Consider the following 441,587-nt stretch of genomic DNA (forward strand, 5'->3'; position numbering starts at 1 on the left):
GATAAAGTTTGCAGGAGAAGTGATACCAGGTGGTGAGAGTCTTTGACGTGGGAAGGGGGTACAAAGCACTAGAAAATAGACAGGAAGTGTGTGGAGGACATGAAAGGCAGACCATGCTTTGTAATTTCGCCAATAGCCTGGTGGGTGACGGGCACAGCGGAAGGTGGCCTTCCCACTACAGGGTGCTGTGGAGTTTGGGGCATTGACGAACCAGCAATCCATGAAGCTAAGAGCCCGGCTGTGTACCTCCTCGCTGATCTTATGCCAACCAGGCCCCTTGCTGCTTCTCACACAAACATCCAACTTTGTTTTCCCCAAACCCACCACTGTGTGAGTCCTGTCCAGGAAGGTCTGGGGCTCCAGAAGGCACAGACAGGAAAACCCTGCTGAAAGGAAGCTGACAGCACGTCATGGACCACTGTGAAGGCCAGGCTGAGGGATGCATATTCAGGGCGATGGTCATGGGGAGCCTCTTAAAGCAGGAGGACATAATCCAAGTGGGCTTGAAAGATACCATTTGAGATCGTGTGGCTGAGTAGACAGTTATTAGAATAATCCAGTCAAATGTACTGAAGACTTCAAATAGGGTGTTACTGTTTTTGTTTTTTTAATTGGAAGTGCAGTAAACAAAATGTAACTTTATTCTAATGGACACTCATTTATTCCAAGGGACACACAGCAGCATCCAATAACATTGTATTGAATGAATGTAGAGTGACTTAGGACATGATTACACAGACCAATCTACATAGTAATGCAGTTAAGCTTTAAATGTTAAGATCTTTTCACCCAGATTCAATGGGCCAAAATACCGTCCCTTGAATATTTGTGCCCGGACTTGTTGGTTGGTTTTACACATGACTGGGTTTCCTTCCTCTTCGTGGTCGGCCTGAGGCCTCTCTGGCAGCAGGCAAGGCACGCACAGCCCACCTTTGAGTGGTGCCGGCTTCCCTCTGCTGTGGGATGGAGCTGGAGTGGGGAAAGGCGAGTTCCGGTCTTTTGCCCAAGGTCAAACCACTGGACGATTCTGGGCTCGTTTCTTCAGCTGTAAACTGCCCAACACAAAATAGGAAGAGCTTTAGGGGTTGCCTGGCTTGAGCCTGCTGGGGATAAACAGGCCTCCTGGGCACTGGGGTGGCCCGTCATCCTGAGAGGTGCCCTGACAGGCACAGGGGTTCAGCCTTGTCACTCAAAATGGGGGACATCTGCTTGCTGAGGCCAGGTTCTTGTTGGCCTCTTGTGCTCAGGTGAAGCTGTCAGGTGACCAGATTCTAGGTACCTTGTCCCTGCTTGTCACCAACATACTTCATTGTAAAAGAACACCTGCTTTTCTTTGCATGAGTTATAATTTCAGGTATCAGCTTCAATTAGGTTTTACGTTTCTATGCTTCTCTCAGCATATCTCAGACTTAACTCCTAGATCACAGTGGATTTTTAAAACACACTGCGCAGACCCCTTTTCAGGACTCTGATTAGACTTGCATACTCCATCTGGTGTTCCCAAAGCTGTTTCAAGCCTGGATTCCTTCCCTGAGGTTATTTGCCAACAACCTATCCATAAATTAATAGTTATGGTATGTTTATTAGTTTCCGGGACTTCTAATAGCATATTGATTCTGGGCAGAAGCTTAGCATCTGGTTTGGCTAAAGAATTTAATTTTCTACCAACCACACAATCTAATCATATCATCTGGGACTGAAACAAACACTAATTCAGTGGCCTTTAAATGCTGATGTGTGCACCAGAGCTGAGCCACTGAGTTTTCACCCGCCTGCAATGAGGTGTTAAAAAAAAAAAAAAAGTCAATATATTAAAAGAACTGTCGTTTTTTTCTGAGTTTACACTTTCTTATCATGTGCGTTACAATATTAACATGTTTTTAATAAACGTATTTGAAAAATACAATGGACAACTCTATGGCAGTGCCTCAAATCATGGGGAAGATTTTACTGATCCCCTGGAAGCCAAAGGAATAGGCTACCCTGGACTAATGCAGCATCCAGTGATATTTTAAAATATGGGACACATCCAGGCTGAAAACCCTCTCCACATCCTCCTGAGACACCTGCCATGGTTTCCATCGGGGATGAAAAGACGGGCTTTTAAATAGAAGCCTTTAAATCCAACATTGGCTTATGCAGCAGGAAGAGGAGAGGAGACATCTGACTCTCTCCCTATTTCCAGGTCTTCTTACTTCTAAGATTTCTGCCTTTTGCTCACTGGGCATCACTTCAGCTTTGAAGGTAGAAACAAGAGGGCGCCCTTTCATCCCCAGGCCATACCAGCCTCAGCCAGTCAGGGTGCGGCTTCTACTTAGTGTACTGGTTGCAGGCTTCCTGGCCTGGGACCACCTGTGCCTTTCAGGGCTACCCCCAGGGACCTGTTTTCTCCCCCCTCCTTCTCCCCTTCCTCACCCCTCCCCCAGTGAAAGACCAGTACGGAAGCGAACAGTGTTCAAAGGGAAGGATCGGCAGTCTGAGAGCCTCTCTGTTGAGGACAGGCACTTAGTATATTCCACCCAAAGCCCTGTCATGTTCATTTTTGGTAAAGGCCGAAACGGTGACCCCAGCTGGGAGTGTATGTTCTGCTTTGCTCCCACCTCCTATTCCCACCTACCTGGGATGAACCCCTCCCCCTCTCAGGGGTGTCTGCCCTCCTCACCTCCCTGTCTTGCTTCCACGTGGCTGATTTCTTACATCCGAGTTCTTCCCTCTTTGTCCTAAAAGTCCCCGAAGGCTTCATGCAAACCAAACCTTCGTGGCCTTCCCAGAGAGCCCACCGTCCTAGACTGACAGGGAGCAGCCCCCACTGCCAACGTACCCACGACCTTCAACACTGCCAGGCTGATCTGAGGCGAAGCCAGAAGCTGGAAAGCCAACCAAAGTACGTGAACACTGTCTGTAGCTTTTTTCAATGAGCAATAAACACGTGTCCATGTCGGTGCATGTAAAGCTGCAGCAGAGATGTCTGTCTATGTCCGTAGATGGGTGAACAACATTCTTTCATATGGTTACACCACAATTTAACCTCTCCCTTATTAATGGACATTCAAGTTATTTCCAATTTTTCTCTATTGCAAATACTGTGAAATCCTTTCACATACAGGTTTTCCACTTGTATTTCTGCTCATAGAAGCAGTATTGCTGGACCAAAGAATACAACATAGAAATGCAGGTACTGGAAAGCGGCCTATTTGGGGGCTGCAATTTTCCTGTCACTAGCAGGGCACGGGCATTCTTCCTGCTGTCCTTGCCAATCACTCTTTCAGGTTCGATTTCCCTAATTAATGGGGATACAGAACATGTTTAAAAGCTTTGGACTTCTTTACCTGTACGTGTTCTTTTAATACTCTTTGCCCATATTCCATTTGGGGCTACTTTACAAGTCTAAAAGGAAAGAAAAGCTCGTTATAAATAAGAGTATCAGCCCTTTCCCTATACTAACGCTTACAGTCATCACAGAGTGTTATAAAGCATCTACGTTCCAGGCACTGTGTGACGTGTGCCTTATCGAAATGACTCCTCGGAACAACCTTGTAGGGAACGCCTCATTTTTCCTATTTTGCTCATGAGACGGGTCCAGCAAGGCTGGTGGAAACACTGAAACGGCTCCACGTGTGTTGTTGAGCCATCACACCATTCAAAGCCTCTAAATAAAAATGCCTCAATGTAATTTTCAGGGGGGTTTTCTGGTAGTAGTAGTAGAATGACATGCGAGCTAGAAGAATGAAGAAACACGGGGCGAGGGAGTGGGCTCTCCTTTCTCTGTGGTCAAACTTCACACGTCTTGTTGTGTATCCTCGGCAGTCGTGTTGTGGAGCCGGAGGCGTTCAACCCTGAGCCCTGGGCCCCGCCCGGAAACTGCTCTGGGGCTGGGACGCAATGGCTCTGGGCCGGAGGGCCTGGGCATCATTTTCTTGCATCTTCCCTGTCATTCTTACGTGCGGCCATGGCTGGGCTCCACCGTCTCGGGCCACCTCCACTCACCTTTCTAGCGTTCCTGCCCCCATTTTCTAGCTGAGGGAAGCGAGGCCCAGAAAGGGAATAGGACTCACCTAAGATCATGCTGCTGATGAGCAGCAAGCTCAGACTGCGGTGCAGACTTGGTGGCCTCCGGTCGTTTCTGCCACACTGCGAATGTACAGGGTCCCCATCATCCCTCCTTCTCAAAGGTAACTCCACAGAGGGTGTTATTCATGGGTGCAGACATGGCTGATAAAACTGTCCTCACGTTAGTGGCTGTTTCAGTATTTGCTGTTCCACTTTCCCTACTCCCAGGCTGCAGCGCGAGAACAGGGGCACGGTCCACGGCAGTATGCCAGCGTTCCTCCACGTGTCCAACTCAAGCCACAGTTCCTTGTGGCCATCATCTTTATGCCTTCGTGATCACAGGCCCTCAGTGCACTGGGGTCTCCTTCCTGGTCGTTGCCACACAGGGGGTCGTCACCACATAATGAACGTGGGTCTTCCCCCCAAGACCATGGGCTCCGTGAGTAGTGGTCTCTGGGCCTTGATCACTGTCACTGCGCCCAGCATGAAGCAGGAAGGTGGGCCTTCGGTCGGGCACTCTCCCCTTAGAGTTCGGGGCAGGACCTTTTTCAAACTCCCCTTCCCTACCTCCAGGGTCTACAGATCAGAAAACCAAGTCCCAGAGAGGACACGTGACCTTCCCAAATTTCCCACACCGTGAATTTACGGCAGAGCTTATGAGCCCGTTCAACAGTGACGTGGTTTTGAAGAAGCCACGTTCACTGCTGACTCACACTGAGCTTACAAGGAGGCGAACCTCTCCATCTTCGGCAGGCGCCCACCCCTGCATCACGTCTCCTATTACGACACAGCGCAACATACACATGAGCTCTACCAAGTCACCGATCTTCATGGGCAGTGCTCGAGCTTTCTCGATACAGCCTGCCTCATATCGAGTATGCTGATTTTCCTCCAAATTCAAGTGACAACTCCGAGTTACAGGAAGTTTAAGGGCTGGGATTTTAATACGCATGAACACACTACGTAGCAAGCTGGAATAAAACCAAGGGCCGCCTTGGAGAAGTACTGGAGTGAGTCTGAATGGTCAGAACTGATTTCTAATTAGCTTATTTTTTCCCTGTAAAGACATTTCCCCCCGCCCCCCAGCCCCTACCTTTCCCACCAGTCCCTCTGGCTCCGATTCAGCAACCACCCTTCCCTTATGTGAGCTCCGCCGAGAGCCGCATCGCCTCTCATTCCCGCTCCAGGAGTGACAGCAGGGGGACAGCAAGGAACTCCTCGGTGTCAGATCCAAGTTCTCTTCATTCCCGATCACGGGGCTGTCCTGCCGATGGTTTCCTTCTGGGAACCCCGCTCCCAGCTGTGGCCGTTCCTCACACCTCCCTTTGTGCGTTCCCCCTTCTATGTCACCTGTAACCTCTGAGCTCCTCACCGAACTCTCAGCTCCGGGACCTCAAAGCCCACGCTCTCCTGTCACTAAACCTTGCACAGTGGTGGCACGTGAGTCCAGGGGACATTTGAAATTATTACTGTGTGACGAGGCCGTGCTGATCGATCACTTTACACAAAGCAACCCATTCAACTCACAGCTCCATGAAATAAATACCAGTCTTCATTTACAGAGGAGGGACTGGATCGGAACAGCGGCTCCACGACATCAAGGACTTGGTTGCTTCATTACGTCAGAATTTCTGATGCAAAGTCCAAACTCGAGCCAGTCCGGCTCCAAAGCTCCACAGCCAGTCCCTGGGCATTCAGCTCCCGCAGAACCAGACCACGGCTGCTCGGAGTCCTTCGCGCACTCCTGTCTTGCTGGCAACCCTTAAATGTCAGCGACCCCCCGGGTCTCCCCATCCTTCGCTTGCTCATCTTCTCCCTAGACAAGTACTCTCTCACAGCTTTACCTCCTACGTGCTGGCAAGCAAGCCCCAAGTCTCTCTGGAACGGTCAGCTGTCTGTCAGACAACACCATCTGTCAACCCCCTATTCCTCCAATTCTACATGTCAAAACATGTCATTTTCTCACTCAGCCTAAGCCTGCTCCAGCTTCTGAATTCTATCAGATGGCGGCCCCACTAGCCACCCTACCACCCATTTCTGCACTGCAGAATCAACCTTCTCACTTGCTCTCCCCTCAACAGTACAGAATGAGGTGAAAACACACAGGGTCTGAAGAAAACCCATTCACAAGGGCAAGAAAAATAAAACATGTAGGAAAAATTTTAACAAAAATAGTGCAAAATGTCACCAAAGAGAAATTAAAGAAGATCAAAATAAATGTAGAGACGATCTAGGTTTATGGACTGGTGACTCAACATTGTTAAGAGGGCATTTCTTCCCAAACTGATCCGTAGATTCAAAATAACACCTATCAAAAATCCTAGGTCTTGTTTTGTTTTTTTTTTCTTCTGCAGACACTGACAAGCTGATCTTAAAATATATATAGAAATGCAAAGGACCCAGGATAGCCAAAACCATTTGAAAAAGAACAAAGTTGAAGGATGTACACTTTCTGATTTCAAAACTTACACACACACACACACACACACACACACACACACACACACACACACAGTCAGTTGAGTTCTAACAGAGGTGCCAAGGTCCCCAATTCAGCTGGAGAAAGCAGTCTTTTTAACACGTGGTGCTAAGACCACTGGATAGCCACGTGAATTTAGCTCCTTACCTCACACCATACTCAAAACTTAATTCAAAATGGCTCATACACTCATATGCAAAAGCTGAAACTATAAAACTTCTAGAATAAAACAAAGGAGAAAATCCTTTGTGACCTTGGGTTAGGCAGACAGATAAAATTCTAAAAGCATGATTCATAAAGAAAAAAAACAGAAAAAATGGAACTTCATTCAAATTAAAAGCATTTGTAACACAAAAGACACCATAAGACAGACTGGGAAAAAATACTGTAAATCATGTCTTATAAAGGACTTGTATCCAGAATATATTAAGAATTCCTACTATTCAATAATATGAAAATAACCCAATCAAAAAGTGAGCAAAAGATCTGGACAGACATTCCACCCAGGAAGATATTATGAATGGCCAGAAGCACAAGAAAAGATGTTCACCATCATTGGCTATTATAGAAATGCAAATCAAAGCCACAATGAGATATCACTAGAATGGCTACAATAAAAAAAAAAAAAATACAAAACAACAAGTGTTGGTGAGGATGTGGAGAAATTTGAACCCTCACACAATGCTGATGCCAATCTAAAATGGTGTAAACACTTTGGAAAAGAGTCTGGCACTTTCTTAAAAAGTTAAACATAAATTTGCCACAAAGGTCAGCAATAGCACTCCCAAGGGAATGGAAAGTTATTCGCACAAAGATTTGCACACAAATGCTCATAGCAGCGTATGAAAACAATGCAAACGTCTACACCTGGTGAGTAAACAAAATGTGATAGAGTCACACAATGGGCTACTGTTCAGCAATAAAAAGGAATCGCTAATACATGCTATGACGTGGGTGAAACTCCACATCATTATGCAAAAAGCCACATATTGTCTGATCCCATTTATATGACAAACCAGAAAGTGGGTTAGTGGTTGCCTGAGGCGGGGCGGGGGGGGGGGGGGGCAGGAATGGAGACTGACTGCAAATGGGTACAAGAGATCTTTTTGAGGTAATGGAAATGTTCTAAAATTGTGTAAATTCACTAAAAAAAACCCCTTTGATGTGTACATATATGGGTGAATTCTATGGCAGGTAAATTACACCTTCTTGGGGTACCTGGGTGGCTCGGTCAGTTGAGTGGCCAACTCTTGATTTCTGCTCACGTCATGATGCCAACAGTTCTTGAGTTTGAACCCCACATTTGGGGTTCTTTCTCTCTGCTCCTCCCCCATTCATGTGTGCACAGGCTCGCGCTCTCTCTCAAAATAAATACACTTAAAAAAAAAAGTTACACCTTCTTAAAACTGTTCAGTTGGGGTACGCACAGGCTCTAGATTCAGTCTGCGTGGATTCATGTCCTGGCTCTGTGACTTGAACTGGCTGTCACTTGGAGTTATGTCAACTCCCTGTGCCTTCATTTTCCCATCTGTAAACAGGGACTTAGAGGGAACACACTTCAGAGTTATTTTGAGAAGTATATAGGTTAATACAGGTTAAATGCGTAAGCACAGGGCCAGACACAAGCAAGCGTTCAGGAAAGTGCGCTAGTTTTCTTACAATTATTATTACATTCAGACAATTATTAAGTCTGGCCAACTTTACTTGGTAATTAGCTCTCAATCACCTTTTCTTTGAAAGTGCTTCTTCCCTGGTCTTACACTGTACTACTTTTAGACTGACCATTTGGGGCAGTCTTCCTAACCTTCTCCAGGCTCACTTGCTCACTGCCACGTAGCCTCTAGAGACCACACAGGAAATATGAATATGCCCAAGGCAAAACTGGCTTCCAGGATCCAGTTCAATGGCATAGAAGGCCCCCATCATCTGGTCTCTCTGTGGAACACTCCACCCCACCCCCCACATCATCAAGGTGTCAGACGCCCCCCATGTAACCCTCATGCCATATCCCCTCTGCAAAGTCTACTCTACTAATCCTCAGGTTCAGCAATGGAGGCAACCCCGCCCCATTGGCCTCCCCTGACCCTCCTGAGCCATGCGTAGCCTTTCTACGTCTGTATTAATCACCTGTGCCCATCTCCCACACTGAATGGAGGCACACAGATTAAAAACCATGTCTCCTACCTTGCAGCGTGAGCCTAGCATGGTCCCGAGGACAATAGTACACTGTAGGCGCTCAATAAAATATTGACTGGCCAAGTGAATGACCAGACTGTGCACATTTTCTCAGCTCCTCACATAGGGAAAATGCACTTAGGTTTGCAAATGCAGCTTAGGCCTATTTTTAGCATGTCCACTTAAGGAAAATGACAGAGGTTGTCCAGGAAAATGGAAACCTTACTATGACTCTACCTATTTTGAAGAACTACTGTAAAGTATAATGAGAGAAGGTCCAGGGTCATGCCGCCTTCCATTTGAAGCCATTTATACTTTCCACAACTGCCAGTAGTTCATCAAAATTTACAGAGATGGCTGGAAAGTTAATCCTTCCAGTAGAATTCTTCCTAACTTACCTGAAATCAGAGTTTCTAAGCCCTAAAACCGATCTGTTAAGAACTTTTGAGACAGTTCATGGTGAGAATATAAGACAAATTTAGAGAGATTTTTATTTATTTTTATTAGCATTTATTTATTTATTTATTTATTTATTTATTTATTTATTTATTTATTTATTTATTTATTTATTTATTTATTTATTTATTTATTTATTTATTTATTTATTTATTTATTTATTTATTTATTTATTTATTTATTTATTTATTTATTTATTTATTTATTTATTTAGAGCTTAGCTGAGGAGTGCCTGGGTTGCTCAGTCGGCTCAGGTCACGATCTCAAGGTTCATGGGTTAGAGCCCCACATTGGGCTCTGTGCTTACAGCTCAGAGCCTGGAGCCTGTTTCAGATTCTGTGTCTCCCTCTCTCTCTGCCCCTCCCCAACTCGCGCTCTGTTTCCCTCTGTCTCACAAATAAACATTAAAAAAAAAAAAAAAAGAGCTTAGCTGACTGAACGGGTGAAAAATACCAATACCTGATGCCTGGGTTTCACCCCAGGTTCTGACTGAAGTGGCCTAGGGTAGAAACCAAGAAGAACACTTTTTTGTTAAGTTCCCCCAGATAATTCTAAAGAGTAGCAAGGGTCAAGATACACTCCTATGAAATCTAAAATTTGTTCCTTTATGCCTCAGTGCTCTTATGGATAAAATGGTGGCAATTAGGCTTAGATTTTCAGATAAATGAAAATCCTTCTGAAAGAACAATTCATAACTAAATGTTAAGTGGAATCCTTTCTTTTTAGTCTCACTACCTTGGGTCACTGAAAAAATAAAGTTTGGCTTATTAAAACCGCCTGATCAATAAGCATTAATATCCATATTACAGAGGGACATATAAAATCCATTAAAGGACAATCAAAGATCCCCAAACTGCAATTATAATTAATCCACAATCAAATGCATACTAAAAGGTGTGAGTCAAAAGACAACTGAGAATGATAACATTCCCAGAAGACGGAGCTGTAGGTCCTCTGTGAATAAATCCCTATTTGTGGGCAGAGCATGTGTTTCTCCAGAAAGCAATCCCAGCAAAGTACTGAAAAGGCACTGTTTCTGTGCTCGCACCTCAATGGGCCCTGAGGGAGAGACCCGAAATGACACAACGGAAACCTCGCTGTTAAGATTACACTGAGTATGACATAAACTTTAGTATTAGAATCTCCTTAAAGTGAAAAAGGCGAAAGCAATCACACCACCATCTATTTTTCTTCTCCAGAAACGTCCTGTTCTATCTCTTTTCTTTCTTTCAAGAGACACTCTATCATTGCCACCGAGGGGGATCAGGACACGTCACCCCAAAAGACACCACTCTCGCAAAAGAACGACTCTGAGCCAGAGGCATCTCAGTTCCTGCAGTCGCTTATCTGCCCGAGAGTCTCCCCGAAAGTCTCAACTGTCACAACTCCCATCTCCAGGCCACTCTGCTCTCTCCAGCACCACACCCCAACACCACCTCGCACTTCCCATCGCCCATCACTTCTCTCAGGGCCACTTGTCTTCCCGGGAGTATCTTTCTTCCCTCCCTCTCCCTGCTAAGTTAGCTGCACACACCCCAAGTCCAGCCCTCCGGTGAGTTACTCAGGACTGGGCACCGTGTGAATGCAGGATGCACCTGTGAGAACGCTTCTGTTTTTCTCTTGTTGATCTGCTTCTGTCAGACCAAGGTACAGGCTGTGGCTGGAGAACCCGGCAGGGTGGAAGGAAAAATAATTTTTCTTCCCCTTTAGTACTTTGAAATCTGACTTGACATTTACGTATACACATCTCTCTCAGCTTTAAAAAGCTGTCTATTTTTTAAAAATCCAATAAAAAGTGTAAGTAACTGAAAGAGTCAAAGTTTTAAAACCCTTTGAGACTCCGGGTCCAGTCTCTTTAACTTTTCAAACTAGATATTGAAACAATATACCAAAGTGCTTACTGTGTGAGGCAAGACTGCTATAAGGAAAAGAGTGGATAATGGCAAGTTATTTACAGCGTGTGCAGCTGTAAGGATCAGCCTCTGCTCTGTGAGGACCCTCACCAAATACAGTTCACGATTATATTTAACCCGCTTTACTAATATTACTTCATCTTTTATCATTATTCCATTATTTATCTTTTATTACAAGATAAATATGAAAGACTAAAATGCTACGGTAGCAAAATAACTTCAAATTAAAGTTTCCTACTTGAAAAACTAATGGACAGAGAGCTACATTTTATAGTGGGGAAGACTGGAAATACCTTATTGCTATTAATAATGGCAGATAAAATAAAGCAAAGGTGATGTAGTTCTAAATACAAGCACTCCTGGAAATTAATAAAGTATTTAACATAAGACTGTGATATATATATATATATATATAGTCATGTAGGCAAACACTGAGTAGTATATCTCCTCAATGAGAAGAAAATTAGCTTCAGAAGCATCAGAGACGCAGCACTTTTACCATATGAAAAAAGCACGTGAAAGACACAAAACAAAATATACTTATTACTTTTAGCATGTTAAAAACAATCACATCAAAAAAAGTATACAGATAAAAATGTCATAGATGACATAAGAAAATAGTGTATATATATATTCTGCATATATATATATGTATATATATATATATAAATCTACAGTATTTACCACTGTTGACATATATATTTTGGAACAGCTCAGATGCTGCCATCATACCCTAAATTGTACAGCTTGGTTTATTACAAGTCACAGAATCATGGTTTAAAAATTCGAACTAATATCCTTAGCTGCATTTCGTTATATACACATCTTTCTAAGCCTCCACATGATCCGAATCAAGAGCCCAGGGACAGCGGGGTTTTGTCTGTGCTCCAGCGTCGTGCTTAGCTGCTAACGCACTGCATTTGTTTTGCCATTTAATAACATCATTACTGAGTTGATTAAAATTACATTAGACTCATTATATACATAAAAAATATTGTCACATTCACTAGCTAAACAAATGTTACTCTCATTTGAAAAGATATACTTCGGTACCTTGAAAGTTTAAAGCTCCAACTTGTGACAAGAAGAGCCATGGGCGTTAGGTTCATCCTACTCTCTTCATTATTCAAACACCAGGCAAGTATGCTGAAAACGAGCTCTCCCGTTAAACACAAAGTCATACTTTCTGGGAGTGCCCAAAACTTTGCCAGCGTTTTGGTAATTGTAGTGTAATAGAGTATTTTAAAAGACATTGCTCATTTTTAAACCATGAACCTGAATTTTTTTCACTGAGAAAGAAAAAAAGGAGATTTTTGAAAGTATGAAAGTCACACTCGTTTTTAAAAAAGACTAAAATCTTAAGACTCCTATTAATAATTAGGATCATTGTTTACAATTTTACACAGTGATAATTTAGTGGCCCAAGGGCAGTGGTACCCACTAGGGCCTTTAAAGAAAGAGTGCCAGGAAAAGATCGTGTAAATGAACGCCCTGGGCCTGCAGGAATCGAAAGGGCAGAAGTGAGAAGTCACCATACTGCTGATCCAGCTTTCGAATGAACTTCACAGGAGCTGCTCTGCTGCCCCGCGTGAGCGCGCACTCATCAGTAACTCCTCCTGCTGGCATCCACTGGAGAGCAGGACCTCGGCGCTTCCTTTGCATCTGGCAAGGAGCATTCTGCTCTGAGCTCTGCAAGAGTCAGACCAGAACAAAGGGCGCCGAACGCACTAAAGCTGCTCTGACACTGATCTCAGGGTGCGTGGATGCAACGGGCAGCGCGGCCGCGCCTTTGGCCATAAACTTACTTTGAGTGCCCCGATGTTTAAGCACCATTAAGTGGTGAGCCTTGCTCTCCAGTGTCTTTAATTTTCAGATGGAAAGAAAATGGCTGCAATGGCAGAGAAGCTGAATCAAGTCGGGGCAGACCCTTACATCACTTTAGGACCTGGGTGAAAAACAGATTGGGGGGGGAGGGGGGAGGAACTTGAGTGAAAGATAAGTTAAGGAAAGGAAGAACAGTAAATTATCCCATGGATATATATTAAAATTAGTTTTTTTAACGTTTCTTTAGTTTTGTGTTCAAATGTGTGTGCACGGAGGCCTTTTGGTATCTATTAAAAGATACGTACACTACATCTAGCCTTAAAAATGTCTATTCTATGCAGTTTTTCAGTGCTTTATAACGTTTCTCAAAATAGCATAGGCTAATGGAGTAAAAATGCTCAGGTTTTGGAGAAAGATATAAATGAAACTGAGTGATGAATTATCATCATGTGTGCATCCCTCAACACCACTGCTATGTTTCCATGTTAAATTCTTTTGAGCAGATTCAGTGATGATGGAATTTAAAAACTGCTCATCTTAAGCAGCATCGACGTGGGGATGAAACGCTTCTACATATTCTTATTACTAGCATACACTGGAATTGTGCGAGATGTTTACAGTAGTAGGAAATACTGCTTTGGCAATTATAAACATAGCAATGTAGGTTTCAAATGGTTTCTATTCTCTTGTCTTTACCAAGTATAGATAAATTCTCACAGCAATACTGATTCTTGAATAGAAAGTCCATCCCGATTTCTGTAGTGATATCCTGGAGGCGAGGGCCCTGAATATTGATACCCAGAGGAACCGGCATCTTCTAAACCTGGTGAAGTTCTGTATCGCACTGGACTATCTACTGAGACTGCTGGGAGGCTATGGTCCTGAAAGGGAACATGCTGAAAGGCGGAATATTTTGGTAACTTGCTCAAGTGGCTACGGTTAGCATCTTGAGTCCACAGCTGTCCGTGAGTCTCAGGTCTGTATGTGTAACTGACTTCTGACCATTTTCTGTTATCCGGCAGATAATCCACTGGAGGAATGATGAATTTCCCGTTCTTTGGTGACTCCGAATTGCCTGAATACCCCCCGGCACCGGTCTCCACAGGAAGAACTTCTATTCGGCTGGATGGCAGGACAAGAGGAAGAGGGCGGCTGTAAGATTTCTCTGGAGAAATATCGACTGAAAGAGTAGAGCCATAAGGTCTCCTGGAAGGATTCCCTGGAGTCCCATGGGTAAACTGTGGAGATGCAAAGCTGCTGTCGGCAGCAGGGATGTGTTTGGGAGAATTTCCGTGGTACACAGGGGGGTTACTGTAGGAGGGTGGGTGCACTGTCCTGCGATCCTCCCCGTCTAACGGAGACGGGTATTTTGTGTAACCTGCAGGCTGCACTTTAAAAGTAAACTTGTTTGAGGCTCTTGATGGACTAGACCCTGGCTCCACGTGCTTCCTGGGACTGTGACAGTAAGCTCTTTCTAGCGCCTCTTCAATAGACGCGCTGTTATCATTCTCGGGCACGTTATCGTACTGGGATGCATTGGAGCCCCGTTTCCCTTCATCGACATCCCAAACCTTCATCTTTTGCCTCACATTCGACATCCGAGTATCAGCAGAACTCGGGACGGTGGCTGTGAGCGAGGGGTGTGCTGACCTACTTTTGCCTTCGAGGGCATATTTGGCAGTTTTTTCAATAGCTGAAGTATCTGACGGTTTATTCCACTTGGGCACAAATTCCTTCCTGACAGTTGAAGTGGCATTGCTGTTCTGGTTAGCAGCTGCGTGATTATATTGCCTCGAACTGTCTTGTGGGCCCGATGGAAGTTTTCTTTGCAAATCTGCTTCGTCTTTAAGCTTTTTACTGTCTTCGTCCACGGATTTCCTTCTCAGCGCCCTTACTCTTTCTGGTGTGCCAACTCGACCTTGATGGTGAGGGGAATGCTCATGCTTTTTGTGGGGTGAAGAGTTGCTCTCTCTTCTGCTGTTCAGAGGGGGACTTGACCTGCCCATGCTTCTTTGTCCGTTGCTCAGGTGACTGATGCCAGCAGATTCGGGTGGAAGCTGTCCCAAAGGTTTCCGTGGGTATTCATCCTCTTTACCTAAAGGGAAAGACAGATCCATAAATAACATAAATACAGCAGTAAATAATATCAAATATAAAACCACATGATGAACAACGGTATACTTTTCATCTGAGCACTCATACACATAAACCACAGAATCTGGGGGGTTTAGGAGAAGCAGTTTTTAGGGAGACTGATACTAAAACATACCACAAGTCAAAATCTTATTAGACAATGTGCAGGTGGGAATATTTTATGAACTTATGAGGAAGGTTGATACAATTATGTAACATGTGATTCTTATGTTTTCTTAATGTTATGTTTTCTTATGTGTCTTCAAGGACACACAGCTGACACTCTCATTCTCATTATTACAACCCTTATGCAGGTCAGCAGTTCAAGGTCCTACTGTTACTTTCGCTTTAGTTGGCCTCAACTAAAATGGTTTCAAAATCTCAGTCAAACTTCTATCAACTTTCAGCAGGTCTACCAAATTGAAAAGGCAGGTGATGACCAAGCGTGGTCTCAAAGTTGTTCCCAAACAGCTTATTATTATTATTATCTTAAGTACTTGCCACAGTATAACTTCATAATAGAAAGAAATAGTATTCTATCTCAAAGTTAACACCTCTAAAAGGATCCTACTTCAAATGCAAAAGAGAAAAAAAAATTTAAAAAGAAAGAAAATTATATTGGATACTTTCAGTTTTTTATTTTACATAATTAACACCAAAAAATTAATCAAGAATTAAAGGAAGGTGCAATAAATTGGGCATTTAGTAAACAGTTTAGTACATCCACTCTCACCACCGTTATTCACCAGTTATTCAACATAGTGCTGGAAGTCCCAGCCACAGCAGCCAGACAACAAAAGGAAATAAAAGGCGGAAGAAGTAAAACCTTCACTATTTGCAGATGACATGATACTATAAAGAGAAAATCAGAAAGACCCCACCCATAAGCTACTAGGACTGATACATGAGTTAAGTCACAGGATATAAAACCAATGTACAGAAATCTGTTGCATTCCCATATACTACTGATGAAGCAGCAGAAAGAGAAATTATAAAAACAATCTCATTTACAATTGTACTCAAAATAATAAAATACTTACAAGTAAACTTAACCAAGGGAGTGAAACACCTGTAACTCTGAAAACTCTAAAACACTAATGAAAGAAATTGACAATGACAGAAAGAATTGGAGAGACATTCCATGCTCATGGAAGAACAAATATTGTTAAAATGTCTATACTGCCCAATCTACACATTTCATGCAATCCCTATTAAGATACCAACAGCATTTTTCACAAAACTAGAATAATCCTAAAATTTGTATGGAACCACAAAAGATGCCGAGTAGCCAAAGCAATCTAGAAAAAGAAAAACAAAACTGGAGGCACCACAATTCCAGACTTCAAGCTACACCACAAAGGTGCAGTGATCAAAACAGTCTTGGTACTGGCACAAAAATGGACACAGAGCCCAGAAATAAACCCATGATTAATTAGTCTCTGACAAAGCAGGAAAGTACATGCAATGGGAAAAAGACAGCCTCTTCAACCAACGGTGCTGGGGAAAACTGGACAGCAACATGCAAAAGAATGAAACTGGGCCATGTTCTCACACTACACACGAAAATAATCTCAAAATGGATACAAGACCTAAATGTGAGATCTGAAACCATAAAAATCCTAGATGAGAGCATAGGAAGTTACATCTCTGATACTGGCTGTAGCAACATTTTTCTAGATGTCTGTTCAGGCATGGGAAACAAAAGCAAAAATAACTGTTGGGACTACATCAAAACAAAAAGCTTCTGCACAGTGAAGGAAAAAAATCAACAAAACTAAAAGGCAATGTACTGAATGACAAAAAATATTTGCAAATAACATATCAGATAAAGGGTTAGTACCCAAAAATATATAAAGAACTTCTACAACTCAACACTCAAAAAAAACAAATAATCTCATTAAAAATGGACAGAAGACATGAACAGACATTTCTCCAAAGAAGATATACAGATGGCCAACAGACACATGAAAAAATGCTCAACATCACTCATCGTCAGGGAAATGCAAATCACAACACAATGAGATATCACCTCACGCCTGTCAGAATGGTGAAAATGAAACACAACAAGCAATAAGTGTTGGCTAGAATTTGGGGAAAAAAGGAACCCTCATAGACCATTGGTGGGAATACAAACTGGTGAAGCCACTGTGGAAAACAGTATGGAGGTTCCTCAAAAAGTTAAAGTGGAACTACCCTAAGATCCAGTAACTACACTACTGGGTATTTACCCAAACAATATAAAAACACTAATTCAAAGGGATACATGGACTCATATGTTTATAGCAGCATTATTTAAAATAGCCAAACTATGGAAGCAGCCCAAGTGTCCACTGATATACAGAGAGGATGTGCTATACTTATACAATGGGATATCATTCAGCCATAAAAGAGGATGATATCTTGCCATTTGCTACAACATGGATGGGGCCAAACAGTACAATGGTAAGTGAAATAAGTCAGAGAAAGACAAATACTACATGATTTCACTCCTATGTGGAATTTAAGAAAACAAATGAGCACAGGAAAGAAAAAAGGAGAGACAAACCAAAACAAACTGTTGGTAACCAGAGGGGATGTGGGTAGGGGGCTGCGTCCTGATGAGCACAGAGTAATGTATATACTCGACACCTGAAACCAATCTAACACTACGTTAACTCTACTGGAATTAAAATACAAAACTTAAATATAAAACATTAAAAAAAAATGAAAAACCGAAAATGATTATAATGTAGATATCCAATAAATATCATCTTGAAAAAAAGACAACAGACTTCTCTTGTACAAATTCCATGGCTTAAAATGTGACTTTCATGAGGCGCCTGTTTGGCTCAGTCGGTGGAACATGGGGTTCCTGATCTGGGGGTTGTAACTTTGAGCCCCTATGTTGGGTGTAGAGATTACTTAAAAAAAAACTTTAAAATAAAATTTTCACAGATTGAAAAATAATACTCTCACTTACAAATATGTGGTTGCTCTTCAGGTATCTTCCTGCCCATCCATCTACGAGAGTTACTGAGTGAGCTCTGCTCTGGGCTAAGCAATGTGTCACCAGAGGTGAGCGCACAGACCCCGTTTTCACGTAGCTCACACTCCGGGTGATGATAACTTTGTTCTTCACCCACATATGGGACTTTTGAGATATTAAAAAAATATATTCAGTGAGCTTTTCTTTGGGGGGGGAGGTAGCAGAGAGTGATAGAGAAACAAGATCCTTTAAAGAGTTAAGCTATGCCGCAATCGGAATTAAGCCAAAAATAACCTTTGTGATCTTGGAATCCAGGAGTTTTTAAACTTTTTAAGACCAGGCTCTTTTTCTTCAAACCAAATTTCATATGAGGCCCCAATATATAAGGAAAATATAAACACAGCTGCTCTGATAAAAGTGGAAAGTCACCCCTTTTTCTCTTCCCTCAACTGGGCAGCTGCTCAGAGCCCGAGGGTTCAAGGTCTAGTTCTGCCTGCACTGGAAAGATGGGAACAGAGCTTCAGAGAAGCCATGTGATCAATCTCTCATGGCAGACACGGAATGGGATCCAGGACCCCGTGTTTTCACGCCCAGCTCACTGCTTTCTGCCACTGTGGCACATTCATTAAACTCCAGAGACACTGCGGATGGTTTTAGCAGACTCTACTGTGACAATCCTTGTGCAAGCTCTTCATTTTGCACATTTGAAAGCACACAAATCACTAGAATTGGCAATCAGGGTTTGTTCCCTTCATTTATCCATTCAACAAATACATATGTATCAAGCAAATACTATGGCCCAGGCACTACCCAGGGAGCTGGCAATCCAGGAAGGACACCAAGGAAGAAGTTCCCACCCTCACGGAGCACACACGCTAGTTGTGCAGAGCCAGGAAGACAGCACCAGAGAAGGCAGTGGAAGCGAGTGGGGTTGGGGCAGGACCGCGCAGGGCAGAGCTCTGGCGAGGGCAGAGGCACTCACTCTGTGCCTGGAGCAGGAGACAAGCAGAGACCAGCTGGGGACGAGGCCTGAGGAACAGCAGTCACATCACGCAGGGCCTTGAAGATTACAGTAATGGCTCTGAACCTCTTTCTGAGTTAACTGCCAACTCCTGGGGCCTTTTCAGTAGGAGGATAACATCATCTGATACTATCTTACCAAGTTCACGTTGGTGGGTTAGACTTACAGTATGTAGTACTTAATGATGGTAATAGTAATAGCTAATATTCATTAAGCACTTAACGTGCACCAGATACTACTCAAAAAATACATACGGCCTTTAGGAACAGGCGTATAACTAAGGTCACTACTCTGACCTCTTACTGTAGAGGAGGAAATCCAGGCAGAAATGACACTGTTCTCATATCTTTTTACCATAATAATGACATTTTACGGTACATGGACACAGTATTTTAAGTGATAACCCAAACGGTGAAATGCTTGTCGATGACAAAAGTTGTCCTTGTCTTTGAATGCTGTATGTAAAAGCATCTGAGGCAATTCCAGTGCAGCATCTGACTGGTCTCACAGGAACTAGCTGGAATCAAGGTAAGAGAGGGGACTCACATGCAGCCCGAGTCAAGAATATTCACAAGTAGTTATTTAGCCTATTGAGTTAAAAACTAACCATACAAATAAAACTAAAATCAATCCGAGTCGCCCAAAAGCTTTCACCCACTCTACAAATAGTTATCCATTTAGTCCCAGATAAATGTAGGAATTCCTTCTTCCCTATAGACAGATAACACCAACAAGGAAATTATTAAGAAGATATATAGACCTATGTAATTGAAAAACTGAACTTAAGACTCTTCTTTGACAATTTTCTGAGGGCACAGCATAGGAACCTGAATGGCTAATTCGGTGGCTGGCTGATATGCCATCAGAAAAAAATATCGGCCAATCATCACAACACCCTTTGCAGGTTGGTGAGTAGGAACCTGATGAAAAACATAACCACTAAAAGCAACAGGAAAACGCACACCCAGAGAATGGTGAATTCATGCCTGCAAAATGTGCTGTCACAGGGACAAAAGCAGATTAGTTGTAGAGACTCTTACACTGAGCCCTTTAAGCTGCCCCCTTCTCCACCACTTGAGTGGCTTCCGGCAGCCTGCAGAGAGAGAGCCACCAACATTTCAGTTCATATGAAATCATTTAAAATGTTTAAAACATTCTCCATGGCAGTGTTAACCACCACCACCACCACATTTCAAAATGAACCGTGGCTGCAACGTGCACGTAGGTGGATGCCCTAGAACATCAATCTAGGGGTGAAAGCTTCAAACGCTTCTCTTTGCCTGGACTGGGAATGCTCACATCCTGCTTTCTGTGTTTTAATCTGTATCAATTCACAACCTAGGAAAACTTAATTCCCTAGTAATTAGGTCTTTCCAAGGTTGGCTAACTGCTATGGACTGAATGCTTGTGTCCCCCCAGAATTCATATGCTGGAACCCCCTAGTGTAACGGTACTTGGAGATGGGGTTTGGGAGGAAATTAGGTCATGAGGGTGACCTGATGGGATTAGTGCCCCCACTGTCTTCAGAGCAGAGCAGTGGACGGGGCCACAAAGGGAGGTGTGATCTGCCCTGTTTTTAGCCCCACCTCCCTCTGTAAAGGCTTCTAAAAGGAAAGGAACCACATCGCACCACAAAGAGTGCAGCTCATGGGTTCCTCCCAGTTGTGGTCAACAGTGAAGAGTGGCCCCTGGCAAAGCGGGGAGGTACACCCTATTAGAGGAGCAGTGGTCAGGCGGGGAGCTCTGGACCAGGTAGGGGACAGCACTTCTCCCTCTGTCATCACACCCTCCCAACACAACCAGACTGGTGCCCCTTAGAGGGAGGGAAAGGCCGACCCTGATTCCCGTGTGAAGCGCTGGGCAGTGCCTGGCACGCGGCAGCCCCGGTGAGGAGTTGCACACTCCACGTCCCCTGAGGTGGACCGGGTACTCGAGCCAGGTTTCACTGACCACAGGACAGGCCTGTGCTTGTTCTTGCCTTCAGCAAAGTCTGTGCCTAGAAGCTACCTCACTGCTATGGGCTGAATTGTGTCCCCTCAAGATTCATGTGTTGAACTAACCCCTAAATCCCTCAGAATGTGACATTTGGATAGAAGGACTTTATAGAGGTAATTAAGGTTAAATGAGGTCACTGGAGTGGGCCTCTCAAACAATATGACTGACCTCCTTATAAGAAGAGACGTACTGACACAGACAGGGAGACTGTGTAGGGAAGACCATGCAGGAAAACGCCCGGCAAAAGCCAAGGAGAGAAGAAACCAACCTTGCCAATGCTTTAACCTTGGACTTCCCAGGCTCCAGAATTATGAGAAAATATTTCTCTGTTGTTAAAGCCACTTTGTCTGTGGTATTTCTATTATAGCAGCCCGAGCTAAGATACTACCCTTAAGTCTACATCCTCAATCTCCAAACTGACTTGCTGTACTAAACACTAATTGTATGGATTGCCTTTTTCTGCTAGTTAAAAATCACATATTTCATGATAATGAAATTATAATTTATAATTATGCTTTTATGGTCCTAGCATATTTTCAATGTCGACAAAATGTAATGAAACCAATGATAGTAATTAAAATGTATTTTACATAACCACGTCAAAAAGACAACTGAACAAATGTGGAAGGCAGACACCGGCAATAACAGACCCATTAAGGGTAGTGAGAGTTCCATTACTTTGCAGACTCTCATATGCCATTCTCTATGTCTTGTGGTCACCAATGTATTGACCAGGGATGGTCAATGTAGGGTTGGCTTCCATAGCATTTTCCATAGACGTTTAGCTGTATTGACTTATGGACAATCACGGACACGAAAGGGCATCTTTGTAAATGTGCTAACCAGAATTTAAGCAAGATTCCAGCCTTGGACTAACTGAACAGGAGTGGAAAGGCATCAATAAGGGACCAGTTCAGTGGAAAGATATAAAAACAAACAAAAAACCAAAACAAGACAAAACAAAACAAAACAAACAAACAAACAAACAAAACTTGGGGAGGTGGAAGGAAGAAAGTGGGGAGAAAAGACTATGAGAGAAAATGGAACACCTGTGGGGAAATAAGGCTGTGTCACACAGCGGACCGCTATTCTACTATCTACAGACTTTCATTCTGAAATCCTTTAGATACATAAAAGGCACATATTGGTAAAGACTAACAGGACACACAGTAAAAATGTAGGATCGTGGATATAAGCATGTTTTTCTCAGGAGAAGGAATAAGAAGATTGAGACAAAAGTAAGGGGGAGACCAAGGTGGTAATTCCTGCATGAAACAAAATGGAAAGGTATGTGTCTTACATACATACGTTGGAGATTTAATTTTTCAATATAAAGGGTAAGAAAAGTATTCACCTTACATTTAACACTACTTTATATTCAAGTCAGTACAGAAAGTTTTCTAAGGAAGGGACATTAATATTCTGCATATCTACACATCATAGTAGAAGTAAAAGAAAACTTTAACATGTTCCATTTCCTGAATGGGCAAGAGACCCAGTGGAGAAAAAATTCTGCAACTGTTCTAAAATGTCAAAAAACTAGCATCTCTAAGTTCTTTCATGGTAGCCCATGACACATTTCCCTTTCCCCTAGTAGACAATAACCTAATTAAAGTAACTTCTCCTTTTGTATTCATACCTCTAGTATCTAAGATAGTAAGGGAATCACAAGTAAGGTGCTGACAAAATGTCCATTCATTCATATGTAATAAATATGAATTAGAGTAATGACATACTGTTCATATAAACAGTACAGACACATAATGGTTAATTCATTCATACATTCATTCATTCATTCATGGCTTAAAACATCAGAACCTTATTCTCTCACAGTTCTGGAGGCCAGAAGAGCTTAGCCAGTATCACTGGGCCAAAATCCAAGTGTTGACAGAGCCACATTCCCTTCAGAGGCTCTAGAGTAGAACCAGTTCTTCGATTCTCCCAACTTCTGGTGGTTAGTGGCATTCATTGCCTTGTGACCACATCAATCTTCAAGGCCAGCATCTTCCCCCAGCTCTTTGCCATCTCTTCACATCACCTTCTCCTCTATGTGTGTCAGACCTTCTAATGCCTCCTCACAAGGATACATGTAATTGCATTTAAGGTACACTTGGATAATTCAGCATAATGTCCCCATCCCAAGGTCAAAATTTAACCTCTTATAGACATTGACTTCCAGGCTTTGGTTTACCCACTTGTACTTTCAAGTTAAGGCTTCTTTAGAGACACTTTTTTTTTTGTCTTCCAATAAAACTTTATTTAAAAGACAGGTGATGGGGGGTGGGAGGGAGGAGAAAGTGGGTGATGGGCATTGAGGAGGGTACCTGTAGGATGAACACTGGGTGTTGTATGGAAACCAATATGACAATAAATTTCATGTAAAAAAAAAAAAAAAAAAACAGGGTATGGACCAACTATGTCAATAAAAAGTAAAAATTAAATAAATAAATAAATAAATAAATAAATAAATAAATAAATAAATAAGACAGGTGGCCGGCCAGATTTGTCCTTTGGGCTAGAGTTATTCAACCTCCAATCTAAAGAGTAGGACTCATTCTAAATTTATCAGTTGAGCTTGGTAAGTTCTTTGTAGACTTTGGGTGCTCTGTATCAGCTATGTCATTTGCAAATATCTTCTCCGAGTCCATCAGTTGCCTTTTAGTTTTGCTGATTGTTTCCTTTGCCATGCAGAAGCCTTTTTATCTTGACGAGGTCCCAATACTTCATTTTTGCTTTTGTTTCCCTTGCCTCTGGAGACGTGTTGAATAAGAAGTTGCTACGGCCGAGGTCAAAGAAGTCTTTGCCTGCTTTCTCCTCTAGGATTTTGATGGTTTCGTGTCTTACGTTTAGGTCTTTCATCCACTTTGAGTTTATTTTTGTGTATGGTGTAAGAAAGTGGTCCATGTTCATTTTTCTGCATGTCATTGTCCAGTTTTCCCAGCACCACTTGCTGAAGAGACTCTTTATTCCATTGGATATTCTTTCCTGCTTTGTTCAAGATTAGTTGGCCGTATGTTTGTGGGTCCATTTCTGGGCTTTCTATTCTGTTCCATTGATCTGAGTGTCTGTTTTTGTGCCGGTACCATACTGTCTTGATGATTACAGCTTTGTAATACATCTTGAAGTCCGGGATTGTGATACCTCCAGCTTTGGTTTTCTTTTTCAGGATTGCTTTGGCTATTCGGGGTCTCTTCTGGTTCCATACAAATGTTAGGATTGTTTGTTCTAGCTCTGTGAAGAGTGGTAGTGTTATTTTGATAGGGATTGCACTGAATATGTAGATTGCTTTGGGTAGTATCGACATTTTAACAATATTTGTTCTTCCTATCCAGGAGCATGGAGTATTCTTCCATTTTTTTGTGTCTTCTTCAATTTCTTTCATGAGCTTTCTATAGTTTTCAGTGTATAGATTTTTCACCTCTTTGGTTATGTTTATTCCTAGGTATTTTACGGGTTTTGGTGCACATAATGGTTATGAATACCCAAGATCTACCAGCTAAGAAATTAGATGTAGCAGGGTTTAGAGAGAAAAAAAAATCTGGTGCAGACAAAATGACACTGTATCTAATTAATTCCTAAGTGGTAATTTCTCAATAGGTACTAGGGCCTTGTAGCAGGTAGAGGGTGAATGCTTCAAATGTACAAAGACATTTAGAGGACAGAGCCTCTTTGCCCCCTGCAGAGATTTCCAGTAAGCATGGAAGAAGGTACAACAATGGGAAAGAGGCAGTAGACGATATAAGAAGGAGCCTTCCAAAGTGTAGGCACTTGAAAAACCCAATTCCTTCCAATTTTAAAGACAATAACACATGCAAGACTAGGGAAGATAAGGATATTCACAGGTGCCGGGCTCAACAGCAGGCTAGGATATGTTTAATTTAAAACAGTGTCCGGTCATACCTCCTTTCTGTAGTGATCTGTGACCTGGGCAGGAAAGACTAACAGATGGAGGTAATACATGGCTCCTGATCCTGGCATCAACATCTACCTTCCATAATAAATACCTGCTGACTGACGACACTGTGGGACTGGGCCACGTTCAAGTTATTCCCATAACTGACCAAACACTCTGACCAGTGTATAATTCTCAGTAACCCAATGATGCTCAAATGTACACACGCTGTCCGCATTTCAGTGCAGGTCCTTGGCCCTCAGGGCAACACTGGCTGTGGAGGAGGGTTGTGTCTCAAGAGAGGAGAGGGAATGAGAAGGGGCAGGAAGAAGTGACTGAAAAGAAAACAGGGAAAGAAAGCAGGAGAGAGGGGGGAGGTGGGGTGCCGTGAGGCAGAATAACGGAGAGGGCCACAAAGAGAAGGAAGTGGAACAGAGGGGCAGAAGGTGGAGATGGTTCCACAGGGAACCGAGGCGCCGAGCAGCAGCTCCCTTCCTGGGGCTGCTCAAGTCTGGGCGGGGATTTGCTCGTGTGTCACAAAAAGTGGGCAGGGCAGGGGCCTCTCCATTCCAACGGCAATGCCAAAACTCAAGGACTTTGTGCCAGGGCGACCCGACCTCGGTAATTATGGAGTCTGGAAGAAAACTCTACTGAACACTGCTGTAAAGGCAATTCTTTTCTGAAGATGAACTGTTCCACTTTCACTGAGCTGAAGATATCTCTGTAGACCCGTCAAGAAGGACAAATGCCATCACCCAGAATATTTTCATACCCTAATAAATACGCTTTGCCCTTTTCCCACAAAAGTCGATTCAAATAAGCATTAAACATTCTTGGACAATCTCTCCTTAGATCCATCTGAACCGACTTGAACCCTGCCACACACATACACACTAACACTGCTGTACTTGGCTTTGCTTGGTTTACCTGTCTCCTTTCAGCCCTACCCAATGGAGTGTAACTACAAGATTCAAGCATAACTGATGTCAACGCAGATGGCTTATACACAGGCAATATGTATTAATATTTATTATCCATACTTTCGTTCTGAACTTCTTTTCAGTAGCCAAAATATTGTGTGCTCATCCCACTATAGCTGCCTGCCTAGAATTTAAATTCTTCTCTTCTTAAAAACATAGGTGTTTAAAAGAATTACTGCCCTATTCTTAAAGGGTAGGAAAGCACCACAGTTCCTATCATATATAACAGTGAGACAGCTTTATGAAAATACCACATTAATAACATTTTTCACCAGCATTTCATCAAAAATGGTATTTTCATGCCAGTACCAACTTGATATATTTCAGAGTAAAAGCAAAAAAGTTTATTAGTTGCTTTTTTTAAAATTTTTCTTTAAAAAAAAAAAAGTAAGTAAAAAGAATACTCTAGCCATCCCTAAAAAAAAAAAAAAAATACAGAAGAGTCCCTCAAATACCCTCAGGTTTGTTCACTGTTGATTTTACTCAGGTCTGTGCCGCCACCCAGTGGACACCACACTCAACTACAAGCCTTACAGATTGATTGTCTAAGAGGCATTACAGGCTCCTATGCACCCAAGTGCTCTCTCTCTTGTAAACAATATCCTACTTACAAATTTCAACAACAGAATATATGTACTCTGATTGTTCTAACAGTTTTCAGTAAGAAATGGTAGGGGTTGTTGTCAGGAAAATTATTCTGGGGAAGAGTCATCTTACTCCTCTCCAGATCAAATATTAAGTCCAACCGAGTTTGAAAATATGGCCACAAAATCAGTGATTTCAAAATATACCGGAAAATTCAAATGGCTTTATATCTGTTTCATGTACCCTTAGCAAGAAAAATATGCAATTCAAGCGTTATTTATTACAGCCTTCAACCCTTCTATACCCCCTTCTATAAGTGACCAAAGAAATACAGGAAAACCTTGGATTGAGAGTAATTTGTTCTGGGGCGCCTGGGTGGCGCAGTCGGTTAAGCGTCCGACTTCAGCCAGGTCACGATCTCGCGGTCTGTGAGTTCGAGCCCCGCGTCAGGCTCTGGGCTGATGGCTCAGAGCCTGGAGCCTGTTTCCGATTCTGTGTCTCCCTCTCTCTCTGCCCCTCCCCCGTTCATGCTCTGTCTCTCTCTGTCCCAAAAATAAATAAATGTTGAGAGTAATTTGTTCTGTGAGTGTTTTGCAAGACAAGCAAACATTTCTAATAAATTTTAACTTGATAAGTAAGCTATGTCTTACAATACAAGTAGTACATGACCCTGAATGTCACATGATCACAGCTGAGCCAATAGTTCTCTTTCTCTCTCTCTCTCTCTCTCTCTCTCTCTGGGATTGTAGGTGATTGTCTCCTATGCTTGGATGATTGGCCTCAGGCTGCAGCATTTGGCAGAAATCAGTGATTTTTCAGAATGTTGGAAAGTGCCCACAATTGGCACTAGCATATTTTTTGTCACTTCCAAGTACCTATGGACAGTCTTTTGCTTTTCCAGACAAGAGTGAGCTCAGGAAAGCTTTGCTCCATTCCAGGTTAGGCTGCCTGCCTCTGCTGCTTTATTGCCGGTTCCACTCATTACAGTGTATGACAATTTGTTACTACTGCGCAGTGGGGAGCATCTGTGCAGGTGCACACAATGGCTCCCGTGCAGAAAAAGGTTCCACTGAGGCAACGAGAGCAGGGACTCCATTGGTGACAGTGGAAGTCATCCCCCTCCTCTCTTGCCCCCCTCACACTGGCCACGAAGGTTTTCCAAGTGCAGGTTCATTTATTTTTCTTTAGAGTTTGTATTTTCTATATTATTTTGTATTATATGACAGTATTGTAATCATTTTCATATGAGTATTTTGGGGTGGTGGAACGAATCCTCTGAGTTTCCATTATTTCTTATGGGGAAATTTGCTTTGATACCCAAGTGCTTTGGATTACAAACATGTTTCCCAAATTATGCTTGCAAACCAAGTTTTACTGTATTTTGCTTTCTAATTTATAGCTGAGAATTTTTTTAAAAATATTTTTTTAATTATAGTAATTAGGTTCATAGGCTTGACTTTTTTTCTCATCAGACAAAATTTGAAAGAGAGGTGAGGCAGAGAATTACTTAAACACATTTGTCATTATAAATGTATTTAATGCCACACACATTCAATAGATCTTTGTGAAATAATTTTTGTTTCCTAGTGTTTCAATTCATATATACACAGTAAAAAATGGCGTAATATCAGTTTCTATCATATAAACAAAAGTGAAAACCCATCTAAACACTCAAAAAGCGGGAGTTTCTTACTTTTTTAATTGACAAACGATACAGTTGGGCCTGTTTGTGTATGTCTATGTAATGAGAATACGAAATAGTTCCAGGACCTCAAAAAACTGCCTCATGCTAGCCTTTTGTAGATGACAGGCTTTTATTATCTAAAAAATAGATGGAAGCTTCATTTGTTCATTAAAAATTATTGGCCAAATGCCTATTATATATATGCCGGGCACTGAAATGTGTGCTGGTGACACAAAGACATGGTCACTGTCCTCTAGAACTCACTGTCCAACACACATCAGAGGAACAGGAGAAGCACAGCTCTGCAAGCATACGCAGGGGAGTGGAGTGCGGGGTGGGGAGGTGCTCCTGGCACAAAATCCCGCTGATCCGGCTGTGCGGTTTGGGAGGCTGGGGGTGGCTGGGAAGGCCTCTGGAGGAGACGATGCTTAAGCCAAGTCGTGAAAACCGAACGGAATGGATGTGGGCACAGGGACCTGGGGAAGCGTGCCGGGCGTTCTTGGGGAGTAGCACGTCCTAAGGCACAGAACTGTGGGCGCACAACACAGCGGCGTGACTATCAGCCACAGCGTCTGCTGTGATGTCTGGTGCTGGCTTTGGAGTCAGGCTGGTCACCAGCTATATGACCCTGGGCAATACTTCGCCCCGTAGCCCGTTTCCTCATCTCTAGGTTACTACTACTGACACTGATGGCAGAATGACCATGAAAGCTTTTCAAAATTAAAACAAGTGCCACTTAATGTAAGAATTATGGCCCTTCCAGATAAAAACCAAAAGAACACAGGGGGGGTTCTATCACGTTCAGAGACCCTTTAAAGGTACAAGATGAAAGTAAAAGACCAAAAAAACGCAAAGTCCAATCCTCCTGGGTGGAAAGGCAGACTTCCCCAGGGAGAAGAAAGAACGAGGTTGTGCGCAAGGGGCACCCACGGTGTCTGGACTACGTGGCCAAGGACCTGATGGGTGTGGACCCAGCAATAAGAAAAAGTGGTTCGGCCTGTGAGTTCGGTCACTGACCAGAATTCAGTTGGAGTCCTGGCTTACATTCCAACTAACAAAGTACCTTCCAAATTTATCTGACATACATTTTTTAATTCCCAAAGATCTAAAACTAACTATAGAAAAACTGAAGAGAATTAAACACAGGATTAATTCTGTATTTTTGCATTAAGGAATCTGTTCATATTTAGTATTGCCTTTTCATGCCAATTGAAAGTCACTGATTCGAACTTATGATTTGAAATGTATAAACAGGAGTGTAACAAATTTTTAAGGGACTCAAGGTTCAGCAAATTCTTAAATTTATCAGATGTAGAAGTTGTTTAAGAACTAGGGAAGATTTTGTTTTTAATTCAAAAGTTGACATGTTTAAGGGATTGTATATATTAAATTTATAAATGCAATTTAAAACATTTGTAGAAGTTTATTTGTACCAAACATTAACATTAACCAAACATTAACATTCCCTTTAAAAGAGAATGGTAATTTGGGGTGCCTGGGTGGCTCAGTCAGTTAAGCGTCCGACATCAGCTCAGGTCACGATCTCACAGTTCGTGGGTTCAAGCTCCGTGTCGGGCTCTGTGCTGACAGGCCTGGAGCCTGCTTCAGATTCTGTATCCCCCTCTCTCTCTTCCCCTCCCCTGCTCACACTGTCTCTCTCTCTCTCAAAAATAAACATAAAACAATTAAAAAAAAAAAAAAAGAGAGCATGGTAATTTTTCCCACGTGTACTAACTTTTGTAAGCTGAATTAACAAACTAAAGAAGAACTAGGTTTCTGGATTTGTAACTGTAAGAAATTAAATACTAATTTTAGGAACCTAAATAATTCTGTGCACCAACAGTTATCCTGAAGGATACTAATAAATTTGCATCAGTAAGTACCTTATCGCAACAGACTGTTGAAAAAAAATTGACATGTGTATGTAAAAAAAGCATACCGCAAGGCGTCTATCATGTGGGACTCCAAAGTCCGCTCTTGTTGTTACTATGTCAGAAGTGTCTGGGGGTATGAGGGGGGAAGGATAGAAGTAGGAAAAACAAGCAGACTGGGAGAGTATCTTGGGTCAAACTAAGGAGTCTGGATCTTCTTCCTTCAGCACGGAAGTGTCCCCTGAACAGCTGGCCACTTCACAAAGTCACTCTGGCAAGACAAGGAGGTGAGCAACACGGGAGTCAGGGCTTCCAGGGCGGGCGACACAGCCCTGCTAGTGAGGCTGGAGAGGAGGGGGATGCTAGAGAGAGACGAGGAATCAAAAGAAACACAGAACTTGGGTGTCTGAACGGACAGTGAATGGACTGCTAGTAAGCTGGGGTAATGCGGAGAAGATTTTGGAAGAGGGGTAAAGGGCACCCAGGTGGCTCAGTCAGTTAAGCGTCAGACTTCGGCTCAGGCCATGATCTCACAGCTCGTGGGTTCAAGTCTCATGCTGGGCTCTGTGCTGACAGCTCACAGCCTGGAGCCTGCTTCAGATTCAGTGTCTCCCTCTCTCTCTGCCCTTCCCCCGCTCGCTCGCGCGCGCGCTCTCTCTCTCTCTCTCTCTCTCTCTCTCTCTCTCTCAAAAATAAATAAACATTAAAATAAATAAGTTAAAAAAAAAAAAAAAAAGATGGGGTAAAGTTGAATGTTTTACCATGGTCAGAAATACACAGGAGAAATGGGAAAAATAAACATCTCCTTCCTACAGCCCCAAATTTTGATTACCATTACAAAATAACATACAAAAGAGAAATGGCAATTCTGGAACTGGCAAAGTTTTGCTATAAACAAAATAAAGAATCCGAATTGCCCTAGGACAGAAAAGGACACGTACCACAGCTAAAGGCAACAAAATGCTTTCCTTTCTTAAAAAGGTTCCTTAAGTTTCACGTTTTCTGATACCTAAAATAGAAGTGGTTCTCTCAATTATTCTAAGAAAAACGTGCTCTTGATTCTTCTAGGTCGAATGGTCATAAGCTATAGCCGGGCCACATGGGCAGTCACAGTGGATCAACACAGGCTTTCCACCCAGAGCAACCTCCCTAAGTGAGAGAATCCTAGCCAATGCGAACAGAAGACAGGTAGCTGAGGAGATCCAAGGGATAACTCCACCTCAAGATGGCAAGCCAATGGGGTATGCCAGAAGCGATGCATGTCATTTCAGTACTGTGTCAACTAAATGTACTTTTATTTAAATTGGGTCTTCAGAGTTGATTCACATGAAGAGATGGAGAGCTGAAACTTTCCAACTACTTTATACACGTTTACTACTAGCAGTGGTCAACAAGAAAGGCATGATAGAATTAACAACGTAAGATAGGACACAAATGGCCGGAAAGCAGATGAGCGACGTAAAAAGCCTGAAATACTCATAACAAATGAAGACTAACAGCACCAACAAGGACACACGATAAACGGTGTCCGCAAATTAGGAAGAGAAAGAAATGTCTGAGGATAAAAGACAGCTACAAAAAAGCTGTGCACGTTTATGTAAATATATGCGCTTTAAACACAAGTTTTATATGTAAAAGCAAAGGAAAAGGACTTGAATATTCCCCAAACTGAAGTAATGGAAAGTTTTCATACTTCACTCAATATACCGCAAAGATTACCTAGAGTTCTTATGAGGATACATTTGTAAATCGGGTAATAAAACTGAGGAATAAGGGATTTTTTAGGCTAAGATAGAAATATCTTGTTGCACATAAAAGCAAGGAAGTATTCAAAGACTAATAGTGTTGAGTCAGAAGAACACAGGATCAGTTTAAGGGAGATCCCACTGGCCAAACTGAGAACAATGTGAACGTTAAAACAATAATAATTATATCTCATTGAAACACTAAGAATATATCAAATTCCATGGATTCACAATGAGAAAGCCAAAACAAAAGCTCATTTTCTGCCACTGGAGATATAATCAAGAACATCAACTCCTAACTCTGAAAACTGGTAAAAGAAAACAGCTAAGCATTTATTCTGTTTTTTTCAGTAGAAAATATATCTTAAGGTAACTAAAGAGCCCCAGCTGATAAAGGAGAAAAAATGCTTTGTTACAGAAGAAAATCTGCTGATAAATATAAAAGAAAGAATGAAATTTGAAAATTCCTACTTTACGACATGTAATAAAATATTTGTTTTTGGCAAGGATTATTAATGGAAGCTGAAACCATCGGGGAAAAATCAAAAGGAAAGTGGATATCTGTATAATTGCAAAACATTATGCCACAGATCACTTGCTAATTAAAAAGTTTTTGCAATTAAAAAAAATTTTTTTAAGTTTATTTATTTATTTTGAGAGAGAGCAGCATGAGCAGAGGAGATAGAGAAAGAGAGGGAGAGAGAATCCCAAAGAGACTCCGTGTTCTCAGCACAAGGACACTTAACTGACTGAGCCACCCATGTACCCTACAACTAAAAACTTTTTTTTTTTTAATGTTTTTATTTATTTTTGAGAGAGAGAAAGAGAGAGACAGAGAGAGCAGGGGAGGAGCAGAGAGAGAGGGAGACACAGAATCCAAAGCAGGCTCCAGGCTCTGAGCTGACAGCACAGAGCTCAACGTGGGACTCAAACTCATGAACCATGAGATCATGACCTGAGCCAAAGTCTGACACTTAACTGACTAAGCCCCCAACTGGAAACTTTTAATATGGAATTGATATTAGATGATATTTGAGAATTATATTGTTAATTTAATTAGATTTGATAATGGCACTATGCTTAGACAGGAGAAAGTCCTTGTTTCTGAGACACAGAGACTAAACTATTTAGGGTGAAATACCATGAGGTCTTTATTTTCACTAAAAAATTATTCAGAGGTGACTGAGTGGCTCAGTCGGTTTAAGCGTCCCAACTCTTGACTTTAGCTCAGGTCATGATCTCATGGTTCGGGAGTTTGAGACCCGTGTCAGCCTCTGCACTGACAATGTGGAGCCTGTTCGGGATTCTCTCTCTGCCCTTCTCCTGCTCATGCTCTCTCTCAAAATAAATAATAAACTTTAAAATAAAATTATTCAATAAGCTTGTGTGATAGATACATGGGGGTGGGAAGGGTCTTCAGCTCTTTTTCTTTTGTACATGTTTTAAAAAAAATTTTTTTTTCAACGTTTATTTATTTTTGGGACAGAGAAAGACAGAGCACGAACGGGGGAGGGGCAGAGAGAGAGGGAGACACAGAATCGGAAACAGGCTCCAGGCTCTGAGCCATCAGCCCAGAGCCTGACGCGGGGCTCGAACTCACGGACCGCGAGATCGTGACCTGGCTGAAGTCGGACGCTTAACCGACTGCGCCACCCAGGCGCCCCATCTTTTGTACATGTTTGAAAAGCTTTTGTGAAACTTTACACAAATACATTTAGCAATTGAAGTGAACGATTTTCTAAGAAAATATAAATGATGCGCACTGGCCTGAGAAGACAAAATGAGTAACAAAACAATAACCAATAACCAGGCACACATAAAGTTATCAAAGAGTGATTGCCACAAAACAAGCATATCAGACTAAAATGGTTCCATAAGTATATTTTGAGCTCTTAAGGAACAATTTTAATACTACATAAAATTTTCCAAAACACAGAGGAAGAAGGAAACTTTCCATACTATGATACTAGCATAACCTGGTAACGCAACGAAGTTTCAGTTCATTGTTATGCAATCCCACATAGGAATAACAACAAAAAAGTTAAGTAAAATATTAGCAAGTATAAAACATCAGAGCTTTAACAGGTAATTTATTACAACCAAGTGAAATTTATCCAAGGAGTGTAATGATGGTTCACAATTAGAAAATACATTAATAAAATTCACCATATAAGAAGGTCTTAAAAAGAGAAAAACACAGAGATTTGTTCATTTGTGCCTAAAAAGCATTAAGAAAAAAAAAAACCCTCAACATCTACTTTTTTTCTAATTTGGAAAAACAGTAATAGTTTGATACCCTCTGGGGTGAAAAATAAATAAAAAGTATTTAAGAGGAAGAAAAATACTATTATTGGATGAAAACTGTGTATCTAGAATCTTGGAAAACGTGAGGGAATCAATTTTGCTCTACAACATTAGAAATACAGAGACAGGGAAAAGCTGCTGGGAGGGTGACAGAATAAGCACCAGGAATCTGTCCCCCCACCTGGACAACAACCGCACCAGCAGAACGTGTCGGACAGAACTGTCTTGGAACTCTGGTGCCCACTGTAGGCCTGCAACTGCCAGGAGAAGGCTGGGAAGGTAACGGCAGTGAATGTTGTTCACTTTCAGTTCTGGGCACTGCAGAAATACCCCATACTCTACCCCGCCCCAGCCACAGGGCAGGCAGCTTTACCTTGTTCCTAGAGCAGTTTGCACCAGGCTCAGGGAGCCAGGGTGGGCAAGAAAACGTGTCCTCCAGATACTGGAGGTCTGGCTCTGACTGCTGATAGCTGCCTCCATCAGAGAGGTGCAGAAAAGAGGCAGAGGCCACTTTCCTTGCACCTCCCCCTCGCCCCACTATTGCAAGCACCCTGAGGTGATTTTCAGGGGCTTTAAAGGGCCAGTCCTTTTTTTCTCCCCTTATTTATATATTTTTTCCTTTCTATGAGGCCAGACATTGAAGACTAGGATATTCAAAAACTGCAACATATCAAGGGCAAAATTAGAAAGTCCAGAGAAAGGCTCAGAAAAGACCTGAAAAGACCTGAAGTTTACTCTTCTGGCTGACCCTCAGCAGAGAGATAGTTTACACAATAAAACAAACAACCAACCAAAACAACAACAACAGCAAACCCTGGGGGAAGGGAAGAAAGCTCCAAAGTTACCACATTATTAGATCCAAATGCCCAGTTTTCAACAAAAAAATCACAAGAGACACAAAGAAACAGGAAAATATGGCTCATTCAAAGGAAACAACTAAACCAACAGAAAATGTCCCTGAAAAAGATCAACGGCAAATAAACTGGACAAAGACTTTGTCTTAAAGAAACTCGAAGAACTAAAGGAAGATGTGAAGAAAGTCAAGAAAATCATGTATGAACAAAATGGAAATATAAATAAAGAGAACACATAAAAAGAAATCAGAAAGAAACTCTGAAGCTGAAAAGTACAATAAATGAAATGATCACCAGAGATATTCAAAGGCAGATTTAAGCAGGTAGAAGAAAGAATCAGCAAACTTGAAGACAGGATGATGATGATGATGATGATGATGATGACAATGATAATAATAATAATAATATAAAAAGGGGAGCCTGGGTGGCTCAGTCGGTTGAGCATCTGACTTTGGTTCAGGTCATGATCCCGCGGTACGTGGGTTCGAGCCCCATGTCGGGCTCTGTGCTGACAGCTCAGAGCCTGGAGCCTGTTTCGGATTCTGTGTCTCCCTCTCTCTCTGCCCCTCCCCCACTTGCACTCTGTCTCTCTCTTGCTCTCTCTCAACAATAAATAAGTATTAAAAAAAAACAAACTTGAAGACAGGGCAATGGAAATTATGAAGTCTAAGGAACAGAAGTCCAAGCGACAGTGGAGACCATCAAGCAAACATGCACTGTGGGAGAAAGAGAGGGAGACAAGGGCAGAATAAATATTTGACAAAATAATGGCTGAAAACTTCCCAAATCTGAGTAAAGACATGAAAATAAACAAGCAAGAAGCTTAAAGGACTCCAAATAAAATGAACTCTAAGAAACCCACACCGAGACACGTTACAATCAAACTTTCAAAAGACAAAGAGAGAATCTTGAAGCAGTAACAGAGAAGCAACTTGTCACATACAAGTTATCCCCATAAGGTTATAAGCAGGTGTTTTAGCAGAAACTTTGGAGGCCAGAAGGCAGGAGGCCGATATATTCAAAGCATTAAAGGAAAACAAAAAACAAACAAAAAACTATCAACCAGGAGTCCTGTATCTGGCAAAACTGTCCTTCAAAAATGAGGGGAAAATTAAGACATTCCCAGATAAGCAAAAGTGGAGGGAACGCTTTCTGGGACTTGCCCAGAAAGAAATGCTCAAGGGCACGTGGTGAAACAAAAGGGCACTACAAAGAAATTCCAAGCCATGAAAGAAAATCAAGATCTCAATACAGACAAATACAGGGGCAAGTGTAAAAACTACTATCATTGTAAAAATCATTTGTAACTCCACATTCTGTTTTTCTACATAATTTAAGAGAGCATAATACTTAAAAAAACACATTTGTTTGTCTAAAAGCTAGTATTGTTTAACTTCGGTTTATAACTCCACATTTTCTTTTCTCCATGACTGAAGAGACTAATGCACTTAAAAGAATTACTACTTTACCTTTTGTGGCACAGAGCGTACACAGATGCAATGTGGAAAAGGTCAACTGGAAGGGCTGGGGGTGGACCAAATGGGCTGGGGATGGATCAGAGGGCTGGGGGTGGGGCTGCAAAGGAGCAGAGCTTTTGTAGGTTATTAAAGTTGCCCAAGTCCAAATTAAGGCATTATAACTTCAGGATGGTAAATGTAATCCCTTTGTCACGCCCCCCCAACACACACGCACGCACACACGAGCTATAGAACATACACAAAAGAAAGTAAGTAATTTAAACATTTCACAATTTAAAAAATCCATCAAATGGGAAGACAGTAATCCAAGAAATGAGGGACAAAATTCTATAAAGTATACAGAAAACAAATGGCAAAATGGCAGAAGTCCTTCCTTATCAGTAATTAAATGGTTTAAACTCCTAAATCAAAAGACAGAGACTTCAGAATGGATAAAGACCCACGATCCAGGTATATGTTACCCTCAGGAGACTTCACTTTAGATCAAAAGACACCAACAGATTGAACGTGAAAGGATGCAAAAAGATACTCCATGCAAACAGTAACAAAAGGGAGTAGGGGTAGATATACTCAATCGGACAAAATAGACTATAAATCTAAAAAAGGTTACAACAGACAAAAAAGGACACTGCATGTGAATAACAGGTTCAATGCAGCAAGCAGATCCAATAATTGCAAATACGTATGCACCTAATAATGGACCATCAAAATATATGATACACAAACGGACAGAACAGAAGGGAGGAAGAGTTGCACAGTAACAGCTGGAGATTTCAATACGTGGCCCACAATAAGAGACAGAACAACCAGAGAGAAGGTAAGCACACAGGGGACGAAAACAACACAGTAAACCAACTAGATCTAACAGATATTTACGGAACACTCCACCCAACAACTACAGCATCCACATTCTTCTCAAGTGTATGAGTCCTTCTCTAGGACACAGGGTATGCCACATCACAAATTAAGTCTCAACGGATTTTAAAAGACAGATGCTGTACAGAGTATCTTATCTGACCACAACAGCATGAAGAAAGAATTCAATTAACAGAAGCAAAATTGGAAAATTCATAAATCTGTGGAAATTAAAAACACACCTTAAAACTCTTCCCTTAAACCACAAGTAATTCTAGATGGGCTAAAGATTTAATCATAAAAAAAATAAAGACATAAAAGTCATAGGAGAAAATACAGGAAACAAAAACCTTTTCATTCAGCATGTGGAACACAGAAGTGGGACGCCATAAAGAAAAGGGCTGATGGGGCACCTGGTGGCTCAGCTGGTGAAGCATCCGGGCTTCATCCATGACCTGGGCCCAGGTTGTGACCTCGCGGTTTGTGGGTTTGAGCCCCACATCAGGCTCTGTGCTGACAGCTCAGAGCCTGGAACCCACTTCGGATTCTGCCTCTCTCTCTCTCTCTCTCTCTCAGCCCCTTCCCTGCTCGCTCGCTCGCTCTCTCTCTCTCTCAAAAATAAATAAACATTAAAAAAATTGTTAAAAGAAAAAGACCGATTAAATTTTTAAAAATTGTATATGAAAAGTATCCACAATAACAATAAACTGGCCCATTTCCTTGACTTACGAAGAATTTGCACAAACACACCAATAGAAAAGGGAGCAGAAGATGAGCAGGGAAGTTTACACAAAAAGAAATTAAAATGTCCAATAAAAATAAAAGACACTCAATCAAAATTAAAGAAATGCAAGTCAAAACAATGGAAAACTCTATTCAGCTAGAAAGATAAACTAACAATTTAAAATGCTGCATGTTGTGTGGGTCTGGGAAAACAACTTACAAATGGAGGCAGCACAAAAGGAGCCACAAAGAAATAACACGCTCATGTGTCCTTTTAAGATGACAGAGAGGAGATTAAAATTTCCTGCCAGAGTGATCACTGAACCATCTTCATGCTCCATATAGAGCTTGAAGTAATTTCAAGAGGATAACACTGGGCAGGCTGCAGGGCACAAATTCCAGGAAGTCGATGCTGCAGCAGTAGAAATACAGGTGAAAACCAGATTCTTGATGGAGAAAGTGGGGAGCCACCTCACCACGTTCTGCTTCAAGTACCAGTAGGATCAGAGCAAACGTTAGCTAGTGTTTCTGGGATTATTTCTCTCTCCCTTTCCCTTTCTCTGCATCTCCCCCTCCATCCACATTCTACCATTTCCAGTAAAAAGATCTTACAAACTACAGCTACTAATTTTATTCACGTGCACAATGCAGACGAGTACTTTTTCAGAGTTATTTTTAGGGATTAAATGACATAATGCGTGTAGTATGTGGCACATACTAAACACTCAGTAAATGATACCCGCTAGTTAGATGCTTAGTCATCCTCTTCTATAATATTTTACTCTCATGGTTAAATAGTTCTACTATGTATTTTTTCTTTCTGTATGTCTTTTACTAAAACTTGTCTTAACTCTTTTTAAAAGAATGCAAGATATTTTATTGTAAAAAATTTTTTTATGTTTATTTTTGAGAGAGAGAGAGAGAGAGAGCATGAGCAGGGGCGGGGCAGAGATAGAGAAGGAGACATAGAATCTGAAGCAGGCTCCAGGCTCCAAGCTGTCAGCTCAGGGCCCAACAAGGGCTCGTACCCATGAACCGCAAGATGATGACCTGGGCCCAAGTTGGATGCTTAACCGACTGAACCACCCAGGCACCCCTAATGCAAGATATTTTAAAATAAATGTTAGGGGCTCCTGGGTGGCTCAGTCGGTTAAGCGTCTGACTCTTGGACCTGGTTCAGGTCATGATCTCACAATTAACGAGTTGTGAGCTGATCTCTGTGCTGATAGTGCAGAGCCTGCTTGGGATTCTCTCTCTTCCTCTCTCTCTCTCTCTCTCTCTCTCTCTCTGCCCCTCTCCTGCTCACTCTCTCACTCCCAAAATAAATAAACATTAAAAAACTAACAAAATAAAATAAATGTTAAAGAGGCAAGAATACAGTTAGTCATTGCCATTCCAGGTAAAGAATTAGTGGGGATTGGACATTATTGCACTGAACACAAGGTAACCTCACTTAGCAAAGGAGATCGTTTCACAAGGCTGCTGACCACAATCAATCATTGCTGTGACGTTTTGTTTTCTAGAGAATCTGGATGACCCAGAACGAACCTTGGAGAAATGCTGATAGGACCCCTCAAAATTAAGTAACTAAAAGCAGAGCATCTTGGTTTTCACCAAATGGAGAAAGATGCGCCTTCCATGAATGTATGTCTGCCTGATCCGCACAGACATATCCAGAAGACACCAAAATATGTGCCCCAGAGACTGGGAAATGTTCCATCGGACTCTACCTGAGGGCATAACCCCTGACCCCAATTAACTCCTCAACCTCTCACGCAGGCTCTTCAGCTTCCCTCCTCCCTTACCACACCCTCCAGTGCAACAAAGGCAAGAAAGGAAATGGGCGAAAAATGCCTTTTTCTCAGGAAATCATTCGCTGTAAGTAATACTCTGAGTTACTCTTGCTGCCATCCTATTTCCACATTTTCTTTTCTCTTGCCTCCCATCCTATCCTTCCTTTGATCCTTCCCCAATTATCCTATTTATTTACACTTCATTTGTTATCAGTTATATAAATTCTGTCTCTCCTGTGTGCACCTTGACACAAGGACCACGTCTTTCTCTTCAGTTGTTGGGTCTCTGCCACAGCACCCTGCAGATAATCTAATAGGAGGTGCTGAAAGCTGTACTGAAATAAGCAAATAAGGGGAGCCTGGGTGGCTCGGTCGGTTGTGCATCTGACTTTGGCTCAGGTCATAATCTCATGGCATGGGTTTGAGCCCTGCATTGGGCTCTGTGCTGATAGCTTGGAGCCTGGAGCCTGCTTCAGATTCTGTGTCTACCTCTCCCTCCCCCTCTGCCCCTCCCCCACTTGTGCTCAGTCTCTCTCACTCTCAAAAATAAATAAAGGGGCATTTCAGTCGGTGAAGCGTCTGACTCTTGATTTTGGCTCAGGTCATGATCTCACTGTTCCTGAGTCTGAGCCCCGCATGGGACTCTGCACTGACAGGGCCGAGTCTGCTTGGGATTCTGCCTCCCCCTCTCTCTGTCCCTCCCCTGCTTGCTGTCTCTCTCTCTCTCTCTCAAAATAAATAAAAATAAACTTTTAAAAAAATTAAAAAAGAAAGAAGCAAATAAAATATATTATCCACACAGCAATGTACTGCAAGGAATCCTGGATCAGCAGTCAGAAAACTTGGACTCCAGAGTCGATAATGCCATCTGCTGGTTCTGTAGCTCTGCACATAAGCATTTCAGTATCAATTTCCTCTTCTACAAAATGGATCTTTTACTTTCTCTGCTATTACTTATGGTTTTACAACATGACGTGATGAAAGTAAAGGTCATTGTTTATGTTCAGTTAAAGCACCACGATTACTACTCTTGATCAGTATTATTTGCCACCCAAACCTTCTAAATTTAACTAGGGACAGTACAGTTATTTTATTAGGAGGGACGGATTTCATTAATGCGTTTATTTGCTTTTTCTTAAAATAAGCATAATGCCATAAGCAGCTTGCCATCCACAAGTACGCATAATGCTTATGTTCGGAAACAGAAACGGCTTGTGTTCATTGCGCCGTGTTTCCCAACTTTAATTATGATTTAGATATAAAGTGTTTTGAGTATTTCTTACCAGGTTCTGGGAGGTCTAATTTTGCGCGCTTCAGTTCTACCATAGAAATCTGAAGTTGCTCTATTACAAAGTCATCTTCAAAGAAAAAATCCTTTGCCAGGGTCTCCTGAAGAAATTCTACAAGTTCTTCCATGGACAGTTTCATTAGGTGTTCTAAGAAAGAATGAGAGAAACACGAATGCTGCATCAACAGCTGTTTCAGGTTGAGAAGATAATGCATTCTATTCTGGGGTTGTAGTTTTCAAAAAGGGCACAGCATACAGCTTATACATAGCGTTGTAAGAATCACTGAAACTCTGTAAGATAAAAATATTTTCTGGGGCACCTGGGTGGCTCAGTAAGTTAAGCATTTGGCTCCTGATTTTGGCTCAGGTAATGATCTCATGGTTCATGAGATCAAGCCCTGCATCTGGCTCTGTGCTGACAGTGCAGTACCTGTTTGGGATTCTCTCCCTCCCTCCCTCTGTCCCTCCCCTTACTCACAGGCTCCCACACATGCTCTCTTTCTCTATAAACAAACAAACAAACAAACAAACAAACATTTTTCTTTTTCTGACATTAAAGCAGTCACAGAGAAAAGCAGGTACTCTGGGGGGACAGCAGAAGGTAAATTCTGCTCAATACCTTTTCATTGGTTTATTTAAAACTACCCATACCTTAGACGTTAATATTAACCCAGAGCAAGTACTTGTTAGAGACACAGACCAACTAGGATGCCATGAGGGCTTTCTGTTTTATTGTTATGGAGCTCTACCTACCATACACAAACCCATTTCAAGTCTCTATTTTTACTATATCAGAATTTCCAAAAAATCTAGATGATTAATCTTATTTGTATTTCTACGTAAGAAACCAGTTTTGTTAAAAAAAAAATTCAAATTTCAGATACAAAGTAGAAAGCAAAAATCAGCTAGGATCCCAAGAGCCACTGCCCTGCAAGCAGATGTGTATACACATGCATCAATTTAAAAAACTGATTATACTTTTGAGTCCATTGGATATAAGTACTATATAATTAGTGTTCTAACACTGGACAGTTAGGTTATTACATTTTTTTTTACTATTTAAAACCACTGTGTGATAAACCTCCCATAATCCCATAACAATGTCTCTAAATATTATTAAGGAAATCAAGAAAAAAACAAGAACAAAATCTCAGGGGAGCTGTCACTGAATTCAGGTGCCCAGACACAGTTTTTGAAGTTTTCTGGTGAAGCAACTTCACAGGAATCCTGGAGCTTCTGTCTTCCTAACTAATAAAAAACTATAAAGCAGCAGACACGTTTTTTCCAATAGCTATTTAGCCCAATGGTAGGATAGGATATAAAGTAATTATTATGCTTCCAGTTTACTTGCCAAGGGTGAAGAAACTTCTCACTTGCCAAAATGAAGCAAGAGTCAAATAAATAAGAGGCGCCTGGGTGGCTCAGTCGGTTAAGCGTCTGACATCGGCTCAGGTCATGATTTCACAGTTCGTGAATTCAAGCCCCGCGTCGGGCTCTACGCTGACAGCGTGGAGCCTGGAGCCTGCTTCGGATTCTCTATCTCCTTTTCTCTTTCTACCCCTCGCCTGCTTGTGCTCTCTCTCTCCCTCTCAAAAACACACACACATTTTTTTAAAAAAAAGTCATACAAATAAAACATAATTTAAGGTGGTGAACAGAGCTATGGAGAAATATAACATCATGTTTCTATTTTCTTGCTGTTTAATGAACATTAAACTAATACATATAAATTTTAATAAAAAGTATACTTTTGTTCCACATCTTAGTTCATGATCCAGAGAGAGAGAAAGGACACAGAGAGGAGAGGAGGGGAGGGAATGAGATGGGGAGGGGGTGGATGGGGTCGGAGAGACTGATTTCCTGTGGCTTTCTGACAGACCCTGAGTCTCGGGACACAGTTATCTCAGTGCAGCAGTGTGTGAGCTGGAGGAGTGAGGACTGGGTTTAAGGGAAAGGAACCACAGCACTTCTGAATCCCTATCTTTCAGAGTAAACAATACAAACTTGATTTCATTGGGACTTCTCATTTGTATCTAAACTTTGGATAACCCGAAGTCATGTTTTTCAAGTAAGCAATCAAACAATTTTATATTAAAATACTAACATGTACTTAGAACAATGCCAAGCACAACAGGGGGGAAAAAACTTACAAAACATGACCCCAAGTACTCAATTAGCTTATAGTTTAGGTGGGAGGCTGAACAGATGAATCTTTCAAAAATAACCTAAGAGGGTAGAAGGACCAAAACAGGTGAAACCATGTATGTTTAAGACCTAGGCTTGAGGCACTCTAGGAAGTTCTAAAGCTTCCAGTGACTCTCTTCTCTGCAGTTACAAGAGAAGTTACTACAAGGAGTTATAACTATAAAGGTTGAACAGAGGCTTAAAGATGAATAAGGTTCTTTATATCCATGAAGAAAACTCTCATTTCTCGATTTCTAAAGTAAGGCATAGCATGCCAAATTTATACAGCCCTTGAAATACTGCAACTGAAGACTTTTTAAAGCCTTGTTGCATGTGTGCACCTAGAGACAGTGACTGTACTTGCCCCAGAGACAATGCGGTCAAGTAGAGAGATAAGCAGAAGGTTCCCCATCTTTGGTCTACAGCTTAGAGTTGGAAGCTTTTTTCCTGGATGAAAGAAACAATGATGGAAAATGTCCTCTCTCTAGACCTTTGAACTAAGGGCCTGGTTTCTTTGGTCTCTCTCGTCTCTGATTACAAACCTGAGATTCAGACTGATGAAAGGAATAAGGAAACAAAACTTGGTTGGAATAATATTAATAGTGAAATCGGGACACTGTGTTCCACTGCTTCAGTGTGAAAATGAAACTGAAACAGAAAAACAAATCAAAGACCTTTGTAATGTAATCAGCTTCTAGTCATGTGACAGAACCAAGGAAAGCCAATTACCAACCAAACATGACTTCTTCATGAACTTTCAAGAAATGTTTTAATCCACCACAAAAAGAAAAGGAATTTGAAACTGGGTGGGGAATGAGAAATCAGAGTTAAATCAAGCCTTGATTTTCGTGAAATCCTTATACTTAAACATTTTCTTACTTTTGTGTAATTTTAAGATTGTATAAGACATAGCGGTAAGAACTCGTTCTCCTTCAAAGATGTAGATATCCCATATTCTGAGGTTTAGTGTAAAGGGAGTCTATAATTAAAAACAAAACAGAGATAAGATTAACAGCTCACCCCTCATCTGGTATTTATAATTTTACGATTGGGTTTTGTAAACAAATACTCACACGATCAAGGAAACATTGAAAAAACCATTTCATTGTGTAAAAACTTGTGTAGATTTCTTGAGAATCCTGAAAAAAACAAAGACTTCAAATTTCTGGATTGCAGCAAATGAAATATGACAATCTAATGCTAAAAGTCAGGAAGGTTGTTGGGAGGTAGCTGTCAAAACTAAACATAAAACCGTTTCATTCCAAATCTTTTTCATGCTAGAGTATTCCTAATTTTTTTCTCTTCGTGCTTCCTCTCTTTCTCCCTCAATTTCACTTTTGGAAATCACCTTAAGAATAAATCCTTCGCATACAGGATTGTAATACATTTTGATTCTCTAGAACACATTTTACCGTGAACTATCTCTGCTTCACTAACTCATCGTGTTTTATAGTAGAGTATATATATGGTTCACTAAGGATGTCTGTATGAGCCTTAAAGTACTTTTGGTGCCATAAAAAAGCCTCCAAAGTTACAGAGAAATCATATATCTTTAAAAACTGTATTATTTGTATATATCATCTGCAAAGAAGTGGTTTGATTCTATGAGTTAGGGCTGTGATGGTTCATCAGTACTCGGTTTCACAAATATTGGGCGTTTGGGTGGCTCAAGTCAGTTGAGTGTCTGACTTTGGCTCAGGTCATGATCTCGCGGCTCGTGAGTTCAAGGCCCATGTCGGGCTCTGTGCTGACAGCTCAGAGCCTGGAGCCTGTTTCAGATTCTCTGTCTCCCTCTCTTTCTGCCCCTCCCCCACTCACACTCTGTCTCTCTCTCCTTCAAAAATAAACATAAACAACAATTAAATTTCACAAATCTCATGCTCTTCAAACACCTGGCAATGACAAGTGCATAGGAAAGGAACTGGACAACACTGCAAGTCAATCAAGTAATTGGGACCAAAGGCTGCACTCAATTCCTCTAGCTACATTCCTGGTATAAGTGGGTGTAAGTCAAAGTCATATCTACCTACCAAGTGTTGCTTAAGCTTGGATAGAAATTTATTCAGTATTTTTTCATGATGTTCTTGAAATCTCAAGAGTTTAGGAAAACCTTGAACAAAAAAGCCTAGAATACAAACATAAAAACAGTTTTTCATAAACAGTGACAACAAAAACCCCTCTTTTAAAATACAACACATTGTTTTCATTTTTAACTGTCAGCAACAACAAAAATCCAGGAGTTAGTGAGATATTTGTCCTCCCCACCAAGGAAATAATCATGTATGAGCTCTGGGTAATGAAACTTGTGGTCTAGTAGTTGTTTGCCAGAGATCTCTTATAACCTTGTAAAAATATAAAAGAGGACAATATTTCTGAATTAAAAGGGAAACTTAGAAATTAAGAAAAGATGAAAAATGAACTGAAGCCATTTATCAGGATTATCTGTTCTCTTGAAGTATCTTAAAGCATATCTTAAATGTGCAAATTTTTTTAAATTTTTTTTTTTAATTTTACGTAAAATCAAGTTAGTTAACATATGGTGTAACAACGGTTTCAGGAGTAGAATTTAGTGATTCATCACTTACATACAACACCCAGTGCTCATCCCAACAAGTGCCCTCATTACAGCCCCTCACCCACATAGCCCATCAACCACCCGATACCCCTAGAAGAACCCTTAGTTTGCTCTCTGGATTTAAGAGTCCCTTGTGGTTTAAATGTACAAATTTTTTATAGGTTATTCTAGTCTTAAGGACTTATCATTTTATTTTACTGTCAATATCCTACATAACAAACATTACTTTTTTCAGTCTTACTCTAACAACTTCATTAATATTGTGCTTCCAAAATTTTTATCACTTTTAATCCTTTCTGTAAGTGATATTTGACATCATCTAAGACATTCTGGCACTATATGATCAACATTCTATCTAACGTTGTAGTTTATCCTATCTGATTACACAATGTAATCTGTAAGATTTCTAGGAAGTAACAAATCGTAAATGGTGAATTAGTACTGATTTTGTGTATTTATCTCATGGAACCCTACATGTATGTTTATTTACAAGTTTCCTTTCAGATATTCTACACAATGCATTAGAAAGGAAGTATCCTCAACAGATGCATCATTTCTCCCATTAGTTATTTCCAGTCTGGGCTTTCTGTAACTTTGAAGGATGTTAATAGCTGTGCTCTGTTTTTAAAAAAGAATCCAGAGGAAGGACCTTGTGTTATAGGAACCCTTGTTGCATATTCATGATACATAAGAGCTTCCTAATGCTACTAACATGTTTTATAAACTAAAGAAACTTTGTTTATCTCTCTCTGCCAGACTTAGTTGATCTTAGAGTCCACCTTTTTTTCCCCCACAGAACATCTGTTTCCAAAAATTAAAACTGTGTTTCTCCAAGAACGCAAGAGACATGCTTTTGGGAAACACTGCTTTATAATCTTTGGGGAAGGCCTATTTGTTAACTAATTTTCAGTTTTCTAAGGTTGTAAAAATTTCCAGAGATAGAGATTCTATGCCTCCCATAGTAACATTTTCCAGGGAAATCAGGTCATAAAAAAAAAAAAAAAAAAAAAAAAAAAAAAAAAAAAAAAATCTATATCTGTGCCACTTTCCTGGTCAATTTGATAAGAATGGGAATTGGAAGAATTTCAAGAAAAGGTCTCATTTTGAAAAAGGCAATGCTCCTCAGTAATAAACACTAGCTCAAGGATGCTAAGATAGCTAACATTTCTTCACTTGTTAGTGGTATCCCGGACTTGGTGTTTTAAAATCTCATTTTCTTCAGCCCTCACTTTATTCTATACATTTCTAAGTGGCATCACTATCATACAGGATTTGCAAAGAACCGAGGCAACCTTTAGTTATAAAATTCCATCTGCAGACCTAGAAGCAAATATCTCTAAGTATAAACTTACCCACGATAATGACCTAAGCTGCACAATAAATGCAAACGTTAGGATAGTAAGAATGTTACTTTACAGATTAGACTGGTGACAACTGCTGAAAGTAAGCTATCGGGTATGTTTGAAAGAAAGGACTTCCCTGAACTTGGGCAGTCTTCCACGTGATTACATACTCCTGAGTATGCCCCTGCACATGCCTCTGCACTTCAGCACAGAGGAGCAACACCAGTCAAAATAAAGATGGATAAGGGACAGTTGTTTTTCTTCAAGATGCCTTTTCAAATGACTGTGTGTTGGATGGCAGTTCAAAATGCTGTATCTTACCTCTTACTTTTGGAGTCTACTGATGGGATACAAAGTGTCCAGAAACAGTTATCAGCGGTAGAAGTAGTAATAGTAGTAGTCATTAAAAAAAAAAAAAAAAAAAAAAAGATTCCCTAGGAAAACTGAGGGAGATGACCACATGCACATGCGCACACGCGCGCACACACACACACACACACACACACACACACACACACACACACACACCACAAAATACCTCCATAGAAACCACATGGTAAGAACGTGAGATTTAATAAGCTATAGTCATAATTCTGAAAATGTTAAAATATCACTTTCAACATGTGGCAGGTTCCTCACCACATCAAGCTTACTCACAAATGGAACTTAGATGATCCATTTCTTAGAAGGATTCATGTCAAAAATATTTTTAATTTGGTATTATCATGGATGGCACTGGGAACATAATTTTGCATTATATGGGCAAATGGCACTTTTACTTCCAAGAGAAGTTGCAATACAAACTCTCCAAAATCTCTTGTATATGCTTGGCAGATTTAGGAAAAAGGTTATTAAAAACAATCTTCTAACCTGAGAACCAAAAACTCATGCAAGTTTTGAGATATTAAATAACAAAGTACCCACAGCATGTCATCAGCAGCCTTTTACTGTAAAATGGAATCAATTTTATGGCTACAAGAAGCAAAGCACACATCTCACTGAAATGAGAACTGCATGGCACTCTGAAAGTTCTGGTCAAAAGGCATCTTTTATTTCTCCCGGTAACACAGCTCTTCCTAAATTCCTCCAAACCTAAAATAGCTTCTTCTGACTGGGGGCAAGTGAGGAGAGAATTTCAGAATGCCAACAGTATACCTTGAGGCAAACACGACAGAGATAAACGTGAACAGAAATGTTTAGCAAAGTTCAATAAAGAAGGAGGAAATAAGAAATGACTCACAAACATTAATTAACTGAACAAACTCCCAGACATTAATTTTTTGTCCTTAACCCTAACAAGCATCTCCCAAAGTTTGACTTTGTTTTAATTTACCTTTTTCTCCCTTCCCTGTTTATTGTTTTGTGTAAACTCTGGGGTTTTCTTACCATGCATGGCATGTTTGGGGCCTGAGAATAGTTTGACCAGGGCCCAGAAGGCATCTTCTTCATTCATATACATAAGGAGCAAAGCTGTGATCTGGCTCATCCCCTGACAGTATCCAACTTCCTGAAGACAAATGAGAACAAAGAAACTGGGGGTTTTAAGATCAAATCACATGGATATACACATATAAAAACCTGCCCTACAAAATAATCAGAAAATGCTTAAACACATTAAAGAATGGGCAATTCTACAGATAAAGACTACAATTTTTACAACACTGAACTATATGCTATAAAAGAATAAATTTGTATTCAAGAATGAATGTAGAAGTGTGGACAAAGTCTAAAGCTGCATGTATTTTTATTATCTCCTATTCAATACCATTATACCTTCTGTAAAGAGTGCTAGGTTTATTTTTCCTTTGTATGTATGATTCTCAGTTCAATACTCCCCCTCTTTGTTCAAATGCTGGCAAATTTCTCTCCTCTTACAGTTTCCAGGTTGCTGTCTCTTTTCCTCTGGATTTCCAGGCCTTTATAGAGACACATTTTGGGATACCCAACCAGTCTCTGTCCCTTCTCTGAGAATTGCCTACTCTCCCCATACTCCCTGCTTACGATGGGGCCTTAGGGCTTCATGTTTGTGCCACATGAACCAAAGCTGCTGGAGTAGATGAGGTCACCTGACCCCAGGGGAACAGTTAATCGGCTGCACTGACTAATCCCATACTCTCTCCAGGAGATCTGTAATCAGATGGTGGAATGCAATTTGAAAGAATGGTCATGTCGACCATTCTGTGGGTGCTATTTTAGCCATGGGAAAAGTGAAAAGTAGGCAAAGAAAGGAATCTGGACAGAGATAGTGGGACAAACAGTTTACAGAGATAATCAGAGTTACCACATGGCCTCAGAGTGGAAAAGACAGAGTATAGCTCTCTTTCTCAGTGAAGTCTTCTCACTTTCACTGTCTAGCTCCAAATTCCATGAGGCCCAACCATTGCTTCATTTCTATGAAATGGCCTTTAATAAACTCTTTAACTCGTCCTAGCTTGAACTTTCTTATAACTGAAATGCTTTACTATAATAGAAATTACACACCCAAGGTTCAAGGTTGTCCTCCTTAGAACCCAGTCAACAAGCATTTATTTAACATCCACATTAGGTTCAACACTAATTTATCTTTCCCCAAATTATTATGTTCCCCTGAGTTATAAATACGTTAAGAACAACATGTTCCATTACCAAAAAGTTTACTTTTAGCCTGCTCCTGGGCTTGGCAAGTAGGTCCATACCCTGAAAGGCAACCTCGGTCCCAGTGGTGGTGAGGAATGCTCAAGGGTCAAGCAAAAATTAATCTGCCCACAGACTCCCTAAACTTCTAGCCCTGCTCATTCTCAGCGCTACTGTGTAAAATAAAAACAAGACAAACAACATCACAAAACAACAAAACAATCCAGAGAAAGAGGGGAAAACGAGAGATTCACTGGCATGCGGTGGTTTTTCCCACTTCAAAGTGGCTCTGTTCTAAGACTCCAGGGTCACCAGAGGAGCCTTGAAAAGACCCACAGAGGCAGGGAGAGCCCCAAGAGTTCCTCCAGTTCCTCAGAATACAACCCAAAGAGCTGTGGGTGGGTGTGCTCCAACTTACCGTGTTATAAATAGAATATGCAGCAAGAACATGGAATAGGGATTGTTGCCTAGAGAAAAGAGAATTTATATTAAACACAATTTACTTATTTCACCTATTTTTAAAAACACAAACTTAAACAAATAAACAGTTTGCCTCAAAACAGATAATCCAGACAAAATCACTGTTGTAATAAAGAAATGACCCCCAGCTCAAATGTGAACGATAATCTATACAGTCTAAATTCAAGGTTAGATGACATTCATTCTGATAAAATTTACACCAAAAAACACAAAGGGCTTCACAACCTCTCAAACTTGTTGCCATCCTTCACTGAACTATTCTCACTACAAAATCAACCACATGGGAGCAGCCAGCTTCACAGAACTATGGAGGCCTTGCAAAGCCTATTACAGTGCCAGCTCAGTACAATACCGTGCAGGGCTGGGGCCACATCACGTGGGAAGCTGTATGTGCTCTCAATAAGCCCCCACTACATGGTGCTATCTGTCCCACAGCCAGGAACTGGGTTCCAAGATTCAAGCGGCAGAAATGGGGATGGCTCAACCCACTATGATCCCTAGTAGTCCACTAGCAAAACGTTTGCTTCCCATTCCATCAGCCTTAAGCGCTGCTGGTCTAGGAGTGATCCCACTGAACTGGTAGTTGAGATTGCCACCCAGCCACTTTGGGCTCCTCAAGCCTCTGAATCACCAGGCGAAGGAGGCTGACTGTACTGGTTGGAGGGGTTGATCCTGGTTACTAAGGAGAAACTGAGTTGCTACTACATAATGGATGTAAGGAAGACTATGTCCAGAACACAGGAGAATACTTAGGGAGTCTCTTAGTATAACCAAACCTTGCGACTGAAGTCAATGGAAAAATACAGCAATCTAATTCAGGCAGGACTGCTAATGGTCCCGAATTAAAATTTAGGTCATCCCACCAGGTAGAGAACCACTACCAGCTGAGGTACTTGCAGAGGACAAAGGGAATATGAAATGTGTAGTGGAACCCAGCCACCACCACATGCCCAGCCACAGAAATGACCGTTATCACTGTTCTGAGCATTTCTTATTTTGGCATGAGTGTGTGTGTGTGTGTGTGTGTGTGTGTGTGTGTGTGTATACATAAATATATATATTTTAAAAATATTTTTGTTTTCCTCCTTCCTTTTCCCTTTTCATCTAATGTATTAGCTATATTAGATATATTAATAATAATTAACTTTATATCGCAGTATTTAGGTTTCAGAATATCAAAGCAAAAGAGTAACCATCACCGAAGACTTTGCATCCTCTTGTGGGGTAAGGACTAGCATAGTTTCAGTCCTAGGCAAAATCGCGTTAGGCAAAAGTATGGCCTTGTATTTATCTGTATTCGGAAACTGAGTCGACAAGGATACACGGTCACAGTCAGGTTTATGTGTCACCTTGGTTAGGCTACAACTCCCAGTTATTCAAAAGCTAACCTAGGTGTTACTGAAAGAAGGTATATTTGGTAGATGCGATTACAATCTATAATCAGCTGACTTTAAGTAGGGGCAATTGTCCTAGTCTGGCTGGGCCTGATTCAATCGGTTGAAAGGTTTTAAGAGAGATGTGAGGCTTCCCTGGAGCAGCTCTTTCTGTGGAAAGCAGCCCGGCTTGTGCTCACGAGTGTCAGCCTGTCCTTTCTGATGGCCTGCCTCCCCATCAGGGGACATGCCTCGCCAGCCCCCACTACTGTATAAACCAACTCCTCTCAATAAATCTCTGAATACACACCTCTCACCGGGTTTCTGTTTCTTTTGTTGAACTCTACCTGATCCTGAGGTCATCAAAACTATCCCTCTCATTCGTAAACGGTAGTACTCATTCATTCATCCATTCCTCTTTTTTTGTTTCAGCTATGCTTTGGGGTCAAATTTATAGGGATCTATTTGTCACTGACATGGTTCTCAAAAAATAACACAATCTCAAATTTCTTTACTAAGATTGTAATAAAAGTAGCTACTGTATTTTTAACCATTCTTGGATCATAAAATGATTCCTTACCAACTGTATGGCATCTACTATGTCAAAGGTTAAAAAATTTCAGTTAACCTAGATCCTAAGTTTCATACAACACAGACCAAATGAGCTTAAACTTTTAGGACATACATCAAAATTATAGTTCATATAAGACATTCTACTTACTCATGTTTTAAGTTAATGAAGACTTTAATAAACACTATTTATAAATGCCATTTATATTTCAAACTTTACTTACTTAACACCATATCGGTCTCTAAACATAATATGGTCCCTAAATGTGCGGTTGACGTCAAGGTCTATTTGTCTGATGTCAGGTGAACAGCCCCGTGCTCTGTGCTTTAATTTCTGAAGAGAAAAAAGAGGGGAAGAAAGCATGTTTTTATGGAAATCAGTTGTTGAAAATAATTCTCATTAAAATAATAAATCAAAACATAATTCTCATTTAAAAGCTGTTTTCATTTAGGAAGACCACGCCCATGGCTCACCAATGAATATGAAAAGGCACACAATGAAGAGCGTCCCTCCTACCCATCCCCCCCCACCCTCTCCCTCACACCCATCCTCTCCTTTTCCCACCACCTTCTCTCATTCATCTTAACCATACGGATTTTAATTTTGAAGGAAGAACTACTCCGAGTTTGCACTGCTCAGACTACGTAAAAGCACTTCACAGCTGGGCCACGCAGTCCATTATGAGTTCTTGTTGCTTTCCGGCACAGTGTTTTTGTTTTCCTTCAAGCTAATCATTGCCTTCTTTCTTGATTTGCTTCATTTTCTGTTTGCTTGCTGCTAATCCAATCCCAAACTCACTTGAAGCCGCACTGATCTCCTCTGGTGCTGTTGCAGGGGAAAAGGTACTCTCCCATTTCCACTTCTTGCGGGTGTTCTGCCACAGCCTCCTGTCCAGCTCCAGCCTTGGGCTCCCGGACCTCAGGATGTGCTGCACAGCTGGGGTGTGGGGGTGTCCCTTTCACCCTCAGCTGGGCCATCCTTCGCTTGGGTCCCCTGTTTCCTGGGTCTCACATCTTCTTCTTTCTTGGTTTATTCCCTTGTCCCGGAGGGGGACATCCTCTAGTAGCTCCTGTGGAGGGTGTACGGAAGGTAAATTTTTTGAAACTCTGAATGTCTGATAATTCTACCTCCTTACTTAACTGTCTGGCTGTTTTAGAATTCTAAGCTGGAAACTACTTCTGCTCAAAAGGCACTGCCTTTACTGTCTTCTAGAGCTTCCAGTGTTGCAACTCTAATTCTGGTTTCTTTGTATGAAATCTTTTTCTCTCTAGAAGCTTGTAAGCAGTTTTCTCTCCACATTCTGAAACTTTACATTTCTGTGCTTGATTTGTATCTATTTTTATCCCCGGGGTTGGGCACTTGACAGATCTTTTCAATCTTAACAACTCGGACTTCCATCTCTCAGTTCTGAGTAATTTCTTCAGTAACTCCTGTGTCGATTTCCTCAAACCTTCCTGCCGCATTCCCATTTTCTCTTTCTGGAACTCTTGCTATCACAGTGTGGGATCTCCTGGGCTGTCATTTAATTTTCTTATATTTTCTCTATTACTTTCCATCTCTTTGACTTTATCATCTTTCTGGAAAACTCCTTCAATTGTTATTCTCAAACTTCTCTAAAATCTTTCAGTTCTATTTTGATTTTTTGTAATTAATAACTCTGTTGTTCTCAAAGGTTCCTTTTAATAGCATCCTGTACTTGCTTTATGGATGTAACATCTATTTCAATCCCTCTGAAGATATCTGTGATGGGTTTTTTTTTTTTTTTAAGTTTTCTTCTTGCTGTATAGTCTGTTTCTTACAAGTTTTTTTTTTTTTCCATTTGTTCTCGTTTGTCTTTCATGTTAGCTCCTTTCCTCAAATGAACAGAGGTATTTCGTTGTCTGCTTCTATTTAAAAGTACAACACTAGGGGGCGCCTGGGTGGCGCAGTCGGTTAAGCGTCCGACTTCAGCCAGGTCACGATCTCGCGGTCCGTGAGTTCAAGCCCCGCGTCGGGCTCTGGGCTGATGGCTCAGAGCCTGGAGCCTGTTTCCGATTCTGTGTCTCCCTCTCTCTCTGCCCCTCCCCCGTTCATGCTCTGTCTCTCTCTGTCCCAAAAAATAAATAAACGTTGAAAAAAAAAATTTAAAAAAAAAAAAAAAATAAATAAAAGTACAACACTAGAAGCTGATGGAAAGCTCTGTGTGCGGAAGTGGGGCTTCACCACCGTGTCCTCACTGTAGAGTGACGTGGCTGGGCAGCTCCACTGGGGGGTCCCCCTGAAGCCAGTACGTCTGGGTGTATTTTCTGGGGCTGGGCAGGTCCCCCAGAGAAGTGTCTTCTGGGCTCCTGTCGGGAAGCCAAGCACGTGGCTGCCAACGTTCAGCGAGTACAGGGGGAGAGGCTGGGACGCTCCCAGTGCAGGACATGTACTCTTCCGTGCCCTCGTCACAGTGGCCCCACCCTCCGCAACGTGTGTGTCCTCTCCAGTCCAGAGGCCTCTGGTTCACTCTCTCCAAACAGTAGACCTCAGCCTCGAGCCAGGGCTGCAGAGGGACCTCGGGGGTCTCACTGCTTCTGCCACCAGACTCTGAACCGCTTCCACTGTTTTCAGCTTCCCTTCCACTCCCAGAGGTACCTGGAGTTGGCAACTACCAAGCCTTCTGGAGACTCAGATATAAATCAGGTTGCGTCTCCCAACTCCCACAGCCAGCCTAGGATTTCATTTTCCCGGGTCTGCTAAGTTTATTAAATGTTTGTCTGAATTCTGGTTTCCAAAAATTGGCAGCATTCTCTCTTCCATTTTCATATTCCTTGCGGGCTTGCTTTTTCAAAAACTGCTGTCAATTTAGTGGCATTTCAGGGAGGAAGGGAGCTAAGTGAATATATTTAATCTCCCAAGTTTAACTAGATAAGAGATTAAAATTTATACTAATCTATACTTAACCATGCTTAAGTATAATTAAGCATCTCCATACGCTATTATAACTGACTCATTTACCATGTACTGGTGTATATATCTATATCTATCTATATCTGTCTTAACTCCAACGAACACATATAAAAACACAACTGCTAATTCTCGACTTCAGCTAAAAGTAGAAAGAAGTAGGCTATCCGGAATATGAGTCTATGTGTTAAGTGTTTCATGACTATATGTACTCTTGGGTTCTGAGGCAGGAGCTCGGAGAATGGCAGTCTCTGTAGCTTTTAAAATCATGATGAGTAACCATGGTCTACTTCAAAGTCCTAAATACAGAGGAAGATATTTACAGTACTGTATTAGAATCACATGACCACTAAAATGTTATTGTATACTATCAGTGATAAAAGTTGATACCAAAATTTAGTTCAAAAATGATAATCTGTTCATATTTGTTCTTTAATTTTTTTTAAGGTAATGGGCAAGTAAAGAGGTTTCAATTATCATTCTACAGGCCTCCTGGCAAAAACTGAGAAGTCTAAAGACAGAAAGAAATGTCTGATAGGACATGATACAATAGTTCAAAGGCAGAAAAACACGCAAATATGTCTATAGTATTACTTTCTCTATAAGACAAGGAAATCCAACATAAAAAGGCCTCAAGACAGAAGCAAATCCCAGTTACGTAGTAAAAAAAAGTAACGGGTCAGAAAGATGATGTCATTGCCTGTTTACACACAGGAGTACAGAATACAGGAAATCAAGCATATTTCTTACCTCAGTGCAAGGAGGGAAAGCAGCTTCTTGGTTATCTCTGGAACTGGGTGGCTGAGACCCAGGAGTGTCAACAATAATACAAAACACACATTTCATTTCAAAGAAATCGGATCTAATGACCCTATAAACCTGAAGGTGGAAGAACGGCGGAAAGCATTTACGTGCAAACTCGGGATATCCCTGTGTGTTGGGCCAACAAGATTATGACGCCTGTAGGTGAGGCTGAGAAGGCCGTAGGTGAGGCAGTTAACCGCGACGGACTGAACCGCCGGCCGCGAGACCGATCAGGGACACAAGAGAGGCGGATGACACTGAGGTGCAACTAAAAGAATAGGAGGAAGTGGTAGACAAGAGCGCCAGCTCAGGAGCCAGGGACCATCTCACCCACCTGAGAACAATCTCAGCAGTTCGACTCCTAGTGAAGTTCCAACCTGAAGAGGGCAGTTCATACCATCTTTGGAGAAGGGAGAGTAGGAAGGAATGGGAAAGGAAGAAGATCAAATAATGATGCCGGGAAAACTCAGAGAGTCAAAAGAGGAACTGATGGCAGTGTTCGAAAGGGATGAAGTACTGACGGGCCAGTCATTTCCTTTGTGGTTGCTATCGTACAACTGGCACTTACTGAGTGGCTCTCTCGTGTGAACCAGTGCCCGGATCATTTTATGCCACAGAGAAAAGGTCTAAAAGGAACTGAAAGCACAGTGCTGCTACCAGTACCTGTGCTGGGTCGAACAGGGCCCCCTCCCCAAATTCACATCTATCCAGAACCTGGAAATGTGACCTGATTTGGGGATTAGGGTCTTTGCAAATGTCATCAAGATGAGACCATCCTGGATTGGGATGGACCCCAATTCCAGTACCTGGCGTCCTTATCAGGTGGGACACACAGATGCGCACAGGGAGAAGGCCACGTGAAGACGAGGCGGAGACGAGGGATGTGGCTGTGGGCCCAGGCGTGCCTGGGGGGCACCGGCAATCCCCGCAGCGAGGAGGGGGCAGGAAGGACTGTCCCCGAGCCTGAAGAGAAACCCTGGGCCCACCAACACCCTGACGTCAGACTTCTCTCCTCCAGAAGTGAGACAGAAGACACTGCCGCTGTGCTGAGCCACTCAGTTTGTGGCACTCTGTGGCAGCCCAAGGAAACGGATGGAGCAGGCGAAGGAAGAGGAACTGTGTTCTCTCATTAACTCAACCAAAATTTAATGAGCACTACTACGTAGCCAGGCACACTGTTCTAGGGGCTGGGGTTACATTCTGTATGTTTTCTCAGACATCACTTTCAATACTGGCTCTAAAACTATGGTACTAAAAGCAAATTATCTAATCAACAGGCTAAAATCATTTGAAACTCTAAAATCCTAAGACATAAACCCAGAGTCCGGGTAGGGCCCAAATAGCGAATTTAAAAAATGTTTCAGACACACAAAATAAGTAACTCTTTAAAATCAGCCATTTTTTTAATCTTTCATCTTGGTAAAATTTTACACACACACACACACACACACATACACACACACACACACACACACACACACACACACACACACACTCTATGAAAAAGAAAAGAAAGTATCAAGAGTATTCCAAAGCTCCCTTTATGATTGGTACTGGGTTTAAATTAAAAATAATTTTTTTGTTAGCCATTGTATTCTACTTTAATTTATTCCATTTATTTACATTTTCTGAGGAATATATTTCAGAATGATTTTTAGATATGTTTCCTATTCCTTTCAAACACTGATATAAAAGGTAGGTTTAGAAAGGGTAGTGAAGGAATGACTAGACAAATTAAACACATTAGCTAGTTTAAGGAAAGTGTTACTCATCACGGAGTCAAACGTTGGACTTTTTATTAATAAATAACAAAACTGGGAAATACCTACTAATCTTGGAGGCAAACTTTTTTCTCATGCCCAGAAGCAAACAGTCAAGCACACACAGGCAGCTGTTGAATAACGGTAGTTCTGCAGCCGTCTTCCCACAATGTCCATGAGGGGGAACCGTAGGTCTCTTTAGTGACACCACACTGCCAAAGGGCAGCTACGATGAGGGGTTAGTCCATTTTCCTCACGAATATGCCCAACACTGATCATTTCAAGTACACGAAAAGCACTTGATACTGACCGACTGATATAGAAAATAACATTTTCTTAGAAAACTCAATGTACTGTAATTTTAATATAACTTCAAATGACATGAATATCTTACATCACCTTGAAAGCGAAAGGAAATGGGTTTTACTTTTCAATTTCAAAACAAGTTAGCTGTACATACTCACACTATAAAGGTCTCTTGTTTCTTCTTTCATTTTAGGGATCTCCAGAAGTAGAGCCCAGACTTCACCTCTGAGCTGGAGTGGGATTCCTTTGTAAATTCTCCTATGAAACTTATTAAAAGAAACATAAATTGAAGGTTACAAATGACCAAATCTTAGACTGATCCCTCAAATCAAACTAATTAATATCTGTCAATCCTTTGTTTTCAAAGTATCCATGACAAATGATACATTTTGACATGGCACACTTGGATCCTATCATCTCTCCTCTTTTGATAGTGATGGAGACATACACAGAAAGAAGTCACAAGTAAGAAGGTGGTAATATGACTAGTACACTTCAGTATTTTCATACCATTACAAAGGCACCCCTCATACAAAATGAAAGCATAATCAGTGCTCTTTTTTAAGGTGTGAACATGATTTACACATTCCCTGTTGATATAATTAACTAGTTATGTACTTTCTTCCTTTTCCCCCGTTCGTCTAAAAGGCTCCAAATAACAAAAAGGTCGCCTTGTCCCAGAAGTGTTTTCATGGCGTGTAAATACTGGAACCCCTAATGTCTTTTCCTGCAGCAACCCCTCTCTGGAGCTCTCCAGAATGTGTCAACACAACATATCCTGTTATCCTCGGCTAACTCCACCCTCAATCTTCAGTTCTCTCCCTGACTCCTGGCCTCCCTGTCTCTCCCCTCCAACCCACCACCCCCCCTCCCTGTCTCTCCCTTTTCCCTCTCCTCTTTTCAATTTTGGTAGTTCTTCAGGAATACCTTGCCATCACCTTTGAATGAAATGAAGAATAAATCATCAGCTTCATCAACTCTTTGGGTCCTTGTACGCCTCTATCACTCTACGAATCTTAAGACTGTATACACTTCTCCATCTTCTTGAGATTGTCTCTTTTTTTTCCTCAAGGCTAATTATTCAAAATAACATACAAATCTATTGTGGTCATTACAAAGTTGTGCATAATAAAACTTGAAACTTTAAAGTAAATGCCCAAACAAGGAAATGATTAAACAAATTGTGGCAGAAATCTTAAGGAGTAAGGTAAGAATAGGCACATAATTACCTTTACGACCAAAATAATCTATGTTAATAGTATGGCTAAGAAAATAAGATGTAAGTTGTAAATGAAATGCTGACAAGTTATGAACTAATAAGCAGAGTTTCAACTCCTACTACATACTACCTAGTTTTGGGAAACTAATGCTTTAGTAACAAAGTCATGATGTAGCTTTATGAAACTGATTGTATGGTTTAAAATGAGTAACACTGTAGAACTTTTATTGTGAAACAGAGAATGTTATGAAGTTGATTCATTAGGCAAATTCCGTATGTAATTTCAGCTTTGTTCTCCTGGTATGAACACACTACGCCTCAAATGTGAAATTTCAGCAGATAGTGACTAGAATCATCCATGTGTTAACTCACACAGTCACTCTAACTGCAAGAATATATATAGGGAAAGATTTTGTGAAAACTAGACTCTGCTACTTGGAGCTTTCCCAGGTGCTGAACACTAACCACCATTAATTGTAAACTGGGTGTGGTTTAAAAAAACAGTGAATTTAAGATTTACTTTCCTAAAGAAAGTGTGCCATCTACATTCATTCCAAAGCTGTAATACGTATTATTACACTTTTTAAAGGAGTACCACCCACTAAAAGTATTTTCAAATTATCTGCTACATTTGTAAAGATGCTGTACTGTAAGCAACAGGTATGAATATCAGAAGGTGTGGAAATTACTGCAAATGTGAAAAGGAAAATTTCAATAGTCAAGTGGAAGATGATGGCAGGTAAACAGTAACTTCGGTGGACTCGAATCTCCATTAGGCTGATGTTTTCAATGAATAAAAAAATAAGAGTTCCGACATGTATTTCTCAAACTATATGACCTGAAAAGACTTTAGACATTATTTTACTGTTTTCATTCAATTCTGTATTCAACAACTATATATAAATGTCCATTTTTCATCTTACAGTAAATCTAAAATTAAAACAAAAAAGACAGCTTTATTTCTTCCTTTCAAGACAGATGGCTTTTCTCTCTTACTGTACTGATCAGATTCTCCAGTATAATGCTAAACAGCAAGGGATGAGAGTAAATATCATGTCTTGTTACTGATCTTGGGGAAAAAAAATTTACTCTTTCACCATGACAGTCTGATGCCAGTGACAGTTTTGTAGACACCCTTGATCGTGTCAGAGAAGTTTCCTTGCATTCTGACTTAACTGAGAGTTTTTATCAGGAAAGGATGTTTGATTTGTTAAATGCCTTTTCTACACCTATTCAGATGAAGTGTTTTTTCTTTTTTTTTAGTTTTTTAATATATGTTGAATTACTTGAACTGATGTTCAGATGCTAAACTAACTTTGCATTCCTCAGATAAACCCCATTTGGTCATGATTTGATGTGCTAAAAAAAAAAAAAAATCAAGGGATGATTATATGAAGAAGAAATAAGAGAGAAACTTCAGGTTAGGAAGAAAAAATTAATCATCCCAATGCTACTCCAGAATTAAAATGAAAAATGAGGCATAACTTTTACTGAGCATTTACTATGTCCACGAAACTATTTTAAGTTATTTATAGATGTGTCTCCCATTTAATCACATCAACAACTGTTATTATCCCAATTTTCTAGGTGGTGATAGTGAATCACAAAGAAGATAAATAATATGCCTAAGACACACACAAGATATCACCATCTTTTAGCAAAAGATAATGATTTTACATTTTATAAAAACCAAAGACCATCCTTCCAAGACCACAATGCATGTAGCTAGTAGCCACCGTTCCGCTCAAGTGAATTTACTAAGATACATGGATCAGAAAATATTAAAGAAATCCAAGAGCAGAAAGCATTAAAATGATGATAGTGAAACTGTACTTAAAAGGTAAGCATAACATACAGAGTTCTCACCTCACCATGTCATACACCTGAAACTAACGTAACATTGTAGGTCAACTACACTTCAATTAAAAAGCTCAAAAGAAATACAAAAAGGGATGCATCTGGAATTCAAGCTTTAGGAGGTAATGAAGTAAAGCATGTAAACAAAGTCACATATATCAGGAAAAATTACATTATGAGACCCTAAAATAAATAAACTGTGCTTATTGTTTTTCAAATACTTGCAGTGTTACATCACAGACTGACATTATGGCAACATATTTTTTTCATCACAAATTTTCAACTATCATAGAAATTTTGGAAATTTTGTAAAACAAAGTAGGAGTTATATCAAGTACAACAGTTACTAATAAAATTTGCTTCTTCTCCAGAACGGTAGCCCAGTTTACATTTGTTGAGAACCTTTTAACTGGCAAAGTAGTATCTCGTACTGGCTCTAACAGTCTGTAAGGGAGGCAAAGCAAGTGCATCTCCCCTTTAAATGCTGGGAGACCAGGGCCCAGAGAAATGGGTGCTGAGGTCAAAGAACTTCATCTTCTTACTCCTACTTCAGGCCACTTCCGCCAAATCACACTGCCTCGTAAGAGATCACAGCTTTCAATTAAGTAGTAGACTTCAGCACAAGGTGATAGCTGTGTGTTCCAATTCATAAATGAGTATCATTCATTCTAAAAAGAAACTTTGTAGTGACTGCCTGCTTTGTGGCCAACACTCACTAGGTACTATGGCTATGAACATGAAAAAGTTCCTCGGAACTCAGTGTGTAGCAGTGAAAATAATTATGTAAACAGATAATTATAGCATCAGCTGGCACTCCTTTATTATCAAGTAAAGTCACATCTAGTACTTGCTACAGAGCTGTCACACCCTGATGGGAGATGCTGTGACAGACACAGACTCAGAGGGGGCCAGGGTGGGAAAAGGAGAATGGTAGGCATGCAGGGGTGGTTAGTCCTCATGTCAAAGGGAAAACCAGAAAAAGTTTAGGAATAAAGGTGTTGAGGTGAGGGCAGTGAATCTGCTGTGGTGGTCACTTCTTATCGGTCTCGCAACAGTGGCTCTCATCTTGAGACTGTATCAGAGATACCGTAACGGAGGAAGGGAGACATGAACTGTACATGACAGAGTTAGGGAAGATCAATACTGAAGGACACACAGAGATGTGCCAGGAAGGGGAAATGTGGGTGGAGATGACGGGGAGGAATATAATCAATCAAATAACAATAACAACTTTAATAATAAAAGTTACGCTACCATTTTCAGATTATTTATTAGGAGGCAGCATATGTGTTTCTATATCAATTTATTTCTTGCAATATTATCACGTTCTTAAAGAGGGAGATACTATTATCATCCCCATTTCATGGATCAGAAAATTAAGGTGCAGAAAAGTAAAGTAACTAACTCTAAGTCCTAAAACTAATAAACTAATCAACTAAAGAACTGAAATTCAGTTAGTCCAACTTCAGAAACCACAGTTTTAACAACCACGATTTAGAGTGTCTATATGTTGGATTTAAACAACATTTTAATATTCCGATTTGAAAAGTACTACCTTTAAAATTCTGTTAGAAATTTATTTAATGGATATGATACATCAAACCTTAAAGAAAAAATAAAGTAAGGTTCCCTGAAATCTACTTTTGCTTCCAGTATCTTTGTTTCCTTGCCAACACAATCAAGTAGGCTATTTCAGTCACACAAATCCTTTTAAAAATCCATCAACTGAAAAACAACCCATCAACTGACTTAACATGTTCAATACTTCTTTCTAACCTTAGTGGTTTGAAAATAGTGATGAATGTGCCCATCCACATCATCATGGCGGCCAGGGAGTCAACTTTTCAGCCCACCAAATATGGCCCAGTTTGGGGGACGTGCAAAACCGCAAGTGTATACCATGAAACCGAAGCTCACTCTGCTTGTCTCTTTACTGCCTCTCCATTTTCTTTCAGCTTCCCTGCTCCATTAGCTCCTTCATCTCTGCCTCCAGAGAGGCAGGAGTCCCTCAAGTCCGGATCTAAAAAAGTTATTTGTTTTTCTTTTAAGTTTATTCATTGATTTTGAGAGGGACAGAGGGAGGGGTAGATAGAGGGAGAGAGAGAATCCGAAGCAGGCTCTATGCTGTCAGTGCAGCGCGATCCGTGGTATCACGACCTGAGCTGAAATCAAGAGTCAAGCGCTTACACGACTGAGTCACCCAGGAGCCCCTGGATCTAAAACAGCTTTAAACCATACACAAGGCCCTACTGCATCTTATAACTGTGTTCTACTTCCTCTGACCTTTTGCTGACAAACACCAATAGGGAAAGCCAACATAGAAGATGATACAACGAATGAACTGTTGAGTCTGGACGTGGGATCTCCTGCTTGCGACTAACAAGCTGTGTGACCTTGAGGAACTGATTTATAAACTTTGTGCCTCCATTTTCCCATTGTAAAATAAAATGCTAATGTAAGGTCCATTCAGTTATTTGACTTTAAAAAAATAACAAGTGTATCTTTCGTAGGTACTCAGCTGTGACACAACTTAGACACAATTACATCACAACTGATTACATCGTAATGTCTCCACTTAACAGAGATAACTTTGGGGCACCTGGGTAGCTCAGTCAGCGTCCGACTCTTGATACGGGCTCACATCTGATCTTGCGGTTGTGGGATTGAGCCCCACATCAGACTCCCTGCTCAGCTTGGGATTCTCTCTCTCTCTCTCTCTCTCTCTCTCTCTCTCTCTCACTCACTCACTCACTCTGTCCCTCCCCGGCTCATGCTCACTTGCTCTCTCTCAAAATAAATAAACTCAAAAAAAAAACAAAAACAAAAACAGAGATAACTGCATTTAGTAGACTATATTTTTAAAACCCAACACTACTTAACACTGGCGCAGTGAAAACGGAGAGACAGTGTTCACGGCGAGAACACACAAGCAACACAAACAACCTGAATGGAAAGTCTTCCATTAAAGCTTGGATTCTTAACAACTCCATCCAATATTCTCTATCACAGCTGTATTTTTACTTCAAGATATTTTTAGAAATTTCTTCGTGTTACCATTACATAAGTAAGGAATCTGTGGAGAGAAAACGTATACCTCCTCTTGGAAGAGAAGAAAAATACGTGGTTTTTTTTTTGTTTTTTGTTTTTTTTTGCCTCAGTACAATTTAAAACTAGGTATGAACTGAAAGCAGCGATTCTTTTAGAAGGTACATTTTGTTTCACATCAAATTGGACCATATATATCATCAAATAATTCCAGCATTATAGCTGTGGGAAAGGGCTTTAAAATTACACATCAAAGAAAACAGTTCTGTTAAAATCTCTCTTCCTGGGAACTACATTAGCCAGAGTTGCTGTCAGAATAATAGCCTAGTAGAATTGCTTATTTTTGCACAGGCTTACATACTTTCATAGATATATGTATACTAAAGAAGAACATTAAGCCGTATAATTCTACAAATACTTTGCTGGACTGAATGGGAGATGAAAGGTAGGTGCCGTGCGTCAACATTTACCCTGTCATCACCACTTGAGCAATCTTTCCACAAGGACATGAGGTAAAGTAGGTGCCAACTTTGGGCCAGTATGGGCGACAGCATGATAAGGAACAAGGGCACAGATGTTATACCTCACATTCTACTCTAAACTGATTCCTCTCAGAAAACATCTTTGAGTTCCAACCTAATACTAAAGCAACAGTTAATAAAATCGACAATCCCAAAATGAACTTACACCTGATGAAAATAAAATAATAAAAGAGTCTAAGAGACTTTAAATAAGGGTATTTAGGATGCTCAAAAAGAAAAGGGACATTAGTCCTGTGAGATGCCCTATGACAAAAAGATTTCCACTATCTAATAAGTTTCACTCAATTTAAGGTCCCTCAAGGTGTGGTCCCCCTACCACAAGTTATAATAAAGACTCTGAGGAGTCCTGTAATAAAGGACTTAACTTTGCTTAACTTTGGCTCGTTCTGATATTCCCAACTTTATTTAACCAGAGAGCCCTTTTCTCATTAAAAAACCAGAAAGCCCTTTTCTCTACCACCATGAATTTCACAGCTTCCCAATGTATAAAGACTTTTGTGAGGAGACTGGGGGTGATACTAAATAGATGTGTGTGTTTTTTTTTTTTTTTAATTTTTTTTTTCAACGTTTATTTATTTTTTGGGGGACAGAGAGAGACAGAGCATGAACGGGGGAGGGTCAGAGAGAGGGAGACACAGAATCGGAAACAGGCTCCAGGCTCTGAGCCATCAGCCCAGAGCCTGACGTGGGGCTCGAACTCACGGACCGCGAGATCGTGACCTGGCTGAAGTCGGACGCTTAACCAACTGCGCCACCCAGGCGCCCCAATGTGTGTGTTGTTTTAATTGGTTTAAAACTTAGCACCAACCGTACAGGGCAGAAAGATTTAAGGGGAGATTTGCTAGAAGCTTTTAGAAAAGGAGATTGCTCCTGCTTCAGGGAAAGCTTTGAGAGGCCAGCCCTCTTCCTGACCAGTGTGACATGTGGATATGAAGCCTGGAACTACTGCAATGATTTTGATGACACAGGGGAGCCAACCTCAAGATAAAGATGACAGTGCAGAAGTCAGAGAAGAGAGAGGGAAAGAAACTAAGTCATAGGCAACACAATGGAGAGTCTGAAGCAAATCACTCCTGAAACCATCCTACCTCTACACTGTCCAGTACATTCTCTTAACTAGACATTCTGTTACAACATAAATACTCCTAATTTACTAAATTAAGTTATAGTGAAATTTTTAACAAGAATATGAATACTCCTATCATTTAAGAAAAGCTTTTATTAGGAAAATCCACATTCAATTTGTACAGTATCAGATAGAAATAACATTATTTTAATTACCTTTTCAGTGTTCTTATATTTTTCCCATCCTTTTAGCATTTTCAACCACTTAGTTGTTCTTTCAATTTCCAGTTGTTTTTGCTAAAATGAAATTGAAATTCAATGTTACTGTTTAAGGCTTCTGTACTTACAAATTACCAAAAACATTACAAAATAAAAAAAAAATGCTGCTTAACAACGACAAAAACTACTAAAAAAGTTAAACTCTTAGATAGCAAATATACTTTCTAATTCTAAGAAGTTAGATAATTGATTATAGTTGTAGCAATAGTATTCCATAGCTAAAGACAGGTAAAGAGAAAGGAATCGTTTAAATTTTCCAATGCTTTTAAATTAATTGCTGAAAATACTATGTATTCTACAAAACTAAACCAAAAGGACATTTTTAGTTACTTTGCAATATGTTTTATGCAGCCACAACAACAACTACAACAAAAAGACCTTCAAAATTCAATTCTCCTCTGTTACATTTTACTGAATTCTAACTAATGTTTTCAGTGACCAAGATGATTCTTTAAAGGAGAACCGGGTATTTATGTGTGGAGAGATTAACATATAACTAGCAATATGCTAGTGAAAAATTTGTCCAAAAGTAAGTAAAGTTGTTCCCCTGAAGATCAGTGTCTGCTCGGGGCAACTGTCATGGACATGGGAGAGTGTTGTGACTTGTGTGACAACATAAGGTCAGAAAAGGTGACAGCAAGGTCACAATGGAAGGGGCAGTCAAATCCACCTAGGGATGTTAAAGAAGATAAGCCCTAAATGAAGAACTGAAACATTATTAGGATTTTTATCAAGCACAACGTGGGAATGAATATTCTAAGAAACATGGATAGATGTAGCTCTGAGGTAATTCAGCCCGTGGTGCCTGACAGTAGTTCTAAAGAGCTAAAGAAAAAAGCATCAGGGGATGAGGCCGAAAACGTAGGCAGGGGTCTTAGATGTCACACCAAATTGGGATTTGGAGCAAAGCTGGGGGATGGGGAGGGTGGTACAGAAAATGCTTCTTCCTTCCTTCTTTGGTCTCCAGGAGAAGGGACGTTTCTTCCTAATTATTTGGGCCTGTTGTCCAACCTCTTATCAGCTCCTAAGGTGGTAAAGTGACTTACCTGATTAGTAAATTTAGACAAAGAACTAGGCATGTACAGCTCATCCGTCCCTCTTCTTCAGAAGCCCGACACAATTGTGGAAGGCGCTTTTGTATCCCATCCTTTCAGACAGAGGAAAATACCCTCCTCAGCCAAAAAGTCTGTGGGGACCTCTTTGTGTAACCGGGTCAGACCGTCTCCTGCCGGGCTTCAGAGTCAGGGAGCCCACTGCTGCTGCGCACCTAACGCACATTCTCCCCTAACGACTCCGCACCCCGTGAAGGCAGACGTGTTTGCGGTCTCCCCAGTCCCCAGAACAGTGCCGGACACAGAGTAGGTCCCAAACTATTTCATTCTCACGAAAGGAATCCAAAGTAATCCTTTCTGGTGAGTGAGCTGAGATTCCGCCATTTTGTCAATTCTCCTCAATCCCCACATTTTCTTTTCTGGAGGCCTCTGTCAGTGTCATAGGTGGATGAAGCAAAAGCAAAGGAAAGGAAAGCCCATACGGGAAAGAAAACGGTTCCGAAGACATACTTCATGCTCCAAACGGTAAGCTTATGACAACCCTGTGAGGTAAGTATAATCGTCCCTGTTTTACAAATAAGGAAACAGAGGTACAGGGGGTTAAAGGACTTTCAAATTCCCCCATCTGGTAAAGTCAAGTTTGAAGAGAGGTCCAAAGCCGGGCAGCTTGGCTTCAGGACCTACACGCTTAGCCACCACATCTATGTCTCTTGCTTCCCACGTGTCCTCGGTTCAGGTAATTATAGTTTAGATGAAAGCAATGGCTCTTACTGACGGTCTTCAGTGCAGTCTCACAGGCAGACGGCATATGCCCACCATCAATATTTTTAGATTTAAAAGAAGCATAAAATCCCAAAGAAAATCCTGATTTGGGGAAATGATTCTCAATTTCTAAAAACGCAAATATTTTTAGAGAATTTTATTTTTAGGCATATTTTTAAAACCCTTTAATTACTTAACTCTTACTAGAAATTGTGATGGGTTGTTCATAATAAAAGATGATCACTCGTGAGCAAAACGTACTGTTATAATTCCCATTTTTCAAAAGACTGAGCATATTCTTCATTATATTATTAGTGATAAAATGTTACAGATGGTTCCAGAAATATGTTTAATTTTAAAGCTCAGTGGGGCACTGAAATCTAATTAATGTTTCTGCTAAATGTGACTTTAGAGAAGGCCAAGCTGTGAAAAATTAAGATTGATCAAAGTTTAGTAGTTTTTTGTTCTTCGGCACTTCCTCCCCTGACTTCTTCAAACACAACCCCTTTCTCCACCAACAGGAAAACACCAAATAATTCAAGCCAACCCTAGAGTATAATAACATACACTCTGCCAGGAACAACCCTGCTGAGACCTAGCAGGTCTCTTGCTATGTTTCATTTTTATGACTATGAATTATCAATGAATCACTTTAAGAAGTAGTTATTCTTTTTGTAAGGCATACCTTATATTCTCATATTTATCATATATGTAATTTTAAATGCTACACACTAACACGGAAGGACAAAACACACAAACACAATTTTAAAAACCATTAAGTATGCTTTTCTTTCCCCTACAGGGGGGAAAAAAAGACACACCTTGGGAAAAGCTCCCATGCTGCAGGATTTAAAAATTATGTATTAGTAGTTCCATCTCGTTTAAATGTTAACTCCGTGATGCCATCAATTCAGCTACGCCTGAGCTGAACGCAGTGAATGTCTTCCCCCCACTCATGAATCTACAACTCGTGGATAAAATATACTCTATCGCCAAACATGCTACAACTAACTATTCCAGAACTTATTCTGAAATAAGAAGTAACTGAAACCACAGGTGACAGATGTGAACCTGAATGCTCCAGAAAAACAGGCTAACGAACACCATCTTGTCGTGGACTCAGTAACACCAAGACAAACTAGACAGAATATAACATCGAGTGAGAATCTCGACCTATAAGCTCAGCAGATACTCAATCTCAACATATCCCAAACTACTCCCTGACCATGCTATTCCCCTTCTCTTCTCCAACATGAATCCACAGCATCACTACCTACTAAGCCTATCAAACTAAAACCGTTCCCTTCCTTCCCACTCCCCAGTCCACATTCTGCTGGTCCATCCATGTCTCTTGCTTCCATCATGTCTCCTGTCCTGGTTCAGCAATCCTAACTCCTAGATGAAGGCACTAACTCCTCACTGGTAGCTGGGGTGGTCTTCAACTCCACCTCCACTGCTACCACATCTTTTTAAATGCATCACAGTTCAAAACCCCTCAATGGCTACCCACTATCTACAAATAAAGTTCAAACTTCTACATGGATGGCTCTTCACCACATGGCCCTGTTCACCTTCCAGTTTCACTCCCTGCTACTTGTATGATCTGGCCACTCTGAACTATTCGTCATTCCCAGCACATAAGAGATTTTCATGACTCTTTAAGCAAAGTTTGCTATTTGTCTGCCTATGATGCTCTTCCCCAACATCATCTGGTAAAATATATCCGTTCAGTTAAATGTCAAAGGTCTGGAACCTTTCTCAAATGCCTTCATGGTCCAAGCAAAATTAACTGTTTCCTCAGCATTTTATGGCATGGACTGAGGACCCAGCTGGCCTGGGTTTAAATTTGAATTTTGCCCCTTCCTACCTGTTTCATTTGGGGCAAGTTTCTTAATCTCTCTGTATCTTAGTTGTCTTGTCTACAAAGTAAGAATTATTAGGATTATTATAATACCAAACAGCTGTGTTTTAGTTGCCCTAAATGGCCAAATCATATCATTATTATTATTATTACCATAGAAACTCCTTGACAATAGGAACCGTATCATATATTCCTGTTCTAATTTTAACACCTAAAAGAGGGGTTGTTATATTTAAAGAGTTAAATATTTTTAAGTTAAACACAATTTATATACAGAAAAATAAGTGAACAGCACTGTGAAACAATTAATAGCATTCTACCAGAGGTAGAGGGGTATGAAAGAGAAAAAATATGAATGGATGAACCAAGATCATAAATACTTTTGGAAGTAATTCAATCATTGTAATACAGAAATAACCAGAAATAAATTATAATAGTATCTCTTACACAATGGTAAAAATGGTTATCATTCCATCATGTTGGCAACACCTTTCAAAGTATCGCCAAAAGGCAGAACTACTGATATTAGAAGTCTACACAAAATTGCTACCAGAAGCTCTGTTGACTTCATACACAGACATCTGACTTCTCCCAACTCTTGTTCTGAAATATTTTGAGCACGCAAAAAGTTAGAACACTGCACCATGTATTTATACAGCTCACCCTTAAATGATATATGGGTTTGAACTGTGCGAGTCCACTTATATGTGGATTTTTTTCTGATACAGCATAGTACTCTAAATGTATTTTCTCTTTCTTACAATTTTCTTAACATCATTTTCTTTTTTCCAGCTTACTTCATTGTAAGAATACAGTATCTAATACATACAGCACTCAAAATATGTTAATTGACTGTTCACGTTATCTGTAAGGCTTTTAGTCAATAGCAGGCTATTAGTAATTAAGATTAGGGGAACTCAAAAGTTCTATGCGGATTTTCAACTGCACGAGGGGTCAGCACCCCTGCCCCCACTGTATGGTCAATGGTCAACTATAGTCTGTGTGGTAGGCTTTGAGGGAGTGTGGACATCCTGTTCCTTCACAATTCTATCCAGTGATCTTATTACCCTCAAATAATCCCTGTCTGAACAGATTCTGATTCTGGTGGTTCTACAATGATGTGGTGGGTTTTTTTCTAGGACTCCTTCTATATTATTGACACTTTTCTATTTAAAAATCTTTCTCTTCTAGCCCCTCTTCCCTTTGAAATAACACTATGGTATAAAGAACTATTTTTTTTTCAAATGTTTATATATTTGAGAGAGAGAACAAGAGTGTGGGGGAGGCACAGAGAGACAGAGAGAGAGAGAGAGAGAGAGAGAGAGAGAGAGAGAGAGAGAGAGAGAGAGAGAGAATCCCAAGCAGGCTCTACACTGTCAGGGTAGAACCTGATATGGGGCTCAAACTCATGAACTGTGAGGTCATGACCTGAGCCGAATATGGAGTTGGAGGTTTAACTAAGACACTCAGGCACCCCAAAGAAATATTTTATTCTATGTGTTATAATCCACTCTCATCATTATTCTTTTGAAGCTCAAACTGTCCCAAATTTGGCAGGACTGCCTCTTAAGTGGTTGGAGATCTGCCCCTTCAAATGGATCCTTGAGACATGCCCTATCTGGCACAAGATAATCAGGTTCACTTTACTGTATACTTTTTCTACCCCGAACCTAGATCAGCCACTTTTTTAAGAAACAGTGGTTCTTTTTAATGGGGAATGGTTTTCAAAAGCTAAAAATCGGGTACTAGGTGAGCTCAACGTTGTAACTGCTAAAATCATATAGGAGACCCTAGTATAAGAAAATTATATTCCCCTGAGAACTTCAAAACAACATCTATCCAAAGGAAAATAACGCCGAGATCTTTAAGTCTACTACTAGCTCTCTATTACCTCACTGACTATGAAAACCAACCACGTTGTGCACTTTTCTTCCCATGAGCTGTTTTCAGAAAAGGACTAAACCTTTCATTTGAAGTTTGCAATCTGATGCCCAGTTGTCTTAAGGTGATTAACATGATTAATAATCCTGACAGTAATGGCCCTACATATACATAATGCATGGACAGATATTAAATGGACTTCTCTTCTAGAATAAGAAATCTTGGAACTCTACTGAAGTTCAAATCTTCAGATGCTTTTCTGTCTCTCCTATTTGAGTATTGGAATGGGTGACTGAGGATAGTGGACTGGAGTCCCACACGCCTAGACCTCACCAGCAGAGGTCAGGAGAGGACAAGAAGTACAGGGAGGAAAGAGCCCTGTTTAGACAGAATAATGACACTGAAAAGTCTATTGGTCATGTATTTTGAGTAAGATTTCACACCACATAAAATTAAGATACAGTTTTTAAAGATACGAATAGATTCCAATATTCCATAAGCTATTCAAAATGTTGCATTACATAAAGAAACAGCTGAATTCGTGAAAATTCATAGCTTTACATATCCTTTCCTCCTTATTAAAAACATCAATAAGCTCGAAGAAACAATATAATCCATTATTAAGATTGTTCTCTGCCAAATAAATATAATAAGTGTGATTGTTTATTTGTTTAAATGCCTATTCAGGGGAATCCAAAGCACTCTGCAAATATCAACACTAATTCTCCTAAGAGAGACTGCCTACTACTACCCCTGTTTTAAGCAGAGAACTGCTTTCTGTACAATAACACGTGGGCAAAGCTGGAACTAAAACCATGATTACACGACTATGCATTAGTGTACGAGTCTCCCAAAGGGCAGGAAGTGCACACTTCGAGTGTGTGCTTTGTAAAGATTAACACACACGTGCAGAATTCAGCATGGTACTGTTTCCACTGAGGTTGTTCGATGAAGCCATATGTGCACTATTGTTTACTAGTTTTCTGGAAACTGCAGGGCTTGGCCATTAGGACTAGGCAGTCACTAAGAATACCTGAACTGAACTGAACCCAGAAAAACTGCGGGAAATTCTGATAAACTAAAAAGGTTACAGTCCCCGACTGCTCGTCTGCATGTGTCTGAAGTTCTCATTCCACGATAAAGAAACCAAAAGTATAAAGGGCAGGTCATACAATACACTTGCCGTTTTATAGAAAACTCATACAAAAGGCAGAAGTGGAATCTCAATGAGCAGCCTCAGTATCCTGCATCTCGCTTCATAAAAGATTGGCAGATGAATATAAAATTATGTCTTATGTTAAATTATTAAGGTATGCATAGATTTTTTGAGTGACTTCCTATTAAACACTTTAAAGTAAATAACCAATTAATTATAAGTATAATTGCACTGGGTAGGTCTTTTATTGCATAGGCAAGACTCTGAAAAAATAAAAATGTAAAAACAACCTCCCTCAAGCATGCATCTTCCACTAGTTTCTGTCTTGTATTTCTTCTTTCGTTCGCTGCCACCTTTCTTGAATCATCTATATCACCAGTTCCCAGACTTGTGGACTTTCTGGACCAGAAAATTATAACAAAGAAAAAGAGAGGTGGGGGCACTGAAGGCAGAAGTCTATACCGAGTTACCAGATTTTATTATGCCAATTATGGGTATCTTTTGTTAAACGATACCTTCCAATTCTTCTCTCCCTAATTTCTTAAATAAAGGCCACTGTAACATTCAAGTGTTTAAGTCACCGTATTTAGTGTTATAAAGCAGCCATTACATTCATTTGATTATCCATTCAGCCACCACTTGCTCAGCCTAGACTATGTGCAATGCTCTGTGTTCTGGGGATACAGGACAAAGTACATCCCCCCCGCCAAATTACATCCTGGAGAGCAAACACACACACACACACACACACACACACACACACACACACACACACAAGAAGTGAGTAACATATTTATAGAATGTGAAATAGTGTTAAGTGTTAAGGAGAAAAATAAAGGAAGGAGGGGGATAATTAGGATGTGGTGGGGGGAGGGAGTTTGCAATTTTAGGTATCATGCCAGGGAAGGTCTTATTCTGAAGGTGAAGGTGACATTTGAGTAAATAGGAAAGGAAATGGAATGGGTCCTATAGCTATGGGGACGAAGGGGGGAAAGCACCCTAGGAGAGGAAGCAGCCAAAGAAGGAATATGGCAGGCGTGCTCTGGAACCACGAAGGAGCACAGTGAGTAAAGAAGAGAAGGCACTGAAAATGAAACAAGAGACTTAACGGAAACAAGGTCATAAAGGGCAATGAAGGTCACTCTGAGGACTTATCCTTTTACTGTGGATACAACTGAAAGCCAAAACGATGTTCCAATCAGAGTGTCACAATCTTATGTGACAGGCTCAATCTCTCTCTTTCGGTGAACAGAGAAAGACTGTGGGGAGAGAGGGGTACAACAGCAGAAGCAGGAAGACAGAAAGCTCCAGAAGAGACATTAACAGTGGACAGGGGGGCAAAAGTGGTGATGATAAGTCATCAGATTCTGAATCCATTTTGAAGGCAGAGCTCATAGGATTGCTGACAGACGAAATGTGGGGTATGAACGAAAGTCAAAGATAACTTACAAGTTTAGACTGAACAGCTAGAAGAGTAGAGTTCCCATTTACTGACAAGGGGAAGTCTGTTGACAGAATGGATTTAAAGAGAATAACAGAAGCTCCAGTTTGGACATTCATTAGACACCTAAGTGTAGACATTTAAATGAATGTACCAGGGTACACAAGCCTGGGATTTGGGGAGCCAAGTCATCAACACACAGTTGGCATTTAGAGCCAGAGACAAGATGAGATGACCAAGGAAAAAATACAGATAGGAAAGAGAAGTTCAAGGCCTCGCTCTGGGGCACATCAAAGTACAGAGATCAAGGAGATGAGAAGGTACAAGCAGAGAAACTGAGAAACAGCAGCCAGTGAGGAAAGAACACGCGGAACGCATGAGGGTTTGAGGGCCAGGAAGAGAGAACGTGTAGGAAGGAGACCGCAGCCTACCGCTTCAAACACACACTGCAGGCAGACCAAGAGTCAGACTGGGAACTGACGGCTGCATCACAGCATAAAGGGAATTAGGGAACTTAATACAGGCCAGAAGGAGGTGGGGATAAGGGGGAAAGCGAAAAATCTGATTGGAATGGATGCAAGCAGGAAATGCAGGAAAGAAATGGAGAAGAAAGAGTAGAGACACCTCTTTCAAGAAGCGTTGCTCTAAGAGCAAAAGAGAATCAGGGCAGTTCTGGAGGTTTTGAGGAGGAAATGGGGCAAAAGAAGATTGGCGGTCTTCAAATGTATGGCCAACTAATCTTTGACAAAGCAGGAAAGAATATCCGGTGGAAAAAAGTCAGTCTCTTTAACAAATGGTGCTGAGAGAACAGGACAGCAACATGCAGAAGGATGAAACTAGACCACTTTCTTACTCCCAGTCACAAAGATAAACTCAAAATGGATGAAGGACCTGAATGTGAGACAGGAAACCATCAAAACCCTAGAGAGAAAGCAGGAAAAACCTCTCTGACCTCAGCCACAGCAATTTCTTACTTGACACATCTCCAAAGGCAAGGGAATTAAAAGCAAAAATGAACTATTGAACCCTCATCAAGATAAAAAGCTTCTGCACTGCAAAGGAAACAATCAACAAAACTAAAAGGTAACCGATGGAATGGGAAAAGATATTTGCAAATGACATATCAGATAAAAGGCTAGTATCCAAAATCTATAAAGAGCTCACCAAACTCCACACCCAAAAAACAAATAACCCAGTGAAGAAATGGGCAGAAAACATGAATAGACACTTCTCTAAAGAAGACATCCAGATGGCCAACACGCACATGAAAAGATGCTCAACGTCGCTCCTCATCAGGGAAACACAAATCAAAACCACACTCAGATACCACCTCACGTCAGTCAGAGTGGCCATAATGAACAAATCAGGAGATTATAGATGCTGGTGAGGATGTGGAGAAACAGGAATCCTCTTGCACTGTTGGTGGGAATGCAAACTGGTGCGGCCGCTCTGGAAAACAGTGTGGAGGTTGCTCAAAAAATTAAAAATAGACCTATGCTATAACCCAGCAATAGCACTGCTAGGAATTTACCCAAGGGATACAGGAGTGCTGATGCATAGGAGCACTTGTACCCCAATGTTGATAGCAGCACTTTCAACAATAGCCAAATTATGGAAAGAGCCTAAATGTCCATCAACTGATGAATGGATAAAGAAATTGTGGTTTGTATACACAATGGAGTACTACTTGGCAATGAGAAAGAATGAAATCTGGCCATTTGTAGCAACGTGGATGGAAATGGAGAGTATTATGCTAAGTGAAATAAGTCAGGCAGAGAAAGACAGATACCATGTTTTCACTCATATATGGATCCTGAGAAACTCAAACAGAAGACCATGGGGGAGGGGGAGGGGAAGGGGGGGGAGTTACAGAGAGGGAAGGAGGCAAACCATAAGAGACTCTTAAATACTGAGAATAAACTGAGGGTTGCTGAGGGTTGGGGGGAGGGGAAAGTGGGTGATGGGTACTGAGGAGGGCACCTGTTGGGATGAGCACTGGGTGTTGTATGGAAACCAATTTGACAATAAATTTCATATAAAAAAAAAAGAAAGAAAAAGAAGATTGGTAGTCTTGTTGTTGTTTTCTGAGAGAGATAATACATTTTACATTGATGGGAAACATCAAGCAGAAAGAGAATGAATTCAGGTGGGAGAGGGAAGAAGAGACTGAGTGATGTCCCTGAACAAGCAACAGTGATCAGAGCCCATAAGCATAGATGAAAACAGGTATGGTTATGGGCGTTTGTGGAAGTTCTCCTCTGATTGCTTCTATTTCCTTGTAAGAAGTAAGAACATGAACTGAGAGCATGGACGAGGTACTGGAGATCTAAGCAGGAAAGAATGTTCCAGTGGCTGAAATGGAGCAAAAATTCACTAGGAACAGCATGATCTCTAGGCAGCATTAACGTTCGACTGAAGTTTGTGATCATGACTTTAAAGTGAAACCAGTCAGCATGGTTGTGAGTCTTTTCCCAGTTACACTGAGCCAGACAGAAGCAGGCACTGCAGAGGCAGAAAGCTGGCCTCAACGTGGCCTGGAGTTTAGTCCAGAGGAAGAAAGAGAGGCAAGGAGGAGAAAGGTATGTGCGAGTGACTGTAGTGACCTAGAGTAGGATTTCAGCTAGGAAGAGAGGGGAATGAAGACAAGAGTATGGTGAGAGATAATGTCACAGTGGTTCTAGCAGTGGAGTCCAAGGATCAGTGAAGTCAGGACACTAGACAAGAGAGTGGGAACAAGCCCTCAGGTTCCCTTTTCAAGGTGGACTGATAGAAGTCATCAATAATCTCCTATCTATTGTCTCACTTGACCTTCCTCTAGTCATTGGATGGACAGTGAGTGTCTCAAAGCAGAAACTATGTCTTATCTGACCCTAGTATTCTAGGCAGTACCTACCCCAGGGCTTGATACACAGTTGCTACTCAATAACGTATCTACTAAGAAACTCATTTGCTAAAACATCAAGGTTATGGTACTGGGAGAGAATGAGGCAGTCACATGACAATTCAACTGCAGGAAGTACCTCTAATGATCTTCATATATATCAATGGCAATTTTGTCTACATCTTAAAGGTATGCTTCATTTTTTTTCAGAAATTTTTGATTTTAGAGAGATTTTCTAAAGTATTTTTCAAATTCTCATTACAATATTTTTACCTCTATTATCTGAAACCCAGCCTCCTTCCCACATCAAACATACACAAACTGAAGATAATCCCAATAAATAGCCTGCCTTTCATTCTGCAATTCACTTTTTGGTACAGAAAAAAACAGAGATGGGGAGGGAACATCTGATGAACCTTAAAACACTGAATCTTGGGGCACCTGGGTGGCTCAGTCGGTTAAGTGTCGACTTCAGCTCAGGTCATGATCTCACAGTTTGTGGGGTCAAGCCCCATGTCGGGCTCTGTGCTGACAGTTCAGAGCCTGAAGCCTGCTTTGGATTCTGTGCCTCCCCCCCCCCCCCCCGCTCGCACTCTTTCTCTCTCTCTCTCTCTCTCAAAAATAAATAGATAGTAAAAAAATTAAAAAGAAAAAAACCACTCAATCTCTAGTTCTCATGCACATGCACCTATGGAACCAACTCCCTAGCCAACCAAGTATAATGAAGAAAGGTGGAAACACTAAGCTTAAAAACAGTGACAGGTTTACTATACGTAAGATTTCTCTAAGTCCTTAAAAGCTAAAAGACTTACTTGAATAAGGCAAAGTTTTGTTGTTTTTGTTTGTAGGAAATTTGATACAGCCTCATGGAACAGTTCTGAAACAAAAAACTATGGGTCTAGAATGGTGCTTTATTAGCCAAAGAGTGCCTGAGAATCGCTTCAGAAGCTTTCTGCAGATGTCCTGAGTTCCTGCCCAGAGAGTCTGACCTAAGAGACGGAAGAAGGTCCCAGCAACCGTGCTCTGAAAGGGCTCTGCATTCAAAGCATGAATGAGAAGTGGACTGGGTCCTAGACTGAGAGCTAACTGTCTAGCATACAAGTCTCTGATGACTGCTACCTTTCTTTTTTTCTCAACTATCTATCAGAAGTTCCAAAAACCTCCTAAAATTATTTCACCATTAATTACTTCCTTACTGTGGTATACTCTGGGTCAAACTCGAACAATGCCTGTACCATTTACATATAAGCCGGCACTCAAAATCACAGAGGTGGTGGATTTTATCCCTCTGATAAACATAACTCACTAGAAACAAAAAATAAATGTGGAGCTGGACTCACCCGTTCCACAGCCGCATTATGATATGGGAGCTCCTCCTCGCTGCAAAGGAAGAACAGTATATGTGAAATAGTGGAGATCACAGTAGCTTTTTATTTTTATTTATTTATTTTTTAAGCTTATTTGAGAGAGAGCGAGCGAGCAAGAGAGAGAGTGCTTGCACGGATGAGCAGGGACAGGGCAGAGAGAGAGGCAAAGAGAGAATTCCAAGCAGTTTCCATGCTGTTGGTGCACAGCCTGATGTGGGGCTTGAACCCATGAACTGTGAGATCGTGACCTAAGGTGAAATCAAATCGGACACTTACCCAACTGAGCCACCCAGGACCCTCCACAGTGAACTTTTTAAAAATTATATACCTACAGGTACCTATGATATACGACCATTTATCTGTCATCACAAGAATGGATCAAACTACATAAGCTTCCACTCTACCAAATTCAATATAAAACAACTGGCTATTTTGTAACCACAATGGCCCCTCTCTTTAAATCTCTAGACATATGCTGTCCAAGACAGTCATTTCTAGCCACATGTAGCTATTTAATCTTAAATGTTAAATTCAGCCACAGTACAAGTGCAAGATAGTCATGTTCACAGAGGCTACTGTTTTCAATAGTGTGTATATAGGAAGAATGGTCTTAAAATTGCCAAAAAGTCCTACTGGACAACACTGCTGTAGACAGGAGGGCAGGAACCTTCTTCTGTGAAGGTAACCATTTAAACAGTAAATATATTAGGCTTTGCAGACCATACAGTCTTTTTCATGACTATTAAACTCTGATGCTGTAACGTGCGAGCAGACATAGACAATATGAAGATGGCATGCAGTTTTAGTCCCGCAAAATGTTTACAGAAACAGGTAGTGAACTGAAGGTGACCCCCTACTCTATACCATCTCCTCAACTCTCTGGTTCAAACCATGGCCTATAACAAATGATTGGCTAAAAAAAAATGGTATAAGGAAACAAAATTACTTCCAATAGATTGATGAATTAAAAAGAAAAATCTAGGGGCACCTGGGCGGCTCAGTCGGTGAAGCGTCCGACTTCAGCTCAGGTCATGATCTCACAGTTTGAGGGTTCCAGCCCTGCGTTGGGCTCTGTGCTGATAGCTCAGAGCCTGGAGCCTGCTTCGGATTCTGTGTCTCCCTTTCTCTGACTCACACTTTGTCTGACTCCCCCACTCGCACTTTGTCTCCCTCTACCAAAATAAAGAAGCATTAAAAAAAAAAATTAAATGAAAAGAAAAATCTAACTCTATAAATCAGGAAACCTTCATTTGCCAAAACTTCAATGGGGATGAGATTTTTAAATGTACAACAAAAGATCAAATTCATTTTTCTAATACTGTAATTCTGTGATACCACCCCTAACCTAAAACATGCTAAGACTCTTATATTAACTGCCCAAAGTATAAAGACAATGCACTGTCTATAACAAAGTTATGTGCTTTCAATTGCTACCTCAGCAGTATTGATGTCTTGGCAATGATACATAGATTCTTGTCTTCATTTCTCTTGAACCACAAAATCCCATTTTTAAGAGTGCAACACATTAGTATTCAAGAGTCTAGTATTTCCAAAGGCATGCTTGCTACTCTGAAGAGTCCTTAGGTGAACCACAAACCAATATATAGCAATGGAACTGACAAAAAGTGTAATAGCTGAAACAGGTGGTAGAGAGAGAATCCAAACCCCTCATTTTGAGATAAGAAAACCAGCATTTTCACTAAGTCACAGTCACTCAGTCTAATACAGAGATGCTCAAAACTATCGAACCCTGTGGTTCAAACGAAGATGGACAAGACCTTCAGATTATGCAGGAGAAGATGAGGAAGAGGCTGAGAAACCAACTCTCGAGAAAAGAAAAAACACCTCTGAGGATTTAATAGAAAAGTCTTTTTTTAAAAAAATGTCAAGTGTCCACACCTTGGGTTTTTTATGTCTTCCACTGTGCTCACAGTCTACATGTCCCTGATCCCTGCAGCCATTGAGGTATGAATGGCACAGCACGTAACTTCTGATTTAAAAGCGCATCCATGGGGCGCCTGGGTGGCTCAGTCGGTTGAGCGTCTGACTTCAGCTCAGGTCACGATCTCACGGTTCGTGAGTTCGAGCCCCGTGTCAGGCTCTGGGCTAATGGCTCAGAGCCTGGAGCCTGCTTCCGATTCTGTGTCTCCCTCTCTCTCTGCCCCTCCCCCATTCATGCTCTGTCTCTCTCTGTCTCAAAAATAAACATTAAAAAAAATTTTTTTTTAAATAAAAAAATAAAAGCGCATCCATCCATTCCTCAACTGTTGGCAGAAAAGGGCTTATCAACACCGCTGGAATCTATTTCTTAGGTGAAGGGGTCAGCAGAGATGTCCCGAAAGCACAGGAACGTCTGGCACCCTTTGTGCACACCACGACAGGTGTTTCTGGAGTGAGCGGGCTGCCCTGGGCAACAGCAGTTTCTCGTGCAGCTGATGTGAGCAGATCCTGGTAACTGCCTATTTGAACCTTCCTGACTGCAAATGAAGTGCCAACTCCGGCTGCCTACCAAAGGACGAGTTCTCTGAAGGTGCCGGGTACATTTCTGTGGCGTTCTTCTATTTACTAAACAAGACCCACACATTTTGCTGTGCCTATTCTAAACACTGAATCAGAACCAAGTTTTGTATTTGTCTGTAGAATGGTGTGGACCATGTATCGGCTCAGGCTACGTGGCCTATGTTGGGCAGGTCCTACAGAATGCACTGGTGAAATTCAAGATGAGACAGGACTGCCCTCAGCATCCCACTCCATCTTAACATCAAACCATACTACTGAAACCCCTGGGACAGAGACATGCAGGAAGGTGTGTGTGTGTGTGTGTGTGTGTGTGTGTGTGTGTGTGTGTATGTATATATACACATGTATATACACACACGTATATATAATCCAAATATACACACACACACACACACACACACATATATGCAGATATATACACATATATATATATTTGGGTTATATATATATATATGCGGATATAAATACATGTATATATATATATATGTGGATATATATATATGTATATATATACATTTGGATATATATATATATATATATATATATATATATATATATATACATTTGGATATATATACATATATCCAAAGTAAGTCTTAGGCAAACTCCAAAAGTAGACACACTTGGTCTAGGATCTCCCTCCACCTCAATGTTTTACATTGTTTCCTTTTGCCCTGTCACAACCCCACCAGGATCTGATTGTCTATGCAGCACCTCCATCATATCCCCAAATAGTTATTGAACTCCTACTAACCAAGCCTTTATTTATATGCATTTTTAAAATTTATTCCTTAAATTTTTTGTTTGAGATATAACTGACCATAACATTACACTAGTTTTAGGTGTACAACATAGTGATTTTTTTTTAATTTTCTTTTTTTAATGTTTATTTTTGAGAACGAGAGAGACAGACACAAGTAGGAAAAGGGCAGAAGAGAGCGGGAGACACAGAATCTGAAGCCAGCTCCAGGGTCTGAGTTGTAAGCACAGAGCCCGATGCGGGGCTCAAACTCATGCACAACAATTTGCCATATGTATATATTACAAAATGATTACTATATTAAGTTAACATCCATCACCACACACGGTTACAAGTTTTTGGCTTTTTTCCTTGTGATGAAAACTTTTAAGATCTTCTCCCTTAGCAACTCTAAAATATACAAATATTAACTATCATCACCATGCTGTGCACTACATTCCCAGGACTTACCTACCTTATAACTGGAAATTTGTACCTTTTGATCACATTCACTCATTTGCCTACCTCCCACAGCCACCATCCCCCATCTGGCCTCTGGCAACCACCAACCTGTTCTCTGTATTTGTAAGTTCGTTTGTTTGTTGCTTGTTTGTTTCAAATTCCACATATAAATGATAACATACAGTATTTGTCTTTCTCTATCTGATTTATTTCACTTAATGTCCTCAAGGTCCATCCATGTCATCATAAATGGTAAAATTCCATTCTTTTTTGTGGCTGAATAATATGCCTCTGTGTGTGTGTGTGTGTGTGTGTGTGTGTGTGTGTGTGTACACACATTTTCTTTATCCATTCATCTATCAATGAACACTAAGGCTGTTTCCATGTTTTGGCTATTGCAAATAATGTTGCAGTGAACACAGGAAACAAAAATCCTTCTGAGACTGTGATTTCCCTTTAGATAAATACCCAGAAGTAGAATTGGTGGATCACACTGTAGTTCTATTTTTAATTTTTTGAGGAACCTCCCTACTGTTTTCTACGGTAGCCGCACCAATTTACGTTCCTACCAGCAGTACACAAGGGTCCCTTTTCTTCCACATCCTTGCCAACACTTGTTACTTCTTGTCTTTTTGATAATAGCTATTCTAACTGGTGTGAGGTGATATCTCATTATCTCATTGTGATTTTAATTTGCATTTCCTTGATGACTGGTGATGTTAACCATCTTTTCATGCACCTGTTAGCCATCTGTATGTCTTCTTTGGGAAGATGTCTATTCAGGGTCTTTGACCATTATTTAATTTGACTGTGTTTTGCTACTTAGTTGTAGGAGTTCTTTATATATTTTGGGTATTAACCCCTTATCAGATACCTAATTTGAAAATACTTTCTCCCATTTGGTGCACTGCCTTTTTTTTTAATTTTTTTTTAATGTTTATTTATTTTTGACAGAGAGAGAGAGACAGACCATGAGCGGTGGAGGGGCAGACAGAGAGGGAGACACAGAATCCGAAGCAGGCGCCAGGCTCCGAGCTGTCAGCACAGAGCCCTACGCGGGGCTTGAACTCACCAACCGCGAGATCATGACCTGAGCCAAAGTCGGACGCTCAACCGACTGAGCTTCCCAGGCGTCCCAGGTGCGCTGCCTTTTTATATGCTGTACAAAAGCTTTTTGGTGTGATGTAGTCCCATTTGTTTATTTTTGCTTGTGTTGCCTCTGCTATTTGTATCAGATCCACAAAATCACAGCCAAAACCAATGTCAAGGAGCTTTGTGCCTATGTTTTCTTCTAGAAGTTTTATGGTTTCAGGTCTTACATTCAAGCCTTTAATCCACTCACTCTGCTGCCTGTGCCTGCCCAGTGTCCCCACTGCCACTGATTAAAGAAATTGTCCTTTCCCTACTGTAGTAAATTAAATGACCATACATGCGTAGGTTTCTTTCTTGACTCTCATGTCTGTTCCAATGCTCTATGTCTCTATTTTTGTGGCTATACCATAATGTTTTGACTACTAGAGCTTTGTAATATACTTTGAAATCATGAAGTGTGATGCCTCCAGCTTTGCTCTTCTTTCTCAAGACTGCTTTAGCTATTTCGGTCTTTTGTGGCTCCATACACGTTTTAGGATTGTCCATGTACTATTTCTGTGAAACATGCCACTGGAATTTTGATAGACAGCATACTGAATCTGTAGATAGCTTTGGTTAGTGTGGATATTTCAACAAAATTAATTCTTCCAATCCATGAGTACGGAATTTCTTTCCATTTATTTGTGTCATCTTCCATTTCTTTCATCAACATCTTAGAGTTTTCAGAGTGTAATTCTTTTTCTCCTTGGCTAAACTGATTCCTAGATCTTCTATCTTATTTTTTTTATGCAGTTATAAACAGAATTATTTTCTTCTCTTTTTGATAGTTTTCACTAGTATATAAAAACTAGTTGCATTTGCATTCATCTGGCACTCATATATAAAAATGCAACTAGGGGCGCCTGGGTAGCTCAGTCGGTTAAGCGGCCGACTTCGACTTCAGGTCATGATCTCGCAGTCCATGAGTTCGAGCCCCGCGTCGGGCTCTGTGCTGACAGCTCAGAGCCTGGAGCCTGTTTCAGATTCTGTGTCTCCCTCTCTCTGACCCTCCCCTGTTCATGCTCTGTCTCTCCCTGTCTCAAAAATAAGTAAAACGTTAAAAAATTTTTTTTAAATAAAAAAAAAATGCAACTAATTTATATATTGATTTTGTATCCTGCAACTTTACTGAATTCACTTATCAGTTTCAACAATTCTTTGGTGGAGTCTCAGGTTTTCTATATATAAGATCCTATCATCTGCAAAAAGAGATAGCTTTACTTCTTCTGTTCCAGTTTGGATGCCTTTTATTTCTCTTTCCTGTCTAACTGTGCTGACTAGAACTTCCAGTACTATGTGAATAAAAGTGGCAAAAGTGGGCATCTCTGTCTTGTTTCTGCAGGAAAAGCCTCAGCTTCTAACCACCGGGTATGATGTTAGCTGTGGGTTTGTCATATGTGGCTTTATTTATGATGAGGTCCATTCCCCCCATACCTGCTGTATGCTGAATTGTGAAAACAGTCTTGAAACTCCTTAGATGGACGAAAGAGCAAGAATGTGGTCAAGTTTTCCTACAATGGATTTTCTTGCACTATTACTCCGTACCTGACACTTTTTATACGAAATCTGCTGTGTGCACAGCACTGATCTCCACAGAACTTTTCCTCTTCAAATCTCTGTGACGGCAAGCATTAATTTTCACAGCCTTCCAAGGAAAAAGCAAGGAGGGGACTGCTGCCGAACCGAAAGCTACACGCAATGTCTAGGATACAGATGTGAGTCACAGCACCAGCCTCAGGCACAGCAGCTGGCAGGTGTGAGGAAGGAGTACACTACACGTTGCCGAGTCAGTGTACGAAAAAACGGTGACCCCATGCTGCATGCATCTGTGCATCTTTATCTGGCACCTAAATATCCATCAAGTAGAAGAAAGACCAAAATCTGCATGAGTGCAGAGTATTCCTTCAGTTAGCAAACTACAGCCCCAGGATCAAATCTGGTCCACGGCCTGCTCTTGTGAGTAAAGAAAGGTTCAACGGAACACCGCCACGCTCATTCATGTATTGTCTGTGGTTGTTTTCATGCCACGACAGTAGAGTTGAATAGTTATGACAAAGATCATGCGGTCCACAAAGCCAAAAATATTTACTATCTGGCTCCTCACAGAAAATGTTTGCCTACCTCTACTTTAAAAAACAAAGGTTTGGGGGCACCTAGTTGGCTCAGTCAGTTGAGCGTCTGACTCTTGATATCAGCTCAGGTCATGATCTCACAGCTGTGGGACTGAACTCCGCATCTCGGTGGGCGCAGAGGGTGTAACCTGCTTGGAATTCTCTCTCCCTTTCCGTCTGCCCCTCCCCTGCTCACCTGTGCTCTCTCTCCCCCTCTCTCAAAATAAGTAGACAAACTTAAAAACAAAGCAAAACAAAGGTTTGTCCTCTATGAATGAGACACACAGAAGTTGCTTAAAGAAAACACCAAGCTGACAGCAAGAAGCAATGCCTCATAGAAACACAGCAAATAAAAACACCACAGTCATCCCTGGAAAGAGAGGGGCCTTAACTGCATCTATTTTCATCTGTTTTAAACTTAAAAGAATTATTAACTAGAGTGTTTGTGACTGTAATTTTTGGCATATTTCTGTGAGATAAACTTTCATTTGGCAACTTAACACTTGTTAAAATCTGTAAGTTAAATATATTGACTAAATTTTGTTTTGAAGTAAATTTCGTCTAAATTTAGATTTAACTCTAATCAAAAGGATCGGTCGGGTAGAAAAGTTCTCAAGCTCTTGTCATCAAAACAGATGTCCTATGAAAACAAAAACACCTTTATTTTGGTTTCCAAATATTTATGTAGTCATAGTAAACTACAGACAATCTGCTAAACTTTATATACACATTTTGATTAGTTAAAAATCTAAAGCTTCACATTAATTTTATCTTTATTTTTGATACGATTTCCTTCTAATTCTATTAATAACTTATGACCTAAAAGCTCGATCTATCATGTCCAAATTCCAAGCATTCTTCACTAAACAGACGAGTGGTGACTACTTTTGATACACATGTTGCAAGTTCTCTAACTCTTCACTAAGCTTGATTTCTCCATTCTCCGGATGTAACCCTGTCGCAGGGACGCGGACCGGGGCTAACCCCCATCTCTGAATACTAAACAAAGACCTTCCTGTTGCAGCATCGAGCCAGGCTGGTTTGGCAACAGTTTTTATATTTATTGTGAAATCTATTATAAAACCACGTTAGTCCTATACTGTATTTGTGAATACAAATACATGCCTTCTTCACATATCATAGCAAGTAATTTAAGTCACTAAAACTGTAATTAGATATGAAGTCAGCAGCCTTCAAAGAAGATTACAAAGTGACTTCTGGCTATTGTACTGTATTGACACTGACACTTACAACCTGAATTCACCGCAGAACCAATCAAAATTGCAAAGAACTAAAACAGCAGAAAGAAATGCTCTTTGATCAAGGTGTGACAGAACGCAGTGTCTAAATGCCTAGACCAAGGGACTTTATTCAATAGTGCAAAAACACTTCTTCAGCTACAGTGATAAGCAATGAAAGGCACCAGCAGCAACCTCTAGAGAAAGCATCTTACTTAAATTAGGCGTTGTAACAAAAAATCTATGACTTTGGTGAAATTTAATAAAGCCTAACATTACACTAAAATCCATTTCTATGCTTCATTATTTTCATTTGCGCTGGATGCTTCAAAACTGCATCACAGTATAAATTTAAAAAGTGAGCGTGATCATATGAGAACCGGTACCAGTTGGCTTCATTTTCCGAGGAGTGGTGAACTGAGCTATCCAACTATACCTTCACACAAGCGGTCGCTTTCAACGGTGTCCTGTTTAGGCCCTCCTTTTCCCCTTTCGATTTTCTTTCTAGGCATCTCAAGGCACTTCTGTGTTTCTCTTACTGAACACACAGGAGGGTGGTGATGCACAATCCGGAAGACAGGCCCTGCTGCAAAACTACATCCCTCATCGGACACCTACTGTCAACACAACGTGGGCCAGTTGGCCGACTTCTTTCTGCTTCAGTTTCATCTAAAAAAAGGATAAATAAGAGCGCCTATCCCAAGGAGTTTTTGAGAGGAATCAAAGAGTTATCCACGTAAAAGGCTTAGAACAGTGCCTGGCACACAGTAAGTGCTCGATGAATACTGGCTAATATTATTAAGATAAATTATTGATTGACTAAACATGTTGTTTCAAGCAATGAGAAATGAGGTTTTAGGTAATTATTAGATCCTTTTGGAATGCAGTTTCTTTCATATGTAGTATTACATTAGACCATTTTATGATACAAACATCTCTTCTAGTGGTTCACTTCCAATATATTGTATATACAATATACCAAATACACAAAGGAGGTCAAAATCAGCTGAGTTATATTTCACCTTCTGAATCAAAATCTGGGATAGAGCCCAGAAATTTATTTATTTTTAATTCCCAGCTGATTCTAACGTGCAGGCAATTTTGGGACCTACTGATCCTGACAGGGCTAAATGTGCAAATTATCCTTCAGTCACATACCTCGGTTCTGCACACTAACCCACACAAACATGCAATCATTTCCTGACACATTTGTGGCTAAGTTTGATTTATTAAAAAAAAAAAAGTGGAAGTGGGGGTTTAATTTGAGAACAGTATTTCATCATAGTTAAACATTGCTCTGTCGGTCTGTTGAAGTTCAGAGTCTTCTAATTATAACTACTCAGGAGAACACTCTGGTTATGCTAATGTCATTAGGTATAATAATAACACCTTAAATTTGTCCACACCTTTATATAGTACTCTATCATTTCACTTCTTCAAAGCTTCAACTATACTCTAGGTACGCAGAGTAGTTACTGATTCTGCTTTATAGATGAGGCACTAAAGTGTTATCTGAGAGCAGCAAAGCCACAAGAAAGGGCACATTCTCCAACTCCCAGAACTGTTTCTGTTAATGTGTTTGCTTGTTCAACCCAAAGAAAAATATGATACAAAAAAATACTTCCTAAATGCAAGAAAACTCAACAGAAGGAGAAAACAAAGTCTGAGTACTACAAGTTGCTGCTATGAACTATCAAGAAATTACATTTTTTCTCCAAAATGTAATCATGTATCATAAATTGAAAAACCCTGGCTTCTTCCTCTTTATAATAAATCAGAGTGGGAAAAAAATAAATTTGAACGAGAAATTAATCACTCAATTGGATGGAACCAAACAAACTGTAGAGATGAGGAGGAGTCTCCAGCCTGTAGGAATCTGCCTAAACAATGCCAGAACCAGAACAGGCAGATTCTCATCATGAGCGAGATGTTTCCAAGAGTCAAAACCACTTCAGCCACTTTACTTTATAGTAGTCTAGACCTCCCTCAACTCTTTACATAACATACTCAGGATAAATGGAATTAATTTTGAGAAGCAATAACACGGAGACATTTATAACTATAGGAAAGATCAACAGCATTTCTTTTCATTGCTCATATTTAGGCTGCATAACACTAAAGTTCTAATTGCTAATTATTTTTAAAACGCATTTACATAAAATGAAATGTTTTGTAATTATTTCTGAAATACAAAGTGTTATTCATTTCCATTTAATTCTGCTAAATTATTGATGCAACTCATTTATTGCACTTTATGTCCCTACTAAAATACAACAAATATTAAAAATTGTATTCTTAACTGTAGTTCAGTTTTAATCATAGAGGTTAAAAATGCTAGGAATTTGATAACAAAAAGCACACTGCAGGACCAGTCCGGGCATCTCCTTCATAGCAGGGCTATTAAAAATAAAGAAAATCAATATAATGGGTCACCATAGAAACATCATAATAAAAAGTTAACTTTCAATCGATACAACTTACTGTAAAAAGCCAAATCTGTCTGTGACTTTGTAAACAAGGTAATCAGCATCCTCCCAAGGTTCAATCTCTGCACCTTCTCGTCCCTGTAATAGGGAACAAAGAAGGGTATTACTGGGAATTTATAAAACTGAATAATTATTCAGAATAAAAAGGCCACAAGAGTTATTTTTTATAAAGAGCTAGAAATGAGGCATTATCACCCTAAATTAACTTTAAAAAAAAACGACTTTTGGTAATAGAATCACCATTTCCTAGGTACAGGCTTCAGAAGGTCCCATATGTCAGCAGAACTGACATGCAGCTAAGCCCTGACTTATCAGACCTGGGTTCCTGTGAGAAGCCAACTGGGGACGTGGGAGCAACGAAGGGCAAGAAAGCCACTCGGGAAGGAACTGCCAAACTTCAATGTTTGTGAATCAACCTATCTTGGAAAAAAACTCTTTCGTGCCTTCTCATCCAAACTTCTCAGAACAGTAAGCTATCCACCTTGTCTCTCTACGTCTTTACTTCATAGCTACATCAGCCTGGGCATGATTCTTGCCAAGGTCAAAAATGATCTTCCATTGTCCAATCCAGTGGACACTGCTCGGTTCTTATCTAGAGGATTCTGCTCGGTGTGCCCGTCAGTGTTGCACATTCCCCATGCCTCAAGCTCCATGACACCAGCCTCTCTTGGCTCTCCCCATACCATCCAACTCTTCTTTTGATGGGTCTTCACAGATCCCTCTCAGTGTGCCCAGAGCCCTGCCCTCAGCCCACTGCTCTTCTCACTGTACTTCTGAGGCCATGAACTAGCACTGATTAGTAGGAACCCCAAATGTCTACACCAACCCATCACATTTCAGACTCATACCCAACTGTCTTGTGGACCCCTCCGTCTGCATAGATTTTATCAATGACTGTACAACGGCTAGCCCAGTCACTAAGTGTTAACTGCATGGAAAAAAAATTCATACAAACATGAATGAATGACAGTTCTACTGATTTTAACTTAGTTAAGCAGTTAAATAAATTAATTAGGTTTTTCATAGATCACACTAAAATCTATTCACAAAATGGGAATTTATGTCAGGTTGTTCCAAACAACCAATTTAAAAACAAACTCTGGGAACATAGCTATTAAGTTGAGCACCGCCTGTATGCCTCCCTGGGGGCAGGGCACAGTCCAGATGACTTTCTATAATTTGATGCTCCTGTTATTCTCACAAATAATCAAAAGCAACAGATATGAAATTACATGCAAGTGATATAAATATAAAACATGACATTTATAAATCACTGCCTACAACCCATTACAGACCTCAAGAGGTAAAGTAATAATGAGAAGACATGTGAACTGTCAACAACTGTGATTTTCTAAAGCATCAAAAACCAGATTTCATAACTAACAAAGAGATAAAATGCTAATGGAGATTATATATAATGTATAAGTTCAAATTTTCAGATCCGTGTTAAAATTTTAATACCACATATAAATTATAAATAAAATGGGTATTTAATTTTATATACTAACATATTCAAATATTTATTGAATACCTAGCATGAGTCAGAAACTATTCTAGATATTTAGAATATAAGAGTAAATCAAACAAAAGGTATTCTTACCCTCCATTTACATTCTAGGAGTGAGAGTAGACGAAAAACAAAGTAAGCGTCATATAAAGTATGCTGACGTAAGTGCTGTGGTGAAAGAGAAAGGAGAGAACAGGGACCCAGGTAGCTGGGGAAGGAGGGGGTATTTGCTATTACACAGTGTGGTCAGAGAAGATCTCACTAAGAAGGTAGCATCTGGGTGAAGACCGGAGAAAGGTGAGACAATGAGGTCTGAGACTATCTAGGATACAACGTTCTGGGCAGAAAAAACGGCCAGCGCAAAGCTCAGTGTGTAGGGAGAACAGCAAGAGACCAGGGTGGTTGGAGCAGAGGGAAGAAGAGAGAAGAAAGATGACTTCAAAGGTCACATGAAATAAATAAACTGCTTCTGTAATTCAAGCTCTCCAAAAAACAAATCCATTTCTATTTATATGTTTTTTTCTGATAAAACAGACTCAAAGAGTAAATCTGAATACTTACTCTGTCATATTTAGCAACTATTTCGGCTCGCTCCTGGGCAAGTTTGAGGGCTACATCCTGGTCCGAATCTGCGGAGAGAACGAGTTTAGATGAACTGTTATTTAAAAAACCATAAAGTTAATTAATTACAAACCTAAGGTAAAACAAAAAATAAACAATAAATCAATATTGCCTAAAAGGACAAACTAGCAAAATCAAATAAACTTAAAAGGCTGAGTTAATTATCTATAACTACGGCTTTGAAATATCAACATATCTACCATTTCAGTAGTATATATGATATTCAAAAGAAAGTAAATTTATTAACATGGCATTAACTTAGAGGAGATGATAAGTCTTATCCCTCAAGAATCAATTTTGGATCTAATTTCGGAGAAACAAGTGTTGAAGTTGAAACAAACCGAAAGCTCAAAGTTTTCAGATGAAACCCATCTGGGTATATGATGAGAAGAACATTCAAGAATGCTTTTACAAATTGAGGTAATCTGTCCACAAAATAAACAGTGTTAAGATACACTTCAGGAGTTAGAAAAATTATTTCTCCTACATGATGAAAATAATCACTCCGTCATTTGGCCCCTGAGGTCCTCCCTCACCAAATGCCCCAATTACTATGCTAATCTCCAATTCTGCTGCACACATACCCTTCTTTCTTACCACCACCAGGTATCCCTGAAAAATACAAATCTGGTAAGAGTGGTAGAGATCACGACATGAAATAGCATGCCTATGATGACACATCCCAAGTACCATAAAGAAAAACAAAAGACTAGGGACAGGCTATATCAAAGGTACCTCTTATCACGAAGAAAAAGACAAGCACTCCACTGGAAATGTGGGCAATGGGCATGAGCAAGAAATTCCCAAGAGTAACAATAACAGCCACAACCACATCTGTGTTCTCACTAACTCCCTGGCAGACAGGACGATATTGCCTGGCAGCAGGTACTGTGAAAAGCTCTTTACATCCCTCATCCCGTTTATGTCTCACCGTGACACCCTACCATAGGTAGCATATGAGGCCTGGAGATTTAGCCCACTGTCTAAGGTCACAAAACTACTAAAGAGCAAAACTGGGACTCAAATCCAGACAGTCATGACTCCCTAGCCCGTAATTTTAAGGATAATTTTATAAAAATGACCGCTAAAGACACAAGAAAGAAAAATAATGATAAAGACACAGGAAAGGACTTGCAGTGAAAGATGGCAGACACAACACACTTTCATATTCATTCCTCTGGAAACACTAAAGTGACTCTACAGGGATTCTTCAAACCCCCTCCCTCAAAGGCCCAGCAAATGGTGGCTCCTGAGGAGAGGGAAGGGTGGGGTTAGACCCAAGAAAGGTGATGAAAGGAGTCAACTCCCCGAGACCGAGACCGAAGGGGATGTGCATGCGTACGGAAGAGGTTAGGTGTGGGGAAGAAAAGCACATCTTCGCCCTCCACAGCAGGAAACCAACACATACTGCCTGCGACTGTGGAAGCGGGAAGTGGCAAACCAGGCTTGCTCTCTAGCACTATGGAAGAAAACAGAAAACGAATCAGCCTGGGAGAGAAAGGTGGTTACTTCTGTGAGGTGGGCTGTGGGGAGGGAGGAGTATGGAAGTCAGCTATTTTTCAAAATAAATCATACAGACTGCTGAATCTTTAAACCAAGTATAGCTCTGATAAAAATAAAATCTAAATTTAAAAGCCAAGGGATGGAAAAAAAATCAAACTTATTAGAAACTCAAGAAATACAAGTTTTAAAATATCTTTGTACTTAGACTGACAAAAAATGCACTGATGTTACTCAATGTTGACAAAGAGTGTGGGGAAATCTGCAGTAGCTTACTGTGGGGGAGACTTATCTTTCTGGAAAGCAATTTGATAATATGTCCCCAGAATCTTAAAAACAGGCATGTCCTTTACCTAACAATTTCACCTCTGGGGATTTAGGCCAATGAGATCATCAATATAATAGGAAAAATTGGAAAAAAATGGGAATTTGTCAATTTTTAAAAGTTTATTTGGGAAAAAATGTTTATGTCACTGCTTTTCTCAGACTGTCAATACGCTCTCCTCTGGGGGAAATGTGAATAAATAATAGAATGGTTCAATAAAATAACAAAAATGCAGACTACATCTTCACAGTGAACTAATGCAGTCAAAAGTCTGCAATAATCAACTCAATTATATATTCATTACCCTAGTCTAGACTTAGGGACCTCTGTCAATTCCTTTTCCCTCTTCTGTTGCCCAGTTTTACAACATTACACTCACATTTCTCCAAAAGGGTAGGGAAAGCAAATTTAAAAAAATTAAACTCAAACTAGGAAAGTTGACCACTTATTAAATTCCACTTCCATTATCAGAACAACGAAGCATGAATATCTACGGTGATCAGGCCAAATTCAATGGATGAGTGCTTTCTTTGAATGTATTCTATATCAGACCTTCATTGCTGCTACAGTCATAGGAGCCTCAACCGTCTTTCCTACTTAACAGTGAAAGGGTTAAAAGTATAAAGGCAAGAAGTGAAAACAGTACAGAGTTGAGAAGATGCAAAGTATCCCAAGAAAGCATCATTGTGGCAAATTATAAAATATAAAGCTTTCCAGGGATCATATCCAGTCTAGAGATTTCCAAAAAGGAAAAAACCTAACCACGTAATAGAGGTCATATTGAAATTGGATGAAACTGTATCCTAATTTCAGGAGAGAAAAATCATGTACTTTAAACATGGTTAGAGTAGTTGGCTTGGCTCTAAATCAAATAAAGTAAGTTCTAAATCTTTAAATTCCTTTAGAACTTTCTTGTCCTTGTATTTCCTTGTGGAGAGAAAATTCTGTAATGCTGACAAATGTGTTCTAAAAAAAGCATGAATTTAAAGGCATACTAATTTTATAAAATATAGCCAAACCTGCTTCCTAGAAGAGACTAAATGTAAATGCCAATTGTTCCCAACATGGAGTGCAAAGACATTATTTAATAATCCACATTGTGAGGTAACCATCTTTAGAGTAGGAAGTTAATATCCCTCTGCAGAATTCACTGTAGCTAAATTATGTATCATAGTGTCTGATCTATAGTTGAGAAGTTTATGAAGAATTGCACTAGAATCCTCCCTTTGATTTCATTCTGAAAGCTTATTTAGAAATTCCATTGCAAGAACAAAGAATTTGCCCTAAAACATTGAAGACAAAGGGTTATCAACAGCTGCCTTGTGTCTGTGTGCAAGTGTACACAAAGTTCCAGGCACCTACCAAACAATGACAGTTGTGTTATTCGGCACCTACATCACATGTCATTACTTAATTTAAAAAACCTCTATTACATTATTCAAGCCAGATGAAATAAAATTATTTTTATTGACTTCACATCTAAGGCAACAATGTTTCAAAGAAAAAAGGCATGTTTTAAGCAGTAAAGACAGAGAGCAACTGGATTAAACACGCAAGTATACAGTAAAACCTATCTGGGCACAAATTTATGGAAGATAGTGACAGCTATCGCATCTTATGAAGCATTTCAAAAAGTGACAACTCTAACATTTCCAGAAGCCTTCTAATTCCCTTTAAACACAAGAACTTTTTAAGAATCAAGCATCCTCCTGAAAGACATTTTTTAAAAGCAGGCAATGTAGCTGAGTATCTCTCACTCAATTAACCCCACGTCATTCACAGTCATTAAATTTCAAATTCAGTTTGTCCAATAGAACGAACCTCAAAGCGGACATTCTTCCTAGTGTACATTCTGACAGGACTACTATATACAAATCACCTATTCCAACTTAAGAAGTACTTTACCATTTGTTAGACAGTTAGTCCGGCCCTGGGAATTAACGGCGGCTTCAGTCCTCATAGATTAAACTTATCTACTCCAAGATTTCATTATTATTTTACAGTTCTCAAGCACACCAGGCGAGTTAGGTGGTGCCTCATACATTCTTGCAACAAACTGAAACAGAAAAGTGGAAGGCAGCTCTACTTTCAACTATTTGTGAAACAAGCACAAGAAAGAAAACGTTTCTAAGGGAGAAGAAAAGACCTTTCTGTGGCTACACGGACTCCAGATATTCTAACAAAGATGATGTTTGTTGAGGGTAAAAACATGTCTTTCAGGCCAGATCCCAAGTATGAGCCACAGCAGCCTACACCCGGCATTTCCATCTGACAACAAACAGGGGCTTGAGACAAGCCGCTTTAGAACACGCCTTCACCTCCTGCTGCAAAGTTAACCACATGCTTACTACTTGCCCTAAATTTTGTCATAAAGCAACAAAGAAAATTGTTATTGAAAACATTAAACTAAAACTAGGTAGGAATGTTCCCCTCAAACACATTTCATTCTTAACATAATTTTTAATGTGAGAACGTCAGCCTCTATTTCAGACACTAAATGAATACAAGCTAAATTTTGGAAGGTTTTGGAAAGTTTTAACACACCACACATATACAAGTGAAACACGTTTTGGGGAACAATGTGTACAACTACTGTAGGACGGCTCTGTGAAATTTTCTGTTCTATTCTATTTATTCCTTTTCACTCCTCTTCAGGGACCTACAATTTGGAAACCACTTTGCAAACGTTAACAGTCATGTTGGAGGCATGCTTGCGGACATTAATCACACTTAACTGGACACTTCACACATTAAGTTTACATTCACTTTAAGCCATTTGTAGTATTTAATATAAGCGAAAGATCTCAGAAGCTTAGAGAGAGGGAAAATTTCAAGTCATACACTGAGGAATAAGAATCAGACTGGTATCAAACTTCTTTCCAGCTAAAAGATAATGAAACTCTATTTCCAAAGTTCTGAGAAAAAAAAATGATCATGAACTTAGAATTCTATACCAAGCCCGACTATCAATGAAGCATGGAGAAAAAATAAAAACATTTTTAGCTATTATCAGGTCTGCTAAAGCTCAAGAAATGACCCTCACCCCTAAAAGATGTCCACATCCTCATCTCTGGAGCCTGTGAGTGTACCTTATATGGCAAACGTATCTGCAGATGTAGTAAGTTAGGATCCTGAGATGGGAAGATTATCCTGCATCGTGCAGATGGGCCCAACGGAATCATAAAGCACCTTATAAAATTGTTTAATGTTTATTTATTTTTGAGACAGATGGAGTGGGAGTTAGAAAGGGGCAGAGAGAGAGAGAGACAGACAGACAGACAGACAGACAGAATCTGAAGCAGTCCCTAAGCTCTGAGCTGTCAGCACAGAGCCCAATGTGGGGATAGAACTCACGAATCGTGAGATCATGACCTGAGCCGAAGTCAGACGCTTAACCGACTGAGCCACCCAGGCGCCCCATAAGAGACCTTATAGAAGGAAACAAGAAAGTATGACGATGGAAGAGGTTGGAGCGCTTGTTGAGGAAGGAAGGGGTTGGCAGGCAAAGAACAAAGGTGGTCTCCAGAAGTCAGAACTGGCTAAGAAACGGCTCCAGAAGGAACCAACTAAGCTGACACGTTGACTATGGCCCAGTGAAACTGAGCTCAGACTCTGGCCTCCAGAAATATAAAAGAATAAATCTATGTTGTTTTAAGCCACTAGGTTTGTGGAATTCGTTACAGCAGGGACAGAAAACCAATACATGATTCAAAGTTCACTGCCTACCCAATGTTTCTTTTAAAAAGAATATGAGAATACACTACAGAAAAACGAAACAACAATAAAAAGAACTGACAAAGACTCTCTCCTTTTCCAAACTTCAGTCAGGCTCCTCCTAGCCTTGTCCTATCTTCGGCCTGCCTAGCCTGGCCTGGCCCAGCCGCAGCAAGAATCCTGCTAAGTCAGTTTAGCAAGAGTGCCCCCACACCCTGATAGCTAGTCACCCTGGCGTGCCTTTATCCAGAATCCTGTTCAGTCAGCGTAGCAAGGACCACCCCCTCCCCGCCATGCACTGAAACCTTCAGTCCGCCTGGTGGCTATGAACTCCACCTGTCCTTCCTGTGTTTGGAGTGGAGCCTGATCTCTCTCCCCTACTGCCGACAGTCTTGACCCCAACTGCAATTCTCGTGTACAACGTCTTTGCTGTTTTAACAAGAGCCAGAATAATTTTTCTGTAACAGAATAAAAAAGAAGGCAGACACGGGATCCATGAAATCTCAGAAGGCTAAAATTAGACATTTCCAGATGCCAAATGTGTAGTTGCCTAGAGAGCAGCCAGCCTACATTAGAATAGGGAATACAAGGTGTCTTCAGGAAGAAAATAGATTTTATCAGTGACACAGTAAAAGCTTACACATAAAAGACTCCAAAAAGAGGGCGAGAGGACTGTTTGAAATCTCAGGACTAGCAAAGCAGAAAGTGATAAAGCCACAGGCAAACGTGAAGAAATGTACAAAGGCCATTTGTACACATATGGCATGTAGGAGAAATGAACCCATGTGATCTTGACACTTTCAACATTAGGATTATTATACTTATTTTTACATACCTCTTAATATTCGAGACTTAGATAAATGACACTGACACTATTTTGATTATACGATACTGACATTATTCTGATTATATAAGAATTTTATTGGCTTTTGGTGTTCATAATCAACTACAAAGTGTCCAAAACTGAACTCTGATCTGCACACACACACACCACACTCCAAACCTAAATGCCCTTCCTAAAAGCAGCCACCAATACCTGCAAAAAACATTCTCCACACTATACAAGAATCTACATGCATGCATGCACACACAGATTTCAGTCTCCCTTTTCTAGTGAGAAACTAGAATTGTTCTGTAAATAGCTCTACACCTCACTCTTTTTCATTTAACAGTGCATCTTGGAGCTTGTGCATATCCACATCTGCAGACCTACCCAGTGGTGTGCCAATAAAGGCTTAGCGACCCATTCTTATAGGGAGGAAGCAGGGGCTCCAAGCCCCGGTTGTGGCACCTCCGAACCTCCATGCCACTTCTCCTCCCACCACGGCGGCTAATTGCCAAACTACAACATGCCGCCATGGAACAGACAGTTCAGTCTGGCTCCAATACATCAACAGATCTACCTTAACCTTTTCCGTAGCTGGAAAGCTTCCTACCTAATACATTAATATAATTTATTCAACCAGTCTTCCCTAAGGAATATGAACTAGGATAAAAACGAGAGTCCATTTTTAATGGGAGTTAAAGAGAAAACATCCTAAGGTAAAGAGCTTACTAGGCAGTGGTGACCAAAGGCAACAGAACAACAGAGGAAGCAGAAACGACCAGTAAGCTGAGAAAAAGCAGCTGTTGCAAAGAGGAACGCAGGACCTGAGAGAGCAGAGTGAGTCACCATCGTAGAGACCTTTCAGCCTAAAAGAACACAGACAGAAACTGCTTCATGCTTCAGCTCCTGGTGGCTTACACTTCCTGCTCAATAAAAATAATGCTCTTTTTTTTTTCCTTGAAATAATTTGAATAAGTTATTCTGGTCTATAATCAGAGTTCCTTCATTCAACCTCATCTTTCAACCAAAAGAGGCCCCAAGTACCAGTGGTGCCTAAGCAATGGTTTCAGCTACTTGTGATCACTTTCTTAGTGCACTATGGGCTAAGATATATCAAAAATAAGAGTTCTTTTAATGGTAAAATCTTGATTAGGCACCACTGCTGAAAACTTCAGCATTTATTTTCTCATATTCTAGATTCAAGGCTGGAAGAAATGCTCAGAGGAGAAATACACAGAGTTAAGCAGATCAACATTAAAACACAACTAAAAACAAACGAATAAAATAAAGGCAGGTGCACTAGTCACAAAAGAGCCTGAAATACCACGGATTTTAACTGGGTGTTTCGTATGAGATGATGTTAAATGCAGGCACCTACAAGGTACATATCCCTGCCTGCCTCCCCCTACTGGCCCCTATAATGCTGATTCTGAAACAGCATGCCAGGATCCCGGGGGGGGGGGGGGGGGGGGGGGGGGGGGGGGGGGAGTCTAGACCAAAAGCACCACCTGGTGGTCCTGGGAGAAGACTAACCCAGGGTGTCTTCCCTCCACAGGGAGGTCATCTATCATCCAATATTCCCTCGCGCCCCAGCCCCGTCCTATTTCCCCCTCTCCTAACTCACTCAATTCCATGTTAAACAATGTCCTCAAAAACTGCACAACCCCCAACACCTACTAATCTCCTTCTTCCTCCCCCAACTGAGTAATAATCTTAGAAAAATCATTGGTTTCCTTCTCTCTTTCCCATGTTCACTGGGAAAACTATGACAAATAATGGTGATCAAGGAAGCCAAAGGCTAAAAGCAAACTACATGAAAGAACCCAAAAGTCCCCAGAAACGCCCAGATTTCCTCTCAAAACAGTCACACAAGTATCCACATAATAGCTTCATATTTCTCTGGCTTAATCCACATGGTCTGATACCATAAAAACATTCAAAATAAGTAAGCTTAAATGCTCTTCAGGATTTACAAACAGGATTTGTATCTTTTCATTCAAAATATTTATATTCTATCACGATCAGCATGACATTGATATTTCCTATTATATATCATACTTTAAATGAATAGTTTTTAAATTTGCCATTCAATGTGCAGAACACATTTCTTCCCACAAATCCTTATATAGAAGCCCAACTGCCAAGCCAGGCAGGCAGGTCCGGTAGAGGAGAGAGGGAGCAAAGTTCCCCTGGCCTGCTCTCCCTCTTTCCTCCAAGTGACCCACATGACCCACACAGACCTGCAAGGCTATCCCGGCCAAGTAAGCAAGAACAGGGCACATCTCTAATATTTTAAACACGGAGCACCCAGTATCAGCTAGGTATTTAATGTTTCCATAACTAAGAAAACGCTTAAAATTATAGTCATAGCAATAATTCCTGGGCAGCCTTCTATTACTTGCTTCCTATTTTCTAGAAAGAGGAGAAACAAAATAATATTTAAAGTCCTAAAGCCAATTACTGGCAAAGACTTATTGTAATTGAGAAGGTAAGTTTTTCTCAAATGCAATCAGGAATGACAGTCTGCTTCCAGTTGAACCACCCATACCTGCTGGCATAAAGGGAGAACCAGCCACTGCTTCTTTTGTTTCAGTTCTCTTCGAAACAGGAACCTGTAACATTTTATTGACATATGATTTACTGACGTGTTATTTAATTGTAAGCTCCATGAACAAAACACAGTTCTCTCATTCACCCTGCGGTCACTGTATCTAATCATAGGGTCTAGCACACGGTCGCTGCTCACCAAGTATTTCTTAACAGGATGAAACTAATTCCTCAGAATTATTACTATTGTGAACTATTCAACCAGCTCAACACTTAACATATCAATTTATTTTTAACAATTAGATTTTAAGCTATTTTTCAGAAATACTTTCCCTGCAAAAAGTACACCTTTACAAAAGATTCTAAGGTTTTTTTAATTCTATTTCAAGGTAGCATTTAAAATTTTATTAAGATTCTAAAATTCAGAAATGAGAAGTCGCCATCTATTTCTGATTAGCACTTCTGCATATTTACAAGTACTTCATATCCAGGAAGGAAGGGAGGGAGGGAGGGAGGAAAGGAGGGAAGGAGAGGAGGGAAGGAATTAAAAAAAAAAAAGGCAGGAGCCTCCTGAAAGACGAAGAAAACCAGAGACATGTCTGTGATGTCTGTGCCCAGCCCACTCCTCTCCCCACGTCTTCCTGATTTAGCTACCTGTCTACTCCCAGAAACTACTCCCAAAATCGTGGTCTCACATTCTTGACAGGAAGGTCCTGCCCACTTGGCTGAATGTACTACCATCATGCTTTTAAATCCATGTATGAACACTCTCCCCATACTCTTCCCCTCTTACAGGGGCAGAAGGACTTTTGAGGTTGGCTGGCTCAGCTCCTTGCGCGCGCGCGCTCTCTCTCTCTCTCTCTCTCTCTCTCTCTCTCTCTCTCTCTCTCAGCCACCCTGGGGGGCAAGCCATCTGGTCTGCTCTCCATGCATGAAGGCACCTGTCCTGAGGGGAGGTCTGTGGTTGCTCAGCTATGCTAGTCACCCAGTGGGGAAGTCTAAGTCAAGATGGGCTAATAAGGCCCATTGGACCTAATGGATCTAATGTCACATCCTTAGATCAACCAATACAGAAGCCATTTTGATCTCCATCTGTCAGTCTCTTGTGTCTTACTTCTCAAGGAGAAGAAACAGTATCACTATTGGTTCCCTAGAACTCCCCAAATCACACTAGTAACTCCTACGTTTATGTGTAAGGTGATTCATAGAGAAAAAGGATATGGAGTGATGTAACAGTATTTAAATACCATTACTACTGATGAGAAGCATAATTACTAGTTGTTGAGTATGAGTGTAACTCCCACATTTGGGGGCAGGGTTGAGTGACAAAATTGCCAACAACACATACTTAGAACCAAGACAAGCCTATGTATGAGTCACTTCACTCATTTAAATCCGCCTACAGTGGCTGGCAAATTCAGGATTATACCTTAGCTGCTTTACCAGCAATATGATTGTTTGAATAGATGACACAGACTCATTGGTAATGACTCCCTGTTTGTGGATACTTTATAACCTGTCTAGTGAGCGTTTACTATGTGCCAGACCTGTGTTGAGCATTTACTATGTGTAATCTCATATAATCCTCACGACAACCTACTCTGATAGTTGTGTGTCTATTCTCAGTTTACATAAGGAGAGCCTGATGTGTGGAGAGGTTAAGTCATTCTGGTCCTATGGGAAGTAAGTGGCAGAGCAGGACTTCAAAGTCAGGGCTGTCTGACTTCAAAGCCTTGTTTCTAATACCAAGCTATTTTGTTAAAGCACAATGGATCATCTTTATATTTCTTCTCATTTCTGCTAGTCCTTATATTTATTTTCTTAGAAACAAATCTATTTGTGATTCCTGTGGATTCTTAACAGTTGCTTTCTGCTTTCTAGTAGCCTTCTAAACTTACGAAACTGACTTTGTCTACTATTTGTGCAAAATGGAGTCCAATGACATAGAGAATCCAAGAACCACTTATACGAACAGTCTTTGTGACCCCTCTAAGCAACTGTACCCCTCTATTATATTTTAAGCTGTATGTTTTAGGATAATAGGAAACGATCAAGAAACATGCAGTGTTCGCTTTGGCAGCATGTAGACTAAAAGTTGGAACAATACAGAGAAGATTTAGCATGGCCCCTGCACAAGGATGCATGAAACTCATGAAGCGTTCCAAAAGAGAAAAGAAAAAACCTGCAAAAAATATTTGACAGACAAATCACCAAATGGATACTAAAGTTAACGCTGCTAAAATACTTCAGGTGTTTCGTAGATACTAACTCAAAGGCCCTCACAATTAATTTCCATGTTTATGGGAAGAATTCTGTTGAATCTAATGCATTTACTTGACCTTCACAACTCTTCCGGCTCATTCAGAACTGTAAGCATGCAGTTATGTTCACTACAAGTTCATGATGAATTCAGCCCAATGGGAGCTAACAAGAAATGATGCAATTATAGCAGATTCTCGTAGATCACATAACCAACAAAGGGGACAGAAGAGGGTTCAGAGAATGCCCACCCTAATAGTACATAACTAATTCCACAGATAATTTGGCAAACCCTCTTCTCGACCCAATGGTAACTTTTCTACTATTTAAATCAAAAATGACGTGCAAAAAACAAACTGAACCCAGCATGGCATACAAAAACAAGAACTCAGTATCACCTAGAACAACAGAGTAACACACAGAAAGAATTACCTTAATACATGTTTTAAAAGTATTAACAATGCAAGTATTATTTGGTCCCTGAATGGCCCTTAGGTCCAAATCAGAATATAAGGCCACTGAAAGCCAGCAACTTGGAAAATAATAAATATAAGTGTTCATATCATGCTGAAGCTGTCATTCATTCAATTATTTAACAACAACAACAACAACAACAACAAAAAAAAGAGTGCCATCATCTCCAAGCCCAGCACCATGGAATTCTCATCATATAGCTGCACTCACCACATCTCACCTGACAACTCCTGAGAACATCACGTAAGAGTATCTCACATGTGCACGTATGTTTAATGAAGCACACGTTCTTCACGTGGTTACCATTATTGTGCCAATAATTTTGTGTTGGGGAGCCTCGTGTAAGACTTATTTTACATAACGAATATCAAAAGTGCTATCTATACACATATGAAAGTCACTGATGATGAGGAGACTAAATAACCTAAGTACCAACGGAGAGCCTGGCTCATAATAACATCTAGCATTTATTCTGTACAATCTAAACACCTCCTGTATGTTATTTTGTCGAATGACCTCACATCAAAACTATAAGGTAGGTATCATTATTGTTCGTTTAGCAGAAAGAAAATTGTTAGGTTAACTAACTTGAAAAGATCACACAGCACTGAAGTTACAGAAGTGGCATTCAGACCAAGGCAAGAAGGCCCCAGGGCACTCTTAATCATTCCACATAATCTTTGGATATGTCAAATGGCAAGCGAATGAACAAAGGTTTGTCAAGTGACTCTGTTAACAGGGATCCTCAAAGTAGCATTAAATCAGGGCAAGAAACCAAGGAAGTGCCCTTCAGTCAACAGGAAGCCACGGAGGTGTTTTTGAAGAGAAAACTGGCCAGAAGCTGTGGAGAAAACCAAGGCTGCTGGGGAAGGAAGAAGAATTTGCTTATTAAGACCTCACACTGTTGAGCTCTCACTACCCTTCGGGCACTGTGCTAGGCACACACAATATCTCACTGAATGTTCAAAGAGCCCTATTACCGTTCAGTTTATAGGTGAGAAGAATGAAACTTGTCCAAGGCTACGTTAAGTGTCAAAGCCACATCTGGAAGGCTCCAAAGCCTGTCCTCTTGCCCATTATGTTACAAAAGAGAAGAGAGAGAGAGAATATATCTGTGTATCTGTAAATTAATAAGGTATAAGCTACCAAGAAACTAACGCACCATAACCAGGAAGTGGGTTACTGGAGTCAGTGTGATCAGCCCTCCATGTGTTGGCTGTGTTTCCACAAGTGAATCTCCTCCTCCAATAAAGACAAAACTCTTCCAAGATCCGAAAATGATGACTTCCCAAAATTACTTATTTCCGTGCACTTTCACATACCCAAGTTTCCAAAGTTTCAATCCACTGATACTACAAAGCTGCCAAAATGTAATTACCTAGGAACTGATTTATCCTTATAAGCAAGCAAATAAAAATTTCCAAATGTTACATTGGAGCAGCTAAAATACTGATAAAATTAAACCTATTTTTTTAATGCTTTACTAGGTAACAATCACCAGACCCGAGCAGGGAACAGGGAAACATGGGCTCCCCACCAATGTTTGTTAGTTGCCTTTGATCCATACCCTCTATTCAATATAACCCGGTCCTGCATTTATTATTTTTCAAACCCTTTTGACCATATCTTTTTTTCTCCTACATATAACTCATAAGTTCTTCAGAGTGAAGATTCATTAATTCTAAAGTAATCAAACTTTAAAAAACAGTATTTTCAACACATCTACTACGGGCAACTTGTAGTATATAATGTTGTACAAACACTCCAGCTCTCACCCTTGGCATCTGAAAACTTTTAATGTTTCATCAGTTTCAACATGCCCAAGGGCCATCACATGTAACAATTGGCAGTTTTCCTCAGGCATGAATCTGAGTCATGGACTATGTGCACGAAAGTGAGTTACCTGGTCAATGAGGGCACCTAGATGCCTCCCTAGTGCCTTTCAAAGTAGCTTTGTTTTTCTCTAGTCATTTCACAAACACCAAATCCCTATGTGGGAGTGAAATAAAACCAAAGCAGAACACAAAATTTAATGGCCTCAAAAAGAAAGCGAGTAATATTTTGGAAGCATTTCTGATTTGCTAAGGTAACACAATATCAACCCCTTAGATGTGATCTACAGAGGTCTTAAATGATACATTTCACCAGAAGTGTGCCACGTGAAGACTAAAGTTACTTCAATGCCGAACAAGAAAACAATAAATCATCAACTGCCGTGAAAAACTAAACAAACAAAAAAATCCATGAACAGAAAAAAGACAACAATGAGGGGCACCTGGCTGGCTCGGTTGATGGAGCATGCAATTACTGACCTTGGGGTTGTGTCTACACTGGGTGTGGAGATCAGCTGAAACTAAAATCTTAAAAAAAAAAAAAAAAAAAAGATAAGAACGAAATGCACCAAATGTTAACAAATGTTTTAATTGCTGAGAGTCTGACAGGAGGAACTGCATATAATTATATTTTCTTCTTACACTTTTACATTTTTTTCTGAATGGTCATTAACTAAAGCTTAAGTTACTTTTATTACAAAATATATATGTATTTTTTAAATGTTCATTTTTTCTGAGAGAGTGCATGCATGTGTATGTGCATGAGAGTGGGAGAGGGGCAGAAAGAGAGGGAGAGAGAGCAGGCTCCATGCTCAGCACAGAGCCCAATGCAGGGCTCGATCCCACAACCATGAGACCATGATTGTGAGAACATGACCCAAGCTGAAATCAAGAGTCAGACGCTCAAACAACTGAGCCACCCAAGCAACCCTAAAATATTTTTTTAACATAAGAACTCTTTTTTAATGTAAAGAGGACATTAATAAGTTAGAAAGTTAAAAAAAACATTTTTCCCAAACACATCTTAAGCTTTTTAATAAAATAGTACAATGCCTGGAAAACAAACTTGCTCCCCAGTTCTCTTATGAGGTTTTAGATGGAAAGCTATAAAACAATTTTTGAAGAAAGTTACCTAGCCATCAAAATAATCCTCCCCTATCTCTATGAACACCTGAAACTTCTACTTGGAATACCAAATAATAAGTCATGTAAGTGAGTAAAGGTCAGAGTAAGAATATAAAGACCAGCTTTCCCTCAGAAAAAAATGAGATGGATTAAGTTTTCTTAGATTCATTAATTCAAAAATTACTGAACGCCATTTACTCCCACTGTGAATATAAATAGGGACAAAATGTAATTCTTCATACAGATCACAGTCCCCTAAGGGGATCAGACACATAAAGAATCCACTGTAAATATGTAATAAACTCCCCTTAATAGATGTCTTTTTAAAATCCACAGAGACGTTAATAGGAAAAAAGCAAAGTCAGAAAAAGACTTCACCTACAAAGCAACATCTTAGCCAGGCCTCAAAAGAACGGTAGAAACTTAGCATTTGGACAAGGACAGAAAGCCATGGAATGTTAATAAAAAGCCATAGTCCACAGCACCAGGTACACCTATTTCAAGAGCACATACCTCAACAGTCACATTCACTGTTGGGGTAAAAAAGACATGTCTTCCAACTTGTATCATTTCTCCTTCTCCTTCTTCTTTTTCATAATATCCCACCCACACAACTGGAGCAGAAGGCAATCTCCGTGGGCAAAAGTTAGGTGTGTGCAGGAAAATAACAAAAGGAGACATTAGTTTGAGGCCATAAGAAAGCAAAATAAACATAGTACAAATTAGTATCTTCCGTTCTGATACTACTAACATAACATCATTACTTGGGTATTCATTCATCAAGACCTGAGTCATTCAGAATTAAGTGACTAAGATAATGGCAACTGTAAACCTTTTTTTAATGATGCAAATTCTGCTCAAAAAGCCAATTTTAAAAACAAATCTAAGCACATCCGAATACACATCCCTTCAATATGTATATATTCCACCATCTACATTATTTTCCCAGAACAGAATATATTTAAGAAAAATAGCCGTGGAATGTAGATCTCCAAAGAAAACAGCACCATTATAGTCAGAATTTAAAAAAAAAAAAAAAAGCCAATAACTTAGATGCAACTGACCCAAGAAAGAAAGGGATGGGCTGCCACTGAGCTGCAGATAATACCTTGTCTGGATATCTTGAAAATTCCTACCCAGGTTTTTACTGTAACCTAAACATCCCACCCCCATCCCAACGTCACTCGATTGCCTGGCCCAAAACTTATAGACAGGTTCAATCAGACTCTATATGAATTTTTTATATACAGCAGTTAAAGAGTAAAACTCAAAGACATGAGTAAGGGGGCGGGGGGAGCCTCTTCAAGAATACTGTACTTGATGAGTTATACCAATCTCCACATGAAATATCACCATTCTCCAAGGAGACTGATTATAAAGGACCTGCCACCCTTCTCATTGAGGAAAACATTTCTTAGAGAGCACTGTCTCCTTCATACTCATTGAGTATACCATCTGAAGTTACAGAATACATTTATAACAGCAACCCAAATTCCTCTTTTACAAGTAAATAAGCATGACCAACTTCATAATCTACCGAAAAAGACTGGAAACAATATAAATGTCCATCAATTTGGCTATTAAAAATCACATGGCAAAATTACACACTGATTTGGATTCATTTCCAAGATACATTGTAAGTAGGGGAAAAAAAGCAAGGTTCAGAATAGTGAATATAACACCCTGTTGGGGGTTAGGGATACACAGAAATACACAAAATTAACAGTGGCTGCCCTGGGGAACTTAAAACTAGGTAGGTGAATGGAAAGGACACTTATTTTTCAATGCATAACCTTTAGTGCATCTTGAATTGTTTACTATGTACATGTACCACCTTATCAAAACATAAAAGTAAAAATCTGGGGGGTACCTGGGTGGCTCAGTCAATTAAGTGCCCAACTCTTGATTTCAGCGAGGGTCTTGATCTCAGGGTCGTGAGTTCAAGCCCCATATTGGACTCCATACCCAACTTTAAATACATACATGCATACAGACAGAGAGACAGGCATAAAATTCTTAACAACTGTAAAGATAATTAATGTTAGGAGAAAAACCCCTCCTCAGGAGATTGAAGATTAAATTCTACTCCAGCACAGCTCCCTTGACAGCAAAAGTTCCCTTCTCTACCACACCCTCATTCTAGCCTGCAGGGACCTGAAACATGAAGAGAGTCAAGTACAAGGTCACCTCAGCTTTTACGATGAAATGAATGCCTTCATCTCTTCCAGTTTTCTTTACTGCTCTAAAGGAAGGAAAGGAAGAATGTAAATTCAAAGAGATGAAAACTGTGCCAAGTGCATAACTATTTCTTTCCCATAATCACAAGAAAACCAATTAGCACTTTCTCCTCTAGCAGGCCATCCAGGCAGAGGGGCTGTGATGGTACAGAAAGGGGAAATTAAGAATATATATCCCACCTTCTCAATATATGAATAGAAAACCAGGTCCAGAGAAACATGTCTTTAACCATCACAATGATTTGGAAAGGAGTCAGTATTTTATTGAGAAATGTAAAAATTAAAGGATAATATAAATGCTAAAGGCATTAAATTTTAGGCTGTTATAGACTAGTTCAAACACTTTAAAATAAATACAAGAGGGGGTGGGCTGCCCAAGTTGGTCGAGTGTGCAACTCTTGATTTCAGGATCGTGAGTTCAAGCCCCATGTTGGGCAGAAAGCTTACTTAAAAAAAACAAAAAAACAAAAACAGGAAGAAAGAAAGAAAAGCATACAAGCCAAATAAAATTTACAGGAAAATCTGCCTCAGCAGATCACACTACAACTTTTCTAATCAATTGACTTACTTACTCAATGTGATTTTTACTGCTGACAAATCTAGGTTGTTTTTGAAATAGATGTCTCATAGAACTCTCATTTACAGTGTTCTTGAAATGCCTTTAAAGCCTTTTAGAGAGTATTTTTTTCCTTTAAACTCTTATTTTCCATATGACACTGATTTGTCAAATGCAGTTTTGCCTACAGCAGTTCTTTTCAAGAACGTAACTTTAATAAACTTGCTGACAAATGGCTTATATTACTTTAACCGACTATTTGTAATACAGCCAATCTAATGAGTTCTTAGGTTTCCAATAAAACCATCAATGCTTTGACAATTTCACAAACTCACTATAGACAAAGGCTCTTCGCAAGTACTGAGAAACATAGATTATTAAGACACAATATCTGCCCTCAAGATGTTTACAACCTTGTAAATGAATAAAAGAATCATTACCATAAGAGATGTGTTCCCCACAGGACCTTGCCAGCCAAGAAGAGAAAGGCAAAAGTGATAATCTTTCTTAAAGCACATCATACAATCTGCAGAGGACAACTATGTTACTATACCATGTAAACTGTCTCTCACATGACTAGAAAACTACAGAGCATTTAATAAATTAATTATTATAAGAGGTGATTAAAGGTAGAACAGAGTTTTAGTGAGATCATTTTTGTTTATTTCAACCCTATAAATAAGAGCCAATTTGGATTTTTCTTCTAGGAGATGCCTTCAGTTTGACTTATATCCCTCTAGAAATCTTAACAGCACATCTAGAAATAAGAAGCTCAAATTGCTTAGCAAGTATACTGGAATGCCAACACAAACCAAAGTTAACTATTTCCTTTTAAATGCTATCAAGCACCATAAATCTTTTGGAAAGTGTAGTTTTCTTTATTTACAATATGCTTTAGAAAGCATTTTCTTACTGAATCATGTCTGGAATGTGTGTATATATGTAAACACATGCAAACCAGAGCTTTCCCCAAAATCTATAGTAATAGATTCACAACAGCCTGATGATTCATTTAACAAATTAAAATGAAATCAATACTGTTATACAAATTAGTACAAAATTAGTCCATATATCGGTAATTTCACTCCATTTCTGATTTTGTTTTTGTTCAGTTCAACAGAATTATTTCCTTTAAATGTTTATTTATTTTTGAGAGAAAGGGAAAGAGTGCAAGTGGAGGAGGGGCAGAGAGAGAGAGGGAGACACAGAATCCAGAGCAGGTTCCAGGCTCCGAGCTATCAGCACAGAGCCTGATGTGGGGCTCAAACCCACAAACCGTATAAGATCATGACCTGGGCCGAAGTCAGACGCTTCAGTCGGTTAAGCACCTAGGTGCCCCCCAACAGAATTCTTAATAATTCTACCACTTATTATTGACGTAAACTTGGGCAAGTTACAACCTGCGTGAGCGTCAGTTTCCTCACCTGTAAAATAGAAAAAATGACAAGAGGACTAGCTAACATTTACTAAATGTCTCCTGCATGTCAGATACTGTTCCAAGCATATGATAATGTTCTAAGCATATATTCTCAAGCATATGATCATACGATCATAAACTCAAACAACCCTATGGTGTAGGCACCATATATATAGAATAATGTATCACCAAACCCCAGATGAGGAAAGAGGGGCACATGTTTCCAAAGGTCTTACAGCAGGTGGCAGAGCCCAGATGCTCGGGGATCCAGAAGCCACACACTCAATCACTAAGATATAGCTGCTTAAAAACTGTAAGACCTCTCCTGCCCAACTCGTAGAATTCTTGTGAACCTCACATTTAACTGGGTTCATAAAAGCATTACTTTAAGGGCCATGTAAAATAGGGTATTTATTATTAATAAAGTTTTAAAGACAAGATTGATAAAAACTGACTGTGGAGGTATCAAAGCAAAATTTTATGTAAAAAAAAAACAACACACACATTAAAGGAATTGTAAAGGATCTTCAAGGGTATCTAGCTCAGCTTCCCACAAATGTTAACATCCCCTTGATAACGTTCTTAATAAGTTGTCACAGAATTTCTCCTTTAATGCCTCCAGAGACGAAAATCTCCCAAGCTCACAAGTCAGCCCATTCCATCTTGAAATGTTCTAATTATTATTAGAAATGTCTTCCTTTCAGCTCTAAAAAAAATTAGACTTTTCCACATGATAAGCCTATAAATACAAACCACTGAGATATTCACACTGTTCAACACATGACATTTTATTAAAGTCCCCCTTGAAATGTGACACCCAAATATCCAAGACAGGTCTGATGTGAGGAAAATAACAGCTCTGTTACCCTTCTTGATCTGCAACTAAATCATTCACTTTTCTTTCCTGGCTGGGAGTCCATTTAATGGACTCGTATTTAGCACACACTTCATTGAAATCCCTCAGTCCTCTCTTAGGGGCTATCTTTTTTTTTTTTTCAACGTTTATTTATTTTTGGGACAGAGAGAGACAGAGCATGAACAGGGGAGGGGCAGAGAGAGAGGGAGACACAGAATCGGAAAGAGGCTCCAGGCTCTGAGCCATCATCAGCCCAGAGCCCAACGCGGGGCTCGAACTCACGGACCGCGAGATCGTGACCTGGCTGAAGTCGGACGCTTAACCGACTGCGCCACCCAGGCGCCCCATCTTAGGGGCTATCTTGATCACAGTGTAGAACATGACATTTTATCATTTTTAATCTAGTCTTCACTTTCGTCTATCATTCTAGCCTCAAAAGATCTTGACAAAACTTAATTTCATAACCTTACTTTTGCTATCTCTATCAACATTGTACCCTCTTTCTTCCTTCACAAACCCAATGATTACAATGAAATTTCACCCTGGCCACTGAAAAACTGCTGAATAAGTTAAGATCCTAGGACATATTAGCAAAGACCTTGACTCTGACATAAATGAATTAATTAAATATGATCCATCAATCAAATATAAATCCTTACAAAACCTATTTTTTTCTTGTAGTCTGTGGGGACATCAAATAAGACTTTATCAAATACATTTCTAACACCCAAATAAAAGCTATCTTCTGGTAGGCTGGCTCAAGACAGCAGCATATTAAGATCCTGAACTCCCTCCCTTCCATGGATACAGCAAATATATAACTACTTATGGAATAATTTCCTCTGAGAAAGACCAGAAAAATAGACGAAAAGAGCCTTCACAACAAAGAACAAAAATGACAGCATCAAGAACTGGAAAGGCAGGAGAGGAGAAGGGGGGGGGGGGGGGGGGGGGGAGGGGAGGGGGCAAAGCAAAGAAAAACCACACTCAGAAGGGATTTCAAGAATACAGAACTTTTCCCTGACAAGTGAGGGATTTGTACTCCACATCAGGCACTCAACCCTTAGATCCTGAATGAAAGAAGATACACTAATCACTGGGCTTTGAAAACCAACAGGGATTATATCCAGAAAAGCAATAAAACTATAGGGAATGGAGAACCCACTCTTAAGGAGCTCTTATATAGACTCATTCACCGCAGGACCCAGTGCAAACACACCAGTTTGAAAAGTGCCTAAATCATATGTGGAGACCCACTTGTCAATTTTAAAGCACCTGCCAGACAGGCAGGAAACCACTGCGATTTTCTCCAGGGACGGAGACACTAGTGGGTGCCATATTTGCAACCCCATCCTACCTTGCTAATGTCAGCACCAGCAGGCTCCATCTTGGAGCTATCTCTCTAACCTGTTAGAGCCGGTGAGGCACCCAATTGAAAACCCATCCACCCGTACAGCACATCCAGCAAATCACAGCTGGGCCAGGTGCCAGCCCTGCCCACCCCTATGCCACATGAGATGAGTGCATGCAGCCCACACAGGGAACACCCCTTGGGTGTCCAGCTCGGCTGGTGAGACAGGGTTGCGCTTCTGGGTTCCACCATCAAATCTCCTACACAAGGTCATTCCTTCAAGACTGGGAAAAGCAGTTGATTTGTCTAATACATAAAAACAAGCACAAAGAAGCAAAATGAAAAGACAGAGGAATATATCCCAAAGAAAGAACAAGAAAAAAACATCAGGCAAAGACATTAATGAAATGGAGATAAGCAATCTACCCAAAAGGAGTTCAAAGTAATGGTCACAAAGATGCTTACCGTACTCAGGAGAAGAATGGATGAACACAGTGAGATCCTCAACAAAGAGATAAAAAATATAATAAAGTTCCAAACAGAAGTTACAGAGCTGAAGAATACAATAACTGAACTGAAAAAAACTAGAGGAATTCAAGAGCAGACTGGATGGAGCAAAGATCAAGTCAGTGAGCCAGAAAACAAAGCAACAGAACTCATCCAGAAAGAACAGCAAGAAGAAAAAGAATTTCTATAAAACAAAGATAACTTATGGGACTTTTGTGACAACATCAAGTAGACTAACAATCACATTATAGAGATCCCAGAAGGAGAGAAGCAAGAAAAAGGGCCAGAAAACGTATTTCAAGAAATAGCTGAAAACTTTCCTAATCTGAAGAATGAAACAGACATACAGACATACAGGTCCAGGAAGCCCAGAGAGTTCCAAAAAAGATGAACACAAAGTGATCTACATTAAGACACATTATAATTAAAATGGTAAAAGTTAGGGACGCCTGGGTGGCTCAGTAGGTTAAGTGTCCAACTTCAGCTCAGGTCATGATCTCACAGTTTGTGGGTTTCAAGCCGGTGTTGGGCTCTTTGCTGACAGCATTGGATTCTGTATCTCCCTCTCTCTCTACTCCTCCCCTGTTCACACTCTGTCTCTCTCTCTCAAAAAAAAAAAAAATAATAATAATAATAATAATAATTAAAAAAATAATAAAGGGGCGCCTTGGTGGCTCAGTCAGTTGAGCATCCGACTTTGGCTCAGGTCATGATCTCATGGTCTGTGGGTTCGAGCCCCATGTCGGGCTCTGTGCTGACAGCTCAGAGCCTGGAGCCTGCTTGGGATTCTGTGTCTCCCTCTCTCTCTGCCCCTCCCCCACTCGTACTCTGTCTCTCTGTCAAAAATAAACATTAAAAAATTTTTTTAAATAAAAAATAAATAAAATGGTAAAAGTTAAAAGATAAAGAGAGAATCTTAATTACACACAAAGGAAATCCCATGAGGCTAAAGGAGATTTTTCAGCAGAAATTCAGAAGGCCAGAAGAGAGTGGCATGACATATTCAAAGGCTAAAATGAAAAAACTTCCAACTTCCAAGAATTCTCTACCTGGCAAGACTTATCCTTCAGAATTAAAGGAGAGATCACGCATTTTCCACATAAACAAAAACTAAAGGAGATTTACCACTAAACTGGTCTTACAAGAAATGTTAAAGAGAGTTCCCTAAACCAAAAAGAAATGGCACTGATTAATAACAAGAAAGCATCCAAAAGTAAAAACCTTACTAGAATAGAATAGGTAAATATACAGTAAAGGTAGTAGACCAGTAACTTATAGAGCAAATATGGAGGTTAAAAGACAAAAATAGCAGAAGTAACTAAAACTACAGTAATTAGTTAAGAGATACATAAAAAGATGTAAAATAGAACAAAAAAAAAGAAGATGTGCAGGGCATGGAGAAAACCATGTAAAGTTTTGGAATGTACTCAAATTTAACTAAAATCAGATCATATATACAGAAGAAGATATATGTGAACCTCACAGTAACCACAAAGCAAAAACTTACAGTAAATACACAAAAGAAAGTAACAAAAGAATCTAAACAACACTAAAGAAAGCCATCAAACCACAGGTCAAGAGAGAAAGAGAAAAAGAAAGGAACAGACAAGAGGTATGAAAACAGCCAAAACACAGTGAACAAAATGGCAAGAAGTATATCTCTATCAATAATTACTTTAAATTATCAATAATTACTTTGAATATAAATAGATTAAATTCTCCAATAAAAAGACATGGAATGGCTGAGTGAATTAAAAAAATCTCTATATGCTATCTACAAGAGACTCACATCAGAAGAACACACACAGACTGAAAAAGAAGGATATTCCATGCAAATAGAAATGAAAAGAAAGCTGGAGTAGCTATATTTATAGCAGAAAAAATAGACTTTAAAACAAAGACTGTAATAGTAAAGAAGGCCATTACAAAATGATAAAGGAATCAACCCAACAAGAAGGTATACCATATATAAGTATGTAGGCATGCAACACATACACATGCAACCAAGATATATAAAGCAAATTTAACAGACCTAAAAGGAGAAATTGACATCAATCTGATAAAGTAGCAAACTTTAACACCTCACTCACATTAATAGATAAATCAAAACAAAAAATTAAAAGAGAAACATCAGTCTTAAGTGACACATTAGACCAGATGGACTTTATAGACATATACAGAACATTCTTTCCCAAAGCAACAGAATACACATTCTTCTCAAGTGCCATGGGACATTCTCCAAAACAGATCAATATGTAGGGCTACAAAACAAGTCTCCAAAAATTCAAGGAGACTCAAATCATATCAAGCATCTTCTTCAACCACAGTGGTATAAAATTAGAAATCAATTGCAAAAATAAAACTGGAAAAAACACAAAAATGTAGAAATTAAACATGTTATGAACAACCAATGGGTCATCAAAGAAATAAAAAATACACCTAGAGACAAATTAAAACAGAAATATGACACACTAAAATATATGGAATGCAACAAAAGTTATTCTAAGAAGGAAGATTGTAGTGATACAGACCTACCTCAAGAAACAAGAAAAATCTCAAATAAACAACCTAACTTAACACGTAAAGGAGCTAGTAGGGGGGAAAAGCCCAAAGTCAGTAAAAGGAATAAAATGATAAGGATTAAAGCAGAAATAAGTACAAGAGAAACTTAAAAAAAAAATCAATGAATCAATGAAACTAATTAATTAATTAGAGCCCTTTCTAACAAATGTTTGTTTGAAAGAGAACTTACAAGTGACGCCACAAAAACTCAAAGGATCAATAAGAGACTATTGGAACAATTATACAGACAAACTGGGCACTATAGAAGAAATGGACAAATTGCTAGAAACATAATCTTTCAAGACTGAATCCTGAAGAAAGAGAAAACCTAAACAGACCAATTACTAGTAAGGAGATTGTATCAGTAACCAAAAACCTCCCACCAAACAAAAGCCCAAGACCAGATGGCCTCACTGGTAAATTCTACCAAATATTCAAAGAAGATGTAATACTTATCCTTCTCAAACTCTTCCAAAAAAAAAACCGAAGACAGGGGAATACTTTCTCATTTTATGAGGCAACCATTACCCTGATACCCAAACTAGATAAGGACACAACAAAACAAAATTACAGGCCAAGAGCATTGATGAACATTGATGCAAAAATCCACAACAAAAAGAGCAAATCAAATTCAACAATACATTAAAAGGATCATACACCATGATCAAGCAGAATTTATTCCAAGGATGCAAGGATGGTTTAACATCTACAAATCAATCAGCATAATACACCACCTTAACAAAATCAAGTATAACAACCATATAATCACTTCAGTGATTTCACAGGGGCGCCTGGGTGGTTCAGTCACTTGAACATCTGATTCATGATTTTTTTTTAAATTTTTTTTCAGCGTTTTTTTATTTATTTTTGGGACAGAGAGAGACAGAGCATGAACGGGGGAGGGGCAGAGAGAGAGGGAGACACAGAATCGGAAACAGGCTCCAGGCTCCGAGCCATCAGCCCCAGAGCCTGACGCGGGACTCGAACTCACGGACCGCGAGATCGTGACCTGGCTGAAGTCGGACGCTTAAACGACTGCGCCACCCAGGCGTCCCCTGATTCTTGATTTTGCCTCAGGTCATGAGTCAGGGTTGTGGGATACAGCTCTGCTTCAGGCTCCACACGGTGGAGCCTGCTTGGGATTCTCTCCCTCTCCCTCTGCCTCTGCCCCTCCCCTGCTCATGCACTCTCTCCTACAAAACAAATGAATAAAGCTAAACAAAAACAAAAACAAAAACATCTCTCAACAAAATGGATATAGAGGGAATGGACCTCAATAAAATAAAGGATATATGACAAACCCACAGCTAACATCATACTCAATGGTGAAAAGCTAAAAGCTTTTCCCCTACAACCAAAAACAAGACAAGGAGGTCCACTCTCACCACTTTTACTCAAAAGAGTACTGGAAGTCCTACCCACAACAATCAGGCAAGAAAAAGAAATAAAAGGCATCCAAGTAGGACCAGAAGAAGCACAACTATCACTATGTTCAGATGACCTAAGACTATATATAGAAAACCCTAAAGATGACATCAAAAAACTCACGGAATTAATAAATAAATTCAGTAAAGTAACAGGATACAAAATAAACATACAGAAATCTATGGCATTCCTATACACTAATAATAAATTATCAGAAAGTGATATTAAGAAAACAATCCCATTTATAACTGCATCAAAAAGAATAAAATACCTAGGAATAAATTTAACCAAGGTGGTGAAAATTTTTTTAATGTTTATTTACTTTACACACACACACACACACACACACACACACACACACACACACACACAGTCAAGCAGGGGAGGGGCAGAGAGATGGAGACACAGAATCCGAAGCAGGCTCCTGGCAGGCTCGAGGCTCTGAGCTGTCAGCACAGAGCTCGACGCGGGGCTCAAACCAACAAACTGTGAGATCATGACCTGAAGTCAGGTGCTTAACTGACTGAGGTAAAATCAGTCCCAGGAGGTAAAATCTAGCCTGTACATTGAAAACAATGAGCACTGATGAAAGTAACTGAAGAAGACACAGATAATTGAAAAGATATTCTTGCTCATGGATTAGAAGAGTTAATATTGTTTAAATATCCACACTACCCAATGCAATCTACAGGTTCAATGCAACACCTCTCAAAATTCCAATGTCATCTTTCATGGAATTAGATCAAATAATTCTAAAATTTGTGTGCAGCCACCTGAAGCCAAACAATCTTGACGTAGAAGAACAAAGCTAGAGTATGCTCCCTGATTTCAAACTACACTACAAAGTTACAGTTATCAAAACAGTATGGTATTTGTATAAAAGCAGATACACAGATCAATGGAACATAATCGAGAGCCCAAAATTAAACCTGCACATACATGTACAATTAATTTACGACAAAGGACCCAAGAACATACAGTGAATAAAGGACAGTCTCTTCGAGAAATGGTGTTGAGAATGCTGGACAACCACATGCAAAAGAATGATAAACTAGACCACTATCTTATACTACACACAAAAATTCTGTCAAAATGAATTAAAGACTTGAATGCAAGACCTGTAACCATAAAATTCCGAGAAGAAAACTAACAGTAAGCTCCTTGGCACTGGTCTTAGCAATATTTTTGTGGAGGTGACTCCAAAGGCAAGGGAAACAAAAGCAATAATAAACAAATGGAATTACCTCAAACTAAAAAGCTTCTGCACAGTAAAAGAAAACAATCATTAAAATGAAAAGGAACCTACTGAATGGGAGAAAATTTTTGCAAATCAGATATCCAATAAGGGATTAATATCCAAAATATATTAAGAAGTCATATAACTGAATAGCTTAAACACAAATAATCCAATTTAAAAATGGGAAGAAGGTCTGAACAGACATTTTTCCAAAGAAGACATACAAATGGCCAATACATTCATGCGATGATGATCAACATCACTAATTATTAGGAAAATACAAACCAAAACCTCAATGAGATATTAGATCACACTGGATAGAATGCTATTATCAAAAAGACAAGAAATAACAAGTGACAGAGAAGATGTGTAGAAAAGGGAACCCTTATCCACTGTTGATGGCAATGTAAACTGGTGCAGCCACTATGGAAAACAGTAGGGAGTTTGCTCAAAAAATTAAGAAAAGAACTACCATACGATCCAGCTATTCATCCAGCTATTCCACTTCTGGGAGATTATCTGAAGAATACAAAAACACTGATTCAGAAAGATATATGTACCACTGATTTCAATGCATTATTTACAATAGCTGAGAAATGAGAACAGGCTAAGCATCCTTCAATGGACAAACAGATAAAGAAGATGTGGCATACAGACACAATGGACTACTACTCAGCCCTTAAAAAGAATAAAATCCTGCCATTTGCAACAACATAGGGATGACTCTTGAAGGTATTATGCTAAGTGAAATAAGTCAGATAAAGAAAAATACATATATTTGCACTCATATGTGGAATCTATTAACAAACAAAACAAAACACAAACTCATAGTGAACAGATTGACAGACTGATAGCCACCAGAGAAGAAGGAGGGTGGAGGGGTGGTGAGTGAAATGGGGGAGAGGGGTCATATGTATGGTGAGAGATGGTAACTAGAGTTTTAGTGTTGATCACTGTGTGGGGCATAAAGATGTCAAATTACAATGTTGTACACCTGAAATTTACATAACGTTACATATCAGTTTTCCCCCAAAATAATTTTTAAAAAGAAGAAATGTAAAACCAAAAACAAAAACCTATTTGCAACATTTCCTTGGGATGTCTATTCAGTGACAGCAAGGAATTTACATTAATTTGTTCTTCTTACACACAGAAAAGCTCCTAGAGATCATTTCCTTTTAAATCTATTCATGAGCCATTATTAATAAAACCATGCTAGCATTCTGATTACAATTATCATGAAATTCAATAGTTTCTAGTTACCAGAATCTACCATTGCTCCTTTGAGTCCAGTCTTCAGATATCTTCTCTGTATTTTACTACTCTTACTATTCACAATTATTCCAAAAAAGTCTGAGTCTGTAACTCATTTAATCCTAAAGACCTGAATTTAAAGGGTGTTATCCCCTAACCTACCCTGGGCTTCCAATACCTCTCATTTCTGACTAATTCCCTTTTCTGTTTGAAGATAATTCTGATTTGACAAAAACAAAACCAAAAACCAAAAAACCAACCAAGCAAAAAGCAGATAGAAGTGAAAGTCTGGAACGCAGTCTTTCTCTTTCATGTTTGCATTACATGATCTGCTCTGAATGGCAGGCCTATGGTCATTACTGATTTCCAGGAATCAAGCTATGCCTTTTAAAGTGTTTTTATTATACTGTTCACAGATGTCAATTCATTTACACTTGATTCTTCCTGACACTATTTTTAAAAGTACTTACTACTCTTTTTCATTCATTATAGGTTACAAGTCTTTTCTTCCACCTCTCATTCAAACCCTCAAACTCAAAAGACATCTTAAACAGCTATTATGTGAATATGTATATGTACATGTGTATACATATAAATGTTCATTTATTTATTTTGAGAGAGTGACAGAGGTCCCAAGCAGGGGAGGGGCAGATGGAGAAGGAGAGAATCTGTGCTCTGTCAGCACAGAGCCCAATGTAGGACTGGAACCCATGAACGAGATCACAACCTGAGCCAAAAAGAAGACTGAGCCACCCAGGCGCTAATTTTATATATTTTTTTATTTATTTAATTTAAATTCCGTTTATCTTTTCTTTCTTCTTAGAATCAGTGGCCACTGTAGAATTCTTTTTCTCCCCCTTGTTTTTTTAATTGATCCAGGTCTCCTGTAAATGTCTCCAAATGTAAGGAAGTCCCCCTTTAATATTCTTCTAATTCACTTTCTTAAAGAAATCTCATAATCATGTATCACTAACTAGGCACAGAATTTCATCCCTTAGAATTTTACAAATTCTCAGAAGTTACCAGCACTTGAAACTTACCAACAAGAACTTTCTTATTAGCTTGAATTAGCCCTAAAAAGCAGTTCCTTTCATCATTCCCACAGCCTCCTAAAATATATACTTACATATACAAGATGGATTTCTTTTTTTTTTTTTATTTTTTTTTAACGTTTATTTATTTTTGAGACAGAGAGAGACAGAGCATGAACGGGGGAGGGGCAGAGAGAGAGGGAGACACAGAATCGGAAGCAGGCTCCAGGCTCCGAGCCATCAGCCCAGAGCCCGACGTGGGGCTCGAACTCACGGACCGCGAGATCGTGACCTGAGCTGAAGTCGGACGCTCAACCGACTGCGCCACCCAGGCACCCCAAGATGGATTTCTTTATATTTGAATAAGCTCTATTGTCAGGCTTAAGTTCTTACTGAAAGAAAATGGTTACAAATGACAGCAAGATCTCAGAGTTTCAAGGTTTCAAAATAATTCATGGAGAAAACGTCTTTTCAATAAATGATGCTGGAATAACTAGATAGCTAGCTACACGGGGGGGACTTTGACCCTTACCTAACACAGTACACAAAACTTAGCTTGAGGGGCTCCTGGATGGCTTAGTCAGTTAAGTGTCTGACTCTTGATTTCAGCCCAGGTCTGATCTCACAGCAGTGAGATGGGGCCCTCCATCAAGCTGTGCGCTGACAGCACAGAGTCTGCTTGGGATTCTCTGTCTCTCCCTGCCCCTTCCCAGCTCATGCTCACTTGCATGGGCTCCCTCTCCCTCCCTCCCTCCCTCTCTCTCTCTCTCTCTCTTAAAGTAAATAAATAAACTTAAAAAAATTAATTTGAAATAAGTCATAGTGTTGGCAGGTGAACTGGGCGAGACCCTGGGCCCTAGGGTCTTGACTGGGTTCATCCTGAAGGCGTCACTAAAGGCACTTGGTCTTGTCATGAGAAAGAATTCAAGGATAGACAAGCAACGCAAAAGACAAGGGACACAAGCAGGAAGGTTTATTAAAGTGAAAAGTATACCCTTGTGATGTGAGAATGGGCAAGGGATGGGGGAGGATGGATGGGAGGAGAAAGAGAAAGAGAGCTGCACACCCTGGGGGCTGGGTTTCTATCTTTTATTGACAGTTGTTAACTAGAGAGTAGAATTATTCATTACACGGGAGGGGGGGCAGGATGGGTTTCCAATCATTTTCTTCCTTATTTGGCCAGGGGTTTCTGGTCATGGCACCCGCCATCTTGGGCCTGTCTGGTGCAAGCAGGCTTCTTTTGGAGTGCTACCAGGACAGGCCTCTGACTTTCCCTATAGCTGGCCAAGACTTCCTCTATGTGGCCTCCAGGTAGCCTGTTAGAAACTAAGTGCCTACTCTAACAAAAGATTTGTATGTATGAGCAAAAACTATAGAACTTCTAAAAGAAAATACAGGAGAAAATCTTTATTACATTGGGTGCCCAAAATGAAAACATGTTCATAAAGATTTTTATGTGAATGTTAATGTAAGTATTGTTCATAATAGATAAGACAAAACCTAAATGGCCATAAACTGGCAAATAAACAAGTATTTAATCTCTACATTGAGTGCCATTCAATAACACAAACAAATTTACTAATACATGAAGCAACATAAATAAAACACAAAAAGCCTCACAATGCCTAACTCCATTTATATCAAATTGTAGAAAACACAAAATTATAGTGACAGAAAAAAAACAGGTTAGGGGCTGCCTGAGGCCAGTGACCAGGGTAAAGAGATACAAGAAAACAAGAATTTTTAGGATTCTTGACGGAACTTTTCTACATCAAGATGTGGTAGTGATGATGTGACTTTATAAAACTATCAAAATTCATCAAGCTCAGTGCTTCAAATGTATGAATTTCACTGTGTGCAAATTATACCTCAATAAATGTTTTTGGTTTTTTTGGATTTTTTTTTTTTTTTTTTTTGAGAAAGAGAGAGGGAGGGAGGAAGAGGCAGACAGAGAGGGAGAGCATCCCAAGCAGGCTTCATGCTGTCAGTGTAGATAGAGTCCAATGCGGTGCTTGAAATCACAAACTGTGAGATCATGACCTGAGCCAACTCCAAGAGTTGGACGCTTAGCCAAGTGAACCACACAGGCACCCCTTCAATAAATCTTTTTTAAAAAATATTTCATAATCTCGTGTTTTTAACAATCACTAACCACTTTAAGTTTTATTTTTATTATTGAAATGTTTCGCTGTTTTTGGAGAATCTCAATTTGCCACTTCTAGGCTGTTATAAAAATCAAATAACCACATTTACGTGAACAATATGAAAAATAATCACCAATGGGCTCTGAGTGCGGGCCTAATGGTCTCTCTAAACAGCAAACACAAGTTTCAATGCACTGACTTTGTTGCATCTACTTTGGAAACGATTTGCTTCAAGTTTTTAAATGACCTCTAAATAAAGAAAGAAATCATTCAGCGTAAGAATGGTCACAACTAACATCAAGTACCAGGTCTAGGCACCACACAGATCACAAATAACTATTCATTCTACTCTTCACCATTTGCAAATAATACTTGAACCACACAAGCCTTATTTATAGTTCTTAACAGCACTGCATCCCGTTTTCCTTTTCTTTCAGGCCATCCCACATTCTATTCCTTCTGTCTGGAATTCTCTCCACTCTTTATATGGCTGACTCCCACCACTCTTCTCATCTCGACCTGAGAGCTACCTCTTCAGGGAGGTCTTCTCTAGTTGTTCTCTTCAGGGTACCTTGATATCTTCTTCACAGAAAATACCACAATTTGTAATATTTTCTTTGTTTACTTGTTTGCTTTCTGCCTTCTCTACCGGACCCACAAATCGGTCTGGATCATATTGCTTACCACTCTACACCAGGGTCTGGCACAGTGCCTGACCCGTAACAGTGGTTCAGTAAACTTACTGTATGGTTACATGAACGGATAAGAATTTTCTAATTTAATCCCAATCACAACTCTAGTGACACAAGTACCTTTGTAGAGATGAGAAAACTAAGACTTGGAGAGGTTAATATCAGAGGACAATTGTATAGCCATTAAGCAGTCGTACCACAACAGGCATCCATGTCTCCAAATCTCATGCATGTAACCAAGTGGTAATGTGTATATGCAGCGTAGCAGAATTCACTGAATTTCTACAGTGGACTATTTAGGTCTGTCCACCTAGCATCAAGTTATTGGTTGGATCCTATCATAAACTCTAAGGACTATTCAAATTATCTGCCTGGAATTTTGTTTGATCACATCTTCTTTGAAACAATTGGGCCAGCTCAATTATGAAACAGAAATATTTACTGAGCTTGATGATACTTTCTGGACTAGGCTTTAATTGGGTACAACTAAATTTATAAACATTCCTAAACGAGAGATGCATACTTTCAGTAAATTATGTAGTATTTATACATTTGTTCTATTAACGAGTGAGCTTGCTGTCTCCCTATTCTTACACACTACTAGCTCTCATTATTTACACTTCCTGCCAAGACCCAACAGCAAAATGCCAGCTGTCATAAGTAAAAGCTTTGAATATGCCTAGAGGCGCGGCACATACGCACCAATTAAGAAAAAACAAAGGTTATATTCAGCAATGTGAGACTTACTACAATAATTCTATTCACTGGGGGAGAAAGAAAAGCCAGAAAAAGAAAAGCAGAATGAAAGAGCTTTTGAATGACAGTGAACTTCAACAAGTGAGTCAGGGTAGTGAGTCATTCTTAAGTGTATACCTCAAAAATGCAAACAGATACCACTATAAGTCCTAAGATGCTAATTATAATCTCTGTCATAAGAGGGAAATAATGCTGCTCTATGCTGAATTCCTGTTTTCAAGGGAGTCATAGTTCTTCCCCTTACATTAGTTAGACCGTAAATGGTTGGAAGACTAGTTCCTGAAATACTGTCTGTGGATAGAAGCAGCTTTGGAATATATGAGGGTAAAGCTGCAACTTGAGGTTTAGGTAAAGTCCTGCAATGTCCTTTAGGGTGGGAATAAGATAAAGAAAATTCTTTTATGTTGGTGTAATACAATCCACATCATGCAAAGAATTCACATATACCAAGAGGAAGAACTGTTTCTTAAATTAAACATATTCTTAACTTTAAGTAATGAAACATTTATTTCCTTCCAAGGAACCCTCCCCTAATTTGCTTATTTCTACCAATGGCATTACTATGCCAGACTTTAAGTTCAAAAGCTTAGCATCATTTTTAACATATTTTTCTTTGACCCTCTACATGTAATTTCTTGCTAATTTCTGAATATTTTTTCAATCACCCCTTGCTTCATTTCCCCCACTGTCACACTAGTCTACAACCATATTGTAGAAAACACTGTTTTATGACAGTATACTGTACTGTAATCCCTGTGTGTGGTCTACTGGGATAATGTGGTAGGTATGTCATAAGTAACCTGCCAATAACAATAACTAACAAAACTTGAATTTGTCAAGTCTTTATAGTAACATTCCTCGCACGAACTTGAATTTTCATGTTTCCAGCTATGGGAATTAAAGTGACAGACAGCATTTGGGCAAGTATGCCAGACATATTGAAGAATGTGTCCGTAAGAGTATTCACTCAGGTACATGTCACTTGTTATATATGTCACAACTAAATAAAAGGCTGAAAATTGGTGACCCTTAGTACGTTATGTGAATATATACTTACAGTGATTCAAGAAACCCTCGCTCTGTTAATTGGTATTAGATTTGCCTGGATATAACACAAAACTTAAAATCACAAGGCTAAGACAAGAGATGTTGATTTCTCTCCTGATGTCTAGGAACTTTAGAACTAAGTCATTAGGTCTGATACGAAGATGCTACATAGAGTCAACAGGAATTCAGGCTCCTCAATCTTTCTTCTCCATATCCTCTTTAAGGCTTATATCCTCAAAGTCACCTCATAATGCAAAGATGGTTGCCAGATCTCCAGACATCATATTTGTCTTACAGAGAGCAAGAATGAAGGAAGACAGGGGACTGGGTGTGTAGCGGGAGGAAGGTGCACCAGAGAAAGGGAGTAAAAATACTGCCTGCCCCAAATAAAAACTAATAATAGACAGAAAATCACCATTTTTCAGTCTCACACTGGAGTTCAGGGTACCTAGGACAGTCAGGGCCTGAGGGCCAAGATCCTACAAAAAAAACATAGGGAAGTCAACCTAAAATTTCAGCTGCTTAATTCCTCAATGCATTTGTCCATTCATAAGCAGCACAGACTGTGAGAAGCCAAGCAGAGAGTAGCAAGCAGTTAAAAAGCTAAACAGCTGTTGTCAGTCTCAAAATCTTAAGAAGACAAAGACTGGAGTTCAGGACTCATTGATGACGCAGGAACCTGGTAGAATATGACGTTACATATCAGTTTTTCCCCCAAACTGGTAGACTTCCAAACGAAGTCACTGAATGACCATACCCTAGGATTCATGAAGAACTAGAAACAGACAAGGCCTCCTAACTCCTAAAATTCAGACTTATAACACCTCAAATATGATGGACTAAGTTGCTCTGCCTCTTCTCTAATTGCCTGTCAGGAGCTACAAGTTAATCCAAAATCTCTACAGATTTTTCATATATAATAGCTACCACTTAATAAAAACTTTGCAGGCATCTGAATGGTAGCCCCTCTAAAAAGGGGGGGGAGGCTAAAAGATAAGACAGATACTGCAGTATCAGACATATTTTTTTTTAATTCTATAACTAAATACGTTCAGTAAGACTGGTAACAAGATGGAGAATTTCCCCAAAGATTTGGAATCTTTTCCTTTTTTTAAGAATCATGAGAATTCTAGGCCTGAAAAATACAATCACTGAAATTAAAAACTCAACAGACAGGCTTGACAGTAGATTAGACATAGCTAAAGAGAGGATTAATCATCTAGAAGACAAATCAGTAGAAAATATATCATCTGAAACAAAAAGAGAAAAAAAAATAGAAAATACATGAAAGAGCAGGGGAAACACTGGAGACGTAAGGAAATGTTCTAACATACATGTAATCGGAGTCCCAAAGGGAAGATACAGATAATGGAGCAGAAACAGTTTTAAAGAGCTAATAAGCAAGAATGGTAACCCACATATTCAAAAGGCAACATGAACTCCAAGCAAAATGCATACAAAGGAAAAAACACCTGGACATATCAGAGTAAAACCTGTGAAATCTAAAGACAAAATGAAATCTTCAAAGAAGCAAGAGACAAAAAGAAACAGATAACCTTCAAAGAAAGGAGCAGCAAAAATTTAAAATTTAGCAAATTTCTAAATTGAAACTCTGAAAGAAAATAACCAGCAACTTAGAATTTCAAGCAGTTTTTAAAACATCCTTCAAAACTGAATCCAAAAATAAAGACATTTACAAACAAACAACAGACATACTTAATGATCAGCATACATATACTAAAATAATAAAGGGAGTTTTTCAAGTGGAAGAATATGAGTCCTGGTGGAAGAACAGACATCAAGGAAGAAATAAAGAGCAACAGGAAAGGTAAATACATGGATATTAAGAATACAGGGCTTAAATATATAGAGAGAATTAAAATATACATGAATAATGCCTAAAGGCAGATGAGATATAAATGAAGCTAAAGTATTCTAAAGTTGTTAGATTTTTCTGGGAATTGGGGAACAGCTGTAACTTATTATATATTCTAGTAAGTCAAGGATGAATAATGCAATCTAGAATAACACCAAAGAGCAGCAAAAGAATTTATAACTAACAAATTAATAGGTGTCAGACTCGATAATAAAATTTATTTGAATAATGTAAAATATGGTAAGAAATGACAGAAAAATAATTTAAAATAGGTGGAAAAATAGAAAGTCAGATTTGGACCCAAACATGACAGTAATATATGTAAACAGACTGAACCATTCCAATTAACAGATTTAAATAATCAGATATTTTTTTAAAAAACATATACTACTTAGGAGAAACACATCTTAAATGTAGAGGCAGGAAGTTTGAAAGTAAAAAGAGGGGTGCCTGGGTGGCGCAGTCGGTTAAGCGTCCGACTTCAGCCAGGTCACGATCTCGCAGTCCGTGAGTTCGAGCCCCGCGTCAGGCTCTGGCGGATGGCTTGGAGCCTGGAGCCTGTTTCCGATTCTGTGTCTCCCTCTCTCTCTGCCCCTCCCCCGTTCATGCTCTGTCTCTCTCTGTCCCAAAAATAAAAAAAATAAAAAAAAAGTAAAAAGAATGGGGAGAGAAATATCATGCAAACACAAATCAAAAGAAAGTATCACTGTATGCATACTTGACGAAGCAGACTTAGGAAGAATCATTACTACAGATAAAAAGGAACATTTCACAGCAACAAAAGAACCGATCTATGAGGAAGACATAAGGATGAACCTAATAACATAAGTTCAAAATATATACAGCAAAAATTGGCAGAATTAATAAGAAAAACAGACCAATTCACAGAGTGGGGAATTTTACTGTCCAGAAAGGTCAGGAAGAGTCTTAGACCTCTCTAGATCTCTCCTTAACAACAAATCAACTACACTCAATATTTTCAGTCAATTACTCTTGCTCTCAACTTCAGGGGTACCACCAACTGATAACCTGGATATTTTATATTCCTTTTGTGAAAGAAAAAAAGCCCATTGACTACTTCCTTTCAAGTCATAACCAGAGGATTTTAGAAGAATTCTAAAACAACTCCATATCCTCAAAAGAGTTTTAACAGATGACTAAAAGCCAAACATGCAACTCATTATCAGTTATGGATATCATTAATTATACATCAGACTAACTTTGCTGAATATTTTGCTTTCTGTACTAAACCTCCTTCATGTTAATTATTTTCATGCTCACTCAGCTCAGTTATTCATTTACAACTTCATTCAACATTATTAAAGAGAAACCTGAAACCATCTGCTTGGTCAAAGCTAGACAACTTCTCAGTAGTAGGAAGATTTAAAGAATAGTCACAAGAAGAGACATATGGAGTCCAATATCACAAAAGCCAACAGTATGATCCCAATACAATACAACAGCAATGAAAATTAGTTTCCACTTTCCCTCTTTATGATACAACCATAGCAACTATACATGGATGGTAAAGTCTACACATTTCCCTAAATTTATTCTCCTTAACACAGGAATTTAAACTGGTGTGAATACTCTAGTTCAAAGAAGACTTGTGATTTTAAAAGCAAATTTTAAATTGGATTATCACCAAGGTGAAAATGGAGTCATGGGGCTGAAAGTCTGGCTAAAGTGGATTAAAAGAAAATGGAAGTTGGGGCGCTTGGGTGGCTTAGTCGGTTGAACATCCAACTTAAGCTCAGGTCATGATCTCACGGTTCATGGGTTCGAGCCCCGCCTCAGGCTCTGTGCTCACAGCTTAGAGCCTGGAGCCTGCTTCGGATTCTGTCTCTCTCTCTCTCTCTCTCTCTCTCTCTCTCTCTCTCTGTCCCTCCCATGCTCATTCTCTGTCTCTGTCTCTCAAAAATAAATAAACATTTAAAAATAAATAAATAAATAAAAAGAAAATGGAAGAGGAGAAACTGAGTACAAACAACTCCTTGGAGGAGCTTTACTGCAAAGGGAAACAAAGAAATGGAATAGCTGCTGGCAAGGGAGCGAAGTCAAATGAAGTCATTTTTCACTGGACAAGAGAAATAACAACACATGGCACAACGATGGCAAGGACCCGTCAGAGGAGGGACACTGATGACACAGAGAAAGAACAGACAACTGAGTGAGCTTCGTTTCCGGGCGGATGACAGGGCAGAGAATTCAGCGCACTAGGAGAGGGGCCCCATTACAAAGGAGCTAGAGTTCACCTAGAGTAGGAACAGGCACAGTACAGGGGTCCAGCGGATGGGATGTGGGTAACTCTGACCATGTTAGTTAGTCCTCTGAAACAAGAAGCTTCAACTTTCTCAGTAAAGAAGAACAATAACCAGCTGAGAACTGGGTACGGGGAAGAGATGTTGAAGGTCTGAGAAAAGGGAAAAGCCCACCTGAAGTTCATGATAATGAATTGAAATTACAACTAGTCAGAATGTTGTGATGTGTTCTCCAGCCACAACCAGCTGCACAGGTACAAAGTGGAGGCAAAGTTGACCAGAGCCTATTGTAAAGCACCCAGTCCGTTTCACTACCAAAAAGACTCTGAGGCCTTGCCCTCTTCTTCCCCACGTCCCCCTGCCCCCTGACTCAATCCCCTTGACTCAATCCTTCTACAAGAATACGCACTAAGGTCCCTGCACAGGAGAACATCGTCATGTCCAGGATCTGTCTCCTCAGGTTCTCTCACCTTGTTTCTTCCCCATGAGTGAGTCCCAAGATGATGAATCCTGTATCTGTGTCCCTCCACCCTATACCACCTGAATGCTAGACGCATCCTGCTGCTTACAGGATGTCTACACCTGGATATCTATAGGATAAATCCCAGGGTGTCAAAAATAACCCCTGACAGTCTGCTCCCAGTTTGTGGTTGTGGAATTCCCAACACACATCACACACCCCCATCCACGGAACCCACCATCAAGACACACTACACCTCCCCAAACACACCCGTCCTTTTACAACCTCACAGCTCTACAGATTATTATATCTAACTCACTTCATTAACTTTATATAAACTATACCCACTTAATCCTAGTCATATTGAAAGTCACGTCAAACTGAAGTTCCTAAAGAACTCAAACAGATCCAGCCCTCCTCTGCTACACACATAAAACAAATAAATACAGCATTTTTTTCTGGAGTTTTCGTGACAGTATCTAAGTTCAAAGTATAATTTCTACAACTAACCATAGCTTATTTTGTTTAATATTAGTTCATGTTTTGTAATTGCCTAGATGAACACATTCCAATCAACAACATTATTTAAAAACAAAACAAAAGGGGCGCCTGGGTGGCGCAGTCGGTTAAGCGTCCGACTTCAGCCAGGTCACGATCTCGCGGTCTGTGAGTTTGAGCCCCGCGTCGGGCTCTGGGCTGGTGGCTCAGAGCCTGGAGCCTGTTTCCGATTCTGTGTCTCCCTCTTGCTCTGCCCCTCCCCCGTTCATGCTCTGTCTCTCTCTGTCCCAAAAATAAATAAACGTTGAAAAAAAAAAATTTAAAAACAAAACAAAACACCTACTTCTGAATTTAAAAAATCATAAAAAACCAATGCAAGCCATCAAGTCAAGCTTGGTCACATACTTCTATAATAATGACAGTACAATCTTCAAACTACTGGAAATAAGAGACTGCCAAATTCTCTAAGCTAAAGGTCCAAGCGCAGCAATGAAGGGAAGTCCCCAGTGAAGGAAGCAGATTTGTGTGTGTATGAGTGTGTGCACCTCAAGCACCATGCAGGCAGTACATACAACATAGTATACTAACTAGCGGGGTTTCTGAATATTATAAATGTGTGCAAATGCTTTAGGCTGTTTAAATTAAAGGCAATATTTACTAGTCCAAATAATAATTTCTACTTCTTACCTTGAAGACACATGAACAGGAAAATCAGAAATTCAAAACAACATAAAAATAAGAATATAGCTTAGTCATTTTTTGAGTACAATAAAACATCAATTTTAAAATCATTTTTGAGGGGCACCTGGGTGGCTCAGTTGGTTAAGTGTCCGACTCTTGATTTCAGCTCAGGTCATGATCTCATGGTTCATGAGATTGAGCCCCGAATTGGGTTCCAATGTGACAGCATGGAGGATTCTTTCTCTTTCTCCCTCTCTCTCTCTCTCTTTCTCTCTCTCTCTGCTCCTCCTCCACACTCACATGCTCTCTCACAAAATAAACTTTAAAAAAATAAATCAGAAAAAGATCATTTTCCAAACCATTCCGTAATTCAACATCTAAAAGTGTATACATAGTGCAGCCCAAGCACATAGTATAAGACTTTCTACAGCCTAGAGAGTTATAATCACTTTGCGGTAGTACAAAGTCTCATTTTTATCTCCATTACTACAACTTAACATTTATGGAGCTCCAAATATGCATATCCTCTAAGCAACATTACAATAATATATGGAAAAATAATGCATTAAGCTCAAAGCTACTTCGATTTCTTGAGCAATCATAAAGTACATCCTAAACATCTTATAAACACAAACCTATGTAAACTGATTACAGAGAGAGATGATGGCTTTCAGTTAGGTGGGGAGGAGAGCGCCGCGTCGCTCCCGTGACGAATTCTTCTTGATTGTGAACAGCAGCTCTACCACTTATCAGCAATTTGATCTTAACCTCCCTCAGCTTCATTTCCCTTATTTGTAAAACTGAGATACCACCATACCATACAAGGTTGTTTTAAGGATTTCGGATCTAGTCTATAAAGCCAGTAGCAGTTGCACATGGGAAAAGACCGGAATGGTAGACAATAAATTTTAACAGAGATCTTTCCTAAGGAAATTAGAGGATGTCCAAAAAAATCTTTCCGAGTGTTCTGTGTTGTCCAAGTTTTCTTGGACACGAAGGATAATAATTCTATAAAAATGAAATGAAAAAAATAAAAAGTCTTGTTTTGTTCCCCTAAAGCACAATGTATTATGCAAATCTCAAATTTCCTATTATCCCACAGAAGAACAGTCACTATTTGAGTTCTCACTGTGTGCCAGATACATCCCATAAACTATCTCCACTTGATGTTCACAGCTACCTATGAGTATGTCATCTAGGCAACTGTAAAATATGTACTAATATTAAGCAAAATAGGCTTTTAAATGTAAGAAAACTGAGGATCAGAAAAGTCACTCAGCTAGTACACGACAGTGCCGGGATTCAAACCCCAGTCCCACTTATCCGCTCTAGACACATTACAATGGTTAATCATGAATTTGGCAACAAAGGCAAGAACTATCTTATCATCAAAGAACAAAAAGCAAAATTTTTTTTTTCTTCTTATACAACCCTGCCCTAAAACATCCTGTGTCCTTTCTTTACTACTGTAATAAATTTCTCTAAAAGAAAGAGGACACTATCGGCTTATCTAGATCCCTAGAGATTTAGCAAACTTCACACATCAAGCCCCAGCAAATAACTGAAATACAGCTAACCAAAGAAGAAGAAAAGACTTCTAAAAAAATCAGTGTGCCAACAATAATAAAGTTCATGTACATTCTTAAAACATCTCTTACAACTTTCATTCAGAACTAATTTATTCCATCTTTATTCAGAACTACTTTTAGATGTAGTTTAAAAAGCAGGTTGATAGTTGCTTCACTCCCAAGTCAAAGAATATTAAAGCAAAAAATGAGACTAGGAAAGACTATTAGAGGCAGATGCACTGATAACGTACAAGTAACTGCCCGCCCAAAGAATCAGAAAGTTAAAAAATTTATAAGGAAGATTTAAATAGCATTTAATCTAAATCTACCTGGAGTATATTCAGCAGCGCTAAGTATCTCCCTAGGCCCTGAGTTACTCAGAAAAAAGTATCTAGTATAGTCTACAGCATAAAATGACAAAATAAAATTCTAAGTAGTTTCATCCAGAAAGTTGATATATCAAAGTCTGTGCTTCAAGCATCCAAAAAAATTACACTATAGAATACTTCATTTCCTAACTGAACAGTTATCACACACTTGTAAACTATTCAAACAATACAGATGTGTATAAAGGAAGTGAAATCTCTTTCCCCCATACTGCCTTCCCAAACCCATTTCCCAGTGTTAACTGTGCTTCGGGGTGTTTCCATCCAGTCTTTTTCATCTGCATATTCCAAAACAGATAAAATCACACCAAATACACACACACACGCACTCATGCAGAAGAACACATATATCCACACGTACATACGTACGTACGAGAGGGCAGCAAAGAGAACCATACTATGCATACTGTTCTGCAATTTTCTCCTCACATATATTTCATGGCTGTTTTCCAGATCTGTTCGTATCAATCAAGCTTATTATCTTTAATGGCCGGCTGTACTGTGCTCCACTGAATGGACAGATCACTGTGTACTAATCTTTCTCCTACTGAGTTATCCAAGTAATTTCAGGTGGTTTCATATTATGTGAATAACGCTGCACACAGACCTTTATGCACATAAGCAGGAACAGTGTGTTCTACAAAACAGAATCACAGCTTTGAAATGATGGGCCAGATAAAACATGACTTTTAATTCTGATAAAGAATACGAAACTGCCCACCAAAAAACATACCAAACAACGTGTTAGTACCTCTTTCATCACACTGAATATTATCCATATTTTTGAATTTTAGCTAGTCTTAGGCACACATGATATTTCATTACCGTTTATATCTGCATTCTCCAACAAACACTGCTAGTTGTGTATCCCATATTCCTACATCTCCCTTACTGCTAGAAGCCCAGTTTTTCAGCAAGAATGTTTCATGTTAAAAAATACTTGCTTCTCAGGCCACCTTGCAGCCATGTGATACAGTTCTGGCTAGTGGTTTAAGGAAGTGTTTATGCTTTCTTTATCCAGGTGACACCCATTCTGGAGTTCCCCTTCTCCTTTTCCTCCTGGCTCTTGGACCTAAAGATGGAGACAAAGCAGCTCTCTTGCAAACGTCAGGACAAAGACTGAATGTGACTGAGGAGGAGAATGCAAAGCACTGGCTTACTTAAGGCCCTTACTCCACCACTGTAACTGCCCTACAGAGTGTGCTCACCCTGGACTTCCAGGCACTCTGCCTGATTTTAAGCACAGTGGTTACACAAATCTATGCATGTGCTAACTGCATAAACTACACACACACACACACACACACACACAGCATATAAAACTGGTGAAATCTGAATAAAGTCTGTAAGTTGCCATAATGTCAATATCCTGGTTTTCATATTTAACTACAGTTCTGTAACACGTTGCCATAGGGGGAACTGGTGAAGGGTACATGGGACCTCCCAGTACTATGTTTTGCAACCTGCTGTGACTGAAATTGTTTCAAAATTTTAAAAATACTTGGTCCTATTTGAAAACCCATAATCAATATACTCTTTCTCACTCTTCAAATTTCTTCCAGCAGAATCTGAATGAACTTTTCCTTTCCTTTCAACTCTACTCCAAACCCCACATTTCCAATCAAGGTTTCAGAGGATAATCAATGCATAAGAAAGTCACTGCTTCCCCCCACCCAATTCTGCACAGACAATTAATTCCTAGACACCAAGAAATCAGCCCACAGGATGCCAAGATTATCAAGTATAACCATTCCAAAGGTTTTCATTCACATGTGTGATTGTTTACAGCAAGATAAGGGCTTTCCCACAATTACTTAAAATTTAAAGGAATATTAAAATGTTCTTAAATTGCAATTTAGATGAGCCCAAGTCAGATTTCCAAAGTACCGCATCTATATTGTGTTGGATGTTTTTGGTAACCATAGTGATGTAACTAGCAGGTGTTCAGGTAACAGTCATTAAAAGCTCACATGACTAGGTAGCAAAATGACCTTTATTAACTACTGCATCTGTGTCTGCCAAATAGAAGAGAAACAATACTCAAGTAGCCTGTTTTTTAAAGGGCAGCAAGTTCTGTGACCACAGACACTGCAGTACTTTTAAATTGCACTCCGATTATATCAAGATAGTGGGTACAAATAAACATTTAATTCCAAGTGGCATTCTAAGTAAAACAACTCACTGCAAACCTAATTGTTCTCTAGAGAATGTTTATAAAATCTACTGGGCAGTCTGTTTCAGTAATAAAATAATATAGAGTGAGAATCAAATCCTCTCAGTCATTAGGTAACTGATTAAATATACCAATTATCTATTATCCAGGTGCATTCATCTCTTTGCTGATAAAGAGATTTGTCTGGAGAAACAAATACCGGGCAAGCTCATGAACCACTGCATTCTTCAGAATTAACTTTTCTTCAAAATAAAAAATAAAAAAAAAGAATTAACTTTTCTTCAAAATAATGAATGAGCGAATGAGGTCCTTGCCCTCAAGAAGGTCACAGCTTAATAAAGGCACAACCCTTTTAAAAAGTAAGCATAAGGACATGTGTTATAGGAGAACAAGCAGAGATCGATGCAAAGCGTTACTCTAAATCACTGTCAGGTAGAACTCAGTACACCTCTGTCCTACCAGTTCCCAACTATCCCCCCACGCCATCTCTAAGAAAACTAAGAAAGCAAGAAAGGATGTTGATCAATGTCTTAGAGAGGCTGTCTGAGGATCCCTACTTACACTGCAAGCCCATGTATAAATCTGACTCACATTACCGGTTTTATAATACCCACTCTTTTCTCCATCATATAATATATAATACAAGGTAACTGGCACCACATATATTTGTGACAGGATACATAACCCAAAATGCAGCTGTCCACAGATAATTATGGATCTGCCACTGCTATTCTTTTCCATTAAGCAAAATGTAGTAACAGAGATTCCGTGAGATCTTATACCACAGGCACCCACCATCTACAGAAGTCTACACTCAAGTTTTTACACGTTTTTCCTCATATTGAGAAAGTAACTTGTTTAAAGTGAAAAATAACCTAAATTATACCCAGATGTCATTACTATAAAAAAATAAAAACTACATTTTGCTTGTTTTTTTAAATGTTTATTCATTTTTGAGAGAGAGACAGAATGCGAGTGGGGGAGGGGCAGAGAGAGAGGGAGACACAGAATCTGAAGTAGGCTCCAGGCTCTGAGCTGTCACCACAGAGCTCAATGTGGGGCTCGAGCCCATGAACCACAAGATCATGACCCGAGCAGAAGTTGAACGCTTAACCAACTAAGCCACCCAGGTGCCCTACTTGTTCTGTTAGGTGGTACTTTTTTTCCTTTTGATTTGACTTTTTTTCCCCTTTGTTATATCCATGTGATAAATCCTTGAGTATAATCAGGAAAAACACAGAAAAGAAGCAACAAACGACAGACCAAAGAGTGTGCAAGACAATTTAAAGAAGTGAGGAAACCAAGATAAAATCAGCATCCTTTAAGAATGTATCATCCAGGAGCCCCTGAGTGACTCAGTCAGTTAAGTGTCTGACTCTTGATTTTGGCTCAGGTCATGATCTCAGGGTCGTGAGATAGAGTCTCACTCTCAGGGTCAGGAAATGGAGCCTGCTTGGGATTCCCTCTCTCTTCTCTCTCTCTTTCCTCCTCCCCCACCACACACTCACTCAGTCTCAATCTCCTCACTCTCTCACGCTGTCTCTCAGGAAGGAAGGAAGGAAGGAAGGAAGGAAGGAAGGAAGGAAGGAAGGAAGGAAGGAAGGAAGGAAGGAAGGAAGGAAGGAAAGAAAGAGGAGGGGAGGGGAGGGGAGGGGAGGGGAGGGGAGGGGAGGGGAGGGGAGGGGAGGGGAGGGGAGGGGAGGGGAGGGGAGGGGAGGGAAAGGAAAGGAAAGGAAAGGAAAGGAAAGGAAAGGAAAGGAAAGGAAAGGAAAGGAAAGGAAAGGAAAGGAAAGGAAAAGAGAAGAATGCACCATTCAGAAAATCAACAAATGTGTCACCAAAGGGTGCTCCACGTGCCACCATGTTGTAGGGTTGTGACCTCCAGTGACAAGAACTATTACCCAGATCTTCCCCACTGAGACAAATATAGACAAGTAGAGTCTTGAGACATGGGGCACATTTCTGATACTGACATCACAGATGGCAGAATGGGTTTTGAATTCCCTTTACTTCAGAAATTACTTGAACAAATGTGTTTTGATATTAATAGAAATACTGATTGCATTTCAAAATCTAAAGATTTTTTTATTCATCAAGCATACTCTGAGCATTTACTAAATGCACACATCCTAACACTACACATTCTGGGAGAGCTCCTACACCATTTCAAGAGGGAAACCATCAGCATTAAATATCTTTAACAACTAAGGCAGTGATTTAAAAAAAAATGGAACAAAGGGCTAGAAGTGACGGTAGTGGAAAGTGAGTTGGGATGGGTAGGACGGAACTCCCAAAAGGCCCATCAAAGGAGACCATGCTTCACCCTGAGAGCAGTGAGGACTCACAATGAATTTTTTAAGCTCAAATGTATGACCGAAACATTGTTCTAAATGGTGATCCAATATAAAAATGAAAAATGCATCCAAACAGGTTGGTATACATAAATTTTTTTCTCAAATGGGCAATGAAAAATACATTAAAGGCAAAAATATCATCATTACACATTACTAACTATAAAGTGTAATAAATCTGAACACACAACACACATTTGTTTACTTAACAAACACACAGATACTATGTGCCAGGTGCTGTTCTAAGCACTTTACAAATGTTGATTCATTTAATCCCCATTAACAACCTTATGAGAATGTGTGCTGTTATTAATCCAAATGTACATAGGAGGAGACTGAGGCACAGAGAAATTAAATAACTTGCCCAAGTTCACATGACTAGATGGTTGTGGATTCAAGATATGAATCCAGGCAGTCTGGCTAGACAGTCTGCCCAGTAGGGTCCAACAGAACTTTCTGCAACGTGGCTACTGGGCACTTACCATGTGGCTAGTGTGACTAAGAAGCTGAATTTTTTATTTTTTATTTTTTATTTTTTTAATGGTTATTTATTTAAAAAAAAAATTTTTTTTAATGTTTATTTATTTTTGGGACAGAGAGAGACAGAGCATGAACGGGGGAGGGGCAGAGAGAGAGGGAGACACAGAATCGGAAACAGGCTCCAGGCTCCGAGCCATCAGCCCAGAGCCCGACGCGGGGCTCGAACTCACAGACCGCGAGATCGTGACCTGGTTGAAGTCGGACGCTTAACTGACTGCGCCACCCAGGCGCCCCGATGGTTATTTATTTTTAAGAGAGAGAGAGAGAGAGAGAGAGAGAGAGAGAGAGCACGAGCGGGGCAGAGAGAAAGGGAGACACAATCTGGAGCAGGCTCCAGGCTCTGAGCTGTCAGCACAGAGCCCGATGCGGGGCTCGAACCCACAAACCATGAGATGGTGACCTGAGCCAAAGTCAGACGCTTAACCAACTGAGCCATCCAGGCGCTCTGGAACTGAATTGTTTCATTTTCCTTAATATTAATTATTTAAGTTATTAAGTTACTTAAGTTTATTTTCTTTAAGTTGTTTAAGTTTAAATAACCATGCATTAGTGGCTAGTGTACCATGAGGGACAGAGTTCAGACGATGCTCTTAATTACCATGGAGTACGACCTTACTGACAAGCAAGAAAGGAAGGTTACTCAGGATGTCCACTGCATTCAATTTTAGTTTATACAATCCAAAGAAAACTTTTCAAAGAATTTAGACTTCCAAGCAATAACTGATTGCAAAATTTACTGCCTTACTTCCATAATTCTTTATCATAGTTGAGACAATGACACACTGGACCAATGAGCTAAATAACATGGACCCATTTTTCTTTAAAATAATGTATTTTAAAACAGCTTGCTAATTAAAATCTATACACAGAAATATACTTCCCTAACACAATGTTCTGATAAAACTGTTATCAATTATCTGTGCCCATAAGACATACACAATTTCAAATATCACATTTCTCAATTTAAAGAATAAATGCACTGCTTAAAGTTTTCCAAGTGTAAGTGAAATGAAACTGTTCAAAAGACTACCCATCACTATACTGAGTCTGACCACTGTGCACAGAGAGCACTGTCTTCTCTCCTGGACACAAACGCTTATCAGCAAGTTTAGTAGCCATCGAACATATCAGGAGTGCAATATCAGTGGCAATAACAACAAAAATAACAGAACCAAGGAAAACATTAACAGCAGCTAACGCTGAGCTCTTACTACATGCCAGCCACCGTGCAGGCCCTTTATATGCCTGATCTCAATCCTCACGACACTCTTGCAAAGTACGTCCCATGATCATCCCTACTCCAGGAAAAGAATCTGATGCACAGGGACGTAAGTAACTCGCCAAAGGTCACACAGCTAATAAGTGAGAAACAGATACAGGGTTGAGACCCAAGTCTGCCTGAATATAGTCCATGATCTCAATTAGCCTCGTCTGTGCTGCCTTTCTCTTGATTAAGTCACATTACTGTATATCGACATAGCAGTAAACTGTAAAAACTCTCTGAAAGTTTTTATATTTAAGCTTATACTTTCTAAGACTTCTGCAACCCAATTTACTATGTGTGTGTGTAGAAAACAGTGAAGACAGCCAGGTGAGCATTATGAATCTGATATTTTAATCTAAGAGGTCATCACAAAAAAACAAAAATGGCTTTAAGAAAAATAACAGAATATGAATGTCAGTGCTGAGATCTTAGAGAACACCTCATCATAGAACAAATGGAAAACACCATGACACGCAGAGATTTACTGACTTGCCACATGATGGTAGAACTAGATCATAGGTCTTCTGATTCCCTAACCATCAATGTCCCTCCCATCCTATGGTAACAGCCACATCTGTGTTTTAACTCAGGATAAAGACTATTCCTCATTAAGACTACCCAACCCCAACAATAACAAAATATACTGTAATAGGGCTTGAGTTGCATGCTAAGAGATTCTGCTATTTAAAAGATATACTTTTGGATACACACTAGTGAGGATTGCTTTGACTATAAGTAATAAACCAAAAAGTGTAGAGGGAAGTGAGGTGGTGCAAATGCTCACTGGTCCCAGTGCTTTCACCAAAGACCAGACTTCTACATTTCTCTTCCACCATATCGCTTCTGTCCTCACGGTCACATCATGGCTGCTACAACTTCAGGAATTACATTCACGTTCCAGATAAGAAAAAAAGATGTAACAAGGAAGCAGAGATGACCAACTATCTCAGAAAGCAAAACTTTCCCAGAAATCTCTAGCTGACTTTTACTTCCATCGCAGAAAAATACCGTTTAACTGGTTTGTTTTTTAACAAACAGTATCACTCCAAACAAAATCAAAATCCTGTTATTAGTAAAGATTTGAAGGAGATAGGATACCGGGTGGGCAATGAACAGTATATGCCACAAGTAGTCATTTCTCAACTTCTCATTAGTTCTTTTTTGGTCAAAAGCTTGAAACTTTTTGGGGCGCCTGGGTGGCTCAGTCGGCTGAGCGTCCGACTTCAGCTCAGGTCATGATCTCACACTCCATGAGTACGAGCCCCGCGTCAGGCTCTGTGCTGACAGCTCAGAGTCTGGAGCCTGCTTCAGATTCTGCGTCTCCCCCTCTCTCTCTCTCTCTCTCTGCCCCTCCCCTGCTCATGCTCTGTCTCTCTCTGTCTCAAAAATAAACAGAACCATTAAAAAAAAAAAAAAGCTTGAAACTTTTTGTAAATCATAAAAAAAAACTTCAAACAAACAACTAAATCAAGAATACTACCTGCTGTAACTTCAGTTTCTCAAACTTAGTCAATGTGTGCAGCAAAATACATCCACTTTAAATATAAGCTGAAAACCATGATCTTTCAGCTGCAAACCATGATCTATCAGACACTACAAAATATCTCAAAAGGAATCCCACCTTTCTCTGTCCACTGTTACGTTATTAGCTACAATATTTCATTTAACTAAAGATCAGTTTCTGACAATCTTAACTCTTTTCCAAAGCACAGCTAAAAGACAGAATGGAAGCAAAATTGTTCAGAGCCAAAACATTTACCGTTGACCCTTGAACGACATGGGTTTGAGTTGTACAGGTCCTACACAGATATTTTTCAGTAAACACAGTGGAAAACTTTTTGGAGATTTGAGACAATCTGGAAAAACTCACAGACAAATCGCATAGCCTAGAAATATCAAAAAAATTAAGTAAAAGGTCTGTCATGAATGTGTAAAATATATGTAGACATTAGTCTATTTTATCACCTGTTACCATAAAATATATACAAATCTATTACAAAAAGTTAAAATGTATCAAAACTTATGCACACACTTACAGACCATGCATGCCACCACTCACAGTCAAATGTAAACAAATGTGGAGATTAAATCACAACTGTATAAAATTAACCAGAAGGGGAAAGGCAATCTGTGAAGCCATCGCCACAGCCATGCCAGCAGATGTGAAAACCCTACACTTTTCATGAAATACCTTTTATCTCATGTTGAAAATGCTGTACTTATGTGGGTACAGGATTGCTGTAAGAAAGGAATACCTACAGAATCTAGTATGATTGGAGAAAAAGCGAAGTCATGATGTGACAACTTAAAGCAAAAAGAGGATGAAGGATCTAAAGCCAGAGAATTTAATGTCAGCACAGGATGGTTTGATAATTCTAGAAAGAGGTTTGGCTTAAAAAACATCAAGATAACAGGAGAAGCAGCCTCTGCCAGCCAAGAGGCAGCAGACGAGTTCCCAGATGCCATTAAGAAAATCACTAAGACAAGGTATCTGCCTGACCAGGTTTTTAATGCAGATGAAGTGCCCTATTCTGGAGGAGGGGAAAAAAAAAAAAAAAGAATGCCACAAAGGACATTAGTAAGGAAGAGAAATAAGCATGAGGATTTAAGGCAAGAAGGGACAGGCTAACTTTACCGTTTTGTGCAAATGCAGTCAGGTTTATGACCAGACTGTCCTTATCTAGAAAGCCTGGGCTTTGAAGGGAAAAGATAAACACCAGCTGTCAGCCTTTTGGTTGTACAAGAAGAAGGCCTGGACAACCAGGACCCTTTTCTTGGATCAGCTCCATCAATGTTTCGTCCCTGAAGTCAAGAAGTATCTTGCTAGTATGAGACTACTTTTCAAAGTTGTTTTGATATTGGACAGTGTCCCTGGCCACCCAGAGCCCCATGAGTTCAACATTGAAGGCGTCAAAGTGGCCCACATGCCCCAAAATACGTCTCTAATTCAGCCTTCAGATTGGGGACATAAGGACCTTTAAGGCTCATTACTTGGCACTCTACAGAAAGGATTGTTAACGTTATGGAAGAGAACTCTGACAGTGAGAACATTATGAGAGTCTGAAAATATTACACTACTAAAGATGCCATGTTGTTACGGAAAAAGTCATGAAAGCCATCAAGGCCAAAACAATAAACTCCTGCTGGGGAAAAGTGTGTCCAGATGTTATGCCTGACTTCATAGGATTTACAACACAGCCAACCAAGGAAACCAGGAAAGAGATTGTGGACATGGCAAAGAAAAGATCGGGGTTGGGGGGGGGGGGGGGGGTTGAAGGGTTTCAAGATATGGATCTTAGAGAAATTCAAGAGATAACAGATACCACACGAGAGGAGTTAACAGATGACCTTATGGAAATGAATGCTTCCGAACCAGTGCCGGACGATGAGGAAGACACAGAAGCAGCAGAGCCCGAAAACAAATTGAAATCAGATAATCTGGCGGAAGGGGTCCCTTCATTCAAAACTGCTTTTGACTTCTTTAACAACACGGACCCTTCTACGGTACAGGCACTGAAACTGAAGCAAATGGTGGAAGAAGGATTGGTAAAGTATGGGAATATTTTTGGAAAAATGAAAAAGCAAAAGAGTCAGACAGAAATCATGATGTATTTCCATAGAGTTTCACCTACTGTGCCCTCCTCACCTGCCTCTCCTTCCTCCTCCACGTCCGCTACCCCTGAGAAGGCACCAACCACCCCCACTTCCTCCTCCTCTGTAGCCTAGGCAACGTGAAGACAACAAGGATGAGGATCCAATTTCCACTTAATAAACAGTAAACAATCATCATGCCACACAGTTCATACATGTTGGTTGCGTACATGTGTGTCTTTGTACAAACATCTAATAACTGTAGGCATGAACTGTAGGAGATGCTTTTGCTTCATCAGTGTCACTTAAGTATTTGTCATGGAGAAGGTCCTGTGCAAGACCTACATAAGCAGATAGCCTATCCTCAGATAAGCATAAGGTGAGTGGCATTTAATATAAAATCAATAATGTGTTAGTTTTCTTACTGTTTATAACTTCGCTTTCAAAGAATTACACCACCGTACATTATGCTTGGAGGAGATTTGTATCAGCCTATCATCAAAAGTAAGTGTCTTTTCTAAAACAAAACAAACAAAAAAAAGTGCAACAGTGTTACCTATACGCTATCATGAATATGACTGTGACACTGTATAGCATAAAAATTTTATATGATTTATTCATTAGTATACAGGCTAGGCTCCCGTGAAGCAATCGAATTGATTACACTAGGCCACCGTAAGGCAATCTTACTGCTGCTTTCTCATTATCAATGCCTGAATCATGAGACCTGGTATGAATTTCTTTTTCACATTATCTTTTCATTTTTGATGTCTAGTGTTAGTAAGAAATTTGACAGCTACAATGTTTTGTATCATGTAAGACAATACTGATAATGGTACTGACAGACTATTCATCTTGTAAACTGATGACATACACTTACAGTGTCGATACAGTGCTATCCTGTAAATGTATTTTCTCTCCCTTATGATTTTAACATTTTCTTTTCTCTAGCTTTAGTGTAAGAACACAGCGTATAATACACACGACACACAAAATATGTCTCTATCGACAGTTTATATTATCAGTAAGGCTTCCACTCAACAGTAGGTTGTTAGTAAAGTTTGGGGGAGTCAAGTTATACATGGATTTTAAACTGTGTGGGGATTGGCACCCTTAACCCCCACATTATTCAAGAGCCAACTATTTCAGTTAACATTTATTGACCAATTTAACAAATATAACCATAATATACAGAATATTAAAGGCATAGTAACAGGCAAAAGTAAACTGCTAAGGACATACAAAGGAATGCCTAATTCTGCCCTCAAAGGCTGAGGGGAGAAAGTTAGGGAATGCTCCCTGGAGGGCTGGCACTGCTCCCTGGAGACTGACCTGATGAGAGGAAGGACCTGCCATCCTGATGGGGCAGCACGTCTGAGATACAGCAAGCACTCTGCTGAGCCTCCACAGACAGCACACAGAGAGATCTAGTAATGCCACTAGAAACACAGGTTAAATCCCAATCCAGGTTGCATGACAGACTGTTTCACAGAGTGATCTCAGAGAGCAACGGAAGGATGGAATACAGTTAAATGACAGAATGTCACATGACTAGTCTTCTCACCTTCTCCCACTATCATCTAAAGGTTTCTAAACTTCTTCTCATGGTATGTAGGTCTCTTCATGTTTGGCTACCTGGCTCCTGTCCACTGTTTATTTGGCTTAGGATGCTTTTACACACTCTTCCCCCACACCCCCAGCCAGCTAGGTTTTTATACATCCTCTGACACCTAGCTCAAATGAAAGCATCTGTCACTTCGCCAACGAGTCTAATTCCTTTGCTCTCCTAATTACCACACTGGGGCCAGTTCCCCATGGGGTTCCCATGACACCTTGTCTACTACAACACCTATCATACTATTGTAATTATTAGCTTTTGTCTCTTACCACCTGCATATGTGTTCCCTGAGAAACTCTGCATCCAAGAAGTCACAAATGTTCAGTGAGTGTTTATCAAATAAAATAAATGAGGAAGCTACTTTAATGATCTAGGGGAGAGGTGTTAAGGCTTAAAAGTGGGAATAAAAAGGTTAGGACAGATACCAAAGCTCATAGGCTTTATTAACAGGAGGGATTTTCAAGGTCTCACTCTAAATCTACTCTTACTTTAAGAATAAAGTAAACATGGTCATCAGGTTTTGCAACCTACAAAAAATATTTTGAATAAAGAACCTGAATCATATTTATATTTATCAGACTTCTGTTTAACAAGATAGGGAAACATGTACTATTTTTTAAATATTGTTATCCAAATAAACATGAAGCTTTTAAAGAAGAAAACCAGGCTGCTCAGTGACACACAGCCACAGTGATTACACGTGTGCCTTCTGTACATGTGAACAGATTGTACAGTTTTACTTCCAGTCTGTTCGGCAGTGTGGAGCCTCCCCAACCTCCTCCATCGATTTGGCCCTAGAGACAGAGGCTTACCAGGATATTCGAGAGGAAAACTGTGACAGTTTGTGTTTCCATTTAGCATAAATCACTCATTCCATCCCTTTCCTTGGCCTACAAGATCACATTGCTCTAACTCTTAGACTAGTTTATCTTGACAAATGTATATTTTCTTTCTTTTCTTTCTTTCTTTCTTTCTTTCTTTCTTTCTTTCTTTCTTTCTTTCTTTCATTCATTCATTCATTCATTCATTCAACAAATAGCTGATTGCCTACTATATCCCAGACACTGGCAAGGATCTTATCTTTGTACCCTCAGTGACTAACACAGTGACTGGCATATAGTGGGCACTTGACAAGGGCTTTATGTATAAATAAATGGGAGAATGATGAATGGACAAATGAACATATACATGTGTATCTGACCCTCTTTCCCAGAAGACAAGGATACTTTTCCAAAGACCAATTATCCTTTGCTTAATCTTCCTTTATTTTTGCCCAAGGGTGTATTACAAAACATCTATGCCTATTCATTTTGACCATCTTACAAATGTCAATCATTTCTATCAGCTCCCCACTGCATTATTAAAATATAAAATACAGATCCACTAAAATCATACTTCAAATAACACTAGTTCTCTCCCTTTCTTACAATGCTAACCGCTGCAAAATTCTAAGTTCCGCGAAAAGCATTAACATGAACTCTTAGTAATTTCACCAAGTGCTAGGTAGGTTGGGATACTTGATTAATACTTCAACTAAATGACAAAGCAGTGATTTGGCAGATATTTTGAAAATTTTAAAGAAAATATTTATGAATATTGCACAATTTCCCTCCTTCCTCAAAATAATCCTTCACCATACCCTTGAGTCCTACCTATAACAAGATATATTAAGTTTGCTTACTGCTTCATACCGAGGAAAACTAAGTTATGACAATTTCTCAAACCACTTATCATAATGGTTTCATCTCCAACTCTGATACTTCCCTTCACAAATCAATTATTCCATACAATTTACTAAAATTAATGTGAATACAATACTTTGGAATGTGGCTCTCTCTACATTCATCCAAATTCATGTTATATTTTAAAGAACTGAGTTTTAAAATTCTTTTTATAGGTCATTGTTTTATATTTATCTATAAAACTTTTTCTCAGTTTATCAATATTATAAATTGGTAAAATGTAATAATATTTTAAGAAAGGATAAAACTAATAATAAACATATTAGCTACATGATTAAAAACACTATTAGATCAGGTATGAAAAAAAGAAGTGTCTATGAAAAACAATGTGCCTACAAGATGCCTCTGTTTTTCCTGGTCATAGAAAATTCTGCCTGAAAATCATAAGAATCGAAGACGAAAAGCTGTTCTACTACTTTAGTATACAGAATCTCTTAGTACTATATTTTCTATATTCATATGGCATTTCCTGTCAAATATGATTAGGCTGTGGACATGTATGCATTTTTAAAAACAAGAAAAATATTACTACTTTTTCCCTGGGTATATTCCAAGTAATTATGATTGTGACTGAAAACATATAAAGTAGCAGAAACATTCCAATAAAAAAATTCCATCTGTAAAGGTTAAACTGTATGAATCTGACATTTTCAAACAGATTGAGATTAAATTAACTAATTTATATTCTCCTGAAATAGTAAAAGCAGTAAGCTTTTTATTTTTTTCTTAGCGCCTAATTGTTAGAATCCTGTTATTCAGAGATAGGAATTCAGTCCTTCTTATTACAGAAGAAAAAGAAGAGGAAATAAAGTAGCAAAAAGGAGGTAAGTAAAGTGTCCTAAATACTATCACATATTCAAAGGTAAGTGACAATAGTTTCTCTGCTTTTTGACATGCATTTTTGCCCATTTAAATACCATGTTATTCCATAAAATGAGAACAGACAAGATAATCTAAGGTTTCTTTCAGCTGTACTATTTTATATGTGGCTGAATATACTATGTGTCACAATACTATTTCTTATCACCACTCTAGATAATTTTGCACAGGACTTAAGGAATCTTATAAGCTTTACTTAAATAGAGATCAGAACAAGTTTTTTAAAAATTCCTAATAATCTATATTTTATATCATCTGAAATATATTTATGCTATTCAAATCATACAAAAATGAATGCTGTATGATATCTTACATGTGAAAAGCTGATATACAAATTTTATCAACTGACTGATTTTAAACCACAGATTAAATTAATGACATTGCCAGCATTACAAACTAAGTTTATAAACTTACATGTTTTTAACCAATTCCTTAATGTCATTTTGGAGATTTGTGATTTCAAATGTTTAAAAAAGCAAAAAACACGAATATTTCTTCAAAGGTGTATCTGCATTAGTTCATTTTAAGATCTGCAAGTCAGGCATGCAATTTAGAAAAATTCTGAAAATGTATTTCAACATATTTGAAATTGACACAGACTATAAAGGACTATTTTAAATATAAACAGCATTAATTAAGCATATAATCACAAATAGAAACAAGTAATTAATCACTGAAAAAGGACAGAAAACTACCATTCAGTTGCTGAATTCACATTTGTAACTATTATTGGTCAGCTGGCCATACAAATAGGAACCATCTAGTTATTCTGCCCTGGTACAGGCAGAATCCTAGCTTGTTCCTTTCTGATTTCTGCCATGAACATTTGTATTTTAAAACTAAAAGAGGATTATATAAATTATTCTGCTATCTCCAAAATACATGATACAAGAGGATCTTTCCAGTGTGAAAAAAACTGTTGCAATAGCTATGTCATAACCTCTCCTTACTCTTCATACCTTTTCGTAAGATGATATGCTTCTAATTTGTCATTTAAAAACAGTAACAATAAGATGTGTTAACAATTATGCCATTACCTGATCCTTCTCAGTTACCATAATCTATCAGAAGAGCAAAAGCATACGTGATAACTCAAAACTCCTTTTTTATAGCTGTTCTTTTAGGTCGATATTTGTAAAAACCTCTACGTGCTCCGGTTGTTCATTCTGACGATGTTCCTACCTTCCTTGACTTTGGCTGCTTTTTGCCTCGATGGTGTCACCAGATCCTTTACAATCTGCAAGACCTGAATCATTGCTAGTTAACAAGCCAGAGACTACGCTGCTTCCTCCAGAAATCCAACAGGTTTCATCACCGAGCTCACTGCTGTTTCTGCTTTCGGGAAGCTCGGCAACACCGTTCAACTACAGAGAGACACATGCTTTGCTTAGCTATCCAGGAAGGCTCTGAAGCAGTTAATAAGAAACAACGAAAGGATAGGCTGTATCTTCTTGATACAAAGTGACTTCAGCACTTGTGAAAACCACCATCCTCAAAGTCCAAATGTATCACTTTACAAAGCATTAACCAGATATAAACAAAACAAAACAAAACAAAACAAAATAAAACGCAGTGTGGGCAATCTTCTGCAAATCACTAAGCACAGTGAAAACATTTTCTCACAAAAGTCATGACAGGAAAAATAAAGTGCTGTGCTATAAATTCTCATATAGCGGATCACAGATGCTATGTGCAAGTTTTAAAAACACTCAGAAGCAGTCAACCAAAATACCCTGCACTGCAAAGCCTTAATACTTTTTTTCCCAATTTCTCAAAAATCTCATATTTGAAACACAGAAAATAAAATGAAGCTAAAAATAATACTCTTGCAAACTCCAAGCTCCCAGGTCTGTATAACAGATAGGAACCTTCAAAAATGAGCCTATAAATTCCTTGCCCTCCTCCTCATGCAGACACCTCTGACATCCTAGTACATGAAAAGAAGTCTAAATTCACACTTCCCGCTAGAAATCCCTGAAGGGTTGAAATTCATTGGCCTCACCACTAAGAGGCATGAGCCAGACAGAGACTGTGCAAATCAGGTATAACCACCATTTTTGCCTCACAGTTTTCAACACCTAAGCTGCAACAACGCCCAATTAATATTGAATACCTCTGTTACATATTCTATTTACCATACACATCCCCTTTTCAAAGGGCTACAGAGTTAATGAAAAGAGAAAACTGACATTTGGTGCTAATGTGGTTAAATATTGTATTTACTGAATGATTCTCCACCGGCAATGTGTTCTCCTTACTGTACCTCCCAACTGTCCCCTCAGTTTTTCTTCTTTCCCATTTGTTACTTTTGATATCCTTAATGTATCATTAAATAATGGATCTCGGGGCGCCTGGGTGGCGCAGTCGGTTAAGCTCCCGACTTCAGCCAGGTCACGATCTCGCGGTCCGTGAGTTCGAGCCCCGCGTCGGGCTCTGGGCTGATGGCTCAGAGCCTGGAGCCTGTTTCCGATTCTGTGTCTCCCTCTCTCTCTGCCCCTCCCCCGTTCATGCTCTGTCTCTCTCTGTCCCAAAAATAAATAAACGTTGAAAAAAAAAATTAAAAAAAAAAAATAATGGATCTCAGGGCAAATCAAAGGCAGTTCCCTTGTCCTCACACTTAAAGGCTTATTTGTCATTTTCCCATTTTTCAATTGGACAACTAAGGTGCACGATCAACCAGGGTTGCAAGTAAAACACGGGATCCAAAACTCAAAGGCTTCTGGTTTCTCTGACATCACGCCTTTTCTGTAAAAATGTATAGTTTTAAAATTCAGGGTGAAGTTTTCAGCTCTTCAGAGAAGAGGTGCTATAACATGTGCATATATATCCACCCATAATTTATTCTCCATATGGGTGGTAATTTAAGACATTAGTGTTACAAATCCATGACAGCGAGAAACTACTTGCAAATGGAGGACAAAACATGACAATTATCCTAACTACCTGTTCTCTTTAAAGAGAATATCTATACTTGCAAACTAAATCAAAAAGTTCAGATGAGTCAAAGACCAAGTTTTCAACCTCCCATCAAAACCGTGCCCTTTAACAATTCCCTCTGAAGACTTGATAGAGACACATCAATATCTAAATCAAACTCCTCAAATCAAGTTCCCCCACCCAGTTCTTTCAATCCCTGGCCCCATTTCCTAGGGCAGTTCGGGGCACAAAGTAAGTATTAGGTATATACTGAGTTTATTTCCAATTCTTTGCATTTCCAGCTCCTGAGAAACCATTTCCACTCTTCTGGAAAAAAAAATTATGTTTTTGAAAGGTACTTGCTGTTAGCTTTGCTCTCTCCCAGTATTTTTCTCTTTCCATACAAGGAAGGGGATCAACAGGGCATTATCTTCAGTCAGCTCTATCTTTCATATCTGATCAGTGAAGAGAAGACTTTCTATACTCATGTTTCCATAAAATTCAATCTTCATCGTCCCCCATCTCACTGATAACAGTACTGGTTTTGAAAATGAAAATCGGAGCAATCAGTTTGACTTACTACCGTCAGTCCTTAACTTCTGCAAAGCAACCAACAGCTTTTTCTTGTTTCTCTCATTCTCTTCTCATTTTTATCACATATTGCGTCAGTAAACCTATCAGACCACATACTCCAATACAGTATATATAAGGGAGCTGTACCGTAAAATGTGAAGACCATGAAAGACAGAGGAACTATTATATTACAGATCAGAGGAGAGTCCAGAGTCAGGTTAACTAGAATGTAACGCATGATGTCAGGTTACATACTGGGCCAGAAAGAGATGAGGGGAAATACATGATATTTGGGAGCAACACCATCTATAGGTTATTAGTGTTAATTTCCTAACTATGACCACTATACTGCAGTTACATAATAGAACATCCTGGATTTTAGTAATATACCCTGAAGTATTTAGGGGTTAATACTTCACTGTACCCTTTACTGGTCCAGGGGAAAAAAAATATGAATACAGAATGAGAAACTAAATGTGGTACAACGTTAGCATTTGGGAAATCCAGGTAGAAGAATATGAGAATTGTCTGCGTTATTCTTGCAACATTTTCCTAAGTCCGAAATTATTTCAAAATAAACTTAAATTCTGACTACACAGGGATGCCCACATGGTTCAGTTGGTTAAGCGTCTGACTCTTGATTCGGGCTCAGGACATCATCTCACAGTTCCTGAGATCAAGCCCCCCACTCCCCACCGCCGTTGGGCTCCACACTCAGCATGGAGCCTGCCTGGAATTCTCTCTTTCCCTCTGGCTCTGCCTCTCCCCTGCTCGCTCGCTCTCTCTCTCTCTCTCAAAATAAATAAACTTAAAAAAAATTCTAACTACATAGCCCAATACATGCGTATTTATTTGTTTATAAAGGATATATACGTATTGGTACTTATGTATGTTTAAATCACATAAAGCAAAGGATTTTAAAGGACCAGACTAACAACGTAAAAAAGAATTCCACATTTGTGAATATGCTGTGTGCCAGTTGTCTGTGTATGTGTACACATACATACACACATTTATATGCATTCTCACATTTGCTTCCTCTCCCCAAAGATCATTCTGAATCCTGGAACGCAAATCGTGAAAGTACACATACCTGTGGGGTTACTCTGGCACGGGCAGTCTTAAAAGAATTAATTTCCAGACGCTTAACTTCCATATGTACTTGTCACTAAAGCTGACCTGCTTGAGAAGATGCCTGCAGCAGGGGTTCTCCATTTCCACGTCCCTTTACTCAATCACCTCTACCCCACTTTACGAAACAGAAAACAAAAAATAAAAACAAGGTCCACCCTGATCCACCTTACTACAGCACAGTGCTCAAGGGGTAAAAACACGAGAGATGGCAGAGAAATACAACCCAACAACTCCTTTAATCAGGGCAAAGTAACATCAGCCCATTCCACTTATTAAGATAGGAATTTCTAATAAAACACTCACTTAAAGTGAATAATTATGCATCAAAATTTATCATATATCTGTTATTTTGACAAATGGCACAGGATAAGCCTCTGTGAGGAAAGCAGAGTGGATGTATGATTTCAGAAAAACAAGTAGATACAATCTCTGGCTACTCAGGAATAGCCTGTTCATTTTTTAAATAGATGACTTTGGGTATCAAACCACTGTGTTATTCAAACCTCAGTAGATACACTTATAAGAGGGATATAATCGTTTTCTTTAATACTTGTCCTCATTGGGCCCTGGCACAAAGAACTGCTTTAATCACAGACCTCAGTTCTTATCATTGGTCCATGCCATGGCCCACTTTTATTTATTCACTCAATATTTCTTTTTAATAATAAACACCACAAAGCACCACTCAAACAAAAACTAGGGCCTTAACAATAATCTGCATTTAACTATAGTCCCCCCCAACCACCAACCCATCCCCCTGCTTCATCCCAAACTAACAAACATCCTGAATCCAGTAGTTAACCATTCCCTTGATTTCCTTTATATCTCTCTATCCATCTATCATTACCTCCCTCCCCCTCTTTCTCTTTCTCTCTCTTTCTTTCTCTCTCTCTCTCTCTCTCTCTCTCTCTCTCTCTCTCTCTCTCTCACACACACACACACACACACACACACACACGCCACACATCTTTGTGTTGCTGTTTGGGGTATCACATATTTTGTGTTATCTTTGAGGAATTATATTTTTTCTTACATATTGACACCAGTGGTTCTCAATCTTCACTATACATTGAAATTAAAAGTTTTAAAGGGGTGCCTGGGTGGCTCAGTCAGTTGAGTGTCCGACTTCGGCTTAGGTCATGATCTTGCATTCATGGGTTCGAGCCCTGCCTCAGGCTCTGTGCGGACAGCTCAGAGCCGTGAGCCTACTTTGGATCCTGTGCCTCCCTCTCTCTCTCTGCCTCTCCCCTGCTCGCACTCTGCCTCTTAAATCAATCAATCAATCAATCAAACGTTAAAAAGATTTAAAAAAAATAAATAAAAGTTTTAAAAAGTTTTAAAAATCTGGTTTCTGAGTCCATCTGCAGGGATTTGGACTTCACTGCACAAGGGTGTAGCATAAGCATCACAAATTTTAAAGGTTCCCTCAAGCAATCCTAACATCCAAGGACCACTGTTATAGAAGAATGACATAGGAAAAGTTAATATGTACAAGTACACATGAAACGTACAAAAATTATGATTCCACCATTTCAGTGTGTTTATCACATGCATACACACACACACGGAGAAAGATGGATGCACAAAGAAAAAAACATCAAAATGTTACCAGCAATTTTTCCTCTGAAAAGTGACGCTACATATCAATTTTTATTATCTTCTTTTTGCTATACTTTTCTGAGAATACATTTAACTATTTAAAGAAAGGAATTGGGGCGCCTGGGTGGCTCAGTAGGTTGAGCATCTGACTCCTGATTTGGATTAGGTCACGATCCCAGGGTCATGGGATTGAGCCCCGCGTCAGGCTCCGTACTGAGCATGGAGGCTTCTTAGGATTCTCTGCCTCCCTCCCTCTGCCCCTTTCCAATGTGCATGTGTGTGCACATGCATGTGCACTCTCACTCATATATAAAAAAAAGAAAAGAATTATATTTTGGTTTTTAAATATTCCATATCACCTCACCAAAAAGGATACACAGATGGCACATTGGCACGTAAAAAGAGGTTCAACATCATATGTCGCCAGGAAATTTCAAGTTAAGATAACAAGACACCCCTACACACCTATTAGAATGGCTAAAAGGCAGAACGCTGACAACACCAAATGCTGGCAAGGATATGTGGATGGAGGAACAGGAACTCTCGTTAACTGCCAGTGGGAACACAAGGTGGGAATGCAAAATGGTACAGCCATCTTGGAAAACAATCTGGTGGTTTGTTACAAAACTAAACAAGCCCTTACCATTTTATGCTGCAATTGTATTATTCCTTGTTATTTACCCAAATGAGTTAAAAACTTACAAAAACCTATACATGAACGCTTACAGTTTTATTTGCAATTGCCAAAGCCTGGAAGCAATCCTTTGTTTTTCAGTGCATGAATGGATAGACAAATTGCTCCGATCCAGGTTACAGAATATTGTTCAGCAATAAAAGGAAATGAGCTATCAAGCCACACACAAAAAAAAAAAAAAAAAAAAAAAAGGAGGCACCTTAAATGTTAAGTAAAGGAAGCCAATCTGAAAAGGCTACATAGTATAAGATTCTAATCATATATCATTCTGGAAAAGGCAAACCTATGGAGACAGCAGAGTGATCCTTTGCTGTCTCAAATCCTTTGATTTGAGAAGAGAGGGGGAAGGATGAATAGGCAGTCGCACAGGGAACTTCTAAGGCAGTGAAACTACTCTATACGCTACTGTAACAGTAGATACATGTCATTATACATTTGTCAAAACCCATAATATGTACAACACAAAGAGTGATCCTTAATGTAAACTTTAGTTAACAATAATGCATTGATATTGGCTCAACTGCAGTATGTGAACCACAAAAATGCAAGATGTTAATAACAGGAAACCAGGAAGGTGGGAGTATTCTAAGGGGGCTTAAGGGAACTCCCAGGACTTTCCACTCAACTTTTCTGTAAATCTAAAAGTGTTCTAAAAGAGTCTTTTAGGAAAGCCTGGGTGGTTCAGCTGGTTGAGCATCTGACTGTTGATTTTGGCTCAGGTCATGATCCTGGGGTCATGGAATTGAGGCCCCTGAGTGTGGAACCTGTTTAAGAGTCTATCTCCCCATCTGCCCCTCTCACCCACTCGTGCTCTCCCGCTCTCTCTAAAAAAATAAATAGAAGACAGGCTTTTAAAATAAAGAAAATCTATATTTAATATATACTTCATCTATATCCTACTCTTTAGACATCATCTGAAATAATACAAAAATAGGGGCGCCTGGGTGGCTCAGTCGGTTGAGCGTCCGACTTCGGCTCAGGTCATGATCTCACAGTCTGTGAGTTCGAGCCCCATATCGGGCTCTGTGCTGATGGCTCAGAGTCTGGAGCCTGCTTCCGATTCTGTGTCTCCCTCTCTCTCTGCCCCTTCCCTGCTCATGCTCTGTCTCTGTCTCAAAAATAAATAAAAACATTAAGAAAAAAAATTAAAAAAAAAGAAATAATACAAAAATAAACCCAAAAAGTACAGAGTTTAACTGGAGAGAGTGCCTAAAACAAAAACAGTAATTGTCTATACGTGGGAGATCCAATGTGGTATCGTAGACCACAAATGGAACAGGTGCCCTTACAATGGACTGCCTGCATGAGGATGTGGAGAAAGAGGATCTCTTTTGCACTGCTGGAAGGAATGCAAACTGGTGCAGCCACTCTGGAAAACAGTATGGAGGTTCCTCAAAAAATTAAAAATAGAACTACCCTACGACCCAGCAACTGCACTACTAGGTATTTATCCAAGGGATACAGGTATGCTGTTTCAAAGGGGCACATGCACCCCAATGTTTATAGCAGTACTATCAATAATAGCTAAAATATGGAAAGAGCCCAAATGTCCAGATGGATGAATGGATAAAGAAGATGTGGTATGTATGTATACACACACACACACACACACACACACACACACACACACACACACACACAATGGAGTATTACTTGGCAATCAAAAAGAATGAAATCTTGCCATTTGCAACTACGTGGATGGAACTGGAGGGTATTATGCTAAGTGAAATTAGTCATTTAGAGAAAGACAAAAATCATATGACTTCACTCATAGGAGGACTTTAAGAGACAAAACAGATGAACGTAAGGGAAGGGAAACAAAAATAATATAAAAATAGGGAGGGGGACAAAGCATAAAAGATTCTTAAATACAGAGAACAAACAGGGTTGCGGGAGGAGGCATGGGCTAAATGGGGTAGGGGCATTAAGGAATCTACTCCTGAAATCACTGCTGCACTATAGGCTAACTAACTTGGATGATTGATAGATAGATAGATAGATAGATAGATAGATAGATAGATAGATAGATAGATAGATAGATAGACAGACAAACTTGGATGATAGATAGATAGATAGATAGATAGATAGATAGATAGATAGACAGATAGACAGACTAACTTGGATGATAGATAGATAGATAGATAGATAGATAGATAGATAGACAGACTAACTTGGATGATAGATAGATAGATAGAGAAATACTTTAAAAAATAAACACTTAAAAAAAAAAAAAAACAAGGGACTGCCTGCATACAGCCGTGTGCTAGTTCTTTTCAAGAGAAAAATTCTTACTTTATTCTTTTCTTTGTATTTTTGTTATCGATGGCCAAACTCACTAATCTCACTCTTCTTCCCCATTACTTCCCAATCAAGCATTCCCAGAGTACGGCACAGGGAGGAAGCCTGGGAGAAAACAGAGCAAGATAACACCAAAGTAGCGCGATAGGCTGTCGCACTCCACCGCACACCTACTGGGACACTCCAGTTTACGCCATTTTCCTTTCTCCACATGAAAATACAAAGTGAGGGGCGCCTGGGTGGCTCAGTCGGTTAAGCATTCAACTCTTGATTTAAACTCAGGTCATGATCTCACAGTTCATGAGTGTGAACCCCACATCAGGCTCTGCGATGACAGCATGGAGCCTGCTTGGGATTCTTGCTCTCTGTCCCTCCCCTGAGCTCACGTCTGTGCACACGCTCTCTCTCTCAAAAATAAATTAACATTTAAAAAATAAAGAAAAATAAAAAAACTTTAAGTCTCTATTTTCTTCCCCTTATCAATATACATCTTTAATAGTTTTCTTATTACAAAAATAATGCATGGTCACTGTAGAAAATAAGTATATGAAAATAAGCCGAGAGAAAATAAAATCTTAGGTCTACCACACAGAGATAAGCATTGCTAACAACCTTTTAGACCTACCCATGCACTTTTTTGATTTTACAAAAATGAGGTAACATACATACATTTTTGGAATGGAGATGTTTACACACTTTAAAATACTTCATCATCTTTTTTATAAAATAAATACAGACAAGGATATTTGTACTGTGCTTTGTCCAAAAATTTTTTTGATCATATGAATAACAGCCCAGCATCTTTTCATTCTTGGCAATGATCTAGATTTTTTTTCTATGCACTTTTCAGAAAACTGTTTTGGCTTTCCTGGAAATATATTTTAGAATAAAGCTACTGTCAGTTTTTTCAGAACATGTAGATAAATGAGGAAAAAAAACATGTGAGAGGCCACGCTTGTTGTGACAAAAACAATCTGTAAATATTCAAGATGTCAACTGGCCACAAACAGAAAACAGCTTTTGAATATTAAACTATAAACCCATTTCTGACTGGTCTCCTCTTGGGTTAATCAACTTAAGACACTTCACTTCTCTGTTATTCTATTTAGATTTTATGGGCAGGGGAGGTGGATATAAACACTGTGTTTTACAATTTTGAAAACAAGCTCAACAAACTCATCAATATGGAATAAAATGTATGTCGATTATAAAAATAAAAGTTGTTGGCTTTTGTCCACATACCTTTTCCTGTACCAAATATTGATAATATTTTCTGTCCAAATAGTGCTCAGGTGTTTATAGTAATTCCTAATAATTCATACGGGGTATTTAAAAATGAACAATGTCGAGCTCATCACCGATCTTTGCAGATTTCTTTCACAGAAAAAAGTTAGACAAAATAAAAAAGACAGAAAGGTAAAGTGTCCTGAATTTGCAGAATGTGGAAAGAGCCAACAGAATATGTGTCCTTCTTCCACATAACGCAAAGCACAGTAGATGGTAGTAATTGTTTACAAACAGAAGTACCTGTGATGTAATTAAGTTAGCAGTTCTTTTAAACCCAGTTTTAAAGCTATTTTATCAAAAGGCAATTCACTTTGCTTGTAACAGGCAGCCAAGAAACTTCTGTAGCGTGCTGGAAGCTTCTGTACTTTCTGTGGCTCAGCAGAAACTGCCATAAATATGTGCAAAGTACAATTCACAAACATGGGGAATGAAAATACATTACCCCAGCTTATCTTCACAACACTAGAAATTCTTAACGTACTGACTTATATCATAAGTTCACTTTAAAGGCAGTAAAATTTTGCTCATCCATACAGAAAGTATTAAACACCTCGTGCATTCTACTAGGTACAATGCCAGGTGCTGGTATTATAAGAGTGATCATCTCCTTCAGTTCTACCAAAAGAAATTAACATTAAACACATAATTACACAATTAATTACTGAATTACAACTGAAATAACCCCTGCAAGTAGTTACAGGATGACAGGAGAGTGTCCTTAAGTGGAAAAATGGTAGGAATTAAAGGCTATACACAACACATTATAACTGAACATTGTATTCCAATTTCTGAATTACATTTTGAATTTTTTTTAATGTTTTACTTTTTTTTTTTTTTTTTTTTGACAGAAAGAGAGAGAGTATGAGCAGAGGAGGGGCAGAGAGAGGCGGGGGACAGAAGATCCAAAGCTGGCTCTGAGCCAACAGCAGGAAGCCGGAGACAGGGCTTGAACCCACGAACCGTGAGATCATGACCTGAGCCAAAGTCAGATACTCAACAGAGCCACCCAGTGCCCCAACATTGTGATTTTTAAAGAAAGCTTCCCTTTATGTAGAAATGACTCTTCTGGCTTTCCAAAGCCACATGCAGATGGACACACAAAAAGAGAAAGCAAAGAGACTTTCTAGTCATAATGAGGAAACTTAAATATGACTCTATTTCTAAAATCAAGGACTCAAAGAAAACACAGCATCCAAGCAATCTGACCCACTCCAGATTCTAACAAAGCTGTCAAATAACATTAGTTTTTAAAATTTCATTACCATAAAAAATACATTAAAAAGCAGTTAAATCTTGGAGTAAGTCAATTCAATTTGGATGAATCACAATTCAATAGATATTCACATTTAAGATAAAATGTCCATATGCACACATACGTATATATACAAAATATAAAGACATAGACATTTCCATGAAATTCACAAAAGTGCTTATGTATATAAACATAGAAGTCCCTCTAACATTCAAAAAGATCTTTCTGGAGTTTCCATAATACAAAACCTGTAATTCACCATAACACATTAATTTTAACAGAAAGTAAGACCAACAGAGTCCCTGACAGACTAATATTTGAGGCAAAATTGATCTTTGATACCTTTTATTCTCCATTCTTCCTCTTTCTGAAACTTTTTTCTCCTTCTGCCTTTTTTTTTAAATTTTTTTTAATGTTTATTTATTTTTGAGACAGAGACAGAGTGCAAGTGGGGGAGGGGCAGAGAGAGAGGGAGAAAGAGAATCTGAAACAGGCTCCAGGCTCTGAGCTGTCAGCACAGAGCCCAACGTGGGGCTCGAACCCACAAACCGTGAGATCATGACCTGAGCCGAAGTCGGACGCTCAACCGACTGAGCCACCCAGGCGCCCTCTCCCTCTGCCTTTTATGTATACTATGTATTATCTCTCTGCTACCCATAACAAAATGACCCATGTCCCAAAAGAAACATATAAAATTTCTGTATATACATTAAAGAACTACATCCCTTCATAATACATTTTTGGAGATGCAAAAGCATCATCCAAAGTTAAAATCTGTGGTTTTCCAATAAGCATTTTGGAAGAAAGGACTATTTTAAAAGGATATGATACAAGAAAAAATGTAAACAGTGAAAAAAGTTACCCTAATAACGAGATAGCACCTCAACACCCATTAGAATGGCTTGGCTGCTATCAAAACAAAAAACAAAAAAAAACAAAACAAAACACCAAAACAGAAAATAACAAGTGTGGACCAGGACGTGGGGAGGCACTGGAGCCCTTGAGCAATGTAAAATGGTGCAGCCGCTGTGGAAAACCACAGGCAGTTCCTCAGAAGATTAAGCACAGAACAGAATAACCCTACGATCCAGCAATTCCACTTCTGGGCATCTACTCAAGAGAACCGAAAGGTGAGTCTCAGACAGATACTCCAACACCTGTGTTCGCAGCAGCACTGCTCACCATGGCCAAAAGGTGGCAGCAACCCAAGCTGGCCAGTACCGTCCAAACAACGAAACAGTACTCAGTCTTTTAAAGGAAATTCTGGGACACCTGGGTGGCTCAGTTGGTTGAACATCCAATTTTGGCTCAGATCATGATCTCACAGTTCGTGAGTTTGAGCCCCAGTCAGGCCCATTGCTGTCAGCGCAGAGCCCACTTCAGATCCTCTGTCCCCCTCTCTCTAGCTCTCCCCTGCTCACATTCGTTCTCTCTCTTGCTGTCCCCTTTTCTCTCCCTCTCTCAAACCTAAACAAATGTTAAAAATATATAAATTACATATTGTTATATATTATCATATATAACATCATATATATTATATATTATCATGTATATTATATTTTATACATATTTAGATATATATATATATATATTTTTTTTTTTAAAGGAAGGAAATTCTGGCACTTGCTAGAGCATGGGTGAACTGTGACGACATTATGCTGAGTGAAATGGACCAGTCACAAATACACAAACACTGCATGAACCCAATTACATGAGGCACCTAGAGAAGTTAAATTCATAGAAGCAGAAAACAGAGTGGTGGGTGCCCAGGGCTAGAGGAAGAGAAATGGGAAGTTGCTTAACAAGTACAGAGTGTGAATTTTTCAACATAAAGGTTCTGGAGACTGGTTGCATGACAATGAACATATACTTAAAGCTATTGAACTGGACACTCAAAAATGGTTAGGATGGTAAATCTTATGTTATCTGTATTTTACCACAATCTGGGGGAAAAAGCTATCCTGTCTAAAAATTAAATATATGCAACTAAAAGCAACCTTTTTTTAATGTTTATTTTTGAGAGAGACAGAGAGAGAGAGCGAGCATGAGTTGAGGAGGGGCAGAGAGAGAGGGTGACACAGAATCCGAAGCAGGCTCCAGGCTCTGTGCTGACAGCTCAGTGGGGGCTTGAACCCACAAACTGTGAGATCGTAACCTGAGCCAAAGTCGGATGCTTAACCAACTGAGCCACCCAGACACCCCTAAAAGCAACTTATAATGCTATTTTGAGCCTACTAAACTGGTCAGAATGAAATATATTCTTGTATACCAACTACCAGAGTAACTGTAAGTTAGTTAAGTACAGTCTTTTAAGAAAGACAGGCAGACAATGTGGATAGAACTGGAGAGTGTTACGCTAAGTGAAATAAGCCCTACAGAGAAAGACAGATACCGTATGTTTTCACTCTTATGTGGATCCCAAGAAACTTAACAGAAGACCATGCGGGGGGAGAAGGGGGAAAAAAAAAGGTTACAGAGAGGGAAGAAGGCAAACCATAAGAGACTCTTAAAAACTGAGAATAAACTGAAGGCTGATGGGCATTGAGGAGGGCACCTGTTGGGATGAGCACTGGGTGTTGTATGGAAACCAATTTGACGATAAATTTCATGGAAAAAAAAAAAAAAAAGATAGGCAGACATAGGCAAAAAGATTTCAGTCTATGAATCTAGCCTAAGGAATTCATTCTACTTCCCTTTATTAAAGAAAAGGGTCAAATTCACCAGTGATATTCATTCTGCAAATGTTTTTAAAAAACTGAACCATCCTAAAAATAGGAAAATGGTTAAATAAGTTACTATGCATCATTACCTTTAAGGAATATGATAATTATAAATTTGAATTATGAAAAACAATTACAGAAATAGGATAACTGCCTAAACACAACTCAATGTTAGAAATCCAAATATAAAACTGCATATACATTATGAATCAAGTTATATAAAAACATACATTTTTAGAAGTTTATTTATTTATTTTTAAAGTAATCTCTACACCCAACATGCGGCTTAAACCCACAACCCTGAGATCAGAGTCACACACTTCTGACTAAGCCAGCCAGGTGCCCCAAAAATGTATATTATCTGGACAAGAGTACAGGGTCATATGCAAAAAACGCAAATGGCTGCTTTAACGTAATGGGGTTACCACAACTTTTTCTCCCCATTTCCAAAATGTATGCATTTTAACGTTATGATTATACTTTATTTTTATTTTTTTTTTCAACGTTTATTTTTGGGACAGAAAGAGACAGAGCATGAACGGGGGAGGGGCAGAGAGAGAGGGAGACACAGAATCGGAAACAGGCTCCAGGCTCTGAGCCATCAGCCCAGAGCCCGACGCGGGGCTCGAACTCACGGACCGCGAGATCGTGACCTGGCTGAAGTCGGACGCTTAACCGACTGCGCCACCCAGGCGCCCCTATACTTTAAAAATAAGGAAAAAGGGACTGGAAAGATTAAAAAGACCAGTTTTGATGAAATTAGGTAAAATAAAAAATAAAACGGAGGCAACACTGGGGTGTTTAAGCTAAAACTACAAATTTAACCTCCTCCCCCCACTTATTTATACCAATACTGAATTTTCCTTCATTTCTCAATCTTAATCTCCGCCTCTCAACTCCAGGCCTTCATCCATTTTGTTCCTTCTGTTTAGAAACCCCTCCTTCCCCCTCTTCACTTAGCCAGACCTCAGCTGGAACGTGATTTCCTAACAGCAGTCTTCCAGCCCTCCCGCCCTCGCAGCAGCTCGGTCCCCTTGCTCCTGCAGACTCCCACATTTCCCTTTTTGTATTAAGAACACTGCTACATCTGTCTTCCCCACTAGTTCTGTGCTCCGAGAGGCCAAGGGTCATGCTTGTCTTGTTCTGATCTATGTGCCCAAAGACCAACCTAGCAGCAGTATACTTGGAGGTACTCATCAGTATCTGTTAATACTAAAGACATAATGATTATTCAAAATAATACATTCCCTTCCTTAAAATTTGTTTTACTATCAGATTCAAACACCCTAACTTTTAAAATACTTGAAGAAATCAACTTATAGCATCATGTGTCTCAAAGTTGCCTAAAAAGTGAGATTTGAGTCTCTTATACTTTGCAATATTCCAAATTAATTTTCTAGCTTTCACTACACCTTGCAATTATTAAACTTTTAAGAGACATTACTATAGATGGTAAGTATCCTGACATTTCACATTAAAATCTAATAAAACCCATAAATCTCTAAAACCTAACGAGAATCCGTCTTGATATGTTCATTTATTCTATTTTTGGCTAAAAAAAGTTTATTAGGACAAAGACAAAGAGGCACCAGCTTTTAAGAAAAGCTAATCCTTAGTGAAGCAATCTCAACTGATACATAAAGAGCTACAGCTGGTTGACTGCTAGGAAACAAATCCAATAGTGCTATACCTTATCCCTTAAAAACATTTGTTCAACAGCACCTTGAGATTTTGTCAACATAATTTAAAATGGGAATTGGGCAGAAAGAAATCTCTCCTGATAAAAGCTGAATGTTGTCTCCTTTCAAGGTCACCTCATTCTAGAAAATATCTCATGCCATTTTTTCCTCAAGCCTACGTAATAAAAGCCAAACAGAAACCAGTAAACCAGAGCAATAAATCCTGTTCTTATGCAAGAGATATGAATCCTATTTCAATTAAGGAAGAAACGGGAAATTTTCCTGTTGAAAAGCTAAATAGGAAAAAGTAAAGAGATCACCATGCAGTCTTCCTTTCTCTTCCAGACAAGCTTCCTGGAGGAATGTCCCCAAACCACCACACCCGTTAGGAGGGACTCCACTACTGGAACCCACGGACAACCCGAATCTGAGGGCTACTCTACAAAACAGTGGGGCTGCAGTTTTTCAAGACACCAATCTCATGAAAGATAAAGAACACCTGAGGCCTCCGGTTCAAGGAGACCTCGGAGACCTGACAACTGAACGCAGCTGGTGGGAAACACCTAGATGGACCCTGCAACTGGGGGCAAATCTGCACTCCGGGGCATTACTGGGAAACAGAACTGTGGAACAAGAACTTTAGACTAGATAAACATAATTTACCTACTTGGTAATTTCATTGTGGTTATGAAAGAAAATATTCTTATTCTTCGCAACTGCACACTGAAGACAAATGTGTGGAGGAGTGTGAGATACATGCAACTACTCTCAAATGGTTCCAAAACAAATAAGCAATATGTATTTTATAAAACATATTTTCAGAAATAAAAAAAAAATAAAGGATTGAACTTAATGAAAAAATAAAGTTGGGCTAGTCGGGAAGGAGAGGTAGAATGTTCACCTGTTGAGAAGATATACACACTAATCAAAGGAAGAAATCAGAAGGAAAAAGAAAACTTTGCCGATCTCAACACTGTTATTTTCCACCAGAATCCAGCTCAGCACTGAGTCAGAAAAGCACACCTCTTCAGTGAGACCAAAACTTCTGATGGCTAACAATTCTGACAACACATTTGTCAGGGGAAAAGAATAAAGACCACTTTTGTAATACAAATCAAACATTTTAAAGTAATTTAAGTACAGAGTTACTTCTAAGGAATCCTTTGAGATCTAAGTTCCTCTCAACAAAGTCAGTTTGGGTACTGAGAAAGTTGGAGTAGGGTCTTTCTCCTGTCCCGGACAGAATTCCCCACACACATCAGTAAACACACCTACAGGTACATGTAAGTACAAAGTTCCCATAAACCGTTTAAGGCTGATTTGGGCAAAAACAAACAAACAAACAAACAAAAACAAAATCACAGTGGCCCTACTGACTCCATGTGGGGCAACCTGGACCAAGACCACGGCAATGGAAAAGCAGGTTTTCTTAGGAGAGTCTAAGTGACGAGATTTCCCCTTAGTTAGCAGTAAAGAAACCCTCTTTTAAATAGCTTCTAGGCTATTCTGATGGTAGCATCGAAAACAACATTTTTGATAATAAAGCATGCCAATGAAATGCATCTTAGTGATCATGATTTAACAGCCTGTATCAATCATTTAGCATATAAAGCCGTGTTGATGCAGTCAAAGCAACAAACTGAAGGTTTGAAAATCAAATTCAAAATCTGTGGTACCATAACTGTCACAAGTAAACAAGTCTGCAATGTTCTTCCAATGCTGTAAGACCTAGCCCCTCCTTTCCTAATCTAGAACACTTCACACTTCATCTACAGAAAGAAAATAACAGGGGCACCTGGGTGGCTGGCTCAGTCGGTTAAGCATCCGACTTCGGGCTCAGGTCACATCTCCCAGTTTGCAAGTTCGAGCCCCGCATCGGGCTCTCTGCTGACATCTCAGAGCCTGGAGCCTGCTTTGGATTCTGTGTCTCCCTCTCTGTGCTCCTCCCCCGCTCATGCCCGCTCGCTCGCTCGCTCTCTCTCTCTCTCTCTCTCTCTCTCTCTCAGAAATAAAGAAACTTAAAAAAAAAACAAAAATAACAAAAAGTTATTACCTAAAGAAAATAAACAAGACCAATTACTGTGAATTTATATAAAAACAATGTGTACCTGTTTGTTTTCTCAAATTTCTTTTAAGTTACAATCAATCAAACCTATTCCACGTCACTCCGCATGAGAACATAACAAGGTTGACCAGGGAAAACATCAAATACAGTGCTTTACTGGAGAGTGCTGAAATCTTTACTGACACAACCTTGTAACTTCCATTACTATTCCATTCTTCTAGAATCTGAGACAGGCAACTATTTTTTAAAAGACACTCTGACTGCCAATATTCCACAATTTAATACAAACGTGTAGGAGTGTAGATTAGTGTCTTACTGAAATCTTTTCACGTTCCATTGTTTAAAGCTTAATTAACACCTGAATATTCCAAATGTGTGAGTGGGAAAGAAAACCGGTCTGACTCCAGGGTACCTAGGTGATGCCAGCAGAAGTCAGCTTCTGAATTCAGGGCAAAGAATAGCACTCTACAATCAAGTGCCTGCACATGACCACTACCTCTGAACATGAATTTATCTTTTTTTTTTTTAATTTTTTTTAACGTTTATTTATTTTTGAGACAGAGACAGAGCATGAACAGGGGAGGGGCAGAGAGAGAGGGAGACACAGAATCTGAAACAGGCTCCAGGCTCTGAGCTGTCAGCACAGAGCCCGACGCAGGGCTCAAACTCATGGAGTGTGAGATCATGACCTGAGCCGAAGTCGGACGCTTAACCAACCAAGCCACCCAGGCGCCCCTGAACATGAATTTAATAACTAACCTATGACTCAGTGTGCTTGAAGTAGGAGAGGAGAGACTGGGGAAAGGGGAAGAACTGGGAAGATATTCTCACTCTGATCCTGACCATTTCTAACCAACAGCTTTAAAGAGAGGCTAGAAAGAATTACTTTCATAGTCACCTTGTCCATCTCGAAAAGAGAAAAAGGCATTGTAATATTAAGACACTATTTTAGATCAATTTTGAGGGAGAAAGATAGAGGCCTGGAAATTTTTAATAACAATTTCACACTTGTGGAAAATGAGGAGACAACTGTATAATGACATCCATCATACAAACTGACAGGCTCAAATTCCCTTAATAGAAAATGTCTATTTGTGTTTGAGCCAAAATGTGATAATACATAGCTGTCCAGACACTATCAAAAAAAAAAACAAAAAAACCAAAAAACTGAATGTTAATATATGCAGATTTATTAGTCAGACTACATAACAAGTATCACTTGCTTGTGTTAATTACAGTCAAAGTAAGACACTTTGCCATCTTTCCTCCATATAGAATTCACCTGTATCTCCAAATTTTAAAATTCAGACTTCAGCCTTTACACTCAGGGGAGTTTTGCACCAGCATGAGCTCTTGTATTCTATACAGATCTAATTTATACAGCAAGTCAAGAAGAATAAATGATCCAACATAGCCTTTCTTTTCCTTTTTCCTTTCCTTTGAAGTGAGCTGAGTTCTCAGTAAAGGTTTACAACATAGCCATTTCCTAGCTGTAAAGTTATGCCTTCAGAAGTGCATTGTTGTAAGGTGTTGTTTTCCTAGACCTTCCCTGAGGCAGTTCTACCTTTGTTGAATTTGTATAAACAACTTTACAAAAAAAAAAAAAAAATGAAAATCACTAAGATGTGCTTTCCACTGTGTGTCTTTTAACAAATGAGAAATACTAAAGTCATACGTACAATATTTTCAGGTAGAAATTCATTTTTAGAGAGGTTAATGTAAAAAAGATATGGAACCAGTACATCACTTCGAATAACATGGATTCAAGGATAAACTGTATAAATCAATCTATTTTCTGAAATTAATGAGAGGTAACAAGACGAATATTTAAGGCTATTAATTTTAAATACACATTCCCCTCTGTCTCTGCTTGCCTAGAGAAGCAGCAGAATGAACAGAGAACACGTGCCTACACTTGGAACAAAAGAACCGCTGAAATAACCAGGACACAAACGCCAACATGAAGCAACACGAGGAACCCCAAACCCTGAAAACTGCATGTTTCCGTTGTCTTAATTTAGCTTCATAGACATAAATCGCATTTTATCCAATAGTTATGTTCCTACAGGCAAAAGTGGAAATGCACATTTTCTCACTAATAGAATCATACATTCCAGAGCTAGAAGGCTTCCAGACAACGCAGCGCAGTCCCCACGCTGACAAACAAGGAAAGGGCAGGGGCACAGGGGAGGCAGGGGTAGGGAGGATGGAGGCGCCGTGAGCGGCCAAGCCAACGGCTACGCATAGACGCGTAACACGGCGGCGGGTCAACAGCAAAGCCAACCCAGGTCTCTGCGACTCTTGCAAGAAGACTGCCGCCGGAAAACTTACTCTCTCAGAATGGGATTTCAAAGAGTTTCTCTTCAGAATAGAGTACCTTAAAACTATTATAAAGAGGTGGTTTGGAGCATCCTGCTTTGTGCTATACTGAAGAATTTTCATTCAAGTTGACCTATATACCAAGGTTATCTATATTATGCAGTATATTGTAGATCTAAAAGAAAAACATTAATGACATTCTTCACTAACCTAATGACACAGGTTACAAAACCCATGTAAATAATGTAGTGTTTAAACAATGAGAGTGTGACAGCGGTTGGTAAATGGTTTGCAATTTTAAGATTTAATTAGCAAAAGTAATTTAGAAGCTTTACTGAGATTATATTGTAACATTATAATGAGTGACATTTATGCTAAGAATTTAAATGACTTTTAATAAAAGGAAACGATTTTCACAGAAAATGTTTTAACTACAAATCAATTTCTTCTATATATGTATGTATAGATGTATGTATAGATGTGTGTGTGTGTGTGTGTGTGTGTGTGTGTGTGTGTGTGTGTGTGTGTGAGACAGAGAGAGGGAGTGCAAGAAAGAGAATCAAATGGACAAAATGTAAACAACCAGTACATCAGATAAAGGTATATGAAGAATTTGGGTTCTATGTTTACAACGTTTCTTGTTACAAGTTTGAAAAAATATCAAAACAAGATACAAAATAATGTAAATCACCTCCTAACAAAAACCTAATACCATATTGTACTTCTACTACACTTCTTTTTCTTTTTGAGAGTGAGCAAGAGAGCGTGTGTACACATAAACGGGGGGAGAGGGGCAGAGGGAGAGAGAGAAAGAGAATCCCAAGCAGCCTCCACACTCAGCACAGAGCCTAGCGCGTGGCTCAATCCACGACCCCGGCATCATGACCTGAGCCAAAATCAAGATGCTCCAGTGACAGAGCCATTCAGGCGTCCCCTTCTACTGTATTTGAATACTGTAACTGAATATACTCTGTAAGAAATACTACACTAAACTCATGTTCAATGTCCCATAGTACCAAACTAAGAATTACTCACTTTTCTGTAGCAGTCAAAAAGATGACAAATTGCTAAAAGTAAAGTATATTCCATTTTTGATGGTTCGTCTTAACACAATGAAGCGCCTTAAACCAAGAAACTGAACTAACGAATTTCCTGAGAAGCAATTTTTGTTGGCATCCTCCATCACCTCACCTACACTGTACGGCTGCCACACGTCAGACAGGTGACACACGGTATCTCTCAACAGGGTCTACTCTACTCCGTACATGGCCCCTGCCCACTCAACACCAGTAGGTCTCCCCAGTAACTAGAACTACCAAAAGTCTCTATACACTCCCAAATTCAGCCCCCTCCCCCGAATTAAAAATCAATGATTATACATTATACTCCCCCTGGAACAAGGGGGGAGTTAGAGACACCAAACCCCCACACAATTGAAAATCCGCCTGTAACTTCTGACTCCCCCAAAACTTAACTACTAATAATGTACTCTTGAATAGAAGCCTTACAGATAAAGACTTGATTAACACATATTTCATGTCATGTGCGACATGCGTATGCTGTGTTCCTACGATAAAGTAACCAGAGAAACGAAGTATTAAAAAATCATAAGGAAACTACATTTAGAGGACTGCACTGTATTCTTTTTAAGTATAGTTGACACACAATGTTACGTTAGTTTCAAGTGTACAATACAGGGATCCGACAACCCTATAGCTCTATACACTGTGCTGTACTCACAAGTGTACCTACCATTTGTCACCACACATTACTGTACTGTATTTACCAAAAAAATCCATGTTATTCAAGTGGGCTCGCAACATGCAAACCCATATTATTCGAGGATCAACTTGTATTCATTTTAAGAATGGTTAACATTTAAAACTTTACTTCCAAAGTCCAAACTTATCAAACATAAATGAGTCTTAGTATAACAAATAGACACTCGTTATACTTTACAAAAGGATTTCTTTCACGATTCCATTAAATGCAGATAACCCACTATTCAAAATACAATTCAACTTAAATTTTCTTTTCTTTAACCTCTACCCAGCTTCTCAGGCACATAGCTATTCCATAAAACAGGATATATATGTATCTAGATAATTATCCTAGACAGAAACTTTAGCCAATACTTAGGAAAAGCCTTCTATTATCTGTTGCATGATTTTTCTATTCAATAAGACTTGGAAGAATCCTCATGCCAAGACTGAGGGACTCAGTAATCTACTCACTTATTTATAACATTACCTGTTCCAACAAATGTTAAAACAAATTGTTTTCACTTCAGCATGAACTCTTACGTCTACTGCTCCAGAGGAATAAAGATACATGCTCTATTACAAAGCCATAAATATACACTACATCTCAAATTACTCACTGACATTACTTTTTCCTCAGTTAAATGAGAAATGTTTCAGATCCAGAAGTGATCTCAAAACCCCCACTCCTTTATTTAGGTCAAAGGGCAGGATCAAACACTCCAACATAACAGAATCACTCCTGGATTGCCAAGGCAGAAGAGAATTAACACAGAAATCCTCTCTTAAAAAACAAACAAACAAAACATATAATTAGTTATAGAGCAAAAGTTTTCTGAAGAAAGTTAAATAAAATATGTAAGACTAAAATTTTAAAAACAGAGTAGATAAGCTTTATTTTTTCAAGTTAAAACATGGGCAAATAAAATTAAGTAGTACCCTAAATAATCACTTCTGAGATTTGATGTTTTTTGGCTTATTTTTTTTAACACATTCCTCCAAAATCATCATCTTTAGAAATTTTCAGCAATGCTTTTTACAAGAACTACTCCTATTGTTACAATCTCCTTTAAAGTTCTAAGAGGTTTATTTCAAACTACAGCTACAGTTTAAATATAATGACTTTCATATAAATATTTCATCTTTGGCACCATCTGATAAGACAGAATTTTGGGGAAAAAATCTTGATAAATGTTTAACATTGCAAAATATGCAAATACAGAAAAACAAAAACAATTTCAGCACTGAAAATCAAAAGGCTTTTTGTGGATTGTGATAAAGTTAACAATCCACAATGAAATGCACATCGCAGAAGCATCACATTTTCCACAAGGTACGTATCTAACCTCAGAATTCGACAGAATATATAAAGATCTAGACTAAAAGCTGAAAAACACCTCAAACATGTAACAAATTCTCTAGGCTCTGGAGCTGGGACCCCCCCCCCAACGAGTGTGCCAGGCTGTGCAGCGAAAGCGGTCCGTCAGCAGCTGGGCACGAAGAACAGCCTGGTGAGAGCCAGTCACCTCCAAGCCCCCAACAGTTCACCCCACATGCTGTACAACTCCTACCACATCCCGCGTGGTCCATGACATGGCAAGGGTTAGCAAATGCTTCACAGATAAATCCTCCCAGATGTAACAAGTACCAACCTTCCTCTTAATCGCTAGAGCCATACTGAAAAAAACTTTAGTCACCCATCATTCTCACCCAAACCCAGGTTTGGAAATTCTGTCTAGACTTTAATGACACATCTTCCTATTTTGTAACCTATACCATGATTCTCCACTATTTTTTCAAAAACAGGAACTCTGATATACTCAGTTCCCACCTTTTTGAAAACTTACAACCCCCGGCAACCGCATCATAACACTGACATTGTAACACTCCCTAACCTATGGTTACAGTGGTCTGCTCAAGAACGGCATCTATCAGGAGAGAAGATCACCAAACTGGCAAGCATAAGAAATGTAATTCACAGTCTATTTCAAAGGAAGCCTAGTATGAGCTTAAAACTAAGAAAAAAGCCAGAAAAAGGCAAATACTGCCTGTAACCGATTCTTTTCAATTACATCTAACAAAAATGTCTATTTGTCAGAGTAATTTTTCCAGAATGAAATCTTCAGTTGCTCTCCTAACTGAACTTTTTTTTTTTTAATGTTTACTTGTTTATATTTGAGAGAGAGCGTGCGTGGGGCAGAGAGGCAGGCAGAGAGGGAGACAGAGGATCCCAAGCAGACTCTGCACTGAGACCAAAGAGCCGACGTGGCAGTTCGAACTCACGAACTGCAGGATCATGCCCTGAGCCGAAGTCAGACAAGACACCCGGGCGCCCCTCCCCTAACTGCACTTCTTTAACAGCTCCTCAAGCCCTACAAGGTGAAGTCCAAACTTCCCGAAGCGTCTGGGACCCAGACCCCGTTAGCGTCTCCGCCAGCTTTCCCTCTCTCTCGGTCTCCATTCCCCATCTCCATGCTCCCAAATGCTCAACTACGTGGCAACACCTATGTATAGTCACACCTCCATGCCTTTCTCACACTGCTCCACTGCCTTGGAATGCTCTATCCTATGCCACACTCCCCCTACCCACACGTACACACTACCCCCCACCCCACCCTCAATCTTTCTTCATGTAGGATCAGCTTAAATTTCACCTAAAAGTAGTAACTCACGGAACAGCTACTCCATACTAAAACAAGTTACTTAGGAACACCCCATCCACACACTGTTTATCAAACACCTATTAGGAGCCAGGAAAAGTGCTCAGCACGTAGTAAAAACCTGTGCCCTCAAGGATCTTACAGAGTACACGGTGTAAGAGTGAAGAGCTGAGTGGCAGGAACTGGAATGAGGCAAGCAGACCACTACAGGGAAGCAGCATATTGGGGCCACCTAGCAAGCAAAGCAAAGAGAGGAACACTAGGAACCAGGGAACTAAGCAGAAACCGGTTTTCTTTTCTTCAATGTGAAACAGTCAGTTTGGACTTTATGGTAATACCAGTGGCACGTTCATTCTTTGTGGCTGCTTGTCTTCACAACAAACAGAGAAATTACAGATAAAATATAAAAACAAATCACTAAAATGACATACCTATGCCCCAAAACATATTAAACATCTCCAGATTAAAAATCTAACAGGGGGGCACCGGGGTGGCTCAGTTGGTTAAGCCGGCGACTCCTGCCTTCCACTCAGGTCATGATCTCACGGTTTGCGAGATCCAGCCCCACACTGGGCTTTGCGCCGAGAGCACATGGCCTGCTTGGGACTCTCTCTCTCCCTCTCTCTCTCTCTCTCTCTCTCTCTCTCTCTCTCTCTGTCTGAAAATAAACAAACATTAAAAATAAAACAAAATCTAACAGGAACACAAAGTATGAGCCAAACTAAAACCAGGAGGTCTGCTGGGCTGCCCCAAAGCAGGACAAGGCAGCAGGAAGTAAATCCCAGGGAAGAACTGTATATAAGAGTTCATGTGAAGCAGGGTCAGTAGCCAGGCTCCTCGCTTAAAACCAGGGACGGGGGAGGGGGGACACTCCTCCTTGATGATAAAATGGGACTGAAAAAGGCCTTTGCTAACTTGCTGAAGCTACAGCTTAGGAAGCTGCTGACCTAATGCCAGCTGACTCCGTGACAGAATCTGTGATATCACCAACATCACCATGCGGCTGGTGCTCTGATCCACTAACACAAGACCTGATTCTGATCTGGGAACTCCAAAGGCACGCAGAGACAACTGCAAATGTGCTACACCAGCAGGAAAATCACAAAAGGAGACAGCCATAGGAGAAAGAGAAAGAATTTTCATCAGAGTGTGTGTGCCTGCAAAACTACAGAATATGATGAAACACCAACAACAGCAACAACTACAATATAAATTCACTGGAGACAAAATTAAAAAATAATCAAGTGATCTGAGAAACACTTCAAAATAAGCACATGAAAGATCCACAAAGAAATAAAAGAATAATAAATCAAATCTTTAAAATAAAAACAAGCAGAAATAAGAAAAGAATTAAAGGGCATAAAAAACAACCAATTTGGGGCACGTGGGTGGCTCAGTCGATTAAGTGTCCAACCTGGGCTCAGGTCATGATCTCGCAGTTCATAGTTTGAGCCCCATGTCGGGCTCTGTGTTCACAGCTCGGAGCCTGGAGCCTGCTTCGGATTCTGTGTCTCCCTCTCTCTTTGCCCCTGCCCCGCCTCAAAAATAAATAAATATTTTTAATAAATAAATATTTTTATAAAGTGTAATTTATAATTAAAAAAAGAACCAATTAAAAACCTTAGAAATGAAATATAGCCATTGTAATTCACAAATAAAAAGTTGTATGTCATTCAGATAATTTATTATTAGTTGCCTAACAAGGTACCCCCACCCTCTCTGCCTTTGTCCCCACAGGGCTCTGAATTTTTAGAGGCAGCAGGTATACAAGACCCTGTTAGACACTGCGATTCAAAAATGAAAGACCCTAAAAAAGAGGTTAGAGAGGGAGGGAGCCAAAACATAAGAGACTCTTAAAAACTGAGAACAAACTGAGGGTGGATGGGGGGTGGGAGGGAGAGGAAAGTGGGTGATGGGCATTGAGGAGGGCACCTGTTGGGATGAGCACTGGGTGTTGTATGGAAACCAATTTGACAATAAATTTCATATTTAAAAAAAGAAAAAAAAAAAAATGAAAGACCCTGGGTACCTGTCCTCAAAGAACTCTGTAACAGGGACGCTAACAGAACACTAAGATTACAAAGTAGAACAGAATGTAAATTGCCCAAAATGTAAGCATTTTTAAGTTAAAATGCTGGACACTTCTTAGTTTTCATAAACTCATATGGTCATCTTTACTAGAGTTGGCACTTTACATTAGATAAATGTTCTCACAAAATTTCATCTGAATGCAGCCGAAATAATAAAAGCTGCTTCTTCTTAAATCTGTATTTGAATTCGTGTAGCAACTATCCTGGTTTACTCAAAGGACACCACTGAAAAAGTACCCCACTGAAAACTCTCGAAAATCAAAGCGTACTTCTTGCGATATTATTCTTAAGAGAAAGCACTCAAAGATTTCACAGCAACAACAGCCTTGTTTTCATTTAACAACTGCTTAATTATTTCAATCAATGGTAAGAAAAACTATCCAGGGTGACTGGGTGGCTCAGTCAATTAAGCATCTGACTTGATTGTGGCTCAAGTCATGATCTCAAGGTTCATGGATTCGAGCCCTGCGGAGGCTGCTTAAGATTGTCTCTCTCTCTCTCTCTCTCTCTCTCTCTCTCTCTCTCTCTCTCTCTCTCTCTCTGCTCCTCCCCTGCTCACACACACACACGCATGCTCTCTCTCTCTCAAAATAAATAAACTTAAAAAAAAAATCTTTTAAAAAAGTAAATTAAATTAAAAAACACTCTATCCATATTAAGATAATCAATATGAATTACATGTGAAAATGTTTAAACTCTCTAACATTATACTCCAGCAGGAAATGCTCACTCTATTCAAAGTTCCCATAATCAAAAAATCTGTACTTTTTAAAAAATACATCAAAATTGTTATATGATCACAGTCAAGGCAAAACTCGTAATTCTTTCCTCACTCCCTAAAATAAACAGTTAATACAAAGTCGTAAAACCCAGCTCTCCTAGTCACAGCCGGAAGCAGACTGGAATGGCAGAAAATACTATGTACAGAACCACTACGGGAGAAAATAAAACCTGTATCAAATTTGGAAAGTCTACAGGATAGATGTGGTTTTCATTCCATCAAAGACATTAATAGATTTTTTTTTTTTGCTTATATACTCACCCATGTTACCCAATGATCAAACCTCATACAATTAAACTTCTGCTAATTACAATCAATTTGAATTTTCCCTCTTAATATTTCTTTCTTTTTCCCCCACCCACTTCTCCTCTGGCAACCACTAGACTATCCTCTATATTTGAGTATTTCCCTCTTCATATTTTTCACAAGTCACTTCCCAATGAGTAATCAACAGAAAATTTTAGATAACAGAATTAAATCAGCCAAGAAACTAATGACACAGATTTCCTCACCATATCTAACTTTTCAGAATAAACCAAGCATCAAAAAGTATCTCCTTGTTTAAATACAGATAGGTACACAGTACTGGGCTGACCAGAGTATCCAGTCTCTGATGAAGTAACATAATTCCAGTTTGTCCAATAATAAACTTTTTCTATTTTTTCAGTACACTGCAAATGCTGCCCAGGCCTCTGAAATGAAACACAGGACACTTACTCATGACTGGAAATATCTCTGTAGGCTGTCCCAATCAGATAGTAAACCAAAATCTGCTGTCCAAGGTTTCTCAGAAGAATACATGTCCTAGTAAGAAAACAGAGAGAAAGAAATCATCTTTTTAAAGGTCAGCATTTAAAATAAAATTTTTTTTTAATTTTTTTTAACGTTTATTTATTTTTGAGAGACAGAGACAGAGTGCGAGTGGGGGAGGGGCAGAGAGAGAGGGAGACACAGAATCTGAATCAGGCTCCAGGCTCTGAGCTGTCAGCACAGGGCCCGATGCAGGGCTCAAACTCACAAACCGTGAGATCATGACCTGAGCCAAAGTCGGACACTTAACCGACTGAGCCACCCAGGCGCCCCTAAAATAAAATTTTCTAAAAAGAAATGAAAATAATTTGGTTTCAACAATTTTCTATTTCCAAAAGAACCTTCTGAATATAAAACCTTCATCTAAAAATATAAAAAATTGCCAATCTTTAAAACATCATGATTCCACTTGTATTTTCCTTTGTCTATAAGAAGTTACCCCCAAAGCAAATAGTACATACAAAGTAATTATCACACAGAAACTTATTATCACACAGAAACAGGTGTCCTTGGTTTTCACTTACTAAAAACTTATTCCCTCCCCCTTTCCCAAATAAATAAGTCCTAGAAAGAAAGTACTCCATCTAGGATAAAGACAGCATATCGCATCTGCTAAACTGATTTTTGATTACACATAAATAATTTATACACTATCAAATGAAGACCACTAAAGGTATTGCTATAGACTTTCTCTAATAATGGGCATTTTTCTCATTATAAAATATGGTTTCATTGTTTAAAAAAATTGGAAACAACAGCAAAATAGAAAAATTCTCTTACCACAAAATGCCACTACATCTACCCAATTATGTGGGGCACGTTCCTTTCAAGGGATTTTTTTGGTAAGTATTTCTTCAAAATACACTTTATAGGGGTGCCTGGGCGGCTCAGTCAGTTAAGCATCCAACTTCGGCTCCGGTCATGATCTCGTGTTTCACGGGTTCGACCCCCATGTCTGTGTTGACAGCTCAAAGCCTGGAACCTGCTTTGAATTCTGTGTCTCCTTCTCTCTGCCCCTCTCCCGCTCACATCTGTCTCTCAGTCTCACAAAAATAAATACACATTTAAAAAAATTAAAATATACTTTATAAATACTGCATACAAAATTTTGTATTTGGTTCTTTTCACTTCAGTATAACATAAAGCATCACCCTGCATTAGTATAAATACAAACTAAATCTGCCTTACTTGATTAATATATTAAAGAAAATGAGGCATAAAGTAATACTAATACTATATTTCAACATAATTACGGATGCACAGTGCCTCCCCAAATCTAACACATAAAATCCCATAGGTAGATTAAGGTCTGACATAACATTTACACTGTGCTTCCTCATTTACAGCTTTGTTCATAAACTGATAAACTACTTTTTGCAATCACAGAAAGTGACGGTTACTTTATTTTCTAAATCAATTAAGAACATAGCATAGTACTAAGGACCACTGACTCTGCAACAGATTAAAGTTAGGGTAACATTTTTTGAAGAAATAATGTTGGTCTCATTTATACACTTTACTCATGTCATGTAAAATACGTGAGAAATACAAATTTACAAAATGAAAATCTGTATGCACAGCATGATTTGTAGACTGTAATTAGCAAGGGCATATAATCATAGTACTGCCACGTAATCACCTGACCCCCATCCCACAGGCTTTCTTCTTTATCTATACAGTAAATGCTATGATTTTCATTTCCAGATAACCCAATTATCCCAAAGGAAATGAGAAGTTGTATGAAAAATCTAAAATAACACATAATCTACATGTTAGTTTCAGAATATGTGACAAGAAGTTTCTCGCTATAAATACAGTTTTTTGATGGTGTTTCACTCAGGCTATTGGATCTGTTTTCCCTCCCAGGGAACTAGGAGGTCAAACATGCTGAGCCCTGGACCATGGTGAATGACGACACAGGAAGGCAATCCCATGTTACAGATACACAGGGTAGATTAAACATTCACAGATGATCCAGGAGTTTACTTATAGTTCACTTACACTGGTAGAGTCTAGTCTCTTTGGTCAGGGACTTTTCTCTTTGTTGCTGTTTATAACAAAGTTTTTGATCTTAAATTTAAAATTCCTAAATGGTGGGGCACCTGGGTGGCTCAGTCGGTTGAGCATCTGAACTTCTGCCTAGGTCATGATCTCGCAATTCGTGAGTTCAAGCCCCGCTTCAGGCTCTGTGCTGATAGCTCGGAGCCTGGAGCGTGCTACGGATTCTGGGTCTCCCTCTCTCTGCCCCTCCCCTGCTCATGCTGTCTCTCAAAAATAAATAAATGTTCTAAAAAAATTTTTTAATTCCTAAATGGCAACATGAAAGCATTTTATACTAAGTAGCACCTCCTACCCATAATTGTAAAATGCTGAACAAATACTTATTCAAGAACTGAACTTCCTAACATATCAAGTTTTCTTATCGCTAAAAATAGTAACCTCAAAAATACCAGGATAATAAAACTTACCAACAGTGGATTTATGACCTTACCATCTAAGGTGATAAATACACTTGACAAATATGAAACAATGCATGAATTGGAATTACTGTAAAATGTCATGGAGTAGTTCTTAGAAAAACATACTTGGAAATTACTCATAACTGAACTCACTGGTTCAAACTCTTTAGCATAATCGCAACTTTGAAATGTAGACCCTCCTGTCTACTTTCAAAGTAGGTCGCATGCAAATTCTTTTAAGCACCAACGCAGTTCAGAAGCATGTAAGATAAAATGGGCACAGGGGAGCCCAGGTGGCTCAGCTGGTTAAGTGTCTGACTCTTGATTTCAGCTCATAATCTCAAGGTTAGTGAGGTCGAGCCCCACATCAGGCTCTGTCCTGACAGCATAGACCTTGCTAGGGATTCTCCCTCCCAATCTCTCTCTTTGCCCCTACCCCGCTCACACTCGTGCTTTCTCTCTCAAAATAAATAATGTGCACACTCTCTTCCTCCTCCTCTAAATGCTATCCCCTCCCAATGGACATAGAAAAAAGAGAAGAAAAAAATCTAACTTTGTTTTTCACACCATCCAAGAGGGAAAAAAAATAATTTGTTTTAAATCCACAGTTTCACATAGTAGGTATACTGGGGTATTTCTGTAAAATCTGGCCTTTAAAGTCATTTTCTAGTAACGTGAGCTATGCTATTTATCCTCCACATGGGAATGTGTACTCACACTAACCTAATATAGATTCTTTAAAGTGACACCTCCAACTTTTTGTGACAAAACTTGATCTGCATGAATGGTAAGCAGGGCTACGGATAACCCATCCTGACAGGGAACTCAGGGTAAACGCAGGGCACGTGGGTGGCTTAAGCGTCCAACTCTTGATTTCAGCTCAGGTCATGATCTTATAGTTCACGAGATCAAGCCCTGCACCAGGCTCCACGCTGACAGTGCACAGCCTACGTGGGATTCTCTCTCTCCCTCTCTCTCTCTGCCCCTCCCCCACATGTGCACACAAAGTACATAAACATTTAAAATAAATCAATAATAATTTTTTTAAAAAAGTAAAACAAACTCCGCCATATCCTCTTCTTTACTGCAGGCACTAGGCAGCCTAAAATAATTTCTGATGCTTTGAGACAGTTTAAACCTCTAGAAGTACTGGAAAGGATTTCTGGGTTTTATAACACCAGATAATATATTTTAGAACAAGCTCAGCAGCCCCAATTTTAATGATTTTAAAACTTAAATTTAACAGAATTATAAACCACAACATATGGTATCATATTCCATTGTTTCTTATAATATTCTTTCAGGAGATCAAATTAACAGTAATTCACTTCACTGTATATGATCTTCTATGGAAAGAAATACATGAAAATGCCAATCTCCACTACCAGCCGATGGGATCTCCAATCTTTTACTCTTCGCACAAATTACAATTTCAGAAAATTAAATTTAATCTTGAGAACATTATGCTAAGTGAAATAAGCAAGTCATATATAAGACAAACACCCTATGATTCCACTTACATGAATGAAGTAGGTAGAGAAGTCAAATTCAGGGACAGAAAGTAGAATGGTGGGTACCAGAAGCTGGGGGGCGGGGCGGGGGAGGACAGGAAGTTAATGTTTAATGGGGACAGAGTTTCAGTTTGGGAGGATGAAAAAAGTTCTGGAGATAAATGGTGATGGTCCTACATTAATGTAAATGTAGTTAATGCCACTGAACTGGACACTTAAAAAAGGTTAAAATGGTAGTCTTATGTGTATTTAACCACAACACAAAAATACAAGTAACAAAAAAAGAATCCAATGTACCTACCGCTCCAAAAGAGCAAGCAAATCGTAAAGTAACAGAAATTTATTACAAAGTGTCTTAAGTGTTTTTATTAATGAATATCCAAAACCAACCACACATTTCTAAAATATTTGGCTTTGAAGGAAAAAGAAGCGTATACCTGAGAAATAGCTAGGACTCATTATTTATATATTTTTAAATCCCTCCAATTAAATAACACAGGCCCCTGGGGCGCCTGGGTGGCTCAGTCGGTTGGGCGGCCGACTTTGGCTCAGGTCATGATCTCATGGTCCGTGAGTTCGAGCCCCGCGTCGGGCTCTGTGCTGACAGCTCACAGAGCCTGGAGCCTGTTTCAGATTCTGTGTCTCCCTCTCTCTGACCCTCCCCCGTTCATGCTCTGTCTCAAAAATAAATAAACGTTAAAAAAAAATTTTTTTTTAATAAAAAAAAATAGTAATAAATAACACAGTCCCTGTTAAAGCCAGAAGCAAAACACATACTTTCAGCACTGAATGTCAAAGTCCTTTCCTGTCCCTCCACCACCACAGTTCCCTATGATCTCTCAAGTTCATTTTGTTTTTTCTGTCCATCTGCAAAATATTTCTCTCTAAATAAATATATATATACCTTTTCATTCAAGTGCTCTTGTATTGGTAAAACACTCACACCAAGCAGCTGAAGACCATGTGTTAAGACTTTAAAAACTTTAGTTACAGCTCCATTTTTATCTTTTAGCATCCTTCAATGTTTTGTAGAGTAAGAACGATGGCAAAGAAAGTATTTAATTAATTCTTCTTCATAATTTCTAACTTCATGGTCAGTTTCCGAAGAACATCCACTACTTCACTGTGAACTTTCCAATTTTTACCATTCAAGATAAGTATCTCTCCAACTAAAAATACAGCTGTCAGGCAATTCCGTTTCTGAGATTCTTGTGCCCAAAGAGCTTGCGAACCCTCTTGCTACATGACATCAAAAATACTTGATAAAATACAATAATTATCCTATTAAATGCACAGCAAAGCTCATAAGCAACTAAGAGAAATCCTCAGAGACCGAAAAAACGCACAGGAGCACAAAGAGATGGTGATAAGTAAGCACTGACGCCAGCAACGGGCCTTCCAGGCAATTGCCAATCTCCCATAACCATGCTGCACCGTCCAATACTGCAGCCACCAGCCTGTAGCTATTTAAACTTAAATTAATTAAAACCATGTAAAATTTAAAATTCCATTGCTTTGTCATACCTCATACATTTTAAATGTGGCTAGTGGCTGCTGTATTAGCAGAGGTGTGTAACATTTCCATGATCCCTGAAAATTCTACCAGACAATGCTGAAGGGCTTTCAGTGCTGACAGTCATACTTGGGACAAAACCAGAGCTTTACACAATACAACATGGAAAGTGAGACTACAGATAAGTACAAGAGAGCCTGACACCTGAAACACTACATCTTCAATAAAAATAATTAACTAAGTAAGGGGGGAAAAAAAATCTACCCCAAAGGAAGACTGAAGGAAAATTCTCTCCTGAGTCTAGGTTTATTTGTGTTTGGGGAGGGGGAGGGGAGTATTCACTGGAAATCTGTAACCAAAACCAACCTTCACCCAGGTTTCAAGTTCAAATCCATACACTTGTATACTATAAAAATCTCAAACCTAGAAATTAAGTTGCCCTGGTTTGACATTGTCCTCAATTGCAAATTCCCTCTGGGAGAAAGCACTCTTAAGCCAAGTCTCATAAGCATTTCCACAAAGTTACAGGAAAAATTAGCTCAAAATTTAAAACTATGCATAAGCAAGATTTGACAGAAATAAGCAGACTCATCACAAATATGTCAAAAAGGAAAGGACAATAATGTTTTGAAAAACAACAGGAAATGAAAAATATGAGCAAAAAAGAAGGCAACAAATTTGGAAAAGAAGCAAGTGAAAAACAGGATAACTAAAATTAAAGCTCAACAGACAAGTTCAGCAAAGTGGATGCTGCTAAAGAGAGAATTCATGAACCAGATGACAGATCTGAAATCATCCAGGATGCAACAAAGACAGATTAAAAAATATAAAGGAAGGGGCGCCTGGGTGGCGCAGTCGGTTAAGCGTCCGACTTCAGCCAGGTCACGATCTCGCGGTCCGTGAGTTCGAGCCCCGCGTCAGGCTCTGGGCTGATGGCTCGGAGCCTGGAGCCTGTTTCCGATTCTGTGTCTCCCTCTCTCTCTGCCCCTCCCTCGTTCATGCTCTGTCTCTCTCTGTCCCAAAAATAAAATAAAACGTTGAAAAAAAAATAAAAAAAAAAAATATAAAGGAAGATTAAGAGATATGAAAAATAGATTAAAACATCTATTTTACATATATATATATATATATATATATATATATATATATATATATAATTGGAAGTTTTAGAAAGAGAACATCAAGAATGAGGGAGAGACAATCTGCAAAAAGACAATAGCCAAGAATTTTCCTGAACTGATGAAAGACACTAAAGTACAGACTCAGGTTCAGCAAATTCCACAAAGTATAAATAAAATGGAAACTGACACCTAGAGATACCATCGTGAAACTGTGAAACATCAATGACAGAGAGTTCTTAAAAGCAACCAGAAACCAAAGGCAGATTGCTCACAGAAGGAACAATTAGACTTGACATCTGACTTACCAACTGCAACAATAGGAGCCAGAAGACACTAGAATGTCTTCAAAGCTAAAATAAAGAAACTGTTAACTATAATTATATACTCAACACAGTTAAAACTAACTTTTCAAGAAAAATGACAAAATAATGAAAATTTCAGACACAAACTGCGAGAATATAAACAGATCCTCATTAAAGATGCTTCCAAAACTGTAGTTCACAAATATGGAAAATGATGCCAAAGAGAAGATCTGAAATACAGGAAAGAATGGTGAGATAAAAGTTGTAAACATGAGTAAACACAAACAAATATTAGAGGTATGATTTCTAAATCAGGAGTTACAAAAAAGAGAGAGAGAGAGAGAAAGTACTGAACAACAGCATGTAATCTAGAAGGGAAGTAATAAGAAAGGAAATATTCCAAATTTCTTATGCTGTTATTCAAGAGGAAGATATGGCAGATACTATCTTTTGTTCACAAGCCTTCCTTCGCTCACTGCTCTCACTGTGACTTCCCTAAGGGTGGGACATACTCCCCACCTCATGGATGTGGGGGCCTGATCGCATGACATGTTGGGCTCTGGGCACAACTGACACTATCCCATTTGTAAGTGGAGGGTTTTTTTGTTGTTGTTGTTGTTTTTTAATTTTTTTTTTCAACGTTTATTTATTTTTGGGACAGAGAGAGACAGAGCACGAACGGGGGAGGGGCAGAGAGAGGGAGACACAGAATCAGAAACAGGCTCCAGGCTCTGAGCCATCAGCCCAGAGCCTGACGCGGGGCTCGAACTCACAGACCGCGAGATCGTGACCTGGCTGAAGTCGGACGCTTAACCGACTGCGCCACCCAGGCGCCCCTGTAAGTGGAGGGTTTAAGAGCCCTGAGCTTGGCGTGTCTCTTGTACCCCAACAGCTGCTGGTCTCAGAATGAGTAGACACCCAGCACATAACCGAACCCAACCCAAGGCTTATAGACAAGCCCAGCCAAACCCAGCAGAGACTGCCAAACCTATGAGCTAGACATAAATGTCTGTCCTTTCACAGCCCTGAAATGTTGCAGTGGTTTGTTACACAGCATAATTATTGCAAAAGATGACTAATGCAGAGAGCAAGGACATTAACTTTAAATGCAAATGAAATGTGTGAGTTTTAGTTTTACTAAAAAGCTTTACTCACTAAATTTGTGAATACACACACACACACACAATGATACTAATAACATAAAGTTCCAAAATATGTAAAATTCACAATAAGTTGTTCAAGGACATATACATATGCAATGTAACTATACAGAAAAGCAAGAGAATGCTAGAACCTAAAGTTGAACCTGACGGTTTACCCGGACAAGTAATGGACGGAGGAGGAGGAACAATGAGATGTGATCCAAGAGGATACTGATAATGTTCTATTGCTTAAGTTGAGGGAGGGGACACTATAGACACCATTATATTAGACCCTATGTAACACACATTACACAGAGCTTTTTGTAGAATAAGTTTTATAATACTTTAATATGAAAGAGCCAAATTTTTCCCAAGCCATTCAGAAGTGAAATGATGATAAATGAGAATAACAGAATATGTGTACCCATCCGTATGAAGGAGTTAAATGCATTTAGAATGTTTAAACTATAATTAAGAGGCAGAAATATTTGTAGTGACTCATTCATTCTTTAAAAGTAAAAGACAAAGTCAAGTGATAGGCAGTTCCACTACAAATTGCAAGAGAGCTTTCACGTGCAAAGACTGAGGATTAGACATTATCCACATGTGTAAGAGCAGCAGGCCTACTCAGAGCTGTATCACTGGTGCTACCTGATCTCAGACGTCTGATCACTGAAGCTTCTGATCTCACCCTCAGAGTTGCACAAGCCAAGTTCATTTTCTAGGAGAAATTCCTAGAGCCTGTTTTACAACATTGCTATGTGTTGAACTACCAGCCCAAGAAAGAGCTTAAGAAAATTTCCTTTGTTGAAGCTTGATTCATGACAGCAAAAAAATTTATAAACAACTCAAATGTCCAACAAGAATTATCAGAAATGATGCCTCAACCAATTTATTTCCCAAAGGATTATAAAGCAATATTTAAATGATTAATGTTGGGTTTTTAAATTTAAAACAAACAGATAATATACAAATTGACTATCCATTCAATAAATATTTACTGAGCAGCTATTATAAGCCAGGGAGTGTTCTAGGCCCTGCAGACACAGCCAAGGACAAAACAAAGATCCTGGCCCCGTGGAACTTACATTAGAGGATTTCTAGTACCTTTCTTTCTTAATTCAGATTCATAGTTCATTGGTTCAAAGACATATGCTGGGCACACATATATGTACTGGGTAATGTCTTCTCATTCCAGATAAACAACTTCAGTTAATATTAGAGTCACTATTCATTGACACAGGAAGTCTCACCACTATACTTTCCTAACTCTTGGGCTTTCTATAAAGAATGCTCTTTCTGCAATTTATACCCCCTGAAATACAATGCTAAATTTGAACAACTTTCAATATTTTCCCAGCTCAAGAGAAGTGAAGCAAATCTTCCGTCAGCGCTAGAGTGAAAGGTCTATTTCTCCTACCCACTATTCACTACATCAACACAGCACTTCCTGCTAATAAGGTCAGAGAACGAGATGGGCAAAATGTGAAATCATTGGATTTCCTCGGTTTGTTTACACGTGTATGTTAATGAAGCATCAGATAAGAATGAGGTCTAATTTCCCCTTCTACAGGTAGAATCTGAGTTAGGTTTCCAGAAGGACTTATCGAATTCCGGCAGCTTTACACTGGTGAACATGCTAACTTTTATGTATTTAGAAAAACAAATGTCCTTTCCCAAGCTTCTTTACCTACAGCTATAGAGGCAGGGCCTTTCAAAAGCAGCTTATATGGAAACCAATTTGACAATAAACTTCATATATTGAAAAAAAAAAGAATAAATAAACATTTAAAACATTAAAAAAAAAAGCAGCTTATAATTTGTTCAGGTTATATTTGCCTAACGCACTTGATACATACTATCAGAGAAGTGCACCTAATGCGAGCTCTGCAGATCAAAGCTAAAACGAAGGATACAAGACATCTGACTTTAAGAGGCCTGGCATCATTTTAAAAGTCAGCTAAAAACTCCAGATTCTAAAGACAAGAATCCATCCATCCCTTCAGTAAATACTTATCCAGCTAGACAATATGCAAAAACTTCTCAAGGGGCTTGGTATAAAAAATCAAGACAAACCTGGTCCCAGCCATCCTGCCACTAACCAAACAAATTCAGGACAAAAGTACTATCAGCTCATGCAAAGGCCCTGCAGTGAATGAAAATGAGTAAACGTATTGGCCATAAGATGCAAATATATCAAGTTGAAGAGAGGAAAATTCATGTAGTCAATAAGACTGGAATTCAGCAAATTGATGGTAGGTTGTGGGCCCTGAAGGAAGATCACTCAACATACAAGGAGTCCTAGATGCAAGAGGCACAGCTGAGACTCACGTTCTTTACCTGTAAAATGAGAGTTAAACTTTTCAACGCACCTACCACTCAAGACTGTCAAGTGATCATGCCAGAAAAAATGCTTCGGTAATCTAAATATCTTCTATACTCTAGCACTGATTCAGTTTTGGTGGTGGTGGTGGTTGTTGTTTTTTTTTTTTTTTTTTTCAGGTCTTATTTTTAAATAAGTTGAAATGATTTTTAAGTTCTCTTTCTAGCACTGTTAGATTTAGGACCTAAAAACTAATCTTAATTCAATGAGTAAGAGAATTCTAACTTCCCAAGCATTATTAGCAGGATCAATCAATAAATTATTGCAGAAAACCAGGTATGAGCTGAAACAAACTGGTCTAAAATGCTGGTTACAAAAAGGGGGTGTGGGAGGGGGCCAGATTCAAACGACACTTAGAAGAAAGTTAAAATGACTATCAGTAGTGAAGTAATCAAAAGAGTAACCCTGAGAGTTTAAGGGAAGAACCTGGAGCATTCTTCTGGCAATCCCTGGTGACGGCAAATTACCAGCTTTGTAGGAAAAAGATTTTGTAATAGAAAAATATTTCCCGAGCAAGTCTGGTGAATGAGCTTTAGAATTCAAACTCATGATAAGCATTGATGAGAAACAAAATGTGATATAAATTGAGGGATGGAGCTCAATATTTTCCAAAAAGCAAGTTCTAAAAAGAAATTTCAGAAATTTCTCTTCAGCAATTAATGCAGATAGTCTGCTAATGGTAACTATACTTAGCACTAATTTGAATACATTCAAATACAACTTACATTTCCAATAAAACCAGACCACAGGTTACACACCAAGCCTCTTGTTTTAAATACAATCAAAAAGCTAGACAAATATATGTATTTCTTTAATTCTTAAAAATATCAGAGGATATAAATTGGTACAACCACACTGACAAAATTGGTAGTAACTAGTAGGGAAAAATATATATCTGCCTATATTACTCAATAGTTCCGTGCCCAGGTGTATTTCCAAAAGAAAGGACTGCATAAACCCAACAAAGTACACTCACAAAAATGTCAGCAGCTTTATTACAATAGCCCAAAACTGGAAATAATTCACATGTGTATTAAAAGAATGGATAAATTGTGATAGGCTTGTGTATGAGGCTGCAACTATGGCACACTATATTTTCCAATAATGGCGACCACAACATTTCCGGTCTCACATGCTCTTCTAGAATCTGATCTCTCCCATTGCTTCTCAGCCTTTTGGCTAAGATCAAGGGCAGAATCTTCTCTCTCCCCATCAAGAGGCAGAGTCTGTTCCCCTGCTCTTCAAACCTAGGCAGGCTCATAACTGCCTCCAAGAATACAATGCAGTAGAAGTAAAACTGCATTAAGTTTCAAAGCCAAGTCATAAGAGGACATACAGCATGTGTCTGGCTCACAGGATCTCCACCACTCTCCCCACTGCACGTGTGTGGAGGACGCTAGCACTTGGAACACTGCCACGAGGCTGTGAGCACACTCGGGCCACATTTAAGTGCTGGTCCGCAAACGGCAGACACGTGGGCAAAACTTCCAACACTATTAGGCCCAGCCTTCAAGCAGCCCTTCCTGACACCAAATGCAGCTATAACAAGCAAGGCTCAAATTACAGTTTTGTACGGAAATCAAGGTCATTGTTCAAGTCACTGAGTTTTGAGGCAATTTTTTAGGTGCCCCAGTAATTAGAACAAGTACAGGGCAATGAAAAAGAAACACTACCGCTACATGCAACAACATAGCTGAATCTCGTTGATAGACTACAATATTGAATGAAACAAGCCAGATCAGACACAGAGGAATGTACACTGTATGATACTATTTCGACAAAAACAAAAAAAAGCAATGCAAAACTAGGGGCACCTGCGTGGCTCAAGTCGGTTGAGTGCAGGACTCTTGATTTCACCTCAGGTCATGATCTCACGGGAGATGGGATGGAGCCCCATGTCAGGCTCTGTGCTGACAGCATGGAATCTGCTTGGGATTCGTTCTCTTCCTCTGCCCCTCCCCATCCCCCCCCCCACCCCCCACCCCCCACCCCCGCTTGGTCACTCCCTCTCTCTCTCAAAATAAATGAGTTTTTTAAATGTAAAATTAGTCTATGGTGCTAGAAAACTGAGTAATTGTTACCCAAGGCAAGGAAGATAGGTAGTATGGATTGGGAAGGAGTGTGACACGGGCCTTCTGGGGTGGCAAAAATGTTCTGTATATTGATCTGAGTATGATTGTACATTTACAAAAACTCCTCAGGATATACATTTAAGATTAGTGCACATTACTATATGTATATTATACCTTAATTTAAAACGTAGGGAAGGATGGTGATCAAAGAACTAACAAGGAATCAGGAGGAGAGGGCAGAGCATGCGTGGCACATTGGGGTTTCTTCCCTCCTGGAAATATTTGCCTAATCAAGAGATGCCTGAGAGGCTAAGCTGCATGGAGGCGGCCTTGGAGACTCAGAAGCCAAAGTGTCAGAGTACAAGATCCTCCAAGGGAGCCATCCCCTACTTTGGAATAAGACCGCATAAGGCTGAATCCCAGAAGGTATAACACAGAAGTAAACTAAACCGGTCCTTGCATAGATTCAAAAAAACTTAATTTGAATAAAGGTAAGACCAAGTGCCTGGCAAAAGCAACAGAAAAAGCTTTACCTAAATCGGTAACTACTTCTAGACATATTTTTTCAAATAGAATGAACAGTACACAATCAAAGACAGGCAGGAACATTAGGAGATAAGACCCCTCGAGAAATGAAAGACTACAGAAAAAATCTGCACGACCAGGGGATAGTTGCCATGCTCACCCTGTTCAAAGACATATGTACAGAGCTTGAAATTTTTGATAGGGAATTAGAAACTATGAAAGTGACATGACCACTTAAAAGGAACCAAACTGAAATTCTAGAATGAAAAATACAATTAACCAAAATTAAGAACCCAGAGAATAACATTTAAGAGCATACTAGACAGTGGGGCGCCTGGATGGCTCAGTTAAGAGTCCAACTCTTGACTTCGCTTCAGGTCATCATCTCACGGGTCACGAGATTGAGCCCTAACACCCGGCTCTGCGCTGAAGGTGCAGAGCCTGCTTGGAATTCTCTCTCTCTGCCCCACCTTCCTCCTAAGGGCGTGCAGCCGCGCACTCTCTCTCTCTCAAAATAAATCAACTTAGAAAAAAGAGCATATTAGATGAAGACTAACTTAGTAAACTGGAAGACAGAACACACACACGCAAAAAAATATCCAGCACAGAAAAGAAACAAAAGAATGGAAAATACAGAAGGCAAGTGAAATGCACAGAGGATTTGGTGAGTCTAACACCGTGGAACTGAAGTCGCAGAAAGATCAAGAAACAGAATGGGGAAGAAGCAATGTTGGAAGAGATGATGGCTGAGAACTATCCAAAACGGATGAAAGACATCGGAAGGTATACTCCCCAAGCAAGAAAGGGAGGATTCTTTGAAATCCAAAAAGAAAATCTTAAAAATGGCCTGAGAAAGAAACCAATTACCAAGACAGAAGCAATAAACCATGACTGACTTCTCAATAGAAACAAAGCCAAATAGGGGCACCTGGGTGGCTCAGTCAGCTAAGCGTGTGACTTCGGCTAGGTCATGATCTCAGAGCCCGTGAGTTTGAGCCCCGCGTCGGGCTCTGCACTGACAGCTTGGAGCCTGGGGCCTGGTTTGGATTCTGTGTCTCCCTCTCTCTCTGCTCCTCCCCAGCTCGCACAATAGAAATATATCTTTGGGGTTTAAAATATATATGCATTTTAAAACATGGTGACAACGAAATGGGTTTAAAAAAGAAGAAAGATGGGGCGCCTGGGTGGCGCAGTCGGTTAAGCGTCCGACTTCAGCCAGGTCACGATCTCGCGGTCTGGGAGTTCGAGCCCCGCGTCAGAGCCTGGAGCTTGTTTCCGATTCTGTGTCTCCCTCTCTCTCTGCCCCTCCCCCGTTCATGCTCTGTGTCTCTCTGTCCCAAAAATAAATAAACGTTGAAAAAAAAAATTTTTAAAAAAAATAAAAAAGAAGAAAGAAAGAAAGAAAATTAACTTAAATGTTTTTAAAGGCCTTTCACAATCTCAGGAAAAAGAGTGGAAGTCTCAATATTATACTTTGGTAAGTTGGGAAAACATATCAGAATTTCGTAGGCCAACACTAAAGGAACAGCAAAAGAACACATGATCCCACGCTAATAAAAAAGTAAATGGAGTAATTATTTTTACAAAGAGAATCCAAAACAAAGGTAGAATGAGGGGGAAAAATATGGAAAACAAGGAATTCAAGGAGATTTTTTAAATTTTTAAATATTTATGTCAATGTAAAGTTATTAAGTGCCAATTCATTTTTGTAATAGTCATCAGCAAAATATACAAAAATATCTGGCACACATACCTTTTATAAATTTTGACCAATCTTTTCTATTGCGACTGACTTTTTGAAATCTTATTTCACTTTCTCTTTTCTTACCACAGATATGCTAACAAGCATTAAAATGTCCAAAAACCAAATAAGAAGAAACAGGAACAAAAAGCCCAGAGAGCTCACTAGCTTATAAATACTGCATTAGTTCCATAATAAAATATTAATTTGCCATTACTGATCTATGTAAAGTTACTGAAATTAATATATTAAGAAACTCAAAAACAATATTTTTTCACTTCTTTCATGAAAAACATTACTCTAATATTTTTAATTCAATTGTTAATTTAGTGAAAGGAAAATTCCAGCATAAAATTATAACTTTTTCTACACTGACATCAATGTCGGCAAGACACAGGTGCAACATGTACCTCTCTCAGAGAATAATCAAATATCTATTTCGAGCCAAAAACACTTAAGCAAACGAGATATGAAACTCCAGAGTCAACTCCTGACCTTCCTATAGGCAAATGAAACTACCCGCCCCTTAATAAATATTTTTTTAATTTTAGGGTAGATTGCTACTACGATTTTGTGAGAGGTAGGTACCTTAAGTAAGGTAGCCTAAGCTCTCGCAAAGAAACAATGCTACCAAAATTATATCAAAATACTATATTCATATCGTATAGCCTATCTCTGTAAAGAAATCAAAGAATCTTTTTATTGCATTCCAGCCTTTCAGATATAAAAACGAAGAGTGAACAGCGCCAGAATTAAAAAACGAGACCCCAAAGCGTACAGAGAGGCGTGTCCAGGTCTACTGCGTTAGAGTCAACGAGACGGACTCCCTTTCCACGAGGGCTGAGGAGCAAGACTAAGCCCTTCGTTCGGGTGACTCGAGCGCCGTGCCGAGGGCCTTCTCCACACACCAAACGCGGTTGCCGACGAGCCGTGTGGGGAGCTGACTCCCACCCAAGCGTTCTTCTCTAACCTTCACAGCAGTCGCTTCGGGCGCCGGGCGCCGTGGCTGTGCGCATGCTCCGGTCTTATGCTCACAGTGTCCCACCCGCACACCTCCCGTCTGCACCTACTATCTCCTCCTGTTCCTTCAGGTCTTACGAGTCCCTGGCTCAGGGAAGCTTGCCCAACCACCCCCAAGTCAGGTTAGGCTCCTTGCTCCTGGGTTTTATAGCTCCCAGTACTTCAAAGAACCTATCTCCCTGTCATCGTTGTCCTGAGGCACGGAAGGCACTGGAGAAGTACTTGCTGGATGAACAAACAAATCTGAATTCACGATTCTCCCCGATTTTGCAAAGAAAACAGCCCTCAAAAATTATTTGCATGAAATGATACAGCCTGGAAATGGCACAGATCGGTTGAGAATCCAAGTGTCTGCAATTCTAATTCCCATGCTGTGACCCCCAGGTACTATAATGAAATGTGCTAGAAGACAGATTTCTTTCAAATTGGTATTACTTTTGTTGACTTCCACTGTAAAAAGTGAGATACTTTTTAATGGGGGGCGGGGGGGGGGGGGGGGGGAGAGACTCTAAATACCAGCGAATCCCACCTAAATGCCAATATGCCTTTCAAAAATCACCCTGAAGGGACAAACTGAAACTTTCTGGGAATAAACGGTCAGAACACTGTTGATAACAATGGCATTGCACTAAAGCAAAACAAGCACGGTTAAAGTGAAATTGCAAACATAAACCAGAATGCAATCACCTGTCTCTTTCTCTCGAACTGAAGCACCAATTCCCGAAGTTTTAGTATTGTGGCTAAGTCTTCTGCCAGCTTCCAACATGCCTAGTGCATGTTAACCGAAGTTAACTGTGTTTTCAATCTGCCACTAGCTTTCATTTACTGGCCTCCTTCTCAGTCACGCTCACTGGCTGCAAAACGTAACAGGAACTTGAGATAGGTGTGCACATGGCGGCCACGGCTGACCAGTACAACCTCTGCCAGGCACTGGAGGCCCAGATTGAATCCGCCGTGCCAGGAAGTTGTCTTCGTTCCCAACAACTCCAAGGATGGCCAGCCAGTTGACAGATGGTGGCAAAGCTGACACTTCCACTTACTGGCTTGTATAACCAGTGGCAGTTGTCCTCACTAGGAGATATTTCACGTCGAAGCACTGTTATAACTGGAAATGGGCTACCCTCATCAGAAACAAGGGCACCAGGGGCGCCTGGGTGGCGCAGTCGGTTAAGCGTCCGACTTCAGCCAGGTCACGACCTCGCGGTCCGTGAGTTCGAGCCCCGCGTCAGGCTCTGGGCTGACGGCTCAGAGCCTGGAGCCTGTTTGCGATTCTGTGTCTCCCTGTCTCTCTGGCCCTCCCCTGTTCACGCTCTGTCTCTCTCTGTCCCAAAAATAAATAAACGTTGAAAAAAAATTAAAAAAAAAAAAAAAAAAAGAAAAGAAAAGAAACAAGTGCACCAGGGAGTCTGACCGCTAGCTAAAAACAGTAAGTAGGCACAAACACCAAGACTCGGGCCCAAATTCTTAATGTTTGGCAAACGATGCTTCTTCAAACGCCTTTGAGACAACTCACCAACTCTTTAATCAGCAAAGGAATCTGTTAACTGGGGATACCTGTTTTCCTTTAAAAATTAATTTATACTTCTATTAGCATAATTTTTTGTTATATTTTGACCTATGTACGTTTGACATATGTCAATTGCGTGTGTAGAATCCCACACAGGATCTACATCCACTCTAAGTAAAAACCTAAACTGTGTTTACAAACTTTATTATCAGAAACAGCAAACTCATATTTTTTCTTAATTTGAGGGTCTGATAGAGGAATAAAAGTAAATAAACCACTGTTCATGTGATGCTGGCTAACTGAATTCTTATTAAAATGACTTTACAAAAGGAAAAAGTACCCTGACTTCCCTCCATTAGAACTTCCCAGAGATTCAACACATAGAGGGAGTTGGCCACGGTGATCTCTAAAGTTCTGTCCAACTTTTCTGAGCTACAAAATGTTCAGTGTGTATCCCAGAGACTTGATTCCATTTATAAATGGATTAGTATAGGATTAAAGTCACTTTCTTCCAGCAAGCAAAATATTTAAGATCGTGTCCCCACTCTCTTTCCCCCCATTTGTGTCATTATTTCCAGTGACCGGGTAGTGCCCCAATTCAAACATCCTCCCCAGTCCCATAAGGGACCCATTTAACTCCTATTAAAGTCTACTGACGAAAAAGCAACTGTGGATTAAAATGCGGGGAAAGGGGAGGAGGCGGGGAGAGTGCAACTCTCAATTTATAGAAATGTCTTTCAATTTACAGAAATGTGGATTCGCAGACTCCTCGCATTTCCTGGCATTAAAATACCTGCGAGCAACCATTCTCACGCATTAGATATGCCGCACCGTCACTCGGCTGTTAGCTGCAAACTACTTTGCAAACTTTGCAAAGGCGCACAGATTTCCAGGCTCTCGGGTTCCCTCATTCACCCCATCCTCCTCTTGCCGAGCCGAAAGAAAGTTCCGCGGCACGAAGGCAGTAATTTAAAAGAAGTTCGCCTCAGTCCTGCCCACTTGGGCTCCGCAGGACGCAAGTGAAACTTGCAGGGGAGACAGACACGTCTCCCGGGGACCGAAGCTTGCTCCGGGGGGGAGGGGGAGGCGGCGGGGCTCCCCTCCCCCAGGATCTGAGGACCCGGGTCCTTTCCACCGGGCCCCTTCACCCGCCACCAGGTCCCCTCGCGCGGCGTCCGCCGCAGACCCTCCCCGCACGCCCCCTGCATCCCAGCGCCCCCCCCAACCCGGCGCCCGCCAACCTGCCAATCACTCCCGCAGAGCCCCACGATCGAGGTTCCAGGGGGCACTCGGACGGCCCCGCACAGGTTCCCCGAGCCTGACCCCCAAGAGCAGAGGCGGGGAGCCGCAGCTCCGTCCACCTCCCCGGGGCCGGGAATGGCGGCGTCCGGCTCCCGCGGGGCCAACCCGAGTCCCTGCCCGGAGGAAACCCCGGAGACCGGCACCGCCGCCGCCGGCCGGCCGCCTGCGGTGGGAGATGAAGAAATGAAGTTACCTCCGGACGGTCCCGTCGGCGGAGGCTGTGGCGGGGCGCAGCGCGGGGAGTCGGGGCAGCCGAGCAGGTCCCGGCGCGGCGGCGGCGGCTACCGCAGTGCCCTCCGCCCCATTGTTTCCCTTCCAAGAGGCTCCCGGCGAAGCCGAGCCCGGGAACCAGGAAGTTCCCCGGCGCGACACCTCCTGCCGCCGCTATGGAAACGGCCCCCGCCTCCCAGGGCGGCTCGCCGGGGACCCCGCCTCCGCGCCGCCGGCCCCGCCCGCCTCACGGGCCGCCGCCAACCGTCGCCGCTGCGGCCGCGGCCGCCGCCATCTTGGCGCGGCCGGGCGGCCCTTTCCCGGCGGCACGTGCGCGCCGCTCCCGCGTTCCCGCCGGCCGCGGGGGCGCGCTTCCAGGGCTGCGGGGTGCGGACGCAGCTCCCGGGATCCCGGGCGGGAAGCGGCGCCTCTGACCCCGGGCCGGCAAGGGAGAGAGGACCCGCGCCGCACTGCAGACCCCGGACCTGGAGCGAGGCTTCGAGGCACGGCGCGGAAACGACCCACTTAAGCCGTCCAATTGGAAAGGTCAAGGGATGGGCGAGCCCAGGGCTGAAGTCAGTAGAGTAGTGGCCTAGAGCGTGTTCTCTGCTGCCACATTGCCGCGCGTTTCGTTTCGGGCCCATCTTACCAGCTGTCAGAGCTAGGGCACTCTAATTTTCTCTGTGCCTCAGTTTCTTCATCTGTAAAGTGATAGAATCGCAGTACCTACCTCGTAAGGTTATCACCTGGAACAAGCAAGTGCCTGGTAGTAAGTGCAAAATGATCGTTCAATAAAAAGGTATTGCTTCTAACAAAAATCACATTTCTGTCATTTTCCAGGAACTTTAGGTCTTCCAATCAGCACTGCTTTAAATAGGCTACTGTCTCAGACCCCATTGCTGCTTAAAACTTCCCAAATGTTCATCTTTTGTCCCATCTTTCTCTAGGTCAGCTTTCCTTTTTTATATCATGGAAACTGTCAAGAGTTTTAATCTCCAGAGTCTTCCACTAAGAGGTGCCATAAAAAGGTGAATGATGTAAACTTTCCAACACTGTAATTAGCTGACAGTTAAATGATTTATTCAATAGAAGCTAGAAGAGTTAGGGTGTGCAAATAACAAAGGCTTCCTGTCCTTGATTCCAGGAACTAGAATTACTAAAGCTGGCAACTCTGCACCATTGTTATTATCTCCTTTCCAGCTGGTGAAAACAGACACCAAAAAACTGGGTGCTGTGTGCAATATGGAAACAGAGGGATGGACAGAGGAGGTGGGGTCACAGACTCTGCTGAAGGATGCAGACTTTAATAACTGTGCGTAAGACCGGGTCTTGGATAGTCTCCAAGGTTCCTTGTAGCTTACAAGTATTGTGATCTTATTCGTACACTCTTTAAGTTTATACTTCCCTTTGGCTATTCACTTAAACCAGGTTTGTGAAGACAGGTGTTTAATAAGCCTGATCCAAAACTGGCATAAATAGTTTGATATATGAATTGCGGTAAAAACAGGTCAAGAGTTGGCAGGATGCAGGAAACTTTTTCAATACCCAAACACTTCTCCAAAAGTTCTGGAATGCTCTGATTATCGATTACCCAAACTGAGATACCTGAATTTCTGAAAGGCAGGAGCCCCGTCGCTCATATAGCTTTGTAGCTCGTATTGGACCAGCAGTTTGCACATGGTAGGCCCTCAATAAATGTTTACTGAATTAAATTGCCATGTTTATGGCTGAGTGCTCATCATTTAAGGAGACCTTGGGAACCACAGAGATACACAAGAGATGTTACTCAAGGGACATCACTGCAAATCAACAGGAACCCCACGTCACTAGTAAATGTGATTTTGGAATGAACAACCCTGGCCTCAGGCTTATTTGGCAAAATAAAGTGGAAATTTCAGATAGGTTTTTCCACAACTTATATGGGTAAGTTTTTTTAACTTTATTTTGGACCTAATTATGAGCACCACTGATTGAATTTTATGCTTCAATAATAGCCCTCTGACTCTATAGTACAGTTCAAGTTCAGAAATCCCCACATTTTTCCCCAAGTCAGAGTGTCACCAGTGAGTTCTGTCACTTCAGTATAAAACTAGTATTTGTTCTTAGGTATAATTTCAGGGAATTGCTATAGTTTTTTGTATATTTAAGCATCTCGGAGGTATTGTTAAATGACAAACACAGATTTTTGTCTTTAGATCCCCTGTGTAGGGCTTCATACTGGGGTAGGCATGCAGATTCACTTATCTGGGGCATGTGATAAACGTGGAACTTACATCAGTGATTGTCAAGGAAATAAAGATAGAATCATTTTTCCTCTAAACCAGGGATGCACAAACTTTTTCATACAGAGGGAACATAGTAAACATGAGGGCAAAAGTAGACAATATACAACAGGATGAATGTGCCTGTGTGCCATTAAAAACTCACGGAAATAGGTGGATTTGACCCGCAAGGCCATATTTTGCTGACCCCTAAAGAATTCTGTCAGATACACTCCATTTTTCTATTCACTCCAGTGTGAAATGCCAGATATTAAAATACAAAGGGTAAAAGCTCGATATCAATAAAGCACTAAAAAGTGAAAAAAAAAGTATGGAATCAGTTCACGTTACCAATTAAAATATTTCACAAACACCAAAGGTTTAGAACTACATTTTGTGTACTATAATGAAATAAGATAGATGGATATTGGCCTTTCGTTTTTTCAAAAGCTAGGAGTTATGACAATGGGAATACGTAAAATGTTGACAAAGGTAAGAGTGCACCCACGGAATGCCATAATAGCTTCTGGAAAGCCAGAAGTACAATTGGAGGTGAGAACATAAGAACATAGAACATAGAAGAAAAAAAAAATTCTCCAAAGCAAATCATCCTTCACTGCCATCTTTACAACGTGGATGAAAGTATAGGTCCTTTGAGTCTCCTGTAAATTGAGAATTCAAATGTGAATCTGTGGCTATTTGATCCATTCAATTTCTTTTTAATAGGGGTAACAGATAGGTCCCTAAGGAGGGACGGGAGGAAGAAGGGGACAAAAAAGCTGAGGCAAACTCTGCTGTGCACATTCTCATCCTCACTAGCAGCAATACTTTCTGAAATTTCCTAAGGAAGCAATGCTCTTCTATTGGTTAGGAAAGTCACCTCCAGTGAGACTGCATATAATTGTTCTTCACTATTGGGGAAAAAACCAGCCCAGTCAGTATCTCTGCACCCAGTGTAAGTACACAAGCAATGGGGGATCAACAACCACATCCACGCTGCTCATACGAAAAAGTTATCCTTTGGTTCAAAAGGTAACTTACTGATGCAGAGCAAGGAAAAAGTTCACGGAAGGGTTGTGAACCCCATAAAACTGTATGCAAGGTGTTGTGTACACAATTTGTTACTTACAACTATCTGGGGTTGTCTTGTCCATTTATCGGTATACTTGGGGGTTGTTTCTGTCTGTCGTAAGAACGTCACGCCACAGATTGGGGAACTCATCTGTCTTCTTCCCTGTTCTATCTCTTGGTCCAGATCAGTGTCTGGTACAAGACCAGCTCTCTATAAACACTTGTAGAAGGAGTGAAGAAAGAGGAGGAGGGAAGGAGAGAGGAAGGAACAAAGGTACACAGATACCCATTTTCTCTAGGCAGAAGTCTTCTAACTTTCATCGTATGCTCAGAAGGGTCTGTGACACATACACACAAGTAAGTAAGAAAGACCAGTTTTCAACTACAAAGGCCACCTCTCATTATCTCCTCTGCCCTTGTGCTCACCAGCCACCCTGCTCACAGAACAAAATGGTTATCATGGTTTGCCAGAAGCCTACGATGATGTCATACCATTTGGAGAGTGTCTCATTATGTTTTTATAGCTTTAGAGAATTGCTTCTGCCTGCTCAACTTTAAGTTACCATACTTAAAGTCTCCATTTGACCACATCTTAGATGTCATGCCCTTTATTTTTTTAAATCTCATCAAACAGAGTTGTATTAAAAAAAACTGTTAAGATATTGAAATAAATGAGGTATGATTTCAAGGCATTTTTGTCCCCAATTTAGGGTGATAAAACTTTTGCCTCTATATGTATGGGTTTCTAATTAACTTTTAAACCTTTGAGTACACAAATCTATATAAGTTTTGTGGTAGCTGATTTTCAAAGATGGTCCCCCAGTGAAACATGACTCCAGTGTTCACATCTTTGTATATCGTCCTCCTCTTGAATCTGAGCTGGCCAAAAGAATAGGCCATAAGTGACACTGAATATTTTCTAAGACCAGATGATGAGAAGTCTTACAGCTTTTGTCTGGATCTCTGAAATACTTACCCTTAGCACACCCCCTCCCAGAACTCAGCTTCCAGGGTTGTTGTTTTTTTTTTAATATTTTTTTAATGTTTTTATTTATTTATTTGTGAGAGAGAGCAAGCAAGCAGGGAGGGGCAGAGAGAGAGGGAGATCCAGAGTCCGAAGCAGGCTCCAGGCTCTGAACTGTCAGCACAGAGCCTGACGTGGGGCTCGAACTCACAGACAGTGAGATCATGACCTGAGCCGAAGTCGGACGCTTCACTGACTGAAACACCCAGTGTCCCTCAGCTTCCATGTTGAGGCCACAATAGTGGCAACGTTCACTGAGCCCCAGCCAATAGCCAGCTTCCACCGCTAGGCACGCAGGTGAGACAATCCTGCACATCCAGCACAGGTGAGCCCTCAGATGCCTTGACCCCCAACTCTGCGACCCCATGAGAAACCCCAAATGAGGATGTCTTAGGTGAGCGCAGTCAACCCGTGGAACCACAAGAGCAAACATTAATTGTTGTTGTAAGTCACTGAAACAGGCTGCTTTGTTATCCGCATGTTGATAACTGGGATACGTTGATTAAAAATAAAGTTGCTAAAAATAAAATAAAATAAAAAATAAAAAAATAAAAATAAAGTTGCTTAGAGGTACCTAGGTGGCTCAGTCGGTTAAGCGTCCGACTTCAGCTCAGGTCACGATCTCACAGTTCATGTTGTTCGAGCCCCACGTCAGGCCCTGTGCTGACAGCTCGGAGCCTGGAGCCTGTTTTGGATTCTGTGTCTCCCTCTCTCTCTGCAACCACCCCCCCCAACCCCGCTCCTGCTGTCTCTCTCAAAAATAAACAAACATATAAAATAAAAAATAAATAAATATAAAGTTGGTAAAGCTATATTTAGCTATATGTACCTAAGACCTTAATAAATAACTTCATCAAAATTACAGAAATGCTGCATAAGAAGGTCAAGTTCGAGAAGAACAAGGTGAGCTGTAAAGGATCCTGAGGTATCCCATGGCCTGTTCTTGGCTGATGTTGTCTGGCTTCTTCCCTTGAGTGGGGGGTGGCTCTCTGGACACCATGAAACAACATAACAACCTTAACCTTTCCGTGTCTGCAAAGTAATACACTTGCAATTACATGTGACTTACACAGACATGAAGTAAGTCCCCACCCACATGCTTTGGCTAAAAAAGGAAAGGAGTGGTCACAAGTAGCCAGACTAAAGGTTCAATTAAAATGAGACAATAGATGGGGAAAAAAAATTTTTTTTATCTACTCAGCTTCTCTTTTCTATTTGCTAATGCTTTATGAAGATTGCAGGCCCATAATTCCTAATCAGCACTTAGGAAATCTAAAAAGCTCTGGAAACCAAAAGGGGTGGTTTGGTTTTTTTTTTCCACCTAAGTTGGGCACCTAGATTCATTTGGTAGCAACTGGACTTTCCTTTGGCTGTTTATGGTCTTTATTTTATTTGATATGAACACTCATCCTATTACAGAACCATCAGCGTGTTGATGACAAGGCCCTGGCCCAGCTCCCACCTATGCTGCCCTCAAGTAATATGCAGTGTATGTGCTATGTCACCCTTCTAGAAACCGAAACTTCTGAATTCCAAAACAGTTTTGGCTTCAGACCTGAAGTAGACTTTATTAGAGACCCAAAGTAACATTTTTTTTTTTTTGCGCAGGGGTGGGGCGATGTTAACGTGGGGTCATTGAACACTCGATTCAGGCAGCCTGAGTTCAAACCCCCTCTCCACTGTTTGCCACCTCTGACAAACCCTCTGCCTCAGTTTTCCCCTCTGCGAAATGAAGACAGTAATAAAAATTACCTCATAGGGTTCTTAGAGAACTAAATGGGGCCACACATGCAAAGGGCTTATCCCAATGACCAGCAGTTAGTAAACACTCAACAAATGTCAAGTTTTATTGTGTTATTATTACATATAAGCTTTTTTTCATGTTCAACAAAACTAATATCTCTCTTGGGGCTCAGTGAGAAAAAAAGAAACTACTCAAGGTATTACCAGCAGGAAGATATTTAACACAGGGAATCAGAGGTAAAAAATCTTGGGAAAGGGTGAGTGGGGGGGACGGGGACCAGCACTGAGTCCTGAGTTATTCCACAGCAGTTGTGGACCCGATCGGTGTCAGGAAGCTGCTGACCCCAGAATTCGGAGTCACAGGAAATGACACGAAATCATTGCCAATGCCACAGCTGCCTTGCAGCTTAGAAGCTGGTAACTGCCAGGGGTAGGTACTCTCTGGAGTCTAGCTTCACGGCACATATGCATGTCGGTCAAACCCTTATGTCAGCCACTGCTGTCAGAGGAACAATGTCAGGCTCCCTATGCCATTCAGATCCCAGGCGTGCCTCTCACCGGCAGAACAACACCTTATCAGAACAGTGCTAGCAAAGGACTCTGGGAAATGCAGCCCCTGTGATACAGATGATACCCAACACAAATAATTTAATAATAGTGATTTACATTTGTAAAGCATCTGCTGTAAGGTTCAGCGAGGCAAGCAGGAACTGAGCACAGAGAGCTCAGTGACGTGTCCGGAGTTGGCTGAGTAGTGAGACACTCGGATGCTCATATTCCAAATCTAGAGTGTGATGCTTTATTCCAATGCTCATCCGAGTCCTATTTTTTCCCCCAAGTCCTCATACCATTTGTATTATTTACTTACTGTCTCTCTTTAAGGTGGCTCACATTTCTACTTAAGTCAATTTAAATAGGAAAATTTGCATCGCTATCTAAAGTATAATGCAAATCACTGAAGCGGAAAGCAGATGTCATGTACCATAAATGGAAGATAAAAGTAAAAATGAACACACAGGGGGCGCCTGGGTGGCTCAGTAGGTTTAGCGACCACTTCGGCTCAGGTCAGGACCGTCGTGGCTCAGCTCGTGAATTGGAACCCCTCACTGTCTCTGCTGTCAGTGCAGAACCCACTTCAGATCCTTTGTCTCTCTCTCTCTCTCTGCCCCTCCCTCACTTGAGTTCTCTCTCTCTCTCAAAAATAAACATTAAAAAAAATGAACACACAGAAAACCACACAATAGTATTAAGACCACTTCAATAGCATTGCCCACAGAGGGCACTGAGCCTGAAGCCTGCTCTCTGTTGAAAATGGAGACTGGGGTGTGTTAGATGTCAGACATACGAACAGCAAACACCTAAGACCAAACCGAAACTCTCTCGTTGATATATTCACAAGTTCTAAAAGATGACTAAAATCCTTGAAAAGAAATTAAATTTCTCACTACGTGAGGCAATGTTATTTAAAGCCTTAGCCATCTCACCTTCTAAATACATCCTACACTTCAGGTAACAATGCTTTCTTCCTGCCGTATCATTTTTGAAAGTTGAGCTCAGAATCAGAGGATTTATTAGTTCAATTTTGGAAAGTACTTGGTAGCTCAGTGTTAAATATACATCAGTGTGTTTTGCTCCTCCTGACTCATTCATGTAAGATTTGTCTGATGCAGAAGTAAAATTCACATCATATACAATACACCATTTCAAAGTGAACAATTCAGTAGCATTTAATACATTCACAAGGTTGTTCAACTACCACCTCTATGTTATCCCAAAACATACGCATCTCCCCAAAAAGAAACTCTATACCCAGCAACCAGTTAACTTTCTATTTCCTCTCTCCCCAGCCCCTGGCAGACACCATCCTGCTTTCTGCCTCTATAGATTCACCCTGGATGTTTCATGTAAATGGAATTATATAATATGTGACATTTTGTGTGTCCATCTTTCACTCAGCCTAAGGTTTTTGCAGTTCATACACATTGTAGCATGTCCCTGTACTTCATTCCATTTTAGGACTGAATAACATTGCATTGAATGGATATACCACATTTGGTTACTCATCCATCCATGCATGAACATTTGGGTTGCCTCCAACTTGAGGCTATCGGGAATAGTGCTATGAACACGCGTGTACACGTATCTGCCTCGGTGCCTGCTTTCCAGTTATTTTGGAAGTATGCTTAGGATTGGAATTGTGGGATTGTATGGTGATTACGTTTAACTTCTTGAGGAACTACCAAACCGTTTTCATCAGGGAGGAACCATTTTCCATTCCCGACCAGCAGCGCACAAGGGTTGCAATTTCTCCATATCCTTGCCAACACTATTTATTTTCTGCTTGTTGTGATTACGGCCATCCTTGTGGGTGTGAAGTGGTGTCCCGAGGTTTTGATTTGCATTTCGTTAATGACTAATGATGCTGAGCATCTTGTCATGTGTTTATTGGCCATTCGTGTATCTTCTTTGGAGAAATGTTTATTCACGCTTTTTGCTCACTTTAAAAACTGGGTTGTTTGTCTTCTTATTGTGGAACTGTAAGAGTTCTTTATGTATTCTTGACCCTTCTCGGATAAGAGATTTGCAAATACTTTCTCCCATTCTGTAGGTTTCCTGTTTACTTTATTGGTAATGTTCTCTGATAAGCAGAAGTTTTCAACTTGATGAAGTCCAATTTACCTTTTTTTTTTTTTTCTTAATTTTGTTGTTCTGCTTTTAGTGTCGTATCTATGAATCCATTGCCAAATCCAAGGTCAGGGGTATTTGCCCTTATGCTTTCTTCTAAAAGTTTTATGTTTTAGCTTTTATGTTTATACATGATTTTTAAATCACAGTATAAAATTTTCATAGAAATAAGGTAAATCCACTGATCTAGATTAATTCTATAACTGTTGAAATTTACTCACCCTTGAAAGACTCATTTGTTTCTTTAGTAAATGGGTTTATTTAGCCATGACTATGAACAAATCTCTACTAGATTGTATGTAACTGTAGACTATATATATATACACACACTTATTAGTATACGTATTGTTTATTAGTATAGTATATTATTCTTACATACTAATAGAAGGTTACAGAAGTGCTAAGAAGAAAGACTGGACTCCCAGTTTATGAGGAGTAATATGTTGCAAATCAAAAACAAACAAACAAACAAACAAGCATCCTACTTTGAGCATCCTACTTTGGCTCAGGTCATCATCTCATGATTCATGGGTTCGAGCCCCACGTGGGGCTCTGTGCTGACAGCTCAGAGTCTGGAGCCTGCTTCAGATTCTGTGTCTTCCTCTCTCTCTGCCCCTCCCCTGCTCACGCTCTGTTTCTCTCTCTCTCTCAAAAATAAATAAACATTTTTAAAACATTTTTTTAACTCAAACTGGATTAAATAATACAGAGGAGTTATTGGCTTATGTCACTGAAAGCCAACTAGAAGATGGGCTTTGTGGAATTCAATGATATCGTCAAGGACCAGCTTCTTTCTCTACTTCCCATCATGTCTGCTCCATCCAACTAAGATGGCTGCCAACAATCTCCAGGGCTCCATGCCTCCTCACCTCAGTCCGAGAAAATGAGCAACCCCTAGCTAACACCTGTCTCTGCCTCAGGCTCTGGTATGAACTGAATCACATACCCCTTCCTGCATCAACATTTACTGCCAGGACGTATGATTATGTTAATTGCTCTCACTGCTGTTTAGCACGTAATGGAGTTGGGCTTCTTCCCACATGAAGATATGGCCCTCAAATGGAAATTGGGCAAGTGATAAAGAAAAGAGGAAGGGATATGGGGAGGTCATCACAACATTCACCACAGGTAATCTCAGAGAAGTCTTAGCAGAAGAGATGGGATTTGACCTGGTCAGGGGGAATCAAACACCAGGACAGTGTGAAGGCTCATTTTTTTAAAACAGGGAATAATCATCCATTTTAGCTGGACCACTGGTGTCAGATGAAAGCTCATAATCCTAGGAGGCTAACTTGAGAGCATATCATAATGGAGGACTTCAAATGCCTAAGGAGTTTAGACTTCATTCCCCAAGCAACAAAAAGAAAATGACCTTACTCACAGAAAAAAAAAAAAAAAAGAAAGAAAGAAAACATTCTCTAATGAGAACTGTATGGGGGGAGATGCCTGGGTGGCTCAGTTGGTTGAGCCACTAACTTGATTTCAGCCCAGGTCATGATCCCAGGGTCATGGGATTGAGTCCCGCATCAGGCTCCATGCTGGGCATGGAGCCTGCTTAAGATTCTCTCTCTCTCTCTCTCTCTCTCTCTCTCTCTCTCTCTCTCTCTCTCTGTCTCTCTCTCTCTCTGCCCTGGATCTCCCTCTCTCCCTCCCTCCCTCCCTTACCCCTCCCTTCCCCTCTCTCGCTCTAAAAAAATTAAAATAAAAAAACCTGTATAGATATGTAAGAACTTTAGAAGATTTCATTTTAATGCTAGACCTTGGTATTTGATAGGCTATATTCACTTTTGGAAATTCATTCATTCACTCATTCAATCAGCAAATACTGATTGAGTACCGAATGTGTGTCCAGCACTATACTGGTGAGAGCTGGTGGTTCAATCGTGAAAAATAGTAATGTTGTTGCCCCTGTGAAGGTTATAGGCCAATGGAAAGCCTATCATCTATGTCATCATGGCCTCAGATTCTAATGTCTCATCTGCCTTTGGAAAGTTTTGCATCCTGGGTTACAAACCAGACGGAAATCTCCGTGTGTCTTGCAATGTAATCCGTTCCTCTTCTGAACCTTCCAAGTCTAGTTCATACTTCACTTCAGAGAAGTCACTCTTTCACCTAAAGATTTTATTTACCTCAAGCTCAACACACCCATCTTCAAAATGGATGACTTTTGCTTACCTCAATTGTAGACCTACATATTGTCAAGTTAAAATCAAGGCAGAGACTAGATAATTAAGTTACCCTTAATGTACTGTACTTGAAGTTTCCTTCTTTCCTCACCCCCCCTCCCCCTCCCCCTCCCCCATCCTATTCTTTTAGTAAACCTCTAACTTGTACTTTTGAAGAGGCAAGGCTGGAGAAGAACAGCTATAAATCTTCTTACCAGCCCAAGTCCATAACTTTTGTTCTGAGTCACTCCTTTCCTCCCTGTGTTACCTGAGCTCAGAAGGATGCATTTGAGATGAGAAGAATTCTTATCACCAACCCAGAAAATGTAGTTTCACATTGGTCTGAGAAGTGAAACAGCCTAACTTACACCTGGCAATAAGAAGGCAGGCTTATCCTTAAAGGAAAACTCCTTAAAACAAAACAAAACAAAACAAAACAAACAATAACAACAAAAAACAATGAAAAACCACACACCGTATGATTCCAGCTCTGTAACATCCTGGAAAAGGCAAAACAATGCAAACAGTAAAGGATCAGCGGTTGCCAGGGGTTGGGGAGTGGGAGGGATAAGTAGAGAATGCAGGAGTCATAGGGTTTTTAAAGGATTTTTACCAAGTGTGGATACGTGCCATTCTACATTCAAACCCATGGAAGGTATGACCCGAAGGTGAGCCCTAATCTCAACTCTGGGCTTTGGGCGATGATGATAATGATGTGCCAGCCTAGGTTCATCAGTTGTGAACCTGACGGGGTTCTGGTAGGGATACTGATAATGAAGGCGGCTGTGCGTGTGCAGGGGCAGGGGTGGGGGGGATACAGGAAATCTCTCTACCGTCCACTCAGTTTTGCTGTAGACTTAAACCTGCTCTAACATATAAAGTCCGTTTTAAAAGGCAATGAACAAAAGGGGGATTTATTAGTGCAAATAACACTTACTACGCCCCAGATATGCCACACTGCATGACGCCCTATAGTATCAACAAGGCACAAGACACATACGGTTCCTGCCCTCACAGAACTTACATTAATGCTTTCATCAGATGAAGTCACTGTGCTCAATGAGTTGCCCTTCCCAGATAGTATGATACAATTCTCTGTTCCAACTGAGAGCCCCAGGTCTCCTCCAGCAGGTTGCTGATGGGTAGGTAATTCCAACCAGTTTACAGGAGCCAGGCCTCGCAGCCCCTGGGAGAAAACATCCCCAAATCCAGTAATCGTCACCTGAAACTTTTGAAAAACGCTGTTTCTGGGTGTCATCCCCAGAGCCTCCAATTCTGTGAGATTAAGGATTTGCCCAGATGCCACACTTTGTCAAGCACGTCAAGTGGTTCTGGTGCAGGAGATTTGAGAACCAGTCATTCAGCAGTTGATTTCACTCTAAATAATAACAGTAACCACCATTGTCCTGTTTTGACGTACTGAGTCTTAATATGAACACTCCAATAGAAAACTAGGAAACCGCCAAGGCCCGTGGCAAGGAAGTTTATGAGAAATAGAAACACAGATGATCAATACACACCTGTTCAACCCCATAAATAACCAAATAAATCTAAATTGAGGTCAATAGAATGTAGTTATTCATCTACCATATTGGTGGAAATTTTAAACCACCCAGAATATGTAAAAATTAGGGTGATGCGGGCACTCTCATACATTGCTGGAGGGCGTGTAAATTGGTAGAATTTAAGAAAAGGGAATTTTGGCAATATATATTAGATTTTATAGTATAAATAGTTTGATCTAGTGATTTACTTTCTAGGAGTATTTCCTAAGGAAATAACTCACATACATATACACAAAGAAAACCCACAGAAATCTATGTATAAGGCCATTCAGCATAGCCTAGTTTATAATACAAAGAATTGGAAGCTAACTACCTGTCAGGAAGGGACTGGTTAAAATAGAGTAACTCCCCACCCCCCCCCCAGCAAAGTGCAATTCCATTAAAAATCATTTCATCTTGGGGCGCCTGAGTGGCTCAGTCGGTTAAGCGTCCGACTTCAGCTCAGGTCACGATCTCGCGGTTCGTGAGTTCGAGCCCCGCGTCGGGCTCTGGGCTGATGGCTCAGAGCTTGGAGCCTATTTCCGATTCTGTGTCTCCCTCTCTCTCTGCCCCTCCCCCGTTCATGCTCTGTCTCTCTCTGTCTCAAAAATAAATAAAACGTTAAAAAAATGTTTAAAAAAAATCATTTCATCTGTATTTGTTAATAACAGAAACACACCTTTAACTGATTTTTAATTTATTTATCATTACTTTTTTTAATGTTTACTTATTTTGAGAGAGAGAGAGAGAATGAATACACAAGCAGGGGAGGGGCAAAGAGAGAGGGAGAAGGAGAGAATCCCGAGCAGGCTCCACACTGATAACACGGGGCTCAAACTCACCAACCATGAAATCATGACCTGAGCTGGAATCAAGAGTCCAAAGCTTAACCACCTGAACCACCCAGGTGCCCTTTAAATGACTTTCTTAAACTACATATATAAAAATACCTACAAATATAGTATAATCTTATTTTTAAATAAAATAAATGTGAGATACAGAGAGGGAAGGAAATTACTGAAAATGTTAACAGTGATGATTTCTGGAAAATTATATTAGAAATTTTTATTTATAATAAAAATTTTTATACCTTCTGAATGATTTCTACAGCAAGCATGTGTTACACATTTAAAATCTCCTCCCCTCTAAAACCCTTTATATTTTGTGAAATACACATTCAGACATGTTACAACTATTTGCAAGGGAATTTTCATTGAAGGCATAGCCTCTAAGGCAGTTTGTGTACCGCTCTGTCGTGGGGGGGAGATGAGCTCACGGAAGGGTCCGTTAAGAGGAGGAAGAGGACACCAGGGTCCAACCTACAGCTCAGGCCCCCAGACTAGGTCTGAACCTAATAGCAAGATAGGCTGCAAGCAAGGACTGAAGAAAAGTTTTCCCAGGAGTCACTGTGAGACACAGAGCCTGGGTGGCTCAGTCGGTTGAGCATCCGACTTCGGCTCAGGTCATGATCTTGTGGTTTGTGAGTCCAAGCCCTCATCGGGCTCTGTGCTAACAGCTCAGATCCTGGAGCCTGCTTCAGATTGTGTTCCCCTTTCCCTCTGCCCCACCCCTGCTTGTGTTCTCTGTCTTTCAAAAATGAATAAACATTAAAAAAAAAAGTGTCACTACAGTACTCAAGTAGGGCATGTGGCAGGTGACACAGAGTAGGACAAAAAGTGACTCTCAATTCAGGGCAGCAGGAAGGAGCAGTGAGGGTCTATGGGAATGCTTCCCCATCCTGGCACTGCGAGCCCACAACACTTGCATTCTTCTCACATTGTGGCGGCCTAGAAAGAAATCCCTGCTGTCTTAGCAAAATCAGGCTCAGAGCAGTGGCCAAGCCAGATTGGAGAGGGCTGGATGGGGAAAAGTAATGGAGGAGATGACAGGTACAGGGAAGGTTTCTCAAGGTGGGAAATATGAGAGAGCATATTTCACTGCTGATAGAAGCATCCAGTAGTGGGACAGAGGAGAGAGAGCTCTTCTCATTCCACCCATAGTCCTGATTGATTTCATCCACACTGTGGTTTTAACTACCACTTTCATGGAATCGCCACACTTACAGCCAGAGCCCAGGCACACAATAAAAATTTATTAAATAGATGAAGCTTTCCCCAGGCTTCTAGACCCAAATAATTAACTCATCATATCTCTCTCAGAAACTCCTCTGTTACTAACACACACACACACACACACACACACACACACACACACACACACACACCCCATTCTTCCTTTGGTGTTCACTCTCACTGACTGGTACCACCATGCTCCTAGTTGCCAAGCTCAGTACCTGGGCACCCACCTTAGTGCTCCTTCTCATCTCTCCCCACATCCAGCAAGTCAACAAGTGTAGATTCTCTCTTTGGAGAGCTCCTGAATCCATTCTCTCCTCGTTATTCCCACCACCACTGTTTTAATTCAATCTCTCATCACTTTGTGTTTGAGTAACTACAACTCTTATTTCTAATCTCCTCCTCGCTCTGTTGTACACAGCTATGCTTCAAACTGTTAACAGCACAGTTTTCCTAAAGTTTAAATCTGGCCATGGCATTCTCTCACCCATTCTGAGCTTCAAAATAAAATGCAAGGTAAATATTCAATAAATGACAAACTGACTTACCGCATAAAGGGAGGACTTATCTTGGAACAAGATTGCCAGCCCCCTTCCCAATCTGGGGTAACTTTGGGCTAATCATCCTTTGTTATAATAATCTAATACCATCTGGTCTCTGGACAGACTCAAAACAGGTGTTCCCAAGTTTTGTTACATGTTACTCATTCATACTTTCACTATGCCTCAAGAAGTTCAAGGGGGAGCACTTTACACATTAAAAGGTCACAACAATTTTTTGTGTATATAACAGAGTGCCTAAAATTGGAAAAAGGCACTTTTAACATGGAAAAATAAAAGATACCTTTGGTAATTACATATGCATTTAGCCTTGCTACCGGGAAAATGCTAAGATAAACTATGAAATAATTCATTTCCAAATAAGAGGGGTGGGGGAGAGAAAGGGTTGAAGAACATCTAACAGAACGTAGAAAAGTACAAGCCATGTTAATAGCAATTTCATTTCTTTCCAGGATGAGGTGGCAGGCTATGCTGATAAGGAGGAAGCAATAGTTATAATCTATATAATCTACTCTCTGCAATAAAGATTCTGATGTGATTTTATCATCAAGAAGCTGGGAAGATGCAGTTCAGCTAAAGAGAGCTAATTGCAGATTTGTATGTGATGCCAACATCAAGTCATTTCTCTAAGAATAATAAATATACTCTTTTTAACAAAGAAAATGTTAAGATCCACCTTCTCCAATGTTGCACAATCTAGAACAAAGAATCAAATCAATCCAGGAATGCTTGCTCATTTTCATTTTATTAAGAGACACTGAAATATAATAAAATCTGCACTTAGTAGACAGGCTCAAAATGGCAGCTGATGTTATTGATAACGGCTGGTGATAACCCTTCTGCATCATGTACTTTTTTGGGTAATGTATGGCCCGTGAGTGTCGTTGAGTAAATAGGGAATATACAAAGAAAACGATAAATAAGACATAACTATGCTGAGGTTAAAAGGAATGTCACCGTTTATTTCAGCAGTATTGAAGCCTGTGGACCTTTGAAGTAATTGCTATCCTTCCTCGAAATATTAATAATAAAAAACATCTGAAAAGGCATTTTAAGCAAAACACTTGGAATACATTTTTTAATGCTTATTTTTGAGACAGAGACAGAGAGAGAGAGAAAGAGAACACATGCTCGTGAGTGGGGGAGGGGCAAAGAGGGAGGGAGACAGAGGATTTGAAGCAGATTTTGCCTAAGAACAGAGAGCCCAACATGGGGCTCAAACTCACGACTCATGAACTGTGAAATCATGACCCAAGCCAAAGTCGAACCCTTAACCGACTGAGCCACCTAGGTGCCCCAAAATACAATTTTTTAAATAAGCAAGGTATACTTTTTTTTTAAGTAAGCTCGATGCCCAATGTGGGGCTTAAACTCATACCTCAGAGATCAAGAGTCAAGTGCTCTACTGACAGAGCCAGTCGGCCCCCCGCCCAGGATATACATATTTTAAAACACAAATCTAAGGGACAGCTGTCTCTCTCATCTCAGAGAAAAGATGCTCTCTATGAGGACAAGATGATAACAATGGAGAACTTGCCTCTGTCGCCTGAGTTTCATTTCCCCCTGGGGTTTTCTCAATGAGTGTGATAGTCACTAACAGTGTTCAATGCCATTAATGCTGAACACACAGTAGGACCGCTTCCTGGCCCCATTGAGTTGGGTACAGTCATCCCAGCTAGTGAGCTGTGAACAGAATGTGGCATATGTAACTTCCGTGTGGAACATTTAATTGCTGGTGTGAGACCCTCCAGCATTCCTTCCCTCTGCTACAAGAACCAACAATGCTCCAGATGGTGGCTGTTCCATGAGCCTACATTACAAAATGCAGAATAGAAACCCCTAGTTGCCCTGCCATAGAAATATGACATTAATAAGAATGAAATCTTATTTTTAGCCACTGAAATTTTGGAATTGTTTTTCAGTGCAGCAAAGTCTAGCCTATCCTAACACAGTAGGATTACTGCTATCACTAACACCCTGATCCTCATTACAAACTTTCCCTTAACCCTGAGATCTCAACATCGACAAAAACTTTCTTAGGTTCCTGTTGACTTCATTGGTAAACACTGGAACTTTCAAAACAACATGAATAAACACAGTGGGAGAAAAGAGGCGGCAGAATACAAAGGCTCAGAGAGTGAGCAGGTGACAGATTAAGTGGGTTCTACCATTTCTACACTGTGTGACCTTGGGCTAGCTACATCACCTCCCCAAGCCTCAGTTTCCTCAACAATGACATAAGAGATGATAACAATAGGGGCGCCTGGGTGGCGCAGTCGGTTAAGCGTCCGACTTCAGCCAGGTCACGATCTTGCGGTCTGGGAGTTCGGGCCCCGCGTCGGGCTCTGGGCTGATGGCTCAGAGCCTGGAGCCTGTTTCCGATTCTGTGTCTCCCTCACTCTCTGCCCCTCCCCCGTTCATGCTCTGTCTCTCTCTGTCCCAAAAATAAATAAACGTTGAAAAAAAAATAAAAAAAAAAAGAGATGATAACAATAGAATCTCTATCACTGAATTGTTTTAAATGTTCAAAAAATTCCCATTTAAGAAGGTATCTTATCAGTGGGCCCATCCCTGCCTGTCTTAGCTTGGGTTCCCCCAAAAAAACAGAATCTGAGAAAGATGCTTTTGTGTACTTTATTGGGGATTGTGATTTCAGGGATCAGAAGAGAGAGAGAAGGAGGCAAAGCAGGGCAGATGGGAGAGCCAACACAAGGATGCAAAGTAGCATTATAAAGTTGGCAACTGGTCACTTGGTCCTATAGGACCAACTGAGAAGTCTTTCAACAGGTCCTTCAGGATCCTCCATTTATGTGCGGAGGGGAAAGGAGGAAGCATGTATCCATCAACTCCTGTTCCACATCGGTCAAATGTTAGCCCTAGGGGGTGTTGGAGAAAGTAATCTAGAGGATATGACCACTGGTTGAACCTCAAGCTAGACCTAGGCAATCAGAGGCTCATTACCCCCACCCGTCCTTAAAAAGTACACTCTGCCCACAGTTCCCACCATCAGAGCTATTCCAAAGATGTAGCCTTGAGAGAGTAAGGTGTTGTGGAAAGCATCTGACGGTATATGTGACTGAGCCCAGTTAAGGCCTCTGTAGGCTTTTAAAATTTGGCGGGCAGGTGTGGAGATCTACTCATCTCACCTCCATCCAAGACAGCCACATAGGTAAGTTTTCTTACTTATTAAACCTGCCACCTACCAATCTGGAGTGCCTTGCTTCTTCCTTTGGCCTCTTCTTGCCCTGCATGCATGGGGGCAAGTTTGCAAACCAACAAGCAGCATTAAGTAACCTGCACTTCTGTGTCATGCATGCACAGATATGGGCACCGAAAGGTGTGTCCCCCACCTTGTCATTAACAGAGCAGCCCTAGAATGGGAGAGAAGAGGCAGGTGGTGCTACCAGGTTCTATCTGCATCAGGCTGAGCAGAGTGTGCATTGAAGAGATCTGAGGACAGAAGAGACATCGAACTCACCACCTATTTAAAATTGCAAATACCTCACTCTGGGATTTCTTATCCTTCTATCTTGATTATTTGTCTTCATTTTACTTATCACCTCCCAATATACAATATCATTTACTTCTGTAGTTCGTTCTGTCTCCCCCATTAGGATGTAAACTACTTGATGGCAAGAGGTTTTCTTTGGTTATTATACCTTAATAATTAGAACAATGTCTGGCATAACATAGGTCTTCTATAAAAATTATTTTTTTAACTTTTTGTTTTGATAAAATTTCATATGTGGTACAGAGAACTTCTACAATGATTTACTCAAATTTAAAATTATTAACATTTTACATTTGCACTCATGTGCTCTCTCTCTCTCCCTCCCTTCCTCTCTCTTTCTCTCACACACCCACCCACCCTCACACACACACACACACACACACACACACACACACACACACACACACACACATTCTGAACCTTTTGAGAATAATATGTAAACATCATGCTCCTTTATTTTCAAATGTTTAACCACGTACTTTCCAAGAATAAGGACATGCTATAACATAACCACAGGACAACTACCAAAAACAAGAAACTTAACATGCTGATGAATATACATTTCATATTCAAATTTTGCCGATGATCCCAATGTCTTTCATAACAAAATTTTTCCCTACCTGGAGATTCAGTCCATCATCACACACTGCACATAGTAGATGTGTCCCTTAATCTTTTCATTTTGTTTTCTTAAAAATTTTGTTAATTTGAGAGAGAGAGCACATGCACAAGCAGGGAGGGAGGGAGGGAGAAAGAGAGAAAGAGCGAAAGAGAGAGAGAGAGAGAGAGAGAGAGAGAGAGAGAGAGAGAGAGAGAATCCTAAGCAGGTTCCATGTGTAGTGGGGCTCGATCCCATGACCCTGGAATCATGACCTGAGCTGAAATTAAGAGTCGGATGCTCAGCCAGCGGACCCAGCCAAGCACCCCTCCTTACTCTTCTTAATCTGGAATAGTTGCTTTGCCTTCCTTTGCCTTTTGTGACAGTGACATTTTGGGAGATTTTAGGCTTGTTATTCTATAGAAAGATCCCTCAATTTGGAATTGTGTGATGCTTTGTCATTAGATTTCCAATGATAAAAAATACATAAATAAATTACTATTATAAAATTATTTTCAAAGTATAGGCCTCTGATCCCTGTCCTAAGTAGCCCCTCCAGGACGCACAGATCATATTCCACCTCTTCTCTTATAATATCTAAACTTTAATCCCGAGATGCCGAAACATTTCCTGGGAGCACCCAAGTTCCTTTTGGCTCTGGATCTAGCTCCATGTGCAAGGCTAGATCTCTCAACAGCTCTGCCTGTACAGTTTTGCACTTCCATGGCACTCTTACCCTTACATCCAGATTTGTCTCTTCCCGGCTTCACAACTCAAAAAGAGCACCTCCTTTTTCTATAGTTCCAGTTAAAAACAAAACTTCTCAGAAAGGACTCAGATTGGCTCAGCTCATGTCTGTGGTCAGAATTTGGGTTCTGGGATTTGAAGCTTCACTAGAGCCATAAAGTTGAAGCAGGATGGGTAGAACAAATGCCCCTAAAGGGAGAGTGCTGTTACTTGAACAAGGGAGAGACAGTAGACACAAAAACCACAGTGAAATTCCCAGAAGATACTTCTCACTGCCCTAAGAAGACTGCCATAAAGACCCATTATGATCGGCCTCTGGTTACACCTCCAGCATCTTATCTATTTCCACCCACTCAATATTGTAACCATACTAAACTAGGAATTCAGTTGCTGTAATTTCTCACATTCTTACCTTACCTCTGTCTGAAACCTACTTCCTCCTCCTCCTCCTTACATGGCTAAGTTGAGCTCATTCTTGTGGTCTCACATTAGGTGTCATTTCTTCCACGAAGGCTTCCTTAACTTTCTCAGATTTCCCTGACAAGTTCAAGTTGGGTGCTTCTCCTATGAGACCCCACAGAACCTAGTACATCCTTCTGATAGCACTTATCACACTGTGTTCTTATTTTCTATTACATGTTTCTCACTCTATCCTCATCCCCCTCACTGTCATCCAATTTTTGCCCCCACTGGAATGTAAGCACCATTGAGGCAGAATTATGTCTGCCTTGTTCACTGTTGCATCTCCAATACCTCACACAAAGTTTGGGTGAATATCAGGAACACAACCCTTTTTCTTAAATGAATGAATGGGTGACTGAATGAGTATAGTGATATGGTAGGTGCAGTATGTAATAGCTCCAAATAACATTTGACTTTATTCCAAAGATCTTGAAACTAATAAGAATAAATACAGGGAGATGTCAGCAGAAGTGGTGGGGTAAGACGTATGAAAATTCTCCCCTTCAAAAATCAATGAGAGAATTGGAAAAACTGACAGAGTCAGCCAGGACTCTGGAGATTAATCAAAGGCTTACAGCAATCTGGGAGTGTTTATTCAAGAAAAATCATTTAATCCGGATAAAAAGAGAGGACCTTGGGTGTTTTAACTTTTCCTATTCCAATCCCCCTCTCTACAGCTTTGTGGTAGCCTTAAAAAAAACACACAACAATCCCCAATCACAGTGAAAACCAGCAGTCAGAGAGCCACTGGAGCAGGCAGTCTAGCGTTGGAAATCCTTCAAAGCCTCATTACCAGAGAACTCTCATTACTTGACCTGTCTGGAAGACTCTGCTTCCAAGACTGTCTTCAATCTGACTGAGAGCTCACCTAGTAAGAAAAGCCCTTTCCCTGAGGCAATTTGTCAAAAACATTTAGAGGCCATTGTTTAACTTTGCAGTTTCCTGAAGTTGAAGATGAAGATATCAAAAGAAAACAATAGGCTAATGAGAATGCTTAAAAGGAAAACCTAGGAAATGAGATGTCCATAGGGGCTTTGAAAAGCTTCAACATATGGGAATCTAGAAGGTTACATGCATGCATGGGCCTGCATGTACGCTCAAGAAAGACCTGAGAGGACCTAAACAATCACCTGTGGTTAATTTTGAGACTCAACACAAGAAAGAAATGAACACAAAAGCAGATTAGTCCATTGCCTCACTGAATGTTAAAGGCGTACCCCAAAACACAGAGTCCTTTGGGAAAGACTGGGAGGCTTGTTGGTTCTAGAAGTTTAATGAGATCTCTGTCTAATCATTGGCTAACCACTAAGCTAAGTGAGCAGATACATTGGTGACCACACACGATAAAGAATATAGACTTTCTAGAATTAGTTCAGAAAGGCCACTAATCAACAACAAAAACAGTAAAAACAAACAGCACCAACAAACCCTGAGGAAGGGGGAGAATCTAATTTCTGGAATTGCCATATTATTTTAAAATATTAATATATTTATTCAATTATAAGCAAAAATTGCAAAATATGCAAATAATTAAGAAACTATGGCTCACACAGGGGAAAAGGCAATAAATAGAAACTATCACTGAGGAAATCCATACACTGGACTTACTAGACAAAGACTTTACATCATCTATTTTAAATATGTTCAAAAATCATAGGAAATCATGTCTAAAGAACTAAAGGAAGGCATGAAAACAATGTCTTGCCAAGTATAGAATATCAATAAAAAGGAGATTACAAAGAAGAAGCAAATAGAAGTTCTAGAATTGAAAGTGCAATAACAGAAATAAAATAATTGACTATGGACAGGCTCAATAGAAGTTTTGATCAGTTGGAAGAAAGAATCAATAAACTTGAAGATAGATCAACTGAGAATATCAAGTCTGAGAAAAAGAAAAAAAAGAATGAAGAGAATTGAATCTATTCACAACTTCAGAGACCTGTATGACACCAGCAAGCATACTAACATACTATAATGATAGTCACAGAAAAAGAACAAAAAGAAGAAGAAGACTTGAAGAAATAATGACCCCAAACTTCCCAAATGTGAAGAAAAACATTAGTCTATATATCCGAGAAATTATTAGCCAAGAAGTCCAAGTAGGATAAATTCAAAGAGATCCCCATCTAGACACCATATAATCAAACTGTTGAAAATACAAAGAGAGGATCTTGAAAGCAGCAAGAGAAAAGTAATTAATCACATACAAGTGATCCTCAATAATCTTAACAGCTAAATTTCATCAGAACCATGGAGGCCAGAAGGTAGTAGGATGATATACTCAAAGTTGTTGAAAGAGAAAAATATCGACCAAGAATTCTATATCCAGAAAATTATTTTTCAAAAATGAAGGAGAATACATTACTAAATAAATAAAAACAGAGAATCTGTTACTAGCAGACCTGAAATACAAGAAATACTAAAGGAAGGCTGACACAGACACAAGATAGTAACTTAAATCCACATGAATAAAGAATATCAACCCCTAAAATCATTGTTGCACTATATGCTAACTAACTTGGATGTAAATTAAAAAAAAAAAAAAAAAAAAGAACATCAATAAAAATCACTAAATGGACAGACAGCATAAATGTGTATTTTGTTTATACCTCTTTTTCTTCCTAGGTAACCTAAAAGGCAACTACATAAACCAATAATTCTAAATCTGTGTTGATAGGAATAGAAAATATAAGGACATAATTTGTATGAAAATAATAGTACAAAAAAAGAAAATAATAGCACGAAGGAGAGGGGGAGGAATAGAAGAGATACATAAGAGTAAAGGTTTTATATACTATTGAAATTAATTTGCTATTTATTTGAACTAGTTTGTTATAAATTAAAAATTTAATTAAAATCCACCAGTCAACCATTAAGAAAATAACTCAAAAAATATAGTAAAAGAAATGACAAGGGAATTTAAATTCTATACTAGAAAACATCCTAAAAAAGAAGGCAGTAATAGAGGCACCTGAGTGGTTCAGTTGGTTAAGCATCTAACTCTTGATTTTGGCTCAGGTCATGATCTCACAATTGTGAGATCAAGCCCCTTGTCGAGACCCTCCACTCAGTGTGGGGCCTATTTAGGATTCTCTCTCCCTCTTTCTCTGCCACTCCCCTGCTTATGCCCCCCCAAAATAAAGAAATGTTAAAAAAAAAGAGGGCAGTAATAGAGGAATAGAGGAACACAAAAGGCAAAAGACATAGAGAAAGCAAATAGTAAAACGGCAGATATAAATCTTACCTTACCAAAAATTACATTAAATGTAAATGGATTAAACATTCCAATTAAAAGGTGGCAAAGACTGGGAGAATGGACAAAAACACATGATCCAACTATATGCTATCTATGAGAGATACACCTGTTATTTATTTGTTTATTTATATATTAAAAATTTTTCAATGTTTATTTATTTTTGAGAGAGAGAGAAGACAGAGAGGCAAAGTGTGAGCAGGGGAGGTGCAGAGAAAGAGGGAGACACAGAATTCAAAGCAGGCTCCAGGCTCTGAGCTGTCAGCACAGAGCTCAATGTGAAGCTTGTACTCACAGACCACGAGATCATGACCAAAGCCAAAGTAGGACGCTCAACCAACTGAGCCACCAGGCACTCCTATTTATTTTTAAATGTTTATTTATTTTGAGATAGAGCACAAGCAGGGAGAGGGGCAGAGCAAGAAGGAGAGAGAGAATCCTAAACAGACTCCACGATCAGCACGGAGCTCAACACAGGTTTTGATCCCACAACCTGAGCTGAAATCAAGAGCTGGACGTGTAACTAACTGAGTCACCCAGGCACCCCAATACACACCTTTTAGATACAAAGATACAAATAGGTGTCAAGTAAAAGAATAGAAAAACAGGGGCACCAGTGTGGCTCAATTTTTAATAAACATTAATTTTTTTTTTTTTATAGAATGGAAAACATACCATGCAAATAGTCACCAAAAGAAAGCTACAGTGGCTATCCTGATATCCCACAAAATAGATTTTAGGTCAGAAATTGTTATTTGTGGGGCACCTGGGTCCCTCAGTTAGTTTAGTGTCAATCATGATTTGATTTCAGCTCAGGTCATGATCTCACAGTTCTGAGATCAAGTCCTGTATCAGCTACACACTGGGCATGGAGCCTACTTAAGATTCTCTCTCTACTTGTCCCTCTGCCCCTCCCCCATTCACATGCACACTCTCTCTCGCTCTCCCTCTAAAAAAAAAAAAAATAGCTACTTGCAGTAAAGGACATTTTATAATGATAAAAGTGCCAAGCCATCAAGAAAAGATAATAATTATGAGTATATATGCACCTAACAATGGAGCCCTAAAATACACAAAGCAAAAGCTGTCAGAAATCAGAGAGAAACAGACACTTCAACAATGATAGCTGGAGACTTCAATATGCCCTTTTTAAGTTGATTTATTTATTTTGAGAGAGAATGTGTGTGAGCAGGGGAAGGGCAGATACAGAATCCCAAGTGGGCTCCATGCTACCAGCACAGAGCCTGACACAGGGCTCAAACCCACAAACTGTGAGATCATGACCTGAGCCAAAACCAAGAGTCAGGCACTGAGCCTGAGCCACCCAGGTGTCCCTCAATACTCCATTTTTAATAATTATTAACTAGACATAAGATCCACAAGGAAATAGAAGACTTAATATTATAAATATATATATAAAGAACTCTTACAACTACAATGAGAAAATTTTTAAAGACAATTTAAAAATGGGCAAAAGACTTGGATAGACATTTGTCCTATGGTTAAAATGGCCAAAAAGTGCATGAAAAAATGCTCAAAATCATCAGCCACTAGGGAAATACACATTAAAACCACAATCAAAACTACAAAAATAACAAATGTTGGCGAAGATATGGAGAAAATGGAACTTTTGTGCACTGCTGGTGGAAATGAGAAATCGTGCAGCCACTTTGGAAAACATTCTGATGGTTCCTCAAAAAGTTAAACACAGATTTATCATATGACCCAGAAGTTACACTCTTAGATATGTACTCAAGAGAGCTGAGAAATGTTCACACAAAAATTTATACATGAATGTTCATAGCAGCATAGTTCATAATACCCTAGAAGTCAAAACAACCCAAATGTCCATCAACTACTGAGCCAATAATCCAAGTGTGGTATATCCATATAATGGAATATTATCCAGCCACAAAGAGGAATGAAGTAATAATGCGTGCTACAACATACATAAACCTAAAACATTATGCTAATTGAAAGAAGCCAAGTGCAAAAGGCTACCTATTATAGGATTCCATTCCATATATGAAATATATACAAAATAGGCAAATCCGTAAGGACAGAAAGTAAGTGGCTGCCACAAGCTAGGGGCAGGGGAATGAAGAGTGACTGCTAATTGAATGTAGTTTCTCTCTCTCTTTCTCTCTTTTTAGCATTTATTTATTTTTGAGAGACAGAGCATGAGCAGGAGAGGGGCAGAGAGAAAGGAGGACAGAGAATCCGAAGCAGGCTCCAGGCTCTGAGGCATCAGCACAGATCCTGACACAGGACTTGAACCCATGAACTGTGAGATCATAACCTGGGCCAAAGTCAGATGCTTAACTGGCTGAGCCACCCAGACACCCTGAATGTGGTCTCTCTTTGAAGTGATGAAAATGTTCTAGAATTAGACAGTAGTTGTGACTATACTAAAAAACCTCCAAGTTGTTTACTCTAGAAGAGAGGATTTTATATTTTGTAGTTATGACTCAATAAAAAAGTTAAAAAGACAAAATTCATATCTTATCCAAAGCATTATTATGAAATTTAGAGTATGTCCTACATCTCAATTGGACTAAATGTAACCAATAAAAAGTTAACTGAACTTAATACTGTATAGAAAATAAGTGCTCAAAATATAAAGGTAGAAGTCTGCATGAACCTTTGAAAAAAAAAATCAAATGGCAAGAATTTGTAATTATTCAACCTTTCCCATCAAAGGGAAATACTACACCTCTGGGAACATTTCTGCAAGAAAAGGGTATACCACATAGTCTTGTGGAAGTGATTTTCCAAATCATATCATAGCCTGAATGAAGCATCATGAAAAGCCCTTAAACTCTCTTCACGCAGGTTCCATGTTCTCTAAACAATTATCTCATTGCTGTTAGTCTCCTCAGGTAAATTCTTAACAAGCAAAAAATGTGTAATGAAATGGAAGACAGAAGAGTTTAAACTATTATAATTTTTATATTTTCATTTTAAATTAATACTAGGCATCAAAACTAACAAGGTGATTCATCAGTAAGCCAACCTGATCCAATATGTACAAGGGTCAAATATCAAAGAGTAGAGGCGGATCTGGAGTCAGGCCAAACCCAACAGTCCACATTGAGAAGTTATGCTGGTCAAGAGGGGCAGCACTTACAAAAGAGGGTGGGTAGTGAGTAATCCTGCCACTATGTATGACCAGGGACCTCTGGTTTACACACAATACTTTTATTTATTTCCATTTGCCCTCCCTTCAAAATTAGGAAAGTCTTTTTGTTTGTTGTTTTGTTTTTGAAAGAGAGAGTGTGAGTGGAGGGAGAGGGGCAGAGGAGAGAAAGAGAATCCCAAGCAGGCTCCACACTCAGCATGGGGTTCGATCCCACGACCCTGGGATCATGACCTGAGCTGAAATCAAGAGTCAAGACGCTCAACCGACTGAGCCAGGCGTCCCTAGCAAAGTCGTTTTGAAAATGTCATCTTGTTCCAGCTGTAGGAAGATGGGTTTCATTTATATTGGGGGGTAGGATGTTCATGAAGACAGTCCCTATGGCCATGATGCTAACAATGGCATCACAGCAGAGAACCCCAAGGGAAAAGTGAAATGTCCATGTTTCATGGGAGATTGTTTGGTCCTGCTGCCTATCACACCTCAACTCCCTAATCTTTCCCCTCTGATACTTCCCAAGCCAAGAATTTAAAGGTTGTGTAATTTACAAGCAGGGATGACTCCCTTCCAGTCTCTATAAGAAACTCTGAGACTTGAATGTATCAGACTGGAAATAGGTTGGGACCAGAGTGTGAGCAGTGTCTTAGACAAGATACCAGTCTAAATTGAGGGTGAGGTCCTGAAAGGCTAAGATATAGACTAAGGAGGTCATAGTAATGAATGGGCAGAATCACGTGGCAGAGACTAGTGCACATTCATCAGACCCACCTCCTAATGCCATGCGCAGCCACATTGCATTTTCCAGCCCCTTTGCAGTTAAATGTGGTCACGTGGCAGTTCTGCTCAAAGTGGGTAGAGATGACGCCCACCGTTTCCAGTCCTGGCCCACATAAGCCTCCCGCTGGCAATTCCCTATGCTAATTTCCCTCTCCGGGGCAGCTCCGGAAGCCAAGTGTGCAAGATCATGTGGAAAGAATGAGCTTGGGCCCCTGCATCTCTGCCGGAGAACATGACCACCCAGTAGGAATACCCAACTCGGTTTTACCTTCATGAAAAATAAAACTCAATTACCATGTTAAGCAACTGAGATTTGGGAGTTCCTCTTATAGCAGCTCACGTTACCTTACAATCACGTCTATAAATGCCAGTGAAACAACAGAAAGGTGCTCAGAGAAAGCTGGACAAGAGCAATGGTCTGCAAGAGTATGTGTTAGAACAATGCTGTCCGTGGCCTCACAGCTGAATCCTCTCCTTCAAATCCTCCTCAAGCTTCTACCCCTTCCCTCACCTTCTATTCAGAACCGACTTTCTTGGAATAGCAGTCTACATGTGTTTTCTCCATGTCCTCACCTCCCACTCATTCCTTGTTTTATAAATGTAGATCTTGCCCCCCACCCCCCACCCCTTGCTGAAACTGCACCTTTGACCTCCTAAGCTGCCAAATCCAACCCAACGCTATTCGGTCCTTATGGAGTGGCTTTTAATATGCAACAGCAGGCGGATTTCAAGAAGTGTGATATTTATGTTTCTGACTCTAAAAATTAATGTTTCTAAGCTCCGTTTCCCACTGGGCAGGGAGGAAACCCAATCGCAGCCATGATTAAGATTCCCAGGTCTTGGGTCATACAAGAGTCAAGAGGGTTTTAGACAGCCCAGAACACTGGGGATGGGGTACTTAGTTCATAAGAGTCCTGAGCGACATACTTCTTGTCCCGCCCAGTCCACCTCCCCTGGGGACAAGTGGCTCCCTTCCTTCTGTTTGTGGCTGGACACAGCCGATGCTGTCTAGACTGGAAAATCTGGTTTCTTCTTAGGTAGACACTGTACCTGCATCTGCCTGGGAGTCCTAAGGGGAAAGGCCTTGGGCCCCACTGCTCTCCGAGTCCATGAGCCTGGGTTCATTCCCCTACCCTTTAGAACACTCTTGCTGACTGAGGCACCCCAGTTGCCCTCAATTTTGCAATTGAGGAGCCCCTGGGGGACCAATGGAATCCTTGATCTCCAAACTCAAGATCCCCGCTGGGGCAAAGGAAAGATGAAAACATCTCCCATCGACACATGAGTCAAAGCTGCATGAGTCAAAGCCTCATTGGTGATGCTTTGGTACCTACCTTGCTTGAGCCTCTCTAAAGGTGAGAACAATTTCCCCTCATTGAAAGTCTCTTCTCCTTTGAATTCTGTGCACATTCTGAGTTTCCCTTCTTTGTGATTTTCCTTCTAGTTCTCTTTGTTCTGCTCATCCCTAAATCAATGGTTTTCCTTTCTTTTTCTTTCCTTGTTTGTTCTTAAAAGTACCTGAAAAGATTATGTACCCTAAGATTACATACCTGTACATTTTAAAGTTGACATGTTCTCCTAAGTCTAAACGGTTGCAAAGAATGAATTTTCCAGTATATTGTAAATCGTATTATTTTAAAATGAAACTGTTCTGGCATTCTTTTAAATAAATCTAATGGAATCTATAAAGCATGGTATGGTTGTAACCCACTATCATCCATATTTTAAAATATTTGAGCAACCTCTTTTTTAACCTTTGGCATTTTATATGATTTCTTTTTCCCTTTGATATCATATTTCCCCTCCTGCAGAATTTAATCTTAATATTTTTTAAAGTTTTTTAAAAACTTTAAAACATTTATTCATTTTTCAGAGACAGAGACACAGAGTGTGAATGGGGGAGGGGCAGAGAGAGAGGGAGACGCAGAATCCAAAGCAGGCTCCAGGCTCCAAGCTGTCAGCACAGAGCCTGACATGGGGCTCGAACTCATGAACTACAAGATCATGACCTGAGCTGAGTCAGAGGCTCAACTGACTGAACCACCCACGTGATCCTAATCTTAATACATTTTATACTTTGCAGCCTTTTATTGATCCCTCTCCTCTCTGGGGAAAAAAGTACCAATTACAATTTGCTGTGTTTCCCATACCCATAAGCCTCTAAATGTTCAAAAATTTCTTCTGTGTTGAGTTGCCATTACAATGATCACTGGTATGTAATTCATCAAAACAGTGTAAATACTATAAAGTTGATAAATAATGATTAAGCAGAAAAGGAAAACTTTGCCCCGGTTTTAATGAGATATAATTTACATCCAAAAAACATTCACCCACCTTAGGTGTACACGCTGATAAATTTAGACAATCGTGTTGACTTATGTAACCAACACCACAGTCAAAATCAAGATATAAAACATTTCCTTGACTCCACAAGTTCCCTCTTGGAGCTTTCCAGAGGGTCCTCAACTCTTGTTCCTGACTCCAGGCTGCCACAGATCTGCCTTCTGTCACTATAGTTTTTGCCTTAAATATTTATTGGAAACTGCTGTGGTCTGAAGGTTTGTGTCTCCTCCAAATTCATATGCTGAAATCCTAATCCCCCCATGTGACAGAATTAGGAGGTGGGGCCTGTAGGGTGATTAGGTCATGAGGGGATTAGTGGCCTCACAAAGAGAAGCCACCCAGGGGCGCCTGGGTGGCGCAGTTGGTTAAGAGTCCGACTTCAGCCAGGTCACGATCTTGATCTCGCGGTCGGTGAGTTCGAGCCCCGCGTCGGGCTCTGGGCTGATGGCTCAGAGCCTGGAGCCTCTTTCCGATTCTGTGTCTCCCTCTCTCTCTGCCCCTCCCCCGTTCATGCTCTGTCTTTCTCTGTCCCAAAAATGAATAAAAACGTTGGAAAAAAAAAAAAAAGCCACCTGGCCCCTTCCACCAGGTGAAGATCCAGGGAAAAGACGCCATCAATGAACTAGGAAGCAAGCTCTTCCCAGACCAGAATCTGCCCACATCTTGATCTCAGACTTCCCAACACCCAGAACAGTAAGAAAGAAATTTCTAGTGTTTATAAAACACCCAGTGTGGTATTTTGTTAAAACAGCCTGAATTGACTAAGAAATGCATCTCTTAATTTGTGACTCTGGAGATACAGATGCGGATATAGATACAGATATAGATACATCAGTAGATATAGATATCTATCTACATATATTTCCCAGTTTAGTCACCTATTGGTAAATATTACTGGTCTCTAGAATGAGACAAGGTTCACCATCAATTCTATTCCTATTTTTCATTTTTATAGATGTAAGCCTTGAGAAACCTTACAAATAAATGGATGGAAAAGGAAGAAATTTTGTTTTGTTTTGGTTTGATTTGGTTTGGTTTTTGGAGCAATGGCTCTCAAATCTGAGCTCTTGTTGAGTTATGCCCCAAATCAGAGCAATCTATGATCACAGACCACTCGTGATGGCTTACAGGGGGACAGGTCAGCAAGGTCCAACTTCAATTCTGTCGCGTACAGAGCTGGAGACCGCCAGCGGGCAGGCCTGCCCCTTGGCCACCAGAGCCATGTGCTCTCTTAGAACCAGCACCAGTATTTCCAGCTGCCCTTTGTTTGCTGCCCTGGAGGTTTTTCCCTCCAGCATAATGCAACTTGCGTGATGAAGGGTGTGTCTTCCTTTTGGAAAGTGGAAGAAAGATAAGCATGAGAGGATTAGAGAGGAGACAGTCCCCCATCCTCTGTCCCATCCCAGGTCAGCTCTGAAATAGAGCAAGTGAGGAAAGATTAGAAATCAAAGCTGAAAGGGGCGCCTGGGTGGCTTGGTTGGTTAAGCATCTGATTTCAGCTCAGGTCATGATCTCCCAGTTCGTGGGTTCGAGCCCCGCGTCGGGCTCTGTGTTGACAGCTCACAGCCTGGAGCCTGCTTCGGATTCTGTGTCTCCCTCTCTCTCTGCCCCTCCCCTGCTCATTCATTTTTTTTCTCTCTCTCTCAAAAATAAATAAACATTAAAATATATATAATGAGGAAATCGAAGCTGAGGATCTAGGGGCACCTGTGTGGCTCAGTTGGTTTTGGCTCAGGTCGTGATCTCAGGATTCATGAGTTCAAGCCCTGCATTGGGCTTTGTGCTGACTGTGCAGAGCCTGCTTGGGATTTGTTCTCACTCTTCTCTGTGGCTCCCCTACTTGTGCTCTCTCTCAAAAATAAATAAACCTAAAAAAAAAAAAAAAAGAAAGAAAGAAAAGAAATTGAAGCCGAAAATCTAGAAATGGACCCCCTTAAAACACCTCTACAGACAGAGGCGTCTGGGTGGCTCACTTGGTTGAGCATCTGACTCTGGATTCCAGCTCTGGTCATGATCTCAGAGTTTGTGAGGTCAAGCCCCACGTCAGGCTCTGTGTTGATAGCATGGACCCTGCTTGGGATTCTCTGTCTCCCTCTTTCTCTGCCCCTCTTCTGCTCACGCTTTCTCTCTCAAAATAAACAAATAAACATTAAAAAAAAAAACAACTATGTACGCAAATGCCTTAGAAAGTCTTCACAAGGAGTGTTTTATCCCAGTTAAGGACCTCTGCCTTCAACAGCTGGGTATTTGTTTGGGTTTAGTCACTGGTCATCTTCACTTCTTTTATTTTTTTTAATGTTTATTTATTTTTTATTGGTGGGGGGGGGAGGGGCAGAGAGAGAGGGAGAGCAAGAATCCGAGCAGGCAGGCTCTGCACTGTCAGCACAGAGCCTGAAGCAGGTTTCAAACCCATGAACAGTGAGATCACGACCTGAGCTGAAATCAAGGGTTGGACATTCAACCGGCTGAGCCACCCAGGTGCCCTCATCCCCACCCTTTTCGGTTCCATCCACTTCCCTTGTGGGACCTAACCCTCACCTTTGACTTCACCCACCCCAGACAGGCTGCTCATTCCCCCATCTGTCATCTCCAGCTTAGACCTCTGACCTGAGCCTAAGAACCACACATTCAACTGTCTTCACTTTCCACTCTCCTGACTTGGGTTTGATATGCTCTCTTAAATGTACAAACTTCTTCTATCTTGGACTTAGGAAAAACTATTCAACTCCCATAAATTCAATTGGAAACAAAGTAATTAGCGTTTTTCTCTTTACTATTCGCAAAGTACTTTGATCTATATTCATATGTATATAGTATAAAGTATATAAAGTATACACATGACCCTTTAAAGTAAATGCCTGTATTTTACAGACAGGAAACTAAGACTCTGAGAGGCAGTGAAGTCAACTACATTCAGAAAAACACAAAAGAAATAAGATTTATTCTCTGCCTTGACTAAGTTGGAGAGGTTACTTAAAGATTTGAAAAACCACCACCACCCTGTGCACACTAGGAACCAAGGTAGATGATACGAAGGATATTTTTCCACTACTTTTAATAAAGTAGATTTACAATTGGGGCACCTGGGTGGCTTAGTAAGTAAAGTGTCTGACTGTTGATTTCAGCTCAAGTCATGATCTCAGGGTCGTGAGATCAAGCGGGGCATCAGGCTCCGTCCGTGCTGAGCGTGGAGCCTGCTTGGGATTCATTCTCTCTCCTCCCCTCCCCTCTTCTCTCTCTCTCTCTCTCTCTCCCTCCCTCCCTGCCCCACTTTGCCTCTCAAAATAAATAAAATTTAAATTTTTTAAAAAAAGAATAGATTTGCAATCTATGTAAAGGCACTGTATCTCATTTCCTTATGGAAATACGAAAAAATTAAAATTTGTTGGCTGGAAAATAAATTCAGTAACCCACAGTACCTAAGACCCCAAACAATTTGATGAACAACCACCAATGGTTTAAGGGTTGTTCCACCAGAAACAGGAGGTGAAATGTGTCACTTCCTTGGCTTCCTTCCAACAATTTAATTCCACACAAAAGAGAAAAAGTAAGTTTTACCCATTCTCTTATGGATTGTGTTTTAGACATAGTCATTTGCTGAATGTACATTTCCTGTCCTGAGTGAGGTGTTTGTGGACTGTGGGGGAGGGGGGGAAACAACGTCTCACTCTCTTGAAGAAGCGTTGTTTGTAACAAACCCCAGACTAAAGGGCATCGTGGGAGTTTGGGTTCTCATACAACCCAAAATATACAATTTTATATTCTCTTAAGATGACGGTCAAAAAGTGATCAGCCAAATCTTTAAAAACGTTCTTCCTTCACCCTTTTTTCTTTGTTTCCACATCTCTCGACTTGGCTCTTATCCCTCGCTGCTGTGATGTCTGTACTGTTTATCTTTGTTGCCTTATCTTGACACACAAGTCGAAACTTTCAGTTTCCCTTAGACATATTTACTACTCTCGTTTTCATCTTCATTGTACATTTTTGGACTTGGGAGACATAACTCCAAGCTTTTCTTGGTTGATAATGAACAGGGCCTATTCTAGTACCATATGTTTTATCCGGCAAAGACCTGCAAAGGTAAAAATGCAGCCAGCAGGAGTGCCTGGGTGATTCAGTCGGTGGAGCATCTGCTCTTGATCTCACTGACCTCAGGTCTTGATCTCAGGGTTGTGAGTTCAAGCTCCACGTTGGGTGTGAGCATACTTAACAACAAACAAACAAACAAACAAACAAAGGCAGCCAGCCAATGAACAAGGGGAGGTGTGCTTTGAGTACAGGAACGGATGCATTCCAGTCTAAGGAATTTCAAGTCCTGGTTCTTACTGGAAATCTCTGACTTCACTTTTGAGTTGAAAGCACAACCTCCTTTTTAAAGGAGCCAAGGGGAATCCAAGGGTCCGCAGAACCTACTAGGTTCAGGTGTCTCCAATTCCATTTCTGGATTTAGAGCTACTTGTAATGTTCCCAGGCCAGCTAATGATGGGTCCTTTAGGAGGGCAGAGCCCACAGAGCTGAAGGCCTGAGGCCCAGTCAGGAATTATGTTCCACGCTGATTTCCCCATTTCTGGTACTCTACCCTCTACCGACCATCACTTCGTTCCTGAACTCCATCTGATCCAAACCAGAAACGTAAGCGACTTCCGCCCATCTTGGAGTATAAAATGAGATTGGAGCAACCTCGATGGCACCAAAAGTAAGCAGGACATTACCCCTATCACTGAATATAATAATCTAGAGTATTCTGTAACCACAAAAGTAATGCTAATTGTAAAAAATTCAAATACAGAGAGGCACAGAGAATGAAAAGTCAAATTTGAGGTGAATCATTCCATACCTTCTCTATTTCTGTGCATTTATACACATGCACACACACGCATGAAACCCTAATGGTATGCCATTTGTATTATTCTATGATTAGATTTTCATTTAACAATATCCTTTAGAGTCCACTTTATGTCATGACATAATATCCCAGATAAACTATAATTATTTGACTAGTCCTCTAATAATTTAGTTATTTGCAGCATTTGGTTATTGCTAACAAAAGGGTTATTTTTGTACATAATTTTATCCACATCTATACGAGTTTCCGTAAGATAGATTCAAAGAACAATTTGGGGGCTATTGGATACCTACATTAAAAGTTGGATAGAGTCACATAACAATTTATGGTTACCTTTTCTTTTTGATCTTTGCTTTTAACCCCCCCAAATACAATCATACACATTTCAAACTGGGAGGGATCATACCAGTGTTAGGATAGGCCTGATTTCCACATCAAGGGTGTGTCTTAGTCCATTCAAGTGGCTATCATAAAAATACCACAGACTGTGTGAACTGAACAATGACCATCTCTTTCTCACAGTTCTGAGGCTAGGAACTCCAAGATCAAGGCAGTGGCAGATTCAGGGTCTGGTGAAAGCCCATTTCCTGGTCCACAAACAGCTGTCTTCTCACTGTGCCCTCATATGGCAAAAGGGACAAGGGAGTGTTCTAGGGTCCTTTTAAAAGGACACTAATCCCATTCATGAGGGCTTTCCCACTCATGACCTCATCACTTCACAAAGCCCTCACCTCCAAATACCATCACCTTGGGGATTAGGTTTCAGCGTATGAATTTTGTCAGTGACACAAACATTCAGTCTGTAGCAAGGTAGGACAAGTCTTCATTGAGCAGGGCTGTCCCAGAGACGGCCAGACATCTAACATCTTTGACTCTGCTTATTAAAAGCCAGTAGCAACCTGGCTGTACAACAAATTACTTTAAACTTAGCATCTTAATGGGGCACTCGGTTAAATGTGCAACTCTTAGTTTTGGCTCAGATCACGATGTCGTTGTTTGTGGTCCCAAGCCCTGCGTCAGGCTCCATGCTGACAGTGCAGAGCCTACTTGGGATTCTCTCTACCTCTCTCTCTGCCCCTCCTCTACTTGCGCTGCCTCTGTCTCTCTCAAAATAAAGAAATAAACTTTAAAAATATTATTAAACTTAGCATCTTAAAACAAGGACCATTTATCATCTCCATTTCTATAGGTCGGGAAGCTGGGAGCAGCTTAGCTGGGTCGTTCAGGCTTGGGGTCTTCACCAGCCTGCAGTCCAGGTGTCAGCTGGGGCTGCCGACATCTGAGACCTGACTGGGTATGGAGGGTCTGCTTCCAAGTTCACTCACATGGCTGCTTTGCAGCAGGCTTCAGTTCCTCACCACATGGGCGTCTCCGTAGGGGTGCTCATGATGAGGCTTTGCACCAAATAAGTGGAGAGAGGGGGCGTCCAAGAGGGAAGCTGCACTGCCTTTTCTAACCTTATCTTGGGAGTAGCAGACCTTCACTTCTGTGGGAATTCTGTCGATCACACAGACCAACTTTGCTGCAGTATGGGAGGTACAACGAACCGTGACCACCCAAAGCAGGATCGCTGGGGGCCATCTTAGAAGATGGCCACCATATAGGGTAACTGCTGTGACAGAAATGTCCTACATATATTCCCAACTGCCCTCCCCTCCCCAACTAAGGATAATCACCTCACCTATGGTGAGGAAACAGAAGAAAGGTAGAGGCAGTGATTGCTCAGATTGTATGGCTCATTAGCAACTCTCCAGCACTCTCTTGCTCTCAGTAAATGCATTTCTGGGTCATCTGTGGGAATCATTTGTATTTTAGCTGTATTCTTTTTCCTTGGGAAAAAGGAAACTCTGATAATAATCACATATTTTGGTTAATGGCAGATATTTTTCCCTTGCCTGGGAATTTTAATATCTCTTCATCTTGGATAAAGTAAGCTTACAGTTAGAAACTCTAATTTTTCTCAAATGTGGTAAGACTCAGGCTGGTACTACAGTTTTTAATACTTTCCCAACATGAATTAAAGATTATGGGGAGGAGGGAAGGGTGCCTGGCTGGCTCAGTCAGTAGAGTGTGTGACTCTTGCTCTTGGGGCTGTGAGTTTGAACCCCACGTTGGGTATAGAGATTATAAAATAAATAAAATAAAATAAAATAAAATAAAATAAAATAAAATAAAATAAAATAAAATAAAATAAAATAAAATAAAAAACTATTTTTTAATATGCCAAAGCACTGCTAATCTTGCAAATATTCCACTTTAACTGGAGTGGGAGGAGTTGGGAGGATGTGGACAATAGTACTAAGGTTACTAGTGCTGCCGCTGAGCTCAGAGTTTTCAAGCCATCATCTAATTTAATCCTAACAATCCAGAGGAAGTGGGTATTATTTTTCCTTATCTGCCAGGTTAGGAAGCTCGTGCTCAAGATCAAATAATATCTAAGTGACAGCCAGCATGGAAGCCAGGTCTGCTTGAACCGAACCTTTGCTACGACATGATCAGGACTGAAGTCTTTAACAAAAACAGAAAAGAATAGAAATTAGTTCTTGAAGAAAGACTAAAAAGAGAAGCTCCAAAGAAGACCAAAAGCATTGTAACCCTCAAAGACAAAAGAAATAATCATTTTTAATCCCCAGGAATGGACTGTGTACAAAAGATTTTCCCAAATTGATAACAAACTTACTAAAAAATGTGGTGAACGCCGGGATTTGTACAATCTGGGACAGGTGCAACTATCTTGCCACAAGTACAGTGAGACATTAACTTCAGGTCAAACATCAGAACTGGTAATGATCTGGATGCATAAAATCTGTGTAGATCCAGGTGCCAACACCCGCCCTTTGCTCAGTTGGTCTGACTGGACACAGCCCTCTCTATGGTCAAGCCCATCATACCTCTGAGTCTTACTTACCTCATCAGCCAGCATTGTGAGTCCCACATTTATCCTAGTCTTACTAAATGTCTAAACTCAAGATGCACCTGGGTGGCTCAGTTGGTTAAGCATCTGACTCTTGATTTTGGCTCAGGTCATGGTCTCACAGTTGTGAGTTCGAGCCCCGAGTCAGGCTCTGAGCTGACAGCGTGGAGCCTTCTTGGGATTCTCCCTTCCTCTCCCTTTACCCCTCCCCCAATTGCGTGTGTGCTCTCTCTCTCTCTCAAAATAAATAAATTTTAATAAATAAATAAATGTCTAAACTTGATAACTACTATCACTGAACAACAATTGTGTACCAGGCACAGCTTTAGGCATGTTAGCTACAAGACATCATTTGATCATTGTAACATGACTCTACAGATGAGGAAACCAAGTAATTAAATAGCTCACCTAAGCCTTTGACAAGGAAAAATTGGCATACACATTCTTTTTTTTTTTTAATATTTATTTATTTTTGAGAGAGCGAGCGAGAGGGGGAGGGGCAAAGAGAGAAGGGGACAGAGGATCCAAAGCGGGCTCTGCATTGACAGTAGTGAGCCCGATGCTGGGCTTGAACTGAGGCCGGAACTCACAAACTGTGAGGTCATGATCTGAGCCAAAGTCAGACGCTCAACCACCTGAGCCAGCCAGGCGCCCTGCCAGATACATTCTTTCCGCCATAGTGACACCGTACTTAGAGCAATGGTGAATTAGTAGATCCTTCCTCTCCCCGCTTCCTTGCTTCCCTCCACCACCCAATTTTAGTTAACTATATATCTTTAGTTCTTTTATTTATATGGTTAAGTATTTGCCGGCCATTTGAAGCCAGATGATTGAGATGAAGGTATTATGGTAGTTTGAATGGAGAAAAACGGGGAGAGAATTGAATCCTCAAAATACACATGATTGTAAAAGCACACAGAACCCAGAAGTGTGGGTCCCAGTATCCAGCTCCATGGTGAGCCATGTGGAGTAAGGATCCGGTGATGAGGACCCACACCAGCTTTACCACAGATCATTAATGTGCACAGTGAACAATCAATGAATAAACTTCAGTAAATGATACTATTGTCATCACGTTTGAGAGGCACTGTTAGACTGTCCCATCTTTATTGTATTATATTGCATTGTGTTATTTATTTATTTGAGAGAGGGAGAGACAGAGAACACACACAAACAGGGAAAGGGGCAGAGTGAGAGAGAGAAAAAAAAGAGAGACTCCCAGGCAGGCTCCATGCTCAGCGCGGTCAGAGCCTAATGCAGGCTCAGTCCCACGAGCCTGGGATCATGATCTGAGCCAGAATCAAGACTCAGACACTCAAACAACCGAGCCAGCCAGGCGCCCCTAGACTGTCCATTCTAAATAATAGGTAGGGGATGTAAAACCCACTTTGTTAAGGAGATAATAAAAAATAAATAAATTTTAAAAGGAGAAAAAATATCAACATAGATCATGACAGTCACTCCAATGATGGGCAGTGTGCTCAGAATCCAAATAACTAGGGGACACCTGGCTGGCTCGGTCAGTTAAGTGTCGGACTCTTGATCTCAGCTCAGGTCATGATCTCATGGTTTGTGAGTTTGAGTCCCACGTCCACCTCTTTGCTGACAGCACAGAGCCTGCTTGGGATTCTCGCTCTCTGCCCCTCCCCCACTATGCTTGCTCGCTCTCTTTCAAAATAGATATTTTTTAAAAAATCAAAATAACCAAACCAACAAGTGAAATTTCAACCAGATAAATAGATTTTTCTACTATTACCACCACTAGCAGTGACTTTATTTCAGCAAGACAATTCCATCTGTCGTACTGAACTTTAATTTTTACTTTATGAGTTTGTAGTTTTGCTAGTATGTTTTGATTTTGTAATTGTATAAGACTATCAGCCTAGGTTTACATCTTCTTTTAAATATTTAAATGTGTATATTATCAAAAATCTTTTCATTTAAAAAAAAAAAAACCCTTTTCATTGTAAATGACAATAATCCAAACCGACCTGGTTGTGCTCATCTTTCACAGCCCTCTTATCCTGGCTGCAAACAGCATTTTGGCCCAAGACTTTATAGCGGTCTCCTCACCTACACCTGACAACAGAATATAGGCATCACCCAACATTCTGCCCTTGGTTCACTTCTCTTCTACACACTTTCTTTTGGGGGGAGCTCATCCACTTACGCAGCCATATTGATTGTGAATGACTCCATAGTCTCTACACTGCCATCCATCAGCTCTTTAAACCTGCATTTCTGACTGCCCCCTCAGACGTCTCTACCTCCCATATAACGTAACAAACACTGATGAACTTGCTCCCTGTCTCTGTCTCTTGCTCTCCTCTTTTTTTTTTTTTTTTAAGATATTTTAACTATAATTGGTTAATACCATTGTCTCTTTCCTCTTGGGATTTTTCTCTCCATCACACCTCCCCTTGCACAGATACCACTGAAATGGCCACGGCATTTTGGACTCTGGCTAAGGAGAAGTTGAGTCAGGGATGCCAGGGCTTGGTGGGGTAGATCTGCATGGCTCACAATCACTTGGGTGTATGGTGATTGCTAGCCATCTCAGGGTGGGTTGGCTTCCAGAAATATCCCTGCTGCCCATTAGGCTGATTCACCCAGAAGGCATGTCATGATATGAACATGTCCTATTATACCCAGCCCTGAAATGATACAGGTAGTGAAAGAAAAACAAGCTTGAAGTGTACAGCCGGAAGCCCGCTCAGAACAGAAATCCTCTCCTGTCAGGAGGGCTCAGGAATGCAGCAGAGACGATTTTACCGTTTTAGATACGCTGCCTTTTTTTCCCCCCATTTTTTGATGGTAATCGTATGAAATAGAATGATCATGAATTCTGTATTTATAGGACACAAATGATTACAAGACTACAAACAGCAAGAACACCTGTAACAGCTCATAAACAATCTGTATTTCCAGAATAAAATCGATAAAACATGGGATCATCTACAAAATAGATCTGGGAAATAAGAACGTTTTGTCTTATACATTATCTTCTTCAATCTCTGTTGCGTTAACAGAGCAGGCATATTGTCGCCAATGTTCAAATAAGACCCAAAACGGCTGTCTGAGCCTGTACTGGCACCTGAACGCAGAAGGAACCGTAGCCTCCGGCTCACTGGTCTACCAACTCCAGTTCGGCTCTTGCTAGTCCTCAGGAGACAGGTGCCCATCACTGCCGTCTGCCGTCAGCTCTGCCCTGCTCACCATGACTCATCGTGTGGGCACACAGATCGGGGACACACGTGAATTATGTTGATGGGCCTGGTGGCAGGTCTGCTGCTTCAGGGGAACTGCCAATCGAGCTAGAGAGCCTTTCTGCTCCTGATGTGCCAGGAACTGTGTTCCTCCTTGATATGTGACTTTAGCGAGGAAACCTTTCTTTCCTTAGCTTATTTTTTAAAATGTCTATCCTATTGCAAAGTGAAAAAACAGTACAATCGCTACATACTCTTCACCCATATTCAAACAATCATTAACATTTTGCCACATTTGCCCTCTCTATCCCTCTCCCCATCCCTGTCTCTGAATCTCTCTCACTTCCTCTCTTCCTTTCCCCCTCCTTCCCTCCAGCCTCCCTTTCATTTAAAACTAAGTTGAAGATGCCAAGGCATTTCAGTCTAAAATCCTTTGCATGTATCATCAAAAAACAAAGACGTTCTTCTACATGACCATGACCAATACCACCATCACATCCAAGAAACTTAACACTGAGGTAATGGTATTATTGTCTGCAGTTCAAAATCCCGACGCCCAGAGTCGTCCCTGGAAGTTTTCCATGGCTCCTTTTCCATCTAGGTCATCAAACGTCATACGATTCACTTGGTTCTCATGTTTCTTTATCCTTTATCCTCCTTTCATCCAGAACAGCTCTGGGTTTGTTGTTTTTGTTTTTGTTTTTGTTTTCTTTCTTTCTTTCATTTTTTTTTCAACGTTTATTTATTTTTGGGATAGAGAGAGACAGAGCATGAATGGGGGAGGGGCAAAGAGAGAGGGAGACACAGAATCGGAAGCAGGCTGCAGGCTCTGAGCCATCCGCCCAGAGCCTGACGCGGGGCTCGAACTCCCAGAACGCGAGATCGTGACCTGGCTGAAGTCGGACGCCCAACCGACTGCGCCACCCAGGCGCCCCTCTTTCTTTCATTTTTTAAGGGTTCAGGCCAGTTGCCTTGTTTGTTTCCTCATGGTCAGATTCAAATTAAACGTCTTGGGCAAAATACTACCTGGTGTACTTTTCACTGCTTCCTATCAGGAGGCACATGATATATTGTCTCATTGTCAATCATGCAAAGTTGGTCATTTGGTTAAGGGTGCTTTCTTCCAGATCTATTGTGAAAACATCTTTTCCAATTTGTAATTAATAAGTAATAAAGGCAGACATCAATTGTGTGCATAACCTTCTCCTCTACAATCTTAAACACAATGGGTTTAGCATCATTATTGCATTGGTGACTGCAAAAAAATGGTAATTTTCCTAATTCTGTAATTCTGTCTACATTAGCTGACATTCTTCATAAAATTTTCCCTCCCTTGCAATACACACTATTTTTGTATCACTATAAACTCATGGATTCTTTTCTAATTTCATGTTTTATAGCCCATTGCCATTTTTATTGGTTTTCAGTGGTCACATTGTCCCAAAATTAACCAGCAGGAGCCCCTTCAAGCTCCCCTGAACTTTTCACACATCTTCCATGATCAGGTTTGGGATCAGGCTCAGGATCGCAGGCGGGTGACCTGGGCAGTTGCACAAGACCTTGTTCTTAGGAAAGCCACCTGTGTGATTCACTGCTCTGCGATTGCTATTTTGACATTCCAGGTAATTTTGCAACAAGGGGCCTGAATTTTCATTTTGCACTGGGCCCTGCAAATTACGTAGCTGGTCCTGCCCATCAGTCTTGGAGCACCTTCTTGCTTTCGGGCACAAGAAGTTCCAAACACATTGCATTTTCCCTGTCCTTAATCTGGAATCAGCCAATTCATCCAAGGAGGCTTGCTCCTTGTGGAGGGAATGGTTATTTAGAAACCAAGATCTGAGGACGAATGTGTCCCTTGATCCTGGAGTGGCATTGCTTCAAATCATCTTCAGTGGGAAGAGCTGAACATAATGACCCCATCCAAACCTCTACACTAAGAGACCCCAAACTCCAGCATGGCTTCAAGCAGCAGGAGGCTGTGTCCCTACAAGGACTCCAGCCCCTCCCCAAATGCCTGCCTGGAAACCTCAAGCCTCCAGGTCAGGCTTCTGACCACCCTGTCTTAGAGCTTTTCACTAAAACAGGCATATAATTGTGAATCCTTCCTCCGACACTTTGAGATGTAGATGTACCTCCTAAACTCAGGAATGCCTTCCCTGGGGCTCTGAAAGTCATGCCTTTGGAAGGCAGTCAGCAGGAAGGACGGGACCTCGGTCTCCCAGTCTCCCTGGGAGGAAGAATCCTGACTTCCTCCACTGCCAGCCTGCAGACGCAGCTGACCTAAGTGACACTGACCAATCTTTTGTAATTTATCGCTTGAGCACCGCTCTGTCCCCCTCCCAACTGCCTTATTCTCCCTTTAAAACACCAGTTACTCTGTGCAAATCAGAACGGAACTCAGTTCCCGTCCCTGCTGTCAGTAGCCCCTGAATAAAGTCTGCTTTCACCGCGTTAACTAACGCATCGCTTTGTCTTTGGCGGTGACTAGAGGTGGGAAATGGTGAATTCATAGAGATCCTTCCAGTTCTCATCCAGAAGCAGAGCATTTCTCCATGCACGTTACCTCCTTCCTCGGATCCTGAGAGCCCGAGGCTTCCGCACACAGTCAGTGTGTTTACTCAGATGCTGTACCTTACGACACACACAGAGGAGCTTCAGTATGATGACGCTAATGTTGCTGCTAGCTCTCACTGGGATGCATAAGCCTCCTGCAAGTCTTTTTTCCCTTCGAGGATGTCCCAGTAGTCAGAGCAGAGGGTTCAAAAGTTACTGACAATCCTCCTGTCTGGGGTGTTATGCCATCAGCTTGCTGCAAACCACTTAGCTTCCTTTGTTTGTGTTTATGTTCGACTTTCCCCCCCTAATTCTCTTTCATTTTTTAAATACTTAAAACATTTCCGTGGCTCAAAATTCAAAGCTGCACAAAAAGATCCTCAGAGGAGTGTCACTGTCCCTCTCACCCCTCCCCTTTCCACGCTATTTCCCCTTGTTTCTGGTTTATCTTTCCAGTGATCCTTGTGAAAACGAGCAAACGCACACACAATTCTTACCCGACCTTTTTGTACAGAAATGGTAACATGCTTTATATATTCTTTTCCACTTTACTTTCTTCACTTAACAATATAGCTTGGATGGGCTGCCTGAGTGGCTCAGTCGGCTCAGTGTCCGGCTTTGGCTTAGGTCATGATCGCACAGTTTGTGAGTTCAAGCCCAGCCTCGGGTTCTGTGCTGACAGCACAGAACCCACTTCAGATCCTCTGTCCCCCTCTCTCTCTATGCCCTTCCCCTGTTCTCTCTCTTTAAAAAATATATATAGCTTGGAAATCCTTTTCTATCCCTTCGGAGAGTCCCCCAGTCTTTTTTATGGCTGTGTGATACTCCATCCCTTGGCTGTTCCATGACTGATTCAACCAGTCTCCGATGGACAGGAGCTCTGGTTGTGTTTTCAATATTTGCTATTGTAACAAAATCCCACAGTCAGTAACCCTTTGAACAAGGGTTGCTTTGCATTCTGCAGCATGTTTCTTCAGAATAAAATGATCTAAGCTGGATTGCTGGGCCAGAGGGAACGCAGCCCTGCCGACACGTTGATTCGAGCCCAGCAATACCCATTCGATGTTGTTTTATTAAATATTGCTCCATTCTCATCTTTAATTGTTTATCTGCTCTGTACTCTTGCCACCTGTGCCCGAAAGAGCCTCTGTCAGCTGTGGAGGCACTGATGTCGAGAAGCATAGCTGTTTCAGGAACGGGAGATCGGAGGGTTTACTCTGTCCATTGCCAGAGAGCCAGTCTCTTAATCCTTTCCAACATGAGTTTGCTATATTTGCATGTCTAACAGATTGCAATGAGAGTTCGTGTGGGCAGAAAAAAGGGCTCCCCAAACCAGCAAAACCTCTGCATGATGGACTGGACAGGGAGAGCTCTAAAACTAAAGTGTGGGGCTCAGAAGGGGGCCACAGCCCTGGGCTCTCAAAGGAGACTGATGAAGGTGCAAAATGAAAACCACAGACCCCGCGCTGATTAACGAATCAGGCTGAGAACAGCTACACGAGAACCCAGGTGACAAGAACAACACAAGTCCTGCAGAGAGCCAGTCTCTTAATCCTTTCCAACATGAGTTTGCTATATTTGCATGTCTAACAGATTGCAATGAGAGTTCGTGTGGGCAGAAAAAAGGGCTCCCCAAACCAGCAAAACCTCTGCATGATGGACTGGACAGGGAGAGCTCTAAAACTAAAGTGTGGGGCTCAGAAGGGGGCCACAGCCCTGGGCTCTCAAAGGAGACTGATGAAGGTGCAAAATGAAAACCACAGACCCCGCGCTGATTAACGAATCAGGCTGAGAACAGCTACACGAGAACCCAGGTGACAAGAACAACACAAGTCCTGCAGCATTGGAAGCAGGAGAGATGCTTAGCCAGGTAAGTTTACAAGTTCAGCTTTAAGCTGAACTTTACTGGTTTAAACTTAAAGCTTTAAGTTTACTGGTAAAGTTTACAAGTTCAGCTATCAATACAGTACCTATGGTAATTATAAACAGCTCCATATGTAAAAAAAATTTTTTTTAATGTTTATTCATTTCTTTTTTAATTTTTTTTTTCAACGTTTATTTATTTTTCGGACAGAGAGAGACAGAGCATGAACGGGGGAGGAGCAAAGAGAGAGGGAGACACAGAATCGGAAAGAGGCTCCAGGCTCTGAGCCATCAGCCCAGAGCCCGATGCGGGGCTCGAACTCCCGGACCGCGAGATCGTGACCTGGCTGAAGTCGGACGCTTAACCAACTGCGCCACCCAGGCGCCCCTAATGTTTATTCATTTTTAAGAGAGAGAGAGAGAGAGAGAGAGAGAGAGAGAGTAGGGGAGGGGTAGAGAGAGAGGAAAACACAGAATCCGAAGCAGGCTCCAGGCTCCGAGCTGTCAGCAAAAGAGCCCGACATAGGGCTTGAACCCACGAACCGTGAGATCATGACCTGAGCCGCAAACGCTTAATGAACTGAGCCACCCAGGAACCCCCAACAGCTCCGTATTTTTATCCCAAATTTAGCTAACTTTGCCCGAAACTCATAAAACCCAGCGTATCAGTCTCCTATTGCTGTTGTAACCAGTTACGACACGCTTCGCGGCTTAAACAGCACCAAAATATTGTCTTGCGGTTCTAGAGGGAGGAAGTCTGAAAGGGGTCATACTGGCTTAAATTTAGGGTTTTGCGAGGGCTTCTCCAGCTTCCAGAGGCTTGGAAACCCTGGCTGGTGGCCTGCTCGCATCTTGTAAGCCAGCAGCAGCTGGTTGAGTCATTCTGACCCCACTCAACTCAGAGTCATGTGACACTGACTCTTGAGCCCACCCAGATCACCAGGATAATCTTAGTTCAAGGTCAGCTGACGAGCAACCTTAATTCCTCTGCAAACGCAACTCCCCATTTCCATGTAAGCTGACGTTCATAGGTTCCAGGATTGGGACGTGGACGTGTTTGGGGGCCAGTTACTCTGTCTACCGTCAAGTACCACTGGACTTCCTTGTTCCCAACATGGCGCTACATTCACAATTCTATAAACGCCTGGACAGTAAAGTGTATCTTTACTGAAGATCCCTTGAGGACACTGAGAAGGGAGTTTGAGGTCATCACCTAGTAAGTTCTCCTTAGATATCTCTTGTTCCTGAGGTTTCTACCCAGCATTCCTCTTGGGAACTGTTGACTCTACTTTCTCCTCATTCTCGCCCTTCCCCCACTCCTTCCAGACCTATTTTCCTTCTGAGTATACGCCACATCCTTTCTCTTCTTCAAGAAACCCAGCTCACTTCTGTTCTCAGATTCCCTGGCCTAGCATCCCTCTGCTCACCCCCCACTCAACTCCTTGCAGAAGGTGGGTGTGCGGGGGTATACCATTTGCTCCTCCAGATCCCATCTCCAGCCTTTGGCACCTGTGCCCAGAAAGGTCAGTCTTGCCCTCTGGCTCCTGGTTGGGCTGCATACTATAAAGCTTGAGGAATTGGGGGGGGGGTCTATTCTTCTCTCTTCCCAAGGCTTATCTCCAGCTATCTGGTGGCCTTATCTCCAGCTACAATTCTCCCTCCAGGTTCTGGCAATCATCGCCTCTCCAGGCCCCTCCAAGGCCTTGGAATGGTAACAGCCCCCCACTGTTGCTCGTTCTGAGGGGCTTCACCACCCAAGGTTGGCTTCCTTAAACCCACACTCTTATAAATGGTCCCTTTGTTAAATTCTGTTCAATATCCATGTCAATATCTAAAATCATTCCTGCAGGGACCCTGAAAATATAGTGGGGAAGGGGCCTTGTAAGTGTTTAGAATTTAACATACACGTGCAAATTTTTGACATCTGCTACGACATGGATGAACCACGAAGACATTACACTAAGTGCAATAAGCCAGACACAAAAGGACAAATTCTGTTACGATCCCACTTACACGAGGCACTAAGAATAGTCAAATAGACAGAAAGTAGAATGGTGTTGCCAGGGGCTGAGGGGAGGGGTACAGAGTTTCAGTTTGGAGAGATGGAAAAGGTCTGGAGATGGACGGTGGTGCACACTGCACCCTTGGAAATAGTTAAGATGGTGACTTTTATGTTATCTAGATTTTCTACCATGATTAAAAAAAAAAAAAAGGAAAAAGAGGTAACTTTTAAAATCCCTGCCACACACACAAAGGGATCTCAGCCTGACTTCTATGACCGTGTCCTATGATGGGATATACTTGGGCAGGTCTGGAAAAACAGTGGGCTAGCCTGAGGGAAGTTTATCTGCAAGTTTATTGGCTGAGAATTTAGTTTAAATGCAGAAAGATCCAGGCACCAGGTACCTGACCCAGAAACACAGTCAGACTCATCGTGAGGGGCAAGAGCAGATTTCCAGTTCAGGTAGGATTCGCGGTAATACGTGCTCTCCTTTAGTCTTTACAGCATTTCCTGCAATTACCACGGATGCTGTGTTGTTTTTTGTTTTTGTTTTTTTTTAATGTTTATTTATTTTGAGAGAGAGACTGAGACAGAGCTCAAGTGGGGTAGAGGCAGAGAGAGGGAGACAGAATCCGAAGCAGACTCCAGGCTGTGAGCGGTCAGCACAGTGCCCGACATGGGGCTCGAACTCACGGATAGTGAGATCATGACCTGAGCTGAAGTGGGATGCTTAACTAACTGAGCCACCCAGGTGCCCCACCATGGACCATGTTTTAATGCCTCTGCATGGACACCTCCACGAGCAGGCTGTCTGTTTGTCCAGGCTTCTGTAACAGAACCACAGACTGGGTGACTTATGGACAACGGGCATTTATTCCTCACAGCTCTGAGGGCTGGAAGTCCAAGATCAAGATGCCCATAGAACCAGTGTCTGGTGAAGACCTGCTTCATTCACAGCTGGTGTCTTCTCTCCACATCCTTACATGGGGAAGAGGTGAGGGAGCTCTCTGGAGTCTCTTTTGGAAGGGCACTAACCCCATTTACAGGGCTTCCCTCTCATGACCTAGTCACCCCCAGAGTCCTGACCTCCAAATACCATTGCAGTAGGGGATAGGACTTCAACATATGAATTTGGGGTGCGTGTCTGTGTGTGTGTGTCTGTGTCTGTGTGTCTGTGTCTGTGTGTGGAGGGGATATATTCAGTGTATAGCCAGGGCTATGAATATTTTATTCATCCCCAGCACCCTGTTTAATCACCCTGGCAGTATATATGTTTAAATAAATGAATGAATTCGGAATACAGAATAGTGTGGCTAGCATGATCGGTTCCTTCCTAGCTCTGCAGATGCTTGCTGGAGTCACAGAAGATTGTAAATGAAGTTAACTGTGGCCTGAACTCTGTAATACCCCAGGATCGTTAAGCAACACCACATAGCACCTTCAGAACAGGACAGACAGATGAGAGCTATCCAGAATGAGCCCGAGTGTCAGATTTTCAGAATTCACAGCAGCATATCACCTGACAGTGAGGCGGGGTAAACCATACTCTGACTTTTCTTCTTTCTTTCCAATCCAAACTCAAAATATCTTAGATTTCAGCCATCCCAGAGCTTTCACACGGCCTTTCTCTCTTCCTCTATTAACGTTTTGGAGCCACATCAGTCAGGTTAATTATACTTAACTTTAATGGATTTTGTAGCTATGAATATAATTTTTGAGATACTTTTGCAAGAGGAGAACTTTCCCATCCTGCTCATACATTCCTTTCTTAGCTTATGGTGTACATTAATGCCAACGGCTTGTAATTCTTGACTTTAAACGCAGCCAGCTGTTTTTGTTCCTGAGACATCGGAGGCTCTGGGAAGGTTTCTGACCTCTGCCAGGCTAATGAAGGAAATCTGAGACACCCTTTCCTCGACTCCCTCACCACACATACCTACCAAAGTTGACTCCCAGGTGCCGACCCAGCTGGCGGTCACTGCCGGAGTTGGGTTCAATGCCAGTTGGTCTCCAGCTCTCTCCTTCCAGGGTCTTGGGCCTTTTTTCATCTCCTCTTGACTTGATAGCATCTTTTTTATTTTTCAGTCTAGCTATGCTTCCTTATTTGGGCCCTTTCAAATTCTCAAGAAATTGCCTCCCTCCTTCTTGACCAAGACTAGAACGGAGACCCCCAGGCATGCCTACAACCTCATGGGCATATCGTTCCAAACAGGACACTGCTGCGCCTTTCCCCAGAAAGAGTAGAGGGAGGAAAGGAGAAAGGAACAAGCGGAGGGTGTTGGGTGCATTGAGATTTGCATGGAAAGAATTTTCTGGACAGAGCCCCTCCTCCATTTCAGAGATTTTCTCATATCTTCTGCCAGGGCATATTTAACGGTCCTCAATATGATTTTGGCACAAGATGATTGCCAATGCGCTGGCAAATCCTCCACACTGGGTTTCAATAATCTATCACTTTGCATTCTTTTCCACGTGATGTGTGTTCCTGTTCATCACATCTGATTCTTGGCCCCGCCCTAACCCGTGCCATACAGACACAAGGCACCTCTGAGGTCAGCAATAAAAACAAGGTACCGGTGCATGCCACAGCGTGGAGGAACCTTAAAAACAAGGGCTAAGTGAAAGAAACCAGGCACAATAGACAAATGCTATATGATGATTCCATTTATGTGAAATGTCTAGAGCAGGCAAGTCCATAGAGACAGAAAATAGAACAGCGGTTGCCAAGGGGCTGGGGGAGGGGAACGGGGAGTGACTGTCAATGGACACAGTATTTCTTTTCGAGGTGATGAAAACGATTTCAATCATGCGCTTATACAACTCTATGACTATACCAAAAACCAAATGAATTGTACCCTTTAAATGGATGAAGTCTACGGTATGTGAATTCTATCTCAATAAAGCTGTTACCAGAAAAGCAACTCACGGTGAGGGTAGGGGGGTAAAGGAGGAAGACGATGTAAGAGGAAATGAACAATGAGACTTTAGAAATCAGAGGGAGATAAAGAGAGGGTTGTTCGTTTGTTTGTTTGTTTGTTTGTTTGTTTTAGAGAAAGGAAAAAATATGCTCTTACAAAAAATACGACTTTTCACCTAATGCCTGAGAGGAGTGTTGTCTCTCAAGCATGTTCTGGAAACTGCAGGAACCAGCAGGAGGGGAAGAAGAAAAAAAAAAGCCTGGATCAATGCAGCAAAAGTGGAAAACAAAAGGCCGAGCTTACAACGGAATCAGGCACACCAAAGCGAAGGGTCAGAACATCACGAGAGAGAGCAAAGGAGACAGCTGAGAACAAAGCGGCACGAAAAGCATTTTGAATTTTGAAATAAAAATTAAGTTACATGAGACCAGAGAGCCCACTCTCTTTCTCGTGGCCTCTTCTATTTTCACACACACACACACACACACACACACACACACACACACACACACCCCTCCCTCTGTCTCTGTCTCCCATGCAGAAGCTGACCCCTCCGTCCCCCAGAGCTGTCCTGGCCAGGGAGCCTGCCTCGGTCTGATGAAGGAGCCCAGGATGCGCGGGCCTTGGGAACACACCGAGGGCAGCGGAGGCGAAGGCCTTCGTCACCTTCCCCCGGCACCCAGCTCCCGAGCGGCAGCGGCCGGGGTCCTCACCAGGTTACTGGCAGAGCCAGGAGGAACCATCTTCACAAAGTGCCCGGGGAAAGTCCCTTGGTGCCCGGCCAGTCGGCAGCCTAAAGAGCTCACACGTGCTTGGAGCTGGTTCCCTCTGCTTCCTCTCCCTCCAAACTTCTGGCCCCGGCACCAGATCACGAGGCAGGAAGTCCTGGGCTCTTTTTTTTTTTTTTTTAAGATCTGCCAAGCCATCTGGGGGCAAACCCTTTAAACATGGGCTCACTATATATATATATATATATATATATATATATATGTATATATATATATATGTATATATATATATACATATATATATATATATTTTTTTTTTACTATTTTTGAGAGAGAGAGAGAGAGTGCATGTATGAGGCAGAGGAGGTGCAGAGAGGAGGAAACAGGATCCGAAGTGGGCTCTGCGCTGACAGCAGAGAGCCCCACGCGGGGTTCGAACTCACCAACCCACAAACCATGAGGTCATGACCTGAGCCCAAATCAGACGCTTAACCAACTGAGCCACCCCCACGGCTCACTTTCTATTCCGCACTCATGCAGCAACTCTTTTCTGGGTTGCCTAGGGTGGCAGACTTCATCCTTGCTGGTGTTACGGTTCCCAGTCTTACAACTCACACTTACACAGAGAGATTAATGGTCTCCACGTTACAAAGTGAGGTACTTGGTTGGACCGGGAAGATAACACCCCAGTTCCCAGACGCAGAGTATCCGGGCGGTGCTCTGCTAGTGTCTTGTGAGAAAGAACAAACAGCTACAAGAGGCAGTGTATGAGTCTACTCACACCTTCTAAATGTTATCACATGTGTTCTGCTGTGACAAGTCTGGAGCCCAGGAGGGTTCAGTTTCATAAACTAAAGCAAACAACCCAAAATAAAAACTGATAGCTTTCTCTGATTCCAAATCCTACCTACCTCCTCTAAAACATTTATTTAGCCTTCAGATAAAACAATATGTATGTCCACATCCTTTCCGCCAAAATGTCATACTTTTCAAAAAATTCTTTAAATTGTGTAAATTTGAACAATTCCTTAAATTGTAGAAATTTACCATTAAAAAGAAGAATGGGACATAAAGCAGGATCTCCTGGCCACGGAAAACTTCCTTGAGGGAGTCTAGGAGGCACGGGATGGGCAAAGACGCCTTCTCCTGCCCGTTTTATTTGGTTTGGGACGACGTGTCTGCAAGACAGAACAGCAGTAACTGAATGCCAAGAATGGGACGGCCCTCGCTCACGTTTGTTCAGATCTGTGCACGGCAGCTCCTTGTGGGACTAAATGTGACCTGGCTTTGTAAATATGATTTACATCTCCAGAGCTATGCATGAAATCAGACCCTCTAAGGAATATATGAAAATAAGACATTGAACGCCTGGAAAACGTTTTCAAAAATAATTACCACCACTCTACCCCTCAGCCACCCACCTTCCACCCAATTCGAGAGAAGTCCAAGAAATACCTAATTAAAGAAATAACTTCCTGTTGTATTATACCACCAGGAAGCGTTTAGTAAGTACCTAATTGCTTATAGTTTTGGGTTAAGCACTGTATAAAAAGAACTGCATTGAATTTGTCCCGTTTTCAAAGACCTTATCACATAAAGGTAGTTAGCACTCACCTGGACAAAGAGGTTCGGGACACAACAGCAGATGGTAAATTGGAAGCATACCATGGACTGGACACTTAAGCGTCCTCCCGGTCAATGTCAGAGCATTTGTGGGCAGGGGGCCAGGAAAGAGCGTCCAGGGGTGAGCAGCTGTCGGGTTTCCAGGGACGCACAGGTGCAATTGCAGACACTGCCCACGTGTTGTAGAAGATACCAGGTCAGTCTCCCGGAGTGCAGCGAAGGCTGTGGGATTGGCTCGTTGGCAGGCGGGAGGCAGTCGGGGTGCAGCCGGGCCGGAGCAGGAGGCGCAGAGGGCAGGCAGCAAGGGTGTGGCTCGCAGAGAGCGGAGAGGCTGAGATGGCTGTAGAGAGGACACCGGCAAGGGAAACAAAACACAGAGCAGCTGTTGCTGATGACCCCACCCACGCCTCCAGGCCCACGGGTTGCTCAAGACCCAAGGTAGATTCTGGAATGCTTCCTGGTGGAAATGGAGAAGAGGAGGGTCTAGGTAAAGCTTAAAACACATGATTGGAAGTCAAGGAGAGAAGGCTATGAAAACACGTCCTGCCCAGAGGAAATGCTGATCAGTGACGAGGTCAACGTCCCCAGAGAACAACATCCTTAGATCTGCTCCTGTCGATGAGAAGACCCCGGCAAGGGGCCGGGTGTTTCTGCGGGGGAATGAAAACCACACACAAGGGCATGAACGGGAGCCATACGGTTACAGCTGACCAGCTGACCAGAGTTAGAATCAGACCCTGTAAAAGGGATATGGATAAGTAGTAAAACCTGACTCGACATCAACAGCCTCAAAAGTACGAGAGAATTCTGTCATTAAAAGCTACCACGTCAGGGCGCCTGGGTGGCTCAGTGGTTAAGCGACCGACTTCAGCTCAGGTCATGATCTCACGGCTCGTGGATTCCAGCCCAGTGTCGGCCTCTGTGCTGATGGTGTGGTGCCTGCCTGTGATTCTCTCTCTGCCCCTCTCCTATTCTCTCTCTCCAAAAATAAATAAGCTTTAAAAAAAAAGCCATCATGTTTACTAAGTAATAACGGTAGGCTTTCAAAACTATTTTAGGTCAATGGCAGGACCCCTGGTCCCACCACAGCCCAGACCCCAAACCCAAACTCCAAAAACAGTGAGAGGGGCCAGGTCCAAGATGAACAGAATCCCCATTCCACCCCTTTCAAATAACACACTTCTTTCTGTAATTATACGTGCATGTATTGGTTGAAAGAAATATCTAAGGCCTCTTAATGAGAAAAAAATAAAAGATGAAAGGTATGTGGGTAATAAGTTTGCTCAACTCCCCCCTGCCCCCACTGAGTCTCATGGAAATACAAATTATAATAGACAGTGAGAGAGTACATTTTTGCAAAACGGAGTGATACAAATTCAAGGTTATCCATTGCCGAGGTGGAGAAAAATAGTTTCTCTTATATGCTGCTTTTTGGGGATGGCAAGTTGGCAGTGTCTATCTTAATGAAATTTCCAGGTCCTTCAACCAACAGTTCACTTCTGGGTGTCTCCTAGAGACATCTATCCTAGAGAATTAGTCAAGTGTATGCACGAAAAAGCAAAGCATGTTTATTACAGCAGTGTTTACACATTGTTTAAAACAGAAACTAATTTGAATGGCCATCATTAGGATTATTGGATACGTTTTGGCACATCCATGGAGTATAATGTAGCAATAAAAAGAGAATGAAGTAAATTTATATGGAAAAGACCACATAAATGATCTTATGGAAAGACCTCAAAGACATAATGTTCACTGAAAGCTACAAGTTGCAGAACACGACAGGAATCGTGACATTATTCATGTAAATGCATACATAAAACTACACATTTCTCTATGTAAATACAGTCATGCAAATGCAAACAAGAAAATCTGGACAGATTTATACCAAACTGATAACAGTGATTACTTCTGAGGAAGGAAGATGGTTGGGAATTGGGGGAATTAAGAGGGTTTTTTATCTATCTGTATAGAAGTTTCCTTTACAATGAGAATGTCCTTGTGTGTTGTACAAATAAAAATAAACTTTAAAAGAATGAGTGAGGGGCGCCTGGGTGGCGCAGTCGGTTAAGCGTCCGACTTCAGCCAGGTCACGATCTCGCGGTCCGTGAGTTCGAGCCCCGCGTCGGGCTCTGGGCTGATGGCTCAGAGCCTGGAGCCTGTTTCCGATTCTGTGTCTCCCTCTCTCTCTCTGCCCCTCCCCCGTTCATGCTTTGTCTCTCTCTGTCCCAAAAATAAATTTAAAAAGTTGAAAAAAAAAAAAAAGAATGAGTGAAAAGAAACGTGAAGACAGAGCACCTGTCTTCATGAGGCAGACATATAAATAGAGTTGACCACTCAGAAGGATGGAGCTTTTTCCTGAGGAGCTAAACAACAGTGTCTCCATTTTCCCCCTCATGCTGATTGGATGTTTGACATGTGGAGTCCATCAACCTCTAATTGCTGGACAGCCCAGCAATCTATTCTGAAGCAGTATAGCTCCCCAGATTGCTATTCCACCCCCTCAGAATGAGGGATTCACAGGCCTGAAGACGATCGTCAAAGGAACTCAACAGCTAGGAACCTCACCTCAGTGAAATGTGATCATCTATAGCTCCCGAGTGAACATCAGATCGTGTCTCTTGGCTCTCCCCCAGCAGAGTTTCATCACATAAGGAATTCAAAGGACCTCATCATTGCACTAGTCAGCCTTAGGGACTCCAAGGCATGTATGGTTTGAAAACAGAGAGGCTGGGGCACCTGGGTGGCTTAAGCGTCCAGCTCTTGCTTTCGGCTTAGGTCATGATCTCACAGTTCATGAGTTCAAGCCCCACGTCAGTCTCTGTGCTGGCAGCAAGGAGCCTGCTGAGATCCTCTCTCTCTCTCTCTGTCCCTTCCTTGTTCATGCTCTCTCTCTCTCGCTCTTTCTCTCAAAATAAATATATAAACTTTAGAAAATAAAATAAAACAGAGACGCTGGAACAGTTTGCATTTACGGAATCGGCATTTTAACGGGTGGCACACATCTCTGTGGCCTAAGAACTCATACACCTAGAAAGTAACACCGGGTCAGACTGAAGAAAAAAAAAAAAAAGCAGCAATCTAAACAACCTGAAACAGGGGACTGGGGAAAGGAAGGCACCCGGAAATTAAAAAAAAAAAATACTACAGACAGTCCCTGACTTACGATGGTCTAACTTGCGGTTTTTCTACTTCGTGATGGTGCAAAACTGAGGCATTCAATAGAAACCATGCTTGGGATTTGGAACTTGGATCTTGTCCCCGGCTAGCGACACGCGGTCGATCCTCTCTCGGATGCTGAGGTAAGTGGCAGCTCCCAGACAGCCAGTGTCGGAGGGCTTGAGCTGTTTTTCCCTTTCAGGCCAGCCCTCAACACATTACACGGGACCGTCAGCACCTTCCCATCCAATAGGCTTTGTGCGAGATGCCTTTGCCCACCTGGAAGCCGCTGTGGGTGCTGTGGGCACGTTGAAGGCCGGCCAGGCTATGTAAGCTACGTCGTGTGGTGGGTCAGATGCGTTACATACATGCTTCTCCCTTAGAACATTTGCAACGTCTGTTCAGTCTCTTGGGACTTAACCCCCTCGTAAGTCGCGGAAGGTCTGCACGCGGCAGGCCGATAAGCCTCATTTTCCTCCACGTTTTCACCTTCACATTTCAGTCTTTTACTTTTTTTTTTCCACATGAGACCAAAAAAAAATGGTGAAGCTTGAATGAGTGCTTCATCCTCGGAGAATGTTTCGCATAAAATCTCAACCACACAAGCTAGAGAGGGACAAAACACTATTTTCCATCGTGACCCAGCTAACGTGAACGTTTCAAAACTATTTTGCTGGCAGAGATAACAATCACAGTGGCATCACGGTGCCTTCCTCGATAACTTAGGGAGATGCGGCTTCGTATAGAAGTTCGTGTTCAAGGACTACGTACGCTAAAAACAGCGTTCTCGTCTTGACTGTTGAAAGTGGGATGAGAAGATATGATCAGGTGCTGCATCTGAATCTGTTACACTGTTTCCTAGTGTAACAACTGGAAAAGTGTTCTCCTGTCTACGGAATGTATTACTTACTGTAAACCAGTTTTAGGTTCTTGGTGAGATAAGATCCGATTAAAATTCTGTTGTTTCAGTTGTTGAACCGAGGCTGTGTGTGTGTGTGTGTGTGTGTGTGTGCCCGTCTGTATGTGTAACGATTAATTGTATCTTCCCTCTTTCTGTATGTTTGAAATTTTTCATAATAAAAATGAGAAAAGCTTCTGTTGTTTCTTTCAAAATCTCTTTCACATTAGCCTGTCCTAGTACCTTGTTCAGACCTTCCTTTGCTGGGGGGTGACGATGGCACAGCTGATTTCTCTGACTTTCTCTGACCCCACTTTGCCGGCTGGCCAGTGTAGCACAGCCACATGACTCCGTTTACCACAAAATGCCCCAGGTCCTCTGCCTGGCTTCTCCAGTTCTCGGCATCTCCTCCTTGCCCCCTCCTGCTTCAGGTTAGCTCTCTGTGATCCTTGGGCTGCTTTTCTCTGCACCTCGGCTGGCGGGGCACGCTGCCTGGAGTGGAAACATCCAGAAAGAGCACACGCCTGCCACGGTGATGCAAATTTCACATTTCCATTAGCAAGAAGATTACCACCTCAGTGATTGCCTCTCAGCCACTTAAAAACCAGGAAACAAAGGGAACAGATGTTGGTGGGTAAATTATTTATCGTTTTCAATGTAATGATGCCTCTAAAGGTAAACACAAGTAAATTCATTAAAACTATGGGATCATGCGTGGGGCGCCTGGGTGGCTCAGTCTGTTGAGCCACCGACTTCGGCTCAGGTAAAGATCTCACGGTCTGTGGGTTCACGCCCCTCATTGGGCTCTGTGCTGACAGCTCAGAGCCTGGAGCCTGCTTTGGATTGTGTCTCTCCCTCTCTCTCGGCCCCTCCCCCCACTGGCGCTCTGTCTCTCTCAAAAATAAACATTAAAAAAAAACTTAAAAAGAAACTATGTGACCATGCATGTATTCAACACATACTCAGTGAGCATCTATAGACACTTTTGTAGGCACTTAAGATACACCAATGAACAAAAACAGAGAGCTCTCATAGAACATATGTTCTGGGGTAGAACATACATTCTGGGAGCAAACATAACTAATGTACAAAATAAAGAAGTGTGTTACATAGTGTATTGGGAGATGATAAATGCTATTAAAAGGAAGACAATGCTGGAAAAGTTAAAGGGAATTTGAGAGTGCAAGGCAGGGAATGTTCTAGAGGAGGTGAGATGTTGCAGTTGTAAACAGCATTAATAGCACGGAGAGTGTCTCAGTCTGTTTGAGCTGCTATAACAGAATATCACAGACTGGGTGGCTTATAAATAACAGAAATTTATTTCTCGCAGATCTGGAAGTCGGGAAGTCCAGGATCAAGTCACGGGCAGATCCAGTGCCTGGTGAGAACACAGTTTCATGTTCCCAGATGGCCATCTTCTATGTCCTCACATGGTACAAGGGGTAAGGGAGCTTTCTGGGGCCTGTATTATAAGGGCACTAATCCCATTCCTGAGGGCTTCCCCCCTCGTGACCTAATTACCTCCCAAAGGCTTCACCTCCACATACCGTTACACTGGGGTAAGGGCTCCAACACAGGGAGCCTGGGGGAGACACAAAATCCAGAATGTAGCAGACAAAGAGGCTTTGTTGACAAAATGACACTTGCAGAAAGACTTGAAGAAGGCGAAGGCTACCACGAAGGTATTTGGGGGAACAACATTCCAGGCAGGTTACAGAGGGAACCTATACAGGAAGAAGCCCAGTGCGTGTGATCTCTCAGCATGAACCCCATCCCAGAGAACACCAAGTTCCCTAAACTTTAAAAAAAAATTTTGGGGGCGCCTGGGTGGCTCAGTCAGTTAAGCGTCTGACTTGGGCTCAGGTCATGATCTCGCAGTTTGTGGGTTCGAGCTCCGCGTCGGGCTCTGTGCTGACAGCTCAAAGCCTGGAGCCTGCTTCAGATTCTGTGTCTCCCTCTCTCTCTGCCCCTCCCCTGTTCATGCTGTCTCTGTCTCAAAAATAAATAAACATTAAAAAAAATTTAAAAAAATTTTTTTAACATTTATTTTTGAGAGAGAGAGTGTGCGCAAGCATGAGTGGGGAAGGGGCAGAGAGAGGGAGACACAGAATCGGAAGCAGGCTCCAGGCTCTGAACTGTCAGCACAGAGCCCGATGTGGGGCTCGAACCTACGAACTGTGAGATCATGACCTGACCTGAAGTCGGACGCTCAACCAACTGAGCCACCCAGGCACCTCTCCTTTTCTTTCTTTTCTCTTTAGTGCTGGCTGTCCAACTTCAACACCGTCTTCTGCACTGCATGTGACAATTATCCAATGCATATTGATTAAGTAGGGAGCAAATAGATAATGCTACATTCTCATAACTCCCAATCATTTACTAGAGCACAATCTCAAAGTAGGTTCTCAAAACACATACATGCGTTAACCGATCACGAGTTGGTGGCCTCCTATATCACCAACGTCTTCACTACTATTTTGAAACCCTTTTCTTCAGTTGATTTCATGTTGTTCCCTTTGGGGAATTGTAAAGAGAACGTAGTACATGATAAAGGAACAAATCACTCCAAACCCCCAATGGCAACCAGCCAAGTCCGTGTTGTGAGAGGAAGGAGGGAGGCAAGAGGCAGAAGAGGTGGGAGACGGAGGGACAGTGTCTGACCGTTTAGAGCAGTGGTGTGACCCACCTGTGGGAACCCCAGAGTCAGTGAGCTCGGCCTCCCTTTGCCCGGCATCCAGGGAGACCTCGGCGCTCCAGGAGAACGTGACTTAACAGGAAGTCTCTGCTAAGAGAAGGAAGGTAGTGAGGCATACCAGAGAGCTGCAATCTACGCATTTTCACTTAAAAGCATGAGTTATGAATCATGTTTATCCCCATATGGAAGTCATTATGGAAAGTAGAAGATGGATACAGTGAAGACATGAAAATTGGGATTTCATGTGTCCTGACTCCTAGTCATTTCTTATCATCCAGCTAAAGAACCACAACGAGAAAAATCACCCGACTGGAAAACACCTTGATGCCTTAATTCGACTGAGTTTTGTCCCAGCCATGACAGAGAAATAGTGATTTTTCTAACTAGCAGAAAAAACAAACACCTTCCTCTTCAGGACTGACAATTCTTGGCACAGATTAAGGCAGGCAGGCTATTTATGTCTTCACCTTGCCCCGACACTTTGTTGTCCTTCCACGGAACTTAATCACTTCCGGTATAACACCAGCCACAGGCCCAGGGGTCCACGTGAGCACTCGACCACCCGTGCATGGTCCTGTGCCGCAAGCTGGGACCACAGTGTTGGAAAGACAGCTGTGGTTCCCTGCCTTCAGTCAGCATGTTATCCTGGAAGGGGCATGGACATTAAGTCAGATTCACAGATAAACATTTAAATTACAGTTATGGTAGGTGTTCGGAAAGAAGTTTAGAGGGACTTAGTCCAGTAGTGGGGGTGAGGTGCAGTGGTGGGGTCAGCTTTTCTTAAGGAAGCAACGCTTGAGCTGAGACTTGAGGTGGGCCAGGCTTTAGCCAGGACACAAAGTCAGGGCCGTAGAGGGTTGCTACAGATGACTGGAAGGAGAAAGGATTGCATTAGTCATGGTTCTCTAGAAAAACAGAACCAATAGGATGTATACAGAGAGAAAGAGATTCCTTTTTCTTTTAATTTTTTAAAAATGTATTTATTTTGAGAGATAGGTAACCAGTGAGTAGGGGAGGGGCAAAGAGAGGCAGAGAGAGAATCCCAAGCAGGCTCTGCCCTGTCAGCACAGAGCCTGATGCAGGGCTTGAGCCTACAAACCATGAGATCATGACCTAGGCCAAGGTCAAGAGCTGGATGCTTAACTGAATGAGCTACCCAGGTGTCCGAGAGAGATTTTTTATAAGAAACAGATTCATGGGTTTATGAAGGCAGGCAAGGCTTAGGATTTGCAGGTGAGTCAGCAAGTTGGAGACCCAGGAGAGCAGAGGGTATATTCCAGTCTCTCCTCCAGCAGACTCAAGACCCAGGGAAGAGCCAATGTTGTAGTTTGAGTCTGAAGGCAGGAGAAAAGCTAGTGTCCCTCTACAGGCTGTCAGGCAGCAGGAAGTGTCCCTGCTCTGGGGAGGTCAGTCTGTTGTTCTATTTAGGCCTTGGACTGATTAGATGAGGCCCACCACACTAGGAAGGGCAGGCCATCTGCCTTACTCAGTCTATCAATTCAAGTGCTAATCTCATCCAAAATCACCCTCATAGAAACACCCAGAATAATGTTTGGCCAAATATCTGGGTACGCCATGGCCCAGTCAGGTTGACACATAAAATTAACCATCCCAGGGATGGTGAGAAATGAGGTTGGAATGTTAGATGTAGAGCAGATGTGGGACAGATGTACAGAGGCCTCGTCAACAACGCCGAGAGTTTGATCTGTGTTAAATACTCTCATCTGCTGTCAACAGCACTTCACAAAAGGCCAGACATTGTAATTGCACAAAATACAACAGCCATCATCTCAGAATAAAGGAGGCTCCTTTAAATGGAATAGGTTTAGGCTTATGAGAACCTCCCTCGATCATCCTTTTTCTCATTTGGCCACAAACCCAAGAAACTTGTGTCCTAGTCCTTCTGGTCTGCATTGGCCCAGCCTAGGGCATGAGGGTAGCCCAAACCGTGAGATTTGATAGAATTTAGATGAGGATTTAGAACACACACACAAGAAGGTGAAACAGGAGAGAATGAAACCTCCGTGGAGGAGGTGGACAGAGAGGCAGAGCAATGAGGGGGGGAAGAAAACAGTAGAAAATGAGAATAAAAAAATAGAAAGAAGAATGACCCTTCCCCCTTTCCTCCTACTCTAATCCCTGCATCTGTGAATATGGGATTTTCATCAGGGTGGAAGGAGGAAGTCATGTGCCCCTTGTGGCCAGGAGGAAGATTAGTAAGGAAGCCACAAACCAGAACAGGGTTGGCAACCTCCAGCCCGTGGGCCAGCTCGGTCCTGCCTACCGCCTGTGTTTGTACAACACCTGTTTTTGTACCACACATGGGCCATTGTACTTTTTTTTTTACATTTTTTTTTAATTAAAAAAAATTTTTTTTTAACGTTTATTGATTTTTGAGACAGAGAGAGAGCATGAACAGGGGTGGGTCAGAGAGAGAGAGGGAGACACAGAATATGAAACAGGCTCCAGGCTCTGAGCTGTCAGCACAGAGCCTGATGCGGGGCTTGAACTCACGAACCGCGGGATCATGACCTGAGCCGAAGTCGGACGCTTAACCGACTGAGCCACCCAGGCGCCCCTTTTTACATTTTTAAATGTTTTTTAAATGTTTTTATTTATTTTTGCAACAGAGAGAGACAGAGCATGAGCAGGGGAGGGGCAGAGAGAGAGAGGGAGACACAGAACCAGAAGCAGGCTCCAGGCTCTGAGCTGTCAGCACAGAGCCCGATGCGGGGCTCGAACCCATAGACTGTGAGATCATGACCTGAGCCAAAGTCGGATGCTCAACTGACTGAGCCACCCAGGCGCCCCCCCTTAAATGTTTTTTTAAATTTTTTTTTTAAGTTTATTTATTTTTGAGACAGAGAGAGACAGAGCATGAACGGGGGAGGGTCAGAGAGAGAGGGAGACACAGAATCGGAAGTAGGCTCCAGGCTCTGAGCCATCAGCACAGAGCCCGATGCGGGGCTCGAACTCACGGACCGCGAGATCGTGACCTGAGCCGAAGTCGGACGCTCAACCGACTGAGCCACCCAGGCGCCCCCCCTCAAATGTTTTTTTAAAAGATCAAAAGAAGTCTACTGTTTCATGACGTGTGAAAATTAGTTGAAATTCAAATTTCAATGTCCAGAAATAGGTGTTCTGGGGGTCACAGCCACCCCTCAGAGATTTGCATGTTGCCTGTGGCTGCTTTCATGGCACATGATGGAGTGGAACCGTCGTAAATGAGATGGTGTGCTCCACAGGGACTAACGTATTTACCATCCAGCCTGTAATGGTCTGAATGCTAGTGTTCGCCCAGAATTCCTATGTTGAGAGCGAATGCTCAATGAGATGGTATGAGGATGTGGGGTCTCTGGGAGGTGACGAGGTCATGAGGGTAGAGCCTTCATGAATGGGGTTTGTGTCCTTATAAAAGAGGCCCCACTGAGCTCCCTCCCACCCTTCTGCCTAGTGAGGTTATATCTAGGAGGCACTGTCTGGGAATGGAGTCCCCACCAAACACTGAATCTGCCATACCTTGGTCTTGAACTTCCCAGTCACCGGTAAGAAATAAATGTCTGTTGTGTACAAGCCACCTAGTCCGTGGTATTTTGTTATAGCGGCCTGAACAGGTAAGACATAGCACTTTACAGAAAAAATCGCCGGCCCTTGAGGAAAGGGGATGGGCAAACAGGAACTCTGGAAAGGATCAGGCAGAGCCGCAGGATCCCATCCCTTCCCACCTTCATCTAGGAGGGAGATCCTATCAGGGACTTCTCGGTGCAAAGTGTGCTGTTCAGAGGAGGGGAGAGAGGCTAACCAACATACCGTGGAGCATGTCAGCACATCACATACAGATTCACGCTTAGCCTGTGGCTGTTCTATTTTAAACCTGGGTGTTTTTATGTTACCTTTGAAAAGTGTGCCTTTAAGCGAAAACGGACTCTGCTTTTAGACGTTTGGACTTCCCTCCCCAGCCCTAGGTACTGATTGTTGGGGCAGAGTGACATTTTCCTACAATGCTGGCTCATTATTTTGCTTCTGGAATTGCAAATGCAAGGATCGAATGGCATGGTCTGAATACATCAAGGAGCGGAGGGGATCTCACCAGAGGTGCCCCGAAACAAAGGAAACAAATCACTTCAAAACCACATCATGCAATCTGGACCCGTTACAGGACAGATGGAACTCTGAATTGTTTGATTCTATCAGCAGAACAGAGGAAGGAAATGTTTTAAAATGAGATTATGTTATTTTCCCCAGTTCTTATTATGAAACCTTCCTGCAATGAACTTTAAATACCAGCAGCCCCTTTCATGGGGATGAATGGGATCCAGCCGGCAGGAGGATTGCAGGGAAGTGGTTCCATTATGAAAAATGTGGAGAGGTAGAGGTTGAGATGAATAGTGGATCCCTGTGGGGTCCTTAGGCTCAGTGAAAAATCAGGCTCTAAAACACAGCTGCGCGTCTTAGGAAGGGATGGGTGTCTTTGAAAAAGCTATGTGCCCCATGTAAACATCAATTAAGGGGTCCTTTTCAAAAGACCTCAATTGTAATGAATAAAAAGTCTTCCGCATTCTTTGCCCTCAAGAGGAAAATGATTGACAACCAGCTATTGTAAAAAGAAGAACAAATATCCTGGAAGTTAGGAAAATCTCCCCCAAACAAAATCATGCAATAATTCTTTATGATGCAAGGCTTTCTACATAGAATTTTCCAAAGGAGGTTGTCTGTATCATTCAGCCCCAAACCCTGCTGAATAATAAAAAAAAGGTGTTTTGCTCGGTGCTCTCCAGTCCGTGACTGTCCAGGCAGGATTCTATGGACGAGCCAGGGATTTGTTCACTCGTCCCCTTTGCACCTCTACATGTTGGGGTTCCACCAGACCCTCTGAGCACCAGTGCCCACATCTAACAGCTTACATTGCCCCCGAGAAGCCTGGGAGCACCTGAAATATAATTATCTTCCCCTCATCCTGCCAGCCTTCACCAACTCTGTGAATGGCACCCACATCCACCATTCATCCAGATAGAATTGAGGTTTCGTCCCCAATTCTTCTATTTTCACTGTCCAGCCCCCAAACCATTCTTTACAGAGTTAAAAAGAATGACGTTGTGAAGGATAAGGAAGACCATTTCAGTGCCCTGCTTAAATCCTTCACTGACTTCCAACTGCACTTAGAATAAAATTCAAACTCTGTTCCTTAGCCTACAAAGCCTGCCTCATCTGATCTGGTGATTTCTCGAGCCTTGTCTCCATCATTCCTTCCTCAGTCACAATGTTCCAGCAACATCGGTATTTTTCAGTCTCTTCCCACCCTGAGTTTCTGTATTTTCTCTTGCCTGTGCCCGAGCACTTCACCCCACACACTTCAGAGACTGCCACCTTGGATACAGAGCACACTCCCAATCTCTTTCTTCCTTTTAATTATCGGGGCTTGGGGCTGAGCTGACTGTCACTATTGGAGTTCAACATGGCCCCAAAATAGCACCCTTCCTTTCTGTCCAAGTTCTGAGCCCTTGAGAAATCAGACAAAGAAGCCAGGCAGATGGAGAGTAAAATACCACATTTATGACTGGCATAATTGGTTTTGGAGAATGTGGCTTATAATATCTGCAAACAAATGTCTTCCGAACACCAACCCAGGGTTCACAGGCTGTGCTGTGTCATCGCGGACCTCCCACGTGGTGGGGTCCTGCCCAGGAATACTTACTGCGCTGTCTGAAGGCAGGCTGGCTCTCTGCGACCAGAAGAGGACATCTGGACTCTGCAAATCCAGTCTCTCTTTCCAAATGTAAGTCATGCCTCTTCCTCTAGGAACAGATATGGCAGAAGGAGACCAGAAGTGTGATGCTGGCCAAGCTCCCTCTACATGGAAGGAAACACCCGGAGTTTAAAAATGTTCCCTACTGTGCCTCCCATCCCCCGAATTCTCCTCCTCTGAAATGCCCTAACTCCCCTCCTGTGGGCCAAGGGCCTTCACCTGGCTCTCCCAGTGCCCTCAGCTTCCCTACTTTCACCTGCCCTTCTGCCCTGCGATGATCTATTTCCCCGCCAGCTGTCCCTGCCAGCCCGTGGCCTTCCCTCTAGGGCAGAGACCAGGGAGAATAAAGAACGGAGGGAAGAAACGTGGCTGTGTATGACTTGGAGGTGTTTGCCCTGCCATATTCCAGGTGAAGGCAGGACGCATGTTGGGAACGGAATACCAGTTGGGAAGGGACTTTCAACGAGACGGGATCACAGCAGGCTGGCCCGTGCACAGAAGCCCATGTCCAGAGAGCTCTGTCCGCCTCTCTCCGGCCTCAGCGGGCAGGGATAAAAGGAAGGGAAGTTCTGTGCTCCTCGCACAGTCTGCGGGAGACTATTTTCCTTTAACATTCCGAGGACAGAAAAATTATCCGTCAGACGCAGGCTGCCCGCGACCCCGAGGTTAAATGGTTCAATCCATGTCGTGGTGGCTTTGGCCTCTTGCTGACAGAACGGACCTCCAGATGTCAAACTGATCTTGTCTTAGAACCGAGGCAGCTGCATTTGAAGCATCTCTTCCGAGGGGATGAAAACAGCCCCCAGAAATGGGGTCCGATACACACGCGGTGCTGCTAATTCCTGAGCTGGCATCTCCGAGAAAGTGGTGAAGTCACCGCTTTTAATCAACAACCTGTTTAGCTCTGCGCTGTCTCACCCTAGCAATTACCTTCCTTGTGTAGGGTAGTATTTAAGCCTGGAATACTGCAGAGGACAAGGAAGAATGCACTTACATGTTGGGCAAGCAGCCCACAGGGGAAGTCTAACCTACCAGATTGAGGGCAGCGAGGAGTGGAGGTATTAGAGTATGTAAGTCACAACTAGATGGAGCACGCAAGGCCAGGACAGAGCGAGGCGTAGCCCTGCTCTGGCCCCCACGCCAGGGGACCCCGGGCACTCATCAGGGACGCGGTGCTATTCATTGCTCCTGAGACAGCCCCAAGACTCCTATGGAGCGAGGTCCACACATACAGACATGCACCGAGATCTATGCATGTAGATTTGTACAACAAATCCTTAAAGAGCCACGCTCCCCCCCCCCCATATTCCAATCCAACTTCTAATCATGCGGTGCTCTTGAGTGCCTTCTTCAAAAGGAAGAAGGTGCCTAGGTGGCTCAGTCGGTTGAGCGTCTGACTCTTGATTTTGGCTCAGGTCATATTTCCAGGGTTGTGGGATCGAGCCCCACCATGGGCTCCACACTGAGCGTGGAGGCTGCTGAAGATTCTCTCCCTCTCTCCTTCTCTCAAATAAAATAAAAAGTAAAAAAAAAAAAAAAAAAAGCCTCGGTGTTTCTGTTAACCCTTTCCAACACTACATAACTGTCCAACCGAGGAGGGGACAGATGCCCGGTGGGGCTCACCTGAGCCCGGACCTTCATGGGCACGAGCGCCTCTGAAACAGTATGAAAATAGTGTGTTCATTTCACCTGGAGAGAGACCACTGGCCATGACCTTCTCCTGCTTATTCATCAGACATTTCTGAGTCCTACTTTGCCAGGCCACACAACAAAGGTTTTCTGGAGGAACAGATCCCTGAGCTGAGTCTTACAGGATAAATCAGATCAGGTAAACATTAGAGGCATGGGTTTGGGGGCGGCAGGTGGACGACATTCAGAGGGGACAGCAGAGAAGCCAGAGAAAGAGCGATACTATGACTAACGATAGTGTAAATTGTAAGAGACGGGGAGGCATGGCCAGGCCCCGCTCCAGAGCTCAGCTTGTACCCCAAAGGCAGTGGGAAGTGACAGGGTCACATCTGTATCACATCTAGATGAGTCTGGGGCCAATGAGAAAGACGGATTTGCAGGAATTGGGACAGATGGCATAGACACAGGTTAGAAGATGGTCACTACAGCCCGTGCCACAGGGAAGCCTTGTAAGGTGAGGGGGTAGGCTGATCCATAAATGTCCCAGGGGCCTAGGGAAATTAAAAGTCGCTTTGGGGGAGAGTGAGGACCCCCCCTGCCCCACAGGAACAGGAGCCAGGTGGGCTGATGGCCTCATCTGTGGGCCTTGAGATGGGCAAAGTGAGAGTGTTACAGACAACAGCTGGCAGACTGTCCCTTCCATTATGTCTATTAATGTTCTTGAAAGACAGATTTGCTACAGGTGTTTCAAAAGAGAAAGGACCCACTTCTGGGTATAGACATAAAACATTGAAAGCAGGGATTATAACAGATAGTTGTTTGTGCCCCCACATTCACTGCAATGCTGTCCACAACAGCCAAGAGGTGGAAACAACCCAAGTGCTCGTCGATGGATGAACGGATAGACAAAGTATGATATACACGCACAAGGGAATATTACACAGCCTTGAAGAGGAAGAAAATTCCAGGGACACCCGGGTGGCTCACTCGGGTAAGCAATACACTTCGGCTCAGGTCATAACCTCACAATAGGTAACTTCAAGCCCCGCGATGGGCTTGGTGCTGACAGCTCGGAGCCTGGAACCTGCTTCAGGTTCTGTGTCTCCCTCTCCCTCTGCCCCTCCTCCACTCACTCTCTGTCTCTCAAAAATGAATAAACATTATAAAATAATGTTTAAAAAAGGAAGGAAATTCTGACACATGCTACAACATGGATGAGCCTTGAGTATGTCATATGAGGTGAAATATGCCAGTCACACAAGGTCAAATGCTGTATGATCCCACTTACCTGAAGTATCTAGAGTAGCCAAAAGCATGGAGAACAGAAAGTAGAATGAAGACTTCCAGGACCTGGGGGATGGGGAATGGGGAGTTATTCCTTAATGAGTACAGAGTTTCAGTTCAAGAAGCTTCCGGAGAAGGATGGTGGTGATGGTTGTACATTAGTGTGAATGTACTTAAGGCTGCTGAACTATATTGTTAAAAATGGTTAATAGGGTAAGTTTCATGTTGTATATATTTGATCACATTTTTTTGAAAAGAGAAAGCGAAAGTGATGTAACATTCATTGAGTACCTAATATGTACCAGCACTGCCCTAAGTGCTGTAAAGGCTTCAGTTTGTTTAATCCCAAACAAAATCTCCAGGGTTCTGTGCAAGGTGGCCAGCAGCCACACCTGGTCACGTGTCCAGAGGAACCCCCCTGCCCCCCCCATTCTGGACTTCAGGTCTGGCTCTCTCTGGAAGGGAATGAACACAGCATTCTCTAAGCTTCTGTCCCCAGGCAATGATCAAATCAACTGCCCCAACCTGCCAGAGATTCACCAGAGGAGGCCCCCCATCTGGCTGCTGGCTCAGCTTTCCAGGTTCTGCCCCTCCCTGCCTCGCAGCCCAGACGTGGCTGTGTTCATAGAGAAAGGGGTCCCGAGCACCCTGGAATCAGAGCTCGGGTGACTGGGATCACATGTGCGGCAGGGGTGAGGAAAGATGAACACAGCCTCCTCATGCGCTCAGCAGCCCGCTGTGCACGAACCTCTTGGGCCTCCTGACAGCCTCGGTGAAACCTGAAAGTTCGTGAACATGGAGACTCAGAATTCTTCTTAACCCAGCCCCCTGGGGGCCATGATCAGTCAGAGATAGGGCGCGTGGTGATGGCCATCCCTTGTTCTGTGGCTGGCCTGGCCTTGGCTTTTGCTTCAGCTTCTCCCAAAAAGGCTGCCTGGGCCCCATGCCCCACTGCATACCCAATCCAGGCATTTGAGACACCACACCCAGCCTGCTTCCCAGGGAGGGCACTGAGCAAATACATCTGTACGTCCTAAGAAGGCACAAAACTGCGAGGTTAGCTCTGCCCTCATCCCATCTCCACTGCTCCCAGGTGCACATCTCCGCTTCTTCTCTGCCCAGGAACACTCAGCCAAGTGAAACAGAATGGCTTTTATGTGCTGTTCCTTCTGGAATCTCTGCCTCTTGTCACAGAGGCCTGCACGAATCTGCTTCAGGGTCTGGTCTAAGCTTCTTTCTTTGCTGGTGGGATAACATCGACCTCGGCCTCTCGCACTGCCCTGCTCGACAGGAGTGAAACAGAGAGGGCTGGGGGACGGGAACAGTGGATTATTACTTAAAGGGTGCAGAGTTTCAGTTCTGGAAGATTCTGGAGAAGGCCTGGGTTGGGAGACCTGTTCTGTCCCCTGCAGACGCCTCCCCCTTCTTGTTCTTGTGCGTGTGTGTGCGCGCGCACACACACACGACTGGAACCACGAGAAAAAGAATCCACCTCTGAGATTCCAGGCCTACTTGATCATGAAGATAAGCACACCCTTGCTGGCCACCAGCCTCACGCCCGAGCGCAGGCCACCGCGGACCGCCTGGCTTCGGGAGGGCTGGGCCGAGAGGTGCGGGGGCGGCCTGCCCGGCTACTTGCATAAGCAGCCTCCAAACCAGATTGGCAGGCCGAGTGTCCTTTGTTCTTTCTGGCACCCGAGGCCCCTGTTAAACCAGGGCTATGGCTACTCCTTCTCGGAGGGGAGAGGAGATGACTCCATGTCATTTAAAGGAGCCACTGTCTCACACCTTAACATCATAACTAATCCTGTGAGTCACCTCTTGTTCCCCATCAAGTCGTTCAGGACTCTGGCTCCTGCTGCCCTCGGGGCCTGATGGGATCTAGAATCCCGAGAACTCTAGGCTTGGGAAGAACCAGGAGCCACTGGTGAAGACCCCACTCTGTGCACCTGCCTCCGGACAGCGGGCGCTGGTTTTCAAGGCCAAGTTTTAAAGCTGCGTAGGGAAGTAATTTCCACAGCGCTGTGGGCTGGGGCTGGAGACAGTTGTTGTGTCATTTCTTGTGGGCTGGAAACAAAGGGGCAGTTCAACCTGTTCTCGCTGAGCCAGTGGCTTTAACAAGCATCTCAGACTGTAATTACCTTTTGCCAGTTGGACCGGTTGAGGAAATGGACGGCTTCCCCCAGAGTTGGGGGCACTGCCAGCCCGGGGTTCTTGGGACTGGCCCTGGGTGTCTTGGTCTGGCTTCTAATGCACTTGATTCATTATGTGAGTCATAGTCCGAATAAAATAAAAGTGGCCGAGGAAAAAGGAAAAAGCCAGAACTACACAGAGAGCACAAGGCAAGAAGCGTTTATGTTAGTGGCCCGACTGTGGAAAACACCAACCCAAACCTCAGTTTACGGTACTTCCATTGTCTAGTATACAGCCAATTACACTCATTACAGAATGTGATTATTTCATTTTCCCAACAACAAAAAATGCCTTCAAGTTTCCCTTTGGTCGCTTCTCTAGTGAATTTAAAACACTACTAAATTGTTAGAAATCCGATTGATGTACAAAACTTTTTCAGACCCCTTTATGGTGTAAAGCAAGAAATTCTTGGATTCTGAAGCTAGCTGCCTACGCTTGGAAAACACCAAATGCTTTTGTAATTCTAGATAATAATAAGTACTCACTTGGCATGAAAGAACATGAAGTATAAACACCAGCTCATCAAAGGACTTCAAACGTCTTAAAAATACAATCCAGGAGCCAAACGCGATAACAAACCCAGCTCATAGGACTGGTCTTCAGAGGTTAGGCAGGGTCCGTGGGGCAGGAAATGGAAGCCATGTTCCTGTTCTTCCTCCCCTGGTAACTGGACGGGTTGGAGAGGTGGGGTTGGCTTCCAGACAGTCCCCCGGAACTCACCACGGCTGACTGTTGCATCGATTTTTTTATTTTTTTATTTTTATTTTATTATTATTATTTTTAATGTTTCTTTGTTTTTGAGAGAGAGAGAGACAGAGTGCAAGAGACAGAGGGAGACACAGAATCCAAAGCAGACTCCAGGCTCCAAGCTGTCAGCACAGAGCCCTATGTGGGGCTCAAACTCAGGGACTGTAAGATCACGACCTGAGCCAAAGTCGGACACGTAACCGACTGAGCCACCAGGGTGCCCCACATCAATCTTTTTTTAAAATAAATGTTTTATTTATTTACTTTGAGAGAGAGAGAGAGAGAGTCCAAGCAGGGGAGGGGCAGAGAGAGAAGGATAGAGAATCCCAAGCAGGCTCCATGCCACCAGTGCAGAGCCCCATGTGGGGCTCAAACCCACGATCCGTGAGACCGTGAACTGAGCCAAAATCAAGAGTCAGATGCTTAACAGACTGAGCCACCCAGGCACCACTGCATTGATCATATTTGCAAAGCAAGGTTTAGGTTTGGTGTGGGCACAGTGAGGTAGGGTCTTCATGGGTCCCTCCTCCTGGTGACCCTCTTTCTCACATCTGGCCAAAGCTGGACCTGCCCAGAGTCAAACCGCTAGAAGGTAAAATAAATCTTTAGCTTCCTCAGCCTGACCACTCAAGTGTCTGTAGCTCCCTTCCTTCCCCTGGCTGCCCCAGCCCCGTCTTGTGTTCTCCTGAAACTAAAGCTCTGAGGAAACTCCCATGGCCGTTCTTTGAGACACAAGTGGCTGATCTTTGGCAGATGCGCCTCCCTGAGCAGCAAAGGTTTTCTTGACAAAACCTGAAGGAAAAGTGTGGTGGTTAATTGTATGCGTCAACTTGACTGGGCCCAGGTAGCTGGTAAAACCTTATTTTTGTGTCCTCTGGGAGGGTGTTTCTGGAAGAGATTAGCATTGGAATCAATAGACCGAGTAAAGCAAGACCAGCCTCCCCAGTGTAGGTGGGTGTCATCCACTCTGCTGAGGGCCTGAGTGGGACAAAAAGGCAGAGGAAAGGTGAATTTGCTCAATGCTTGCTTGAGCGAGGATGTCCAGCTTCTTCTATCCCTGGACATCGACACTCCTTAGCCTTGGTTCTCACTTCCTTAGCCTTGGACTGCGACATACAGCCTCAACCCCAGTTCTGGTTCTTGGGCCTCTTGACTTGAACTAAGACATTCACCATTGGCCCTCCTGGCTCTCAGGCCTTTGGGATTGTTCTAGAAATACATCACCCACTTTCCTGGGCCTCCAGCTCACAGACAACAGCTTTTGAGGCTTCTTAGCTTCCATAATTGCATGAGCCAACCCTTTAAACAAATCTCCTTGTGTCTATCTATCTATCTATCTATCTATCTATCTATGATCTATCTCCTGTTGAACTGTTTCTCCAGGGAAGACTAATACAAAAAGGAATATGGTCTAACTGGAATTTCGGATGTCAGGAGGAAAGGGAGGTACAGGCAAGTGTGAGGCTTAGGGAGGAACGCAGCAGAGAAGCCCTTAAAGTTCACTGAGGAGGTGTCACCAATGTGAGCCACACACAAGAGCAGGCCAGGTACTGTGGGGTAGACCAGTTGTTCAAGAGAAACCACTGCACAGTGTTGCAGACCTTTCTCTTTAATCACCTTTGATTATTCCCTTAGCCAGGGAACAAGGGTGACCCAACTGCTGCTGGCTGTGTCTGACATGGCCTCAGTAGAGCTCTCTGATGGGGGATGGGAACTCTGAGTCCCAGAAGACAAGACCTTCCCTACAAAGGGGCTTCACACACAGGACTGAAGGAAGTATCTGGAAACAGAAAATGGCATTGCCAAGAGTCAAACAGGCCCCAGGAGTGTGCCCTGCTCGTCACCCCAGGAGAAATGCAGGTATTCTGGGCTTGTGCCATTTAAACACACAGGAAGGAGAGCGCCTGGGTGGCTGGGTCGGTTAAGCGTCCGACTTCAGCTCAGGTCATGATCTCACAGTTCGTGGGTTCGAGCCCTGCGTTGGGCTCTGTGCTGACAGCTCAGAGCCTGGAGCCTGCTTCCGATTCTGTGTCTCCCTCTCTCTCTGCCCCTCCCCTGTTCACACTGTCTCTCTCTGTCTCTCAAAAATAAATGTAAAAAAAAAAATTAAACACACACACACACACACACACACACACACACACACACACACACAGGAAGGATGGCTCCCTGGTGACCTCATTACTGTCGTTGTCCAGAGAACCAGTCACACCTGCTCACCACCCACAGCCTGCTGATGCTGGGCTCAGATGGCAGGCCCAGGAAGGCTTAATGAGACTCAGTTCCTAGGCAGAAATGCCTCTCTTCGCAGCCACATCAAGGGCTTAGAAATACTTCTCCTCGGGTGGAGAAGTAAGCAGGAAAGAATAAGACTTTGTGTGTTCATCAAAACACGGATGACCCATGACTCCCAGGTATGAACAGCGTCTTTCATACGCTCTTCTAGCACTGCCCAACAAAGCTGTTGGTAAAGTTGTGGGCCCCACACGTTAGCGCTGTGGAGCCTGAGCCACATCACAGGGGAAGTCCCACCTTCAGGCGAGGCGGCCAGCCTTTTGTCAGCCGGCGGTCACCGGCTTGTAGTTGTCCTGTCCATGGGGCAGGCTGCATACCATCCTGGGCAAAGGGGCAGCCAGGCAGTGATGGCAGCCCACAGGGCCAGTGAGAGGTGGGGGGAGACCACCCGCGTCTATCCCAGCATGAAACACGTAGGGGGTCTGCATTTACTTCTGTTCCTTTGATTGGTTTTTTTTCCAGCCAGGTTTCTTCATCCGTCATTGGTATGTGTGTTTCTGTGTTCCTTTGTTTCCTTTCTTATTTTTGCGTGGTTGCTGTTCCAGCCTTCTGTTTCTCTCACGTAGAGTGAGGTGGAATGCTCCGTGTCATTTGTCACTCCTTCTCTGACCGCTTGTACGTCCCCTCTTCTGAGATGCAATTTGGCATGTAGCTGGGTGGGAGGGGCGTGGTTTGCAGCCACAGCCACATTTCAGTGCCTGGTGACTTGGCAGGGACGACACAGGAGAGTTTCTGGGGCTTCTGCACAGACTTTGTTCGCAAAGCTGCCTTCTCTTCTGAGATTGTGTGAAATGTCCTGCTCCAGGTTTCATCCCACTTCATTAAGAGTGTTTCTAACTACTGTATGGATCCCCCAGGCTCTTTTGGTCATTCTTTCCAATTTTGTGGAGCTCTGGAAAAGGACTAACATCCCGAGAGCCTGGAGGTGGGGAAGGGGGTGAGTAAGAGCTTTTACCTTCATGAGATTTCCCTATCAGTGTTGTCTAGACTCCTTCATTTACTAGAGCGTGTTCCTGAGAACTCCAGAGAACTCCTGATCAGCCTTCCCTTTTATATCCTGTTTTGGGGTTCAGGGGGAGAAGGCAGGGCGGCGGGGAGGTGAAGGTAAAGTTAAGAGCTACTTCAGGTATCGTGCTTCCTTCCCCAGTGTCCACTTTTCAGAGTTTACAATGTGGAATTGTATTCCCTTCTGTATTTGATTGCCAACGGTGTTTGTGGGTTGTTTTGTTTTGTTTTATTGGCATGACCACGTTCTCTGATTTCATTAGGCTTTGGGGAGAGAAAGAGAGCTGTGATCTAACTTCTACTTATTCTTCAGAAAATGCAAGTCCACGGAATTAGAAACCAGCGTCCGCCAAGCAGGCTGCGGGCAGCAAAGAAAACAACAGAATACCAGGCTGTGGGGTTGCCTCGTCGTTCCGAAATGGTGGCCCAGCATCACGCACGCAACACCTCTGCGAGCCTTTAGTCCCGGAGACAACTTCCTCTTGGCCTCACCCAGAGCCAAGGAAACAGAGACCTGCTTTCAACTCAACTGACAACTGAGAAAAAGAAATCCTTTCATTTCTGTTAGAAGCCTCCACCCTCAAGACTAATCTGTCTACTCACACTCAAGTCACAAAGGTGACTTCCCTGGCTGTCACCTCAGCAGGACCTTGCAAAGGCCCCACATCCTCTGATTTCTCTGCCTATTCCTTCGACAGGTGCACAGCAGTCTATCTTTCCCTGCAAAAGAAACTTTTCCCAACGCAGTAACCAGCAATTTTGGCATTTGGGGCTAGGAATATGACAAGTGTCCTTTGCAAAGTGAAAAGTGGGAGGAGAGTGGCCCCCACGTAGGCAAAGCCCCCTCCGTGCACCCTGACATCGGTGGTAGCTGACACAGACAGAGGGTCACCTTGCCGCCCCAGCCAGACAGCTGCCTTGGGGAGGGATGACGCATGGTAAAGCATTTCCTCGGGAATTACCGGCTTACAACCTGTACAGTCTTTTATTTATTTATTTCTAAGTTTTATTTTATTTATTTTGGGAGAGCAAAACAGAGTGGGAGAGGAGCAGACGGGGAGAGAGAAAGAGAATCCTAAACAGGCTCCTGCTGTCAGTGCACAGCCCGATGCGGGGCCCGATCCCATAACCAAGATCGTGACCTGAGCTGAAGTCAAGAGTCAGACGCTTAACCAACCGAGCCACCCAGGCACCCCTTGTACAGTCTTTTAAAAGCATTATTTCAAACGTCCGTATCATCTGAAATTCGGTGTCCTGTAGCAAAGCACAGCCTCCCTGTCCTGATTTGGGCTTCACACTGTCCAAGAAGGGTTCCCAATGGACTATGTGGCCTTGGGTCGGTTCCAGCCTCTCCGCGCACCAGGTTTCCCATCTTGGGGCATGTTCACACATCCCCTCAACTTACACTCACGCGGTATGACGTGGGCATGGCCGCAGGGAAAACCAAGGAAAACTTTGTCAAACGGAGCAAGAAATCAGGGTGCCCAGAGCCAAGTGCTTTTCTGTAATCTTGGAGCAGGAGAAGGAATATGGCAAGAAGCACAGCCATTAGCTGCCAAACCCACACCCGAGTCTGCCAGGGATGTTAGGGATCCCGCACCTGATCCCCGGCCGCAGACGCTCCTGTAACAACAGGACCGGCTCCACCTGGCAGCACCAGGAGGCACCTGGCTCTGCACGAGTGGTGGGCACGAATGCAGGTGAGAGCAGGGGGTGGGTGTCAGTGTGGGTGAGGGGCAGGGCCCATCACTGTACTCCTCGGCCCCGCCTCTAGCTTAAATAATAGTAAGTTTTATGGGAAGCATCAGATGCTGCGTTGTAATAATGTTTGTTTTGAGAAGTGGTCGCAGACATTGAGACGTGCAGAGTCTCCACTTTCAAAAAAATTTTTTTAAATGTTTACTTTATTTTTGAGAGAGAGAGAGAGACAGAGCACGAGCCTGACGCGGAGTCTGATACTTAACTGACTGAGCCACCCAGACGCCCCCAGAGTCTCCACTTTCCAAGGCAGCTCCCGGGACAGGCTACCCGGGCAGGTCCAGCCCCGTATGACCAGTCAGTGTGTACGGATGGTCCCATCCCCCCACCCGCAACCTTTCCTGAACCATGAATACTCCGACCCTGTCTAATTCACAAGAAATCCATCCATCTTCATGGGGCCCCCTTCCCCTCCTCACCCCAAGAAGTCCACACCGTCTGAGCAGAGAAAACCCTGAGGTCTAAAGAGTCTTCGCTCCTGGGGCGCCTGGGTGGCTCCGTCGGTTAAGACCAACTCTTAATTTCGGCTCAGGTCATGATCTCGCCCTTGATGATTTCGAGCCCCGCATCGGGCTCTGCACGAACAGTTCTGCACTGTTCGTCCAGAGCCTGCTGGGGATTCTCTCTCCTTCTCTTTCTCTCCCTCTGCCCTCCCCCACTCACGTGCTCTCTCTGTCTCTCAAATTAAATAGATAAACTTTTTAAAAAACCTTAAAAAAATAAATTCATTTAATAAAAATAAAAAGGCTTTGCCTCTGGCTGCCGCGCAGCATTACCGCGGGAGGTGGGCCCTACTCGGTGTCCACACCCAGCTGCAATTGTGCGCCACTTGCTTGGGCTCCCGGAGGTGGGGTGAGCCACCTCCCCCCACCAGGGGCTCGGTCCAGCCCAGAGGGCCCAAAATGTGTTCTCGGGCGAGCTGTTTCCTAGGGCCACCATTACAAGTGACCGCAAACCGGGTGGCTGAAAACAGTAGGAATTTATTCTGTCACAGTTTCGGGGGCGGAAGTGTGCCGGCAAGGTGTTGGGGGAGCTGGTCTTCCCGGGTGCTGTGTGGGAGAAGCATTCAGGCCTCCCTCCCAGCTCGTGCACCCTCACGGCTCCCGGGCTCGCAGTTCTATCATTCCAGTCTGCCCCTCCTTCACACGGTTTCTCCTCTTCGCTTCTCTGTCTCGGGAGGACGTGTGTCGTTGGATTTCGGGCCCACCTGGTCAATCCAGAATGTTCTCATCTTAAGATCCTTAACTTAATTACGTCTGCAGAGATACTTTTTCCAAATAAGGCAACCTTCCCAGGTCTGGCGGACAGATCTTAGTTAGGGGAGTGCCATTCAGCCGGGGTACTTTAGCTCCAGCGGCCACAGACGGGGTTGCTGAAACAGCACACATTTATTTCTCACCGTTCTGGGGGCTGGAAGTCCAAGATCAACGCACTGGCAGGTGTGGTTTCTTCCAAGACCAAGATCTTCGGTTTGCAGATGGCAGCCTTCTCACCTGGTCTTTCCCCTGTCTGTGCACCCCTGGTGTCTCTGTGTGTGTCCAAATTTCCTCTTCTTAGAAGGACCCCAGTCAGGTTGGATTAGCCACCCCCCGGTTCCTCAAAGGCCTCATTTTAACTTAATCACCTCGTTAAAGATCCCATCTCCCAATTCACTCACATTCCGAGGTACCAGGGGTAAAGTTCCAACATATGACCTTTGGGAGGACACAAATCAGGCCTTAACACCAGGTAAGCATCTTTCAGACCCTACTCCGGCCTCAGCCAGCTCAGGAGGCCAGAGCTATTTGGGTCGGTTTCCTGGCCACTCCAGAGCCTGGAGCTGAGCCCAGGAGTGACACAGCCTTTCCTTTCTTTTTTTTTTTTTTAAATGTTTATTTACTTTTGAAAAAGAGGAAGGGAGAGAGGGAGGGGGAAAGAGAGAGAGAGAGAGAAAACGAGTAGGGGAGGGGCAGAGAGAGAAGGAGACAACAGCAGAGAATCCAAAGCAGGCTCTGTGCTGTCAGCACAGAGTCCAATATGGCGCTCGAACTCACAAACTGTGAGATCATGACCTGAGCTGAAGTCAGACTGAGCCACCCAGGCACCCTAATAGCTTTTTCTTTCAAATCCTCTGAAACAAAACATCTAATCACTTTTCCTTTTCCTGTACAAACCCAGCTGAGAAATGCTACCTGGTCTTCTCCACAGGGAGCCACCTTTAGGGACTCAAAGATGCCCACATTTGCCCTTCTTCATTGATGTCAACATGCCTCCCTTCTAAGGGGCTGTTATCACTGAGACCTGCTCGGACGGCCTCACAGTGCACTCAGTACCAAGGAGCTCCCCAAACCTCCCAAGACATTGTCCTGTCTTATCATCGTAGGGCTTAGCGTGCGCCAACATCTCCCTTACTCACGTTCTAAATTCACTTCATCAACTCTCTCTTTCCAAATGAGAGGGTGAATTGTACTTGATATGGAGAAAGCACTTGATAAATATTTGCTGCAAGATTAAATAAGTGTATTTGTTTGGAGGGCTGCCATAAAAAAAAAAAATACACACAGACTGAATAGTTTAAACAACAGAAATTTATCTTCTCACAATTCTGGAGGCAAAGGTCCAAGACCAAGATGTTGGCCGGTTGGTTTCTTCTGCAGGTGTGTGTCCTTGGCTTTAGATGCTGACTTCTGGGGCACCTGTGTGGCTCAGTCGGGTAAGCGTCCAACTCTTGGTTTTGTCTCCCGTCATCATTTTACGGCTTTGTGAGTTCAAGCCCCATGTCAGGCTCTGCGCTGGCAGCACGGAGCCTGCTGGGGATTCTCTCTCTCTCCCTTTCTCTCTCTGCCCCTCCCCAACTTATGCTGTATCTTTTCTCTCTCAAAATAAATAAATAAGCTAAAAAAAAAAATTTAGATGTGACTTCTCCCGGAGTCTGCACATGGCCTACCCTCTGTGTATCTGTGTCCTACGGCCTCTTCTTATAAGGACACAAGACAGACTGGACTGAGACCCACCCCATTTCATTTATCCTCACTTCAGTCAACCTTAACTTCATGTAACCTTAATTACCTCTGAGAAGAAGCTATCTCTAAATGCAGTCACGTTCTTGAGGTATTGGGAGTTAGGGCTTCAACACATGAATCTTGAGGGGACACAATTCAGCCCATAGCAGTGAGGTAGCTTCTAGGCACAGACTTTGCTGAAGGCAAGAACAAGCACAGGCCTGTCCTGTGGTCAGTGAAACCTGGCTCGAGTACCCGGTCCACCTCAGGGGACGTGGAGTGTGCAACTCCTCACCGGGGCTGCCGCGTGCCAGGCACTGCCCAGCGCTTCACAAGGGAATCAGGGTCGGCCTTTCCCTCCCTCTAAGGGGCACCAGTCTGGTTGTGTTGGGAGGGTGTGATGACAGAGGGAGAAGCGCCGTCCCCTACCTGGTCCAGAGTTCCCGCCTGATCATCACTCCTCCAGCAGGGTGTTCCTCCCTGCCCTGGGTGACACATTTACAAAGACGCCCTCTCGTGTCCATCGTTGTCAACAAGTCAGTATAGCTGAAAGTCTATGGAAGATGCTCCCAGGGGCCACTCCTCACGCCACTGTTGACATGGGCTGATTCCTCTTGGTGCAATATGGCGACCTTTTAAGAAGCCTTTGCAGGGGTGGGGCAGGGGTAAGAACCAGGCAGATCACACCTCTCTTTGTGGCCCCATCCATTGTTCCGCTCTGGAAAATCGCCATGTTGTTCAACAAGCCGTATCTGTTGGGATGCTTTCGCTGGCAAGTGAGAGCAAACCTAACTCAAAGTGGCTTCAACACGAAGGGGAACTTACTGGTTTCCATAAATGAAAAGCCCCAAGGGGGATTAGGCTTTAGACGAGGACTGACCCAGCAGTTCACAAGTCACCAAAAACCCCATCTTTCTATCTCTTGTCCCTGTTTGTTTTCCTGGGATTGGTTTTATCCAAGGGCCCTCTCCTCTTTGGTTATAAGAAGATCACCACCAGCTCCCGGGATAAGTTGCCTCAGCCCCATAGAGTAGGAAAAAAATATCCTTCCCCCAACTGGAATCGAAGTCCTGAGCATCCTTCCGGTATAGACCGACTTTAATCACATGCCCATCTCTGAATCCATCATGTGCCTGGGGTTCAGGTGGGACTACCCTATAATGCTTAGAAAAACAAGGACGCATTCCTGGAGCTGGATGGAGGGTGGTGGCAGAATACCCACCCCACCCAAACCAGGGAAGCTCGGGGGCTTGAGAAGAGACACACAATGGAAAGGCAGCTCTGAGCAAGAAAGAAACACAGCAACGCCAATGGAAGTTACCTAAAATAACCTGCACCTATTTTGAAATGGTATTACATTATATCATATAAAAATAACAGCTGCTAACCATTTACTGAGTGTCCCGAGCTCACATCATGTATACGTGTACCTACATACATTGCATATGTATCATTGAACATAAAAATAGCAAACATTTATATAGAGCTTGTCCTGAGCCAGGCTGAGCGTTTCACAATTATCCACTCTTCAGACAAAGACACTGAGACAAAGCATTGCTTAAATGCTCCAGTTCACACTGCAGGTCAGTGCAGAAGCTGTTGGTGTAACCCTAGGGTGAGTGGCTCTCAACACTACCCGAACCCCGGGTCAGGGGTTCTTCAACACTGGTTCCTAGGTCTCCCTCTAGAATAGCAACAACAAACAGAACATCCAGGGGGGAGGTCTGGGCACCAGTATTTGCTCTTTGAGCTTCTTGGGTGATTCTGATGTGCAGCTGGGGTTGTAAACCAGCGTTTTACACAAACACATCCCTAAAGGACAAGTATTAATTCTCAGAAAGAGTATATTATAAACACACAGTGAGGGAAAGTTGTAGAGGCTGCTTTTAAACAATAGGCTTGAGCAATGAAGACTTGATCAAGGCAAAAGGGCCCAAAGCGACCCCCTGGATGAATACAGACAGGCTCATTGGGAGACTCACCTCAAAATATCCATAGGCCCTAACTAACCAATGGGCTACTGGCAACCAGGCCCAGTTACCAAAAAAGGGAAAACTCCGTCAGTCTCCATACCTCCTGAGCTCCCCTCTTTAAATACAGCCCCCACCCACCACTTTGTTGCAGACAGCCTCCCCCCTGCTGTCCTGCCCACTGCTCCCTTGCTCCCTTGTAGTCAATAAGCTCCTATCTCCTTTGTTCCGCCTCAGGTGAATTCTTCCACCCCTGAGCCACCTGCCCCCCCCCACCGGATTGTGTCCCCCCACATTTGAGGGCCTCCCATCTGATTGGAGAGACACCATAAAAGTGACATTTCTCTGTTACCCTCACAATTGGCAACATTGCCTCTTTCACAATGGGGTGAGACTTCCCGTGTTATCTTCCAGAGCCGAAAAATCCCCTCCTCCCCTCTCCATTTCAGTCAGGCTCCTTGTAGCCTGCTAAAAATAAAGAACAGGACTCATGGCTCCTGGATTAATTGTAGCAAGATCGGAATATTCTGCAAACACCTTAAAAGTACACTTGTTTGTAAGGGTCAGAATAACTTGTGGGTCAATGACCATCTTCCACCCAGGCCTCTGTCCATAAGGAAAGTTGTGGGGAGGTAGTTTTGTTCTTCTTAAAACAACTCTACACGGTAGGTGTTATCATCCCAATTTGCCATGGGAGAGGAAGCTTGGAGAGGGAAATTTACCAGGGCCATATTGCTAGGAAGCCCTGGGAACAGAGGTGCTAACTCAGACCTTGGATTTCCTGAGTTTGCTATCTGCTCACTACCTCGCCCTAGACACTGGGCAGCAGATGACAGGGAATGAGTTGCCAGGAGTCAAAGCTGAGCAGGATAAATGCTCCCGGTGGCCAAAAGCAGGATGAACCGTATGGCTCAATCCACATTAAACAGAAAACCACCGGCCCAAAATGGTGCCACTTAGGTTGAGTCCCCAAAACGGGGCTTGATATCTCATCTAGTTGCAATTTCAACCTCCCCCAGAAACGTAGTCTTAACCAGTCAGTCAGGAATTTGCCGATCAGCACCAGTGAAGTCATCTGCCACATGAGCCTTCTCCGGGCCACCCCACCCCCAGGAAGATGAGATTATCTGCAGGATAAGACCCCCAGCTCCGCCCACCGAGGGAAAGCAACCGGTCTGGAACAATCCTGCCTTTCCTTTTGCTGATAACTTTCTTGCCCCACCCTCCCTCCTATAAAAACCTTCCACTTCTGTACAATTCCTCTGAGCTCCCCTCTACTTGCTAGATGGATGCTTCCTATTTCAGGAATCGCTTAATAAAGCCAATTCGATCTTCAAATACGCTTGGTTGGATTTTGTTTTGTAGTATCTCTCACGTCCTAGAACTCTTTCTGTGTAGACAAGTGTAAGCCCTGTCCCAGGGGGCACAGAGAGCCAAGCGGGGGATACAGGTGTCCTTACAAGAAGAGGAAATTTGAACACACAAAGAGACACAGGGCGCACACGCCCAGAGAGAAGGGATGTGAGGGCACACAGAGAAGCCTGCGTCTGCGAGCTCAGGAGAAACCAAACACGCTGACACCTTGATCTCGGATGTCCAGCCCCCAGAACTCTGAGGAAATGTGCCTTGTTTCAGACCCACGGTCTGTGGCATCTTGTTATGGCCGCCTGAGCTGACCAAGACAGGGAACGAGCTCGCGACATCGGATCCTGTGTCTTCAGACACGGCGGCGTGATGCTTGGGCAGGCCCACCAGCTTTCAAGGCCCAGACTGGGTGGGTTCATCTGCAGGAAAAGGAAATCTCAGGTGCTACTTCTTGAGAATAGTTTTCTGTTGCCGTTGGCCAACAGGGAACAAAAGACAAGGGTCCTCTTCCCAAGATTGACTCCTTTCATTTCGACCGCAGACGTAGGCCCGTGCTCCAGAGTGCACAGAGTGCTGTGTTAATGCCGCCCCTCCCACCCCTCCCCCCGCCACCCCAGGGCACCAGCTGTGGCCAGCTATGGGGTCTTGCAGGCACAGGGTGCCCAGGGCCTCAGGTGACTGCGCACAGGTTGAACGCCGTAGACAAGGCCGAGGACTACCTTGAACCAGGGGCCCCCAACACCATTTTTATTCCCCTTTCATTTCTTGAGTAACTGCCCTTTCTTCGCAGTTCCAAGAGCTTGTATCGCCCAAGGTGAGACAGCTCTTTTCTTTTTGTTCCTCTTGGTCACTGGAAGAATAAGGCCCTCACCTCTTACAGCTTCCTGTTTCGACTATTCTCTTGTCCACACCTGACTCATCCCTCCACTTTTCCTCCGTGCTATTGGTAAATGACCCCCTGCCCAGCATTCCTGGTTTAGGTTTCCAACTTCAATTTGAAATTCTTTTGTTCCTTAGAGAACCCTACTCTCTCCTCCTAGACCACAGAAGTTCTAGAAAGCTCTCAAGTAAAGGTTCTGGTCACCAATTCCAATGTGTGCATGGGAAGGAGTTTCCTCACACCAAGCAAATCTCGGACACCAAACCAGGTGTCCTACAATTCAGCTCAATTCTGACACCATCTACCCAGAGATAGCACCAGATCCCACAGGTTGAGGGCTCAGTCTTATAAGACTGCTCCCCACACATATGCAAACACTTTAGATGTCATCACAAGTCCTTGTCACCTGTGCTTCTGACCAGCCGGCTCTACATTGGGGGTTCCAATGACACCCTCCTTGGATTTGCTTCATTTGCTAGAGCAGCTCACACAACTCAGGGAAACATTTTACTTGCTAGATCACCAGTTTATAAAGAGATAGAGCAGAGTGGCGCAGAGGGAGAGTGCTGGGCCCATAAAGGGATAGGACTCGGGAACAGCCAGATAGGAGAGATGCTTAAGACAGGGCGTGGGGAAAGGGCGTGGAGCTTCCACGCTTTCTGAGCGTGCCACTCTCCCCGAACCCTCACCTGTGCACCGACCCGGAAGCAATCCGAACCCTGTCTTTTGGGTTTTTAATGGAGGCTTTATTACCTAAGCATGATTGGCAATGGAGTCAACTTCCAGCCCCTCTCCCCTCCTAGGAGGTCAGGGGGGTAGGATTAGAAGTTCCCACTTTCTTATCACAAATTAGTTCCCAGGGCAACTGCCCCCATGCTTAGGTGTGGGCCAAAAGGTTTTATTAACATAACAAAAGACACCTTTGTCACTCTCAACTCTTGGGAAATTGCAAGGCTTTCATAAGCTCTGTGCCAGAAATGACGAGGAAGACCAAAAATATATTTGTTACTATACCATCAAGTAGGTAATTGTACTAGTCAAGGTTTCCCAGAGAAACAGAACCAAGAGGACATGCAGTTGGTCCTTGAACAACAAGGGGTTGAACTGTACAGGTCCATGTATGTGAGGATTTTTTTTAAGCTATTTATTTATTCTGAGAGAGAGAACTCGCACAAGCCGGAGAGTGAGGAAGGAGTAGAGAAAGAGGGAGAGAGAGGATTCCAAGCAGCTGCACTGTCAGCATGGACCCGATACGAGGCCTGAACCCATGAACCATGAGAATCACAAGCTGAGCCGAAACCAAGAGCCGGATGCTAAACTGACTGAGCCACCCAGGCACCTCGATTTTTTTTATGGCACAGCACCATACATGTATTTTTCTTATGATTTTCTTTTTTTTTCTTTTTTATTAAAAAATGTTTTTAATGTTTATTTTTGACAGAGGGAGACACAGCGTGACTGGGTGAGGGGCAGATAGAGACTGAGACATAGAATCTGAAGCAGGCTCCAGGCTCTGAGCTGTCAGCCCAGAGCTTGACCTGGGGCTTGAACTCACAGACTGCTGGATCATGACCTGAGCGGAAACCAAGAGTCAGACGCTTAACCAGTTGAGCCCCACAGATGCCCCTGGTGCCTCTGTTCTTAACAAGCTCCCAGGTAAGCAGTAGGTACACTGAAGTTTAAGACTTTCTAGCCCTTATAGGTTGAGTTGCATCTCCTTAAAATTCATATGTTGGGGTCCTAACTCCCAGGACCTCCGATGGGCTCTAATTTGGAGATGGGATCTTGAAAGAGGTAATCAAGTTAAAATGAGGTCATTAGAGTGGGCTCTAATCCAATACGACTTGTGTCCTTTTAAGAAGGGGAGATTTGGACACAAAGATGTGCCCCGAGGGAAGAGCCCGTGAGGACGCAGGGAGAAAGCAGCCCTCTACAAACCAAGGGGAAAGGCCTGGAGCAGACTCTTCCCTCACAGCCTCAGAGCGAGCCGACCCTCCCCACGCCTTGATCACAGACTCGCCGCCTCCAGAACCGGGCGACCATCAATGTCTGTTGTTGAAGCCACTGGGTTTGTGGTACTTTGTTAGGGCAGCACTAACAACAACAACGAAATAATGATACGCTGGTTTCACGGAGAGAGGGACCTTTACAACAGTATCGTACATCCGCAGTGGAGTGGGGGTGGGGGCACCTAGAATGTTCCCAGCCACAACCCGAAGACCGGCTTAGCACTCCATTTCCTTCAAGCAGAGAGGAGCTTCTCACACGAAGTGAAGTAACCTGAGAGCAGCAGGAAAACCAGTGTTTATTTTCTGGGGCAGGTGGGGAGACGTGGAACAGAAGGATCTGGATCAAGGAGCCAAAAAAAAAAAAAAAAGTGGGCAGGAGAGAGTAAGGTTAAAAGTTGAAAAAGTGAGAAATAGGGATCCTGAGAGAGAATAGTTTCATTTGTTACTTGTTCTTAATTTCTAGGCCGATGCTGTGCGGGGCGGGGGGGGGGGGCGGGGGGGGGCGGGTCTTCTCTTCTCCACCTGCAGGAGCTTAAAAATAGGACTCTGTTGGCGTCCCAAGCAAGCATGTTACTTTATAAAATACATGCTCCTCTGAAAGTCTCCTGGGTGGCAGTGAGCATCCACTGGGTTCTTCAGGGTCCTAGCTGCCATCTGGCCTCCCCAGTGTCCCTCAGAGCCCCTTGTCCCCAACTGAGTTTAGTCTTCATGCTCCCCTGGAAATCCCATCTTTGAAAGAAGAGAGCACGTAGGATCTTAGGAACTATGTTGTCTGCTCCTAACTTTATTTGTTTTTTTTAATTGTTAATGTTTATTTATTTTTGAGAGAGAGAGACAGAGACAGAGACAGAGCATGAATGGGGGAGGGGCAGAGAGAGAGAGAGAGAGAGAGAGAGAGAGAGTCTAAAGCACAGATCTTGATGTGGGGCTCGAACTCACGGACCCCGAGATCATGACCTGAGCTGAACTCAGAAGCTCAACCGACTGAGCTATCCAGGTGCCCTGCCCCTAACTTTATTGATAAGAAATACGAGGCTCGGGGCGCCTGGGTGGCGCAGTCGGTTAAGCGTCCGACTTCAGCCAGGTCACGATCTCGCGGTCGTGAGTTCGAGCCCCGCGTCGGGCTCTGGGCTGATGGCTCAGAGCCTGGAGCCTGTTTCCGATTCTGTGTCTCCCTCTCTCTCTGCCCCTCCCCCGTTCATGCTCTGTCTCTCTCTGTCCCAAAAATAAATAAACGTTGAAAAAAAAATTAAAAAAAAAAAAAAAAAGAAATACGAGGCTCAAAGAAATTAGGGACATTGACTCTGGGACAATTAACAGCAACCACAGCCTGAGTCTCCCGGATCCCAGCCAGGGGTCTGTCTACACCAGAAAAGCTGAATTCTAATCCCACAATACACTGCAGGGTGGGAAGGGGTGTGGAGGAGTGCTCCCTGAAAACAAATCTTTGTTTTCAAAACCTTGTAGAGACACCCAGCCCTTTCCCACTTAGGACCTTTCCATAAACCATCTTCCTGCCTAAAATGCTCCTTGCCCACACCCCTTCCACCTGGTACATACCGTTCTCTTCTTCAGATCTTAACTTGAACATCATTTCCCCAGATGAGCCATTCCTGATTCCCCAGACTCTATTAGGTCCTAATGACAAATGCTCCCTCACCCCCCTGCTTTTCCCCCTCGGTGCGCTTATTAGTATAATTGCATCCTTAGCCGGTAGTTGGTTATTTCCTGCTTGCTGGCTGCTACCATATAAACTTCACAAGGACACGTCTTCCTCATCCCTACCTTCCCTGCACCTCCATACAATCCCACATACACAGTGGACAGTCTACAGACAGGTGCTGATGTGATGACTGAATTAGCAATAAGGGCTCTGGGAAATTCTGCAATAAAGTAGCCGATATAAACTTGCTTTCATTCAGCATTTCCCTGTTGGACCATGGAAACTTCTCTTGAGAAAGGAATCTGAGGAATTAGACTTACCCATATAACGGGGGCACACTTGGGGAAATAATATGCTGTGTTACACACAAACCGCCCCAAATAACAAGGTTCTGATGCTCCCTGCACCCCTGTTCCAGAGAGAATGGAACATGGCTTCTTTATTAGAGGTGGAAGCAAGTTTGAACCACAGTCCCCACTGCCATCAGAGAAAAGAAGTGGATGGCCACCATGCCCAAATTTCATTCTCAGGTCATATGGATCTTCAGCATCTAGGACTTTTTAAAGTCAGAAGTGCCATCATTTGGTTCCTCCAATAGTAAAGAAAGAGATGTTAAATGCCTTTTGAGCTATAGCTCTTCCAAAGAAGTTGGAATTCTTTCAGAAGCAAGTGAAATTAGCATCAACTGTGAGTTCTCGGCCAGAGCAGGGCCTGACTCTCGACCAACATGGAGGAGAAAGGCAGATATTCCAAGTGTGATGGTTAATCTTATATGTCAACTTGACGGGGCCAAGGGATACCCAAATGGCTGATTAAACATTAGTTCTAGGTATGTCTGTGAGGGTGTTTCTGGAAGAGGTTGGCATTTGGATTGGTAGACTGAGTAAAGAAGATGTGTCCTCACAGTGTGGATGGGCCTCACCCAATCTATGGAGAGACTCAACAGAACAAAAAGGCAGAAGAAAGGCAAATTCACACTCAGCCTGATTGTCTGAGCTTGCATATCGGTCTTCTGCTCTTGGACATTGGCATTCCTGGTTCTCTAAATCTACAGACTTGAATGGTAATTAAACCACTGGCTTCCCTGGGGCCTCCAGCTTGCAGATAGCAGAACATTGGACTTTCTCAGCTTCCATAATTGTGTGAGCCAATTCTTCATAATAAGCCTCTTATAGACGGATGGATGGATGGATGGATGGATGGATGGATGGATGGATAGGTAGGTAGGTAGATAGATAGATGATAGATACATCCTATTGGTTCTGTTTCTCTGGAGAACCTTGACTAATACACCAAGTGATAACTATTGCATGAGGAATCCAAGTGCCCATTAAGAGGTACCAGCCCCTCTTGCCTGGGAACTGGGTCTGGAACAAAACAGAGGGAGCAGGGCTCAGTGGTGGGGCCAGCCCACAACAACGTGAAACCAGGAGGAACAAGGGCAGAGACCAGGGGGAGGGAGAAGAGCCAGAACTAATGACTGTCTCCTGGGAATCTCCTGGGACATCAGAGCTGGCTGGAGGGCCATGGGTGCACAAGGCAACACCAAGCGCTCTTGGCCCTTGGTGGCTTACATCTTGATCCAGGAGACAATGACTTCATGTATGGCAGCAGCAGCTGGAGAAGGAGCAGAGGATGAAGGAAACCAAAGGACTACAAGATACACAAGAGGAAGCTCATTGAGGAGAGCCATCTAAGCCAGAGTGATGAGTAGGTCAAGGGGAACCCAAAGCTCAGAGGGAGGGACATGGAGAAAGACGTTCGGCTCCTTAAAGATGTCATCAGTGACCTTTGGAAAGAGAAGCTTTGCTGCTGAGTGGAGACAGGAGGAACACTGGAGGCAATGTGAAGGCAGGACAGAGCAGACATGAGTGTGGCCGATATCAGCCATTCCGTCTGCAAGGAAAAGCTCACAGGACAAGGAAGTGTGGAAGCCAGAGAGGCAGAGGTTCAGGCTTAGTTTGTTTCAATGTAGGGAGAAGTTCATTGTTGTCCACCCAAATGACCGTGAACCAATCAGGTTTTTTTGTGGGTCCTGCTATCCTAACCAAATGGGATGGGGAGGGGGGACTAAAAAATAACGTTAAGGTTTATTAATAATAATATTTACATAATATTTTATTGTTTCATAATATTATAAATCTGAGGTTGCCTTATGGTGTTCTTTCTATAAAGGGGGAAATAGGGGCGACTGGGTGGGTCAGTCGGTTAAGCATCCCATGTCAGCTCAGGTCATGATCTCGGGGTTCGTGGGCTCGAGCCCCATGTCGGGCTCTGTGCTGACAGCTCAGAGCCTGGGGCCTGGTTCAGATTCTGTGTCTCCCTCTCTCTCTCTGCCCCTCCCCCACTCGTGCTCTGTCTCTCTCTCTCTCTCTCTCAAAAAATAAAGAAACATTAAAAAATTATAAAGGGGGAAATAATTCCTAGGATTTAATAATGCAGATAACCTTACAGCCCACGTGAGAGTTCCATATTCCGTTCATGCAAAAACCTTTCCTGTCCCAATATTTACCAGGAGCTATTCTAGGCACCTGGGATACAGCACAAAAATAGGTGCCCCCGTGAAGCTCATGTTCTAGTGGTTGCTGTGACTAACTAGTAGTTAGTCTAGGGTTAGCTGTTCTGAGAGGAAACAGCTGTCGTGTGACCCAGAAGGTGATTCAAGGTGGGTTTGTTCACTAGAGGACCAGCTGCAAAGGTCTGGGTGAGGGTCCAGAGAAGAGCCACCGTGGGGACCAAAAGGCAGAGGAGAGAGACCGCGGCCCCCCATTCCAGGAGGAGATAATCAGAAGAGCGTTGATCTCCGGCTGAGGGACCAGCCTCGCCGCGGTGACCCAGCAGAGGCCCCCTGACCTCACCCTCCTTGCCCTCACCTGGAAGCCAAGGGCAGGAGAGCGCATGGATCCGTCCCTACAGGCCAGCATCCTATGCAGACAGCAGGGTGGAGAAGGCAGAGAGTGATCCGGTGGGGCAGACAGAAGGCAGGTGGCGCGGGGCTATTTCAGTCCATCTACCCGCAGCTTGAATTCTGGGGCCTCTGCAAGTTTAGGAAGTAGGCGGAGGGGAGGAGGCTCGCTATGTATGGAAGGGAGTAAGGGACAAGGCAGGGCATTCTCACAAAATATCTCTTTTCTCTCCTGTACGAACTCCATCACACAGAAAGCCTCCTACCCTCATGGAGGACCTCTCTCCTGACCCACTCTCATGGAAAGAACATGGGGCTAGATGTCATGGCATCTGGGTCCTGCCTCTTGGAGCTTCTGAGCTGTATTCCTCTGCTAAGGCTGACATAACAGATCCCCGCACGCTGGGGGACTCAAAGCAACAGAAATTTACTTCTCACAGTCATGGAGACCAGAAGTCTGAAATCAAGCTATGAGCAGGGCCACATCCCTCCAAAGGCTCCAGGGAGGGGTCTTCCTTGCCTGTTCCAGCGACAGGTGGCTCACAGCGTCGTGTGGCTTTGGCAGCTTGCCTCTCCGTTCACATGGCCTTCCTCCCCGTGCTTCTCAGTATCTCAAATCTCCCTGTCCTTTGTCTTCTGGGGACATCCGTGGTTAGTTGTAGAGCTCACTCGAAAGACAGAATGATCTCGTCTCGAGACCCATAACTGGATCACACCTGCAAGGACCTTATTTCCAAATAAGGTCACAGGTACCAGGAGATAGAACTTGGTCGTATCTTTTGGGGGACACGATTCAACCCACTAGCTGCGTGGCCCTGAGAAATAGCTTAATCCTTCCGAGCCTCAATTTTCTTATATGCCAAACATAGAACCCCAACCAGAGGTTTACAAAAGATTAGGGTCACATGCTACGATGTGGATGAAACTGGAGGGCGTGGTACTAAGTGAAATAAAAGGCAAGTCACAAAAGGACAAATCCTGCATGATTCCACTTATACGCAGTCCCTAGGGGAGTCAGATTCACAGAAGTAGGATGGTGTTGCCCGAGGCTGGTGGAGGAGGTAAGGAGACTTACTGTTTAATGGGAATGAGTTTCAGTTTTGCAGGATGAAAAGGTTCTGGAGATCCATTTCACAACAACGTGAGGATACCTAACGCCCCTGAATTGTACGCTTAAAAATAACGCAGGCGGTACATTTTATGCTACGTGTCTTTTAACGCCATTAAAAAAATGCACAAAGAAAACAGGAAGATGAGGTGAGTGAACCAAAAGCTCTTTGTAAACAGTAAAGCACTAGATACATGGAAGGTTTTATGAGGCATATCCCCGGTCATAGAACACCGCCTAGTATATAGTAGGTGCTCAGTAGATATTCACTGAGTGGATGATCTTTGCAATTACTTACTCTCACAGTAGGAAAGAAAAGGACCTCAAGGAGGGGGATAGAAGCAGCAGAATCTCACTCTGGTGAACAGATAGAGGCTTTTCAGGAACGGAAAACTCACTGTGAGATGAGTTCCGGAAGCATGGCCCACTCCTAACAGAGACCCTTGGAGGTCTGCAGTCAATACCCTCCCGTTTTCTGCAGGGACGAGGGGTAGTAAGTAGGAGGGATCCTGAGACCCCAAGGAAGAAAGGCAAGGGCTGGGTGGGAGGGGCTGCCGTGCAAGCACGCACCTGTTCTGGATCACCAGGCTGCATTCTGCACCATGACTGGAGGGACCCTCGAGAATGCCTTCGGGACATCTCTGAACATATAAAAACTAGAATCCAGAGTGCACTTTTTAAAAAATGTTGATTTATTTAGTTTGAGAGAGAGAGAGAGAGAGAGAGAGAGAGAGCATAAGCAGGTGAGGGGAAGAGAGAGGAGGAGAGAGAGAGAGAGAGAGAGAGAGAGAGAGAGAGAGAGAATCCCAAGCAGGCTCCACGCTGTCAGCACAGAGCCCTACGTGGGCTCAATCCCACAATCCCACAAACTGACATCATGACCTGAGCCCAAATCAAGAGTCAGAGGCTAAACCGACGGAGCTACCCGGAGACCCTGAGTGCGCTGTCTTCTCGCATCCGGCAGCCAATGGAACCACAGACACCTGTACAGCCCGAGCACAATAACCAGCACGCTAAGCTTTCCTCTGGACGCCCATTGGTGGTCTGTCGATTTCTTGTGCACTTGGTATTGCTCCAAGGATATACAGGACACAGTCACGCCTGGGTATTTTTTCAGTTCACCTCGAGGCATCTCTGGCCTCAAATCACTATAAACAGCTTATATTTTTCTCTCCTGGTTAAAAGGCCCCTGAATAATCACAAAACCCTTGCTATATGTGTCCACTTTGAGAATTATCTGCTGTTTCAGGTGTCCCAAGGCGCCCAGCTGCCCTCAGAGACTTTGTTTGCTGTGAAGGTGTCTGTGGGCCCAGAACACGAAGTCTGGTAAAGAGCTGGTGCAGGACCAGGCATGGAATCTGCATGAAGCCTGAACCAGCATTGAGTTTGTTTCAACTGTTACCCCTCCGGGTGTGCAAACACTAGTGGAGGAAAGCACAGCAGACATGGTGATCCAGATGAAAGGCTGCCCACGCATTCACACACACTAGCAAACACACACACGCCCATGACAGATGGGCAGGGTGTTCTCAAAGGGGGTCGGCGTGGACTAAGGCTTGGGCACCTCCTACCTGCCCCTCACCCTTCCAGACCTTGTGTACCCTCAACTGGAACTTGTTAAAAAAAAAATGTTTATTTATTTTGAGATAGAGGGTGTGGGTGGGGGAGGGGCAGAGAGAGGGAGAGAGAATCCCAAGTAGGCTCCGTGCCATCAGCACAGAGCCTGATGTCAGGCTTGAACCCACAAACCGTGAGATCATGACCTGAGCCGAAACCAAGAGTTGGACACTTAACCGAATGAGCCACCTAGGTGCCCCAACTGGAACGTTTTTTTTATTCCTTCCCCACCCCCCCCCAGTAAGTTCTACACCCGATGTGGGCTTGAATTCACAACCCCCAGGTCAAGAGATGCATGTTCTATCAGCTGAGCCAGCCAGGCACCCCTCCCTCATCTGGAACTTTTGTGAGAGTCACAGAACGGACTGTACATCTATCATTGGAGGTGGTGGAGAAACAATTTATGATCGCCTTTGAAAGATTTTCAGCTCTTGTTTGGAAAACCTTCCCGTTGAGGTTTAAGCGGGGGCAGCTTGGGAGGGGGAGTTTGAGAAGCAAAGAGACAGGAGTGTTGCCACAACTGTGGCCTGTGTCCCAGCATCCGACCGGTATGCACTGATGCTTTCCTCTGACGTTACAACGTGACAGCCTTCTCGGGTACCGGGGGGCGGCCCGTGTGCAACACGCAGCCGCAGGCCCCGAGGGGCAATGTCAGCCAAGCAGAAACCTGGGCTCTGTCCCTCGTCTCCCCGGCACATTTGCCTTAGATTTCATCGCCGACCACAGAGGTGATTACTTTGCACCACAGACGGGCCCCGGACCAAGAAGCACGACCGAGGATGGGTGGAGTGGAAGCTGCATTTGGTCCCAAGGAAAGAACGGTGCTTTCATAGACAGAGCTGGCATGGCGGGATGTGAGAGAAGGAAGGCCCAGCTGGAGGGCCGGGGAACAAGGAGGGAATGTCTGTGCTCCGGGCACCACCCACCAGAAGCCTGAAGCGCTGCCTTTGTGTTGCGCCTCCCCCCGGGGACCCCGAACTCCAGGCAGAGCGGGACTGACCTCGTGCCAGATGGCATAGAAGCCAAAAGGAAAAGACTGTCCAGGACCGTGACCCAACCAACCTCACAACGGAAACGCCCTCTTTTCGCTCTGACACAAAGATGAATCAAGTCCTCTGCCTGACGCAGCGTGTCCAATCTCACAGAGAGAAAGGAGGCCGGAAAGAATGGACAGAGAAGGGAAAATACACGAAGAGTCACTTTTTTTCTCCAACTGGCGTAGAAAGAGGGTGTTTGGAAGCAATAAACGATGAGTGGAGAGGGAGGCAATGCTAATGGGTGACCGCTGGCACCTGAGCCAGAGAAGGACCCGCTGAGACCAAGGTGGGTCTCACTACAGAGGACACTGCAGAGGTCCCATGAGGGTGGAGAAGCCAGGCGGAGGGGTGAAGGGTCAGGTCCAGAACAGCCTGGGCAGCTGAGCTGACCTGAGCTGATCCGGGGGCCCAGCAGGGGCCTGGGGGACGAGGCCACCAGCTCAGAACAAACAGCAGGATCCAGGATGGGGCTGGGCTTCTCTCTCAGCAGCGTGCCCGTGACCCATCCCACAAAAACCAGGAAAGCGCCTCTGGAGGGGGGAGAGGGAGGGGAGCAGCCTGTATCAGACACTGGAATTCACCCACCGGGCAGATTTTCCTGTTTAGGGAAAGCCACCCCGGGCCCCTGGAGTGCGCACTGCCGATATGTGACTCCTTGCTCTCGCGAGGCTGCACAGTCACCTGAACGGGATGCTGTCCACTGAGAAGCTGACTCTTCGGTTCGGTGGCAAAAAATGTGTGTACAGAGTCATCTACGTTGTGGCAAACGGCGGAGTTCCTTCTTTTACGGCTGAACAATATGCTAAGTGAAATAAGCCAGACACGGAAGGACGAATACTGCACCACGCCGCTTGTAGGAGGAACCTAAAATAGTCCAACGCAGAAGCAGAAGTGGAACGGAGGTTGCCAGGGGCTGGCGGGGGAGGGGATGAAAACGTAAGGCTCAAAGGTAGAAAGCTTCAGGAAGCTTCACATGCAGGAGGGACAAGTCCTGGAGAGCCACGATCCAGCAGAGTACTGACGGCTGATGACACTGTATTGGGTACTTAAAATTTTGCTATGAGGGTAGAGATCTTATGTTAAGTGTTTTTATCACCAAAAAAAAAAAAAGAAAGAAAGAAAGAAAGAAAAAAGAGGGTAGGAGAGAATTTTGGAGATAGGGCCATGTTTACAGCATTGATTGTGGTGACAGTTTCACGGGTATACACTTATCTCCAAACTCAGCACGTTCTAGGCATTAAAAATGTTTACGTGTGGGGGCACCTGGGTGCCTCAGTCCGTGAAGTGTCTTGACTCTTGGTTTCGGCTCAAGTCATGATCTCACAGTTCGTGGGTTCAAGCCCCGTGTCGAGCTCTGTGCTGACAGTGTGGAGCCTGCTTAGGATTCTTTCTCTCTCCTTCTCTCTCTGCCTCCCCTTCTCTCTTTCCTCTCTCTCTCTCTCTCTCTCTCTCTCTCTCTCTCTCTCTCTCTCTCTCAAAGTAAATAAATAAACATCTAAAAACAATGTTTACATTTGTGTGTACAACTTTTTGTATGTGAACCGTACCTCAATAAAGTGACTTTTCCAGAAATATGTATACACTTCACGGAAAGGCTTCAAGACCCTGAGACACCACACGTCTTTGAGAGAAATGCTCCTTTTCTCTGCCTGGATTTAGAGGATGCTTTGCAGGAACTGTTGCTTATTCTTTTGGTTTGAACGTGGGGTGTCCTGTTGTTACCATGTTCTGTGAGTTGTTTCTTCTTAGATGTCCCCCTCCCATCTGAGAAGAGGCTGTGAAAGCCACCTGCTTGTCCAAGATTAAAGGATCTGGAAGGGCCTGGTTTGGACCACTGAGTCCCGGTGGAGATCGCTGGGCAAGACCACGCCCCCATGAGGGAGGGGTGGGCGTTCCCATCGTCCATCTCCCTGGAAGGGGTCCGTCCTGGAGTGAGGACACAAGGAGCAAGGAGAGGGCTGGGGTTACAGCTTCCTTCTGTTGGTCCCCTCAAGGCTGAAGTTGGGCTCGGCCTGCAAGGCTGGGATTGCTTCAAGTGTAAGTTGGTTCCCGCCTCATGGAACCTCACAGGCAAGGAGTCAACACGGTATAGGCCTGCGGGCCGTGGGCGAAGTTCATTTCCTCAGGGGATACGTATTCGGCACCTGCCCTGGGCCCGTCACCACCGTGGTATTATTCTGTTTTGTATCCTCCTGAAAATAGAGTCTGGCCAAATTTACAACCTGACCTGAGCTGTCACACTGGGGGAGGGGAGCAAGGGAAGAGTCTGTGCCCACCTTGGGTGAAGGTGTCAGAACTAGGGGAGGTACCCCCACAGAAAGGGGAAGGACGGTGGCTAAGATCCCTCCTCAGGGTGCTGGCCGAGGCCAGGGGTGGGGGGTGGGGAGTGGGGCGGTGGCGGGGGGAGGCAACAGCCAGCCCACTGGCCCCCATGGGAAAGCCCCGGAAATGCCCAGGAGGAGACCCTAGCAAAGAAGCTGTTCTAGGAAAGCAAGATGAAAACGCGCCCATATTGCAGGGTAGGTATGAGCATATATATGTAGGAGACCTCGCCCAGGGGCGATGTTTGGGGCGAACAGGTTACAACAGGAAAAGGGCAGTCTGTTTCAGAAGGAATGTGAAAGAACAGCAGCACACACACACACACACACACACACACTCATTATGCCCTGACAAAGTTCACAAAATCTAAAACCTCCTATGAGGACCGATCACAGAGACGTCTGCCGCTCTCGAACCCGTGAAAATGGGAAAGGGGTCTTCCCACGTGAGTGACGCAGATTCTAACGTGCACTGGGCCCCTTTCTGCCAGTCACCTCTGCCGAGGAAGCGAGTCTGGGAAAGACCACGTGAAGAGAAGGAAGTGACAGCACCGTTACACTTGCAGGCAGATGGCTGAGCGCTCGGGGGCAACCCAGCAGCGGCACTATTTTGTTCTAGCAACATGTTCCCCTGTTTTCCTCTGGAGTGGGAGTATGGCCACCGCCTCCAGTGTGCAGGTGGGGGTTGGCTACATTTTTCTATAACATCCTTTCTGTCTCCATAGCAGAAATTAATCTAGTCACTTCCACGTCCATTCATTGATTTCCCAGTCATTCTGAGTCAGTCGGATGGGGCTTTCCTTGCCCTGCGCCTCTCCAGAGGGGAAGTCCACTGGCCAAGAGAGGTAGGAGGGGGAGGGACGGGGCCACGTCCTCTCTGCAGGCTTTGTAGAGATGTCACATGCTCTAGCAGAGGTGAAATCTCTCCACAAGGCTTGCTGCCTCCTGGGGCTTTTCTAGAAAATCAAGGTGCAAGTCCTTTCTTGCCTGAGAACCTTCCCAACCTATCTTTAGTTTTGTTTTACCCTACTTGCTGAATTTTTTTAAATTGTCGTGAGATACAGGTAACATCAAAAATACTATCTTAACCATTTATTTTAGTAACTTCACTCTTTTTTAAATTTGTTTTTAATGTTTTTTTTTTTTTTTGAGAAAGAGAGAGAGACAGAGCACAAGTGGAGGAGGGGCAGAGAGAGAGAAACACAGAATCTGAAGCAGGCTCCAGGCTCTGAGGTGTCAGCACAAGGCCCGACATGGGGCTGGAACTCACAAACCGCGAGATCATGACCTGAGCCGAAGTTGGACGCTTAACCAACTGAGCCATGCAAGCATCTTGACCATTTTCAAACATACGGTTCAGTGGCACAAGGTACATTCACATGGTTGTGAAACCATCATGGCCATCTACCTCCAGAACCCTTTTCATTTTTTTTTTATTTTTTTTAATGTTTATTTATTTTTGAGACAGAGAAAGACAGAGCATGAATGGGGGAGGGTCAGAGAGAGAGGGAGACACAGAATCTGAAACAGGCTCTGGACTCTGAGCTGTCAGCACAGAGCCTGACGTAGGGCTCGAACTCACGGACCGCAAGATCGTGACCTGAGCCGAAGTCAGACGCTTCACCGACTGAGCCACCCAGGAGCCCCAGAACTCTTTTCATCTTGCAAAAATGAAACTCTGTTCCCATGAAACAACAATTCTCCATTCTCTCTCACCCCAGAGGCCCTGGCCATTCTACTCTCCACACGTATGAATTTCATCATTCTTGGTTACCGCACACAAGTGAAATCATGTGGTATTTGTCTTTTTGTGACTGGCTTATTTCACTTAGCAGAAGGTCCTCCGAATTCACCCATGGTGTAGCCGGTATCAGCATTTCCTTCCTTTTTAAGGCTGAATAATATTCCATTGTATGGATAGACCACATTTTGTTTACCCATTCATCTGCTGACGGACACCTGGTTTATCACCACCTTTTGGCTACTGTAAATCGTGCTGCTGTGAACATGGGCACACAGATATCTTTTCAAGTCCCTGCTTGCGATTCTTTTGGGCACACACCCAGAAGGGCAATTGTTGGGTTATATGGTAACTCAGTGTACAATTCATTGCTTCCTGTATGCGCTGTCCCATTTTTACAGTGCCACCCATAGCACACGGTTTCCAATACATCCGATCCTCGCCAGCTCTGGACGGTAGCCATCCTAATGGGTATGCAGTGGTGTCTCACTGTGGTATTACCTTGAATTTTTAATTTTTTTTATGTTTATTTATTTTTGAGAGAGAGGGGGGACAAGCAATCAGGAGAGGGGCAGACAGAGAGGGCTCCGGGCTGTGAGCTGTCCGTCCAGGGCCTGATTCGGGACTTGAACTCGTGAACCGCAAGAGATCATGACCTGAGCCCAAGTCGGGTGCTTAACCGACTGAGCCACCCAGGACCTCTTGAATTTTCAAATCTGCGCTTCCAATCCCCTCAAGACTCCACCAGGGGAAGTCAGGGTGTCCATATCAGAGTCACGGTCTCTTCTCCGATGTTGACACATTATTCTTGTCTCTTTCTGGGAAATTCACTCTGGCGTCATCGGGCTCCGTCCCAGCTCTCGTTTACTGGGCAGATCTGCCTGATGTCAGGCAGCAGCCAGAATGATCAGGGTAAGAACGCTGATCCCTTCACCCCTCAGGTGGCCAGGGCGGCTGAGGCAGACAGTCACCCTGGGTTGCTGTCGGTGGTGTTGCCAATACAAATCCAGCTTTATCGTTTTCTGTGAAGGCCACGAGATGGATGGGCGGGAGAGCTCCGCCTTACGATGTCACCTCTGTTTGTTGTTCTTTGAGCTTTGCCTCCTAGTGTTCAACGTTACACTTTTGGAACTCTAGAATCCTTTCCCTCTCAAAAAAAATCTCAGTCCTTGCAGATGAAGTGAGCCTGGGCTTTAAGTCCCGAACTACCGTGTTGAGTTGAAATGTTATTTGAAACTCAATTGACTGCTTCCTCGTCTCTGGGTTATTCTGTGAGGTCCCTTTTCAACGAAAGGCACTAGACTCTGTCAGGTGCTGTGGGTCAATAAGGGCAACCCTCCCTGACTGGCTCACCCTCCCGGGAGCCTGAGAAGGTGTGTCTTTTGACTGTGGCTCCGCCTTTCCAAGCCCAGAGGCTGCCTCGCTGGGCCCTGCAGCCAAACTGTACTGGCTGGTTTCCCAGAAGAAGATAAAAAGAGAGAAGCTCTCCGGGTGCCATCAAGAGATCAGAAAAGAGAAATGAGTCCCCTCACAGCAGGGTAGCGTTTAGCAAAAAGGGAACTGTTTTTAGGAAGCTCTGGTCCTTATTCACTCCCTCTGCTACACAGTGCGTGCTATTTGAGGTCAGTTGCTTATGCCTTCTGTGTTCCAGTTTCCTCTGCGGCAGAACAGGCACTAATCATACTACAGCATGCGTTGTGGAAATGGATGAATAATCAGGGCCTCCCACAGAGGATGAATGCCCTAAAATGCGAAGTCAGGAGCGGGGATGAATACTTATTCCTGAGAAGTGCGAGAGACGCGCTCATATCCGCATCAATTTCAGCGTTGGCTATAAAAATGTGCTGAAAGGAAGGGTCTGTCCTTGAAGGGTATGCCTCTCACGAAAGGCAGACTGAGCATAGCAAGTTTCTGTAATTCATAAAAAGCCTCTGTCCCTCATGCAGAGTTCCTGAGACATCGGTTAGGAAGAAAATTAAGCCCTTAGATTGCTGTAGGCTGGCTCAAAATCCTAAAATGTGTCTGGAACTGTCTTCACACGTTTTCTGGTGTAATCATCTTCATAGGTTGGGAAAAAAAGGTGCTTTTAAGTTTTTTAATTTATTTTTGGGAGCGTGCAAGAGGGGAAGGGGCAGAGAGAGGGGGACAGAGGACCCAAAGTAGCCTCTGCACTGACAGCAGTGAGCCTGATGCTGGGCTTGAATCACGGACCGTGAGATCATGACCTGAGCCCAAGTCCGATGCTTAACCGACTGAGCCATCCAGGTGCCCCGGAACAAGAGGGTTCTACTGATTTAAAACAAACCAACAAATTTTGGATAGAACCCAATATATCAGGCAGATAAGAGTGCAACTGTTAGGCTGGTGGTCAGGTTGGGGCCATTCATAGCCCCATGGTCCTCTGAGCACCACACCCTGGCCATCCGCAGTCCTAAGTCCCCTCCTTGAACCCCCAGGGCTTCTCACGACACAGTGTGAAAACATCCTGACAAATAGTCTCTCCTCAACCCCTCTCCCACCTGGCTTTAACTTTTGGAACCTCGTGTTTGTCTCTGCATTGTCCAGTTTTAACAAGCATCCTGCTAATTTGGTTCAGCCAGCATCCCTGTCCTTCATATCTAATCCCCCTCAGTGTCAGATCAGGTTCTGCATCCTCCAGCATGCCCCAGGTGACATCTGATCACCCTGGCCTGCCTTCAGCAAGAATCCAGTTAGGCCAGTTCACCCCTGATGTCTCTTCTTAGTAATTTTCCACCCACTGACCCTCACCCTGCTCCTTGGCTATCCCCCCTCCTTGTGCACGCTGTAGTCAGAATTGAGCACGGCCCCGAACTGAGGTGTCTCTCCCCCTATTGCAGTAGCCCCGAATGAAATGTGTTCTTCCTGCTTTAACAACGGTCCAGCTCTGACTATTCTTGAACCACCTCAATTAACATACTTCTCCCATTTGATAGATGAGCAGACAAGTCTACAGAGGTTAGGTTCCTAGAACCTGGATGTCTTTTTTTTTTTTAATTTTTAAAAAATGCCTATTTATTTCTGAAGGAGAGTGAGACAGAATGTGAGCAGGGGAGGGGCAGAGAGAGAGGGAGACACAGAATCCGAAGCAGGCTCCAGGCTCTGAGCTGTCAGCACAGAGCCTGATGTGGGGCTCAAACTCATGAACGGTGAGACCATGACCTGAGCCAAAGTCGGATGCTTAACCAACTGAGCCACCCAGGCACCCCCAGAACCTAGATGTCTTGATTTCAGGCCCAGTTCGTGTCCCTTTATGCCATGCTGAGAATGGTGGAAGCCATTGCTAATGGTGTAATGGCATTGGTGATGGCGGCCACCAACTCATAGCAGAGAGGCAGAGGGAAGGGAGACAAAATGCAAAAGACAGATATGAGCAACATTTTTGCAACAACAGCAACAACAAAAATCAAGACGGCATATCTGATTGAAGGAGGTCAAAAGCAGTATCTTCATATGTAAAAGACAATGCCAAAAAAAAAAAAAAAAGAAAAGAAAAGAAAAGGAAAAGAGACCCCTTTCCCATGAAGTGGGGAGAGGGGAGATGATGATGCTTTGCTGTTTGTATCTGTCCCTTGGGCAAGACCATATCTCATATGACAAAGGGGCACAAATGACAGAAACTGCCAAATGACTGAAATAAGCATTTTGCAAAACACCGTTTCTTAAATCACTGATAATCTAATCTCAAAGTTACAACATTTGGGTCTTTTCCTGGAGTTTTTGCTAATCACTCTGTGAACTGTCTGGGATGGTCAAACAATACGGCAAAGTTGTAGTGACTCTTGATTTACCTGTTTGCCCTCTGCCCGTCCCATCATCTGCCCACTAAGCCATAATTCTCTGAGTTGTTATCAATGCGGAAGAAGTCTTTAAAATACCTACAAAACTGTTCATTCTGCAAAGCCATATGTACACGTCAGTGGAAGGCAAGTGGGTATTTTATCATTGTGGAGCCAATTCAACCACATAGATAGGTGATTTCTAAGTCTAACCCAAGATCACACCCTTTCTTTATAAAAACACCCAAGAGAAGAAGAACAATGTTTCTGGAGAGACCATTAAATATGTTCATATCCTTTGATCCAACAAGTCAGCTTCTAGGAACTCATTCTAGAGAAATATCAGAGATGTGCAGAGAGAATATGCAAAAAGGTGTTCACTGTGATGTTACTTATAATATTAAAAATTGGGAACAATTTAAACGCAGGTCAAGACAGATTGGTTCAATAAATTATAGTAAAACTACATGATAAAGTAGCATGGTGCTACTTAAGTCATTTCTAGGAGGATATTGTGCCACAGAAGTATTTATAATTTATTCAAGAAAAAAGTAAGTGGTAAAACACCACCCCGTTTTATGCCAAGTTTATGTTCTATGTTACAGAATATACATATTTTTTTAATTTTTTAGTATTTTAAATTCTTTTATTTTTTAAGTTTATTTTATTTATTCTGAGAGAGATAGAGACAGCATGAGTGGGGTGGGGGTGGGGTCAGAGAGAAAGAGAGAGAGAGAAGGAGAGAATCCCAAGCAGACTCCACACTGTCAGCACAAAGCCTGATGCGGGGCTCGAACTCATGAAGCCGTGAGATCATGACCTGAGCCGAAACCAAGAGTTGGACACTTAACTGACTGAACCCCCAGGCACCCCAGAATATACACATTAAAAAATATATATATAATATAATATATATTACATATATATATAATATTATATATATATATATATATATATATATATATATATATATATTTTATTTTAGAGGGGGGGGAACAGAGAAAAAGGGAGAGAGAGAATCCCAAGCAGGTTCCGCCCTATCAGCTCCACCCTATCAGGCTCCGCCCTATCAGACAGAGTCTGATAAGGGGGGCTCCATCTCACAAACCGTGAGATCATGACCTGAGCTGAAATCAAGAGTCGGATGCTTCACCACCTGAGCCATGCAGGTGCCCCTAGAATATACACATTAAGGAAAAACGTGTAACTTAGACGTTCCACTGGGACTTCTCTACTTCTCAGGATGCAGATATAATTGGTTTGGTGCCTCCTCGTGAATTCTGTGGATTGTGAATGTTCGAAGCCTTCCCCGAGATCCCTGCAGTTTCCAAGTAGGAGGTGAGGGAGAAGACACGTGCTTTCATGGCTACATCATGTTGACCCAGATGTGAAACTCAGCCCTATCCTTAATGTATGTACACGCACAATTCCACACAGACACCCCCACGCACACAGATATGCACCCAGTAGCATGAAGCATGTGTGTGGGTGGAGGGAGGGAGGGAGGAAGAATGAGGGACAGGAAAGGAGAGGTTTCTGTTTCGGCTTGTAAACGCTTTAAATTCCACCTGAGACTTTTTTTTTTTTTCTTAAGAGAACACGAGCTGGGGAGGAGCAGAGGAAGAGAGAGAGAATCGTAAGCAGGCTCCATGCCCAAGACAGAGCCTGACCTGGGGCTTGATCCCACAACCCCTGGGATCATGACCTGAGCTGAAATCAAGGGTCAGACGTTCAACTGACTGAGCCACCCATGCCCCCTTGCACCTGAGACTTCTGTTCACTACATGCCTCTGAATTCTGCCAATGTTTTCAGCTTAGTCAATTCAGTTTATCTAAATAAATAAACATGTAAAATTTAAAATGTAAAGGTCTTGGGGCGCCGGGATGGCCCAGTAAGTTAAGCGTTCAGCTTTGGCTCAGGTTATAATCTTGCAGTCTGTGGGTTTGAGCCCCGTATCGGGCTCTGTGCTGACAGCTCAGAGCCTGGAGCCTGCTTCAGATTCTGTGTCTCCCTCTCTCTCTGCCCCTCCCCTGCTTGCTTTCTGTCTTTTTTAAAAATGAATAAACGTTAAAAAAAATTTTTTTAAATAATAAAAATGTAAAGGTCTTTTTTTTTAATTTTTTTAACGTTTATTTATTGTTGAGACAGAGAGAGAGACAGAGCACGAATGGGGGAGGGTCAGAGAGAGAAGGAGACACAGAATCTGAAACAGGCTCCAGGCTCCGAGCTGTCAGCACAGAGCCTGACGTGGGGCTCGAACTCACGGACCGCAAGATCATGACCTGAGCCGAAGTCGGACCCTCAACCGACTGAGCCACCCAGGCGCCCCAATGTTCATTTATTTTTGAGACAGAGAGAGACAGAGCATGAACGGGGGAGGGTCAGAGAGAGGGAGACACAGAATCTGAAACAGGCTCCAGGCTCTGAGCTGTCAGCACAGAGCCCGTCGCGGGGCTCGAACTCACGGACAATGAGATAGATCATGACCTGAGCCAAAGTCAGACGCTTAATCGACTGAGCCATTAGGTGCCCCAAAAATGTAAAGGTCTTACAGTAGAGGATAGTGATGAGAAATCAGGAAGACAATAGCTTGACACTTGTAAATCCAGGCATGACAAAGTGGCCCAGGTAGTAGTGAGGTGCTACTGAACTGACATTCCTGGATTAATTACGGTTGACCTTCCTACAGTATAGAAGTTAGGGGCACCGAGGCATTGTGCAGTCAAAAATCCACCTACTACTTTTGACTCCCCCCAAAACGTCGCTACTAATAGCCCACTGTTGACCGGAAGACTTATCAATACCATAAATGGTTGATGGACATATTTTGTATGCTATATGTATTACCTACTGTATTCTCACAGTAAAGTAAGCTAGAGAAGAGAAAACGGTATTAGGAAAATCATAAGGAAGAGAAAATACATTTATTTACAGTCCGGTGCTGTAAAAAATCCACACTCAAGTGCGGCCACACAATTCAAACTCGCATCGTTCAAGGGTCAACTGCATACTTAATGCTTTGCACATTTAGACCAACAGTGAGAGTGGGGAGCCAATTAGCCTGGGTGACGGAGCTCCCACCACCTATTTGCAATATAACATTCTGACATTAAGAATGAAAAAGATTACATTCAAAAATGGAAATAAAAGTCTGGTCCAAACAATCTAACAAAAGCGATCGGCCACTGACCTACTGTTATGAAAGAAGAGAAGACTGGTCCTTCTTTATAACATGGAAAATAGGTCTTCAAAGCATCACATATACAGTAAGGGAACAAAATCAGAGGCTCTGATAGGGGACTGAAAGCCTGTTGTCTGTTCCTAACAAATTTTCAGCATTTTCTTTTTATTTCCTTTTTTTTTTTAAGATTATTTATTTATTTTGAGAGAGAGAGAGAGAGAGCATGAGCAGGGGAGGGGCAGAGGGAGAGTGAGAGAGAGAGAGAATCCCCAGCAGACTCTGTGCTGTCTGCACAGAGCCCAACATGGGGCTCGAACTAACAAACTGTGAGGTCATGACCTGAGCTGAAATCAAGAGTCTGATGCTTAACCGACTGAACCACCCAGGTGCCCCAGGATATACATATTTTTCTAAAACTTTTTATTTTTTATTTTAGAGGGGGTGGGAACAGAGAGAAAGGGAGAGAGAATCCCAAGCAGACTCCACGATATCAGCCCGTCGCTAGGCTCAAACTCACAAACCATGAGATAATGACCTGAGCCGAAATCAACAGTCCGATGCTTAACACCTGAGCCATGCAGACGCCGCTCAGCATTTCCTTACCTAAATACCAACCTCTTGGTTGAAAAGGCAAAGGGCATGGAAGTCAGCCCCTTCTGCACGCGGCCTCTGATAACCTGCTCGGGTTGTCATAACGACCCGCCCCAGACTGGATGGCTTCAGCCACAGAGATACATTTCTCACGGTCTCGAAGCTGGAAGTTGGAGACCAGGGTGCCAGCAGGGCCAGGCTCTTGGTGAGAGTTTCCCACCCCTCTCCAGTTTGCAGATGGCCACCTTCTCACTGTATTGCACATGGCACAGACCAGGTGCTGGTCTCTCTTCTTCTTGTAAGGACACTAATTCCAACATGCCTCAGCTAAACCTAGTATCTCCTGGGGCGCCTGGGGGGGGTCAGTCGGTTAAGCCTCCGACTTCAGCTCAGGTCATGATCTCGCCGTTTGTGAGTTCGAGCCCCGCGTCGGGCTCTGCGCTGACAGCTCAGAGCCTGGAGCCTGCTTCGGATTCTGTGTCTCCCTCTCTCTCTGCCCCTCCCTGTTCTTGCTCTGTCTCAGTCTCTGTCTCTCTCTCTTAAAAATAAACAAACATTAAAAAAACATTTAAACCTAGTATCTCCCAAAGTCTCCAAATACCACCACACTTTGGGGTTAGGGCTTCAACTTATCTATTTTGAGGGGACACAGCACAACCCTCAGCCATTCCTTATTTGGAGGACAACCATACAATGTTATAGCCATAGTCTGTGATCATAGGACCCTTCACTCAGAGAAAGCAGATGTGTCCTGCCTTGTCTCTCTGACCAGATGTGGTCTTTGGATTTGATTTACTAACTCTTACTTGGCCCACTAAGTTGTCTGTTACCTTTCCTTCCTGTCCTCCACAGCTGATCAATATGACCCGTAAGACAAAATTCAAAAGAAGCCCCATTATCTTTAAAATAATTTAGAAATGAATCTGTCTTGAGCAGCATATAGTTTTGCTTGGCTAGGGCACCCCCACGTGTCTCCATAGGGAACTACCTGTAGAAGAATCTACCTTGGAAAAACTACCCTAGGAAAATCATTCTCCTTTGACTCAATAATCCATAATAATTTTTTGTCTTCACTTACACTGAGCCCCTGCCACAGGCGAAGCATGACGGTGGCAGGTGCGAAAATGATTAGAACATGGACCTTGCCCTCAAGAAACTCACCGTGTAGTAGAAAATCAGACACGCAGAAAGAACCCGAAAGGAGAGGTGCAATGTGACCAATTTCTTTAATGGCCACAGAGAAAGTGCCGTGGAGGGCTGGAAGAAGGAAAACTTCATTCCAGCGGGGGGTGTCTGAAAGGCTTCACAGCAGATGTGACATTTGATACCCTTGAAGACTGGGTATGATTTGGGGCCAGTCATTCATTCGTTCACTCATGAAATATTTTAAGTGGTGGTGAAATAAAGCCCCCAAGGCAGAAACGTGCAGGACCCGTGGAAGATTAGAGCAAGGAGTTTTATGTTCCTGGCGTATGGACTCATGAAGGGTAATGATGTGAATTAGGGCTAAACCAACTTGGGCTTCTCTGGGTGGTGTAGTGGGAGCCAGAGAAGGTTTTTGAGCAGAGGAGAGATGCTCAGTTATTCTTTGATTTATCCGGTGGTCTCATTCAACAAATATTAGTGTGCCTATCTGCGCCAGGCACGAGGCGTTTGGTACCCGGAGGTAATAAAAGCACACATGGGCTCTGCTCTCACAGAGCTTAGAGCAGACAGGTGACAAGGAGCATTCCCACAAGACACCCCTGAGTCAAGATCATGATAAGGCAGATAAAGAAGAACAAGCCCTTATTAGAGAATAATGAGGGGCTGGGGACTTAACTGAGATTGGGTGTCCGAGGAGTCCTCTTTGGGACAATGACATTAGAACTGAGACATGAAGGATGTTCAGGTGCCGGCCAGGTGAAGACTCAGGAAATGAACCTTCCAGACTCACGTAAAGGCCCTGAAGAAGTAAGGAGTCTGCTGAGCTCAGGAGACCGGGAACAGGCTGATGTGAGTGGAGGGTCATAGCATATGAGGAGGGTGGCCTCAGGTGGCCGAGGAAAATGGGCGTTAGTCTGTGCTGACCTTGTGAGTCATGGCAATGAGCCTGGATTTTAAGTGCCATGGACAGCTGAGGAGGACTCAAGCACATCTGCATTTATAAACATCACTCTGGTACAGTGCGAAGAACGCACCCGAAGGGGGGTGTGGTCGGCTCTGGGACGGCAGCTGTAAGGCTTCTGCAGTTGCCCGTGTGTTGGCTGTGTCCAAGCGGCTGTCAATGGGGATGGGGAGAAGGGCTCCCGGAAGGCTGATCTGACCCCAGGATGGATGTCGAGTGGAAAGGCAAGAGGCAGGGAGGCCATCACAGTTGTCTTACTGGGGAATAGGAGTGAGGCCTGAGAGGGAGGATGGTCAGTGTGTGGTTTGGGAAAACCTCACCCAAACTTCCAGGGTGAGGAAGCCCCGGCCTAGGGGGAGAGCAGGGTACGAAAGGCCTTCAAGGAGATGTGAAAGCTTTGAGTCTGCGCAGGAACAAAAGGAAGAAGTGGGGTCGGATGGGGGCAGAGGATGAGTTTGAACCGGCCTCCCAACTTGGGGGCAACGATGACACCCAGTGGAGGTATCCAAGAAGCGGTGACAGATGAGGCAGAAGTGGTGGTTTAAAGGACTGTGGTTCTCTAACTTCTGACCCAGCTAAGTTTCCCTTGGGGACTAGGAGAGAAAATACCTGTTTGGGGGTTGGGAGGGTGCAGTGGAAGGACTGTGAGGGCATCACTGTGGGGAGCGTCAGGGGGCTCAGAGGAAGACCATGTAAAGGCACCTGCAACCAAGAGAGAGACAGAAATACTAGTGGAAGTTGCCTAAAATAATTCCCACCTATTGTGAAATTGTATTACATTGTTACATAAAAGCAATAGCAGCTAACCATCTACTGAGTTTCCCAAGCTCATACTACATCTACATGTACATAAGCCCATGACATACGTATCACTTCACATAAAAATAGCAAACATTTAATATAGAGCTTGCCATGTGCCTGACACCGGTCCAAACATTTTACCTGTATTCACTCCCGGGTGAGGCAGGGGGTATTGTCAGCACCGGGTTGCAGGCGGAGACACTGAGGCACAGAGGTTCAGTAAAATGCTCCAGGTCACCTAGCAAGTAGTGGCGAAGCCAGGATCTGAACCCAGGCCGTGTGGCTCCGAGTCCAGGCTCATCGACAATACTCCACACCACTTTTCATGTTGTGGGACACTCATGGCAGCTTTTGGCCTAAGATGAGTTGTCCAGGGCAAAACACTCAGAGTCGTCCCTGACGTCTCTCTTTCTCTCACACCCACACTGACGCATCAGCAAATCCTGTCCACTCCACCTTCAAAATACATCCAGATGCCACTGCTCACTTTCCCCACCACCGGTGCCCTGTCCAGGACCATCACTTCCTGTGTGGATTAGCGCCATTTCCTTCCAGCCTGTGGCTTTCCACCTTGCTAAGAGTGAGAAAGCCAAGGGTTCACTGCCACCTAAATCAAAGGCCACTACGACCTGGTCCCGCCAGAGGTCCCATCTCTGCCTCTGCTTCCCTCCAAGCACCCCTGCCCCTGCCCCCAGCCTCTATGCTTGTCTCCCTCTTTGACACCTGCATAACTCACTCCCTCACTTCCTTCTGGAGTCTCTGCTCCAACATCATCTTGTCAAATGCCCCCTGACACACACACCCTCTTATAATGAACTAGCACCCCCTCTCTCTGCCTTCACCCTGCTTTATCTTGCCTCATGGCATTCATCACCACCTGCCACGCTGCCCACTAATCTGCTTATCTTCTGCTCGCCTGCACTGGAATTCAAGCCCTCTAGGAGTAAGGACTTAGATTTGTTCACTGCCCTCTCCCTGGAGCCCAGATCAATACCTGGCACACAATAAGCTCAACGAATATTCTTTGAAAAGGATGAAAATTTTGTTTCCCCGTTTTACAGACGAGGACGCAGGCTCCGTGGTGATTTGCCAAACGTCATCAAACTAGTAATCTAGTAACTACCAAAAAGCAGAACCTGCCCCATCCCTCCCTTCCAGCAACCAGGTAGGAAATCATCCCTCTTCTTCCAGCCAAGCAAACCCCCTCCTCCTCCCTGATCCCCCTCACCACCGCCCTGACTCTCTGCTGGGGCTATCTGGAATATTCAAACCATAGATCACTCCACACAGTGCCGTGTTCCCTTTGGCTGGAGGTTACCCTGTTTAATGCCAGGATGTCCACTGCCTTTCCTTTCCTCTTAAAGAACTGAAACATAAGGGCGCCTGGGTGGTGCAGTCGGTTGAGCTTCTGACTCTTGATTTCGGCTCTCTGAGTTCTTGAGTTCGAGCCCCGAGTCAGGCTCTGCCCTGACAGTGCAGAGCCTGCTTGGGATCCTCTCTCCCCCCCTCTCTCTCTGCCCCTCCCTTCTCTCTCTCAAAAATAAGTAAATAAACTTAAAAAAAATACTGAAACATAATGAACGGCAGGAGGTGCAGAAGACAGGAACCAAGGGTTCTCTCTAGCGATGGTTCGGTCTCCACATGGCTGTCTTTCTCTGGCATCATTTAATGAATCCAATGTTGAACATTCCTCTCCCAAATGACCTTGTGCCCTCCAGAAAGGTGCTATTTATGTGCTACCAGGATCCTTCAACTTAGCAAGCTCATTCAAAATGTTGCCTCTAGCCTGGAGGCCATGAAACATACGCGTCTCCAGCAATCCACCCCAAGCTTCCATATCCCTCACCGGAAGTTACTGAGCTGGTCTGGTTTAAGGCACGTGAGCAAACTCAAGAATTTGTGCTGAGTGGGGATAAAAGGAACTTAATTTCATCCACGCACTCCTCCTCACCTCCTATTTAGTTTCTAAATTAATTCTCACCCAACTTGTCTGGGTTTTTCACAAAGAAGTTTCAGGTTTGCAAAAGGCATTAGGATAATGACCGGTGGATTTTAAATGAAATACAAAATAATGAAAACTGAGGCGTTTTGGAAAGCATCTGTAGCTGTGTGAAACAAGGGAAGTCTGAGACATTTCTGGTTTGTGGGGGACTGGCCCCCTATGGCTTCTGCAGGGGTGCAGGTGTGTGGAGAATTGGGGGGGGAGGCAGCTGGGCCCGGGGAATCAGCCGGGTGCCAGAGGGACCTTCACTGAAACTCAGCCCCGCTCTCGCATCATACCTCTGAACTGTGTCATTACATGCCTGCCTTAGAAGGGCCTGAAATCAATAAAAAGAAGAAGTTCAAAAACCACTCCATAAGCAGCAGAAAATCTGCCCTTCACTTTTCTTTCTCTGCACCCGGAGGAGTTCTAAATCTTCCTTCATTCCGACATCAAGTCTGAGACACCAGGCTCCCTAGAACTGTCTTTTATTCTGCACGATTTCTGCAGCATTCTGCCAAGCATCTGCGGGCCTTTAAAGGAAATGTGAAAAGGTAGCAAAGACACATCTGTGCGGCAAAGACATGTGGCGCGGAGAAGGAGCACACAAATCAAAGCCAGAGCTCTCTCTGCTAGCAACCTGGAAATCAAATCGTGTCAGGGAGAAGTCCCGTGTGGAAAATAGATTAGAAGGGCGCCGAACAAGAGAGAAGAAAGACAAGCAGGCCCTACCAAAATTAATGAGAGGCAGAGGAGGCCTGGAGAAACAGCCTGAGCCAAAAGACGCTCGCACTGCTTAAGAACGGGTGAGCGGTTCGGCAACTGTTCGAGTCCCACTTGGATAATGTGATGGCCGTTCATCTCCCCTTCCCTGGGAGTGCCTCGCCACTCTCAACCTGGGGCTGCGGGGCTGCAGGAAATGGGGGGGCAGGGGGAAGGAGACGTGGAAAGGATGGGAGACCAGGCAGAGGAATTTAGATGAGCAGCACCACCCTTCAGGTGACCTCCAGCGTCCAGCCCCAACTTTGCAACCACTGCACTGAGTGAGAGTGCGGCTGGCGAAACCCCTCTGACCTGGGATGGTGATACCTGCCCTCACAAGTTATCCTGAGATGGCAGAAGGAGAGCAACAAGGGTAGGCATAGGCACCAAGTGGGAGGCTTCTCGAAGAGCCACTATTATTATTAAGTAAAATCTAGAAGAGCGGATGTTGACTCTGGAAACTTCCATTTGCAGCCGTGACTCGTAGGCTCTGGGTGCCTTCCCAGTTCCTTCTTTTTCTCAGAACCCTAAACTCCGGATTGCTTCCTCTATTCCAACTCCTGTGTTAGGATACAGCCATCTCTTTGTCTCCCAACCAAACCTCCCATCCTGCCAGCAAAACCAACCTCAGGAAGAAGGTGAGAAATGTCCTCCAGGGGTGGCATATGGTTTGTGGTGGTGACCATTCTGAGCTGGCTTCTTGATCCTGCGTGACCCACAGCCTCAGATAGCATTGCTCTGCCTTTTCTCCAGGACTTGGCAAGACTAAGGTGATAGGTACAAACCCCAGGGCACAAACTCAGTGTTCTAGAAATTTAACTTCACTTTATATCAGAGCTTAATTTCTATTTCAAACCTCCATTCTGCCTTGAGGGCAGAAATCTAATCTAAGCCAATTTGAAATTCTATCACGAATCCCTGAATAATAAGCATCAGTTAGGTTGTTTTTCTTAACGTTTATTAATTTTTCAGAGAGACAGAATGCAAGTGGGGGAGGGGCAGAGAGAGGGAGGCACAGAATCTGAAGCAGGCTCCAGGCTCTGAGCTGTCAGCACAGAGCCCGATGCAGGGTTCAAACTCACGAACTGTGAGATCGTGACCGGAGCTAAAGTCAGACACTTAACCAACTGAGCCACCCAGGTGCCCCACGCATAAGTTAGTTTATAACACCAAAGCTCTGTGCTTGGGCGGTCATTAGGCAGCTGGTGCTGGAGAAGATTCCAGCTCCTTTCTTTTCCCCTTAAGTTAAGGGTGGCCATGTGACTTGCTTTGGCAAATGAAACACGAGAGCAAGTGTCATTTCCAGAAGGAAGTCTGAAGTGCCAGTTCATGCTTCTCTCTATACAACCCCCCCCCCCCCGACCTCCCGCCACAGAAACTGACCACTTTCCCCATAAAGACTGCTCCAGGAGATCCTGGGACGAGGACAGTGCTGACCCAGCACCGAGCTTTCACCTGATCTTCCGTGGTCCTGTAGTGTGAGTGAGAAATGAGTCTTTGTGGTTTGAGCCACTTAGACTCGTTTTCGTTGTTGCTGTTTTTATTAACCTGGGCCTACCCTAGCCTACCTGAAAGGTACAGGTAGGGCATCCATCTGAGATGTCCTCATTCCCACCTTCAACTTGGCAGTCCCGCTTCCAGACCACCCTCCATCCCCCACTCAGGGCCTCTTGGGGTCCAGACCTCTTTCAGCTGTTTCTGAGCCTTTCTCCAAGGGCAGGGACCCATCTGTTGTCACAGCATCAAACTGGGACGTGGGAAATTCCGTGAGTTGTTCAGGCCCATCTGCCCAGACATTCAGTGCCGCGTGGAATCTCAGGACTCCCCGAGGGGGGGGGGGTTCTACCAGGGAAATAGAGCAAGCCCACCTCTGCCCCTGCTGGGGCTTCCAGCCATTCCCACTTCTTCTCCAGGAGGCTTCCACCCAACCCAACCCCGTCCCCAAATTCCACAATAGTTGCTTCTTCTGGCTTTGCTTACAAGTCCTGTGATCTAATCCAGCCTTGGGCTAGGGCTAGCGGCCTTATCTTACTCACCAGCGCCACCCTCCCAAATCTATCAGGCCAATGTGGTGTTCTTTCCACCCCCAAGTGCCGGCCTTTTATGACGCCGGAGCCAAAAATTGCGCCCTGTTTGTCTCTTGAGTTCTGCCAGGCCCCGTCTTCCTTCGAGACAATGAATGAGGACTACGCCAGCTGCCTCAGTGGATCAAGGACCAAGGAAATGGGGTGAGTACTGGAAATCTCAACTGATACTTCAGAATATTGTTCTGCACGTAAGAGTCCTGTGCAATTATGAGGCTGAGAGGTAAACCCAGTGTGTGTCTAGTTGAAGCCACAGTACGGTCTCCAGGGCCTCATTTAAATATGCCTTCGTATAATTGTTATTCTCGCAAAACTTTCTGCTGCAAAGGGTGTGGATGGTCCCGAGCACGGTGTCTCCCCTAGAGACTGTAAGATCCTCGAGGCTAAGACCATTTCTCCCGTGTGTCCTGCAAATCTCCAGACTTTGATCTGTTGTGTGCCTGGAGCGCGCAGAACAGCACGAGACAGGCTGAAGGAGCAGGGGCCCATGTTGCAGCAGGATGCAGGGAAGCGGCATGATCAGACGTATTTTGAAAAGATGATTTGGTTGACTAAAATACTTGGAACTGAACAGTAATGGAAGACAGAAGGTTGTGTCCTAAGACCAGAGCAATCCCTGCAGAGGGTACCTACTGCTGAGAATGAGCATGTAGTCAATAAAAATAAAGTGTGTGAGAACATTTCTTAAAACCTCCAGACCTTGCGGGGTGCATGGGTAGCTCAGACAGCCCTTGATTTCAGCTCAGGTCATACCTGGCAGCGGTGGGTGGGTGGGTACAAGCCCCGCATCCCAGAGCCTGCTTGGGATTCTCTCTCTCTGCCCCTCCCCTGCTCTTGTAGGCATTCTCTCTCTCTCTCTCTCTCTCTCTCTCTCTCTCTCTCTCTCTCTCTCTCTCAAAAATAAATAAACTTAAAAAATTAAAAAAGAAAACCCTCCAGACTTTGAGAATTTAGCTAACAAATGACAGTGAGGATATTCTCATTATACTAAAGCTTTCGGCGACAGGATAAGCTGTCTCCTCTAGTGCCACTCATTTAGACCCTGAGAAGGATCTCCCTTTCCGTCCCGGGTGCATTGGAAAATCCCAAGAGACAAATGTAAGGTTTTTGAGGAGAGGACACAAAGTCCTTCAAAAGTCAGTGCTTGTGTGGAATACACCTCAGGTTGTGGCCCGAGCGGGTTTGCAGTGGGTGGGGTGAAGTAACAAAGTGGCGTCCGTAGCTCGTACCACTCGCCACCTGTTGACACTCATTTTTCTAATCTAGGCAAACCAACACACTGGTGTCGGTGCAGAAGGGAACAAGCCAACCCTCTCCTTGCTTCCCCTGAACTCTTTATCTGGCCTTGCTAAAACAAACAATCCGCTGAATCCGCCTGTAGGGTTAGCGCACTACACCTCAGACTCCACTACTCGGCCCGTCGGCGGAGGGGAGGAGGGAGCGGGAAACGGTGGTGGCGGGGGCGGGGCGGCGGCGGCGGGGAGGAGCCTGTGGTGGAGGGGCGGGGCGACGGCGCAGGGGCGGGGTCGGTGGCGGCGGGGGCGGGGCTGTGGCGGAAGGGCGGGGCGGGGGCGGCGGGGGCGGGGCTGCGGCGGAGGGGCGGGGCGGGGTCGGTGGTGGAGGGGCGGGGCGGGGTCGGTGGTGGAGGGGCGGGGCGGGGTCGGTGCTGGAGGGGCGGGGCGGGGTCGGTGGTGGAGGGGCGGGGCGGGGTCGGTGGTGGAGGGGCGGGGCGGGGTCGGTGGTGGAGGGGCGGGGAGGGGCGGGGCGGGGTGGGGCGGGCCTGCGAGAGGAGGCAGATCTGGGCCCAGGCCTGAGGGTCCGATCCAGTTTTGCCCGCGGCTGGGGGCGGTCGAGGCGCCGCGGTCCGGCGGCTCGCACAGCGGCTCTCAGGGCGTCCGGCCCTCCGGGGTGTATTTCTGGCTGCCATGGCCGCCCTCGGCTTGCGGGCCTTCGGGACAAAGGGGCTCGGCTGGCTCCGGCGCAACCCGTGGGCCCCGCTCTCCGCCGGCTTCTGCAGCAGGGGGCCCGGGCCGCGACCCACCAGCGCGCGGCAGCGGGAAGGCATCAGGTCAGCGGCGGGGCCACCGGGCGCCCAAGCCCTCCCGGACCGGCCCGCGGGCCGAGCGGGGCGGTTCCCAGGTGGGGGTGGGCGGCAGGGACACTGGCGTGGGCAGTCACCCCACACGGAGGCCAACGAGGGCTCGGCCTGGGGTCAGCTCCACCCGCTAGGGACCGCAGTTTCTCCGTTACGGCTACATCTGGCCGGCGGTCCCGAAGGAACCCGCGGACACGGTGTTTCCTGAAGTCCCTTGCCTGGGCACGGTAGCATTTGGGACCCTGCAGGACACCGGGGAATTTCAAGTGCGACAGCCTCCAAAGGTCCCAGCGCTCAAACTCCCTAAACCGCCATGGCAACGGAGCCCAGTCTTCGTTGGACTTTAGGCGCGGGGTGGGCCGCTCGCCAGGTGGCCTTTGAGAAAGGGGGTTTTGTGCTTCTCACAAACTTGACCTAGTTCCAAGGCCAGGTTAGGCTTAGCGGAGCTGCTCCTTGGCCCTCCCCCAGAAGTGCCCGCAGCGGGGCAGGTAAATATGTAGGATGAAGGACACACTGTACTGAGCTCTGCCCTTTGGCTAAACAAACCTAAAACCGGTGCACAAACTGGAACCGGATGAAGTAGCAGCAGTAAAAGGTGAAGGGCCCCTAGCCCCATCCAGGCCTCACCCTGATGTTTGCCTGGCCAGGGCAAGGGTGCAAAGAGAGGCCTACCCAGCATGCTAAGCAGTTAGAAGTTACAAATCAAACTAACAGCTAAATGTTTTTTTCCTACCCTGACAAGTGTTATCTTTGTAAGACCTGGAAGACCATGCTTGAATTTGTAATCCTCCGGCTCCTAGGAGTTCCCCTGAAGCAGTGGAGAGCCAGCTGGCGGGCAGCTTTTTTCTTTTCTTCCCACCCGGTGCTTACCCCCACTCACCTGTCCACCCCTCCTTCCTGCTGCTCTGCCTGGAGCTTGGTACACAGGTGTGCAGACACCCACCCAGCATGCCTGTATTCTCTCTATCCCGTCACCCCCTGTAAATAATTGCTCTTGGCCACCCGATGGGCTTAAGGGTGCCCACTGCAAAGCCAGAGAATTTCAGAGTCTCAGATAACTGCAGCAGGGTTTGGAAGGGGGTGGTGATTTCCAGGCGGGCACATCATACTGACTCCTTGCTCACCTGGCGGGCCACAGCTGGAAGAGGGCCAGAACAGGGTGCTCTAAAGGGCAGGGCCCAGTCGGGGGTCCTTCCTGCCCATTTTCAAGGGTGGTTCTGCTTCTGCAAATCTGGTTCCACCTGATCAGCAGCCTAACTTCTGGCATGGCAGCCAGTTGACCAAAGAAGGTCTGAGTTCCCCGGAGCTAAACATGAATCAGAAAGGGAGATAATGCGGAGAACCAATCTATCATAAAATGCCTGACATTGTTTGGTAATTAGGAACCTCCAGATCCAGCACTAAAGCTGTAGTATGTTAAGCACTAAGTAGGTGAGATTGAACAACTCAAGTCACACTAAGCATTCCTTTTCAAAGCTGTTTCCCTCAGCAGTAGTACTGTCATGGAGTGAAACCAGCCAGGCATCGGGTACTGTGCTAGGTGCTGTACGATCCTTACCCCTAATACCTAACAGCCTGTGAGGCAGATTATGTCGTCCCCACCCTACAGTGAGGACACAATTTCAGAGAGGTGGCAGCCTGTTCAAGGCCACACAGCCAGGAGGAAAGAAAGTTAAGGAGGCAGGAAAAGGTCCATGTGCCTCTAGTTGTTTCCACTCTGCTGTGTACCCCAGTGTACTTGCCCCTGAGGTTTAAAAGAGGTGACAAGGGGCGTCTGGGTGGCTCTGTTGGTTAAGTGTCTGACTGTTGAATTTGGCACAGGTCATGATCCCCAGGTCGTGCGAGCCTGCTTAAGAGCCTCTCTCTCTGTCTCTCTCTCTCTCTCTGTCTCTCTCCGCCCCCCTTTAAAAAAAAAAAGGTAGCCAAACACTAGGCGAGGTGAAAATTTACAGGAATTTGGTGCAATTGGCTGTGAGAAATCGACGTGCTACTTGGGGTCATTAATTCAGTGAGCAGATACCTGTAGAGTGTCTCCTCTGTGTGTGAACATGACCATGCCTCATCCCATGGACCTTCTGTTGGTTTACAATGATGTGATGGTCTCTAGACAGTTGCCGGGGGCATCTGCAGGGCCCATCACCTGCCTTGCACACACAAATATTACACTTTTTGTCACATGCTGTGGCGGTGACCTCTTAGTGATTCCCTCCCTCTTTCGAGGGGCGGCGTTGGTGAAGCCGTAGGTGCAAGGCATCACGCGTTTTGACCCAAGAGAGCCATTGGGAGAATTCAGACTGGTAAAATTTTTAGGAGGGATTATCAACTAGGTTTGATGACCAGTTGAATAGGGAAGCAACAGCATGGCTATCAGTTTCTGGCTTGAGCAACCGAGTAGCAGCACTGAGATCAGGAAAGGAGGAGAGAGGAAGATGCCCAAGGGTACCTCAGTCCGGGAGACCCTGGACTGGATGTGCAGACCTGGAGCTCAGGAGGGAGGTCTGAGTGAGAGCAAAGATCGGGACTCATCGGCACAGAGGTACCAGTAGAAGCCACGGCCATGGTGAAGTGGACTCGGAAGCACATGGAACAAGGAGAGAGCAGGGGAGGGAGCTCTGAGGATCAGTTAGGGCGTAGCGGAAGGCTAGGCGCCCCTCGAAGAAGTAGAGGGCGGGCTAGGGAAGCACTAAAGAGATGTGCTTCCAGAAGGAGAGCATGAGCCAAACGGCCATTGGATTCGGTTCTGGCAATTGGGAGATTCTCGGTGAGAACGGTTTCAGGGGGAGTAGCAGGAACAGAGGCCTGGTTACACCGGGTTGAAAAGCGAACTCAGCAGTTTAGAGCACCCTGACAGGGCGTGGGACGTGCCAGCCAAAGGGTTAATGGGCCACATAGGAACCGATGCTACCACGCAGCCAGGGCATCTAGGGGCTGGCATCTCTGCACAGTTTTGCCAGAGGCCTCAGAATGTAATTTAAGGCATGTGTCACCTATGGGATGGCAGCGCTTAGCTTGGCTACAGAAAGCACGCTCATGATTTTACCGGAAGGTTCGTCAGCACTTGTTACCACACCCCAAGACGTGGGTGTCCTAGTCTACCAGCATTATCGGCTGCAAGTCCCTTGGGACTTCGGAGGGAATGTGTTCGTGGGAAACAGAACGGGTGAGTGTCACAGGCACCTGCAGATGGCAGCAAGGCTGGCATGGGGTTCCAAAGAAACCGGTTCTTCTTACCGCGCTGAAATAAAGTCCGTCACCAAAGTGGTTTCCAGAAAACAGTGGCAGCAGAAGGCTATTACAGGAGGATCCAGGCTGACACACGGCAGTAGGAATATAAGATTCCAAAAAAGGACGAGAGAGGCAGAAAACATGTAGGTGGGGACCGATGGGAAACACGTCTTACATATAGGACAAATAGTCTGGTGCTTGGCTCCCTGCCCCGTCCTTATAACAGTAAAAATGAGACATTTTCTGTGTACGGGAAGCCAGATGACAATACCACTCATTTTAATTAGCATGTGGGATGCCTGAAAATAGCGAGAAGACCTTTGCATGCCAGCTCTTTGTCGGATGACACGTGCAGAAGAGCCTTCTTGCTGCAAGCGCCTGCCCTTTTCTTCTTCACATATTGCCCATTCTCAGCATAAATTATTTTGCAGAATTACAGGATGCCACTGTAAGGAACAAAAAAACAACAGGAAAATGCTGTCCCATACGCATATCGATAGCTATAACTGCACTGCTTCCTCTACGGGGTGGACGGGAGGAGACTTGGGGCCGTGTTTTCATTCTGGGCTCCTTCCCCGGCCTCATTCTTTTGAAGAAACAAGCCGAAGGTCACCACAATGTGGCAATTTCCCCTGGCGCCCACCCCTGTCTTCTCACAAACCTCACCGCCTCTCAGTATGGGCAGTGGTTTGGGAACTGTCGCAACTGCCCTTTCTGTGTTGGCGACAGTCATGGGTCTGACAGCGAACGTAGAGAAAAAGAGAAACCAATCCAGGGAAGGAGGGAGAAAACCCGGCCCACATTTCAGCTGGTCTCCTTGTTTCGACTTAGCTGTAACTCTAGAGGGCAGAGCCTCTCAATTGCCACCCATGGTTCTTTTAACTGGCGTTTTAAAAATAGCTCCCAGGTTAGAAAGGGATCACGGAGGTCCTCATTTGTTTTGACTCACGCTCGACCCAATAAAACGTTCTTCCCAGGAACATTGTCTTGAGTGATCCAAAGAAGAGGAACGCGCTGTCATTAGCGATGCTGAAATCTCTCCAAAGTGACCTTCTTCACGAAGCGGAGAGCAAAGACCTCAAAGTCATTATCATCTCAGGTATTTATCTGATATCCAACCTCAGTGCTCTGCAGTACCCAGAAGAGGTTTCTCAAAATTCTTTGGTTATCTGGGGCGTTCCCTCACTTAACGGGGTGATTGTTTTTGAAGCTCCTTTCAAGAACGTTGATTATGGAAAACTCATGTGCAGTGGGGGCCTTGATCCTGACACTGTCAACCGTGGGAATTATAGCAAAGATGACCGCGCAGTGAGAATATGTGCCTTTTCCTTTTTGTCGGATACAAAACACCACTGCCACCCTCCTTGGCTGTGCTGGTCTTCCCGTCAAAGTCAGAGAACGGATTTCTTCATGGACCTGATGAGATGGGTTTAATCACTGATCCTTTCGGTAGACAACCTAGTTGGCTAGGACAGGCTGCTTGGGGCACTTGGTTGGCTTGTCTTTTGGGTTCTTAACTAAGCTTTCAACCGAGATCTGTGGTCTTCTTCAGTGGTGCCAGAAAGCATGCTATATTGTGCTCATTTCTTTCCTTGCTCTTTTTCCAGGAAGAATTTTTGCCAGATCATCTAGTGAGGATGACAGTGGTATAAATAACAGCAATGCCAGCGTTTTAAAGCAACCACAGAAAAATAAAACACATGATGCCCTATGAGGCACTATTTTTTAAAAATTAAGAGTTGGTGTTTCTGGAGGCAGACACTCAGAACGTTACCTCCCTGTCTGTGGTTGAATATAAATTTTCAACGTTTTATACGACGAAGGGAAATTGTCCTGCAGCCATGGGGGTATAACCTGGATGCAGCAAGGCAGCAAACTCTGAACCACACAATTTTTTCACTTGTTTAAAGGGAATAATGTCATCTGTCCCAGCAGCCACAGCAAAAGGAAAATATAAGAAAGTGTTAGCAGCTTATCAGTGAGATTACATGTCACCATTGTTGCTAATGACAACAGTAACAATAAAACCACGTCCTCAGATCCCTCATAAAAATAAGGGGGTTCTCCTCACACTCTGCCCTTCCTGGATTCGAACCTGTGTGGGTGGCCATTGTCTGTAGACAAAGGACAGGGACACGTGGGAGGCACGCTGGATTTGACGGGCCTATATGAGTCTATACGCTCAGGCCAGACCGAGTCCAGCAACAAAAGTGTGAAACCAGAGGGATAAATCTGGAAAGAGTACGTACACTCGCCTTGGTTCCTGAGCCTTCTCCTTGCTGGAATTACATGTTTCCACTGGTCCCTCCAGAGACCTTTAGGAACAGATGCCTCACCTTACTCGGTTACTTTTCAAGCTAAATAGAATTATTCTTATCCAAATTGAGCCATTAACTTTCTCTGAGTGTCCACAGCATCCATACTATTGCTAGTTACCGGGTAGACAAGTCCCAGAGCTGGCCATTTACGTCTTCTTTTTCTTTTCTCAACTGGAAACATTTGTAGCGGAGGGGCCTGTATTTTCTTCTGGGCATGACTTAAAGGAGCTGACGGATGAGCAGAGCCCGGATTATCATGCCGAAGTATTTCAGACCTGTTCTGAGGTAAGCCAGGAGGACGGTTGGTCGGCATTGCGAGCCCGGAGATGTTAATTACGTGAACGATTGAATTAGGCTTCCAAGTTACAGATGGGGTTTTATCTGTGAGACCTAATCACTGCAAACCGGTCACTGGTGAATCCTTCATCCAAGCCACCGTTTGGCTTAGATTTTTAAGAAGGGACCATGGTTTGCGATTGATCTTGTTATATGCCAGAGAAAGTAAAATACATCCTGGCACTGGAGGGTTCCACCTCTGGGATTATGGGGTGTGTCCTGGTACACATGTCTTATGGAGGAGATACAGGGTGGGAATGTACATCTTTAGAGGGGAAGAACCTGAGAGTATCATTTAAAAAATTTTTAAACTAAAACAACCCTGTAAATCGGAAAGAGGGAATATAGGTAAATGGAACAGCCATAACGATTTTACAGATACTTTTCAAACCCTTCTTCCAACTAACCTTTGTGATCCACTCCTCCAAGTGGGAAAATTAGCTCCTTCACGTTGACGTCTCTTTAACCATATGAAGGAGAGGAATTGCAGACAGAGAGGAGGAAGAGGAACAGAGAGTTTGGGATGATTTGTAAATATATTAAATCAGTCCCTGGATAATAACACATTGAATACAGAATCCAACTTTAAGTAATACATTGTTCATTTCATGGCTATTTATTGAGCACTACTGTGTGCATAAGACTTATAAGGCACTGAGGGAAATAGAAGGAAAAACAAGTTTCCTGCCAAACTGAAACTGGAAATGTAGGTGAGAAGCGAGACACAAAACCGTTTCATAACCCCATCCTAAGATTACTTAACCTAATTTTTCATGCATTCATTGACTTGTTCATTTATTTGGCCATTAATGATTCCATAAATATTTAATGATACCTTCTATACAGACAAAACAGAGGTGAGCAACAGGGAAGTAGACAGAGGTGATTGAGATACCTTCTCGACCACCATTTGTTTTCCCTGCCCTTCCAGAATGCCACAAGGAAATCCAATTATGGTTTTCTCATGTCAAGGAGGGACAAGACAGAAAAGCAATTGATTTGAGGCTTCATAGAGAGGCAGAAGTGAGCCGGAGCGAAGTCTTAGGTCTTTTGTTTCACATTAATGATGTTTATGTAACATTCGAGCTCTTGTGTTCGCCCAGGCTTGGTGCTTTAAAAGTTATTTTTCGACTAATATCCAGTGTGTTTCGCTAAAACAGAAAATTATCAAAGAGAACCACTAGACCCCTTCCATCCCCCCTAAAGGGCCTGCTTTTATCACTCTGCCGTGGTGTCTTCACGAACTAAGATCTAAACAGGTTGGCAAAAGGGCCACAGGGGGACCAGGGCTCCTTCAGAGGATAAAGGCCAGATTTCGTGGAAGCTTGCAACCCATGGATGCCTCAGGCTTACCTTTCAGAACACAGTGCATAGCAGGACCTTGTCCTAACATAGGGAGATACAAGTGAAAGTGCACTGATCAACACTTTTTCTAAGAAAATCACAATGTCCTGGGTAAATACGAGCATCGTGAACTTGGGCAAGGTTTCAATCTCCACATGTAATCAACAGACAGATTGGGACAGAGTGAGCTAGATATTTCACTGTTTGGTTCATGCATGAGAAGACGTGGTTTTAGAGAGGAAGGCAGAGATTCCTGAACTGGCTCAGCACCTAAACTACAGCAGGTTCATTATAGAGCACAAGTACCACCCGATAGTTAATTATTTCCAAATCAGGAATAGGAGAAATCGAGAATGAGAAGGAGCGCTTGGCTCTGAGAAACCAAAAGTAACCCTCTGTGGAGCTGATTGGCAGATTTCACCGGACACCTATCCCTGCGTCTTTCCTGTTGAAGTTTGAAGGTGGAAACCCCAGTCCAGGAAGAGAATCTTCTCTTCCTTATCACATCCTCACACTGAAATGGCAATGGAACAAGGCCTCTCACTTTTGGGGAGTAACACAGGGCCCTTGGCAGTGCTATTGAGTGAGGCTAAGGTAGAGTCAAGTTTATGTCACATTTTGGAGCAGGCACAGCCAGGAAAAATACTTGGTTCAAGAAAGTAAACTAGGAGGGATAACCAAGTCCTGACTACCAAGGGATTCAATATCCCAGCTGATTTATTATCTAGCTTGTCTTTGTCTTTCCTGAATTTGCTCTCTAACTGTACTTAAAATACTTTTTAATTACAAAAATAATAAATGCTTATTATGGAAAAATTTGAAAATCTAGGAAAACGAGAGGAAGGAAAATAAACGATTGATACTAGACCATAATCATACCACCCAGAGTGAATGCTAATATTTGGCATATTTCTTCTGAATCTTTTCCCATGTGATCCTATTTGTCTGAGTAATCATACATACGTGCAATTATACCGTATAATTGTATAACATGACTGTATCGTTGAATGCTTACCATGTGCCAGGTAATGTTTTGAGTACTTTAGACATAGTAATGTATGTAATTCTTGTGTTCTCTGAGATTGGTACTATTGTAGGGCTCTTAGGTAGCTCAGTTGAGCATCTGACTCTTGATTTTGGCTCAGGTCATGATCTTGGAGTCATGGGATTGAGCCCCGTGTTGGGCTCCATGCTGAGCATGGAACCTGCTTGGGATTCTCTCCCTCTCTCGCTCTGCCCTTTCTCCCCCCTGCCCCCCGCTCACACACACTCTAGAATAGAACAGAATACAATACAATGAAATATTGGTACTATTGTTATGCCCGTTATTATCCCCAGATGTGAAGACTGAGGGATAAGCAGTGGTTAAGTGGTCAACTGGGCACCAAACCCCAGCAGCCTGCCTCCAGACCACTACACAGGGCCCAGCCCGTCAGGCTAATGTGTCTTGTGGAAACTCTCATGAGAACACAGCATTCCTTTCAAAGGACATTTAGTTTACATAGCCATTTTTCATTATTGATTGGTGTATATTTATGTTACTTATTAATTTTTTACTATTATAAAATAATTTGTGAGCATCATTGTCCAGACAGCTTTTTACCCTATTTCAGGATTACTCCTTGGAAGTAATCCCTAGGGGCGCCTGGGTGGCTCAATCTGTTAAGCGCCAACTCTGGATTTTGGTTCAAGTCATGACCTCACAGTCTTTGAGTTTGAGCCCTGTCTCAGGCTCTGTGCTGACATTGCTCTCTCTCTCTCTGTCCCTCTACTGCTTTCTCTCTCTCTCTCTCTCTCTCTCTCTCTCTCTCAAAATAAATAACATTTAAAAAAAGAGGTAATCCCTAGATGAAAGGCATGACTATTTTTTTTTTAATTTTTTTTTCAACATTTATTTTTTTTGGGACAGAGAGAGACAGAGCATGAACGGGGGAGGGGCAGAGAGAGAGGGAGACACAGAATCGGAAACAGGCTCCAGGCTCTGAGCCGTCAGCCCAGAGCCCGACGCGGGGCTCGAACTCACGGACCGTGAGATCGTGACCTGGCTGAAGTCGGACGCTTAACCGACTGCGCCACCCAGGCGCCCCAGGCATGAATATTTTTAATACTGTTGGTACCTACTGTAAGTATTTTCCGACCAGGCTGTAGAAAATCTTAGCACATCGTAGATGGCAGGCAGGAGACACAGACTATTCTGTGCTAATCAGAGCCAAATAACTTTTCATAAGGAACCAGTTCTTAGGTGACAGATGACACTCAGCCAAAAAAAAAAAAGTCTGTCTTTGCACAAGACATTGGAAGTTCTCACCCGTTTTTCTCCTTGCTACTGCATTTCGCTGGGAACGAGTTTCATCCCCAACCATCCTAACCCTCACCGAGAGCACACGAACTCCACCATGAGCAGTCTGGGCTGCAGATGTAGATATGTGCATTCTTGTGAGGAGAGGATCATTAGCATTGATCAGGTTCTCAAAAGGTGACTCCCCCCCCTCAAAAAAAAGTCCAGAACGAGTACTATAGAATATATCATATACTTAAATATCCGATTGGTTATTTTATAATAAAACTGGCAATATCAAATGTTTGTGAATGCAGAAGGCTAGGTTCCTTGGGCAGAATCTTCAAATCAATGAAGGTCATTTTTTCTGGGTTGCCGCCATGGGAAACAAGTCCAGATGTGGTCCCTCCTTCCCGCCTGCCCTCCTTCCTGCCAAGGTTCAAAGTGCGACCATTTATACATTGAAGTCACCATAGCAACACAGTCTGTTTAGAGCAGCAAGAAAAAATGGAGAAATAAGCCAAGTTATTTTGTAAGCTGCAAAAATAAGTTAAAGTTCTGGAGATTTATGGGGGGTGGGGTGTCACATGAGCAAGTTTTCGGCTCCTCTCTGTGCCAGTGGCCCTGTTTGGGGAATTTTATTTTGATGACAGCAGGGTGTCCCCTACCACTTTAATAGAATTGAGAGAGTGTTCATAGTGGTAATTTGGGAAGTAATTACTAAGGAAATTGCCTTCCAGTTCCTTTCCACCTTAATTTTTCAAGGATGTACCAAATACCAGTTTCAGACTCAGGAGGAGGGCTCCACACAGACACGGTTCCCTCTGGAGATCAAAATTGCTCTGTTCTTCAGCGGGGCTGCCGGGAGAGCAGCGGGGACTGTGGCCTCGCAGAGGCGCCCTGCCCGGGAGGGAAGACCCGGACCGTGGGGTCCGCCAGACGCGGGTTCAGACCCCTCTGCTCCTCGTGAGCATCTCCGGTGTTGGCCGCTTACTTCCCCCTAAGCTTTCACGTCCTGGTTGTGGAACAGGGGCTCTTCCTTCTGTGGGTCTCGGGAAGACCAAATAGTACGGTCTGGTTCACAGTCGGTATTTAATGCCAAGGTAGTTTTCGCGCCGCCTTTCACCCTTTTTTCCAGAGCCTGATACAATGATGCATCCGGAAAACGCAGTCACATAACGTGATACACGCGTTCACGTTGGACCTCACTCCTGGATGGAAATGATGTGGTGTGTCTGCTCCTTCAGGTCATGATGCTGATCCAGAACCACCCGGTGCCTGTCATCGCCATGGTGAACGGCTTGGCCACCGCCGCCGGCTGTCAGCTGGTTGCCAGCTGTGACATTGCCGTGGCGAGCGACAAGTCCTCTTTTGCCACTCCAGGTGTGAACATTGGGCTCTTCTGCTCCACCCCTGCGGTTGCCTTGGGGAGAACAGTGCCGAGAAAGGTAATGTAGCTCCCGGCATCCCCTCCAGCTGCGGTCGTCCCGTGCGTGTGACGGGTAGTTCGAGAATTCGCTTGTTATAAACACCGTTTGAGTCACGACACTCTGCCCAGCATGTAGCTGGCTGGATGTGCCACGATGTCCCTTCTGATGCCTTGTGCAGCGAGGGAGTGTCCCTTCTAATTAGTGCCTCTTCCTCTGAAGCTTCTCACCGTGGGCTTGTCTGTGGGTCACCCCATTCCAATCTTGCCTGTCCCTCAGTACAACTAGTTAGGATTCTTATTTGTTTTCATAAAGGCACACATTTTTGCAATCTTTTTTTTTCAACATTTACTTTTGAGAGACAGAGAGACCGAGCGTGAGGGAAGGGCAGAGAGAGAGGGAGACACAGAATCCAAAGCAGGCTCCGGGTTCCGAGCTGTCAGCACAGAGCCCGACGCGGGGCTCAAACTCATGAACCACGAGATCATGACCTCAGCCGAAGTCAGATGCTTAACCGACTGAGCCACGCAGGCGCCCCTGCATTTTTGTAATCTTATTGGCAATGCAGTTGACCCTGAGTTTTGTTGTACCAGAAGGTTGCCCACGAGACGTAATGGCATGGTGACATACGCCAGTACCAAAAGGCTAGGATACTGGCATCACTGGCTTATTGTTTGCCAATAATCCGTCTTGTTCCAGAAAGGATGGAAAATCGCCGATAGATAGGGTATGTCAGGTTTACGATGGTTACATTTCAGGAGCACGATTAGCCTGTGCTTGGTGTATTGGATCCGCCCCCAGAGGAGCCGTGTTACAAGAGCGGTTTTGTTGGTGCTGACCATGGTGAAGTTCATTTTCTTCACAAAGCTTTCTTCCTCCCTATTACATGATAAACTAATATTTACTACACATCTCCCAAATGTAGACCAATGGCTTCCTTGTTCTAGAAAAAAATACATCCTCATGCTCCACTGGAAATTGGTTTTTATTTTTTTAATTGATTATGAGAGTGAGAGTGTGCATGAGTAGGGGAGGGGCAGAGGTAGGGAGAGAGATTCCCAAACAGGCTCCACGCTGCCGGTGCAGAGCCTGACCCAGGACTTGAACCCACCAACCATAGGATCTTGACCTGAGCTGAGATCAAGAGTCAGGTGCTTAACCAACTGAACCACCCAGGCGCCCCTGAAAGTCTGTTCTTAAAGAGGGAAAAGGGGGTGCGCCTGGGTGGCTCATTCAGTTGGGCGTCCAACTTTGGCTCAGGTTATGATCTCACGGCTAGTGAGTTCAAGCCCCACACAGGGCTCTGTGCTGACAGCTCAGAGCCTGGAGCCTGCTTCGGATTCTGTGTCTCCCTCTTGTTCTGCCCCTCCCCTGCTCTCTCTTTCGCTCTCTCTCTCTCCCTCTCCTTGAAAAATAAATAAAAACATTTTTTTTTAATTTGGAAAAAAAAAGGGGGGGTAGGGGGGCAAAGTCATATACCACAGCAGGCAGGGAACATAAATTGCTTCGATGTACACATACAGTAACTCAGCAAATACTTCTTAAGCCCCTACTCTGTGCCAGTGCATTAAAGTGTGTTTCAAATATCTCGTCAGAGCTCGTTGATAAGCTCCCTTACAGTTGTGCAAATCAAATCATGAGGCTGGTGCATAGTAAAAGGCCATTGTACTGATTACCTGCAACTTTTTATCTCTTTAACACCTCATGTTCTAGAAGGGTCCACAGTGAGGCATTTAAGCCTTTGTGTCAGCCACACTGTCAGGATGAGAATCCATTCTTTCTTAACACAAACTTCTCATTTTTTAAAAAAATTCAGTCTTTAATTTAAAGGCTGGGATCTCCCCTCGACCCCCATTTTATTTATTTTAGAGAGAGAGAGCATGAACACAAGACAGGGAGAGGGAGAAAGAATCTTAAGCAGACTCCACACTCAACGCAGAGCCCAACGTGGGGTTCAGTCCCACAGCCCTGGGATCATGACCTAAGCTGAAATCAAGAGTCTGCTGTTCAACTGACTGAGCCACCCAGGAGCCCCCACCACAAGTAAACTTTTCAAATCAAGGTTTATAAGTGAGTCCTGAAAACTTAAACATTGTATCATATTTGCTAAATTTTAAATACGTTTTTGAGAAAAGAAAAATGTGATAAATACAGGCTTTAAGTTTCCAGGAGGCAAGAAACCAAAATAGCCTTTACCTCCCAGAGACAGTTTTGGGAAGGGTCAGGCCTGCTCAGAAGATGAGGGCAGAGTCTCCGAAACTGTCCCACTCAGCTCCCTGGTCTGTGCTCCTTGTGATCTGACCCCCCGAGTTTCTTCCTCGTCAGCAGTCTGAAAGTGGTTAAGAGCTGTCAGTAGACATCCCTGCCCCATCGGGTTCATCACCACATGGAGGCCTGAAGCAGATACATGGCTTGGGGCCAACACTAATGAGCTGGAGTCACAGTACCGAGAAAGGGAATTTAGTAGGAAGAAAAGTCGGCCAGACCTTAGGGCCTTTGCCAGGATTCTGGATCTGCAGGTCTCACCTAAGGGGTCCCCTTTAGGAGGCAACTAGGAATCCATAAAAATCTAAACCTAACCAAAACCCGTCCTTCCTCCCTGTCGTCGGTGCTTGAGTGCGCCCCTACGGACACATCCATACCCGGGCCGTAGGCTGTCGCGGGTGGTGGGCACACGTCCCCCGTACGTGTCCACAGGGAAGCAAGCGTTTTTGCAAACCGGCCTGGCAGGGAAGCTCTACCCTTTTCCGCACCGCCAGGGCCGCGTGTGTGGGTCAGCAGTGCCCTCTGCTGGTCTCTGTGGGAAACTGCTCGGTTGTGCCGGAAAATGGAGGGCTGCGGTTTGTCCGCTGGGAGCAGAAATGATGGAACGCAGCCCTTGTGTTCGAGCCAGACCGAAGCCGGGCATGAATAATTTCCTACGTTTGTAAAACGTTTCTCTCCTCTGGCAGGAGTTAAATAATGCATCTTCATTGCACCATATAAACAACCTGCTTGGTGCAGCTGCTCCCTTCCCCAGAGCTGGCCTCGTTCAGAAAAGCGCGGCCAGCGCCGCCGGCAGCTGCTATCACAGGAGAGCAGAGGAAAGATCCGAACCCCCTCTCCCCACGCCAGGCACGTCTGTGTGGTGGAAACGCTTGCTTCCTCCTATTTGTCCGGGGTAACTTGCTGTATCTGTGGAATCTGATTTCCTAATCGTCTAATTAGATCAGAGCAGAACTTCCAAGCCAGAAAGAATGTTAATGCCTTGCTATCAGCCTGGTATGAAGACCACCAGAGGGCCTGAGAGATGCAGGGTCTCAGGCCTGCCCCAGACAGACCTCATCAGAATCTGCACTTTAACAAGGATTTGCACAGCCATCGGCCTTGGCGCCTTTGAGAAAATGTAGTTTAACCGCCACAATTTACAGGAGGGCTTGGGGGGGGGGGGTGTCAGGGCCTTACCTGAAATTATACTAGCCCTGTGACCCTCTGTCATCTCCCTTCTCCTCTGAGTTCTCTCTGCATTGCCAGCCCATAATGCTGACAGCTGCAGGCCGGTTCTTGTCACAGATGTGACTTGGGGCCACCCAAAGAGCCCTCAGCTTTCAAGAGCCACCCCCTTTCAGGGCTGTGATACCTAAAAGCCAATTAGAGATTCATACAAACCTACGGTTGGGATGGGCATATTAACAGTGGTCAGTGCATTTATTAGGTGCCCACTGAGTGCCTGGCACTGTAGCATACATAAGCTTTACGCTTACTGTCTCTAATCTTCATAATTCCACAGGAGGATGGAAGGCTTCTTCCCATTTTCAGATGAGGAAACAGACTCAGAGGGCTTATGTTGCATCCTAAGGTCCTGTGGTTAGTAAGTGGCCGATCTGGGAATGGACCTTGGGGGACCAGCTCCAGACCCAAGTGCTGCTGCTTCTGAGATTAGCTTTGGCCTCAAGTGCTTGTTGTTGTTTTTAATGCAAGTTCCCCAGGAAGAGGAAGTATTAAACCTCCAGCTTGCTAGGGTGACCCAAGATGTGCCATCCTAAAAGGCAGCTTGAATTGACAAGAGACAAGGATAAGAGAATGTGTCTCCTCTCTCATCTAAAGTTCTGGGGGGCCCAACAGAGTCACTTCAATCATAAGCAAAGATTGTGTTGATTAGCTAGAAAATAAACAGACTTTCTTAGAGAATACCACTTCTGTTACCCAACCTGCCTGGGTAAAATCCCTATAAATCAATACATGCTAACAGTATTACCCCAATAGGCAGATGAGGACACTGAGGCCCAAAGGAGAGGATGAACCAGGCAGGGCTGAGTTAGGAAGCCAAGACCCCTGGCTACTGACCTCACTCCCGCCGAGTGGCGTTAACTGCGTCAAGACCTTCCTGGTCTTCTGGAATGAAAGGAGAATCTCTAGGGCAGTGGCAGCGGGAGGGAGAGTGTGCCTCTCCTGGTCCAGGGTGACGCCGGCGTGCCAGTCTCTGGGCTGACCCAGGCCAGTGGTTTGCCTCCATCACTAAGAGCCGTGGGGCTGCTCTCCACCCACACCTAGTCGGATGCGTCTGTGATTCACGGGGACAAAGCCACTCAGCCAGCCTCCTCGCCGTCATCCCGGTCCTTCGCCTTTTCTCTTGACTTCTTTGCTTTTAAAAACTGGTGTTCCTGGGAGGTGACGTGTCTGTGCTGCTGCCTGGGTTTGAGAGGAGATTGAGAAGCGGAGCCCGTGTGCCACCGACTGCAAACCCACGACCAAGCAGAGGCCACCTGAACCGCGTTCCCAAGCCAGACAAGACTCGGTGCGCCACGCCCCCGGTGACCCCTCATTATCCCTTTTCACAGGAGAGTCGGTCACTTTATGTGAAGGCGGGACACATACGTGGGGCGATGCGATTCAGTGCCTGGCACTACTCTGGGTGAATATACAAGAAAAAGTCGTGCTCTGCTTTGAGTTCCTCCCACCAATTAACAATTTGGATTTTTAAAACATTGTTAGTGAATCTGTATAAGCGATGAAAGAAGTTTGCGCCAACAATAAGCGGCGATGAATCCAAGAGTCGCAGGGACTGGTCCGGGGGGTGTGGTCCCTTCGCCTATCTGCAGGCAAGGCCCCATTTAGAGTATCCCAGAAAGAGGAGGACCTCGTGTCTTCGAAAATATTTCCACGTGAGGTGATTTCTGAATCGGGCGGTTCTCACACCCGCTACATAGCAGGCAGGAGGAGAGGCCGGGATGGTGTGTGCCCCATTTTGTTTCTGAGTGTGCCAGGAACAGAGCCCAGGACTTAGTAGCGGTCTCTTCAGAGAGCTGTAAGTTCTGTCTCTCGAGGGTGTTCTGACCGTCTGTCTATCTGTGTCTTTCTCTGCTTGGCTGACTGACTCACTGACTGAAAGGGGAAATATCTTTTCTGTCCAATTAAAATGCTTCATGCTGTAGCTCAAGGTCACTTCCTTTTTGTTTATGAGTAGAGATCCTGAAATAACGTCAGGAACTGCTTGTCTGCAAGGGAACGTAAGAGGTCATTTATTCTCCTGCGGGCAGAACCGCCTGTGACCGACAGGCCCCCGCCCCCATTCACACATCCCCAGGGGTGAGGATTCCGCATTCTCCCAGAGTGATTCAGTTCAGGGACTGGGTGGTTTTGGAGGTGCTCCAGAACTAAGATGTTGCCAACACCCAGACTCTTCCTGGGCGTGGGTTAGTCGTCTGCGGCTGCCGTAGTGCATACGCGTGACTGAGCGGCTTAAACGACAGAAATCTATTTTCTCAGTTTTCGAGGCTGGGAGTCTCAGCTTCAGATGCCGGCAGATTTGATTCCTGGCCACCTTCCTACTGTGTCCTCATACGGCAGGGAGAGACAGACACAGAGACAGAGGTCTCTAACTGCTAAGGCCACCAATCCTAGCAAATCAGGGCCCCACTCTCCGACCTCATTTAACCTTAACTGCCACCCTAAAAGCCCCATCTCCCAATACACTTACATCGAAGCTTAGGGCTTCAACACCGGCATTTTGGGGCGATGCGATTCAGTGCCTGGCACTGCTCTGGGTGAATATACAAGAAAGTGAGTGAATATACAAGGAAAAGTCGTGCTCTGCTTTGAGTTCCTCCTTTGCGGAACCTGGTTACCATCCTCATTAAACACAAACTCCTGCCAGGTCCCTTGAGCAAGCAAAGCCCTCACAGTTAACCCCCCTGCATCAGATGGACCATTTCCCTGGCATCCCTGTCGCACTGGCTGTGACAGTGTGCCCTGCACTCATTGGGCAGCTGTCCGTCCCGCATCTCTGAGTCATCGGTGCCCAGGGGGCAGGGGGCGGGGATGAGAGGCGATCCGGGAGGCCGGGGTCCTCGGGAGGAGCCACATTCAGCAGGTGGGACAAGGCCGCTGCCTGCTCCCTGGCCTGTGCCCTGGCCTGCAGGAGCTTGGACTCTGAAGGACTCGCCTTGAGAACTTCTTGGAGCACTCGGGTCCTGTGCAGCGGCAGCTCCTGAGCCGGACGGGCGCTTTGCAGGCGTGTGATGGAAGCAGGGGAAGGAGGACGGAGACAAGGAGGCTCAGGAAGAGAAAGAGACAAGGACGTGAGGGCCACAGAGATGCCAAAGAAGGCGTTCCCAAGGGGACTGTCCTGTGGACAGATCATGAGCTCGGACGGCAGGTGCTGACTGCACTGGACGAGTAAATGCCGGTCTGCTGAGCCGGCTGCGGGAGCACCCGCTGCTTTGACTGTGGGATGGCCTCCTCCCTACTCTGCTGCCATTCCTAACTACTCTTTGAAAGTCACGTGAGGTCTTGACTGTTGCAAGTTGGGAAGGGAGTGATGGGCTTGTCCTCGGTGCATTTGGTTTTTAAGGTTGCTTTCGGGACTGGCCGCTTTCTGGTCTGTGGTCCGCATGGAATTCTGGAGAGCCGCCCGCACGAACGGAGGGAACGACAGGCTGGAAGGCGCCGCCTTCACCTGGCTTCTGACCTGGGTCCCCACTGACACACGCTTCTCAGGCACAGACAGACCGGACACCGTCCCGGCCCTTTCGGGTGACTCACTGGGCGTCTTCGGCTGGGTCTTAGCGGCAGCCCTTAATCAGCAGGACCTGGTTCTCGGCTCCATGTTCAATCAGGGCCTCAAACCCACTTTGGAGCGATGACATTGTTCCCGGTCAACCAACACATGGTCTCCGGCGCGACCCACAGGCCTCGCCTTCCTGCTGCCTCCAACATGGAGCATTGCATTCCCCAAACTGGACAGCGCTGCGATCTAGTCCATCCCCTAAAGAGTTAGGGAAATCGGGGCCTGGCACCACTTGCCCCCGACTGCCAGTCCAGTGTGTATTCCACTTGTACCCGTAGGCAGGAGTCCTCAAAGCCAGCCTTGTGACCCCTCCTCCCTTATCAAAGTTCCATCCTTCACTGATACAATCCAGTGTCCTGATTTCAAAAACCTTCTGAATTGGTGGCTGTAAGCTGGGAGCGGTATTGGCTCCAGGGGACATTTGCTGGTGCCTGGAGACATGTTTGATCGTCACAGTTGTTGGGGTGGGACCTGTAACTACCGGCACCTAGCAGAGACCGGGGATGCTCTAAACATCCTACCGTGCGCAGGACAGCCCCACATAACAACATGTTATCTGGCCCAAAATGGCACCAAGGTTGAAAAACCTAGTCAGTAGCATGATCTAAATGCTAACGACTCCCAAATTTATATCTCAAGCTCGTCCAATTATCTATTACTGCACCGTGAACCACCCATAACTTAGTGGCTCAAAGCAACAACAGTAATTTGTCGAGCTCATGAATCTGCAATCTGGACAGGGCTCAGTGAGGAAGCTTATCTCTGCTCTGCAATGTGTGTGGCCTCAGCTGGGAAGAACTGACTCCAGGGGAGAGTGACAGCTGGGGGTGGTCATCCGAGTGGCTGTTAGGCTGCCTTGCCGCAGGGACCCCAGCCGGGCAGGTCACTGGAACACTTCGCATGGCCTCTCGTATGTCCTAGACTTTCCCACGCCATGGCAGGCCGGCTCCGAGACTCAGCAACCCGAGCAAAAAAGCCGGGTGGGAGCTGGGTCACCTCTGGCCAAACCTCTAAAAGAATTGGAACATCATTTCTGCTGTGCTGTCTGCCTTCCTCCATCCATCCCTCAAATCACTCTATCAGCGAATATTTAGTAAGCTGCCTACTACTAGATGCAAAGTGCCCTTTCTGGTGCTGGCAGTACAGAAATAAACGGAGCAGCTAAAAAAAAAAAAAAAAAAAAAAACCTCAGGGGCACTTGGGTGGCTCAGTCTGTTGGGCGTCCGGCTTAGGTCACGATCTCACTCACAGTTTGTGAGTTTGAGCCCCACGCAGGCTCTCTGCTGACAGCTCAGAGCCCGGAGCTGTTTCAGATTCTGTGTCTCCCTCTCTCTCTGCCCCTCCCCTGCTCACGCTCTGTCTCTCAAAAAAAAATAAACATGAAAAAAAAAAAAAAAAACACCTCTCACCTGGTGGAGTTTCCACGCTAGGAAAGGAGATAATACAATAAATAAAACAAATGTGTCAAATGTATAGTGTGTTAGATAGCAGAAGTACAAAGGATAAAAATACAGCCGGAAAGGGGGTTGGTGCTGGGGTCTGATTTGCAGTTTCGATAGCATGGTCATGGGGGACCTGCTGGATGAGATGTCATGTAAGCAGAGGCCCGAAGGGGACGAGGGCATCAGTCGTAAGGATACGTGGGGACAGAGCACTGCAGGCCAAGGGAACCGCACCCTGAGGTGACAGCATGCCTGGCAGGTTCAAGAAACAGCAGGGCCTCGGGGAGTGAGAGGAGGGACAGAAAAGGCACCTCCCTACCTGCGTAAAACCCTCTTTTAAATGGTCAATTTGAATTTCAAGAGGCCAGGCTTTGTCAGGCACGATAGCCGATAGCCGCAGGCCTCAGAAGGGAGGAAGCCACAGAGAGTAAGGAGCTTAGGTCCCTTGGTCCCTTTTTCGGGGGGGGGGGGGGGGAGGAGGGGGGGCGGCGGCTCCAGGAAGGAAGGGGCGTCTTGCCAGTGCGGGGGGGCCTCACCTATTGGTAAAAGCCGCCTCATACAAGGCTCTCGCACCCCTGCCCTGGAAGGTGTCCCCTTTCCATCCCTCCTGCTGTGGTTTTGGGAGGCTGCTCTTTCAATCAGACCGAGGTGATGGATCCCTGAACATCTTTCTCCTTCTGGAAAGCAGCCACCACGTTGGTCTGCGGGAGGCCTGGGCCCCACCGGTTCAGTAGTGTCACCTTCCTCGCATCAGATGCGGCCGCTGCCCCATGCCTGGCCCTTGAATGAGGCAGAGGGAAGCTCCTGGCTCAGCAGGGGCCGGGAGATCCAATCTAGGGAAGGAGCAAGAGAACACGGAGAGATCCTCCCCCCCCCCCCCCCCAGGCACCTGTATTCTCCTTGCTCCCGGAAAGACGCTGGGTGACCTGGCAGACGTCAGGTCTATGGACGACGTGTGATTTGAGGAAGCAGAAAACGGGGCTGAGGTTGTAGGGAAGTAGGGTGGGACGGAGAGGGTCACAAGCAGCGTGCCTTAATAACGCACACGTCTCCTCCCTCAGGTCGCCTTAGAAATGCTTTTTACTGGGGAGCCCATTTCCGCTCAGGAGGCCTTGCTGCACGGGCTGCTCAGCAAAGTAGTGCCAGAAGAGCAGCTGGAGGAAGAGACCATGCGAATCGCAAAGAAGATTGCCTCCTTGAGCCGTCCTGTGGTGTCTTTGGGCAAGGCCACCTTCTACAAGCAGCTGCCCCAGGACCTTAGAACAGCCTACTACCTCACCTCCCAGACCATGGTGGACAACGTGGCCCTGAGGGATGGGCAGGAGGGAATCAAGGCCTTCATCCAGAAGAGAAAACCCATCTGGTCACAGTAAGTGAAACGGAGGAGGAGTCCTGCACCCCTCACCCCCCCCCACCCCCCACCTTCTGAGGCCCAGACACCGCTGCTGCCTGGTGACCGTAGAAGAGACAGCCTGCTGTATCTTAGAACGGTTTTGTCGCTTGTGGTCTGTGTGAAAAGCCGTGATTCCGCGGGGGAAGGGATGCGGTGGGGAATCGAATGGAGCGGAGGCTGGGACCTGTGCCGGCCAGCTCTGGCGGAAAGCTCATACTCGACGCGCTCCTTCATGGGGACCACAGGTGAGGGGTCACCGGATGCAGGAGAAAGCGGGGACACGCGAGGCGTGAAAGAAGGATGCCAACCTAATTCCGCTTCCAGAAGCGTCCCCTGAGGCGGAGGCCCTTCTGTCCGCCCGAGAGCAGCGAGACATTTCAAATCTCCCCAAGATTCTCCACACTGAAAACCTTCTTGATTCCACTGAGAAATAATCACGCCTATGGCTTTGAACTAATCTTCTATGATTTAGAAAGATTACATATTTAGAGAGACTGGTAATTTTATCTTCCCAACCAGACTGTAAGCCGTCTGAGAAAAGAACGAAAAAAAAAATCCCTGACCTCTTTCTTTGGGTGCCCACACTCGTGGGCGTCCATCAGAGGCCTGGTGTTCCTGTAACGCACGTCCTGGCTATCCAACACCCTGAAACCAGGGTCCTGGGCTAGAGCTGGGGATAAAACCCCCGGGGAGACGCGGGAGGGACACAGAGCACATGGCCTGCCCACCAGACAACACCCACTCCGGACACGTTTCCAAACCCTGCCCAGCCTCTGGTAGGCAATAAAACCAGCCCCAGGCGTTTGAATGCCCCCAGCTGAGCATTCGAATTAGGACCCATTCGTTTCTGGCTTCTGGTCCAACACCGCCTAAGAAACGCTCTAAGTCTCTTGTCCTCAAGCTTTTACCAAGGATCTTATCTTTTTTAAAAAGCCAGCTTATCTTCCCTAGGAGTGGAAGGTGGCCATAAATGCGGTCGGTGCTGTGACAGAAATAGAGAACCATGTGGCTCAAACCCGAGGCTCTCATTCAGGCTCGAGTGTGTTGGGAAGGATGCCCCCTCACGCTTTCACAGATTCCTACTGAGATTGACATTTTTGTTTTTGCTTTGCCTGAGTTTAGGAAGGTTAAAAAAAAAAAAAAAGTGTTTTCTTCGAAAGGAGGAACTTGTTAGTAAGATGGTCCTCATGAGCAGAGGTCCCCGCGTCCTGGCCACCTGGGATGTGCTAAGTGCCCTCCGCACATTCGTGTCCCGTCTTCATTCGGAACCCAGTAGAGCAGGTGCTACAGTTATTCCCATCCCACAGATGTGTTGTCAAGGCCCGCTCCGTGCCAGGTCAGACAGTGGACACAGGGTAGGGTGAGGGTTCCAGACTCTGCCTGCCTGAAGAAACACCGGATGCCTTTCCCTCTGGCCGCGCCACCTCCTGTAGAGCGCCCGGGCTGGTGTGAGGCCGGCCAGAGAGAGGACTTCCCTGCCCCACGGCAGCTTTCCGAAACAAGGGAACGGGCCACACACTCCCTGCTATGCAACTTGCCCGTGCACAACAGACATCAGATGCGAATTTTGGCAGACCCCCGATGGAGTTTTCCCTACGAAGCTAATACAGAGCTGGCTGAAGTTCTGGACTAGATTGTGAAGGACCGGGCTGTCACCGTCTGCTCAAAAACAGTGCTGTCGACGGGGCCCCTCCGCTACCTTCCTGCCCAGGTGGCCTGCCGTGGAAGTCATTATTTCACAGTTACCGGATCACACAGTGTAGGGGACAGGGTGTGAGAAAGGTTCCGGGCCTCAGAGAAAGTGACAAGGCCTCCCCTCACACACCCGTCTGGCCAATGCAAATCCAAAGTTAAGTTTCCAGGGTCTGTATGAACATGCACCATCCTTCAAAACTGTGAGATCCCCGGGGCTCTCGGCTGGCTTCCCAGTGCACTCAGGGACCGGCTATAAATCTTAACACTTGCCTGTGGAGAAAATAACCCAGAAGGAAGATCTGCCCCCACCCTCTGGAGTCCTAGAATTCATCCCCAGGAAAATCTAAATCTGGGGTTAGTTTGCATCTCTGCTTCCCTCCACTGGGACGCTGAATGAGATTGTTCTGATAGCCACACGTGATGTTCGCTTTTGGAAAGCCTAGTGTGTGTCGTCTTTCCCTCCGTACCGTGCACTTCTCAGGGAGCCCTGCTGGGCTCAGCCCAGCCAACCACGTCCCTACAGTTCAGGCACGGAACCGGTATCCACTCCAGCTCGGGGTGAGCGAGCCCTCCAGAGGCCGGCTTGAGCCCCAGAGAACACAAGCACACGAGGGACACCGTTTGCTCTACTCCAGTGAACTCGGGGTAGCTGCCGTTCGGGAACCAGTGCTGATTTCATGAGCCTCAATTCCTCAGTTCCTGCGAGCAGCCCAGTGAGGCAGTTCTTACCAGCCCCCTGGTGTGCGGGAGGCTCTGGGAAGTTCTGGCATTTGCCAAAGTCAGGCCCGTGTGTGGGTTTGGGTCTGTGGGCTTCTGAAGGCTGTGCTCCTGACCACCGCACTGTGTTCCTCCCGACATCCTGGAAAGGTTCCTGTTCCAGCCCGCACACACTGACTACCAGTCGGAAATGCCACCGCCAAGGCAACGCAGTTTCGCTTCCAGGAGGAGATACGGGAAGAGCAGGGATCTGAACGCAAACAGCATCCTGGCCCTAGGTCTGCCACGGAACTAGCTGTGTGGCAGGTGCAGGTGACAAAACTGCTTTCGCCGCTCAAGAGGGCGTGTCTGTAACAATGACACCATTGGACACTCTTGTCCTCTTCCTTGTGACATTCCGGATTCTACAATGCTGGGATTTGGGAACTTGCTACGAAATTTGAAACAGGCCACTTTCGCTCAAAGAAAATGCTCTTTTACAAATGGAGAAGATGGGCATTTTACCTGGAGGAGTAGTAAACATTGGAAACACCTGAGCACATCTGAGACCAACAACTCCATTACAGATATTCAGAGCTGTGGGGGCCACATCCAAACCTTCTGAAGATGTGATCAACTAGGAAGACCCGCCCTGAGGCACATCTCCTCAAAATTGGCTCTTACCCTGAATTTTGTCTGGATGCCTTATTCAGCCAGCCCCGCCCTCCGCTTTCTTCTCCTTCTCAAAACCCACGGCACTAAGAGTCGCGTTTCCAAAGTGTGGCCTGTGGATGACCTGGGTCTTCAAATGCAGATTCCCGGGCTCCTCATCAGAGCTACTGAATCACAAATGCAGACTCCCGGGGCCCAAAAATATGTATTAAAAGAAAAAAAAAGGGGGGTTTCCAAGTGATTCTGCTGCGCAGTAAAATGTATGAGCTGACTGCATGCAGGTGGAGGTGACCCATCTGTCTCCAGCTGTATCTGTATTTTAACGGTCAAAGCAGTGCAGGTGCTGTGGTGAAGCAGTCACCGCTGGCTCCGAGAGGGATGTCAACAGCCTCTTCCAGGAGCCTCTCGAAACCAGCCAGGCAGGCAGATTTTTGGGCCTTTGTAGGCCCTCGGTGCTCATGACTTTGGGAGCCCCACCCCACATCACATTAAACATCAGAAATAGGGGCGCCTGGGTGGCTCAGTTACGCATCTGAAATACGGCTCAGGTCGTGATCTCACGGTTCATGAATTCGAGCCCCGCATTGGGCTCTCTGCTGTCAGCTCAGAGCCTGCTTCGGATCCTCTGTGTCCCTCTCTCTCCACCCCTCCCCTGCTCACGTGCTTGTTCTCAAAAATAAAACATTAGGGGCGCCTGGGTGGCACAGTCGGTTAAGCGTCCGACTTCAGCCAGGTCACGATCTCGCGGTCCGTGAGTTCGAGCCCCGCATCAGGCTCTGGGCTGATGGCTCAGAGCCTGGAGCCTGTTTCCGATTCTGTGTCTCCCTCTCTCTCTGCCCCTCCCCCGTTCATGCTCTGTCTCTCTCTGTCCCCCAAAAAATAAACGTTAAAAAAAAATTTAAAAAATAAAATAAAATAAAATAAAATAAAATAAAATAAAACATTAAAAAAAATCTGAAATATATCCATATTCCACACTAAATATAATGCTTCTGTTTAGGGAAAGGAGCTGAACGATTTGCTTTATAAATTATTTTTAAATATTTGACTAACGATGATTATTTCTTGGCAGTCATCAAGTATCTGCAAGTTAAACATTCTTGAAGTGGACGTGTTACAGCTAATAAAATATTAAATTTCGATCTTGCAAGGGTTTCTCTTTTCTATTTTGGAGCCCCAAATTTATTTTTCAGGTCCCAAAGAGAGGCCCATGGTAAGCTGGCAGGCTACCTATTCTGTGCCTACAGGGTCTCCTGGATGAGCTGGCCCAGCCCCCTCTGGTTCCCTGGTGTAGGGGAGGTGGCCCTTCCACACGGAAAGGGGGAGCGAGGGAAGGAAGGTGTGGGTTGGCAAATCCAGCGTTATGAGGTTTATACTCCCCGTGTGGCAGTCTTCTGACATCCTTAGTGATTTACAGTCCCTTCGGGTCTCCCTGTCACGACCAGGAATGTTTAAGCACAGACTCTAAAACCAATTTGCACATTTTTTTTTCATATTTAAGACCTCTTTCTTTTTTATGTTGTTTGTTTCCAATATTCACCTAACCAAAACACGATAATTGCCAGTTTTAGAAACTTCTAGAAATTCAGAAAAAGAAAAAAAAAATGTATCAGCCTGAGGGGAATGCGATCTAGAGCCCATCAACACTTAAATTTATGTAGTGATTGCTCTGCACCAGGCACCGTCTTAAGCATTTTGCAGATGTTAGCACATGAATCCTCACAAAAATCTCTAGGAAGTAGGCCTTATGAATGCCATTAGACAGACAAGAAACCAAAATACGAAGTTATTAAGTGACTTGCCCACTATCACCCAGCTAGGAAGGGGCAGGTTCTGGTCAAAACTTTCACTTTGTAAAACTGATTAAGGAAATGTGGTCTGAGAATTTCAAAGACCTCTCTGTATCATGTGTCCCATACAGGGCACCTGGGTTGTGAAATGCAGTGGGTCCAGTTGTGGGGCCACAGGCTTGTGACTGCCACACCATGCGACTCTCCTGCCCCTCTCTTACTGTTAGGTGCCCACTACACTGCATCACTCAGCAGATAACTTCTGTTGGGTGGGAACCACGTTAAGTTATTTCTTCTTCTTTTTTTTTTAATGTTTATTTTTGAGAGCTCTAGTGCATGGGGTGGGGGGGGCAGAGAGAGAGGGAGCCACAATCCAAGGCAGGCTCTAGGCTCTGAGCTGTCAGCACAGAGCCCCATGTGGGGCTCAAACCCACGAACTGTGAGATCGTGACCTGAGCTGAAGCTGGACACTTAACCGATTGAGCCACGCAAGCACCCCTAAATTATTTCTTGTTAATTCCTAGTCGAGTGTCCCACCCTCTCCAACCCCCCCACCTCCCTACTTCCCGCCCCCCCCCCCCCCCCCCGCCCCGCAAAGGTGTGCATTCCTGCAGGAGCACAGTTAGTCTTTACTGGGCATTTGGATCCTCAGAGGCTAGGCACTGCTCAGCACAGAGCAGGCCTTCAGGAAGATCTGCTAGGTCTAGTTAAATGTTACCAGGGGTACAGTTCCCCCGCACAGGCTACATGATACATGTAGGATCTTTAAAAAATCCTCAGTTCACATTTTCTCCATCAGTTTTGGGAAGTGAAATAACTGAGCAGAACACGAACTAAATCACTGTTTTCTTTGTAGATCCGGCAAAGCCGGTAAGCATCTCTTTGTAAATGTAGGTCGGTACTCGGGCGTCGTGTTGCTCTGCTTCGATGCAATCAGTCCCAGGGGTTCTGTAAAGCCTGTTTTCTTTCTTTAAAGGCATTGCTGAAGCATGTTTTAGTCTCCAAATGCTAACACTTCTGGTGATAAAACATTCCAGAGAGGCATATACCATATGTGGTTGGTTGGCAAGGGGTGAAGATATCTAATAGATCGGCACTTGATAGAATCTATCAGATTGGTTAATATGCTGATTTGAACCTTAAGCCAAAATTGTCTCATTTGTTACTGTCGTCGAAGTTTTTACTCTGATCATTTGATAATTATCCTTTAAGATAGCCAGTCTGTCCAGTTTTTACCAATGACGTTTCCCCAAGGCCCCTCAGTTCCTGTATCAGCAACCCCTCCCCATTCCAGTGGGGGTGGACAGTTGCCAGGCTCAATGGTTGTGCCCCTCCCCCTCCCCACACCACACAAGGACCATCACACCCCTCCTCAGTGTGGGTGTGACCATTCTCTCCAAGGTTACCACGTTCCCATGAAAACAGATTTAACTTCCTTTTAGTTTCATTGATTTTCTTTTTTTTCTGGATCTATTTCCAAAAGAAACAGGCAAGATGTGATTTTTAAAACATCAATGCTTGTATTTATGAAGTGTCCACTTAATTGCAAAGTCCTATGCTAGGCACTATGGGATGGGTTTGTTTTATTCTAAGCATAAGACAATTGTGACCCTCCATGAACTTAGTCTAAATCATGAACACGTTAGCATTCAAATACGAAACAGTTATCACGGGACGAGAATCAGAGAGCTGAGTTACCTCTGAGCTCACCCCTATCACTAGCTGTTCAACCTTTTTGAGTCTGAAGGTCTTGGTGGTTATGAGGGGTGACAGTAACACCCAGCTCCTAACTGGTTAGGAGGGTTCAATTAATGTATGCGTAGCAATACTGTTGACCACTTGCCCCATAACTCCACATCCCCCTGTCCCACCCCCATTACGCCTGCAGGTGCAGTGGGCAGTTTCCACAGGTAAGCGCTTCCCCCTGTCATGGACTGAATTCTGTTCCCACCAACTTCCTCTGTTGAAGGCCTGCTCCCCAACGCGACTGCATTTGGAGGAAGGGCCTCTGAAGAGTAAGGTTAAAGGAGGTCGCTGGGATGGAACCCTACTCCCGTAAGACCAGTGTCCTTAGGAGACGAGAGAGACATACCAGGGATGTGCACGCACAGAGGAAAAGCCATACGTAGATACAGCAAGAAGGCAGTCGCCCGCCAGCAGCAGATAGAGACCTCCAGAGAAATCAAACCTGCCGACACCTGATTGTGGACTGTCAGCCCCCAGAACTGTAAGGAAATGAATCTCTTCCCTTAGGCCCCCCAGTCTGTGGTCTTTTGTTATAGCGGCCTGAGCTAAGACACACCCTCAGGCACTTCTCTCTGCCTCTCTGGGAGTGATTTTTGGCATTCCACCAGCTGGCTCGGCCTTCAGTAGGCCAACCAGGGACACCCCTGGAGCAGCAGGAGACAGGAGCCTATGGATAAATGCCACCCCCCCCCCCCAGTTGACTGAGGAAACAACGCTGAGATATGGGTCTGTGTTTTCTCAGAAGGGCCCGGCAGGGCTGAACCCCATCATCCATAGCACCGACCCGTCGGTTCACGAAGACTTTACTAGCTCTCTCCTTCCCTGCCTTCCCTTGTCCCACACCCTCACTTGGGATCCTGCCATCACTTTCCAAACAAACAACCTTCACATAAGTCCTTGATTCAGGGTCTGCCTTTGGGAGAATACTGAACTAAGTCAAGAGGCAGATTGACACTGGCCTCTCAGTGAGCGTCCCCTTCCCCTAACAAAAAAGTGAGACCAAGATTTAGCAACAGAACACGTTACAATGAAGCAATGGGGGAGGCTGCTGAATGAGCTCCATTGGCAACGCCGATTATAGGAATCAAGAGGAGAAATCCATTTTGATAGGATCATCCGCATAAAGCTTTGACTTTTCAAGCTGGAAGGGATCTCAGTTCTCAGTTACCTCACAGGTTGTGACATCACACACACGGTGTCTACATGACTGAAGAGGAACACACCTACCCAGTACTGGTACCAAAAGCAGGATCCTCTGACTAAGAGTGGGATGGCCTCCCTATTGACATCCCCTCGAAACAATGAGGGTAAGCCCCCATAAATGTTCCAAGCTCTCTGGAAGTTTCTTTAGCAATGTTCAGGAAAAAGGCAGAGCAGGGGTGTTGTCCCCAAAGTCCCCTCCAGAGGTCCCTCGAGAAAGAATTTATGAGCTGCTCCTCTCCAGTCCCTTCCTTGACATTTATTGGCTTTTTGATGAACATTAGAATAATTCTTTTGTCAACTGCTTCTCATTAGGGACCTGGTGATGTTCTTTCTGACCGCTATTTTACTCAATATCATGCCTGGTTACTGTGAGAAGAGGTTCCACTTAGAAACCATCCATCTTTGCAGCAGGAAAGAGCTCAGGTAGGCCCACTGAGATACCCCTCCTGCATTGACAGCCGCCCCAGGGCACGTGCAGAGAACTTAGACAAATGTCCAGGCTTTAATGAATGGCTCACCCTCCAGCATCATGCTCCTCCATTTCCTTAAAGACATATTTCAGGTTTGATTCTGTTTCTTTTTAAAATAAATCATGGAGACCTTGTGGGTGAAATGATCACCAGGACTTAGTCCTTAGGGGCGACACAGTCTCACCATGAATGACAGGTCTGCCTTGGAAAAGTCTAGAACTAGCAAGTGTTGAAAGCAGGCATCCAGTTTCCTTGATGGACTGTTTATTTCTCCCCTCACATGCACCGTCTTAACATGATGATGGCATAGGGAAGCACTTGGAGACGTCTGAAGTCCCCACCACTCATGTCAATAATGTCAAGGTCCACATGCCCTCCTCCACTTTCCCTACCACCAGATATGTGAATCTAACCAGGAAGGGCACACTTTTTAAAAAGGTTTTTAATTATGAACAATCTCAAACACATGGAAAAGTTGAGAGAAAAGTGTCACACACTACCACGTACTCAGCTTTAACAGTTATTACCCAGATTTCTAACAATTATCGGGGCACCGAGGTGGCTCAGTCGGTTAAACGTCCGACTTTGGCTCAGATCATGATCTCACAGTTTGTGGGTTTGAGCCCTGCATGGGACTGTGTGCTGAGAACTCAGAGCCTGGAGTCTGCTTCAGATTCTGTCTCTCTCTCTCTCTCTCTCTCTCTCTCTCTCTCTCTCTCTCTCAAAAATAAACATTAAAAATATCTTTATAACAATTATCAATGGATAACATATCCACGGCCAAGCTTGTATGCTCTGTCCCATACTCACTACCCCCATCCGCAGACTATTTTGAAGTGAACCCCAGAGTGGCCTCATGCAAACAAAATACACTGCTATCATCCAGGACATTCCAGGGGATTTAGGAGCTCTGTGTCAGGAACCAGGCTCTAACACTAAATATTAGAACAAAAGACGCTCCTAGTGCTGTTATCGGGAAATTACAAGGGTCTCGGGAGCTATGCGCCAGGAACAAGGGCAGAGACTAATATACGTGCTTTCTTTGATCTCACAACAACATACTTCATACCTTCCCTCCTCTGTTTCATGCCTCTACCCCTCCTCCCAGGATTACTTTCCAAAGTAAATCACCTGCTTGCCAAGCTGGGGCTTGGGCACTGCTTTCTACAGGAAGCCCAGGCTAAGATACCAACGTAGGAGAGGGGCCAAGGGAGATCTAAGAATGACAGCAAAGGGGAGTCCCAATGTGACGGCCGGGCAGGAGGCCTGGAGAGGAACCAGCCCCAACCGAAGGAGAACAGAAGCCTCTGGAGGGATGTGTCCAAGAGATTCATTGAAACTCCTATGTCTGACATTGGACATCACTGACATGTGGAATGCTGTCCTGAGAGGCCAGAAGGCATCGGAGCAGCGTGAATCTGTTTAGGTCATCACTGCTGACCAAAGGGCAGTGCAAAGGGTGCATTGATGTGCTCTTGGGGTCAGAGAAATTTAGTGTGACATGAAACTTTAGAAAATGGCCACCCCCTGCACCCTCAGGAAAGAATGAGAAATTCAGAAAAAGCTTTATGAACAACGGTGAGCCAGGGTGTTATTTATGCTGGAACAGAATATAAGGAGCAGAACTGGCTGGAGTCCACCACAAGTGTGGTCATTCCAGGACCTCTGCCGGAAGGGAGAACGAAAGCTACAAAGTCTGGTGGGCGCAAAGTGGAACCCGCGTCGCCCAGGACAAGGACAGGAGTAGAAAACTGGCGTCATCGGGCTTTGATCTGTAGTTGGGCCAACAGTATACATCCCTGTTAATGTCCCAGCTGTGGTGGATGTGGTGGTGTAAGATGTGAACATGAGAGGAAGCTGCTGGAAGGAGCCCCGCGCTATCTTTGAAACTCTCAGGTAAATCTGAAATTATTTTCAAAATAAAAAGTTCTTTTTTTTTTACAGTGATAACGCAGCGTCATTAGGGTTCTCTGAGAACCAGAACGAGTAGGACAGTTGGACAGACAGAGATCTTTAGAAAGAGATGAATCATGAGGAACTGGCTCATGCCCTTGTGGCATCTGAGGGGGTCCCACCGTCTGCAGTGGGCAAACTGAGGAGCCGGCAGGCCTAGAGCTGGTGATGAAGTTCACGGCCGGAGAGCCACGTCCGAAGGCCTGAAGCAGGAGCTTCTCAGGGCAGGAGAAGACGGACTGTCCGGGTTCCTGCAGTCACGCAGGACGTGAGAGAACCTTCCCTGCCTCCTGCTTTTTGTTCCGCTCACGCCCTCAACTGATTGGATGAGTTCCGCCCATCTGGGGAGGGCAGTTCACTTTACTCAGTCTACCAGTTCAAATGCTGAGGTCTTCCCGGAACCCTCACAGCCGCCCTCCAGAATTAATGTTTAACCAGCTACTTGGGCATCCTGTGGTCCAGTCGGGTGGACACATAAAATTAACCCTCACGGTATCTGTGTTTGTATATGTACAGCCCAGCCCTGGAAAGGTACACTCAAAACGGATAATGGTGTTTGCCTCTGGGGAGAACACCCGCGGGGAGGGGGACTGGGGTCAGGGTGAGAGAGAGACTCACTTTTGCACTGCGTACCCTTTTGTACTGTTCACATGTGTTGCCGTTTTTAAACACGTGTACATAGTACCACATTCAAAAAATTAGAATAGTCACAGGCACCCAGGATATGCTCTGTGGGAGGCAGACTGTGAGGGGAATGTCGTGTGCACAAGGTATTCAGGAAGAGCCTTGAGATGAACAGCTGTGGGAGACAAGCAGGAACAGGCAGAGGCAGAAGTCCAGGGGCAGCTGACCTGGTAAGCTCCGCAGCCAGCACAGCCACCAGCGTTCTTCCCCCTGGGCCAGAATGGCAGGAACCATCACACCTGTCTCTGCTGGTCCCTGGGTGCAGGCTGTGGTGGGAAGGGCATGAACCTGGTCCAGGTGACTACTCATAGCCAAGGTACCCTCTGCAGGGTGGCGGCCAAAGGCAGAAGTTGGGACAGCACATCCTTCCCCAGAAACGGAATCTAGGTGACATGTCTGCATGTCCCCCACAGGAACAATATATACTCATTATAACATGGAAACAGTTATGATGTAGTCAGAGGGGGAAGAAGGACACACATTTGGATCTATAGCATGTAACAATTAGGCAAAGCAAACAATAAAAATAATTCTGGGGGCACCTGGGTGGCTCAGTCGGTTGAGCATCTGACTCTTGATCTTGGCTCAGGTCACAATCTCACAGTTCATGGGATCAAGTCCCGCATCAGGCTCTGCACTAACAGCGTGGAACCTGCTTGGGATTCTCGCTCTCTCCCTCTTTCTCTGTCTCTCTCAAAATAAATAAATGAACTTAAAAAAAATAAAAATAACTTTTTAAAAGGTCATTATGGGGCACCTGGGTGGCTCAGTTGGTTGAACCTCCGACTTCGGCTGAGGTCATGATCTCACGGTTCATGGGTTCAAGCCCCATGTTGGGCTCTGTGCTGACAGCTCACAGCCTGGAGCCTGCTTCGGATTCTGTGTGTCCCTCTCTCACTGCCCCTCCCCCATTCACACTCTATCTCTTTCTCTCAAAAATAAGTATTAAATTTTTTTAAATAAATAAAATAAATAAAAGGTCATTATATTCCTAGAAACTGGAACTGGAAGAAAATATTCCAAAATGTAAAAATTTTTTTTCTGGAAGTGGGACTGCCAAAATTTTTCCTCTTCTTACTTTTCTCTATTTTATATATTTTTTCCAAATTTTCTATAATTTTTAAAAAATTTTAAGAAGCACCCTGGGATCTGCTTCTGTTATTTCTATCATTAAACTCTGACACTGTTTCATGAGTTAATTCTGTGCTTATACAGAAGGATGAGGAATATTTGATCATTATCAAATAATGTCTAAACTTTTGGGTATGATATAAGAAACGAATGGATCCTATAAACCAATGTAAACCCCACCCTTTTAGGCAATCACAAGTTCAAAACAAGGTCAGTGGCCCCAGACGCTTGCTCAGTTAGAATGAGAGGCATCAGGGGCACCTGGGTGGCTCAGTCGGTTGAATGTCCGACTTTGGCTCAGGTCATGATCTCACAGCTTGTGGGCTCGAGCCCCACGTTGGGCTCTGTGCTGACAGCTCAGAGCCTGGAGCCTGCTTCGGATTCTGTGTCTCCCTCTCTCTGCCCCTCCCCCTCTCACACTCTGTCTCTCGCTCTCAAAAATTTTTAAAAATTTTTAAAAAAAGAATAACAGGCGTCAACTCATTCTTGTCCTGCGCACAAAGCAGCAGTTATAAACTTTTCCAGCAGAGGGCATTGGTACTTTACCTCTGGACAGAAATCTCGGCTGCCTAACTTGCTTGGTTACTGTGAACGGAAAGTCACATTTGCTTCTTAGTCCTGAGAATAAACGGAACTTATTTAGCAGGTTATATGGTGAACTTAGTTAGATGTTAGTTCAGGCCAGGCAGTGGAGAGGAAGAAGTTCATAAATTATTTAAAAAATAATAATCCTGATACAATTGGCTGACCTCACAATGTGCTATAAAGATTGCTTGGGAGCTTTTATTCCCGGGCACCCCTTAGTGGAAGGGCTGTATATCAGGGTTTTTCAAGCCAGGCACTATGGACGCCCTGAGCCAGGTGATCCCTGTTTCGGGGCCCTCCTGTGCACGGAAGGACGTCTGGCAGCAGTCCAGCCTCCACGCACTGGACACCAGTGGCACCCTTCCCTGCAGTTACAACAGCAAAAATTGTCTCCAGACATTGCCAAATGTGCAGAGGAGGAGGAGGAGGAATAAAGCCACGCCTAGTTGAGAACCACTGTCCTGATAATCTTCGGTCAGTGCATCAATCCTGGGATAGACGGATGCAAATGAGGCCCGCATGGCGCTTGACACCCTGCCCAGGGGCTGCCCATGTGAAGAGGCAGCAGGGTGTGCGGAGTTTCAAGCACCATAAGTTGGGGCAGCTGCTTCTGCTCCAGACCCAACCCACCTCCAAGCAGGACGCAGCACCTTCAGCTTTGCCCAAATAGATTGAACTCCCAGAAAACTTTACAGAAAAACGGAAAGATCACTGAAGACATCCAAAGGAGAAGAGATGCCTCTTCACAGGATTCTCCCTTTGACATTTCTGCCCTTGACCTGTGGCCCCAAAATTTCTCGGTGGGGGGCACAGAGTCTGCCTTCAGCTTCCACTCACCCAGCACCCTTGCAAGACAAGGCAGTACCCTTCCAGCACATTCCATCCTAAGACACCTGAGTACCCCCAACCAAATCTCCTGCTAACAAGGAAGACTTTCCCCCTTCTTGTGAAACCTTCATCCATCTCAGTTTATAGATGATGATACCATGTGATTGTCCCCAAATCTCACAGCCAGGAAGTGATGGGAGCAGGGCTCAGACCCCCGTCACATGGCCCAAGCCCGTCAAGGCATAGAGGAGCAGTGCCGAGGACCCACGACACTCTCACAGCTCACAAAAATGTTTTCATGTTCATTTTCTTTAAAATCAGAAAAAAAAAACATGACGCTGTAAAATAGGATTTCTAATTTTTCTTTGGAGAAAGGGTCCCATAAAGACAAATGTGCCTCGAGTCCCCTAAAGTCACCCTACACCCTCGATGTTGTGCTGGCGCTTTTTTTTTTTAATTTTTTTTTCAACGTTTTTTATTTTATTTTTGGGACAGAGAGTGACAGAGCATGAGCGGGGGAGGGGCAGAGAGAGAGGGAGACACAGAATCGGAAACAGGCTCCAGGCCATCAGCCCAGAGCCTGACGCGGGACTCAAACTCACGGACCGCGAGATCATGACCTGGCTGAAGTCGGACGCTTAACCGACTGCGCCACCCAGGCGCCCCTGTGCTGGCGTTTTTAGTGAGGGTGTCACTGGCACACACCCACTGGATCTAGGCCCAGTCTTGGTCAAACATAAAGCTAAATCTCAATGCTAAGGCAAAAATGTAGAAGTATAGGTCTTTTCTATTATGGGGTCAATGGTATCCTTCTCAAATGTTCATTTATTCACTCAGCAAACATTTCCAATGGCCTGCTATAAATGAAAAAATTATGCATTTAAAAATATGAATAAACTTGGGTTCTACTCCTGAACCCAAGACTACTCTGTATATTAATTCACTTGAATTTAAATGTAAAAAATATATATTAATAAACTTTTGGTTTAAAAAATACATATATTCCAAGTTATAAAAAACAGAAAATTTTGGGGATGCCCAGGTGTCTCAGTGGGTTAAGCATCCAACTCTTGATTTCAACTCTAGTCATGATCTCACGGTTTGTGAGTGTGAGAAATAAGCCCACTGACCCAGTCAAAGGAGAGACACGGAGACTCAGAGCACAAGAAAGCGAGGTTTTAGTCAATGATCTTGCAAGAGCGGGTGTCTGACTCGGAGCAGTTACAGCAGACAATTTATCTCCCAGCATGCAAGTCCCTCCTCTGCTTCCTCATTGGCTCCTAACACGCAAACCCCTCCCCTGGTTCCTCATTGGCTCCTAGCACACAAGTTCCTCCCCTGGCTCATTGGCTGATACTACAGAGGTTACAGCCTTACCCGGAAGTTACCTATGCCCACATTAAGGCCAAATAGTAGTCTGATTGGAACAAATGTACCTTCCCTGAGGTGACGCAGAGACTTTCAGTTCTTTGGCCCATGCTCATTGCAAAGCCTGTGAAAAATAAACCCATGAAATGGAGAGAGGAGAAGAACCAGGAAGGAAAGTGTCTAAGGGTTTGGGACTCCACGGTGGGGATGGGGTGGGAGTGGTTCCATACATATTTCCAGTAGGTTACAAACCAATGTTAATTAGACAGCACAGCTTTTATTTGGTATTTCTGAAAACGAATCATCTCACTTACTTCTCACAGTGAGTTCGGTTCAAGCCCCATGTCTGGGTTCACATGGACAGTGCAGAACCTGACTGGGATTCTCTGTCTCTCTGCCCCTCCCCTGCTCTCTCTCTCAAAATAAATAAACCTTAAAAAAAGAGAGAGAATTTATTTTAAGCTTATTTATTCTGAGACGGACAAAGCTAGCAAGTGCAAGCAGGGAGGGGCAGAGAGAGAGGGAAAGAGAAAGAATCCCAAGCAGGCTCCGCACCGGCAGCGCAGAGCCCAACGTGGGGCTCAAACTCACGAACCAAGAGATCATGACCTGAGCCAAAGCGGACGTTCAACCAACTAAGTCATCCAGGTGCCCTGAGAATTTTTGTTTTTATTCTACCCTAAATCCTTGAGTTACCACAATCTTATTAGCTACTTTTCCAACACTGGGTCCAGGGTGGGGAAGTGGGGGTGGTGAGGTCATGTTGCACTCATTTTACTGCACCCTCTCTGGGCCAGCTAGAGGTAAGGTGATATCTTAGTCTGTTTGGGCTGCCAGAACACAGCGTCACGGGTAGCTTAAACAACAGAAATTTAGTTTCTCACCGTTCTGGAGGCTGGAAGTCCAATTTCAAGGTGCCAGCATGATCGGATTCTAGTGACAGCGTTCTTCCTGACTTACAGGTAGCTGCCTTCTCAGGGTGTCCTCGGAAGACAGAGAGAGAGAGAGAGAGATCTCGGCCTCTTCCTCTTCCTGTAAGGAAACCAGTTGTAACAGATCAGGGCTTCACCCTTATGAATTCATTTACTCTCAGTCACCTCCTGCAAGTCCCTTAAACCTCCAATATAGTCACACGAGGAGGCTGAGGTTTCAACATTTACATTCGGGAGTGAGTTTAGTCCATAGCAGGTGGGTTGGTCAAACAATTTAGAGCTGGTGTATTTTTAGTATTTTAATCGCAAGGCTGTTCTCAACAATCAAGGAGGAAATGTGTCGTTCTTTGAGCCTACTTTTTATTAATTTTGGGGGTGGGGGAGAGTTTGAGCAGGGGAGGGGCAGAGAAAGAGGGAGAGAGAATCCTAAGCAGGCTCCGCAGTCTCAGCACAGAGCCCAACTCAGGGCTCGATCCCATGAACCGTGAGATCATGACCAGAGTCAAAAATCAAGAGTCAGACACCAAACCAACTGAGCCGCCCAGGTGCCCCATCTTTTTAAAACCTCTCCTCTGCCCCTTTTGCTCCAAATGGCGCAGAATGTCAGGACAGCGTATCTGATGGCCATCCCTTCTCTCATTGCTAGAGTTGTGAGAAACGGGAGTTACTTCTGTTTAGGGGGAAGTGAGATGTTGGGCTTGGGTTTGGCTTCTCGGCTTGGGTCTGATTGGTTTGGCTTGCCTTCTTCTTCTCTCCTACTCGGAGAGCAAGAAGAGGGTGGTAGGATTCCTGCCCAGGAAAGGTGGCACATTTCTTGCCTTGGAAAGAAATTCTATCGGAACTGACTAGGCCACCTGGCAGTTAACATTTGTCAGTGTCTGGGTGTTTGCTGCAAAGCTGTTTTGCTCCACAGGTGACTAGAATTCTGAATAGTCCATTCCAATGGAGCTAAGAATAAGGGAATTAAGGTGTTCCTTTTTTTAATAGTGGGGTGCATGCAACTGCACTGCTAATTAGGTTTTGTTTGGTCTGATCTTAAGTTTACACTCTGAGCACATAGCCCCTCTTGCCTACGTGCCCCTCCTACTACAATTAGCATTTGTGGTTTCTCAACTGGTTCCATGTGTAACCTGAGACCCGTACCCCTCCCTCCCCCCTCCTCCAGCCACCAATCTAGAGCCACTGGGTCATGCCATCTACCATATTATTCTTAGCGCCTACAACTCTGATTCTTTTTCTTTTTCTTTCCTTCCTCCTCCCTCTCTTTCTTGTCTATTTTCTCACACTACCACATAAGCTACATGAGGGCAGGGACCTTGTCCGTCTTGTTCATCCCTGTATCCCTCATCACAAGGACACGCCTGGCACAAAGGAGGTGCCCAACAATTATCTGGGGAGCGAACAAATGAATGAGTGAAAAAATGAATGAATGAATGAGCTCTCTCTGAGGAGGAGAAGGCTTTTTATCAGCGGCTTCTGTCTTTGCATGGAGAGCTCTTCAAGGTCAATAAGAGGACTGCAAAAGGAATCAAGTCCAATGAGAAAGAATTTTTTTTTAGTTTATTTGAGAGAGAGAGAGAATGCCCACCCACACGCAAGCGAGGAAGAGGCAGAGAGAGGTAGAGAGAAAGAGTTCCACGCTAATGGCTCAGAGGCTCGAACCCATGAACCCACATTAACCATGAGGTCATGACCTGAGCTGAACTCAAGAGTTGGACGCTTAACCGACTGAGCCACCCAGGTGCCCTAAGAATTCTTAACACAAGAAAGAGACTAAAGAAACAGAGAAACAAGGATTCCCTTTGACAAAAATCCAGAGATTTTCTCCAGTAATAGTTTCATCTGTTTGTGGCAAGGACTTTTATCATATTTGTATGTTCACATACCTTGCACAACTGGGTGTGTAATTAAGTGTTGGAGCATACAGGCAGAATTGACAAATCCAGTAAGAGTGAAAGCAGGCTGCAGCGGAGTCCAGGGCTGGGGTGTGAGTGGGCGGGGGCTCCCCAGGACAGGTGCAAGGCATGTGTCTGGTAAGAGTCATTGCAATGATCAATCAGGGGTTCGGGCTGAGCACGAAAGGCAGCAAGTCCAGACTGCAAGCTAACGTGTCACAAGAAATCGGAACAACCTGGGCCCCGGCATTTTCTGTGAGGCCAAAGACCAAGTGCATTAAGCCTGAGAGCCTGACTGATAAAACCGCAGGGTGTGGTTGAAGGTCTCAAAGGTGGAGAAGGGTAGGAGATCACAGGACCCCGCAGGTGGGGCAGATGTGAAGGAGGCAAGGAGGTCGGGATCATGGGGACAGTGTACTGCCAGGCTGTCTTTACAGACACTGCAGGACCTCGGGAGTAGATGTGGACCTGGACTGCAAAGCAGGTCCCAAGGGAGAGGACAGCTGGGCAGGAGGAGGAGGACAGTGTGAAGCAGCAGCCTCAGGGGAGCACGAGCACACACACGAGAGGAGAGTCAGTCTGGCAGGGCCGCAAAGCGTATTTATTGAATTGAGGTCTTTGCAAAAGATAGCAATGAAGAGGAGAGTTCTAATTCTTGAATGAGCCACTCCGTATCTCGAAACCTCCTTATCACATACCAAAACTAGAGGTTACAGAGAAAAGGGTTTTGCTTTTTCTTTAAAAAAGGACTAGGTAGGGGCGCCTGGGTGGCTCAGTCGGTTAAGTGTCCGACTTGGACTCATGATCTCGCAGTTCAGGAGTTCAAGCCCCATATCGGGCTCTGGGCTGACAGCTCGGAGCCTGGAGCCTGCTTCAGATTCTGTGTCTCCCTCTCTCTCTTCCCCTCCCCCACTCACATTCTGTCTCTCTCAAAAATGAATAAACTTAAAAAAAAAAAAAAGGACTAGGTAATGCTCTAGAAGCAGCAATGAAGAAGATGGGGAAGCCCAGTTCCCATCCCCAGACCCCAGGTGGGGAACAGAAGGCACCCTCTTCTGAGAGGACTGCCCAGGAAGCACCATCCTTGGGAAAGAATGGAATTTCCTTCCCACCAGGAAGGTGCTGAGAGGCCACAACCAGAGTGGACATGTAGGGAGAGCTGCAGAGGGAAGTACAGAGCAGGCTGGAGGGGCGCCCGGGGGCTCCGCTGGTTAAGCCTCTGACTCCTGATTTTGGCTCAGGTCGTGATCTCACGGTTTGTGAGATGGATCCCCACGTCAGGTTCTGTGCAGACAGCACGGAACCTGCTTGGGTCTTTCTCCCTCGCTCTCTCCACGCCTCCCCCCCCCCCAGCACTCTCTCTCTCAAAATAAATAAACATGGAAAAAAAATAATAAAAACAGGCTGGAAAGTAGGGGCTATGCAGTGTGTGTGTGTGTGTGTGTGTGTGTGTGTGAGAGAGAGAGAGACACACACACACAGAAAGACAGAGAGACGCAGACCCAGCCTGTGATCCGCACAGAGCTGCATCTGCTCAGATGAAGGAGTGGCAAGTGCCAGGGCCCTGCCCACAAGCAGTCCCACCTGTAACACCCAAATGCCCCCACCCGCACGGGCCAGCACACGTCTTAGAGACGAAGACTGAAGGGTAGCAGAAATACGCTGCCCAAAATAGGACCAGAAGTTCAGGACGCGGCCCCTCAAAACCTGCCGCCTCGGTATATTGATTATTTTAAGCCCTAGACACTTGAAAAACAGCATATGTAGGGAGAGGCTTTCTCTCAGCTCCTCTTATCTGCCTACGAACAGATTCTCCAAAAGGAACTCAGTGTCCTAGATCCCTTCCCTGGGAGTTTTCATCAACCGGGAAGAGTGGCTCTCATCACAGCAGGGGACACACCCAGACTTTGTCACAAACTGTCACACTCCCATCTGTTCTTCTAAAACCCCTCATCCTTTCCGATAATCACTTCCTCTCCCCTAAGGGGCCTACCTCCTCCCCAATTTCCCTATTAGGATGGTATCTGGAGAGATACCCCAGGTGTCTCCCACGTATACTTGAGGTCTACATGTTAATAAACCTGTTTTTCTCGCTAACCTTTATTATAGGGGTCTCAGCCACAAACACAGGGACAACTATTTTTTCCTCCCCTAGAAGGCCAATTATGCAGGAAACCAGAAAGAGGAGGTGCAGAGGGAAAAGAGCCGCCGGACAGGAGAGCACAGAGGACGCAGGCGGAGGGGTGGGCGGGTCTCCTCTCCTTGCAGTGACGAGGTTTATTTCCAGGATGCGAGAGGCCGGAGTCCTGCTGATGTCCAGAGTGACTGAGAAGAGCCCAGACCTGGAAAGGTAGGCTCGCCCCGGTACACCGAGGTCTGAATAAGGCAAAGGGCTGAGGCGGGGAGCCTGACCTATGAACTATGACCTAAGAAAGGAAGTCCCCTAGAACACTCAAAAGAGTTGTGAACGAATTCAGTGGTTCTCCTGGCCCAACCTCACATCTTCTGATGTGTAAACCTTTGACTCTTCAAGTGATTTTAAATGAGCAGAGAGAACAGAAAGCTTATTAATTTCAGAAAGAATAATCTAATGGTTGATTGGACTGCAATGTGTTTCGAGTTACCATTACCCAGCATGATACTGTACAACACTAACAACAACAGATACTTTTGCTTTTACTAGACGGACTACTTAGTCACCTGATAAAATATTTTAGAAGGAACGCAGCGTGGGAAACAAAAAGAAGTATGCGTGAGGGTCCTGGCTAACGAATTTCCAAGAGCGGACTTTAATCTCTGGACTGAGCACTTGGGTGGCTCAGATACAGTCGCTGGGGACTGTCAAAATCTCCGCCTGGGACGGTCCATTTAGAATCACCAGGAGTGTTTCACTCCAGTCCTGCTGAAGCAGAATCGCTGCGTCTGGAGGAACGCAGGAGTTCCCGATTTTAACAAGGCCCTCCACCGATTAATAGGCATTACGTCCACACTAAGAAAATACATATTCTATGTGACACATTCTCCTTTTATCTCGCTCTGTGTATTTCTTCATGAAGCGACCAAGTAGAACATTTTCCCCGTACAGCACAGTCAAGTTCACATTCAAGAACCCTCCTCCAATTTAGTGTTTGTTTTTTTGAGTCCTAAAGTTGCTTTTCATAAGGGAGTCGTAATCCTAGCCTGTTGAGCTTGTTTATTTTTTAAATGATGCTTTGATTTCACAGGCTGTGTTTATATTGCCCTTGGTGTCCTCCCAGAGCATTTTAGTGCCAATAAGAAAACGTCTCTGCTTCTCTCCTTACTTACCCTTTCCATTTTTAAATTTTTATTTTTATTAATTTTTATTTTATTCAGAGAGAGGAGGAGAGGGGAAGAGGGGGAGAGAGTCTTAAGCAGACTCCATGCTCAGCATGGAGCTGGATCCCATGACCCTGGGATCATGACCTAAGCTGAAATCAAGAGTCAGATGTTCAACCAACTGAGCCACCCAAACGCCTACCCATTCCATTTTCTGAGCACAACGTCCTAGGATGTCCCCAACATTAAGCATCTGAAACCAAGAGCCACAGAGAGGTGCACGAGATCCTGGCTAGCCTCCAAGAGCAACAGAAGAAAGTCAAAAGGAAACATCCAGGGAAAAAGGATCTTCCCCAAGAACACTTTGAGGATGCTGGCAGGCTACAGAAGTCCATTTCGGTAACAACGAAAAACTAGTGTGATTCTTTCTAGATGTGTTGCATTAATGGCTATTCATAGGAGAGGGATGGGCACGATCTCCCTGCTTAAGTTCCTGGAGGGGTAGGGATTTAAAATGAGCACCTTTGAAGAATTGGAAATGCTTTGAACAAGAGCTCTATTCTTATGAGTTGTATATAACACCCAAGATAAAATACAGGTGTAAGCCTTACTAATATCAACAGTAAGTTTAAATTCTACTTAATTCCAATAAGTTTGTTTTTAATGTTTATTTATTTTGAGAAAGACACAGGGAGACAGAGAATCTCAAGCAGGCTCTGCGCTCTCAGAGCAGAGCCTAGCACGGGACTCGAACCCATGAACAAGGAGATCATGACCTGAGCCAAAATCAAGAGTCAGATGCTTAAGCAACTGAGCCACCCAGGCGCCCCTCCAATGTTTGTTTGTTTGTTTGTTTGTTTGATGTGTGTGTGTCAAAGGTTGTCAACCAATTGAGTCCACAGAGTGCTTAGGCTCCCCACCAGAGAAAGTCAATAGCACTAGATAGCCTGAGACCCAACGCCCTTCTGTCTGCACTACCCAGTGGGTCCGTAACTTTGCCAAGAAGCTACACCCATCTGATTCACACTGACCTTCCATGTATGATTTCAATCAATAAGAGCATCCTGCTCCTTTAAATTTTCTATTAAATGTTTGTGCCTAAAATACAGTATCTGGGACCGAGGAAAAGGAATTACCTTCCCAAGAATCAAATAGCTCACTAATGGCAAACGTAGGGTATAGTCCCTTCCTGTTCTGCTGTAACAAGTTACAGCTACCCTAGTGATTAAAAAAAAAACCTCAAACGCATTACCTCACAATTCTAGAGGTCAGAAGTCCAAATGGGTTCCACTGCAGTAAAATCAAGGTGTCGGCAAACTGCATTTCTTCTGGAAGCTCTAGGGGAGAACCTGTTTCCTTGCCTTTTCCCACTTGTAGGGGCCACCCATGTTTTTTGGCTTGTGACTCCAGGCAGCAACCACAACCCTGCTTCAACTTCTTCCTTCTTCCTATCTCCTTCCCTGGCTCTGATCCTCCTACCTCCCCGCCCCTTATAAAGACAGTTGTGATTATACTGGGCCCACCTGGGTAACCCAGGCGTCTCTTCGCATCTCACAACCCTTTATCACCTAGGCAAAGACGCTTTTGCCACATGAGGTAACATTCACAGGTTTGGGGAATTGAACATCTTCGGGCGACTATTATTCTGCCTACCTCACGGGACCAGAACTCAGGTGTGTTGACTTCTGGCCCAGGGACCCCTACAGATCTCGGGTCCTCACTGCCCCAACCATCTGCTTGGGCCCCTCAGAGTCCACGTCGTCTCGGAGACAGCAGAGACAGCAGCTGGGTTACGCAGAGCAGAGGATTTCCTCCTGAAGCGGTGGTTTACCATTGTGCACACGCCATATATCCCTGGTACCACATACCCCCCACCATATTCCCTAACTCCGCAGAAAGAAGGGGGGTGCCCCTTGGATCAAGATGTATCTTGGTGGTTCACTGAAAAGGGTTGGGGGTTACACTCCTCCTCCAGGACTGAAGATAGTTCTGCTTCGCTTCTGGTGTAGCTCGTGGGAGCCTGAGTACGATGGAATGAAACCCCTCGGTGTCTACAAGCCCCCGGGAGCAACCCCGGGACTAATGCAACTGTGTACTGCCCATATTGATCAGAAACCAACAGACAAGGGGATCAGGAGGAGAAGCAGGCTGAACTGACAGCACGGGGAGGTCCATGTGAGGCCAGGACAAGAGAGGCAGTGTCCACAGGGACGGGGGAGGGCTGGCACCTGCCTCACTCAGAACCCCTTAGCCAAGAAGCCTTGACTAGAGAAGAAACAGAAGGGCACTATGACCAGAAAACACACACCAGGCATCCTGCGAGCCTCAGGGGTCTTGTCCGGGGCTCCTCCCCCTTCTTCTGCAGGAGTGACAGAATCCCGGTGATGTTACAACTTTGCTCCTAGACAAGCTGCGGACCTCTGAGAGGAGGAGCCGGGCAGCAGAAGGAGACGGAAGGGCGTTAGCTATGATCAGGAATCCAAACCTCACCCCCAGCGCCCCAGCATCAAGCAAACTAAGAGTAGTAACCATGGAGCCAAAGGCCAGATTTTCCCGAAAGTGTGGCGTCTTCTGAGAAATCCAGCTGAGAAAGGTTTAATGGCAACCTGAAGTGAATGATGCAGATTCGCCAAGTGAAGATAGACGATCTTCTAATCTAGGAGGGGGATAATAATCAACTGAAAGGTCCTCCTCGATAATACTCAGGATCAAAGAGAATGAAATCTTGCCATTTGCCACAGCGTGGATGGAACTAGAGGGTATTATGCTGAGTGAAATAAGTCAGTCAGAGAAAGAGAAATATTATATGTTTTCACTCATATGTGGAATTTAAGAAACAACAGATGAACACAGGGGAAGGGAAAGAAAAATAAGATAAAATCAGAGGGAGGCAAAGCATGAGAGACTCTTAAATACAGAGAATAAACTGAATGTTGCTGAAGGGGTTTGGGGCTGAATGGACGATGGGCACTAAGGAGGGCACTTGTTGGGATGAGCACCGGGTTATATGTAAGTGACGAATCACTAAATTCTACTCCCGAGATCATTATGACACTATATGTTAACTAACTTGGATTTAAATAAAGTTTAAAAATTAAAACAACAAAAAAAAGAAAAGTCCTTCTCCTTACACGGGCTGGCTTCCCAGGCGTGTAATGGGGGCAGTCCCCCAGGGCCCACGCTCAGAAGGACCTCACGTTTGCTGTAACACTCTGCTGCCCCTTATCTCCCATCGGGCCCTGCAAATCAGGTAGCTGGGCCCACAGGTATGTCATACTTGCGTCTGTGTAGGACTAAGGGTTAAGGCAGCAACTAAATGCTCGGGGTCTCAACTTACAAGGCAGATGCCTGATCTGTTCACTACATCAGACAAAACTCGGCAGAGAATTCTCCCCCCTCCCTCCCAGCCCCCAGCACACGCCCAAGCACAACCCCGGGCTTCCCCCTCGCACAACTGCCAGTCCCAAACTGTAGCTCCATCACATCCGGGCGGGACCACGCCATCACTTGGAGAAGCTAAAGAGTATCCCATTGCATTTCAGGGAAATAAATTAGGACTCAGCAGACAGGCTTACGTGCATTTTTACCACGGTTCAGTGAATGCAAGAGAAAACTTCAAAATGGGAGTGAACAAGTGTAAGTTATGTTCTTTGGCAGACTTAACAACCACCATCAGAATAAGACAGAAAAGTCAAAAAGGAAACGACACTACACAAGAAGATGAAAAACTGCCTTGTAAGGTGGCTGTTTAAGTGAGGGTTAAGGAGGTTTCAGTGAGGTCTCATTAAGCAGAGCCTCTAGGACATTTCCTGCACATAATCCTCCTTTTCTCCTCAAAAACCCTCTTTTGTACACTCTTCTAGTCTTGCCCGGTAAGTTACAACCTTAAGTGGCATCGACCCCTCTGTTTACTTCAATGTCCCAAATCCGTATGTTGGAGTCCTAACTCCCAGTGCCTCACAATGTGACTGTATTTGGAGACAGAGCTTTAATGAGGTAATTATGATAAAACGAGGCCATATGGCGGCCCCTACTCCAACATGACTGGTGTCCTTACAAGAACAGGAGATTCGGACATAGACGGGTACAGAGGGAAGGCCATGTGAGGATACAGGGAGAAGCTGTCTAAAGCCAAGGAGAAAAAGAGTCCTGAGATTGATTGATTGATTGATTGATTGATTGATTTAGAGAGAGGCAGAGAGAGAGGGAGAGAGAGAATCCCAAGCAGGCTCCACACTGTCAGCACGGAGCCTGATGTGGGGCTCTAACTCACAAACTGCGAGATCATGACCTGAGCCAAAACCAAGAGTTGGATGCATACCTGACTGAGCCACCAGGTGCCCCCCAAAAAAGAGTCCTCAGAAGACACAAAACCTGCCAACGCTTTGACCTTGGACTTCCGGCCTTCGGAATTGTGGGAAAATAAGCTTCTGTTGGTTAAGACCCCCAGTGTGAGGTACTTTGTTATGGCAGCCTGAGTGGAATAATGCAGCTAACATCCTCAGAATTCTGGTTCTTGCACAGAGGCAAGCCTGGGCCTCCCACTGAAAAGTCTTTTATCAGAAGACACCTGAAAGAGGCATCTCTTCAGGAATCTGGTGCTTAGAAGCTTTCCACAGGCATTCAGCCAGGTGTCTCTTCTGGGGATTCGCTGCCTGTGTGTAGACAGAAGCCGCTGTACTCTGTGGAAAGAAGGAGGGTATATATTTGGGTGTCATCAGTCACTCAGGCCAGCCCAACGTACCGAACTGCTCACATACTTCTGGGCCCTGTTCCAACCTCAAGAAAAGGCTTTTCTTAGTTGTTTTCTTAGTCCTTGCCCTGAGCAGCAAAGCCCACGCAAAGTCGGTCTTCTGCCCAATGTCCAGGCTGAATTAGCACCCCAGGTTCGCATAAACTGCTGGTCTACTTGTATTCCCTAAGGAAGTTCCAAGCCAAGAGTTGGAGATAGAGGATGTGTCTTACCATCTGGGTATTTCTAATTCCTGGAAGAATTATGTGGTGTCATGCGATTGGGCTCAAGGTAGGACTGACCAGAAGACCTTATTAGATCATTCCTAATAACATTTCCACAGAGTTCTCGCATTGCCAACACTGTGTTAAGCACATCACATACATTTTTTTTTCTCCCAAGAAAGATTTCTGTAACACAGAGGACCCAGACTGCATCGAGAAAAGCAACAAGAATCAGGTCCATGTCAGGGAAAGAGCTTTGCCAGGTGATCAAATGTTTTTTCCATCACATATCAACTGCTTCTCACTGGATATGCACCTGTGTACCTGGACCATCAGGTACATAGTAACTCCTATCTCCTGAACCCACCCTCTCTAACATGTATTATTCAAGAGTAATAGTTTTTAATGAATTTAATTACTTATACCCTGTCTTGTGAAAAGTATTTAAGACAACTCCTAGATGGATATATTGCATATGGCAGGATAGCATTCACTGATTCAGTATGCACTGAGTACGTCCTATGTCCCAGGCACTGTGCCAGGTCTGGAGAAACAGCAAGAAACAAAGACATGAAGTCTTTATATCTACGCACCTACACAATTTCTGGAGCTCCTCATGTCTTCGTGTGGATTCAAGTTACCACCTGGTATAATTTAATTCTAGCCTAAAAAACATCATTTACTTACTCATACAGGGAATATCTGTTAGCAACACATTCCATCAGGGTCTTTGGGTAATATCCAGGGATATGTTTATTTCACCTTCATTTTCATTAATAATTTTGCCAGATAAAGAGATCTTGGCTTACATCTGTTTTCTGTTTGAGTATTCTGCAGCTTTCCCTCCAGGGCCTCCAGTCTCCTTTGAATGAGAAGTCAGCCATTCATAGTTTTGTACTGTATTTGATGAGTTGTTTTCCTCTTGCTGTCTTCAGGATTACTTCGTTTTTGTCTTTTTTTACAAGTTTATTTATTTTGACAGAGAGAGAGAGAGAGAGAAAGAGAGAGAGAGAGAGAGAGAACCAGCAGGGGAGGGGCAGAGAGAGAGAGAGGGACAGAGGAGCTGAAGCAGGCTCTGTGCTGACAGCAGTGAGCCCGATGTGGGGCTTGAACTTATGAACCGTGAGATCATGACCTGAGCCAAAGTCAGACATTTAACCAACTGAGCCACCCAGGCACCCCTCTGTCTTTGCCTTTAAGCGGTTTTTTTATAATGTGTCTAGGTGTAGTTCTTTTTGTATTTATGATATGGGAATTCATTGAGCTTTTGCGCCTGTGGGTTAATGCTATTCATCAGATTTGGGAATCTTCAGTCATTATTTATTCAGATATTTTCCACTCTTCTCTCATCTCTTTCTGAGACTCCCATTACATGTATTTTGGTGTGCTTAATATTGTCCCATGTCTCTAAAGCTCTGTTTTTCTTCTATCTTTTTTCTCTGTTTTGCAGATTATATCCTTTCTACTGCTTTATCTTCAGGTTCACTGATTCTATCTTCTGCCATCCCACATCTGTTCCTGGGCCCACTAGTGAATTTTTCGTTTTGATTATTGGTACTTTTCAGTAATCCAGTATTTCTGTGTGGTTCCCTTTTATAGTTTTTATTTCCCTGTTGAGATTCCATATTTGTTTAGTATCAGATTTCCCTTTAATTTTTAAAATATGGCTTCCTTTAGTTTCTCGAACCTATTTTAAATAGCTGTTTTGAAGTCTTCATCTGCTAAATTCAACATCTGGTCCCACTCAGAGTCAATTTCTATTCACTGCTTTTTTTTTTCTGAGTATGAGTCACACTTTGCTATGTGTTTGCATGTCTTATAATTTTCTTTCTTTCTTTTTTTTTTGGTGAAAACTGAAAGTTTCAGGTAATATTTGTGTTAGGTAATATTTTAGTAACTCTGGGTTCTGATTTCTTTTCCTGAGGGTTTCATTTTATCATTTGACACTAATCTGCACTTGAATGGCAGAACCTCTCTTCCCCACATTTGTGTAGCTACTGATATGTGTGTGTGTGTGTGTGTGTGTGTGTGTGTGTATGTGTAGGTTTATTCTTATCATTTTTATTTCTTAGCCTTATTTCCTAGGGGTTGCCCTGTTTCTGTGTGGCCCAATGGTCAGCCAGTGAATTTGGGCAGAGGTTTTTCTCCAACACCACAGGCCCGTGAAGCTTCCATCCCGCACATAGATGCGTGTGAGGGTTGGGGATGGCGTCTGATGTTTAGCCAGTGCTAAATTGCTTTGGTTTTCACTTTCTGCTGGGCTGTCTAGGGTCTCTCATGCACACGCACGTAGGTTCCCAGGAAGTCGGGGATGTGTGAGAGCCCATCTCAGTCTTTCTACGGCTCTCCCATTCCAAGATTTCCTGTTAAATTTATGGCTGGTCTGTTGCTTACCCCAACCAGGAGCACATTCTCACACCTGCAGTGCAGTGAAGTTTCCCCATTAGTTTCCTGCCAAGTCCTCTGTTATTGTCCACACTGCAGCCTTTCGCCCTCTGCCCAAAATTGATTTGCTCCCTTTGGCAGCAAACTTGGTTTTTTGTTTTATTTTTTCTGGTCACCCCTTGCTGATAAAGCTGGGGACAAAATTGGGGAGGAGGGCAGGGATAGTAGCAGAACAGACAAAAAGGCTACAGGCCCCGCCATTCCTTCCTGAAGCTCTAGCTATTTTTCACGAGTAAATGCTTCTCAATTTGTTATCTGCCTTTGGCCAATTTCCAGGGCCCCAAAATGACTGGGTTTTTGTTTGGTTTGGTTTGTTTTTTCCAGTTTTCAACTTGTTCTGTGGGGAGTGGGTCCTCTGGACCTTTTTATGCTGCCATAGCTGGAAGGTTGGCCTCCAAAGTGCTTTTTCTTAAACATTAAATGGGATGGAGCATAAATTTCCCAGTTGTCCACTTTCTCCACTGCCCCTATAGCCCTACACTTGTTTTGCTTCATTAATTTAAATTACCTGCCTGACCCTCGAAGGCATTTGAGCTTACGAATTATGGTGCACAAGGGTGACAGCTAGATAATGTCCTAAAAGTGTAATGGAATGTGCAAATAGTGCTAATCCTTCCACAAACATCTGCCTTACTAAAAGGCCTGTGTGCCAAATTCTCTGAGATAGAAACCCATTCAATAGGAAGTCCTCATCTTCAAAGGCCCTAAAACCCTGGGAGAAATGAGGAGCATGGATACAAAGAGGTAGCTCACAATGTAATGCCTGCAGTACACGATACACACGGGAATGTTCTCTGTAGGCTGGGAAAGACAAGAAATGATTTCCTGAGTTTATGACATACAGACCCTTTACATGGCTCAGAAGGTTTCTTTTCAATTACTAAATATTACCTAGGTATTTCTTTTTTTTAAATTATTGTTTTTAATGTTTTTATTTTTGAGAGAGAGAGAGAGAGAGAGAGAGAGAGAGAGAATGCAAGCAGGGGAGAGGCAGAGATAGGGGGTCAGAGGATCTGAAGCAGGTTTAGTGCTGAGAACAGAGAGCCCGATGCGGGACTCAAACTCCCAAACTGTGAGATCATGACCTGAGCCAAAGTTGGATGCTTAACCAACTGACTGAGCCCACCCAGCCTCCCCACTTAGGTTACTTTTACTTAGATACTTGGAATTAACTTGCTTCAGCGTGGAATATTATGGAATGTTAGCGGTCACCTTGCTGTTGGTGATGGAAAGTGGAGGGTGAACAGAATCAAGAACCAGACGTAGACTCTAGTCCTACCTCTACAACTGCTTAGCTCCGAGACTCTGGGCACATCATCTACCATTTTAAGAAAGCAGCTCCTGCCTCTGTAGAAGGAGGAAGAGTTGGGGAAAAGGAAATTTGCAGTTCAAGTGTTGTGTGGAAGGTAGCCTTTTTCCTACAGTCTTGAGATGATCTTCTTTTTGTTCTCAGGTAGGTAAGGATTGGTCACCAGATTTGCCCAAAGCAATAATCCCCAGAATGATTATGTAGGGCCCCTCAAGGTTTCTGAGTTTATTTTAGTAACATGTATTGAAAACCTGATGACAATTATGACATCTTTACTGGGCTTGGGGGGGAATGTTACTCATAAAAGCACAAAAGGTTGCACATAATCTCAGGGGACTGACACACCCCTAGAAACCCAAGTTAAAGACTCTTGAGAGAAAATGATGGAAAAGAGATCACAAAGAGCCTCAAATTCTTGGATTCAACTCTGGCTATTGTAAGCTTCTCATTCGTTTTAGAACAAAGTAAAACGAAAGTGAAGGTTCGAATTAAAAAGTAACCTAGAAAAGTCTGTTCTAGAAAAACGAACATTGTTTATGGCTGAGAAAGGCAGACTAGAGAATAAGAAATCCTCCCTTAACAGACTCCCCAGGCCAAAGAAGGAATGGAAAATTAAAGACATTAATACTTCCCATAGCAAAAGAAGGAAAAACTGCAGGAAATGATTAGTAAGACTGCAACAGCAATTATAACCAAAGACAGGAAACTGAACCAGGGGGGCTTATCTCATTAGTTAATTTGAATGCAAAACTACAGGGGAGTGTTTGGGCTCCGATGCCTCAAGAAGGCTTTCATCCTTCCATAGCAAGAGTACTCTGAGATCATTTGAAGAGTCACAAGGCTCCATCATGCCTCTTCTTTTTGCCCTCCTCCTTTGGGAAAATGGAGAAAAGATTCTGCCAGGTTAAGCGAGCGTCTTGTTTTTTTTTTAAGTATCTTCCACTGTTTTCTTCTTCTTCTTCTTCTCCTTTTTTTTACTATTTATCTTTGAGAGAGAGGGAGAGAGAGAGAGAGAGAGAGAGAGAGAGAGAGAGAGAGAGAGAGATGGAGTACAAGCGGGGGAGGGGCAGAGAGAGAGGAAGACACAGAATCCGAAGCGGGCTCCAGGCTCCGAGCTGCCAGCACAGAGCCTGACGCGGGGCTTGAACTCACAAACCATGAGATCATGACCTGAGCCGAAGTCGGAGGTTTAATCAACTGAGCCACCCAGGTGCCCTAGGTGAGGATTTGTTGTTTGAACTTCTAGAACATTTATGTTTGATGTTCATTTTGAAATCTGGACTAGATACTTTTATAGAGAACCTGCCCAAGACCTAGGGTAAAAACGTGTCTGATAGAGACCCACACTGAGGATAAAAGAGCCTGAGCCCAGGGGCCAGCAGGTTCCATGTTTGCTTTCACGTTTAATGATGTGTGCTGCCCAGAGCTGGTGTGTCAAAGGTCAGAGGTAGCCAAGTACCCAGGGCAGGGGCTGTCACAGTCACAGGCAATACTGTCATTATCTGCGTGCAGTACTACAGCTGCATTTAGGGGCTCCCTTGGTCACTTGGCAAGGGGTATGGCATCAGATGCAGAAGGTCAGAACCCACAGCACTTAAGGACTTTGGAGCAAAAACTAAAATACAACAGCCTGCATGTTGGCACCCAGAGCTGTGCTTTTGCTATCTAGAAGGTCGTCGAAGCAAGCAGCACCTGAGCACGGTCTGAATCGTCTGGTAGTGGTGGATAGTGCCACGCAGGAACGCTTCCAGAGAGTTCCCGTGTCATCTCTGTTCCGTCCCCCAGTAACACCATTTCTGGATCAGATACAGCAGATCGGTCCATTTTAGGCAGCTCACTTGGAAGTTTTAGCACCTCTACATGGATATTGTAGTTAAGACCACCAGTGTTCATAAAGTTTCCATCCGTTTCATTTGTTTTGAGTTTTCCACCAGTCACTGATAGGAGAAGCAATGGTGAGGCTGAGCAAAGTCTACCTAAACACGGCCCTATCTTCTCTCGCATTCCACATTTGCACATCCATCTGCCCACCTGAGCTCCACTTGAGTGTCTAATCAGGCATCACAAATTTAACAAATCTAAAACAGAACTATTTTTTTCATGTTTGCCTATTTATTTTTAAAGTGGGGCAAAGGGCAGAGAGAGAGGGAGAGAGTGAATGTCAAGCAGGCTCCACGCTGTCAGTGCAGAGCCTGATGCTGGGCTTGATCCCACCCACCATGAGACCACGACCTGAGCTGAAATCAAGACCCTCAACCGACTGAGCCACCCAGGTGCCCCCAAACAGAACTCTTGATTCTCTCCCCAAACCTGCTCCTTCTCCAAGTGTTCCTAAGGGAAAAACTTGGAAGAGCCCTTGATTCCTCTTACTGCCTCCCATGCCACATCCTATCCATGTCCCCTGACAAATTCTAGGCTCTACTTTTGGGGTCTGACCATCTTTCACGACCCCTTCTGCTACAGCAAAGTCCAGGCCACTGCTTCTCTCACCTGGAATAATGCAAGACCTCCCCTGGTCTACCTTGACTCTCTACACACTATTCTCCACATAGCAACAATGATCCTTTGAATGCTAAGTTAGATCCTAACACCTCCTATTCAAAATCCTCCAAACATCCCATCTCTCTCTGAACTTCGTTGGTCTTTGCCATAGCCTGTGAGGCGGTGTTCCTAGCCGCCGTCCTGCCACCCTCTCCCTCAGCCCTTGCCCTCCAGGCTGCCAGCCTCCATGCTGTTTCCAGAGCACTCCAAGCTCACTCCTACCTCAGGACTTTTGCACATACTGTTTCCCCTGCCTGGAGAGCTCTTCCCAAATCCCTCAATACCTGCGAGGTTCACCTCCTCACCTTCCTTCGGGTCTCTGCTCAAACATCATCTCATCAGAGATGCCTTCCCTACCACGCTGCCTAAAATAATAACACATTTTTGTCTCTCCCTTAACCTTCTTTGTTTTTTTTTTATGGCAATATCATCACCTAACATTACTATATATCCTATGTTTTTAAAATTATTTATTTGAGTGAGAATTTTTGTCTTATTTCCCCGCCATGTCCTAGGACCAAGAATGTGTCTGGCATAGAATAGACATTCAATAAATATTTTTTGAATTAATGTTACTGGGTATTCTGCCTAAGTGGCTGTATACTGGTAATACTTATTTTCTTTTATATAGTGAAATATCATACATACAAAGGTACATACAATGCATATGTATGATTTAAAAAATCCCAAATACCCATGTATTACCAGGAAGTATATCAACAGTATCTTCTGAAGTACCAAAATAGATTTCAGACCAAGTCAAGTCCAAATTCTTTCACATTATGAGTCAGTTAGGACTCTCTTTGATGTTTAAAGCTAACTTAAACTGGCTTAGACAATAAGGAGATTTATCATATAAAGCCTCATTAAGGAAGAAAAGAAAGAAAGAAGGAGAGAAAGAAAGAAAGAAAGAAAGAAAGAAAGAAAGAAAGAAAGAAAGAAAGAAAGAAAGAAAGATAGATCCAGAGGTCAAGGGACCTTTAGGCAATGGTTAATCCAGTGCTTACGAGATGTCATCAAACAGGGCACCTGGGTGGCTCAGTCGGTTAAGCCTCCAACTTCAGTTCAGGTCACGATCTTGCAGTTCATGAGTTCAAGTCCCACGTTGGGCTTCGGATTCTGTGTCTCCCTCTCTCTCTGCCCCTAACCCACTCACATTTTGTCTCTGTCTCTCAAAAATAAATAAACATTAAAAAAGAAGGTGGCACCAAAGAACTGTTTCAATCCTTCTCTCCATTCTGCCTTCATTGGGATCAACCTCATCCTAAAGCTAGCTCACTAATGGTGACAAGATAACTGTGGACAGATGCAGGCCATATGCTCTGTTCCATGTCCAAGAGAGAGCAGGTATGCCTTTATCAAGGCATCATAAGCTAGAGATGCTGAGAACACTCTGATTGGACCTTCTTGGGTCCATATATCACCTCTGGACCAATCACATGCCTAGGGGAATGCAACATGCTGACTGGCTTAGCTATGCTCAAGGGCTCCAACCTCGGAGCCCCAGGTAGAAACATGTGGATCCTCCAGCAGAAATCAGGGGCTGTTGGAAAGGCAGTAATGCAAGCTGGGGTGGTATTCATGAATGTCTACTGTACCGCTGTTCGCCAAAGAGCCCCTGACACCTGAAGTTCACAGCCAATTGTATCTAGTTGTAGACATAGTCTAACAAGCTCGGCGTCTGCTCTCACAGCCCACGGCAAGGGGCAGAGACTCAAAATAGATAGACTGGCGAAAACAGGCAGTGGCACCAAGTAGACACACGATCCCTAAGAACATGATCATTTAGCCCTAAGGGGAAAAAAACCACAGTGGCTCATTGGTGACAGGACTGGATTACACCTCCTAATGCAACGGTAATATTATGATGACCCTACATCCAGTGGACAATGGTTAGGAAGAAAAAGGGATGTTTAACGGATGTTGAAGAGATTCTATCAAAACAGCGACTATTATAAGGTAGACACTCCAAGAGATAAGTTTCAGTCCTCCCAAATGAAGCCAATTAAGTGAGCTGCTGTTAGCTGTAATCATCAAAATTATAGTGCGAGGAGAGCCATCTTTTCAATGGGTTTAGGGAATTTCTACCTATTCCAGGCCTGTTATTAAAAGGAAATTGTAGCAGTTTAATGAGCAAAATGAGTGGTTGGGGTTTTGTTTTGTTTTGTTGTTTTGCAGGGGGGGGGTTGTTATTGTTTTTGTTTTTCATAAAAAGAAAGTAGTCCTTTTCAAACTCAAAAGCTAAAAGGGGGAACTTAAGCTTTGGCTCACTATCTTTCCCACTTCTAGTAAGAAGTATGTTGGGGGCGGCTGGTGGTTCAGCCCGTTAGACGTCCAGCTTTGGCACAGGTCATGATCTCACAGTTCATGAGTTCGAGCCACATACTGAGCTCGGCATTGGCAGTGTAGAGCCTGCTTGGGACTCTCTCTCTCTGCCCCACCCATGTGCTCTCTCTCTCTCTCTCTCAAATAAATAAATAAACTTTAAAAAATAATTTTAAAAAAGTATGTTGGAGGTAGATATTTACTTTATACTTACTGGGAACCTGAATTTATTTTAGCTTGAATGTCCCTGACTGCATTTTGAGCAAGGAGGCAGTGGGAAGCATGGCCCACAGGTTTGCACATGGAGAAATCAAGACACGAACTAATGAAATAACTCACCTCTGGGGCTCTGTGGGCCCACTCGATGGCAGAACTTCCAATGTTGGTCCAACTCTTAATTGTGTGAGGCTGCTGATTTTGTTTTCAAGTACTAAAAATAAAAAAGAGAGGAATCAAGATCTGAGACTAAAGAGGAGCCAGGACTCTACATGGGAACTCTGCATAGGGGATTTTGTTCCATTTGAAAACTCACTGCGACGTCCCACAGTCCATAATCACTTTTTTTCTTTAAATCTTTTACTTCTTCCATTAGGCAGACTTAATTAAGAGTAGAAATAGAGGCACATGGGTGGCTCAGTTGGTTCAGCGTCCGCATCATTGTTTCCTCTCAGGTCATGATCTCACAGTTCGTGGGTTTGAGCCCCACGTTGGGCAGTACAGAGCCTGCTTGGGATTCTCTCTCTCTCTCTCTCTCTCTCTCTGCCCAACCTGCTCATGCTCTCTCTTTCTTTCTCTCTCTCTCTCAAAATAAAATAAGTAAACTTAAAGAGAGTAGAAATAGCAGGCTGTTCCCCAAGTGATACAATCTGAGAGCCACTTGAGAAAGGTGTTCACTCTGCATTCTCCACCACCATTATGAAGTCCCACCAGTAGAGATTACTGGCATGGAGGTGGGAGGGACAAGGTATTTTTCCACTTTCAGGGGCCTCCTAATAAATGGTATATATTCCTGAGAGACATGATAAGACCTCCAGCTGCAAGAAGCAAGCTGAGAAGGGTATGTGGAAGAGAAGTAAAGGGAGCAGAGTTAGACCAGCTGGCTACTTTTACCTTAATCCAGCCTTACTTACTATTGTCCTTAATCCCCCACCTTTCTGAGTCTCCCTAATCTGGAACCCTCCACCTAAACTGTCATTCCAGAGCACTGCAACCCTTGCCCTCCCTCTCTCCCAGGCCCTGTATGAGTCTGCTTGGAATGCCACAACAAGATCCCACAGCCTGGGACGCTTAAATAACAAAAATTCACTTCTCAGCATTGTGGAGACTGAAGTCTGAGATCAAGGTGCGGACGGGGCTGGTTCCTTCTGAGGCCTCTTTCCTCGGCCACCTTCTCTTCGTATCTCCACAGGGCCTTCCCCCTTGTCTGGATCCCGATCTCTTCTTCTTTTTTTTTTTTAATTTTTTTTAATGTTTATTTATTTTTGAGACAGAGAAAGACAGAGCGTGAACAGGGGAGGGTCAGAGAGAGGGAGACACAGAATCTGAAGCAGGCTCCAGGCTCTGAGCTGTCAGCACAGAGCCTGACGTGGGGCTTGAACTCACAGAGTGTGAGATCATGACCTGAGCCGAAGTCGGATGCTTAACTGACTGAGCCACCCAGGCGCCCCTCCCGATCTCTTCTAATAAAGATAGCAGCCACACTGGATTAGGGGCCACCTTAATGAGCTCATTTTAACTTAGTTACTCTGTTAACAGTGGTCTCCAAATTTGGGCACATTCTGAGGTACCAGGGGTTAGGGCTTCACACGTGAATTTGGGAAAACCCAAATCAGTCCACAACGATATCTGGCCTTAAAGAGTCCCCTCAGGGGCACCCGGGTGGCTCAGTTGGTTCAGCATCCAACTCTTGGTTTCAGCTCAGATCATGATCTTACAGTTTGTGAGTTCAAGCCCCACATCGGGTTCTGTGCTACCGGTGGGAAGCCTGCTTGGGATTCTCTCTCTCTCCCTCTCTCTCTGCCCCTTCCCCACATGAACTCTCTCTAAAAATAAATAAACTTTAAAAAATAAAGAGTCCCCTTAAAGTCTCTTGACTCCTTTTCTGAAATATTGACCCTGAGTCCACTTCAAATTTACTGTAACAGGTTTCTTTGAGGCAGAATTTTCTAGTCTGAATGGCACCCCTCCCCACCTCCCCAGCCTCCCAAAAACATTAGGCAGGACACAGTATGTTTAAACTTGGAGGGCAACCTGCCTGCAACTTGTGAGTTTGTTTGCTTGAACAACTGGGTTCCATGCGGGGTACCCTGAACATCCCACGGGACAACTGTCTGGACTGGGCCTCTCTGGTGACAGGCACACTAGGATTTCTGAGGAGCTGTGGGCCCAGGCAGAGACCTGCCTCCTGCTAGCAGCTGACCAGAAATCAGACCAATTGAGAATTAAAGGGAAAAATTGCCCCAGCACCGAAATAAAAGCAAAGGCCCTTGCTTCCTCCCTTGGTTGCATCCTGGGGATCATAGAGATCTCTACGGCAGCTAGCCCAGCTCTCTGATTGAGGCCATCCCTCAGGCTTTAGTTCTGAGGGATACCTGGGCTGCATACCTTTGTAAAAGAACGGCCCTGTGTCAGGTTTGGACTGTCACTGAGCACAGGCTGGAGGTATTTGTGGAGTGCCATCACTCCAAGGCCCTATGGTAGGAGCAGCTCCCAGCTTTCTGCCTCTTCTCTGAGCTGTGTGACCACACCCTGATTCAGATAAACGGCCTCTCATTCCCCCGCACCCCACCCCATGCCTCGGCCCCACTACCCTGGTCACTGGGCTGGTTTCGGAGTCCAGAAAGCACGAGGTAATTTCTACACATATTCCATCCACTCAGTGGCCACCACGCCTAGGGGTGTCCTCTCCTCTGTTCAACCTGGAGAATTTAGGGCTGGACGGCAGTCCTGTGCAATGACCTTGAACCAGGGCCTCACAAAACAGTGTGCAGGCAGTCTCAGTAGTTCACAGGCGCACCCTTAACTAACCCAAGAAGGCAACCTTCCCTGTGGAAGAAAGGAATACCATCTCCTTTTCTGGAAATCCTTAAAAATCGGTGAGAGGTTCATCTTGTTTGAGCTGGAGGACATGGGACTCCAGAGGGGACTGTCTCCTGGAGCCCGGCGTTCTCCTTGGATCTGCGCCCGGCCCCCTAACACTGGTCAAGCTCAGCAGGGACTCCTCCTCCGGACCTGGAACCGTGTCCCTCAGTTGTGATTGCTCTGGACACCGCGGCCTCTCCCCCACCCGCTCCTGTGCTGTTGGGGCTCGCTGGTCCAAGAACACTGACCGTGCGCTTTGCTTGCAGTGACCCGCTGGTGATACCACACTCTGCGGATCTCGTGCTCTGAGATGCTGATGCTCTGCCCATGCACGGGTTCCTGTGGGCCCCTGTAAGGGGCGAGATACATCAGTGGCTCAGAATCGACTCGACTCTCTAGACTCATCCACTGTGTCCTTTCCTCCTGGTTGCCATCACACTGGCTGACTGCACTGTCAGCAATCACCTTCCATTTGCCCACCTTGCATTCCACCTTGCATTTGCCCACCAGCCTTCTGCCCTCCCTTTTGACCCCCTAGTCTCTTCCTTACCTCCTTCCGTCTGGTTTCCATGTACTGCAAGTCAGTTTCATTTTAGAAATGGCGAGTTAATTCCATGTGCCAGGTGCCACGGGGGAGCGAATGCACGGCCTTGGCTACAGAGAGATGAGATCCGTGGGGTGCACAGAAACAGCCACGCCACCAGGCAGAACATTCCAAGCCCTGTAAAAAGAGACAGAGGAAGAAAGGAGAGGTAGTTGTTTGGGGGACACTCAGGAAATTGCCATGAAGGAGGCGGCATTTAAGATGAGCTTCAAGGACCAACGAGGTCTTTGACAGGCCAGAACGTGAGTCATTCCTACAAGCGGGGCAGGTGGGGGGCGGGGGTGGGCAGGGGCAGCACAGAAAGTATCCAGGCTGCAGAAGGGAGAGATTTGAGGGAGGAGGGGATCTGGGGGTCAGATGGAGAGGAATGTCGCCCTGGAGAGGCCGGCTGAGCCTGGTGAGCCACTGAGCGAATGAGCAGGACCCACTGGGAGGAGTATTCACAGGTCAGTAACTTCTCACCGACTAGGCTTTGTTCCAACTCAACTGCCTAGTAATCACAAAGGAATTGAGTCATTCTTACAACTGCGAGATCCCCAAGTTCTTTTATGTCAACCTTCTTGGTCCTGGGGCGTTCGTGAAAACTGAAAAAGTATAATTCAGGGGGCTCATAATGAGTCAGTGATTTCGGAATCTGCACGTGAGCAGGGTCAGGAGTCTTCCTTGTGAGTCTCCCCTAAGGAAAGTGTGAGCACCTGCCAGGTCATCCAAGCCTGGGGAGCGGACTGGGGCGCTGCCCGCCCCTCCCCCCGCCCCCCTCTGAAAGCCAGGGGCTGATCCAGCAGCTGTGGGGGGGGGGACCTCGGGCCCTCCCACCTCAACCCCTCTCCTCATCGGCTCTGACTGGGGGGAGAACCGGGTCATCACTTCACCATCCTGAGACGGCTGCCAAGAAGGCTCTGTCCCCGGAGGACAGTTTTGGCTGTTCTTGGACGGCAAGCGCGGGTGAAATGGAAGGCGGTGGAGATGGCAAACAGTGCGTCAGGGGATAGCGATCAGGGCTATCCCCTGATAGCCCTGAGGAGGGTGGTCACCACAGGCTGCTGCTGAAATGTCACACTGCGCTGGCACACGCCGGTCCTCCTGTTTCAGTTACTAGATACTTTTTCCCTTATTTAAACATATCCAGTCGATGCCATCCTGCAGGTATCTCTTCACTGGGCAAGAAGACAAAAGCTATACGTTTTTAAAATACATTTAAATATGCTTTTCCCTCTGCAAGCCAATGTGTATGGCTTTTTTCTTTTCTTTTCTTTAAATGTTTATTTGTGTATTTTTGAGAGAAAGAGAGAGCAACCACGGGAGGGGCAGAGAGAGAGGGAGAGAGAGAGAGAGAGAGAGAGAATCCCAAGCAGGCTCCATCTGTCAGCACAGATCCCCATGCGGGGCTTGAACTCATGAACCATGAGATCATGCCCCGAGCTGAAACCAAGAGTCGAACATTTAACCGACTGAGCCACCCAAGTGCCCCTATGGGTTTTTTTTCAATTAATTATTTGAAATCTACTTTGCCAAAAATCATGGCCTGTCATCTTATAGCCTTGTTTTAATAATACACTGCTTTTAGGGACGCCTGGGTGGCTCAGTTGGTTGAGAGTCCAACTCTTGATTTCAGCTCAGGTCATAATCTCATGGTTCGTGGGGTTGAGCCCTGCATAGGGCTCTGTGCTGACAGCTCAGAGCCCGGAGCCCGCTTCAGATTCTGTGTCTCCCTCTCTGTCTGCCCCTCCCCTGCTTGTGCTCTCTCTCGCTCTCTCTTTCTCTCTCTCTCAAATATAAATACACATTAAAAAATTTTTAATAATAATAATGCACTGCTTTTATAGCAACTCTACCTGTCAGGCAGTGTCCCTGAATTGGCAAAGGTTTTTCTCGTTTTTTGAAGAAAGCTACAGGCTGGGGATCAGGAGCCATGTCCTTCTTCTGGTTCTCTCGGAGCCTCAGTTTCTCCATCATCTACTTAATGAATTCGTGTTGGAAAAACATTCTGAGACAGAGGCATGAAAACCGCTATAGGGCCAGAGGTACGGAAGTAGCTCATCTTAAGCAAAAGAAGCATTCCTGTGTGCAACATAGGCTTTTTTTTTTAACATTTATTTTTGAGAGACAGAACATGAGTGGGGGAGGGGCACAGAGCGAGAGGGAGAGGGAGGGAGGGAGGGAGGGAGGGGGAGAGAGAGAGAGTCCAAAGCAGGCTCCAGGCTCTGAGCTGTCAGCACAGAGCCTGAAGTGGGGCTTGAACTCAAGAACCGGGAGATCATGACCTAAGTCAAGTCAGATGCTCAACGGACTGAGCCACCCAGGTGCCCCAAAAACAGTCTAGTTGCTTAGAGATACATGAAATTGAAAAAAAAATCTTGACCATGTCATTAACATTCCTTGAGTAAATGTAGCTAGTGTTTTGTAAGGATATTCTTTTAATGTCCCTTGACCTTGGGCAAAGATTCTCATGCATATGAATCACCAGGGGACTTCCTCCTCACCCAAAACTTGGACCTTATGAGACTTTGCTCTTCAAAGTGTGGTCTTTATGACAGCATCATTGGCATGCCTTAGGAGCTTATTAGAAATGCGGGATCTCAAGCCTTACTCCAGAATGCATCAGGACCTTATTTTAACAAGATTCTCAGGTGATTTGTATGCATATTAAAGTTGAGAAATATGGCTTTAAGTGCAGAATATTTGAAGTCTTTTTTTTAAATTTAATTTATTTTTTTTAATTTACATCCAAGATAGTTAGCATATAGTGCAACAATGATTTCAGGAGTAGATTCCTTAACGCCCCTTACCCATCTAGCCCATCCCCCCTCCCACAAACCCTCCAGCAACCCTCCGTTTGTTCTCCATATTTTAGAGTCTCTTATGTTTTGTCCCCCTCCCTGTTTTTATATTATTTTTGCTTCCCTTCCCTTGTATTCATCTGTTCTGTGTCTTAAAGTCCTCCTTGGGGCGCCTGGATGGCTCAGTCGGTTGAGCGTCCGGCTTCAGCTCAGGTCATGATCTCATGGTTTGTGAGTTCAAGCCCTGCATTAGGCTCTGTGCTGACAGCTCAGAGCCTGGAGCCTGCTTCGGATTCTGTATCTCCGTCTCTCTGCCCCTCCCCCACTCACGCTCTGTCTCTCTCTCTCAAAAATAAATAAACATTAAAAAAAAATTTTTTAAGTCCTCATATGAGTGAAGTCATATGATATTTGTCTTTCTCTGACTGATTTCGCTTAGTATGATACCCTCTAGTTCCATCCACGTAGTTGCAAATGGCAAGATTTCATTCTTTTTGATTGCCAAGTAATACTACATTGTGTGTGTGTATATATATATATATATATATATATATATATATATCACATCTTCTTTATCCATTCATCCATCGATGGACATTGGGCGCTTTCCATACTTTGGCTATTGTTGATAGTGCTGCTATAAACATTGGGGTGTATGTGTCCCTTCAAAAACAGCACACCTGTATCCCTTGGATAAATACCTAGTAGTGCGATTGCTGGGTCGTAGGGTGGGTCTATTTTTTAATTTTTTGAGGAACCTCCATACTGTTTTCCAGAGTGGCTGCACCAGCTTGCATTCCCACCAGCAGTGCAAAAGAGATCCTCTTTCTCTGCATCCTCGCCAACCTCTGTTGTTGACTGAGTTGTTAATGTGAGCCATTCTGACAGGTATAAAGTGGTATCTCATTGTGGTTTTGATTTGTATTTCCCTGATGATGAGTGATGTGGAGCATTTTTTCATGTGTCGGTTGGCCACCTGGATGTCTTCTTTGGAGAAATGTTTATTCATGTCTTTTGCCCATTTCTTCACTGGATTATTTGTTTTTTGGGTGTTGAGTTTGATAAGTTCCTTATAGATTTTGGATACCAACCCTTTATCTGATATGTCATTTGCAAATATCTTCTCCCATTCCGTCAGTTGCCTTTTAGTTTTGCTGATTGTTTCCTTCGCTGTGCAGAAGCTTTTTATGTTGATGAGGTCCCAGTATTTCATTTTTGCTTTTGTTTCCCTTGCCTCTGGAGACATGTTGAGTAAGGAGTTGCTGCAGCCAAGGTCAAAGAGGTTTTTGCCTGCTTTCTCCTCAAGGATTTTGATGGCTTCCTGTCTTACATTTAGGTTTTTAATCCATTTTGAGTTTATTTTTTGTGTCTGGTGTAAGAAAGTGGTCCAGGTTCATTTTTCTGCATGTCGCTGTCCAGTTTTCCCAGCACCACTTGTTGAAGAGACTGTCTTTATTCCATTGGATATTCTTTCCTGCTTTGTCAAAGATTAGTTGGTCATACATTTGTGGGTCTATTTCTGGGTTCTCTATTCTGTTCCATTGATCTGAGTGTCTGTTTTTGTGCCAACAACTGGACATTCTTAATGCACCAAAGGCCCTTACAACTTAAAGATACCTTGTAGTAAATACACTGATAAAATAAAAAATTATTTGGCCTTCTTAGAAATGTTTCAAACATTTGGAATTTCTTAACACAACTTTTTTTTTGACAGAGTGGAAGTTAGAATGGCTTATTCTTGATCATGTCTTCCCACTTATTAAATTAGATGACTCCTTCCTTACTAGTATATCCTAGTTAGCGCGAGTCAGATTTTAATTGCTTAAACTATTCAATTTATGAATCTACCGGGTCTGTTCCTCTTCCCAGGAGAGGAAGGGGAAGGGAAAGTCAATGAAAATTAAATGACCTAATTTTGCTCTTCTTCCTAAACTTGGGAAATGAGCTGATGAAAGACAAAACTCAAGCCTATTAGGGACTTGTTGGTATAGTTGTGCCCTTATCCATGGGAACACGTTCCAAGCCCCCCATTGGGTGCCTGAAATCAGAGATGGTACCAAACTCCACATACACTACATTTTTTCCCATATATACACAACTATGATAAGGCTTAACTTCTAAATTAGGCACAGTAAGTGACTAACAACACGAATAATGAAGTAGAACGATGATGATATACTATAATAAAAAAGTTATGTATCATATCGCGCTGTACTCGCTCTTCTTGTGATGACGTGAGATGATCAAATGCCTACATGATGAGATGAAGCAAGGCGAATGACATACCACAAGGCTCCTGGTGACTTTCTGACCATCCATCAGAAGAAGGGTCATCTGCTTTGGACCTTGACTGTGGGTGACCGAAACCATGGCTGAGGGAGAGGGAAGAATTACTGGATATGTCAACTGGCCCTGTGATCCTCAAATAGTTGGTTGGAAATGTGCATATTTAAATACCCCCATTGAGAATAATTTTTCTCCCACCAGAACGCATAGTTCCTAAGGGTTCGTCTGCCCTTCCTGAGAGAGACAGAGACTGAAGCAAACTCTGTGCCCTGGCCAGCTCTCCCTATCACCTGCATGGCCCACACTCCCTTTTTGTCCCCCCACCAGTCTGGTTAAGGGCTTCTGAGTAAAACCAAACGAAGACGTGAAGATGGGCAAGACGATGAAGCCTGTGTAGCATGGATCCTGTAGCCTTATCCCTTTACAGTTTCTAGGCTTTTGCTTCGATGCAGGGCTTCAGTCTGCCCTGGAAAGACCTGACACTTTACATAGGTGAGCTTGACTCAGAGAATTGCTCTGCTTTAGATTTGCCTGAAACATGGAAGCAAAGAATCTTCTCATAAGTATAAAACAGTGCTTTGTATTTAGCATTTAGCAATTCTTTATGAAATCCTTAAGGAAAATGCTCGAATATTTCCATCAAACTCTTGGTGGATTTGTACGCAGTTCTCAACCTTTCTGTAGCTGGGATATGCATCTTCTGGTTTTTCTTGTCCCTCTTAGTACCTCCTCAGCTGACTCCACTCAGATGAATACTTAAGGTGAGATTTCCACATTTTGAATGTTTGTAACTATTCCCTAAACTCTCATAAAGGTCATACTTTTCCCCAATACTAATTTGAAACCTTGAAAATAGTCAGCAACAGAAGCACAAATCCCTTAGCCAACTTTATAGAGAGAGGTGCTTGAATCAGTCAGAAGAACTCATGTTCGGAAGGCAGCTCCAGGGGTAAGGGGAGCGCAACAGACAGAATTCTCACTCACTCAGACACTTACTACATGCGTGAGTTTGAGCGAATCATGGAACCCTTTTTGAACCTCAGTTTCCTCACCTGTAAAATGGGAAGAATAATACTTTCTAAAGACTATTATGAGAGTAAAATGTGTGTGAATGAGTTCTGTAAACTGTGAAATGATATAAAGATATGCAGCATGATTATTACTATACCCCTGAGATATGAGAGGGTCACCAGGCCTCTTAAAGAGCTTAAGAAAGAAGCTTAGAGCCCAAGAAGGAAGCCAAAAGGTGAGGGCCGAACCCTTCATGGCAGTAAACAGATGCAGCTGGCCCTGTGAGTGTTCTCACATCTATGAAGCACAGGAACCTCATGCCACAGGTTGATGTCCTATTTATGAATATTATATAATCCAAGAATCTCCATGGCTTCCTACTTCTTAAGGTCACTCTTTTACTTAATATCAAAGTCAATGACTTAGGTAGTGATGATGGCAGAGCTTAGAACACATATTTGCCTAACATACCTAAGGGCACGGGGATTTGCTTTCTTACCCACACTGCAGTTGATTTATCTGCTGTCCTCTGACTCCAAATGATTATACCCAGCTCTATTTTACTTCTCCTTGCTTTCCGGAAAATCCTGGGCAATGACCATTTTCATTCCCCCAAAGAGCCCAAAGAGTGTTAGGAAGTTCAGGAGTTGCACAGGAATGCCACATAATTTGCAAACTCTTCAACTTTACTGTCAGACATCGTTCTTCTGAAGTCCCGCATTCCCACAAAGGGAATGTTTTATGTGCCTCTCCATAGACCGTGGTCTTCTGTCATGTTGTTAGCTAGCCCTCCCTGCTTCCCGCCTCTCTTGACCCTTCCATTTCCTCCTTTAGGATCCCAATCTCCTTCCTGAAATGCCAGTGGAGTACCCCTGCTTCCATATCATGCAGAATGATTTAACTGTGTGTGTGTCTATACTCCTCCCAGCTCAAGAAATCTAAGGAGAGAGGCTGGCCTTTCACAACCAGAGAGGGTGATGGATGGACGAATGAATTTCATGAATGAGATGCCTGGCACACAGTTTAAAACAAGGTTCCCAATGGAAACCAGAGGAGACATTCAGCTTGTTCAATGGAATGAATAATGCCCAGAGGTGGCGATTTTTCAGGTCATCATCATAGAAGTAATACGTGAGGTCAGGCTGATGAATGTCTTTGCCCAAGGAGCAAAGAGTATCTTTGCTCTGCTTGAAAGATTCAACTTGGGGAAAAATACTTAGATTTAATGGATGATCCCAGCTGTCAGAGACTGAAAATCAGGTTGGGACCTAAGAGAACACAGCTTCAGAACAGTTGTGAGACTAGAACCCAGATGATAAGGGTTTAAGAAATAAATGGTGGGGGGGGGGGGGGGCGCCTGGGTGGCTCGGTCAGTTAAACATCCAACTTTGGCTCAGGTCACAATCTCATGGTTTGTGAGTTCAAGCCCCACATCGAGCTCTCTGCTGTCAGCGTGGAGCCTGCTAGGGATGCTCTGTCCCCCCTCTCTTGCCCCTTCCCTGCTCTGTCTCTCTCTCAAAAATAAATAAACATTAAAGAAAAAAAGAAATGAATGGGAGGTGAAGTGATGAAGGCAATACATATGTTTAGCCTGCTATATTCTTATGTGAATCATTAGCAAAGTTAGCAAGCATTTTAAGAAAAAGCCAAGGGGGAAAAATTCTCTTTTACCTATTTATCTGTTCCTGTAACTAGCTTATTCAAGAGTCTCAACTTGTTGGGGCACAAGCATGAATCAGTTTTATTGCTGCCAGTATCTGCCCCCAGCTGTTCTCCGTGAAATTGCCATTTCCCACAGACTAGCAGTACATCAGGGATCAGATTGGCCAGATTTAATAACTTCTCTAACAGTTTTGGTTATTAAACCAGTCTATGTTTGTTTTTCAGGTTCAGTTCTAATTATTAAAACTAACAGCAACAACAGATAGGAAATATTGGAACTCTCCTACATGCACTGCTGGTGGGAATGTACAATGATGCAACTGTTGTGGAAAGCAGTATGGCGGTTCCTCAAAAATTCAAGCACAGAATCACAGTATGATTCAGCAATTTCACTTCTGGGTGAATATACAAAACCACCGAAAGCAGATACTTGAATAGATACTTGTGCACCCATGTTCACTACAGCCTTGTTCCCAATAGCCAAAAGGTAGCAGCAAGTCAAGTGTCTGTTGACAGATGAAAGAGTAAACAAAATGTGGTATATCCATTCAGTGAAATATTATTCAGCCTTAAGAAGGAAGGAAATTCTAATATATATGTTATAACGTGAATGAACTTGAAAACATTATGCTAAGTGAAAGAAGCCAGATGAGAAAGACAGACAGCGTATGACTCCATATATATGAAGTAGGCAAATTCATAGACAGAAAGAACAGTGGTTGCCAGAGGGTGGAGGAAGGCAGAATAGGGAGTTAGTGTTTAATGGAGATAAAGTTTCGGCTTGGGAAGATGAAAAAGTCCTGGAGATAGATAAGTGGTGATGGTTGTTGTGAATGTAACAATGCCCCTAAGTTATACATTTAACATTATTAAAATGATAAATTTTATATCATGTATATTTCACAATAAAAATTTTTTTTTTTTCTTAAAAACTTAAAACCTTCCACCTCAATGTCATTTGCCTGGCTTATTGGCCCCCTGGAAAGCAGCTTATTGGGTCTGCCTCTCAGATAATTTGTGTTCCTTCAGGTAGAGCCCCGGAAACTAAAAGGTCCCCTTCCTTACACTCCCGTGAAATTTCCAGCCTGGGAGCAGGCACCAGTCTTCCAAATCCGTGTTCAAACCTCAGCAGGAAAGACATTCTGTGCCATGCTCCTCAAATGCTTGGTATGACTTTACCCCACTCAGTTCCTGGTGGCCTGAGGGTAACGTGGGGTAATGTGCTCCCCGTCTTGCTGAACTCCAGTCTTTCTGAGCGATTTGTCTCAGGCCCATGCTTGGCCGTGGGATGAGAGGAACCCCTTCTAAGGCAGAATTCTAGGATGCCCCCTAAGACTCCAGCTCCCTGGTGTCACATCCTTGTATAATACTCTCCCCTTGAGTATCAGTGGAACCTGAGAACACAACGGGGTGTCACCTCTGTGATTACGTCACATTATGTGGCAAAAGGGATTCTGCAGACGTAAAGTCCCTAATCTCGGAGATAATTGGAAGGGAGGTTACCCTGGGTGGATACAAAAGCCATATATCCCTCCTCCCCAGCAGGGGGAGAGAACAGCCTCCCCACATGAATACTAACTGCATTTCCACAAAGCTTAGGACCCTCAAGCCTCTTCTTAGTTAGGAAATGGGGGAGGGGGCTGTTGGTGGCAGGGCCAGTTCACATTTGTTGACTGTCAATAAATCCTGAGGAAATAGTCCCTGGTTAATTCCTGGTGACGTCTTGAATTTGGAATGTAAGAGGTGGTAAGTACTGTTAGTCCTTAGTTTTAATTTTAGGACAACAGGAAACACATCCCACAACATTTTATTATTCACAGCGAATGGTAGCGTGTGGTCTGATTTCCCTTTTCTTTTCCTGTTGTAATCTTTATCCTATTTAACAATCTAGAAATTGAAATAAAATATTTCAAGCTTGGGCACCTGGGTGGCTCAGTCAGTTAACCGTCCAACTCTTGATTTTGGCTCAGGTCATGATCCCAGGGTTGTGGGATCGAGTCCTGCACCAGACTCCACGCTGGGATTTTTGGGATTCTCTCTCTCTCTCTCTCTCTCTCTCTCTCTCTTTCTCTCTCCCCCTCACCCCTTACCCCCCCTTGCACTCACTCTCTCTCTAAAAATATATAAAATGAAATGAAATGAAATGAAATGAAATAAAATAAAATAAAATAAAATAAAATAAAATAAAATAATTTTTAAGTTTATCCAAGGATTGCCAGTAAGGTTTCCCCTATTCTTCCTTCCACCAATATTGAAACTTGGAAATACAATTGACACTCAGTGCCTAAGAGCCTGGTAACGCCCAGGTGGCCCCGATGGGAATCAAGCCGCTGCATCTGTAAAGCTGGGAGCCAGACTGGGACTTTGCTGCCCCACAAGTGGCCACCTATCAGGTTGGGGGATTCTTTTAATCTGACTCTGACTGCAACACTAGGAAAGAGCTCACTCACAATTCAGGAAATTAACATCCTCAAGTTCAGGGTCAGATCAAACAGGAAGTTCTAATGGTTCACAACAGAATTGTATAGAAAAATGTCCACCTCCAAACTTAGCTGTTGATGTAATGAAATATTTCAACTGAAATGGGTTTACAGAAGTTCAACTTCGCAGAAAGGCAACAAACGACACACATACAGTACTCCACCTACTATACTCTCTCCTTCCAAATGTGGTACCCGCTCTGTGACACAAACAGGACTGAGTCTCACTGAGTCCTGCTCTTACCCGACACTCACCTGAGGCTGGTGTTGGCCCGTATTCAAATCTCCTGACACCAAAAACACTCAGGAGGAATGGAGGAGGTAGTGAAGGTTTGGTGGGAAGGTGGTGAGGGTTAACAGACACCCTGCACAGGAAACTTCCTAAGACTCGCCTTTCCTTCGCTGAGGTGGGGGGGGGGGGGGAGGCACCTGGGTGGCTCAGTCAGTTGAGCTTCTAACTCTTGATCTTGGCTCAGAGCTCATGATCTCACAGTTTGTGAGTTCAAGCCCCACATTGGGCTCTGTGCTGATGGCACAGAGCCTGCTTGGGATTCTGTCTCTCCTTCCCTCTGCCCCTCCCCTGCTTGTGCTCTCTCTCTCAAAATATATAAACTTAAATATATATATATATATATTTAATTAAATATATATATTTAATTATATATATATTTATATATTAATATATAATATATATTATATATATAATATATAATATATAATATATAATATATAATATATAATATATAATATATAATATATAATATATAATATATAATATATAATATATATAAATATATATTAAATATATATTTATAAAAATATATTTAATTAAATATATATATATATTTATATATATATATATATTTGAAAAATAAATAAATAAAAGTCCTTCCCTCAGCAGCTGCCCCATACCCAGTCTCCTCAGACACAAGCCATTTCCAAACCCTGTCGGCCTCGCATACTTCATCTGTAAACTGAAAATTAGCCAGAGATCAGCATGAAGCAAAACAAGTTGAACTTGGTCAAATTTTAACTACGAATTATGCCTTAGGCTTATCTCTGGGGAGAGATGTAGTTCATCTCACTATTGCTTTTATTTACAGAATCACTTACATTCTATCTGTGGGTTAACAGACTGTTGGTGATTAACCATTTTATCACCTGAGTCTTGTCTGTGTCTCCCCAAGCCCTCCTGGACCATAAAGTCCATGTAGGCAGGGGGTTTGTGCACGCTGTCCACCATTGTACCTCCTGGACCTTGCCCATAGTAGTGCCTGCCACCTGGGACCACAAAGAATATTTGGGTGAAGGATGAATGGGCACCATACCTCCTCTCTCCCTGTATGGACCTCATTCACTGGCAGGTCCTAAAGCCTGTCTGACCAGCACTTCCTGTTCCCCAGGGATCTTTGGGGGTCTTGCTTCTCTTTCTGAATGCTTACCATTAAGTTTCAAGAATAACTTGTTTAGGGGTGTGTGAGTGGCTCAGTCGGTTAAGCACCTGACTTCAACTCAGGACATGATCTCACGGTTTGTGGGTTCGAGCCCCGTGTCAGGCTCTGAGCTGTCAGCACAGCTTCAGATTCTGGAACCTGCTTCAGATTCTGTGTCTCCCTCTCTCTCGGCCTCTCCCATGCTTGTGTTCTGTCTCTCTCTCTCTCTCAAAAATAAACGTTAAATTTTTCTTTTTAAAGAATAACTTGTTTACTGTTTTCTTCCATATTTGTTTCTTCTACATGTTTCTCCTTCAAAATACTGCCCGGGAATACAGACCTCATCCACTTGCTTTCAGGAAGTATGGAACCATTCCACCATCATCTTTTCTAGTTTTCCTCTAAATGTGCCACCAAAAAACGTCCAGGTCATAAATTCTTCATCTGTAGAAGTAGATTAAATATTTCCTTTTTAACTTTTTAAATGATTTCTTCTTTCTTTATTTAAAAAAATTTTTTAACGTTTATTTATTTTTGGGAGAGACAGAGAACGAGCAGGGGAGAGGCAGAGAGAAAGGGAGACACAGAATCCAAAGCAGGCTCCAGGCTCTGAGCTGTCAGCACAGAGCCCGACGTGAGGCTCCAACTCACGAACCATGAGATCATGACCTGAGCCGGAGTCAGATGCCTAATGACTGAGCCAGGCACCCCAATTATTTCTTCTTTCAAATCAAGAAACTTCACTAAGAAATCTCCTGGCAGCATAACAGCGTTCTTCTCTTTCTCTCATTGTCCATCAAGTATATATTGAATGTTTGATATAAGCCAGGCTCAATGCTATACACGTTGGCATTTACTGTCTCATACAGAAATATAATATTTATTAGTTTTTGTTGATTTATAAAAGTAATAGAGAGTCATAGCAGAAAATTTGGAACATAAACAGAACCATAAACAAGAATCATGTAATCAGAGCCAGAAACAGTAACTGCCATCATTTCGACAGATTTCCTTCTAATTTTCCATACATACGTGCATTTTCCAAGTAGGTGGAAATGTATTTCCATGAAATAATAATTTACATATAATTTTGTAATGTTCTTCCCCCCCTTAACAATATTTAGATATTTTCTTGTAGCCACAAAAAATTCCTCATTTTTATTTTATTTTTAATTCTTTTTTAATGTTTATTTTATTTTTGAAGGAGAGAGAGACAGAGCATGAGTGAGGGAGGGGTAGAGAGAGAGGGAGTCACAGAATGCGAAGCAGGCTCCAGGCTCCGAGCTGTCAACGCAGAGCTTAATGCGGGGCTCAAACTCACAAACCATGAGATCGTGACCTGAGCCAAAGTCAGATGCTTAACCAGCTGAGCCACTGCAGCACCCCAGAAAAAGCCCTCAATTTAAAAAGCTATTAATATTTTATTTCTCTCCAATTTTGGATATTTGGTTGTTTCCAATTTTGTGACGTTATAAAAAGGAGACAGCAGTATATATCCTTAGGCACACATCTTTGTGCTCGTTTCTGACTACTTCTATAGAATTCCATACAGATACGGAAATATATGATCAAAGTGTATAAACATTTTTGAAGCCGGGAAATATTTTATAAAATTGCTTTCCAGTAAAGTTATATTAATTTATGCTTCCACTAATAGTATATAAAATTTCCCATTTCACTGCACCCCTGTCATTATTGAATATTAAAACTTAAGAAACTATTTTCTAATAGGGATACTATATACAATTTAAAATTTTTACTTTTTCAATTACTAGCTAGTCCAAACACTTTAAAATATAATACACACAGAGAGAGGGAGTTAATCAATTACTATTTTTGTGGTAATTTCCCCATTGAGTTTTTTAAGTTTTCTTGTCAATTTATGGGTATTCTTGTATTGAGGATGATATTAACTGTCAGATTTGTTATGCATAGTTGTATAGAGTTTTTTTCTTTCCAAATTTTGTTCACAATATTTTTAGTTGTCAGGATTTAAAATTTTTTATGTGATCTAGTCTAATGGCCATTTCATCTATGATTTTTCCATTTCTTTTCTTCCCTCATCTTGAGATCACAAAAATATCTGACTAAATTTCCTCCTAGTTTTAAAATTCTTTAATGTAGCTGAAATTTGTTTTAGCACATAATGAAAGGTAAGGCTTACAGTGAGTATTATTTCAAATTACTAGTTTTCTAAAGCCTGTTTATTGAGAATCTGTCCTTTTTAAATTTATTTTAGATGACTCTGTCATCACATCTCACAGTAAACACTATACCAACACTATCCTTTTCTGGATTATTGATTCTATTCTATTATTTGTATCACTCAACATCTGTTACTGTTCTATTGACACTTTTAATTATTATAGTCCTGAACTATGTTTCAATTAAAAACGGTGCAATTTATCATATTTTTCTCCATTTCTTAACTCTTCTCATCTGCTGTTTATTCAGGTCAATGTTAAAATAATTTTGTTTTCAGGGTGCCTAGGTGGCTAAGTTGGTTGAACGCCCCACTTGGGCTCAGATCATGATCTCACAGTTTGTGAGTTCAAACCCTGAATTAAGCTCTGTGCTCACGGCTCAGAGCCTGGAGCCTGCTTCAGATTCTGTCTGTCTCTCTCTCTCTCTCTCTCTCTCTCTCTCTCTCTCTCTCTCTGCACCTCCATTGCTCACACTCTGTCTCAAAAATAAACATTTAAAAAAAATTTAATAATAATTTTATTTTCACCTTCCCCAGGGTAGGTGTTAGTAGCCTCGTTGTACAGATGAGGAGCTGAGTCTCAAATAGGAAAAGCAGCTCAAAATTGCACATCCGAGTGGCAGCGGCATAAAGTAAAATCATTTCTTCTGGATCTCCTCTTTCAGCTCTAAAATGCTATATGCTTTTAGTAAAGAAAACATGAAAATTACTACCCATTCTTCTTTCGTGTGTGCCCCCTCTAGTGGCCATCACGGATATTGCAGTTTCTCAAGTGGACGCTACACAGTAATTATTTTTATAAAACAAAAATGTACGTTCAGCTTAATTTTTCTAGTTTACTTCAAAAATTTTCATGACACAAAGTTCATAATAATATTTGTCTAATGTTTGGGGGTCATGGATTGCCAGGATTCTCTTAACAAAGAGCAGCCTCAGAAGACATATAAAACTCCAGTGAACATAAAGTAAAATTTTATAAATTCCATGGCTTTTAAAGTAATAACAATAGGAGATACAAAGACTTACCAGATGTTTCTTTGTTCCTTTTTTCTCCCTTGACGTCATCTAAGTACTTTCATGAATAACTCTTTTTAAATTACCCCTCTAAGCTATGTCTTGTCTTCTTACCTCTCATTGTGTTGTTTAGTCCGTTTGTGTCATTCCGTGGGCACAGAGGTGCCTAGCAAGGACGCACCGGGGACTGGAAGCCGGTCTGTGCTCAGGTAGTCACGTGGCGGCCCTGGGTAGGTCTGCACCAGCTCGAGGAAGGTCCACCTGTTTGTAATTCCCACAAAGCTCTGGGGTGTGCGCTGGCCAGGGGCTGGGCTCATGGCCCCAAAGCCACCTGCTTGAAACTTTCATCCCTGTTCATTTCCCACCTCTTTTTTTTGGTGGTGATAGTGGTGTTCGGTTGGTTGGTTTTTGCCTTCTTCTTTTCTTCTCTTCCTTCCTACTCCCATCATCCTTCAGCTTCTTCCTTTTTATCTCTTCTTCATCTGTAAGAAAAGACAGAGTAAAATTTAATTTCTACACAAAAGATAATGTGTAAATCGGAGATTTTAAGTAAACTTTAAAAAAGTAAGCCAAACATAAGTTTACATATCATGAAAACTTAACCAAGCAAAAAGCACAATAATAAAAAGAAAAAAAGGGACACCTGGGTGGCTCAGTAAGTTAGCTTCTGACTTTGGCTCAGGTCATGATCTCGCCGTTTGTGGGTTCAAGCCCCACGTCGTCGGGCTCTGTGCTGACAGCTCAGAGCCTGGAGCCTACTTCAGATTCTGTGTCCCTCTCTCTCTGCCCCTCCCCTGCTTGTGCTGCCTCTCTCTCTCTCTCTCTCTCTCTCTCTCTCTCTCTCTCAAAAATAAATAAACGTTAAAAAAATGTTTAAAAAAAGAATTCTGGGAAGCACTTGACAAAATGTCTTTTTTCTTTATCCGAAATCCTTAAAGACAAGGGTTACCTATATTACCTCTCACTGGCGGGTGTTTAATATTTAATTTTTACTAAGCCAATTCATGCTAAATGAATTAGTATTTAACACAATATGTTCAAAAATAAATAAATAAACAGCAGAAAGCTTAGACCCATTATTCATCAAGGATTAAGGACCGGCAGTATTGATTCCCTCCTGGATTGGGTTCAGAAAGGGGCGGATAATAATACTTGCCTAATTAACCAGCATGTTGGGTAGATTAAAGTGCTTTGTAAACATTAATTAAAGATGCAGGGAGTTCGTTGAGGCCAATGTGTTATTAGTGAAAAAGGTGTCTCTCCTTTAATCAGGTCCGTCTTCCTGGGGAGGGCAAAGAAATGAGCTAAGGACGAAGGTATTGGGGCTCGGCCCTGAGCGCCGCCGTGACTCAGTCATTCCGTGCGGCCACTTCCTTCCCCCGTTTTCTGTAAAATGGGGATGCGGGCGCGGGCACACACACACACACACACACACACACACACACACACACACAGCATTTCGGAACACGGGTTTCAGAATGCCTGCCGGCTGGGTGCACAACCAACCCTACAATTAATAAAGCCCCGTAATTCTTGCTTTCTCCCTCCCTCGAGAGCTGTGCCGCCCCGTGGAAACACTGGTCACATTAGCTCTCAACAACTTAATGAAAGCCTTCCACCACCGGCTATTAACCTCAGTCGTTATTTCCACAGCCACGGAGAAGAAAATAGCACCCAGCAATGGGGTCAGGAGCCGCGGGAGGAGTTTCTTCGCCTCTCTGGACCTCAGTTTTCCCTCGGTGCAAAAAGGGGCACAGAAATCAGGGGCTCGTACTAAGGATTGCCTGAAATAACGTGTGCGTTACATGGCTCCTCAAAGGGTAATAAATAGTCCGTACTTGGGAGTTACTATCGAGTAACACGCCCTCTCAAAGCTGACGACGACCCTGTCGGAGCTCCAGACGCAGACGCTCTTCTCGGCGGGTGTAACTCGAAGGTGGCGCCGGGGGAGGGGAGGGTCCCCAAATTCAGACCTCGCGCGGCGACCGAGGACCCCTTCGAGAGGCGGCCGCGGGGCAGCTCCGGCGCGGGGGCCTGTCCCTTTAAATGCCCCGGGCGCGCGCTGAGTGTTTTGGGGGGCTGAGCCCCGGCGGGGAGCGTGCGGCGGGGCGGTGCAGCGCGCAGGAGCGAGCGCGCGGCGTGTGGGGGAGGAGGGAGCGAGGGGCGGGGGTGCGAGGGCGCGGCGCGGGTGGAAGCGCGGGACGGCGAGAGCGCGGCCGGCCTGTGAGCGTGCGGTGGGGAGCGCGCGGCAGAGGTGCGAGCGCCGGGCGGCGGCGGGAGCGCGCGGCCGGGCGGCCTGGGACTGTCGGCGAGGCGCGCGCGAGGGCTGACCCGGGAGCGGGCGGCGCGAGGGCTCCGGGTCGCGGTCCGGGTGGGCACCTGCGGTCCCCGGGGCGGAGGCTCCTTCCAGGTGAGTTCGGACCGTGCGATCCCCTACTGGGTCCGAGAGGCGGGAGGGTGCCCTGGCAGCCGGTGACCTCGCCTGGCACGTCGGTGAGCGGGGCGCCGTTTGGAGTCTGTAGAGGGAGGCTTGGGCTCGGGTGGGTTTCAGATAGACGAGGGTGACCCATTTTTCTTGTGGCCCGGTTCTCTGTACTTCCCACGCTGCCCCGCCGGTGCCCTGCTTGCGTGGATCTCTTCTTGCGCGCTGCTCCCCTCCACCTCGCTTGCCCAACCTCCTGGAAGTTAGGAAAGACGCGCAATCCGAGGGACCGTAGTCGACCCGGTGGCCTCACCTACGGGAAACCCAGTGCCTCCCTTTGGGATTTCAGGGATTCGGTTGCGCCCTAAGTTGGGGAGGTGGGGAGAACGCGGCTATTTTTGGCGCCGAGGATGTCCTGTTTGGGGGGCGCAAGGTAGTCCGAGGCACGTGTTTAGCTTTGGGCGCAGAGCGGTTACGAGTTGTCCCTAATATCCTTCCCCTGTCCCCACGGCCCTTCCCCGGAGTCGTTCCAGGACTCGTCGCCTGCCTTGCTGCCGCGGTCCTCGAACTCCCGGGAGCTCTGCTCCTTACCGCTGCGGAGAGGAGGGTGGGAGGCTAATATTGACAGGAGGTAGCCAAAGCCACCTGTTAAGCTTGGGTCCTGCGCGAGTGACCAGTAGATTTTTGTCCCCACCCCCACCTCCGAGGTCCGGATCACCAGCAGGTAACCGAATCAAGTGGGAATGCGTAGATCTGCAGTGAATCCGGGCCGGAAGGGATTAAAACAGGAGAAGAAAATGTGGCCGAAATGATGCAATTTAACAAAAGGCAATACGGTAAAGTCCAGTATTTCTCCAAGGCTTTTTAAGTTTCCCAGTATTGTTTTACGGAGTCTAAATTTAAGCATCTTTTTTTTTTTTTTTTTTTTTTAACCGCAGGAACTAACCTCAGAAAACTCTTTAACTCTTTGCCAGGCAGGATAGTTGGTACACAGAAAACTTTAAAGGAAAGTCATTTTTTGTGTCTCCCTCCCCGCCCCCCAGCAGAATAAAACAAACGTTCAGGTCTGTTGCAGGAAGACTGTAGGAAGAAAGTTCTTTCTGGCTCTAATTTTAATGGAGAACATTTTTTCTTTTAATCTGTATTTCTGAAAAATACAGAAACACCAAGCCAGGTGTAAGTGTAAACTTGAGAAAGATGCTCACGGAAGAGATGTTTATTAAAGATACTTTTCTACTTTATTTTTCTAAAGCACTGCATACTTAGGGTTCTAGCATGCACTAAAAAGTTAGCCCTCAAAGTTCCATGTCTGAATGTTACAGATTGTTTTTCTAGGTGGAGGAGGTATTTTCGTTCATGAGGCCAATGTGGAAATACAAACAAATGCCCTATTTACTTGGGATTGGGTGGGAAGGACGGAAGTTGTCTCAAATCTTTCTTGCCAGACTTGACAGCGTATGTATGGAATCTTGTGTATTTTCTTGCCCAGACCAATAAGAGCCACTTTTAAGTGACTGGATAGGTTCCTTGGTAACGGCGTTTCAAATGAGCTTTTCTTTAAAAATTTTGGACACTAATAATCTAAAAGCAACACGTTTTCTCCATTACTAAAAATCGGGAAGGCAAAATTAGAGTAATATTGGCTAGTAATAATTTAGAGAAGGCTGGAAAGACGAGAGATGCTTTTAAGAAGATTGGAGTGTGTCAGACTCTATGACAGTCCCCCTTTGCCTACTTTGGTGCAGGGGCCGAGTGTTCATTAATTCGTTCAGTGATATTTAGAGACTGACCACGTACACCAGGCTGAGTTCTGAGTTCATTCTTGGGCACACAGACATATCTAGATAACAGCCATATGGCCCAGACTGATTAAAATCAGATCAAGTAAGCCTTCATCAGGAGCTGAAGATACACCTGGCCCTGGTTCCAAAGTTCTCAGACACCTAAGGAGCCTGTAGTTGGCACCCTGTGTTGATTCTAACGATCATCTCAAATAACTAACCCCATGAGGTAGAGTGGAGCCTTGAAGCCTGAAGGGAGAGAGGCGAAAGTCTTGGGTGGAGCAGAGCTAAGAACAGGGGAGCCTCTGAAACAGAACTTCAGGTGCACCTTATCTCACAGTTGCGGGACAGTCGCCAGGGGCATGGAGGCCATGCGGGGGTAGGTGCCAGGGAATCCTAGGAGCATCCCAGAACTTGAGCTCTTTGCTTCGCCGAAGGGCAGCATTGCATTTCAGTTTCCGTTGCCCTTTCTGGTCGTGGTGCTGGTGGCTTCCTAGCTGCCTGCGTGCTCTGCGGACGGGCCCTGCCACTCTGCCCGTGAGACACCGCAGCACGCCCCGCCTTGAGTCGTTGAGTGCATCTGCTGGCCATTGCAGAAAAGCCTCTGTCCACACTGGCACAGCAGGATCACTAGAGTAGACTCACTAGTAGTAAGTAGCCTCTGTGGAGAGCCGCCGTGAGGCTGCGCCTCTCAGTAACGCCCTTGTCCCCATTCTAGACTCGCAGCATTAATATTGAAACCTATTTTAAGAACGTAGGTGCTGGGTTTATAATCCATGCGGTCAGGACTCGTGGTAAAGGAATGTGTAGGGCAGAACATTCCCCCTTGTTGGAGAGAGCGGTGATAGCACTTTATGAATGCAGATCTTCAGACTGGATATTTCCAAAGATCCTAGCACTGTGAAGACTTGAATCTCTTTATTTCCTACATTGTACTAAATACGTATATATTATCAAGTTTATCATTTTAAAGTGTACACATCGGTGGCATCGAGTACACGCACGTTCGATGTGTTTGAGAAGAATGTGTTTTCTTTAATTTGTTTTCTGTAGAGTGGCATGTGGGTGGCTCAGTCGATTAAGCCTCAGACTTTTGATTTTGGCTCAGGTCATGATCTCACGGTTCAGGAGTTTGAGCCCCGTGTCAGGCTCTGTGCTGAAAGTGCAGAGCCTGCTTGGGATTGTCTCCGTCTCTCTCTGCCCCTCTCTCTCTCTCTCTCTCTCTCTCTCTCTCTCTCTCTCTCAAAAATAAATAAATAAACATCAAAAAAATGTTTTCTGTAGAGATCTGCAGATATCCACTGAATGAACCTTATTAATTGAATTATTCCTCACTAACTTTGTGTCCACTTAACATGTCAGTAACTGAGAGGGGTACAAGAGGTCCCCGACTTGAGGGTTTTTAGACTTGACAATGGTGCAGGAGTGGTACACATTCGGTAGAAACCATACTTGGTATTTGGAATTTGGATCTTGTCCCGGGCTAGCGACCTGTGGTCAGTCCTCCCTCGGATGCTGGGCAGTGAGACCCAGCTCCCAGGCAGCCGGCAGCCGAGGACAGACATCCATCCACCGACAACCCTATCCTGCCATTCTGTTCTTTGAGCATAGTGTTCAGTACATTATGTGAGATACTTAGCATTTCATTATCAAGTAGGCTTCGTGTTAGAGGATTTTTGCTCAACTATAGGCTACTATGAGTGTTCTGAGTACTTCTAAGGTAGCCTCGGCTATGTTTGGTAGGTTCCATGTATTAAATGCATTTTTAGCTTAAAATATTTTCTAAATTTTTTTTTCAACGTTTATTTATTTTTGGGACAGAGAGAGACAGAGCATGAACGGGGGAGGGGCAGAGAGAGAGGGAGACACAGAATCGGAAACAGGCTCCAGGCTCTGAGCCATCAGCCCAGAGCCTGAGGCGGGGCTCGAACTCACGGACCGCGAGATCGTGACCTGGCTGAAGTCCGACGCTTAACCGACTGCGCCACCCAGGCGCCCCATAAATATTTTCAACGCAATATGGGTTCATTGGGATATAATCCTATCATAAGTCGAGGAAGATCTATATCGAAAGATACCACTGTAATGGGGGCTTTGTCAATATCTCCTTGTATATTTTTTAATGTTTATTTTTTGAGAGAGTGAGAGTGTGAGTGGGGGAGGGGCGGAGAGAGGGAGACACAGAATCCGAAGCAGGCTCCAAGCCCCCAGCTGTCTGACGTGAGGCTCGAACCCTTGAACCCACGAACCCCAAGATCATGACCTGAGCCGAAGTCGGACGTTTAACTGACTGAGCCACCCAGGCGTCCCTCTATCTCCTTGTATTTTAAGCTAGAAAATATTCTGAGGCTTTGTGCCTACCACTTTATATGTTAATATCTAACAATGTGCATTTATAAGTTTATATTGGTAGACAATACAGTGTCTAATAGGAATTGAACTTTTACTATTACGTAGTTATCTTCACCATTAATGAGGATTTTGCCTTAAAATCTATTTTGCCTGATGTAACATAGCCAGAAGTGATCTTCTCGTTGCTGTTGTGAATATTGGCTTGGTGTATCTTTTCCCATCCCTTTTATTTTCTTTTAAATGCCTTTGCTGAAGTATAACTGACATTCAGTAAACTGCACTTATTTAATGTGTGAAAAAAGAAAAAAGTAAATTCACAATGTTGTGCAGCCTTCACCACTATCTAGTTCCAGAACTTTTACATCACCCTGAAAGGAAACCCCATTCCTTTAAGCAGTCCCTCCCCATTTCCTCCCTACTCCAGCCCCTGGCAACCACTAATCTGCTTTCTTTCTTTATGGATTTCCCTGTTCTGGATATTTCATATAAATGGAATCATACAGTATATGGTCTTTTGTGGCTGGCTTCTTTTACTTAGCAATGCTTTCAAGATTCATCCATGTGATAGCATGCATTGGTACCTCATCCTATTTATTTATTTATTTATTTGTTTGTTTATTTATTTAAGACACAGAGCGTGAGCAGGGGAGGGGCAGAGAGAGAGGGAGACACAGAATCAGGCTCCAGGCTCTGAGCCGTCAGCACAGAGCCTGATGCAGGGCTCGAACCTACAGACCACAAGATCATGACCAGAGCAGAAGCCGGATGCTCAACTGACTGAGCCACCTAGGCGTCCCATACTTCATCTGTTTTTTTTTTTTTTTCAACGTTTATTTATTTTTGGGACAGAGAGAGACAGAGCATGAACGGGCGAGGGGCAGAGAGAGAGGGAGACACAGAATCGGAAACAGGCTCCAGGCTCTGAGCCATCAGCCCAGAGCCCGACGCGGGGCTCGAACTCACGGACGGCGAGATCGTGACCTGGCTGAAGTCGGTCGCTCAACCGACTGCGCCACCCAGGCGCCCCCATCTGTTTTTTAAGTGGCTGAATAATATTTCATTGGATAGACCACAATTTGTTGACCCATTTATCAGTTTGTAGACATTTGTATTGTTACTGCCTTTCGGCTGTTGTGAGTAGTGCTGCTATGAACATTTGTTTACTAGTTTTTGTTTGAACACTTGTTTTAACTCTTTGGAGGTCTGCACCTAAGAGTGAAATTCCTGAGTAAGATAGTAATTCTAAGTGTAACCTATCAAGGAATCACCAGATCATTCTCCATGGCATCTACACTATTTTATATTCTTGCCAGCAACACGTGAGGGTTCAATTCCCCCACGTCCTGCCAACATTTGTCATTTTCTGTATGTGTGTGTTTGTGTTTGTGTGTGTTTAAATTGCCATCCTTGTGGCCATGAAGTGGCAGTTCACTGTGGTTCTGATTTGCGTTTCCCTAATGACTAATCGTGTTGAACAACTTTTCATGTGCTTGTTAGCCACTTAACAGGTCTTCTTTGGAGAAATAGCTTTTCAAGGACTTGATTCGCTTTTGTATTAGCTTTTATATTGCCAAAATCTTGCTGTGAGTGAATGTGGTTACTTTTTTTAGGTTTGTTTGTTTGTTTGTTTGTTTATTTATTTATTTATTTATTTATTTATTTTGAGAGAGAGAGCATGCAAGTCGTCGTAGGAGCAGAGAAAGAGAGAGAGAGAGAATCTCAAGCAGGCTCCGCGCTAAGAGACGTGGGGCTCGAACCCACAAACCTTGAGATCATGACCTGAGCTGAAACCAAGAGTCAGGCGCTTAACCGACTGAGCCACCCAGGTGCCCCAGTGTAGTTATTTTTATAGGGCTTGGTTTGTGTGTTATGTTCCTTCTGAAACCTTCATTCTGTTGTTTTGGGTTTTTTTTTTCCCCAGCCTCTTTTTGCAGGCTTCTGCTGCTCCTCCTAGGAGACTAATGTTCTGACTAGAGCTTTGAAATATTTAATATTCTGCCCATTTTAGTTATTGTTCCAAAGGCCTCAGGTGTTCCTTTGTTCATTCAAGCAATATTTGTAGCCTGACCATCTGCACTGTGCTGTGCCCTGAGCTAGTCACTGGGTATACAGACATACCAGTCCTTACATGCTTCTTTTTTGATGTCTGCAGCTATGTTTTATTTTATTTTATTTTTTTAATTAGCAGATTAATAGTGCCTGACGTAGGGAAAAAGAGCAGCACTCAGCTGGAAGTGAGGGCGTCTTCCTCCTATTTTCTAGGGTTCCTCACTTTGCATTTCTGGAACTTGGTTTGCTGGTCTGCGAAATTTCGGGTAGGACTAAATGACTTCTCAGGCCCCTCAGACCTTGAAACTAAAGAGGATAAATTAAGGATTCGTGACCGCTTTCTTTTACAAACCTAATTCTGTGAGTGTACTTAAAATAGTTTATGTTGCCCAATTTTGCTTAAAGAAATTCTCTCGTGTAGGAAAAAAAGATGCATGTGCTTTTATGCTAGACTATACCCAGGCGAGTTTGGTCACTTGCTTCCTTCCAAAATGGTGCGCTTGGTATTTTTTCCTGTAGAGATTCAGAGGGTTTGAGGAACTTTAGCGAACATTTAAGTTCCTACCATGGTAGGCACGATGGGGAATATAGAGAAGGATAAGGTGTGGTCCTTGCCTTTGAGAAGGCGCTGACCTAATAAAGGAGGTAGGATAAACGTCCATAGGAATCCGTAGCGGGCGCACTGCTCTCTTTTGGGAGCAGAGGGCAGAGATGCTCTTTCCTTCAGGGCATCAGAATACCTGTTGGAGGATGTAATGGTGGAGCTGGGCCAACAAGGGGAGGCTGCTGGAAAATCAGAATGATAGCAATGTGGACTTGGTTACAACACTGAGGAGGTTAGCCTTGTGTCTGAGGCCATGAACCACGGAAGGCGTGCGGGTTGGGTTATGACAGCAGGTCCCGTCTTCTGGCTTCACTGTGGCGTAGACGTCTGTATACCCAGGGAGTCACTTGACGTTGAATGGGATGTTCAGGGTTGAGGAAGGGAGGATGGAAATAGGAGATAAGATGGTACAAACAAGGGGATGGTGCCAAAGATGTCAAATCTTGAATAGATGTTTTGGTGCAAGAAGAGTTTAAAAAAAAAAACCAAAAACCCCACCCGTTATTCCAGAGCAGAGAACGAAGGACCTGGACCCAGCTCTTTCTGACTTGCCAAATCGACTTACGGGTTTCAGACCATAGTTTCCTTATATGTTAAATTGCCCTCCACACACCCTAGGTGACCAATGACTTTGTTGACTGAGCTCCTACGAGTGCAGGCAACTTCCCTTTACGAATCAGATGCCTTTACAATGTATGCATGGTGAATATATTGTGTAGTGGGCATTCTTTTTTTTTTTTTTTTTTTTTAACCTTTATTTATTTTTGAGACAGAGAGAGACAGAGCATAAACAGGGGAGGGTCAGAGAGAGAGGGAGACACAGAATCTGAAACAGGCTCCAGGCTCTGAGCCATCAGCACAGAGCCTGACGCGGGGCTTGAACTCACGAACCTCGAGATCATGACCTGAGCTGAAGTCGGACGCTTAACCGACTGAGCCACCCAGGCGCCCCTGTGTAGTGGGCATTCTTTCCGCCTGCAGACTCCTTGTGTGATGTTAGAGGTGTCTTCAGAGAAAAAACATTTTAGTATCAACATGGAATAAAACCGTACTTACACTACAATTTCATTTTAAAGAATACTTTTTTTTTTTTTTTGCCGTGGCTAGTTATCAGTTCTATTCCAAGAACGTTAGGTTAACCATGTAAAATTACCAATATCCGTCTATTTTTGACCTACACAAATGGCAACTTTATGTGATTTCAATTTAATAACGGTGGGCTTGTTAGACCTTTCCCTTTTCAACCCTTGTAAGCATGCAGTCAGTGAACTTGGAAAACTCATGTAAAAACAGTGTATTTAAATATTGTTTATTTCCTAGCTAATTCCCATTTTATTGGGATGTAAGTTCTTACAGAAGGTGTTCCCAGGAAGTGTCTAGAAGGGAGCCTCTGTCTACATATCCAAGCAGCAGGGCTGGCTATAGGAGGTCTTGGAAGACGGAGTTAAATGTCCGAGGCAGTGGGTGGGTTGACCCAGCAGGATGTCTTGTGTGAGCTTTGCTCCCCCCTGGCTTGGATTTAGATCTGTACGATCTGAGACAAGCTTATGTCAGTCAGATCTCTACTTCCAGTCTAACCAGGTGTTATAAACACCAATGCTACATGAATGTGCATTACCTCAGCTTTACTTTTGTTGTGAGGATGAAAGAAACATTCAACTAAGAATTTTTAGTTTCTCAGAAAAAAATAGCATTATACAATAATAAGACATAATTATTACTTCTAAGTAAGAAGTACGACCTTTTATCTCCCCATTGTAGCATGTAGTGGGTGCTCTGGTAATATTTGCTGAATAAATTCAGAGAAAGCACACAAACCTGTTTAACAAAAGTAGAAGTTAAATGGGCATTTTCTTCTCTTTTACCAAATTTGTTTAAGGGGAGCCTGGGCGGCTCAGTCGGCTAAGCATCTAACTCTTGGTTTCAGCTCAGGTCATGATCTCACGGTTCATGGGATCGAGCCTGGCATCTGTGCTAACAGTGTGGAGCTTAGGATTCTCTCTCTCTCTCCCCCTCTCTCTCTGCCCCTTCTTCCCATCCCCCTCTCTCTCAAAAAAAAAAAAAATTAAAATAGAAAAAAAATTTTTTTAATTTAAGAATCCAGAAATGCAATGGGCGTATAGAATGTCACTTTTTTTTTTTTTTTTGATGAGCTAAGAATAAGAATAGAACTAGATTTTGCTCTTGTTGGAGCTTTCCTGTTTGCTTCCTCATGTTGTGTGGGTCATTCCTTTTTGTCACAAGGAACTCCTCTGAAATGTAGTCAAGGTTGTTTTCTTTTTTTTTTTTTTTTTTAATGTTTATTTATTTTTGGGAGAGAGACAGAGTGCCATTGGGGGAGGGGCAGAGAGAGCCGGAGATGCAGAATCCGAAGCAGGCTCCAGGCTCCAGGCTCCCAGCTCTCAGCACAGAGCCCAATTCGAGGCTGGAACCCATGAACCCTGAGATTATGACCCGAGCCGAAGTTGGAAGGCTTAACCGACTGAGCCACTGAGCGGGTGCCCCATCAAGGTTGTTTTCAGATGAGGTTTCATTTTAGGAAAATCTAATTTCCACATCTTCTGTTCAGTGATAGGAAAGGGATGGTAGGAGGCCCTCAGGGCCTGTTAACCCAGCCTAGCTAGGTGAGGCCTCTACCCTGAACTTGTTTGCTTAAATGTAGGCGCATCAGTTACTTTCATGTGCTGCCGCCCTCAGTAAGTTACCGTCTCCTATAAATAGCTGAAACTATTCACAGTTGAAACAGTCTGAAATGAATCTTGGCTTTTGACATGGTTCAGAAAGAGCTTTTCAAAAGAAAAAAAAATCTAAATGAAAGCATGGTAATTGTTCTGGGGAAGTAAAATTACCAGTCTTTAAAATGTATAATTGTATTTAATACCCTTGAGTGCCAGTTAGAGTTTAAGGCCCTAAATTCTTACAGAAGATGTTTTAGTGGGAAGAGGAAGAAAACCAACTCAGAGGAAAAGCAAAAATTGCATGGAAAAGATGCTGAACTGTTGACTGCGTCAACAATTTAAAATTCCAGAATAAAACTAAGTCTCTACCCCCAGCACCGACCAGCTTCTGCCTGAGGAAGATTTTCCTTTGATCTTCAGGGCTGGGGTCCAGTCCCAGTTTGCCAGTTGGCTTTCTGAGTATTTTTTGGAAGCTTTCTTGTCTTTCCAAGGTTTTTGTTTTCTCAACATTGAGAAAAGCCTCTACTAAAGAATAGTTACTATGTATCTATTTTACTTCAGCTGTTTATTTGTTAGGGGCTTATTTTTTAAGTTAATTTTGGGTGTGGATTACACTTACAGATGTACACATGCATGCATTTATACTGATATTTATTACATGTTAATACTGGGAAGCATTACTGGTTGGGTGAGTCTAATGTATTTATTGGCACCAACTTTTTAACATCATAATTCGTGAAGCTAAGTGAAGCATCTCCTCTATGGCTGTGTTTGAAGTTACTTCCCCTGTGCTCTTCATTTGCCCTTGACCGAAATATATATGAAATATATAGGTTGAATGAGAGTACCTTGTCATAAATTTGACCGCTTTGGTCTATGGATATGATAAAGGATGGGTCTACTACAACGAAGTTACCATGTTTTATTTTTACTTTGTTTAGTTATAATTTTGAGAGAGAGAGGCACAGAGAGAGAAGGAGACAAAGAATCCGAAGCAGGCTCCAGGCTCTGAGGTGTCAGCACAGAGGGCCATGCGGGACTCGATCCCACCAACAGCGAGATCACGACCTGAGCCGGAATCAGAAGCTTAACTGACTGAGCCACCCAGGTGCCCCCGAAGTTATGATGTATGAAATAACTCCTAAGTGTTTAAACTTTTATTTTTTTTCATATTTTATTTTTAAGTAAACTCTATACCCAACGTGGGACTTGAACCCACAACCCCAAGATCAAGAGGTGCATGCTCCACCTACTGAACCAAGTGCCCCTAAGCTTTTCTTTTAGATCAAAGGTCTGATTTAAGGGTATTATAACTTAAAAAATAATAAGATGGTTTTAACATGTAAATTTTGTTAAGGACTGAATAGTAAGTCTCTATTTTGTGGTAAATGTTTTCCAAAGTCCTGTGGCTACACTGAAAAAGAGAGAGGGAGAGAGCGAGCGAGCTTTGCTCACGAGGCTCTTGTAGTCTAATCGAAGAAAAAAGAATTCCCTGCAGAGCGAAACCGGATGTGATCTGACGCATCAGAGCGACCAAGAGATAGCAAGAGGTCGTCAACGAGAGGTGAAATACAAGCAGTGGGTCCTGAAGGAGCCGGTGGAGAGGCCAGTGATGAGCAGCAGCAGGAAGCAGGGTTTGAGAAGGTCTGGTTGCGTTTCTGAGCGAGGCTTTGGAGGAGAGCAACAGGGGAGCCCGTCAAAACCTGGCTCAAGCCTGCCCAGAACATTACGCGGACCAGGCAGATAAAATGTTTCTATTGTAGCAAACAGGGTGGACGAGACCCCGTTGGGCCGGGGCTGGAGGCGCCGTAAGCCCCGTGTTACAGACAGGTGGGTCCCTTGGCAGTACAGATCGGGAAGCCGAAAACCTCCGAGCTCTGGCGGGCCTGTGGTGGGAGAAGTAATCCTGGGTTTGAGAAGGCTTGTTTCGGTCCTTACAACTCACTGGCGAAGGCTGTCCTGCGTGTTTTATTTTTAACAAGGATATTGAGAGTGACAACTCGAAAGAGCATGTGCAGGACCAGCAACGGCTCCACGCCGCGTCTCTGTGTGCGTCTGCGCGGGCGCGGCGCGGGGCGCAAGGCGGAAGCGGAGCTGTTCTCAGAGACCCCCACGTGCTGCGATACCCGCCGTGAAGTCATTTTTAGGGAGTCAGCCTGGTACATTATTTTTAGGGGAGAAATGAAAGGGTTCGTTTAGTCTAAGAATTTCTGTTAAAGCCCTAATTAAGTTGAATAATAGAAAAGAGAATGTCTGTATTCAGTTTCTGTCTCACTTCTGGATTGGGTTAATAAAACAATAGAGGGAGCGCCTGGGTGGCTCAGTCAGTGGACTGTGCAACTCTTGATCCCAGGGCTGTAAGTTTGAGCTCCACTTTGGATGTAGAGATTACTTAAAAATGAAATCTTAAAAAAAAAAAAAAAAAAGTAAAGGGGACCCTGCGTGGCTCAGTTGGTTAGCATCTGACTCTTGATTTCAGCTCAGGTCATGATCTCACGCATGGTTCCCGGAATCAAGCCGTGAGTCAGGCTCTGCACTTGACAGCATGGGGCCTGCTTGGGATTCTCTCTCTCTCTCTGCCCCTCACCTGAGCTTGTTCTCTTTTTCTTTCAAAATAAATAAACTCAAAAAAAAGTAAAGAGTTGGTATCATTCATAGCTTCATCTCCTAGTTAATATCTTGTTAGAAAAAACTCATTTTTAACACACACTATTTATATAAAAGTAGGAATTAAGGCAGAACCAGATAGGAATGAAAAAAGTAGGACTCCTGCCGTTTTTGTTCGAGTAAATCAGAGCTAAGTGCCTATCATCTCCTTTTGTGTTCAGATGAATGAATGTTGTGCAGAGCTACTAGCATTAAGGCCAACAATGGCTATTTTGTGTTTACTGATTATTTCATCTAGGAGTGTGTACATTCCAGTAAAAATGGCTGTTCTCTTTATTTTCACCCACTGCTTAACCATATGAAAAAGCCCATTCATGATAATGAGCTGTGGTGACTCAGAAACAGTTCCCACTGTGAAACTCGTTCATTTTTAATGTTCTTGAAGGTCAGAACCTCCCCCCATACCTTTGAAAGCAGCTTGGCTTTTAAGTCATCATATTGAGATTTCTTGGGAGAGAGCTTTAAAGATAATTACTTTCCTAAGATTGTTTTCCTGCGTTTTGGAACAAGTCTTTACAGAATTCCTGTGAGTGGACGTAGGGGGCCTGAGCTGACGGACTCAGTGTGGAGAGTGATTCTGCCCATTACTCATAGGTGTGCACACTGACCCTCCCTCCTGCACAGCCTGACGTGGGAAGGGGGCTGTCTCTAGGATTATTTCTATCCCTTTCCCAGCTAAGCTGTGCTTCTGCTGGCTGAATCTTAGCACTGTTGGTAGGTGGCATCTAGACAGAGTGAGGGTCTGAACCACAGGTCCGTGGGGTTCAGCATCCTTGGACACAATCCGGGTCTTTTCTTTTATGAAGAGTTTACCTTGGCAGAGTGGGGGCAGTTCTCTTTTTTAGAAAGTGTCACAAAGGCACACTGAGCAAAATTAGCTCCACATCACTCGGTTAAGATGGATAGTTTTTCCATTCATGTTCAGCACTAACAAAGGCAGCGATCACCCTTGTGGTTTTGTGTAGCCTGTCTGGAGGGCATCTGAGTCTTTCTTGTAAGGTGTGATTCCCTTCCCCCACCTAGTGGGTATAAAGCCGAATAGTTGAAGGTGAGGGAACTTCGTATATTTGTTCCGGCTTCGATTCTTCGGTAAACTGGATCAAATCAACCTTTCCGTGGTTAATTTCAAGCTAAATTGTAATCCAAGAAAAGTTTATCTTAAGTAGTTTCTCCTTCCTTTGAAAGCACTTCCCTCCTGCATTGCCTTGGGGTTTCTAGACTACACAGGTCTCTCTTCTTCCATCATTAAGTCGGAACCCATCTGTCCCGCATCGTTTCCTTAGATTCCGGACCTTTCACACGTTTCCCAGGTGATCCAATGATCTGATGAATCATTCCTCTCCAAACTTCCAGGTCATCTTCCTTTTCTGTTTCTCCAGCAGAAGTGAGGTACAAGCAGGTGTATACTGTAGGACAGTCATGTGCCCACCTGTCCCTGCCACTGGCCTGTGTCCCTGGGTATGGGTGTAAAATACAGTGTTTTGTGTGTGGGTGGGAAATTGATGTAAATGGAATTGTGCTAAGAATCTGATTATAACGTTTCACTGAATACATTTCAAGACTTCTCCCTGCCACTGTCCAGTTGATTGCTTCTGACTGGTATACAGTATTGCATAGGAAAAGCGTCTACCAGGGTTTGATTATTCTTGGAGTCCCTAGTGGGTGACGAATCTAGATTCCCACCAGCTCTACTCCGCAGCAAGCAAAGTTCCCCTGTATTCCTGGAGAATTCCGACGGCGTAGACTGAGCAGTGGGATTTTTGGATCATAGGATGTAGTTTCACTAATTAAGCACTGCCAGACGGCTCCATGGAGGGGTTGTATTAATTTCACAGTCCCCAACCGTGGGACATGAAGGTTCCTGTTGCCCCACATTCTTGCTGGTATTTGTTATTTTTTAGTTATCTAATTTTTGCCAATCCAGTAGGTATAAAATAATGACGTATGGTAGTTTTAATAGTTAATAGTTTTAACTTCTAATTCTTTTGTTCACCAGTAACATTAAACATCTTTCACTTCTTAGTCACTTGGATTTCTTCTCTGTGAACTGCTTAATCATATTCCTTATTTATTTTTTTCCTGATGAGTTTCCTGTCTTGTTATTGTTGGTTCACAAGAATACTTTGTATATTCTAGCTATCAGTTCCTTCTATGAGAGGGTAAACCATCCTCTACCAGCCTGCCTCTTTTCTGTTAGCATTGCTTACAGTGTCTTTCATTTTTATGTAGATAGATTCATTGCAATTGCAATTTTCACCTGAGGATTTGTGTTTTTTGAGTCCTCATGAATAGAAATCTCAACGGAGCAGAATAGGAAATTCAGAAATAGAACCTACCGTGTAAACATTTAGAAATAACATTTAGTCGGGGCGCCTGGGTGGCGCAGTCGGTTAAGCGTCCGACTTCAGCCAGGTCACGATCTCGCGGTCCGTGAGTTCGAGCCCGCATCGGGCTCTGGGCTGATGGCTCGGAGCCTGGAGCCTGTTTCCGATTCTGTGACTCCCTCTCTCTCTGCCCCTCCCCTGTTCATGCTCTGTCTCTCTCTGTCCCAAAAATAAATAAACGTTGAAAAAAAAAAAAAAAAGAAATAACATTTAGTATTTCAAAACAGTGGAAAAGATGCATTTTTCAATTCATGGCATTTGAGTAACTGCATAACTGTGGGGAAGTAGAGCTCTCCTTCACACTTCACACCATGTAAATTCAAGTTGGATCCAATCTTTAAATATGAAAAGTGATGGGGCGCCTGGGTGGTGCAGTCGGTTAAGCGTCCGACTTCAGCCAGGTCACGATCTCGCGGTCCGTGGGTTCGAGCCCCGCGTCGGGCTCTGGGCTGATGGCTCGGAGCCTGGAGCCTGTTTCCGATTCTGTGTCTCCCTCTCTCTCTGCCCCTCCCCCGTTCATGCTCTGTCTCTCTCTGTCCCAAAAATAAATCAAAAAACGTTGAAAAAAAAAATTTAAATATGAGAAGTGAAACCATAAAAATGCTAGATAGAACACATAGGAAGTGTTTTCTTGACATCCTTAGAATAGGAAAGGCCTTTCTAAGTCTGCAAAATCCATGAGGTATAAACCAAAAGATTGATGAATACAACTTTATAAAAATAAAAACTCTCCAAGTTAAAGTACAAATTAAGAAATTTAGGAGTCTTCTGGTTGTTCGTGGCTCTTTGTTCTTCCGAATACATTCTTCCTCCTTTTTTTAAGTCTCTAAAAAATTAGAAAACCAGCCTGTTGGATTTCTCTAAGAATAGCTCTGTTGTGATTTTGATTATTCTATTAGCTGCACTGTCCAATAGAACTTTCTAGGATGATGGAAATTCTCCAGTAATTATTGCTTGACATACAGCTAGTGCAGCTGAGGGACTGAATATTTTAATTTAATTTTAATTAATTTAAATTTAGGGGCTCCTGGGTGGTTCAGTCAGTCGAGCATCCGACTCTCGATTTTGGCTCGGGTCATGATCCCAGGATTGTGGGATCAAGCACCACGTGGGGCTCCGTGCTGAGTGGAGCCTACTTGAGATTCTCTGTCCCCCTCTGCCCTTCCCCCACTTGCACTCGGTCTCTCTCTCTTTCTCTCTCTAAAAAAACAACAAAACAAAACATTACTTTAAATTTAAGTAACCACACATGACCAGAGTTCATTGGACAACCCACATCTATAGCTTCAGTGCAATTCAATTTTAGGAGAACAGCTCATTTTTATGGTATTGACTCTTTTAGTCCTGAATGTGGTTATCTCTTTATTAGTTCCTTACTGACTTTCAATAATATTTTATTATTTTTTCCAAAAAAGTTTGCACATTTTTTGTTAAATTTATTTTTTTTGTTACACCTATTTCTAAGTAATATATACATATACACGTATATACTTTGTGCAATTTTGTTTTATATTATTATTTTTTATTTTATGTTATTTTAAATGTTTTTTTAGTTATTGTTTCTGGCTAGCATATAGAAATTGACTTTATTATATATTAATTTATATCTAGTGACTTTGTAAAACACACTTGTTGATGCTAATAATTTATGAGATTTTTGGAGTTTTCTACAAATACCATAATTACCTGTAAATACTGACATTTTTGTTTCTTCCTTTTTGATCCTTATGCATTTTTTTTTCTTGCCTTATAGGTGGGGTAGTACTTAAAATACACTATGCAGTAGAGGACAGCAGTGGTAATAATGGGAATGGTTTTAATGTTTTGTCATTAAGAGTGAGGTTCGCTGTAGTTTTTGTCATTAAGTGTGATGTTTGCTGTAGTTGTTTATAGATACCTTAAATTTGGGTTAAAAGAAGTTCTCCCCTCATCCTTTGTAAAGTTTATAAAAAATTATGCCTAATATTAAATTTGTCCAACACTTCAGCTATGCTAAATCTTCTGTTTACCCCCATCCACTTGAGTTTTTAAATTGCTATGAATTTTTTTTTCTTTAAAAAAAAAAAAAGTTCAATTTGGTTCTTTTTTAAATTACCCTGGTCATTTTGTATGATGGGACAGTTTCCTTCTGCCAGGAAGAGAGAGTCCTCGGAGGTATTTTCATACCGCATTCCGCATCTGAAAACCATTTCAATGGGCCAACCAGGCTATCTCGTCCAGCAGACCCTGGAAATGAGGGTTTCTCCATGGGGCTTTGCTTACCTTCTCTCGCCTCGTAGCTAATCAGTAGGCTTCTCCTAGTCCTAAAAGCAAAACAAAATAGGTAAACAAAACCAATGAGTCAAAATACCTTTCTCCAACCCAGTAGTTCCTGTAGCTACTGCCTTTTTGTCCTTCCTGTCACACCTCAACTTTTTAAATTTTAATTCCAGGGAGTTCACATACAGTGTTACATTAGTTTCAGGTGTATGATACAGTGATTCAGCACTTCCTGTACCTGGCGCTCGTCACAACAAGTGCACTCCTTAATCCCCATCACCTATTTCACCCACCCCCCGCTCCGGACATCACACCCCAGCTTCTAAAACAGTTCACTATGCACCCCACTCCTCCGTCCCCACGTTCGTCTGCTGTCGTGTGCTTTCCGCTCGACTGTCTCTGTACTGCTAGCTCTTTATAAGGTCACCTTGGTTGGTGAGTTCAGTGGACAGTTTTTGGTCCTTAGTCTGTTTCGCATTTTGGCGGCCACGGTTCACTTCTCTTTTTGTTCTTGAACTGTACTCCCGCCCTGCCTGTTAGTCATGAAAATTTCAAAATCCCGTCCCTTTAATCTCTCACGTTTTTCTGTTCCAGCCTTATGGCCACAGCAGTTTCAAAGTCTTTATATCATCTCTTAGGTGAACTAGGGAAATAACTTGATAACTGCTTTTATTGCCCCTGAAATAGATTATTTATTGGATCGTGAGTATATGCAGCATTCAAAACAGAAAAAAATACACACGCTCAGGCTTTACCCTCACAAATACGTTCAGTAGGTCTAGGTCAGATACCTCGCTGAATTAAAAACCAGTGCCTGTATCAGGTTCCCGTGTGGGAAAGGTGACTCTTACCCATCAATTTGTTGTCTGCTCACTGTGAAGTAGGAAAATAGCAAACATCTAAAGAATATGCTTAGGCCAGAGAGGAAGGTAGGCCTCAAATTGAAGCATGTATTGATTGGTAGGGAAAAAACTTGAATTATGAAGCCTTTTTGGGAATGGGTTAAAGTTGATTGCTTTTAGGAGAATGGTCAAAGTGCTGTTCCAGGATTAATCCCGTGAGAACACAGCAACAGCACAGGGAAGAAGGCAGATGGAGAAGCTAGGACAGCAGTTAGCTGGCTTTGCCATCACGTGGGCACCGGGGAAACTGGTCCCAAACTTGGTGGTGGGACTAGAAAAGGGGCGGATCCATCTGAAGAAGTACAGGAGGGCTGGCTGCTGGTTGATGGCGAGTGGTGGGGAGGGGCAGGCCTCAGGGACATCTCCCAAGCTGGGTGTATGTGCCACAGCCAAAAGTCACCATGTCTGTGGATGGGCTTTGACTGGCATCATTCATCTTTGGAGGTTGGGGTGCTTTCGGATGCATGATGGAAAGACCTAGCTCCTGAGGCTGTTCTGTACACCTGACTGTAGCTATTTGGAACTGAGATGGGGCGGGGTGACGGTGAAGGTGGGCTGCATGCTTGATGCCTCCAGGTCATCGTAGGTCTTTCTGGAATGCATGGGGAAGATGAAGAAGAGGAGCTGCCTTCCTCCCTTGTCTCCAGTGCACTCACCGGAGGGTGTTCACTTGCCTAAGTCCCACAGCCCCACCAGCCCCACCAGGTCTCGCAACCCCAAATAGCCTCTGTCCTCCCCACCCGCAATGTTTGGCAGATGGAGATTTACTAAGACTATAGATCAGTTGTGGCCTTGACCTCCTTCTCTCTGTTCAACTGATATACTAGACCTCTCCAGAGAAGGACGTAACTAGTAAATAATGAGAGATAAGCACAGGAGGTATGAGAGAATAAACAGGAAATGAGCACCCGTGTCTCAAATTCCAGCTCCGGTGGTGTTGGGCCTGTCGGGACTTCTCAGCAAGGCTGGTTCTGCTCCTCTGGTAGAAGCTTCTTCACCTGTGGGGTCTCTTCATCTCCCTTGTTGTGAAGTACGCTGTTTGCAAACCCAAAGAGTGAACCCATGGTTGGACAAGGAGGCTAAATATTTTAGGGTGGTAATGACCATCCCGGATTCCTAGCTGTGGTCACTCCTGTCAAACCTGTCTGCCCCGTGTGGCGTGCTACTTCTCTCCTTCCATTCCCTTTCCAGGCCAGACTGGAGAAGGAGAGAGGGCTGCTTCTTTGCCCTTCCTCTTCAGAAAACTTAGCTCTCTCCACCGCGGACCGCCATGGATTTCATATTTCCCTAGGACCAGGGAGCCCCTCGTTCTTAATCCTTCAGAGACCACAGAAGATTGCCACATTGAGCCTGTGAAGGACATCAGACCAGCGTTTTCACTCTCTCCCCGACAACCTCTGCCTTCCGGGGAATGCTGGTTAGCTTCCTCATGTTCTTTCAAGGCAGTAATTTGTCCAAGTCTCAAGGTTATAGTTTTACCATGTCAGAATAGCTTTTAAAAGTGTAGGAACACAAGAGAGAGGTCTGCTCTCGAGTGGTGTGCTAAGTTAGCACCCTACGGCCATCCTGTGAGCGCCTCAGATGCTGCTCTTACTGCGCACAAGCACAAAATTCCAGATCTTTCCCCGTGGACGTGGACGAGGCATTTCCACCTGGTTCCTGCCTCACATGGGGCTGAATCAGCATCTCCCTGGCCCATCTTGCATCCCCCTGTTGTATCTGGGGAACTTAGTGACCCACATCTCCCTCCTCTCCTTGGAGCATGACTTAACTGTAGTTCAGGAAGGAACTAGAGCAGAGTCAGTGGGTAGGAATGTGCAGATCAGAAAGAATCGAAGCATCCGCGTGCTTCTTGCATTTCCTGCCCACCTCACCCAGGCCCTGGCTACTCACGGTCCCAGCGATGGGGAATGTTACTGGCTGTGTGGACAGTTTAGATAAGGTCTGTGTATTGTTGAGGCTTGCTTACTATTAAAAAATTTTTAAACTTTTAATGTTTTCTTAAGTCTTTTTGTTTTAACATTTGGAATAATGGCCAACTTTCAAAAAGTGCATATATGCCCAGAATCTTCTGTTCCCTAGCCTTGCTCTTAAATTGCCAGTTGAGTTGGGCTGATTCACCTGAAGAATGAAGAGAAACCAAGAGGACTAGTTCCAGTTTTGAGCTGTTCTAACACCTTTGGGATTTCCCTAAAAGATCTCACAGTAATTTTTGAAGTGTTTTTAGTTTTTTAAATGTTTATTTTTGAGAGAGTGAGCAGGGGAAGGGCAGAGAGAGAGGGGGACACAGAATCTGAAGCAGGTTCCAGGCTCTAAGCTGTCAGCACAGAACCTGATGCGGGGCTCAAACCCACGAACTGCAACATCATGACCTGAGTCAAAGTTGGACGCTTAACTGACTGAGCCACCTAGGTGCCCCGTAATTTTTGAAGTCTTAAGTGACAAAGTCCACCTAAAGGTGTTCAGTACTGATTGAGCTTTCTCCGCAGATGTTCGTGTTTCTATTAAAAATAGAAACACACACACACACACACACACACACACACACATACACACACAGTTGTGCTGATGGATCTCTGAGCTCACATACCCCTCAGTATTCTTAAAGGGGCTTGTAAGGCCACCTGGCAGTATTTTCAGTTTAGGAAGGAAGAACATGGGCTTGTATCTCTCCACTTGCCATAAGCCTCCACAAGAGGCTTACTCCCTTATTCCCTATTAATCTTGTTTGGTCTTCTAGAAGGTTTTGTTGAACTCAATTGTCCATTGTTCAGAGACTGAGCTGAATTTCCTGCTAAAAGAGTCAGAGTATGAAACTAAGGGGCTGATAGGGGGAATTTCAATGTCTTTGTTCCTGAAAGTAAAAATATGAACTTCCTTGTTGTGTTAACTTAAGGTACCTTAGTATCTTATGTAGAAATTGCAAGAGCATCACAGCCTCCAGAGAGTCTAGAATCTCAGAGATGTCAACCAGACTTCCTTTCACAATTTCCTAACTTGTCACTTTGCTCAACTCTGAACTGCAGTGAAGCTGGAAAGGAACCGTAATTTTGTGGTGTCTGAGGTAGAAAAGACTAGAATCAATAATCAGCACAGGGAAATCCTGAATCTGAGTGTGAAGGTACATGAAGGTGCTGGCCCTAGGTATAAAGGAGGGGGTCAGAACATTACTCTATCAAATTTCCAGCACCAAAGTCATTGTTAGTGCATCCATCCATCTTTTCCTTAAAAAGGATTCTCTTCCTGGCTCTCTGCCCCTCCCCTGCTTGTGCTCTCCCTCCCTCCCTCCCTCTCTCTCTCAAAAATAAACATTAAAAAAGTAAATAAATTGGGGTGCCTGGGTGGCTCAGTCGGTTGAGTGTCCGACTTCAGCTCAGGTCATGACCTCACGGTTCGTGGCTTTGAGCCCCATGTCAGGCTCCGTGCTGACAGCTCAGAGCCTGGAGCCTGCTTTGGATTCTGTGTCTCCCTCACTCTCTGTCCCTCCCCAACTCATGCTCTGTCTCTCTCTCTCTCTAAATCAACATAATAATTTAAAAATTTTTAATAAAAAATAAAGTCTATTAAAAATGATTCTTACATCTTCCTAATGGAAAGGGATGTAAAGGAGAAATGAAAATGAGCAAACAAAAATTAACTTAGGGGCTCATAATTCCCTTTGTCTTTTTAGAGTTTATTTTTAGAGAGAGAGAGAGAGCAGGGGAGGGGTGGAGAGAGAGGGAGAGAATCCCAAGCAGGCTCCACGCTGTCAGCAAAGAGCCCGATGCGGGGCTCAAACTCACAGACCCATGAGATCATGACCTGAGCCCAAGTCAAGAGCCCGATGCTTAACCAACTGAGCCACCCAGGCGCCCCTGATTCCCTTTGTCTTGATGGTCGAGGCTGCGAACCCCGATGACCGTGACCCACGCCCAGCCTTTCGTCTTGGGACTGAGGCCCGGGCTCCCTAACCCTGTCCGCCTGTGCTCCATTTCTCCACAGGTAGCTGCTGCTTCAGCATGGGACGCGGGCCCCTTCCCCACTCCCTGTGAGCGGCCTGGGGGCCCGGGGGTCCGCGGGGATGCCTGTTAGCCGCCAGCAGTCAGAGTCTTCGGAGATGGAGCCGGACGCATCACCCGGCGGCAGGCTCGGCCACCTGAGCCGAGGGGGCAGCTTGGAGAGCGGAAGCAGCGGTTCCCGCTCCAGGAGTGTCACGCTGGTGAGTGACCGTTGGCTGATTCTGTGCTGGCCCCCCGCCTCCCGGAGGCACGTCTCGGGGCATCCTCTGGGGTTCGCTAGCTCGGCGGCGTCTCCGCATCCGTGCTCTGTCAGGTGGCATCTGATTCGTCATCGTCGTAGGGTCTGCACAGACGCCGAGCCTTGCGCTCGGCAGCCAGGCGGATCTCGCAGTGGTGGCCGGTGACCCGGCCGCCGAGAGGAGGCCGAAGGACACCGGCGGGGGCCTGCTGCCGTTCAGCTCGCGGAGGGTTGAAAGGAGAGAAGCGCCTCACGGGGCAAAGCAAATTCACTTCGAAGCGGATTTTTACCTCTTTGCAAATACAAGTGCTTTTGCATCCATCTCTCTCAGGATCCAGGCCCTTACACAGCCTGAGAAAGCTTTGGGGACGTTCACAGAAAGGACATTTAGCTTTAAAGGTGACCCGTCTGCACCCCCTGTCCCTCAAGATACTCATGTTGCAGGAGAGAGACGTTTGTTTTCATGGAGGGAAGGACAGGAGCGAGTTAATGTTGGCCGCACTGCGAATGGTCTCTGTTGTTTATCTCAGGCCCTTCTAGTGGGAGCGGAACTTCCTTCAACCCTAAAATTAACCCCAGTTGTGTTGAATATAAGACAGATATGGTGTAGAGAGCAGTTAATAGTAATGATAGAATTTATAGACTCCTATTTGTATGTTCTTTTAAACCATCATGGTAACATGAAATGTTATCTGATTTCGTTCACCAGAAGAAAAAATATAGTACAAATTACTCTCTGAATATCCAGGAAACCGGAAGTCCTTAATAATGGAGAAGTATGTAGAAATGACAGATGAACTTGGCAGTAATTAGCAGAGTGTATGCTCCAAAGTATCACGAAGCAGCCTGCTTGGTAGATGGTGTTTCTTTTTTTTTTTAATATTAAAAAAATTCTTTTTCTTAATTTTTTTTATGTTTATTTTTGAGAGGGAGAGAGACAGAGTGCACGCAGGGGAGGGGCAGAGAGACAGGGAGACACAGAATCTGAAGCAGGTTCCAGGCTCCGAGCTGTCAGCACAGAGCCAGACATGGGGCTTGAACTCGCAAACAGTGAGATCATGACCTGAGCTGAAGCCAGATGCTCAACTGACTGAGCCACTCAGGCACCCCCATTTTTTGTTTTATTTTAAAGAGACAGAGTGCACAAGCTAGGAAGAGGGAGAGAGAAAATCTTAAGCAGTCTCCATGCTTAGCACAGAGCCCAACACGGGGCTCAATACCACGACCCTGGGATCATGACTTGAGCCAAAATCGAAAGTCAGACGCTCAACCGACTAAGCCACCCAGGTGCCCCTGTAGACAGTATTTCTAGGACTTGAGGTGGTGACTTAGGTCCTATAGTCTACGGGACCACCCGTGCCAGTGGTGATGGGAAACAGTGTCGAGTTTTCTCAGACGCCCCATGGTAGCTAAAGAAATGGGTGTAGCATGTTAGCAGTCAGGGTATTTGAATTATTTTCTTGTTGAACTTGAGTCTCTTAGTTTGCTTCGTAGCATGGCCTCTTTTGTAGGAGAATGAAATAATAAATAACCCCCCTCCATCTCCTCCTGAGAGAGACCACAATCCCACGCATGTCAAGTGCTCTGAATTTCAGAAAGGAAAGCTGCTGTGTTTGAATCTCTGTCCTGGTCACATAGGGTCACTCTTCATGCTAACCAGTTAATGCCCTCTTTCATCAAGTCTTAAGGGTGGCTCACACTCACATGCTCCAAAGACATACAGGACTTGAATGACCTCTATGTCCCATGAGGAGTGGCAGGAAATGACTTTGCTCCACTACCTTCTGTCTCTCTTGTGTGTGTGATTGACTGGCAGCTGGGGGCCACCTTCCAGGTGCACAGCCAACAGATAGGGGAACATGTCCTTCATTCCCAGCAGGTGATCTGGGTGGTGCATCATCACCCAGGCTTAGAAGACTTAGACGAAGATGAAAAAGGGCCTCTTTCTTAGAGGGATCACGGCTACCAGAGTACCCGCATGGTGTCTTTACTGGAAGAAGCAAGTCTGTAAAGTGAACTCAGGAGTTTACAAGATACTGCCATAGAAACTACAACTTTCCATAGAACGTAGGTATAGGCAGACGGGACGTTAAGGTCTGTCATCTGGCAAATTGGGAGACTATGCGCCATGTTGATGCTTTGTCAGGATGTCATATACAGGAATACATCTTCAGGGATAAAAGCTCTTGTTTGAAGGGAGGTACTCTTAAGTGTCCCTATTAAGGGATATGATTAAGTATCAGTCCCAGAGTCACAAAGAGAAGTGACTTATTTTGAAGCCTTTTTTCATGGGTATTTATTTTATGTTTATTTTGAGAGAGAGAGAGAGAGAGAGTGAGCACACAAGTTGGGGAGGGGAAGAGAGAAGGAGACAGAATCCCAAGCAGGCTTCACACTATCAGCACAGAGCCTGATGCGGGGCTCGAACCCACAAACTGAGAGATCATGACCTGAGCCAAGATCAAGAGTCAGATGCTTAACTGACTGAGCCACCCATGCGCCCCTGCCATGGCCATTGTTAGTAATATAGTAGAAATATCACGCGCCTGGGTGGCTCAGTCGGTTGAGCGTCCGCCTTCGGCTCAGGTCATGATCTCACAGCTTGTGGGTTCAAGCTCCATGTCGGGCTCTGTGCTTACAGCTCAGAGCCTGGAGCCTGCCTCTGCTTCTGTGTCTCCCTCTAGCTCTGCCCCTAGCCCACTCGCATTTTGTCTCTGTCTCTCTCAAAAATAAATAAACATCAAAAAAAAAAAAAAAAGAAAGAAACATCATTAGATTCAAAAGGTGAGAGAGACTATAAATCTCTTACACTTATAAGTATCAGGAGGTCAAGGTGGGGGAAGTGAGGACAACATTAACTACCTCTAATAAAGATTTATGAGCCGTCAGCATTGGCCTGCAAGGTTTCATGGTGAGGTTGAATAGGCATCAGCAGGACATTCTCCAGTATACTTATAATTTCTCTCAAAAAAAAAATCCTTATGCATGTTTAAAGTTACTTTCTTTTTTACTAACCAGTCTGTATCCTAAAAATCAGCTCAGGATAGTAATAAACACAAGGGCATTAGAGACAAGCCCAAGTTCACATTCAGCTTTGTCTCCTTTGTAACCTGGGATAAGTTATTCAGTGAATTTGTCCATTAGTTACTTTCTTCATTAGTTAAAAAGAGGGTGATGGGACAGTAATTCTTTGCAAGGGACACCGTAAGGACGAACTGGCCAGCACGCAATCGGGCTTACTAACACCAGCCTCTTTGGCAGGCGCCCTTGTAGCTTCCAGGCTGCATGTGATTCTGCTTCATCCTGCTGCCTCTTGTTGGATTTGGTATCTCTGTCTCATTAGTAGTCTTCAGATTTTTTTCTTTGGGATGAGACTAAAGGGAAAACACCCCTTCCCCCAGCATCTCGCAGAGTTCCTAATTCCGGCAGTCTCCCTCTGGGGCAACGCTTTGAACTGAACTTAAAGAATGCCCGCCCTCCACAGTTCTTTTCAATCTGGTGATGTCCTGAAGCAGCACGGTGATGTGTCTGACGCATCTCTGCTCCCCCCAGTGCCCATCACTATACCTGATGGAGGATAATTGTGGGCACGGCGTGATAGATTCTACTTTCAGGAAGTGCACAATTAAATTATATTCTTGGGTGCCTGGGTGGCTCAGTCAGTTAAGCGTTGGACTCTTGGTTTCGGCTCAGGTCATGATCTCATGGTTTGTGAGTTCAAGCCCTACATCGGGCTCTGTGCTGACAGCAGGAAGCCTGCTTGGGATTCTCTCTCTCTCTCTCTCTCTCTCTCTCTCTCTCTCTCTCTGCCCCTCCCCTGCTCTCTCTCACTCCCTCTCAAAATAAACTTAAAAAAATTAAATTGGGGCACCTGGGTGGCTCAGTCAGTTAAGCCTCTGACTCTTGGTTTCAGCTAAGGTCATGATCTCATGGTTTGTGAGTTCGAGCCCCGCATCGGGCTCTGTGCTGACAGCTCAGGGCCTGGAGCCTGCTTCGGATTCTGTGTCTCCCTGTTTCTCTGCCCTCCCCCACTTGTGCCGTGTGTGTGTGTGTCTCTCTCTCTCTCAAAACTAAACATTAAAAAAATTAAATTACATTCTCATGATATGGGCGTGACCACGTAGTTCTGCCACATACCCCACTTGACTACCCATTTCTGCCTGTTGGTGGACACGTCCCAGTCCTGTTTCAGTGCCTTCTGTGTGGACCCCTGCCTGTTTTCAAGCTATTTCCCTTGTGGGAGATCATCGAGCCAACAGTAGTTGTCCTCAGTTGTTACCTCACATTTGTGCATTTGCCTTAGAACCAGCACCCTGAAAATTTTTTTTCAATTTTTAGGCTTTTTTTTTTCATTTTTTTATGTTTGTTTACATTTGAGAGAGACAGAGTGTGAGCAGTGGAGGGGCAGAGAAAGAGGGAGACACAGAATCCGAAGCAGGCTCCAGGCTCGGAGCTGTCAGCACAGAGCCCAACGTGGGGCTTGAACCCACGAACTGTGAGATCATGACCTGAGCCGAGGTCGGACACTTAACCGACTTAGCCACCCAGGCGCCCCTCATTTTTTTTTTTTAAAGCGAGAGCATGAGCAGGGGAGAGGGGCAAAGGGAGAGGGAGAGAATCTCAAGCAGGCTCCACACTGTCAGCACAGAGCCTGACATGGGACTCACTCCCACGACCCTGGGATCATGACCTGAGCTGAAATCAAGAGTTGGATGCTCAGCCAACTGAGCCTCCCAGGCACCCTGGCATTTCACTTTAAATGGAACTGAAGTTTTCTAAACAACCGTGCAGCACTTGACTTTCACACAAAAGCAATATATTAGCAGCCAGCCCCTTTCACCAGAACCAGCTACACTATTAAAAAATTTGTGAACTTTTGGGGAGTCTAAATGTGGAACGGAGCTATATGTGTTTATTCTAAGTCATCAGGTCAAAAAGACCTTAAAATGCTCATCTTTTTTAGAATGAGAATCAACCATGGTAGTTTCTCTGCTTGCTTAATCCCTGACCTCAAAAAGACTAGTAAGGACAGTGCTTTTAAGCCTCTAAGTTGTATGGTGTTAAATGCGCCTCTTGGAGGGCTCTTTAAATAAGAGATAACCTAGTTCCGATTTATAGAAGCATTTCTTTTGTAAGCAAGGATTATTTTTGAAAGAAGATAAAACATTAATGCCTGATGTTAGAGTATCCTAAAGTTTTCACACACTAGCTGAGGGGTTGCCTGGGGTATAACAGATCTCTACTCTTTAGAAACTTTCCTTCTGAGCCAGTGCAAGCTAGAAATTAAAGTAGCTGCTAAAATAGGATTGTTGTGGCTCCCCACACGGCCACCGCCATGACCAGGGCCATTCCAAGAAGGCAAAGGATGTGGTCTTTATCGTCAAAGGGCTAGTTGTATGTGTATTTTGTTTTTCTTGTAAGGAATTCTTCCTCTGAATGCTTTATTTAATGGAAGGCATAGCTAGAACAAGAACAAATTGGCCAAATCCTGAAATACTTGAGTAAGAGGCAATCTTTCGAATGTGTTTCTGTTTTGTTTTTTCCTTTGAAACTTCAGGATGGCCTCAGTGCAACACAAGGCAGCACGTCTTTGCAAAGTTAAGTAAGGCGGTTCTGGAACTTGCTACCTCGGTAGGTGATACAGATCCAGAATAAAAATTTCAAGAAGAATTTGGAGACGTTCAGCAATGATGGCTGTTTAAGGGGACAGAGGAAGCTTTGGGTGTAGGGTTCCCTGTAGTCTTAACCCCGTCGGGCTGGCTTCTGGAGCATATGTCTCACAAAACTGCCCTGGGTGCCAGGGACAGAGGCTGCTTCCTGCTGCTGTGCTTGGGTGCCCCTTCTGTATGTGGTCCTGCAGCCGGCGGGCCTCCTGGAGCTTTCTCTAGGACAGAAGGTGACTGGCTGGTTGAACAGAGTGGGAAACTCTTAATACCCACAGCTCTTAAGAGACTTTTTAATGCACATATTTCTTTGAGGGCGGGCTGGAAACATCTCGAATTCCCAAGCATACCCCTTGTTCATTTTTATCTCCACGTTGGGCAAAAACAGTGATCCCGATTCATTCCTGGGTTTGTTTGGAGATTTACTACTCAGTGAACTGTCCTGAGACCCTCCCTTCTCCCTGAGCTAACACATGTTGTGGCCCTAGAGTCACATAACAAGTCTGTGATCAGACAGCATTTGCCAGCTCCTGATTACGCCCTTCCTGCTCCAAAAGCCTTTGATCAAGCCTTTTGGCCTCACCCGATCTTCATGGAATAAGAAGGTAGAGCAGTGAACACTGTCTGCGTGGCTGGGACGGGTGAAGACAGGGTCAAGCACAGCGACTGGACACAGCAGGGGCTGGATGATTTCAAGGAGAGGAAACAACAGAGGATAGAAAGGAGAGGCAGACTGGTCAGAAGTAACCCCATCTTCCTTGCCATTCTGGATCCTTAGCCTCGCTGAGCCCACAACTTGCTGGTCGAAGCAGCCATTTTACGACAAAGCTTGCATAGCTTTTATAAAAGTTAAATTCAGTAAACGTTTCATAAATGGCTGCTGCGTACAGGAGCACAGCGCGGTTGATGAGTACGACACGGTTTTCATCTTTTCGGAAACTCGCAATTCAGCGGCAAGTGTGAAGTCCTGGGACAGCGTGACGGGTTTCAGAAGGGATCTGGGAGGGCACACGATACCAGGCACGCGAGGTGGGTCCGTCCTATTGGAACTTCTTTATAATACTGCCTCTTGAAGGAAGCTTAAGGCCGCCAGGGAGCCCAGCTGTAATCCTTCGAAGCCATGGTTCTTTAGATCTGTAATCAAAACCGTGCACACATCTCCTCCCGCGCTGGTTTGTTTGTGTCTCTTTCCGGCCAGAAGTACAGGCTTGAGTTAGCCCTGGTGCAGAATCACCAGGGTGCCTGGGTAGAGATAACCATAATTAAGCCCTCAGACTGGACTGCGGGGAACGCCAGGGCACTTATGGTCTTTCTTAGGAGATTGCCAAGGTAAGCACGGCGTTTAAAGCCATGTCGGGAAGGCCACGGAGGCTGATTTCTCTGTGCTGCTCTCTGCCCCTGTTCTGCCTCAGCTGTGGGGGGCGGGGCGGGAGGGGATGTCTCTCATCAGCTTAGATTATTAAATCAGCAAAGCCTGACTCAAGCATCTGGAAGGTCATTTTTGGTGTGTGTAAAAAGAAAATGTGAGCATCACTTCACACTCAGCCAAAACAACTACTCTAGGCTGCCCACCTAAGAGACTGGCCGTGAAGAGATCTTGGTTCACTTCAAGAATATTTTTAGCCATCGTAATCTTGTTCCTGACTTTCTTTTTGTCTAGAATAGAGATGAGTTCTACTACTTCTTTTTTCTCCCTCATGAGGAGTTACCACAATTGTCTCAGTCTGCAGTAGTTAAGCCACATTTCTTTGTTTAAAAGAAAAAAGAAAAGAAAAAAGCCTCAGAACTTAATTAATTCAGTAGTGTTTTAGGCAGGCGTTATTTTAGTAGGAGTAGGGCTCCTCAACTTTCTTGTTCAGCCAAACAGAGGGGTTTTTTTTTCCGCTCCACACTCCCCCCAGAATGAAACTTCTGTCCCAAATCGGCACTCCCATGGGTGTATCGAGGATTGTTGGCTTTTAGAACTGTTGGTAACTTTCGTTATAAAAGTCCGTCACCCGTGGCACCTGGCTGGCTCAGTTGGTAGAACATTTGACTCTTGATCTCGGGGTTGTAAGTTCAAGCCCCAGGTGGGGTGTAGAGATTAAAATAAGATCTTCAATAAGATCTTCAAAGTCTCTCATCCAGCTTATCTGGATGTTCCTCTCAGAGCTCCGCTGGGACTAGGCAGACCTTTCTCCTGTCATCTTCATGTAGGAGCGTACAGACGTCAGCAACACCAGGACTTTGTCTTTCTCACAGGAGACACGTATAGCACGCGTGGCAATTACTCAAGTAGATTTAGCGTTTTGAATTTTCTGGTTTGAATATAGTAGAGATTATTTCTTCACGATCATAATATACATATTAGGGGAGAAAAGTATATACTCTCACGTTCTTGAAGTAAAGCAGTGTTTCCCCGGGAGGCTGACAGACATTGCCTGATGCCAACATGGCAGGGTCGAATGGGCGAGGTATGGTTCTCTACATAGTTCTTACAGGTCTGGAGATTTGTAGCCCAAATTGGTACATTACAAACACCACTGATAGAAAAGAAACTTAAGAGGCGCCTGGGTGGCGCAGTCGGTTGAGCGTCCGACTTCAGCCAGGTCACGATCTCGCGGTCCGTGGGTTCGAGCCCCGCGTCGGGCTCTGGGCTGATGGCTCGGAGCCTGGAGCCTGTTTCCAATTCTGTGTCTCCCTCTCTCTCTGCCCCTCCCCTGTTCATGCTCTTTCTCTCTCTGTCCCAAAAATAAATAAACGTAGAAAAAAAAAATTAAAAAAAAAAAAGAAAAGAAACTTAAAAAAATGTTCTGTTGCGAGCCCACTTCCTTCCAAACTGGAGTTTTCTTCAGTTCGTTTCTTCCAGAGAAAGCTGCTGTTTTCGTTGGTCCTCGCTTCCTATCTTAGTTCTTTGGTGCTGAGTTAGCAAATGCCGCTTCCCAAAAGCACCAGGGAGCCCCACTGCCGGGCCTCTGGCTTTCCTCCCTCCTCCACATGAGCCACCAGCCCCCGGCCTTGCTTGCTGCTGCTGTTGCTTTTCTGTATGTGACAGCTGTACTGAGGTGTCATTCATATACCACACGGTTCACCCATTCAAAGTATGCTAGTCAGTGGTTTTTAGTAGATTCACAGAGTTGTACAACCACCATCACCATCACATTTAAAACATTTTCATCACCGGGGCATCCTGGGTGGCTCAGTCGGCTGAGCGTCTGACTTCAGCTCGGGTCATGATCTCGAGGTTCACGGGTTCGAGCCCCACGTCGGGCTTTGCGCTGACAGCGCAGAGCCTGCTTCAGATTCTCTGTCTCCCTCTCTCTCTGCCCCTCCCCCACTCACATTCTTTCTCTCTCTCTCTCTCAAAAATAATTAAACATTAAAAAAATTATTTTAACGTTTCCATCACCCCCAAAGATACCCCGTGCCCTTTAGCAGTCATTCCGTGTTTCCCTCCAGTTCCCTCTCACCTACTTCCTGGCTGTACACACTTGCCTGTTCCCACCTCTGTGCGCTCCACGCACTGCCTCTTCCTCAAGGCCCGTCTCCCTCTCTCGCTTCCCTGCCTGGGGGATGGGCGGCACCAGCATCTCGGTGGGGGGGAGGGGAACAGGAGGAACAGACGGGGCATGTGCCCCTTTCCTGGCCCTGAAGACCCTGTTCCCCTGCCCTCGGCACTGGGCTCTTCTCTGTTTCTGCCTTCTCCTCCCCTCCCAGGTGCAGGCAGAGGCCCGGTTCATGTGGAGGGCAGCTTCTTGTCTGGGGAATCAGGCAGCAGACTGAACCCGCAGCTTTTTTGGGGGGGCCGTGCCCCACAGGTCAGCGCTCAAGGCCAGGCTGAGCACACAGAAGGCGCGTGGGCACACACGCCAGGCTCACGGCCTGTACCAGCCTCTAGCCCCAGGGAGAGACCTCAGGTGGGGTGAGGATGCAAGAATCTGAGTTTTGAGGACCCTGGCCTCTGATCTTGGATAAGTATGTCATTAGAAACAGAAATGAGGTGAACAAAGCAAAAAGCAAGAATAGACTAATTCTAGTCTCGGCCACGCCATGGAGTAGTTAGCAGCTATATGACCCTCGGAGTCATTTCATTGCCTCTGAACCCGGCGTCACATCTTCCAGTGAAGGAGCTGGACTGATTGATCGGTGTGTTGTGTCTTTCGTCCTGTGGGTCCTGGAATCTGTCTCAGAACACAAAATGGTTGCGTAGGGCCTGCCCTTTCTAAGTCCATTTTCTTTTCTTTTTTTTTTTTTCATAATATATTTTTAAATGTTTGTTTATTTTCAGAGAGAGAGAGCACGAGTGCCCACAGGTGGGGAGGGGCAGAGAGAGAGAGAGAGAGAGAATCCCCAGAGGCCTCCGCACTGTCAAGTGCAGACTCAGACTCACTGTTGACACAGGGCTCGATCCCACGAGCCGCGGGATCATGACCTGAGCTGAAATCAAGAGTCGGACACTTAACTGACTGAGCCACCCAAGCACTCCCTAAGCCTATTTTCCAAATGAAGTCTTACGTTGGGACTTCTTGCTTTGATGTTGGATTAGATCTGCGGGGGTTTTATGCTCTGTTCATATTTTCGCCCCTCACTTGGTGTCAGAAGTCGGCATGTGTCTTAAGCTGAAGGGCTGTTACAGGCCAGTTGCCCGTTTAATTTTACTGTCTGTACACCTAACCAAAGTAGATTCTCTAAGAAACTTGTGCTTAGCCCTATCGAAACGCTGAATTGGGGAAGGCAAAGTAGGAGGAAGAGTGTAGAGAGCATTAATATATTTCCTCAGACGTTTTATTTGATGATGGTTGTTACCACTATCACATCATCCTAACCACCCATGATGGTTGTAATTATTAATTACAGGGGCCTCTGTTATGCTAAGAGCACTAGTGATTTTAGACTTGCAAGGTTTTTCTGTTCCATCACTGTGCTAAACCACTCCGCCTGGAGAGGAGACACATTTGACATGTCTTACGGCGAGTCTGGGGAAGCAGGAGAGTTAGGAGGCTGAGTGCTGAATGCATAGGGGACAGGGTGGTCTGGCAAGATGGAGGTATGTGGGGGAAAGATGAGGCAGGAATGCCCTACACCATACACTGTGACCCTCCAGATGATCCCACCAGTGTTCAAGAAATTCTAGAAAAATCACAAAATGAACCGTGTCGCTGGATTTCGGAGGAAGCTCTCCTGTTCTGGTTGGCAGAGGACAAAGCAGACAGACATGGCGAGGAGGCAGCTGACGTTTCGGTCACAGTGACGAGACAGCCTGTAAGCTCTGTGGGTGGTTCAGGGGTGCCTCCCACACAAGGCTCCTCTTTAAGGGTGAACACCCTGGTGGGGCTGCAGCCCTGGGAGAGGGACAGCTACGGGAGAGAAGCTAATAGGAGGTGCTGGTTCTCTGTTTTATTTGTTTCTCTCTTTTTTAAGTTTACTTATTATTTATTTTGAGAGAGAGAGGGCAATGAGGGAGGGGAAGAGAGAGCACGTGAGTCGGGGAGGGGCAGAGGCGAGGGAGAGAGAGAGAATCCCAGTCAGGCTTCATGCTGTCAGCACAGAGCCTGACGCGGCCTCCAACTCAGGAACCATGAGATCATGACCTGAGCCAAAGTCGGACGCTTAACCAGCCGAGCCAACCAGGTGTCCCTGATTCTACACTTTAAATCTCTGTCAAATCTCGTCTCCTCCTCTGTTCCCATCACCCCTGCTCTAGTTTAGGTGACCCTTGAAGTCTCATCCAGGTTGCTTCCCACATTCGCTATTCCTCACACGATAGCCAACGTGACCTCTTTGAACACAGATATAACTGCCCCGCTGTGTTTGACTCTCACCCACTTCTTTCAGACTATTGGCAGATATCATTTCCTCACCAAAGTTTTCCAGATCAGACCCCTTTCCCAAAAGTGGGGATTCGTACCCATTTCCTTAACACCCTGTAGTCACCTCGTCAGAGCCATTTCTAGACTCTGAAGTAAATACCTGTTTTCCCATCTAAAGCCCTCTTTAGATGATCAACTAGACAGCAAGAACTTTATTTACGCTGTTGTATTTACATTGCCCGTGTTCAATAGATACTCAAATATTTGCATGTATGATTCAGTAGATGCTATGGAGTAGGCTGGAAGTGTGGTCACATTTAAATCGGACCATAGGGGCGCCTGGGTGGCTCAGTCGGTTGAGCGTCCGGCTTCGGCTCAGGTCATGATCTCACAGTCTGTGAGTTCGAGCCCCACGTTGCGCTCTGGGCTGACAGCTCAGAGCCTGGAGCCTGCTTCTGATTCTGTGTCTCCCTCTCTCCCTGCCCCTCCCCTGCTCATGCTCTGCCTCTCTCTGTCTCAAAAATAAATAAAAACATTAAAATTTTTAAAAATAAATAAATAAATAAATAGGACCATAAAGGATAGTTAAGAGGTGGCTATGCAGGGACAGGCACTGATGATGTGAACACAGGCACAGGAGATGTCAGGTGGTTTGATCTGATTAGAGTACGGAGCAAGAGTTGGCAAACTACAGCCTGTGGACCAAATCTAGGCCCCCACCTGTGGTTTTTTGTTGTTGTTGTTTATATATTTTTGAGAGAGAGAGAGCAGACAGAGCATGAGCAGGGAGGGCCAGAGATAGAGGGAGACATAGAAACCAAAGCAGGCTCCAGGCTCTGAGCCATCAGCACAGAGCCTGACATGGGGCTCGAACCCACAAACCGCGAGATCATTGACCCAAGCTGAAATTGGACATTCAACTGACTGAGCCACCCAGGCACCCCTGGACCCTCACTGTCTTTGTAAAGATTTATTGTAACAAAGCTAGACCCGTTCGTTAACATACTGTACATTGACACTACATGGGCAGAGTTGAGTAGTTGCCATGGTAAAGCCTGCAGAACCTAAAACATTTACTCCCTGTCCCCTTATGGAGGAAGTTACCACCCCTGCAGTAGAGGAGAAAGGGGAGAGCAGTAAAGAGATGAAATGTGAAAAGTAGGTAGGGCTGGATCCTGGAATTCTCAGAATAAAGTGTAAATTCCTTAGTCACGTGTTCTGGAGATGACCATATTGGGTTTTTTAAAACCTATTTCTCTTTCCCTTGGCCCAGTGCTCAATAGAAGATAGTCAGGAACGCTTTATGCCCATTTTCCCTCACAGTACCTTGCCCCTCTTCTAATGCCTTTCACACTGATCCTGTTTTTACAGGGAGTGTTGAAGTTTTCAGGGACTGTACACTGCTAGGTATGCAGACTGATAAAATTACACGGATCTAGTTAATATGAACCTGCTCTAATTTCAGCTAGAGAAAAAGTATTCTTAAACTCAGTCTTTCCTCCCCACCCCACCCCCAAAACATCTCAGGAAAGGTGGAGCAAAAAGATAAGCTAAGAACTAAAATTAAAATCCTAGGGCACATTGTTCCAAAAGTTGACATTTAAAAACATTTTTTTAATGTTTATTATTTAGTTTTTGAAAGAGAGACAGAATGAGAGCAGGGGAGGGGCAGAGAGAAAGGGAGACACAGAATCCGAAGCAGGCTCCAGGCTCTGAGCTGTCAGCCCAGAGCCTGACGTGGGGCTTGAACTCACAGAGTGTGAGATCATGACCTGAGCCGAAGCCGGACGCTCAACCAACTGAGCCACCCAGTCACTCGTAAAAGATGACATTTTAAAAAGATACATACAAAACCTGATGGCAAAAAGAGGAAAATTCCAGGCCAGTCTGTCTTGTGAACAGAGATGCAGAAAGTCTAAACAAAATATTAGCAAATCAAATTCAGTGATGTATAAAAAAGATAGCATCACAACCAGATTGGTCGTGTTCCAAGAATGCAAGGTTGATTTAATATTTGAAAATCAATCATTGCAATTCAGCTCTTGGACAGAATGGAGGAGAAAAGGGATATGATCTTCTCTCCTCAGCCTCCTTGGCCACAGCATCCTTTATGTGGGGAGCTGTCCTGTACACTGTGGGATGTGGAACACCGCTCCTGGCCTCCACCCCCCTAGATGCCAGTGGTGCCGACCCATCTGTGACAACCAGAAGTGTTTCCAGGCACTGCCAAATGCCCTGTGAAAGGGAACCTCTCCACCTGCTGAGAACGACTATAATACATAAAAAGAGATTTGACAAAATCCAAAACCCACTCATTATCTTAAAAACAAACACACTTCGGGTGCCTGAGTGGCTCAGTCGGTTGAGCGTCCGACTTCGGCTCAGGTCACGATCTCACAGTTTGTGAGTTCGAGCTCCATGTCGGGCTCTGTGCTGACAGCTCAGAGCCTGGAGCCTGCTTCAGATTCTGTGTCTCCTCTCTCTCTGCCCCACCCCTGCTCACGCTTTGTCTCACTCTGTTTCTCAAAAATAAATAAATGTAAAAAAAAATGTTTAAACAGACAAACAAACACACTTGGGGCACCTGGGTGGCTCGGGCTGGGAAACTGCAAGACATTCTCAAGAGAAGTCACAGAACCGGGGCGCCTGGGTGGTTCAGTCGGTTAAGCCGCCGACTTCGGCTCAGGTCATGATCTCTCGGTCCGTGAGTTCAAGCCCCGTGTCGGGCTCTGTGGTGACAGCTCAGAGCCTGGAGCCTGTTTCAGATTCTGTGTCTCCCTCTCTCTGACCCTCCCCTGTTCATGCTCTGTCTCTCTCTGTCTCAAAAATAAATAAACGTTAAAAAAAATTTTTTTTAAAGAGAAGTCACAGAACCAAATCAGTGCCTACCCAACATTAGCACGTCAGTATTTCCCAGAGTGTATGTTAACACAGAGACTGGAGGCCCTTAATGTTCCTGATGCAGCAGATCTAAGGTGGGGCCCAAGCATTTGTAGTTCTAGGTGCTGTGGCTGCTGGTCGAAGGGCCACAGTGTGAGAGCCACTAATCTGAGTAAGTGAGGGCGTGTACCATATTAGAGGAGTCAGAACGTTGGAAAATTCAGTTCTCCTCAAGTTGAGGAACTTCTTTTTTTTAATTTTTTTTTATTTTTTTATTTTCTTTATTTTATTTTATTTTATTTTATTTTTTTGAGGAACTTCTGTGTAGTCCCCGTCAAAGTCCCGGCAGAGGGTGTGTGTGTGTGTGTGTGTGTGTGTGTGTGTGTGTGTGTGTCTGTGTGTCTGTGTGTCTGTGTGCCTGTGTGTAGCTGGGTGTCTGGAAACTGACAAGCTGATACTAAAATTTACATGGAAGTAAAAAGGGTCGAAAGAGCTATCACAGACTTAAAGACGAACAGCAGAACTGGAGGGCTTTAAACTACCAGATCCGGAGGCTTGTAATAATTAAAACAATGTTTTAGGGGTTCCTCGGTGGCTCAGTCGGTTAAGCGACAGACTTGGGCTCAGGTCATGATCTCACATTTGTGAGTTCAAGCCCCACGTTCGGCTCTCTGCTGTCAATGCAGAGCCTGCTTCAGATCTTTGTCTCCCTCTCTTTCTGCCCCTCCCCTGCTCTTGCATACACGTTTATTTTTCTCTCTCAAAAATAAACATTTTAAAAAAAGAAACACTGTATTAGTGGTATATGAGTAGACAAGTAGACAAACAGATAAGAGAATTCATAAACAGACAGACACGTACACTGTCATTTGACTTACAACCAAGGGAATATGCAGTGTTCAGGGATGGTATTTTCAAGGTCCGGTGCTGGACAACTGGATGTCAACTTAGAAAACAATGAGGGGCACCTGGGTGGCTCAGTCTGTTAAGCATCTGACTCTTGATTTCCATTCTGGTCATGATCTCGTGGTTGTGAGTTCGAGCCCCGCGGCAGGCTGTGCACTGGCAGTTTGGAGCCTGCTTGGGATTCTCTCTCCCCCTCTCTCCTGCTTGCCTGCTATCTCTCTCTCTCTCCAAAATAAATAAATAAACATTAAAAAAACAAAGAAGACAATGACTCTTGACCTCACGCCATACATAAAAGTTCATTCCAGATTAATTGTCACACTGAATATGGAAAGTTAAAAATAATGCTTCTAGAATAAAACAGGTGAGTATCTCCATGACCATGGAGCTGGTAGTGGTTTCCTAAATAGGACACAAAAAACTCTAACCATGAAACATTACGCTACATTAAAATTAAGGACTAGCCATCACAAGACTCCCACTAAGAGAGAGAAAAGGGAAGCTAGTGAGTAGTGGCCGATACTTGCAATAAATATTTCCAGTAAAAGATTTCTATCTAGTATGTATAGTCCTGTATTTTTAAAAAGACAACTGGATAGAAAAACAGGCAAAAGAATTGAACAGGCACTTCGTACGAGGATCTCCAAATGGCCAGTTAAGTATCATGGGGAAAAAACATGGCCCAACACTGTTAATCTTCTTGGGAACGGACCGGACATCAGAATGAGACTCGCGTATGCCAGCTGCATGGGGAGAACAAGCAGGCGTGCCCATGGGAGTCACACTGGGACAGGCATTTTGGAGAACTGTTTGTATCTACCATAATGGACACATATCTGTGACCCAGCACTTGTATATAGGTTTATATCTGGTGGACGTGTATTGCTTATTCTCCCGAGCCACATTCTGCTCTGTCTCCTGACCCAACCCATGCTGTGGATCTCTCTCCAGAGACTTTCCATTCTGTCTGCCCACCAAACCCGGCTGCAGACAGGTGCCTTTCCCTGAATCCTCCGGCCTTGAGGATCAAGCTAATACAGTCAAGCCCGGTGGAGACATTTGCATGTATTCTTGGGTTAATTATACCAAAAACAAATGGATGCCTTAAACGAAAGAACGGTCACTAAATCTGTGGAGCCAGCAGGCTCTGGGATGGTCTGGGAGTCAGGTGCTTTGGGCGGGCATTTGCGTAACCTCTCAGATCCCAGTGTGAAAAGCATTCCCCTGCACCGCCTGGGTCAGCTCTTAACTGAGTTTGCTTCCACACCTTTTCTGTTGTTTTATCAAAGTTCACACTCATAGAGGGTCAAGTAGCTTCAAAGTGTTATGAAAAGCACCCCTCCCCCAACTTCCTACTCACTAGAGGACATTTAACTCCTACCCATTTGTTATTTGCTTTCTAATTGACATTTTACTCTATATCCTCCCAGTATTTTATGTATGTGGGTATATATTAAGTATGCACATACTTGAGAGACAACTCTTATTTCCATCTGCATTTTTCTCACTTAACATTACATTGTTCGGAAAACACCATTTAAGATTCCTGTGTAATATTCTGTCTGTGAATGTGCCTTGATTTGTTTAACCATACCCTTATTGTTGGACATTTTTTTAAATGTTTATTTATTTATTTTGAGAGAGAGCGAGGGAGTAAAGGAGATGCAGAGAGAGGGAGAGAGAGAATCCCAAGCAGGCTCCATACTGTTAGCACAGAGCCTGATGCAGGGCTCGATCTCACAACCACGAGATCATGACCAGAGCAGAAATCAAAGAGTCAGACGCTTAGCCAACTGAGCCACCCAGGCACCCCTGGACATTTTTGTTCTCTCACTACTGTGAATATGAATATAATTAATATATGTGTGTGTGTGTGTGTGTGTGTGTGTGTGTGCATGTGCATGTAGGTGTGTATATGTGTGCACGTTACTCTAGGTAAATGGGTTCATAGATACGTGATTTTTCTCATAACCATAGTTTTCTATGGTTAATAACCTTTCGGGTTTTATTTGCTTGCTTTGTACTCTCAGCCCTCTGGCTTGCGGTGCATCAGACTGGTTGTTATCTGCACGGCTGACGTCCCGGGGATGTCAGTTGAGTCCTGAGATCCCCTTTGGCTTTCTCTCGTCCTCCCCTGGTCCTGTGTTGTTTCTTGGTTTACTCCCTCGTCTAGGGGAAAACCACATTCCCCTACCACCCTGCAGAAGCTTTCTGAGAAAGGCATATGTGGGGGATGCACTGTGTAGACCTCGCGCGTCTTAAAACATCTTTATTCTACCATAACCTTAATTTGGTTAGGCGTAGAATTCTAGTTCTCTGTTCACTCCGAATCTTAAAGGAATCATGACACTATCTTCTGGCTTCCTGCTGAGAAGTCTGTTGCTGTTCTGATTCCTGGTCTTTTGTTTTGTGACCTGTTTTTTCTCTCTGGGGAGCTTTCACGATCTTGCCCTCCGGTGTAGGTGTCCTGAGATTTCACAGGGACGTCCCTCAGCCCTCATAGGTCTGTTTCATTCTTGTTCATTAGATTTTCTGATGGCCCCTTTACGTTCGGAAACTCAGGTCTCTCAGCCCAGGGGCCTCTCCTTATTTTATTGATTACCTTCTTCCCCTCTACTTTTCTGATTTATCTTTCTGGAGCTCTCATTATTTCGGATGTTGGCCCTCCCATACTTATCCTCTGATTTTCTTATCTTCCTTATTGTAAAACAAATTTTGACTGTTTGTTTTACTTTACTAGTTTCTCCACTTTACCTTGTAGGCTTTTATTTCGTTTTTCAGTCCTGTGGTCCAAGCGTTAATTTCGAAGAGCTGTGTTTTTGTCTTGTGGGTTTTTTTTTTTTTTAAATAAGATCATATTCTTGATGGATTCAGTATCTCCACAACTCTCTGAGGATATGAATGGTAATCTTGTTGAAATTGTCATCATTCTGCATAGTTTGTTTTTGTAAATTGCTTTCTTTTCCTTTTTGTCTGTTCGGCTGCGTCTTTCATGGCGAGACTCCGTGATCCTTAGGCGTGTGCACATGTTTAAGAGGAGAACGTTGAGAAGCTGGTCAGAAATCAGGGGGTTTGTTGACTGTCCTCTCCCCTGTAGGGGCATGTGGCTGAGCTGCTTCGTTGGGGAGCCCATGGTGTCGGCCCCTTTGGCCCTTGGATTCAGATACCTCAGGGAAGACTTCCAGACTTCAGTCCAGAGGGCATCAGGTTGGCTTCCTTTACTGCTCGTTTTCGTTGTGGTCTCTCACTGTCAACTCTGCTTCAGATCCCTCTTCTACCTTCTTTTAAAAAACATCTAGTTTTCTGCCGGGATGACCTCATTCCTGCTGAACGACTTCTGCTCTTTATACAGAAGTGGCCCTTCCTCTTGGCCCTCTTGGCCCCGCTCCTCTTGGCCCCCCTCCCAGTACCCTCAGCACCTGCGGGGAGGGGTGGGGGGGGCGGCGAGAGGCTCCCTTGTACTCAGCAGGTGGGTCACCGGCTTCCCACAGCTGCTAAAAATCAGATTCCTTGGGTCTCCGGAGTCGGCTGCACCTGTCCTGCGGCTGCCTAACTTCCCACACTCTGTTACTGCTGTCTCTTTTCCTCTTCGTTTTTGTCTTTGTGATTGGTGCCTTCCAACAAAAATGAATCCCATTATTGTTTTCGTGAGGTTTCTGGAGGAAAGGAAGCTAAATATGTGCATTCATGGCCACTGTCGTTATCCAAAGATGTCCCCCACTGCTATTGTGGGAAGACATCAGAGAGCAGGAAGTTGAGAACAGTGTTCCTTCCCAAGGAGGCTTGGAGAAGAATTCTTTTTCTGTCATTGACTCCCTAGCAGCCATAAGACTGGAGTTAATAATAGATTCTAAGACACTTTATTTGCTACAGTTTCTTGGCAGCGTTCTTTTTCACGCAGGTACCACGGGGAGGACACAGGCACGGGTTTGTCAGTGGGGCCACCTGAATGGCAGATCCTCCCCGACGGGAACTTGTAGAGGGACGCGGATTCCACCCAGGGCTCTGCAAGAGATCCTGACTTTGTCATGGCTTCTCTCTTCAGCAAAACAACTGTTTGCTTTCTCCCTTCTGTTCCCAACCCCCACACCCGTTACACAGGATGATGAGAGCCTCAAGTACCTGACACATGAGGAAAAGGATGTCATCCTGTTTTTTGAAGAGACTATTGATTCCCTGGAAGATGATTGTGAGGAGCAAGTCCTGTGTGACAGCGGCGTGCACTCCCACTCTCCAGGGTCTCTGGACGAGAGCGCTTCCAGTCACTCGGAGCCAGGAGATGACATCGATTTAGTGCAGCCGGCACCTGAGGAGGGGGAACCCGAGTTCCTCCCGGCTGCGACTGAGACAGCAGGTGAGGAGCAAAGCCCAGTCCCCAGCCTCTGACTCGGTTCGTTAGTGTCGTTCGGGACACTGTGGTCTTCCCGTGTGTGTGCCAGTGTGGACGCTGTGGGGGTTTTTGCAGGGTGGAGTTTGAGTGTCCAACCAGTAGATGCTTTCGTAACATATTAGGAGATAACACATGAAGGGAAAGTTCAAAGGAACTAGAATAAAGAATGAGACTGGCAGACCATATGAATCTATTTCATATACAGTAAAACCTTGGTTTGTGAGCATAATTCGTTCCAGAAACATGCTTGTAATCCAAAGCACTCGTATATCAAAGCGAATTTCAAGAACCATTGGCTCGGTTGTGATCATGTGATGTTCAGCATCACGTACTACTGATATCAGTCTTGCTCGTTTATTAAGTTAAAATTTATTGGAAACGTTTGCTTGTCTTGGGGCGCCTGGGTGGCTCAGTGTCCAACTTCAGCTCAGTTAAGTGTCCAACTTCAGCTCAGGTCATGATCTCACGGCTTTTGAGTCTGAGCCCCGTGTCAGGCTCTGTGCTGACAGATAGCTCAGAGCCTGGAGCCTGCTTCCGATTCTGTGTCTCCCTCTCTCTCTGCCCCCTCCCTGCTCTCACTCTGTCTCTCAAAAATGAATAAAATTTTTTTTAATATTAAAAAAAAAAGAAATGTTTGCTCATCTTGTGGAACACTCGCAGAACATGTTACTTGCAACCCAAGGCTTTACTGTATAGTAAAAAGAAAGAAAGAAAATTGGAATTGACTTCCAGGTATAACAATTCATTCTACAAACAGAACATACAAGGTTCTGTTTATATATATATTTTAGCCTGTGAGGTTTGATCTCAGATTTTGAACAATCTTATGCCCCCTCTTTCTATGGCATGACTTCCCAAGGTGGGAGTATTTGGGCTAAAAAGTTAGCTGGTTCAGGAAAACAGGAAAAGGGCAGCAAGAGTTTGGCTTAGTGTCTACTTTGCAGGTGTGTTGGATTCAGGGCAGCCTCAAAGGAGAGGCGTGCTTTTTGTCCTTTGAGTGCTGTGAGAAGAGCAAGGGGGTGGATGAGGTGGGATTGTCTTGCACTGTTTCTCCTGACTGGAAAAGATGTTGGAAATAAACATAGCAAGGGGATAAGGATTAGAAAGGAGGAGGGAAAAACAGAAGGGAAAGTATTTTGGCTCTTACTACAAAATACTGCCATTTGTCACAAGCGTCTAGAAATACTTTTTCTCCCTCTGTGTGCGTGTGTGCGTGCACGAGGCTGTGCATTACACCGATTTCACAGACTGGGGTTCCAGACTCCAGATGAGGAGCTTAGTTTACAGCCGTGTCTTCAAAGAAGAGACTTAATTACAGATGTCCCGTTTTTATCACACGTCTTTGAAGTGTAGTTCCTAAAACGCATTTGAACCTGCTGGTCATTTAAAAGTGCCAGATCATCTGCTTGTGCCAAGGAAAACACTTATGGAGAGAAAGGCGCCTTGCCCATCGGTGTCTAACATGATACTTCCACAGCGGTTTTAAGTGCCTGCCCCAGCAGGCGTTGGGTGAGATTCTGAGGATACAGGGATAAAAATTAGACACGGCTTACAGTTTTGCAGTGGGAGACAGATGCGTGATTGTAAGTGCAAATAGTGTTGGGTGACCTGCGATCTGTATCTGTTTAGGCGGAGGAGGATGCCACCCGTCCGTCCCGTCTCCATTTTCCCTCGGTGACACCCCCTCCCGGGAGGGTTATCGTTCCCTCCTGTTTACTCGCCTCTTTAGAAGCCTGCGTGCGCGTGCGCGGTGTGCGTCCCAGGTCCCGAGCATTCAATCTCGAGTCTTTCACCATCACTGATAGGTTCCTTCTCGCCAAGTATCGGGTGAGACTCACCCAGGACCTTCTCCTTCACTGTTCCGGGGAGTTTAGGTAGCAGGAGGTGCTGCCGCTGACAATGGCATTATGTCCCCCTGGGGGGCCCCTCTTAAATTCAGCGAGAATGCAATGGGATGCATTTATTTTTACATAAGGTGGTAGCTTATGAAGATTCTGCCTCCTTTTCAGGGGCTGGCCCTGCCGGGAAGGAAGACAGTCCTGTCCTCGAATGCGGGAAACCAGAAGCCCAGGGTCGTCCATCACCAGACCCCGAGGCTCCAGAGGCCCCTCCTGTGCTGCCCTCCCAGCCGGTGGCCGCCCCGGCGACAGAGCCCCCCAGGAGAGAGCTGCCGGCCTCCGCTGCTCCCGCGGAGCACCCCAAACTGCCTCGCTCCGTTCCCACCCCCCTGGTTATCGCTCAGAAAATGTCCGAGAAGTTGGCGGGAAGTGAAACATTTTCATCGGCGTCCCCCACCGAGGAGGGCAGGCCCGGGGAGTGGAGGACGCTGCCCTCGGCGACCCCTCGGATGGGGGGCCGCCTCCCGTGGCACAGACACCCGGCGCAGCCGGCGCCCAAGGTTCACCGCTTCCCCAGCAACATCAGCGTGACCAACAGCGCGGGGAAGGAGTTCAACAAGACCATCTCCAGGGCGGCGGTCAGCGTGCAGGAGCGGAAGGCCCAGGTGTTGGCCAACATCAACGGGGTCTCTTTCCTGTCCCCGGGGGACCCTGAAGGCCGGGCCCCCGGGGGTGATCTCGCAGAGCAGGGGAGCAGCGGCTCTCCGGAGCAGGGGCCGCGTGGCCGGAGCGAGGCCGGCCCCGTCCATGAAGCCGTGTCCGTGCAGGCCGGCGGGCAGCCCGGCGCTCAGCGGTCCCGAGGCGTGCAGACGGAACGGTCCCCGCCGCTGGCCAACGGCTTCCAGAGCATCCACGACGTCCTGAAGAGCGAGCCCAGTGCCTTCGTCTCGACCGGAAAAAACTGTCACCTTCCGTCCAGACCCGGCTCTCACCAGCAAACTCGCTCGCCAGAACGCCAGCAAGAGCTTTTATGAGCACCGGCAGCCGGACTGCGGCCAGGATGCTAGGAAGCGGTCAGGTTCACTGCCCAGGGCTGTGGGCTTCAGACCCCAGGGCATCACCGTCCAGTTCTCTGGCCGCGGTTCCACAGAGGAGGCCCGCCGGGAGGCCCTGCGGAAGCTCGGCCTCCTCAAGGAGAACTTGTGATGGAGAATGAGACTGGGGCTGGGGAGGCTGGGTGGCCAGGGCAGGGGGTGTGCATGTAAGGGGCGGAGCAACAGCCCCCGTGCTGTGCCCTGTGCAGGGCGACACGTGACAGGTGCCAGGACTCCGTGGTCTGGGCCGAGGGACTGGGGACAGTGAGTGCCACCCGGCTCTGTGGCTGCATCTGAGTAGGAATAGCCTTCTGTGAAAGACAGTCCGACCCCATATCTTGTCTTCCTTTCTCCGGGGGCTCAGAGAATAACCGTTAACACCCGAAATGCCGTCCTATCTTTTGAGGATTCAGAAGGAGGGGGATTGGGTCTGATTTGTTATTCTTCAGTCCCTAATGTTGACTTTTATCCCAAGGACGTGACACGCAAACCAGTTTAGGTCTCTTACACTCAGTTATCTATGACAGGGAACCCCCCTCCTTTTCTAAGAAAATAAAAACGAAATGCCTGTTTAATTTTTGTAATGTCTTCAAATACTTCTTTGGGTCTTCTGTTTGGTTCTGAAGGATAAAGGATGGTGTGTTAGCCCTAGACGTGCCTTTGTTTCTGGGTAGAATTTGGTTTGCCTGTTTTTTAATTGAAAATTGAAGTGAAACCTTTAGAGTATGATTTACTATAATTTTGAGTTCTGGGAGTGGAATGGAAAAGGGTGGATTTGGAAAAGGTGGTAATTTTCAGAAAGCAAGTCTGATCAGACCGTGGGGGCCATGTCACTGGGGGATACGTGGATGAGTGTGTATTGTGTATATACGTGTACATAATATGTGTTTATAGAAGCCTATGTGCGCGCACGCGCACACACACACACACACACACACAGGTATCGTATGTACACACACACACACATTCATTAGTACACATACATAAACTTCTTAAAACCCTATCAAGTGACTACATGATGCGAGGCATGCCTTCCCATTCCCTTGACAGATGCTGCTGTCCCAGCTGTGATGGGTGACATCGAGACTGGCACCTTGAAAAGGGCACATCTCCATAATCAAAGTGCTTCCTCCTCACCGATAAGTTGCTCTGTACACAAGGAGAGTAATAGCCCAGGTAGGCTTCCAGATAAGCAGACAGTTCCTTCTTTAGAGAAGAACACTTTTAAGAGATGTATCACCAAATTTTAACCTGCTTTCAGCTTATCACCCAATTTTAGTTGTGCATGTTCCAAGGCAGCTACCAAACAGACGGAAACAAAGAAATTCTTAAGACCCCTTTGTGTTCTGGGAGCGAGACCTTGGGATTTGTTTTCAAGGGGAAAAAGCAGCAAACTGGTTTACACAATGTGAAAAGAACTGTATTCTCCCAGACTATGTTTTACAAGCTGAGTTGTAGCCACGAGCATTATTAAAACTATTTAAGGCTGGAGTCTTAAGCCTCTAAAAATAGACTGGGAAGGGCCATGCTTTTAAGTCACGCCCTTCTGTTATTCTGTCTCAGCCAGTGTCACAGAATCAGTTTCTTCCTGTTGAGTATTATTTCAATTCATACTTTTAAATGTGCTGTGAAGTGCGTCCTTTATGGTATTCATATATAGTATGTATCTGCCTTATAGCAAGTTACATAAAATGATTGTCATTTTTTTCCTTAGAACTATAGTTTTTAGTGTCTCATCCAGCCCGTGTCCTCCTGAAATAATCTTATAGACTCTTGATGGATTTAATTTAAATAGGTGCTTTGATTTTTTTGGTTTTGAAAATAGTTTTTATTGTACTCCTATTTATGTCGCATTTGTTTGAAGAAGTCTTGAGGGCTGTATTACCTTTTTACAAAGTGAGATGCCATACATGGTGTTTTAAATTAGAGGGTCTTGATTATGGCTGACATTTTAAACATCCTTTAAATACGAGGATTACCTCTTTTAAGTTATCCTATGACTTCATTGTGATTAAGGTGAACTTGACTATATAGGAGTATATTTGTTCTCGTAATGACATTTTTGGAAAAATAAATGTAGAGATTTAAGTATAAACAGCTTTGTTTTTGCATTGTATACTTACGCTCAGTTATTTTAAGTGGTTATAACCTTTCCTTCTATTTATTCATAATTATACTGGCTATTACTCTGGTCATTTCTTGGGCCCCGAACCCTAGTAATTAGAGCCATGTTTTGTATGAGGCTCAAATTACAGCTGCTGATGAACTAACTCCTGTATGTGTGCGTATCACATTAACAAAAACATCTAGTTTGCAAAGAGGCATTAGACATTCACAAGGGGTCATCTTCAAGGGAATTGTAAGGACCACATTTCAAAGCAAAATTGTAACGAAAAGAAAAGATGAATCTTAAGTGCCTAATTGTTTTCAAAGTGATACCTGTAAATCACTCTCCATTTATCTTAATACTTGAAATCAGGGGGAAGAAAATTTTGTGCTTTTAGGAGGGTATGTACACATGGCCAAACCAGAGTCTCACCTGCAAACAGTAATACTTAGCGGTTACCAGAGTAAAGCATCTGTCCCGGCCCCCCTCCTGCCCGCTCCACTGGGTGACTCCTCTGTGCCTGCTAATCCACGCAAAACTGGCAGAAAGTCTGATCTCTGCTTTTCTCACCCCAGCTCACACTGTCCTCTCACAAGCCCTGTTGAGGCACAGGGTGTCCTTGAGTCTCTCAAAGTGCACCTGGCCTGAGCCTGCTCCAGTATAGGGTTCTTCATGCAAGATTCCTCATGGGGGGGGGGGCCCACATGGGCTCCCCTTTTGAAACCAGCTTTCACGGAGAGCTTAGCAGAGTTCATAAGTGAGGCCTCAAGGGACCCTTAGGATTGGCCTTTTTATTTGTAAAAAAATCAGAAACGGGGAGCCCTGGGGTGGCTCAGTCACTGAATGTCCAACTCTTGGTTTCAGCTCAGTCATGATCTTGTGGTTTGTGGGTTTGAGCCCCATGTTGGGCTCTGCGCTGACCATGCAGAGCCTGCTTGGGAATCTGTCTCCCTCTCTCTCTGCCCCTCCCCTGCTCTCTCTCTCTCTTTCTCTCTCTCAAAAATAAATAAATAAAAATTTTTAAATCAGAAATGTGTTCTCTTGTTAAATTCCAACCGCTCTGGCTATGAGGACTCTGACTCTTCAGAGGATTTGGTGGTGATGTTTTTCGTACAGGTGATCTAAGAAATCAGTTCTTTATGTTTATTCAAGAGGAATGAAGAGAGAGAAACAAGATAAATATGAAAACAATACACTCTTATCAAGAAACGTGTACCTGCTGTGCTGTTTCCCTAAACGAGGTAGCAGAATGAGGCATTGTTTCTTCTTGGAGTGATTTTTATCGCCTGGGCAAGTTTTAACAAACTTTTCTCCCTCGACTCTCCCTTGGGTTCTTAAATGTTTGTCATCAAACCCCTGGGTTCTCTGAAGGCATGTAACTTGTTTTCGTGTTTTTCCCCTGCTCCCGCTGGGGTGACCCCACTGCCCGCCCCCCACCCCCTCCCAGGGGCAGGAGGAAGGGGAGGCGTGTGAGGAATGCTCACCTGTGAAAGGTTCGTGTTGTCATTGAAATGACAAGCCACCAAACAGGTTCTGTTTGTTCTCTTCACAGCAAGGCTTTCTCTGGCTTTACTGTGTGGGAATGAGCTCGTATCCTTTTCTAATCTCCTCGCTGGACAAGCCCTGCTCTCAGATACCTGAGAAAAGAGAAGGCCGGGCTGTGAGTCGCCGTGTCCTGGGAAGATGGGGACTCTGCAACAGAGGCCGCTGGCCGTGTGTCTGCGCCAGGAATGCGGCCACTTGCTGACCAGGCCCACAGGGTTCGCCCTCTTCCCCATGAGCGGAAGCGCTGCTGGGGATAAATCTGTCCCTCCGCCCAGAGAAGAATCCGGGCAGTGGGATGGAGACCAGAGGGCACTTCCCAGCCCACGCTTTTTAGCCCACGCTTTTTAGCATTAAGAATGGTCAACCTGGGGCGCCTGGGTGGCCCAGTCGGTTAAGCGTCCGACTTCAGCCAGGTCACGATCTCACGGTCTGTGAGTTCGAGCCCCGCATCAGGCTCTGGGCTGATGGCTCAGAGCCTGGAGCCTGTTTCCGATTCTGTGTCTCCCTCTCTCTCTGCCCCTCCCCCGTTCATGCTCTGTCTCTCTCTGTCCCAAAAATAAATAAACGTTAAAAAAAAAAAAAGGCCACCTCGTTAACATAAGAAAAAATCTTTAAAAAAAAAAAAAAGAATGGTCAACCTTTGTGTGTGAATGTTTCTAGTCCTTCTAAAATGTCTCTTTATTGAAAAAAAAAAAAGGTAACAAAACCCTTCCCTACATGTTCCAGATCCTAACACTTAAGAAATACCAAGCACTGCCATCAGCAGCCAGCTCACCCTCTTCCTGGCTACTGGCCTTTTGGGGAGGCCACTGCTGACCCCAGGAGCCAGGCAGACACCCATCACCGCACCTGCCAGCCGGGCTCTGTAAAGATTGCTTCTTATTATCTAACCCATATGAACTTTCAGTCAACAATGAGCTAATGCAGGGGAAACATGGTGATTTCCAGAAATGGCCCAGAAAACCGAAATGGCGAAAGGCTGTAAGAACCATAAATGGCCCTAAGGTGGGAGCAGGGTCCACCCCTCCCTGAGAACCGTGTGATCCTGGGACGCCTCCTGGTGTTGTTTTCTGCCTTCCAGATTCCTTGGCAGTCCCCCAGACCTGTCTGCCGTGGCCCCCCACAGGCCTTTCTGCTTTGGGGGTGTGCCAAGATCAGCAAAACCGAGTCTGAAGGAACCTTCCGGCCCCACTGGTTGAGTTCGAGGTAGCTTTTCCTGACTCCCTCCGCTTCTTCAAGCTCCATGAAGCCAGCCACTTCCCCAGCTGAACTTGCTTCTGAGGTTCAGAAAACCTTTTCCAAGGGAAGACCCACCCTTGGAAGGGCCTCAGGGTCTGCTCTCTGGGCGCTGGAGCTCCTAGCGTGGTGGCTTAGGTTCAGAATTCAGGGGTCACCCCCGTCCCATGCCCCCCCGCCACCTGCTGTAAAGGCTGTGGCTGTGCCGTCCGACCCCAGGCCAGAGGTAGGAATTCACATTTGGAAGCAGAGGTTAATGGAACTTAGTCCTTGATAAACACGTCACACTTCATAAACCAGCCTCCCAGTATTTGTGTGTGAAGCACTGTGCCAAGGGTAACAATAACCTGAGTTCTGGAAATGCCTTTAAGGGGTGGGGCTGAGTAGACGAGGAATCTGTGTCAGGCATAAAGGCTGCAGAGAACAGGGAGCTCTGTGCGCACACATGCGTGTATGCCTGCACGTGCATGCACGCTAGCATCTAGGTGACCAGTTGATTGGTTTCTGTCCTCGGCACCTGCTGATTGTTTCTGAGTGGTGTGCACCCCTGGAGCATTGGGGCGCGCTGCCAGAGGCTTGCCCTTGTTAGCCAAGGTGCGTTCCGGCGCCCGGGGTCTTTGTAGAACTACGTAAATCCTTAGAGAAGCCACACACCGATGAGTTACTGACAGGGCAATGCTAGAAGGTTCTCTTCTGCTTCCCACTGGTCCTCCCGTTGTATAGATTCCTGGTCCATGAGAGAGGACCGAGTTTATCCTTTCACTTAGATGGTGTGGAAACATTTTGAATTTGGGGGAAATAACCTCTACCTTGTGAAGATTTTTTCAAAGAGCAGAAAGGTTCCGGAAGGGCCTCCCGGAGTTGCTGGGCTGGCTGGGGCACCACAACCAGGCTCTTCCCGGGCTCTTCCCGACTCACAGTCTGTGTGTTTGTGACACTTCTTGTAAGGCCCTTTATTTTTCAGTCCAATGTTAAAGACCAAATGAACTCAATTAAAATGTTAATAATGTACAACAGTTGCCTGGAACTAATAATTTGTGAAGCTTAGGAGTTGAACCAAGTGGTGGCGAGTATGACAGTGTTCACAGATTCACTCAGCAAATCTCCACGTCCTGTCTGTATGCCGGGCACTGTGAGTGGTACTAAATATTACCACCTAGTCCTCGTGGCTGCCTGCAGGTGGGGGTGTGACAACCCCTTACAGATGAGAAAATGCAGCCTTCTCTCCTCTTCAGCACGGATGGGGGGGCTAGTAGGTCCATACCCTGGTTGCAGGGGGTGCAAATGCCCCACTCTCCACACCCTCTGAAGCTGCCCAAGCTGCTGCAGGCTGAGGCTTGCCAGCTGTCCCTTCTCCCCAGCGTGGAGAGGGCTAACCCTCCCCAGGGTCCCCGAGATCACCATCTCCTTTCCCCTCAACACAGCCCTTCTTGTCCTGCACGGAGCCACTTCCCGAAGCGTTCTGTCTGCCTGCCACTCACTGGGGCTCGTCCCTGATGTGCAGCTACGCCTCAGCTCCCAGGGACCAGAGGGCGGGGCGTCTATAGGGAAAGAAGGGAAGGCAGGTGAAGACGAGTCATTCCCGCCAGTCAGGCTTGGTGGAGAGAGCATTACGGTGGGCTGTGCAGAGCTGGAGAGAGGAATGGGACTGTGTCTCTGGGCCTGGGAAAGGCCTTTCAGCGGGCTGGGGTTCTTGGAGCTGCTGCGGGTGACCCTTGCCTCAGGGGATCCAGTTCAAAGCAGGTTCCATGCCTCCACTCCCTCCTTCAGGACTTGCTTTTGGAATCCGGAATTGCCAGTCGTGGTTTCCAACACCCACGTTGTGCAGGACTCCCATGCACACACAACACACGCAGCTAGCCGAGTTCACCGGGGACATTGCCCAATCTGCTCCTTGGCAGTCCTTTGAAGTTGTGGTTGTTACTGGAAAGGCAGCCAGGCTCCAGTGGAAAGTCCGGGGCCCGGCTACACAGAGCATCAGTGCTCTGAGCAGGGCAAGGCAGAGCAGTGGCCCATGCCTGGCCTCGGCCTCAGCCTCACCCTCTGCTGGAGATCACCCAGCTCAGGGTGCTGGGGCTAGCCTTTATCACCCCATTTTATTTATTCATTCATTTATTTTTGAGAGAGAGCATGAGCAGGGGAGGGGCAGAGACAGGGTGGGACAGAGGATCCGAAGCCGGCTCTGCACTGACAGCAGAGAGCCCTATGCGGGGCTTGAACTCATGAACTGTGAGATCATGACTTGAGCTGAAGTCGGACGCTTCACCGACTGAGCCACCTGGGCGCTCCCATCTCCCCATTTTAAATCTCTAACCAGATTTCACTCAAGACACAACTTCAGCACAAAGTGGCGGTCCTTCCCCGATCATGTCGGAAGTCAGGACTAGTCTGCCGACATTCGTAGGTGGAGTTTTGTCTACATTTTATTGGGATGTGCCAGCTCAGAGAACTGGGCATCTCCACACCTTGAGAGGCTCTAGCCTTCACCTAATAACGAATGGGGTTAAATTAGGTTTTGGTTCATTTCTTCCAGGAATAACTACTTTCAGTGCCAGTTTGGGCCAGATTTAAAAATTACTCAATTTTATCTTTTAAACCAGCTTTTTTTTTTCCCTCAGCTTAATCATCCATGTGCACAGCGATTCCAAATGACCACTTGCTATTTCTAGAAGTCAGATCCACCTCCGGAGGTATACTTTGCACTCAGTGTGCTCTACGCAATTCCAGGCTCCACGCGAGCCCCACGGGGCTTTATGAGGAGCAGGGACCATTAAGAAGACTGAGCCTGTCGGGCCCACAGACAGAAAGGCCTTCAGAGGCTATGGGAGCCGCCTCCAGAGGCTTACAGGGCTGTCAGAACGGATAATTCTGTGCAGCCGGAGAAATTCTACAAAGAGAGACTTGAGCTGCACACAGGGAGCTCTGGAGGGGTTAGAGCTGCCTGAAAGGAAAGGAGTGTTCGCAGGAGTGTGAGTCCCATCGCCACGGAGGTGTACAAACAGGCGGTGCAAGGGCACTGGAGGAGGAAAGCAGTAGGAATTGTACTCAGTGTCGCCCCTTCCAAATCTGAGATTTTGTGATGGGTTCATGTAGAGCAGGCTTTGTTGTTATCCTGACCTGAGTTTGAATCCCAGCCCTGTGATAGTCGGCCGTGTGACTTAACTTCTCTGAGCCTCACTTCCTTCACCTGAAAAAATGGGGGTGACCTATACTCACCTCATAAGGCTGTTGTAAGGACTGAATGAGATCACATACGTCAAGTGTAGGCCTGGCACAACACCTTCACCAACATCATCACCATCACCACCACCATCACCACCACCCATCATCACCATCACCACTATGACTTTCATCTCCAATTATCATGATCACCATCATCAGAACCATCCTTACCATCATCACCAACAGCGACACCATCATCACCAACATCACTGTCACCACCACCATCATCACCACCCATCATCACCATCACCACCAGCATCAATATCACCACCATTATCTTGATCGCCATTATCATTACCATCTCCACCTTATCATCATTACCACCACAAAACCCGCATGAGAATTCCTACAGAGACTTCTGGAATGGCCATGAGCAAGTACAGTGCCATGAGGGGTGAGTAGGCACTAGCCTAATAGCCTCATTCAGACATGACTGCTCACCATGGCCCCATTCCTACATGCAGTCCTGTGGTTACTTCAGCAATGAAACGAGTTTTAGATTTAAATTCCACTGCCTACTGAGAAACAGAATTTTGCCGCTTTCTAAAAATAGGTCTCCAGAGCTTATTTTTCTTCCCCAGAACTGGGTAGGTCTGGCTTCCTGCTTAGATATACAACATCAGAGGACTCCCTCTTCCAAGTTCACACTTTTCCACGTCTCCTTTACTTTCCCTGTGGGACTCACAGAGCTTCTCTCAGAGCTGGGCCCTCCCGCCCCCTCCTGAGGCCTCCTCCCAGATGAGGAAGTGCGCAGCCCAGCCAAGCGCCCGAAAGGCTCCAGGGAACACTGGGGGATTGTGTACCCCTTGGCACTTTGGCTGCCTCACTGCCAAGAAGGAAGTGCCTATTTTGAGTTGCTGGTCTGGCTAGGCTGTGGCCCTCAGACTTTCCATCCTACACAGCCAGTCCTGGCAGAGGGAGGTGCTGGGGCAGAGGGAGGGGGGCCTCTCAGCCAGAGCTTCCAGGGCGGCCGCCGGGAAGCAGGTGGAGTGATCCGGGCCCCAGTCACACCTATCTCAGGAGGCCCCCAGGCCGGCTCCCTTCTTTTGCAGAAAGGTGGAGGGGGTCCAGGAACTCTTCTACTAAGTCACCGTTTCTCAGCCCATCGGGACCCAAGCCAGTTCTCCTTCCAGAGTGTAGTGCTTAGACCCTGCATCCCTCCCTCCAAGAAATGTTCTCCTGGAGCCTTCCTCTGCAACTTGACCTCCCTTGCTCTGAGTGGACCCATCATGGCTTTCTCGGTAGTCCTATGGCAGTGGGGATTGCAGGTGCCACCTGGTACGACTAAGAGTGGGCAGCATCCCATAGGAAGACCCGGGCTTAAAAGTCCACTGCAGTGCTCACCAGTCGTAGGCACTCTTGGGTGAGCGATTCTGAAACACTGAATGAGATAACAGATGTGCATAACTTCTGAAAACTGTAAGAGTGGTATCACCTAGGGCAGTGTTACTCAGAGTGTGGTTCCTCTGGCCAGCAGAATAAACATCACCAGGAAATCTGTTAGAATTGCAACTTAGCAGACTCACCTCAGATCTGAACGAGAAACTGGAGGTGGGACCCAGGAGTTGCTTTGAGCGAGCCCTCCATGGATGTGAGTCTGAGGCACTGGGCTAGTGAACAGAAAACAGACCCCGCCTTCTAAGGTGCGCAGCTGCGGGAGGTAACCTGAAATGCAGAATAGGTGCTGAGTGTACTACCCTGGAAGATAGGGACCATGTCCTACCATGTGCATCCCCAATGCCTGGTGTGGCACCTGGCATATAGTAGGCATTTAATTAATAGCCCTTACATAGAATAAGTGTGTGGACACTAAAAGACAAGAGTAGCTCAGAAGTCTTATAATGAGTGTGTGTTATTTTTATAACTGAGAAAGCAGATAATCCCATTTAAGGAAGAGAAGGGGGTGCGGGGGGAGAGAGAGAAAAACACAGTGGACGTGGGCCACTCTCTTGGTCCTGCCCATGACGACTATAGGAGAGAGGATCAGTGGAAACCTTCATGCAGACAAGGGGCCTATAACCCCCCCACTGCATCTCTGGGTCTGCCTTCAGTGGACCAAGAGGTCACAGGTTGGCTGTGATCAGCATCCATTGGTTCATCCTATGAGTATGGGAGCATCTATTATGTGCTGTCCCTAAGGGCCAAGGATGGACTAGTGAGCAGGGTACACACAGTCCCATGCTTGCAAGCTGGCAGCCCAGGGAGAAGACCAACAGATAAACACAGTAACTGCAAAAAGGTATGACAGCATTGGGGCACCTGGGTGGCTCAGTCAGTTAAGTGTCCAGCTTTGGCTCAGGTCATGATCTTGTGGTTCGTGAGTTCAAGCCCCACGTCGGGCTCTGCTGACAGCTCAGAGCCTGGAGCCTGCTTCAGATTCTGTGTCTCCCTCTCTTCCTGCCCCTCCCCTGCTCATGCTCTGCCTCTCTCTCTCTCTCTCTCTCTCTCTCTCTCTCTCTGTCTCTCAAAAATAAATATTTTTAAAAAAGAAGAAGGTATGACAGCATTGTGACAGGGGAAATACAGAGGACAGAGGAGGAGGCAGAGGGCAGGAAAGGGCTCCTGTCAGGGTAGGTGGCCAAACTGACTTGAAGGGCACACAGGAGTTAATGGGTCTATGAGGTGAGAAGAGTGTCCCAGGCAGAGGGCACGGCCTGTACAAAGACCAGGGGCAAGCGGGGACTAAAGCAGTCAGCAGGGGAGGGCACAGGTGTGGGGGGGGTAGCAGTCACCCAGTGCTGGTATAAGACATGATGTAAGGCAGGGGGGCAATCCTTGCCACAGAACTTGCAGTCTAGCCATCATTCAACAAACACTTTCTAGATGCTGGGGAGACAGCAGAACAGAGACAGAGCACAAAATAAGACTCTTGGGGGGCTTACATCCTAGCGGCCAAGACAGAAGCCAACAAACCACAAAGCCAAGAACAGTGCTTCAAGGAGAGGGGTAAGCGGAAGCTACGGAGGGAACACCTGGCAAGGGAGAATTGGTGAAGGCAGTGTCATGACAGGTGGGTAGAGTCAGGAACATGCCAGCTCACCTCCACATCACCCCACCACTCAGGGCTCTGTGACTTCAACCAGATGGTTCCAGAATGCTGGTTTGTAATCAGAGAAAGGAAAAACTGCCACGCCTTCAGGGGAGGAAGAAAAGGACAAAAATTACTCTGCTGTGCTATGCTATCCTAATAATACACTTACATATATTATGCATACTCTGTATACTATCCACACTATACAATGCTATATGTTAATGCTATGTTATACTTTACATAGCATACTATGCTGTACATATTATAGTACACATGGTATAGTATAGCATAATATACATACATACATAGTATAGTATAGCAAAGTATGCATAGTACAATATGCATAATATAGTATAGCACAGTATGTGTAATATAGCATGTTATATACTATGTATGTAGTAGTATATGCTATGCCATACATA

At 43.6% G+C, this 441,587-nt stretch overlaps 3 protein-coding genes, 4 long non-coding RNA genes and 2 other non-coding genes across 21 annotated transcripts; 6 read left to right on the plus strand and 3 right to left on the minus strand.

Annotated features, from left to right (window-relative positions):
• Positions 1–583: 583 nt before the first annotated feature.
• Positions 584–247,160, minus strand: USP6NL (USP6 N-terminal like). Of its 10 annotated transcripts, none has more exons than XR_006600291.1 (17): positions 106,339–106,732; positions 100,137–100,200; positions 91,164–91,231; positions 89,091–89,173; positions 78,382–78,421; positions 65,945–66,025; positions 58,159–58,266; positions 52,426–52,535; positions 50,197–50,245; positions 48,552–48,672; positions 45,278–45,372; positions 44,321–44,386; positions 44,127–44,226; positions 41,059–41,211; positions 13,615–14,992; positions 12,879–13,018; positions 584–1,052 (listed from the first exon to the last, which is right to left on the minus strand). XR_006600291.1 is itself a non-coding variant. In XM_045060857.1 (17 exons), the coding sequence occupies exons 3-17, from the start codon at positions 100,144–100,146 to the stop codon at positions 13,012–13,014; spliced, it is 2,469 nt and encodes an 822-aa protein (XP_044916792.1). In that variant the 5' UTR covers positions 100,147–100,200; positions 175,330–175,416; positions 246,830–247,160; the 3' UTR covers positions 11,595–13,011. The 10 variants fall into 10 exon arrangements, 9 of the variants coding, with proteins under 9 accessions (XP_044916792.1, XP_044916791.1, XP_044916794.1 ...); XM_045060857.1 differs by lacking the exons at positions 584–1,052; positions 106,339–106,732 and adding exons at positions 175,330–175,416; positions 246,830–247,160 and having other exon boundaries at positions 11,595–13,018; XM_045060856.1 differs by lacking the exons at positions 584–1,052; positions 106,339–106,732 and adding exons at positions 175,330–175,416; positions 194,214–194,350 and having other exon boundaries at positions 11,595–13,018.
• TRNAQ-UUG lies at positions 35,345–35,429 on the plus strand. The gene has a single exon. It is a non-coding gene; the product is annotated as a tRNA-Gln (tRNA).
• LOC111561282 lies at positions 66,444–78,563 on the plus strand. Its single transcript, XR_002743651.2, has 3 exons — positions 66,444–66,793; positions 67,485–67,584; positions 77,890–78,563. It is a non-coding gene; the product is annotated as an uncharacterized LOC111561282 (long non-coding RNA).
• Positions 102,200–102,306, plus strand: LOC111561542. Its single transcript, XR_002744191.1, has one exon. It is a non-coding gene; the product is annotated as a U6 spliceosomal RNA (small nuclear RNA).
• LOC123386438 lies at positions 142,697–149,205 on the plus strand. The gene is made up of 3 exons (XR_006600292.1): positions 142,697–142,925; positions 146,637–146,730; positions 147,898–149,205. It is a non-coding gene; the product is annotated as an uncharacterized LOC123386438 (long non-coding RNA).
• A 61,756-nt stretch (positions 247,161–308,916) lies between the features above and the next one.
• On the plus strand, positions 308,917–341,518 carry ECHDC3 (enoyl-CoA hydratase domain containing 3). Of its 4 annotated transcripts, XM_023256331.2 has the most exons (7): positions 308,917–309,217; positions 313,447–313,568; positions 314,975–315,072; positions 319,993–320,193; positions 329,724–330,031; positions 338,170–338,280; positions 340,272–341,518. In XM_023256331.2, exons 1-7 carry the CDS (start codon positions 309,075–309,077, stop codon positions 340,315–340,317), a joined length of 1,029 nt encoding a protein of 342 aa, XP_023112099.1. In that variant the 5' UTR covers positions 308,917–309,074; the 3' UTR covers positions 340,318–341,518. The 4 variants fall into 4 exon arrangements, with proteins under 4 accessions (XP_023112099.1, XP_023112101.1, XP_023112100.1 ...); XM_023256333.2 differs by lacking the exon at positions 338,170–338,280; XM_023256332.2 differs by lacking the exons at positions 338,170–338,280; positions 340,272–341,518 and adding an exon at positions 336,797–337,169.
• Positions 312,714–385,254, minus strand: LOC109501318. The gene is made up of 8 exons (XR_002743653.2): positions 384,969–385,254; positions 383,245–383,612; positions 368,208–368,378; positions 367,906–368,006; positions 364,916–365,006; positions 352,253–355,682; positions 345,761–345,908; positions 312,714–315,583 (listed from the first exon to the last, which is right to left on the minus strand). It is a non-coding gene; the product is annotated as an uncharacterized LOC109501318 (long non-coding RNA).
• A 10,834-nt stretch (positions 385,255–396,088) lies between these two features.
• On the plus strand, positions 396,089–432,119 carry PROSER2 (proline and serine rich 2). The gene is given in 5 exon segments (XM_045060862.1): positions 396,089–396,660; positions 407,210–407,426; positions 426,804–427,056; positions 429,102–429,883; positions 429,885–432,119. Coding segments are annotated over 4 exon segments (1,425 nt in total). The 5' UTR covers positions 396,089–396,660; positions 407,210–407,288; the 3' UTR covers positions 430,137–432,119.
• Positions 401,685–441,297, minus strand: LOC109501319. The gene is made up of 4 exons (XR_002743654.2): positions 441,175–441,297; positions 439,661–439,799; positions 433,616–433,768; positions 401,685–404,263 (listed from the first exon to the last, which is right to left on the minus strand). It is a non-coding gene; the product is annotated as an uncharacterized LOC109501319 (long non-coding RNA).
• Between the last annotated feature and the right edge of the window lie 290 nt (positions 441,298–441,587).

This window comes from Felis catus, chromosome B4 (genome assembly GCF_018350175.1).
Source record: "Felis catus isolate Fca126 chromosome B4, F.catus_Fca126_mat1.0, whole genome shotgun sequence".
NCBI classification, from domain to species: domain Eukaryota; kingdom Metazoa; phylum Chordata; class Mammalia; order Carnivora; family Felidae; genus Felis; species Felis catus.

Bases quoted from the DNA above. Each gene is read 5' to 3' on its own strand.
- USP6NL (XM_045060853.1), bottom strand. From the start codon at position 106,620: ATGACTCAGGTCTTGATGAATGAATACCCAAGTAATGATGTTATGTTA. The intron at 66,026-78,381 runs GTGAGTCCAGCT...ATTTCATTTTAG, and splicing joins ATAATGCGGCTGTGGAACGG to CAAAAACAACTGGAAATTGA. The intron at 50,246-52,425 runs GTAAGTAAAGTT...TCTTTTCTCTAG, and splicing joins AGAGACCGATATGGTGTTAA to GCAACAATCCCTATTCCATG.
- ECHDC3 (XM_023256331.2), top strand. From the start codon at position 309,075: ATGGCCGCCCTCGGCTTGCGGGCCTTCGGGACAAAGGGGCTCGGCTGG. The intron at 320,194-329,723 runs GTAATGTAGCTC...CTCCTCCCTCAG, and splicing joins GGAGAACAGTGCCGAGAAAG to GTCGCCTTAGAAATGCTTTT. The intron at 338,281-340,271 runs GTAGGCCCACTG...TTTTTTTTACAG, and splicing joins TGCAGCAGGAAAGAGCTCAG to TGATAACGCAGCGTCATTAG.